The 576716-nt window shown below is 43.9% G+C and overlaps 1 long non-coding RNA gene across 1 annotated transcript; it reads left to right on the top strand.

Annotated features, from left to right (window-relative positions):
* Positions 1–294191: 294191 nt before the first annotated feature.
* LOC125963192 (uncharacterized) lies at positions 294192–569681 on the top strand. Its single transcript, XR_007475008.1, has 5 exons — positions 294192–294226; positions 305195–305280; positions 308353–308438; positions 314668–314753; positions 569520–569681. It is a non-coding gene; the product is annotated as an uncharacterized LOC125963192 (long non-coding RNA).
* The last annotated feature ends 7035 nt before the right edge of the window (positions 569682–576716 follow it).

Below are 576716 nucleotides of genomic sequence, written 5' to 3'. Positions count from 1 at the left end.
TACTCTGTGTTCCACATGCATGATTTAGCTGAAGGAAGAATCCCTTAAACCTGGAAAGTTGAGACCCATGGAATGGGTACCATGCAATATGACTTCAAAGGGTCTTCATTTGCTCACCGAACATCTCCAATCCTATCACTGCTTCGTTTATGCCCCTGTACACATGCTTGATTCTCTTTCAGAGACATAGCGATCCATAGGTTTTAAGATACTTACTAGTCAGGTACATTCTTAGGCATTTAATATGGGGTTTCAGTCCATTTCGTTGAGCAAGGAGTAGCTCTTGTCTATTCCATATTTGGCTTCAGGAACTTTATCTGTGCTCATTTCAATCTCTGGTTTTATGCAGCACCCCAACTCACCTTTCCCCTTAAGCAAGCATAAGTCGGTTTTCTAAATTTGAGACCCTGTTCTCTTTTGTAATCCAGTTCCTGTGTCGCCAAGTTTACATTCCGTGTATTAGTGATATCCTATGATGTTTCTTTTTCTGTGTGACTTCTTTCAGTTAGAATCATCATACCTGAATCCACTCATTATGCTGCTACGGGCCTGATGACATAGATTTCATTGCTGAGTGATATTGCATTGTACGTAAGTACCACAACTTCTTTATCCATTTTTCACTTTCTGCGATATTGAACTTGTCCCATAAACGAGTTTCTTGTAAACAGAGCCCTCCCAAACTTAGGGGTGGCTGTGTCTTTTTGATTTTAATTTCCCTAAGCTATAGGACCATAAGTGGAAGTGCCCTAGGCTCTGTTGCTTTGTTTTTTAGATGTTTCAGGAAACACCATACACTTCTCCCGAGTGGCTGTTGGCAATATACATCCCGGCGATCAGCATAACAAGGCTCCCAGTTCTCCATGGCCTGTCCTGCTTTTCTGGATTTTACACTTTTTTCAGATGGCCCTTTTGACTGGGGGGAAGTGAGACTTCATTGTAGTGCAGATTTCCTTTGCAAGCTTGCTTGGTTGGCCAAAAAGCGCGTATGCGTTTTTTCCTGAATATATTCAGGAAAAAACGCATACGCGCTTTTTGGCTAAGTGCATCATTGTCGACGTTTTGCCTCTTTTCCTATGCTTTAAATGCAATTCCAGTGTACCTCCTGAAATCGGTTTCCTGCAATTCTGCCCCGCTTTCAAGTCCTCTTGGCAGCCTTACTTCAGTATATTTTTGGACGATAGCTGTCATTTATAACTCTGCAGGTTTGTGAATTACAGTGCCCCTGAGCTCCTTTCTTCAACTCGCTTTCTTGTGAGCTGGCCGCAACACCGCAGTTTTGCCTCAGGCCCTAATCTGGTTCCGGCACGGCACGCAGAGCCTTTGGTTAATTCCTCTTCCTGGTGGGAAATGAGAGTTAAATTTGCCCATCCAGACACCTCCAGCTAGTCTCTCATTGTTTCTCGCTATTCCTGTTCATCTTCCGCAGAAATTGCAAACTGGGCCAAACTGGAGGTTAAAGGCACTGACTCTCCAAGTCGGGAGAGTGTTAGTAAAGCGTCTGGAATGTTGCACCCGAGAACCAGGGGACGAGAACTGAGACATATTGGAACACGTCTCCCGATCACACGGTTGATCATACTCTGGGTTCCACATGAATGCTTTAGCTGAAGGAAGAATCCCTTAAACCTGGAGAGTTGAAACCCGTGGAATGGGTACCATGCAATATGATTTCAAATGGTCTTCATTTGCTCACCAAACCTCTCCAATCCTATCACTGCTGCGTTTATGCCCCTGTACACACGCTTGATTCTCTTTTGGAGACATAGCAATCCATAGGTTTTAAGATACTTACAAGTCAGCTACATTCTTAGGCGTTTAATATGGTGTGTTGAGTCCATTTCGTTGAGCAAAGAGTAGCTCTTGTCTATTACATATTTGGCTTCAGGAACTTTATCTGTGCTCATTTCAATCTCTGGTTTTATGCAGCACCCCAACTCACCTTTCCCCTTAAGCAAGCATAAGTTGGTTTTCTAAATTTGAGACCATGTTCTCTTTTGTAATTCAGTTCCTGTGTAGCCAAGTTTACATTCCGTGTATTAGTGATATCTTATGATGTTTCTTTTTCTGTGTGACTTATTTCAGTTAGAATCATCATACCTGAATCCACTCATTATGCTGCTACGGGCATGATGACATAGATTTCATTGTTGAGTGATATTGCATTGTACGTAAGTACCACAACTTCTTTCCCATTTTTCACTTTCTGCGATATTGAACTAGTCCCGTAAACGAGTTTCTTCTAAACAGAGCTGTCCCAAACTTAGGGGTGGCTGTGTCTTTTTGATTTTAATTTCCCTAAGCTATAGGGCCATAAGTGGAAGTGCCCTAGGCTCTGTTGCTTTGTTTTTTAGATGTTTCAGGAAACACCATACACTTCTCCCGAGTGGCTGTTGGCAATATACATCCCGCCCATCAGCAAAACAAGGCTCCCAATTCTCCATGGCCTGTCCTGCCTTTCTGGATTTTACACTTTTTTCAGATGGCCCTTTGGACCGGGGGGAAGTGAGACTTCATTGTAGTGCAGATTTCCTTTGCAAGTTTGCTTGGTTGGCCAAAAAGGGCGTATGCGTTTTTTCATGAATATATTCAGGAAAAAACGCATACGCCCTTTTTGGCCAAGTGCATCATTGTGGACGTTCTGCCTCTTTTCCTATGCTTTAAATGCAATTCCAGTCTACCTCCTGAAATCGGTTTCCTGCAATTCTGCCCCGCTTTCAAGTCCTCTTGGCAGCCTTACTTCAGTATATTTTTGGACGATAGCTGTCATTTATAACTCTGCAGGTTTGTGAATTACAGTGTCCCTTAGTTCCTTTCTTCAACTCGCTTTCTTGTGAGCTGGCTGCAACACCGCAGGATTGCTTCAGGCCCTAATCTGGTTCCGGCACGGCACGCTGAGCCTTTGGTTAATTCCTCTTCCTGGTAGGAAATGAGAGTTAAATTTGCCCGTCCCGACAACTCCAGCTAGTCTCTCATTGGTTCTCCCTATTTCTTTTCATCTTCCGCAGAAATTGCAAACTGGGCCAAACAGGAGGTTAAAGGCACTGATTCTCCAAGTCGGGAGAGTGTTAGTAAAGCGTCTGGAATATTGCACCCGAGTACCAGGGGACGAGAACTGAGACATATTGGAACACGTCTCCCGATCACACGGTTGATCATACTCTGGGTTCCACATGCATGTTTTAGCTGAAGGAAGAATCCCTTAAACCTGGAGAGTTGAGACCCGTGGAATGGGTACCATGCAATATGACTTCAAAGGGTTCTTCATTTGCTCACCGAACCTCTCCAATCCTATCACTGCTGCGTTTATGCCCCTGTACACACGCTTGATTCTCTTTCGGAGACATAGCGATCCATAGGTTTTAAGATACTTACTAGTCAGGTACATTCTTAGGCGTTTAATATGGGGTGTTAAGTCCATTTCTTTGAGCAAGGAGTAGCTCTTGTGTATTACATATTTGGCTTAAGGAACTTTATCTGTGCTCATTTCAATCTCTGGTTTTATGCAGCACCCCAACTCACCTTTCCCCTTAAGCAAGCATAAGTTGGTTTTCTAAATTTGAGACCCTGTTCTGTTATGTAATCCAGTTCCTGTGTAGCCAAGTTTACATTCCGTGTATTAGTGATATCTTATGATGTTTCTTTTTCTGTGTGACTTATTTCAGTTAGAATCATCATACCTGAATCCACTCATTATGCTGCTACGGGCCTGATGACATAGATTTCATTGCTGAGTGATATTGCATTGTACGTAAGTACCAAAACTTCTTTATCCATTTTTCACTTTCTGCGATATTGAACTTGTCCCGTAAATGAGGTTCTTGTAAACAGAGCCGTCCCAAACTTTGGGGTGGCTGTGTCTTTTTGATTTTAATTTCCCTAAGCTATAGGACCATAAGTGGAAGTGCCCTAGGCTCTGTTGCTTTGTTTTTTAGATGTTTCAGGAAACACCATACACTTCTCCCGAGTGGCTGTTGGCAATTTACATCCCGCCCATCAGCATAACAAGGCTCCCAGTTCTACATGGCCTGTCCTGCCTTTCTGGATTTTACACTTTTTTCAAATGGCCCTTTTGACCGGGGGGAAGTGAGACTTCATTGTAGTGCAGATTTCCTTTGCAAGCTTGCTTGGTTGGCCAAAAAGGGCGTATGCGTTTTTTCCTGAATATATTCAGGAAAAAACTCATACGCCCTTTTTGGCCAAGTGCATCATTGTCGACGTTCTGCCTCTTTTCCTATGCTTTAAATGCAATTCCAGTCTACCTCCTGAAATCGGTTTCCTGCAATTCTGCCCCGCTTTCAAGTCCTCTTGGCAGCCTTACTTCAGTATATTTTTGGACGATAGCTGTCATTTATAACTCTGCAGATTTGTGAATTACAGTGCCCCTGAGCTCCTTTCTTCAACTCGCTTTCTTGTGAGCTGGCCGCAACACCGCAGGATTGCTTCAGGCCCTAATCTGGTTCCGGCATGGCATGCTGAGCCTTTGGTTAATTCCTCTCCCTGGTGGGAAATGAGAGTTAAATTTGCCCGTCCAGACACCTCCAGCTAGTCTCTCATTGTTTCTCGCTATTCCTGTTCATCTTCCGCAGAAATTGCAAACTGGGCCAAACAGGAGGTTAAAGGCACTGACTCTCCAAGTCGGGAGAGTGTTAGTAAAGCGTCTGGAATGTTGCACCCGAGAACCAGGGGACGAGAAGTGAGACATATTGGAACACGTCTCCCGATCACACGGTTGATCATACTCTGGGTTCCACATGAATGCTTTAGCTGAAGGAAGAATCCCTTAAACCTGGAGAGTTGAAACCCGTGGAATGGGTACCATGCAATATGATTTCAAATGGTCTTCATTTGCTCACCAAACCTCTCCAATCCTATCACTGCTGCGTTTATGCCCCTGTACACACGCTTGATTCTCTTTTGGAGACATAGCAATCCATAGGTTTTAAGATACTTACTAGTCAGCTACATTCTTAGGCGTTTAATATGGGGTGTTGAGTCCATTTCCTTGAGCAAGGAGTAGCTCTTGTCTATTACATATTTGGCTTCAGGAACTTTATCTGTGCTCATTTCAATCTCTGGTTTTATGCAGCACCCCAACTCACCTTTCCCCTTAAGCAAGCATAAATTGGTTTTCTAAATTTAAGACCATGTTCTGTTTTGTAATCCAGTTCCTGTGTAGCCAAGATTACATTCCGTGTATTAGTGATATCTTATGATGTTTCTTTTTCTGTGTGACTTATTTCAGTTAGAATCATCATACCTGAATCCACTCATTATGCTGCTATGGGCCTGATGACATAGATTTCATTGCTGAGTGATATTGCATTGTACGTAAGTACCAAAACTTCTTTATCCATTTTTCACTTTCTGCGATATTGAACTTGTCCCGTAAATGAGGTTCTTGTAAACAGAGCTGTCCCAAACTTTGGGGTGGCTGTGTCTTTTTTATTTTAATTTCCCTAAGCTATAGGACCATAAGTGGAAGTGCCCTAGGCTCTGTTGCTTTGTTTTTTAGATGTTTCAGGAAACACCATACACTTCTCCCAAGTGGCTGTTGGCAATTTACATCCCGCCCATCAGCATAACAAGGCTCCCAGTTCTACATGGCCTGTCCTGCCTTTCTGGATTTTACACTTTTTTCAAATGGCCCTTTTGACCGGGGGGAAGTGAGACTTCATTGTAGTGCAGATTTCCTTTGCAAGCTTGCTTGGTTGGCCAAAAAGGGCGTATGCGTTTTTTCCTGAATATATTCAAGAAAAAACGCATACACCCTTTTTGACCAAGTGCATCATTGTGGACATTCTGCCTCTTTTCCTATGCTTTAAATGCAATTCCAGTCTACCTCCTGAAATCGGTTTCCTGCAATTCTGCCCCGCTTTCAAGTCCTCTTGGCAGCCTTACTTCAGTATATTTTTGGACGATAGCTGTCATTTATAACTCTGCAGGTTTGTGAATTACAGTGCCCCTGAGCTCCTTTCTTCAACTCGCTTTCTTGTGAGCTGGCCGCAACACCGCAGGATTGCTTCAGGCCCTAATCTGGTTCCAGCACGGCACGCTGAGCCTTTGGTTAATTCCTCTACCTGGTGGGAAATGAGAGTTAAATTTGCCCGTCCAGACATCTCCAGCTAGTCTCTCGTTGGTCCTCCATATTCCTGTCCATGTTCCGCAGATATTGCAAAGTGGGCCAAACAGGAGGTTAAAGGCACTGACTCTCCAAGTCGGGAGAGTGTTAGTAAAGCATCTGGAATGTTGCACCCGAGTACCAGGGGACGAAAACTGAAACATATTTGAACATGTCTCCCGATCACACGGTTGATCATACTCTGGGTTCCACATGCATGTTTCAGCTGAAGGAAGAATCCTTTAAACCTGGAGAGTTGAGACCCGTGGAATGGGTACCATGCAATATGACTTCAAAGGGTCTTCGTTTGCTCACCGAAGCTCTCCAATCCTATCACTGCTGCGTTTATGCCCCTGTACACATGCTTGATTCTCTTTCGGAGACATAGCAATCCATAGCTTTAAGATACTTACTAGGCAGGTACATTCTTAGGCGTTTAATATGGGGTGTTGAGTCCATTTCGTTGAACAAGGAGTAGCTCTTGGCTATTATATATTTGGCTTAAGGAACTTTATCTGTGCTCATTTCAATCTCTGGTTTTATGCAGCATCCCAACTCACCTTTCCCCTTAAGCAAGCATAAGTTGGTTTTCTAAATTTGAGACCCTCTTCTGTTTTGTAATCCAGTTTCTGTGTAGCCAAGTTTACATTCCGTGTATTAGTGATATCTTATGATGTTTCTTTTTCTGTGTGACTTATTTCATTTAGAATCATCATACCTGAATCCACTCTAGGCTGCTACGGGCCTGATGACATAGATTTTATTGCTGAGTGATGTTGCGTTGTACATTAGTACCAAAACTTCTTTATCCATTTTTCACTTTCTGCGATATTGAACTTGTTCCATAAACGAGGTTCTTGTAAACAGAGCCGTCCCAAACTTTGGGGTGGCTGTGTCTTTTTTATTTTAATTTCCCTAAGCTATAGGACCATAAGTGGAAGTGCCCTAGGCTCTGTTTCTTGGTTTTTTAGATGTTTCAGGAAACACCATACACTTCTCCCCAGTGGCTGTTGGCAATTTACATCCCGCCCATCAGCATAACAAGGCTCCCAGTTCTCCATGGCCTGTCCTACCTTTCTGGATTTTACACTTTTTTCAGATGGCCCTTTTGACCGGGAGGAAGTGAGACTTCATTGTAGTGCAGATTTCCTTTGCAAGCTTGCTTGGTTGGCCAAAAAGTGCGTATGCGTTTTTTCCTGAATATATTCAGGAAAAAACGCATATGCCCTTTTTGGCCAAGTACATCATTGTGGACGTTCTGCCTCTTTTCCTATGCTTTAAATGCAATTCCAGTCTACCTCCTGAAATCAGTTTCCTGCAATTCTGCCCCGCTTTCAAGTCCTCTTGGCAGCCTTACTTCAGTATATTTTTGGACGATAGCTGTCATTTATAACTCTGCAGGTTTGTGAATTACAGTGCCCCTGAGCTCCTTTCTTCAACTCGCTTTCTTGTGAGCTGGCCGCAACACCGCAGGATTGCTTCAGGCCTTAATCTGGTTCCGGCATGGCACGCTGAGCCTTTGGTTAATTCCTCTTCCTGGTGGGAAATGAGAGTTAAATTTGCCCGTCCAGACACCTCCAGCTAGTCTCTCATTGGTTCTCCCTATTCCTGTTCATCTTCCGCAGAAATTGCAAACTGGGCCAAACAGGAGGTTAAAGGCACTGACTCTCCAAGTCTGGAGAGTGTTAATAAAGCGTCTGGAATGTTGCACCCGAGTACCAGGGGACGAAAACTGACACATATTTGAACACGTCTCCGGATCTCACGGTTGATCATACTCTGGGTTCCACATGCATGTTTCAGCTGAGGGAAGAATCCCTTAAACCTGGAGAGTTGAGACCCGTGGAATGGGTACCATGCAATATGACTTCAAAGGGTCTTCATTTGCTCACCGAACCTCTCCAATCCTATCACTGCTGCATTTATGCCCCTGTACACACGCTTGATTCTCTTTCGGAGAAATAGCAATCCATAGGTTTTAAGATACTTACTAGTCAGGTACATTCTTAGGCGTTTAATATGGGGTGTTGAGTCCGTTTTGTTGAGCAAGGAGTAGCTCTTGTCTATTCCATATTTGGCTTAAGTAACTATATCTGTGCTCATTTCAATCTCTGGTTTTATGCAGCACCCCAACTCACCTTTCCCCTTAAGCAAGCATAAGTTGTTTTTCGAAATTTGAGACACTGTTCTGTTTTGTAATTCAGTTCCTGTGTAGCCAAGTTTACATTCCGTGTATTAGTGATATCTTATGATGTTTCTTTTTCTGTGTGATTATTTCAGTTAGAATCATCATACGTGAATCCACTCATTATGCTGCTACGGGCCTGATGACATAGATTTCATTGCTGAGTGATATTGCATTGTACGTAAGTACCACAACTTCTTTATCCATTTTTCACTTTCTGCGATATTGAACTTGTACCGTAAACGAGGTTCTTGTAAACAGAGCCTTCCCAAACTTTGGGGTGGCTGTGTCTTTTTGATTTTAATTTCCCTAAGCTATAGGACCATAAGTGGAAGTGCCCTAGGCTCTGTTGCTTTGTTTTTTAGATGTTTCAGGAAACACCATACACTTCTCCCCAGTGGCTGTTGGCAATTTACATCCCGCCCATCAGCATAACAAGGCTCCCAGTGCTCCATGGCCTGTCCTGCCTTTCTGGATTTTACACTTTTTTCAGATGGCCCTTTTGAGCGGGGGGAAGTGAGACTTCATTGTAGTGTAGATTTCCTTTGCAAGCTTGCTTGGTTGGCCAAAAAGGGCATATGCGTTTTTTCCTGAATATATACAGGAAAAAACGCATACGCCCTTTTTGGCCAAGTGCATCATTGTTGACGTTTTGCCTCTTTTCCTATGCTTTAAATGCAATTCCAGTGTACCTCCTGAAATTGGTTTCCTGCAATTCTGCCTCGCTTTCAAGTCCTCTTGGCAGCCTTACTTCAGTATATTTTTGGACGATAGCTGTCATTTATAACTCTGCAGCTTTGTGAATTACAGTGCCCCTGAGCTCCTTTCTTCAACTCGATTTCTTGTGAGCTGGCCGCAACACCGCAGGAGTGCTTCAGGCCCTAATCTGGTTCCGGCACAGCACGCTGAGCCTTTGGTTAATTCCTCTTCCTGGTGGGAAATGAGAGTTAAATTTGCCCATCCAGACACCTCCAGCTTGTCTCTCATTGGTTCTCCTTATTCCTGTTCATCTTCCGCAGAAATTGCAAACTGGGCCAAACAGGAGGTTAAAGGCACTGACTCTCCAAGTCGGGAGAGTGTTAGTTAAGCGTCTGGAATGTTGCACCCGAGTACCAGGGGACGAGAACTGAGACATATTGGAACACATCTCCCGATCACACGGTTGATCATACTCTGGGTTCCACATGCATGTTTTAGCTGAAGGAAGAATCCCTTAAACCTGGAGAGTTGAGACCCGTGGAATGGGTACCATGCAATATGACTTCAAAGGGTCTTCGTTTGCTCAGCGAACCTCTCCAATCCTATCACTGCTGCGGTTATGCCCCTGTACACACGCTTGATTCTCTTTCGGAGACATAGCAATCCATAGGTTTTAAGATACTTACTAGTCAGGTACATTCTTAGGCGTTTAATATGGGGTTTTGAGTCCATTTCGTTAAGCAAGGAGTAGCTCTTGTCTATTACATATTTGGCTTTAGGAACTTTATCTGTGCTCATTTCAATCTCTGGTTTTATGCAGCACCCCAACTCACCTTTCCCCTTAAGCAAGCATAAGTTGGTTTTCTAAATTTGAGACCATTTTCTCTTTTGTAATCCAGTTCCTGTGTAGCCAAGTTTACATTCCGTGTATTAGTGATATCTTATGATGTTTCTTTTTCTGTGTGACTTATATCAGTTAGAATCATCATACCTGAATCCACTCATTATGCTGCTACGGGCGTGATGACATAGATTTCATTGCTGAGTGATATTGCATTGTACGTAAGTACCACAACTTCTTTATCCATTTTTCGCTTTCTGGGATATTGAACTTGTACTGTAAACAAGGTTCTTGTAAACAGAGCTGTCCCAAACTTTGGGGTGGCTGTGTCTTTTTTATTTTAATTTCCCTAAGCTATAGGACCATAAGTGGAAGTGCCCTAGGCTCTGTTGCTTTGTTTTTTAGATGTTTCAGGAAACACCATACACTTCTCCCCAGTGGCTGTTGGCCATTTACATCCCGCCCATCAGCATAACAAGGCTCCCAGTTCACCGTGGCCTGTCCTGCCTTTCTGGATTTTACACTTTTTTCAGATGGCCCTTTTGACCGGGGGGAAGTGAGACTTCATTGTAGTGCAGATTTCCTTTGCAAGCTTGCTTGGTTGGCCAAAGAGGGCATATGCGATTTTTCCTGAATATATTCAAGAAAAACGCATACGCCCTTTTTGGCCAAGTGCATCATTTTGGACGTTCTGCCTCTTTTCCTATGCTTTAAATGCAATTCCAGTCTACCTCCTGAAATCGGTTTTCTGCAATTCTGCCCCGCTTTCAAGTCCTCTTGGCAGCCTTACTTCAGTATATTTTTGGACGATAGCTGTCATTTATAACTCTGCAGGTTTGTAAATTACAGTGCCCTGAGCTCCTTTCTTCAACTCGCTTTCTTGTGAGCTGGCCGCAACACCGCAGGATTGCTTCACGCCCTAATCTGGTTCCAGCACGGCACGCTGAGCCTTTGGTTAATTCCTCTTCCTGGTGGGAAATGAGAGTTAAATTTGCCCGTCCAGACACCTCCAGCTAGTCTCTCATTGGTTCTCCCTATTCCTGTTCATCTTCCGCAGAAATTGCAAACTGGGACAAACAGGAGGTTAAAGGCACTGATTCTCCAAGTCGGGAGAGTGTTAGTAAAGCATCTGGAATGTTGCACCCGAGTACCAGGGGACGAGAACTGAGACATATTGGAACACGTCTCCCGATCACACAGTTGATCATACTCTGGGTTCCACATGCATGTTTTAGCTGAAGGAAGAATCCCTTAAACCTGGAGAGTTGAGACCCGTGGAATGGGTACCATGCAATATGACTTCAAAGGGTCTTCGTTTGCTCAGCGAACCTCTCCAATCCTATCACTGCTGCGTTTATGCCCCTGTACACACGCTTGATTCTCTTTCGGAGACATAGCAATCCATAGGTTTTAAGATACTTACTAGTCAGGTACATTCTTAGGCGTTTAATATGGGGTTTTGAGTCCATTTCGTTAAGCAAGGAGTAGCTCTTGTCTATTACATATTTGGCTTTAGGAACTTTATCTGTGCTCATTTCAATCTCTGGTTTTATGCAGCACCCCAACTCACCTTTCCCCTTAAGCAAGCATAAGTTGGTTTTCTAAATTTGAGACCATGTTCTCTTTTGTAATCCAGTTCCTGTGTAGCCAAGTTTACATTCCGTGTATTAGTGATATCTTATGATGTTTCTTTTTCTGTGTGACTTATTTCAGTTAGAATCATCATACCTGAATCCACTCATTATGCTGCTACGGGCCTGATGACATAGATTTCATTGCTGAGTGATATTGCATTGTACGTAAGTACCACAACTTCTTTATCCATTTTTCGCTTTCTGGGATATTGAACTTGTACTGTAAACAAGGTTCTTGTAAACAGAGCTGTCCCAAACTTTGGGGTGGCTGTGTCTTTTTTATTTTAATTTCCCTAAGCTATAGGACCATAAGTGGAAGTGCCGTAGGCTCTGTTGCTTTGTTTTTTAGATGTTTCAGGAAACACCATAAACTTCTCCCCAGTGGCTGTTGGCCATTTACATCCCGCCCATCAGCATAACAAGGCTCCCAGTTCACCGTGGCCTGTCCTGCCTTTCTGGATTTTACACTTTTTTCAGATGTCCCTTTTGACCGGGGGGAAGTGAGACTTCATTGTAGTGCAGATTTCCTTTGCAAGCTTGCTTGGTTGGCCAAAGAGGGCATATGCGTTTTTTCCTGAATATATTCAAGAAAAAACGCATACGCCCTTTTTGGCCAAGTGCATCATTTTGGACGTTCTGCCTCTTTTCCTATGCTTTAAATGCAATTCCAGTCTACCTCCTGAAATCGGTTTACTGCAATTCTGCTGCGCATTCAAGTCCTCTTGGCAGCCTTACTTCAGTATATTTTTGGACGATAGCTGTCATTTATAACTCTGCAGGTTTGTGAATTACGGTGCCCCTGAGCTCCTTTCTTCAACTCGCTTTCTTGTGAGCTGGCCGCAACACCGCAGGATTGCTTCAGGCCCTAATCTGGTTCCGGCATGGCACGCTGAGCCTTTGGTTAATTCCTCTTCCTGGTGGGAAATGAGAGTTAAATTTACCCGTCCAGACACCTCCAGCTAGTCTCTCATTGGTTCTCCCTATTCCTGTTCATCTTCCGCAGAAATTGCAAACTGGGCCAAACAGGAGGTTAAAGGCACTGACTCTCCAAGACGAGAGAGTGTTAGTAAAGCGTCTGGAATGTTGCACCCGAGTACCAGGGGACTAAAACTGAGACATATTTGAAAACGTCTCCCGATCACACAGTTGATCATACTCTGGGCTCCACATGCATGTTTTAGCTGAAGGAAGAATCCCTTAAACCTGGAGAGTTGAGACCCGTGGAATGGGTACCATGCAATATGACTTCAAAGGGTCTTCGTTTGCTCAGCGAACCTCTCCAATCCTATCACTGCTGCGTTTATGCAACTGTACACACGCTTGATTCTCTTTCGGAGACATAGCAATCCATAGGTTTTAAGATGCTTACTAGTCAGGTACATTCTTAGGCGTTTAATATGGGGTTTTGAGTCCATTTCGTTGAGCAAGGAGTAGCTCTTGTCTATTACATATTTGGCTTAAGGAACTTTATCTGTGCTCATTTCAATCTCTGGTTTTATGCAGCACCCCAACTCACCTTTCCCCTTAAGCAAGCATAAGTTGGTTTTCTAAATTTGAGACCATGTTCTCTTTTGTAATCCAGTTCCTGGGTAGCCAAGTTTACATTCCATGTATTAGTGATATCTTATGATGTTTCTTTTTCTCTGTGACTTATATCAGTTAGAATCATCATACCTGAATCCACTCATTATGCTGCTACGGGCCTGATGACATAGATTTCATTGCTGAGTGATATTGCATTGTACGTAAGTACCACAACTTCTTTATCCATTTTTTGCTTTCTGCGATATTGAACTTGTACCATAAACGAGGTTCTTGTAAACCGAGCCATCCCAAAATTTGGGGTGGCAGTGTCTTTTTGATTTTAATTTCCCTAAGCTATAGGACCATAAGTGGAAGTGCCCTAGGCTCTGTTGCTTTTTTTTTTAGATGTTTTAGGAAACACCATACACGTCTCCCGAGTGACTGTTGGCAATTTACATCCCACCCATCAGCATAACAAGGCTCCCAGTTCTCCATGGCCTGTCCTGCCTTTCTGGATTTTACATTTTTTCAGATGGCTCTTTTGACCGGGGGGAAGTGAGACTTCATTGTAGTGCAGATTTCCTTTGCAATCTTGCTTGGTTGGCCAAAAAGGGCGTATGCGTTTTTTCCTGAATATATTCATTAAAAAAGGCATACGCCCTTTTTGGCCAAGAGCATCATTGTCGACGTTCTGCCTCTTTTCCTATGCTTTAAATGCAATTCCAGTCTACCTCCTGAAATCGGTTTCCTGCAATTCTGCCCCACTTTCAAGTCCTCTTGGCAGCCTTACTTCAGTATATTTTTGGACGATAGCTGTCATTTATAACTCTGCAGGTTTGTGAATTACAGTGCCCCTGAGCTCCTTTCTTCAACTCGCTTTCTTGTGAGCTGGCCGCAACACCGCACGATTGCTTCAGGCCCTAATCTGGTTCCGGCATGGCACGCTGAGCCTTTGGTTAATTCCTCTTCCTGGTGGGAAATGAGAGTTAAATTTGCCCGTCCAGACACCTCCAGCTAGTCTCTCATTGGTTCTCCCTATTCCTGTTTATCTTCCGCAGAAATTGCAAACTGGGCCAAACAGGAGGTTAAAGGCACTGACTCTCCAAGTCGGGAGAGTGTTAGTAAAGCTTCTGGAATGTTGCACCCGAGAACCAGTGGATGAAAACTGAGACATATTTGAACACATCTCCCGATCACACGGTTGATCATACACTGCGTTCCACATGCATGTTTTAGCTGAAGGAAGAATGCCTTAAACCTGGAGAGTTGAGACCCGTGGAATGGGTACCATGCAATATGACTTCAAAGGGTCTTCATTTGCTCACCGAACCTCTCCAATCCTATCACTGCTGCGTTTATGCCCCTGTACACAAGCTTGATTCACTTTCAGAGACATAGCAATCCATAGGTTTTAAGATAGTTACTAGTCAGGTACATTCTTAGGTGTTTAATATGGGGTGTTGAGTCCATTTCATTGAGCAAGGATTAGCTCTTGTCTATTCCATATTTGGCTTAAGGAACTTTATCTGGGCTCATTTCAATCTCTGGTTTTATGCAGCACCCCAACTCACCTTTCCCCTTAAGCAAGCATAAGTTGGTTTTGTAAATTTAAGACACTGTTCTGTTTTGTAATTCAGTTCCTGTGTAGCTAAGTTTACATTCCGTGTATTAGTGATATCTTACGATGTTTCTTTTTCTGTGTGACTTTTTTCAGTTAGAATCATCATACCTGAATCCACTCATTATGCTGCTACGGGCCTGATGACATAGATTTCATTGCTGAGTGATATTGCATTGAACGTAAGTACCACAACTTCTTTATCCATTTTTCGCTTTCTGCGATATTGAAATTGTACCGAAAACGAGGTTGTTGTAAACAGAGCCCTCCCAAACTTTGGGGTGGCTGTGTCTTTTTGATTTTAATTTCCCTAAGCTATAGGACCATAAGTGGAAGTGCCCTAGGCTCTGTTGCTGTTTTTTTTAGATGTTTCAGGAAACACCATACACGTCTCCTGAGTGGCTGTTGGCAATTTACATCCCACCCATCAGCATAACAAGGCTCCCAGTTCTCCATGGCCTGTCCTGCCTTTCTGGATTTTACATTTTTTCAGATGGCACTTTTGTCCGGGGGTAAGTGAGACTTCATTGTAGTGCAGATTTCCTTTGCAAGCTTGCTTGGTTGGCCAAAAAGGGCATATGCATTTTTTCCTGAATATATTCAGGAAAAAATGCATACGACCTTTTTGGCCAAGTGCATCATTGTTGACGTTCTGCCTCTTTTCCTATGCTTTAAATGCAATTCCAGTCTACCTCCTGAAATCAGTTTCCTGCAATTCTGCCCCACTTTCAAGTTCTCTTGGCAGCCTTACTTCAGTATATTTTTGGACGATAGCTGTCATTTATAACTCTGCAGCTTTGTGAATTACAGTGCCCCTGAGCTCCTTTCTTCAACTCGCTTTCTTGTGAGCTGGCCGCAACACCGCAGGATTGCTTCAGGCCCTAATCTGGTTCCGGCACGGTATGCTGAGACTTTGGTTAATTCCTCTTCCTGGTGGGAAATGAGAGTTAAATTCGCCCGTCCAGACACCTCCAGCTAGTCTCTCATTGGTTCTCCCTATTCCTGTTCATCTTCCACAGAAATTGCAAACTGGGCCAAAGAGGAGGTTAAAGGCACTGACTCTCCAAGTCGGGAGAGTGTTAATAAAGCGTTTGGAATGTTGCACCCGAGTACCAGGGGACGAAAACTCAGACATATTTGAACACGTCTCCCAATCACACGGTTGATCATACTCTGGGATCCACATGCATGTTTTAGCTGAAGGAAGAATCCCTTAAACCTGGAGAGTTGAGACCCGTGGAATGGGTACCATGCAATGTGACTTCGAAGGGTCTTCATTTGCTCACCGAACCTCTCCAATCCTATCACTGCTGCGTTTATGCCCCTGTACACACGCTTGATTCTCTTTCGGAGACATAGCAATCCATAGGTTTTAAGATACTTACTAGTCAGGTACATTCTTAGGCGTTTAATATGGGGTGTTGAGTCCATTTCGTTGAGCATGGAGTAGCTCTTGTCTATTACATATTTGGCTTAAGGAAATTTATCTGTGCTCATTTCAATCTCTGGTTTTATGCAGCACCCCAACTCACCTTTCCCCTTAAGCAAGCATAAGTTGGTTTTCTAAATTTGAGACCATGTTCTGTTTTGTAATCCACTTCCTGTGTAGCCAAGTTTACATTCCGTGTATTAGTGATATCTTATGATGTTTCTTTTTCTGTGTGACTTATTTCAGTTAGAATCATCATACCTGAATCCACTCATTATGCTGCTATGGGCGTGATGACATAGATTTCATTGCTGAGTGATATTGCATTGTACGTAAGTACCACAACCTCTTTATCCATTTTTCGCTTCCTGCGATATTGAACTTGTACCGTAAATGAGGTTCTTATAAACAGAGCCGTCCCAAAATTTGGGGTGGCTGAGTCTTTTTGATTTTAATTTCCCTAATCTATAGGACCATAAGTGGAAGTGCCCTAGGCTCTGTTGCTTTGTTTTTTAGATGTTTCAGGAAACACCATACACTTCTCCCAAGTGGCTGTTGGCAATTTACATCCCGCCCATCAGCATAACAAGGCTCCCAGTTCTCCATGGCCTGTCCTGCCTTTCTGGTTTTATACTTTTTTCAGATGGCCCTTTTGACCAGGGGGAAGTGAGACTTCATTGTAGTGCAGATTTCCATTGCAAGCTTGCTAGGTTGGCCAAAAAGGGCGTATGCGTTTTTTCCTGAATATATTCAGGAAAAAACGCATACGCCCTTTTTGGCCAAGTGCATCATTGTCGACGTTCTGCCTCTTTTCCTATGCTTTAAATGCAATTCCAGTCTACCTCCTGAAATCGGTTTCCTGCAATTCTGCCCCACTTTCAAGTCCTCTTGGCAGCCTTACTTCAGTATATTTTTGGACGATAGCTGTCATTTATAACTCTGCAGGTTTGTGAATTACAGTGCCCCTGAGCTCCTTTCGTCAACTCGCTTTCTTGTGAGCTGGCCGCAACACCGCAGGATTGCTTCAGGCCCTAATCTGGTTCCCGCACGGCACGTTGAGCCTTTGGTTAACTCCTCTTCCTGGTGGGAAATGAGAGTTAAATTTGCCCGTCCAGACACCTCCAGCTAGTCTCTCATTGGTCCTCCCTATCCCTGTTCATCTTCCGCAGAAATTGCAAACAGGGCCAAACAGGAGGTTAAAGGCACTGACTCTCCAAGTCGGGAGAGTGTTAGTAAAGCGTCTGGAATATTGCACCCGAGTACCAGGGGACGAAAACTGAGACATATTTGAACACGTCTCCCGATCACACGGTTGACCATACTCTGGGTTCCCCATGCATGATTTAGCTGAAGGAAGAATCCCTTAAACCAGGAGCGTTGAGACCCGTGGAATGGGTACCATGCAATATGACTTCAAGGGGTCTTCATTTGCTCACCGAACCTCTCCAATCCTATCACTGCTGCGTTTATGCCCCTTACACACGCTTGATTCTCTTTCGGAGAAATAGCGATCCATAGGTTTTAAGATACTTACTAGTCAGGTACAGTCTTAGGCGTTTAATATGGGGTGTTGAGTCCATTTCGTTGAGCAAGGATTAGCTCTTGTCTATTACATATTTGGCTTTAGGAACTTTATCTGTGCTCATTTCAATCTCTGGTTTTATGCAGCACCCCAACTCAGCTTTCCCATTAAGCAAGCATAAGTTGGTTTTCTAAATTTGAGACCCTGTTCTGTTTTGTAATTCAGTTCCTGTGTAGCCAAGTTTACATTCCGTGTATTAGTGATATCTTATGATGTTTCTTTTTCTGTGTGACTTATTTCAGTTAGAATCATCATACCTGAATCCACTCATTATGCTGCTACGGGCCTGATGACATAGATTTCATTGCTGAGTGATATTGCATTGTACGTAAGTACCACAACTTCTTTATCCATTTTTCACTTTCTGCAATATTGAACTTGTACCGTAAACGAGGTTCTTGTAAACAGAGCCGTCCCAAACTTTGGGGTGGCTGTGTCTTTTTTATTTTAATTTCCCTAAGCTATAGGACCATATGTGGAAGTGCCCTAGGCTCTGTTGCTTTGTTTTTTAGGTGTTTCAGGAAACACCATACACTTCTCCAGAGTGGCTGTTGGCAATTTACATCCCACCCATCAGCATAACAAATCTCCCAGTTCTCCATGGCCTGTCCTGCCTTTCTGGATGTTAGACTTTTCTCAGATGGCCCTTTTGTCTGGTGGAAAGAGAGACTTCATTGTAGTGCAGATTTCCTTTGCAAGCTTGCTTGGTTGGCCAAAAAGTGCGTATGCGTTTTTTCCTGGATATATTCAGGAAAAAACGCATACGGCTTTTTTGGCCAAGTGCATCATTGTCGACGTTCTGCCTCTTTTCCTATGCTTTGAATGCAATTCCAGTCTACCTCCTGAAATCGGTTTCCTGCAATTCTGCCCCGCTTTCAAGTCCTCTTGGCAGCCTTACTTCAGTATATTTTTGGATGATAGCTGTCATTTATAACTCTGCAGGTTTGTGAATTACAGTGGCTCTGAGCTCCTTTCTTCAACTCGCTTTCTTGTGAGCTGGCCGCAACACCGCAGGATTGCTTCAGGCCCTAATCTGGTTCCGGCACGGCACGCTGAGCCTTTGGTTAATTCCTCTTCCTGGTGGGAAATGAGAGTTAAATTTGCCCGTCCAGACACCTCCAGCTAGTCTCTCATTGTTTCTCCCTATTCCTGTTCATCTTCCGCAGAAATTGCAAACTGGGCCAAACAGGAGGTTAAAGGCACTGACTCTCCAAGTCGGGAGAGTGTTAGTAAAGCGTCTGGAATGTTGCACCCGAGTACCAGGGGTCGAAAACTGAGACATATTTTAACACGTCTCCCGATCACATGGTTGATCATACTCTGGGTTCCACATGCATGTTTCAGCTGAAGGAAGAATCCCTTAAACCTGGAGAGTTGAGACCCGTGGAATGTGTACCATGCAATATGACTTCAAAGGGTCTTCATTTGCTCACCGAACCTCTCCAATCCTATCACTGCTGCGTTTATGCCCCTGTGCACACGATTGATTCTCTTTCGGAGACATAGCAATCCATAGGTTTTAAGATACTTACTAGTCAGGTACATTCTTTGACGTTTAATATGGGGTGTTGAGTCCATTTCGTTTAGCAAGGAGTAGCACTTGTCTATTACATATTTGGTTTAAGGAACTTTATCTGTGCTCCTTTCAATCTCTGGTTTTATGCCGCACCCCAACTCACCTTTCCCCTTAAGCAAGCATAAGTTGGTTTTCTAAATTTGAGACCATGTTCTCTTTTGTAATCCAGTTCCTGTGTAGCCAAGGTTACATTCCGTGTATTAGTGATATCTTATGATGTTTCTTTTTCTGTGTGACTTATTTCAGTTAGAATCATCATATCTGAATCCACTCATTATGCTTCTATGTGCCTGATGATATAGATTTCATTGCTGAGTGATATTGCATTGTACGCAAGTACCACAATTCCTTTATCCATTTTTCGCTTTCTGCGATATTGAACTTGTACCGTAAACGAGGTTCTTGTAAACAGAGCCGTCCCAAACTTTGGGGTGGCTGTGTCTTTTTGATTTTAATTTCCCTAAGCTATAGGACCATAAGTGGAAGTGCCCTAGGCTTTTTTGCTTTGTTTTTTAGATGTTTCAGGAAACACCATACACTTCTCCACAGTGGCTGTTGGCAATTTACATCCCGCCCTTCAGCATAACAAGGCTCCCAGTTCTCCATGGCCTGTCCTGCCTTTCTGGATTTTACACTTTTTTCAGATGGCCCTTTTGACCGGGGGGAAGTGAGACTTCATTGTAGTGCAGATTTCCTTTGCAAGCTTGCTTGGTTGGCCAAAAAGGGCGTATGTGTTTTTTCCTGAATATATTCAGGAAAAAACGCATACGCCCTTTTTGGCCAAGTGCATCATTGTCGACGTTCTGCCTCTTTTCCTATGCTTTAAATGCAATTCCAGTCTACCTCCTGAAATCGGTTTCCTGCAATTCTGCCCCGCTTTCAAGTCCTCTTGGCAGCCTTACTTCAGTATATTTTTGGACGATAGCTGTCATTTATAACTCTGCAGGTTTGTGAATTACAGTGCCCCTGAGCTCCTTTCTTCAACTCGCTTTCTTGTGAGCTGGCCGCAATACTGCAGGATTGCTTAAGGCCCTAATCTAGTTCCAGAATGGCACGCTGAGCCTTTGGTTAATTCCTCTTCCTGGTCGGAAATGAGAGTTAAATTTGCCCGTCCAGACATCTCCAGCTAGTCTCTCATTGTTTCTCGCTATTCCTGTACATCTTCCGCGGAATTTGCAAACTGGGCCAAATAGGAGGTTAAAGGCACTGACTCTCCAAGTCGGGAGAGTGTTAGTAAAGCGTCTAGAATGTTTCACCCGAGTACCAGGGGATGAGAACTGAGACATATTTGAAAATGACTCCCGATCACACGGTTGATCATAGTATGGGTTCCACATGCATGTTTTAGCTGAAGGAAGAATCCCTTAAACCTGGAGAGTTGAGACCCGTGGAATGGGTACCATGCAATATGATTTCAAAGGGTTTTCATTTGCTCACTGAACCTCTCCAATCCTATCACTGCTGCGTTTATGGCCCTGTACACATGCTTGATTCTCTTTCAGAGACATAGCAATCCATAGGTTTTAAGATACTTACTAGTCAGGTACATTCTTAGGCGTTTAATATGGGGTGTTGAGTCCATTTCGTTGAGCAAGGAGTAGCTCTTGTCTATTCCATATTTGGCTTAAGGAACTTTATCTGTGCTCATTTCAATCTCTGGTTTTATGCAGCACCCCAACTCACCTTTCCCCTTAAGCAATCATAAGTTGGTTTTCTAAATTTGAGACCCTGTTCTCTTTTGTAATCCAGTTCCTGTGTAGCCAAGTTTACATTCCGTGTATTAGTGATATCTTATGATGTTTCTTTTTCTGTGTGACTTATTTCAGTTAGAATCATCATACCTTAATCCCCTCATTATGCTGCTACGGACCTGATGACATAGATTTCATTGCTGAGTGATATTGCATTGTACGTAAGTACCACAACTTCTTTATCCATTTTTCACTTTCTGCAATATTGAACTTGTCCCGTAAAAGAGTTTCTTGTAAACAGAGCCGTCCCAAACTTTGGGGTGGCTGTGTCTTTTTGATTTTAATTTCCCTAAGCTATAGGACCATAAGTGGAAGTGCCCTAGGCTCTGTTGCTTTGTTTTTTAGATGTTTCAGGAAACACCATACACTTCTCCAGAGTGGCTGTTGGCAATATACATCCCGCCCATCAGCATAACAAGGCTACCAGTTCTCCATGGCCTGTCCTGCCTTTCTGGATTTTACACTTTTTTCAAATGGCCCTTTTGACCAGGGGGAAGTGAGACTTCATTGTAGTGCAGATTTCCTTTGCAAGCTTGCTTGGTTGGCCAAAAAGGGCGTATGCGTTTTTTCTGGAAAAAACTCATACGCCTTTTTTGGCCAAGTGCATCATTGTGGACGTTATGCCTCTTTTCCTATGCTTTAAATGCAATTCCAATCTATCTCCTGAAATCGGTTTCCTGTAATTCTGCCCCGCTTTCAAGTCCTCTTGGCAGCCTTACTTCAGTATATTTTTGGACGATAGCTGTCATTTATAACTCTGCAGGTTTGTGAATTACAGTGCCCCTGAGCTCCTTTCTTCAACTCGCTTTCTTGTGAGCTGGCTGCAACACCGCAGGATTGCTTCAGGCCCTAATCTGGTTCCGGCATGGTAGGCTGAGCCTTTCCTTAATTCCTCTTCCTGGTGGGAAATGACAGTTAAATTTGCCCGTCCAGACACCTCCAGCTAGTCTCTCATTGGTTCTCCCTATTCCTGTTCATCTTCCGCAGAAATTGCAAACTGGGCCAAACAGGAGGTTAAAGGCACTGACTCTCCAAGTCGGGACAGTGTTAGTAAAGCATCTGGAATGTTGCACCCGAGTACCAGGGGACGAGAACTGAGACATAGTGGAACACGTCTCCCGATCACACGGTTGATCATACTCTGGGTTCCACATGCATGCTTTAGCTGAAGGAAGAATCCCTTAAACCTGGAGAGTTGAGACCCGTGGAATGGGTACCATGCAATATGACTTCAAAGGGGCTTCATTAGCTCACCGAACCTCTCCAGTCCTATCACTGCTGCGTTTATGCCCCTGTACACACGCTAGATTCTCTTTCAGAGACATAGCAATCCATAGGTTTTAAGATACTGACTAGTCAGGTACATTCTTAGGCGTTTAATATGGGGTGTTGAGTCCATTTCGTTGAGCAAGGAGTAGCTCCTGTCTATTCCATATTTGGCTTAAGGAACTTTATCTGTGCTCATTTCAATCTCTGGTTTTATGCAGCACCCCAACTCACCTTTCCCCTTAAGCAAGCATAAGTTGTTTTTCTAAATTTGAGACCCTGTTCTCTTTTGTAATCCAGTTCCTGTGTAGCCTAGTTTACATTCCGTGTATTAGTGATATCTTATGATGTTTCTTTTTCTGTGTGACTTATTTCAGTTAGAATCATCATACCTGAATCCACTCATTATGCTGCTACGGGCCTGATGACATAGATTTCATTGCTGAGTGATATTGCATTGTACGTAAGTACCACAACTTCTTTATCCATTTTTCGCTTTCTGTGATATTGAACTTGTACCGTAAACGAGGTTCTCGTATACAGAGCCGTCCCAAACTTTGGGGTGGCTGTGTCTTTTTGATTTTAATTTCCCTAAGGTATAGGACCATAAGTGGAAGTGCCTTAGGCTCTGTTGCTTTGTTTTTTAGATGTTTCAGGAAACACCATACAGTTCTCCCAAGTGGCTGATGCCAATTTACATCCCGCCCATCAGCATAACAAGGCTCCCAGATCTCCATGGCCTTTCCTGCCTTTCTGGATTTTACACTTTTTTCAGATGGCCCTTTTGACCGGGGTGAAGTGAGTCTTCATTGTAGTGCAGCTTTCCTTTGCAAGCTTGCTTGGTTGCCCAAAAAGGGCGTATGCGTTTTTTCCTGAACATATTCAGGAAAAAAAGCATACGCCCTTTTTGTCCAAGTGCATCATTGTCGACATTCTGCCTCTTTTCCTATGCTTTAAATGCAATTCCAGTCTACCTCCTGAAATCGGTTTCCTGCAGTTCTGCCCCGCTTTGAAGTCCTCTTGGCAGCCTTACTTCAGTATATTTTTGGATGATAGCTGTCATTTATAACTCTGCATGTTTGTGAATTACAGTGCCCCTGAGCTCCTTTCTTCAACTCGCTTTCTTGTGAGCTGGCCGCAACACCGCAGGATTGCTTCAGGCCCTAATCTTGTTCTGGCACGGCAGGCTGAGCCTTTGGTTAATTCCTCTTCCTGGTGGGAAATGAGAGTTAAATTTGCCCGTCCAGACACCTCCAGCTAGTCTCTCATTGGTCCTCACTATTCCTGTTCATCTTCCGCAGAAATTGCAAACTGGGCCAAACAGGGGGTTAAAGGCACTGACTCTCCAAGTCGGGAGAGTGTTAGTAAAGCGTCTGGAATGTTGCACCCGAGTACCAGGGGACGAATACTGAGACATATTTGAACACATCTCCCGATCACACGGTTGATCATAATCTGGGTTCCACATGCATGTTTCAGCTGAAGGAAGAATCCCTTAAACCTGGAGAGTTGAGACCCGTGGAATGGGTACCATGCAATATGACTTCAAAGGGTCTTCATTTGCTCACCGAACCTCTCCAATCCTATCACTGCTGCGTTTATGCCCCTGTACTCACGCTTGATTCTCTTTCAGAGACATAGCAATCCATAGGTTTTAAGATACTTACTAGTCAGGTACATTCTTAGGCGTTTAATATGGGGTGTTGAGTCCATTTCGTTGAGCAAGGAGTAGCTCTTGTCTGTTACATATTTGGCTTAAGGAACTTGATCTGTGCTCATTTCAATCTCTGGTTTTATGTAGCACCCCAACTCACCTTTCCCCTTAAGCAAGCATAAGTTGGTTTTCTAAATTTGAGACCCTGTTCTGTTTTGTAATTCAGTTCCTGTGTAGCCAAGTTTACATTCCGTGTATTAGTGATATCTTATGATGTTTCTTTTTCTGTGTGACTTATTTCAGTTAGAATCATCATACCTGAATCCACTCATTATGCTACTACGGACATGATGACATAGATTTCATTGCTGAGTGATATTGCATTGTACGTAAGTACCACAATTTCTTTATCCATTTTTCGCTTTCTGTGAAATTGAACTTTTACCGTAAACGAGGTTCTTGTAAACAGAGCCGTCCCAAATTTTGGGGTGGCTGTGTCTTTTTGATTTTAATTTCCCTAAGCTATAGGACCATAAGTGGAAGTGCCCTAGGCTCTGTTGCTTTGTTTTTTAGATGTTTCAGGAAACACCATACACTTCTCCCAAGTGGCTGTTGGCAATTTACATCCCGCCCATCAGCATAACAAGGCTCCCAGTTTTCCATGGCCTGTCCTGCCTTTCTGGATTTTACACTTTTTTCAAATGGCCCTTTTGACCGGGGGGAAGTGAGACTTCATTGTAGTGCACATTTCTTTTTTCAAGCTTGCTTGGTTGGCCAAAAAGGTCATATGCGTTTTTTCCTGAATATATTCAGGAAAAAACGCATACGCCCTTTTTGGCCAAGTGCATCATTGTCGACGTTCTGCCTCTTTTCCTATGCTTTAAATGCAATTCCAGTCTACCTCCTGAAATCGGTTTCCTGCAATTCTGCCCCGCTTTCAAGTCCTCTTGGCAGCCTTACTTCAGTATATTTTTGGACGATAGCTTTCATTTATAACTCTGCAGGTTTGTGAATTACAGTGCCCCTGAGCTCCTTTCTTCAACTCGCTTTCTTGTGAGCTGGCCGCAACACCGCAGGATTGCTTCAGGCCCTAATCTGGTTCCAGCACGGCACGCTGAGACTTTGGTTAATTCCTCTTCCTGGTGGGAAATGAGAGTTAAATTTGCCCGTCCAGACACCTCCAGCTAGTCTCTCATTGTTTCTCCCTATTCCTGTTCATCTTCCACAGAAATTGCAAACTGGGCCAAACAGGAGGTTAAAGGCACTGACTCTCCAAGTCGGGAGAGTGTTAGTAAAGCGTCTGGAATGTTGCACCCGAGTACCAGGGGTCGAAAACTGAGACATATTTGAACACGTCTCCCGATCACATGGTTGATCATACTCTGGGTTCCACATGCATGTTTCAGCTGAAGGAAGAATCCCTTAAACCTGGAGAGTTGAGACCCGTGGAATGTGTACCATGCAATATGACTTCAAAGGGTCTTCATTTGCTCACCGAACCTCTCCAATCCTATCACTGCTGCGTTTATGCCCCTGTGCACACGATTGATTCTCTTTCGGAGACATAGCAATCCATAGGTTTTAAGATACTTACTAGTCAGGTACATTCTTTGGCGTTTAATATGGGGTGTTGAGTCCATTTCGTTTAGCAAGGAGTAGCACTTGTCTATTACATATTTGGTTTAAGGAACTTTATCTGTGCTCCTTTCAATCTCTGGTTTTATTCAGCACCCCAACTCACCTTTCCCCTTAAGCAAGCATAAGTTGGTTTTCTAAATTTGAGACCATGTTCTCTTTTGTAATCCAGTTCCTGTGTAGCCAAGGTTACATTCCGTGTATTAGTGATATCTTATGATGTTTCTTTTTCTGTGTGACTTATTTCAGTTAGAATCATCATATCTGAATCCACTCATTATGCTGCTATGTGCCTGATGATATAGATTTCATTGCTGAGTGATATTGCATTGTACGCAAGTACCACAATTCCTTTATCCATTTTTCGCTTTCTGCGATATTGAACTTGTACCGTAAACGAGGTTCTTGTAAACAGAGCCGTCCCAAACTTTGGGGTGGCTGTGTCTTTTTGATTTTAATTTCCCTAAGCTATAGGACCATAAGTGGAAGTGCCCTAGGCTTTTTTGCTTTGTTTTTTAGATGTTTCAGGAAACACCATACACTTCTCCACAGTGGCTGTTGGCAATTTACATCCCGCCCTTCAGCATAACAAGGCTCCCAGTTCTCCATGGCCTGTCCTGCCTTTCTGGATTTTACACTTTTTTCAGATGGCCCTTTTGACCGGGGGGAAGTGAGACTTCATTGTAGTGCAGATTTCCTTTGCAAGCTTGCTTGGTTGGCCAAAAAGGGCGTATGCGTTTTTTCCTGAATATATTCAGGAAAAAACGCATACGCCCTTTTTGGCCAAGTGCATCATTGTCGACGTTCTGCCTCTTTTCCTATGCTTTAAATGCAATTCCAGTCTACCTCCTGAAATCGGTTTCCTGCAATTCTGCCCCGCTTTCAAGTCCTCTTGGCAGCCTTACTTCAGTATATTTTTGGACGATAGCTGTCATTTATAACTCTGCAGGTTTGTGAATTACAGTGCCCCTGAGCTCCTTTCTTCAACTCGCTTTCTTGTGAGCTGGCCGCAATACTGCAGGATTGCTTAAGGCCCTAATCTAGTTCCAGAATGGCACGCTGAGCCTTTGGTTAATTCCTCTTCCTGGTCGGAAATGAGAGTTAAATTTGCCCGTCCAGACATCTCCAGCTAGTCTCTCATTGTTTCTCGCTATTCCTGTACATCTTCCGCGGAATTTGCAAACTGGGCCAAATAGGAGGTTAAAGGCACTGACTCTCCAAGTCGGGAGAGTGTTAGTAAAGCGTCTAGAATGTTTCACCCGAGTACCAGGGGATGAGAACTGAGACATATTTGAAAATGACTCCCGATCACACGGTTGATCATACTATGGGTTCCACATGCATGTTTTAGCTGAAGGAAGAATCCCTTAAACCTGGAGAGTTGAGACCCGTGGAATGGGTACCATGCAATATGATTTCAAAGGGTTTTCATTTGCTCACTGAACCTCTCCAATCCTATCACTGCTGCGTTTATGGCCCTGTACACATGCTTGATTCTCTTTCAGAGACATAGCAATCCATAGGTTTTAAGATACTTACTAGTCAGGTACATTCTTAGGCGTTTAATATGGGGTGTTGAGTCCATTTCGTTGAGCAAGGAGTAGCTCTTGTCTATTCCATATTTGGCTTAAGGAACTTTATCTGTGCTCATTTCAATCTCTGGTTTTATGCAGCACCCCAACTCACCTTTCCCCTTAAGCAATCATAAGTTGGTTTTCTAAATTTGAGACCCTGTTCTCTTTTGTAATCCAGTTCCTGTGTAGCCAAGTTTACATTCCGTGTATTAGTGATATCTTATGATGTTTCTTTTTCTGTGTGACTTATTTCAGTTAGAATCATCATACCTTAATCCCCTCATTATGCTGCTACGGACCTGATGACATAGATTTCATTGCTGAGTGATATTGCATTGTACGTAAGTACCACAACTTCTTTATCCATTTTTCACTTTCTGCAATATTGAACTTGTCCCGTAAAAGAGTTTCTTGTAAACAGAGCCGTCCCAAACTTTGGGGTGGCTGTGTCTTTTTGATTTTAATTTCCCTAAGCTATAGGACCATAAGTGGAAGTGCCCTAGGCTCTGTTGCTTTGTTTTTTAGATGTTTCAGGAAACACCATACACTTCTCCAGAGTGGCTGTTGGCAATATACATCCCGCCCATCAGCATAACAAGGCTACCAGTTCTCCATGGCCTGTCCTGCCTTTCTGGATTTTACACTTTTTTCAAATGGCCCTTTTGACCAGGGGGAAGTGAGACTTCATTGTAGTGCAGATTTCCTTTGCAAGCTTGCTTGGTTGGCCAAAAAGGGCGTATGCGTTTTTTCTGGAAAAAACTCATACGCCTTTTTTGGCCAAGTGCATCATTGTGGACGTTATGCCTCTTTTCCTATGCTTTAAATGCAATTCCAATCTATCTCCTGAAATCGGTTTCCTGTAATTCTGCCCCGCTTTCAAGTCCTCTTGGCAGCCTTACTTCAGTATATTTTTGGACGATAGCTGTCATTTATAACTCTGCAGGTTTGTGAATTACAGTGCCCCTGAGCTCCTTTCTTCAACTCGCTTTCTTGTGAGCTGGCTGCAACACCGCAGGATTGCTTCAGGCCCTAATCTGGTTCCGGCATGGTAGGCTGAGCCTTTCCTTAATTCCTCTTCCTGGTGGGAAATGACAGTTAAATTTGCCCGTCCAGACACCTCCAGCTAGTCTCTCATTGGTTCTCCCTATTCCTGTTCATCTTCCGCAGAAATTGCAAACTGGGCCAAACAGGAGGTTAAAGGCACTGACTCTCCAAGTCGGGACAGTGTTAGTAAAGCATCTGGAATGTTGCACCCGAGTACCAGGGGACGAGAACTGAGACATAGTGGAACACGTCTCCCGATCACACGGTTGATCATACTCTGGGTTCCACATGCATGCTTTAGCTGAAGGAAGAATCCCTTAAACCTGGAGAGTTGAGACCCGTGGAATGGGTACCATGCAATATGACTTCAAAGGGGCTTCATTAGCTCACCGAACCTCTCCAGTCCTATCACTGCTGCGTTTATGCCCCTGTACACACGCTAGATTCTCTTTCAGAGACATAGCAATCCATAGGTTTTAAGATACTGACTAGTCAGGTACATTCTTAGGCGTTTAATATGGGGTGTTGAGTCCATTTCGTTGAGCAAGGAGTAGCTCCTGTCTATTCCATATTTGGCTTAAGGAACTTTATCTGTGCTCATTTCAATCTCTGGTTTTATGCAGCACCCCAACTCACCTTTCCCCTTAAGCAAGCATAAGTTGTTTTTCTAAATTTGAGACCCTGTTCTCTTTTGTAATCCAGTTCCTGTGTAGCCTAGTTTACATTCCGTGTATTAGTGATATCTTATGATGTTTCTTTTTCTGTGTGACTTATTTCAGTTAGAATCATCATACCTGAATCCACTCATTATGCTGCTACGGGACTGATGACATAGATTTCATTGCTGAGTGATATTGCATTGTACGTAAGTACCACAACTTCTTTATCCATTTTTCGCTTTCTGTGATATTGAACTTGTACCGTAAACGAGGTTCTCGTATACAGAGCCGTCCCAAACTTTGGGGTGGCTGTGTCTTTTTGATTTTAATTTCCCTAAGGTATAGGACCATAAGTGGAAGTGCCTTAGGCTCTGTTGCTTTGTTTTTTAGATGTTTCAGGAAACACCATACAGTTCTCCCAAGTGGCTGATGCCAATTTACATCCCGCCCATCAGCATAACAAGGCTCCCAGATCTCCATGGCCTTTCCTGCCTTTCTGGATTTTACACTTTTTTCAGATGGCCCTTTTGACCGGGGTGAAGTGAGTCTTCATTGTAGTGCAGCTTTCCTTTGCAAGCTTGCTTGGTTGCCCAAAAAGGGCGTATGCGTTTTTTCCTGAACATATTCAGGAAAAAAAGCATACGCCCTTTTTGTCCAAGTGCATCATTGTCGACATTCTGCCTCTTTTCCTATGCTTTAAATGCAATTCCAGTCTACCTCCTGAAATCGGTTTCCTGCAGTTCTGCCCCGCTTTGAAGTCCTCTTGGCAGCCTTACTTCAGTATATTTTTGGATGATAGCTGTCATTTATAACTCTGCATGTTTGTGAATTACAGTGCCCCTGAGCTCCTTTCTTCAACTCGCTTTCTTGTGAGCTGGCCGCAACACCGCAGGATTGCTTCAGGCCCTAATCTTGTTCTGGCACGGCAGGCTGAGCCTTTGGTTAATTCCTCTTCCTGGTGGGAAATGAGAGTTAAATTTGCCCGTCCAGACACCTCCAGCTAGTCTCTCATTGGTCCTCACTATTCCTGTTCATCTTCCGCAGAAATTGCAAACTGGGCCAAACAGGGGGTTAAAGGCACTGACTCTCCAAGTCGGGAGAGTGTTAGTAAAGCGTCTGGAATGTTGCACCCGAGTACCAGGGGACGAATACTGAGACATATTTGAACACATCTCCCGATCACACGGTTGATCATAATCTGGGTTCCACATGCATGTTTCAGCTGAAGGAAGAATCCCTTAAACCTGGAGAGTTGAGACCCGTGGAATGGGTACCATGCAATATGACTTCAAAGGGTCTTCATTTGCTCACCGAACCTCTCCAATCCTATCACTGCTGCGTTTATGCCCCTGTACTCACGCTTGATTCTCTTTCAGAGACATAGCAATCCATAGGTTTTAAGATACTTACTAGTCAGGTACATTCTTAGGCGTTTAATATGGGGTGTTGAGTCCATTTCGTTGAGCAAGGAGTAGCTCTTGTCTGTTACATATTTGGCTTAAGGAACTTGATCTGTGCTCATTTCAATCTCTGGTTTTATGTAGCACCCCAACTCACCTTTCCCCTTAAGCAAGCATAAGTTGGTTTTCTAAATTTGAGACCCTGTTCTGTTTTGTAATTCAGTTCCTGTGTAGCCAAGTTTACATTCCGTGTATTAGTGATATCTTATGATGTTTCTTTTTCTGTGTGACTTATTTCAGTTAGAATCATCATACCTGAATCCACTCATTATGCTACTACGGACATGATGACATAGATTTCATTGCTGAGTGATATTGCATTGTACGTAAGTACCACAATTTCTTTATCCATTTTTCGCTTTCTGTGAAATTGAACTTTTACCGTAAACGAGGTTCTTGTAAACAGAGCCGTCCCAAATTTTGGGGTGGCTGTGTCTTTTTGATTTTAATTTCCCTAAGCTATAGGACCATAAGTGGAAGTGCCCTAGGCTCTGTTGCTTTGTTTTTTAGATGTTTCAGGAAACACCATACACTTCTCCCAAGTGGCTGTTGGCAATTTACATCCCGCCCATCAGCATAACAAGGCTCCCAGTTTTCTATGGCCTGTCCTGCCTTTCTGGATTTTACACTTTTTTCAAATGGCCCTTTTGACCGGGGGGAAGTGAGACTTCATTGTAGTGCACATTTCTTTTTTCAAGCTTGCTTGGTTGGCCAAAAAGGTCATATGCGTTTTTTCCTGAATATATTCAGGAAAAAACGCATACGCCCTTTTTGGCCAAGTGCATCATTGTCGACGTTCTGCCTCTTTTCCTATGCTTTAAATGCAATTCCAGTCTACCTCCTGAAATCGGTTTCCTGCAATTCTGCCCCGCTTTCAAGTCCTCTTGGCAGCCTTACTTCAGTATATTTTTGGACGATAGCTTTCATTTATAACTCTGCAGGTTTGTGAATTACAGTGCCCCTGAGCTCCTTTCTTCAACTCGCTTTCTTGTGAGCTGGCCGCAACACCGCAGGATTGCTTCAGGCCCTAATCTGGTTCCAGCACGGTATGCTGAGACTTTGGTTAATTCCTCTTCCTGGTGGGAAATGAGAGTTAAATTCGCCCGTCCAGACACCTCCAACTAGTCTCTCATTGGTTCTCCCTATTCCTATTCATCTTCCACAGAAATTGCAAACTGGGCCAAACAGGAGGTTAAAGGCACTGACTCTCCAAGTCGGGAGAGTGTTAATAAAGCGTTTGGAATGTTGCACCCGAGTACCAGGGTACGAGAACTGAGACATATTTGAACACGTATCCCGATCACACGGTTGATCATACTCTGGGATCCACATGCATGTTTTAGCTGAAGGAAGAATCCCTTAAACCTGGAGAGTTGAGACCCGTGGAATGGGTACCATGCAATGTGACTTCAAAGGGTCTTCATTTGCTCACCGAACCTCTCCAATCCTATCACTGCTGCGTTTATGCCCCTGTACACACGCTTGATTCTCTTTCGGACACATAGCAATCCATAGGTTTTAAGATATTTACTAGTCAGGTACATTCTTAGACGTTTAATATGGTGTGTTGAGTCCATTTCGTTGAGCAAGGAGTAGCTCTTGTCTATTACATATTTGGCTTAAGGAACTTTATCTGTGCTCATTTCAATCTCTGGTTTTATGCAGCACCCCAACTCACCTTTCCCCTTAAGCAAGCATAAGTTGGTTTTCTACATTTCAGACCCTCTTCTGTTTTGTAATCCAGTTCCTGTGTAGCCAAGTTTACATTCCGTGTATTAGTGATATCTTATGATGTTTCTTTTCTGTGTGACTTATTTCAGATAGAATCATCATACCTGAATCCACTCATTATGCTGCTACGGGCCTGATGACATAGATTTCATTGCTGAGTGATATTGCATTGTACGTAATTACCACAACTGCTTTATCCATTTTTCACTTTCTGCGATATTGAACTTGTCCCGTAAATGAGTTTCTTGTAAACAGAGCCGTCCCAAACTTAGGGGTGGCTGTGTCTTTTTGATTTTAATTTCCCTAAGCTATAGGACCATAAGTGGAAGTGCCCTAGGCTCTGTTGCTTTGTTTCTTAGATGTTTCAGGAAACACCATACACTTCTCCCAAGTGGCTGTTGCCAATTTACATCCCGCCCATCAGCATAACAAGGCTCCCAGTTTTCCATGGCCTGTCCTGCCTTTCTGGATTTTACACTTTTTTCAGATGGCCCTTTTGACCGGGGGGAAGTGAGACTTCATTGTAGTGCACATTTCTTTTTTCAAGCTTGCTTGGTTGGCCAAAAAGGTCATATGCGTTTTTTCCTGAATATATTCAGGAAAAAACGCATACGCCCTTTTTGGCCAAGTGCATCATTGTCGACGTTCTGCCTCTTTTCCTATGCTTTAAATGCAATTCCAGTCTACCTCCTGAAATCGGTTTCCTGCAATTCTGCCCCGCTTTCAAGTCCTCTTGGCAGCCTTACTTCAGTATATTTTTGGACGATAGCTTTCATTTATAACTCTGCAGGTTTGTGAATTACAGTGCCCCTGAGCTCCTTTCTTCAACTCGCTTTCTTGTGAGCTGGACGCAAAACCGCAGGATTGCTTCAGGCCCTAATCTGGTTCCGGCACGGGATGCTGAGCCTCTGGTTGATTCCTCTTCCTGGTGGGAAATGAGAGTTAAATTTGCCCGTCCAGACACCTCCAGCTAGTCTCTCATTGGTCCTCCCTATTCCTGTTCATCTTCCGCAGAAATTGCAAACTTGGCCAAACAGGAGGTTAAAGGCACTGACTCTCCAAGTCGGGAGAGTGTTAGTAAAGCATCTGGAATGTTGCACCCGAGTACCAGGGGACGGGAACTGAGACATATTTGAACACATCTCTCGATCACACGGTTGATCATACTTTGGGTTCCACATGCGTGTTTTAGCTGAAGGAAGAATCCCTTAAACCTGGAAAGTTGAGACCCGTCGAATAGGTACCATGCAATATGACTTCAAAAGGTCTTCATTTGCTCACCGAACCTCTCCAATCCTATCACTGCTGCGTCTTTGCCCCTGTACACATGCTTGATTCTCTTTCGGAGACATAGCAATCCATAGGTTTTAAGATACTTACTTGTCAGTTACATACTTAGGAGTTTAATATGGGGTGTTGAGTCCATCTCCTTGAGCAATTAGTAGCTCTTGTCTCTTACATATTTGGCTTAAGGAACTTTATCTGTGCTCATTTCACTCTCTGGTTTTATGCAGCACCCCAACTCACCTTTCCCCTTAAGCAAGCATAAGTTGGTTTTCTAAATTTGAGACCTTATTCTGCTTTGTAACTCTGTACCTGTGTAGCAAGTTTACATTCCGTGTATTAGTGATATCTTATGATGTTTCTTTTTCTGTGTGACTTATTTCAGTTAGAATCATCATACCTGAATCCACTCATTATGCTGCTACGGGCCTGATGACATAGATTTCATTGCTGAGTGATATTGCATTGTACGTAAGTACCACAACTTCTTTATCCATTTTTCACTTTCTGCGATATTGAACTTGTACCATAAACGAGGTTCTTGTAAACATAGCCGTCCCAAACTTTGGGGTGGCTGTGTCTTTTTGATTTTAATTTCCCTAAGCTATGGGACTATAAGTGGAAGTGCCCTAGGCTCTGTTGCTTTGTTTTTTAGATGTTTCAGGAAACACCATACACTTCTCCTGAGTGGCTGTTGGCAATTTACATCCCACCCATCATCATAACAAGGCTCCCAGTTCTCCATTGCCTGTCCTGCCTTTCTGGATTTTACACTTTTTTCAGATGGCCCTTTTGACCGGGGGGATGTGAGACTTCATTTTAGTGCAGATTTCCTTTGCAAGCTTGCTTGGTTGGCCAAAAAGGGCGTATGCATTTTTTCCTGAATATATTCAGGAAAAAACGCATACGCCCTTTTTGGCCAAGTGCATCATTGTCGACGTTCTGCCTCTTTTCCTATGCTTTAAATGCAATTCCTGTCTACCTCCTGAAATAGGTTTCCTGCAATTCTGCCTTGCTTTCAATGCCTCTTTATAGCCTTACCTCAATATAGTTTTTGATAATAGTTGGCCTTTATAACTCTGCACGTTTTTGAATTGCAGTGGCTCTTAACTCCATTTTTCAGCTCATATTTTTGTGATCTTGCCTCATAACCACAGGATTCCTTCAGGCCCTATTCTTCTTCTGGGGCACCTTGCTTTGCCTTTGATTTATTCTTCTTACTGATGTGAAATTAGAGTGACATGTGCCCATTGAAACCGCTACAGCTTGTTTCTCACTGGTTCCCCCTATTCCCATTCATCCTCCGCACTAACTGCAGACTGTGCGATACCAGAACTTAAAGGCATTGACTCTCCATGGGGGGATGTTGTTAGTAAAGCGGCTGGAATGTCGATCCGGAGCCCCAGGAGAGGAAAAATGAGGTGCGTTTTAGAAACCTTTCCCGATCATATGGTATACCAGTCGCTGGGTTTCCCAAGCATGGTTTAGCTGTAGGAAGATTCCCTTCAACCTGGATTGTTGGGACCCTTGGAATGAGTAGCATGAAGTATTGCATTAAACTTTTGGCAGTTGCTCACCAAAACTCACCAATCCTCTCAGCCCCAAGTGTCCAGCCTTATGTCTTATCCAGCTGTGGGTTTATATGTGGTCAATCCAGGTTGCATCACAGCCCCTGAGCAAATTTTGTAAGAATTTTTCTCTCTTTCATTGTTTCTGCATTTTCTTTTTAAAATTTATTTCTATAATGGGGTTTAGCTCATTTTCACTGCTGTGTTTGTGCCACTCTGCACACACTTGATTCCCTTATGGAGATATATCAATACATGGGTTTTAAGATTCTTATTACTCAGATATATTTCTCTGCGGTTTATAAGGTGTGTTGAGGCCAGTTCATTGAGCAAGGTGTAGATCTTGTCTAATATCTATTTGGTTTATTGAACGGTATCTGTGCTAATTTCAAACTCTGGTTTTATGCATCACCCCACCTCTCCTTTCCCCTTAAGCTGACATAAGTGTGTTTTCTAAATGTGAGACACTGTTCTGTTCTGTAATTCATTTCTTGTGCAGCCATATTTACCCTCCCTCTATAAGTGATATCTTATGATATGTTTCTTTTTCTGTTTGACTTATTTCAAGTAGTATTATCGGACCTAAATCCACTCTTTATCCTTCTACTAGCCTTATTACATTGATTTCATGGTGAAGAGATATTCCATTGTACATAAGTACCACATCTTCTTTATCCATTGTTCTCTTTCCTGGGATATTTAAGGTGTACTGAAGTTGAGGTTCTTGTAAACAGAGTAGCCCTAAACTGTGGTGTGCTTGTGTCTTGATTTTTAGACTTCCCTAGATATACTCCCATGATTGGAAGTGTCCTATGCTCTGTAGCTCTGTTTTTTAGATGATTTAGGAACCACCATACACTTCTCCAGAGTGGCTCTCGGCAGTTCACACACTGCCCATCAGCGTATAAAGGCTCCCTGTTCTCCATGGCCTGTCCTGCATTTCTGGTTTTTACAATTTTTTAGGATGGCCCTTTTGACCGGTGGGAAATGAGACTTCTTTGTCGTGCACATTTGCATTGCTTGCTTGCTTCGTTGCCCATAAAGTGCGTATGCGTTTTTTCCTGGATATAATCAGGAAAAAACGCATACGCCCTTTTGGGCCAACTGCATCATTGTCGAAATTCTGCCGCTTTTCATGTGCTTTAAAGACGAGTCCAATCTATCTCTTGAAATCTGTTTCTTGCAATTCTGTCTTGCATTCAGATCCTCTTCTTTGCCTTACCTCAACATATTTTTGGACGTTAGTTTTTATTTATAACTCTGCAGGTTTGTGAATTGCAGTGACCCTGAGCTCCATTTTTTAAGTTGCTATTTGGTGAGCTGGCCTCAAACCCGCAGGATTGCTTCAGGCCCTATTTTGGCTCCGGCGAGGCGGGCTGAGCCTTTTTTCAATTCTTATTCTTAATGGGAAATTAGAGTGATATGTGCCCGTCTAAACCCCTACAACTATTCTCTCATTGGTTCCCCCTCTTCCCGTTCATCCTCCTCACAATTTGCAAAATGTGTGAAACAGAAGTTTAAATGTGCTGATTCTCCAAGTGGGGAGATTCTAAGTAACGTGGCTGGAATGGTGAACAGGAGCACCAGGAGAGGATAAATGAGCTGCATTTTAGACACATCTCCCGATCACATGGTGTACAGTCCTCTGGGTTTTCCATGCATGTTTTAGCTGTAGGAAGATCCCTTGAACCTGCAGATTTGGGACCCATTGAATGGGTACCAGGCAGTATTTTGGGACCCATTGAATGGGTACCAGGTAGTATTACTTTAAAGGGTGTGCATTTCCTCACCCAACCTCACATTTCTCTTAGTGCAAACAGTTTCCAGCCTTATGTCTCATCCTGCTGTGGGTCTAGATGTGTTCAATCCATGTTGCATCACCGTCCCTGAGGAAAAGTTGTAAGAGGTTTTCTCTGTCTCTCTGTCGTTTATTTTTTTCAATTTATTACTATATTGGTTACAGCTGATTTTCAAAGCTCTGTTTCTTGCTGCTGTACATCCACTTGATTCACGTACAGAGAGACATCAGTAAATTCTTTTTCAGATTCTTACCAGTCGTATATATTCTTTTCCGGTGACTTGAGTGTGCTGAGTGCAGTTCTTTTAGCTACCGTGTAGGCCTTGTTGATTATCAGTTTGGTATTTGGAATGGTATCTTTGCTAATTTCAACCTCCTGGATGATGCCTCACCCCTCCCCACCTTTCCCGTTTAGCAGCCTTATGCGTGTTTCCTACATATTTGACTATGTTTTTGTTTTGTAATTTATTTCATGTGTAGCCATTTTGGATTCCACCTTTAAGTGATATCTTATGATATGTGTCTTTTTCTTTTTGAATTATGTCACTTAGAATGATCATACGTAACTCCTCCGGAGTTGTTACAACTGGCCATAGTTCATTGATTTCCAGGCTGAATAATATTCCACTCTACCTAAGTACCACATCTCTATCCATTTTTTCTCTCCAGAGACATTTAAGTTATATCCTAGTCGAGGATCTTTTAAACAGAGAGGGGGTAAACATTGGGGTGCCTGTGTCCTCTCGATTTTTGTTTTTCCCAAGATATACGCCCATGAGTGCAAGTGCCCTATGCTCTGTAGCTCATTTTTTAGATGCTTTAGTAAACACAATACACTTCTCCAGAATGGCCGTTGGCAATATACATTTCCACTATAAGTCTCACAGGGCTCCCTCTTCTCCTTGCCCTGTCCTGCATTTCTGTTGTTTACGCTTTATGAGGATGGCTCTTCTGACTGATGCGAAGTGATATCTTTTGTAGTATTGACTTCCAGTGCCCACCTGTTTGCTTGGCTAAAAAAGTGTATGCCCTTTTCTTGAATATATACAGAAAAAAACGCATACACCCTTTTTGGCCAACTGCAATGTTGGCAATGTTCAGCTCCTTTTCTCGTGCTTAATGGCGAGTCCTTTCTACCACCTCAGATCCCTTTCCTGCCATTCTCCCTTGCTTACAAGTCCTTTTCTCTGACTTTCCTCAAGACATTTTTCAGTGATGGATATTTTCAACTCTGCAGTTTCGTGAATTTTACTGCCCCTGAGTTCCATTGTTCAACTTGTGTTTATGGGAACTGGCCACAAAGCAGCGGGATTTCCTCAAGCCCTATACTGTTTCCATGGGCAACCCTAGCCTTTGGTGAATTCGTCTTCCTGATTGGAAATTAGAGTGACATGTGCCTGTCTGAACACCTAGGACTTGTCTCTCATTGTTCCTCATCCTTCCGCTTCATCCTCTGGACAAATTCCAAACTGTACGCAACAGGATGTTGACAGTGCTGACATCTCCAAGTGGGGAGACTGTTAGTAAAGACGCTGGAGGGGTGAACCCGAGCACCAGGAGATGAGGAGATGAGATGCCTTTTCCAAACTCTTCCCGATCAGACGGTATACCATCCTCTGGGTGTGACAGACATGTTTTAGCAGTAGGAAGAGTCCCATTCATGTAAGGAGAACACCAGGGCTTTTTCAAAATCAGTGTCTGCCCGAAACCCAAACTGGGGAATTTTTTAAGCTACGGCTACACATATGTTAATTAAGGGCCTTGGGAAGTAGGCAGAGTCCAAACTTTAGATGATTGAAGTCTTCAGGGTCAGAAGCACTCACCACCATCTTCCCTTAGGTTACACTTTAACTGTCATTGATAGATGACAATGACAATAAAAATATCTATTCTTTTCCAGATTATTTCCCCTTATAGGTTATTGCAAAATGTTGAGTGTAGTTCCCTGTACTATACAGTAGTTCCTTGTTGATGATCTATTTTATACATAGCAGTGTGTATGTGTTAATCCCAAACTGTTAATTTATCCCTCCTCCCACCTTTCCCCTTTGGTAATAATAAATTATAAGATTTTATACTTCTCAGAAATGGGGGAGCTGAAAGAGAGGTATCATTTTCAATGGAAAAGCATTTAAAACAAGATTGAAGCTTTAACCAAGATTATTAGATGTACATCCTTGGAAAGAAATCACTTCGTTTCTCTAATATTGACCTGACAAATAAGACAAACCTTTTCACTGAACTTGCTTATAATAAAGTGATGGAAATATCAAATGGAAGTGTTAGAAACATCTTATTTTACCCGAGCCTTATACACTGTTCTATGTTAACTACAGTTTGGCTCACACATCTGTTCATTGAGGTTACAATAGTCTCAATTTCTGTTACTGATCCTCCAGAGTGGACCCCAACAAGTGTCCCCCTGCCCGGTGTCATTGGGGCCAACAGATCGAGACTGAGCTTGGTTCACAAGCAAAGGAAACTTTATATTTTGATCAGAGAATGGAGAAGTGAGAGCATGCACTACCCCGTGGGCTGTGGGCTGGGCTGTTGTGTAGAGATCCTGTCAGAGTCAGTGGGAGGGAGGGGGCGGAGCTCTCGAGGGCTGAGTTGGCTGCAGCTCAGGCTCTATATCGCGGAGTCTGCACTGGGCCCCAGGAGCTGAGGTGTCGTCCCAGCCATTCTGCACTAGGAAATCTGGTCTGAAGTGCCGGGTGTGGAACCTCTGCATGCGGGACCCTAGGAGCACATGAAATTAGACAAAGCACAAAGGATAAAAAAGGTTAGACTTGACTTTATTGCCCAGATTCTATTTTTATCTCCCAGGGATTTTTAATGGGCTTTGCTGGGGACAAACCCCTCCTCTGCCTTTTGTCCCGTTCCTCATTCTTGGAGTGCTGAGGGTGCAGACCCTTCTTCTGTAACTGCTGAGTGCTGAGTTGGGAGCCCTCATACCCGGGGGCGAGGGTCAGAGCTTCTCCCCAGCAGCCTCCAGGTGACGTTGATTGTCCCCAGGCCCCCTGCCTCCCTGCTCGTCCACCTGAGCACCAGCATTGGAAGTGTTATAGATTCTAATGACCTTTAAGGGTCCAGGAAAGAGATGGGCAGAGACGCTGTGGGGGCCGGTTTCAACCCGCCCCACATTTGTTCGGCCACCTTAGGCTGACCGTTTCTGCCAGCCTAGATGCTCTGACCAGTAGTCTGCGCTTTCTTCAATTAGGCCCCTGAATTAACGTACAAACAGCACCAGGTGTCAGAGCCCTGCCCGCTCAACTCCCAGACAGTCCAGGGTCAGTGGTGATCAAGGACCATGATGGCCACTGAGTCAACAGCCTTTTGAAGTAAACAGGAGTCCAGCCGTTCTTATTGGCCACCATCATCACGGTGTCTGTAGGCTTTTCTATGGTGACAGTGTGATATACGGTTCCCCCGCCAAGATTATTAGCTCCCCTCTGTGTGCAGTAAGTCCTGAAGCAGTAGTCTACTCTTTTGGGACACACTCTTGTTGTTTTATGAGAGAAACTCCAGGTCAAGTGATCTTCACATTCTTCATTTTAGTGCAGATTTCCTTTGGAAGCTTGCTTGGTTGGCCAAAAAGGGCGTATGCGTTTTTTCCTGAATATATTCAGGAAAAAACGCATACGCACTTTTTGGCCAAGTGCATCATTGTGGACGTTCTGCCTCTTTTCCTATGCTTTAAATGCAATTCCAGTCTACCTCCTGAAATCAGTTTCCTGCAATTCTGCCCCGCTTTCAAGTCCTGTTGGCAGCCTTATTTCAGTATATTTTTGGACAATAGCTGTCATTTATAACTCTGCAGGTTTGTGAATTACAGTGCCCCTGAGCTCCTTTCTTCAACTCGCTTTCTTGTGAGCTGGCCGCAACACCGCAGGATTGCTTCAGGCCCTAATCTGGTTCCGGCACGGCACGCTGAGCCTTTGGTTAATTCCTCTTCCTGGTGGGAAATGAGAGTTAAATTTGCCCTTCCAGGCACCTCCAGCTAGTCTCTCATTGGTTCTCCCTATTCCTGTTCATCTTCCACAGAAATTGCAAACTGGGCCAAACAGGAGGTTAAAGGCACTGACTCTCCAAGTCGGGAGAGTGTTAGTAAAGCATCTGGAATGATGCACCTGAGTACCAGGGGATGAGAACTGCGACATATTGGAACACGTCTCCCGATCACATGGTTGATCATACTCTGGGTTCCACATGCATGATTTAGCTGAAGGAAGAATCCCTTAAACTTGGAGAGTTGAGACCCGTGGAATGGGTACCATGCAATATGATTTCAAAGGGTCTTCATTTGCTCACCGAACCTCTCCAATCCTATCACTGCTGCGTTTATGCCCCTGTACACACGCTTGATTCTCTTTCGGAGACTCAGCAATCCATAGGTTTTAAGATACTTACAAGTCAGGTACATTCTTAGGCGTTTAATATGGGGTGTTGAGTCCATTTCGTTGAGCAAGGAGTAGCTCTTGTCTATTACATATTTGGCTTAAGGAACTTTATCTGTGCTCATTTCAATCTCTGGTTTTATGCAGCACCCCAACTCACCTTTCCCCTTAAGCAAGCGTAAGGTGGTTTTCTACATTTGAGACACTGTTGTGTTTTGTAATTGAGATCGTGTGTAGCCAAGTTTACATTCCGTGTATTAGTGATATCTTATGATGTTTCTTTTTCTGTGTGACTTATTTCAGTTGGAATCATCATACCTGAATCCACTCATTATGCTGCTACGGGCCTGATGACATAGATTTCATTGCTGAGTGATATTGCATTGTACGTAAGTACCAAAACTTCTTTATCCATTTTTCGTTTTCTGGGATATTGAACTTGTACCGTAAACGAGGTTCTTGTAAACAGAGCCGTCCCAAACTTTGGGGTGGCTGTGTCTTTTTTATTTTAATTTCCCTAAGCTATAGGACCATAAGTGGAAGTGCCCTAGGCTCTGTTGCTTTGTTTTTTAGATGTTTCAGGAAACACCATACACTTCTCACCAGTGGCTGTTGGCAATTTACATCCCGCCCATCAGCATAACAAGGCTTCCCGTTCTCCATGGCCTGTCCTGCCTCCTGGATTTTATACTTTTAACTGATGGCACTTTTGACCCGGGGAAGTTAGACTTCATTGTAGTGCAGATTTCCTTTGCAAGCTTGCTGGTTGGCCAAAAAGGGCGTATGCGTTTTTACCTGAATATATTCAGGAAAAAACGCATACGCCCTTTTTGGCCAAGTGCATCATTGTGGACGTTCTGCCTCTTTTCCTATGTTTTAAATGCAATTCCTGTCTACCTCCTGAAATCGGTTTCCTGCAATCCTCCCCACTTTCAAGTCCTCTTGGCAGCCTTACTTCAGTATATTTTTGGACGATAGCTGTCATTTATAACTATGCAGGTTTGTGAATACAGTGCCCCTGAGCTCCTTTCTTCAACTCGCTTTCTTGTGAGCTGGCCGCAACACCGCAGGATTGCTTCAGGCTCTAATCTGGTTCTGGCACGGCACGCTGAGCCTTTGGTTAATTCCTCTTCCTGGTGGGAAATGAGAGTTAAATTTGCCCGTCCAGACACCTCCAGCTAGTCTCTCATTGGTTCTCCCTATTCCTGTTCATCTTCCGCAGAATTTGCAAACTGGGCCAAACAGGAGGTTAAAGGCACTGACTCTCCAAGTCGGGAGAGTGTTAGTAAAGCGTCTGGAATGTTGCACGCAAGTACCAGGGGACGATAACTGAGACATATTGAAACACGTCTCCCGATCACACGGTTGATCATACTCTGGGTTCCACATGCATGTTTTAGCTGAAGGAAGAATCCCTTAAACCTGGAGAGTTGAGACCCGTGGAATGGGTACCATGCAATATGATTTCAAAGGGTCTTCGTTTGCTCACTGAACCTCTCTAATGCTATCACTGCTGCGTTTATGCCCCTGTACACATTCTTGATTCTCTTTCAGATACATAGCAAACCATAGGTTTTAAGATACTTACTAGTCAGCTACATTCTTAGGTGTTTAATATGGGGTTTTGAGCCCATTTCGTTGAGCAAGGAGTAGCTCTTGTCTGTTACATGTTTGGCTTGAGGAACTTTATCTGTGCTCATTTCAATCTTTGGTTTTATGCAGCACCCCAACTCACCTTTCCCCTTAAGCAAGCATAAGTTGGTTTTCTAAATTTGAGACCCTGTTCTGTTTTGTAATCCAGTTCCTGTGTAGCCAAGTTTACGTTCCGTGTATTAGTGATATCTTATGATGTTTCTTTTTCTGTGTGACTTTTTTCAGTTAGAATCATCATACCTGAATCCACTCTGTGCTGCTATGGGCCTGATGACATAGATTTCATTGCTGAGTGATATTGCATTGTACGTAAGTAACACAACTTCTTTATCCATTTTTCACTTTTTGCGATATTGAACTTGTACTGTAACTGAGGTTCTTGTATACAGAGCCGTCCCAAACTTTGGTGTGGCTGTGTCTTTTTGATTTTAATTTCCCTAAGCTATAGGACCATAAGTGGAAGTGCCCTAGGCTCTGTTGCTTTGTTTTAGATGTTTCAGGAAACACCATACACTTCTCCTGAGTGGCTGTTGGCAATATACATCCCGCCCATCAGCATAACAAGGCTCCCAGTTCTCCATGGCCTGTCCTGCCTTTCTGGATTTTACACTTATTTCAGATGGCCCTTTTTACTGGGGGGAAGTGAGACTTCATTGTAGTGCAGATTTCCTTTGCAAGCTTGCTTGGTTGGCCAAAAAGGACGTATGCTTTTTTTCCTGAATATATTCAGGAAAAAAAGCATACGCCCTTTTTGGCCAAGTGCATCATTGTGGACGTTCTGCCTCTTTTCCTATGCTTTAAATGCAATTCCAGTGTACCTCCTGAAATCGGTTTCCTGCAATTCTGCCCCGCTTTCAAGTCCTCTTGGCAGCCTTACTTAAGTATATTTTTGGACGATAGCTGTCTTTTATAACTCTGCAGGTTTGTGAATTACAGTGCCCCTGAGCTCCTTTCTTCAACTCGCTTTCTTGTGAGCTGGCCGCAACACCGCAGGATTGCTTCAGGCCCTAATCTGGTTCCCCACGGCACGCTGAGCCTTTGGTTAATTCCTCTTCCTGGTGGGAAATGAGAGTTAAATTTGCCCGTCCAGACACCTCCAGCTAGTCTCTCATTGGTTCTCCCTATTCCTGTTCATCTTCCGCGGAAATTTCAAACTGGGCCAAACAGGAGGTTAAAGGCACTGACTCTCCAAGTTGGAAGAGTGTTAGTAAAGTGTCTGGAATGTTGCACCTGAGTACCAGGGGACGAGAACTGAGATATATTGGCACACGTCTCCCGATCACACGGTTGATCATACTCTGGGTTCCACATGCATGTTTTAGGTGAAGGAAGAATCCCTTAAACCTGGAGAGTTGAGTCCCGTGGAATGGGTACCATGCAATATGATTTCAAAGGGTCTTCGTTTGCTCACCGAACCTCTCCAATCCTATCACTGCTGCGTTTATGCCCCTGTACACATGCTTGATTCTTTTTTGGAGACATAGCAATCCATAGGTTTTAAGATACTTACTAGTCAGGTACATTCTTAGGCGTTTAATATGGGGTGTTGAGTCCATTTCGTTGAACAAGGAGTAGCTCTTGTCTATTCCATATTTGGCTTAAGGAACTTTATCTGTGCTCATTTCAATCTCTGGTTTAATGCAGCACCCCAACTCACCTTTCCCCTTAAGCAGGCATAAGTTGATTTTCTAAATTTGAGACCCTCTTCTGCTTTGTAATCCAGTTCCTGTGTAGCCAAGTTTACATTCCGTGTATTAGTGATATCTTATGATGTTTCTTTTTCTGTGTGAGTTATTTCAGTTAGAATCATCATACCTGAATCCACTCATTATGCTGCTACGGGCCTGATGACATAGATTTCATTGCTGAGTGATATTGCATTGTACGGAAGTACCACAACTTCTTTATCCATTTTTCACTTTCTGCGATATTGAACTTGTTCCGTAAACGAGGTTCTTGTAAACAGAGCCTTCCCAAACTTTGGGGTGGCTGTGTCTTTTTTATTTTAATTTCCCTAAGCTATAGGACCATAAGTGGAAGTGCCCTAGGCTCTGTTGCTTTGTTTTTTAGATGTTTCAGGAAACACCATACACTTCTCACCAGTGGCTGTTGGCAATTTACATCCCGCCCATCAGCATAACAAGGCTTCCCGTTCTCCATGGCCTGTCCTGCCTCCTGGATTTTATACTTTTAACTGATGGCACTTTTGACCCGGGGAATTTAGACTTCATTGTAGTGCAGATTTCCTTTGCAAGCTTGCTGGTTGGCCAAAAAGGGCGTATGCGTTTTTACATGAATATATTCAGGAAAAAACGCATACGCCCTTTTTGGCCAAGTGCATCATTGTGGACGTTCTGCCTCTTTTCCTATGTTTTAAATGCAATTCCTGTCTACCTCCTGAAATTGGTTTCCTGCAGTCCTCCCCACTTTCAAGTCCTCTTGGCAGCCTTACTTCAGTATATTTTTGGACGATAGCTGTCATTTATAACTATGCAGGTTTGTGAATACAGTGCCCCTGAGCTCCTTTCTTCAACTCGCTTTCTTGTGAGCTGGCCGCAACACCGCAGGATTGCTTCAGGCTCTAATCTGGTTCTGGCACGGCACGCTGAACCTTTGGTTAATTCCTCTTCCTGGTGGGAAATGAGAGTTAAATTTGCCCGTCCAGACACCTCCAGCTAGTCTCTCATTGGTTCTCCCTATTCCTGTTCATCTTCCGCAGAATTTGCAAACTGGGCCAAACAGGAGGTTAAAGGCACTGACTCTCCAAGTCGGGAGAGTGTTAGTAAAGCGTCTGGAATGTTGCACGCAAGTACCAGGGGACGATAACTGAGACATATTGAAACACATCTCCCGATCACACGGTTGATCATACTCTGGGTTCCACATGCATGTTTTAGCTGAAGGAAGAATCCCTTAAACCTGGAGAGTTGAGACCCGTGGAATGGGTACCATGCAATATGATTTCAAAGGGTCTTCGTTTGCTCACTGAACCTCTCTAATGCTATCACTGCTGCGTTTATGCCCCTGTACACATTCTTGATTCTCTTTCAGATACATAGCAAACCATAGGTTTTAAGATACTTACTAGTCAGCTACATTCTTAGGTGTTTAATATGGGGTTTTGAGCCCATTTCGTTGAGCAAGGAGTAGCTCTTGTCTGTTACATGTTTGGCTTGAGGAACTTTATCTGTGCTCATTTCAATCTTTGGTTTTATGCAGCACCCCAACTCACCTTTCCCCTTAAGCAAGCATAAGTTGGTTTTCTAAATTTGAGACCCTGTTCTGTTTTGTAATCCAGTTCCTGTGTAGCCAAGTTTACATTCCGTGTATTAGTGATATCTTATGATGTTTCTTTTTCTGTGTGACTTTTTTCAGTTAGAATCATCATACCTGAATCCACTCTATGCTGCTACGGGCCTGATGACATAGATTTCATTGCTGAGTGATATTGCATTGTACGTAAGTACCACAACTTCTTTATCCATTTTTCACTTTTTGCGATATTGAACTTGTACTGTAACTGAGGTTCTTGTATACAGAGCCGTCCCAAACTTTGGGGTGGCTGTGTCTTTTTGATTTTAATTTCCCTAAGCTATAGGACCATAAGTGGAAGTGCCCTAGGCTCTGTTGCTTTGTTTTAGATGTTTCAGGAAACACCATACACTTCTCCTGAGTGGCTGTTGGCAATATACATCCCGCCCATCAGCATAACAAGGCTCCCAGTTCTCCATGGCCTGTCCTGCCTTTCTGGATTTTACACTTATTTCAGATGGCCCTTTTTACTGGGGGGAAGTGAGACTTCATTGTAGTGCAGATTTCCTTTGCAAGCTTGCTTGGTTGGCCAAAAAGGACGTATGCTTTTTTTCCTGAATATATTCAGGGAAAAAAGCATACGCCCTTTTTGGCCAAGTGCATCATTGTGGACGTTCTGCCTCTTTTCCTATGCTTTAAATGCAATTCCAGTCTACCTCCTGAAATCGGTTTCCTGCAATTCTGCCCCGCTTTCAAGTCCTCTTGGCAGCCTTACTTAAGTATATTTTTGGACGATAGCTGTCTTTTATAACTCTGCAGGTTTGTGAATTACAGTGCCCCTGAGCTCCTTTCTTCAACTCGCTTTCTTGTGAGCTGGCCGCAACACTGCAGGATTGCTTCAGGCCCTAATCTGGTTCCCCACGGCACGCTGAGCCTTTGGTTAATTCCTCTTCCTGGTGGGAAATGAGAGTTAAATTTTCCCGTCCAGACACCTCCAGCTAGTCTCTCATTGGTTCTCCCTATTCCTGTTCATCTTCCGCGGAAATTTCAAACTGGGCCAAACAGGAGGTTAAAGGCACTGACTCTCCAAGTCGGAAGAGTGTTAGTAAAGTGTCTGGAATGTTGCACCTGAGTACCAGGGGACGAGAACTTAGATATATTGGCACACGTCTCCCGATCACACGGTTGATCATACTCTGGGTTCCACATGCATGTTTTAGGTGAAGGAAGAATCCCTTAAACCTGGAGAGTTGAGACCCGTGGAATGGGTACCATGCAATATGATTTCAAAGGGTCTTCGTTTGCTCACCGAACCTCTCCAATCCTATCACTGCTGCGTTTATGTCCCTGTACACATGCTTGATTCTTTTTTGGAGACATAGCAATCCATAGGTTTTAAGATACTTACTAGTCAGGTACATTCTTAGGCGTTTAATATGGGGTGTTGAGTCCATTTCGTTGAACAAGGAGTAGCTCTTGTCTATTCCATATTTGGCTTAAGGAACTTTATCTGTGCTCATTTCAATCTCTGGTTTAATGCAGCACCCCAACTCACCTTTTCCCTTAAGCAGGCATAAGTTGGTTTTCTAAATTTGAGACCCTCTTCTGCTTTGTAATCCAGTTCCTGTGTAGCCAAGTTTACATTCCGTGTATTAGTGATATCTTATGATGTTTCTTTTTCTGTGTGAGTTATTTCAGTTAGAATCATCATACCTGAATCCACTCATTATGCTGCTACGGGCCTCATGACATAGATTTCATTGCTGAGTGATATTGCATTGTACGTAAGTACCACAACTTCTTTATCCATTTTTCACTTTCTGCGATATTGAACTTGTTCCGTAAACGAGGTTCTTGTAAACAGAGCCTTCCCAAACTTTGGGGTGGCTGTGTCTTTTTTATTTTAATTTCCCTAAGCTATAGGACCATAAGTGGAAGTGCCCTAGGCTCTGTTGCTTTGTTTTTTAGATGTTTCAGGAAACACCATACACTTCTCACCAGTGGCTGTTGGCAATTTACATCCCGCCCATCAGCATAACAAGGCTTCCCGTTCTCCATGGCCTGTCCTGCCTCCTGGATTTTATACTTTTAACTGATGGCACTTTTGACCCGGGGAAGTTAGACTTCATTGTAGTGCAGATTTCCTTTGCAAGCTTGCTGGTTGGCCAAAAAGGGCGTATGCGTTTTTACATGAATATATTCAGGAAAAAACGCATACGCCCTTTTTGGCCAAGTGCATCATTGTGGACGTTCTGCCTCTTTTCCTATGTTTTAAATGCAATTCCTGTCTACCTCCTGAAATTGGTTTCCTGCAATCCTCCCCACTTTCAAGTCCTCTTGGCAGCCTTACTTCAGTATATTTTTGGACGATAGCTGTCATTTATAACTCTGCAGGTTTGTGAATTACAGTGCCCCTGAGCTCCTTTCTTCAACTCGCTTTCTTGTGAGCTGGCCGCAACACCGCAGGATTGCTTCAGGCCCTAATCTGGTTCCCCACGGCACGCTGAGCCTTTGGTTAATTCCTCTTCCTGGTGGGAAATGAGAGTTAAATTTGCCCGTCCAGACACCTCCAGCTAGTCTCTCATTGGTTCTCCCTATTCCTGTTCATCTTCCGCGGAAATTTCAAACTGGGCCAAACAGGAGGTTAAAGGCACTGACTCTCCAAGTCGGAAGAGTGTTAGTAAAGCGTCTGGAATGTTGCACGCAAGTACCAGGGGACGATAACTGAGACATATTGAAACACATCTCCCGATCACACGGTTGATCATACTCTGGGTTCCACATGCATGTTTTAGCTGAAGGAAGAATCCCTTAAACCTGGAGAGTTGAGACCCGTGGAATGGGTACCATGCAATATGATTTCAAAGGGTCTTCGTTTGCTCACTGAACCTCTCTAATGCTATCACTGCTGCGTTTATGCCCCTGTGCACATTCTTGATTCTCTTTCAGATACATAGCAAACCATAGGTTTTAAGATACTTACTAGTCAGCTACATTCTTAGGTGTTTAATATGGGGTTTTGAGCCCATTTCGTTGAGCAAGGAGTAGCTCTTGTCTGTTACATGTTTGGCTTGAGGAAATTTATCTGTGCTCATTTCAATCTTTGGTTTTATGCAGCACCCCAACTCACCTTTCCCCTTAAGCAGGCATAAGTTGGTTTTCTAAATTTGAGACCCTCTTCTGCTTTGTAATCCAGTTCCTGTGTAGCCAAGTTTACATTCCGTGTATTAGTGATATCTTATGATGTTTCTTTTTCTGTGTGAGTTATTTCAGTTAGAATCATCATACCTGAATCCACTCATTATGCTGCTACGGGCCTCATGACATAGATTTCATTGCTGAGTGATATTGCATTGTACGTAAGTACCACAACTTCTTTATCCATTTTTCACTTTCTGCGATATTGAACTTGTTCCGTAAACGAGGTTCTTGTAAACAGAGCCTTCCCAAACTTTGGGGTGGCTGTGTCTTTTTTATTTTAATTTCCCTAAGCTATAGGACCATAAGTGGAAGTGCCCTAGGATCTGTTGCTTTGTTTTTTAGATGTTTCAGGAAACACCATACACTTCTCACCAGTGGCTGTTGGCAATTTACATCCCGCCCATCAGCATAACAAGGCTTCCCGTTCTCCATGGCCTGTCCTGCCTCCTGGATTTTATACTTTTAACTGATGGCACTTTTGACCCGGGGAAGTTAGACTTCATTGTAGTGCAGATTTCCTTTGCAAGCTTGCTGGTTGGCCAAAAAGGGCGTATGCGTTTTTACCTGAATATATTCAGGAAAAAATGCATACGCCCTTTTTGGCCAAGTGCATCATTGTGGACGTTGTGCCTCATTTCCTATTCTTTAAATGCAATTCAAGTCTACCTCCTGAAATCGGTTTCCTGCAATTCTGCCCCACTTTCAAGTCCTCTTGGCAGCCTTACTTCAGTATATTTTTGCGTGATAACTGTCATTTATAACTCTGCAGGTTTGTGAATTACAGTGTCCCTGAGCTCCTTTCTTCAACTCGCTTTCTTGTGAGCTGGCCGCAACACTGCAGGATTGCTTCAGACCCTAATCTGGTTCTGGCACGGCATGCTGAGCCTTTGGTTAGTTCCTCTTCCTGGTGGGAAATGAGAGTTAAATTTGCCCGTCCAGACACCTCCAGCTGGTCTCTCATTGGTTCTCCCTATTCCTGTTCATCTTCCGCAGAAATTGCAAACTGGGCCAAACAGGGGGTTAAAGGCACTGACTCTCCAAGTCGGGAGAGTGTTAGTAAAGCATCGGGAATATTGCCCCCGACTACCAGGGGACGAGATTAGAGACATATTGGAACACGTCTGCCGATCACACCGTTGATCATACTCTGGGTTCCACATGCATGTTTTAGCTGAAGGAAGAATCCCTTAAACCTGGAGATTTGAGACCCGTGGAATGGGTACCATGCAATATGACTTCAAAGGGTCTTCGTTTACTCACCGAACCTCTCCCATCCTATCACTGCTGCGTTTATGCCACTGTACACCTGCTTGATTCTCTTTCGGAGACATAGCAATCCATAGCTTTTAAGATACTTACTAGTCAGGTACATTCTTAGGTGTTTAATATGGGGTGTTGAGTCCATTTCGTTGAGCAAGGAGTAGCTCTTGTCTATTACATATTTGGCTTAAGGAACTTTATCTGTGCTCATTTCAACCTCTGGTTTTATGCAGCACCCCAACTCACCTTTCCCCTTAAGCAAGCATAAGTTGGTTTTCTAAATTTGAGACGCTCTTCTGTTTTGTAATCCAGTTCCTGTGTAGCCAAGTTTACATTCCGTGTATTAGTGATATCTTATGATGTTTCTTTTTCTGTGTGACTTATTTCAGTTAGAATCATCATACCTGAATCCACTCATTATGCTGCTACGGGCCTGATGACATAGATTTCATTGCTGAGTGATATTGCTTTGTACGTAAGTACCACAACTTCTTTATCCATTTTTCACTTTCTGCGATATTGAACTTGTCCCGTAAACAAGTTTCTTGTAAACAGAGCCATCCCAAACTTAGGGGTGGCTGTGTCTTTTTGATTTTAATTTCCCTAAGCTATAGGACCATATGTGGAAATGCCCTAGGCTCTGTTGCTTTGTTTTTTAGATGTTTCAGGAAACACCATACACTTCTCCCGAGTGGCTGTTGGCAATATACATTCCGACCATCAGCATAACAAGGTTCCCAGTTCTCCATGGCCTGTCCTGCCTTTCTGGATTTTACACTTATTTCAGATGGCCCTTTTGACCGGGGGTAAGTGAGACTTCATTGTAGTGCAGATTACCTTTGCAAGCTTGCTTGGTTGGCCAAAAAGGGCGTATGCGTTTTTTCCTGAATATATTCAGGAAAAAACGCATACGCCCTTTTTGGCCAAGTGCATCATTGTCGACGTTCTGCCTCTTTTTCTATGCTTTAAATGCAATTCCAGTGTACCTCCTGAAATCGGTTTCCTGCAATTCTGCCCCGCTTTCAAGTCCTCTTGGCATCCTTACTTCAGTATATTTTTGGACGATAGCTGTCATTTATAACTCTGCAGGTTTGTGAATTACAGTGCCCCTGAGCTCCTTTCTTCAACTCGCTTTCTTGTGAGCTGGCCGCAACACCGCAGGATTGCTTCAGGCCCTAATCTGGTTCCGGCACGGCACGCTGAGCCTTTGGTTAATTCCTCTTCCTGGTCGGAAATGAGAGTTAAATTTGCCCGTCCAGACACCTCCAGCTAGTCTCTCATTGGTTCTCCCTATTCCTCTTCATCTTCCGCAGAAATTGCAAACTGGGCCAAACAGGAGGTTAAAGGCACTGACTCTCCAAGTCGGGAGAGTGTTAGTAAAGTGTCTGGAATGTTGCACCCGAGTACCAGGGGTTGAGAACTGAGACATATTGGACCACGTCTCCCGATCACACGGTTGATCATACCCTGGGTTCCACATGCATGATTTAGCTGAAGGAAGAATCCCTTAAACCTGAAGAGTTGAGACCCGTGGAAGGGGAACCATGCAATATGACTTCAAAGGGTCTTCATTTGCTCACCGAACCTCTCCAATCCTATCACTGCTGCGTTTATGCCCCTGTACTCATGCTTGATTCTCTTTCGGAGACATAGCAATCCATAGGTTTTAAGATACTTACTAGTCAGGTACATTCTTAGGCGTTTAATATGGGGTGTTGAGTCCATTTCGTTGAGCAAGGAGTAGCTCTTGTCAATTCCATATTTGGCTTAAGGAACTTTATCTGTGCTCATTTCAATCTCTGGTTTTATGCAGCACCCCAACTCACCTTTCCCCTTAAGCAAGCATAAGTTGGTTTTCTAAATTTGAGACCCTGTTCTATTTTGTAATCCAGTTCCTGTGTAGCCAAGTTTACATTCCGTGTATTAGTGATATCTTATGATGTTTCGTTTTCTGTGTGACTTATTTCAGTTAGAATCATCATACCTGAATCCACTCATTATGCTCCTACGGGCCTGATGACATAGATTTCATTGCTGAGTGATATTGCATTGTACATAAGTACCACAATTTCTTTTATCCATTTTTCACTTTCTGTGATATTGAACTTGTCCCGTAAACGAGTTTCTTGTAAACAGAGCCGTACCAAACTTTGGGGTGGTTGTGTCTTTTTGATTTTAATTTCCCTAAGCTATAGGACCATAAGTGGAAGTGCCCTAGGCTCTGTTGCTTTGTTTTTTAGATGTTTCAGGAAACACCATACACTTCTCCCGAGTGGCTGTTGGCAATATACATCCCGACCATCAGCATAACAAGGCTCCCAGTTCTCCATGGCCTGTCCTGCCTTTCTGGATTTTACACTTTTTTCAGATGGCCCTTTTGACCGGGGGGAAGTGAGACTTCATTGTAGTGCAGATTTCCTTTGCAAGCTTGCTTGCTTGGCCAAAAAGGGCGTATGCGTTTTTTCCTGAATATATTCAGGAAAAAACGCATACGCCCTTTTTGGCCAAGTGCATCATTGTCGATGTTCTACCTCTTTTCCTATGCTTTAAATGCAATTCCAGTCTACCTCCCGATATCGGTTTCCTGCAATTCTGCCCCGCTTTCAAGTCCTCTTGGCAGCCTTACTTCAGTATATTTTTGGACGATAGCTGTCATTTATAACTCTGCAGGTTTGTGAATTACAGTGCCCCTGAGCTCCTTTCTTCAACTCGCTTTCTTGTGAGCTGGCCGCAACACCGCAGGATTGCTTCAGGCCCTAATCTGGTTCCGGCACGGCATGCTGAGCCTTTGGTTAATTCCTCTTCCTGGTGGGAAATGAGAGTTAAATTTGCCCGTCCAGACACCTCCAGCTAGTCTCTCATTGGTCCTCCCTATTCCTGTTCATCTTCCGCAGAAATTGCAAACTGGGCCAAACAGGAGGTTAAAGGCACTGACTCTCCAAGTCGGGAGAGTGTTAGTAAAGCATCTGGAATGTTGCACCCGAGTACCAGGGGACGAGAACTGAGACATATTGGAACACGTCTCGCGATCACATGGTTGATCATACTCTGGGTTCCACATGCATGTTTTAGCTGAAGGAAGAATCCCTTAAACCTGGAGAGTTGAGACCCGTGGAAGGGGAACCATGCAATATGACTTCAAGGGGTCTTCATTTGCTCACTGAACCTCTCCAATCATATCACTGCTGCGTTTATGCCCCTGTACTCATGCTTGATTCTCTTTTGGAGACATAGCAATCCATAGGTTTTAAGATACTTACTAGTCAGGTACATTCTTAGGCGTTTAATATGGGGTGTTGAGTCCATTTCGTTGAGCAAGGAGTAGCTCTTGTCTATTACATATTTGGCTTAAGGAACTTTATCTGTGCTCATTTCAATCTCTGGTTTTATGCAGCACCCCAACTCACCTTTCCCCTTAAGCAAGCATAAGTTGGTTTTCTAAATTTGAGACCCTGTTCTGTTTTGTAATCCAGTTCCTTTGTAGCCAAGTTTACATTCCGTGTATTAGTGATATCTTATGATGTTTCTTTTTCTGTGTGACTTATTTCAGTTAGAATCATCATACCTGAATCCACTCATTATGCTGCTATGGGCCTGATGACATAGATTTCATTGCTGAGTGATATTCCATTGTACGTAAGTACCACAATTTCTTTTATCCATTTCTCACTTTCTGCGATATTGAACTTGTCCCGTAAACGAGTTTCTTGTAAACACAGCCGTCCTAAACTTTGGGGTGGCTGTGTCTTTTTGATTTTAATTTCCCTAAGCTATGGGACCATAACTGGAAGTGCCCTTGGCTCTTTTGCTTTGTTTTTTAGATGTTTCAGGAAACACCATACACTTCTCAGGTGTGGCTGTTGGCAATATACATCCCGCCCATCAGCATAACAAGGCTCCCAGTTCTCCATGGCCTGTCCTGCCTTTCTGGATTTTACACTTTTTTCATATGGCCCATTTGATCGGGGGGAAGTGAGACTTCATTGTAGTGCAGATTTCTTTTGCAAGCTTGCTTGGTTGGCCAAAAAGTGCGTATGAGTTTTTCCCTGAACATATTCAGGAAAAAACGCATACGCCATTTTTGGCCAAGTGCATCATTGTCGACATTCTGCCTCTTTTCCTATGCTTTAAATGCAATTCCAGTCTACCTCCTGAAATCGGTTTCCTGTAATTCTGCCCCGCTTTCAAGTCCTCTTGGCAGCCTTACTTCAGTATATTTTTGGACGATAGCTGTCATTTATAACTCTGCAGGTTTGTGAATTACAGTGCCCCTGAGCTCCTTTCTTCAACTCGCTTTCTTGTGAGCTGGCCGCAACACCGCAGGATTGCTTCAGGCCCTAATCTTGTTCTGGCATGGCAGGCTGAGCCTTTGGTTAATTCCTCTTCCTGGTGGGAAATGAGAGTTAGATTTGCCCGTCCAGACACCTCCAGCTAGTCTCTCATAGGTCCTCACTATTCCTGTTCATCTTCCGCAGAAATTGCAAACTGGGCCAAACAGGGGGTTAAAGGCACTGACTCTCCAAGTCGGGAGAGTGTTAGTAAAGCGTCTGGAATGTTGCACCCGAGTACCAGGGGACGAATACTGAGACATATTTGAACACATCTCCCAATCACACGGTTGATGATAATCTGGGTTCCACATGCATGTTTCAGCTGAAGGAAGAATCCCTTAAACCTGGAGAGTTGAGACCCGTGGAATGGGTAGCATGCAATATGATTTCAAAGGGTCTTCATTTGCTCACCGAAGCTCTCCAATCCTATCACTGCTGCGTTTATGCCCCTGTACTCACGCTTGATTCTCTTTCAGAGACATAGCAATCCATAGGTTTTAAGATACTTACTAGTCAGGTACATTCTTAGGCGTTTAATATGGGGTGTTGAGTCCATTTCGTTGAGCAAGGAGTAGCTCTTGTCTGTTACATATTTGGCTTAAGGAACTTGATCTGTGCTCATTTCAATCTCTGGTTTTATGCAGCACCCCAACTCACCTTTCCCCTTAAGCAAGCATAAGTTGGTTTTCTAAATTTGAGACCCTTTTCTGTTTTGTAATTCAGTTCCTGTTTAGCCAAGTTTACATTCCGTGTATTAGTGATATCTTATGATGTTTCTTTTTCTGTGTGACTTATTTCAGTTAGAATCATCATACCTGAATCCACTCATTATGCTACTACGGACATGATGACATAGATTTCATTGCTGAGTGATATTGCATTGTACGTAAGTACCACAATTTCTTTATCCATTTTTCGCTTTCTGTGAAATTGAACTTGTACCGTAAACGAGGTTCTTGTAAACAGAGCCGTCCCAAATTTTGGGGTGGCTGTGTCTTTTTGATTTTAATTTCCCTAAGCTATAGGACCATAAGTGGAAGTGCCCTAGGCTCTGTTGCTTTCTTTTTTAGATGTTTCAGGAAACACCATACACTTCTCAGGAGTGGCTGTTGGCAATTTACATCCCGCCCATCAGCATAACAAGGCTCCCATTTCTCCATTGCCTGTCCTGCCTTTCTGGATTTTACACTTTTTTCAGATGGCCCTTTTGACCGGGGGGGAAGTGAGACTTCATTGTAGTGCAGATTTCCTTTGCAAGCATGCTTGGTAGGCCAAAAAGGGCGTATGCGTTTTTTCCTGAATATATTCAGGAAAAAAAGCATACGCCCTTTTTGGCCAAGTGCATCATTGTGGACGTTCTGCCTCTTTTCCTATGCTTTAAATGCAATACCAGTCTACCTCCTGAAATCGGTTTCCTGCAATTCTGCCCCACTTTCAAGTCCTCTTGGCAGCCTTACTTCAGTATATTTTTGGATGATAGCTGTCATTTATAACTCTGCAGGTTTGTGAATTACAGTGCCCCTGAGCTCGTTTCTTCAACTCGCTTTCTTGTGAGCTGGCCGCAACACCGCAGGATTGCTTCAGGCCCTAATCTTGTTCCGGCACGGCATGCTGAGCCTTTGGTTAATTCCTCTTCCTGGTGGGAAATGAGAGTTAAATTTGCCCGTCCAGACAACTCCAGCTAGGCTCTCATTGGTTCTTCCTATTCCTGTTCATCTTCTGCGGAATTTGCAAACTGGGCCAAACAGGAGGTTAAAGGCACTGACTCTCCAAGTCGGGAGAGTGTTAGTAAAGCATCTGGAATGTTGCACCCGAGTACCAGGGGACAAGAACTGAGACATATTTGAACCCGTCTCCCGATCACATGGTTGATCATACTCTGGGTTCCACATGCATGTTTTAGCTGAAGGAAGAATCCCTTAAACCTGGAGAGTTGAGACACGTGGAATGGGTACCATGCAATGTGACTTCAAAGGGTCTTCATTTGCTCACCGAACCTCTCCAATCCTATCACTGCTGCGTTTATGCCCCTGTACACACACTTGATTCTCTTTTGGAGACATAGCAATCCATAGGTTTTAAGATACTTACTAGTCAGGTACATTCTTAGGTGTTTAATATGGGGTGTTGAGTCCATTTCGTTGAGCAAGGAGTAGCTCTTGTCTATTCCATATTTGGCTTAAGGAACTTTATCTGTGCTCATTTCAATCTCTAGTTTTATGCAGCACCCCAACTCACCTTTCCCCTTAAGCAAGCATAAGTTGGTTTTCTAAATTTGAGACCCTGTTCTCTTTTGTAATCCAGTTCCTGTGTAGCCAAGTTTACATTCCGTGTATTAGTGATATCTTATGATGTTTCTTTTTCTGTGTGACTTACTTCAGATAGAATCATCATACCTGAATCCACTCATTATGCTGCTATGGGCCTGATGACATAGATTTCATTGCTGAGTGATATTGCATTGTACGTAAGTACCACAACTGCTTTATCCATTTTTCACTTTCTGAGATATTGAACTTGTCCCGTAAACGAGTTTCTTGTAAACAGAGACTTCCCAAACTTAGGGGTGGCTGTGTATTTTTTATTTTAATTTCCCTAATCTATAGGACCATATGTGAAAGTGCCCTAGGCTCTGTTGCTTTGTTTTTCAGATGTTTCAGGAAACACCATACACTTCTTCCAAGTGGCTGTTGGCAATTTACATCCCGCCCTTCAGCATAACAAGGCTCCCAGTTCTCCATGGCCTGTCCTGCCTTTCTGGATTTTACACTTTTTTCAGATGGCCCTTTTGACCGGGGGGAAGTGAGACTTCATTGTAGTGCAGATTTCCTTTGCAAGCTTGCTTGGTTGGCCAAAAAGTGCGTATGCGTTTTTTCCTGAATATATTCAGGAAAAAACGCATACGCCCTTTTTGGCCAGTGCATCATTGTCGACGTTCTGACTCTTTTCCTATGCTTTAAGTGCAATTCCAGTCTACCTCCTGAAATCGGTTTCCTGCAATTCTGCCCCGCTTTCAAGTCCTCTTGGCAGCCTTACTTCAGTATATTTTAGGACGATAGCTGTCATTTATAACTCTGCAGGTTTGTGAATTACAGTGCCCCTGAGCTCCTTTCTTCAACTCGCTTTCTTGTGAGCTGGCCGAAACACTGCATGATTGCCTCAGGCCCTAATCTGGTTCAAGCACGGCACGCTGAGCCTTTGGTTAATTCCTCTTTCTGGTGGGAAATGAGAGTTAAATTTGCCCGTCCAGACACCTCCAGCTAGTCTCTCATTGGTTCTCCCTATTCCTGTTCATCTTCCGCAGAAATTGCAAACTAGCCCAACAGGAGGTTAAAGGCACTGACTCTCCAAATCGGGAGAGTGTTAGTAAAGCGTCTGGAATGTTGCACCCGAGTACCAGGGGACGAGAACTGAGACATATTGGAACACGTCTCCCGATCACACGGTTGATCATACTCTGGGTTCCACATGCATGCTTTAGCTGAAGGAAGAATCGCTTAAACGTGGAGAGTTGAGACCCGTGAGATGGGTACCATGCAATGTGACTTCAAAGTGTCTTCATTTGCTCACCGAACCTTTCCAATCCTATCACTGCTGCGTTTATGCCCCTGTACACACGCTTGATTCTCTTTTGGAGACATAGCAATCCATAGGTTTTAAGATACTTTCTAGTCAGCTACATTCTTAGGCATTTAATATGGGGTGTTGAGTCCATTTCGTTGAGCAAGGAGTAGCTCTGGTCTATTACATATTTGGCTTAAGGAACTTTATCTGTGCTCATTTCAATCTCTGGTTTTATCCAGCACCCCAACTCACCTTTCCCCTTAAGCAAGCATAAGTTGGTTTTCTAAATTTGAGACCCTGTTCTCTTTTGTAATCCAGTTCCTGTGTAGCCAAGTTTACATTCCGTGTATTAGTGATATCTTATGATGTTTCTTTTTCTTGTGACTTATTTCAGATAGAATCATCATACCTGAATCCACTCATTATGCTGCTACGGGCCTGATGACATAGATTTCATTGCTGAGTGATATTGCATTGTACGTAAGTTCCACAACTGCTTTATCCATTTTTCACTTTCTGCGATATTGAACTTGTCCCGTAAATGAGTTTCTTGTAAACAGAGCCGTCCCAAACTTAGGGGTGGCTGTGTCTTTTTGATTTTAATTTCCCTAAGCTATAGGGCCATAAGTGGCGGTGCCCTAGGCTCTGTTGCTTTCTTTTTTAGATGTTTCAGGAAACACCATACACTTTTCCCGAGTGACTGTTGGCAATTTACATCCCGCCCATCAGCATAACAAGTCTCCCAGTTCTCCATGGCTTGTACTGCCTTTCTGGATTTTACACTTTTTGCAGATGGCCCTTTTGACCGGGGCGAAGTGAGACTTCATTGTAGTGCAGATTTCCTTTGCAAGCTTGCTTGTTTGGCCAAAAAGTGCGTATGCGTTTTTTCCTGAATATATTCAGGAACAAACGCATACGCCCTTTTTGGCCAAGTGCATCATTGTCGACGTTTTGCCTCTTTTCCTATGCTTTAAATGCAATTCCAGTGTACCTCCTGAAATTGGTTTCCTGCAATTCTGCCCCGCTTTCAAGTCCTCTTGGCAGCCTTACTTCAGTATATTTTTGGACGATAGCTGTCATTTATAACCCTGCACGTCTGTGAATTACAGTGCCCCTGAGTTCCTTTCTTCAACTCGCTTTCTTGTGAGCTGGTCGCAATACCGCAGGATTGCTTCAGGCCCTAATCTGGTTCCGGCACGGCACGCTGAGCCTTTGGTTAATTCCTCTTCCTGGTGGGAAATGAGAGTTAAATTTGCCCGTCCAGACACCTCCAGCTGGTCTCTCAATGGTTCTCCCTATTCCTGTACATGTTCCTCGGAATTTACAAACTGGGTCAAACAGGAGGTTAAAGGCACTGACTCTCCAAGTCGGGAGAGTGTTAGTAAAGCGTCTAGAATGTTGCACTGGAGTACCAGGGTATGAGAACTGAGAAATATTTGAACATGACTCCCGATCACACGGTTGATCATACTCTGGGTTCCACATGCATGTTTCAGCTGAAGGAAGAATCCCTTAAACCTGGAGAGTTGAGACCCGTGGAATGGGTACCATGCAATATGACTTCAAAGGGTCTTCATTTGCTCACCGAACCTTTCCAATCCTATCACTGCTGCGTTTATGGCCCTGTACACACTCTTGATTCTCTTTCGGAGACATAGCAATCCATAGGTTTTAAGATACTTTCTAGTTAGGTACATTCTTAGGCGTTTAATATGGGGTGTTGAGTCCATTTTGTTGAGCAAGGAGTAGCTCTTGTCTATTCCATATTTGGCTTAAGGAACTTTATCTGAGCTCATTTCAATCTCTGGTTTTATGCAGCACCCCAACTCACCTTTCCCCTTAAGCAAGCATAAGTTGGTTTTCTAAGTTTGAGACCCTGTTCTGTTTTGTAATTCACTTCCTGTGTAGCCAAGTTTACATTCCGTGTATTAGTGATATCTTATGATGTTTCTTTTTCTGTGTGACTTATTTCAGTTAGAATCATCATACCTGAATCTACTCATTATGCTGCTACGGGCCTGATGACATAGATTTCATTGCTGAGTGATATTGCATTGTACGTAAGTACCACAACTTCTTTATCCATTTTTCACTTTCTGTGATATTGAACTTGTCCCGTAAACGAGGTTCTTGTAAACAGAGCCATACCAAACTTTGGCGTGGCTGTGCCTTTTGGTTTTAATTTCCCTAAGCTATAGGACCATAATTGGAAGTGCCCTAGGTTCTGTTGCTTTGTTTCTCAGATGTTTCAGGAAACACCATACAGTTCTCCCAAGTGGCTGTTGGCAATTTACATCCCGCCCATCAGCATAACAAGGCTGCCAGGACTCCATGTCCTGTCCTGCCTTTCTGGATTTTACACTTTTTTCAGTTGACCCTTTTGACCGGGGGGAAGTGAGAGTTCATTGTAGTGCAGATTTCATTTGCAAGCATGCTTGGTTGGCCAAAAAGGGCGTATGCGTTTTTTCCTGAATATATTCAGGAAAAAACGCATACGCCCTTTTTGGCCAAGTGCATCATTTTCGACATTCTGCCTCTTTTCCTATGCTTTAAATGCAATTCCAGTCTACCTCCTGAAGTCGGTTTCCTGCAATTCTGCCCCGCTTTCAAGTCCTCTAGGCAGCCTTACTTCAGTATATTTTTGGACGATAGCTGTCATTTATAACTCTGCAGGTTTGTGAATTACAGTGCCCCTGAGCTCCTTTCTTCAAATCGCTTTCTTTTGAGCTGGCCGGAACACCGCAGGATTGTTTCAGTCCCTAATCTGGTTCCGGCACGGCATGCTGAGCCTTTGGTTAATTCCTCTTCCTGGTGGGAAATGAGAGTTAAATTTGCCCGTCCAGACACCTCCAGCTAGTCTCTCATTGGTTCTCCCTATTCCTGTTCATCTTCCGCAGAAATTGCAAACTGGGCCAAACAGGAGGTTAAAGGCACTGACTCTCCAAGTCGGGAGACTGTTAGTAAAGCGTCTGGAATGTTGCACCCGAGTACCAGGGGACGAGAACTGAGACATATTGGAACACGTCTCCCGATCACATGGTTGATCATACTCTGGGTTCCACATGCATGTTTTAGCTGAAGGAAGAATCCTTTAAACGTGGAGAGTTGAGACCCGTGGAATGGGTAACATGCAATATGACTTCAAAGGGTCTTCATTTGCTCACCGAACCTCTCCAATCCTATCACTGCTGCGTTTATGCCCCTGTACACACGCTTGATTCTCTTTCGGAGACATAGCGATCCATAGGTTTTAAGATACTTACTAGTCAGGTACATTCTTAGGCGTTTAATATGGGGTGTTGAGTCCATTTCGTTGAGCAAGGAGTAGCTCTTGTCTATTCCATATTTGGCTTAAGGAACTTTATCTGTGCTCATTTCAATCTCTAGTTTTATGCAGCACCCAATCTCACCTTTCCCCTTAAGCAAGCATAAGTTGGTTTTCTAAATTTGAGACCCTGTTCTCTTTTGTAATCCAGTTCCTTTGTAGCCAAGTTTACATTCCGTGTATTAGTGATATCTTATGATGTTTCTTTTTCTGTGTGACTTACTTCAGATAGAATCATCATACCTGAATCCACTCATTATGCTGCTATGGGCCTGATGACATAGATTTCATTGCTGAGTGATATTGCATTGTACGTAAGTACCACAACTGCTTTATCCATTTTTCACTTTCTGCGATATTGAACTTGTCCCGTAAACGAGTTTCTTGTAAACAGAGACTTCCCAAACTTAGGGGTGGCTGTGTATTTTTTATTTTAATTTCCCTAAGCTATAGGACCATATGTGAAAGTGCCCTAGGCTCTGTTGCTTTGTTTTTCAGATGTTTCAGGAAACACCATACACTTCTTCCAAGTGGCTGTTGGCAATTTACATCTCGCCCATCAGCATAACAAGGCTCCCAGTTCTCCATGGCCTGTCCTGCCTTTCTGGATTTTACACTTTTTTCAGATGGCCCTTTTGACCGGGGGGAAGTGAGACTTCATTGTAGTGCAGATATCCTTTGCAAGCTTGCTTGGTTGGCCAAAAAGGGCGTACGCGTTTTTTCCTGAATATATTCAGGAAAAAACGCGTACGCCCTTTTTGGCCAAGTGCATCATTGTCGACGTTCTGCCTCTTTTCCTATGCTTTAAATGCAATTCCAGTCTACCTCCTGAAATCGGTTTCCTGCAATTCTGCCCCGCTTTCAAGTCCTCTTGGCAGCCTTACTTCAGTATATTTTTGGACGATAGCTGTCATTTATAACTCTGCAGGTTTGTTAATTACAGTGCCCCTGAGCTCCTTTCTTCAACTCACTTTCTTGTGAGCTGGCCGCAACACCACAGGATTTCTTCAGACCCTAATCTGGTTCCGGCATGGCACGCTGAGCCTTTGGATAATTCCTCTTCCTGGTGGGAAATGAGAGTTAAATTTGCCTGTCCAGACACCTCCAGCTAGTCTCTCATTGGTTCTCCCTATTCCTGTACATGTTCCTCGGAATTTACAAACTGGGTCAAACAGGAGGTTAAAGGCACTGACTGTCCAAGTCGGGAGAGTGTTAGTAAAGCGTCTAGAATGTTGCACCGGAGTACCAGGGTATGAGAACTGAGAAATATTTAAACATGACTCCCGATCACACGGTTGATCATACTCTGGGTTCCACATGCATGTTTCAGCTGAAGGAAGAATCCCTTAAACCTGGAGAGTTGAGACCCGTGGAATGGGTACCATGCAATATGACTTTAAAGGGTCTTCATTTGCTCACCGAACCTTTCCAATCCTATCACTGCTGCGTTTATGGCCCTGTACACACGCTTGATTCTCTTTCGGAGACATAGCAATCCATAGGTTTTAAGATACTTTCTAGTCAGGTACATTCTTAGGCGTTTAATATGGGGTGTTGAGTCCATTTCGTTGAGCAAGGAGTAGCTCTTGTCTATTCCATATTTGGCTTAAGGAACTTTATCTGTGCTCATTTCAATCTCTGGTTTTATGCAGCACCCCAACTCACCTTTCCCCTTAAGCAAGCATAAGTTGGTTTTCTAAATTTGAGACCCTGTTCTCTTTTGTAATCCAGTTCCTGTATAGCCAATTTACATTCCGTGTATTAGTGATATCTTATGATGTTGCTTTTTCTTGTGACTTATTTCAGTTAGAATCATCATACCTGAATCCACTCATTATGCTGCTACGGGCCTGATGACATAGATTTCATTGCTGAGTGATATTGCATTGTACGTAAGTACCACAACTGCTTTATCCATTTTTCACTTTCTGCGATATTGAACTTGTACCGTAAACGAGTTTCTTGTAAACAGAGCCGTCCCAAACTTAGGGGTGGCTGTGTCTTTTTGATTTTCATTTCCCTAAGCTATAGGGCCATAAGTGGAAGTGCCCTAGGCTCTGTTGCTTTGTTTTTTAGATGTTTCAGGAAACACCATACACTTCTCCCGAGTGGCTGTTGGCAATATACATCCTGCCCATCAGCATAACAAGTCTCCCAGTTCTCCATGGACTGTCCTGCCTTTCTGGATTTTACACATTTTTCAGATGGCCCTTTTGACCGGGGGGAAGTGAGACTTCATTGTAGTGCAGATTTCCTTTGCAAGCTTGCTTGGTTGGCCAAAAAGGGCGTATCCGTTTTTTCCTGAATATATTCAGGAAAAAACGCATACGCCCTTTTTGGCCAAGTGCATCATGGTGGACGTTCTGCCTCTTTTCCTATGCTTTAAATGCAATTCCAGTCTACCTCCTGAAATCGGTTTCCTGCAATTCTGCCCCACGTTCAAGTCCTCTTGGGAGCCTTACTTCAGTATATTTTTGGACGATAGCTGTCATTTATAACTCTGCAGGTTTGTGAATTACAGTGCCCCTGAGCTCCTTTCTTCAACTCGCTTTCTTGTGAGCTTGCCGCAACACCCCAGGATTGCTTCAGGCCCTAATCTTGTTCTGGCACGGCCCGCTGAGCCTTCGGGTAATTCCTCTTCCTGTTGGGAAATGAGAGTTAAATTTGCCCGTCCAGACACCTCCAGCTAGTCTCTCATTGGTTCTCCCTATTCCTGTTCATCTTCCGCAAAAATTGCAAACTGAGCCAAACAGGAGGTTAAAGGCACTGACTCTCCAAGTCGGGAGAGTGTTAGTAAAGCGTCTGGAATGTTGCACCCGAGTACAGGGGACGAGAACTGAGACATATTGGAACACGTCTCCCGATCACACGGTTGTTCATACTCTGGGTTCCACATGCATGCTTTAGCTGAAGGAAGAATCCCTTAAACGTGGAGAGTTGAGACCCGTGGAATGGGTACCATGCAATATGATTTCAAAGGGTCTTCATTTGCTCACCGAACCTCTCCAATCCTATCACTGCTGCATTTATGGCCCTGTACACATGCTTGATTCTCTTTTGGAGACATAGCAATCCATAGGTTTTAAGATACTTTCTAGTCAGGTGCATGCTTAGGTGTTTAATATGGGGTGTTGAGTCCATTTCGTTGAGCAAGGAGTAGCTCTTGTCTATTACATATTTGGCTTAAGGAACTTTATCTGTGCTCATTTCAATCTCTGGTTTTATCCAGCACCCCAACTCACCTTTCCCCTTAAGCAAGCATAAGTTGGTTTTCTAAATTTGAGACCCTGTTCTCTTTTGTAATCCAGTTCCTGTGTAGCCAAGTTTACATTCCGTGTATTAGTGATATCTTATGATGTTTCTTTTTCTTGTGACTTATTTCAGATAGAATCATCATACCTGAATCCACTCATTATGCTGCTGCGGGCCTGATGACATAGATTTCATTGCTGAGTGATATTGCATTCTACATAAGTACCACAAATTCTTTATCCATTTTTCACTTTCTGCGATATTGAACTAGTCCCGTAAACGAGTTTCTTGTAAACAGAGCCGTCCCAAAGTTTGGGGTGGCTGTGTCTTTTTGATTTTAATTTCCCTAAGCTATAGGGCCATAAGTGGAAGTGCCCTAGGCTCTGTTGCTTTGTTTTAGATGTTTCAGGAAACACAATACACTTCTCCCAAGTGGCTGTTGGCAATTTACATCCTGCCCATCAGCATAACAAGGCTCCCAGTTCTCCATGGCCTGTCCTGCCTTTCTGGTTTTTACACTTTTTTCAGATGGCCCTTTTGACTGGGGGGAAGTGAGACTTCATTGTAGTGCAGATATCTTTGCAAGCTTGCTTGGTTGGCCAATAAGGGCGTACGCGTTTTTTCCTGAATATATTCAGGAAAAACGCATATGCCCTTTTTGGCCAAGTGCATCATTGTCGACGTTCTGCCTCTTTACCTATGCTTTAAATGCAATTCCAGTCTACCTCCTGAAATCGGTTTCCTGCAATTCTGCCCCGCTTTCCAGATCTCTTGGCAGCCTTACTTCAGTATATTTTTGGACGATAGCTGTCATTTATAACTCTGCAGGTTTGTGAATTACAGTGCCCCTGAGCTCCTTTCTTCAACTCGCTTTCTTGTGAGCTGGCCGCAACACCGCAGGATTGCTTCAGGCCCTAATCTGGTTCCGGCAAGGTGTGCTGAGCCTTTGGTTAATTCCTCTTCCTGGTGGGAAATGAGAGTTAAATTTGCCCGTCCAGACACCTCCAGCTAGTCTCTCATTGGTTCTCCCTATTCCTGTTCGTCTTCTGCAGAAATTGCAAACTGGGCCAAACAGGAGGTTAAACCTACTGACTCTCCAAGTCGGGAGAGTGTTAGTAAAGCGTCTGGAATGTTGCACCCGAATACCAGGGGACGAGAACTGAGACATATTGGAACATGTCTCCCCATCACACGGTTGATCATACTCTGGGTTCCACATGCATGCTTTAGCTGAAGGAAGAATCCCTTAAACGTGGAGAGTTGAGACCCGTGGAATGGGTACCATGCAATGTGACTTCAAAGGGTCTTCATTTGCTCACTGAACCTCTCCAATCCTATCACTGCTGCGTTTATGCCCCTGTACACACGCTTGATTCTCTTTTGGAGACATAGCAATCCATAGGTTTTAAGATACTTACTAGTCAGGTACATTCTTAGGTGTTTAATATGGGGTGTTGAGTCCATTTCGTTGAGCAAGGAGTAGCTCTTGTCTATTCCATATTTGGCTTAAGGAACTTTATCTGTGCTCATTTCAATCTCTAGTTTTATGCAGCACCCCAACTCACCTTTCCCCTTAAGCAAGCATAAGTTGGTTTTCTAAATTTGAGACCCTGTTCTCTTTTGTAATCCAGTTCCTGTGTAGCCAAGTTTACATTCCGTGTATTAGTGATATCTTATGATGTTTCTTTTTCTGTGTGACTTACTTCAGATAGAATCATCATACCTGAATCCACTCATTATGCTGCTACGGGCCTGATGACATAGATTTCATTGCTGAGTGATATTGCATTGTACGTAAGTACCACAACTGCTTTATCCATTTTTCACTTTCTGAGATATTGAACTTGTCCCGTAAACGAGTTTCTTGTAAACAGAGACTTCCCAAACTTAGGGGTGGCTGTGTATTTTTTATTTTAATTTCCCTAAGCTATAGGACCATATGTGAAAGTGCCCTAGGCTCTGTTGCTTTGTTTTTCAGATGTTTCAGGAAACACCATACACTTCTTCCAAGTGGCTGTTGGCAATTTACATCCCGCCCATCAGCATAACAAGGCTCCCAGTTCTCCATGGCCTGTCCTGCCTTTCTGGATTTTACACTTTTTTCAGATGGCCCTTTTGACCGGGGGGAAGTGAGACTTCATTGTAGTGCAGATTTCCTTTGCAAGCTTGCTTGGTTGGCCAAAAAGGGCGTATGCGTTTTTTCCTGAATATATTCAGGAAAAAACGCATACGCCCTTTTTGGCCAAGTGCATCATTGTCGACATTCTGACTCTTTTCCTATGCTTTAAGTGCAATTCCAGTCTACCTCCTGAAATTGGTTTCCTGCAATTCTGCCCCGCTTTCAAGTCCTCTTGGCAGCCTTACTTCAGTATATTTTAGGACGATAGCTGTCATTTATAACTCTGCAGGTTTGTGAATTACAGTGCCCCTGAGCTCCTTTCTTCAACTCGCTTTCTTGTGAGCTGGCCGCAACACCGCAGGATTGCTTCAGGCCCTAATCTGGTTCCGGCAAGGCGTGCTGAGCCTTTGGTTAATTCCTCTTCCTGGTGGGAAATGAGAGTTAAATTTGCCCGTCCAGACACCTCCAGCTAGTCTCTCATTGGTTCTCCCTATTCCTGTTCATCTTCCGCAGAAATTGCAAACTAGCACAACAGGAGGTTAAAGGCACTGACTCTCCAAGTCGGGAGAGTGTTAGTAAAGCGTCTGGAATGTTGCACCCGAGTACCAGGGGATGAGAACTGAGACATATTGGAACACGTCTCCCGATCACACGGTTGATCATACTCTGGGTTCCACATGCATGCTTTAGCTGAAGGAAGAATCGCTTAAACGTGGAGAGTTGAGACCCGTGAAATGGGTACCATGCAATGTGACTTCAAAGTGTCTTCATTTGCTCACCGAACCTCTCCAATCCTATCACTGCTGCGTTTATGCCCCTGTACACACGCTTGATTCTCTTTTGGAGACATAGCAATCCATAGGTTTTAAGATATTTTCTAGTCAGCTACATTCTTAGGCATTTAATATGGGGTGTTGAGTCCATTTCGTTGAGCAAGGAGTAGCTCTTGTCTATTACATATTTGGCTTAAGGAACTTTATCTGTGCTCATTTCAATCTCTGGTTTTATCCAGCACCCCAACTCACCTTTCCCCTTAAGCAAGCATAAGTTGGTTTTCTAAATTTGAGACCCTGTTCTCTTTTGTAATCCAGTTCCTGTGTAGCCAAGTTTACATTCCGTGTATTAGTGATATCTTATGATGTTTCTTTTTCTTGTGACTTATTTCAGATAGAATCATCATACCTGAATCCACTCATTATGCTGCTACGGGCCTGATGACATAGATTTCATTGCTGAGTGATATTGCATTGTACGTAAGTTCCACAACTGCTTTATCCATTTTTCACTTTCTGCGATATTGAACTTGTCCCGTAAATGAGTTTCTTGTAAACAGAGCCATCCCAAACTTAGGGGTGGCTGTGTCTTTTTGATTTTAATTTCCCTAAGCTATAGGGCCATAAGTGGCGGTGCCCTAGGCTCTGTTGCTTTCTTTTTTAGATGTTTCAGGAAACACCATACACTTTTCCCGAGTGACTGTTGGCAATTTACATCCCGCCCATCAGCATAACAAGTCTCCCAGTTCTCCATGGACTGTACTGCCTTTCTGGATTTTACACTTTTTTCAGATGGCCCTTTTGACCGTGGCGAAGTGAGACTTCATTGTAGTGCAGATTTCCTTTGCAAGCTTGCTTGGTTGGCCAAAAAGGGCGTATGCGTTTTTTCCTGAATATATTCAGGAACAAACGCATACACCCTTTTTGGCCAAGTGCATCATTGTCGACGTTTTGCCTCTTTTCCTATGCTTTAAATGCAATTCCAGTGTACCTCCTGAAATTGGTTTCCTGCAATTCTGCCCTGCTTTCAAGTCCTCTTGGCAGCCTTACTTCAGTATATTTTTGGACGATAGCTGTCATTTATAACTCTGCAGGTCTGTGAATTACAGTGCCCCTGAGTTCCTTTCTTCAACTCGCTTTCTTGTGAGCTGGTCGCAACACCGCAGGATTGCTTCAGGCCCTAATCTGGTTCCGGCACGGCACGCTGAGCCTTTGGTTAATTCCTCTTCCTGGTGGGAAATGAGAGTTAAATTTGCCCGTCCAGACACCTCCAGCTAGTCTCTCATTGGTTCTCCCTATTCCTGTTCATCTTCCGCAGAAATTGCAAACTGGGCCAAACAGGAGGTTAAAGGCACTGACTCTCCAAGTCGGGAGAGTGTTAGTAAAGCATCGGGAATGTTGCACCCGAGTACCAGGGGACGAGAACTGAGACATATTGGAACACGTCTCCCGATCACACGGTTGATCATACTCAGGGTTCCACATGCATGTTTTAGCTGAAGGAAGAATCCCTTAAACCTGGAGAGTTGAGACCCGTGGAATGGGTACCATGCAATATGACTTCAAAGGGTTTTCATTTGCTCACCGAACCTCTCCAATCCTATCATTGCTGCATTTATGTCCCTGTACACACGCTTGATTCTCTTTCGGAGACATAGCAATCCATAGGTTTAAAATACTTACAAGGCAGGTACAGTCTTAGGCGTTTAAGATGGGGTGTTGAGTCTATTTCGTTGAGCAAGGTGTAGCTCTTGTGTATTACATATTTGGCTTAAGGAACTTTATCTGTGCTCATTTCCATCTCTGGTTTTATGCAGCACCCCAACTCACCTTTCCCCTTAAGCAAGCATAAGTTGGTTTTCTAAATTTGAGACCCTGTTCTCTTTTGTAATCCAGTTCCTGTGTAGCCAAGTTTACATTCCATGTATTAGTGATATCTTATGATGTTTCTTTTTCTGTGTGACTTATTTCAGTTAGAATCATCATACCTGAATCCACTCATTATGCTGCTATGGGCCTGATGACATAGATTTCATTGCTGAGTGATATTGCATTGTACGTAAGTACCACAACTTCTTTATCCATTTTTCACTTTCTGCGATATTGAACTTGTACTGTAAACGAGTTTCTTGTAAACAGAGCCATCCCAAACTTTGGGGTGGCTGTGTCTTTTTGACTTTAATTTCCGTAAGCTATAGGGCCATAAGTGGAAATGCCCTAGGCTCTGTTGCTTTGTTTTTTAGATGTTTCAGGAAACACCATACACTTCTCCTGAGTGGCTGTTGGCAATTTACATCCCGCCCATCAGCATAACAAGTCTCCCAGTTCTCCATGGCCTGTCCTGCCTTTCTGGATTTTACACATTTTTCAGATGGCCCTTTTGACCGGGGGGAAGTGAGACTTCATTGTAGTGCAGATTTCCTTTGCAAGCTTGCTTGGTTGGCCAAAAAGTGCGTATGCGTTTTTTCCTGAATATATTCAGGAAAAAACGCATACGCCCTTTTCGGCCAAGTGCATCATTGTCGACGTTCTGCCTCTTTTCCTATGCTTTAAATGCAATTCCAGTCTACCTCCTGAAATCGGTTTCCTGCAATTCTGCCCCGCTTTCAAGTCCTCTTGGCAGCTTTACTTCAGTATATTTTTGGACGATAGCTGTCATTTATAACTCTGCAGGTTTGTGAATTACAGTGCCCCTGAGCTCCTTTCTTCAACTCGCTTTCTTGTGAGCTGGCCGCAACACCGCAGGATTGCTTCAGGCCCTAATCTGGTCCCGGCACGGCACGCTGAGCCTTTGGTTAATTCCTCTCCCTGGTGGGAAATGAGAGTTAAATTTGCCCGTCCAGACAACTCCAGCTAGTCTCTCATTGGTTCTCCCTATTCCTGTTCATCTTCCGCAGAAATTGCAAACTGGGCCAAACAGGACGTTAAAGGCACTGACTCTCCAAGTCGGGAGAGTGTTAGTAAAGCGTCTGGAATGTTGCACCCGAGTGCCAGGGGACGAGAAATGAGACATATTGGAACACGTCTCCCGATCACACGGTTGGTCATACTCTGGGTTCCACATGCATGCTTTAGCTGAAGGAAGAATCCCTTAAACCTGGAGAGGTGAAACCCGTGGAATGGGTACCATGCAATATGATTTCAAACGGTCTTCATTTGCTCACCAAACCTCTCCAATCCTATCACTGCTGCGTTTATGCCCCTGTACACATGCTTGATTCTCTTTTGGAGACATAGCAATCCATAGGTTTTAAGATACTTACTAGTCAGGTACATTCTTAGGCGTTTAATATGGGGTGTTGAGTCCATTTCGTTGAGCAAGGAGTAGCTCTTGTCTATTACATATTTGGCTTAAGGAGCTTTATCTGTGCTCATTTCAATCTCTGGTTTTATGCAGCACCCCAACTCACCTTTCCCCTTAAGCAGGCATAAGTTGGTTTTCTAAATTTGAGACCCTCTTCTGCTTTGTAATCCAGTTCCTGTGTAGCCAAGTTTACATTCCGTGTATTAGTGATATCTTATGATGTTTCTTTTTCTGTGTGAGTTATTTCAGTTAGAATCATCATACCTGAATCCACTCATTATGCTGCTACGGGCCTCATGACATAGATTTCATTGCTGAGTGATATTGCATTGTACGTAAGTACCACAACTTCTTTATCCATTTTTCACTTTCTGCGATATTGAACTTGTAACGTAAACGAGGTTCTTGTAAACAGAGCCTTCCCAAACTTTGGGGTGGCTGTGTCTTTTTTATTTTAATTTCCCTAAGCTATAGGACCATAAGTGGAAGTGCCCTAGGCTCTGTTGCTTTGTTTTAGATGTTTCAGGAAACACCATACACTTCTCCTGAGTGGCTGTTGGCAATATACATCCCGCCCATCAGCATAACAAGGCTCCCAGTTCTCCATGGCCTGTCCTGCCTTTCTGGATTTTACACTTTTTTCAGATGGCCCTTTTTACTGGGGGGAAGTGAGACTTCATTGTAGTGCAGATTTCCTTTGCAAGCTTGCTTGGTTGGCCAAAAAGGACGTATGCTTTTTTTCCTGAATATATTCAGGAAAAAAAGCATATGCCCTTTTTGGCCAAGTGCATCATTGTGGACGTTCTGCCTCTTTTCCTATGCTTTAAATGCAATTCCAGTGTACCTCCTGAAATCGGTTTCCTGCAATTCTGCCCCGCTTTCAAGTCCTCTTGGCAGCCTTACTTAAGTATATTTTTGGACGATAGCTGTCTTTTATAACTCTGCAGGTTTGTGAATTACAGTGCCCCTGAGCTCTTTCTTCAACTCGCTTTCTTGTGAGCTGGCCGCAACACCGCAGGATTGCTTCAGGCCCTAATCTGGTTCCCCACGGCACGCTGAGCCTTTGGTTAATTCCTCTTCCTGGTGGGAAATGAGAGTTAAATTTGCCCGTCCAGACACCTCCAGCTAGTCTCTCATTGGTTCTCCCTATTCCTGTTCATCTTCCGCGGAAATTTCAAACTGGGCCAAACAGGAGTTTAAAGGCACTGACTCTCCAAGTCGGAAGAGTGTTAGTAAAGTGTCTGGAATGTTGCACCTGAGTACCAGGGGACGAGAACTGAGATATATTGGCACACGTCTCCCGATCACACGGTTGATCATACTCTGGGTTCCACATGCATGTTTTAGGTGAAGGAAGAATCCCTTAAACCTGGAGAGTTGAGACCCGTGGAATGGGTACCATGCAATATGATTTCAAAGGGTCTTCGTTTGCTCACCGAACCTCTCCAGTCCTATCACTGCTACGTTTATGCCCCTGTACACATGCTTGATTCTTTTTTGGAGACATAGCAATCCATAGGTTTTAAGATACTTACTAGTCAGGTACATTCTTAGGCGTTTAATATGGGGTGTTGAGTCCATTTCGTTGAACAAGGAGTAGCTCTTGTCTATTCCATATTTGGCTTAAGGAACTTTATCTGTGCTCATTTCAATCTCTGGTTTAATGCAGCACCCCAACTCACCTTTCCCCTTAAGCAGGCATAAGTTGGTTTTCTAAATTTGAGACCCTCTTCTGCTTTGTAATCCAGTTCCTGTGTAGCCAAGTTTACATTCCGTGTAGTAGTGATATCTTATGATGTTTCTTTTTCTGTGTGAGTTATTTCAGTTAGAATCATCATACCTGAATCCACTCATTATGCTGCTACGGGCCTGATGACATAGATTTCATTGCTGAGTGATATTGCATTGTACGTAAGTACCACAACTTCTCTATCCATTTTTCACTTTCTGCGATATTGAACTTGTTCCGTAAACGAGGTTCTTGTAAACAGAGCCTTCCCAAACTTTGGGGTGGCTGTGTCTTTTTTATTTTAATTTCCCTAAGCTATAGGACCATAAGTGGAAGTGCCCTAAGCTCTGTTGCTTTGTTTTTTAGATGTTTCAGGAAACACCATACACTTCTCACCAGTGGCTGTTGGCAATTTACATCCCGCCCATCAGCATAACAAGGCTTCCCGTTCTCCATGGCCTGTCCTGCCTCCTGGATTTTATACTTTTAACTGATGGCACTTTTGACCCGGGGAAGTTAGACTTCATTGTAGTGCAGATTTCCTTTGCAAGCTTGCTGGTTGGCCAAAAAGGGCGTATGCGTTTTTACATGAATATATTCAGGAAAAAACGCATACGCCCTTATTGGCCAAGTGCATCATTGTGGACGTTCTGCCTCTTTTCCTATGTTTTAAATGCAATTCCTGTCTACCTCCTGAAATTGGTTTCCTGCAATCCTCCCCACTTTCAAGTCCTCTTGGCAGCCTTACTTCAGTATATTTTTGGACGATAGCTGTCATTTATAACTATGCAGGTTTGTGAATACAGTGCCCCTGAGCTCCTTTCTTCAACTCGCTTTCTTGTGAGCTGGCCGCAACACCGCAGGATTGCTTCAGGCTCTAATCTGGTTCTGGCACGGCACGCTGAGCCTTTGGTTAATTCCTCTTCCTGGTGGGAAATGAGAGTTAAATTTGCCCGTCGAGACACCTCCAGCTAGTCTCTCATTGGTTCTCCCTATTCCTGTTCATCTTCCGCAGAATTTGCAAACTGGGCCAAACAGGAGGTTAAAGGCACTGACTCTCCAAGTCGGGAGAGTGTTAGTAAAGCGTCTGGAATGTTGCACGCAAGTACCAGGGGACGATAACTGAGACATATGGAAACACATCTCCCGATCACACGGTTGATCATACTCTGGGTTCCACATGCATGTTTTAGCTGAAGGAAGAATCCCTTAAACCTGGAGAGTTGAGACCCGTGGAATGGGTACCATGCAATATGATTTCAAAGGGTCTTCGTTTGCTCACTGAACCTCTCTAATGCTATCACTGCTGCGTTTATGCCCCTGTACACATTCTTGATTCTCTTTCAGATACATAGCAAACCATAGGTTTTAAGATACTTACTAGTCAGCTACATTCTTAGGTGTTTAATATGGGGTTTTGAGCCCATTTCGTTGAGCAAGGAGTAGCTCTTGTCTGTTACATGTTTGGCTTGAGGAACTTTATCTGTGCTCATTTCAATCTTTGGTTTTATGCAGCACCCCAACTCACCTTTCCCCTTAAGCAAGCATAAGTTGGTTTTCTAAATTTGAGACCCTGTTCTGTTTTGTAATCCAGTTCCTGTGTAGCCAAGTTTACATTCCGTTTATTAGTGATATCTTATGATGTTTCTTTTTCTGTGTGACTTTTTTCAGTTAGAATCATCATACCTGAATCCACTCTATGCTGCTATGGGCCTGATGACATAGATTTCATTGCTGAGTGATATTGCATTGTACGTAAGTACCACAACTTCTTTATCCATTTTTCACTTTTTGCGATATTGAACTTGTCTGTAACTGAGGTTCTTGTATACAGAGCCGTCCCAAACTTTGGGGTGGCTGTGTCTTTTTGATTTTAATTTCCCTAAGCTATAGGACCATAAGTGGAAGTGCCCTAGGATCTGTTGCTTTGTTTTAGATGTTTCAGGAAACACCATACACTTCTCCTGAGTGGCTGTTGGCAATACATATCCCGCCCATCAGCATAACAAGGCTCCCAGTTCTCCATGGCCTTTCCTGCCTTTCTGGATTTTACACTTATTTCAGATGGCCATTTTTACTGGGGGGAAGTGAGACTTCATTGTAGTGCAGATTTCCTTTGCAAGCTTGCTTGGTTGGCCAAAATGGACGTATGCTTTTTTTCCTGAATATATTCAGGAAAAAAAGCATACGCCCTTTTTGGCCAAGTGCATCATTGTCGACGTTCTGCCTCTTTTCCTATGATTTAAATGCAATTCCAGTCTACCTCCTGAAATCGGTTTCCTGCAATTCTGCCCCGCTTTCAAGTCCTCTTGGCAGCCTTACTTAAGTATATTTTTGGACGATAGCTGTCTTTTATAACTCTGCAGGTTTGTGAATTACAGTGCCCCTGAGCTCCTTTCTTCAAGTCACTTTCTTGTGAGCTGGCCGCAACACCACAGGATTGCTTCAGGCCCTAATCTGGGTCCGGCACGGCACGCTGAGCCTTTGGTTAATTCCTCTTCCTGGTGGGAAATGAGAGTTAAATTTGCCCGTCCAGACACCTCCAGCTAGTCTCTCATTGGTTCTCCCTATTCCTGTTCATCTTCCGCGGAAATTTCAAACTGGGCCAAACAGGAGGTTAAAGGCACTGACTCTCCAAGTCGGAAGAGTGTTAGTAAAGTATCTGGAATGTTGCACCTGAGTACCAGGGGACGAGAACTGAGATATATTGGCACACGTCTCCCGATCACACGGTTGATCATACTCTGGGTTCCACATGCATATTTTAGGTGAAGGAAGAATCCCTTAAACCTGGAGAGTGGAGACCCGTGGAATGGGTACCATGCAATATGATTTCAAAGGGTCTTCGTTTGCTCACCGAACCTCTCCAATCCTATCACTGCTGTGTTTATGCCCCTGTACACATGCTTGATTCTTTTTTGGAGACATAGCAATCCATAGGTTTTAAGATACTTACAAGTCAGGTACATTCTTAGGCGTTTAATATGGGGTGTTGAGTCCATTTCGTTGAACAAGGAGTAGCTCTTGTCTATTCCATATTTGGCTTAAGGAACTTTATCTGTGCTCATTTCAATCTCTGGTTTTATGCAGCACCCCAACTCACCTTTCCCCTTAAGCAGGCATAAGTTGGTTTTCTAAATTTGAGACCGTGTTCTGTTTTGTAATCCACTTCCTGTGTAGCCAAGTTTACATTCCGTGTATTAGTGATATCTTATGATGTTTCTTTTTCTGTGTGACTTATTTCAGTTAGAATCATCATACCTGAATCCACTCATTATGCTGCTATGGGCCTGATGACATAGATTTCATTGCTGAGTGATATTGCATTCTAGGTAAGTACCACAACTTCTTTATCCATTTTTAACTTTCTGTGATATTGAACTTGTACCGTAAACGAGTTTCTTGTAAACAGAGCCGTCCCAAACTTTGGGGTGGCTGTGTCTTTTTGATTTCAATTTCCCTAAACTATAGGACCATAAGTGGAAGTGCCCTAGGCTCTGTTGTTTTGTTTTTTAGACGTTTCAGGAAACACCATACACTTCTCCTGAGTGGCTGTTGGCAGTTTACATCCCGCCCATCAGCATAACAAGGCTCCCAGTTCTCCATGGCCTGTCCTGCCTTTCTGGATTTTACACATTTTTTAGATGGCCCTTTTGACCCAGGGGGAGTGAGACTTCATTGTAGTGCAGATTTCCTTTGCAAGCTTGCTTGGTTGGCCTAAAAGTGCGTATGCGTTTTTTCCTGAATATATTCAGGAGAAAACGCATATGCTCTTTTTGGTCAAGTGCATCATTGTCAACGTTCTGCCTCTTTTCCTATGCTTTAAATGCAATTCCAGTCTACCTCCTGAAATCGGTTTCCTGCAATTCTGCCCCGCTTTCAAGTCCTCTTGGAAGCCTTACTTCAGTATATTTTTGGACGATAGCTGTCATTTATAACTCTGCAGGTTTGTGAATTACAGTGTCCCTGAGCTCCTTTCTTCAACTCGCTTTCTTGTGAGCTGGCCGCAACACCGCAGGTTGCTTCAGGCCGTTATCTGGTTCCGGCATGGCACGCTGAGCCTTTGGTTAATTCCTCTTCCTGGTGGGAAATGAGAGTTAAATTTGACCGTCCAGACACCTCCAGCTAGTGTCTCATTGGTTCTCCCTATTCCTGTTCATCTTCTGCAGAAATTGCAAACTGGGCCAAACAGGAGGTTAAAGGCACTTACTCTCCAAGTCGGGAGAGTGTTAGTAAAGTGTCTGGAATGTTGCACCCTAGTACCGGGGGTTGAGAACTGAGACATATTGGAACACGTCTCCTGATCACACGGTTGATCATACCCTGGGTTCCACATGCATGATTTAGCTGAAGGAAGAATCCCTTAAACCTGGAGAGTTGAGACCCGTGGAAGGGGCACCATGCAATATGACTTCAAAGGGTCTTCATTTGCTCACCGAACCTCTCCAATCCTATCACTGCTGCGTTTATGCCCCTGTACTCATGCTTGATTCTCTTTCAGAGACATAGCAATCCATAGGTTTTAAGATACTTACTAGTCAGGTACATTCTTAGGTGTTTAATATGGGGTGTTGAGTCCATTTCGTTGAGCAAGGAGTAGCTCTTGTCTATTACATATTTGGCTTAAGGAACTTTATCTGTGCTCATTTCAACCTCTGGTTTTATGCAGCACCCCAACTCACCTTTCCCCTTAAGCAAGCATAAGTTGGTTTTCTAAATTTGAGACGCTCTTCTGTTTTGTAATCCAGTTCCTGTGTAGCCAAGTTTACATTCCGTGTATTAGTGATATCTTATGATGTTTCTTTTTCTGTGTGACTTATTTCAGTTAGAATCATCATACCTGAATCCACTCATTATGCTGCTACGGGCCTGATGACATAGATTTCATTGCTGAGTGATATTGCTTTGTACGTAAGTACCACAACTTCTTTATCCATTTTTCACTTTCTGCGATATTGAACTTGTCCCGTAAACAAGTTTCTTGTAAACAGAGCCGTCCCAAACATAGGGGTGGCTGTGTCTTTTTGATTTTAATTTCCCTAAGCTATAGGACCATATGTGGAAATGCCCTAGGCTCTGTTGCTTTGTTTTTTAGATGTTTCAGGAAACACCATACACTTCTCCCGAGTGGCTGTTGGCAATATACATCCCGCCCATCAGCATAACAAGGTTCCCAGTTCTCCATGGCCTGTCCTGCCTTTCTGGATTTTACACTTTTTTCAGATGGCCCTTTTGACCGGGGGTAAGTGAGACTTCATTGTAGTGCAGATTTCCTTTGCAAGCTTGCTTGGTTGGCCAAAAAGGGCGTATGCGTTTTTTCTTGAATATATTCAGGAAAAAACGCATACGCCCTTTTTGGCCAAGTGCATCATTGTCGATGTTCTACCTCTTTTCCTATGCTTTAAATGCAATTCCAGTCTACCTCCCGATATCGGTTTCCTGCAATTCTGCCCCACTTTCAAGTCCTCTTGGCAGCCTTACTTCAGTATATTTTTGGACGATAGCTGTCATTTATAACTCTGCAGGTTTGTGAATTACAGTGCCCCTGAGCTCCTTTCTTCAACTCGCTTTCTTGTGAGCTGGCCGCAAAACCGCAGGATTGCTTCAGGCCCTAATCTGGTTCCGGCACGGCATGCTGAGCCTTTGGTTAATTCCTCTTCCTGATGGGAAATGAGAGTTAAATTTGCCCGTCCAGACACCTCCAGCTAGTCTCTCATTGGTCCTCCCTATTCCTGTTCATCTTCCGCAGAAATTGCAAACTGGGCCAAACAGGAGGTTAAAGGCACTGACTCTCCAAGTCGGGAGAGTGTTAGTAAAGCATCTGGAATGTTGCACCCGAGTACCAGGGGACGAGAACTGAGACATATTGGAACACGTCTCGCAATCACACGGTTGATCATATTCTGGGTTCCACATGCATGTTTTAGCTGAAGGAAGAATCCCTTAAACCTGGAGAGTTGAGACCCGTGGAAGGGGAACCATGCAATATGACTTCAAGGGGTCTTCATTTGCTCACTGAACCTCTCCAATCATATCACTGCTGCGTTTATGCCCCTGTACTCATGCTTGATTCTCTTTCGGAGACATAGCAATCCATAGGTTTTAAGATACTTACTAGTCAGGTACATTCTTAGGCGTTTAATATGGGGTGTTGAGTCCATTTCGTTGAGCAAGGTGTAGCTCTTGTCTATTACATATTTGGCTTAAGGAACTTTATCTGTGCTCATTTCAATCTCTGGTTTTATGCAGCACCCCAACTCACCTTTCCCCTTAAGCAAGCATAAGTTGGTTTTCTAAATTTGAGACCCTGTTCTGTTTTGTAATCCAGTTCCTGTGTAGCCAAGTTTACATTCCGTGTATTAGTGATATCTTATGATGTTTCTTTTTCTGTGTGACTTATTTCAGTTAGAATCATCATACCTGAATCCACTCATTATGCTGCTATGGGCCTGATGACATAGATTTCATTGCTGAGTGATATTCCATTGTACGTAAGTACCACAATTTCTTTTATCCATTTCTCACTTTCTGCGATATTGAACTTGTCCCGTAAACGAGTTTCTTGTAAACACAGCCGTCCCAAACTTTGGGGTGGCTGTGTCTTTTTGATTTTAATTTCCCTAAGCTATAGGACCATAAGTGGAAGTGCCCTAGGCTCTGTTGCTTTGTTTTTTAGATGTTTCAGGAAACACGATACACTTCTCCCAAGTGGCTGTTGGCAATATACATCCCGCCCATCAGCATAACAAGGCTCCCAGTTCTCCATGGCCTGTCCTGCCTTTCTGGATTTTACACTTTTTTCAGATGGCCCTTTTGACCGGGGGGAAGTGAGACTTCATTGTAGTGCAGATTTCCTTTGCAAGCTTGCTTGGTTGGCCAAAAAGGGCATATGCCTTTTTTCCTGAATATATTCAGGAAAAAACGCATACGCCCTTTTTGGCCAAGTGCATCATTGTCGACGTTTTGCCTCTTTTCCTATGCTTTAAATGCAATTCCAGTCTACCTCCTGAAATCGGTTTCCTGCAATTCTGCCCCGCTTTCAAGTCCTCTTGGCAGCCTTACTTCAGTATATTTTTGGACGATAGCTGTCATTTATAACTCTGCAGGTTTGTGAATTACAGTGCCCCTGAGCTCCTTTCTTCAATTCGCTTTTTTGTGAGCTGGCTGCAACACCGCAGGATTGCTTCAGGCCCTAATCTGGTTCAGGCAGGGTATGCTGAGCCTTTGGTTAATTCCTCTTCCTGGTGGGAAATGAGAGTTAAATTCGCCCGTCCAGACACCTCCAACTAGTCTCTCATTGGTTCTCCCTATTCCTGTTCATCTTCCGCAGAAATTGCAAACTGGGCCAAAGAGGAGGTTAAAGGCACTGACTCTGCAAGTCGGGAGAGTGTTAATAAAGCGTTTGGAATATTGCACCCGAGTACCAGGGGACGAAAACTGAGACATATTTGAACACGTCTCCCAATCACACGGTTTATCATACTCTGGGATCCACATGCATGTTTTAGCTGAAGGAAGAATCCCTTCAACCTGGAGAGTTGAGACCCGTGGAATGGGTACCATGCAATGTGACTTCGAAGGGTCTTCATTTGCTCACCGAACCTCTCCAATCCTATCACTGCTGCGTTTATGCCCCTGTACACACGCTTGATTCTCTTTCGGAGACATAGCAATCCATAGGTTTTAAGATACTTACTAGTCAGGTACATTCTTAAGCGTTTAATATGGGGTGTTGAGTCCATTTCGTTGAGCAAGGAGTAGCTCTTGTCTATTACATATTTGGCTTAAGGAACTTTATCTGTGCTCATTTCAATCTCTGGTTTTATGCAGCACCCCAACTCACCTTTCCCCTTAAGCAAGCATAAGTTGGTTTTCTAAATTTGAGACCCTGTTCTGTTTTGTAATTCATTGCCTGTGTAGCCAAGTTTACATTCCGTGTATTAGTGATATCTTATGATGTTTCTTTTTCTGTGTGACTTTTTTCAGTTAGAATCATCATACCTGAATCCACTCATTATGCTGCTATGGGCATGATGACATAGATTTCATTGCTGAGTGATATTGCATTGTACGTAAGTACCACAACTTCTTTATCCATTTTTCGCTTTCTGCGATATTGAACTTGTACCGTAAACGAGGTTCTTGTAAACAGAGCCGTCCCAAACTTAGGGGTGGCTGTGTCTTTTTTATTTTAATGTCCCTAAGCTATAGGACCATAAGTGGAAGTGCCCTAGGCTCTGTTGCTTTGTTTTTTAGATGTTTCAGGAAACACCATACACTTCTCCCCAGTGGCTGTTGGCAATTTACATCCCGCCGATCAGCATAACAAGGCTCCAAGTTCTCCATGGCCTGTCCTGCCTTTCTGGATTTTACACTTTTTTCAGATGACCCTTTTTACCGGGGGGAAGTGAGACTTCATTGTAGTGCAGATTTCCTTTGCAAGCTTGCTTGGTTGGCCAAAAAGGGCGTATGCGTTTTTTCCTGAATATATTCAGGAAAAAACGCATACGCCCTTTTTGGCCAAGTGCATCATTGTTGACGTTCTCCCTCTTTTCCTATGCTTTAAATGCAATTCCAGTCTGCCTCCTGAAATCGGTTTCCTGCAGTTCTGCCCCGCTTTCAAGTCCTCTTGGCAGCCTTACTTCAGTATATTTTTGGACGATAGCTGTCATTTATAACTCTGCAGGTTTGTGAATTACAGTGCCCCTGAGCTCCTTTCTTCAACTCGCTTTCTTGTGAGCTGGCCGCAACACTGCAGGATTGCTTCAGACCCTAATCTGGTTCCGGCACGGCATGCTGAGCCTTTGGTTAATTCCTCTTCCTGGTGGGAAATGAGAGTTAAATTTGCCCGTCCAGACACCTCCAGCTAGTCTCTCATTGGTTCTCCCTCTTCCTGTTCATCTTCCGCAGAAATTGCAAACTGGTCCAAAAAGGAGGTTAAAGGCACTGACTCTCCTAGTCGGGAGAGTGTTAGTAAAGCGTCTGGAATGTTGCACCCGAGTACCAGGGGACGAGAACTGAGACATATTGGAACACGTCTCCCGATCACACGGTTGATCATACTCTGGGTTCCACATGAATGCTTTAGCTGAAGGAAGAATCCCTTAAACCTGGAGAGTTGAGACCCGTGGAATGGGTACCATGCAATATGACTTCAAAGGGTCTTCATTTGCTCACCGAACCTCTGCAATCCTATCAATGCTGCGTTTATACCCCTGTACACATGCTTGATTCTCTTTCGGAGACATAGCGATCCATAGGTTTTAAGATACTTACTAGTCAGGTACATTCTTAGGCATTTAATATGGGGTGTTGAGTCCATTTCGTTGAGCAAGGAGTAGCTCTTGTTTATTCCATATTTGGCTTAAGGAACTTTATCTGTGCTCATTTCAATCTCTGGTTTTATGCAGCACCCCAACTCACCTTTCCCCTTAAGCAAGCATAAGTTTGTTTTCTACATTTGAGACGCTGTTCTGTTTTGTAATCCAGTTCCTGTGTAGCCAAGTTTACATTCCGTGTATTAATGATATCTTATGATGTTTCTTTTTCTTGTGACTTATTTCAGTTAGAATCATCATACCTGAATTCACTCATTATGCTGCTACGGGCCTGATGACATAGATTTCATTGCTGAGTGATTTTGCATTGTACGTAAGTACCAAAACTTCTTTATCCATTTTTCACTTTCTGTGATATTGAACTTGTCCCGTAAACGAGGTTCTTGTAAACAGAGCCGTCCGAAACTTTGGGGTGGCTGTGTCTGTTTGATTTCAATTTCCCTAAGCTATAGGACCATAATTGGAAGTGCCCTAGGCTCTGTTGCTTTGTTTCTCAGATGTTTCAGGAAACACCATACAGTTCTCCCAAGTGGCTGTTGGCAATTTACATCCCGCCCATCAGCATGACAAGGCTCCCAGTTCTCCATGGCCTGTCCTGCCTTTCTGGATTTTACACTTTTTTCATATGGCCCTTTTGACCGGGGGGAAGTGAGACTTCATTGTAGTGCAGATTTCCTTTGCAAGCTTGCTTGGTTGGCCAAAAAGGGCCTATGCGTTTTTTCCTGAATATATTCAGGAAAAAACGCATACGCCCTTTTTGGCCAAGTGCATCATTGTGGACGTTCTGCCTCTTTTCCTATGCTTTAAATGCAATTCCAGTCTACCTCCTGAAATCGGTTTCCTGCAATTCTGCCCCGCTTTCAAGTCCTCTTGGCAGCCTTACTTCAGTATATTTTAAGACGATAGCTGTCATTTATAACTCTGCAGGTTTGTGAATTACAGTGCCCCTGAGCTCCTTTCTTCAACTCGCTTTCTTGTGAGCTGGCCGCAACACCGCAGGATTGCTTCAGGCCCTAATCTGGTTCCGGCATGGCATGCTGAGCCTTTGGTTAATTCCTCTTCCTGGTGGGAAATGAGAGTTAAATTTGCCCGTCCAGACACCTCCAGCTAGTCTCTCATTGGTTCTCCCTATTCCTGTTCATCTTCTGCAGAAATTGCAAACTGGGCCAAACAGGAGGTTAAAGGCACTGCCTCTCCAAGTCGGGAGAGTGTTAGTAAAGCGTCTGGAATGTTGCACCCGAGTACCAGGGGACGAGAACTGAGACATATTGGAACACGTCTCCCGATCACACGGTTGATCATACTCCTGGGTCCACATGCATGCTTTAGCTGAAGGAAGAATCCCTTAAACGTGGAGAGTTGAGACCCGTGGAATGGGTACCATGTAATATGACTTCAAAGGGTCTTCATTTGCTCACCGAACCTCTCCAATCCTATCACTGCTGCGTTTACGTCCCTGTACACACGCTTGATTCTCTTCGGAGACAATGTGATCCATAGGTTTTAAGATACTTACTAGTCAGGTACATTCTTAGGCGTTTAATATGGGGTGTTGAGTCCATTTCGTTGAGCAAGGAGTAGCTCTTGTCTATTACATATTTGGCTTAAGGAACTTTATCTGTGCTCATTTCAATCTCTGGTTTTATCCAGCACCCCAACTCACCTTTCCCCTTAAGCAAGCATAAGTTGGTTTTCTAAATTTGAGACCCTGTTCTCTTTTGTAATCCAGTTCCTGTGTAGCCAAGTTTACATTCCGTGTATTAGTGATATCTTATGATGTTTCTTTTTCTTGTGACTTATTTCAGATAGAATCATCATACCTGAATCCACTCATTATGCTGCTACGGGCCTCATGACATAGATTTCATTGCTGAGTGATATTGCATTGTACGTAAGTACCACAACTGCTTTATCCATTTTTCACTTTCTGTGATATTGAACTTGTCCCGTAAACGAGTTTCTTGTAAACAGAGCCGTCCCAAAGTTTGGGGTGGCTGTGTCTTTTTGATTTTAATTTCCCTAAGCTATAGGGCCATAAGTGGAAGTGCCCTAGGCTCTGTTGCTTTGTTTTTTAGATGTTTCAGGAAACACCATACACTTCTCCCGACTGGCTGTTGGCAATATACATCCTGCCCATCAGCATAACAAGTCTCCCAGTTCTCCATGGACTGTCCTGCCTTTCTGGATTTTACACTTTTTTCATATGGCCCTTTTGACCGGGGGGAAGTGAGACTTCATTGTAGTGCAGATTTCCTTTGCAAGCTTGCTTGGTTGGCCAAAAAGGGCGTATGCGTTTTTTCCTGAATATATTCAGGAAAAAACGCATACGCCCTTTTTGGCCAAGTGCATCATTGTCGACGTTCTGCCTCTTTTCCTATGCTTTAAATGCAATTCCAGTCTACCTCCTGAAATCGGTTTCCTGCAATTCTGCCCCGCTTTCAAGTCCTCTTGGCAGCCTTACTTCAGTATATTTTAGGACGATAGCTGTCATTTATAACTCTGCAGGTTTGTGAATTACAGTGCCCCTGAGCTCCTTTCTTCAACTCGCTTTCTTGTGAGCTGGCCGCAACACCGCAGGATTGCTTCAGGCCCTAATCTGGTTCCGGCATGGCATGCTGAGCCTTTGGTTAATTCCTCTTCCTGGTGGGAAATGAGAGTTAAATTTGCCCGTCCAGACACCTCCAGCTAGTCTCTCATTGGTTCTCCCTATTCCTGTTCATCTTCCGCAGAAATTGCAAACTGGGCCAAACAGGAGGTTAAAGGCACTGCCTCTCCAAGTCGGGAGAGTGTTAGTAAAGCGTCTGGAATGTTGCACCCGAGTACCAGGGGACGAGAACTGAGACATATTGGAACACGTCTCCCGATCACACGGTTGATCATACTCCTGGGTCCACATGCATGATTTAGCTGAAGGAAGAATCCCTTAAACGTGGAGAGTTGAGACCCGTGGAATGGGTACCATGCAATATGACTTCAAAGGGTCTTCATTTGCTCACCGAACCTCTCCAATCCTATCACTGCTGCGTTTACGTCCCTGTACACACGCTTGATTCTCTTCGGAGACAATGTGATCCATAGGTTTTAAGATACTTACTAGTCAGGTACATTCTTAGGCGTTTAATATGGGGTGTTGAGTCCATTTCTTTGAGCAAGGAGTAGCTCTTGTCTATTACATATTTGGCTTAAGGAAGTTTATCTGTGCTCATTTCAATCTCTGGATTTATGCAGCACCCCAACTCACCTTTCCCCTTAAGCAAGCATAAGTTGGTTTTCTAAATTTGAGACCCTGTTCTCTTTTGTAATCCAGTTCCTGTGTAGCCAAGTTTACATTCCGTGTATTAGTAATATCTTATGATGTTTCTTTTTCTGTGTGACTTATTTCAGTTAGAATCATCATACCTGAATCCACTCATTATGCTGCTACGGGCCTGATGACATAGATTTCATTGCTGAGTGATATTGCATTCTACATAAGTACCACAAATTCTTTATCCATTTTTCACTTTCTGCGATATTGAACTAGTCCCGTAAACGAGTTTCTTGTAAACAGAGCCGTCCCAAAGTTTGGGGTGGCTGTGTCTTTTTGATTTTAATTTCCCTAAGCTATAGGGCCATAAGTGGAAGTGCCCTAGGCTCTGTTGCTTTGTTTTTTAGATGTTTCAGGAAACACCATACACTTCTCCCGAGTGGCTGTTGGCAATATACATCCCGCCCATCAGCATAACAAAGCTCCCAGTTCTCCATGGCATGTCCTACCTTTCTGGAATTTACACTTTTTTCAGATGTCCCTTTTGACCAGGGGGAAGTGAGACTTCATTGTAGTGCAGATTTCCTTTGCAAGCTTGCTTGGTTGGCCAAAAAGTGCGAATGCGTTTTTTCCTGAATATATTCAGGAAAAAACGCATACGCCCTTTTCGGCCAAGTGCATCATTGTCGACGTTCTGCCTCTTTTCCTATGCTTTAAATGCAATTCCTGTCTACCTCCTGAAATCGGTTTCCTGCAATTCTGCCCCGCTTTCAAGTCCTCTTGGGAGCCTTACTTCAGTATATTTTTGGACGATAGCTGTCATTTATAACTCTGCAGGTTTGTGAATTACAGTGCCCCTGAGCTCCTTTCTTCAACTCGCTTTCTTGTGAGCTTGCCGCAACACTGCAGGATTGCTTCAGACCCTAATCTTGTTCTGGCACGGCCCGCTGAGCCTTCGGTTAATTCCTCTTCCTGTTGGGAAATGAGAGTTAAATTTGCCCGTCCAGACACCTCCAGCTAGTCTCTCATTGGATCTCCCTATTCCTGTTCATCTTCCGCAAAAATTGCAAACTTGGCCAAACAGGAGGTTAAAGGCACTGACTCTCCAAGTCGGGAGAGTGTTAGTAAAGCGTCTGGAATGTTGCACCAGAGTACAGGGGACGAGAACTGAGACATATTGGAACACGTCTCCCGATCACACGGTTGTTCATACTCTGGGTTCCACATGCATGCTTTAGCTGAAGGAAGAATCCCTTAAACGTGGAGAGTTGAGACCCGTGGAATGGGTACCATGCAATATGACTTCAAAGGGTCTTCATTTGCTCACCGAACCTCTCCAGTCCTATCACTGCTGCATTTATGGCCCTGTACACACGCTTGATTCTCTTTTGGAGACATAGCAATCCATAGGTTTGAAGATACTTTCTAGTCAGGTACATTCTTAGGCGTTTAATATGGGGTGTTGAGTCCATTTCGTTGAGCAAGGAGTAGCTCTTGTCTATTACATATTTGGCTTAAGGAACTTTATCTGTGCTCATTTCAATCTCTGGTTTTATCCAGCACCCCAACTCACCTTTCCCCTTAAGCAAGCATAAGTTGGTTTTCTAAATTTGAGACCCTGTTCTCTTTTGTAATCCAGTTCCTGTGTAGCCAAGTTTACATTCCGTGTATTAGTGATATCTTATGATGTTTCTTTTTCTTGTGACTTATTTCAGATAGAATCATCATACCTGAATCCACTCATTATGCTGCTACGGGCCTGATGACATAGATTTCATTGCTGAGTGATATTGAATTGTACGTAAGTACCACAACTGCTTTATCCATTTTTCACTTTCTGTGATATTGAACTTGTCCCGTAAACGAGTTTCTTGTAAACAGAGCCGTCCCAAACTTTGGGGTGGCTGTGTCTTTTTGATTTTAATTTCCCTAAGCTATAGGGCCATAAGTGGAAGTGCCCTAGGCTCTGTTGCTTTGTTTTTTAGATGTTTCAGGAAACACCATACACTTCTCCCGACTGGCTGTTGGCAATATACATCCTGCCCATCAGCATAACAAGTCTCCCAGTTCTCCATGGACTGTCCTGCCTTTCTGGATTTTACACTTTTTTCATATGGCCCTTTTGACCGGGGGGAAGTGAGACTTCATTGTAGTGCAGATTTCCTTTGCAAGCTTGCTTGGTTGGCCAAAAAGGGCGTATGCGTTTTTTCCTGAATATATTCAGGAAAAAACGCATACGCCCTTTTTGGCCAAGTGCATCATTGTCGACGTTCTGCCTCTTTTCCTATGCTTTAAATGTAATTCCAGTCTACCTCCTGAAATCGGTTTCCTGCAATTCTGCCCCGCTTTCAAGTCCTCTTGGCAGCCTTACTTCAGTATATTTTAGGACGATAGTTGTCATTTATAACTCTGCAGGTTTGTGAATTACAGTGCCCCTGAGCTCCTTTCTTCAACTCGCTTTCTTGTGAGCTGGCCGCAACACCGCAGGATTGCTTCAGGCCCTAATCTGGTTCCGGCACGGCACGCTGAGCCTTTGGTTAATTCCTCTTCCTGGTGGGAAATGAGAGTTAAATTTGCCCGTCCAGACACCTCCAGCTAGTCTCTCATTGGTTCTCCCTATTCCTGTTCATCTTCCGCAGAAATTGCAAACTGGGCCAAACAGGAGGTTAAAGGCACTGCCTCTCCAAGTCGGGAGAGTGTTAGTAAAGTGTCTGGAATGTTGCACCCGAGTACCAGGGAACGAGAACTGAGACATATTGGAACACGTCTCCCGATCACACGGTTGATCATACTCCTGGGTCCACATGCATGATTTAGCTGAAGGAAGAATCCCTTAAACGTGGAGAGTTGAGACCCGTGGAATGGGTACCATGCAATATGACTTCAAAGGGTCTTCATTTGCTCACCGAACCTCTCCAATCCTATCACTGCTGCGTTTATGCCCCTGTACACACGCTTGATTCTCTTCGGAGACAATGTGATCCATAGGTTTTAAGATACTTACTAGTCAGGTACATTCTTAGGCGTTTAATATGGGGTGTTGAGTCCATTTCTTTGAGCAAGGAGTAGCTCTTGTCTATTACATATTTGGCTTAAGGAACTTTATCTGTGTTCATTTCAATCTCTGGTTTTATGCAGCACCCCAACTCACCTTTCCCCTTAAGCAAGCATAAGTTGGTTTTCTAAATTTGAGACCCTGTTCTGTTTTGTAATCAAGTTCCTGTGTAGCCAAGTTTACATTCCGTGTATTAGTAATATCTTATGATGTTTCTTTTTCTGTGTGACTTATTTCAGTTAGAATCATCATACCTGAATCCACTCATTATGCTGCTACGGGCCTGATGACATAGATTTCATTGCTGAGTGATATTGCATTCTACATAAGTACCACAAATTCTTTATCCATTTTTCACTTTCTGCGATATTGAACTAGTCCCGTAAACGAGTTTCTTGTAAACAGAGCCGTCCCAAAGTTTGGGGTGGCTGTGTCTTTTTGATTTTAATTTCCCTAAGCTATAGGGCCATAAGTGGAAGTGCCCTAGGCTCTGTTGCTTTGTTTTTTAGATGTTTCAGGAAACACCATACACTTCTCTGGAGTGGCTGTTGGCAATATACATCCCGCCCATCAGCATAACAAAGCTCCCAGTTCTCCATGGCATGTCCTACCTTTCTGGAATTTACACTTTTTTCAGATGTCCCTTTTGACCAGGGGGAAGTGAGACTTCATTGTAGTGCAGATTTCCTTTGCAAGCTTGCTTGGTTGGCCAAAAGGTGCGTATGCGTTTTTTCCTGAATATATTCAGGAAAAAACGCATACGCCCTTTTCGGCCAAGTGCATCATTGTCGACGTTCTGCCTCTTTTCCTATGCTTTAAATGCAATTCCAGTCTACCTCCTGAAATCGGTTTCCTGCAATTCTGCCCCGTTTTCAAGTCCTCTTGGCAGCTTTACTTCAGTATATTTTTGGACGATAGCTGTCATTTATAACTCTGCAGGTTTGTGAATTACAGTGCCCCTGAGCTCCTTTCTTCAGCTCGCTTTCTTGTGAGCTGGCCGCAACACCGCAGGATTGCTTCAGGCCCTAATCTGGTCCCGGCACGGCATGCTGAGCCTTTGGTTAATTCCTCTTCCTGGTGGGAAATGAGAGTTAAATTTGCCCGTCCAGACAACTCCAGCTAGTCTCTCATTGGTTCTCCCTATTCCTGTTCATCTTCCGCAGAAATTGCAAACTGGGCCAAACAGGACGTTAAAGGCACTGACTCTCCAAGTCGGGAGAGTGTTAGTAAAGCGTCTGGAATGTTGCACCCAAGTGCCAGGGGACGAGAAATGAGACATATTGGAACACGTCTCCCGATCACACGGTTGGTCATACTCTGGGTTCCACATGCATGCTTTAGCTGAAGGAAGAATCCCTTAAACCTGGAGAGCTGAGACCCGTGGAATGGGTACCATGCAATATGACTTCAAAGGGTCTTCATTTGCACACCGAACCTCTCCAATCCTGTCACTGCTGCATTTATTCCCCTGTACTCACGCTTGATTCTCTTTCAGAGACATAGCAATCCATAGGTTTTAAGATATTTACTAGTCAGGTACATTATTAGGCGTTTAATATGGGGTGTTGAGTCCATTTCGTTGAGCAAGGAGTAGCTCTTGTCTATTACATATTTGGCTTAAGGAACTTTATCTGTGCTCATTTCAATCTCTGGTTTTATGCAGCACCCCAACTCACCTTTCCCCTTAAGCAAGCATAAGTTGGTTTTCTAAATTTGAGACCCTGTTCTCTTTTGTAATCCAGTTCCTGTGTAGCCAAGTTTACATTCCGTGTATTAGTGATATCTTATGATGTTTCTTTTTCTGTGTGACTTATTTCAGTTAGAATCATCATACCTGAATCCACTCATTATGCTGCTACGGGCCTGATGACATAGATTTCATTGCTGAGTGATATTGCATTTTACGTAAGTACCACAACTTCTTTATCCATTTTTCACTTTATGCGATATTGAACTTGTACCGTAAACGAGGTTCTTGTAAGAAGAGCCGTCACAAACTTTGGGGTGGCTGTGTCTTTTTTATTTTAATTTCCCTAAGCTATAGGACCATAAGTGGAAGTGCCCTAGGCTCTGTTGCTTTGTTTTTTAGATGTTTCAGGAAACACCATACACTTCTCCTGAGTGGCTGTTGGCAATTTACATCCCGCCCATCAGCATAACAAGGCTCCCAGTTCTCCATGGCCTGTCCTGCCTTTCTGGATTTTACACTTTTTTCAGATTGCCCTTTTGACCGGGGGGAAGTGAGTCTTCATTGTAGTGCAGTTTTCCTTTGCAAGCTTGCTTGGTTGCCCAAAAAGGGCGTATGCGTTTTTTCCTGAATATATTCAGGAAAAAACGCATACGCCCTTTTTGGCCAAGTGCATCATTGTGGACGTTCTGCCTCTTTTCCTATGCTTTAAATGCAATTCCAGTGTACCTCCTGAAATCGGTTTCCTGCAATTCTGCCCCGCTTTCAAGTCCTCTTGGCAGCCTTACTTCAGTATATTTTTGGACGATAGCTGTCATTTATAACTCTGCTGGTGTGTGAATTACAGTGCCCCTGAGCTCCTTTCTTCAACTCGCTTTCTTGTGAGCTGGCCGCAACACCGCAGGATTGCTTCAGGCACTAATCTGGTTCCGGCACGGCACGCTGAGCCTTTGGTTAATTCCTCTTCCTGGTGGGAAATGAGAGTTAAATTTGCCCATGCAGACACCTCCAGCTAGTCTCTCATTGGTTCTCCCTATTCCTGTTCATCTTCCGCAGAAATTGCAAACTGGGCCAAACAGGAGGTTAAAGGCACTGACTCTCCAAGTCGGGAGAGTGTTAGTAAAGCGTCTGGAATGTTGCATCCGAGGACCAGGGGACGAGAACTGAGATATATTGGAACACGTCTCCCGATCCCACGGTTGATCATACCCTGGATTCCACATGCGTGTTTTAGCTGAAGGAAGAATCCCTTAAACCTGGAGAATTGAGACCCGTGGAATGGGTACCATGCAATATGACATCAAAGAGTCTTCATTGGCTCACCGAAACTCTCCAATCCTATCACTGCTGCGTTTATGCCCCTGTACACATGCTTGATTCTCTTTCAGAGACATAGCAATCCATAGGTTTTAAGATACTTACTAGTCAGGTACATTCTTAGGCGTTTAATATGGGGTGTTGAGTCCATTTCGTTGAGCAAGGAGTAGCTCTTGTCTATTACATATTTGGCTTAAGGAACTTTATCTGTGCTCATTTCAATCTCTGGTTTTATGCAGCACCCCAACTCACCTTTCCCCTTAAGCAAGCATGAGTTGGTTTTCTAAATTTGAGACCCTGTTCTGTTTTGTAATCCAGTTCCTGTGTAGCCAAGTTTACATTCCGTGTATTAGTGATATCTTATGATGTTTCTTTTTCTGTGTGACTTATTTCAGTTAGAATCATCATACCTGAATCCACTCATTATGCTGCTACGGGCCTGATGACATAGATTTCATTGCTGAGTGATATTGCATTTTACGTAAGTACCACAACTTCTTTATCCATTTTTCACTTTATGCGATATTGAACTTGTACCGTAAACGAGGTTCTTGTACACAGAGCCGTCCCAAACTTTGGGGTGGCTGTGTCTTTTTGATTTTAATTTCCCTAATTTATAGGACCATAAGTGGAATTGACCTAGACTCTGTTGCTTTGTTTTTTAGATGTTTCAGAAAACACCATACACTTCTCCCTAGTGGCTGTTGGCAATTTACATCCCGCCCATCAGCATAACAAGGCTCCCAGTTCTCCATGGCCTGTCCTGCCTTTCTGGATTTTACACTTTTTTCAGATGGCCCTTTTGACCGGGGGGAAGTGAGACTTCATTGTAGTGCAGATTTCCTTTGCAAGCTTGCTTGGTTGGCCAAAAAGGGCGTATGCGTTTTTTCCTGAATATATTCAGGATAAAACGCATACGCCCTTTTTGGCCAAGTGCATCATTGTGGACGTTCTGCCTCATTTCCAATGCTTTAAATGCAATTCCAGTCTACCTCCCGATATCGGTTTCCTGCAATTCTGCCCCACTTTCAAGTCCTCTTGGCAGCCTTCCTTCAATATATTTTGGACGATAGCTGTCATTTATAACTCTGCAGGTTTGTGAATTACAGTGCCCTGAGCTCCTTTCTTCAACTCGCTTTCTTGTGAGCTGGCCGCAACACCGCAGGATTGCTTCAGGCCCTAATCTGGTTCCGGCACGGCACGCTGAGCCTTTGGTTAATTCCTCTTCCTGGTGGGAAATGAGAGTTAAATTTGCCCGTCCAGACACCTCCAGCTAGTCTCTCATTGGTTCTCCCTATTCCTGTTCATCTTCCGCAGAAATTGCAAACTGGGCCAAACAGGAGGTTAAAGGCACTGACTCTCCAAGTCGGGAGAGTGTTAGTAAAGCGTCTGGAATGTTGCACCCGAGTAGCAGGGGACGAGAACTGAGACATATTGGAACACGTCTCCCGATCACACGGTTGATCATACTCTGGGTTCCACATGCATGATTTAGCTGAAGGAAGAATCCCTTAAACCTGGAGAGTTGAGACCCGTGGAATGGGTAACATGCAATATGATTCAAAGGGTCTTCATTTGCTCACGGAACCTCTCCAATCCTATCACTGCTGCGTTTATGCCCCTGTACACACCCTTGATGCTCTTTCGGAGACAGAGCGATCCATAGGTTTTAAGATACTTACTAGTCAGGTACATTCTTAGGCATTTAATATGGGGTGTTGAGTCCATTTCGTTGAGCAAGGAGTAGCTCTTGTCTATTCCATATTTGGCTTAAGGAACTTTATCTGTGCTCATTTCAATCTCTGGTTTTATGCAGCACCCCAACTCACCTTTCCCCTTAAGCAAGCATAAGTTGGTTTTCTAAATTTGAGACCCTGTTCTGTTTTGTAATTCAGTTCCTGTGTAGCCAAGTTTACATTCCGTGTATTAGTGATATCTTATGATGTTTCTTTTTCTGTGTGACTTATTTCAGTTAGAATCATCATACCTGAATCCACTCATTATGCTGCTACGGGCCTGATGACATAGATTTCATTGCTGAGTGATAGTGCATTGTACGTAAGTACCACAACTTCTTTATCCATTTTTCGCTTTCTGCAATATTGAACCTGTCCCATAAAAGAGTTTCTTGTAAACAGAGCCGTCCCAAACTTTGGGGTGGCTGTGTCTTTTTGATTTTAATTTCCCTAAGCTATGGGACCATAAGTGGAAGTGTCCTAGGCTCTGTTGCTTTGTTTTTTAGATGTTTCAGGAAACACCATACACTTCTCCAGATTGGCTGTTGGCAATATACATCCCGCCCATCAGCATAACAAGGCTCCCAGTTCTCCATGGCCTGTCCTGCCTTTCTGGATTTTACACTTTTTTCAGATGGCCGTTTTGACCGGGAGGAAGTGAGACTTCATTGTAGTGCAGATTTCCTTTGCAAGCTTGCTTGGTTGGCCAAAAAGGGCCTATGCGTTTTGTCCTGAATATATTCAGGAAAAAACGCATACGCCCTTTTTGGCCAAGTGCATCATTGTCGAAGTTCTTCCTCATTTCCTATGCTTTAAATGCAAATCCAGTCTACCTCCTGAAATTGGTTTCCTGCAATTCTGCCCCGCTTTCAAGTCCTCTTGTCAGGCTTCCTTCAGTATATTTTTGGACGATAGCTGTCATTTATAACTCTGCAGGTTTGTGAATTACAGTGCCCCTGAGCTCCTTTCTTCAACTCGCTTTCTTGTGAGCTGCCCGCAACACCGCATGATTGCTTCAGGCCCTAATTTTGTTCTGGAACAGCACGCTGAGCCTTTGGTTAATTCCTCTTCCTGGTGGGAAATGAGAGTTAAATTTGCCCGTCCAGACACCTCCAGCTAGTCTCTCATTGGTTCTCCCTATTCCTATTCATCTTCCGCAGAAATTGCAAACTGGGCCAAACAGGAGGTTAAAGGCACTGATTCTCCAAGTTGGGAGAGTGTTAGTAAAGCGTCTGGAATGTTGCACCCGAGTACCAGGGGGCGAGAACTGAGACATAGTGGAACATGTCTCCCGATCACACGGTTGATCATACTCTGGGTTCCACATGGATGCTTTAGCTGAAGGAAGAATCCCTTAAACATGGAGAGTTGAGACCCGTGTAATGGGTACCATGCAATATGACTTCAAAGGGTCTTCATTTGCTCACCGAACCTCTCCAATCCTATCACTGCTGCGTTTATGCCCCTGTACACACGCCTGATTCTCTTTTGGAGACATAGCAATCCATAGGTTTTAAGATACTTACTACTCAGGTATATACTTAGGCGTTTAATATGGGGTGTTGAGTCCATCTCGTTGAGCAAGGAGTAGCTATTGTCTATTACATATTTGGCTTAAGGAACTTTATCTGTGCTCATTTCAATCTCTGGTTTTATGCAGCACCCCAACTCACCTTTCCCCTTAAGCAAGCATAAGTTGGTTTTCTAAATTTGAGACCTTATTCTGTTTTGTAACTCTGTTCCTGTGTAGCAAGTTTTCATTCCGTGTATTAGTGATATCTTATGATGTTTCTTTTTCTGTGTCACTTATTTCAGTTAGAATCATCATACCTGAATCCACTCATTATGCTGCTACGGGCCTGATGACATAGATTTCATTGCTGAGTGATATTGCATTGTACGTAAGTACCACAACTTCTTTATCCATTTTTCACTTTCTGCGATATTGAACTTGTACCATAAACGAGGTTGTTTTAAACATAGCCGTCCCAAACTTTTGGGTGGCTGTGTCTTTTTGATTTTAATTTCCCTAAGCTATAGGACCATAAGTGGAATTGCCCTAGGCTCTGTTGCTTTGTTTTTTAGATGTTTCAGGAAACACCATTCATTTTTCCCTAGTGGCTGTTGGCAAATTACATCCCGCCCATCAGCATAACAAGGCTCCCAGTTCTCCATGGCCTGTCCTGCCTTTCTGGATTTTACACTTTTTTCAGATGGCCCTTTTGACCGGGGCGAAGTGAGACTTCATTATAGTGCAGATTTCCTTTGCAAGCTTGCTTGGTTGGCCAAAAAGCGCGTATGCGTTTTTTTCCTGAATATATTCAGGAAAACAACGCATACGCCCTTTTTGGCCAAGTGCATCATTGTCGACGTTCTGCCTCTTTTCCTATGCTTTAAATGCAATTCCTGTCTACCTCCTGAAATAGGTTTCCTGCAATTCTGCCTTGCTTTCAATGCCTCTTCATAGCCTTACCTCAATATAGTTTTTGAAAATAGTTGGCCTTTATAACTCTGCACGTTTTTGAATTGCAGTGGCCCTTAGCTCCATTTTTCAGCTCATATTTTTGTGATCTTGCCTCATAACCACAGGATTCCTTCAGGCCCTATTCTTCTTCTGGGGCACCTTGCTGTGCCTTTGGTTTATTCTTCTTACTGATGTGAAATTAGAGTGACATGTGCCCATTGAAACCGCTACAGCTTATTTCTCACTGGTTCCCCCTATTCTCATTCATCCTCCGCACTAACTGCAGACTGTGCGATCCCAGAACTTAAAGACATTGACTCTCCATGTGGGGATGTTGTTAGTAAAGCGGCTGGAATGTCGATCCGGAGCCCCAGGAGAGGAAAAATGAGGTGCGTTTTAGAAACCTTTCCCGATCATATGGTATACCAGTCGCTGGGTTTCCCAAGCATGGTTTAGCTGTAGGAAGATTCCCTTCAACCTGGATTGTTGGGACCCTTGGAATGAGTAGCATGAAGTATTGCATTAAACTTTTGGCAGTTGCTCACCAAAACTCACCAATCCTCTCAGCCCCAAGTGTCCAGCCTTATGTCTTATCCAGCTGTGGGTTTATATGTGGTCAATCCAGGTTGCATCACAGCCCCTGAGCAAATTTTGTAAGAATTTTTCTCTCTTTCATTGTTTCTGCGTTTTGTTTTTAAAATTTATTTCTATAATGGGGTTTAGCTCATTTTCACTGCTGTGTTTGTGCCACTCTGCACACACTTGATTCCCTTATGGAGATATATCAATACATGGATTTTAAGATTCTTATTACTCAGATATATTTCTCTGTGGTTTATAAGGTGTGTTGAGGCCAGTTCATTGAGCAAGGTGTAGATCTTGTCTAATATCTATTTGGTTTATTGAACAGTATCTGTGCTAATTTCAAACTCTGGTTTTATGCATCACCCCACCTCTCCTTTCCCCTTAAGCTGACATAAGTGTGTTTTCTAAATGTGAGACACTGTTCTGTTCTGTAATTCATTTCTTGTGCAGCCATATTTACCCTCCCTCTATAAGTGATATCTTATGATATGTTTCTTTTTCTGTTTGACTTATTTCAAGTAGTATTATCGGACCTAAATCCACTCTTTATCCTTCTACTAGCCTTATTACATTGATTTCATGGTGAAGAGATATTCCATTGTACATAAGTACCACATCTTCTTTATCCATTGTTCTCTTTCCTGGGATATTTAAGGTGTACTGAAGTTGAGGTTCTTGTAAACAGAGTAACCCTAAACTGTGGTGTGCTTGTGTCTTGTTGATTTTCAGACTTCCCTAGATATATTCCCATGATTGGAAGTGTCCTATGCTCTGTAGCTCTGTTTTTTAGATGATTTAGGAACCACCATACACTTCTCCAGAGTGGCTCTCGGCAGTTCACACACTGCCCATCAGCGTATAAAGGCTCCCTGTTCTTCATGGCCTGCCCTGCATTTCTGGTTTTTACAATTTTTTAGGATGGCCCTTTTGACTGGTGGGAAATGAGACTTCTTTGTTGTGCACATTTGCATTGCTTGCTTGCTTCGTTGCCCATAAAGTGCGTATGCGTTTTTTCCTGGATATAATCAGGAAAAACGCATACGCCCTTTTGGGCCAACTGCATCATTGTCGAAATTCTGCCGCTTTTCATGTGCTTTAAAGATGAGTCCAATCTATCTCTTGAAATCTGTTTCTTGCAATTCTGTCTTGCATTCAGATCCTCTTCTTTGCCTTACGTCAACATAGTTTTGGACGTTAGTTTTCATTTATAACTCTGCAGGTTTGTGAATTGCAGTGACCCTGAGCTCCATTTTTTAAGTTGCTCTTTTGTGAGCTGGCCTCAAACCCGCAGGATTGCTTCAGGCCCTATTTTGGCTCTGGCGAGGCGGGCTGAGCCTTTTTTCAATTCTTATTCTTAATGGGAAATTAGAGTGATATGTGCCCGTCCAAACCCCTACAACTATTCTCTCATTGGTTCCCCCTCTTCCCGTTCATCCTCCTCACAATTTGCAAAATGTGTGAAACAGAAGTTTAAATGTGCTAATTCTCCAAGTGGGGAGATTCTAAGTAATGTGGCTGGAATGGTGAACAGGAGCACCAGGAGAGGATAAATGAGCTGCATTTTAGACACATCTCCCGATCACATGGTGTACAGTCCTCTGGGTTTTCCATGCATGTTTTAGCTGTAGGAAGATCCCTTGAACCTGCAGATTTGGGACCCATTGAATGGGTACCAGGTAGTATTACTTTAAAGGGTGTGCATTTCCTCACCCAACCTCACATTTCTCTTAGTGCAAACAGTTTCCAGCCTTATGTCTCATCCTGCTGTGGGTCTAGATGTGTTCAATCCATGTTGCATCACCATCCCTGAGGAAAAGTTGTAAGAGGTTTTCTCTGTCTCTCTGTCGTTTATTTTTTTCAATTTATTACTATATTGGTTACAGCTGATTTTCAAAGCTCTGTTTCTTGCTGCTGTACATCCACTTGATTCACGTACAGAGAGACATCAGTAAATTCTTTTTCAGATTCTTACCAGTCGTATATATTCTTTTCCGGTGACTTGAGTGTGCTGAGTGCAGTTCTTTCAGCTACCGTGTAGGCCTTGTTGATTATCAGTTTGGTATTTGGAATGGTATCTTTGCTAATTTCAACCTCCTGGATGATGCCTCACCCCTCCCCACCTTTCCCGTTTAGCAGCCTTATGCGTGTTTTCTACATATTTGACTATGTTTTTGTTTTGTAATTTATTTCATGTGTAGCCATTTTGGATTCCACCTTTAAGTGATATCTTATGATATGTGTCTTTTTCTTTTTGAATTATGTCACTTAGAATGATCATACGTAACTTTTCCGGAGTTGTTACAACTGGCCATATTTCATTGATTTCCAGGCTGAATAATATTCCACTCTACCTAAGTACCACATCTCTATCCATTTTTTCCCTCCAGAGACATTTAAGTTATATCCTAGTCGAGGATCTTTTAAACAGAGAGGGGGTAAACATTGGGGTGCCTGTGTCCTCTCGATTTTTGTTTTTCCCAAGATATACGCCCATGAGTGCAAGTGCCCTATGCTCTGTAGCTCATTTTTTAGATGCTTTAGTAAACACAATACACTTCTCCAGAATGGCCGTTGGCAATATACATTTCCACTATAAGTCTCACAGGGCTCCCTCTTCTCCTTGCCCTGTCCTGCATTTCTGTTGTTTACGCTTTATGAGGATGGCTCTTCTGACTGATGCGAAGTGATATCTTTTGTAGTATTGACTTCCAGTGCCCACCTGTTTGCTTGGCTAAAAAAGTGTATGCCCTTTTCTTGAATATATACAGAAAAAAACGCATACACCCTTTTTGGCCAACTGCAATGTTGGCAATGTTCAGCTCCTTTTCTCGTGCTTAATGGCGAGTCCTTTCTACCTCCTCAGATCCCTTTCCTGCCATTCTCCCTTGCTTACAAGTCCTTTTCTCTGACTTTCCTCAAGACATTTTTCAGTGATGGATATTTTCAACTCTGCAGTTTCGTGAATTTTACTGCCCCTGAGTTCCATTGTTCAACTTGTGTTTATGGGAACTGGCCACAAAGCAGCGGGATTTCCTCAAGCCCTATACTGTTTCCATGGGCAACCCTAGCCTTTGGTCAATTCGTCTTCCTGATTGGAAATTAGAGTGACATGTGCCTGTCTGAACACCTAGGACTTGTCTCTCATTGTTCCTCATCCTTCCGCTTCATCCTCTGGACAAATTCCAAACTGTACGCAACAGGATGTTGACAGTGCTGACATCTCCAAGTGGGGAGACTGTTAGTAAAGATGCTGGAGGGGTGAACCCGAGCACCAGGAGATGAGGAGATGAGATGCCTTTTCCAAACTCTTCCCGATCAGACGGTATACCATCCTCTGGGTGTGACAGACATGTTTTAGCAGTAGGAAGAGTCCCATTCATGTAAGGAGAACACCAGGGCTTTTTCAAAATCAGTGTCTGCCCAAAACCCAAACTGGGGAATTTTTTAAGCTACGGTTACACATATGTTCATTAAGGGCCTTGGGAAGTAGGCAGAGTCCAAACTTTAGATGATTGAAGTCTTCAGGGTCAGAAGCACTCACCACCAGCTTCCCTTAGGTTACACTTTAACTGTCATTGATAGATGACAATGACAATAAAAATATCTATTCTTTTCCAGATTATTTCCCCTTATAGGTTATTGCAAAATGTTGAGTGTAGTTCCCTGTGCTATACAGTAGTTCCTTGTTGATGATCTATTTTATACATAGCAGTGTGTATGTGTTAATCCCAAACTGTTAATTTATCCGTCCTCCCACCTTTCCCCTTTGGTAATAATAAATTATAAGATTTTATACTTCTCAGAAATGGGAGAGCTGAAAGAGAGGTATCATTTTCAATGGAAAAGCATTTAAAACAAGATTGAAGCTTTAACCAAGATTATTAGATGTACATCCTTGGAAAGAAATCACTTCGTTTCTCTAATATTGACCTGACAAATAAGACAAACCTTTTCACTGAACTTGCTTATAATAAAGTGATGGAAATATCAAATGGAAGTGTTAGAAACATCTTATTTTACCCGAGCCTTATACACTGTTCTATGTTAACTACAGTTTGGCTCACACATCTGTTCATTGAGGTTACAATAGTCTCAATTTCTGTTACTGATCCTCCAGAGTGGACCCCAACAAGTGTCCCCCTGCCCAGTGTCATTGGGGCCAACAGATCGAGACTGAGTTTGGTTCACAAGCAAAGGAAACTTTATATTTTGATCAGAGAATGGAGAGGTGAGAGCATGCACTAGCCCGTGGGCTGTGGGCTGGGCTGTTGTGTAGAGATCCTGTCAGAGTCAGTGGGAGGGAGGGGGCGGAGCTCTCGAGGGCCGGGTTGGCTGCAGCTCAGGCTCTATATCGCGGAGTCTGCACTGGGCCCCAGGAGCTGAGGTGTCGTCCCAGCCATTCTGCACTAGGAAATCTGGTCTGAAGTGCCGGGTGTGGAACCTCTGCATGCGGGACCCTAGGAGCACATGAAATTAGACAAAGCACAAAGGATAAAAAAGGTTAGACTTGACTTTATTGCCCAGATTCTATTTTTATCTCCCAGGGATTTTTAATGGGCTTTGCTGGGGACAAACCCCTCCTCTGCCTTTTGTCCCGTTCCTCATTCTTGGAGTGCTGAGGGTGCAGACCCTTCTTCTGTAACTGCTGAGTGCTGAGTTGGGAGCCCTCATACCCGGGGGCGAGGGTCAGAGCTTCTCCCCAGCAGCCTCCAGGTGACGTTGATTGTCCCCAGGCCCCCTGCCTCCCTGCTCGTCCACCTGAGCACCAGCATTGGAAGTGTTATAGATTCTAATGACCTTTAAGGGTCCAGGAAAGAGATGTGCAGAGACGCTGTGGGGGCCGGTTTCACCCCGCCCCACATTTGTTCGGCCACATTAGGCTGACCGTTTCTGCCAGCCTAGATGCTCTGACCAGTAGTCTGCGCTTTCTTCAATTAGGTCCCTGAATTAACGTACAAACAGCACCAGGTGTCAGAGCCCTGCCTGCTCAACTCCCAGACAGTCCAGGGTCAGTGGTGATCAAGGACCATGATGGCCACTGAGTCAACAGCCTTTTGAAGTAAACAGGAGTCCAGCTGGTCTTATTGGCCACCATCATCAAGGTGTCTGTAGGCTTTTCTATGGTGACAGTGTGATATACGGTTCCCCCGCCAAGATTATTAGCTCCCCTCTGCGTGCAGTAAGTCCTGCAAGCAGTAGTCTACTCTTTTGGGACACACTCTTGTTGTTTTATGAGAGAAACTCCAGGTCAAGTGATGTTCACATGAGTCGTCATGGTGCCCTGTTGCCCCCGGTTATCTCTCTGGATGTTGGAGTTGGAAGGCCTCCTCACTCGAGGTTGGTGTGCCCACAGAGCGAACCCTGCAACTTCAGGGCATGGTTGGTGGTTAGGATCACCACGTGGGGTCCTTTTCCCTTAGGAGGGAGGTGGCCTTTTGGGCTGCTGATTTCCAGGTTTTTAGATACCGCCAGTATCTTGGCCAGATGTGGCAGTGGGCCAAGCCCCTTGGTGCCCGTAGTTTATCCTACCTGGATGGCATTCTTGCATTGTTCCATTTCAAGTGGTCCCAGTTTTTGCACTAATTCTCCAATGGCGATTCACCTTTCACCGGGAATGTAAAGGTCAAAGGGTTTAGCTAAATTAGGGAGTTCCAGGGCAAGGGTCTGAATTGACTGCTCTTTCCATTCTTGAAAGGCCACTTCTGGATTCTATTCAAAAGGATCATCATCTTTTCCTTTCAGTGTTTCATATAGAGGCCCAGCTAGTAGACTGTAGTTAGGGATCCAGAAGCAGCAAACCCTGGCCTCCCCAGGAACCCCTAAGCTGTCTTCTAGTTTTAGAAAGGGGTAAGGCTGAAAATGGTTTCTTCCCTTTCCTGGGATGGGCTTCTCCGACCTTCTGTGAGAACGAAGCCCAGGCAGGTCACCGCAGTCTGTGATATTTGAGCTTTTTCTTGGACAACTTCTATCCTTTATTGGCTTGGTAGTTCAGAGGCCTCCTTAGTAGGGCTGGCGATCAGAATGTCGTCTGCATACTGAAGGAGGGTTTCCTTTTCCAGAGGTAGAACTTTTAGGTCTTTAGCTAAGCTTTCCCCAAAGATGGTGTGGGAATTTTTGCACCCTTGGGGCAAGACGGCCCGGAAGTATTGTTTTAGTTGTATGTTGAGTCCTGCCACTCACAAGCCAAAATTTCTTGTGACTCTGGGACTAATGGAATACAAAAGAAGGCATCATTGAAGACTAATACAGAATACCATGTCCTGGTGGTTGGTAGAATGACCAGCAGGGTGTAGGAATTAGGAGCAGCTGGAGGTATATCCTCGGTGGCTTCACTGACTGTCCTGACATCCTTTACCAGGTCCCCAGCAGCCCATGGGGCTCTCGTGGTCAGACCAATCCCAGAATATGGAGCTCACCTGGGCAGGTACCCCACCCCCACCCCAGCCCACGGGGCTCTCGTGGTCAGGCCCCTCCCAGGATACAGAGCTACCCTTGCAGGTACCGTGGCAGGGCTGGGCACACAGGAACCGTGCACATAGCCCTCATTGCAGAGCACCCCCAGCTCACCTGTTGCTCAGAGCTGACACAGAGCACCTCAGAGCAGGACTTGAACTAACAAACAGCAGCTGCGACAGGTCTGTGACCCTGGGCATCACTCTGTGCGGCCTCCCTCCACCTGGTCTTCCAGAGACTTCCACTGCACCCGGGGCACCAGGCCTCTGTCTCCAACCACCACCCACCCCTCCTCTCCCTGACTCCTGGGTTCCTCTCATTAGGAGAGGGTTTTCTTGAAGTTGTTTCCCACTCATGGGCCAGATAAAATGATTAGAAAACAAGCCAAAGCTGCAGCCCCTTGTCTATCTTGACTCTCAGGAGCCCACACCAGTTCCTTGGACCTGGCCGGTTCAGCAAGTTCCATTTTCTGCAACTGTGAGCCCCTGAGGGGTGATGATTGGCTGACCTGGGCAGCCTTACCGTGCCGGCCAGCCCTCCCCAGGTGTGCCTGGGTTGAGATCAATATAAATACCACTCCAGGCAGCAAGAGGCCCTGCAGCCGTGCCTGACGCCATTTTCTCTGCCCTGTCAGCAGTCTCGGGGCTGGGCTGGTGGGAGGGAGTGAGAGGCCACGGCTTTGTGGGTGGCCCAGTGTGAGTGGGGCTCTGCTGGACTTTCTGCAGCAGTTGCCAGGCTGCCACCTGCTAAAGAAGAGGATGTGTCACCCATACCTGCTGCTGGAATTTCTCCCTGGGCAGAGGTGAGGAAGGAAAAAAGCAGTGGGGGCAGGGACAGGACGGGTATCTCAGGCAGGGAAATGGAAATCTTCCAGAAGAGCACCCAGGGCCAGGACCATCCTGGCTGGCCTGCAGGCACCAAGTCGGCCGGTATGCTGTCACTCGTGTGGCTCTATGGCCCTTCCTCTAGGCTTTCAAGTCCTTGTATATATTCAGGTGTTTTACCTGGGACAGGTGGGAATAGTTCAGCAGCAACTGGCCTGGGGCTCAGCTCACGTTTACTCACAGATGCCTCGGCACGGTGCCCCAGCTTTGCAATGAGGACGCTTGTTGCATGGGGGCTGCTGGCTGAATGGGAGACAATTCCCCACCACTGACCAACTTCAGAATTGTTTACAACTGGAGCAAGTGCCCTGATACGGTTTTCCTCTGTGGAACTGGTGGGTTCTGTGTTTTTTTTCTCTTTTTCGTTTTTGGTTCAAGGTAGATTTTATTCCTCTTTTTTGTATTTACAGATATAAGCATGGAAATAATTTATTCATATAAATACATGTATGTGAAGGGAATAATTGTTTTTTCTGTTTTTTTTTAAAATTTTATTTCTTTTTAATTTTTAATTTTATTTTATATTTTTATACAGCAGGTTCTTATTGGTTATCTATTTTATACATATAAATGTATACATGCCAATCCCAGTCTCTCAACTCCTCCCACCACCAACCTCCAACAGCTTTCACCGCTTGTTGTCCATACGTTTGTTGTCTACATCTGTTGCTCTATTTATGCCTTGCAAAATGGTTAACCTGTACAGTTTTTCTAGGTTCCACATATATGCATGAATATACAAGATTTGTTTTTCTCTTTCTGACTTACATCACTCTGTATGACACTCTCCAGATCCATCGACGTCTCTACAAATGACCTAATTTCATTCCTTTTCATGGCTTAGTAATATTCCATTTTATATATGTACCACAACTTTATGCATTCGTCTGTCTGTGGGCATTTAGGTTGCTTCCATTACCTCGATATTGTAAAGAGTGAGGCAATGAACATTGCGGTGAATGTCTCTTTTTGATTTATGGTTTTGTCTGGGTATATGTCCAGAACTGGGATTGCTGTATCATATGGTAATTCTACTGTTAGTTTCTTAAGAAACTCCATATTGTTCTCCATAGTGACTGTATCAATTTATATTCCCAACAATAGTGGAAGAGGGTTCCTTTTCTCCACACATTTCCAGCATTTTTTGTTTGTAGATTTTCTGATGATGCCCATTCTACCAGGTGTGAGGTGATACCTCATTGTTGAGTCCATTTTGTTGAGCAAGGGGTAGGTCTTGTCTATTACATATTTAGCTTATGGAACGGTATCTGTGCTAATTTCAAACTCTGCTTTTATGCAGCACCACAACTCACCTTCCCCCTTAAGCAAGCATAAGTTGGCCAGCTCGCTTTCTTGTGAGCTGGCCGCAACACCGCAGGATTGCTTCAGGCCCTAATCTGGTTCCGGCACGGCATGCTGAGCCTATGCTTAATTCCTCTTCCTGGTGGGAAATGAGAGTTAAATTTGCCCGTCCAGACACCTCCAGCTAGTCTCTCATTGGTTCTCCCTATTCCTGTTCATCTTCCGCAGAAATTGCAAACTGGGCCAAACAGTAGGTTAAAGGCACTGACTCTCCAAGTCGGGAGAGTGTTAGTAAAGCGTCTGAAATGTTGTAGCCGAGTACCAGGGGACGAGAACTGAGACATATTTGAACACGTCTCCCAATCACATGGTTGATCATACTCTGAGTTCCACATGCATGTTTTAGCTGAAGGAAGAATCCCTTAAACCTGGAGAGTTGAGACCCGTGGAATGGGTGACATGCAATATGACTTCAAAGGGTCTTCATTTGCTCACCGAACCTCTCCAATCCTATCACTGCTGCGTTTATGCCCCTGTACACATGCTTGATTCTCTTTCAGAGACATGCAATCCATAGGTTTTAAGTTACTTACTAGTCAGGTACATTCTTAGGCATTTAATATGGGGTGTTGAGTCCATTTCGTTGAGCAAGGAGTAGCTCTTGTCTATTCCATATTTGGCTTAAGGAACTTTATCTGTGCTCATTTCAATCTCTGGTTTTATGCAGCACCCCAACTCACCTTTCCCCTTAAGCAAGCATAAGTTGGTTTTCTAAATTTGAGACCCTGTTCTGTTTTGTATTCAGTTCCTGTGTAGCCAAGTTTACATTCCATGTATTAGTGATATCTTATGATGTTTCTTTTTCTGTGTGACTTATTTCAGTTAGAATCATCATACCTGAATCCACTCATTATGCTGCTTCGGGCCTGATGACATAGATTTCATTGCTGAGTGATATTGCATTGTACGTATGTACCACAACTTCTTTATCCATTTTTCACTTTCTGCAATATTGAACCTGTGCCATAAAAGAGTTTCTTGTAAACAGAGCCGTCCCAAACTTTGGGGTGGCTGTGTCTTTTTGATTTTAATTTCCCTAAGCTATAGGACCATAAGTGGAAGTGCCCTAGGCTCTGTTGCTTTGTTTTTTAGATGTTTCAGGAAACACCATACACTTCTCCCTAGTGGCTGTTGGCAAATTACATCCCGCCCATCAGCATAACAAGGCTCCCAGTTCTCCATGGCCTGTCCTGCCTTTCTGGATTTTACACTTTTTTCAGATGGCCCTTTTGACCAGGGCGAAGTGAGACTTCATTGTAGTGCAGATTTCCTTTGCAAGCTTGCTTGGTTGGCCAAAAAGGGCGTATGCGTTTTGTCCTGAATATATTCAGGAAAAAATGCATACGCCCTTTTTGGCCAAGTGCATCATTGTCGAAGTTCTGCCTCTTTTCCTATGCTTTAAATGCAATTCCAGTCTACCTCCTGAAATTGGTTTCCTGCAATTCTGCCCAGCTTTCAAGTCCTCTTGTCAGGCTTCCTTCAGTATATTTTTGGATGATAGCTGTCATTTATAACTCTGCAGGTTTGTGAATTACAGTGCCCCTGAGCTCCTTTCTTCAACTCGCTTTCTTGTGAGCTGGCCGCAACACCGCAGGATTGCTTCAGGCCCTAACCTAGTTCCGGAGCGGCACGCTGAGCCTTTGGTTAATTCCTCTTCCTGGTGGGAAATGAGAGTTAAATTTGCCCGTCCAGACACCTCCAGCTAGTCTCTCATTGGTCCTCCCTATTCCTGTTCATCTTCCGCAGAAATTGCAAACTGGGCCAAACAGGAGGTTAAAGGCACTGACTCTCCAAGTCGGGAGAGTGTTAGTAAAGCATCTGGAATGTTGCACCCGAGTACCAGGGGACGGGAACTGAGACATATTTGAACACATCTCCCTATCACACGGTTGATCATACTCTGGGTTCCACATGAGTGTTTTAGCTGAAGGAAGAATCCCATAAACCTGGAGAGTTGAGACCAGTCGAGAACGTACCATTCAATATGACTTCAAAGGTTCTTCATTTGCTCACCGAACCTCTCCAATCCTATCACTGCTGCGTTTATGCCCCTGTACACACGCTTGATTCTCTTTTGGAGACATAGCAATCCATAGGTTTTAAGATACTTACTAGTCAGGTATATACTTAGGCGTTTAATATGGGGTGTTGAGTCCATCTCGTTGAGCAAGGAGTAGCTCTTGTCTATTACATATTTGGCTTAAGGAACTTTATCTGTGCTCATTTCAATCTCTGGTTTTATGCAGCACCCCAACTCACCTTTCCCCTTAAGCAAGCATAAATTGGTTTTCTAAATTTGAGACCTTATTCTGTTTTGTAACTCTGTTCCTGTGTAGCAAGTTTTCATTCCATGTATTAGTGATATCTTATGATGTTTCTTTTTCTCTGTCACTTATTTCAGTTAGAATCATCATACCTGAATCCACTCATTATGCTGCTACGGGCCTGATGACATAGATTTCATTGCTGAGTGATATTGCATTGTACGTAAGTACCACAACTTCTTTATCCATTTTTCACTTTCTGTGATATTGAACTTGTACCATAAACGAGGTTCTTGTAAACATAGCCGTCCCAAACTTTTGGGTGGCTGTGTCTTTTTGATTTTAATTTCCCTAAGCTATAGGACCATAAGTGGAATTGCCCTAGGCTCTGTTGCTTTGTTTTTTAGATGTTTCAGGAAACACCATTCATTTCTCCCTAGTGGCTGTTGGCAAATTACATCCCGCCCATCAGCATAACAAGGCTCCCAGTTCTCCATGGCCTGTCCTGCCTTTCTGGATTTTACACATTTTTCAGATGGCCCTTTTGACAGGGGCCAAGTGAGACTTCATTATAGTGCAGATTTCCTTTGCAAGCTTGCTTGGTTGGCCAAAAAGCGCGTATGCGTTTTTTTCCTGAATATATTCAGTAAAAAAACGCATACGCCCTTTTTGGCCAAGTGCATCATTGTCGACGTTCTGCCTCTTTTCCTATGCTTTAAATGCAATTCCTGTCTACCTCCTGAAATAGGTTTCCTGCAATTCTGCCTTGGTTTCAATGCCTCTTCATACCCTTACCTCAATATAGTTTTTGAAAATAGTTGGCCTTTATAACTCTGCACGTTTTTGAATTGCAGTGGCCCTTAGCTCCATTTTTCAGCTCATATTTTTGTGATCTTGCCTCATAACCACAGGATTCCTTCAGGCCCTATTCTTCTTCTGGGGCACCTTGCTGTGCCTTTGGTTTATTCTTCTTACTGATGTGAAATTAGAGTGACATGTGCCCATTGAAACCGCTACAGCTTGTTTCTCACTGGTTCCCCCTATTCTCATTCATCCTCCGCACTAACTGCAGATTGTGCGATACCAGATCTTAAAGGCATTGACTCTCCATGTGGGGATGTTGTTAGTAAAGCGGCTGGAATGTCGATCCGGAGCCCCAGGAGAGGAAAAATGAGGTGCGTTTTAGAAACCTTTCCCGATCATATGGTATACCAGTCGCTGGGTTTCCCAAGCATGGTTTAGCTGTAGGAAGATTCCCTTCAACCTGGATTGTTGGGACCCTTGGAATGAGTAGCATGAAGTATTGCATTAAACTTTTGGCAGTTGCTCACCAAAACTCACCAATCCTCTCAGCCCCAAGTGTCCAGCCTTATGTCTTATCCAGCTGTGGGTTTATATGTGGTCAATCCAGGTTGCATCACAGCCCCTGAGCAAATTTTGTAAGAATTTTTCTCTCTTTCATTGTTTCTGCGTTTTGTTTTTAAAATTTATTTCTATAATGGGGTTTAGCTCATTTTCACTGCTGTGTTTGTGCCGCTCTGCACACACTTGATTCCCTTATGGAGATATATCAATACATGGATTTTAAGATTCTTATTACTCAGATATATTTCTCTGTGGTTTATAAGGTGTGTTGAGGCCAGTTCATTGAGCAAGGTGTAGATCTTGTCTAATATCTATTTGGTTTATTGAACGGTATCTGTGCTAATTTCAAACTCTGGTTTTATGCATCACCCCACCTCTCCTTTCCCCTTAAGCTGACATAAGTGTGTTTTCTAAATGTGAGACACTGTTCTGTTCTGTAATTCATTTCTTGTGCAGCCATATTTACCCTCCCTCTATAAGTGATATCTTATGATATGTTTCTTTTTCTGTTTGACTTATTTCAAGTAGTATTATCGGACCTAAATCCACTCTTTATCCTTCTACTAGCCTTATTACATTGATTTCATGGTGAAGAGATATTCCATTGTACATAAGTACCACATCTTCTTTATCCATTGTTCTCTTTCCTGGGATATTTAAGGTGTACTGAAGTTGAGGTTCTTGTAAACAGAGTAGCCCTAAACTGTGGTGTGCTTGTGTCTTGTTGATTTTTAGACTTCCCTAGATATATTCCCATGATTGGAAGTGTCCTATGCTCTGTAGCTCTGTGTTTTAGATGATTTAGGAACCACCATACACTTCTCCAGAGTGGCTCTCGGCAGTTCACACACTGCCCATCAGCGTATAAAGGCTCCCTGTTCTTCATGGCCTGTCCTGCATTTCTGGTTTTTACAATTTTTTAGGATGGCCCTTTTGACTGGTGGGAAATGAGACTTCTTTGTTGTGCACATTTGCATTGCTTGCTTGCTTCGTTGCCCATAAAGTGCGTATGTGTTTTTTCCTGGATATAATCAGGAAAAACGCATACGCCCTTTTGGGCCAACTGCATCATTGTCGAAATTCTGCCGCTTTTCATGTGCTTTAAAGACGAGTCCAATCTATCTCTTGAAATCTGTTTCTTGCAATTCTGTCTTGCATTCAGATCCTCTTCTTTGCCTTACCTCAACATAGTTTTGGACGTTAGTTTTCATTTATAACTCTGCAGGTTTGTGAATTGCAGTGACCCTGAGCTCCATTTTTTAAGTTGCTCTTTTGTGAGCTGGCCTCAAACCCACAGGATTGCTTCAGGCCCTATTTTGGCTCTGGCGAGGCGGGCTGAGCCTTTTTTCAATTCTTATTCTTAATGGGAAATTAGAGTGATATGTGCCCGTCCAAACCCCTACAACTATTCTCTCATTGGTTCCCCCTCTTCCCGTTCATCCTCCTCACAATTTGCAAAATGTGTGAAACAGAAGTTTAAATGTGCTGATTCTCCAAGTGGGGAGATTTTAAGTAACGTGGCTGGAATGGTGAACAGGAGCACCAGGAGAGGATAAATGAGCTGCAGTTTAGACACATCTCCCGATCACATGGTGTACAGTCCTCTGGGTTTTCCATGCATGTTTTAGCTGTAGGAAGATCCCTTGAACCTGCAGATTTGGGACCCATTGAATGGGTACCAGGTAGTATTACTTTAAAGGGTGTGCATTTCCTCACCCAACCTCACATTTCTCTTAGTGCAAACAGTTTCCAGCCTTATGTCTCATCCTGCTGTGGGTCTAGATGTGTTCAATCCATGTTGCATCACCGTCCCTGAGGAAAAGTTGTAAGAGGTTTTCTCTGTCTCTCTGTCGTTTATTTTTTTCAATTTATTACTATATTGGTTACAGCTGATTTTCAAAGCTCTGTTTCTTGCTGCTGTACATCCACTTGATTCACGTACAGAGAGACATCAGTAAATTCTTTTTCAGATTCTTACCAGTCGTATATATTCTTTTCCGGTGACTTGAGTGTGCTGAGTGCAGTTCTTTTAGCTACCGTGTAGGCCTTGTTGATTATCAGTTTGGTATTTGGAATGGTATCTTTGCTAATTTCAACCTCCTGGATGATGCCTCACCCCTCCCCACCTTTCCCGTTTAGCAGCCTTATGCGTGTTTCCTACATATTTGACTATGTTTTTGTTTTGTAATTTATTTCATGTGTAGCCATTTTGGATTCCACCTTTAAGTGATATCTTATGATATGTGTCTTTTTCTTTTTGAATTATGTGACTTAGAATGATCATACGTAACTCTTCCGGAGTTGTTACAACTGGCCATATTTCATTGATTTCCAGGCTGAATAATATTCCACTCTACCTAAGTACCACATCTCTATCCATTTTTTCCCTCCAGAGACATTTAAGTTATATCCTAGTCGAGGATCTTTTAAACAGAGAGGGGGTAAACATTGGGGTGCCTGTGTCCTCTCGGTTTTTGCTTTTCCCAAGATATACGCCCATGAGTGCAAGTGCCCTATGCTCTGTAGCTCATTTTTTAGATGCTTTAGTAAACACAATACACTTCTCCAGAATGGCCGTTGGCAATATACATTTCCACTATAAGTCTCACAGGGCTCCCTCTTCTCCTTGCCCTGTCCTGCATTTCTGTTGTTTACGCTTTATGAGGATGGTTCTTCTGACTGATGCGAAGTGATATCTTTTGTAGTATTGACTTCCAGTGCCCACCTGTTTGCTTGGCTAAAAAAGTGTATGCCCTTTTCTTGAATATATACAGAAAAAAACGCATACACCCTTTTTGGCCAATTGCAATGTTGGCAATGTTCAGCTCCTTTTCTCGTGCTTAATGGCGAGTTCTTTCTACCTCCTCAGATCCCTTTCCTGCCATTCTCCCTTGCTTACAAGTCCTTTTCTCTGACTTTCCTCAAGACATTTTTCAGTGATGGATATTTTCAACTCTGCAGTTTCGTGAATTTTACTGCCCCTGAGTTCCATTGTTCAACTTGTGTTTATGGGAACTGGCCACAAAGCAGCGGGATTTCCTCAAGCCCTATACTGTTTCCATGGGCAACCCTAGCCTTTGGTCACTTCGTCTTCCTGGTTGGAAATTAGAGTGACATGTGCCTGTCTGAACACCTAGGACTTGTCTCTCATTGTTCCTCATCCTTCCGCTTCATCCTCTGGACAAATTCCAAACTGTACGCAACAGGATGTTGACAGTGCTGACATCTCCAAGTGGGGAGACTGTTAGTAAAGACGCTGGAGGGGTGAACCCGAGCACCAGGAGATGAGGAGATGAGATGCCTTTTCCAAACTCTTCCCGATCAGACGGTATACCATCCTCTGGGTGTGACAGACATGTTTTAGCAGTAGGAAGAGTCCCATTCATGTAAGGAGAACACCAGGGCTTTTTCAAAATCAGTGTCTGCCCAAAACCCAAACTGGGGAATTTTTTAAGCTACGGCTACACATATGTTCATTAAGGGCCTTGGGAAGTAGGCAGAGTCCAAACTTTAGATGATTGAAGTCTTCAGGGTCAGAAGCACTCACCACCAGCTTCCCTTAGGTTACACTTTAACTGTCATTGATAGATGACAATGACAATAAAAATATCTATTCTTTTCCAGATTATTTCCCCTTATAGCTTATTGCAAAATGTTGAGTGTAGTTCCCTGTGCTATACAGTAGTTCCTTGTTGATGATCTATTTTATACATAGCAGTGTGTATGTGTTAATCCCAAACTGTTAATTTATCCGTCCTCCCACCTTTCCCCTTTGGTAATAATAAATTATAAGATTTTATACTTCTCAGAAATGGGGGAGCTGAAAGAGAGGTTTCATTTTCAATGGAAAAGCATTTAAAACAAGATTGAAGCTTTAACCAAGATTATTAGATGTACATCCTTGGAAAGAAATCACTTCGTTTCTCTAATATTGACCTGACAAATAAGACAAACCTTTTCACTGAACTTGCTTATAATAAAGTGATGGAAATATCAAATGGAAGTGTTAGAAACATCTTATTTTACCCGAGCCTTATACACTGTTCTATGTTAACTACAGTTTGGCTCACACATCTGTTCATTGAGGTTACAATAGTCTCAATTTCTGTTACTGATCCTCCAGAGTGGACCCCAACAAGTGTCCCCCTGCCCAGTGTCATTGGGGCCAACAGATCGAGACTGAGTTTGGTTCACAAGCAAAGGAAACTTTATATTTTGATCAGAGAATGGAGAGGTGAGAGCATGCACTACCCCGTGGGCTGTGGGCTGGGCTGTTGTGTAGAGATCCTGTCAGAGTCAGTGGGAGGGAGGGGGCGGAGCTCTCGAGGGCCGGGTTGGCTGCAGCTCAGGCTCTATATCGCGGAGTCTGCACTGGGCCCCAGGAGCTGAGGTGTCGTCCCAGCCATTCTGCACTAGGAAATCTGGTCTGAAGTGCCGGGTGTGGAACCTCTGCATGCGGGACCCTAGGAGCACATGAAATTAGACAAAGCACAAAGGATAAAAAAGGTTAGACTTGACTTTATTGCCCAGATTCTATTTTTATCTCCCAGGGATTTTTAATGGGCTTTGCTGGGGACAAACCCCTCCTCTGCCTTTTGTCCCGTTCCTCATTCTTGGAGTGCTGAGGGTGCAGACCCTTCTTCTGTAACTGCTGAGTGCTGAGTTGGGAGCCCTCATACCCGGGGGCGAGGGTCAGAGCTTCTCCCCAGCAGCCTCCAGGTGACGTTGATTGTCCCCAGGCCCCCTGCCTCCCTGCTCGTCCACCTGAGCACCAGCATTGGAAGTGTTATAGATTCTAATGACCTTTAAGGGTCCAGGAAAGAGATGTGCAGAGACGCTGTGGGGACCGGTTTCACCCCGCCCCACATTTGTTCGGCCACCTTAGGCTGACCGTTTCTGCCAGCCTAGATGCTCTGACCAGTAGTCTGCACTTTCTTCAATTAGGTCCCTGAATTAATGTACAAACAGCACCAGGTGTCAGAGCCCTGCCCGCTCAACTCCCAGACAGTCCAGGGTCAGTGGTGATCAAGGACCATGATGGCCACTGAGTCAACAGCCTTTTGAAGTAAACAGGAGTCCAGCCGGTCTCATTGGCCACCATCATCACGGTGTCTGTAGGCTTTTCTATGGTGACAGTGTGATATACGGTTCCCCCGCCAAGATTATTAGCTCCCCTCTGGGTGCAGTATGTCCTGCAAGCAGTAGTCTACTCTTTTGGGACACACTCTTGTTGTTTTATGAGAGAAACTCCAGGTCAAGTGATGTTCACATGAGTCGTCATGGTGCCCTGTTGCCCCCGGTTATCTCTCTGGATGTTGGAGTTGGAAGGCCTCCTCACTCGAGGTTGGTGTGCCCACAGAGCGAACCCTGCAACTTCAGGGCATGGTTGGTGGTTAGGATCACCACGTGGGGTCCTTTTCGCTTAGGAGGGAGGTGGCCTTTGGGGCTGCTGATTTCCAGGTTTTTAGATACCACCAGTATCTTGGCCAGATGTGGCAGTGGGCCAAGCCCCTTGGTGACCGTAGTTTTCCTACCTGGATGGCATTCTTGCATTGTTCCATTTCAAGTGGTCCCAGTTTTTGCACTAATTCTCCAATGGCGATTCACCTTTCACTGGGAATGTAAAGGTCAAAGGGTTTAGCTAAATTAGGGAGTTCCAGGGCAAGGGTCTGAATTGACTGCTCTTTCCATTCTTGAAAGGCCACTTCTGGATTCTATTCAAAAGGATCATCATCTTTTCCTTTCAGTGTTTCATATAGAGGCCCAGCTAGTAGACTGTAGTTAGGGATCCAGAAGCAGCAAACCCTGGCCTCCCCAGGAACCCCTAAGCTGTCTTCTAGTTTTAGAAAGGGGTAAGGCTGAAAATGGTTTCTTTCCTTTCCTGGGATGGGCTTCTCCGACCTTCTGTGAGAACGAAGCCCAGGCAGGTCACCGCAGTCTGTGATATTTGAGCTTTTTCTTGGACAACTTCTATCCTTTATTGGCTTGGTAGTTCAGAGGCCTCCTTAGTAGGGCTGGTGATCAGAATGTCGTCTGTGTACTGAAGGAGGGTTTCCTTTTCCAGAGGTAGAACTTTTAGGTCTTTAGCTAAGCTTTCCCCAAAGATGGTGTGGGAATTTTTGCACCCTTGGGGCAAGACGGCCCGGAAGTATTGTTTTAGTTGTATGTTGAGTCCTGCCACTCACAAGCCAAAATTTCTTGTGACTCTGGGACTAATGGAATACAAAAGAAGGCATCATTGAAGACTAATACAGAATACCATGTCCTGGTGGTTGGTAGAATGACCAGCAGGGTGTAGGAATTAGGAGCAGCTGGAGGTATATCCTCGGTGGCTTCACTGACTGTCGTGACCTCCTTTACCAGGTCCCCAGCAGCCCATGGGGCTCTCGTGGTCAGACCAATCCCAGAATATGGAGCTCACCTGGGCAGGTACCCCAACCCCACCCCAGCCCACGGGGCTCTCGTGGTCAGGCCCCTCCCAGGATACAGAGCTACCCTTGCAGGTACCGTGGCAGGGCTGGGCACACAGGAACCGTGCACATAGCCCTCATTGCAGAGCACCCCCAGCTCACCTGTCACTCAGAGCTGACACAGAGCACCTCAGAGCAGGACTTGAACTAACAAACAGCAGCTGCGACAGGTCTGTGACCCTGGGCATCACTCTGTGCGGCCTCCCTCCACCTGGTCTTCCAGAGACTTCCACTGCACCCGGGGCACCAGGCCTCTGTCTCCAACCACCACCCACCCCTCCTCTCCCTGACTCCTGGGTTCCTCTCATTAGGAGAGGGTTTTCTTGAAGTTGTCTCCCACTCATGGGCCAGATAAAATGATTAGAAAACAAGCCAAAGCTGCAGCCCCTTGTCTATCCTGACTCTCAGGAGCCCACACCTGTTCCTTGGACCTGGCCGGTTCAGCAAGTTCCATTTTCTGCAACTGTGAGCCCCTGAGGGGTGATGATTGGCTGACCTGGGCAGCCTTACCGTGCCGGCCAGCCCTCCCCAGGTGTGCCTGGGTTGAGATCAATATAAATACCACTCCAGGCAGCAAGAGCCCCTGCAGCCGTGCCTGACGCCATTTTCTCTGCCCTGTCAGCAGTCTCGGGGCTGGGCTGGTGGGAGGGAGTGAGAGGCCACGGCTTTGTGGGTGGCCCAGTGTGAGTGGGGCTCTGCTGGACTTTCTGCAGCAGTAGCCAGGCTGCCACCTGCTAAAGAAGAGGATGTGTCACCTATACCTGATGCTGGAATTTCTCCCTGGGCAGAGGTGAGGAAGGAAAAAAGCAGTGGGGGCAGGGACAGGACGGGTATCTCAGGCAGGGAAATGGAAATCTTCCAGAAGAGCACCCAGGGCCAGGACCATCCTGGCTGGCCTGCAGGCACCAAGTCGGCCGGCATGCTGTCACTCGTGTGGCTCTATGGCCCTTCCTCTAGGCTTTCAAGTCCTTGTATATATTCAGGTGTTTTACCTGGGACAGGTGGGAATAGTTCAGCAGCAACTGGCCTGGGGCTCAGCTCACGTTTACTCACAGATGCCTCGGCACGGTGCCCCAGCTTTGCAATGAGGACGCTTGTTGCATGGGGGCTGCTGGCTGAATGGGAGACAATTCCCCACCACTGACCAACTTCAGAATTGTTTACAACTGGAGCAAGTGCCCTGATACGGTTTTCCTCTGTGGAACTGGTGGGTTCTGTGTTTTTTTTCTCTTTTTCGTTTTTGGTTCAAGGTAGATTTTATTCCTCTTTTTTGTATTTACAGATATAAGCATGGAAATAATTTATTCATATAAATACATGTATGTGAAGGGAATAATTGTTTTTTCTGTTTTATTTTTTAAATTTTATTTCTTTTTAATTTTGAATTTTATTTTATATTTTTATACAGCAGGTTCTTATTGGTTATCTATTTTATACATATAAATGTATACATGCCAATCCCAGTCTCTCAACTCCTCCCACCACCAACCTCCAACAGCTTTCCCCCCTTGTTGTCCATACGTTTGTTGTCTACATCTGTTGCTCTATTTATGCCTTGCAAAATGGTTAACCTGTACAGTTTTTCTAGGTTCCACATATATGCATGAATATACAAGATTTGTTTTTCTCTTTCTGACTTACTTCACTCTGTATGACACTCTCTAGATCCATCGACGTCTCTACAAATGACCCAATTTCATTCCTTTTCATGGCTTAGTAATATTCCATTTTATATATGTACCACAGCTTTATGCATTCGTCTGTCTGTGGGCATTTAGGTTGCTTCCATTACCTCGATATTGTAAAGAGTGAGGCAATGAACATTGCGGTGAATGTCTCTTTTTGATTTATGGTTTTGTCTGGGTATATGTCCAGAACTGGGATTGCTGTATCATATGGTAATTCTACTGTTAGTTTCTTAAGAAACTCCATATTGTTCTCCATAGTGACTGTATCAATTTATATTCCCAACAATAGTGGAAGAGGGTTCCATTTCTCCACACCCTTTCCAGCATTTTTTGTTTGTAGATTTTCTGATGATGCCCATTCTACCAGGTGTGAGGTGATATCTCATTGTTGAGTCCATTTCCTTGAGCAAGGGGTAGGTCTTGTCTATTACATATTTAGCTTATGGAACGGTATCTGTGCTAATTTCAAACACAGGTTTCTAAATTTGAGACACTGTTCTCTTTTGTAATCCAGTTCCTGTGTAGCCAAGTTTACATTCCGTGTATTAGTGATATCTTATGATGTTTCTTTTTCTGTGTGACTTATTTCAGTTAGAATCATCATACCTGAATCCACTCTATGCTGCTATGGGCCTGATGACATAGATTTCATTGCTGAGTGATATTGCATTGTACGGAAGTACCACAACTTCTTTATCCGTTTTTCACTTTCTGTGATATTGTACTTGTACCGTAAACAAGGTTCTTGTAAACAGAGCCGTCCCAAACTTTGGGGTGGCTGTGTCTTTTTGATTTTAATTTCCCTAAGCTATAGGACCATAAGTGGAAGTGCCCTAGGCTCTGTTGCTTTGTTTTTTAGATGTTTCAGGAAACACCATACACTTCTCCGGAGTAGCTGTTGGCAATTTACATCCCGCCCATCAGCATAACAAGGCTCCCAGTTCTCCATGGCCTGTCCTGCCTTTCTGGATTTTACACTTTTTTCAGATGGCCCTTTTGACCGGGGCGAAGTGAGACTTCATTGTAGTGCAGATTTCCTTTGCAAGCTTGCTTGGTTGGCCAAAAAGGGCGTATGCTTTTTTTCCTGAATATATTCAGGAAAAAACGCATACGCACTTTTTGGCCAAGTGCATCATTGTCGACGTTCTGCCTCTTTTCCTATGCTTTAAATGCAATTCCAGTCAACCTGCTGAATTCGGTTTCCTGCAATTCTGCCCGGATTTCAAGTCCTCTTCGCAGGCTTACTTCAGTATATTTTTGGAAGATAGCTGTCATTTATAACTCTGCAGGTTTGTGAATTACAGTGCCCCTGAGCTCCTTTCTTCAACTCGCTTTCTTGTGAGCCGGCCGCAACACCGCAGTATTGCTTCAGGCCCTAATCTGGTTCCGGCACGGCACGCTGAGCCTTTGGTTAATTCCTCTTCCTGGTGGGAAATGAGAGTTAAATTTACGCGTCCAGACACCTCCAGCTAGTCTCTCATTGGTTCTCCCTATTCCTGTTCATCTTCCGCGAAATTTGCAAACTGGGTCAAACAGGAGGTTAAAGGCACTGACTCTCCAAGTCGCGAGAGTGTTAGTAAAGCATCTGGAATGTTGCACCCGAGTACCAGGGGACGAGAACTGAGACATTGGAACACGTCTCCCGATCACACGGTTGATCATACTGTGGGTTCCACATGCATGTTTTAGCTGAAGGAAGAATCCCTTAAACCTGGAGAGTTGAGACCCGTGGAATGGGTACCATGCAATATGACTTCAAAGGGTCTTCGTTTGCTCAGCGAACCTCTCCAATCCTATCACTGCTGCATTTATGCCCCTGTACACACGCTTGATTCTCTTTCGGAGACATAGCAATCCATAGATTTTAAGACACTTAATAGTCAGGTACATTCTTAGGCATTTAATATGGGGTGTTGAGTCCATCTAGTTGAGCAAGGAGTAGCTCTTGTCTATTACATATTTGGCTTAAGGAACTTTATCTGTGCTCATTTCAATCTCTGGTTTTATGCAGCACCCCAACTCACCTTTGCCCTTAAGCAAGCATAAGTTGGTTTTCTAAATTTGAGACCCTGTTCTCTTTTGTAATCCACTTCTGTGTAGCCAAGTTTACATTCCGTGTATTAGTGATATCTTATCATGTTTCTTTTTCTGTGTGACTTATTTCAGTTAGAATCATCATACCTCAATCCACTCATTATGCTGCTACAGGCCTGATGACATAGATGTCATTGCTGAGTGATATTGCATTGTACGTAAGTACCACAAATTCTTTATCCATTTTTCACTTTCTGCGATATTGAACTTGTACCGTAAACGAGGTTCTTGTAAACAGAGCCGTCCCAAATTATGGGGTGGCTGTGTCTTTTTGATTTTAATTTCCCTAAGCTATAGGACCATAAGTGGAAGTGCCCTAGGCTCTGTTTCTTTGTTTTTTAGATGTTTCAGGAAACACCATACACTTCTCCCGAGTGGCTGTTGGCAATTTACATCCGGGCCATCAGCATAACAAGGCTCCCAGTTCTCCATGGCCTGTCCTGCCTTTCTGGATTTTACACTTTTTTCAGATGGCCCTTTGGACCGGGGGGAAGTGAGACTTCATTGTAGTGCAGATTTCCTTTGCAAGCTTCTCGGTTGGCCAAAAAGGGTGTATGCGTTTTGTCCTGAATATATTTAGGACAAAACGCATACGCCCTTTTTGGCCAAGTGCATCATTGTCGACGTTCTGTCTCTTTTCCTATGCTTTAAATGCAATTCCAGTCTACCTCCTGAAATCGGTTTCCTGCAATTCTGCCCCGCTTTCAAGTCCTCTTGGCAGCCTTCCTTCAGTATATTTTTGGACGATAGCTGTCATTTATAACTCTGCAGGTTTGTGAATTACAGTGCCCCTGAGCTCCTTTCTTCAACTCGCTTTCTTGTGAGCTGCCCGCAACACCGCAGGATTGCTTCAGGCCCTAATCTGGTTCCGGCACGGCACGCTGAGCCTTTGGTTAATTCCTCTTCCTGGTGGGAAATGAAAGTTAAATTTGCCCGTCCAGACACCTCCAGCTAGTCTCTCATTGGTTCTCCCTATTCCTGTTCATCTTCCGCAGAAATTGCAAACTGGGCCAAACAGGAGGTTAAAGGCACTGACTCTCCAAGTCTGAAGAGTGTTAGTAAAGCGTCTGGAATGTTGCACCTGAGTACCAGGGAACGAGAACTGAGACATATTGGAACACGTCTCCCGATCACACGGTTGATCATACTCAGGGTTCCACATGCATGTTTTAGCTGAAGGAAGAATCCCTTAAACCTGGAGAGTTGAGACCCGTGGAATGGGTACCATGCAATATGATTTCAGAGGGTCTTCATTTGCTCACCGAACCTCTCCAGTCCTATCACGGCTGCATTTATGCCCCTGTACACACGCTTGATTCTCTTTTGGAGACATAGCAATCCATAGGTTTTAAGATACTTACTAGTCAGGTACATTCTTAGGCGTTTAATATGGGGTGTTGAGTCCATTTCGTTGAGCAAGGAGTAGCTCTTGTCTATTACATGTTTGGCTTAAGGAACTTTATCTGTGCTCATTTCAATCTCTGGTTTTATGCAGTACCCCAACTCACCTTTCCTCTTAAGCAAGCATAAGTTGGTTTTCTAAATTTGAGACCCTGTTCTGTTTTGTAATCCAGTTCCTGTGTAGCCAAGTTTACATTCCTTGTATTAGTGATATCTTATGATGTTTCTTTTTCTGTGTGACTTATTTCAGTTAGAATCATCATAGCTGAATCCACTCATTATGCTGTTATGGGCCTGATGACATAGATTTCATTGCTGAGTGATATTGCATTGTACGTAAGTACCAGAAGTTCTTTATCGATTTTTCGCTTTCTGCGATATTCAACTTGTACCGTAAACGAGGTTCTTGTAAACAGAGCCGTCCCAAACTTTGGGGTGGCTGTGTCTTTTTGATTTTAATTTCCCTAAGCTATAGGACCATAAGTGGAAGTGCCCTAGGCTCTGTTGCTTTGTTTTTTAGATGTTTCAGGAAATACCATACACTTCTCCCGAGTGGCTGTTGGCAATTTACATCCCTCCCATCAGCATAACAAGGCTCTCAGTTCTCCATGGCCTGTCCTGCCTTTCTGGATTTTACACTTTTTTCAGATGGCCCTTTTGACCTGGGGGAAGTGAGAGTTCATTGTAGTGCAGATTTCCTTTTCAAGCTTGCTTGGTTTGCCAAAAACGGCGTATGTGTTTTTTCCTGAATATATTCAGGAAAAAACACATACGCCCTTTTTTGCCAAGTGTATCATTGTCGACGTTCTGCCTCTTTTCCTATGCTTTAAATGCAATTCCAGTCTACCTCCTCTAATCAGTTTCCTGCTATTCTGCCCCGCTTTGAAATCCTCTTGGCAGCCATTCTTCAGTATATTTTTGGATGATAGCTGTCATTTATAACTCTGCAGGTTTGTGAATTACAGTGCCCCTGAGCTCCTTTCTTCAACTCACTTGCTTGTAAGCTGGCCGCTACACCGCAGGATTGCTTCAGGCCCTAATCTTGTTCTGGCACGGCACGCTGAGCCTTTGGTTAATTCCTCTTCCTGGTGGGAAATGAGAGTTAAATTTGCCCGTCCAGACACCTCCAGCTAGTCTCTCATTGGTTCTCCGTATTCCTGTTCATCTTCCGCAGAAATTTCAAACTGGGCCAAACAGGAGGTTAAAGGCACTGACTCTCCAAGTCGGGAGACTGTTAGTAAAGCGTCTGGAATGTTGCACCCGAGTACCAGGGGACGAGAACTGAGACATATTGGAACACGTCTCCCGATCACACGGTTGATCATACTGTGGGTTCGACATGCATGTTTTAGCTGAAGGAAGAATCCCTTAAACCTGGAGAGTTGAGACCCGTGGAATGGGTACCATGCAATATGACTTCATAGGGTCTTCATTTGCTCACCGAACCTCTCCAATCCTATCACTGCTGCATTTATGCCCCAGTACTCACGCTTGATTTTCTTTCAATGACATAGCAATCCTTAGGTTTTAAGATACTTACTAGTCAAGTACATTATTAGGCGTTTAATATGGGGTTTTGAGTCCATTTCGTTGAGCAAGGAGTAGCTCTTGTCTATTCCATATTTGGCTTAAGGAACTTTATCTGTGCTCATTTCAATCTCTGGTTTTATGCAGCACCCCAACTCACCTTTCCCCTTAAGCAAGCATAAGTTGGTTTTCTAAATTTGAGACCCTGTTCTGTTTTGTAATCCAGTTCCTGTGTAGCCAAGTTTACATTCCATGTATTAGTGATATCTTATGATGTTTCTTTTTCTGTGTGACTTATTTCAGTTAGAATCATCATACCTGAATCCACTCTATGCTGCTACGGGCCTGATGACATAGATTTCATTGCTGAGTGATAGTGCATTGTACGTAAGTACCACAACTTCTTTATCCATTTTTCACTTTCTGTGATATTGAACTTGTCCCGTAAACGAGGTTCTTGTAAACAGAGCCGTCCCAAACTTTGGGGTGGCTGTGTCTTTTTGATTTTAATTTCCCTAAGCTATAGGACCATAAGTGGAAGTGCCCTAGGCTCTGTTGCTTTGTTTTTTAGATGTTTCAGGAAACACCATACACTTCCCCTGAGTGGCTGTTGGCAATTTACATCCCGCCCATCAGCATAACAAGGCTCCCAGTTCTCCATGGCCTGTCCTGCCTTTCTGGATTTTACACTTTTTTCAGATGGCCCTTTTGACGGGGGGAAGTGAGACTTCACTGTAGTGCAGATTTCCTTTGCAAGCTTGCTTGGTTGGCCAAAAAGGGCGTATGCATTTTTTCCTGAATATATTCAGGAAAAAACGCATACGCCCTTTTTGGCCAAGTGCATCATTGTGGACGTTCTGCCTCTTTTCCTATGCTTTAAATGCAATTCCAGTCTACCTCCTGAAATCGGTTTCCTGCAATTCTGCCCAGCTTTTAGGTCCTCTTGGCAGCCTTACTTCAGTATATTTTTGGATGATAGCTGTCATTTATCACTCTGCAGGTTTGTGAATTACAGTGCCCCTGAGCTCCTTTCTTCCACTCGCTTTCTTGTTAGCTGGCCGCAACACCGCAGGATTGCTTCAGGCCCTAATCTTGTTCCGGCACGGCACGCTGAGCCTTTGGTTAATTCCTCTTCCTGGTGGGAAATGAGAGTTAAATTTGCCCGTCCAGACACCTCCAGCTAGTCTCTCATTGGTTCTGCCTATTCCTGTTCATCTTCCGCGGAATTTGCAAACTGGGCCAAACAGGACGTTAAAGGCACTGACTCTCCAAGTCGGGAGAGTGTTAGTAAAACATGTGGAATGTTGCACCCAAGTACCAGGGGAGGAAAACTGAGTTATATTGGAACACGTCTCCCGATCACACGGTTGATCATACTCTGGGTTCTACATGCATGTTTTAGCTGAAGGAAGAATCCCTTAAACCTGGACAGTTGAGATCCGTGGAATGGGTACCATGCAATATGACTTCAAAGGGTCTTCATTTGCTCACCGAACTTCTCCAATACTATCACTGCTGCGTTTATGCCTCTGTACACACGCTTGATTCTCTATCGGAGACATAGCAATCCATAGGTTTTAAGATGCTTACTAGTCAGGTACATTCTTAAGCGTTTAATATGAGGTGTTGAGCCCATTTCGTTGAGCAAGGAGTAGCTCTTGTCTATTCCATATTTGGCTTAAGGAACTTTATCTGTGCTCATTTCAATCTCTGGTTTTATGCAGCACCCCAGCTCACCTTTCCCCTTAAGCAAGCATAAGTTGGTTTTCTAAATTTGAGACCCTGTTCTGTTTTGTAATTCAGTTCCTGTGTAGCCAAGTTTACATTCCGTGTATTAGTGATATCTTATGATGTTTCTTTTTCTGTGTGACTTATTTCAGTTAGAATCATCATACCTGAATCCACTCATTATGCTGCTACGGGCCTGCTGACATAGATTTCATTGCTGAGTGATATTGCATTGTACTTAAGTACCACAAATTTTTATCCATTTTTCGCTTTCTGCGATATTGAACTTGTACCATAAACGAGGTTCTTGTAAACAGAGCCGTCCCAAACTTTGGGGTGGCTGTGTCTTTTTATTTTAATTTCCCTAAGCTATAGGACCATAAGTGGAAGTGCCCTAGGCTCTGTTGCTTTGTTTTTTAGATGTTTCAGGAAACACCATACACTTCTCCCGAGTGGCTGTTGGCAATTTACATCCCACCCATCAGCATAACAAGGCTCCCAGTTCTCCATGGCCTGTCTTGCCTTTCTGGATTTTACACTTTTTTCAGATGGCCCTTTTGACCGGGGGGGAAGTGAGACTTCATTGTATTGCAGATTTCCTTTTCAAGCTTGCTTGGTTTGCCAAAAAGGGCGTATGTGTTTTTTCCTGAATATATTCAGCAAAAAACGCATACGCCCTTTTTGGCCAAGTACATCATTGTGGACGTTCTGCCTCTTTTCCTATGCTTTAAATGCAATTCCAGTCTACCTCCTGAAATTGGTTTCCTGCAATTCTGCCCCGCTTTCAAGTCCTCTTGGCAGGCTTACTTCAGTATATTTTTGGACGATAGCTGTCATTTATAACTCTGCAGGTTTGTGAATTACAGTGCCCCTGAGCTCCTTTCTTCAACTCGCTTTCTTGTGAGCTGGCCGCAACACCGCAAGATTGCTTCAGGCCCTAATCTGGTTCCGGCACGGCACAATGAGCCTTTGGTTAATTCCTCTTCCTGGTGGGAAATGAGAGTTAAATTTGCCCGTCCAGACACCTCCAGCTAGTCTCTCATTGGTTCTCCCTATTCCTGTTCATCTTCCGCAGAAATTGCAAACTGGGCCAAACAGGAGGTTAAAGGCACTGACTCTCCAAGTCTGGAGAGTGTTAATAAAGCGTCTGGAATGTTGCACCCAGGTACCAGGGGACGAGAACTGAGACATATTTGAACATGCCTCCCAATCACACGGTTGATCATACTCTGGGTTCCACATGCATGTTTTAGCTGAAGGAAGAATCCCTTAAAGCTGGAGAGTTGAGACCCGTGGAATGGGTACCATGCAATATGACTTCAAAGGGTCTTCATTTGCTCACCGAACCTCTCCAGTCCTATCACTGCTGCGTTTATGCCCCTGTACACACACTTGATGCTCTTTCAGAGACATAGCAATCCGTAGGTTTTAAGATACTTACTAGTCAGGTACATTGTTAGGCCTTTAATATGGGATGTTGAGTCCATTTCGTTGAGCAAGGAGTAGCTCTTGTCTATTACATATTTGGCTTAAGGAACTTTATCTGTGCTCATTTCAATCTCTGGTTTAATGCAGCACCCCAACTCACCTTTCCCCTTAAGCAAGTGTAAGTTGGTTTTCTAAATTTGAGACCCTGTTCTGTTTTGTAATCCAGTTCTTGTGTAGCCAAGTTTACATTCCGTGTATTAGTGATATCTTATGATGTTTCTTTTTCTGTGTGACTTATTTCAGTTAGAATCATCATACCTGAATCCACTCATTATGCTGCTACGGGCCTGATGACATAGATTTCATTGCTGAGTGATATTGCATTGTACATAATTACCAAAACTTCTTTATCCATTTTCCACTTTCTGCGATATTGAACTTGTACCATAAATGCGGTTCTTGTAAACAGAGCCGGCCCAAAGTTTGGGGTGGCTGTGTCTTTTTGAATTTAATTTCCCTAATCTATAAGACCATAAGTGGAAGTGCCCTAGGCTCTGTTGCTTTGTTTTTTAGATGTTTCAGGAAACACCATACACTTCTCCCCAGTGGCTATTAGCAATTTACATCCCACCCATCAGCATAACAAGGCTCCCAGTTCTCCATGGCCTGTCCTGCCTTTCTGGATTTTACACTTTTTTCAGATGGCCCTTTTGAAGGGGGGAAGTGAGACTTCATTGTAGTGCAGATTTCCATTGCAAGCTTGCTTGGTTGGCCAAAAAGGGCGTATGCGTTTTTTCCTGAATATATTCAGGAAAAAACGCATACGCCCTTTTTGGCCAAGTGCATCATTGTGGACGTTCTGCCTCTTTTCCTATGCTTTAAATGCAATTCCAGTGTACCTCCTGAAATCGGTTTCCTGCAATTCTGCCCCGCTTTCAAGTCCTCTTGGCAGCCTTACTTCAGTATATTTTTGGACGATAGCTGTCATTTATAACTCTGCAGGTTTGTGAATTACAGTGCCCCTGAGATCCTTTCTTCAACTCGGTTTCTTGTGAGCTGGCCGCAACACCGCAGGATTGTTTCAGGCCCTAATCTGGTTCCGGCATGGCACGCTGAGCCTTTCGTTAATTCCTCTCCCTGTTGGGAAATGAGAGTTAAATTTGCCCGTCCAGACACCTCCAGCTAGTCTCTCATTGGTTCTCCCTATTCCTGTTCATCTTCTGCAGAAATTGCAAACTGGGCCAAACAGGAGGTTAAAGGCACTGACTCTCCAAGTCGGGAGAGTGTTAGTAAAGCGTCTGGAATGTTGCACCCGAGTACCGGGGGACGAGAACTGAGACATATTGGAACACGTCTCCCGATCACATGGTTGATCATACTCTAGGTTCCACATGCATGATTTAGCTGAAAGAAGAATCCCTTAAACCTGGAGAGTTGAGACCCGTGGAATGGGTACCATGCAATATGACTTCAAAGGGTCTTCATTTGCTCTCCGAACCTCTGCAATCCTATCACTGCTGCGTTTATGCCCCTGTACACACGCTTGATTCTCTTTCGGAGACATAGCAATCCATAGTTTTTAAGATACTTACTAGTCAGGTACATTCTTAGGCGTTTAATATGGGGTGTTGAGTCCATTTCGTTGAGCAAGGAGTAGCTCTTGTCTATTACATATTTGGCTTAAGGAACTTTATCTGTGCTCATTTCAATCTCTGGTTTTATGCAGCACCCCAACTCACCTTTCCCCTTAAGCAAGCATAAGTTGGTTTTCTAAATTTGAGACCCTGTTCTCTTTTGTAATCCAGTTCCTGTGTAGGCAAGTTTATATTCCGTGTATTAGTGATATCTTATGATGTTTCTTTTTCTGTGTGACTTATTTCAGTTAGAATCATCATACCTGAATCCACTCATTGTGCTGCTACGGGCCTGAAGACATAGATTTCATTGCTGAGTGATATTGCATTGTACGTAAGTACCACAACTTCTTTATCCATTTTTCACTTTCTGCGATATTGTACTTGTACCGTAAACAAGGTTCTTGTAAACAGAGCCGTCCCAAACTTTGGGGTGGCTGTGTCTGTTTGATTTTAATTTCCCTAAGCTATAGGACCATAAGTGGAAGTGCCCTAGGCTGTGTTGCTTTGTTTTTTAGATGTTTCAGGAAACACCATACACTTCTCCCAAGTGGCTGTTGGCAATTTACATCCCTCCCATCAACATAACAAGGCTCCCAGTTCTCCATGGCCTGTCCTGCCTTTCTGGATTTTACACTTTATTCAGTTGGCCCTTTTGACCGGAGGGAAGTGAGACTTCATTGTAGTGCAGATATCCTTTGCAAGCTTGCTTGGTTGGCCAAAAAGGGCGTATGTGTTTTTTCCTGAATATATTCAGGAAAAAACGCATACGCCCTTTTTGGCCAAGTGCATCATTGTCGACGTTCTGCCTCTTTTCCTATGCTTTAAATGCAATTCCAGTCTACCTCCTGAAATCGGTTTCCTGCAATTCTGCACCGCTTTCAAGTCCTCTTGGCAGCCTTACTTCAGTATATTTTTGGACGATAGCTGTCATTTATAACTCTGCAGGTTTGTGAATTACAGTGCCCCTGAGCTCCTTTCTTCAACTCGCTTTCTTGTGAGCTGGCCGCAACACCGCAGGATTGCTTCAGGCCCTAATCTGGTTCCGGCACGGCATGCTGAGCCTTTCGTTAATTCCTCTTCCTGGTGGGAAATGAGAGTTAAATTTGCCCGTCTAGACACCTCCAGCTAGTCTCTCATTGGTTCTCCCTATTCCTGTTCATCTTCCGCAGAAATTGCAAACTGGGCCAAACAGGAGGTTAAAGGCACTGACTCTCCAAGTCGGGAGAGTGTTAGTAAAGCGTCTGGAATGTTGCACCCGAGTACCAGGGGACGAGAACTGAGACATATTGGAACACATCTCCCGATCACATTGTTGATCATACTCTGGGTTCCACATGCGTGATTTAGCTGAAAGAAGAAGCCCTTAAACCTGGAGCGTTGAGACCCGTGGAATGGGTACCATGCAATATGACTTCAAAGGGTCTTCATTTGCTCACCGAACCTCTCCAATCCTATCACTGCTGCGTTTATTCCCCTGTACACACGCTTGATTCTCTTTCAGAGACATAGCAATCCATAGGTTTTAAGATACTTACTAGTTAGGTACATACTTAGGTGTTAAATAGGTGGTGTTGAGTCCATTTCGTTGAGCAAGGTGTAGCTCTTGTCTATTCCATATTTGGCTTAAGGAACTTTATCTGTGCTTATTTCAATCTCTGGTTGTATGCAGCACCCCAACTCACCTTTCCCCTTAAGCAAGCATAAGTTGGTTTTCTAAATTTGAGACCCTGTTCTGTTTTGTAATCCAGTTCCTGTGTAGCCAAGTTTACATTCCGTGTATTAGTGATATCTTATCATGTTTCTTTTTCTGTGTGACTTATTTCAGTTAGAATCATCATACCTGAATCCACTCATTATGCTGCTACGGGCCTGATGACATAGATTTCATTGCTGAGTGATATTGCAATGTATGTAAGTACCACAACTTCTTTATCCATTTTTCGCTTTCTTCGATATTGAACTTGTACCGTAAACGAGGTTCTTGTAAACAGAGCCGTCCCTAATTTTAGAGTGGCTGTGTCTTTTTTATTTTAATTTCCCTAAGCTATAGGACCATAAGTGGAAGTGCCCTAGGCTCTGTTGCTTTGTTTTTTAGATGTTTCAGGAATCACCATACACTTCTCTCTAGTGGCTCTTGGCAATGTACATCCCGCCCATCAGCATAACAAGGCTCCCAGTTCTCCATGGCCTGTCCTGCCTTTCTGGATTTTACACTTTTTTCCGATGGCCCTTTTGACCGGGGGGAAGTGAGACTTCATTGTAGTGCAGATTTCCTTTGCAAGCTTGCTTGGTTGGCCAAAAAGTGTGTATGCGTTTTTTCCTGAATATATTCAGGAAAAAACACATACGCACTTTTTGGCCAAGTGCATCATTGTGGACGTTCTGCCTCTTTTCCTCTACTTTAAATGCAATTCCAGTCTACCTCCTGAAATCGGTTTCCTGCAATTCTGTCCCGCTTTCAAGTACTCTTGGCAGCCTTACTTCAGTATATTTTTGGACGATAGCTGTCATTTATAACTCTGCAGATTTGTGAATTACAGTGCCCCTGAGCTCCTTTCTTCAACTCGCTTTCTTGTGAGCTGGCCGCAACACTGCAGGATTGCTTTAGGCCCTAATCTGGTTCCGGCACGGCACGCTGAGCCTTTGGTTAATTCCTCTTCCTGGTGGGAAATGAGAGTTAAATTTGCCCATCCAGACACCTCCAGCTAGTCTCTCATTGGTTCTCCCTATTCCTGTTCATCTTCCGCAGAAATTGCAAACTGGGCCAAACAGGAGGTTAAAGGCACTGACTCTCCAAGATGGGAGAGTGTTAGTAAAGCGTCTGGAATGTTGCACCCGAGTACCAGGGGATGAGAACTGAGACATATTTGAACACGTCTCCTGATCACACGGTTGATCATACTCTTGGTTCCACATGCATGTTTCAGCTGAAGGAAGAATCCCTTAACCCTGGAGAGTTGAGACCCGTGGAATGGGTACCATGCAATATGACTTCAAAGGGTCTTCATTTGCTCACCGAACCTCTCCAATCCTATCACTGCTGCGTTTATGCCCCTGTACACACGCTTGATTCTCTTTTGGAGACATAGCAATCCATAGGTTTTAAGATACTTACTAGTCAGCTACATTCTTAGGCGTTTAATATGGGGTGTTGAGTCCATTTCGTTGAGCAAGGAGTAGCTCTTGTCTATTCCATATTTGGCTTAAGGAACTTTATCTGTGGTCATTTCAATCTCTGGTTTTATGCAGGACCCCAACTCACCTTTCCCCTTAAGCAAGCATAAGTTGGTTTTCTAAATTTGAGACCCTGTGCTGTTTTGTAATCCAGTTCCTGTGTAGCCAAGTTTACATTCTGTGTATTAATGATATCTTATGATGTTTCTTTTTCTTGTGACTTATTTCAGTTAGAATCATCATACCTGAATCCACTCATTATGCTGCTACGTGCCTGATGACATAGATTTCATTTCTGAGTGATATTGCATTGTACGTAAGTACCAAAACTTTTTTATCCATTTTTCACTATCTGCGATATTGAACTTGTCCTGTAAACGAGGTTCTTGTAAACAGAGCCGTCCCAAACTTTGGGGTGGCTGTGTCTTTTTATTTTAATTTCCCTAAGCTATAGGACCATAAGTGGAAGTGCCCTAGGCTCTGTTGCTTTGTTTCTTAGATGTTTCAGGAAACACCATACACTTCTCCCGAGTGGCTGTTGGCAATTTACATCCCACTCATCAGCATAACCAGGCTCCCAGTTCTCCATGGCCAGTCCTGCCTTTGTGGATTTTACACTTTTTTCAGATGGCCCTTTTTACCAGGGGGAAGTGAGACTTCATTGTAGTGCAGATTTCCTTTGCAAGCTTGCTTGGTTGGCCAAAAAGGGCGTATGCGTTTTTTCCTGAATATATTCAGGAAAAAACGCATACACCCTTTTTGTTCAAGTGCATCATTGTGGACGTTCTGCCTCTTTTCCTATGCTTTAAATGCAATTCCAGTCTACCTCCTGAAATCGGTTTCCTGCAATTCTGCCCCGCTTTCAAGTCCTCTTGGCAGCCTTACTTCAGTATATTTTTGGACGATAGCTGTCATTTATAACTCTGCAGGTTTGTGAATTACAGTGCCCCTGAGCTCCTTTCTTCAACTCGCTTTCTTGTGAGCTGCCCGCAACACCGCAGGATTGCTTCAGGCCCTAATCTGGTTCTGCCACGGGATGCTGAGCCTTTGGTTAATTCCTCTTCCTGGTGGGAAATGAGAGTTAAATTTGCCTGTCCAGACACCTCCAGCTAGTCTCTCATTGGTCCTCACTATTCCTGTTCATCTTCCACAGAAATTGCAAGCTGGGCCAAACAGGAGGTTAAAGGCACTGACTGTCCAAGTCGGGAGAGTGTTAGTAAAGCATCTGGAATGTTGCACCCGAGTACCAGGGGACGAGAACTGAGACATATTGGAACACGTCTCCCGATCACATGGTTGATCATACTCTGGGTTCCACATGCATGATTTTGCTGAAGGAAGAATCCCTTAAACCTGGAGAGTTGAGACCCGTGGAATGGGTAACATGCAATATGACTTCAAAGGGTCTTCATTTGCTCACCGAACCTCTCCAATCCTATCACTGCTGCGTTTATGCCCCTGTACACACGCTTGATTCTCTTTCGGAGACATAGTGATCCATAGGTTTTAAGATACTTACTAGTCAGGTACATTCTTAGGCGTTTAATATGGGGTGTTGTGTCCATTTCGTTGAGCAAGGAGTAGCTCTTGTCTATTACATATTTGGCTTAAGGAACTTTATCTGTGCTCATTTCAATCTCTGGTTTTATGCAGCACCCCAACTCACCTTTCCCCTTAAGCAAGCATAAGTTGGTTTTCTAAATTTGAGACTCTGTTCTCCTTTGTAATCCAGTTCCTGTGTAGCCAAGTTTACATTCCGTGTATTAGTGATATCTTATGATGTTTCTTTTTCTGTGTGACTTATTTCAGTTAGAATCATCATACCTGAATCCACTCATTATGCTGCTATGGGCCTGATGACATAGATTTCATTGCTGAGTGATATTGCATTGTACATATGTACCACAACTTCTTTATCCATTTTTCACTTTCTGCGATATTGAACCTGTCCCATAATAGAGTTTCTTGTAAACAGAGCCGTCCCAAACTTTGGGGTGGCTGTGTCTTTTTGATTTTAATTTCCCTAAGCTATAGGGCCATAAGTGGAAGTGCCCTAGGCTCTGTTGCTTTGTTTTTTAGATGTTTCAGGAAACACCATACACTTCTCCCAAGTGGCTGTTGGCAATATACATCACGCCCATCAGCATAACAAGGCTCCCAGTTCTCCATTGCCTGTCCTGCCTTTCTGGATTTTACACTTTTTTCAAATGGCCCTTTTGACCGGGGGGAAGTGAGACTTCATTGTAGTGCAGATTTCCTTTGCAAGCTTGCTTGGTTGGCCAAAAAGGGCGTATGCGTTTTTTCCTGAATATATTCAAGAAAAAACGCATACGCAATTTTTCACCAAGTGCATCATTGTCGACGTTCTGCCTCTTTTCCTATGCTTTAAATGCAATTCCAGTCTACCTCATGAAATCGGTTTCCTGCAATTCTGGGCCGCTTTCAAGTCCTCTTGGCAGCCTTACTTCAGTATATTTTTGGACGATAGCTGTCATTTATAACTCTGCAGGTTTGTGAATTACAGTGCCCCTGAGCTCCTTTCTTCAACTATCTTTCTTGTGAGCTGGCCGCAACACCGCAGGATTGCTTCAGGCCCGAATTTGGTTCCGGCACGGCACGCTGAGCCTTTGGTTAATTCCTCTTTCTGGTGGGAAATGAGAGTTAAATTTGCCCGTCCAGACACCTCCAGCTAGTCTCTCATTGGTTCTCCCTATTCCTGTTCATCTTCCGCAGAAATTGCAAACAGGGCCAAACAGGAGGTTAAAGGCACTGACTGTCCAAGTCGGGAGTGTGTTAGTAAAGCGTCTGGAATGTTGCACCCGAGTACCAGGAAACGAGAACTAAGACATATTTGAACACTTCCCCCGATCACACGGTTGATCATACTCTGGGTTCCACATGAATGATGTAGCTGAAGGAAGAATCCCTTAAACCTGGAGAGTTGAGACCCGTGGAATGGGTACCATGCAATATGACTTCAAAGGGTCTTCATATTGCTCACCAAACTCTCCAATCCTATCACTGCTGCGTTTATGCCCCTGTACACACGCTTGATTCTCTTTCGGAGACATAGCAATCCATAGGTTTTAAGATACTTACTAGTCAGGTACATTCTTAGGCGTTTAATATGGGGTGTTGAGTCCATTTCGTTGAGCAAGGAGTAGCTCTTGTCTATTCCATATTTGGCTTAAGGAACTTTATCTGTGCTCATTTCAATCTCTGGTTTTATGCAGCACCCCAACTCACCTTTCCCCTTAAGCTAGCATAAGTTGATTTTCTGAATTTGAGACCCTGTTCTGTTTTGTAATCCAGTTCCTGTGTAGCCAAGTTTACATTCCGTGTATTAGTGATATCTTATGATGTTTCTTTTTCTGTGTGACTTATTTCAGTTAGAATCATCATACCTGAATCCACTCATTATGCTGCTACGGGCCTGATGACATAGATTTCATTGCTGAGTGATATTACATTGTACGTAAGTACCACAACTTCTTTATCTATTTTTCACTTTCTGCGATATTGTACTTGTACCGTAAACAAGGTTCTTGTAAACAGAGCCGTCCCAAACTTTGGGGTGGCTGTGTCTTTTTGATTTTAATTTCCCTAAGCTATAGGACCATAAGTGGAAGTGCCCTAGGCTCTGTTGCTTTGTTTTTTAGATGTTTCAGGAAACACCATACACTTCTCCAGAGTGGCTGTTGGCAATATATATCCCGCCCATCAGCATAACAAGGCTCCCAGTTCTCCATGGCCTGTCCTGCCTTTCTGGACTTTACACTTTCTTCAGTTGGCCCTTTTCACCGGGGGGAAGTGAGACTTCATTGTAGTACAGATTTCCTTTGCAAGCTTGCTTGGTTGGCCAAAAAGGGCGTATGCGTTTTTTCCTGAATATATTCAGGAAAAAACGCATACGCGCTTTTTGGCCAAGTGCATCATTGTCGACGTTTTGCCTCTTTTCCTATGCTTTAAATACAATTCCAGTGTACCTCCTGAAATTGGTTTCCTGCAATTCTGCCCCGCTTTCAGTCCTCTTGGCAGCCTTACTTCAGTATATTTTTGGACGATAGCTGTCATTTATTACTCTGCAGGTTTGTGAATTACAGTGCCCCTGAGTTCCTTTCTTCAACTCGCTTTCTTGTGAGCTGGCCGCAAAACCGCAGGATTGCTTCAGGCCCTAATCTGGTTCCGGCACGGCACGCTGAGCCTTTGGTTAATTCCTCTTCCTGGTGGGAAATGAGAGTTAAATTTGCCCGTCCAGACACCTCCAGCTAGTCTCTCATTGGTTCTCCCTATTCCTGTTCATCTTCCACAGAAATTGCAAACAGGGCCAAACAGGAGGTTAAAGGCACTGACTCTCCAAGTCGGGAGAGTGTTAGTAAAGCATCTGGAATGTTGCACCCGAGTACCAGGGGACGAGAACTGAGACATATTGGAACACGTCTCCCGATCACACGGTTGATCATACTCTGGGTTCCACATGCATGATTTAGCTGAAGGAAGAATCCCTTAAACCTGGAGAGTTGAGACCCGTGGAATGGGTACCATGCAATATGACTTCAAAGGGTCTTCATTTGCTCACTGAACCTCTGCAATCCTATCACTGCTGCGTTTATGCCCGTGTACACACGCTTGATTCTCTTTCGGAGACATAGTGTTCCATACGTTTTAAGATACTTACTAGTCAGGTACATTCTTAGGCGTTTAATATGGGGTTTCAGTCCATTTCGTTGAGCAAGGAGTAGCTCTTGTCTATTCCATATTTGGCTTAAGGAACTTTATCTGTGCTCATTTCAATCTCTGGTTTTATGCAGCACCCCAACTCACCTTTCCCCTTAAGCAAGCATAAGTTGGTTTTCTAAATTTGAGACCCTGTTCTGTTTTGTAATCCAGTTCCTGTGTAGCCAAGTTTACATTCCGTGTATTAGTGATATCTTATGATGTTTCTTTTTCTGTGTGACTTATTTCAGTTAGAATCATCATACCTGAATCCACTCATTATGCTGCTACGGGCCTGATGACATAGATTTCATTGCTGAGTGATATTACATTGTACGTAAGTACCACAAATTCTTTATCCATTTTTCATTTTCTGCGATATTGTACTTGTACCGTAAACAAGGTTCTTGTAAAGAGAGCCGTCCCAAACTTTAGGGTGGCTGTGTCTTTTTGATTTTAATTTCCCTAAGCTATAGGACCATAAGTGGAAGTGCCCTAGGCTCTGTTGCTTTGTTTTTTAGATGTTTCAGGAAACACCATACACTTCTCCCGAGTGGCTGTTGGCCATTTACATCCCGCCCATCAGCATAACAAGGCTCCCAGTTCTCCATGGCCTGTCCTGCCTTTCTGGATTTTACACTTTTTTCAGATGGCCCTTTTGACCGGGGGGAAGTGCGACTTCATTGTAGTGCAGATATCCTTTGCAAGCTTGCTTGGTTGGCCAAAAAGTGCGTATGCGTTTTTTCTTGAATATATTCAGGAAAGAACGCATACGCCCTTTTTGGCCAAGTGCATCATTGTGGACGTTCTGCCTCTTTTCCTATGCTTTCAATGCAATTCCAGTCTACCTCCTGAAATCGGTTTCCTGCAATTCTGCCCCACTTTCAAGTCCTCTTGGCAGGCTTCCTTCAGTATATTTTTGGACGATAGCTGTCATTTATAACTCTGCAGCTTTGTGAATTACAGTGCCCCTGAGCTCCTTTCTTCAACTCGCTTTCTTGTGAGCTGGCCGCAACACCGCAGGATTGCTTCAGGCCCTAATCTGGTTCCGGCACGGCACGCTGAGCCTTTGGTTAATTCCTCTTCCTGGTGGGAAATGAGAGTTAAATTTGCCCGTCCAAACACCTCCAGCTAGTCTCTCATTGGTTCTCCCTATTCCTGTTCATCTTCCGCAGAATTTGCAAACTGGGCCAAACAGGAGGTTAAAGGCACTGACTCTCCAAGTCGGGAGAGTGTTAGTGAAGCATCTGGAATGTTGCACCCAAGTACCAGGGGACGAGAACTGAGACATATTGGAACACGTCTCCCGATCACACGGTTGATCATACTCTGGGTTCCACATGCATGATTTAGCTGAAGGAAGAATCCCTTAAAGCTGGAGAGTTGAGACCCGTGGAATGGGTACCATGCAATATGACTTCAAAGGGTCTTCATTTGCTCACCGAACCTCTCCTGTCCTATCACTGCTGCGTTTATGCCACTGTACACACGCTTGATTCTCTTTCGGAGACATAGCGATCCATAGGTTTTAAGATACTTACTAGTCAGGTACATTCTTAGGCGTTTAATATGGGGTGTTGAGTCCATTTCGTTGAGCAAGGAGTAGCTCTTGTGTATTACATATTTGGCTTAAGGAATTTTACCCGTGCTCATTTCAATCTCTGGTTTTATGCAGCACCCCAACTCACCTTTCCCCTTAAGCAAGCATAAGTTGGTTTTCTAAATTTTAGACCCTGTTGTGTTTTGTAATCCAGTTCCTGTGTAGCCAAGTTTACATTCCGTGTATTAGTGATATCTTATGATGTTTCTTTTTCTGTGTGACTTATTTCAGTTAGAATCATCATACCTGAACCCACTCATTTTCTGCTACAGGCCTGTTGACAGAGATTTCATTGCTGAGTGATATTGCATTGTACGTAAGTAGCACAACTTCCTTATCCATTTTTCACTTTCTGCGATATTGAACTTGTACCATAAAGGAGGTTCTTGTAAACAGAGACGTCCCAAACTTTGGGGTGGCTGTGTCTTTTTTACTTTAATTTCCCTAATCTATAGGACCATAAGTGGAAGTGCCCTAGGCTCTGTTGCTTTGTTTTTTAGATGTTTAAGGAAACACCATACACTTCTCCCGAGTGGCTGTTGGCAATATACATCCCGCCCATCAGCATAACAAGGCTCCCAGTTCTCCATGGCCTGTCCTCTCTTTCTGGATTTTACACTTTTTGCAGATGGCCCTTTGGACCGGGGGGAAGTGAGACTTCATGGTAGTGCAGATTTCCTGTGCAAGCTTGCTTGGTTGGCCAAAAAGGGCGTATGCGTTTTTTCCTGAATATATTCAGGAAAAAACGCATATGCACTTTTTGGCCAAGTGCATCATTGTGGACGTTTTGCCTCTTTTCCTATGCTTTAAATGCAATTCCAGTCTACCTCCTGAAATCGGTTTCCTGCAATTCTGCCCCGCTTTCAAGTCCTCTTGGCAGCCTTACTTCAGTATATTTTTGGACGATAGCTGTCATTTATAACTCTGCAGGTTTGTGAATTACAGTGCCCCTGAGCTCCTTTCTTCAACTCGCTTTCTTGTGAGCTGGCCGCAACACCGCAGGATTGCTTCAAGCCCTAATCTGGTTCCGGCACGGCACGCTGAGCCTTTGGTTAATTCCTCTTCCTGGTGGGAAATGAGAGTTAAATTTGCCCGTCCAGAAACCTCCAGCAAGTCTCTCATTGGTTCTCCCTATTCCTGTTCATCTTCCGCAGAAATTGCAAACTGGGCCAAACAGGAGGTTAAAGGCACTGACTCTCCAAGTCTGGAGAGTGTTAGTAGAGCGTCTGGAATGTTGCACCCGAGTACCAGGGGACGAAAACTGAGACATATTTGAACACGTCTCCCGATGACATGGTTGATCATACTCTGGGTTCCACATGCATGTTTCAGCTGAAGGAAGAATCCCTTAAAGCTGGAGAGTTGAGACCCGTTGAATGGGTACCATGCAATATGACTTCAAAGGGTCTTCATTTGCTCACCGAACCTCTCTAATCCTATCACTGCTGCGTTTATGCCCCTGTACACACGGTTGATTCTCTTTCAGAGACATAGCGATCCATAGGTTTTAAGATACTTACTAGTCAGGTACATTCATTGGCGTTTAATATGGGGTTTTGAGTCCATTTCGTTGAGCAAGGAGTAGCTCTTGTCTATTCCATATTTGGCTTAAGGAACTTTATCTGTGCTCATTTCAATCTCTGGTTTTATGCAGCACCCCAACTCACCTTTCCCCTTAAGCAAGCATAAGTTCGTTTTCTAAATTTGAGACCCTGTTGTGTTTTGTAATCCAGTTCCTGTGTAGCCAAGTTTACATTCCGTGTATTAGTGATATCTTATGATGTTTCTTTTTCTGTGTGACTTATTTCAGTTAGAATCATCATACCTGAATCCACTCATTATGCTGCTACGTGCCTGATGACATAGATTTCATTGCTGAGTGATATTGCATTGTACGTAAGTACCACAACTTCTTTATCCGTTTTTCGCTTTCTGCGATATTGAACTTGTACCGTAAACGAGGTTCTTGTAAACAGAGCCGTCCCAAACTTTGGGGTGGCTGTGTCTTTTTGATCTTAATTTCCCTAAGCTATAGGACCATAAGTGGAAGTGCCCCAGGCTCTGTTGCTTTGTTTTTTAGATGTTTCAGGAAACACCATACACTTCTCCCGAGTGGCTGTTGGCAATTTACATCCGGCCCATCAGCATAACAAGGCTCCCAGTTCTCCATGGCCTGTCCTGCCTTTCTGGATTTTACACTTTTTTCAGATGGCCCTTTTGACAGGGGGAAAGTGAGAATTCATTGTAGTGCAGATTTCCTTTGCAAGCTTGCTTGGTTGGCCAAAAAGTGCGTATGCGTTTTTTCCTGAATATATTCAGGAAAAAACGCATACGCCCTTTTTGGCCAAGTGCATCATTGTCGACGTTCTGTCTCTTTTCCTATGCTTTAAATGCAATTCCAGTCTACCTCCTGAAATCGGTTTCCTGCAATTCTGCCCCGCTTTCAAGTCCTCTTGGCAGCCTTACTTCAGTATATTTTTGGACGATAGCTGTCATTTATAACTCTGCAGGTTCGTGAATTACAGTGCCCCTGAGCTCCTTTCTTCAACTCGCTTTCTTGTGAGTTGGCCGCAACACCGCAGGATTGCTTCAGGCCCTAATCTGGTTCCGGCACGGCATGCTGAGCCTTTGAATAATTCCTCTTCCTGGTGGGAAATGAGAGTTAAATTTGCCCGTCTGGACACCTCCAGCTAGTCTCTCATTGGTTCTCCCTATTCTTGTTCATCTTCCGCAGAAATTGCAAACTGGGCCAAACAGGAGGTTAAAGGCACTGACTCTCCAAGTCGGGAGAGTGTTAGTAAAGCATCTGGAATGTTGCACCCGAGTACCAGGGGACGAGAACTGAGACATATTGGAACACGTCTCCCGATCACACGGTTGATCATACTCTGGGTTCCACATGCATGTTTTAGCTGAAGGAAGAATCCCTTAAACCTGGAGAGTTGAGACCCGTGGAATGGGTACCATGCAATATGACTTCAAAGGGTCTTCATTTGCTCACCGAACCTCTCCAATCCTATCACTGCTGCGTTTATGACCCTGTACACATGCTTGATTCTCTTTCGGAGACATAGCAATCCATAGGTTTTAAGATACTTACTAAACAGGTACATTCTTAGGCGTTTAATATGGGGTGTTGAGTCCATCTAGTTGAGCAAGGAGTAGCTCTTGTCTATTACATATTTGGCTTAAGGAACTTTATCTGTGCTCATTTCAATCTCTGGTTTTATGCAGCACCCCAACTCACCTTTGCACTTAAGCAAGCATAAGTTGGTTTTCTAAATTTGAGACCCTGTTCTGTTTTGTAATCCAGTTCTGTGTAGAAAAGTTTACATTCCGTGTATTAGTGATATCTTATGATGTTTCTTTTTCTGTGTGACTTATTTAAGTTAGAATCATCATACCTGAATCCACTCATTATGTTGCTACAGGCCTGATGACATAGATGTCAATGCTGAGTGATATTGCGTTGTACGTAAGTACCACAAATTCTTTATCCAGTTTTTACTTTCTACGATATTGAACTTGTACCGTAAACGAGGTTCTTGTAAACAGAGCTGTCCCAAATTTTTGGGTGACTGTGTCTTTTTGATTTTAATTTCCCTAAGCTATAGGACCATAAGTGGAAGTGCCCTAGGCTCTGTTGCTTTGTTTTTTAGATGTTTCAGGAAACACCATACACTTCTCCCCAGTGGCTGTTGGCAATTTACATCCCGCCCATCAGCATAACAAGGCTTCCAGTTCTCCATGGCCTGTCCTGTCTTTCTGGATTTTACACTTTTTTCAGATGGCCCTTTGGACCGGGGGGAAGTGAGACTTCATTGTAGTGCAGATTTCCTTTGTAAGCTTGCTTGGTTGGCCAAAAAGGACGTATGCGTTTTTTCCTGAATATATTCAGGAAAAAACACATACGTCCTTTTTGGCCAAGTGCATCATTGTGGACGTTCTGCCTCTTTTCCTATGCTTTAAATGCAATTCCAGTCTACCTCCTGAAATCGGTTTCCTGCAATTCTGCCCCGCTTTCAAGTCCTCTTGGCAGCCTTACTTCAGTATATTTTTGGATGATAGCTGTCATTTATAACTCTGCAGGTTTGTGAATTACAGTGCCCCTGAGCTTTTTCTTCAACTCGCTTTCTTGTGAGCTGGCCGTAACACCGCAGGATTGCTTCAGGCCCTAATCTGGTTCCGGCATGGGACGCTGAGCCTTTGGATAGTTCCTCTTCCTGGTGGGAAATGAGAGTTAAATTTGCCCGTCCAGACACCTCCAGCTAGTCTCTCATTGGTTCTCCCTATTCCTGTATATCTTGCAGGGAATTTACAAACTGGGTCAAACAGGAGGTTAAAGGCACTGACTCTCCAAGTCGGGAGAGTGTTAGTAAAGTATCTAGAATGTTGCTCCTGAGTACTAGGGGATGAGAACTGAGACATATTTGAACATGAGTCCCGATCACATGGTTGATCATACTCTGGGTTCCACATGCATGTTTCAGCTGAAGGAAGAATCCCTTAAACCTGGAGAGTTGAGACCCGTGGAATGGGTACCATGCAATATGACTTCAAAGGGTCTTCATTTGCTCACCGAACCTCTCCAATCCTTTCACTGCTGCGTTTATGCCCCTGTACACACGCTTGATTCTCTTTCGGAGACATAGCGATCCATAGGTTTTAAGATACTTACTAGTCAGGTACATTCTTAGGCGTTTAATATGGGGTGTTGAGTCCATTTCGTTGAGCAAGGAGTAGCTCTTGTCTATTCCATATTTGGCTTAAGGAACTTTATCTGTGCTCATTTCAATCTCTGGTTTTATGCAGCACCCCAACTCACCTTTCCCCTTAAGCAAGCATAAGTTGGTTTTCTAAATTTGAGACCGTGTTCTGTTTTGTAATTCAGTTCCTGTGTAGCCAAGTTTACATTCCGTGTATTAATGATATCTTATGATGTTTCTTTTTCTGTGTGACTTATTTCAGTTAGAATCATCATACCTGAATCCACTCATTATGCTGCTACGGGCCTGATGACGTAGATTTCATTGCTGAGTGATATTGCATTGTACGTAAGTACCACAACTTCTTTATCCATATTTTGCTTTCTGCGATATTGAACCTGTACCGTAAACGAGGTTCTTGTAAACAGAGCCGTCCCAAACTTTGGGGTGGCTGTGTCTTTTTGATTTTAATTTCCCTAAGCTATAGAACCATAAGTGGAAGTGCCCTAGGCTCTGTTGCTTTGTTTTTTAGATGTTTCAGGAAACACCATACACTTCTCCAGAGTGGCTGTTGGCAATTTACATGCCGCCCATCAGCATAACAAGGCTCCCAGTTCTCCATGGTCTGTCCTGCCTTTCTGGATTTTACACTTTTTTCAGATGGCCCTTTTGACCGGGGGGAAGTGAGGCTTCATTGTAGTGCAGATTTCCTTTGCAAGCTTGCTTGGTTGGCCAAAAAGGGCGTATGCGTTTTTTCCTGAATATATTCAGAAAAAAACGCATACGCCCTTTTTGGCCAAGTGCATCATTGTCGACGTTCTGCCTCTTTTCCTATGCTTTAAATGCAATTCCAGTCTACCTCCTGAAATCGGTTTCCTGCAATTCTGTCCTGCCCTCAAGTCCTTTGGCAGCCTTACTTCAGTATATTTTTGGATGATAGCTGTCATTTATAACTCTGCACGTTTGTGAATTACAGTGCCCGTGAGCTCCTTTCCTCAACTCGCTTTCTTGTGAGCTGGCCACAACACCGCAGGATTGCTTCAGACCCTAATCTGGTTCCGGCACGGCACGCTGAGCCTTTGGTTAATTCCTCTTCCTGGTGGGAAATGAGAGTTAAATTTGCCCGTCCAGAAACCTCCAGCTAGTCTCTCATTGGTCCTCCCTATTCCTCTTCATCTTCTGCAGAAATTGCAAACTGGGCCAAACAGGAGGTTAAATGCACTGACTCTCCAAGTCTGGAGAGTGTTAGTAGAGCGTCTGGAATGTTGCACCCGAGTACCAGGGGACGAAAACTGAGACATATTTGAACCCGTCTCCCGATCACATGGTTGATCATACTCTGGGTTCCACAGGCATGTTTCAGCTGAAGGAAGAATCCCTTAATCCTGGAGAGTTGAGACCCGTGGAATGGGTACCATGCAATATGACTTCAAAGGGTCTTCATTTGCTCACCGAACCTCTCTAATCCTATCACTGCTGCGTTTATGCCCCTGTACACACGGTTGATTCTCTTTCAGAGACAGAGCAATGCATAGGTTTTAAGATACTTACTAGTCAGGTACATTCATTGGCGTTTAATATGGGGTGTTGAGTCCATTTCGTTGAGCAAGGAGTAGCTCTTGTCTATTCCATATTTGGCTTAAGGAACTTTATCTGTGCTCATTTCAATCTCTGGTTTTATGCAGCACCCCAACTCACCTTTCCCCTTAAGCAAGCATAAGTTCGTTTTCTAAATTTGAGACCCTGTTCTGTTTTGTAATCCAGTTCCTGTGTAGCCAAGTTTACATTCCGTGTATTAGTGATATCTTATGATGTTTCTTTTTCTGTGTGACTTATTTCAGTTAGAATCATCATACCTGAATCCACTCATTATGCTGCTACGGGCCTGATGACATAGATTTCATTGCTGAGTGATATTGCATTGTACGTAAGTACCACAACTTCTTTATCCGTTTTTCGCTTTCTGCGATATTGAACTTGTACCGTAAATGAGGTTCTTGTAAACAGAGCCGTCCCAAACTTTGGGGTGGCTGTGTCTTTTTGATCTTAATTTCCTTATGCTATAGGACCATAAGTGGAAGTGCCCTAGGCTCTGTTGCTTTGTTTTTTAGATGTTTCAGGAAACACCATACACTTCTCCCGAGTGGCTGTTGGCAATTTACATCCTGCCCATCAGCATAACAAGGCTCCCAGTTCTCCATGGCCTGTCCTGCCTTTCTGGATTTCACACTTTTTTCAGATGGCCCTTTTGACAGGGGGAAAGTGAGACTTCATTGTAGTGCAGATTTCCTTTGCAAGCTTGCTTGGTTGGCCAAAATGTGTGTATGCGTTTTTTCCTGAATATATTCAGGAAAAAACGCATACGCCCTTTTTGGCCAAGTGCATCATTGTCGACGTTCTGCCTCTTTTCCTATGCTTTAAATGCAATTCCAGTCTACCTCCTGAAATCGGTTTCCTGCAATTCTGCCCCGCTTTCAAGTCCTCTTGGCAGCCTTACTTCAGTATATTTTTGGACGATAGCTGTCATTTATAACTCTGCAGGTTCGTGAATTACAGTGCCCCTGAGCTCCTTTCTTCAACTCGCTTTCTTGTGAGCTGCCCGCAACACCGCAGGATTGCTTCAGGCCCTAATCTTGGTCTGGCTCGGCACGCTGAGCCTTTGGTTAATTCCTCTTCCTGGTGGGAAATGAGAGTTAAATTTGCCCGTCCAGACACCTCCAGCTAGTCTCTCATTGGTTCTCCCTATTCTTGTTCATCTTCCGCAGAAATTGCAAACTGGGCCAAACAGGAGGTTAAAGGCACTGACTCTCCAAGTCGGGAGAGTGTTAGTAAAGCATCTGGAATGTTGCACCCGAGTACCAGGGGACGAGAACTGAGACATATTGGAACACGTCTCCCGATCACATGGTTGATCATACTCTGGGTTCCACATGCATGTTTTAGCTGAAGGTAGAATCCCTTAAACTTGGAGAGTTGAGACTCGTGGAATGGGTACCATGCAATATGACTTCAAAGGGTCTTCATTTGCTCACCGAACCTCTCCAATCCTATCACTGCTGCGTTTATGTCCCTGTACACACGCTTGATTCTCTTTCGGAGACATAGCAATCCATAGGTTTTAAGATACTTACTAAACAGGTACATTCTTAGGCGTTTAATATGGGGTGTTGAGTCCATCTAGTTGAGCAAGGAGTAGCTCTTGTCTATTACATATTTGGCTTAAGGAACTTTATCTGTGCTCATTTCAATCTCTGGTTTTATGCAGCACCCCAACTCACCTTTGCCCTTAAGCAAGCATAAGTTGGTTTTCTAAATTTGAGACCCTGTTCTGTTTTGTAATTCAGTTCCTGTGTAGCCAAGTTTACATTCCATGTATTAGTGATATCTTATGATGTTTCTTATTCTGTGTGACTTATTTCAGTTAGAATCATCATACCTGAATCCACTCATTATGCCGCTACGTGTCTGATGACATAGATTTCATTGCTGAGTGATATTGCATTATACGTAAGTACCACAACTTCTTTATCCGTTTTTCGCTTTCTGCGATATTAAACTTGTACCGTAAACGAGGTTCTTGTAAACAGAGCCGTCCCAAACTTTGGGGTGGCTGTGTCTTTTTGATTTTAATTTCCCTAAGCTATAGGACCATAAGTGGAAGTGCCCTAGGCTCCGTTGCTTTGTTTTTTAGATGTTTCAGGAAACACCATACACTTCTCCCCAGTGGCTGTTGGCAATTTACATCCCACCCATCAGCACAACAAGGCTCCCAGTTCTCCATGGCCTGTCCTGCCTTTCTGGATTTTACACTTTTTTCAGATGGCCCTTTTGACCGGGGGGAAGTGAGACTACATTGTAGGGCAGATTTCCTTTGCAAGCTTGCTTGGTTGGCCAAAAAGGGCGTATGCGTTTTTTCCGAAAAAACGCATACGCCCTTTTTGGCCAAGTGCATCATTGTGGACGTTCTGCCTCTTTTCCTATGCTTTAAATGCAATTCCAGTCTACCTCCTGAAATCGGTTTCCTGCAATTCTGCCCCACTTTCAAGTCCTCTTGGCAGCCTTCCTTCAGTATATTTTTGGACGATAGCTGTCATTTATAATTCTGCAGGTTTGTGAATTACAGTGCCCCTGAGCTCCTTTCTTCAACTCGCTTTCTTGTGAGCTGGCCGCAACACCGCAGGATTGCTTCAGGCCCTAATTTTGTTCTGGCACGGCACGCTGAGCCTTTGGTTAATTCCTCTTCCTGGTGGGAAATGAGAGTTAAATTTGCCCGTCCAGACACCTCCAGCTAGTCTCTCATTGGTTCTCCCTATTCCTGTTCATCTTCCGCAGAAATTGCAAACTGGGACAAACAGGAGGTTAAAGGTACTGACTCTCCAAGTCGGGAGAGTGTTAGTAAAGCGTCTGGAATGTTGCACCCGAGTACCAGGGGACGAGAACTGAGACATATTTGAACACGTCTCCCGATCACACGGTTGATCATACTCTGGGTTCCACATGCATGTTTTAGCTGAAGGAAGAATCCCTTAAACCTGGAGAGTTGAGACCCGTGGAATGGGTACCATGAAATATGAATTAAAAGGGTCTTCATTTGCTCACCGAATCTCTCCAATCCTATCACTGCTGCGTTTATGCCCCTGTACACCCGCTTGATTCTCTTTCAGAGACAAAGCGATCCACAGGTTTTAAGATACTTACTAGTCAGGTACATTCTTAGGCGTTTAATATGGGGTGTTGAGTCCATTTCGTTGAGCAAGGAGTAGCTCTTGTCTATTCCATATTTGGCTTAAGGAACTTTATCTGTGCTCATTTCAATCTCTGGTTTTATGCAGCACCCCAACTCACCTTTCCCCTTAAGCAAGCATAAGTTGGTTTTCTAAATTTGAGACCCTGTTCTGTTTTGTAATTCAGTTCCTGTGTAGCCAAGTTTACATTCCATGTATTAGTGATATCTTATGATGTTTCTTTTTCTGTGTGACTTATTTCAGTTAGAATCATCATACCTGAATCCACTGATTATGCTTCTACGGGCCTGATGACATAGATTTCATTGCTGAGTGATATTGCATTTTACGTAAGTACCACAACTTCTTTATCCATTTTTCACTTTCTGCGATATTGAACTTGTACCGTAAACGAGGTTCTTGTAAACAGAGCCGTCCCAAACTTTGGGGTGGCTGTGTCTTTTTGATTTTAATTTCCCTAAGCTATAGGACCATAAGTGGAAGTGCCCTAGGCTCTGTTGCTTTGTTTTTTAGATGTTTCAGGAAACACCATACACTTATCCCGAGTGGCTGTTAGCAATTTACATCCCGCCCATCAGCATAACAAGGCTCCCAGTTCTCCCTTGCCTTTCCTGCCTTTCTGGATTTTACAGTTTTTTCAGATGGCCCTGTTGACCGGGGGGAAGTGAGACTTCATTGTAGTGCAGATTTCCTTTGTAAGCTTGCTTGGTTGGCCAAAAAGGGCGTATGCGTTTTTTCCTGAATATATTCAGGAAAAAACGCATACGCACTTTTTGGCCAAGTGCATCATTGTGGACGTTCTCCCTCTTTTCCTATTTTTTAAATGCAATTCAAGTCTACCTCCTGAAATCGGTTTCCTGCAATTCTGCCCCGCTTTCAAGTCCTCTTGTCAGGCTTACTTCAGTATATTTTTGGACGATAGCTGTCATTTATAACTCTGTAGGTTTGTGAATTACAGTGCCCCTGAGCTCCTTTCTTCAACTCGCTTTCTTGTGAGCTGCCCGCAACACCGCAGGATTGCTTCAGGCCCTAATCTTGGTCTGGCTCGGCACGCTGAGCCTTTGGTTAATTCCTCTTCCTGGTGGGAAATGAGAGTTAAATTTGCCCGTCCAGACACCTCCAGCTAGTCTCTCATTGGTGCTCCCTATTCCTGTTCATCTTCCGCAGAAATTGCAAACTGGGCCAAACAGGAGGTTAAAGGCACTGACTCTCCAAGTCGGGAGAGTGTTAGTAAAGCATCTGGAATGTTGCACCCAAGTACCAGGGGACGAGAACTGAGACATATTGGAACACGTCTCCCGATCACATGGTTGATCATACTCTGGGTTCCACATGCATGCTTTAGCTGAAGGAAGAATCCCTTAAAACTGGAGAGTTGAGACCCGTGGAATGCGTACCATGCAATATGACTTCAAAGGGTCTTCATTTGCTCTCCGAACCTCTGCAATCCTATCACTGCTGCGTTTATGCCCCTGTACACACGCTTGATTCTCTTTCGGAGACATAGCGATCCATAGGTTTTAAGATACTTACTAGTCAGGTACATTCTTAGGCGTTTAATATGGGGTGTTGAGTCCATTTCGTTGAGCAAGGAGTAGCTCTTGTGTATTACATATTTGGCTTAAGGAAATTTACCTGTGCTCATTTCAATCTCTGGTTTTATGCAGCACCCCAACTCACCTTTCCCCTTAAGCAAGCATAAGTTGGTTTTCTAAATTTTAGACCCTGTTGTGTTTTGTAATCCAGTTCCTGTGTAGCCAAGTTTACATTCCGTGTATTAATGATATCTTATGATGTTTCTTTTTCTTGTGACTTATTTCAGTTAGAATCATCATACCTGAATCCGCTCATTACGCTGCTACGTGCCTGATGACATAGATTTCATTGCTGAGTGATATTGCATTGTACGTAAGTACCACAACTTCTTTATCCGTTTTTCGCTTTCTGCGATATTAAACTTGTACCGTAAACGAGGTTCTTGTAAACAGAGCCGTCCCAAACTTTGGGGTGGCTGTGTCTTTTTGATTTTAATTTCCCTAAGCTATAGGACCATAAGTGGAAGTGCCCTAGGCTCTGTTGCTTTGTTTTTTAGATGTTTCAGGAAACACCATACACTTCTCCCGAGTGGCTGTTGGCAATATACATCCCGCCCATCAGCATAACAAGGCTCCCAGTTCTCCATGGCCTGTCCTGCCTTTCTGGATTTTACTCTTTTTTCAGATGGCCCTTTTGACCGGGGGGAAGTGAGACTACATTGTAGTGCAGATTTCCTTTGCAAGCTTGCTTGGTTGGCCAAAAAGTGCGTATGCGTTTTTTCTGAAAAAACACATACGCACCCTTTGGCTAAGTGCATCATTGTTAACGTTCTGCCTCTTTTCCTATGCCTTAAATGCAAATCCAGTCCTCCTCCTCAAATTGGTTTCCTGCAATTCTGCCCCGCTTTCAAGTCCTCTTGGCAGCCTTCCTTCAGTATATTTTTGGACGATAGCTGTTATTTATAATTCTGCAGGTTTGTGAATTACAGTGCCCCTGAGCTCCTTTCTTCAACTCGCTTTCTTGTGAGCTGGCCGCAACACCGCAGGATTGCTTCAGGCCCTAATTTTGTTCTGGCACGGCACGCTGAGCCTTTGGTTAATTCCTCTTCCTGGTGGGAAATGAGAGTTAAATTTGCCCGTCCAGACACCTCCAGCTAGTCTCTCATTGGTTCTCCCTATTCCTGTTCATCTTCCGCAGAAATTGCAAACTGGGACAAACAGGAGGTTAAAGGTACTGACTCTCCAAGTCGGGAGAGTGTTAGTAAAGCGTCTGGAATGTTGCACCCGAGTACCAGGGGAAGAGAACTGAGACATATTTGAACACGTCTCCCGATCACACGGTTGATCATACTCTGGGTTCCACATGCATGTTTTAGCTGAAGGAAGAATCCCTTAAACCTGGAGAGTTGAGACCCGTGGAATGGGTACCATGAAATATGACTTAAAAGGGTCTTCATTTGCTCACCGAATCTCTCCAATCCTATCACTGCTGCGTTTATGCCCCTGTACACCCGCTTGATTCTCTTTCAGAGACAAAGCGATCCATAGGTTTTAAGATACTTACTAGTCAGGTACATTCTTAGGCGTTTAATATGGGGTGTTGAGTCCATTTCGTTGAACAAGTAGTAGGTCTTCTCTATTCCATATTTGGCTTAAGGAACTTTATCTGTGCTCATTTCAATCTCTGGTTTTATGCAGCACCCCAACTCACCTTTCCCCTTAAGCAAGCATAAGTTGGTTTTCTAAATTTGAGACCCTGTTCTGTTTTGTAATTCAGTTCCTGTGTAGCCAAGTTTACATTCCATGTATTAGTGATATCTTATGATGTTTCTTTTTCTGTGTGACTTATTTCAGTTAGAATCATCATACCTGAATCCACTGATTATGCTTCTATGGGCCTGATGACATAGATTTCATTGCTGAGTGATATTGCATTTTACGTAAGTACCACAACTTCTTTATCCATTTTTCACTTTCTGCGATATTGAACTTGTACCGTAAACGAGGTTCTTGTAAACAGCGCCGTCCCAAACTTTGGGGTGGCTGTGTCTTTTTGATTTTAATTTCCCTAAGCTATAGGACCATAAGTGGAAGTGCCCTAGGCTCTGTTGCTTTGTTTTTTAGATGTTTCTGGAAACACCATACACTTATCCCGAGTGGCTGTTAGCAATTTACATCCCGCCCATCAGCATAACAAGGCTCCCAGTTCTCCATTGCCTTTCCTGCCTTTCTGGATTTTACAGTTTTTTCAGATGGCCCTGTTGACCGGGGGGAAGTGAGACTTCATTGTAGTGCAGATTTCCGTTGTAAGCTTGCTTGGTTGGCCAAAAAGGGCGTATGCGTTTTTTCCTGAATATATTCAGGAAAAAACGCATACGCCCTTTTTAGCCAAGTGCATCATTGTGGACGTTCTGCCTCTTTTCCTATGCTTTAAATGCAATTCCAGTCTACCTCCTGAAATCGGTTTCCTGCAATTCTGCCCCGCTTTCAAGTCCTCTTGTCAGGCTTACTTCAGTATATTTTTGGACGATAGCTGTCATTTATAACTCTGTAGGTTTGTGAATTACAGTGCCCCTGAGCTCCTTTCTTCAACTCGCTTTCTTGTGAGCTGCCCGCAACACCGCAGGATTGCTTCAGGACCTAATCTTGGTCTGGCTCGGCACGCTGAGCCTTTGGTTAATTCCTCTTCCTGGTGGGAAATGAGAGTTAAATTTGCCCGTCCAGACACCTCCAGCTAGTCTCTCATTGGTTCTCCCTATTGCTGTTCATCTTCCGCAGAAATTGCAAACTGGGCCAAACAGGAGGTTAAAGGCACTGACTCTCCAAGTCGGGAGAGTGTTAGTAAAGCATCTGGAATGTTGCACCCAAGTACCAGGGGACGAGAACTGAGACATATTGGAACACGTCTCCCGATCACATGGTTGATCATACTCTGGGTTCCACATGCATGCTTTAGCTGAAGGAAGAATCCCTTAAACCTGGAGAGTTGAGACCCGTGGAATGGGTACCATGCAATATGACTTCAAAGGGTCTTCATTTGCTCTCCGAACCTCTGCAATCCTATCACTGCTGCGTTTATGCCCCTGTACACACGCTTGATTCTCTTTCGGAGACATAGCGATCCATAGGTTTTAAGATACTTACTAGTCAGGTACATTCTTAGGCGTTTAATATGGGGTGTTGAGTCCATTTCGTTGAGCAAGGAGTAGCTCTTGTCTATTACATATTTGGCTTAAGGAAATTTACCTGTGCTCATTTCAATCTCTGGTTTTATGCAGCACCCCAACTCACCTTTCCCCTTAAGCAAGCATAAGTTGGTTTTCTAAATTTTAGACCCTGTTGTGTTTTGTAATCCAGTTCCTGTGTAGCCAAGTTTACATTCCGTGTATTAATGATATCTTATGATGTTTCTTTTTCTTGTGACTTATTTCAGTTAGAATCATCATACCTGAATCTACTCATTATGCTGCTACGTGCCTGATGACATAGATTTCATTGCTGAGTGATATTGCATTGTACGTAAGTACCACAACTTCTTTATCCGTTTTTCGCTTTCTGCGATATTAAACTTGTACCGTAAACGAGGTTCTTGTAAACAGAGCCGTCCCAAACTTTGGGGTGGCTGTGTCTTTTTGATTTTAATTTCCCTAAGCTATAGGACCATAAGTGGAAGTGCCCTAGGCTCTGTTGCTTTGTTTTTTAGATGTTTCAGGAAACACCATACAATTCTCCCGAGTGGCTGTTGGCAATATACATCCCGCCCATCAGCATAACAAGGCTCCCAGTTCTCCATGGCCTGTCCTGCCTTTCTGGATTTTACTCTTTTTTCAGATGGCCCTTTTGACCGGGGGGAAGTGAGACTACATTGTAGTGCAGATTTCCTTTGCAAGCTTGCTTGGTTGGCCAAAAAGTGCGTATGCGTTTTTTCCGAAAAAACACATACGCACCCTTTGGCTAAGTGCATCATTGTTAACGTTCTGCCTCTTTTCCTATGCCTTAAATGCAAATCCAGTCCTCCTCCTCAAATTGGTTTCCTGCAATTCTGCCCCGCTTTCAAGTCCTCTTGGCAGCCTTCCTTCAGTATATTTTTGGACGATAGCTGTCATTTATAATTCTGCAGGTTTGTGAATTACAGTGCCCCTGAGCTCCTTTCTTCAACTCGCTTTCTTGTGAGCTGGCCGCAACACCGCAGGATTGCTTCAGGCCCTAATTTTGTTCTGGCACGGCACGCTGAGCCTTTGGTTAATTCCTCTTCCTGGTGGGAAATGAGAGTTAAATTTGCCCGTCCAGACACCTCCAGCTAGTCTCTCATTGGTTCTCCCTATTCCTGTTCATCTTCCGCAGAAATTGCAAACTGGGACAAACAGGAGGTTAAAGGCACTGACTCTCCAAGTCGGGAGAGTGTTAGTAAAGCATCTGGAATGTTGCACCCGAGTACCAGGGGACGAGAACTAAGACATAGTGGAACACGTCTCCCGATCACACGGTTGATCATACCCTGGGTTCCACATGCATGTTTTAGCTGAAGGAAGAATCCCTTAAACCTGGAGAGTTGAGACCCATGGAATGGGTACCATGCAATATGACTTCAAAGGGTCTTCATTTCCTCACCGAACCTCTCCAATCCTATCACTGCTGCGTTTATGCCCCTGTACTCACGCTTGATTCTCTTTCGGAGACATAGCAATCCATAGGTTTTAAGATAATTACTAGTCAGGTACATTCTTAGGCGTTTAATATGGGGTGTTGAGTCCATTTCGTTGAGCAAGGAGTAGCTCTTGTCTATTACATATTTGGCTTAAGGAACTTTATCTGTGCTCATTTCAATCTCTGGTTTTATACAGCACCCCAACTCACCTTTCCCCTTAAGCAAGCATAAGTTGGTTTTCTAAATTTGAGACCCTGTTCTCTTTTGTAATCCAGTTCCTGTGTAGCCAAGTTTACATTCCGTGTATTAGTGATATCTTATGATGTTTCTTTTTCTGTGTGACTTATTTCAGTTAGAATCATCATACCTGAATCCACTCATTATGCTGCTACGGGCCTGATGACATAGATTTCATTGCTGAGTGATATTGCATTGTACGTAAGTACCACAACTTCTTTATCCATTTTCCACTTTCTGCGATATTGAACTTGTCCCGTAAAAGAGTTTCTTGTAAACAGAGCCGTCCCAAACTATGGGGTGGCTGTGTCTTTTTGATTTTAATTTCCCTAAGCTATAGGACCATAAGTGGAAGTGCCCTAGGCTCTGTTGCTTTGTTTTTTAGATGTTTCAGGAAACACCATACACTTCTCCTGAGTGGCTGTTGGCAATTTACATCCCGCCCATCAGCATAACAAGGCTCCCAGTTCTCCATGGCCTGTCCTGCCTTTCTGGATTTTACACTTTTTTCAGATAGCCCTTTGGACCGGGGGGAAGGGATACTTCGTTTTAGTGCAGATTTCCTTTGCAAGCTTGCTTGGTTGGCCAAAAAGGGCGTATGCGTTTTTTCCTGAATATATTCAGGAAAAAACGCATACGCCCTTTTTGTCCAAGTGCATCATTGTCGACGTTCTGCCTCTTTTCCTATGCTTTAAATGCAATTCCAGTCTACCTACTGAAATCGGTTTCCTGCAATTCTGCCCCGCTTTCAAGTCCTCTTGGCAGCCTTACTTCAGTATATTTTTGGACGATAGCTGTCATTTACAACTCTGCAGGTTTGTGAATTACAGTGCCCCTGAGCTCCTTTCTTCAACTCGCTTTCTTGTGAGCGGGCCGCAACACCGCAGGATTCCTTCAGGCCCTAATCTGGTTCCGGCACGGCACGCTGAGCCTTTGGTTAATTCCTCTTCCTGGTGGGAAATGAGAGTTAAATTTGCCCGTCCAGACACCTCCAGCTAGTCTCTCATTGGTCCTCCCTATTCCTGTTCATCTTCCGCAGAAATTGCAAACTGGGCCAAACAGGAGGTTAAAGGCACTGACTCTCCAAGTCGGGAGAGTGTTAGTAAAGCGTCTGGAATGTTACACCCGAGTACCAGTGGACGAAAACTGAGACATATTTAAACACGTCTCCCGATCACACGGTTGACATACCCTGGTTTCCACATGCATGTTTTAGCTGAAGGAAGAATCCCTTAAACCTGGAGAGTTGAGACCCGTGGAATGGGTACCATGCAATATGACTTCAAAGGGTCTCCATTTGCTCACCGAACCTCTCCAATCCTATCACTGCTGCGTTTATACCGCTGTACACACGCTTGATTCTCTTTCAGAGACATAGCAATCCATAAGTTTTAAGATAGTTACTAGTCATGTACATTCTTAGGCGTTTAATATGGGGTTTTGAGTCCATTTCGTTGAGCAAGGAGTAGCTCTTGTCTATTCCATATTTGGCTTAAGGAACTTTATCTGTGCTCATTTCAATCTCTGGTTTTATGCAGCACCCCAACTCACCTTTCCCCTTAAGCAAGCATAAGTTGGTTTTCTAAATTTGAGACCCTGTTCTGTTTTGTAATCCAGTTCCTGTGTAGCCAAGTTTACATTCCGTGTATTAGTGATATCTTATGATGTTTCTTTTTCTGTGTGACTTATTTCAGTTAGAGTCATCATACCTGAACCCACTCATTTTCTGCTACGGGCCTGATGACATAGATTTCATTGCTGAGTGATATTGCATTGTACGTAAGTACCACAACTTCTTTATCCATTTTTCACGTTCTGCGATATTGAACTTGTACCGTAAATGAGGTTCATGTAAACAGAGACGTCCCAAACTATGGGGTGGCTGTGTCTTTTTGATTTTAATTTCCCTAAGCTATAGGACCATAAGTGGAAGTGCCCTAGGCTCTGTTCCTTTGTTTTTTAGATATTTCAGGAAACACCATACACTTCTCCCGAGTGGCTGTTGGCAATTTACATCCCGCCCGTCAGCATAACAAGACTCCCAGTTCTCCATGGCCTGTCCTGCCTTTCTGGGTTTTACACTTTTTTCAGATGGCCCTTTTGACCGGGGGGAAGTGAGAGTTCATTGTAGTGCAGATTTCCTTTGCAAGCTTGCTTGGTTGGCCAAGAAGGGCGTATGCGTTTTTTCCTGAATATATTCAGGAAAAAACGCATACGCCCTTTTTGGCCAAGTGCATCATTGTCCACGTTCTGCCTCTTTTCCTCTGCTTTAAATGCAATTCCAGTCTACCTCCTGAAATCGGTTTCCTGCAATTCTGCCCCATTTTCAAGTTCTCTTGGCAGCCTTTCTTCAGTATATTTTTGGACGATAGCTGTCATTTATAACTCTGCAGGTTTGTGAATTACACTGCCCCTGAGCTCCTTTCCTCAACTCACTTTCTTGTGAGCTGGCCGCAACACTGCAGGATTGCTTCAGGCCCTAATCTGATTCCGGCACGGCATGCTGAGCCTTTGGTTAATTCCTCTTCCTGGTGGGAAATGAGAGTTAAATTTGCCCGTCCAGACACCTCCAGCTAGTCTCTCATTGGTTCTCCCTATTCCTGTTCATCTTCCGCAGAAATTGCAAACTGGGCCAAACAGGAGGTTAAAGGCCCTGACTCTCCAAGTCGGGAGAGTGTTAGTAAAGCATCTGGAATGTTGCACCCGAGTACCAGGGGATGAGAACTGAGACATAGTGGAACACGTCTCCCGATCACACGGTTGATCATACTCTGGGTTCCACATGCATGTTTTAGCTGAAGGAAGAATCCCTTAAACCTGGAGAGTTGAGACCCATGGAATGGGTACCATGCAATATGACTTCAAAGGGTCTTCATTTGCTCACCGAACCTCTCCAACCTTATCACTGCTGCGTTTATGCCCCTGTACACACGCTTCATTCTCTTTCACAGACATAGCGATCCATAGGTTTTAAGATACTTACTAGTCAGGTACATTCTTAGGCGTTTAATATGGGGTGTTGAGTCCATTTCGTTGAGCAAGGCGTAGCTCTTGTCTATTACATATTTGGCTTAAGGAACTTTATCTGTGCTCATTTCAATCTCTGGTTTTATGCAGCACCCCAACTCACCTTTCCCCTTAAGCAAGCATAAGTTGGTTTTCTAAATTTGAGACCCTGTTCTGTTTTGTAATTCAATTCCTGTGTAGCCAAGTTTACATTCCATGTATTAGTGATATCTTATGATGTTTCTTTTTCTGTGTGACTTATTTCAGTTAGAATCATCATACCTGAATCCACTCATTATGCTGCTACGGGCCTGATGACATAGATTTCATTGCTGAGTGATATTGCATTGTACGGAAGTACCACAACTTCTTTATCCATTTTTCACTTTCTGCGATATTGAACTTGTACCGTAAATGAGGTTCTTGTAAACACAGCCGTCCCAAACTATGGGGTGGATGTGTCTTTTTGATTTTAATTTCCCTAACCTATAGGACCATAAGTGGAAGTGCCCTAGGCTCTGTTGCTTTGTTTTTTAGATGTTTCAGGAAACACCATACACTTCTCCCAAGTGGCTGTTGGCAATTTACATCCCGCCCATCAGCATAACAAGGCTCCCAGTTCTCCATGGCCTGTCCTGCCTTTCTGGATTTTACACTTTTTTCAGATGGCCCTTTTGACCGGGGGGAAGTGAGACTTCATTGTAGTGCAGATTTCCTTTGCAAGCTTACTTGGTTGGCCAAAAAGGGCGTATGTGTTTTTTCCTGAATATATTCAGGAAAAAACGCATACGCCCTTTTTGGCCAAGTGCATCATTGTCGATGTTCTGCCTCTTTTCCTATGCTTTAAATGCAATTCCAGTCTACCTCCTGAAATCGGTTTCCTGCAATTCTGCCCCGCTTTCAAGTCCTCTTGTCAGGCTTCCTACAGTATATTTTTGGACGATAGCTGTCATTTATAACTCTGCAGGTTTGTGAATTACAGTGCCCCTGAGCTCCTTTCTTCAACTCGCTTTCTTGTGAGCTGCCCGCAACACCACAGGAATGCTGCAGGCCCTAATCTTGTTCTGGCACGGCACGCTGAGCCTTTGGTTAATTCCTCTTCCTGGTGGGAAATGAGAGTTAAATTTGCCCGTCCAGACACCTCCAGCTAGTCTCTCATTGGTTCTCCCTATTCCTGTTCATCTTCCGCAGAAATTGCAAACTGGGCCAAACAGGAGGTTAAAGGCACTGACTCTCCAAGTCGGGAGAGTGTTAGTAAAGCATCTGGAATGTTGCACCCGAGTACCAGGGGACGAGAACTGAGACATATTGGAACACGTCTCCCGATCACATGGTTGATCATACTCTGGGTTCCACATGCATGCTTTAGCTGAAGGAAAAATCCCTTAAACCTGGAGAGTTGAGACCCGTGGAATGGGTACCATGCAATATGACTTCAAAGGGTCTTCATTTGCTCACCGAACCTCTCCAATCGTATCACTGCTGCGTTTATGCCTCTGTACACACGCTTGATTCTCTTTCAGAGACATAGCAATCCATAGGTTTTAAGATACTTACTAGTCAGGTACATTCTTAGGCATTTAATATGGGGTGTTGAGTCCATTTCGTTGAGCAAGGAGTAGCTCTTGTCTATTACATATTTGGCTTAAGGAACTTTATCTGTGCTCATTTCAATCTCTGGTTTTATGCAGCACCCCAACTCACCTTTCCCCTTAAGCAAGCGTAAGTTGGTTTTCTAAATTTGAGACCCTGTTCTGTTTTGTAATCCAGTTCCTGTGTAGCCAAGTTTACATTCCGTGTATTAGTGATATCTTATGATGTTTCTTTTTCTGTGTGACTTATTTCACTTAGAATCATCATACCTGAATCCACTCATTATGCTGCTACGGGCCTGATGACATAGATTTCATTGCTGAGTGATATTGCATTGTACGGAAGTACCACAAATTCTTTATCCATTTTTCACTTTCTGCGAAATTGAACTTGTACCGTAAACGAGGTTCTTGTAAACAGAGCCGTCCCAAACTTTGGTGTGGCTGTGTCTTTTTGATTTTAATTTCCCTAAGCTATAGGACCATAAGTGGAAGTGCCCTAGGCTCTGTTGCTTTGTTTTTTAGATGTTTCAGGAAACACCATACACTTCTCCAGAGTGGCTGTTGTCAATTTACATCCCGCCCATCAGCATAACAAGGCTCCCAGTTCTCCATGGCCTGTCCTGCCTTTCTGGATTTTACACTTTTTTCAGATGGCCCTTTTGACCGGGGGGAAGTGAGACTACATTGTAGTGCAGATTTCCTTTGCAAGCTTGCTTGGTTGGCCAAAAAGTGCGTATGCGTTTTTTCTGAAAAAACACATACGCACCCTTTGGCTAAGTGCATCATTGTTAACGTTCTGCCTCTTTTCCTATGCCTTAAATGCAAATCCAGTCCTCCTCCTCAAATTGGTTTCCTGCAATTCTGCCCCGCTTTCAAGTCCTCTTGGCAGCCTTCCTTCAGTATATTTTTGGACGATAGCTGTTATTTATAATTCTGCAGGTTTGTGAATTACAGTGCCCCTGAGCTCCTTTCTTCAACTCGCTTTCTTGTGAGCTGGCCGCAACACCGCAGGATTGCTTCAGGCCCTAATTTTGTTCTGGCACGGCACGCTGAGCCTTTGGTTAATTCCTCTTCCTGGTGGGAAATGAGAGTTAAATTTGCCCGTCCAGACACCTCCAGCTAGTCTCTCATTGGTTCTCCCTATTCCTGTTCATCTTCCGCAGAAATTGCAAACTGGGACAAACAGGAGGTTAAAGGTACTGACTCTCCAAGTCGGGAGAGTGTTAGTAAAGCGTCTGGAATGTTGCACCCGAGTACCAGGGGAAGAGAACTGAGACATATTTGAACACGTCTCCCGATCACACGGTTGATCATACTCTGGGTTCCACATGCATGTTTTAGCTGAAGGAAGAATCCCTTAAACCTGGAGAGTTGAGACCCGTGGAATGGGTACCATGAAATATGACTTAAAAGGGTCTTCATTTGCTCACCGAATCTCTCCAATCCTATCACTGCTGCGTTTATGCCCCTGTACACCCGCTTGATTCTCTTTCAGAGACAAAGCGATCCATAGGTTTTAAGATACTTACTAGTCAGGTACATTCTTAGGCGTTTAATATGGGGTGTTGAGTCCATTTCGTTGAACAAGTAGTAGGTCTTCTCTATTCCATATTTGGCTTAAGGAACTTTATCTGTGCTCATTTCAATCTCTGGTTTTATGCAGCACCCCAACTCACCTTTCCCCTTAAGCAAGCATAAGTTGGTTTTCTAAATTTGAGACCCTGTTCTGTTTTGTAATTCAGTTCCTGTGTAGCCAAGTTTACATTCCATGTATTAGTGATATCTTATGATGTTTCTTTTTCTGTGTGACTTATTTCAGTTAGAATCATCATACCTGAATCCACTGATTATGCTTCTATGGGCCTGATGACATAGATTTCATTGCTGAGTGATATTGCATTTTACGTAAGTACCACAACTTCTTTATCCATTTTTCACTTTCTGCGATATTGAACTTGTACCGTAAACGAGGTTCTTGTAAACAGAGCCGTCCCAAACTTTGGGGTGGCTGTGTCTTTTTGATTTTAATTTCCCTAAGCTATAGGACCATAAGTGGAAGTGCCCTAGGCTCTGTTGCTTTGTTTTTTAGATGTTTCTGGAAACACCATACACTTATCCCGAGTGGCTGTTAGCAATTTACATCCCGCCCATCAGCATAACAAGGCTCCCAGTTCTCCATTGCCTTTCCTGCCTTTCTGGATTTTACAGTTTTTTCAGATGGCCCTGTTGACCGGGGGGAAGTGAGACTTCATTGTAGTGCAGATTTCCGTTGTAAGCTTGCTTGGTTGGCCAAAAAGTGCGTATGCGTTTTTTCCTGAATATATTCAGGAAAAAACGCATACGCCCTTTTTAGCCAAGTGCATCATTGTGGACGTTCTGCCTCTTTTCCTATGCTTTAAATGCAATTCCAGTCTACCTCCTGAAATCGGTTTCCTGCAATTCTGCCCCGCTTTCAAGTCCTCTTGTCAGGCTTACTTCAGTATATTTTTGGACGATAGCTGTCATTTATAACTCTGTAGGTTTGTGAATTACAGTGCCCCTGAGCTCCTTTCTTCAACTCGCTTTCTTGTGAGCTGGCCGCAACACCGCAGGATTGCTTCAGGCCCTAATCTTGGTCTGGCTCGGCATGCTGAGCCTTTGGTTAATTCCTCTTCCTGGTGGGAAATGAGAGTTAAATTTGCCCGTCCAGACACCTCCAGCTAGTCTCTCATTGGTTCTCCCTATTCCTGTTCATCTTCCGCAGAAATTGCAAACTGGGCCAAACAGGAGGTTAAAGGCACTGACTCTCCAAGTCGGGAGAGTGTTAGTAAAGCATCTGGAATGTTGCACCCAAGTACCAGGGGACGAGAACTGAGACATATTGGAACACGTCTCCCGATCACATGGTTGATCATACTCTGGGTTCCACATGCATGCTTTAGCTGAAGGAAGAATCCCTTAAACCTGGAGAGTTGAGACCCGTGGAATGGGTACCATGCAATATGACTTCAAAGGGTCTTCATTTGCTCTCCGAACCTCTGCAATCCTATCACTGCTGCGTTTATGCCCCTGTACACACGCTTGATTCTCTTTCGGAGACATAGCGATCCATAGGTTTTAAGATACTTACTAGTCAGGTACATTCTTAGGCGTTTAATATGGGGTGTTGAGTCCATTTCGTTGAGCAAGGAGTAGCTCTTGTGTATTACATATTTGGCTTAAGGAAATTTACCTGTGCTCATTTCAATCTCTGGTTTTATGCAGCACCCCAACTCACCTTTCCCCTTAAGCAAGCATAAGTTGGTTTTCTAAATTTTAGACCCTGTTGTGTTTTGTAATCCAGTTCCTGTGTAGCCAAGTTTACATTCCGTGTATTAATGATATCTTATGATGTTTCTTTTTCTTGTGACTTATTTCAGTTAGAATCATCATACCTGAATCTACTCATTATGCTGCTACGTGCCTGATGACATAGATTTCATTGCTGAGTGATATTGCATTGTACGTAAGTACCACAACTTCTTTATCCGTTTTTCGCTTTCTGCGATATTAAACTTGTACCGTAAACGAGGTTCTTGTAAACAGAGCCGTCCCAAACTTTGGGGTGGCTGTGTCTTTTTGATTTTAATTTCCCTAAGCTATAGGACCATAAGTGGAAGTGCCCTAGGCTCTGTTGCTTTGTTTTTTAGATGTTTCAGGAAACACCATACAATTCTCCCGAGTGGCTGTTGGCAATATACATCCCGCCCATCAGCATAACAAGGCTCCCAGTTCTCCATGGCCTGTCCTGCCTTTCTGGATTTTACTCTTTTTTCAGATGGCCCTTTTGACCGGGGGGAAGTGAGACTACATTGTAGTGCAGATTTCCTTTGCAAGCTTGCTTGGTTGGCCAAAAAGTGCGTATGCGTTTTTTCCGAAAAAACACATACGCACCCTTTGGCTAAGTGCATCATTGTTAACGTTCTGCCTCTTTTCCTATGCCTTAAATGCAAATCCAGTCCTCCTCCTCAAATTGGTTTCCTGCAATTCTGCCCCGCTTTCAAGTCCTCTTGGCAGCCTTCCTTCAGTATATTTTTGGACGATAGCTGTCATTTATAATTCTGCAGGTTTGTGAATTACAGTGCCCCTGAGCTCCTTTCTTCAACTCGCTTTCTTGTGAGCTGGCCGCAACACCGCAGGATTGCTTCAGGCCCTAATTTTGTTCTGGCACGGCACGCTGAGCCTTTGGTTAATTCCTCTTCCTGGTGGGAAATGAGAGTTAAATTTGCCCGTCCAGACACCTCCAGCTAGTCTCTCATTGGTTCTCCCTATTCCTGTTCATCTTCCGCAGAAATTGCAAACTGGGACAAACAGGAGGTTAAAGGCACTGACTCTCCAAGTCGGGAGAGTGTTTGTAAAGCATCTGGAATGTTGCACCCGAGTACCAGGGGACGAGAACTAAGACATAGTGGAACACGTCTCCCGATCACACGGTTGATCATACCCTGGGTTCCACATGCATGTTTTAGCTGAAGGAAGAATCCCTTAAACCTGGAGAGTTGAGACCCATGGAATGGGTACCATGCAATATGACTTCAAAGGGTCTTCATTTCCTCACCGAACCTCTCCAATCCTATCACTGCTGCGTTTATGCCCCTGTACTCACGCTTGATTCTCTTTCGGAGACATAGCAATCCATAGGTTTTAAGATAATTACTAGTCAGGTACATTCTTAGGCGTTTAATATGGGGTGTTGAGTCCATTTCGTTGAGCAAGGAGTAGCTCTTGTCTATTACATATTTGGCTTAAGGAACTTTATCTGTGCTCATTTCAATCTCTGGTTTTATGCAGCACCCCAACTCACCTTTCCCCTTAAGCAAGCATAAGTTGGTTTTCTAAATTTGAGACCCTGTTCTCTTTTGTAATCCAGTTCCTGTGTAGCCAAGTTTACATTCCGTGTATTAGTGATATCTTATGATGTTTCTTTTTCTGTGTGACTTATTTCAGTTAGAATCATCATACCTGAATCCACTCATTATGCTGCTACGGGCCTGATGACATAGATTTCATTGCTGAGTGATATTGCATTGTACGTAAGTACCACAACTTCTTTATCCATTTTCCACTTTCTGCGATATTGAACTTGTCCCGTAAAAGAGTTTCTTGTAAACAGAGCCGTCCCAAACTATGGGGTGGCTGTGTCTTTTTGATTTTAATTTCCCTAAGCTATAGGACCATAAGTGGAAGTGCCCTAGGCTCTGTTGCTTTGTTTTTTAGATGTTTCAGGAAACACCATACACTTCTCCTGAGTGGCTGTTGGCAATTTACATCCTGCCCATCAGCATAACAAGGCTCCCAGTTCTCCATGGCCTGTCCTGCCTTTCTGGATTTTACACTTTTTTCAGATAGCCCTTTGGACCGGGGGGAAGGGATACTTCGTTTTAGTGCAGATTTCCTTTGCAAGCTTGCTTGGTTGGCCAAAAAGGGCGTATGCGTTTTTTCCTGAATATATTCAGGAAAAAACGCATACGCCCTTTTTGTCCAAGTGCATCATTGTCGACGTTCTGCCTCTTTTCCTATGCTTTAAATGCAATTCCAGTCTACCTACTGAAATCGGTTTCCTGCAATTCTGCCCCGCTTTCAAGTCCTCTTGGCAGCCTTACTTCAGTATATTTTTGGACGATAGCTGTCATTTACAACTCTGCAGGTTTGTGAATTACAGTGCCCCTGAGCTCCTTTCTTCAACTCGCTTTCTTGTGAGCGGGCCGCAACACCGCAGGATTCCTTCAGGCCCTAATCTGTTTCCGGCATGGCACGCTGAGCCTTTGGTTAATTCCTCTTCCTGGTGGGAAATGAGAGTTAAATTTGCCCGTCCAGACACCTCCAGCTAGTCTCTCATTGGTCCTCCCTATTCCTGTTCATCTTCCGCAGAAATTGCAAACTGGGACAAACAGGAGGTTAAAGGCACTGACTCTCCAAGTCGGGAGAGTGTTAGTAAAGCGTCTGGAATGTTACACCCGAGTACCAGTGGACGAAAACTGAGACATATTTAAACACGTCTCCCGATCACACGGTTGACATACCCTGGTTTCCACATGCATGTTTTAGCTGAAGGAAGAATCCCTTAAACCTGGAGAGTTGAGACCCGTGGAATGGGTACCATGCAATATGACTTCAAAGGGTCTCCATTTGCTCACCGAACCTCTCCAATCCTATCACTGCTGCGTTTATACCGCTGTACACACGCTTGATTCTCTTTCAGAGACATAGCAATCCATAAGTTTTAAGATAGTTACTAGTCATGTACATTCTTAGGCGTTTAATATGGGGTTTTGAGTCCATTTCGTTGAGCAAGGAGTAGCTCTTGTCTATTCCATATTTGGCTTAAGGAACTTTATCTGTGCTCATTTCAATCTCTGGTTTTATGCAGCACCCCAACTCACCTTTCCCCTTAAGCAAGCATAAGTTGGTTTTCTAAATTTGAGACCCTGTTCTGTTTTGTAATCCAGTTCCTGTGTAGCCAAGTTTACATTCCGTGTATTAGTGATATCTTATGATGTTTCTTTTTCTGTGTGACTTATTTCAGTTAGAGTCATCATACCTGAACCCACTCATTTTCTGCTACGGGCCTGATGACATAGATTTCATTGCTGAGTGATAGTGCATTGTACGTAAGTACCACTAATTCTTTATCCATTTTTCACTTTCTGTGATATTGAACTTGTACCATAAACGAGGTTCTTGTAAACAGAGCCGTCCCAAATTTTGGGTGGCTGTGTCTTTTTGATTATAATTTCCCTAAGCAATAGGACCATAAGTGGAAGTGCCCTTGGCTCTGTTCCTTTGTTTTTTAGATATTTCAGGAAACACCATACACTTCTCCCGAGTGGCTGTTGGCAATTTACATCCCGCCCGTCAGCATAACAAGACTCCCAGTTCTCCATGGCCTGTCCTGCCTTTCTGGGTTTTACACTTTTTTCAGATGGCCCTTTTGACCGGGGGGAAGTGAGAGTTCATTGTAGTGCAGATTTCCTTTGCAAGCTTGCTTGGTTGGCCAAGAAGGGCGTATGCGTTTTTTCCTGAATATATTCAGGAAAAAACGCATACGCCCTTTTTGGCCAAGTGCATCATTGTCCACGTTCTGCCTCTTTTCCTCTGCTTTAAATGCAATTCCAGTCTACCTCCTGAAATCGGTTTCCTGCAATTCTGCCCCATTTTCAAGTTCTCTTGGCAGCCTTTCTTCAGTATATTTTTGGACGATAGCTGTCATTTATAACTCTGCAGGTTTGTGAATTACACTGCCCCTGAGCTCCTTTCCTCAACTCACTTTCTTGTGAGCTGGCCGCAACACTGCAGGATTGCTTCAGGCCCTAATCTGATTCCGGCACGGCATGCTGAGCCTTTGGTTAATTCCTCTTCCTGGTGGGAAATGAGAGTTAAATTTGCCCGTCCAGACACCTCCAGCTAGTCTCTCATTGGTTCTCCCTATTCCTGTTCATCTTCCGCAGAAATTGCAAACTGGGCCAAACAGGAGGTTAAAGGCCCTGACTCTCCAAGTCGGGAGAGTGTTAGTAAAGCATCTGGAATGTTGCACCCGAGTACCAGGGGACGAGAACTGAGACATAGTGGAACACGTCTCCCGATCACACGGTTGATCATACTCTGGGTTCCACATGCATGTTTTAGCTGAAGGAAGAATCCCTTAAACCTGGAGAGTTGAGACCCATGGAATGGGTACCATGCAATATGACTTCAAAGGGTCTTCATTTGCTCACCGAACCTCTCCAACCTTATCACTGCTGCGTTTATGCCCCTGTACACACGCTTCATTCTCTTTCAGAGACATAGCGATCCATAGGTTTTAAGATACTTACTAGTCAGGTACATTCTTAGGCGTTTAATATGGGGTGTTGAGTCCATTTCGTTGAGCAAGGCGTAGCTCTTGTCTATTACATATTTGGCTTAAGGAACTTTATCTGTGCTCATTTCAATCTCTGGTTTTATGCAGCACCCCAACTCACCTTTCCCCTTAAGCAAGCATAAGTTGGTTTTCTAAATTTGAGACCCTGTTCTGTTTTGTAATTCAATTCCTGTGTAGCCAAGTTTACATTCCATGTATTAGTGATATCTTATGATGTTTCTTTTTCTGTGTGACTTATTTCAGTTAGAATCATCATACCTGAATCCACTCATTATGCTGCTACGGGCCTGATGACATAGATTTCATTGCTGAGTGATATTGCATTGTACGGAAGTACCACAACTTCTTTATCCATTTTTCACTTTCTGCGATATTGAACTTGTACCGTAAATGAGGTTCTTGTAAACACAGCCGTCCCAAACTATGGGGTGGATGTGTCTTTTTGATTTTAATTTCCCTAACCTATAGGACCATAAGTGGAAGTGCCCTAGGCTCTGTTGCTTTGTTTTTTAGATGTTTCAGGAAACACCATACACTTCTCCCAAGTGGCTGTTGGCAATTTACATCCCGCCCATCAGCATAACAAGGCTCCCAGTTCTCCATGGCCTGTCCTGCCTTTCTGGATTTTACACTTTTTTCAGATGGCCCTTTTGACCGGGGGGAAGTGAGACTTCATTGTAGTGCAGATTTCCTTTGCAAGCTTACTTGGTTGGCCAAAAAGGGCGTATGTGTTTTTTCCTGAATATATTCAGGAAAAAACGCATACGCCCTTTTTGGCCAAGTGCATCATTGTCGATGTTCTGCCTCTTTTCCTATGCTTTAAATGCAATTCCAGTCTACCTCCTGAAATCGGTTTCCTGCAATTCTGCCCCGCTTTCAAGTCCTCTTGTCAGGCTTCCTACAGTATATTTTTGGACGATAGCTGTCATTTATAACTCTGCAGGTTTGTGAATTACAGTGCCCCTGAGCTCCTTTCTTCAACTCGCTTTCTTGTGAGCTGCCCGCAACACCACAGGAATGCTGCAGGCCCTAATCTTGTTCTGGCACGGCACGCAGAGCCTTTGGTTAATTCCTCTTCCTGGTGGGAAATGAGAGTTAAATTTGCCCGTCCAGACACCTCCAGCTAGTCTCTCATTGGTTCTCCCTATTCCTGTTCATCTTCCGCAGAAATTGCAAACTGGGCCAAACAGGAGGTTAAAGGCACTGACTCTCCAAGTCGGGAGAGTGTTAGTAAAGCATCTGGAATGTTGCACCCGAGTACCAGGGGACGAGAACTGAGACATATTGGAACACGTCTCCCGATCACATGGTTGATCATACCCTGGGTTCCACATGCATGTTTTAGCTGAAGGAAGAATCCCTTAAACCTGGAGAGTTGAGACCCGTGGAATGGGTACCATGCAATATGACTTCAAAGGGTCTTCATTTGCTCACCGAACCTCTCCAATCCTATCACTGCTGCCGTTATGCCCCTGTACACACGCTTGATTCTCTTTCAGAGCCATAGTAATCCATAGGTTTTAAGATACTTACTAGTCAGGTACATTCTTAGGCGTTTAATATGGGGTGTTGAGTCCATTTCGTTGAGCAAGGCGTAGCTCTTGTCTATTACATATTTGGCTTAAGGAACTTTATCTGTGCTCATTTCAATCTCTGGTTTTATGCAGCACCCCAACTCACCTTTCCCCTTAAGCAAGCATAAGTTGGTTTTCTAAATTTGATACCCCGTTCTGTTTTGTAATTCAATTCCTGTGTAGCCAAGATTACATTCCATGTATTAGTGATATCTTATGATGTTTCTTTTTCTGTGTGACTTATTTCAGTTAGAATCATCATACCTGAATCCACTCATTATGCTGCTACGGGCCTGATGACATAGATTTCATTGCTGAGTGATATTGCATTGTACGGAAGTACCACAACTTCTTTATCCATTTTTCACTTTCTGCGATATTGAACTTGTACCGTAAATGAGGTTCATGTAAACAGAGACGTCCCAAACTATGGGGTGGCTGTGTCTTTTTTATTTTAATTTCCCTAAGCTATAGGACCATAAGTGGAAGTGCCCTAGGCTCTGTTGCTTTGTTTTTTAGATGTTTCAGGAAACACCATACACTTCTCCCAAGTGGCTGTTGGCAATTTACATCCCGCCCATCAGCATAACAAGGCTCCCAGTTCTCCATGGCCTGTCCTGCCTTTCTGGATTTTACACTTTTTTCAGATGGCCCTCTTGACCGGGGAGAAGTGAGACTTCATTGTAGTGCAGATTTCCTTTGCAAGCTTGCTTGGTTGGCCAAAAAGGGCGTATGCGTTTTTTCTTGAATATATTCAGGAAAAAACGCATACGCCCTTTTTGGCCAAGTGCATCATTGTCGACGTTCTGCCTCTTTTCCTATGCTTTAAATGCAATTCCAGTCTACCTCCTGAAATCGGTTTCCTGCAATTCTGCCCCGCTTTCAAGTCCTCTTGTCAGGCTTCCTTCAGTATATTTTTGGACGATAGCTGTCATTTATAACTCTGCAGGTTTGTGAATTACAGTGCCCCTGAGCTCCTTTCTTCAACTCGCTTTCTTGTGAGCTGCCCGCAACACCGCAGGAATGCTGCAGGCCCTAATCCTGTTCTGGCACGGCACGCTGAGCCTTTGGTTAATTCCTCTTCCTGGGGGGAAATGAGAGTTAAATTTGCCCGTCCAGACACCTCCAGCTAGTCTCTCATTGGTTCTCCCTATTCCTGTTCATCTTCCGCAGAAATTGCAAACTGGGCCAAACAGGAGGTTAAAGGCACTGACTCTCCAAGTCGGGAGAGTGTTAGTAAAGCATCTGGAATGTTGCACCCGAGTACCAGGGGACGAGAACTGAGACATATTGGAACACGTCTCCCGATCACATGGTTGATCATACTCTGGGTTCCACATGCATGCTTTAGCTGAAGGAAGAATCCCTTAAACCTGGAGAGTTGAGACCCGTGGAATGGGTACCATGCAATATGACTTCAAAGGGTCTTCATTTGCTCACCGAACCTCTCCAATCCTATCACTGCTGCGTTTATGCCTCTGTACACACGCTTGATTCTCTTTCAGAGACATAGCAATCCATAGGTTTTAAGATACTTACTAGTCAGGTACATTCTTAGGCGTTTAATATGGGGTGTTGAGTCCATTTCGTTGAGCAAGGAGTAGCTGTTGTCTATTACATATTTGGCTTAAGGAACTTTATCTGTGCTCATTTCAATCTCTGGTTTTATGCAGCACCCCAACTCACCTTTCCCCTTAAGCAAGCGTAAGTTGGTTTTCTAAATTTGAGACCCTGTTCTGTTTTGTAATCCAGTTCCTGTGTAGCCAAGTTTACATTCCGTGTATTAGTGATATCTTATGATGTTTCTTTTTCTGTGTGACTTATTTCAGTTAGAATCATCATACCTGAATCCACTCATTATGCTGCTACGGGCCTGATGACATAGATTTCATTGCTGAGTGATATTGCATTGTACGGAAGTACCACAACTTCTTTATCCATTTTTCACTTTCTGCGAAATTGAACTTGTACCGTAAACGAGGTTCTTGTAAACAGAGCCGTCCCAAACTTTGGGGTGGCTGTGTCTTTTTGATTTTAATTTCCCTAAGCTATAGGACCATAAGTGGAAGTGCCCTAGGCTCTGTTGCTTTGTTTTTTAGATGTTTCAGGAAACACCATACACTTCTCCAGTGTGGCTGTTGGCAATTTACATCCCGCCCATCAGCATAACAAGGCTCCCAGTTCTCCATAGCCTGTCCTGCCTTACTGGATTTTACACTTTTTTCAGATGGCCCTCTTAACCGGGGGGAAGTGAGACTTCATTGTAATGCAGATTTCCTTTGCAAGCTTGCTTGGTTGGCCAAGAAGTGTGTATGCGTTTTTTCCTGAATATATTCAGGAAAAAACGCATACGCCCTTTTTGGCCAAGTGCATCATTGTGGACGTTCTGCCTCTTTTCCTATGCTTCAAATGCAATTACAGTCCACCTCCTGAAATCGGTTTCCTGCAATTCTGCCCCGCTTTCAAGTCCTCTTGTCAGGCTTACTTCAGTATATTTTTGGACGATAGCTGTCATTTATAACTCTGCAGGTTTGTGAATTACAGTGCCCCTGAGCTCCTTTCTTCAACTCGCTTTCTTGTGAGCTGCCCGCAACACCGCAGGATTGCTTCAGGCCCTAGTCTTGTTCTGGCACGGCACGCTGAGCCTTTGGTTAATTCCTCTTCCTGGTGGGAAATGAGAGTTAAATTTGCCCGTCCAGACACCTCCAGCTAGTCTCTCATTGGTTCTCCCTATTCCTGTTCATCTTCCGCAGAAATTGCAAACTGGGCCAAACAGGAGGTTAAAGGCACTGACTCTCCAAGTCGGGAGAGTGTTAGTGAAGCATCTGGAATGTTGCACCCAAGTACCAGGGGACGAGAACTGAGACATATTGGAACACGTCTCCTGATCACACGGTTGATCATACTCTGGGTTCCACATGCATGCTTTAGCTGAAGGAAGAATCCCTTAAACCTGGAGAGTTGAGACCCGTGGAATGGGTACCATGCAATATGACTTCAAAGGGTCTTCATTTGCTCACCGAACCTCTCCAATCCGATCACTGCTGCGTTTATGCCCCTGTACACACGCTTGATTCTCTTTCAGAGACATAGCAATCCATAGGTTTTAAGATACTTACTAGTCAGGTACATTCTTAGTCGTTTAATATGGGGTGTTGAGTCCATTTCATTGAGCAAGGAGTAGCTCTTGTCTATTACATATTTGGCTTAAGGAACTTTATCTGTGCTCATTTCAATCTCTGGTTTTATGCAGCACCCCAACTCACCTTTCCCCTTAAGCAAGCGTAAGTTGGTTTTCTAAATTTGAGACCCTGTTCTGTTTTGTAATCCAGTTCCTGTGTAGCCAAGTTTACATTCCGTGTATTAGTGATATCTTATGATGTTTCTTTTTCTGTGTGACTTATTTCAGTTAGAGTCATCATACGTGAACCCACTCATTTTCTGCTACGGGCCTGATGACATAGATTTCATTGCTGAGTGATATTGCATTGTACGTAAGTACCACTAATTCTTTATCCATTTTTCACTTTCTGTGATATTGAACTTGTACCATAAACGAGGTTCTTGTAAACAGAGCCGTCCCAAATTTTGGGTGGCTGTGTCTTTTTGATTATAATTTCCCTAAGCAATAGGACCATAAGTGGAAGTGCCCTTGGCTCTGTTCCTTTGTTTTTTAGATATTTCAGGAAACACCATACACTTCTCCCGAGTGGCTGTTGGCAATTTACATCCCGCCCGTCAGCATAACAAGACTCCCACTTCTCCATGGCCTGTCCTGCCTTTCTGGATTTTACACTTTTTTCAGATGGCCCTTTTGACCGGGGGGAAGTGAGACTTCATTGTAGTGCAGATTTCCTTTGCAAGCTTGCTTGGTTGGCCAAGAAGGGCGTATGCGTTTTTTCCTGAATATATTCAGGAAAAAACGCATACGCCCTTTTTGGCCAAGTGCATCATTGTCCACGTTCTGCCTCTTTTCCTATGCTTTAAATGCAATTCCAGTCTACCTCCTGAAATCGGTTTCCTGCAATTCTGCCCCGCTTTCAAGTCCTCTTGTCAGGCTTCCTTCAGTATATTTTTGGACGATAGCTGTCATTTATAACTCTGCAGGTTTGTGAATTACAGTGCCCCTGAGCTCCTTTCTTCAACTCGCTTTCTTGTGAGCTGCCCGCAACACCGCAGGAATGCTGCAGGCCCTAATCTTGTTCTGGCACGGCACGCTGAGCCTTTGGTTAATTCCTCTTCCTGGTGGGAAATGAGAGTTAAATTTGCCCGTCCAGACACCTCCAGCTAGTCTCTCATTGGTTCTCCCTATTCCTGTTCATCTTCCGCAGAAATTGCAAACTGGGCCAAACAGGAGGTTAAAGGCACTGACTCTCCAAGTCGGGAGAGTGTTAGTAAAGCATCTGGAATGTTGCACCCGAGTACCAGGGGACGAGAACTGAGACATATTGGAACACGTCTCCCGATCACATGGTTGATCATTCTCTGGGTTCCACATGCATGCTTTAGCTGAAGGAAGAATCCCTTAAACCTGGAGAGTTGAGACCCGTGGAATGGGTACCATGCAATATGACTTCAAAGGGTCTTCATTTGCTCACCGAACCTCTCCAATCCTATCACTGCTGCGTTTATGCCCCTGTACACATGCTTGATTCTCTTTTGGAGACATAGCGATCGATAGGTTTTAAGATACTTACTAGTCAGGTACATTCTTAGGCGTTTAATATGGGGTTTTGAGTCCATTTCGTTGAGCAAGGAGTAGCTCTTGTCTATTCCATATTTGGCTTAAGGAACTTTATCTGTGCTCATTTCAATCTCTGGTTTTATGCAGCACCCCAACTCACCTTTCCCCTTAAGCAAGCATAAGTTGGTTTTCTAAATTTGAGACCCTGTTCTGTTTTGTAACTCTGTTCCTGTGTAGCAAGTTTTCATTCCGTGTATTAGTGATATCTTATGATGTTTCTTTTTCTGTGTCACTTATTTCAGTTAGAATCATCATACCTGAATCCACTCATTATGCTGCTACGGGCCTGATGACATAGATTTCATTGCTGAGTGATATTGCATTGTATGTAAGTACCACAACTTCTTTATCCATTTTTCACTTTCTGCGATATTGAACTTGTACCATAAACGAGGTTCTTGTAAACATAGCCGTCCCAAACTTTTGGGTGGCTGTGTCTTTTTGATTTTAATTTCCCTAAGCTATAGGACCATAAGTGGAATTGCCCTAGGCTCTGTTGCTTTGTTTTTTAGATGTTTCAGGAAACACCATTCATTTCTCCCTAGTGGCTGTTGGCAAATTACATCCCGCCCATCAGCATAACAAGGCTCCCAGTTCTCCATGGCCTGTCCTGCCTTTCTGGATTTTACACTTTTTTCAGATGGCCCTTTTGACCGGGGTGAAGTGAGACTTCATTATAGTGCAGATTTCCTTTGCAAGCTTGCTTGGTTGGCCAAAAAGCGCGTATGCGTTTTTTTCCTGAATATATTCACGAAAAAAACGCATACACCCTTTTCGGCCAAGTGCATCATTGTGGACGTTCTGCCTCTTTTCCTATGCTTTAAATGCAATTCCAGTCTACCTCCTGAAATAGGTTTCCTGCAATTCTGCCTTGCTTTCAATGCCTCTTCATAGCCTTACCTCAATATAGTTTTTGAAAACAGTTGGCCTTTATAACTCTGCACGTTTTTGAATTGCAGTGGCCCTTAGCTCCATTTTTCAGCTCATATTTTTGTGATCTTGCCTCATAACCACAGGATTCCTTCAGGCCCTATTCTTCTTCTGGGGCACCTTGCTGTGCCTTTGGTTTATTCTTCTTACTGATGTGAAATTAGAGTGACATGTGCCCATTGAAACCCTACAGCTTGTTTCTCACTGGTTCCCCCTATTCTCATTCATCCTCCGCACTAACTGCAGACTGTGCGATACCAGAACTTAAAGGCATTGACTCTCCATGTGGGGATGTTGTTAGTAAAGCGGCTGGAATGTCGATCCGGAGCCCCAGGAGAGGAAAAATGAGGTGCGTTTTAGAAACCTTTCCCGATCATATGGTATACCAGTCGCTGGGTTTCCCAAGCATGGTTTAGCTGTAGGAAGATTCCCTTCAACCTGGATTGTTGGGACCCTTGGAATGAGTAGCATGAAGTATTGCATTAAACTTTTGGCAGTTGCTCACCAAAACTCACCAATCCTCTCAGCCCCAAGTGTCCAGCCTTATGTCTTATCCAGCTGTGGGTTTATATGTGGTCAATCCAGGTTGCATCACAGCCCCTGAGCAAATTTTGTAAGAATTTTTCTCTCTTTCATTGTTTCTGCGTTTTGTTTTTAAAATTTATTTCTATAATGGGGTTTAGCTCATTTTCACTGCTGTGTTTGTGCCGCTCTGCACACACTTGATTCCCTTATGGAGATATATCAATACATGGATTTTAAGATTCTTATTACTCAGATATATTTCTCTGTGGTTTATAAGGTGTGTTGAGGCCAGTTCATTGAGCAAGGTGTAGATCTTGTCTAATATCTATTTGGTTTATTGAACGGTATCTGTGCTAATTTCAAACTCTGGTTTTATGCATCACCCCACCTCTCCTTTCCCCTTAAGCTGACATAAGTGTGTTTTCTAAATGTGAGACACTGTTCTGTTCTGTAATTCATTTCTTGTGCAGCCATATTTACCCTCCCTCTATAAGTGATATCTTATGATATGTTTCTTTTTCTGTTTGACTTATTTCAAGTAGTATTATCGGACCTAAATCCACTCTTTATCCTTCTACTAGCCTTATTACATTGATTTCATGGTGAAGAGATATTCCATTGTACATAAGTACCACATCTTCTTTATCCATTGTTCTCTTTCCTGGGATATTTAAGGTGTACTGAAGTTGAGGTTCTTGTAAACAGAGTAGTCCTAAACTGTGGTGTGCTTGTGTCTTGTTGATTTTTAGACTTCCCTAGATATATTCCCATGATTGGAAGTGTCCTATGCTCTGTAGCTCTGTGTTTTAGATGATTTAGGAACCACCATACACTTCTCCAGAGTGGCTCTCGGCAGTTCACACACTGCCCATCAGCGTATAAAGGCTCCCTGTTCTCCATGGCCTGTCCTGCATTTCTGGTTTTTACAATTTTTTAGGATGGCCCTTTTGACCGGTGGGAAATGAGACTTATTTGTTGTGCACATTTGCATTGCTTGCTTGCTTCGTTGCCCATAAAGTGCGTATGCGTTTTTTCCTGGATATAATCAGGAAAAACGCATACGCCCTTTTGGGCCAACTGCATCATTGTCGAAATTCTGCCGCTTTTCATGTGCTTTAAAGACGAGTCCAATCTATCTCTTGAAATCTGTTTCTTGCAATTCTGTCTTGCATTCAGATCCTCTTCTTTGCCTTACCTCAACATAGTTTTGGACGTTAGTTTTCATTTATAACTCTGCAGGTTTGTGAATTGCAGTGACCCTGAGCTCCATTTTTTAAGTTGCTCTTTTGTGAGCTGGCCTCAAACCCGCAGGATTGCTTCAGGCCCTATTTTGGCTCCGGCGAGGCGGGCTGAGCCTTTTTTCAATTCTTATTCTTAATGGGAAATTAGAGTGATATGTGCCCGTCCAAACCCCTACAACTATTCTCTCATTGGTTCCCCCTCTTCCCGTTCATCCTCCTCACAATTTGCAAAATGTGTGAAACAGAAGTTTAAATGTGCTGATTCTCCAAGTGGGGAGATTCTAAGTAACGTGGCTGGAATGGTGAACTGGAGCACCAGGAGAGTGCATTTTAAATGAGCTGCATTTTAGACACATCTCCCGATCACATGGTGTACAGTCCTCTGGGTTTTCCATGCATGTTTTAGCTGTAGGAAGATCCCTTGAACCTGCAGATTTGGGACCCATTGAATGGGTACCAGGTAGTATTACTTTAAAGGGTGTGCATTTCCTCACCCAACCTCACATTTCTCTTAGTGCAAACAGTTTCCAGCCTTATGTCTCATCCTGCTGTGGGTCTAGATGTGTTCAATCCATGTTGCATCACCGTCCCTGAGGAAAAGTTGTAAGAGGTTTTCTCTGTCTCTCTGTCGTTTATTTTTTTCAATTTATTACTATATTGGTTACAGCTGATTTTCAAAGCTCTGTTTCTTGCTGCTGTACATCCACTTGATTCACGTACAGAGAGACATCAGTAAATTCTTTTTCAGATTCTTACCAGTCGTATATATTCTTTTCCGGTGACTTGAGTGTGCTGAGTGCAGTTCTTTTAGCTACCGTGTAGGCCTTGTTGATTATCAGTTTGGTATTTGGAACGGTATCTTTGCTAATTTCAACCTCCTGGATGATGCCTCACCCCTCCCCACCTTTCCCGTTTAGCAGCCTTATGCGTGTTTCCTACATATTTGACTATGTTTTTGTTTTGTAATTTATTTCATGTGTAGCCATTTTGGATTCCACCTTTAAGTGATATCTTATGATATGTGTCTTTTTCTTTTTGAATTATGTCACTTAGAATGATCATACGTAACTCTTCCGGAGTTGTTACAACTGGCCATATTTCATTGATTTCCAGGCTGAATAATATTCCACTCTACCTAAGTACCACATCTCTATCCATTTTTTCCCTCCAGAGACATTTAAGTTATATCCTAGTCGAGGATCTTTTAAACAGAGAGGGGGTAAACATTGGGGTGCCTGTGTCCTCTCGATTTTTGTTTTTCCCAAGATATACGCCCATGAGTGCAAGTGCCCTATGCTCTGTAGCTCATTTTTTAGATGCTTTAGTAAACACAATACACTTCTCCAGAATGGCCGTTGGCAATATACATTTCCACTATAAGTCTCACAGGGCTCCCTCTTCTCCTTGCCCTGTCCTGCATTTCTGTTGTTTACGCTTTATGAGGATGGCTCTTCTGACTGATGTGAAGTGATATCTTTTGTAGTATTGACTTCCAGTGCCCACCTGTTTGCTTGGCTAAAAAAGTGTATGCCCTTTTCTTGAATATATACAGAAAAAAACGCATACACCCTTTTTGGCCAACTGCAATGTTGGCAATGTTCAGCTCCTTTTCTCGTGCTTAATGGCGAGTCCTTTCTACCTCCTCAGATCCCTTTCCTGCCATTCTCCCTTGCTTACAAGTCCTTTTCTCTGACTTTCCTCAAGACATTTTTCAGTGATGGATATTTTCAACTCTGCAGTTTCGTGAATTTTACTGCCCCTGAGTTCCATTGTTCAACTTGTGTTTATGGGAACTGGCCACAAAGCAGCGGGATTTCCTCAAGCCCTATACTGTTTCCATGGGCAACCCTAGCCTTTGGTCAATTCGTCTTCCTGATTGGAAATTAGAGTGACATGTGCCTGTCTGAACACCTAGGACTTGTCTCTCATTGTTCCTCATCCTTCCGCTTCATCCTCTGGACAAATTCCAAACTGTACGCAACAGGATGTTGACAGTGCTGACATCTCCAAGTGGGGAGACTGTTAGTAAAGATGCTGGAGGGGTGAACCCGAGCACCAGGAGATGAGGAGATGAGATGCCTTTTCCAAACTCTTCCCGATCAGACGGTATACCATCCTCTGGGTGTGACAGACATGTTTTAGCAGTAGGAAGAGTCCCATTCATGTAAGGAGAACACCAGGGCTTTTTCAAAATCAGTGTCTGCCCGAAACCCAAACTGGGGAATTTTTTAAGCTACGGTTACACATATGTTCATTAAGGGCCTTGGGAAGTAGGCAGAGTCCAAACTTTAGATGATTGAAGTCTTCAGGGTCAGAAGCACTCACCACCAGCTTCCCTTAGGTTACACTTTAACTGTCATTGATAGATGACAATGACAATAAAAATATCTATTCTTTTCCAGATTATTTCCCCTTATAGGTTATTGCAAAATGTTGAGTGTAGTTCCCTGTGCTATACAGTAGTTCCTTGTTGATGATCTATTTTATACATAGCAGTGTGTATGTGTTAATCCCAAACTGTTAATTTATCCGTCCTCCCACCTTTCCCCTTTGGTAATAATAAATTATAAGATTTTATACTTCTCAGAAATGGGGGAGCTGAAAGAGAGGTATCATTTTCAATGGAAAAGCATTTAAAACAAGATTGAAGCTTTAACCAAGATTATTAGATGTACATCCTTGGAAAGAAATCACTTCGTTTCTCTAATATTGACCTGACAAATAAGACAAACCTTTTCACTGAACTTGCTTATAATAAAGTGATGGAAATATCAAATGGAAGTGTTAGAAACATCTTATTTTACCCGAGCCTTATACACTGTTCTATGTTAACTACAGTTTGGCTCACACATCTGTTCATTGAGGTTACAATAGTCTCAATTTCTGTTACTGATCCTCCAGAGTGGACCCCAACAAGTGTCCCCCTGCCCAGTGTCATTGGGGCCAACAGATCGAGACTGAGTTTGGTTCACAAGCAAAGGAAACTTTATATTTTGATCAGAGAATGGAGAGGTGAGAGCATGCACTACCCCATGGGCTGTGGGCTGGGCTGTTGTGTAGAGATCCTGTCAGAGTCAGTGGGAGGGAGGGGGCGGAGCTCTCGAGGGCCGGGTTGGCTGCAGCTCAGGCTCTATATCGCGGAGTCTGCACTGGGCCCCAGGAGCTGAGGTGTCGTCCCAGCCATTCTGCACTAGGAAATCTGGTCTGAAGTGCCGGGTGTGGAACCTCTGCATGCGGGACCCTAGGAGCACATGAAATTAGACAAAGCACAAAGGATAAAAAAGGTTAGACTTGACTTTATTGCCCAGATTCTATTTTTATCTCCCAGGGATTTTTAATGGGCTTTGCTGGGGACAAACCCCTCCTCTGCCTTTTGTCCCGTTCCTCATTCTTGGAGTGCTGAGGGTGCAGACCCTTCTTCTGTAACTGCTGAGTGCTGAGTTGGGAGCCCTCATACCCGGGGGCGAGGGTCAGAGCTTCTCCCCAGCAGCCTCCAGGTGACGTTGATTGTCCCCAGGCCCCCTGCCTCCCTGCTCGTCCACCTGAGCACCAGCATTGGAAGTGTTATAGATTCTAATGACCTTTAAGGGTCCAGGAAAGAGATGTGCAGAGACGCTGTGGGGGCCGGTTTCACCCCGCCCCACATTTGTTCGGCCACATTAGGCTGACCGTTTCTGCCAGCCTAGATGCTCTGACCAGTAGTCTGCGCTTTCTTCAATTAGGCCCCTGAATTAACGTACAAACAGCACCAGGTGTCAGAGCCCTGCCTGCTCAACTCCCAGACAGTCCAGGGTCAGTGGTGATCAAGGACCATGATGGCCACTGAGTCAACAGCCTTTTGAAGTAAACAGGAGTCCAGCTGGTCTTATTGGCCACCATCATCAAGGTGTCTGTAGGCTTTTCTATGGTGACAGTGTGATATACGGTTCCCCCGCCAAGATTATTAGCTCCCCTCTGCGTGCAGTAAGTCCTGCAAGCAGTAGTCTACTCTTTTGGGACACACTCTTGTTGTTTTATGAGAGAAACTCCAGGTCAAGTGATGTTCACACGAGTCATCATGGTGCCCTGTTGCCCCCGGTTATCTCTCTGGATGTTGGAGTTGGAGGGCCTCCTCACTCGAGGTTGGTGTGCCCACGGAGCGAACCCTGCAACTTCAGGGCATGGTTGGTGGTTAGGATCACCATGTGGGGTCCTTTTCCCTTAGGAGGGAGGTGGCCTTCTGGGCTGCTGATTTCCAGGTTTTTAGATACCGCCAGTATCTTGGCCAGATGTGGCAGTGGGCCAAGCCCCTTGGTGCCCGTAGTTTATCCTACCTGGATGGCATTCTTGCATTGTTCCATTTCAAGTGGTCCCAGTTTTTGCACTAATTCTCCAATGGCGATTCACCTTTCACCGGGAATGTAAAGGTCAAAGGGTTTAGCTAAATTAGGGAGTTCCAGGGCAAGGGTCTGAATTGACTGCTCTTTCCATTCTTGAAAGGCCACTTCTGGATTCTATTCAAAAGGATCATCATCTTTTCCTTTCAGTGTTTCATATAGAGGCCCAGCTAGTAGACTGTAGTTAGGGATCCAGAAGCAGCAAACCCTGGCCTCCCCAGGAACCCCTAAGCTGTCTTCTAGTTTTAGAAAGGGGTAAGGCTGAAAATGGTTTCTTCCCTTTCCTGGGATGGGCTTCTCCGACCTTCTGTGAGAATGAAGCCCAGGCAGGTCACCGCAGTCTGTGATATTTGAGCTTTTTCTTGGACAACTTCTATCCTTTATTGGCTTGGTAGTTCAGAGGCCTCCTTAGTAGGGCTGGCGATCAGAATGTCGTCTGTGTACTGAAGGAGGGTTTCCTTTTCCAGAGGTAGAACTTTTAGGTCTTTAGCTAAGCTTTCCCCAAAGATGGTGTGGGAATTTTTGCACCCTTGGGGCAAGACGGCCCGGAAGTATTGTTTTAGTTGTATGTTGAGTCCTGCCACTCACAAGCCAAAATTTCTTGTGACTCTGGGACTAATGGAATACAAAAGAAGGCATCATTGAAGACTAATACAGAATACCATGTCCTGGTGGTTGGTAGAATGACCAGCAGGGTGTAGGAATTAGGAGCAGCTGGAGGTATATCCTCGGTGGCTTCACTGACTGTCCTGACATCCTTTACCAGGTCCCCAGCAGCCCATGGGGCTCTCGTGGTCAGACCAATCCCAGAATATGGAGCTCACCTGGGCAGGTACCCCACCCCCACCCCAGCCCACGGGGCTCTCGTGGTCAGGCCCCTCCCAGGATACAGAGCTACCCTTGCAGGTACCGTGGCAGGGCTGGGCACACAGGAACCGTGCACATAGCCCTCATTGCAGAGCACCCCCAGCTCACCTGTCGCTCAGAGCTGACACAGAGCACCTCAGAGCAGGACTTGAACTAACAAACAGCAGCTGCGACAGGTCTGTGACCCTGGGCATCACTCTGTGCGGCCTCCCTCCACCTGGTCTTCCAGAGACTTCCACTGCACCCGGGGCACCAGGCCTCTGTCTCCAACCACCACCCACCCCTCCTCTCCCTGACTCCTGGGTTCCTCTCATTAGGAGAGGGTTTTCTTGAAGTTCTCTCCCACTCATGGGCCAGATAAAATGATTAGAAAACAAGCCAAAGCTGCAGCCCCTTGTCTATCCTGACTCTCAGGAGCCCACACCTTTTCCTTGGACCTGGCCGGTTCAGCAAGTTCCATTTTCTGCAACTGTGAGCCCCTGAGGGGTGATGATTGGCTGACCTGGGCAGCCTTACCGTGCCGGCCAGCCCTCCCCAGGTGTGCCTGGTTTGAGATCAATATAAATACCACTCCAGGCAGCAAGAGGCCCTGCAGCCGTGCCTGACGCCATTTTCTCTGCCCTGTCAGCAGTCTCGGGGCTGGGCTGGTGGGAGGGAGTGAGAGGCCACGGCTTTGTGGGTGGTCCAGTGTGAGTGGGGCTCTGCTGGACTTTCTGCAGCAGTTGCCAGGCTGCCACCTGCTAAAGAAGAGGATGTGTCACCCATACCTGCTGCTGGAATTTCTCCCTGGGCAGAGGTGAGGAAGGAAAAAAGCAGTGGGGGCAGGGACAGGACGGGTATCTCAGGCAGGGAAATGGAAATCTTCCAGAAGAGCACCCAGAGCCAGGACCATCCTGGCTGGCCTGCAGGCACCAAGTCGGCCGGTATGCTGTCACTCGTGTGGCTCTATGGCCCTTCCTCTAGGCTTTCAAGTCCTTGTATATATTCAGGTGTTTTACCTGGGACGGGTGGGAATAGTTCAGCAGCAACTGGCCTGGGGCTCAGCTCACGTTTACTCACAGATGCCTCGGCACGGTGCCCCAGCTTTGCAATGAGGACGCTTGTTGCATGGGGGCTGCTGGCTGAATGGGAGACAATTCCCCACCACTGACCAACTTCAGAATTGTTTACAACTGGAGCAAGTGCCCTGATACGGTTTTCCTCTGTGGAACTGGTGGGTTCTGTGTTTTTTTTCTCTTTTTCGTTTTTGGTTCAAGGTAGATTTTATTCCTCTTTTTTGTATTTACAGATATAAGCATGGAAATAATTTATTCATATAAATACATGTATGTGAAGGGAATAATTGTTTTTTCTGTTTTATTTTTTAAATTTTATTTCTTTTTAATTTTGAATTTTATTTTATATTTTTATACAGCAGGTTCTTATTGGTTATCTATTTTATACATATAAATGTATACATGCCAATCCCAGTCTCTCAACTCCTCCCACCACCAACCCCCCCAACAGCTTTCCCCCCTTGTTGTCCATACGTTTGTTGTCTACATCTGTTGCTCTATTTATGCCTTGCAAAATGGTTAATCTGTACAGTTTTTCTAGGTTCCACTTATATGCATGAATATACAAGATTTGTTTTTCTCTTTCTGACTTACTTCACTCTGTATGACAGTCTCTAGATCCATCGACGTCTCTACAAATGACCTAATTTCATTCCTTTTCATGGCTTAGTAATATTCCATTTTATATATGTACCACAGCTTTATGCATTCGTCTGTCTGTGGGCATTTAGGTTGCTTCCATTACCTCGATATTGTAAAGAGTGATACAATGAACATTGCAGTGAATGTCTCTTTTTGATTTATGGTTTTGTCTGGGTATATGTCCAGAACTGAGATTGCTGTATCATATGGTAATTCTACTGTTAGTTTCTTAAGAAACTCCATATTGTTCTCCATAGTGACTGTATCAATTTATATTCCCAACAATAGTGGAAGAGGGTTCCTTTTCTCCACACATTTCCAGCATTTTTTGTTTGTAGATTTTCTGATGATGCCCATTCTACCAGGTGTGAGGTGATACCTCATTGTTGAGTCCATTTTGTTGAGCAAGGGGTAGGTCTTGTCTATTACATATTTAGCTTATGGAACGGTATCTGTGCTAATTTCAAACTCTGCTTTTATGCAGCACCACAACTCACCTTCCCCCTTAAGCAAGCATAAGTTGGTTTTCTAAACATGAGACCCTGTTCTGTTTTGTAATTCAGTTCATGTGTAACCAAGTTCTCATTCCATGTATTAGTGATACCTTATGATGTTCCTCTTTCTGTGTGACTTTTTTCACTTAGAATCACCGTGCCTCAATCCACTCATTATGCTGGTACGGGCCTGGTGACATAGTTTTCATTGCTGAGAGGTATTCTGTTGTACGTAAGTACCGCAACTTCTTTATCCATTATTTGCTCTCTGGCATATTTAACTTGTGCTGAAGAAGAGGTTCCTGTAAAAGAGCCGTCCCAAATTTTGGGGTGGCTGTGTATTTTTGATTTTAATTTCCCTAAGCTATAGGACCATAAGTGGAAGTGCCCTAGGCTCTGTTGCTTTGTTTCTTAGATGTTTCAGGAAACACCATACACTTCTCCCAAGTGGCTGTTGGAAATTTACATCCCACCCATCAGCATAACAAGGCTCCCAGTTCTCCATGGCCTGTCCTGCCTTTCTGGATTTTACACTTTTTTCAGATGGCCCTTTTGACCGGGGGGAAGTGAGACTTCATTGTAATGCAGATTTCCTTTGCAAGCTTGCTTGGATGGCCAAAAAGGGCGTATGCGTTTTTTCCTGAATATATTCAGGAAAAAACGCATACGCCCTTTTTGGCCAAGTGCATCATTGTCGACGTTCTGCCTCTTTTCCTATGCTTTAAATGCAATTCCAGTCCACCTCCTGAAATCGGTTTCCGGCAATTCTGCCCCGCTTTCAAGTCCTCTTGTCAGGCTTACTTCAGTATATTTTGGGACGATAGCTGTCATTTATAACTCTGCAGGTTTGTGAATTACAGTGCCCCTGAGCTCCTTTCTTCAACTCGCTTTCCTGTGAGCTGGCCGCAACACCGCAGGATTTCTTTAGGCCCTAATATATTTCCAGCTAGGCAGGCTAAGCCTTTGGTTAATTCCTCTTCCTGGAGGGAAATGAAAGTTAAATATGCCCGTCCAGACACCTCCAGCTAGTCTCTCATTGGTTCTCCCTATTCCTGTTCATCTTCCGCAGAAATTGCAAACTGGTCCAAACAGGAGGTTAAAGGCACTGACTCTCCAAGTCGGGAGAGTGTTAGTAAAGCGTCTGGAATGTTGCACCCGTGTACCAGGGGATGAGAACTGAGACATATTGGAACACGTCTCCCGATCACACGGTTGATCATACCCTGGGTTCCACATGCATGTTTTAGCTGAAGGAAGAATCCCTTAAACCTGGAGAGTTGAGACCCGTGGAATGGGTACCATGCAATATGACTTCAAAGGGTCTTCATTTGCTCACCGAACCTCTCCAACCCTATCACTGCTGCGTTTATGCCCCTGTACACACGCTTCATTCTCTTTCAGAGACATAGCGATCCATAGGATTTAAGATACTTACTAGTCAGGTACATTCTTAGGCGTTTAATATGGGGTGTTGAGTCCATTTCGTTGAGCAAGGCGTAGCTCTTGTCTATTACATATTTGGCTTAAGGAACGTTATCTGTGCTCATTTCAATCTCTGGTTTTATGCAGCACCCCAACTCACCTTTCCCCTTAAGCAAGCATAAGTTGGTTTTCTAAATTTGAGACCCTGTTCTGTTTTGTAATTCAATTCCTGTGTAGCCAAGTTTACATTCCATGTATTAGTGATATCTTATGATGTTTTTTTTTCTGTGTGACTTATTTCAGTTAGAATCATCATACCTGAATCCACTCATTATGCTGCTACGGGCCTGATGACATAGATTTCATTGCTGAGTGATATTGCATTGTACGGAAGTACCACAACTTCTTTATCCATTTTTCACTTTCTGCGATATTGAACCTGTCCCGTAAAAGAGTTTCTTTTAAACAGAGCCGTCCCAAACTTTGGGGTGGCTGTGTCTTTTTGATTTTAATTTCCCTAAGCTATAGGACCATAAGTGGAAGTGCCCTAGGCTCTGTTGCTTTGTTTTTTAGATGTTTCAGGAAACACCATACACTTCTCCTAAGTGGCTGTTGGCAATATACATCCCGCCCATCAGCATAACAAGGCTCCCAGTTCTCCATGGCCTGTCCTGCCTTTCTGGACTTTACACTTTTTTCAAATGGCCCTTTTGACCGGGGGGAAGTGAGACTTCATTGTAGTGCAGATTTCCTTTGCAAGCTTGCTTGGTTGGCCAAAAAGGGCGTATGCGTTTTTTCCTGAATATATTCAGGAAAAAACGCATACGCCCTTTTTGTCCAAGTGCATCATTGTCGACGTTCTGCCTCTTTTCCTATGCTTTGAATGCAATTCCAGTCTACCTACTGAAATCGGTTTCCTGCAATTCTGCCCCGCTTTCAAGTCCTCTTGGCAGCCTTACTTCAGTATATTTTTGGACGATAGCTGTCATTTACAACTCTGCAGGTTTGTGAATTACAGTGCCCCTGAGCTCCTTTCTTCAACTCGCTTTCTTGTTAGCGGGCCGCAACACCGCAGGATTCCTTCAGGCCCTAATCTGGTTCCGGCATGGCACGCTGAGCCTTTGGTTAATTCCTCTTCCTGGTGGGAAATGAGAGTTAAATTTGCCCGTCCAGGCACCTCCAGCTAGTCTCTCATTGGTTCTCCCTATTCCTGTTCATCTTCCGCAGAAATTGCAAACTGGGCCAAACAGGAGGTTAAAGGCACTGACTCTCCAAGTCGGGAGAGTGTTAGTAAAGCGTCTGGAATGTTACACCCGAGTACCAGTGGACGAAAACTGAGACATATTTAAACACGTCTCCCGATCACACGGTTGATCATACCCTGGGTTCCACATGCATGTTTTAGCTGAAGGAAGAATCACTTAAACCTGGAGAGTTGAGACCCGTGGAATGGGTACCATGCAATATGACTTCAAAGGGTCTTCATTTGCTCACCGAACCTCTCCAATCCTATCACTGCTGCGTTTATACCGCTGTACACACGCTTGATTCTCTTTCAGAGACATAGCAATCCATAGGTTTTAAGATACTTACTAGTCAGGTACATTCTTAGGCGTTTAATATGGGGTGTTGAGTCCATTTCGTTGAGCAAGGCGTAGCTCTTGTCTATTACATATTTGGCTTAAGGAACTTTATCTGTGCTCATTTCAATCTCTGGTTTTATGCAGCACCCCAACTCACCTTTCCCCTTAAGCAAGCATAAGTTGGTTTTCTAAATTTGAGACCCCGTTCTGTTTTGTAATTCAATTCCTGTGTAGCCAAGATTACATTCCATGTATTAGTGATATCTTATGATGTTTCTTTTTCTGTGTGACTTATTTCAGTTAGAATCATCATACCTGAATCCACTCATTATGCTGCTACGGGCCTGATGACATAGATTTCATTGCTGAGTGATATTGCATTGTACGGAAGTACCACAACTTCTTTATCCATTTTTCACTTTCTGCGATATTGAACTTGTACCGTAAATGAGGTTCATGTAAACAGAGACGTCCCAAACTATGGGGTGGCTGTGTCTTTTTGATTTTAATTTCCCTAACCTATAGGACCATAAGTGGAAGTGCCCTAGGCTCTGTTGCTTTGTTTTTTAGATGTTTCAGGAAACACCATACACTTCTCCCAAGTGGCTGTTGGCAATTTACATCCCGCCCATCAGCATAACAAGGCTCCCAGTTCTCCATGGCCTGTCGTGCCTTTCTGGATTTTACACTTTTTTCAGATGGCCCTCTTGACCGGGGAGAAGTGAGACTTCATTGTAGTGCAGATTTCCTTTGCAAGCTTGCTTGGTTGGCCAAAAAGGGCGTATGCGTTTTTTCCTGAATATATTCAGGAAAAAACGCATACGCCCTTTTTGGCCAAGTGCATCATTGTCGACGTTCTGCCTCTTTTCCTATGCTTTAAATGCAATTCCAGTCTACCTCCTGAAATCGGTTTCCTGCAATTCTGCCCCGCTTTCAAGTCCTCTTGTCAGGCTTCCTTCAGTATATTTTGGGACGATAGCTGTCATTTATAACTCTGCAGGTTTGTGAATTACAGTGCCCCTGAGCTCCTTTCTTCAACTCGCTTTCTTGTGAGCTGCCCGCAACACCGCAGGAATGCTGCAGGCCCTAATCTTGTTCTGGCACGGCACGCTGAGCCTTTGGTTAATTCCTCTTCCTGGGGGGAAATGAGAGTTAAATTTGCCCGTCCAGACACCTCCAGCTAGTCTCTCATTGGTTCTCCCTATTCCTGTTCATCTTCCGCAGAAATTGCAAACTGGGCCAAACAGGAGGTTAAAGGCACTGACTCTCCAAGTAGGGACAGTGTTAGTAAAGCATCTGGAATGTTGCACCCGAGTACCAGGGGACGAAAACTGAGACATATTGGAACACGTCTCCCGATCACATGGTTGATCATACTCTGGGTTCCACATGCATGCTTTAGCTGAAGGAAGAATCCCTTAAACCTGGAGAGTTGAGACCCGTGGAATGGGTACCATGCAATATGACTTCAAAGGGTCTTCATTTGCTCTCCGAACCTCTCCAATCCTATCACTGCTGCGTTTATGCCTCTGTACACACGCTTGATTCTCTTTCAGAGACATAGCAATCCATAGGTTTTAAGATACTTACTAGTCAGGTACATTCTTAGGCGTTTAATATGGGGTGTTGAGTCCATTTCGTTGAGCAAGGAGTAGCTGTTGTCTATTACATATTTGGCTTAAGGAACTTTATCTGTGCTCATTTCAATCTCTGGTTTTATGCAGCACCCCAACTCACCTTTCCCCTTAAGCAAGCGTAAGTTGGTTTTCTAAATTTGAGACCCTGTTGTGTTTTGTAATCCAGTTCCTGTGTAGCCAAGTTTACATTCCGTGTATTAGTGATATCTTATGATGCTTCTTTTTCTGTGTGACTTATTTCAGTTAGAATCATCATACCTGAATCCACTCATTATGCTGCTACGGGCCTGATGACATAGATTTCATTGCTGAGTGATATTGCATTGTACGGAAGTACCACAACTTCTTTATCCATTTTTCACTTTCTGCGAAATTGAACTTGTACCGTAAACGAGGTTCTTGTAAACAGAGCCGTCCCAAACTTTGGGGTGGCTGTGTCTTTTTGATTTTAATTTCCCTAAGCTATAGGACCATAAGTGGAAGTGCCCTAGGCTCTGTTGCTTTGTTTTTTAGATGTTTCAGGAAACACCATACACTTCTCCAGAGTGGCTGTTGGCAATTTACATCCCGCCCATCAGCATAACAAGGCTCCCAGTTCTCCATAGCCTGTCCTGCCTTACTGGATTTTACACTTTTTTCAGATGGCCCTCTTGACCGGGGGGAAGTGAGACTTCATTGTAGAGCAGATTTCCTTTGCAAGCTTGCTTGGTTGGCCAAGAAGTGTGTATGCGTTTTTTCCTGAATATATTCAGGAAAAAACGCATACGCCCTTTTTGGCCAAGTGCATCATTGTGGACGTTCTGCCTCTTTTCCTATGCTTCAAATGCAATTACAGTCTACCTCCTGAAATCGGTTTCCTGCAATTCTGCCCCGCTTTCAAGTCCTCTTGTCAGGCTTACTTCAGTATATTTTTGGACGATAGCTGTCATTTATAACTCTGCAGGTTTGTGAATTACAGTGCCCCTGAGCTCCTTTCTTCAACTCGCTTTCTTGTGAGCTGCCCGCAACACCGCAGGATTGCTTCAGGCCCTAGTCTTGTTCTGGCACGGCACGCTGAGCCTTTGGTTAATTCCTCTTCCTGGTGGGAAATGAGAGTTAAATTTGCCCGTCCAGACACCTCCAGCTAGTCTCTCATTGGTTCTCCCTATTCCTGTTCATCTTCCGCAGAAATTGCAAACTGGGCCAAACAGGAGGTTAAAGGCACTGACTCTCCAAGTCGGGAGAGTGTTAGTAAAGCATCTGGAATGTTGCACCCAAGTACCAGGGGACGAGAACTGAGACATATTGGAACACGTCTCCCGATCACACGGTTGATCATACTCTGGGTTCCACATGCATGCTTTAGCTGAAGGAAGAATCCCTTAAACCTGGAGAGTTGAGACCCGTGGAATGGGTACCATGCAATATGACTTCAAAGGGTCTTCATTTGCTCACCGAACCTCTCCAATCCTATCACTGCTGCGTTTATGCCCCTGTACACACGCTTGATTCTCTTTCAGAGACATAGCAATCCATAGGTTTTAAGATACTTACTAGTCAGGTACATTCTTAGGCGTTTAATATGGGGTGTTGAGTCCATTTCATTGAGCAAGGAGTAGCTCTTGTCTATTACATATTTGGCTTAAGGAACTTTATCTGTGCTCATTTCAATCTCTGGTTTTATGCAGCACCCCAACTCACCTTTCCCCTTAAGCAAGCGTAAGTTGGTTTTCTAAATTTGAGACCCTGTTCTGTTTTGTAATCCAGTTCCTGTGTAGCCAAGTTTGCATTCCGTGTATTAGTGATATCTTATGATGTTTCTTTTTCTGTGTGACTTATTTCAGTTAGAGTCATCATACGTGAACCCACTCATTTTCTGCTACGGGCCTGATGACATAGATTTCATTGCTGAGTTATATTGCATTGTACGTAAGTACCACTAATTCTTTATCCATTTTTCACTTTCTGTGATATTGAACTTGTACCATAAACGAGGTTCTTGTAAACAGAGCCGTCCCAAATTTTGGGTGGCTGTGTCTTTTTGATTATAATTTCCCTATGCTATAGGACCATAAGTGGAAGTGCCCTTGGCTCTGTTCCTTTGTTTTTTAGATATTTCAGGAAACACCATACACTTCTCCCGAGTGGCTGTTGGCAATTTACATCCCGCCCGTCAGCATAACAAGGCTCCCAGTTCTCCATGGCCTGTCCTGCCTTTCTGGATTTTACACTTTTTTCAGATGGCCCTTTTGACCGGGGGGAAGTGAGACTTCATTGTAGTGCAGATTTCCTTTGCAAGCTTGCTTGGTTGGCCAAGAAGGGCGTATGCGTTTTTTCCTGAATATATTCAGGAAAAAACGCATACGCCCTTTTCGGCCAAGTGCATCATTGTCCACGTTCTGCCTCTTTTCCTCTGCTTTAAATGCAATTCCAGTCTACCTCCTGAAATCGGTTTCCTGCAATTCTGCCCCACTTTCAAGTTCTCTTGGCAGCCTTACTTCAGTATATTTTTGGACGATAGCTGTCATTTATAACTCTGCAGGTTTGTGAATTACAGTGCCCCTGAGCTCCTTTCCTCAACTTGCTTTCTTGTGAGCTGGCCGCAACACTGCAGGATTGCTTCAGGCCCTACTCTGGTTCCGGCACGGCATGCTGAGCCTTTGGTTAATTCCTCTTCCTGGTGGGAAATGAGAGTTAAATTTGCCCGTCCAGACACCTCCAGCTAGTCTCTCATTGGTTCTCCCTATTCCTGTTCATCTTCCGCAGAAATTGCAAACTGGGCCAAACAGGAGGTTAAAGGCCCTGACTCTCCAAGTCGGGAGAGTGTTAGTAAAGCATCTGGAATGTTGCACCCGAGTACCAGGGGACGAGAACTGAGACATAGTGGAACACGTCTCCCGATCACAGGGTTGATCATACTCTGGGTTCCACATGCATGTTTTAGCTGAAGGAAGAATCCCTTAAACCTGGAGAGTTGAGACCCGTGGAATGGGTACCATGCAATATGACTTCAAAGGGTCTTCATTTGCTCACCGAACCTCTCCAACCCTATCACTGCTGCGTTTATGCCCCTGTACGCACGCTTCATTCTCTTTCAGAGACATAGCGATCCATACGTTTTAAGATACTTACTAGTCAGGGACATTCTTAGGCGTTTAATATGGGGTGTTGAGTCCATTTCGTTGAGCAAGGCGTAGCTCTTGTCTATTACATATTTGGCTTAAGGAACTTTATCTGTGCTCATTTCAATCTCTGGTTTTATGCAGCACCCCAACTCACCTTTCCCCTTAAGCAAGCATAAGTTGGTTTTCTAAATTTGAGACCCTGTTCTGTTTTGTAATTCAATTCCTGTGTAGCCAAGTTTACATTTCATGTATTAGTGATATCTTATGATGTTTCTTTTTCTGTGTGACTTATTTCAGTTAGAATCATCATACCTGAATCCACTCATTATGCTGCTACGGGCCTGATGACATAGATTTCATTGCTGAGTGATATGCATTGTACGGAAGTACCACAACTTCTTTATCCATTTTTCACTTTCTGCGATATTGAACTTGTACCGTAAATGAGGTTCTTGTAAACAGAGACGTCCCAAACTATGGGGTGGCTGTGTCTTTTTGATTTTAATATCCCTAAACTATAGGACCATAAGTGGAAGTGCCCTAGGCTCTGTTGCTTTGTTTTTTAGATGTTTCAGGAAACACCATACACTTCTCCCAAGTGGCTGTTGGCAATTTACATCCCGCCCATCAGCATAACAAGGCTCCCAGTTCTCCATGGCCTGTCCTGCCTTTCTGGATTTTACACTTTTTTCAGATGGCCCTTTTGACCGGGGGGAAGTGAGACTTCATTGTAGTGCAGATTTCCTTTGCAAGCTTGCTTGGTTGGCCAAAAAGGGCGTATGCGTTTTTTCCTGTATATATTCAGGAAAAAACGCATACGCCCTTTTTGGCCAAGTGCATCATTGTCGACGTTCTGCCTCTTTTCCTATGCTTTAAATGCAATTCCAGTCTACCTCCTGAAATAGGTTTCCTGCAATTCTGCCTTGCTTTCAATGCCTCTTCATAGCCTTACCTCAATATAGTTTTTGAAAACAGTTGGCCTTTATAACTCTGCACGTTTTTGAATTGCAGTGGCCCTTAGCTCCATTTTTCAGCTCATATTTTTGTGATCTTGCCTCATAACCACAGGATTCCTTCAGGCCCTATTCTTCTTCTGGGGCACCTTGCTGTGCCTTTGGTTTATTCTTCTTACTGATGTGAAATTAGAGTGACATGTGCCCTTTGAAACCCTACAGCTTGTTTCTCACTGGTTCCCCCTATTCTCATTCATCCTCCGCACTAACTGCAGACTGTGCGATACCAGAACTTAAAGGCATTGACTCTCCATGTGGGGATGTTGTTAGTAAAGCGGCTGGAATGTCGATCCGGAGCCCCAGGAGAGGAAAAATGAGGTGCGTTTTAGAAACCTTTCCCGATCATATGGTATACCAGTCGCTGGGTTTCCCAAGCATGGTTTAGCTGTAGGAAGATTCCCTTCAACCTGGATTGTTGGGACCCTTGGAATGAGTAGCATGAAGTATTGCATTAAACTTTTGGCAGTTGCTCACCAAAACTCACCAATCCTCTCAGCCCCAAGTGTCCAGCCTTATGTCTTATCCAGCTGTGGGTTTATATGTGGTCAATCCAGGTTGCATCACAGCCCCTGAGCAAATTTTGTAAGAATTTTTCTCTCTTTCATTGTTTCTGCGTTTTGTTTTTAAAATTTATTTCTATAATGGGGTTTAGCTCATTTTCACTGCTGTGTTTGTGCCGCTCTGCACACACTTGATTCCCTTATGGAGATATATCAATACATGGATTTTAAGATTCTTATTACTCAGATATATTTCTCTGTGGTTTATAAGGTGTGTTGAGGCCAGTTCATTGAGCAAGGTGTAGATCTTGTCTAATATCTATTTGGTTTATTGAACGGTATCTGTGCTAATTTCAAACTCTGGTTTTATGCATCACCCCACCTCTCCTTTCCCCTTAAGCTGACATAAGTGTGTTTTCTAAATGTGAGACACTGTTCTGTTCTGTAATTCATTTCTTGTGCAGCCATATTTACCCTCCCTCTATAAGTGATATCTTATGATATGTTTCTTTTTCTGTTTGACTTATTTCAAGTAGTATTATCGGACCTAAATCCACTCTTTATCCTTCTACTAGCCTTATTACATTGATTTCATGGTGAAGAGATATTCCATTGTACATAAGTACCACATCTTCTTTATCCATTGTTCTCTTTCCTGGGATATTTAAGGTGTACTGAAGTTGAGGTTCTTGTAAACAGAGTAGCCCTAAACTGTGGTGTGCTTGTGTCTTGTTGATTTTTAGACTTCCCTAGATATATTCCCATGATTGGAAGTGTCCTATGCTCTGTAGCTCTGTTTTTTAGATGATTTAGGAACCACCATACACTTCTCCAGAGTGGCTCTCGGCAGTTCACACACTGCCCATCAGCGTATAAAGGCTCCCTGTTCTCCATGGCCTGTCCTGCATTTCTGGTTTTTACAATTTTTTAGGATGGCCCTTTTGACCGGTGGGAAATGAGACTTCTTTGTTGTGCACATTTGCATTGCTTGCTTGCTTCGTTGCCCATAAAGTGCGTATGCGTTTTTTCCTGGATATAATCAGGAAAAACGCATACGCCCTTTTGGGCCAACTGCATCATTGTCGAAATTCTGCCGCTTTTCATGTGCTTTAAAGACGAGTCCAATCTATCTCTTGAAATCTGTTTCTTGCAATTCTGTCTTGCATTCAGATCCTCTTCTTTGCCTTACCTCAACATAGTTTTGGACGTTAGTTTTCATTTATAACTCTGCAGGTTTGTGAATTGCAGTGACCCTCAGCTCCATTTTTTAAGTTGCTCTTTTGTGAGCTGGCCTCAAACCCGCAGGATTGCTTCAGGCTCTATTTTGGCTCCGGCGAGGCGGGCTGAGCCTTTTTTCAATTCTTATTCTTAATGGGAAATTAGAGTGATATGTGCCCGTCCAAACCCCTACAACTATTCTCTCATTGGTTCCCCCTCTTCCCGTTCATCCTCCTCACAATTTGCAAAATGTGTGAAACAGAAGTTTAAATGTGCTGATTCTCCAAGTGGGGAGATTCTAAGTAACGTGGCTGGAATGGTGAACTGGAGCACCAGGAGAGGATAAATGAGCTGCATTTTAGACACATCTCCCGATCACATGGTGTACAGTCCTCTGGGTTTTCCATGCATGTTTTAGCTGTAGGAAGATCCCTTGAACCTGCAGATTTGGGACCCATTGAATGGGTACCAGGTAGTATTACTTTAAAGGGTGTGCATTTCCTCACCCAACCTCACATTTCTCTTAGTGCAAACAGTTTCCAGCCTTATGTCTCATCCTGCTGTGGGTCTAGATGTGTTCAATCCATGTTGCATCACCGTCCCTGAGGAAAAGTTGTAAGAGGTTTTCTCTGTCTCTCTGTCGTTTATTTTTTTCAATTTATTACTATATTGGTTACAGCTGATTTTCAAAGCTCTGTTTCTTGCTGCTGTACATCCACTTGATTCACGTACAGAGAGACATCAGTAAATTCTTTTTCAGATTCTTACCAGTCGTATATATTCTTTTCCGGTGACTTGAGTGTGCTGAGTGCAGTTCTTTTAGCTACCGTGTAGGCCTTGTTGATTATCAGTTTGGTATTTGGAATGGTATCTTTGCTAATTTCAACCTCCTGGATGATGCCTCACCCCTCCCCACCTTTCCCGTTTAGCAGCCTTATGCGTGTTTCCTACATATTTGACTATGTTTTTGTTTTGTAATTTATTTCATGTGTAGCCATTTTGGATTCCACCTTTAAGTGATATCTTATGATATGTGTCTTTTTCTTTTTGAATTATGTGACTTAGAATGATCATACGTAACTCTTCCGGAGTTGTTACAACTGGCCATATTTCATTGATTTCCAGGCTGAATAATATTCCACTCTACCTAAGTACCACATCTCTATCCATTTTTTCCCTCCAGAGACATTTAAGTTATATCCTAGTCGAGGATCTTTTAAACAGAGAGGGGGTAAACATTGGGGTGCCTGTGTCCTCTTGATTTTTGTTTTTCCCAAGATATACGCCCATGAGTGCAAGTGCCCTATGCTCTGTAGCTCATTTTTTAGATGCTTTAGTAAACACAATACACTTCTCCAGAATGGCCGTTGGCAATATACATTTCCACTATAAGTCTCACAGGGCTCCCTCTTCTCCTTGCCCTGTCCTGCATTTCTGTTGTTTACGCTTTATGAGGATGGCTCTTCTGACTGATGCGAAGTGATATCTTTTGTAGTATTGACTTCCAGTGCCCACCTGTTTGCTTGGCTAAAAAAGTGTATGCCCTTTTCTTGAATATATACAGAAAAAAACGCATACACCCTTTTTGGCCAACTGCAATGTTGGCAATGTTCAGCTCCTTTTCTCGTGCTTAATGGCGAGTCCTTTCTACCTCCTCAGATCCCTTTCCTGCCATTCTCCCTTGCTTACAAGTCCTTTTCTCTGACTTTCCTCAAGACATTTTTCAGTGATGGATATTTTCAACTCTGCAGTTTCGTGAATTTTACTGCCCCTGAGTTCCATTGTTCAACTTGTGTTTATGGGAACTGGCCACAAAGCAGCGGGATTTCCTCAAGCCCTATACTGTTTCCATGGGCAACCCTAGCCTTTGGTCAATTCGTCTTCCTGATTGGAAATTAGAGTGACATGTGCCTGTCTGAACACCTAGGACTTGTCTCTCATTGTTCCTCATCCTTCCGCTTCATCCTCTGGACAAATTCCAAACTGTACGCAACAGGATGTTGACAGTGCTGACATCTCCAAGTGGGGAGACTGTTAGTAAAGATGCTGGAGGGGTGAACCCGAGCACCAGGAGATGAGGAGATGAGATGCCTTTTCCAAACTCTTCCCGATCAGACGGTATACCATCCTCTGGGTGTGACAGACATGTTTTAGCAGTAGGAAGAGTCCCATTCATGTAAGGAGAACACCAGGGCTTTTTCAAAATCAGTGTCTGCCCGAAACCCAAACTGGGGAATTTTTTAAGCTACGGTTACACATATGTTCATTAAGGGCCTTGGGAAGTAGGCAGAGTCCAAACTTTAGATGATTGAAGTCTTCAGGGTCAGAAGCACTCACCACCAGCTTCCCTTAGGTTACACTTTAACTGTCATTGATAGATGACAATGACAATAAAAATATCTATTCTTTTCCAGATTATTTCCCCTTATAGGTTATTGCAAAATGTTGAGTGTAGTTCCCTGTGCTATACAGTAGTTCCTTGTTGATGATCTATTTTATACATAGCAGTGTGTATGTGTTAATCCCAAACTGTTAATTTATCCGTCCTCCCACCTTTCCCCTTTGGTAATAATAAATTATAAGATTTTATACTTCTCAGAAATGGGGGAGCTGAAAGAGAGGTATCATTTTCAATGGAAAAGCATTTAAAACAAGATTGAAGCTTTAACCAAGATTATTAGATGTACATCCTTGGAAAGAAATCACTTCGTTTCTCTAATATTGACCTGACAAATAAGACAAACCTTTTCACTGAACTTGCTTATAATAAAGTGATGGAAATATCAAATGGAAGTGTTAGAAACATCTTATTTTACCCGAGCCTTATACACTGTTCTATGTTAACTACAGTTTGGCTCACACATCTGTTCATTGAGGTTACAATAGTCTCAATTTCTGTTACTGATCCTCCAGAGTGGACCCCAACAAGTGTCCCCCTGCCCAGTGTCATTGGGGCCAACAGATCGAGACTGAGTTTGGTTCACAAGCAAAGGAAACTTTATATTTTGATCAGAGAATGGAGAGGTGAGAGCATGCACTACCCCATGGGCTGTGGGCTGGGCTGTTGTGTAGAGATCCTGTCAGAGTCAGTGGGAGGGAGGGGGCGGAGCTCTCGAGGGCCGGGTTGGCTGCAGCTCAGGCTCTATATCGCGGAGTCTGCACTGGGCCCCAGGAGCTGAGGTGTCGTCCCAGCCATTCTGCACTAGGAAATCTGGTCTGAAGTGCCGGGTGTGGAACCTCTGCATGCGGGACCCTAGGAGCACATGAAATTAGACAAAGCACAAAGGATAAAAAAGGTTAGACTTGACTTTATTGCCCAGATTCTATTTTTATCTCCCAGGGATTTTTAATGGGCTTTGCTGGGGACAAACCCCTCCTCTGCCTTTTGTCCCGTTCCTCATTCTTGGAGTGCTGAGGGTGCAGACCCTTCTTCTGTAACTGCTGAGTGCTGAGTTGGGAGCCCTCATACCCGGGGGCGAGGGTCAGAGCTTCTCCCCAGCAGCCTCCAGGTGACGTTGATTGTCCCCAGGCCCCCTGCCTCCCTGCTCGTCCACCTGAGCACCAGCATTGGAAGTGTTATAGATTCTAATGACCTTTAAGGGTCCAGGAAAGAGATGTGCAGAGACGCTGTGGGGGCCGGTTTCACCCCGCCCCACATTTGTTCGGCCACCTTAGGCTGACCGTTTCTGCCAGCCTAGATGCTCTGACCAGTAGTCTGCGCTTTCTTCAATTAGGCCCCTGAATTAACGTACAAACAGCACCAGGTGTCAGAGCCCTGCCTGCTCAACTCCCAGACAGTCCAGGGTCAGTGGTGATCAAGGACCATGATGGCCACTGAGTCAACAGCCTTTTGAAGTAAACAGGAGTCCAGCTGGTCTTATTGGCCACCATCATCAAGGTGTCTGTAGGCTTTTCTATGGTGACAGTGTGATATACGGTTCCCCCGCCAAGATTATTAGCTCCCCTCTGCGTGCAGTAAGTCCTGCAAGCAGTAGTCTACTCTTTTGGGACACACTCTTGTTGTTTTATGAGAGAAACTCCAGGTCAAGTGATGTTCACACGAGTCATCATGGTGCCCTGTTGCCCCCGGTTATCTCTCTGGATGTTGGAGTTGGAGGGCCTCCTCACTCGAGGTTGGTGTGCCCACGGAGCGAACCCTGCAACTTCAGGGCATGGTTGGTGGTTAGGATCACCATGTGGGGTCCTTTTCCCTTAGGAGGGAGGTGGCCTTCTGGGCTGCTGATTTCCAGGTTTTTAGATACCGCCAGTATCTTGGCCAGATGTGGCAGTGGGCCAAGCCCCTTGGTGCCCGTAGTTTATCCTACCTGGATGGCATTCTTGCATTGTTCCATTTCAAGTGGTCCCAGTTTTTGCACTAATTCTCCAATGGCGATTCACCTTTCACCGGGAATGTAAAGGTCAAAGGGTTTAGCTAAATTAGGGAGTTCCAGGGCAAGGGTCTGAATTGACTGCTCTTTCCATTCTTGAAAGGCCACTTCTGGATTCTATTCAAAAGGATCATCATCTTTTCCTTTCAGTGTTTCATATAGAGGCCCAGCTAGTAGACTGTAGTTAGGGATCCAGAAGCAGCAAACCCTGGCCTCCCCAGGAACCCCTAAGCTGTCTTCTAGTTTTAGAAAGGGGTAAGGCTGAAAATGGTTTCTTCCCTTTCCTGGGATGGGCTTCTCCGACCTTCTGTGAGAACGAAGCCCAGGCAGGTCACCGCAGTCTGTGATATTTGAGCTTTTTCTTGGACAACTTCTATCCTTTATTGGCTTGGTAGTTCAGAGGCCTCCTTAGTAGGGCTGGCGATCAGAATGTCGTCTGTGTACTGAAGGAGGGTTTCCTTTTCCAGAGGTAGAACTTTTAGGTCTTTAGCTAAGCTTTCCCCAAAGATGGTGTGGGAATTTTTGCACTCTTGGGGCAAGACGGCCCGGAAGTATTGTTTTAGTTGTATGTTGAGTCCTGCCACTCACAAGCCAAAATTTCTTGTGACTCTGGGACTAATGGAATACAAAAGAAGGCATCATTGAAGACTAATACAGAATACCATGTCCTGGTGGTTGGTAGAATGACCAGCAGGGTGTAGGAATTAGGAGCAGCTGGAGGTATATCCTCGGTGGCTTCACTGACTGTCCTGACATCCTTTACCAGGTCCCCAGCAGCCCATGGGGCTCTCGTGGTCAGACCAATCCCAGAATATGGAGCTCACCTGGGCAGGTACCCCACCCCCACCCCAGCCCACGGGGCTCTCGTGGTCAGGCCCCTCCCAGGATACAGAGCTACCCTTGCAGGTACCGTGGCAGGGCTGGGCACACAGGAACTGTGCACATAGCCCTCATTGCAGAGCACCCCCAGCTCACCTGTCGCTCAGAGCTGACACAGAGCACCTCAGAGCAGGACTTGAACTAACAAACAGCAGCTGCGACAGGTCTGTGACCCTGGGCATCACTCTGTGCGGCCTCCCTCCACCTGGTCTTCCAGAGACTTCCACTGCACCCGGGGCACCAGGCCTCTGTCTCCAACCACCACCCACCCCTCCTCTCCCTGACTCCTGGGTTCCTCTCATTAGGAGAGGGTTTTCTTGAAGTTCTCTCCCACTCATGGGCCAGATAAAATGATTAGAAAACAAGCCAAAGCTGCAGCCCCTTGTCTATCCTGACTCTCAGGAGCCCACACCTTTTCCTTGGACCTGGCCGGTTCAGCAAGTTCCATTTTCTGCAACTGTGAGCCCCTGAGGGGTGATGATTGGCTGACCTGGGCAGCCTTACCGTGCCGGCCAGCCCTCCCCAGGTGTGCCTGGTTTGAGATCAATATAAATACCACTCCAGGCAGCAAGAGGCCCTGCAGCCGTGCCTGACGCCATTTTCTCTGCCCTGTCAGCAGTCTCGGGGCTGGGCTGGTGGGAGGGAGTGAGAGGCCACGGCTTTGTGGGTGGTCCAGTGTGAGTGGGGCTCTGCTGGACTTTCTGCAGCAGTTGCCAGGCTGCCACCTGCTAAAGAAGAGGATGTGTCACCCATACCTGCTGCTGGAATTTCTCCCTGGGCAGAGGTGAGGAAGGAAAAAAGCAGTGGGGGCAGGGACAGGACGGGTATCTCAGGCAGGGAAATGGAAATCTTCCAGAAGAGCACCCAGGGCCAGGACCATCCTGGCTGGCCTGCAGGCACCAAGTCGGCCGGTATGCTGTCACTCGTGTGGCTCTATGGCCCTTCCTCTAGGCTTTCAAGTCCTTGTATATATTCAGGTGTTTTACCTGGGACGGGTGGGAATAGTTCAGCAGCAACTGGCCTGGGGCTCAGCTCACGTTTACTCACAGATGCCTCGGCACGGTGCCCCAGCTTTGCAATGAGGACGCTTGTTGCATGGGGGCTGCTGGCTGAATGGGAGACAATTCCCCACCACTGACCAACTTCAGAATTGTTTACAACTGGAGCAAGTGCCCTGATACGGTTTTCCTCTGTGGAACTGGTGAGTTCTGTGTTTTTTTTCTCTTTTTCGTTTTTGGTTCAAGGTAGATTTTATTCCTCTTTTTTGTATTTACAGATATAAGCATGGAAATAATTTATTCATATAACTACATGTATGTGAAGGGAATAATTGTTTTTTCTGTTTTATTTTTTAAATTTTATTTCTTTTTAATTTTGAATTTTATTTTATATTTTTATACAGCAGGTTCTTATTGGTTATCTATTTTATACATATAAATGTATACATGCCAATCCCAGTCTCTCAACTCCTCCCACCACCAACCCCCCCAACAGCTTTCCCCCCTTGTTGTCCATACGTTTGTTGTCTACATCTGTTGCTCTATTTATGCCTTGCAAAATGGTTAATCTGTACAGTTTTTCTAGGTTCCACTTATATGCATGAATATACAAGATTTGTTTTTCTCTTTCTGACTTACTTCACTCTGTATGACAGTCTCTAGATCCATCCACGTCTCTACAAATGACCTAATTTCATTCCTTTTCATGGCTTAGTAATATTCCATTTTATATATGTACCACAGCTTTATGCATTCGTCTGTCTGTGGGCATTTAGGTTGCTTCCATTACCTCGATATTGTAAAGAGTGATACAATGAACATTGCAGTGAATGTCTCTTTTTGATTTATGGTTTTGTCTGGGTATATGTCCAGAACTGAGATTGCTGTATCATATGGTAATTCTACTGTTAGTTTCTTAAGAAACTCCATATTGTTCTCCATAGTGACTGTATCAATTTATATTCCCAACAATAGTGGAAGAGGGTTCCTTTTCTCCACACATTTCCAGCATTTTTTGTTTGTAGATTTTCTGATGATGCCCATTCTACCAGGTGTGAGGTGATACCTCATTGTTGAGTCCATTTTGTTGAGCAAGGGGTAGGTCTTGTCTATTACATATTTAGCTTATGGAACGGTATCTGTGCTAATTTCAAACTCTGCTTTTATGCAGCACCACAACTCACCTTCCCCCTTAAGCAAGCATAAGTTGGTTTTCTAAACATGAGACCCTGTTCTGTTTTGTAATTCAGTTCATGTGTAACCAAGTTCTCATTCCATGTATTAGTGATACCTTATGATGTTCCTCTTTCTGTGTGACTTTTTTCACTTAGAATCACCGTGCCTCAATCCACTCATTATGCTGGTACGGGCCTGGTGACATAGTTTTCATTGCTGAGAGGTATTCTGTTGTACGTAAGTACCGCAACTTCTTTATCCATTATTTGCTCTCTGGCATATTTAACTTGTGCTGAAGAAGAGGTTCCTGTAAAAGAGCCGTCCCAAATTTTGGGGTGGCTGTGTATTTTTGATTTTAATTTCCCTAAGCTATAGGACCATAAGTGGAAGTGCCCTAGGCTCTGTTGCTTTGTTTCTTAGATGTTTCAGGAAACACCATACACTTCTCCCAAGTGGCTGTTGGAAATTTACATCCCACCCATCAGCATAACAAGGCTCCCAGTTCTCCATGGCCTGTCCTGCCTTTCTGGATTTTACACTTTTTTCAGATGGCCCTTTTGACCGGGGGGAAGTGAGACTTCATTGTAATGCAGATTTCCTTTGCAAGCTTGCTTGGATGGCCAAAAAGGGCGTATGCGTTTTTTCCTGAATATATTCAGGAAAAAACGCATACGCCCTTTTTGGCCAAGTGCATCATTGTCGACGTTCTGCCTCTTTTCCTATGCTTTAAATGCAATTCCAGTCCACCTCCTGAAATCGGTTTCCTGCAATTCTGCCCCGCTTTCAAGGCCTCTTGGCAGCCTTACTTCAGTATATTTTGGGACGATAGCTGTCATTTATAACTCTGCAGGTTTGTGAATTACAGTGCCCCTGAGCTCCTTTCTTCAACTCGCTTTCTTGTGAGCTGGCTGCAACACCGCAGGATTGCTTTAGGCGCTAATCTGTTTCCGGCAAGGCAGGCTAAGCCTTTGGTTAATTCCTCTTCCTGGTGGGAAATGACAGTTAAATATGCCCGTCCAGACACCTCCAGCTAGTCTCTCATTGGTTCTCCCTATTCCTGTTCATCTTCCGCAGAAATTGCAAACTGGTCCAAACAGGAGGTTAAAGGCACTGACTCTCCAAGTCGGGAGAGTGTTAGTAAAGCGTCTGGAATGTTGCACCCGTGTACCAGGGGATGAGAACTGAGACATATTGGAACACGTCTCCCGATCACACGGTTGATCATACCCTGGGTTCCACATGCATGTTTTAGCTGAAGGAAGAATCCCTTAAACCTGGAGAGTTGAGACCCGTGGAATGGGTACCATGCAATATGACTTCAAAGGGTCTTCATTTGCTCACCGAACCCCTCCAATCCTATCACTGCTGCGTTTATGCCCCTGTACACACGCTTGATTCTCTTTCAGAGACATAGCAATCCATAGGTTTTAAGATACTTACTACTCAGGTACATTCTTAGGCGTTTAATATGGGGTGTTGAGTCCATTTCGTTGTGCAAGGAATAGCTCTTGTCTATTACATATTTGGCTTAAGGAACTTTATCTGTGCTCATTTCAATCTCTGGTTTTATGCAGCACCCCAACTCACCTTTCCCCTTAAGCAAGCATAAGTTGGTTTTCTAAATTTGAGACCCTGTTCTCTTTTGTAATCCAGTTCCTGTGTAGCCAAGTTTACATTCCGTGTATTAGTGATATCTTATGATGTTTCTTTTTCTGTGTGACTTATTTCAGTTAGAATCATCATACCTGAATCCACTCATTATGCTGCTACGGGCCTGATGACATAGATTTCATTGCTGAGTGATATTGCATTGTACGTAAGTACCACAACTTCTTTATCCATTTTCCACTTTCTGTGATATTGAACTTGTACCCTAAACGAGGTTCTTGTAAACAGAGCCGTCCCAAACTTTGGGGTGGCTGTGTCTTTTTGATTTTAATTTCCCTAACCTATAGGACCATAAGTGGAAGTGCCCTAGGCTCTGTTGCTTTGTTTTTTAGATGTTTCAGGAAACACCATACACTTCTCCCCAGTGGCTGTTGGCAATATACATCCCGCCCATCAGCATAACAAGGCTCCCAGTTCTCCATGGCCTGTCCTGCCTTTCTGGATTCTACACTTTTTTCAGATGGCCCTTTTGACCGGGAGGAAGTGAGACTTCATTGTAGTGCAGATTTCCTTTGCAAGCTTGCTTGGTTGGCCAAAAAGGGCGTATGCGTTTTGTCCTGAATATATTCAGGAAAAAACGCTTATGCCCTTTTTGGCCAAGTGCATCATTGTCGAAGTTCTGCCTCTTTTCCTATGCTTTATATGCAAATCCAGTCTACCTCCTGAAATTGGTTTCCTGCAATTCTGCCCCGCTTTCAAGTCCTCTTGTCAGGCTTCCTTCAGTATATTTTGGGACGATAGCTGTCATTTATAACTCTGCAGGTTTGTGAATTACAGTGCCCCTGAGCTCCTTTCTTCAACTCGCTTTCTTGTGAGCTGGCCGCAACACCGCAGGATTGCTTCAGGCCCTAATCTTGTTCTGGAACAGCACGCTGAGCCTTTGGTTAATTCCTCTTCCTGGTGGGAAATGAGAGTTAAATTTGCCCGTCCAGACACCTCCAGCTAGTCTCTCATTGGTTCTCCCTGTTCCTGTTCATCTTCCGCGCAATTTGCAAATTGGGCCAAACAGGAGGTTAAAGGCACTGACTCTCCAAGTCGGGAGAGTGTTAGTAAAGCATCTGGAATGTTGCACCCGAGTACCAGGGGACTAGAACTGAGATATATTTGAACACGTCTCCTGATCACATGGTTGATCATACTGTGGGTTCCACATGCATGTTTTAGCTGAAAGAAGAATCCCTTAAACCTGGAGAGTTGAGACCCGTGGAATGGGTACCATGCAATATGACTTCATAGGGTCTTCATTTCCTCACCGAACCTCTCCAATCCTATCACTGCTGCGTTTATGCCCCTGTACTCACGCTTGATTGTCTTTCAGAGACATAGCAATCCTTAGGTTTTAAGATACTTACTAGTCAAGTACATTATTAGGCGTTTAATATGGGGTTTTGGGTCCATTTCGTTGAGCAAGGAGTAGCTCTTGTCTATTCCATATTTGGCTTAAGGAACTTTATCTGTGCTCATTTCAATCTCTGGTTTTATGTAGCACCCCAACTCACCTTTCCCCTTAAGCAAGCATAAGTTGGTTTTCTAAATTTGAGACCCTGTTCTGTTATGTAATCCAGTTCCTGTGTAGCCAAGTTTACATTCCGTGTATTAGTGATATCTTATGATGTTTCTTTTTCTTGTGACTTATTTCAGTTAGAATCATCGTACCTGAATCCACTCTATGCTGCTACGGGCCTGATGACATAGATTTCATTGCTGAGTGATATTGCATTGTACGTAAGTACCACAACTTCTTTATCCATTTTCCACTTTCTGCGATATTGAACTTGTACCCTAAACGAGGTTCTTGTAAACAGAGCCGTCCCAAACTTTGGGGTGGCTGTGTCTTTTTGATTTTAATTTCCCTAACCTATAGGACCATAAGTGGAAGTGCCCTAGGCTCTGTTGCTTTGTTTTTTAGATGTTTCAGGAAACACCATACACTTCTCCCCAGTGGCTGTTGGCAATATACATCCCGCCCATCAGCATAACAAGGCTCCCAGTTCTCCATGGCCTGTCCTGCCTTTCTGGATTCTACACTTTTTTCAGATGGCCCTTTTGACCGGGAGGAAGTGAGACTTCATTGTAGTGCAGATTTCCTTTGCAAGCTTGCTTGGTTGGCCAAAAAGGGCGTATGCGTTTTGTCCTGAATATATTCAGGAAAAAACGCTTATGCCCTTTTTGGCCAAGTGCATCATTGTCGAAGTTCTGCCTCTTTTCCTATGCTTTAAATGCAAATCCAGTCTACCTCCTGAAATTGGTTTCCTGCAATTCTGCCCCGCATTCAAGTCCTCTTGTCAGGCTTCCTTCAGTATATTTTGGGACGATAGCTGTCATTTATAACTCTGCAGGTTTGTGAATTACAGTGCCCCTGAGCTCCTTTCTTCAACTCGCTTACTTGTGAGCTGGCCGCAACACCGCAGGATTGCTTCAGGCCCTAATCTTGTTCTGGAACAGCACGCTGAGCCTTTGGTTAATTCCTCTTCCTGGTGGGAAATGAGAGTTAAATTTGCCCGTCCAGACACCTCCAGCTAGTCTCTCATTGGTTCTCCCTGTTCCTGTTCATCTTCCGCGGAATTTGCAAATTGGGCCAAACAGGAGGTTAAAGGCACTGACTCTCCAAGTCGGGAGAGTGTTAGTAAAGCGTCTGGAATGTTGCACCCGAGTACCAGGGGACGAGAACTGAGATATATTTGAACACGTCTCCCGATCACATGGTTGATCATACTGTGGGTTCCACATGCATGTTTTAGCTGAAAGAAGAATCCCTTAAACCTGGAGAGTTGAGACCCGTGGAATGGGTACCATGCAATATGACTTCATAGGGTCTTCATTTCCTCACCGAACCTCTCCAATCCTATCACTGCTGCGTTTATGCCCCTGTACTCACGCTTGATTGTCTTTCAGAGACATAGCAATCCTTAGGTTTTAAGATACTTACTAGTCAAGTACATTATTAGGCGTTTAATATGGGGTTTTGAGTCCATTTCGTTGAGCAAGGAGTAGCTCTTGTCTATTCCATATTTGGCTTAAGGAACTTTATCTGTGCTCATTTCAATCTCTGGTTTTATGTAGCACCCCAACTCACCTTTCCCCTTAAGCAAGCATAAGTTGGTTTTCTAAATTTGAGACCCTGTTCTGTTATGTAATCCAGTTCCTGTATAGCCAAGTTTACATTCCGTGTATTAGTGATATCTTATGATGTTTCTTTTTCTTGTGACTTATTTCAGTTAGAATCATCGTACCTGAATCCACTCTATGCTGCTACGGGCCTGATGATATAGATTTCATTGCTGAGTGATATTGCATTGTACGTAAGTACCACAACTTCTTTATCCATTTTTCGCTTTCTGCGAAATTGAACTTGTACCGTAAACGAGGTTCTTGTAAACAGAGCCGTCCCAAACTTTGGGGTGGCTGTGTCTTTTTGATTTTAATTTCCCTAAGCTATAGGACCATAAGTGGAAGTGCCCTAGGCTTTGTTGCTTTGTTTTTTAGATGTTTCAGGAAACACCATACACTTCTCCCGAGTGGCTGTTTGCAATTCACATCCTGCCCATCAGCATAACAAGGCTCTCAGTTCTCCATGGTCTGTCCTGCCTTTCTGGATTTTACACTTTTTTCAGATGGCCGTTTTGACCGGGAGGAAGTGAGACTTCATTGTAGTGCAGATTTCCTTTGCAAGCTTGCTTGGTTGGCCAAAAAGTGCGTATGCGTTTTTTCCTGAATATATTCAGGAAAAAACGCATATGCCCTTTTTGGCCAAGTGCATCATTGTCGAAGTTCTGCCTCTTTTCCTATGCTTTAAATGCAATTCCAGTCTACCTCCTGAAATTGGTTTCCTGCAATTCTGCCCCACTTTCAAGTCCTCTTGTCAGGCTTCCTACAGTATATTTTTGGACGATAGCTGTCATTTATAACTCTGCAGGTTTGTGAATTACAGTGCCCCTGAGCTCCTTTCTTCAACTCGCTTTCTTGTGAGCTGGCCGCAACACCGCATGATTGCTTCAGTCCCTAATTTGGTTCCGGCATGGCATGCTGAGCCTTTGGTTAATTCCTCTTCCTGGTGGGAAATGAGAGTTAAATTTGCCTGTCCAGACACTTCCAGCTAGTCTCTCATTGGTTCTCCCTATTCCTCTTCATCTTCCGCAGAAATTGCAAACTGGGCCAAACAGGAGGTTAAAGGCACTGACTCTCCAAGTCGGGAGAGTGTTAGTAAAGTGTCTGGAATGTTGCACCCGAGTACCAGGCGACGAGAACTGAGACATATTGGAACACGTCTCCCGATCACACGGTTGATCATACTCTGGGTTCCACATGCATGTTTTAGCTGAAGGAAGAATACCTTAAACCTGGAGAGTTGAGACCCGTGGAATGGATACCATGCAATATGCCTACAAAGGGTCTTCATTTGCTCACCGAACCTCTCCAATCCTATCACTGCTGTGTGTATGCCCCTGTACTCATGCTTGATTCTCTTTCGGAGACATAGCAATCCATAAGTTTTAAGATACTTACTAGTCAGCTACATTCTTAGGCGTTTAATATGGGGTGTTGAGTCCATTTCGTTGAGCAAGGAGTAGCTCTTGTCTATTCCATATTTGGCTTAAGGAATTTTATCTGTGCTCATTTCAATCTCTGGTTTTATGCAGCACCCCAACTCACCTTTCCCCTTAAGCAAGCATAAGTTTGTTTTCTAAATTTGAGACCCTGTTCTGTTTTGTAATCCAGTTCCTGTGTAGCCAAGTTTACATTCCGTGTATTAGTGATATCTTATGATGTTTCTTTTTCTTGTGACTTATTTCAGTTAGAATCATCATACCTGAACCCACTGATTATGCTGCTACGGGCCTGATGACATAGATTTCATTGCTGAGTGATATTGCATTGTACGTAAGTACCACAACTTCTTTATCCATTTTTCACTTTCTGCGATATTGAACCTGTCCGGTAAACGAAGTTCTTGTAAACATAGCCGTCCCAAACTTTTGGGTGGCTGTGTCTTTTTGATTTTAATTTCCCTAAGCTATAGGACCATGAGTGGAATTGCCCTAGGCTCTGTTGCTTTGTTTTTTAGATGTTTCAGGAAACACCATACACTTCTCCCTAGTGGATCTTGGCAAATTACATCCCGCCCATCAGCATAACAAGGCTCCCAGTTCTCCATGGCCTGTCCTGCCTTTCTGGATTTTACACTTTTTTCAGATGGCCCTTTTGACCGGGGCGAAGTGAGACTTCATTGTAGTGCAGATTTCCTTTGCAAGCTTGCTTGGTTGGCCAAAAAGGGCGTATGCGTTTTTTCCTGAATATATTCAGGAAAAAACGCATACGCCCTTTTTGGCCAAGTGCATCATTGTCCACGTTCTGCCTCTTTTCCTCTGCTTTAAATGCAATTCCAGTCTACCTCCTGAAATCGGTTTCCTGCAATTCTGCCCCGCTTTCAAGTCCTCTTGGCAGCCTTACTTCAGTATATTTTTGGACGATAGCTGTCATTTATAACTCTGCCGGTTTGTGAATTACAGTGCCCCTGAGCTCCTTTCTTCAACTCGCTTTCTTGTGAGCTGGCCGCAACACCGCAGGATTGCTTCAGGCCCTAATCTGGTTCCGGCAAGGCAGACTAAGCCTTTGGTTAATTCCTCTTCCTGTTGGGAAATGAGAGTTAAATATGCCCGTCCAGAAACCTCCAGCTAGTCTCTCATTGGTTCTCCCTATTCCTGTTCATCTTCCGCAGAAATTGCAAACTGGTCCAAACAGGAGGTTAAAGGCACTGACTCTCCAAGTCGGGAGAGTGTTAGTAAAGCGTCTGGAATGTTGCACCCGAGTACCAGGGGACGAGAACTGAGACATATTGGAACACGTCTCCCGATCACACGGTTGATCATACTCTGGGTTCCACATGCATGATTTAGCTGAAGGAAGAATCCCTTAAACCTGGAGAGTTGAGACCCGTGGAATGGGTACCATGCAATATGACTTCAAAGGGTCTTCATTTACTCACCGAACCTCTCCAATCCTATCACTGCTGCGTTTATGCCCCTGTGTACACGCTTGATTCTCTTTCGGAGACAGAGCGATCCATAGGTTTTAAGATACTTACTAGTCAGGTACATTCTTAGGCGTTTAATATGGGGTGTTGAGTCCATTTCGTTGAGCAAGGAGTAGCTCTTGTCTATTCCATATTTGGCTTAAGGAACTTTATCTGTGCTCATTTCAATCTCTGGTTTTATGCAGCACCCCAACTCACCTTTCCCCTTAAGCAAGCATAAGTTGGTTTTCTAAATTTGAGACCCTGTTCTGTTTTGTAATTCAGTTCCTGTGTCGCCAAGTTTACATTCCGTGTATTAGTGATATCTTATGATGTTTCTTTTTCTGTGTGACTTATTTCAGTTAGAATCATCATACCTGAATCCACTCATTATGCTGCTACGGGCCTGATGACATAGATTTCATGGCTGAGTGATATTGCATTGTACGTAAGTACCACAACTTCTTTATCCATTTTTCACTTTCTGCGATATTGAACCTGTCCCGTAAAAGAGTTTCTTGTAAACAGAGCCGTCCCAAACTTTGGGGTGGCTGTGTCTTTTTGATTTTAATTTCCCTAAGCTATAGGACCATGAGTGGAAGTGCCCTAGGCTCTGTTGCTTTGTTTTTTAGATGTTTCAGGAAACAACATACACTTCTCACGAGTGGCTGTTGACAATATACATCCCGCCCATCAGCATAACAAGGCTCCCAGTTCTCCATGGCCTGTCCTGCCTTTCTGGATTTTACACTTTTTTCAGATGGCCGTTTTGACCGGGTGGAAGTGAGACTTCATTGTAGTGCAGATTTCCTTTGCAATCTTGCTTGGTTGGCCAAAAAGGGCGTATGCATTTTGTCCTGAATATATTCAGGAAAAAACGCATATGCCCTTTTTGGCCAAGTGCATCATTGTCGAAGTTCTGCCTCTTTTCCTATGCTTTAAATGCAATTCCAGTCTACCTCCTGAAATCGGTTTCCTGCAATTCTGCCCCACTTTAAAGTCCTCTTGGCAGCCTTCCTTCAGTATATTTTTGGACGATAGCTGTCATTTATCACTCTGCAGGTTTGTGAATTACAGTGCCCCTGAGCTCCTTTCTTCAACTCGCTTTCTTGTGAGCTGGCCGCAACACCGCAGGATTGCTTCAGGCCCTAATCTTGTTCTGGAACAGCACGCTGAGCCTTTGGTTAATTCCTCTTCCTTGTGGGAAATGAGAGTTAAATTTGCCCGTCCAGACACCTCCAGCTAGTCTCTCATTGGTTCTCCCTATTCCTGTTCATCTTCCGCAGAAATTGCAAACTGGGCCAAACAGAAGGTTAAAGGCACTGACTCTCCAAGTCGGGAGAGTGTTAGTAAAGCGTCTGGAATGTTGCACCCGAGTACCAGGGGACGAGAACTGAGACATAGTGGAACACGTCTCCCGATCACACGGTTGATCATACCCTGGGTTCCACATGCATGTTTTAGCTGAAGGAAGAATCCCTTAAACCTGGAGAGCTGAGACCCGTGGAATGGGTACCATGCAATATGACTTCAAAGGGTCTTCATTTGCTCACCGAACCTCTCCAATCCTATCACTGCTGCATTTATGCCCCTGTACTCACGCTTGATTCTCTTTCGGAGACATAGCAATCCATGGGTTTTAAGATACTTACTAGTCACGTACATACTTAGGCATTTAATATGGGGTGTTGAGTCCATTTCGTTGAGCAAGGAGTAGCTCTTGTCTATTCCATATTTGGCTTAAGGAACTTTATCTGTGCTCATTTCAATCTCTGGTTTTATGCAGCACCCCAACTCACCTTTCCCCTTAAGCAAGCATAAGTTGGTTTTCTAAATTTGAGACCCTTTTCTGTTTTGTAATCCAGTTCCTGTGTAGCCAAGTTTACATTCCGTGTATTAGTGATATCTTATGATATTTCTTTTTCTGTGTGACTTATTTCAGTTAGAATCATCATACCTGAATCCACTCATTATGCTGCTACGGGCCTGATGACATAGATTTCATTGCTGAGTGATATTGCATTGTACGTAAGTACCACAACTTCTTTATCCATTTTCCACTTTCTACGATATTGAACTTGTCCCGTAAAAGAGTTTCTTGTAAACAGAGCCGTCCCAAACTTTGGGGTGGGTGTGTCTTTTTGATTTTAATTTCCCTAACCTATAGGACCATAAGTGGAAGTGCCCTAGGCTCTGTTGCTTTGTTTTTTAGATGTTTCAGGAAACACCATACACTTCTACCCAGTGGCTGTTGGCAATTTACATCCCGCCCATCAGCATAACAAGGCTCCCAGTTCTCCATGGCCTGTCCTGCCTTTCTGGATTTTACACTTTTTTCAGATGGCCCTTTTGACCGGGGAGAAGGGATACTTCATTGTAGTGCAGATTTCCTTTGCAAGCGTGCTTGGTTGACCAAAAATGTCGTATGCGTTTTATCCTGAATATATTCAGGAAAAAACGCATACGCCCTTTTTGGCCAAGTGCATCATTGTCGACGTTCTGCCTCTTTTCCTATGCTTTCAATGCAATTCCAGTCTACCTACTGAAATCGGTTTCCTGCAATTCTGCCCCGCTTTCAAGTCCTCTTGGCAGCCTTACTTCAGTATATTTTTGGACGATAGCTGTCATTTATAACTCTGCAGGTTTGTGAATTACAGTGCCCCTGAGCTCCTTTCTTCAACTCGCTTTCTTGTGAGCTGGCCGCAACACCGCAGGATTGCTTCAGGCCCTAATCTTGTTCTGGAACAGCACGCTGAGCCTTTGGTTAATTCCTATTCCTGGTGGGAAATGAGAGTTAAATTTGCCCGTCCAGACACCTCCAGCTAGTCTCTCATTGGTTCTCCCTATTCCTGTTCATCTTCCGCAGAAATTGCAAACTGGGCCAAACAGGAGGTTAAAGGCACTGACTCTCCAAGTCGGGAGAGTGTTAATAAAGCGTCTGGAATGTTACACCCGAGTACCAGTGGACGAAAACTGAGACATATTTGAACACGTCTCCTGATCACACGGTTGATCATACTCTGGGTTCCACATGCATGTTTTAGCTGAAGGAAGAATCCCTTAAACCTGGAGAGTTGAGACCCGTGGAATGGGTACCATGCAATATGACTTCAAAGGGTCTTCATTTGCTCACCGAACCTCTCCAATCCTATCACTGCTGCGTTTATGCCCCTGTACACACGCTTGATTGTCTTTCAGAGACATAGCAATCCATAAGTTTTAAGATACTTACTAGTCATGTACATTCTTAGGCGTTTAATATGGGGTTTTGAGTGCATTTCGTTGAGCAAGGAGTAGCTCTTGTCTATTCCATATTTGGCTTAAGGAACTTTATCTGTGCTCATTTCAATCTCTGGTTTTATGCAGCACCCCAACTCACCTTTCCCCTTAAGCAAGCATAAGTTGGTTTTCTAAATTTGAGACCCTGTTCTGTTTTGTAATCCAGTTCCTGTGTAGCCAAGTTTACATTCCGTGTATTAGTGATATCTTATAATGTTTCTTTTTCTGTGTGACTTATTTCAGTTAGAGTCATCATACCTGAACCCACTCATTTTCTGCTACAGGCATGTTGACATAGATTTCATTGCTGAGTGATATTGCATTGTACGTAAGTACCACTAATTCTTTATCCATTTTTCACTTTCTGTGATATTGAACTTGTAACCTAAACGAGGTTCTTGTAAACAGAGCCGTCCCAAATTTTGGGTGGCTGTGTCTTTTTGATTATAATTTCCCTAAGCAATAGGACCATAATTGGAAGTGCCCAAGGCTCTGTTCCCTTGTTTTTTAGATATTTCAGGAAACACCATACACTTCTCCCCAGTGGCTGTTGGCAATTTACATCCCGCCCATCAGCACAACAAGGCTCCCAGTTCTCCATGGCCTGTCCTGCCTTTCTGGATTTTACACTTTTTTCAGATGGCCCTTTTGACCGGGGGGAAGTGAGACTTCATTGTAGTGCAGATTTCCTTTGCAAGCTTGCTTGGTTGGCCAAGAAAGGCGTATGCGTTTTTTCCTGAATATATTCAGGAAAAAACGCATACGCCCTTTTTGGCCAAGTGCATCATTGTCCACGTTCTGCCTCTTTTCCTCTGCTTTAAATGCAATTCCAGTCTACCTCCTGAAATCGGTTTCCTGCAATTCTGCCCCACTTTCAAGTTCTCTTGTCAGGCTTCCTTCAGTATATTTTTGGACGATAGCTGTCATTTATAACTCTGCAGGTTTGTGAATTACAGTGCCCATGAGCTCCTTTCTTCAACTCGCTTTCTTGTGAGCTGGCCGCAACACCGCAGGATTGCTTCAGGCCCTAATCTGGTTCCGGCACGGCATGCTGAGCCTTTGGTTAATTCCTCTTCCTGGTGGGAAATAAGAGTTAAATTTGCCCGTCCAGACACCTCCAGCTAGTCTCTCATTGGTTCTCCCTATTCCTGTTCATCTTCCGCAGAAATTGCAAACTGGGCCAAACAGGAGGTTAAAGGCCCTGACTCTCCAAGTCGGGAGAGTGTTAGTAAAGCGTCTGGAATGTTGCACCCGAGTACCAGGGGATGAGAACTGAGACATATTGGAACACGTCTCCCGATCACACGGTTGATCATACTCTGGGTTCCACATGCATGTTTTAGCTGAAGGAAGAATCCCTTAAACCTGGAGAGTTGAGACCCGTGGAATGGGTACCATGCAATATGACTTCAAAGGGTCTTCATTTGCTCACCGAACCTCTCCAATCCTATCACTGCTGCGTTTATGCCCCTGTACTCACGCTTGATTCTCTTTCGGAGACATAGCAATCCATAGGTTTTAAGATACTTACTAGTCAGGTACATTCTTAGGCGTTTAATATGGGGTGTTGAGTCCATTTCGTTGAGCAAGGAGTAGCTCTTGTCTATTCCATATTTGGCTTAAGGAACTTTATCTGTGCTCATTTCAATCTCTGGTTTTATGCAGCACCCCAACTCACCTTTCCCCTTAAGCAAGCATAAGTTGGTTTTCTAAATTTGAGACCCTGTTCTGTTTTGTAATTCATTGCCTGTGTAGCCAAGTTTACATTCCGTGTATTAGTGATATCTTATGATGTTTCTTTTTCTTGTGACTTATTTCAGTTAGAATCATCATACCTGAATCCACTCATTATGCTGCTACGGGCCTGATGACATAGATTTCATTGCTGAGTGTTATTGCATTGTAGGTAAGTACCACAACTTCTTTATCCATTTTTCACTTTCTGCGATATTGAACTTGTACCATAAATGAGGTTCTTGTAAACAGAGACGTCCCAAACATTGGGGTGGCTGTGTCTTTTTGATTTTAATTTCCCTAACCTATAGGACCATAAGTGGAAGTGCCCTAGGCTCTGTTGCTTTGTTTTTTAGATGTTTCAGGAAACAACATACACTTCTCACGAGTGGCTGTTGGCAATATACATCCCGCCCATCAGCATAACAAGGCTCCCAGTTCTCCATGGCCTGTCCTGCCTTTCTGGATTTTACACTTTTTTCAGTTGGCCCTTTTGACCAGTTGGAAGTGAGACTTCATTGTAGTACAGATTTCCTTTGCAAGCTTGCTTGGTTGGCCAAAAAGGGCGTATGCATTTTGTCCTGAATATATTCAGGAAAAAACGCATATGCCCTTTTTGGCCAAGTGCATCATTTTCGAAGTTCTGCCTCTTTTCCTATGCTTTAAATGCAATTCCAGTCTACCTCCTGAAATCGGTTTCCTGCAATTCTGCCCCGCTTTAAAGTCCTCTTGGCAGCCTTCCTTCAGTGTATTTTTGGACGATAGCTGTCATTTATCACTCTGCAGGTTTGTGAATTACAGTGCCCCTGAGCTCCTTTCTTCAACTCGCTTTCTTGTGAGCTGGCCGCAACACCGCAGGATTGCTTCAGGCCCTAATCTTGTTCTGGAACAGCACGCTGAGCCTTTGGTTAATTCCTCTTCCTTGTGGGAAATGAGAGTTAAATTTGCCCGTCCAGACACCTCCAGCTAGTCTCTCATTGGTTCTCCCTATTCCTGTTCATCTTCCGCAGAAATTGCAAACTGGGCCAAACAGGAGGTTAAAGGCACTGACTCTCCAAGTCGGGAGAGTGTTAGTAAAGCGTCTGGAATGTTGCACCCGAGTACCAGGGGACAAGAACTGAGACATAGTGGAACACGTCTCCCGATCACACGGTTGATCATACCCTGGGTTCCACATGCATGTTTTAGCTGAAGGAAGAATCCCTTAAACCTGGAGTGCTGAGACCCGTGGAATGGGTATCATGCAATATGACTTCAAAGGGTCTTCATTTGCTCACCGAACCTCTCCAATCCTATCACTGCTGCATTTATGCCCCTGTACTCACGCTTGATTCTCTTTCGGAGACATAGCAATCCATGGGTTTTAAGATACTTACTAGTCACGTACATACTTAGGCATTTAATATGGGGTGTTGAGTCCATTTCGTTGAGCAAGGAGTAGCTCTTGTCTATTCCATATTTCGCTTAAGGAACTTTATCTGTGCTCATTTCAATCTCTGGTTTTATGCAGCACCCCAACTCACCTTTCCCCTTAAGCAAGCATAAGTTGGTTTTCTAAATTTGAGACCCTTTTCTGTTTTGTAATCCAGTTCCCGTGTAGCCAAGTTTACATTCCGTGTATTAGTGATATCTTATGATATTTCTTTTTCTGTGTGACTTATTTCAGTTAGAATCATCATACCTGAATCCACTCATTATGCTGCTACGGGCCTGATGACATAGATTTCATTGCTGAGTGATATTGCATTGTACGTAAGTACCACAACTTCTTTATCCATTTTCCACTTTCTGCGATATTGAACTTGTACCGTAAAAGAGTTTCTTGTAAACAGAGCCGTCCCAAACTTTGGGGTGGCTGTGTCTTTTTGATTTTAATTTCCCTAAGCTATAGGACCATAAGTGGAAGTGCCCTAGGCTCTGTTGCTTTGTTTTTTAGATGTTTCAGGAAACACCATACACTTCTCCCCAGTGGCTGTTGGCAATTTACATCCCGCCCATCAGCATAAAAGGCTCCCAGTTCTCCATGGCCTGTCCTGCCTTTCTGGATTTTACACTTTTTTCAGATGGCCCTTTTGACTGGGGGGAAGTGAGACTTCATTGTAGTGCAGATTGCCTTTGCAAGCTTGCTTGGTTGGCCAAAAAGGGCGTATGCGTTTTCTCATAAATATATAAAGGAAAAAACGCATACGCCCTTTTTGGCCAAGTGCATCATTGTGGACGTTCTGACTCTTTTCCTATGCTTTAAATGCAATTCCAGTCTACCTCCTGAAATCGGATTCCTGCAATTCTACCCCGCTTTCAAGTCCTCTTGGCAGCCTTACTTCAGTATATTTTTGGATGATAGCTGTCATTTAAAACTCTGCAGGTTTGTGAATTACAGTGCCCCTGAGCTCCTTTCTTCAACTCGCTTTCTTGTGAGCTGGCCGCAACACCGCAGGATTGCTTCAGGCCCTAATCTGGTTCCGGCACGGCACGCTGAGCCTTTGGTTAATTCCTCTTCCTGGTGGGAAATGAGAGTTAAATTTTCCCGTCCAGACACCTCCAGCTAGTCTCTCATTGGTTCTCCCTATTCCTGTTCATCTTCCGCAGAAATTGCAAACTGGGCCAAATAGGAGGTTAAAGGCACTGACTCTCCAAGACGGGAGAGTGTTAGTAAAGCGTCTGGAATGTTGTACCCGAGTACCAGGGGACGAGAACTGAGACATATTTGAAAACGTCTCCTAATCACACGGTTGATCATACTCCGGGTTCCACATGCATGTTTTAGCTGAAGGAAGAATCCCTTAAACCTGGAGAGTTGAGACCCGTGGAATGGGTACCATGCAATATGATTTCAAAGGGTCTTCATTTGCTCACCGAACCTCTCCAATCCTATCACTGCTGCGTTTATGCCCCTGTACACACGCTTGATTCTCTTTCGGAGACATAGCAATCCATAGGTTTTAAAATACTTCCTAGTCAGGTACATTCTTAGGCGTTTAATATGGGGTGTTGAGTCCATTACGTTGAGCAAGGAGTAGCTCTTGTCTATTACATATTTGGCTTAAGGAACTTTATCTGTGCTCATTTCAATCTCTGGTTTTATGCAGCACCCCAACTCACCTTTCCCGTTAAGCAAGCATAAATTGATTTTCTAAATTTGAGACCCTCTTCTGTTTTGTAATCCAGTTCCTGTGTAGCCAAGTTTACATTCCGTGTATTAGTGATATCTTATGATGTTTCTTTTTCTTGTGACTTATTTCAGTTAGAATCATCATACCTGAATCCACTCATTATGCTGCTACGGGCCTGATGACATAGATTTCATTGCTGAGTGATATTGCATTGTATGTAAGTACCACAACTTCTTTATCCATTTTTCACTTTCTGCGATATTGAACTTGCACCGTAAACGAGGTTCTTGTAAACAGAGCCGTCCCAAATTTTGGAGTGGCTGTGTCTTTTTGATTTTAATTTCCCTATGCTATAGGACCATAAGTTGAAGTGCCCTAGGCTGTGTTGCTTTGTTTTTTAGATGTTTCAGGAAACACCATACACTTCTCCCGAGTGCCTGTTGGCATTTTACATCACGCCCATCAGCATAACAAGGCTCCCAGTTCTCCATGGCCTGTCCTGCCTTTCTGGATTTTACACTTTTTTCAGATGGCCCTTTTGACCGGGGGGAAGTGAGACTTCATTGTAGTGCAGATTTCCTTTGCAAGCTTGCTTGGTTGGCCAAAGAGGGCGTATGCTTTTTTTCCTGAATATATTCAGGAAAAAACACATACACACTTTTTGGCCAAGTGCATCATTGTCGACGTTCTGCCTCTTTTCCTATGCTTTAAATGCAATTCCAGTCTACCTCCTGAAATCGGTTTCCTGCAATTCTGCCCCGCTTTCAAGTCCTCTTGGCAGCCTTACTTCAGTATATTTTTGGATGATAGCTGTCATTTATAACTCTGCAGCTTTGTGAATTACAGTGCCCCTGAGCTCCTTTCTTCAACTCGCTTTCTTGTGAGCTGGCCGCAACACCGCAGGATTGCTTCAGGCCCTAATCTGGTTCCGGCACGGCACGCTGAGCCTTTGGTTAATTCCTCTTCCTGGTGGGAAATGAGAGTTAAATTTGCCCGTCCAGACACCTCCAGCTAGTCTCTCTTTGGTTCTCCCTATTCCTGTTCATCTTCCACAGAAATTGCAAACTGGGCCAAACAGGAGGTTAAAGGCACTGACTCTCCAAGTCGGGAGAGTGTTAGTAAAGCGTCTGGAATGTTGTACCCGAGTACCAGGGGAGAAAACTGAGACATATTGGAACACGTCTCCTGATCACACGGTTGATCATACTCTGGGTTCCACATGCATGTTTTAGCTGAAGGAAGAATCCCTTAAACCTGGAGAGTTGAGACCCGTGGAATGGGTACCATGCAATATGACTTCAAAGGGTCTTCATTTGCTCACCAAACCTCTCCAATCCTATCACTGCTGCGTTTATGCCCCTGTACACATGCTTGATTCTCTTTCGGAGACATAGAAATCCATAGGTTTTAAGATACTTACTAGTCAGGTACATTCTTAGGCGTTTAATATGGGGTGTTGAGTCCATTTCGTTGATCAAGGAGTAGCTCTTGTCTATTACACATTTGGCTTAAGGAACTTTATCTGTGATCATTTCAATCTCTGTTTTTATGCACCACCCCAACTCACCTTTCCCCTTAAGCAAGCATAAGTTGGTTTTCTAAATTTGAGACCCTCTTCTGTTTTGTAATTCAGTTAGTGTGTAGCCAAGTTTACATTCCGTGTATTAGTGATATCTTATGATGTTTCTTTTTCTGTGTGACTTATTTCAGTTAGAATCATCATACCTGAATCCACTCATTATGCTGCTACGGGCCTGATGACATAGATGTCATTGCTGAGGGATATTGCATTGTACGTAAATACCACAACATCTTTATCCATTTTTCGCTTTCTGTGATATTGAACTTGTACCGTAAACGAGGTTCTTGTAAACAGAGCCATCCCAAACTTTGGGGTGGCTGTGTCTTTTTGATTTTAATTTCCCTAAGCTATAGGACCATAAGTGGAAGTGCCCTAGGCTCTGTTGCTTTGTTTTTTAGATGTTTCAGGAAACACCATACACTTCTCCCGAGTGGCTGTTGGCAATTTACATCCGGCCCATCAGCATAACAAGGCTCCCAGTTCTCCATGGGCTGTCCTGCCTTTCTGGATTTTACACTTTTTTCAGATGGCCCTTTTGACTGGGGGGAAGTGAGACTTCATTGTAGTGCAGATTTCCTTTGCAAGCTTGCTTGGTTGGCCAAAAAGTGCGTATGCGTTTTTTCCTGAATATATTCAGGAAAAAACGCATATGCACTTTTTGGCCAAGTGCATCATTGTGGACGTTCTGCCTCTTTTCCTATGCTTTAAATGGAATTCCAGTCTACCTCCCGATAGCAGTTTCCTGCAATTCTGACCCACTTTCAAGTCCTCTTGGCAGGCTTACTTCAGTATATTTTTGGACGATAGCTGTGATTTATAACTCTGCAGGTTTGTTAATTACAGTGCCCCTGAGCTCCTTTCTTCAACTCGCTTTCTTGTGAGCTGGCCGCAACACCGCAGGATTGCTTCAGGCCCTAATCTTGTTCCGGCACGGCACGCTGAGCCTTTGGTTAATTCCTCATCCTGGTGGGAAATGAGAGTTAAATTTGCCCGTCCAGGCACCTCCAGCTAGTCTCTCATTGGTCCTCCCTATTCCTGTTCATCTTCCGCAGAAATTGCAAACTGGGCCAAACAGGAGGTTAAAGGCACTGACTCTCCAAGTCGGGAGAGTGTTAGTAAAGCGTCTGGAATGTTACACCCGAGTACCAGGGGACGAGAACTGAGACATATTTGAACACGTCTCCTGATCACACGGTTGATCATACTCTGGGTTCCACATGCATGTTTCAGCTGAAGGAAGAATCCCTTAAACCTGGAGAGTTGAGACCCGTGGAATGGGTACCATGCAATATGACTTCAAAGGGTCTTCATTTGCTCACCGAACCTCTCCAATCCTATCACTGCTGCGTTTATGCCCCTCTACACACGCTTGATTCTCTTTTGGAGACATAGCAATCCATAGGTTTTAAGATACTTACTAGTCAGGTACATTCTTAGGCGTTTAAGATGGGGTGTTGAGTCCATTTCGTTGAGCAAGGAGTAGCTCTTGTCTATTCCATATTTGGCTTAAGGAACTTTATCTGTGCTCATTTCAATCTCTGGTTTTATGCAGCACCCCAACTCACCTTTCCCCTTAAGCAAGCATAAGTTGGTTTTCTAAATTTGAGACCCTGTTCTGTTTTGTAATTCAGTTCCTGTGTAGCCAAGTTTACATTCCGTGTATTAGTGATATCTTATGATGTTTCTTTCTGTGTGACTTATTTCAGTTAGAATCATCATACCTGAACCCACTCAATATGCTGCTACGGGCCTCATGACATAGATTTCATTGCTGAGTGATATTGCATTGTACGTAAGTACCACAACTTCTTTATCCATTTTTCGCTTTCTGCGATATTGAACTTGTACCGTAAACGAGGTTCTTGTAAACAGAGCCATCCCAAACTTTGGGGTGGCTGTGTCTTTTTGATTTTAATTTCCCTAAGCTATAGGACCATAAGTGGAAGTACCCTAGGCTCTGTTGCTTTGTTTTTTAGATGTTTCAGGAATCACCATACACTTCTCCCCAGTGGCTGTTGGCAATTTACATCCCGTCCATTAGCATAACAAGGCTCCCAGTTCTCCATGGCCTGTCCTGCCTTTCTGGATTTTACACTTTTTTCAGATGGCCCTTTTGACCGGGGGGAAGTCAGAATTCATTGTAGTGCAGATTTCCTTTGCAAGCTTGCTTGGTTGGCCAAAAAGGGCGTATGCGTTTTTTCCTGAATATATTCAGGAAAACACGCATACGCCCTTTTTGGCCAAGTGCATCATTGTTGACGTTTTGCCTCTTTTCCTATGCTTTAAATGCAATTCCAGTCTACCTCCTGAAATCGGTTTCCTGCAATTCTGCCTTGCTCTCAATGCCTCTTCATAGCCTTACCTCAATATATTTTTTGACAATAGTTGGCCTTTATAACTCTCAAAAACTCAGGTTTTTGAATTGCAGTGGCCCTTAGCTCCATTTTTCAGCTCTTATTTTTGTGATCTTGCCTCATAACCACAGGATTCCTTCAGGCCCTATTCTTCTTCTGGGGCACTTTGCTCTGCCTTTGGTTTATTCTTCTTACTGATGTCAAATTAGAGTCACATGTGCCCATTGAAACCGCTACAGCTAGTTTCTCACTGGTTCCCCCTATTCCCATTCATCTTCCGCACAAACTGCAGACTGTGAGATACCAGAACTTAAAAGCATTGACTCTCCATGTGGGGATATTGTTAGTAAAGTGGCTGGAATGTTGCTCCGGAGCCCCAGGAGTGGAAAAATGAGGTGTGTTTTAGAAACCTTTCCCCATCATATGGTATACCAGTCACTGGGTTTCCCAAGCATGGTTTAGCTGCAGGAAGATTCCCTTCAACCTGGGGTGTTGGGACCCTTGGAATGAGTAGCATGAAGTATTGCATTAAACTTTTGGCAGTTGCTCACCAAAGCTCACCAATCCTCTCATCCCCAAGTGTCCAGCCTTATGTCTTATCCAGCTGTGGGTTTATATGTGTTCAATCCAGGTTACATCACAGCCCCAGAGCAAATTTTGTAAGAATTTTTCTCTCTTTCATTGTTTCTGAATTTTGTTTTTAAAATTTATTTCTATAATGGGGTTTAGCTCATTTTCACTGCTGTGTTTGTGCCGCTCTGCACACATTTGATTCCCTTATGGAGATATATCAATACATGGGTTTTAAGATTCTTATTACTCAGATATATTTCTCTGCGGTGTATAGGGTGTGTTGAGGCCAGTTCATTGAGCAAGGTGTAGATCTTGTCTAATATCTATTTGGTTTATTGAACGGTATCTGTGCTAATTTCAAACTCTGGTTTTATGCATCACCCCACCTCTCCTTTCCCCTTAAGCTGACATAAGTGTGTTTTCTAAATGAGAGACACTGTTCTGTTCTGTAATTCATTTCTTGTGCAGCCATATTTACCCTCCCTCTATAAGTGATATCTTATGATATGTTTCTTTTTCTGTTTGACTTATTTCAAGTAGTATTATCGGACCTAAATCCACTCTTTATCCTTCTACTAACCTTATTACATTGATTTCATGGTGAAGAGATATTCCATTGTACATAAGTACCACATCTTCTTTATCCATTGTTCTCTTTCCTGGGATATTTAAGGTGTACTGAAGTTGAGGTTCTTGTAAACAGAGTAGCCCTAAACTGTGGTGTGCTTGTGTCTTGTTGATTTTTAGACTTCCCTAGATATACTCCCATGATTGGAAGTGTCCTATGCTCTGTAGCTCTGTTTTTTAGATGATTTAGGAACCACCATACACTTCTCCAGAGTGGCTCTCGGCAGTTCACACACTGCCCATCAGCGTATAAAGGCTCCCTCTTCTCCATGGCCTGTCCTGCATTTCTGGTTTTTACAATTTTTTAGGATGACGCTTTTGACCGGTGGGAAATGAGACTTCTTTGTTGTGCACATTTGCATTGCTTGCTTGCTTCCTTGCCCATAAAGTGTGTATGCGTTTTTTCCTGGATATAATCAGGAAAAAACGCATACGCCCTTTTGGGCCAACTGCATCATTGTCGAAATTCTGCCGCTTTTCATGTGCTTTAAAGACGAGTCCAATCTATCTCTTGAAATCTGTTTCTTGCAATTCTGTCTTGCATTCAGATCCTCTTCTTTGCCTTACCTCAACATATTTTTGGACGTTAGTTTTCATTTATAACTCTGCAGGTTTGTGAATTGCAGTGACCCTGAGCTCCATTTTTTAAGTTGCTCTTTTGTGAGCTGGCCTCAAACCCGCAGGATTGCTTCAGGCCCTATTTTGGCTCCGGCGAGGCGGGCTGAGCCTTTTTTCAATTCTTATTCTTAATGGGAAATTAGAGTGATATGTGCCCGTCCAAACCCCTACAACTATTCTCTCATTGGTTCCCCCTCTTCCCGTTCATCCTCCTCACAATTTGCAAAATGTGTGAAACAGAAGTTGAAATGTGCTGATTCTCCAAGTGGGGAGATTCTAAGTAATGTGGCTGGAATGGTGAACAGGAGCACCAGGAGAGGATAAATGAGCTGCATTTTAGACACAACTCCCGATCACATGGTGTACAGTCCTCTGGGTTTTCCATGCATGTTTTAGCTGTAGGAAGATCCCTTGAACCTGCAGATTTGGGACCCATTGAATGGGTACCAGGTAGTATTACTTTAAAGGGTGTGCATTTCCTCACCCAACCTCACATTTCTCTTAGTGCAAACAGTTTCCAGCCTTATGTCTCATCCTGCTGTGGGTCTAGATGTGTTCAATCCATGTTGCATCACCGTCCCTGAGGAAAAGTTGTAAGAGGTTTTCTCTGTCTCTCTGTCGTTTATTTTTTCAATTTATTACTATATTGGTTACAGCTGATTTTCAAAGCTCTGTTTCTTGCTGCTGTACATCCACTTGATTCACGTACAGAGAGACATCAGTAAATTCTTTTTCAGATTCTTACCAGTCGTATAGATTCTTTTCCGGTGACTTGAGTGTGCTGAGTGCAGTTCTTTCAGCTACCGTGTAGGTCTTGTTGATTATCAGTTTGGTATTTGGAATGGTATCTTTGCTAATTTCAACCTCCTGGATGATGCCTCACCCCTCCCCACCTTTCCCGTTTAGCAGCCTTATGCGTGTTTTCTACATATTTGACTATGTTTTTGTTTTGTAATTTATTTCATGTGTAGCCATTTTGGATTCCACCTTTAAGTGATATCTTATGATATGTGTCTTTTTCTTTTTGAATTATGTCACTTAGAAAGATCATACGTAACTCCTCCGGAGTTGTGACAACTGGCCATATTTCATTGATTTCCAGGCTGAATAATATTCCACTCTACCTAAGTACCACATCTCTATCCATTTTTTCCCTCCAGAGACATTTAAGTTATATCCTAGTCGAGGATCTTTTAAACAGAGAGGGGGTAAACATTGGGGTGCCTGTGTCCTCTCGATTTTTGTTTTTCCCAAGATATACGCCCATGAGTGCAAGTGCCCTATGCTCTGTAGCTCATTTTTTAGATGCTTTAGTAAACACAATACACTTCTCCAGAATGGCCGTTGGCAATATACATTTCCACTATAAGTCTCACAGGGCTCCCTCTTCTCCTTGCCCTGTCCTGCATTTCTGTTGTTTACGCTTTATGAGGATGGCTCTTCTGACTGATGCGAAGTGATATCTTTTGTAGTATTGACTTCCAGTGCCCACCTCTTTGGTTGGCTAAAAAAGTGTATGCCCTTTTCTTGAATATATACAGAAAAAAACGCATACACCCTTTTTGGCCAACTGCAATGTTGGCAATGTTCAGCTCCTTTTCTTGTGCTTAATGGCGAGTCCTTTCTACCTCCTCAGATCCCTTTCCTGCCATTCTCCCTTGTTTACAAGTCGTTTTCTCTGACTTTCCTCAAGACATTTTTCAGTGATGGATATTTTCAACTCTGCAGTTTCGTGAATTTTACTGCCCCTGAGTTCCATTGTTCAACTTGTGTTTATGGGAACTGGTCACAAAGCAGTGGGATTTCCTCAAGCCCTATACTGTTTCCATGGGCAACCCTAGCCTTTGGTCAATTCGTCTTCCTGATTGGAAATTAGAGTGACATGTGCCTGTCTGAACACCTAGGACTTGTCTCTCATTGTTCCTCATCCTTCCGCTTCATCCTCTGGACAAATTCCAAACTGTACGCAACAGGATGTTGACAGTGCTGACATCTCCAAGTGGGGAGACTGTTAGTAAAGACGCTGGAGGGGTGAACCCGAGCACCAGGAGATGAGGAGATGAGATGCCTTTTCCAAACTCTTCCCGATCAGACGGTATACCATCCTCTGGGTGTGACAGACATGTTTTAGCAGTAGGAAGAGTCCCATTCATGTAAGGAGAACACCAGGGCTTTTTCAAAATCAGTGTCTCCCCGAAACCCAAACTGGGGAATTTTTTAAGCTACGGCTACACATATGTTCATTAAGGGCCTTGGGAAGTAGGCAGAGTCCAAACTTTAGATGATTGAAGTCTTCAGGGTCAGAAGCACTCACCACCAGCTTCCCTTAGGTTACACTTTAACTGTCATTGATAGATGATGTCAATAAAAATATCTATTCTTTTTCAGATTATTTCCCCTTATAGGTTATTGCAAAATGTTGAGTGTAGTTCCCTGTGCTATACAGTAGTTCCTTGTTGATGATCTATTTTATACATAGCAGTGTGTATGTGTTAATCCCAAACTGTTAATTTATCCCTCCTCCCACCTTTCCCCTTTGGTAATAATAAATTATAAGATTTTATACTTCTCAGAAATGGGGGAGCTGAAAGAGAGGTATCATTTTCAATGGAAAAGCATTTAAAACAAGATTGAAGCTTTAACCAAGATTATTAGATGTACATCCTTGGAAAGAAATCACTTCGTTTCTCTAATATTGACCTGACAAATAAGACAAACCTTTTCACTGAACTTGCTTATAATAAAGTGATGGAAATATCAAATGGAAGTGTTAGAAACATCTTATTTTACCCGAGCCTTATACACTGTTCTATGTTAACTACAGTTTGGCTCACACATCTGTTCATTGAGGTTACAATAGTCTCAATTTCTGTTACTGATCCTCCAGAGTGGACCCCAACAAGTGTCCCCCTGCCCAGTGTCATTGGGGCCAACAGATCGAGACTCAGTTTGGTTCACAAGCAAAGGAAACTTTATATTTTGATCAGAGAATGGAGAGGTGAGAGCATGCACTACCCCGTGGGCTGTGGGCTGGGCTGCTGTGTAGAGATCCTGTCAGAGTCAGTGGGAGGGAGGGGGCGGAGCTCTCGAGGGCCGGGTTGGCTGCAGCTCAGGCTCTATATCGCGGAGTCTGCACTGGGCCCCAGGAGCTGAGGTGTCGTCCCAGCCATTCTGCACTAGGAAATCTGGTCTGAAGTGCCGGGTGTGGAACCTCTGCATGCGGGACCCTAGGAGCACAGGAAATTAGACAAAGCACAAAGGATAAAAAAGGTTAGACTTGACTTTATTGCCCAGATTCTATTTTTATCTCCCAGGGATTTTTAATGGGCTTTGCTGGGGACAAACCCCTCCTCTGCCTTTTGTCCCGTTCCTCATTCTTGGAGTGCTGAGGGTGCAGACCCTTCTTCTGTAACTGCTGAGTGCTGAGTTGGGAGCCCTCATACCCGGGGGCAAGGGTCAGAGCTTCTCCCCAGCAGCCTCCAGGTGACGTTGATTGTCCCCAGGCCCCCTGCCTCCCTGCTCGTCCACCTGAGCACCAGCATTGGAAGTGTTATAGATTCTAATGACCTTTAAGGGTCCAGGAAAGAGATGTGCAGAGACGCTGTGGGGGCCGGTTTCACCCCGCCCCACATTTGTTCGGCCACCTTAGGCTGACCGTTTCTGCCAGCCTAGATGCTCTGACCAGTAGTCTGCGCTTTCTTCAATTAGGCCCCTGAATTAACGTACAAACAGCACCAGGTGTCAGAGCCCTGCCCGCTCAACTCCCAGACAGTCCAGGGTCAGTGGTGATCAAGGACCATGATGGCCACTGAGTCAACAGCCTTTTGAAGTAAACAGGAGTCCAGCCGGTCTTATTGGCCACCATCATCACGGTGTCTGTAGGCTTTTCTATGGTGACAGTGTGGTATACGGTTCCCCCGCCAAGATTATTAGCTCCCCTCTAGGTGCAGTAAGTCCTGCAAGCAGTAGTCTACTCTTTTGGGACACACTCTTGTTGTTTTATGAGAGAAACTCCAGGTCAAGTGATGTTCACACGAGTCGTCATGGTGCCCTGTTGCCCCCGGTTATCTCTCTGGATGTTGGAGTTGGAGGGCCTCCTCACTCGAGGTTGGTGTGCCCACGGAGCGAACCCTGCAACTTCAGGGCATGGTTGGTGGTTAGGATCACCACGTGGGGTCCTTTTCCCTTAGGAGGGAGGTGGCCTTTTGGGCTGCTGATTTCCAGGTTTTTAGATACTGCCAGTATCTTGGCCAGATGTGGCAGTGGGCCAAACCCCTTGGTGACCGTAGTTTATCCTACCTGGATGGCATTCTTGCATTGTTCCATTTCAAGTGGTCCCAGTTTTTGCACTAATTCTCCAATGGCGATTCACCTTTCACCGGGAATGTAAAGGTCAAAGGGTTTAGCTAAATTAGGGAGTTCCAGGGCAAGGGTCTGAATTGACTGCTCTTTCTATTCTTGAAAGGCCACTTCTGGATTCTATTCAAAAGGACCATCATCTTTTCCTTTCAGTGTTTCATATAGAGGCCCAGCTAGTAGACTGTAGTTAGGGATCCAGAAGCAGCAAACCCTGGCCTCCCCAGGAACCCCTAAGCTGTCTTCTAGTTTTAGAAAGGGGTAAGGCTGCAAATGGTTTCTTCCCTTTCCTGGGATGGGCTTCTCCGACCTTCTGTGAGAATGAAGCCCAGGCAGGTCACCACAGTCTGTGATATTTGAGCTTTTTCTTGGACAACTTCTATCCTTTATTGGCTTGGTAGTTCAGAGGCCTCCTTAGTAGGGCTGGCGATCAGAATGTCGTCTGCGTACTGAAGGAGGATTTCCTTTTCCAGAGGTAGAACTTTTAGGTCTTTAGCTAAGCTTTCCCCAAAGATGGTGTGGGAATTTTTGCACCCTTGGGACAAGACGGCCCGGAAGTATTGTTTTAGTTGTATGTTGAGTCCTGCCACTCACAAGCCAAAATTTCTTGTGACTCTGGGACTAATGGAATACAAAAGAAGGCATCATTGAAGACTAATACAGAATACCATGTCCTGGTGGTTGGTAGAATGACCAGCAGGGTGTAGGAATTAGGAGCAGATGGAGGTATATCCTCGGTGGCTTCACTGACTGTCCTGACATCCTTTACTAGGTCCCCAGCAGCCCATGGGGCTCTCGTGGTCAGACCAATCCCAGAATATGGAGCTCACCTGGACAGGTACCCCACCCCCACCCCAGCCCACGGGGCTCTCGTGGTCAGGCCCCTCCCAGGATACAGAGCTACCCTTGCAGGTACCGTGGCAGGGCTGGGCACACAGGAACTGTGCACATAGCCCTCATTGCAGAGCACCCCCAGCTCACCTGTCGCTCAGAGCTGACACAGAGCACCTCAGAGCAGGACTTGAACTAACAAACAGCAGCTGCGACAGGTCTGTGACCCTGGGCATCACTCTGTGCGGCCACCCTCCACCTGGTCTTCCAGAGACTTCCACTGCACCCGGGGCACCAGGCCTCTGTCTCCAACCACCACCCACCCCTCCTCTCCCTGACTCCTGGGTTCCTCTCATTAGGAGAGGGTTTTCTTGAAGTTGTCTCCCACTCATGGGCCAGATAAAATGATTAGAAAACAAGCCAAAGCTGCAGCCCCTTGTCTATCCTGACTCTCAGGAGCCCACACCTGTTCCTTGGACCTGGCCGGTTCAGCAAGTTCCATTTTCTGCAACTGTGAGCCCCTGAGGGGTGATGATTGGCTGACCTGGGCAGCCTTACCGTGCCGGCCAGCCCTCCCCAGGTGTGCCTGGGTTGAGATCAATATAAATACCACTCCAGGCAGCAAGAGCCCCTGCAGCCGTGCCTGATGCCATTTTCTCTGCCCTGTCAGCAGTCTCGGGGCTGGGCTGGTGGGAGGGAGTGAGAGGCCACGGCTTTGTGGGTGGCCCAGTGTGAGTGGGGCTCTGCTGGACTTTCTGCAGCAGTTGCCAGGCTGCCACCTGCTAAAGAAGAGGATGTGTCACCCATACCTGCTGCTGGAATTTCTCCCTGGGCAGAAGTGGGGAAGGAAAAAAGCAGTGGGGGCAGGGACAGGACGGGTATCTCAGGCAGGGAAATGGAAATCTTCCAGAAGAGCACCCAGGGCCAGGACCATCCTGGCTGGCCTGCAGGCACCAAGTCGGCCGGCATGCTGTCACTCGTGTGGCTCTATGGCCCTTCCTCTAGGCTTTCAAGTCCTTGTATATATTCAGGTGTTTTACCTGGGACGGGTGGGAATAGTTCAGCAGCAACTGGCCTGGGGCTCAGCTCACGTTTACTCACAGATGCCTCGGCACAGTGCCCCAGCTTTGCAATGAGGACGCTTGTTGCGTGGGGGCTGCTGGCTGAATGGGAGACGATTCCCCACCACTGACCAACTTCAGAATTGTTTACAACTGGAGCAAGTGCCCTGATACGGTTTTCCTCTGTGGAACTGGTGGGTTCTGTGTTTTTTTTCTCTTTTTCGTTTTTGGTTCAAGGTAGATTTTATTCCTCTTTTTTGTATTTACAGATATAAGCATGGAAATAATTTATTCATATAAATACATGTATGTGAAGGGAATAATTGTTTTTTCTGTTTTATTTTTTAAATTTTATTTCTTTCTAATTTTGAATTTTATTTTATATTTTTATACAGCAGGTTCTTATTGGTTATCTATTTTATACATATAAATGTATACATGCCAATCCCAGTCTCTCAACTCCTCCCACCACCACCCCCCCAACAGCTTTCCCCCTTGTTGTCCATACGTTTGTTGTCTACATCTGTTGCTCTATTTATGCCTTGCAAAATGGTTAATCTGTACAGTTTTTCTAGGTTCCACATATATGCATGAATATACAAGACTTGTTTTCCTCTTTCTGACTTACTTCACTCAGTATGACAGTCTCTAGATCCATCGACGTGTCTACAAATGACCCAATTTCATTCCTTTTCATGGCTTAGTAATATTCCATTTTATATATGTACCACAGCTTTATGCATTCGTCTGTCTGTGGGCATTTAGGTTGCTTCCATTACCTCGATATTGTAAAGAGTGAGGCAATGAACATTGCAGTGAATGTCTCTTTTTGATTTATGGTTTTGTCTGGGTATATGTCCAGTACTGGGATTGCTGTATCATATGGTAATTCTATTGTTAGTTTCTTAAGAAACTCCATATTGTTCTCCATAGTGACTGTATCAATTTATATTCCCAACAATAGTGGAAGAGGGTTCCTTTTCTCCACACCCTTTCCAGCATTTTTTGTTTGTAGACTTTCTGATGATGCCCATTGTATCACGTGTGAGGTGATACCTCATTGTGGAGTCCATTTTGTTGAGCAAGGGGTAGGTCTTGTCTATTACATATTTGGCTTATGGAACGGTATCTGTGCTAAATTCAAACTCTGGTTTTATGCAGCACCCCAACTCACCATCCCCCTTAAGCAAGCATAAGTTGGTTTTCTAAACTTGAGACCCTGTTCTGTTTTGTAACTCAGTTCATGTGTAGCCAAGTTCACATTCCGTGTATTAGTGATACCTTATGATGATTCTTTTTCTGTGTGACTTTTTTCACTTAGAATCACCGTGCCTCAATCCACTCATTATGCTGGTACGGGCCTGGTGACTTAGTTTTCATCGCTGAGAGGTATTCTGTTGTACGTAAGTACCGCAACTTCTTTATCCATTATTTGCTATCTGGCATATTTAACTTGTGCTACAGAAGAGGTTCCTGTAAACAGAGCCGTCCCAAATTTTGGGGTGGCTGTGTCTTTTTGATTTTAATTTCCTGAAGCTATAGGACCATAAGTGGAAGTGCCCTAGGCTGTGTTGCTTTGTTTTTTAGTTGTTTCAGGAAACACCATACACCTCTCCCCAGTGGCTGTTGGCAATTTACATCCCGTCCATTAGCATAAAAAGGCTCCCAGTTCTCCATGGCCTGTCCTGCCTTTCTGGATTTTACACTTTTTTCAGATGGCCCTTTTGACCGGGGGGAAGTGAGACTTCATTGTAGTGCAGATTTCCTTTGCAAGCTTGCTTGGTTGGCCAAAAAGGGCGTATGCGTTTTTTCCTGAATATATTCAGGAAAAAACGCATACGCCCTTTTTGGCCAAGTGCATCATTGTCGACGTTCTGCCTCTTTTCCTATGCTTTCAATGCAATTCCAGTCTACCTCCTGAAATCGGTTTCCTGCAATTCTGGCCCGCTTTCAAGTCCTCTTGGCAGCCTTACTTCAGCATATTTTTGGACGATAGCTGTCATTTATAACTCTGCAGGTTTGTGAATTACAGTGCCCCTGAGCTCCTTTCTTCAACTCGCTTTCTTGTGAGCTGGCCGCAACACCGCAGGATTGCTTCAGGCCCTAATCTGGTTCCGGCATGGCACGCTGAACCTTTGCTTAATTCCTCTTCCTGGTGGGAAATGAGAGTTAAATTTGCCCGTCCAGACACCTCCAGCTAGTCTCTCATTGGTTCTCCCTATTCCTGTTCATCTTCCGCAGAAATTGCAAACTGGGCCAAACAGGAGGTTAAAGACACTGACTCTCCAAGTCGGGAGAGTGTTAGTAAAGCATCTGGAATATTGCACCCGAGTACCAGGGGACGAGAACTGAGACATATTTGAACACGTCTCCCAATCACACGGTTGATCATACTCTGGATTCCACATGCATGTTTTAGCTGAAGGAAGAATCCCTTAAACCTGGAGAGTTGAGACCCGTGGAATGGGTACCATGCAATATGACTTCAAAGGGTCTTCATTTGCTCACCGAACCTCTCCAATCCTATCACTGCTGCCTTTATGCCCCTGTACACAGGCTTGATTCTCTTTTGGAGACATAGCAATCTATAGGATTTAAGATACTTACTAGTCAGGTACATTCTTAGGCATTTAATATGGGGTGTTGAGACCATTTCGTTGAGCAAGGAGTAGCTCTTGTCTATTCCATATTTGGCTTAAGGAACTTTATCTGTGCTCATTTCAATCTCTGGTTTTATGCAGCACCCCAACTCAACTTTCCCCTTAAGCAAGCATAAGTTGGTTTTCTGCATTTGAGACCCTGTTCTGTTTTGTAATCCAGTTCCTGTGTAGCCAAGATTACATTCCGTGTATTAGTGATATCTTATGATGTTTCTTTTTCTGTGTGACTTATTTCAGTTAGAATCATCATACCTGAATCCACTCATTATGCTGCTACGGGCCTGATGACATAGATTTCATTGCTGAGTGATATTGCATTGTACGTAAGTACCACAACTTCTTTATCCAGTTTTCACTTTCTGCGATATTGAACTTGTACCATAAACGAGGTTCTTGTAAACAGAGCCGTCCCAAACTTTGGGGTGGCTGTGTCTTTTTGATTTTAATTTCCCTAAGCTACAGGACCATAAGTGGAAGTGCCCTAGGCTCTGTTGCTTTGTTTTTTAGATGTTTCAGGAAACACCATACACTTCTCCCGAGTGGCTGTTGGCAATTTACATCCCGTCCATCAGCATAACAAGGCTCCCAGTTCTCCATGGCCTGTCCTGACTTTCTGGATTTTACACTTTTTTCAGATGGCCCTTTTGACCGGGAGGAAGTGAGACTTCATTTTAGTGCAGATTTCCTTTGCAAGATTGCTTGGTTGGCTAAAAAGTGCGTATGCGTTTTTTCCTGAATATATTCAGGAAAAAACGCATACACCCTTTTTGGCCAAGTGCATCATTGTCGACGTTCTGCCTCTTTTCCTATGCTTTAAATGAAATTCCAGTCTACCTCCTGAAATCAGTTTCCTGCAATTCTGCCCCGCTTTCAAGTCCTCTTGGCAGCCTTACTTCAGCATATTTTTGGACGATAGCTGTCATTTATAACTCTGAAGGTTTGTCAATTACAGTGCCCCAGAGCTCCTTTCTTCAACTCGCTTTCTTGTGAGCTGGCCGCAACACCGCAGGATTGCTTCAGGCCCTAATCTGGTTCCGGCACGGCACGCTGAGCCTTTGGTTAATTCCTCTTCCTGGTGGGAAATGAGAGTTAAATTTGCCCGTCCAGACACCTCCAGCTAGTCTCTCATTAGTTCTCCCTATTCCTGTTCATCTTCCGCAGAAATTGCAAACTGGGCCAAACAGGAGGTTAAAGGCACTGACTCTCCAAGTCGGGAGAGTGCTAGTAAAGCATGTGGAATGTTGCACCCGAGTACCAGGGGACGAAAACTGAGACATATTTGAACACGTCTCCCGATCACACGGTTGATCATACTCTGGGTTCCACATGCATGTTTTAGGTGAAGGAAGAATCCCTTAAACCTGGAGAGTTGAGACCCGTGGAATGAAAACCATGCAATATGACTTCAAAGGGTCTTCATTTGCTCACCGAACCTCTCCAATCCTATCACTGCTGCTTTTATGCCCCTGTACACACGCTTGATTCTCTTTTGGAGACATACCAATCTATAGGATTTAAGATACTTACTAGTCAGGTACATTCTTAGGCGTTTAATATGGGGTGTTGAGTCCATTTCGATGAGCAAGGAATAGCTCTTGTCTTTTCCATATTTGGCTTAAGGAACTTTATCTGTGCTCATTTCAGTCTCTGGTTTTATGCAGCACCCCAACTCACCTTTCCCCTTAAGCAAGCATAAGTTGGTTTTCTACATTTGAGACCCTGTTCTGTTTTGTAATCCAGTTCCTGTGTAGCCAACTTTACATTCCGTGTATTAGTGATATCTTATGATGTTTCTTTTTCTGTGTGACTTATTTCAGTTAGAATCATCATACCTGAATCCACTCATTATGCTGCTACGGGCCTGATGACATAGATTTCATTGCTGAGTGATATTGCATTGTACGTAAGTACCACTACTTCTTTATCCATTTTTCACTTTCTGCGATATTGAACTTGTACCGTAAACGAGGTTCTTGTAAACAGAGCCGTCCCAAACTTTGGGGTGGCTGTGTCTTTTTGATTTTAATTTCCCTAAGCTATAGGACCATAAGTGGAAGTGCCCTAGGCTCTGTTGCTTTGTTTTTTAGATGTTTCAGGAAACACCATACACTTCTCCGGAGTGGCTGTTGGCAATTTACATCCCGCCCATCAGCATAACAAGGCTCCCAGTTCTCCATGGCCTGTCCTGCCTTTCTGGATTTTACACTTTTTTCAGATGGCCCTTTTGACCGGGGGGAAGTAAGACTTCATTGTAGTGCAGATTTCCTTTGTAAGCTTGCTTGGTTGGCCAAAAAGGGCGTATGCGTTTTTTCCTGAATATGTTCAGGAAAAAACGCATACGCCCTTTTTGGCCAAGTGCATCATTGTGGACGTTCTGCCTCTTTTCCTATGCTTTCAATGCAATTCCAGTCTACCTCCTGAAATCGGTTTCTTGCAATTCTGCCCCGCTTTCAAGTCCTCTTGGCAACCTTACTTCAGTATATTTTTGGACGATAGCTGTCATTTATAACTCTGCAGGTTTGTGAATTACAGTGCCCCTGAGCTCCTTTCTTCAACTCGCTTTCTTGTGAGCTGGCCGCAACACCGCAGGATTGCTTCAGGCCCTAATCTGGTTCCGGCACGGCACGCTGAGCCTTTGGTTAATTCCTCTTCCTGGTGGGAAATGAGAGTTAAATTTGCCCGTCCAAACACCTCCAGCTAGTCTCTCATTGGTTCTCCCTATTCCTGTTCATCTTCCGCAGAAATTGCAAACTGGGCCAAACAGGAGGTTAAAGGCACTGACTCTCCAAGTCGGGAGAGTGCTAGTAAAGCATCTGGAATGTTGCACCCGAGTACCAGGGGACGAAAACTGAGACATATTTGAACACGTCTCCCGATCACACGGTTGATCATACTCTGGGTTCCACATGCATGTTTTAGCTGAAGGAAGAATCCCTTAAACCTGGAGAGTTGAGACCCGTGGAATGAGAACCATGCAATATGACTTCAAAGGGTCTTCATTTGCTCACCGAACCTCTCCAATCCTATCACTTCTGCGTTTATGCCCCTGTACACACGCTTGATTCTCTTTCGGAGACATAGCAATCTATAGGATTTAAGATACTTACTAGTCAGGTACATTTTTAGGCGTTTAATATGGGGTGTTGAGACAATTTCGTTGAGCAAGGAGTAGCTCTTGTCTATTCCATATTTGGCTTAAGGAACTTTATCTGTGCTCATTTCAGTCTCTGGTTTTATGCAGCACCCCAACTCACCTTTCCCCTTAAGCAAGCATAAGTTGGTTTTCTACATTTGAGACCCTGTTCTGTTTTGTAATCCAGTTCCTGTGTAGCCAAGTTTACATTCCGTGTATTAGTGATATCTTATGATATTTCTTTTTCTGTGTGCCTTATTTCAGTTAGAATCATCATACCTGAATCCACTCATTATGCTGCTACGGGCCTGATGACATAGATTTCATTGCTGAGTGATATTGCATTGTACGTAAGTACCACAACTTCTTTATCCATTTTTCATTTTCTGCGATATTGAACTTGTACCGTAAATGAGGTTCTTGTAAACAGAGCCATCCCAAACTTTGGGGTGGCTGTGTCTTTTTGACTTCAATTTCCCTAAGCTATAGGATCATAAGTGGAAGTGCCCTAGGCTCTGTTGCTTTGTTTTTTAGATGTTTCAGGAAACACCATACACTTCTCCCCAGTGGCTGTTGGCAATTTACATCCCGCCCATCAGCATAACAAGGCTCCCAGTTCTCCATGGCCTGTCCTGCCTTTCTGGATTTTACACTTTTTTCAGATTGCCCTTTTTACTGGGGGGAAGTGAGACTTCATTGTAGTGCAGATTTCCTTTGCAAGCTTGCTTGGTTGGCCAAAAACGGCGTACGCGTTATTTCCTGAATATATTCAGGAAAAAACACATACGCCCTTTTTGGCCAAGTGCATCATTGTGGACGTTCTTCCTCTTTTCCTATGCTTTCAATGCAATTCCAGTCTACCTCCTGAAATCGGTTTCCTGCAATTCTGCCCCGCTTTCAAGTCCTCTTGGCAGCCTTACTTCAGCATATTTTTGGACGATAGCTGTCATTTATAACTCTGAAGGTTTGTCAATTACAGTGCCCCAGAGCTCCTTTCTTCAACTCGCTTTCTTGTGAGCTGGCCGCAACACCGCAGGATTGCTTCAGGCCCTAATCTGGTTCCGGCACGGCACGCTGAGCCTTTGGTTAATTCCTCTTCCTGGTGGGAAATGAGAGTTAAATTTGCCCGTCCAGACACCTCCAGCTAGTCTCTCATTAGTTCTCCCTATTCCTGTTCATCTTCCGCAGAAATTGCAAACTGGGCCAAACAGGAGGTTAAAGGCACTGACTCTCCAAGTCGGGAGAGTGCTAGTAAAGCATGTGGAATGTTGCACCCGAGTACCAGGGGACGAAAACTGAGACATATTTGAACACGTCTCCCGATCACACGGTTGATCATACTCTGGGTTCCACATGCATGTTTTAGGTGAAGGAAGAATCCCTTAAACCTGGAGAGTTGAGACCCGTGGAATGAAAACCATGCAATATGACTTCAAAGGGTCTTCATTTGCTCACCGAACCTCTCCAATCCTATCACTGCTGCTTTTATGCCCCTGTACACACGCTTGATTCTCTTTTGGAGACATAGCAATCTATAGGATTTAAGATACTTACTAGTCAGGTACATTCTTAGGCGTTTAATATGGGGTGTTGAGTCCATTTCGATGAGCAAGGAATAGCTCTTGTCTATTCCATATTTGGCTTAAGGAACTTTATCTGTGCTCATTTCAGTCTCTGGTTTTATGCAGCACCCCAACTCACCTTTCCCCTTAAGCAAGCATAAGTTGGTTTTCTACATTTGAGACCCTGTTCTGTTTTGTAATCCAGTTCCTGTGTAGCCAACTTTACATTCCGTGTATTAGTGATATCTTATGATGTTTCTTTTTCTGTGTGACTTATTTCAGTTAGAATCATCATACCTGAATCCACTCATTATGCTGCTACGGGCCTGATGACATAGATTTCATTGCTGAGTGATATTGCATTGTACGTAAGTACCACTACTTCTTTATCCATTTTTCACTTTCTGCGATATTGAACTTGTACCGTAAACGAGGTTCTTGTAAACAGAGCCGTCCCAAACTTTGGGGTGGCTGTGTCTTTTTGATTTTAATTTCCCTAAGCTATAGGACCATAAGTGGAAGTGCCCTAGGCTCTGTTGCTTTGTTTTTTAGATGTTTCAGGAAACACCATACACTTCTCCCGAGTGGCTGTTGGCAATTTACATCCCGCCCATCAGCATAACAAGGCTCCCAGTTCTCCATGGCCTGTCCTGCCTTTCTGGATTTTACACTTTTTTCAGATGGCCCTTTTGACCGGGGGGAAGTAAGACTTCATTGTAGTGCAGATTTCCTTTGTAAGCTTGCTTGGTTGGCCAAAAAGGGCGTATGCGTTTTTTCCTGAATATGTTCAGGAAAAAACGCATACGCCCTTTTTGGCCAAGTGCATCATTGTGGACGTTCTGCCTCTTTTCCTATGCTTTCAATGCAATTCCAGTCTACCTCCTGAAATCGGTTTCTTGCAATTCTGCCCCGCTTTCAAGTCCTCTTGGCAACCTTACTTCAGTATATTTTTGGACGATAGCTGTCATTTATAACTCTGCAGGTTTGTGAATTACAGTGCCCCTGAGCTCCTTTCTTCAACTCGCTTTCTTGTGAGCTGGCCGCAACACCGCAGGATTGCTTCAGGCCCTAATCTGGTTCCGGCACGGCACGCTGAGCCTTTGGTTAATTCCTCTTCCTGGTGGGAAATGAGAGTTAAATTTGCCCGTCCAAACACCTCCAGCTAGTCTCTCATTGGTTCTCCCTATTCCTGTTCATCTTCCGCAGAAATTGCAAACTGGGCCAAACAGGAGGTTAAAGGCACTGACTCTCCAAGTCGGGAGAGTGCTAGTAAAGCATCTGGAATGTTGCACCCGAGTACCAGGGGACGAAAACTGAGACATATTTGAACACGTCTCCCGATCACACGGTTGATCATACTCTGGGTTCCACATGCATGTTTTAGCTGAAGGAAGAATCCCTTAAACCTGGAGAGTTGAGACCCGTGGAATGAGAACCATGCAATATGACTTCAAAGGGTCTTCATTTGCTCACCGAACCTCTCCAATCCTATCACTTCTGCGTTTATGCCCCTGTACACACGCTTGATTCTCTTTCGGAGACATAGCAATCTATAGGATTTAAGATACTTACTAGTCAGGTACATTTTTAGGCGTTTAATATGGGGTGTTGAGACAATTTCGTTGAGCAAGGAGTAGCTCTTGTCTATTCCATATTTGGCTTAAGGAACTTTATCTGTGCTCATTTCAGTCTCTGGTTTTATGCAGCACCCCAACTCACCTTTCCCCTTAAGCAAGCATAAGTTGGTTTTCTACATTTGAGACCCTGTTCTGTTTTGTAATCCAGTTCCTGTGTAGCCAAGTTTACATTCCGTGTATTAGTGATATCTTATGATATTTCTTTTTCTGTGTGCCTTATTTCAGTTAGAATCATCATACCTGAATCCACTCATTATGCTGCTACGGGCCTGGTGACATAGATTTCATTGCTGAGTGATATTGCATTGTACGTAAGTACCACAACTTCTTTATCCATTTTTCACTTTCTGTGATATTGAACTTGTAGCGTAAATGAGGTACTTGTAAACAGAGCCGTCCCAAATTTGGGGTGGCTGTATCTTTTTGATTTTAATTTCCCTAAGCTATAGGACCATACGTGGAAGTGCCCTAGGCTCTGTTGCTTTGTTTTTTATATGTTTCAGGAAACACCATACACTTCTCCCGAGTGGCTGTTGGCAATTTACATCCTGCCCATCAGCATAACAAGGCTCCCAGTTCTCCATGGCCTGTCCTGCCTTTCTGGATTTTACACTTTTTTCAGATGTCCCTTTTGACCGGGGGGAAGTGAGACTTCATTGTAGTGCAGATTTCCTTTGCAAGCTTGCTTGGTTGGCCAAAAAGGGCGTATGCGTTTTTTCCTGAATATATTCAGGAAAAAACGCATACGCCCTTTTTGGCCAAGTGCATCATTGTGGACGTTCTGCCTCTTTTCCTATGCTTTAAATGCAATTCCAGTCTACCTCCTGAAATCGGTTGCCTGCAATTCTGCCCCGCTTTCATGTCCTCTTGGCAGTCTTATTTCAGTATATTTTTGGACGATAGCTGTCATTTATAACTCTGAAGGTTTGTGAATTACAGTGCCCCTAAGCTCCTTTCTTCAACTCGCTTTCTTGTGAGCTGGCCGCAACACCGCAGGATTGCTTCAGGCCCTAATCTGGTTCCGGCACGGCACGCTGAGCCTTTGGTTAATTCCTCTTCCTGGTGGGAAATGAGAGTTAAATTTGCCCGTCCAGACACCTCCAGCTAGTCTCTCATTGGTTCTCCCTATTCCTGTTCATCTTCCGCAGAAATTGCAAACTGGGCCAAACAGGAGTTTAAAGGCACTGACTCTCCAAGTCGGGAGAGTGTTAGTAAAGCATCTGGAATGTTGCACCCGAGTACCAGGGGACGAAAACTGAGACATATTTGAACACGTCTCCGGATCACACGGTTGATCATACTCTGGGTTCCACATGCATGTTTTAGCTGAAGGAAGAATCCCTTAAACATGGAGAGTTGAGACCCGTGGAATGGGTACCATGCAATATGACTTCAAAGGGTCTTCATTTGCTCACCGAACCTCTCCAATCCTATCACTGCTGCCGTTATGCCCCTGTACACATGCTTGATTCTCTTTCAGAGCCATAGTAATCCATAAGTTTTAAGATACTTACTAGTCAGGTACATTCTTAGGCGTTTAATATGGGGTGTTGAGTCCATTTCGTTGAGCAAGGAGTAGCTCTTGTCTATTCCATATTTGGCTTAAGAAACTTTATCTGTGCTCATTTCAATCTCTGGTTTTATGCCGCACCCCAACTCACCTTTCCCCTTAAGCAAGCATAAGTTGGTTTCCTAAATTTGAGACACTGTTCTGTTTTGTAATTCAGTTCCTGTGTAGCCAAGATTACATTCCGTGTATTAGTGATATCTTATGATGTTACTTTTTCTGTGTGACTTATTTCAGTTAGAATCATCATACCTGAATCCACTCATTATGCTGCTAAGGGCCTGATGACATAGATTTCATTGCTGAGTGATATTGCATTGTACGTAAGTACCACAACTTCTTTATCCATATTTCGCTTTCTGCGATATTGAACTTGTACCGTAAACGAGGTTCTTGTAAACAGAGCCGTCCCAAACTTTGGGGTGGCTGTGTCTTTTTGATTTTAATTTCCCTAAGCTATAGGACCATAAGTGGAAGTGCCCTAGACTCTGTTGCTTTGTTTTTTAAATGTTTCAGGAAACACCATACACTTCTCCCGAGTGGCTGTTGGCAATTTACATCCCGCCCATCAGCATAACAAGGCTACCAGTTCTCCATGGCCTGTCCTGCCTTTCTGGATTTTACACTTTTTTCAGATGTCCCTTTTGACCGGGGGGAAGTGAGACTTCATTGTAGTGCAGATTTCCTTTGCAAGCTTGCTTGGTTGGCCAAAAAGGGCATATGTGTTTTTTCCTGAATATATTCAGGAAAAAACACATATGCCCTTTTTGGCCAAGTGCATCATTGTCGATGTTCTGCCTCTTTTCCTATGCTTTAAATGCAATTCCAGTCTACCTCCTGAAATCCGTTTCCTGCAATTCTGCCTTGCTTTCAAAGCCTCTTCATAGCCTTACCTCAATATATTTTTTGAATATAGTTGGCCTTTATAACTCTGCAGGTTTTTGAATTGCAGTGGCCCTTAGCTCCATTTTTCAGCTCTTATTTTTGTGATCTTGCCTCATAACCACAGGATTCCTTCAGGCCCTATTCTTCTTCTGGGGCACCTTGCTGTGCCTTTGGTTTATTCTTCTTACTGATGTGAAATTAGAGTGACATGTGCCCATTGAAACCGTTACAGCTAGTTTCTCACTGGTTCCCCCTATTCCCATTCATCCTCCGCACTAACTGCAGACTGTGCGATACCAGAACTTAAAGGCATTGACTCTCCATGTGGGGATATTTTTAGTAAAGCGGCTGGAATGTTGATCCAGAGTCCCAGGAGAGGAAAATGAGGTGCATTTTAGAAACCTTTCCTGATCATATGGTATACCATTCGCTGGGTTTCCCAAGCATGGTTTAGCTGTAGGTAGATTCCCTTCAACCTGGAGTGTTGGGACCCTTGGAATGAGTAGCATGAAGTATTGCATTAAACTTTTGGCAGTTGCTCACCAAAGCTCACCAATCCTCTCATCCCCAAGTGTCCAGCCTTATGTCTTATCCAGCTGTGGGTTTACATGTGGTCAATCCAGGTTGCATCACAGCCCCTGAGCAAATTTTGTAAGAATTTTTCTCTCTTTCATTGTTTCTGCGTTTTGTTTTTAAAATTTATTTCTATAATGGGGTTTAGCTCATTTTCACTGCTGTGTTTGTGCCGCTCTGCACACACTTGATTCCCTTATGGAGATATATCAATACATGGGTTTTAAGATTCTTATTACTCAGATATATTTCTCTGCGGTGTATAGGGTGTGTTGAGGCCAGTTCATTGAGCAAGGTGTAGATCTTGTCTAATATCTATTTGGTTTATTGAACGGTATCTGTGCTAATTTCAAACTCTGGTTTTATGCATCACCCCACCTCTCCTTTCCCCTTAAGCTGACATAAGTGTGTTTTCTAAATGTGAGACACTGTTCTGTTCTGTAATTCATTTCTTGTGCAGCCATATTTACCCTCCCTCTATAAGTGATATCTTATGATATGTTTCTTTTTCTGTTTGACTTATTTCAAGTAGTATTATCAGACCTAAATCCACTCTTTATCCTTGTACTAACCTTATTACATTGATTTCACGGTGAAGAGATATTCCATTGTACATAAGTACCACATCTTCTTTATCCATTGTTCTCTTTCCTGGGATATTTAAGGTGTACTGAAGTTGAGGTTCTTGTAAACAGAGTAGCCCTAAACTGTGGTGTGCTTGTGTCTTGTTGATTTTTAGACTTCCCTAGATATACTCCCATGATTGGAAGTGTCCTATGCTCTGTAGCTCTGTTTTTTAGATGATTTAGGAACCACCATACACTTCTCCAGAGTGGCTCTCGGCAGTTCACACACTGCCCATCAGCGTATAAAGGCTCCCTGTTCTCCATGGCCTGTCCTGCCTTTCTGGATTTTACACTTTTTTCAGATGGCCCTTTTGACCGGGGGGAAGTGAGACTTCATTGTAGTGCAGATTTCTTTTGCAAGCTTGCTTGGTTGGCCAAAAAGGGCGTATGCGTTTTTTCCTGAATATATTCAGGAAAAAACGCATACGCCCTTTCTGGCCAAGTGCATCATTGTGGACGTTCTGCCTCTTTTCCTACGCTTTCAATGAAGTTCCAGTCTACCTCCTGAAATCGGTTGCCTGCAATTCTGTCCCGCTTTCAAGTCCTCTTGGCAGCCTTACTTCAGTATATTTTTGGACGATAGCTGTCATTTATAACTCTGCAGGTTTGTGAATTACAGTGCCCCTGAGCTCCTTTCTTCAACTCGCTTTCTTGTGAGCTGGCCGCAACACCGCAGGATTGCTTCAGGCCCTAATCTGGTTCCGGCACGGCACGCTGAGCCTTTGGTTAATTCCTCTTCCTGCTGGGAAATGAGAGGTAAATTTGCCCGTCCAGACACCTCCAGCTAGTCTCTCATTGGTTCTCCCTATTCCTGTTCATCTTCCGCAGAAATTGCAAACTGGGCCAAACAGGAGGTTAAAGGCACTGACTCTCCAAGTCGGGAGAGTGTTAGTAAAGCATCCGGAATGTTGCACCTGAGTACCAGGGGACGAAAACTGAGACATATTGGAACACGTCTCCCGATCACATGGTTGATCATACTCTGGGTTCCACATGCATGTTTTAGCTGAAGGAAGAATCCCTTAAACATGGAGAGTTGAGACCCGTGGAATGGGTACCATGCAATATGACTTCAAAGGGTCTTCATTTGCTCACCGAACCTCTCCAGTCCTATCACTGCTGCGTTTATGCCCCTGTACACACGCTTGATTCTCTTTCGGAGACATAGCAATCCATAGGTTTTAAGATACTTACTAGTCAGGTACATTCTTAGGCGTTTAATATGGGGTGTTGAGTCCATTTCGTTGAGCAAGGAGTAGCTCTTGTCTATTCCATATTTGGCTTAAGGAACTTTATCTGTGCTCATTTCAGTCTCTGGTTTTATGCAGCACCCCAACTCACCTTTCCCCTTAAGCAAGCATAAGTTGGTTTTCTACATTTGAGACCCTGTTCTGTTTTGTAATCCAGTTCCTGTGTAGCCAAGTTTACATTCCGTGTATTAGTGATATCTTATGATGTTTCTTTTTCTGTGTGACTTATTTCAGTTAGAATCATCATACCTGAATCCACTCATTATGCTGCTATGGGCCTGATGACATAGATTTCATTGCTGAGTGATATTGCATTGTACGTAAGTACCACAACTTCTTTATCCAGTTTTCACTTTCTGCGATATTGAACTTGTACCGTAAACGAGGTTCTTGTAAACAGAGCCGTCCCAAACTTTGGGGTGGCTGTGTCTTTTTGATTTTAATTTCCCTAAGCTTTAGGACCATAAGTGGAAGTGCCCTAGGCTCTGTTGCTTTGTTTTTTAGATGTTTCATGTAACACCATACACTTCTCCCAAGTGGCTGTTGGCAATTTACATCCCGCCCATCAGCATAACAAGGCTCCCAGTTCTCCATGGCCTGTCCTGCCTTACTGGATTTCACACTTTTTTCAGATGGCCCTTTTGACAGGGGGGAAGTGAGACTTCTTGTAGTGCAGATTTACTTTGCAAGCTTTCTTGGTTGGCCAAAAAGGGCGTATGCGTTTTTCTGAATATATTCCTGAATATATTCAGGAAAAAACGCATACGCCCTTTTTGGCCAAGTGGATCATTGTCGACGTTCTGCCTCTTTTCCTATGCTTTAAATGCAATTCCAGTCTACCTCCTGAAATCGGTTTCCTGCAATTCTGCCCCGCTTTCAAGTCCTCTTGGCAGCCTTACTTCAGTATATTTTTGGACAATAGCTGTCATTTATAACTCTGCAGGTTTGTGAATTACAGTGCCCCTGAGCTCCTTTCTTCAACTCTCTTTCTTGTGAGCTGGCTGCAACACCGCAGGATTGCTTCAGGCCTTACTCTGTTTCCGGCACGGAACGCTGAGCCTTCGGTTAATTCCTCTTCCTGCTGTGAAATGAGAGTTAAATTTGCCCGTCCACACACATCCAGCTAGTCTCTCATTGGTTCTCCCTATTCCTGTTCATCTTCCGCAGAAATTGCAAACTGGGCCAAACAGGAGGTTAAAGGCACTGACTCTCCAGGTCGGGAGAGTGATAGTAAAGCATCTGGAATGTTGCACCCGAGTACCAAGGGACAAAAACTGAGACATATTTGAACACGTCTCCCGATCACACGGTTGATCATACTCTGGGTTCCACATGCATGTTTTAGCTGACGGAGGAATCCCTTAAACCTGGAGAGTTGAGACCCATGGAATGGCTACCATGCAATATGACTTCAAAGGGTCTTCATTTGCTCCCCGAACCTCTCCAGTCCTATCACTGCTGCGTTTATGCCCCTGTACACACACTTGATTCTCTTTCGGAGACATAGCAATCCATAGGTTTTAAGATACTTACTAGTCAGGTACATTCTTAGGCGTTTAATATGGGGTGTTGAGTCCATTTCATTGAGCAAGGAGTAGCTCTTGTCTATTCCATATTTGGCTTAAGGAACTTTATCTGTGCTCATTTCAGTCTCTGGTTTTATGCAGCACCCCAACTCACCTTTTCCCTTAAGCAAGCATAAGTTGTTTTTCTACATTTGAGACCCTGTTCTGTTATGTAATCCAGTTCCTGTGTAGCCAAGTTTACATTCCGTGTATTAGTGATATCTTATGATGTTTCTTTTTCTGTGTGACTTATTTCAGTTAGAATCATCATACCTGAATCCACTCATTATGCTGCTATGGGCCTGATGACATAGATTTCATTGCTGAGTGATATTGCATTGTACGTAAGTACCACAACTTCTTTATCCATTTTTCACTTTCTGCGATATTGAACTTGTACCGTAAACGAGGTTCTTGTAAACAGAGCCGTCCCAAACTTTGGGGTGGCTGTGTGTTTTTTATTTTAATTTCCCTAAGCTATAGGACCATAAGTGGAAGTGCCCTAGGCTCTGTTGCTTTGTTTTTTAGATGTTTCAGGAAACACCATACACTTCTCCCTAGTGGCTGTTGGCAATTTACATCCCGCCCATCAGAATAACAAGGCTCCCAGTTCTCCATGGCCTGTCCTGCCTTTCTGGATTTTACCCTTTTTTCAGATGGCCCTTTTGACCGGGGGGAAGTGGATCTTCATTGTAGTGCAGTTTTCCTTTGCAAGCTTGCTTGGTTGGCCAAAAAGGGCGTATGCGTTTTTCTCAATATATTCCTGAATATATTCAGGAAAAAACGCATACGCCCTTTTTGGCCAAGTGCATCATTGTCCACGTTCTGCCTCTTTTCCTATGCTTTCAATGCAATTCCAGTCTACCTCCTGAAATCGGTTTCCTGCAATTCTGCCCCGCTTTCAAGTCCTCTTGGCAGCCTTACTTCAGTATATTTTTGGACGATAGCTGTCATCTATAACTCTGCAGGTTTGTGAATTACAGTGCCCCTGAGCTCCTTTCTTCAACTCGCTTTCTTCTGAGCTGGCCGCAACACCGCAGGATTGCTTCAGGCCCTAATCTTGTTCCGGCACGGCACGCTGAGCCTTTGGTTAATTCCTCTTCCTGGTGGGAAATGAGAGTTAAATTTGCCCGTCCAGACACCTCCAGCTAGTCTCTCATTGGTTCTCCCTATTCCTGTTCATCTTCCGCAGAAATTGCAAACTGGGCCAAGCAGGAGGTTAAAGGCACTGACTCTCCAAGTCGGGAGAGTGTTAGTAAAGCATCTGGAATGTTGCACCCGAGTACCAGGGGACGAGAACTGAGACATATTTGAACACGTCTCCCGATCAAACGGTTGATCATACTCTGTGTTCCACATGCATGTTTTAGCTGAAGGATGAATCCCTTAAACCTGGAGAGTTGAGACCCGTGGAATGGGTACCATGCAATATGACTTCAAAGGGTCTTCATTTGCTCCCCGAACCTCTCCAGTCCTATCACTGCTGCTTTTATGCCCCTGTACACACGCTTGATTCTCTTTCGGAGACATAGCAATCTATAGGTTTTAAGATACTTACTAGTCAGGTACATTCTTAGGCGTTTAATATGGGGTGCTGAGTCCATTTCGTTGAGCAAGGAGTATCTCTTGTCTATTCCATATTTGGCTTAAGGAACTTTATCTGTGCTCATTTCAATCCCTGGTTTTATGAAGCTCCCCAACTCACCTTTCCCCTTAAGCAAGCATATTGGTTTTCTAAATTTGAGAACCTGTTCTGTTTTGTAATCCAGTTCCTGTATAGCCAAGTTTACATTCCGTGTATTAGTGATATCTTATGATGTTTCTTTTTCTGTGTGACTTATTTCAGTTAGAATCATCATACCTGAATCCACTCATTATGCTGCAATGGGCCTGATGACATAGATTTCATTGCTGAGTGATATTGCATTGTACGTAAGTACCACAACTTCTTTATCCAGTTTTCACTTTCTGCGATATTGAACTTGTACCGTAAACGAGGTTCTTGTAAACAGAGCTGTCCCAAAATTTGGGGTGGCTGTGTGTTTTTGATTTTAATTTCCCTAAGCTATAGGACCATAAGTGGAAGTGCCCTAGGCTCTGTTGCTTTGTTTTTTAGATGTTTCAGGAAACACCATACACTTCTCCCTAGTGGCTGTTGGCAATTTACATCCCGCCCATCAGCATAACAAGGCTCACAGTTCTCCATGGCCTGTCCTGCCTTTCTGGATTTTACACATTTTTCAGATGGCTCTTTTGACTGGGGGGAAGTGAGACTTCATTGTAGTGCAGATTTCCTTTGCAAGCTTGCTTGGTTGGCCAAAAAGGACGTATGCGTTTTTTTCTGAATATATTCAGGAAAAAACGCATACGCACTTTTTGGCCAAGTGCATCATTGTGGACGTTCTGCCTCTTTTCCTATGCTTTAAATGCAATTCCTGTCTACCTCCTGAAATCGGTTGCCTGCAATTCTGCCCCGCTTTCAAGTCCTCTTGGCAGCCTTACTTCAGTATATTTTTGGACGATAGCTGTCATTTATAACTCTGCAGGTTTGTGAATTACAGTGCCCCTGAGCTCCTTTCTTCAACTCGCTTTCTTGTGAGCTGGCCGCAACACCGCAGGTTTGCTTCAGGCCCTAGTCTGATTCCGGCATGGCATGCTGAGCCTTTGGTTAATTCCTCTTCCTGGTGGGAAATGAGAGTTAAATTTGCCCGTCCAGACACCTCCAGCTAGTCTCTCATTGGTTCTCCCTATTCCTGTTCATCTTCCGCAGAAATTGCAAACTGGGCCAAACAGGAGGTTAAAGGCACTGACTCTCCAAGTCGGGAGAGTGTTAGTAAAGCATCTGCAATATTGCACCCGAGTACCAGGGAATGAAAACTGAGACATATTTGAACACTTCTCCTGATCACACGGTTGATCATACTCTGGGTTCCACATGCATGTTTTAGCTGAAGGAAGAATCCCTTAAACCTGGAGAGTTGAGACCCGTGGAATGGGTACCATGCAATATGACTTCCAAGGGTCTTCATTTGCTCACCGAACCTCTCCAATCCTATCCCTGCTGCCGTTATGCCCCTGTACACACGCTTGATTCTCTTTCAGAGCCATAGTAATCCATATGTTTTAAGATACTTACTAGTCAGGTACATTCTTAGGCGTTTAATATGGGTTGTTGAGTCCATTTCGTTGAGCAAGGAGTAGCTCTTGTGTATTCCATATTTGGCTTAAGGAACTTTATCTGTGCTCATTTCAATCCCTGGTTTTATGAAGCTCCCCAACTGACCTTTCCCCTTAAGCAAGCATATTGGTTTTCTAAATTTGAGACCCTGTTCTGTTTTGTAATCCAGTTCCTGTGTAGCCAAGTTTACATTCCGTGTATTAGTGATATCTTATGATGTTTCTTTTTCTGTGTGACTTATTTCAGTTAGAATCATCATACCTGAATCCACTCATTATGCTGCTATTGGCCTGATGACGTAGATTTCATTGCTGAGTGATATTGCATTGTACGTAAGTACCACAACTTCTTTATCCAGTTTTCACTTTCTGCGATATTGAACTTGTACCGTAAACGAGGTTCTTGTAAACAGAGCCGTCCCAAACTTTGGGGTGGCTGTGTCTTTTTGATTTTAATTTCCCTAAGCTTTAGGACCATAAGTGGAAGTGCCCTAGGCTCTGTTGCTTTGTTTTTTAGATGTTTCATGAAACACCATACACTTCTCCCAAGTGGCTGTTGGCAATTTACATCCCGCCCATCAGCATAACAAGGCTCCCAGTTCTCCATGGCCTGTCCTGCCTTACTGGATTTCACACTTTTTTCAGATGGCCCTTTTGACAGGGGGGAAGTGAGACTTCTTGTAGTGCAGATTTACTTTGCAAGCTTTCTTGGTTGGCCAAAAAGGACGTATGCGTTTTTCTGAATATATTCCTGAATATATTCAGGAAAAAACGCATACGCCCTTTTTGGCCAAGTGGATCATTGTCGACGTTCTGCCTCTTTTCCTATGCTTTAAATGCAATTCCAGTCTACCTCCTGAAATCGGTTTCCTGCAATTCTGCCCCGCTTTCAAGTCCTCTTGGCAGCCTTACTTCAGTATATTTTTGGACAATAGCTGTCATTTATAACTCTGCAGGTTTGTGAATTACAGTGCCCCTGAGCTCCTTTCTTCAACTCTCTTTCTTGTGAGCTGGCTGCAACACCGCAGGATTGCTTCAGGCCTTACTCTGTTTCCGGCACGGAACGCTGAGCCTTCGGTTAATTCCTCTTCCTGCTGGGAAATGAGAGTTAAATTTGCCCGTCCACACACATCCAGCTAGTCTCTCATTGGTTCTCCCTATTCCTGTTCATCTTCCGCAGAAATTGCAAACTGGGCCAAACAGGAGGTTAAAGGCACTGACTCTCCAGGTCGGGAGAGTGATAGTAAAGCATCTGGAATGTTGCACCCGAGTACCAAGGGACAAAAACTGAGACATATTTGAACACGTCTCCCGATCACACGGTTGATCATACTCTGGGTTCCACATGCATGTTTTAGCTGACGGAGGAATCCCTTAAACCTGGAGAGTTGAGACCCATGGAATGGCTACCATGCAATATGACTTCAAAGGGTCTTCATTTGCTCCCCGAACCTCTCCAATCCTATCACTGCTGCGTTTATGCCCCTGTACACACACTTGATTCTCTTTCGGAGACATAGCAATCCATAGGTTTTAAGATACTTACTAGTCAGGTACATTCTTAGGCGTTTAATATGGGGTGTTGAGTCTATTTCATTGAGCAAGGAGTAGCTCTTGTCTATTCCATATTTGGCTTAAGGAACTTTATCTGTGCTCATTTCAGTCTCTGGTTTTATGCAGCACCCCAACTCACCTTTTCCCTTAAGCAAGCATAAGTTGTTTTTCTACATTTGAGACCCTGTTCTGTTATGTAATCCAGTTCCTGTGTAGCCAAGTTTACATTCCGTGTATTAGTGATATCTTATGATGTTTCTTTTTCTGTGTGACTTATTTCAGTTAGAATCATCATACCTGAATCCACTCATTATGCTGCTATGGGCCTGATGACATAGATTTCATTGCTGAGTGATATTGCATTGTACGTAAGTACCACAACTTCTTTATCCATTTTTCACTTTCTGCGATATTGAACTTGTACCGTAAACGAGGTTCTTGTAAACAGAGCCGTCCCAAACTTTGGGGTGGCTGTGTCTTTTTGATTTTAATTTCCCTAAGCTATAGGACCATAAGTGGAAGTGCCCTAGGCTCTGTTGCTTTGTTTCTTAGATGTTTCAGGAAACACCATACACTTCTCCCGAGTGGCTGTTGGCAATTTACATCCCGCCCATCAGCATAACAAGGCTCCCAGTTCTCCATGGCCTGTCCTGCCTTTCTGGAATTTACACTTTTTTCAGATGTCCCTTTTGACCGTGGGGAAGTGAGACTTCATTGTAGTGCAGATTTCCTTTGCAAGCTTGCTTGGTTGGCCAAAAAGGGCGTATGCTTTTTTTCCTGAATATATTCAGGAAAAAACGCATACGCCCTTTTTGGCCAAGTGCATCATTGTGGACGTTCTGCCTCTTTTCCTATGCTTTCAATGCAGTTCCTGTCTACCTCCTGAAATCGGTTGCCTGCAATTCTGCCTCGCTTTCAAGTCCTCTTTGTAGCCTTACTTCAGTATATTTTTGGACGATAGCTGTCATTTATAACTCTGCATGTTTGTGAATTACAATGCCCCTGAGCTCCTTTCTTCAACTCGCTTTCTTGTGAGCTGGCCGCAACACCGCAGGATTGCTTCAGGCCCTAATGTAGTTCCGGCACGGCACGCTGCGCTTTTGGTTAATTCCTCTTCCTGGTGGGAAATGAGAGTTAAATTTGCCCGTCCAGACACCTCCAGCTAGTCTCTCATTGGTTCTCCCTATTCCTGTTCATCTTCCGCAGAAATTGCAAACTGGGCCAAACAGGAGGTTAAAGGCACTGACTCTCCAAGTCGGGAGAGTGTTAGTAAAGCATCTGGAATGTTGCACCCGAGTACCAGGGGACGAAAACTGAGACATATTTGAACACGTCTCCCGATCACACGGTTGATCATACTCTGGGTTCCACATGCATGTTTTAGCTGAAGGAAGAATCCCTTAAACCTGGAGAGTTGAGACCCATGGAATTGGTACCATGCAATATGACTTCAAAGGGTCTTCATTTGCTCACCGAACCTCTCCAATCCTATCACTGCTGCGTTTATGCCCCTGTACACACGCTTGATTCTCTTTCGGAGACATAGCAATCCATAGGTTTTAAGATACTTACTAGTCAGGTACATTCTTAGGCGTTTAATATGGGGTTTTGAGTGCATTTCGTTGAGCAAGGAGTAGCTCTTGTCTATTCCATATTTGGCTTAAGGAACTTTATCTGTGCTCATTTCAATCTCTGGTTTTATGCAGCACCCCAACTCACCTTTCCCCTTAAGCAAGCATAAGTTGGTTTTCTACATTTGAGACCCTGTTCTGTTTTGTAATCCAGTTCCTGTGTAGCCAAGTTTACATTCCGTGTATTAGTGATGTCTTATGATGTTTCTTTTTCTGTGTGACTTATTTCAGTTAGAAACCTCATACCTGAATCCACTCATTATGCTGCTACGGGCCTGATGACATAGATTTCATTGCTGAGTGATATTGCATTGTACGTATGTACCACAACTTCTTTATCCAGTTTTCTCTTTCTGTGATATTGAACTTGTACCGTAAATGAGGTTCTTGTAAACAGAGCCGTCCCAAACTTTGGGGTGGCTGTGTGTTTTTGATTTTAATTTCCCTAAGCTATAGGACCATAAGTGGAAGTGCCCTAGGCTCTGTTGCTTTGTTTTTTAGATGTTTCAGGAAACACCATACACTTCTCCCTAGTGGCTGTTGGCAATTTACATCCCGCCCATCAGAATAACAAGGCTCCCAGTTCTCCATGGCCTGTCCTGCCTTTCTGGATTTTACCCTTTTTTCAGATGGCCCTTTTGACCGGGGGGAAGTGGATCTTCATTGTAGTGCAGTTTTCCTTTGCAAGCTTGCTTGGTTGGCCAAAAAGGGCGTATGCGTTTTTCTCAATATATTCCTGAATATATTCAGGAAAAAACGCATACGCCCTTTTTGGCCAAGTGCATCATTGTCGACGTTCTGCCTCTTTTCCTATGCTTTCAATGCAATTCCAGTCTACCTCCTGAAATCGGTTTCCTGCAATTCTGCCCCGCTTTCAAGTCCTCTTGGCAGCCTTACTTCAGTATATTTTTGGACGATAGCTGTCATTTATAACTCTGCAGGTTTGTGAATTACAGTGCCCCTGAGCTCCTTTCTTCAACTCGCTTTCTTCTGAGCTGGCCGCAACACCGCAGGATTGCTTCAGGCCCTAATCTTGTTCCGGCACGGCACGCTGAGCCTTTGGTTAATTCCTCTTCCTGGTGGGAAATGAGAGTTAAATTTGCCCGTCCAGACACCTCAAGCTAGTCTCTCATTGGTTCTCCCTATTCCTGTTCATCTTCCGCAGAAATTGCAAACTGGGCCAAGCAGGAGGTTAAAGGCACTGACTCTCCAAGTCGGGAGAGTGTTAGTAAAGCATCTGGAATGTTGCACCCGAGTACCAGGGGACGAGAACTGAGACATATTTGAACACGTCTCCCGATCACACGGTTGATCATACTCTGTGTTCCACATGCATGTTTTAGCTGAAGGATGAATCCCTTAAACCTGGAGAGTTGAGACCCGTGGAATGGGTACCATGCAATATGACTTCAAAGGGTCTTCATTTGCTCCCCGAACCTCTCCAGTCCTATCACTGCTGCTTTTATGCCCCTGTACACACGCTTGATTCTCTTTCGGAGACATAGCAATCTATAGGTTTTAAGATACTTACTAGTCAGGTACATTCTTAGGCGTTTAATATGGGGTGCTGAGTCCATTTCGTTGAGCAAGGAGTATCTCTTGTCTATTCCATATTTGGCTTAAGGAACTTTATCTGTGCTCATTTCAATCCCTGGTTTTATGAAGCTCCCCAACTCACCTTTCCCCTTAAGCAAGCATATTGGTTTTCTAAATTTGAGAACCTGTTCTGTTTTGTAATCCAGTTCCTCTATAGCCAAGTTTACATTCCGTGTATTAGTGATATCTTATGATGTTTCTTTTTCTGTGTGACTTATTTCAGTTAGAATCATCATACCTGAATCCACTCATTATGCTGCAATGGGCCTGATGACATAGATTTCATTGCTGAGTGATATTGCATTGTACGTAAGTACCACAACTTCTTTATCCAGTTTTCACTTTCTGCGATATTGAACTTGTACCGTAAACGAGGTTCTTGTAAACAGAGCTGTCCCAAACTTTGGGGTGGCTGTGTGTTTTTGATTTTAATTTCCCTAAGCTATAGGACCATAAGTGGAAGTGCCCTAGGCTCTGTTGCTTTGTTTTTTAGATGTTTCAGGAAACACCATACACTTCTCCCTAGTGGCTGTTGGCAATTTACATCCCGCCCATCAGCATAACAAGGCTCACAGTTCTCCATGGCCTGTCCTGCCTTTCTGGATTTTACACATTTTTCAGATGGCTCTTTTGACTGGGGGGAAGTGAGACTTCATTGTAGTGCAGATTTCCTTTGCAAGCTTGCTTGGTTGGCCAAAAAGGACGTATGCGTTTTTTTCTGAATATATTCAGGAAAAAACGCATACGCACTTTTTGGCCAAGTGCATCATTGTGGACGTTCTGCCTCTTTTCCTATGCTTTAAATGCAATTCCTGTCTACCTCCTGAAATCGGTTGCCTGCAATTCTGCCCCGCTTTCAAGTCCTCTTGGCAGCCTTACTTCAGTATATTTTTGGACGATAGCTGTCATTTATAACTCTGCAGGTTTGTGAATTACAGTGCCCCTGAGCTCCTTTCTTCAACTCGCTTTCTTGTGAGCTGGCCGCAACACCGCAGGTTTGCTTCAGGCCCTAGTCTGATTCCGGCATGGCACGCTGAGCCTTTGGTTAATTCCTCTTCCTGGTGGGAAATGAGAGTTAAATTTGCCCGTCCAGACACCTCCAGCTAGTCTCTCATTGGTTCTCCCTATTCCTGTTCATCTTCCGCAGAAATTGCAAACTGGGCCAAACAGGAGGTTAAAGGCACTGACTCTCCAAGTCGGGAGAGTGTTAGTAAAGCATCTGCAATATTGCACCCGAGTACCAGGGAATGAAAACTGAGACATATTTGAACACTTCTCCTGATCACACGGTTGATCATACTCTGGGTTCCACATGCATGTTTTAGCTGAAGGAAGAATCACTTAAACCTGGAGAGTTGAGACCCGTGGAATGGGTACCATGCAATATGACTTCCAAGGGTCTTCATTTGCTCACCGAACCTCTCCAATCCTATCCCTGCTGCCGTTATGCCCCTGTACACACGCTTGATTCTCTTTCAGAGCCATAGTAATCCATAGGTTTTAAGATACTTACTAGTCAGGTACATTCTTAGGCGTTTAATATGGGTTGTTGAGTCCATTTCGTTGAGCAAGGAGTAGCTCTTGTGTATTCCATATTTGGCTTAAGGAACTTTATCTGTGCTCATTTCAATCCCTGGTTTTATGAAGCTCCCCAACTGACCTTTCCCCTTAAGCAAGCATATTGGTTTTCTAAATTTGAGACCCTGTTCTGTTTTGTAATCCAGTTCCTGTGTAGCCAAGTTTACATTCCGTGTATTAGTGATATCTTATGATGTTTCTTTTTCTGTGTGACTTATTTCAGTTAGAATCATCATACCTGAATCCACTCATTATGCTGCTATTGGCCTGATGACGTAGATTTCATTGCTGAGTGATATTGCATTGTACGTAAGTACCACAACTTCTTTATCCAGTTTTCACTTTCTGCGATATTGAACTTGTACCGTAAACGAGGTTCTTGTAAACAGAGCTGTCCCAAACTTTGGGGTGGCTGTGTCTTTTTGATTTTAATTTCCCTAAGCTATAGGACCATAAGTGGAAGTGCCCTAGGCTCTGTTGCTTTGTTTTTTAGATGTTTCAGGAAACACCATACACTTCTCCCTAGTGGCTGTTGACAATTTACATCCCGCCCATCAGCATAACAAGGCTCCCAGTTCTCCATGGCCTGTCCTGCCTTTCTGGATTTTACACATTTTCCAGATGGCTCTTTTGACCGGGGGGGGGAAGTGAGACTTCATTGTAGTGCAGATTTCCTTTGCAAGCTTGCTTGGTTGGTCAAAAAAGGGCGTATGCGTTTTTTCCTGAATATATTCATGAAAAAACGCATACGCACTTTTTGGCCAAGTGCATCATTGTGGACGTTCTGCCTCTTTTCCTATGCTTTAAATGCAATTCCAGTCTACCTCCTGAAATCGGTTGCATGCAATTCTGCCCCGCTTTCAAGTCCTCTTGGCAGCCTTACTTCAGTATATTTTTGGACGATAGCTGTCATTTATAACTCTGCAGGTTTGTGAATTACAGTGCCCCTGAGCTCCTTTCTTCAACTCGCTTTCTTGTGAGCTGACCGAAACACCGCAGGTTTGCTTCAGGCCCTAGTCTGGTTCCGGCATGGCACGCTGAGCCTTTGGTTAATTCCTCTTCCTGGTGGGAAATGAGAGTTAAATTTGCCCGTCCAGACACCTCCAGCTAGTCTCTCATTGGTTCTCCTTATTCCTGTTCATTTTCCGCAGAAATTGCAAACTGGGCCAAACAGGAGGTTAAAGGCACTGACTCTCCAAGTCGGGAGAGTGTTAGTAAAGCATCTGGAATATTGCACCCGAGTACCAGGCGACGAGAACTGAGACCTATTTCAACACGTCTCCCAATCACACGTTTGATCATACTCTGGGTTCCACATGCATGTTTTAGCTGAAGGAAGAATCCCTTAAACCTGGAGAGTTGAGACCCGTGGAATGGGTACCATGCAATATGACTTCAAAGGGTCTTCATTTGCTCACCGAACCTCTCCAGTCCTATCACTGCTGCGTTTATGCCCCTGTACACACGCTTGATTCTCTTTCGGAGACATAGCAATCCATAGGTTTTAAGATACTTACTAGTCAGGTACATTCTTAGGCGTTTAATATGGGGTGTTGAGTCCATTTCGTTGAGCAAGGAGTAGCTCTTGTCTATTCCATATTTGGCTTAAGGAACTTTATCTGTGCTCATTTCAGTCTCTGGTTTTATGCAGCACCCCAACTCACCTTTCCCCTTAAGCAAGCATAAGTTGGTTTTCTACATTTGAGACCCTGTTCTGTTTTGTAATCCAGTTCCTGTGTAGCCAAGTTTACATTCCGTGTATTAGTGATATCTTATGATGTTTCTTTTTCTGTGTGACTTATTTCAGTTAGAATCATCATACCTGAATCCACTCATTATGCTGCTATGGGCCTGATGACATAGATTTCATTGCTGAGTGATATTGCATTGTACGTAAGTACCACAACTTCTTTATCCAGTTTTCACTTTCTGCGATATTGAACTTGTACCGTAAACGAGGTTCTTGTAAACAGAGCCGTCCCAAACTTTGGGGTGGCTGTGTCTTTTTGATTTTAATTTCCCTAAGCTTTAGGACCATAAGTGGAAGTGCCCTAGGCTCTGTTGCTTTGTTTTTTAGATGTTTCATGAAACACCATACACTTCTCCCAAGTGGCTGTTGGCAATTTACATCCCGCCCATCAGCATAACAAGGCTCCCAGTTCTCCATGGCCTGTCCTGCCTTACTGGATTTCACACTTTTTTCAGATGGCCCTTTTGACAGGGGGGAAGTGAGACTTCTTGTAGTGCAGATTTACTTTGCAAGCTTTCTTGGTTGGCCAAAAAGGGTGTATGCGTTTTTCTGAATATATTCCTGAATATATTCAGGAAAAAACGCATACGCCCTTTTTGGCCAAGTGGATCATTGTCGACGTTCTGCCTCTTTTCCTATGCTTTAAATGCAATTCCAGTCTACCTCCTGAAATCGGTTTCCTGCAATTCTGCCCCGCTTTCAAGTCCTCTTGGCAGCCTTACTTCAGTATATTTTTGGACAATAGCTGTCATTTATAACTCTGCAGGTTTGTGAATTACAGTGCCCCTGAGCTCCTTTCTTCAACTCTCTTTCTTGTGAGCTGGCTGCAACACCGCAGGATTGCTTCAGGCCTTACTCTGTTTCTGGCACGGAACGCTGAGCCTTCGGTTAATTCCTCTTCCTGCTGGGAAATGAGAGTTAAATTTGCCCGTCCACACACATCCAGCTAGTCTCTCATTGGTTCTCCCTATTCCTGTTCATCTTCCGCAGAAATTGCAAACTGGGCCAAACAGGAGGTTAAAGGCACTGACTCTCCAGGTCGGGAGAGTGATAGTAAAGCATCTGGAATGTTGCACCCGAGTACCAAGGGACAAAAACTGAGACATATTTGAACACGTCTCCCGATCACACGGTTGATCATACTCTGGGTTCCACATGCATGTTTTAGCTGACGGAGGAATCCCTTAAACCTGGAGAGTTGAGACCCATGGAATGGCTACCATGCAATATGACTTCAAAGGGTCTTCATTTGCTCCCCGAACCTCTCCAATCCTATCACTGCTGCGTTTATGCCCCTGTACACACACTTGATTCTCTTTCGGAGACATAGCAATCCATAGGTTTTAAGATACTTACTAGTCAGGTACATTCTTAGGCGTTTAATATGGGGTGTTGAGTCCATTTCATTGAGCAAGGAGTAGCTCTTGTCTATTCCATATTTGGCTTAAGGAACTTTATCTGTGCTCATTTCAGTCTCTGGTTTTATGCAGCACCCCAACTCACCTTTTCCCTTAAGCAAGCATAAGTTGTTTTTCTACATTTGAGACCCTGTTCTGTTATGTAATCCAGTTCCTGTGTAGCCAAGTTTACATTCCGTGTATTAGTGATATCTTATGATGTTTCTTTTTCTGTGTGACTTATTTCAGTTAGAATCATCATACCTGAATCCACTCATTATGCTGCTATGGGCCTGATGACATAGATTTCATTGCTGAGTGATATTGCATTGTACGTAAGTACCACAACTTCTTTATCCATTTTTCACTTTCTGCGATATTGAACTTGTACCGTAAACGAGGTTCTTGTAAACACAGCCGTCCCAAACTTTGGGGTGGCTGTGTCTTTTTTATTTTAATTTCCCTAAGCTATAGGACCATAAGTGGAAGTGCCCTAGGCTCTGTTGCTTTGTTTCTTAGATGTTTCAGGAAACACCATACACTTCTCCCGAGTGGCTGTTGGCAATTTACATCCCGCCCATCAGCATAACAAGGCTCCCAGTTCTCCATGGCCTGTCTTGCCTTTCTGGAATTTACACTTTTTTCAGATATCCCTTTTGACCGTGGGGAAGTGAGACTTCATTGTAGTGCAGATTTCCTTTGCAAGCTTGCTTGGTTGGCCAAAAAGGGCGTATGCTTTTTTTCCTGAATATATTCAGGAAAAAACGCATACGCCCTTTTTGGCCAAGTGCATCATTGTGGACGTTCTGCCTCTTTTCCTATGCTTTCAATGCAGTTCCTGTCTACCTCCTGAAATCGGTTGCCTGCAATTCTGCCTCGCTTTCAAGTCCTCTTTGTAGCCTTACTTCAGTATATTTTTGGACGATAGCTGTCATTTATAACTCTGCATGTTTGTGAATTACAATGCCCCTGAGCTCCTTTCTTCAACTCGCTTTCTTGTGAGCTGGCCGCAACACCGCAGGATTGCTTCAGGCCCTAATGTAGTTCCGGCACGGCACGCTGCGCTTTTGGTTAATTCCTCTTCCTGGTGGGAAATGAGAGTTAAATTTGCCCGTCCAGACACCTCCAGCTAGTCTCTCATTGGTTCTCCCTATTCCTGTTCATCTTCCGCAGAAATTGCAAACTGGGCCAAACAGGAGGTTAAAGGCACTGACTCTCCAAGTCGGGAGAGTGTTAGTAAAGCATCTGGAATGTTGCACCCGAGTACCAGGGGACGAAAACTGAGACATATTTGAACACGTCTCCCGATCACACGGTTGATCATACTCTGGGTTCCACATGCATGTTTTAGCTGAAGGAAGAATCCCTTAAACCTGGAGAGTTGAGACCCATGGAATTGGTACCATGCAATATGACTTCAAAGGGTCTTCATTTGCTCACCGAACCTCTCCAATCCTATCACTGCTGCGTTTATGCCCCTGTACACACGCTTGATTCTCTTTCGGAGACATAGCAATCCATAGGTTTTAAGATACTTACTAGTCAGGTACATTCTTAGGCGTTTAATATGGGGTTTTGAGTGCATTTCGTTGAGCAAGGAGTAGCTCTTGTCTATTCCATATTTGGCTTAAGGAACTTTATCTGTGCTCATTTCAATCTCTGGTTTTATGCAGCACCCCAACTCACCTTTCCCCTTAAGCAAGCATAAGTTGGTTTTCTACATTTGAGACCCTGTTCTGTTTTGTAATCCAGTTCCTGTGTAGCCAAGTTTACATTCCGTGTATTAGTGATGTCTTATGATGTTTCTTTTTCTGTGTGACTTATTTCAGTTAGAAACATCATACCTGAATCCACTCATTATGCTGCTACGGGCCTGGTGACATAGATTTCATTGCTGAGTGATATTGCATTGTACGTATGTACCACAACTTCTTTATCCAGTTTTCTCTTTCTGCGATATTGAACTTGTACCGTAAATGAGGTTCTTGTAAACAGAGCCGTCCCAAACTTTGGGGTGGCTGTGTGTTTTTGATTTTAATTTCCCTAAGCTATAGGACCATAAGTGGAAGTGCCCTAGGCTCTGTTGCTTTGTTTTTTAGATGTTTCAGGAAACACCATACACTTCTCCCTAGTGGCTGTTGGCAATTTACATCCCGCCCATCAGAATAACAAGGCTCCCAGTTCTCCATGGCCTGTCCTGCCTTTCTGGATTTTACCCTTTTTTCAGATGGCCCTTTTGACCGGGGGGAAGTGGATCTTCATTGTAGTGCAGTTTTCCTTTGCAAGCTTGCTTGGTTGGCCAAAAAGGGCGTATGCGTTTTTCTCAATATATTCCTGAATATATTCAGGAAAAAACGCATACGCCCTTTTTGGCCAAGTGCATCATTGTCGACGTTCTGCCTCTTTTCCTATGCTTTCAATGCAATTCCAGTCTACCTCCTGAAATCGGTTTCCTGCAATTCTGCCCCGCTTTCAAGTCCTCTTGGCAGCCTTACTTCAGTATATTTTTGGACGATAGCTGTCATTTATAACTCTGCAGGTTTGTGAATTACAGTGCCCCTGAGCTCCTTTCTTCAACTCGCTTTCTTCTGAGCTGGCCGCAACACCGCAGGATTGCTTCAGGCCCTAATCTTGTTCCGGCACGGCACGCTGAGCCTTTGGTTAATTCCTCTTCCTGGTGGGAAATGAGAGTTAAATTTGCCCGTCCAGACACCTCAAGCTAGTCTCTCATTGGTTCTCCCTATTCCTGTTCATCTTCCGCAGAAATTGCAAACTGGGCCAAGCAGGAGGTTAAAGGCACTGACTCTCCAAGTCGGGAGAGTGTTAGTAAAGCATCTGGAATGTTGCACCCGAGTACCAGGGGACGAGAACTGAGACATATTTGAACACGTCTCCCGATCACACGGTTGATCATACTCTGTGTTCCACATGCATGTTTTAGCTGAAGGATGAATCCCTTAAACCTGGAGAGTTGAGACCCGTGGAATGGGTACCATGCAATATGACTTCAAAGGGTCTTCATTTGCTCCCCGAACCTCTCCAGTCCTATCACTGCTGCTTTTATGCCCCTGTACACACGCTTGATTCTCTTTTGGAGACATAGCAATCTATAGGTTTTAAGATACTTACTAGTCAGGTACATTCTTAGGCGTTTAATATGGGGTGCTGAGTCCATTTCGTTGAGCAAGGAGTATCTCTTGTCTATTCCATATTTGGCTTAAGGAACTTTATCTGTGCTCATTTCAATCCCTGGTTTTATGAAGCTCCCCAACTCACCTTTCCCCTTAAGCAAGCATATTGGTTTTCTAAATTTGAGAACCTGTTCTGTTTTGTAATCCAGTTCCTGTATAGCCAAGTTTACATTCCGTGTATTAGTGATATCTTATGATGTTTCTTTTTCTGTGTGACTTATTTCAGTTAGAATCATCATACCTGAATCCACTCATTATGCTGCAATGGGCCTGATGACATAGATTTCATTGCTGAGTGATATTGCATTGTACGTAAGTACCACAACTTCTTTATCCAGTTTTCACTTTCTGCGATATTGAACTTGTACCGTAAACGAGGTTCTTGTAAACAGAGCTGTCCCAAACTTTGGGGTGGCTGTGTGTTTTTGATTTTAATTTCCCTAAGCTATAGGACCATAAGTGGAAGTGCCCTAGGCTCTGTTGCTTTGTTTTTTAGATGTTTCAGGAAACACCATACACTTCTCCCTAGTGGCTGTTGGCAATTTACATCCCGCCCATCAGCATAACAAGGCTCACAGTTCTCCATGGCCTGTCCTGCCTTTCTGGATTTTACACATTTTTCAGATGGCTCTTTTGACTGGGGGGAAGTGAGACTTCATTGTAGTGCAGATTTCCTTTGCAAGCTTGCTTGGTTGGCCAAAAAGGACGTATGCGGTTTTTTCTGAATATATTCAGGAAAAAACGCATACGCACTTTTTGGCCAAGTGCATCATTGTCGACGTTCTGCCTCTTTTCCTATGCTTTAAATGCAATTCCTGTCTACCTCCTGAAATCGGTTGCCTGCAATTCTGCCCCGCTTTCAAGTCCTCTTGGCAGCCTTACTTCAGTATATTTTTGGACGATAGCTGTCATTTATAACTCTGCAGGTTTGTGAATTACAGTGCCCCTGAGCTCCTTTCTTCAACTCGCTTTCTTGTGAGCTGGCCGCAACACTGCAGGTTTGCTTCAGGCCCTAGTCTGATTCCGGCATGGCACGCTGAGCCTTTGGTTAATTCCTCTTCCTGGTGGGAAATGAGAGTTAAATTTGCCCGTCCAGACACCTCCAGCTAGTCTCTCATTGGTTCTCCCTATTCCTGTTCATCTTCCGCAGAAATTGCAAACTGGGCCAAACAGGAGGTTAAAGGCACTGACTCTCCAAGTCGGGAGAGTGTTAGTAAAGCATCTGCAATATTGCACCCGAGTACCAGGGAATGAAAACTGAGACATATTTGAACACCTCTCCTGATCACACGGTTGATCATACTCTGGGTTCCACATGCATGTTTTAGCTGAAGGAAGAATCCCTTAAACCTGGAGAGTTGAGACCCGTGGAATGGGTACCATGCAATATGACTTCCAAGGGTCTTCATTTGCTCACCGAACCTCTCCAATCCTATCCCTGCTGCCGTTATGCCCCTGTACACACGCTTGATTCTCTTTCAGAGCCATAGTAATCCATAGGTTTTAAGATACTTACTAGTCAGGTACATTCTTAGGCGTTTAATATGGGTTGTTGAGTCCATTTCGTTGAGCAAGGAGTAGCTCTTGTGTATTCCATATTTGGCTTAAGGAACTTTATATGTGCTCATTTCAATCCCTGGTTTTATGAAGCTCCCCAACTGACCTTTCCCCTTAAGCAAGCATATTGGTTTTCTAAATTTGAGACCCTGTTCTGTTTTGTAATCCAGTTCCTGTGTAGCCAAGTTTACATTCCGTGTATTAGTGATATCTTATGATGTTTCTTTTTCTGTGTGACTTATTTCAGTTAGAATCATCATACCTGAATCCACTCATTATGCTGCTATTGGCCTGATGACGTAGATTTCATTGCTGAGTGATATTGCATTGTACGTAAGTACCACAACTTCTTTATCCAGTTTTCACTTTCTGCGATATTGAACTTGTACCGTAAACGAGGTTCTTGTAAACAGAGCTGTCCCAAACTTTGGGGTGGCTGTGTCTTTTTGATTTTAATTTCCCTAAGCTATAGGACCATAAGTGGAAGTGCCCTAGGCTCTGTTGCTTTGTTTTTTAGATGTTTCAGGAAACACCATACACTTCTCCCTAGTGGCTGTTGACAATTTACATCCCGCCCATCAGCATAACAAGGCTCCCAGTTCTCCATGGCCTGTCCTGCCTTTCTGGATTTTACACATTTTCCAGATGGCTCTTTTGACCGGGGGGGAAGTGAGACTTCATTGTAGTGCAGATTTCCTTTGCAAGCTTGCTTGGTTGGTCAAAAAGGGCGTATGCGTTTTTTCCTGAATATATTCATGAAAAAACGCATATGCACTTTTTGGCCAAGTGCATCATTGTGGACGTTCTGCCTCTTTTCCTATGCTTTAAAAGCAATTCCAGTCTACCTCCTGAAATCGGTTGCATGCAATTCTGCCCCGCTTTCAAGTCCTCTTGGCAGCCTTACTTCAGTATATTTTTGGACGATAGCTGTCATTTATAACTCTGCAGGTTTGTGAATTACAGTGCCCCTGAGCTCCTTTCTTCAACTCGCTTTCTTGTGAGCTGACCGCAACACCGCAGGTTTGCTTCAGGCCCTAGTCTGGTTCCGGCATGGCACGCTGAGCCTTTGGTTAATTCCTCTTCCTGGTGGGAAATGAGAGTTAAATTTGCCCGTCCAGACACCTCCAGCTAGTCTCTCATTGGTTCTCCTTATTCCTGTTCATTTTCCGCAGAAATTGCAAACTGGGCCAAACAGGAGGTTAAAGGCACTGACTCTCCAAGTCGGGAGAGTGTTAGTAAAGCATCTGGAATATTGCACCCGAGTACCAGGGAACAAAAACTGAGACATATTTGAACACGTCTCCTGATCACACGGTTGATCATACTCTGGGTTCCACATGCATGTTTTAGCTGAAGGAAGAATCCCTTAAACCTGGAGAGTTGAGACCCGTGGAATGGGTACCATGCAATATGACTTCAAAGGGTCTTCATTTGCTCACCGAACCTCTCCAATCCTATCCCTGCTGCCGTTATGCCCCTGTACACACGCTTGATTCTCTTTCAGAGCCATAGTAATCCATAGGTTTTAAGATACTTACTAGTCAGGTACATTCTTAGGCGTTTAATATGGGTTGTTGAGTCCATTTCGTTGAGCAAGGAGTAGCTCTTGTCTATTACATATTTGGCTTAAGGAACTTTATCTGTGCTCATTTCAATCCCTGGTTTTATGAAGCTCCCCAACTCACCTTTCCCCTTAAGCAAGCATAAGTTGGTTTTCTACATTTGAGACCCTGTTCTGTTTTGTAATCCAGTTCCTGTGTAGCCAAGATTACATTCCGTGTATTAGTGATATCTTATGATGTTTCTTTTTCTGTGTGACTTATTTCAGTTAGAATCATCATACCTGAATCCACTCATTATGCTGCTATTGGCCTGATGACGTAGATTTCATTGCTGAGTGATATTGCATTGTACGTAAGTACCACAACTTCTTTATCCATTTTTCACTTTCTGCGATATTGAACTTGTACCGTAAACAAGGTTCTTGTAAACAGAGCCGTCCTAAACTTTGGGGTGGCTGTGTCATTTTGATTTTAATTTCCCTAAACTTTAGGACCATAAGTGGAAGTCCCCTAGGCTCTGTTACTTTGTTTTTTAGATGTTTCAGGAAACACCATACACTTCTCCCGAGTGGCTGTTGGCAATTTACATCCCGCCCATCAGCATAACAAGGCTCCCAGTTCTCCATGGCCTGTCCTGCCTTTCTGGATTTTACACATTTTTCAGATGGCTCTTTTGACTGGGGGGAAGTGAGACTTCATTGTAGTGCAGATTTCCTTTGCAAGCTTGCTTGGTTGGCCAAAAAGGGCGTATGCGTTTTTTCCTGAATATATTCAGGAAAAAACGCATACGCCCTTCTTGGCCAAGTGCATCATTGTGGACGTTCTGCCTCTTTTCCTATGCTTTAAATGCAATTCCAGTCTACTTCTTGAAATCAGTTGCCTGCAATTCTGCCCCGCTTTCAAGTCCTCTTGGCAGCCTTACTTCAGTATATTTTTGGACGATAGCTGTCATTTATAAGTCTGCAGGTTTGTGAATTACAGTGTCCCTGAGCTCCTTTCTTCAACTCGCTTTCTTGTGAGCTGGCCGCAACACCGCAGGATTGCTTCAGGCCCTAATCTGGTTCCGGCACGGCACGCTGAGCCTTTGGTTAATTCCTCTTCCTGGTGGCAAATGAGAGTTAAATTTGCCCGTCCAGACACCTCCAGCTAGTCTCTCATTGGTTCTCCCTATTCCTGTTCATCTTCCGCAGAAATTGCAAACTGGGCCAAACAGGAGGTTAAAGGCACTGACTCTCCAAGTCAGGAGAGTGTTAGTAAAGCATCTGGAATATTGCACCCGAGTACCAGGCGACGAGAACTGAGACCTATTTGAACACGTCTCCCAATCACACGTTTGATCATACTCTGGGTTCCACATGCATGTTTTAGCTGAAGGAAGAATCCCTTAAACCTGGAGAGTTGAGACCCGTGGAATGGGTACCATGCAATATGACTTCAAAGGGTCTTCATTTGCTCACCGAACCTCTCCAATCCTATCACTGCTACCGTTATGCCCCTGTACACACGCTTCATTCTCTTTCAGAGCAATAGTTATCCATAGGTTTTAAGATACTTACTAGTCAGGTACATTCTTAGGCGTTTAATATGGGGTGTTGTGTCCATTTCGTTGAGCAAGGAGTAGCTCTTGTCTATTCCATATTTGGCTTAAGGAACTTTATCTGTGCTCATTTCAGTCTCTTGTTTTATGCAGCACCCCATCTCTCCTTTCCCCTTAAGCAATTATAAGTTGGTTTTCTAAATTTGAGACACTGTTCTGTTTTTTAATTCAGTTCCTGTGTAGCCAAGATTACATTCCGTGTATTAGTGATATCTTATGATGTTTCTATTTCTGTGTGACTTATTTCACTTAGAATCATCATACCTGAATCCACTCATTATGGTGCTACGGGCCTGATGACATAGATTTCATTGCTGAGTGATATTGCATTGTACGTAAGTACCACAACTTCTTTATCCATTTTTTGCTTTCTGCGATATTGAACTTGTACCGTAAACGAGTTTCTTGTAAACAGAGCTGTCCCAAACTTTGGGGTGGCTGTGTCTTTTTGATTTTAATTTCCCTAAGCTATAGGACCATAAGTGGAAGTGCCCTAGGCTCTGTTGCTTTGTTTTTTAGATGTTTCAGGAAACACCATACACTTCTCCCTTGTGGCTGTTGGCAATTTACATCCCGCCCATCAGCATAACAAGGCTCCCAGTTCTCCATGGCCTGTCCTGCCTTTCTGGATTTTACACTTTTTTCAGATGGCCCTTTTGACCGGGGGGAAGTGAGACTTCATTGTAGTGCAGATTTCCTTTGCAAGCTTGCTTGGTTGGCCAAAAAGGGCGTATGCGTTTTTTCCTGAATATATTCAGGAAAAAACGCATACGCCCTTTTTGGCCAAGTGCATCATTGTCGACGTTCTGCCTCTTTTCCTATGCTTTAAATGCAATTCCATTCTACCTCCTGAAATCAGTTTCCTGCAATTCTGCCTTGCTTTCAATGCCTCTTCATAGCCTTACCTCAATATATTTTTTGAATATATTTGGCCTTTATAACTCTGCAGGTTTTTGAATTGCAGTGGCCCTTAGCTCCATTTTTCAGCTCTTATTTTTTTGATCTTGCCTCATAACCACAGGATTCCTTCAGGCCCTATTTTTCTTCTGGGGCACCTTGCTGTGCCTTTGGTTTATTCTTCTTACTGATGTGAAATTAGAGAGACATGTGCCCATTGAAACTGCTACAGCTAGTTTCTCACTGGTTCCCCCTACTCCCATTCATCCTCCGCACTAACTGCAGACTGTGCGATACCAGATCTTAAAGGCATTGACTCTCCATGTTGGGATGTTTTTAGTAAAGCAGCTGGAATGTCGATCCGGAGTCCCAGGAGAGGAAAAATGAGGTGCATTTTAGAAACCTTTCCCGATCATATGGTATACCAGTCGCTGGGTTTCCCAAGCATGGTTTAGCTGTAGGAAGATTCCCTTCAACCTGGAGTGTTGGGACCCTTGGAATGAGTAGCATGAAGTATTGCATTAAACTTTTGGCAGTTGCTCACCAAAGCTCACCAATCCTCTCATCCCCAAGTGTCCAGCCTTATGTCTTATCCAGCTGTGGGTTTACATTTGGTCAATCCAGGTTGCATCACAGCCCCTGAGCGAATTTTGTAAGAATTTTTCTCTCTTTCATTGTTTCTGCGTTTTGTTTTTAAAATTTATTTCTATAATGGGGTTTAGCTCATTTTCACTGCTGTGTTTGTGCCGCTCTGCACACATTTGATTCCCTTATGGAGATATATCAATACATGGGTTTTAAGATTCTTATTACTCAGATATATTTCTCTGCGGTGTATAGGGTGTGTTGAGGCCAGTTCATTGAGCAAGGTGTAGATCTTGTCTAATATCTATTTGGTTTATTGAACGGTATCTGTGCTAATTTCAAACTCTGGTTTTATGCATCACCCCACCTCTCCTTTCCCCTTAAGCTGACATAAGTGTGTTTTCTAAATGTGAGACACTGTTCTGTTCTGTAATTCATTTCTTGTGCAGCCATATTTACCCTCCCTCTATAAGTGATATCTTATGATATGTTTCTTTTTCTGTTTGACTTATTTCAAGTAGTATTATCGGACCTAAATCCACTCTTTATCCTTCTACTAACCTTATTACATTGATTTCATGGTGAAGAGATATTCCATTGTACATAAGTACCACATCTTCTTTATCCATTGTTCTCTTTCCTGGGATATTTAAGGTGTACTGAAGTTGAGGTTCTTGTAAACAGAGTAGCCCTAAACTGTGGTGTGCTTGTGTCTTGTTGATTTTTAGACTTCCCTAGATATACTCCCATGATTGGAAGTGTCCTATGCTCTGTAGCTCTGTTTTTTAGATGATTTAGGAACCACCATACACTTCTCCAGAGTCGCTCTCGGCAGTTCACACACTGCCCATCAGTGTATAAAGGCTCCCTGTTCTCCATGGCCTGTCCTGCATTTCTGGTTTTTACAATTTTTTTAGGATGGCCCTTTTGACCGGTGGGAAATGAGACTTCTTTGTTGTGCACATTTGCATTGCTTGCTTGCTTCGTTGCCCATAAAAGTGCGTATGCGTTTTTTCCTGGATATAATCAGGAAAAACTCCTACGCCGTTTTGGGCCAACTGCATCATTGTCGAAATTCTGCCGCTTTTCATGTGCTTTAAAGACGAGTCCAATCTATCTCTTGAAATCTGTTTCTTGCAATTCTGTCTTGCATTCAGATCCTCTTCTTTGCCTTACCACAACATATTTTTGGACGTTAGTTTTCATTTATAACTCTGCAGGTTTGTGAATTGCAGTGACCCTGAGCTCCATTTTTTTTTTTTTTTTTTTTTTTTTTGGCGGTACGCGGGCCTCTCCCGTTGCAGAGCACATGCTCCGGACGTGCAGGCTCAGCGGCCATGGCTCACGGGCCCAGCCGCTCCGCGGTATGTGGGATCCTCCCAGACCGGAGCACGAACCCGCGTCCCCTGCACCGGCAGGCGAACTCTCAAACACTGCGCCACCAGGGAAGCCCCCATGAGCTCCATTTTAAGTTGCTCTTTTGTGAGCTGGCCTCAAACCCGCAGGATTGCTTCAGGCCCTACTTTGGCTCCGGCGAGGCGGGCTGAGCCTTTTTTCAATTCTTATTCTTAATGGGAAATTAGACTGATATGTGCCCGTCCAAACCCCTACAACTATTCTCTCATTGGTTCCCCCTCTTCCCGTTCATCCTCCTCACAATTTGCAAAATGTGTGAAACAGAAGTTGAAATGTGCTGATTCTCCAAGTGGGGAGATTCTAAGTAACGTGGCTGGAATGGTGAACAGGAGCACCAGGAGAGGATAAATGAGCTGCATTTTAGACACATCTCCCGATCACATGGTGTACAGTCCTCTGGGTTTTCCATGCATGTTTTAGCTGTAGGAAGATCCCTTGAACCTGCAGATTTGGGACCCATTGAATGGGTACCAGGTAGTATTACTTTAAAGGGTGTGCATTTCCTCACCCAACCTCACATTTCTCTTAGTGCAAACAGTTTCCAGCCTTATGTCTCATCTTGCTGTGGGTCTAGATGTGTTCAATCCATGTTGCATCACCGTCCCTGAGGAAAAGTTGTAAGAGGTTTTCTCTGTCTCTCTGTCGTTTATGTTTTTCAATTTATTACTATATTGGTTACAGCTGATTTTCAAAGCTCTGTTTCTTGCTGCTGTACATCCACTTGATTCACGTACAGAGAGACATCAGTAAATTCTTTTTCAGATTCTTACCAGTCGTATATATTCTTTTCCGGTGACTTGAGTGTGCTGAGTGCAGTTCTTTCAGCTACCGTGTAGGTCTTGTTGATTATCAGTTTGGTATTTGGAATGGTATCTTTGCTAATTTCAACCTCCTGGATGATGCCTCACCCCTCCCCACCTTTCCCGTTTAGCAGCCTTATGCATGTTTTCTACATATTTGACTATGTTTTTGTTTTGTAATTTATTTCATGTGTAGCCATTTTGGATTCCACCTTTAAGTGATATCTTATGATATGTGTCTTTTTCTTTTTGAATTATGTCACTTAGAATGATCATAGGTAACTCCTCCAGAGTTGTTACAACTGGCCATATTTCATTGATTTCCAGGCTGAATAATATTCCACTCTACCTAAGTACCACATCTCTATCCATTTTTTCTCTCCAGAGACATTTAAGTTCTATCCTAGTCGAGGATCTTTTAAACAGAGAGGGGGTAAACATTGGGGTGCCTGTGTCCTCTCGATTTTTGTTTTTCCCAAGATATACGCCCATGAGTGCAAGTGCCCTATGCTCTGTAGCTCATTTTTTAGATGCTTTAGTAAACACAATACACTTCTCCAGAATGGCCGTTGGCAATATACATTTCCACTATAAGTCTCACAGGGCTCCCTCTTCTCCTTGCCCTGTCTTGCATTTCTGTTGTTTATGCTTTATGAGGATGGCTCTTCTGACTGATGCGAAGTGATATCTTTTGTAGTATTGACTTCCAGTGCCCACCTCTTTGGTTGGCTAAAAACTGTATTCCCTTTTCTTGAATATATACAGGAAAAAACGCATACACCCTTTTTGGCCAACTGCAATGTTGGCAATGTTCAGCTCCTTTTCTTGTGCTTAACGGCGAGTCCTTTCTACCTCCTCAAATCCCTTTCCTGCCATTCTCCCTTGCTTACAAGTCCTTTTCTCTGACCTTCCTCAAGACATTTTTCAGTGATGGATATTTTCAACTCTGCAGTTTCGTGAATTTTACTGCCCCTGAGTTCCATTGTTCAACTTGTGTTTATGGGAACTGGTCACAGAGCAGTGGGATTTCCTCAAGCCCTATACTGTTGCCATGGGCAACCCTAGCCTTTGGTCAATTCGTCTTCCTGATTGGAAATTAGAGTGACATGTGCCTGTCTGAACACCTAGGACTTGTCTCTCATTGTTCCTCATCCTTCCGCTTCATCCTCTGGACAAATTCCAAACTGTACGCAACAGGATGTTGACAGTGCTGACCTCTCCAAGTTGGGAGACTGTTAGTAAAAACGCTGGAGGGGTGAACCCGAGCACCAGGAGATGAGGAGATGAGATGCCTTTTCCAAACTCTTCCCGATCAGACGGTATACCATCCTCTGGGTGTGACAGACATGTTTTAGCAGTAGGAAGAGTCCCATTCATGTAAGGAGAACACCAGGGCTTTTTCAAAATCAGTGTCTCCCTGAAACCCAAACTGGGGAATTTTTTAAGCTACGGCTACACATATGTTCATTAAGGGCCTTGGGAAGTAGGCAGAGTCCAAACTTTAGATGATTGAAGTTTTCAGGGTCAGAAGCACTCACCACCATCTTCCCTTAGGTTACACTTTAACTGTCATTGATAGATGATGTCAATAAAAATATCTATTCTTTTTCAGATTATTTCCCCTTATAGGTTATTGCAAAATGTTGAGTGTAGTTCCCTGTGCTATACAGTAGTTCCTTGTTGATGATCTATTTTATACATAGCAGTGTGTATGTGTTAATCCCAAACTGTTAATTTATCCCTCCTCCCACCTTTCCCCTTTGGTAATAATAAATTATAAGATTTTATACTTCTCAGAAATGGGGGAGCTGAAAGAGAGGTATCATTTTCAATGGAAAAGCATTTAAAACAAGATTGAAGCTTTAACCAAGATTATTAGATGTACATCCTTGGAAAGAAATCACTTCGTTTCTCTAATATTGACCTGACAAATAAGACAAAGCTTTTCACTGAACTTGCTTATAATAAAGTGATGGAAATATCAAATGGAAGTGTTAGAAACATCTTATTTTACCCGAGCCTTATACACTGTTCTATGTTAACTACAGTTTGGCTCACACATCTGTTCATTGAGGTTACAATAGTCTCAATTTCTGTTACTGATCCTCCAGAGTGGACCCCAACAAGTGTCCCCCTGCCCAGTGTCATTGGGGCCAACAGATCGAGACTCAGTTTGGTTCACAAGCAAAGGAAACTTTATGTTTTGATCAGAGAATGGAGAGGTGAGAGCATGCACTACCCCGTGGGCTGTGGGCTGGGCTGCTGTGTAGAGATCCTGTCAGAGTCAGTGGGAGGGAGGGGGCGGAGCTCTCGAGGGCCGGGTTGGCTGCAGCTCAGGCTCTATATCGCGGAGTCTGCACTGGGCCCCAGGAGCTGAGGTGTCGTCCCAGCCATTCTGCACTAGGAAATCTGGTCTGAAGTGCCGGGTGTGGAACCTCTGCATGCGGGACCCTAGGAGCACATGAAATTAGACAAAGCACAAAGGATAAAAAAGGTTAGACTTGACTTTATTGCCCAGATTCTATTTTTATCTCCCAGGGATTTTTAATGGGCTTTGCTGGGGACAAACCCCTCCTCTGCCTTTTGTCCCGTTCCTCATTCTTGGAGTGCTGAGGGTGCAGACCCTTCTTCTGTAACTGCTGAGTGCTGAGTTGGGAGCCCTCATACCTGGGGGCGAGGGTCAGAGCTTCTCCCCAGCAGCCTCCAGGTGACATTGATTGTCCCCAGGCCCCCTGCCTCCCTGCTCGTCCACCTGAGCACCAGCATTGGAAGTGTTATAGATTCTAATGACCTTTAAGGGTCCAGGAAAGAGATGTGCAGAGACGCTGTGGGGGCCGGTTTCACCCCGCCCCACATTTGTTCGGCCACCTTAGGCTGACCGTTTCTGCCAGCCTAGATGCTCTGACCAGTAGTCTGCGCTTTCTTCAATTAGGCCCCTGAATTAACGTACAAACAGCACCAGGTGTCAGAGCCCTGCCTGCTCAACTCCCAGACAGTCCAGGGTCAGTGGTGATCAAGGACCATGATGGCCACTGAGTCAACAGCCTTTTGAAGTAAACAGGAGTCCAGCCGGTCTTATTGGCCACCATCATCACGGTGTCTGTAGGCTTTTCTATGGTGACAGTGTGGTATATGGTTCCCCCGCCAAGGTTATTAGCTCCCCTCTGGGTGCAGTAAGTCCTGCAAGCAGTAGTCTACTCTTTTGGGACACACTCTTGTTGTTTTATGAGAGAAACTCCAGGTCAAGTGATGTTCACACGAGTCGTCATGGTGCCCTGTTGCCCCCGGTTATCTCTCTGGATGTTGGAGTTGGAGGGCCTCCTCACTCGAGGTTGGTGTGCCCACGGAGCGAACCCTGCAACTTCAGGGCATGGTTGGTGGTTAGGATCACCACGTGGGGTCCTTTTCCCTTAGGAGGGAGGTGGCCTTTTGGGCTGCTGATTTCCAGGTTTTTAGATACCGCCAGTATCTTGGCCAGATGTGGAAGTGGGCCAAACCCCTTGGTGACCGTAGTTTATCCTACCTGGATGGCATTCTTGCATTGTTCCATTTCAAGTGGTCCCAGTTTTTGCACTAATTCTCCAATGGTGATTCACCTTTCACCGGGAATGTAAAGGTCAAAGGGTTTAGCTAAATTAGGGAGTTCCAGGGCAAGGGTCTGAATTGACTGCTCTTTCCATTCTTGAAAGGTCACTTCTGGATTCTATTCAAAAGGATCATCATCTTTTCCTTTCAGTGTTTCATATAGAGGCCCAGCTAGTAGACTGTAGTTAGGGATCCAGAAGCAGCAAACCCTGGCCTCCCCAGGAACCCCTAAGCTGTCTTCTAGTTTTAGAAAGGGGTAAGGCTGCAAATGGTTTCTTCCCTTTCCTGGGATGGGCTTCTCCGACCTTCTGTGAGAATGAAGCCCAGGCAGGTCACCGCAGTCTGTGATATTTGAGCTTTTTCTTGGACAACTTCTATCCTTTATTGGCTTGGTAGTTCAGAGGCCTCCTTAGTAGGGCTGGCGATCAGAATGTCGTCTGCGTACTGAAGGAGGATTTCCTTTTCCAGAGGTAGAACTTTTAGGTCTTTAGCTAAGCTTTCCCCAAAGATGGTGTGGGAATTTTTGCACCCTTGGGGCAAGACGGCCCGGAAGTATTGTTTTAGTTGTATGTTGAGTCCTGCCACTCACAAGCCAAAATTTCTTGTGACTCTGGGACTAATGGAATACAAAAGAAGGCATCATTGGAGACTAATACAGAATACCATGTCCTGGTGGTTGGTAGAATGACCAGCAGGGTGTAGGAATTAGGAGCAGCTGGAGGTATATCCTCGGTGGCTTCACTGACTGTCCTGACATCCTTTACCAGGTCCCCAGCAGCCCATGGGGCTCTCGTGGTCAGACCAATCCCAGAATATGGAGCTCACCTGGGCAGGTACCCCACCCCCACCCCAGCCCACGGGGCTCTCATGGTCAGGCCCCTCCCAGGATACAGAGCTACCCTTGCAGGTACCGTGGCAGGGCTGGGCACACAGGAACTGTGCACATAGCCCTCATTGCAGAGCACCCCCTGCTCACCTGTTGCTCAGTGCTGACACAGAGCACCTCAGAGCAGGACTTGAACTAACAAACAGCAGCTGCGACAGGTCTGTGACCCTGGGCATCACTCTGTGCGGCCTCCCTCCACCTGGTCTTCCAGAGACTTCCACTGCACCCGGGGCACCAGGCCTCTGTCTCCAACCACCACCCACCCCTCCTCTCCCTGACTCCTGGGTTCCTCTCATTAGGAGAGGGTTTTCTTGAAGTTGTCTCCCACTCATGGGCCAGATAAAATGATTAGAAAACAAGCCAAAGCTGCAGCCCCTTGTCTATCCTGACTCTCAGGAGCCCACACCTGTTCCTTGGACCTGGCCGGTTCAGCAAGTTCCATTTTCTGCAACTGTGAGCCCCTGAGGTGTGATGATTGGCTGACCTGGGCAGCCTTACCGTGCCGGCCAGCCCTCCCCAGGTGTGCCTGGGTTGAGATCAATATAAATACCACTCCAGGCAGCAAGAGCCCCTGCAGCCGTGCCTGACGCCATTTTCTCTGCCCTGTCAGCAGTCTCGGGGCTGGGCTGGTGGGAGGGAGTGAGAGGCCACGGCTTTGTGGGTGGCCCAGTGTGAGTGGGGCTCTGCTGGACTTTCTGCAGCAGTTGCCAGGCTGCCACCTGCTAAAGAAGAGGATGTGTCACCCATACCTGCTGCTGGAATTTCTCCCTGGGCAGAGGTGAGGAAGGAAAAAAGCAGTGGGGGCAGGGACAGGACGGGTATCTCAGGCAGGGAAATGGAAATCTTCCAGAAGAGCACCCAGGGCCAGGACCATCCTGGCTGGCCTGCAGGCACCAAGTCGGCCGGCATGCTGTCACTCGTGTGGCTCTATGGCCCTTCCTCTAGGCTTTCAAGTCCTTGTATATATTCAGGTGTTTTACCTGGGACGGGTGGGAATAGTTCAGCAGCAACTGGCCTGGGGCTCAGCTCACGTTTACTCACAGATGCCTCGGCACGGTGCCCCAGCTTTGCAATGAGGACGCTTGTTGCGTGGGGGCTGCTGGCTGAATGGGAGACGATTCCCCACCACTGACCAACTTCAGAATTGTTTACAACTGGAGCAAGTGCCCTGATACGGTTTTCCTCTGTGGAACTGGTGGGTTCTGTGTTTTTTTTCTCTTTTTCGTTTTTGGTTCAAGGTAGATTTTATTCCTCTTTTTTGTATTTACAGATATAAGCATGGAAATAATTTATTCATATAAATACATGTATGTGAAGGGAATAATTGTTTTTACTGTTTTATTTTTTAAATTTTATTTCTTTCTAATTTTGAATTTTATTTTATATTTTTATACAGCAGGTTCTTATTGGTTATCTATTTTATACATATAAATGTATACATGCCAATCCCAGTCTCTCAACTCCTCCCACCACCACCCCCCCAACAGGTTTCCCCCTTGTTGTCCATACGTTTGTTGTCTACATCTGTTGCTCTATTTATGCCTTGCAAAATGGTTAATCTGTACAGTTTTTCTAGGTTCCACATATATGCATGAATATACAAGATTTGTTTTTCTCTTTCTGACTTACTTCACTCTGTATGACAGTCTCTAGATCCATCGACGTCTCTACAAATGACCCAATTTCATTCCTTTTCATGGCTTAGTAATATTCCATTTTATATATGTACCACAGCTTTATGCATTCGTCTGTCTGTGGGCATTTAGGTTGCTTCCATTACCTCGATATTGTAAAGAGTGAGGCAATGAACATTGCGGTGAATGTCTCTTTTTGATTTATGGTTTTGTCTGGGTATATGTCCAGTACTGGGATTGCTGTATCATATGGTAATTCTATTGTTAGTTTCTTAAGAAACTCCATATTGTTCTCCATAGTGACTGTATCAATTTATATTCCCAACAATAGTGGAAGAGGGTTCCTTTTCTCCACACCCTTTCCAGCATTTTTTGTTTGTAGATTTTCTGATGATGCCCATTCTATCAGGTGTGAGGTGATACCTCATTGTGGAGTCCATTTTGTTGAGCAAGGGGTAGGTCTTGTCTATTACATATTTGGCTTATGGAACGGTATCTGTGCTAAATTCAAACTCTGGTTTTATGCAGCACCCCAACTCACCTTCCCCCTTAAGCAAGCATAAGTTGGTTTTCTAAACTTGAGACCCTGTTCTGTGTTGTAACTCAGTTCATGTGTAGCCAAGTTCACATTCCGTGTATTAGTGATATCTTATGATGTTTCTTTTTCTGTGTCACTTTTTTCACTTAGAATCACCGTGCCTCAATCCACTCATTATGCTGGTACAGGCCTGGTGACATAGTTTTCATTGCTGAGAGGTATTCTGTTGTACGTAAGTACCGCAACTTCTTTATCCATTATTTGCTATCTGGCATATTTAACTTGTGCTACAGAAGAGGTTCCTGTAAACAGAGCCGTCCCAAATTTTGGGGTGGCTGTGTCTTTTAGATTTTAATTTCCCTAAGCTATAGGACCATAAGTGGAAGTGCCCTAGGCTGTGTTGCTTTGTTTTTTAGATGTTTCAGGAAACACCATACACTTCTCCCGAGTGGCTGTTGGCAGTTTACATCCCGCCCATCAGCATAACAAGGCTCCCAGTTCTCCATGGCCTGTCCTGCCTTTCTGGATTTTACACTTTTTTCAGATGGCCCTTTTGACCGGGGGGAAGTGAGACTTCATTGTAGTGCAGATTTCCTTTGCAAGCTTGCTTGGTTGGCCAAAAAGGGCGTATGCGTTTTTTCCTGAATATATTCAGGAAAAAAACGCATACGCCCTTTTTGGCCAAGTGCATCATTGTCGATGTTCTGCCTCTTTTCCTATGCTTTAAATGCAATTCCAGTCTACCTCCTGAAATCGGTTTCCTGCAATTCTGCCCCGCTTTCAAGTCCTCTTGGCAGCCTTACTTCAGTATATTTTTGGATGATAGCTGTCATTTATAACTCTGCAGGTTTGTGAATTACAGTGCCCCTGAGCTCCTTTTTTCAACTCGCTTTCTTGTGAGCTGGCCGCAACACCGCAGGATTGCTTCAGGCCCTAATCTGGTTCCGGCACGGCACGCTGAGCCTTTGGATAATTCCTCTTCCTGGTGGGAAATGAGAGTTAAATTTGCCCGTCCAGACACCTCCAGCTAGTCTCTCATTGGTTCTCCCTATTCCTGTTCATCTTCCGCAGAAATTGCAAACTGGGCCAAACAGGAGGTTAAAGGCACTGACTCTCCAAGTCGGGAGAGTGTTAGTAAAGCGTCTGGAACGTTGCACCCGAGTACCAGGGGACGAGAACTGAGACATATTTGAACACGTCTCCCGATCACACGGTTGATCATACTCTGGGTTCCACATGCATGTTTTAGCTGAAGGAAGAATCCCTTAAACCTGGAGAGTTGAGACCCGTGGAATGGGTACCATGCAATATGACTTCAAAGGGTCTTCATTTGCTCACCGAACCTCTCCAATCCTATCACTGCTGCGTTTATGCCCCTGTACACATGCTTGATTCTCTTTCGGAGACATAGCAATCCATAGGTTTTAAGATACTTACTAGTCAGGTACATTCTTAGGCGTTTAATATGGGGTGTTGAGTCTATTTCGTTGAGCAAGGAGTAGCTCTTGTCTATTCCATATCTGGCATAAGGAACTTTATCTGTGCTCATTTCAATCTCTGGTTTTATGCAGCACCCCAACTCACCTTTTGCCTTAAGCAAGCATAAGTTGGTTTTCTAAATTTGAGACCCTGTTCTGTTTTGTAATTCAGTTCCTGTGTAGCCAAGTTTACATTCCGTGTATTAGTGATATCTTATGATGTTTCTTTTTCTGTGTGACTTATTTCAGGTAGAATCATCATACCTGAATCCACTCATTATGCTGCTACGGGCCTGATGACATAGATTTCATTGCTGAGTGATATTGTATTGTATGTAAGTACCACAACTTCTTTATCCATTTTTCGCTTTCTGTGATATTGAACTTGTACCGTAAACGAGGTTCTTGTAAACAGAACCGTCCCAAACTTTGGGGTGGCTGTGTCTTTTTGATTTTAATTTCCCTAAGCTATAGGACCATAAGTGGAAGTGCCCTAGGCTCTGTTGCTTTGTTTTTTAGTTGTTTCAGGAAACACCATACACTTCTCCCCAGTGGCTCTTGGCAATTTACATCCCGTCCATTAGCATAACAAGGCTCCCAGTTCTCCATGGCCTGTCCTGCCTTTCTGGATTTTACACTTTTTTCAGATGGCCCTTTTGACCGGGGGGAAGTGAGACTTCATTGTAGTGCAGATTTCCTTTGCAAGCTTGCTTGGTTGTCCAAAAAGGGCATATGCATTTTTTCCTGAATATATTCAGGAAAAAACGCATATGCCCTTTTTGGCCAAGTGCATCATTGTCGACGTTCTGCCTCTTTTCCTATGCTTTAAATGCAATTCCAGTCTACCTCCTGAAATCGGTTTCCTGCAATTCTGCCTTGCTTTCAATGCCTCTTCATAGCCTTACCTCAATATATTTTTTGAATATATTTGGCCTTTATAACTCTGCAGGTTTTTGAATTGCAGTGGCCCTTAGCTCCATTTTTCAGCTCTTATTTTTTTGATCTTGTCTCATAACCACAGGATTCCTTCAGGCCCTATTCTTCTTCTGGGGCACCTTGCTGTGCCTTTGGTTTATTCTTCTTACTGATGTGAAATTAGAGAGACATGTGCCCATTGAAACCGCTACAGCTAGTTTCTCACTGGTTCCCCCTATTCCCATTCATCCTCCGCACTAACTGCAGACTGTGCGATACCAGAACTTAAAGGCATTGACTCTCCATGTGGGGATGTTTTTAGTAAAGCAGCTGGAATGTCGATCCGGAGTCCCAGGAGAGGAAAAATGAGGTGCATTTTAGAAACCTTTCCTGATCATATGGTATACCAGTCGCTGGGTTTCCCAAGCATGGTTTAGCTGTAGGAAGATTCCCTTCAACCTGGAGTGTTGGGACCCTTGGAATGAGTAGCATGAAGTATTGCATTAAACTTTTGGCAGTTGCTCACCAAAGCTCACCAATCCTCTCATCCCCAAGTGTCCAGCCTTATGGGTTTACATGTGGTCAATCCAGGTTGCATCACAGCCCCTGAGCGAATTTTGTAAGAATTTTTCTCTCTTTCATTGTTTCTGCGTTTTGTTTTTAAAATTTATTTCTATAATGGGGTTTAGCTCATTTTCACTGCTGTGTTTGTGCCGCTCTGCACACATTTGATTCCCTTATGGAGATATATCAATACATGGGTTTTAAGATTCTTATTACTCAGATATATTTCTCTGCGGTGTATAGGGTGTGTTGAGGCCAGTTCATTGAGCAAGGTGTAGATCTTGTCTAATATCTATTTGGTTTATTGAACGGTATCTGTGCTAATTTCAAACTCTGGTTTTATGCATCACCCCACCTCTCCTTTCCCCTTAAGCTGACATAAGTGTGTTTTCTAAATGTGAGACACTGTTCTGTTCTGTAATTCATTTCTTGTGCAGCCATATTTACCCTCCCTCTATAAGTGATATCTTATGATATGTTTCTTTTTCTGTTTGACTTATTTCAAGTAGTATTATCGGACCTAAATCCACTCTTTATCCTTCTACTAACCTTATTACATTGATTTCATGGTGAAGAGATATTCCATTGTACATAAGTACCACATCTTCTTTATCCATTGTTCTCTTTCCTGGGATATTTAAGGTGTACTGAAGTTGAGGTTCTTGTAAACAGAGTAGCCCTAAACTGTGGTGTGCTTGTGTCTTGTTGATTTTTAGACTTCCCTAGATATACTCCCATGATTGGAAGTGTCCTATGCTCTGTAGCTCTGTTTTTTAGATGATTTAGGAACCACCATACACTTCTCCAGAGTGGCTCTCGGCAGTTCACACACTGCCCATCAGCGTATAAAGGCTCCCTCTTCTCCATGGCCTGTCCTGCATTTCTGGTTTTTACAATTTTTTTAGGATGGCCCTTTTGACCGGTGGGAAATGAGACTTCTTTGTTGTGCACATTTGCATTGCTTGCTTGCTTCCTTGCCCATAAAGTGCGTATGCGTTTTTTCCTGGATATAATCAGGAAAAAACGCATACGCCCTTTTGGGCCAACTGCATCATTGTCAAAATTCTGCCGCTTTTCATGTGCTTTAAAGACGAGTCCAATCTATCTCTTGAAATCTGTTTCTTGCAATTCTGTCTTGCATTCAGATCCTCTTCTTTGCCTTACCTCAACATATTTTTGGACGTTAGTTTTCATTTGTAACTCTGCAGGTTTGTGAATTGCAGTGACCCTGAGCTCCATTTTTTAAGTTGCTCTTTTGTGAGCTGGCCTCAAACCCGCAGGATTGCTTCAGGCCCTATTTTGGCTCCGGCGAGGCGGGCTGAGCCTTTTTTCAATTCTTATTCTTAATGGGAAATTAGAGTGATATGTGCCCGTCCAAACCCCTACAACTATTCTCTCATTGGTTCCCCCTCTTCCCGTTCATCCTCCTCACAATTTGCAAAATGTGTGAAACAGAAGTTGAAATGTGCTGATTCTCCAAGTGGGGAGATTCTAAGTAATGTGGCTGGAATGGTGAACAGGAGCACCAGGAGAGGATAAATGAGCTGCATTTTAGACACATCTCCCGATCACATGGTGTACAGTCCTCTGGGTTTTCCATGCATGTTTTAGCTGTAGGAAGATCCCTTGAACCTGCAGATTTGGGACCCATTGAATGGGTACCAGGTAGTATTACTTTAAAGGGTGTGCATTTCCTCAGCCAACCTCACATTTCTCTTAGTGCAAACAGTTTCCAGCCTTATGTCTCATCCTGCTGTGGGTCTAGATGTGTTCAATCCATGTTGCATCACCGTCCCTGAGGAAAAGTTGTAAGAGGTTTTCTCTGTCTCTCTGTCGTTTATGTTTTTCAATTTATTACTATATTGGTTACAGCTGATTTTCAAAGCTCTGTTTCTTGCTGCTGTACATCCACTTGATTCACGTACAGAGAGACATCAGTAAATTCTTTTTCAGATTCTTACCAGTCGTATATATTCTTTTCCGGTGACTTGAGTGTGCTGAGTGCAGTTCTTTCAGCTACCGTGTAGGTCTTGTTGATTATCAGTTTGGTATTTGGAATGGTATCTTTGCTAATTTCAACCTCCTGGATGATGCCTCACCCCTCCCCACCTTTCCCGTTTAGCAGACTTATGCGTGTTTTCTACATATTTGACTATGTTTTTGTTTTGTAATTTATTTCATGTGTAGCCATTTTGGATTCCACCTTTAAGTGATATCTTATGATATGTGTCTTTTTCTTTTTGAATTATGTCACTTAGAATGATCATAGGTAACTCCTCCAGAGTTGTTACAACTGGCCATATTTCATTGATTTCCAGGCTGAATAATATTCCACTCTACCTAAGTACCACATCTCTATCCATTTTTTCTCTCCAGAGACATTTAAGTTCTATCCTAGTCGAGGATCTTTTAAACAGAGAGGGGGTAAACATTGGGGTGCCTGTGTCCTCTCGATTTTTGTTTTTCCCAAGATATACGCCCATGAGTGCAAGTGCCCTATGCTCTGTAGCTCATTTTTTAGATGCTTTAGTAAACACAATACACTTCTCCAGAATGGCCGTTGGCAATATACATTTCCACTATAAGTCTCACAGGGCTCCCTCTTCTCCTTGCCCTGTCCTGCATTTCTGTTGTTTATGCTTTATGAGGATGGCTCTTCTGACTGATGTGAAGTGATATCTTTTGTAGTATTGACTTCCAGTGCCCACCTCTTTGGTTGGCTAAAAAAGTGTATGCCCTTTTCTTGAATATATACAGAAAAAAACGCATACACCCTTTTTGGCCAACTGCAATGTTGGCAATGTTCAGCTCCTTTTCTTGTGCTTAATGGCGAGTCCTTTCTACCTCCTCAAATCCCTTTCCTGCCATTCTCCCTTGCTTACAAGTTCTTTTCTCTGACTTTCCTCAAGACATTTTTCAGTGATGGATATTTTCAACTCTGCAGTTTCGTGAATTTTACTGCCCCTGAGTTCCATTGTTCAACTTGTGTTTATGGGAACTGGTCACAAAGCAGTGGGATTTCCTCAAGCCCTATACTGTTGCCATGGGCAACCCTAGCCTTTGGTCAATTCGTCTCCCTGATTGGAAATTAGAGTGACATGTGCCTGTCTGAACACCTAGGACTTGTCTCTCATTGTTCCTCATCCTTCCGCTTCATCCTCTGGACAAATTCCAAACTGTACGCAACAGGATGTTGACAGTGCTGACATCTCCAAGTGGGGAGACTGTTAGTAAAGATGCTGGAGGGGTGAACCCGAGCACCAGGAGATGAGGAGATGAGATGCCTTTTCCAAACTCTTCCCGATCAGACGGTATACCATCCTCTGGGTGTGACAGACATGTTTTAGCAGTAGGAAGAGTCCCATTCATGTAAGGAGAACACCAGGGCTTTTTCAAAATCAGTGTCTCCCTGAAACCCAAACTGGGGAATTTTTTAAGCTACGGCTACACATATGTTCATTAAGGGCCTTGGGAAGTAGGCAGAGTCCAAACTTTAGATGATTGAAGTTTTCAGGGTCAGAAGCACTCACCACCAGCTTCCCTTAGGTTACACTTTAACTGTCATTGATAGATGATGTCAATAAAAATATCTATTCTTTTTCAGATTATTTCCCCTTATAGGTTATTGCAAAATGTTGAGTGTAGTTCCCTGTGCTATACAGTAGTTCCTTGTTGATGATCTATTTTATACATAGCAGTGTGTATGTGTTAATCCCAAACTGTTAATTTATCCCTCCTCCCACCTTTCCCCTTTGGTAATAATAAATTATAAGATTTTATACTTCTCAGAAATGGGGGAGCTGAAAGAGAGGTATCATTTTCAATGGAAAAGCATTTAAAACAAGATTGAAGCTTTAACCAAGATTATTAGATGTACATCCTTGGAAAGAAATCACTTCGTTTCTCTAATATTGACCTGACAAATAAGACAAAGCTTTTCACTGAACTTGCTTATAATAAAGTGATGGAAATATCAAATGGAAGTGTTAGAAACATCTTATTTTACCCGAGCCTTATACACTGTTCTATGTTAACTACAGTTTGGCTCACACATCTGTTCATTGAGGTTACAATAGTCTCAATTTCTGTTACTGATCCTCCAGAGTGGACCCCAACAAGTGTCCCCCTGCCCAGTGTCATTGGGGCCAACAGATCGAGACTCAGTTTGGTTCACAAGCAAAGGAAACTTTATGTTTTGATCAGAGAATGGAGAGGTGAGAGCATGCACTTCCCCGTGGGCTGTGGGCTGGGCTGCTGTGTAGAGATCCTGTCAGAGTCAGTGGGAGGGAGGGGGCGGAGCTCTCGAGGGCTGGGTTGGCTGCAGCTCAGGCTCTATATCGCGGAGTCTGCACTGGGCCCCAGGAGCTGAGGTGTCGTCCCAGCCATTCTGCACTAGGAAATCTGGTCTGAAGTGCCGGGTGTGGAACCTCTGCATGCGGGACCTAGGAGCACATGAAATTAGACAAAGCACAAAGGATAAAAAAGGTTAGACTTGACTTTATTGCCCAGATTCTATTTTTATCTCCCAGGGATTTTTAATGGGCTTTGCTGGGGACAAACCCCTCCTCTGCCTTTTGTCCCGTTCCTCATTCTTGGAGTGCTGAGGGTGCAGACCCTTCTTCTGTAACTGCTGAGTGCTGAGTTGGGAGCCCTCATACCCGGGGGCGAGGGTCAGAGCTTCTCCCCAGCAGCCTCCAGGTGACGTTGATTGTCCCCAGGCCCCCTGCCTCCCTGCTCGTCCAACTGAGCACCAGCATTGGAAGTGTTATAGATTCTAATGACCTTTAAGGGTCCAGGAAAGAGATGTGCAGAGACGCTGTGGGGGCCGGTTTCACCCCACCCCACATTTGTTCAGCCACCTTAGGCTGACCGTTTCTGCCATCCTAGATGCTCTGACCAGTAGTCTGCGCTTTCTTCAATTAGGCCCCTGATTTAATGTACAAACAGCACCAGGTGTCAGAGCCCTGCCCGCTCAACTCCCAGACAGTCCAGGGTCAGTGGTGATCAAGGACCATGATGGCCACTGAGTCAACAGCCTTTTGAAGTAAACAGGAGTCCAGCCAGTCTCATTGGCCACCATCATCAAGGTGGCTGTAGGTTTTTCTCTGGTGACAGTGTGATATACGGTTCCCCCGCCAAGATTATTAGCTCCCCTCTGGGTGCAGTATGTCCTGCAAGCAGTAGTCTACTCTTTTGGGACACACTCTTGTTGTTTTATGAGAGAAACTCCAGGTCAAGTGATGTTCACATGAGTCGTCATGGTGCCCTGTTGCCCCCGGTTATCTCTCTGGATGTTGGAGTTGGAAGGCCTCCTCACTCGAGGTTGGTGTGCCCACAGAGCGAACCCTGCAACTTCAGGGCATGGTTGGTGGTTAGGATCACCACGTGGGGTCCTTTTCCCTTAGGAGGGAGGTGGCCTTTGGGGCTGCTGATTTCCAGGTTTTTAGATACCACCAGTATCTTGGCCAGATGTGGCAGTGGGCCAAGCCCCTTGGTGACCGTAGTTTATCCTACCTGGATGGCATTCTTGCATTGTTCCATTTCAAGTGGTCCCAGTTTTTGCACTAATTCTCCAATGGCGATTCACCTTTCACCGGGAATGTAAAGGTCAAAGGGTTTAGCTAAATTAGGGAGTTCCAGGGCAAGGGTCTGAATTGACTGCTCTTTCCATTCTTGAAAGGCCACTTCTGGATTCTATTCAAAAAGATCATCATCTTTTCCTTTCAGTGTTTCATATAGAGGCCCAGCTAGTAGACTGTAGTTAGGGATCCAGAAGCAGCAAACCCTGGCCTCCCCAGGAACCCCTAAGCTGTCTTCTAGTTTTAGAAAGGGGTAAGGCTGAAAATGGTTTCTTCCCTTTCCTGGGATGGGCTTCTCCGACCTTCTGTGAGAACGAAGCCCAGGCAGGTCACCGCAGTCTGTGATATTTGAGCTTTTTCTTGGACAACTTCTATCCTTTATTGGCTTGGTAGTTCAGAGGCCTCCTTAGTAGGGCTGGCGATCAGAATGTCGTCTGTGTACTGTAGGAGGGTTTCCTTTTCCAGAGGTAGAACTTTTAGGTCTTTAGCTAAGCTTTCCCCAAAGATGGTGTGGGAATTTTTGCACCCTTGGGGCAAGATGGCCCGGAAGTATTGTTTTAGTTGTATGTTGAGTCCTGCCACTCACAAGCCAAAATTTCTTGTGACTCTGGGACTAATGGAATACAAAAGAAGGCATCATTGAAGACTAATACAGAATACCATGTCCTGGTGGTTGGTAGAATGACCAGCAGGGTGTAGGAATTAGGAGCAGCTGGAGGTATATCCTCGGTGGCTTCACTGACTGTCCTGACATCCTTTACCAGGTCCCCAGCAGCCCATGGGGCTCTCGTGGTCAGACCAATCCCAGAATATGGAGCTCACCTGGGCAGGTACCCCACCCCCACGCCAGCCCACGGGGCTCTCGTGGTCAGGCCCCTCTCAGGATACAGATCTACCCTTGCAGGTACCGTGGCAGGGCTGGGCACACAGGAACCGTGCCCATAGCCCTCATTGCAGAGCACCCACAGCTCACCTGTCGCTCAGAGCTGACACAGAGCACCTCAGAGCAGGACTGGAACTAACAAACAGCAGCTGCGACAGGTCTGTGACCCTGGGCATCACTCTGTGTGGCCTCCCTCCACCTGGTCTTCCAGAGACTTCCACTGCACCCGGGGCACCAGGCCTCTGTCTCCAACCACCACCCACCCCTCCTCTCCCTGACTCCTGGGTTCCTCTCATTAGGAGAGGGTTTTCTTGAAGTTGTCTCCCACTCATGGGCCAGATAAAATGATTAGAAAACAAGCCAAAGCTGCAGCCCCTTGTCTATCCTGACTCTCAGGAGCCCACACCTGTTCCTTGGACCTGGCCGGTTCAGCAAGTTCCATTTTCTGCAACTGTGAGCCCCTGAGGGGTGATGATTGGCTGACCTGGGCAGCCTTACCATGCCAGCCAGCCCTCCCCAGGTGTGCCTGGGTTGAGATCAATATAAATACCACTCCAGGCAGCAAGAGGCCCTGCAGCCGTGCCTGACGCCATTTTCTCTGCCCTGTCAGCAGTCTCGGGGCTGGGCTGGTGGGAGGGAGTGAGAGGCCACGGCTTTGTGGGTGGCCCAGTGTGAGTGGGGCTCTGCTGGACTTTCTGCAGCAGTTGCCAGGCTGCCACCTGCTAAAGAAGAGGTTGTGTCACCTATACCTGCTGCTGGAATTTCTCCCTGGGCAGAGGTGAGGAAGGAAAAAAGCAGTGGGGGCAGGGACAGGACGGGTATCTCAGGCAGGGAAATGGAAATCTTCCAGAAGAGCACCCAGGGCCAGGACCATCCTGGCTGGCCTGCAGGCACCAAGTCGGCCGGCATGCTGTCACTCGTGTGGCTCTATGGCCCTTCCTCTACGCTTTCAAGTCCTTGTATATATTCAGGTGTTTTACCTGGGACGGGTGGGAATAGTTCAGCAGCAACTGGCCTGGGGCTCAGCTCACGTTTACTCACAGATGCCTCGGCACGGTGCCCCAGCTTTGCAATGAGGACACTTGTTGCGTGGGGGCTGCTGGCTGAATGGGAGACGATTCCCCACCACTGACCAACTTCAGAATTGTTTACAACTGGAGCAAGTGCCCTGATATGGTTTTCCTCTGTGGAACTGGTGGGTTCTGTGTTTTTTTTCTCTTTTTCGTTTTTGGTTCAAGGTAGATTTTATTCCTCTTTTTTGTATTTACAGATATAAGCATGGAAATAATTTATTCATATAAATACATGTATGTGAACGGAATAATTGTTTTTTCTGTTTTTTTTTTAAATTTTATTTCTTTTTAATTTTGAATTATATTTTATATTTTTATACAGCAGGTTCTTATTGGTTATCTATTTTATACATATAAATGTATACATGTCAATCCCAGTCTCTCAACTCCTCCCACCACCACCCCCCCAACAGCTTTCCCCCCTTGTTGTCCATACGTTTGTTGTCTACATCTGTTGCTCTATTTATGCCTTGCAAAATGGTTAATCTGTACAGTTTTTCTAGGTTCCACATATATGCATGAATATACAAGATTTGTTTTTCTCTTTCTGACTTACTTCACTCTGTATGACACTCTCTAGATCCATCGACGTCTTGACAAATGACCCAATTTCATTCCTTTTCATGGCTTTGTAATATTCCATTTTATATATGTACCACAACTTTATGCATTCGTCTGTCTATGGGCATTTAGGTTGCTTCCATTACCTCGATATTGTAAAGAGTGAGGCAATGAACATTGCGGTGAATGTCTCTTTTTGATTTATGGTTTTGTCTGGGTATATGTCCAGTACTCGGATTGCTGTATCATATGGTAATTCTACTGTTAGTTTCTTAAGAAACTCCATATTGTTCTCCATAGTGACTGTATCAATTTATATTCCCAACAATAGTGGAAGAGGTTTCCTTTTCTCCACACCCTTTCCAGCATTTTTTGTTTATAGATTTTCTGATGATGCCCATTCTACCAGGTGTGAGGTGATACCTCATTGTTGAGTCCATTTCCTTGAGCAATGGGTAGGTCTTGTCTATTAAATATTTGGCTTATGGAATGGTATCTGTGCTAATTTCAAACTCTGGTTTTATGCAGCACTCCAACTCACCTTCCCCCTTAAGCAAGCATAAGTTGGTTTTCTAAATTTGAGACCCTGTTCTGTGTTGTAATTCAGTTCATGTGTAGCCAAGTTCTCATTCCATGTATTGGTGGTACCTCATGATGTTTCTTTTTCTGTGTGACTTTTTTCACTTAGAATCACCGTGCCTCAATCCACTCATTATGCTGGTACGGGCCTGGTGACATAGTTTTCATTGCTGAGAGGTATTCTGTTGTACGTAAGTACCGCAACATCTTTATCCATTATTTGCTCTCTGGCATATTTAACTTGTGCTGCAGAAGAGGTTCCTGTAAACAGAGCCGTCCCAAATTTTGGGGTGGCTGTGTCTTTTTGATTTTAATTTCCCTAAGCTATAGGACCATAAGTGGAAGTGCCCTTGGCTCTGTTGCTTTGTTTTTTAGATGTTTCAGGAAACACCATACACTTCTCCCGAGTGGCTGTTGGCAATATACATCCCGCCCATCAGCATAACAAGGCTCCCAGTTCTCCATGGCCTGTCCTGCCTTTCTGGATTTTACACTTTTTTCAGTTGGCCCTTTTGACCAGTTGGAAGTGAGACTTCATTGTAGTACAGATTTCCTTTGCAAGCTTGCTTGGTTGGCTAAAAAGTGCGTATGCGTTTTTTCCTGAATATATTCAGGAAAAAACGCATACGCCCTTTTTGGCCAACTGCATCATTGTCGACGTTTTGCCTCTTTTCCTATGCTTTAAATGCAATTCCAGTGTACCTCCTGAAATTGGTTTCCTGCAATTCTGCCCCGCTTTCAAGTCCTCTTGGCAGCCTTACTTCAGTATATTTTTGGACAATAGCTGTCATTTATAACTCTGCAGGTTTGTGAATTACAGTGCCCCTGAGCTCCTTTCTTCAACTCGCTTTCTTGTGAGCTGGCCGCAACACTGCAGGATTGCTTCAGGCCCTAATCTGGTTCCGGCACGGCACGTTGAGCCTTTGGTTAATTCCTCTTTCTGGTGGGAAATGAGAGTTAAATTTGCCCGTCCAGACATCTCCAGCTAGTCTCTCATTGGTTCTCCCTATTCCTGTTCATCTTCCGCAGAAATTGCAAACTGGGCCAAACAGGAGGTTAAAGGCACTGACTCTCCAAGTCGGGAGAGTGTTAGTAAAGCATCTGAAATGTTGCACCCGAGTACCAGGGGACGAGAACTGAGACATATTGGAACACATCTCCCGATCACACGGTTGATCATACTCTGGGTTCCACATGCATGTTTTAGCTGAAGGAAGAATCCCTTAAACCTGTAGAGTTGAGACCCGTGGAATGGTTACCATGCAATATGATTTCAAAGGGTCTTCGTTTGCTCACCGAACCTCTCCAATCCTATCACTGCTGCGTTTATGCCCCTGTACACATGCTTGATTCTCTTTCGGAGACATAGCAATCCATAGGTTTTAAGATACTTACTAGTCAGGTACATTCTTAGGCGTTTAATATGGGGTGTTGAGTCCATTTCATTGAACAAGGAGTAGCACTTGTCTATTATATATTTGGCTTAAGGAACTTTATCTGTGCTCATTTCAATCTCTGGTTTTATGCAGCACCCCAACTCACCTTTCCCCCTAAGCAAGCATAAGTTGGTTTTCTAAATTTGAGACCCTGTTCTGTTTTGTAATCCAGTTCCTGTGTAGCCAAGTTTACATTCCGTGTATTAGTGATATCTTATGATGTTTCTTTTTCTGTGTGACTTATTTCAGTTAGAATCATCACACCTTAACCCACTCATTTTCTGCTACAGGCCTGTTGACATAGCTTTCATTGCTGAGTGATATTGCATTGTACGTAAGTACCACAACTTCTTTATCCATTTTTCGCTTTCTGCGATATTGAACTTGTACCGTAAACGAGGTTCTTGTAAACAGAGCCATCCCAAACTTTGGGGTGGCTGTGTCTTTTTTATTTTAATTTCCCTAAGCTATAGGACCATAAGTGGAATTGACCTAGGCTCTGTTGCTTTGTTTTTTAGATGTTTCAGGAAACACCATACACTCCTCCCGAGTGGCTGTTGGCAATTTACATCCCACCCATCAGCATAACAAGGCTCCCAGTTCTCCATGGCCTGTCCTGCCTTTCTGGATTTTACACTTTTTTCAGATGGCCCTTTTGACCGGGGGGAAGTGAGACTTCATTGTAGTGCAGATTTCCTTTGCAAGCTTGCTTGGTTGGCCAAAAAGGGCGCATGCGTTTTTTCTTGAATATATTCAGGAAAAAACGCATACGCCCTTTTTGGCCAAGTGCATCATTGTGGACGTTCTGCCTCTTTTGCTATGCTTTAAATGCAAATCCAGTCTACCTCCTGAAATCGGTTTCCTGCAATTCTGCCCCGCTTTCAAGTCCTCTTGGCAGCCTTACTTTAGTATATTTTTGGACGATAGCTGTCATTTATAACTCTGCAGGTTTGTGAATTACAGTGCCCCTGAGCTCCTTTCTTCAACTCGCTTTCTTGTGACCTGGCCGCAACACCGCAGGATTGCTTCAGGCCGTAATCTGGTTCCGGCACGGCACGCTGAGCCTTCAGTTAATTGCTCTTCCTGGTGGGAAATGAAAGTGAAATTTGCCCGTCCAGACACCTCCAGCTAGTCTCTCATTGGTTCTCCCTATTCCTGTTCATCTTCCGCAGAAATTGCAAACTGGGCCAAACAGGAGGTTAAAGGCACTGACTCTCCAAGTCGGGAGAGTGTTAGTAAAGCGTCTGTAATGTTGCACCCGAGTACCAGGGGACGAAAACTGAGATATATTGGAACACGTCTCCCGATCACATGGTTGATCATACTCTGGGTTCCACATTCATGATTTAGCTGAAGGAAGAATCCCTTAAACATGGAGCGTTGAGACCCGTGGAATGGGTACCATGCAATATGACTTCAAAGGGTCTTCATTTGCTCACCGAACCTCTCCAATCCTATCACTGCTACCGTTATGCCCCTGTACACACGCTTGATTCTCTTTCGGAGACATAGCAATCTATAGGTTTTAAGATACTTACTAGTCAGGTACATTCTTAGGCATTTAATATGGGGTGCTGAGTCCATTTCGTTGAGCAAGGAGTAGCTCTTGTCTATTACATATTTGGCTTAAGGAACTTTATCTGTGCTCATTTAAATCTCTGGTTTTATGCAGCACCCCAACTCACCTTTCCCCTTAAGCAAGCATAAGTTGGTTTTCTAAATTTGAGACCCTGTTCTGTTTTGTAAACCAGTTCCTGTGTAGCCAAGTTTACATTCCGTGTATTAGTGATATCTTATGATGTTTCTTTTCCTGTGTGACTTATTTCAGTTAGAATCATCATACCTGAATCCACTCATTATGCTGCTACGGGCCTTATGACATAGATTTCATTGCTGAGTGATATTGCATTGTACGTAAGTACCACAACTTCTTTTTCCATTTTTCGCTTTCTGCGATATTGAACTTGTACCGTAAACGAGGTTCTTGTAAACAGAGCCATCCCAAACTTTGGGGTGGCTGTGTCTTTTTGATTTTAATTTCCCTAAGCTATAGGACCATAAGTGGAAGTGCCCTAGGCTCTGTTGCTGTGTTTTTTAGATGTTTCAGGAAACACCATACACTTTTCCCGAGTGGCTGTTGGCAATTTACATCCCGCCCATCAGCATAACAAGGCTCCCAGTTCTCCATGGCCTGTCCTGCCTTTCTGGATTTTACACTTTTTTCAGATGGCCCTTTTGACCGCGGGGAAGTGAGACTTCATTGTAGTGCAGATTTCCTTTGCAAGCTTGCTTGGTTGGCCACAAAGGGCGCATGCGTTTTTTCCTGAATATTTTCAGGAAAAAACGCATACGCCCTTTTTGGCCAAGTGCATCATTGTTGACGTTCTGCCTCTTTTCCTATGCTTTAAATGCAATTCCAGTCTACCTCCTGAAATCGGTTTCCTGCAATTCTGCCCCGCTTTCAAGTCCTCTTGGCAGCCTTACTTCGGTATATTTTTGGACGATAGCTGTCATTTATAACTCTGCAGGTTTGTGAATTACAGTGCCCCTGAGCTCCTTTCTTCAACTCGTTTTCTTGTGAGCTGGCCGCAACACCGCAGGATTGCTTCAGGCCCTAATCTGGTTCCGGCACGGCACGCTGAGCCTTTGGTTAATTCCTCTTCCTGGTGGGAAATGAGAGTTAAATTTGCCCGTCCAGACACCTCCAGCTAGTCTCTCATTGTTTCTCCCTATTCCTGTTCATCTTCCGCAGAAATTGCAAACTGGGCCAAACAGGAGTTTAAAGGCACTGACTCTCCAAGTCGGGATAGTGTTAGTAAAGCATCTGGAATGTTGCACCTGAGTACCAGGGGACGAGAACTGAGACATATTGGAACACGTCTCCCGATCACACGGTTGATCATACTCTGGGTTCCACATGCATGTTTTAGCTGAAGGAAGAATCCCTTAAACCTGGAGAGTTGAGACCCGTGGAATGGGTACCATGCAATATGATTTCAAAGGGTCTTCGTTTGCTCACCGAACCTCTCCAATCCTATCACTGCTGCGTTTATGCCCCTGTACACATGCTTGATTCTCTTTCGGAGACATAGCAATCCATAGGTTTTAAGATACTTACTAGTCAGGTACATTCTTAGGCGTTTAATATGGGGTGTTGAGTCCATTTCATTGAACAAGGAGTAGCACTTGTCTATTATATATTTGGCTTAAGGAACTTTATCTGTGCTCATTTCAATCTCTGGTTTTATGCAGCACCCCAACTCACCTTTCCCCTTAAGAAAGCATAAGTTGGTTTTCTAAATTTGAGACCCTGTTCTGTTTTGTAATCCAGTTCCTGTGTAGCCAAGTTTACATTCCGTGTATTAGTGATATCTTATGATGTTTCTTTTTCTGTGTGACTTATTTCAGTTAGAATCATCACACCTTAACCCACCCATTTTCTGCTACAGGCCTGTTGACATAGATTTCATTGCTGAGTGATATTGCATTGTACGTAAGTACCACAACTTCTTTATCCATTTTTTGCTTTCTGCGATATTGAACTTGTACCATAAACGAGGTTCTTGTAAACAGAGCCATCCCAAACTTTGGGGTGGCTGTGTCTTTTTTATTTTAATTTCCCTAAGCTATAGGACCATAAGTGGAATTGACCTAGGCTCTGTTGCTTTGTTTTTTAGATGTTTCAGGAAACACCATACAATCCTCCCGAGTGGCTGTTGGCAATTTACATCCCGCCCATCAGCATAACAAGGCTCCCAGTTCTCCATGGCCTGTCCTGCCTTTCTGTATTTTACACTTTTTTCAGATGGCCCTTTTGACCGGGGGAAAGTGAGACTTCATTGTAGTGCAGATTTCCTTTGCAAGCTTGCTTGGTTGGCCAAAAAGGGCGTATGCGTTTTTTCCTGAATATATTCAGGAAAAAACGCATACGCCCTTTTTGGCCAAGTGCATCATTGTGGACGTTCTGCCTCTTTTGCTATGCTTTAAATGCAATTCCAGTCTACCTCCCGATATCGGTTTCCTGCAATTCTGCCCCACTTTCAAGTCCTCTTGGCAGGCTTACTTCAGTATATTTTTGGACGATAGCTGTCATTTATAACTCTGCAGGTTTGTGAATTACAGTGCCCCTGAGCTCCTTTCTTCAACTCGCTTTCTTGTGAGCTGGCCGCAACAATGCAGGATTGATTCAGGCCCTAATCTGGTTCCGGCACGGCACGCTGAGCTTTTGGATAATTCCTCTTCCTGGTGGGAAATGAGAGTTAAATTTGCCCGTCCAGACACCTCCAGCTAGTCTCTCATTGGTCCTCCCTATTCCTGTTAATCTTCTGCAGAAATTGCAAACTGGGCCAAACAGGAGTTTAAAGGCACTGACTCTCCAAGTCGGGAGAGTGTTAGTAAAGCGTCTGGAATGTTGCACCCGAGTACCAGGGGTCGAAAAGTGAGACATATTGGAACACGTCTCCCGATCACATGGCTGATCATACTCTGGGTTCCACATGCATGTTTTAGCTGAAGGAAGAATCCCTTAATCCTGGAGAGTTGAGACCCGTGGAATGGGTTCCATGCAATATGACTTCAAAGGGTCTTCATTTGCTCACCGAACCTCTCCAATCCTATCACTGCTGCGTTATGCCCCTGTACACATGCTTGATTCTCTTTCGGAGACATAGCAATCCATAGGTTTTAAGATACTTACTAGTCAGCTACATTCTTAGGCGTTTAATATGGGGTGTTGAGTCCATTTCATTGAGCAAGGAGCAGCACTTGTCTGTTACATATTTGGCTTAAGGAACTTTATCTGTGCTCATTTCAATCTCTGGTATTATGTAGCACCCCAACTCACCTTACCCCTTAAGCAAGCATAAGTTGCTTTTCTAAATTTGAGACCCTGTTCTGTTTTGTAATCCAGTTCCTGTGTAGCCAAGTTTACATTCCGTGTATCAGTGATATCTTATGATGTTTCTTTTTCTGTGTGACTTATTTCAGTTAGAATCATCATACCTTAATCCACTCATTATGCTGCTACGGGCCTGATGACATAGATTTCATTGCTGAGTGATATTGCATTGTACGTAAGTACCACAACTTCTTTATCCATTTTTCACTTTCTGCGATATTGAACTAGTCCCGTAAACGAGTTTCTTGTAAACAGAGCCGTCCCAAACTTAGGGGTGGCTGTGTCTTTTTGATTTTAATTTCCCTAAGCTATAGGACCATAAGTGGAAGTGCCCTAGGCTCTGTTGCTTTGTTTTTTAAATGTTTCAGGAAACACCATACCCTTCTCCCGAGTGGCTGTTGGCAATTTACATCCCGCCCATCAGCATAACAAGCCTCCCAGTTCTCCATGGCCTGTCCTGCCTTTCTGGATTTTACACTTTTTTCAGATGGCCCTTTTGACAGGGGGGAAGTGAGACTTCATTGTAGTGCCGATTTCCTTTGCAAGCTTGCTTGGTTGGCCAAAATGGGCGTATACGTTTTTTCCTGAATATATTCAGGAAAAAACGCATACGCCCTTTTTGGCCAAGTGCATCATTGTCGAAGTTCTGCCTCTTTTCCTATGCTTTAAATGCAATTCCAGTCTACCTCCTGAAATCGGTTTCCTGCAATTCTGGCCCGCTTTCAAGTCCTCTTGGCAGCCTTACTTCAGTATATTTTTGGACGATAGCTGTCATTTGTAACTCTGCAGGTTTGTGAATTACAGTGCCCCTGAGCTCCTTTCTTCAACTCGCTTTCTTGTGAGCTGGCCGCAACACCGAAAGATTGCTTTAGGCCCTAGTCTGTTTCTGGCACGGCACGCTGAGCCTTTGGTTAATTCCTCTTCCTGGTGGGAAATGAGAGTTAAATTTGCCTGTCCAGACACCTCCAGCTAGTCTCTCATTGGTTCTCCCTATTCCTGTTCACCTTCCACAGAAATTGCAACCTGGGCCAAACAGGAGGTTAAAGGCACTGACTCTCCACGTCGGGAGAGTGTTAGTAAAGCGTCTGGAATGTTGCACCCGAGTACCAGGGGACGAGAACTGAGACATATTTGAACACGTCTCCCGATCACACGGTTGATCATACTCTGGGTTCCACATGCATGTTTAGCTGAAGGAACAATCCCTTAAACCTGGAGAGTTGAGACCCATGGAATAGGTACCATGCAATATGACTTCAAAGGGTCTTCATTTGCTCACCGAACCTCTCCAATCCTATCACTGCTGCATTTATGCCCCTGTACACACGCTTGATTCTCTTTCAGACACATAGCAATCCATAGGTTTTAAGATACTTACTAGTCAGGTACATTCTTAGGCGTTTAATATGGGGTGTTGAGTCCACTTCGTTGAGCAAGGAGTAGCTCTTGTCTATTACATGTTTGGCTTAAGGAACTTTATCTGTGCTCATTTCAATCTCTGGTTTTATGCAGCACCCCAATTCACCTTTCCCCTTAAGCAAGCAGAAGTTGGTTTTCTACATTTGAGACACTCTTCTGTTTTTTAATCCAGTTCCTGTGTAGCCAAGTTTCCATTCCATGTATTACTGATATCTTATGATGTTTCTTTTTCTGTGTGACTTATTTCAGTTAGAATCATCATACCTGAATCCACTCATAATGCTGGTACGGGCCTGATGACATAGATTTCATTGCTGAGTGATATTGCATTGTACGTAAGTACCACAAATTCTTTATCCATTTTTCACTTTCTGCGATATTGTACTTGCACCGTAAACGAGGTTCTTGTAAACAGAGCCGTCCCAAACTTTGGGGTGGCTGTGTCTTTTTGATTTTAATTTCCCTAAGCTATAGGACCATAAGTGGAAGTGCCCTAGGCTCTGTTGCTTTGTTTTTTAGATGTTTCAGGAAACACCATACACTTCTCCCGAGTGGCTGTTGGCAATTTACATCCCGCCCATCAGCATAACAAGGCTCCCATTTCTCCATGGCCTGTCCTGCCTTTCTGGATTTTACACTTGTTTCAGATGGCCCTTTGGACCGGGGGGAAGTGAGACTTCATTGTAGTGCAGATTTCCTTTGCAAGCTTGCTTGGTTGGCCAAAAAGGGCGTATGCGTTTTTTCCTGAATATATTCAGGAAAAAACGCATACGCCCTTTTTGCCCAAGTGCATCATTGTCCACGTTCTGCCCCTTTTCATATGCGTTAAATGCAATTCCAGTCTACCTACTGAAATTGGTTTCCTGCAATTCTGCCCCGCTTTCAAGTCCTCTTGGCAGCCTTACTTCAGTATATTTTTGGATGATAGCTGTCATTTATAACTCTGCAGGTTTGTGAATTACAGTGCCCCTGAGCTCCTTTCTTCAACTCGCTTTCTTGTGAGCTGGCCGTAACACCGCAAGATTGCTTCAGGTCCTAATCTGGTTGCGGCACGGCACGCTGAACCTTTGGTTAATTCCTCTTACTGGTGGGAAATGAGAGATAAATTTGCTCGTCCAGACACCTCCAGCTAGTCTCTCATTGATTCTCCCTATTCCTGTTCATCTTCCACAGAAATTGCAAACTGGGCCAAACAGGAGGTTAAAGGCACTGACTCTCCACGTCGGAGAGTGTTAGTAAAGCGTCTGGAATGTTGCACCCGAGTACCAGGGGACAAGAACTGAGACATATTTGAACACGTCTCCCGATCACATGGTTGATCATACTCTGGGTTCCACATGCATGTTTTAGCTGAAGGAAGAATCCCTTAAACCTGGAGAGTTGAGACCCGTGGAATGGGTACCATGCAATATGACTTCCAAGGGTCTTCATTTGCTCACTGAACCTCTCCAATCCTATCACTGCTGCGTTTATGCCCCTGTACACACACTTGATTCTCTTTTGGAGACATCGCAATCCATAGGTTTTAAGATACTTACTAGTCAGGTACATTCTTAGGCGTTTAATATGGGGTGTTGAGTCCATTTCGTTGAGCAAGGAGTAGCTCTTGTCTATTACATGTTTGGCTTAAGGAACTTTATCTGTGCTCATTTCAATCTCTGGTTTTATGCAGCACCGCAACTCACCTTTCCCCTTAAGCAAGCATAAGTTGGTTTTCTACATTTGAGACACTCTTCTGTTTTTTAATCCAGTTCCTGTGTAGCCAAGTTTCCATTCCGTGTATTACTGATATCTTATGATGTTTCTTTTTCTGTGTGACTTATTTCAGTTAGATTCATCATACCTGAATCCACTCATTATGCTGCTACGGGCCTGATGACATAGATTTCATTGCTGAGTGATACTGCATTGTACGTAAGTACCACACCTTCTTTATCCATTTTTCACTTTCTGCGATATTGAACTTGTACCGTAAACGAGGTTCTTGTAAACAGAGCTCTCCCAAACTTTGGGGTGGCTGTGTCTTTTTGATTTTAATTTCCCTAAACTATAGGACCATAAGTGGAAGTGCCCTAAGCTCTGTTGCTTTGTTTTTTAGATGTTTCAGGAAACACCATACAGTTCTCCCGAGTGGCTGTTGGCAATTTACATCCCGCCCATCAGCATAACAAGGCTCCCAGTTCTCCATGGCCTGTCCTGCCTTTCTGGATTTTACACTTTTTTCAGATGGCCCTTTTGACCGGGGGGAAGTGAGACTTCATTGTAGTGCAGATTTCCTTTGCAAGCTTGCTTGGTTGGCCAAAAAGTGCATATGCGTTTTTTCCTGAATATATTCAGGAAAAAACGCATACGCCCTTTTAGGCCAAGTGCATCATTGTCGACATTCTGCCTCTTTTCCTATGCTTTAAATGCAATTCCAGTCTACCTCCTGAAATCGGTGTCCTGCAATTCTGCCCCGCTTTCAAGTCCTCTTGGCAGCCTTACTTCAGTATATTTTTGGACGATAGCTTTCATTTATAACTCTGCAGGTTTTTGTATTACAGTGCCCCTGAGCTCCTTTCTTCAACTCGCTTTCTTGTGAGCTGGCCGCAACACCGCAGGATTGCTTCAGGCCCTAATCTGGTTCCAGCACGGCATGCTGAGCCTTTGGTTAATTCCTCTTCCTGGTGGGAAATGAGAGTTAAATTTGCCCGTCCAGACACCTCCAGCTAGTTTCTCATTGGTCCTCCCTATTCCTGTTCATCTTCCGCAGAAATTGCAAACTGGGCCAAACTGGAAGTTAAAGGCACTGACTCTCCAAGTCGGGAGAGTGTTACTAAAGCATCTGGAATGTTGCACCCGAGTACCAGGGGACGAGAACTGAGACATATTTGAACACGTCTCCCGATCACATGGTTGATCATACTCTGGGTTCCACATGCATGTTTTAGCTGAAGGAAGAATCCCTTAAACCTGGAGAGTTGAGACCCGTGGAATGGGTACTATGCAATATGACTTCAAAGGGTCTTCATTTGCTCACCGAACCTCTCCAATCCTATCACTGCTGCGTTTATGCCCCTGTACACATGCTTGATTCTATTTCGGAGACATAGCAATCCATAGGTTTTCAGATACTTACTAGTCAGGTACATTCTTAGGCGTTTAATATGGGGTGTTGAGTCCATTTCGTTGAGCAAGGAGTACTTCTTGTCTATTACGTATTTGGCTTAAGGAACTTTATCTGTGCTCATTTCAATCTCTGGTTTTATGCAGCACCCCAACTCACCTTTCCCCTTAAGCAAGCATAAGTTGGTTTTCTAAATTTGAGACCCTGTTCTGTTTTGTAATCCAGTTCCTGTGTAGCCAAGTTTACATTCCGTGTATTAGTGATATCTTATGATGTTTCTTTTCTGTGTGACTTATTTCAGTTAGAATCATCATACCTGAATCCACTCATTATGCTGCTACGGGCCTGATGACATAGATTTCATTGCTGCGTGATATTGCATTGTACGTAAGTACCACAAATTCTTTATCCATTTTTCACTTTCTGCGATATTGTACTTGCACCGTAAACGAGGTTCTTGTAAACAGGCCGTCGCAAACTTTGGGGTGGCTGTGTCTTTTTGATTTTAATTTCCCTAAGCTATAGGACCATAAGTGGAAGTGCCCTAGACTCTGTTGCTTTGTTTTTTAGATGTTTCAGGAAACACCATACACTTCTCCCGAGTGGCTGTTGGCAATTTACATCCCGCCCATCAGCATAACAAGGCTCCCAGTTCTCCATGGCCTGTCCTGCCTTTCTGGATTTTACACTTTTTTCAGATGGCCCTTTGGACCGGGGGGAAGTGAGACTTCATTGTAGTGCAGATTTCCTTTGCAAGCTTGCTTGGTTGGCCAAAAAGGGCGTATTCGTTTTTTCCTGAATATATTCAGGAAAAAACGCATACGCCCTTTTTACCCAAGTGCATCATTGTCCACTTTTTGCCTCTTTTCCTATGCGTTAAATGCAATTCCAGTCTACCTACTGAAATTGGTTTCCTGCAATTCTGCCCCGCTTTCAAGTCCTCTTGGCAGTCTTACTTCAGTATATTTTTGGATGATAGCTGTCATTTATAACTCTGCAGGTTTGTGAATTACAGTGCCCCTGAGCTCCTTTCTTCAACTCGCTTTCTTGTGAGCTGGCCGTAACACCGCAAGATTGCTTCAGGTCCTAATATGGTTCCGGCACGGCACGCTGAACCTTTGGTTAATTCCTCTTACTGGTGGGAAATGAGAGATAAATTTGCTCGTCCAGACACCTCCAGCTAGTCTCTCATTGATTCTCCCTATTCCTGTTCATCTTCCACAGAAATTGCAAACTGGGCCAAACAGGAGGTTAAAGGCACTGACTCTCCAAGTCGGGGGAGTGTTAGTAAAGCATCTGGAATGTTGCACCCGAGTACCAGGGGAGGAAAACTGAGGCACATTTGAACACGTCTCCCGATCACATGGTTGATCATACTCTGGGTTCCACATGCATGTTTTAGCTGAAGGAAGAATCCCTTAAACCTGGAGAGTTGAGACCCGTGGAATGGGTACCATGCAATATGACTTCAAAGGGTCTTCATTGGCTCACTGAACCTCTCCAATCCTATCACTGCTGCGTTTATGCCCCTGTACACACACTTGATTCTCTTTTGGAGACATAGCAATCCATAGGTTTTAAGATACTTACTAGTCAGGTACATTCTTAGGCGTTTAATATGGGGTGTTGAGTCCATTTCGTTGAGCAAGGAGTAGCTCTTGTCTATTACATATTTGGCTTAAGGAATTTTATCTGTGCTCATTTCAATCTCTGGTTTTATGCAGCACCGCAACTCACCTTTCCCCTTAAGCAAGCATAAGTTGGTTTTCTACATTTGAGACACTCTTCTGTTTTTTACTCCAGTTCCTGTGTAGCCAAGTTTCCATTCCATATATTACGGATATCTTATGATGTTTCTTTTCTGTGTGACTTATTTCAGTTAGAATCATCATACCTGAATCCACTCATTATGCTGCTACGGGCCTGATGACATAGATTTCATTGCTGCGTGATATTGCATTGTACGTAAGTACCACAAATTCTTTATCCATTTTTCACTTTCTGCGATATTGTACTTGCACCGTAAACGAGGTTCTTGTAAACAGGCCGTCGCAAACTTTGGGGTGGCTGTGTCTTTTTGATTTTAATTTCCCTAAGCTATAGGACCATAAGTGGAAGTGCCCTAGACTCTGTTGCTTTGTTTTTTAGATGTTTCAGGAAACACCATACACTTCTCCCGAGTGGCTGTTGGCAATTTACATCCCGCCCATCAGCATAACAAGGCTCCCAGTTCTCCATGGCCTGTCCTGCCTTTCTGGATTTTACACTTTTTTCAGATGGCCCTTTGGACCGGGGGGAAGTGAGACTTCATTGTAGTGCAGATTTCCTTTGCAAGCTTGCTTGGTTGGCCAAAAAGGGCGTATTCGTTTTTTCCTGAATATATTCAGGAAAAAACGCATACGCCCTTTTTACCCAAGTGCATCATTGTCCACTTTTTGCCTCTTTTCCTATGCGTTAAATGCAATTCCAGTCTACCTACTGAAATTGGTTTCCTGCAATTCTGCCCCGCTTTCAAGTCCTCTTGGCAGTCTTACTTCAGTATATTTTTGGATGATAGCTGTCATTTATAACTCTGCAGGTTTGTGAATTACAGTGCCCCTGAGCTCCTTTCTTCAACTCGCTTTCTTGTGAGCTGGCCGTAACACCGCAAGATTGCTTCAGGTCCTAATATGGTTCCGGCACGGCACGCTGAACCTTTGGTTAATTCCTCTTACTGGTGGGAAATGAGAGATAAATTTGCTCGTCCAGACACCTCCAGCTAGTCTCTCATTGATTCTCCCTATTCCTGTTCATCTTCCACAGAAATTGCAAACTGGGCCAAACAGGAGGTTAAAGGCACTGACTCTCCAAGTCGGGGGAGTGTTAGTAAAGCATCTGGAATGTTGCACCCGAGTACCAGGGGAGGAAAACTGAGGCACATTTGAACACGTCTCCCGATCACATGGTTGATCATACTCTGGGTTCCACATGCATGTTTTAGCTGAAGGAAGAATCCCTTAAACCTGGAGAGTTGAGACCCGTGGAATGGGTACCATGCAATATGACTTCAAAGGGTCTTCATTGGCTCACTGAACCTCTCCAATCCTATCACTGCTGCGTTTATGCCCCTGTACACACACTTGATTCTCTTTTGGAGACATAGCAATCCATAGGTTTTAAGATACTTACTAGTCAGGTACATTCTTAGGCGTTTAATATGGGGTGTTGAGTCCATTTCGTTGAGCAAGGAGTAGCTCTTGTCTATTACATATTTGGCTTAAGGAATTTTATCTGTGCTCATTTCAATCTCTGGTTTTATGCAGCACCGCAACTCACCTTTCCCCTTAAGCAAGCATAAGTTGGTTTTCTACATTTGAGACACTCTTCTGTTTTTTACTCCAGTTCCTGTGTAGCCAAGTTTCCATTCCATATATTACGGATATCTTATGATGTTTCTTTTTCTGTGTGACTTATTTCAGTTAGATTCATCATACCTGAATCCACTCATTATGCTGCTACAGGCCTGATGACATAGATTTCATTGCTGAGTGATATTGCATTGTACGTAAGTACCACAACTTCTTTATCCATTTTTCACTTTCTGCGATATTGAACTTGTACCGTAAACGAGGTTCTTGTAAACACAGCCATCCCAAACTTTGGGGTGGCTGTGTCTTTTTGATTTTAATTTCCCTAAGCTATAGGACCATAAGTGGAATTGCCCTAGGCTGTGTTGCTTTGTTTTTTAGATGTTTCAGGAAACACCATACACTTCTCCCTAGTGGCTGTTGGCAATTTACATCCCGCCCATCAGCATAACAAGGCTCCCAGTTCTCCATGGCCTGTCCTGCCTTTCTGGATTTTACACTTTTTTCAGATGGCCCTTTTGACCGGGGGGAAGTGAGACTTCATTGTAGTGCAGATTTCCTTTGCAAGCTTGCTTGGTTGGCCAAAAAGGGCGTATGCGTTTTTTCCTGAATATATTCAGGAAAAAACGCATACGCCCTTTTTGGCCAAGTGCATCATTGTCGACGTTCTGCCTCTTTTCCTATGCTTTAAATGCAATTCCAGTCTACCTCCTGAAATCGGTTTCCTGCAATTCTGGCCCGCTTTCAAGTCCTCTTGGCAGCCTTACTTCAGTATATTTTTGGACGATAGCTGTCATTTATAACTCTGCACGTTTGTGAATTACAGTGCCCCTGAGCTCCTTTCTTCAACTTCTTTCTTGTGAGCTGGCCGCAACACCGCAGGATTGCTTCAGGCCCTAATCTGGTTCCGGCACGGCATGCTGAGCCTTTGGTTAATTCCACTTCCTGGTGGGAAATGAGAGTTAAATTTGCCCGTCCAGACACCTCCAGCTAGTCTCTCATTTGTTCTCCCTATTCCTGTTCATCTTCCACAGAAATTGCAAACTGGGCCAAACAGGAGGTTAAAGGCACTGACTCTCTAAGTCGGGAGAGTGTTAGTAAAGCGTCTGGAATGTTGCACCCGAGTACCACGGGTCGAAAACTGAGACATATTGGAACACGTCTCCCGATCACATGGTTGATGATACTCTGGGTTCCACATGCATGTTTTAGCTGAAGGAAGAATCCCTTAAACCTGGAGAGTTGAGACCCGTGGAATGGGTACCATGCAATATGACTTCAAAGGGTCTTCATTTGCTCACCGAACCTCTCCAATCCTATCACTGCTGCGTTTATGCCCCTGTACACACGCTTGATTCTCTTTGGGAGACATAGCAATCCATAGGTTTTAAGATACTTACTAGTCAGGTACATTCTTAGGCGTTTAATATGGGGTGTTGAGTCCATTTCGTTGAGCAAGGAGTAGCTCTTGTCTATTACATATTTGGCTTAAGGAACTTTAACTGCGCTCACTTCAATCTCTGGTTTTATGCAGCACCCCAACTCACCTTTCCCCTTAAGCAAGCATAAGTTGGTTTTCTACATTTGAGACACTGTTCTGGTTTGTAATCCAGTTCCTGTGTAGCCAAGTTTACATTCCTTGTATTAGTGATATCTTATGATGTTTCTTTTACTGTGTGACTTATTTCAGTTAGAATCATCATACCTGAATCCACTCATTATGCTGCTACGGGCCTGATGACATAGATTTCATTCCTGAGTGATATTGCATTGTACGTAAGTACCACAACTTCTTTATCCATTTTTCGCTTTATGCGATATTGAACTTGTACTGTAAATGAGGTTCTTGTCAACAGAGCCATCCCAAACTTTGGGGTGGCTGTGTCTTTTTGATTTTAATTTCCCTAAGCTATAGGACCATAAGTGGAAGTGCCCTAGGCTCTGTTGCTTTGTTTTTTAGATGTTTCAGGAAACAACATACACTTCTCCCGAGTGGCTGTTGGCAATTTACATCCCGCCCATCAGCATAACAAGGCTCCCAGTTCTCCATGGCCTGTCCTGCCTTTCTGGATTTTACACTTTTTTCAGATGGCCCTTTTGACCGGGGGGAAGTGAGACTTCATTGTAGTGCAGATTTCCTTTGCAAGCTTGCTTGGTTGGCCAAAAAGGGCGTATTAGTTTTTTCCTGAATATATTCAGGAAAAAACGCATACGCCCTTTTTACCCAAGTGCATCATTGTCCACTTTTTGCCTCTTTTCCTATGCGTTAAATGCAATTCCAGTCTACCTACTGAAATTGGTTTCCTGCAATTCTGCCCCGCTTTCAAGTCCTCTTGGCAGCCTTACTTCAGTATATTTTTGGATGATAGCTGTCATTTATAACTCTGCAGGTTTGTGAATTACAGTGCCCCTGAGCTCCTTTCTTCAACTCGCTTTCTTGTGAGCTGGCCGTAACACCGCAGGTTTGCTTCAGGTCGTAATCTGCTTCCGGCACGGCACGCTGAACCTTTGGTTAATTCCTCTTACTGGTGGGAAATGAGAGATAAATTTGCTCGTCCAGACACCTCCAGCTAGTCTCTCATTGATTCTCCCTATTCCTGTTCATCTTCCACAGAAATTGCAAACTGGGCCAAACAGGAGGTTAAAGGCACTGACTCTCCAAGTCGGGGGAGTGTTAGTAAAGCATCTGGAATGTTGCACCCGAGTACCAGGGGAGGAAAACTGAGGCACATTTGAACACGTCTCCCGATCACATGGTTGATCATACTCTGGGTTCCACATGCATGTTTTAGCTGAAGGAAGAATCCCTTAAACCTGGAGAGTTGAGACCCGTGGAATGGGTACCATGCAATATGACTTCAAAGGGTCTTCATTTGCTCACTGAACCTCTCCAATCCTATCACTGCTGCGTTTATGCCCCTGTACACACACTTGATTCTCTTTTGGAGACATAGCAATCCATAGGTTTTAAGATACTTACTAGTCAGGTACATTCTTAGGCGTTTAATATGGGGTGTTGAGTCCATTTCGTTGAGCAAGGAGTAGCTCTTGTCTATTACATATTTGGCTTAAGGAATTTTATCTGTGCTCATTTCAATCTCTGGTTTTATGCAGCACCGCAACTCACCTTTCCCCTTAAGCAAGCATAAGTTGGTTTTCTACATTTGAGATACTCTTCTGTTTTTTACTTCAGTTCCTGTGTAGCCAAGTTTCCATTCCATATATTACTGATATCTTATGATGTTTCTTTTTCTGTGTGACTTTTTTCATTTAGATTCATCATACCTGAATCCACTCATTATGCTGCTACGGGCCTGATGACATAGATTTCATTGCTGAGTGATATTGCATTGTACGTAAGTACCACAACTTCTTTATCCATTTTTCACTTTCTGCGATATTGAACTTGTACCGTAAACGAGGTTCTTGTAAACAGAGCCATCCCAAACTTTGGGGTGGTTGTGTCTTTTTGATTTTAATTTCCCTAAGCTATAGGACCATAAGTGGAATTGCCCTAGGCTGTGTTGCTTTGTTTTTTAGATGATTCAGGAAACACCATACACTTATCCCTAGTGGCTGTTGGCAATTTACATCCCGCCCATCAGCATAACAAGGCTCCCAGTTCTCCATGGCCTGTCCTGCCTTTCTGGATTTTACACTTTTTTCAGATGGCCCTTTTGACCGGGGGGAAGTGAGACTTCATTGTAGTGCAGATTTCCTTTGCAAGCTTGCTTGGTTGGCCAAAAAGGGCGTATGCGTTTTTTCCTGAATATATTCAGGAAAAAACGCATACGTCCTTTTTGGCCAAGTGAATCATTGTCGACGTTCTGCCTCTTTTCCTATGCTTTAAATGCAATTCCAGTCTACGTCCTGAAATCGGTTTCCTGCAATTCTGGCCCGCTTTCAAGTCCTCTTGGCAGCCTTACTTCAGTATATTTTTGGACGATAGCTGTCATTTATAACTCTGCACGTTTGTGAATTACAGTGCCCCTGAGCTCCTTTCTTCAACTCGCTTTCTTGTGAGCTGGCCGCAACACCGCAGGATTGCTTCAGGCCCTAATCTGGTTCCGGCACGGCATGCTGAGCCTTTGGTTAATTCCACTTCCTGGTGGGAAATGAGAGTTAAATTTGCCCGTCCAGACACCTCCAGCTAGTCTCTCATTGGTTCTCCCTATTCCTGTTCATCTTACACAGAAATTGCAAACTGGGCCAAACAGGAGGTTAAAGGCACTGACTCTCTAAGTCGGGAGAGTGTTAGTTAAGCGTCTGGAATGTTGCACCCGAGTACCAGGGGTCGAAAACTGAGACATATTTGAACACGTCTCCCGATCACATGGTTCATGATACTCTGGGTTCCACATGCATGTTTTAGCTGAAGGAAGAATCCCTTAAACCTGGAGAGTTGAGACCCGTGGAATGGGTACCATGGAATATGACTTCAAAGGGTCTTCATTTGCTCACCGAACCTCTCCAATCCTATCACTGCTGCATTTATGCCCCTGTACACACGCTTGATTCTCTTTCAGAGACATAGCAATCCATAGGTTTTAAGATACTTACTAGTCAGGTACATTCTTAGGCGTTTAATATGGGGTGTTGAGTCCACTTCGTTGAGCAAGGAGTAGCTCTTGTCTATTACATGTTTGGCTTAAGGAACTTTATCTGTGCTCATTTCAATCTCTGGTTTTATGCAGCACCCGAATTCACCTTTCCCCTTAAGCAAGCATAAGTTGGTTTTCTACATTTGAGACACTCTTCTGTTTTTTAATCCAGTTCCTGTGTAGCCAAGTTTCCATTCCATGTATTACTGATATCTTATGATGTTTCTTTTTCTGTGTGACTTATTTCAGTTAGAATCATCATACCTGAATCCACTCATAATGCTGGTACGGGCCTGATGACATAGATTTCATTGCTGAGTGATATTGCATTGTACGTAAGTACCACAAATTCTTTATCCATTTTTCACTTTCTGCGATATTGTACTTGCACCGTAAACGAGGTTCTTGTAAACAGAGCCGTCCCAAACTTTGGGGTGGCTGTGTCTTTTTGATTTTAATTTCCCTAAGCTATAGGACCATAAGTGGAAGTGCCCTAGGCTCTGTTGCTTTGTTTTTTAGATGTTTCAGGAAACACCATACACTTCTCCCGAGTGGCTGTTGGCAATTTACATCCCGCCCATCAGCATAACAAGGCTCCCATTTCTCCATGGCCTGTCCTGCCTTTCTGGATTTTACACTTGTTTCAGATGGCCCTTTGGACCGGGGGGAAGTGAGACTTCATTGTAGTGCAGATTTCCTTTGCAAGCTTGCTTGGTTGGCCAAAAAGGGCGTATTCGTTTTTTCCTGAATATATTCAGGAAAAAACGCATACGCCCTTTTTGCCCAAGTGCATCATTGTCCACGTTCTGCCTCTTTTCATATGCGTTAAATGCAATTCCAGTCTACCTACTGAAATTGGTTTCCTGCAATTCTGCCCCGCTTTCAAGTCCTCTTGGCAGCCTTACTTCAGTATATTTTTGGATGATAGCTGTCATTTATAACTCTGCAAGTTTGTGAATTACAGTGCCCCTGAGCTCCTTTCTTCAACTCGCTTTCTTGTGAGCTGGCCGTAACACCGCAAGATTGCTTCAGGTCCTAATCTGGTTGCGGCACGGCACGCTGAACCTTTGGTTAATTCCTCTTACTGGTGGGAAATGAGAGATAAATTTGCTCGTCCAGACACCTCCAGCTAGTCTCTCATTGATTCTCCCTATTCCTGTTCATCTTCCACAGAAATTGCAAACTGGGCCAAACAGGAGGTTAAAGGCACTGACTCTCCACGTCGGAGAGTGTTAGTAAAGCGTCTGGAATGTTGCACCCGAGTACCAGGGGACAAGAACTGAGACATATTTGAACACGTCTCCCGATCACATGGTTGATCATACTCTGGGTTCCACATGCATGTTTTAGCTGAAGGAAGAATCCCTTAAACCTGGAGAGTTGAGACCCGTGGAATGGGTACCATGCAATATGACTTCCAAGGGTCTTCATTTGCTCACTGAACCTCTCCAATCCTATCACTGCTGCGTTTATGCCCCTGTACACACACTTGATTCTCTTTTGGAGACATCGCAATCCATAGGTTTTAAGATACTTACTAGTCAGGTACATTCTTAGGCGTTTAATATGGGGTGTTGAGTCCATTTCGTTGAGCAAGGAGTAGCTCTTGTCTATTACATATTTGGCTTAAGGAACTTTATCTGTGCTCATTTCAATCTCTGGTTTTATGCAGCACCGCAACTCACCTTTCCCCTTAAGCAAGCATAAGTTGGTTTTCTACATTTGAGACACTCTTCTGTTTTTTAATCCAGTTCCTGTGTAGCCAAGTTTCCATTCCGTGTATTACTGATATCTTATGATGTTTCTTTTTCTGTGTGACTTATTTCAGTTAGATTCATCATACCTGAATCCACTCATTATGCTGCTACGGGCCTGATGACATAGATTTCATTGCTGAGTGATACTGCATTGTACGTAAGTACCACACCTTCTTTATCCATTTTTCACTTTCTGCGATATTGAACTTGTAACGTAAACGAGGTTCTTGTAAAGAGAGCCGTCCCAAACATTGGGGTGGCTGTGTCTTTTTGATTTTAATTTCCCTAAGCTATAGGACCATAAGTGGAAGTGCCCTAGGCTCTGTTGCTTTGTTTTTTAGATGTTTCAGGAAACACCATACAGTTCTCCCGAGTGGCTGTTGGCAATTTACATCCCGCCCATCAGCATAACAAGGCTCCCAGTTCTCCATGGCCTGTCCTGCCTTTCTGGATTTTACACTTTTTTCAGATGGCCCTTTTGACCGGGGGGAAGTGAGACTTCATTGTAGTGCAGATTTCCTTTGCAAGCTTGCTTGGTTGGCCAAAAAGTGCATATGCGTTTTTTCCTGAATATATTCAGGAAAAAACGCATACGCCCTTTTAGGCCAAGTGCATCATTGTCGACATTCTGCCTCTTTTCCTATGCTTTAAATGCAATTCCAGTCTACCTCCTGAAATCGGTGTCCTGCAATTCTGCCCCGCTTTCAAGTCCTCTTGGCAGCCTTACTTCAGTATATTATTGGACGATAGCTTTCATTTATAACTCTGCAGGTTTTTGTATTACAGTGCCCCTGAGCTCCTTTCTTCAACTCGCTTTCTTGTGAGCTGGCCGCAACACCGCAGGATTGCTTCAGGCCCTAATCTGGTTCCAGCACGGCATGCTGAGCCTTTGGTTAATTCCTCTTCCTGGTGGGAAATGAGAGTTAAATTTGCCCGTCCAGACACCTCCAGCTAGTTTCTCATTGGTCCTCAGTATTCCTGTTCATCTTCCGCAGAAATTGCAAACTGGGCCAAACAGGAAGTTAAAGGCACTGACTCTCCAAGTCGGGAGAGTGTTACTAAAGCATCTGGAATGTTGCACCCGAGTACCAGGGGACGAGAACTGAGACATATTTGAACACGTCTCCCGATCACATGGTTGATCATACTCTGGGTTCCACATGCATGTTTTAGCTGAAGGAAGAATCCCTTAAACCTGGAGAGTTGAGACCCGTGGAATGGGTACTATGCAATATGACTTCAAAGGGTCTTCATTTGCTCACCGAACCTCTCCAATCCTATCACTGCTGCGTTTATGCCCCTGTACACATGCTTGATTCTATTTCGGAGACATAGCAATCCATAGGTTTTCAGATACTTACTAGTCAGGTACATTCTTAGGCGTTTAATATGGGGTGTTGAGTCCATTTCGTTGAGCAAGGAGTACTTCTTGTCTATTACGTATTTGGCTTAAGGAACTTTATCTGTGCTCATTTCAATCTCTGGTTTTATGCAGCACCCCAACTCACCTTTCCCCTTAAGCAAGCATAAGTTGGTTTTCTAAATTTGAGACCCTGTTCTGTTTTGTAATCCAGTTCCTGTGTAGCCAAGTTTACATTCCGTGTATTAGTGATATCTTATGATGTTTCTTTTCTGTGTGACTTATTTCAGTTAGAATCATCATACCTGAATCCACTCATTATGCTGCTACGGGCCTGATGACATAGATTTCATTGCTGCGTGATATTGCATTGTACGTAAGTACCACAAATTCTTTATCCATTTTTCACTTTCTGCGATATTGTACTTGCACCGTAAACGAGGTTCTTGTAAACAGGCCGTCGCAAACTTTGGGGTGGCTGTGTCTTTTTGATTTTAATTTCCCTAAGCTATAGGACCATAAGTGGAAGTGCCCTAGACTCTGTTGCTTTGTTTTTTAGATGTTTCAGGAAACACCATACACTTCTCCCGAGTGGCTGTTGGCAATTTACATCCCGCCCATCAGCATAACAAGGCTCCCAGTTCTCCATGGCCTGTCCTGCCTTTCTGGATTTTACACTTTTTTCAGATGGCCCTTTGGACCGGGGGGAAGTGAGACTTCATTGTAGTGCAGATTTCCTTTGCAAGCTTGCTTGGTTGGCCAAAAAGGGCGTATTCGTTTTTTCCTGAATATATTCAGGAAAAAACGCATACGCCCTTTTTACCCAAGTGCATCATTGTCCACTTTTTGCCTCTTTTCCTATGCGTTAAATGCAATTCCAGTCTACCTACTGAAATTGGTTTCCTGCAATTCTGCCCCGCTTTCAAGTCCTCTTGGCAGTCTTACTTCAGTATATTTTTGGATGATAGCTGTCATTTATAACTCTGCAGGTTTGTGAATTACAGTGCCCCTGAGCTCCTTTCTTCAACTCGCTTTCTTGTGAGCTGGCCGTAACACCGCAAGATTGCTTCAGGTCCTAATATGGTTCCGGCACGGCACGCTGAACCTTTGGTTAATTCCTCTTACTGGTGGGAAATGAGAGATAAATTTGCTCGTCCAGACACCTCCAGCTAGTCTCTCATTGATTCTCCCTATTCCTGTTCATCTTCCACAGAAATTGCAAACTGGGCCAAACAGGAGGTTAAAGGCACTGACTCTCCAAGTCGGGGGAGTGTTAGTAAAGCATCTGGAATGTTGCACCCGAGTACCAGGGGAGGAAAACTGAGGCACATTTGAACACGTCTCCCGATCACATGGTTGATCATACTCTGGGTTCCACATGCATGTTTTAGCTGAAGGAAGAATCCCTTAAACCTGGAGAGTTGAGACCCGTGGAATGGGTACCATGCAATATGACTTCAAAGGGTCTTCATTGGCTCACTGAACCTCTCCAATCCTATCACTGCTGCGTTTATGCCCCTGTACACACACTTGATTCTCTTTTGGAGACATAGCAATCCATAGGTTTTAAGATACTTACTAGTCAGGTACATTCTTAGGCGTTTAATATGGGGTGTTGAGTCCATTTCGTTGAGCAAGGAGTAGCTCTTGTCTATTACATATTTGGCTTAAGGAATTTTATCTGTGCTCATTTCAATCTCTGGTTTTATGCAGCACCGCAACTCACCTTTCCCCTTAAGCAAGCATAAGTTGGTTTTCTACATTTGAGACACTCTTCTGTTTTTTACTCCAGTTCCTGTGTAGCCAAGTTTCCATTCCATATATTACGGATATCTTATGATGTTTCTTTTTCTGTGTGACTTATTTCAGTTAGATTCATCATACCTGAATCCACTCATTATGCTGCTACGGGCCTGATGACATAGATTTCATTGCTGAGTGATACTGCATTGTACGTAAGTACCACACCTTCTTTATCCATTTTTCACTTTCTGCGATATTGAACTTGTAACGTAAACGAGGTTCTTGTAAAGAGAGCCGTCCCAAACATTGGGGTGGCTGTGTCTTTTTGATTTTAATTTCCCTAAGCTATAGGACCATAAGTGGAAGTGCCCTAGGCTCTGTTGCTTTGTTTTTTAGATGTTTCAGGAAACACCATACAGTTCTCCCGAGTGGCTGTTGGCAATTTACATCCCGCCCATCAGCATAACAAGGCTCCCAGTTCTCCATGGCCTGTCCTGCCTTTCTGGATTTTACACTTTTTTCAGATGGCCCTTTTGACCGGGGGGAAGTGAGACTTCATTGTAGTGCAGATTTCCTTTGCAAGCTTGCTTGGTTGGCCAAAAAGTGCATATGCGTTTTTTCCTGAATATATTCAGGAAAAAACGCATACGCCCTTTTAGGCCAAGTGCATCATTGTCGACATTCTGCCTCTTTTCCTATGCTTTAAATGCAATTCCAGTCTACCTCCTGAAATCGGTGTCCTGCAATTCTGCCCCGCTTTCAAGTCCTCTTGGCAGCCTTACTTCAGTATATTATTGGACGATAGCTTTCATTTATAACTCTGCAGGTTTTTGTATTACAGTGCCCCTGAGCTCCTTTCTTCAACTCGCTTTCTTGTGAGCTGGCCGCAACACCGCAGGATTGCTTCAGGCCCTAATCTGGTTCCAGCACGGCATGCTGAGCCTTTGGTTAATTCCTCTTCCTGGTGGGAAATGAGAGTTAAATTTGCCCGTCCAGACACCTCCAGCTAGTTTCTCATTGGTCCTCAGTATTCCTGTTCATCTTCCGCAGAAATTGCAAACTGGGCCAAACAGGAAGTTAAAGGCACTGACTCTCCAAGTCGGGAGAGTGTTACTAAAGCATCTGGAATGTTGCACCCGAGTACCAGGGGACGAGAACTGAGACATATTTGAACACGTCTCCCGATCACATGGTTGATCATACTCTGGGTTCCACATGCATGTTTTAGCTGAAGGAAGAATCCCTTAAACCTGGAGAGTTGAGACCCGTGGAATGGGTACTATGCAATATGACTTCAAAGGGTCTTCATTTGCTCACCGAACCTCTCCAATCCTATCACTGCTGCGTTTATGCCCCTGTACACATGCTTGATTCTATTTCGGAGACATAGCAATCCATAGGTTTTCAGATACTTACTAGTCAGGTACATTCTTAGGCGTTTAATATGGGGTGTTGAGTCCATTTCGTTGAGCAAGGAGTACTTCTTGTCTATTACGTATTTGGCTTAAGGAACTTTATCTGTGCTCATTTCAATCTCTGGTTTTATGCAGCACCCCAACTCACCTTTCCCCTTAAGCAAGCATAAGTTGGTTTTCTAAATTTGAGACCCTGTTCTGTTTTGTAATCCAGTTCCTGTGTAGCCAAGTTTACATTCCGTGTATTAGTGATATCTTATGATGTTTCTTTTCTGTGTGACTTATTTCAGTTAGAATCATCATACCTGAATCCACTCATTATGCTGCTACGGGCCTGATGACATAGATTTCATTGCTGCGTGATATTGCATTGTACGTAAGTACCACAAATTCTTTATCCATTTTTCACTTTCTGCGATATTGTACTTGCACCGTAAACGAGGTTCTTGTAAACAGGCCGTCGCAAACTTTGGGGTGGCTGTGTCTTTTTGATTTTAATTTCCCTAAGCTATAGGACCATAAGTGGAAGTGCCCTAGACTCTGTTGCTTTGTTTTTTAGATGTTTCAGGAAACACCATACACTTCTCCCGAGTGGCTGTTGGCAATTTACATCCCGCCCATCAGCATAACAAGGCTCCCAGTTCTCCATGGCCTGTCCTGCCTTTCTGGATTTTACACTTTTTTCAGATGGCCCTTTGGACCGGGGGGAAGTGAGACTTCATTGTAGTGCAGATTTCCTTTGCAAGCTTGCTTGGTTGGCCAAAAAGGGCGTATTCGTTTTTTCCTGAATATATTCAGGAAAAAACGCATACGCCCTTTTTACCCAAGTGCATCATTGTCCACTTTTTGCCTCTTTTCCTATGCGTTAAATGCAATTCCAGTCTACCTACTGAAATTGGTTTCCTGCAATTCTGCCCCGCTTTCAAGTCCTCTTGGCAGTCTTACTTCAGTATATTTTTGGATGATAGCTGTCATTTATAACTCTGCAGGTTTGTGAATTACAGTGCCCCTGAGCTCCTTTCTTCAACTCGCTTTCTTGTGAGCTGGCCGTAACACCGCAAGATTGCTTCAGGTCCTAATATGGTTCCGGCACGGCACGCTGAACCTTTGGTTAATTCCTCTTACTGGTGGGAAATGAGAGATAAATTTGCTCGTCCAGACACCTCCAGCTAGTCTCTCATTGATTCTCCCTATTCCTGTTCATCTTCCACAGAAATTGCAAACTGGGCCAAACAGGAGGTTAAAGGCACTGACTCTCCAAGTCGGGGGAGTGTTAGTAAAGCATCTGGAATGTTGCACCCGAGTACCAGGGGAGGAAAACTGAGGCACATTTGAACACGTCTCCCGATCACATGGTTGATCATACTCTGGGTTCCACATGCATGTTTTAGCTGAAGGAAGAATCCCTTAAACCTGGAGAGTTGAGACCCGTGGAATGGGTACCATGCAATATGACTTCAAAGGGTCTTCATTGGCTCACTGAACCTCTCCAATCCTATCACTGCTGCGTTTATGCCCCTGTACACACACTTGATTCTCTTTTGGAGACATAGCAATCCATAGGTTTTAAGATACTTACTAGTCAGGTACATTCTTAGGCGTTTAATATGGGGTGTTGAGTCCATTTCGTTGAGCAAGGAGTAGCTCTTGTCTATTACATATTTGGCTTAAGGAATTTTATCTGTGCTCATTTCAATCTCTGGTTTTATGCAGCACCGCAACTCACCTTTCCCCTTAAGCAAGCATAAGTTGGTTTTCTACATTTGAGACACTCTTCTGTTTTTTACTCCAGTTCCTGTGTAGCCAAGTTTCCATTCCATATATTACGGATATCTTATGATGTTTCTTTTTCTGTGTGACTTATTTCAGTTAGATTCATCATACCTGAATCCACTCATTATGCTGCTACGGGCCTGATGACATAGATTTCATTGCTGAGTGATATTGCATTGTACGTAAGTACCACAACTTCTTTATCCATTTTTCACTTTCTGCGATATTGAACTTGTACCGTAAACGAGGTTCTTGTAAACACAGCCATCCCAAACTTTGGGGTGGCTGTGTCTTTTTGATTTTAATTTCCCTAAGCTATAGGACCATAAGTGGAATTGCCCTAGGCTGTGTTGCTTTGTTTTTTAGATGTTTCAGGAAACACCATACACTTCTCCCTAGTGGCTGTTGGCAATTTACATCCCGCCCATCAGCATAACAAGGCTCCCAGTTCTCCATGGCCTGTCCTGCCTTTCTGGATTTTACACTTTTTTCAGATGGCCCTTTTGACCGGGGGGAAGTGAGACTTCATTGTAGTGCAGATTTCCTTTGCAAGCTTGCTTGGTTGGCCAAAAAGGGCGTATGCTTTTTTTCCTGAATATATTCAGGAAAAAACGCATACGCCCTTTTTGGCCAAGTGCATCATTGTCGACGTTCTGCCTCTTTTCCTATGCTTTAAATGCAATTCCTGTCTACCTCCTGAAATCGGTTTCCTGCAATTCTGGCCCGCTTTCAAGTCCTCTTGACAGCCTTACTTCAGTATATTTTTGGACGATAGCTGTCATTTATAACTCTGCACGTTTGTGAATTACAGTGCCCCTGAGCTCCGTTCTTCAACTTCTTTCTTGTGAGCTGGCCGCAACACCGCAGGATTGCTTCAGGCCCTAATCTGGTTCCGGCACGGCATGCTGAGCCTTTGGTTAATTCCACTTCCTGGTGGGAAATGAGAGTTAAATTTGCCCGTCCAGACACCTCCAGCTAGTCTCTCATTTGTTCTCCCTATTCCTGTTCATCTTCCACAGAAATTGCAAACTGGGCCAAACAGGAGGTTAAAGGCACTGACTCTCTAAGTCGGGAGAGTGTTAGTAAAGCGTCTGGAATGTTGCACCCGAGTACCACGGGTCGAAAACTGAGACATATTGGAACACGTCTCCCGATCACATGGTTGATGATACTCTGGGTTCCACATGCATGTTTTAGCTGAAGGAAGAATCCCTTAAACCTGGAGAGTTGAGACCCGTGGAATGGGTACCATGCAATATGACTTCAAAGGGTCTTCATTTGCTCACCGAACCTCTCCAATCCTATCACTGCTGCGTTTATGCCCCTGTACACACGCTTGATTCTCTTTGGGAGACATAGCAATCCATAGGTTTTAAGATACTTACTAGTCAGGTACATTCTTAGGCGTTTAATATGGGGTGTTGAGTCCATTTCGTTGAGCAAGGAGTAGCTCTTGTCTATTACATATTTGGCTTAAGGAACTTTAACTGCGCTCACTTCAATCTCTGGTTTTATGCAGCACCCCAACTCACCTTTCCCCTTAAGCAAGCATAAGTTGGTTTTCTACATTTGAGACACTGTTCTGGTTTGTAATCCAGTTCCTGTGTAGCCAAGTTTACATTCCTTGTATTAGTGATATCTTATGATGTTTCTTTTACTGTGTGACTTATTTCAGTTAGAATCATCATACCTGAATCCACTCATTATGCTGCTACGGGCCTGATGACATAGATTTCATTGCTGAGTGATATTGCATTGTACCTAAGTACCACAACTTCTTTATCCATTTTTCGCTTTATGCGATATTGAACTTGTACTGTAAATGAGGTTCTTGTCAACAGAGCCGTCCCAAACTTTGGGGTGGCTGTGTCTTTTTGATTTTAATTTCCCTAAGCTATAGGACCATAAGTGGAAGTGCCCTAGGCTCTGTTGCTTTGTTTTTTAGATGTTTCAGGAAACACCATACACTTCTCCCGAGTGGCTGTTGGCAATTTACATCCCGCCCATCAGCATAACAAGGCTCCCAGTTCTCCATGGCCTGTCCTGCCTTTCTGGATTTTACACTTGTTTCAGATGGCCCTTTTGACCGGCGGGAAGTGAGACTTCATTGTAGTGCAGATTTCCTTTGCAAGCTTGCTTGGTTGGCCAAAAAGGGCGTATTAGTTTTTTCCTGAATATATTCAGGAAAAAACGCATACGCCCTTTTTGCCCAAGTGCATCATTGTCCACGTTCTGCCTCTTTTCCTATGCGTTAAATGCAATTCCAGTCTACCTACTGAAATTGGTTTCCTGCAATTCTGCCCCGCTTTCAAGTCCTCTTGGCAGCCTTATTCAGCATATTTTTGGATGATAGCTGTCATTTATAACTCTGCAGGTTTGTGAATTACAGTGCCCCTGAGCTCCTTTCTTCAACTCGCTTTCTTGTGAGCTGGCCGTAACACCGCAAGATTGCTTCAGGTCCTAATCTGGTTCCGGCACGGCACGCTGAACCTTTGGTTAATTCCTCTTACTGGTGGGAAATGAGAGATAAATTTGCTCGTCCAGACACCTCCAGCTAGTCTCTCATTGATTCTCCCTATTCCTGTTCATCTTCCACAGAAATTGCAAACTGGGCCAAACAGGAGGTTAAAGGCACTGACTCTCCACGTCGGAGAGTGTTAGTAAAGCGTCTGGAATGTTGCACCCGAGTACCAGGGGACAAGAACTGAGACATATTTGAACACGTCTCCCGATCACATGGTTGATCATACTCTGGGTTCCACATGCATGTTTTAGTTGAAGGAAGAATCCCTTAAACCTGGAGAGTTGAGACCCGTGGAATGGGTACCATGTAATATGACTTCAAAGGGTCTTCATTTGCTCACTGAACCTCTCCAATCCTATCACTGCTGCGTTTATGCCCCTGTACACACACTTGATTCTCTTTTGGAGACATAGCAATCCATAGGTTTTAAGATACTTACTAGTCAGGTACATTCTTAGGCGTTTAATATGGGGTGTTGAGTCCATTTCATTGAGCAAGGAGTAGCTCTTGTCTATTACATATTTGGCTTAAGGAACTTTATCTGTGCTCATTTCAATCTCTGGTTTTATGCAGCACCGCAACTCACCTTTACCCTTAAGCAAGCATAAGTTGGTTTTCTACATTTGAGACACTCTTCTGTTTTTTAATCCAGTTCCTGTGTAGCCAAGTTTCCATTCCGTGTATTACTGATATCTTATGATGTTTCTTTTTCTGTGTGACTTATTTCAGTTAGATTCATCATACCTGAATCCACTCATTATGCTGCTACGGGCCTGATGACATAGATTTCATTGCTGAGTGATACTGCATTGTACGTAAGTACCACACCTTCTTTATCCATTTTTCACTTTCTGCGATATTGAACTTGTAATGTAAACGAGGTTCTTGTAAAGAGAGCCGTCCCAAACATTGGGGTGGCTGTGTCTTTTTGATTTTAATTTCCCTAAGCTATAGGACCATAAGTGGAAGTGCCCTAGGCTCTGTTGCTTTGTTTTTTAGATGTTTCAGGAAACACCATACACTTCTCCCGAGTGGCTGTTGGCAATTTACATCCCACCCATCAGCATAACAAGGCTCCCAGTTCTCCATGGCCTGTCCTGCTTTTCTGGATTTTACACTTTTTTCAGATGGCCCTTTTGACCGGGGGGAAGTGAGACTTCATTGTAGTGCAGATTTCCTTTGCAAGCTTGCTTGGTTGGCCAAAAAGTGCATATGCGTTTTTTCCTGAATATATTCAGGAAAAAACGCATACGCCCTTTTAGGCCAAGTGCATCATTGTCGACATTCTGCCTCTTTTCCTATGCTTTAAATGCAATTCCAGTCTACCTCCTGAAATCGGTTTCCTGCAATTCTGGCCCGCTTTCAAGTCCTCTTGGCAGCCTTACTTCAGTATATTTTTGGACGATAGCTGTCATTTATAACTCTGCAGGTTTGTGAATTACAGTGCCCCTGAGCTCCTTTCTTCAACTCGCTTTCTTGTGAGCTGGCCGCAACACCGCAGGATTGCTTCAGGCCCTAATCTGGTTCCGGCACGGCATGCTGATCCTTTGGTTAATTCCTCTTCCTGGTGGGAAATGAGAGTTAAATTTGCCCGTCCAGACACCTCCAGCTAGTCTCTCATTGGTTCTCCCTATTCCTGTACATCTTCCACAGAAATTGCAAACTGGGCCAAACAGGAGGTTAAAGGCACTGACTCTCTAAGTCGGGAGAGTGTTAGTAAAGCGTCTGGAATGTTGCACCCGAGTACCAGGGGTCGAAAACTGAGACATATTGGAACACGTCTCCCGATCACATGGTTGATGATACTCTGGGTTCCACATGCATGTTTTAGCTGAAGGAAGAATCCCTTAAACCTGGAGAGTTGAGACCCGTGGAATGGGTACCATGGAATATGACTTCAAAGGGTCTTCATTTTCTCACCGAACCTCTCCAATCCTATCACTGCTGCATTTATGCCCCTGTACACACGCTTGATTCTCTTTCGGAGACATAGCAATCCATAGGTTTTAAGATACTTACTAGTCAGGTACATTCTTAGGCGTTTAATATGGGGTGTTGAGTCCACTTCGTTGAGCAAGGAGTAGCTCTTGTCTATTACATGTTTGGCTTAAGGAACTTTATCTGTGCTCATTTCAATCTCTGGTTTTATGCAGCACCCCAATTCACCTTTTCCCTTAAGCAAGCATAAGTTGGTTTTCTACATTTGAGACACTCTTCTTTTTTTAAATCCAGTTCCTGTGTAGCCAAGTTTCCATTCCATGTATTACTGATATCTTATGATGTTTCTTTTTCTGTGTGACTTATTTCAGTTAGAATCATCATACCTGAATCCACTCATAATGCTGGTACGGGCCTGATGACATAGATTTCATTGCTGAGTGATATTGCATTGTACGTAAGTACCACAAATTCTTTATCCATTTTTCACTTTCTGCGATATTGAACTTGTAACGTAAACGAGGTTCTTGTAAACAGAGCCGTCCCAAACTTTGGGGTGGCTGTGTCTTTTTGATTTTAATTTCCCTAAGCTATAGGACCATAAGTGGAAGTGCCCTAGGCTCTGTTGCTTTGTTTTTTAGATGTTTCAGGAAACACCATACACTTCTCCCGAGTGGCTGTTGGCAATTTACATCCCGCCCATCAGCATAACAAGGCTCCCAGTTCTCCATGGCCTGTCCTGCCTCTCTGGATTTTACACTTTTTTCAGATGGCCCTTTTGACCGGGGGGAAGTGAGACTTCATTGTAGTGCAGATTTCCTTTGCAAGCTTGCTTGGTTGGCCAAAAAGTGCATATGCGTTTTTTCCTGAATATATTCAGGAAAAAACGCATACGCCCTTTTAGGCCAAGTGCATCATTGTCGACATTCTGCCTCTTTTCCTATGCTTTAAATGCAATTCCAGTCTACCTCCTGAAATCGGTTTCCTTCAATTCTGCCCCGCTTTCAAGTCCTCTTGGCAGCCTTACTTCAGTATATTTTTGGATTATAGCTGTCATTTATAACTCTGCAGGTTTGTGAATTACAGTGACCCTGAGCTCCTTTCTTCAACTCGCTTTCTTGTGAGCTGGCCGCAACACCGCAAGATTGCTTCAGGTCCTAATCTGGTTCCGGCACGGCACGCTGAGCCTTTGGTGAATTCCTCTTCCTGGTGGGAAATGAGAGTTAAATTTGCTCGTCCAGACACCTCCAGCTAGTCTCTCATTGGTTCTCCCTATTCCTGTTCACCTTCCACAGAAATTGCAAACTGGGCCAAACATGAGGTTAAAGGCACTGACTCTCCACGTCGGGAGAGTGTTAGTAAAGCATCTGGAATGTTGCACCCGAGTACCAGGGGACGAGAACTGAGACATATTTGAACACGTCTCCCGATCACACGGTTGATCATACTCTGGGTTCCACATGCATGTTTTAGCTGAAGGAAGAATCCCTTAAACCTGGAGAGTTGAGACCCGTGGAATGGGTACCATGGAATATGACTTCAAAGGGTCTTCATTTGCTCACCGAACCTCTCCAATCCTATCACTGCTGCATTTATGCCCCTGTACACAAGCTTGATTCTCTTTCGGAGACATAGCAATCCATAGGTTTTAAGATACTTACTAGTCAGGTACATTCTTAGGCGTTTAATATGGGGTGTTGAGTCCACTTCGTTGAGCAAGGAGTAGCTCTTGTCTATTACATGTTTGGCTTAAGGAACTTTATCTGTGCTCATTTCAATCTCTGGTTTTATGCAGCACCCCAATTCACCTTTCCCCTTAAGCAAGCATAAGTTGGTTTTCTACATTTGAGACACTCTTCTTTTTTTTAATCCAGTTCCTGTGTAGCCAAGTTTCCATTCCGTGTATTACTGATATCTTATGATGTTTCTTTTTCTGTGTGACTTATTTCAGTTAGAATCATCATACCTGAATCCACTCATTATGCTGCTACGGGCCTGATGACATAGATTTCATTGCTGCGTGATATTGCATTGTACGTAAGTACCACAAATTCTTTATCCATTTTTCACTTTCTGCAATATTGTACTTGCACCGTAAACGAGGTTCTTGTAAACAGAGCCGTCTCAAATTTTGGGGTGGCTGTGTCTTTTTGATTTTAATTTCCCTAAGCTATAGGACCATAAGTGGAAGTGCCCTAGACTCTGTTGCTTTGTTTTTTAGATGTTTCAGGAAACACCATACACTTCTCCCGAGTGGCTGTTGGCAATTTACATCCCGCCCATCAGCATAACAAGGCTCCCAGTTCTCCATGGCCTGTCCTGCCTTTCTGGATTTTACACTTTTTTCAGATGGCCCTTTGGACCGGGGGGAAGTGAGACTTCATTGTAGTGCAGATTTCCTTTGCAAGCTTGCTTGGTTGGCCAAAAAGGGCGTATTCGTTTTTTCCTGAATATATTCAGGAAAAAACGCATACGCCCTTTTTACCCAAGTGCATCATTGTCCACTTTTTGCCTCTTTTCCTATGCGTTAAATGCAATTCCAGTCTACCTACTGAAATTGGTTTCCTGCAATTCTGCCCCGCTTTCAAGTCCTCTTGGCAGCCTTACTTCAGTATATTTTTGGATGATAGCTGTCATTTATAACTCTGCAGGTTTGTGAATTACAGTGCCCCTGAGCTCCTTTCTTCAACTCGCTTTCTTGTGAGCTGGCCGTAACACCGCAAGATTGCTTCAGGTCCTAATCTGGTTCCGGCACGGCACGCTGAACCTTTGGTTAATTCCTCTTACTGGTGGGAAATGAGAGATAAATTTGCTCGTCCAGACACCTCCAGCTAGTCTCTCATTGATTCTCCCTATTCCTGTTCATCTTCCACAGAAATTGCAAACTGGGCCAAACAGGAGGTTAAAGGCACTGACTCTCCAAGTCGGGGGAGTGTTAGTAAAGCATCTGGAATGTTGCACCCGAGTACCAGGGGAGGAAAACTGAGGCACATTTGAACACGTCTCCCGATCACATGGTTGATCATACTCTGGGTTCCACATGCATGTTTTAGCTGAAGGAAGAATCCCTTAAACCTGGAGAGTTGAGACCCGTGGAATGGGTACCATGCAATATGACTTCAAAGGGTCTTCATTTGCTCACTGAACCTCTCCAATCCTATCACTGCTGCGTTTATGCCCCTGTACACACACTTGATTCTCTTTTGGAGACATAGCAATCCATAGGTTTTAAGATACTTACTAGTCAGGTACATTCTTAGGCGTTTAATATGGGGTGTTGAGTCCATTTCGTTGAGCAAGGAGTAGCTCTTGTCTATTACATATTTGGCTTAAGGAATTTTATCTGTGCTCATTTCAATCTCTGGTTTTATGCAGCACCGCAACTCACCTTTCCCCTTAAGCAAACATAAGTTGGTTTTCTACATTTGAGACACTCTTCTGTTTTTTACTCCAGTTCCTGTGTAGCCAAGTTTCCATTCCATATATTACTGATATCTTATGATGTTTCTTTTTCTGTGTGACTTATTTCAGTTAGATTCATCATACCTGAATCCACTCATTATGCTGCTACGGGCCTGATGACATAGATTTCATTGCTGAGTGATATTGCATTGTACGTAAGTACCACAACTTCTTTATCCATTTTTCACTTTCTGCGATATTGAACTTGTACCGTAAACGAGGTTCTTGTAAACAGAGCCATCCCAAACTTTGGGGTGGTTGTGTCTTTTTGATTTTAATTTCCCTAAGCTATAGGACCATAAGTGGAATTGCCCTAGGCTGTGTTGCTTTGTTTTTTAGATGATTCAGGAAACACCATACACTTCTCCCTAGTGGCTGTTGGCAATTTACATCCCGCCCATCAGCATAACAAGGCTCCCAGTTCTCCATGGCCTGTCCTGCCTTTCTGGATTTTACACTTTTTTCAGATGGCCCTTTTGACCGGGGGGAAGTGAGACTTCATTGTAGTGCAGATTTCCTTTGCAAGCTTGCTTGGTTGGCCAAAAAGGGCGTATGCGTTTTTTCCTGAATATATTCAGGAAAAAACGCATACGCCCTTTTTGGCCAAGTGCATCATTGTCGACGTTCTGCCTCTTTTCCTATGCTTTAAATGCAATTCCAGTCTACCTCCTGAAATCGGTTTCCTGCAATTCTGGCCCGCTTTCAAGTCCTCTTGGCAGCCTTACTTCAGTATATTTTTGGACGATAGCTGTCATTTATAACTCTGCACGTTTGTGAATTACAGTGCCCCTGAGCTCCTTTCTTCAACTCGCTTTCTTGTGAGCTGGCCGCAACACCGCAGGATTGCTTAAGGCCCTAATCTGGTTCCGGCACGGCATGCTGAGCCTTTGGTTAATTCCACTTCCTGGTGGGAAATGAGAGTTAAATTTGCCCGTCCAGACACCTCCAGCTAGTCTCTCATTGGTTCTCCCTATTCCTGTTCATCTTCCACAGAAATTGCAAACTGGGCCAAACAGGAGGTTAAATGCACTGACTCTCTAAGTCGGGAGAGTGTTAGTTAAGCGTCTGGAATGTTGCACCCGAGTACCAGGGGTCGAAAACTGAGACATATTGGAACACGTCTCCCGATCACATGGTTGATGATACTCTGGGTTCCACATGCATGTTTTAGCTGAAGGAAGAATCCCTTAAACCTGGAGAGTTGAGACCCGTGGAATGGGTACCATGGAATATGACTTCAAAGGGTCTTCATTTGCTCACCGAACCTCTCCAATCCTATCACTGCTGCATTTATGCCCCTGTACACACGCTTGATTCTCTTTCAGAGACATAGCAATCCATAGGTTTTAAGATACTTACTAGTCAGGTACATTCTTAGGCGTTTAATTTGGGGTGTTGAGTCCACTTCGTTGAGCAAGGAGTAGCTCTTGTCTATTACATGTTTGGCTTAAGGAACTTTATCTGTGCTCATTTCAATCTCTGGTTTTATGCAGCACCCCAATTCACCTTTCCCCTTAAGCAAGCATAAGTTGGTTTTCTGCATTTGAGACACTCTTCTGTTTTTTAATCCAGTTCCTGTGTAGCCAAGTTTCCATTCCGTGTATTACTGATATCTTATGATGTTTCTTTTTCTGTGTGACTTATTTCAGTTAGAATCATCATACCTGAATCCACTCATTATGCTGCTACGGGCCTGATGACATAGATTTCATTACTGAGTGATATTGCATTGTACGTAAGTACCACAAATTCTTTATCCATTTTTCACTTTCTGCGATATTGAACTTGTACCGTAAAAGAGGTTCTTGTAAACACAGCCATCCCAAACTTTGGGGTGGCTGTGTCTTTTTGATTTTAATTTCCCTAAGCTATAGGACCATAAGTGGAATTGCCCTAGGCTGTGTTGCTTTGTTTTTTAGATGTTTCAGGAAACACCATACACTTCTCCCTAGTGGCTGTTGGCAATTTACATCCCGCCCATCAGCATAACAAGGCTCCCAGTTCTCCATGGCCTGTCCTGCCTTTCTGGATTTTACACTTTTTTCAGATGGCCCTTTTGACCGGGGGGAAGTGAGACTTCATTGTAGTGCAGATTTCCTTTGCAAGCTTGCTTGGTTGGCCAAAAAGGGCGTATGCGTTTTTTCCTGAATATATTCAGGAAAAAACGCATACGCCCTTTTTGGCCAAGTGCATCATTGTCGACGTTCTGCCTCTTTTCCTATGCTTTAAATGCAATTCCAGTCTACCTCCTGAAATCGGTTTCCTGCAATTCTGGCCCGCTTTCAAGTCCTCTTGGCAGCCTTACTTCAGTATATTTTTGGACGATAGCTGTCATTTATAACTCTGCACGTTTGTGAATTACAGTGCCCCTGAGCTCCTTTCTTCAACTCGCTTTCTTGTGAGCTGGCCGCAACACCGCAGGATTGCTTCAGGCCCTAATCTGGTTCCGGCACGGCATGCTGAGCCTTTGGTTAATTCCACTTCCTGGTGGGAAATGAGAGTTAAATTTGCCCGTCCAGACACCTCCAGCTAGTCTCTCATTGGTTCTCCCTATTCCTGTTCATCTTACACAGAAATTGCAAACTGGGCCAAACAGGAGGTTAAATGCACTGACTCTCTAAGTCGGGAGAGTGTTAGTTAAGCGTCTGGAATGTTGCACCCGAGTACCAGGGGTCGAAAACTGAGACATATTGGAACACGTCTCCCGATCACATGGTTGATGATACTCTGGGTTCCACATGCATGTTTTAGCTGAAGGAAGAATCCCTTAAACCTGGAGAGTTGAGACCCGTGGAATGGGTACCATGGAATATGACTTCAAAGGGTCTTCATTTGCTCACCGAACCTCTCCAATCCTATCACTGCTGCATTTATGCCCCTGTACACACGCTTGATTCTCTTTCAGAGACATAGCAATCCATAGGTTTTAAGATACTTACTAGTCAGGTACATTCTTAGGCGTTTAATTTGGGGTGTTGAGTCCACTTCGTTGAGCAAGGAGTAGCTCTTGTCTATTACATATTTGGCTTAAGGAACTTTATCTGCGCTCACTTCAATCTCTGGTTTTATGCAGCACCCCAACTCACCTTTCCCCTTAAGCAAGCATAAGTTGGTTTTCTACATTTGAGACACTGTTCTGATTTGTAATCCTGTTCCTGTGTAGCCAAGTTTACATTCCTTGTATTAGTGATATCTTATGATGTTTCTTTTACTGTGTGACTTATTTCAGTTAGAATCATCATACCTGAATCCACTCATTATGCTGCTACGGGCCTGATGACATAGATTTCATTGCTGAGTGATATTGCATTGTACGTAAGTACCACAACTTCTTTATCCATTTTTCGCTTTATGCGATATTGAACTTGTACCGTAAATGAGGTTCTTGTCAACAGAGCCGTCCCAAACTTTGGGGTGGCTGTGTCTTTTTGATTTTAATTTCCCTAAGCTATAGGACCATAAGTGGAAGTGCCCTAGGCTCTGTTGCTTTGTTTTTTAGATGTTTCAGGAAACACCATACACTTCTCCCGAGTGGCTGTTGGCAATTTACATCCCGCCCATCAGCATAACAAGGCTCCCAGTTCTCCATGGCCTGTCCTGCCTTTCTGGATTTTACACTTTTTTCAGATGGCCCTTTTGACCGGGGGGAAGTGAGACTTCATAGTAGTGCAGATTTCCTTTGCAAGCTTGCTTGGTTGGCCAAAAAGGGCGTATTAGTTTTTTCCTGAATATATTCAGGAAAAAACGCATACGCCCTTTTTACCCAAGTGCATCATTGTCCACTTTTTGCCTCTTTTCCTATGCGTTAAATGCAATTCCAGTCTACCTACTGAAATTGGTTTCCTGCAATTCTGCCCCGCTTTCAAGTCCTCTTGGCAGTCTTACTTCAGTATATTTTTGGATGATAGCTGTCATTTATAACTCTGCAGGTTTGTGAATTACAGTGCCCCTGAGCTCCTTTCTTCAACTCGCTTTCTTGTGAGCTGGCCGTAACACCGCAAGATTGCTTCAGGTCCTAATCTGGTTCCGGCACGGCACGCTGAACCTTTGGTTAATTCCTCTTACTGGTGGGAAATGAGAGATAAATTTGCTCGTCCAGACACCTCCAGCTAGTCTCTCATTGATTCTCCCAATTCCTGTTCATCTTCCACAGAAATTGCAAACTGGGTCAAACAGGAGGTTAAAGGCACTGACTCTCCAAGTCGGGGGAGTGTTAGTAAAGCATCTGGAATGTTGCACCCGAGTACCAGGGGAGGAAAACTGAGGCACATTTGAACACGTCTCCCGATCACATGGTTGATCATACTCTGGGTTCCACATGCATGTTTTAGCTGAAGGAAGAATCCCTTAAACCTGGAGAGTTGAGACCCGTGGAATGGGTACCATGCAATATGACTTCAAAGGGTCTTCATTTGCTCACTGAACCTCTCCAATCCTATCACTGCTGCGTTTATGCCCCTGTACACACACTTGATTCTCTTTTGGAGACATAGCAATCCATAGGTTTTAAGATACTTACTAGTCAGGTACATTCTTAGGCGTTTAATATGGGGTGTTGAGTCCACTTCGTTGAGCAAGGAGTAGCTCTTGTCTATTACATGTTTGGCTTAAGGAACTTTATCTGTGCTCATTTCAATCTCTGGTTTTATGCAGCACCCCATCTCACCTTTCCCCTTAAGCAAGCATAAGTTGGTTTTCTACATTTGAGACACTCTTCTGTTTTTTAATCCAGTTCCTGTGTAGCCAAGTTTCCATTCCGTGTATTACTGATATCTTATGATGTTTCTTTTTCTGTGTGACTTATTTCAGTTAGAATCATCATACCTGAATCCACTCTTTATGCTGCTATGGGCCTGATGACATAGATTGCACTGCTGAGTGATATTGCATTGTACGTAAGTACCACAACTTTTTTATCCAGTTTTTGCTTTCTGTGATATTGAACTTGTACCGTAAACGAGGTTCTTGTAAACAGAGCCATCCCAAACTTTGGGGTGGCTGTGTCTTTTTGATTTTAATTTCCCTAAGCTATAGGACCATAAGTGGAAGTGCCCTCAGCTCTGTTCCTCTGTTTTTTAGATGTTTCAGGAAGCACCATACACTTCTCCCCAGTGGCTGTTGGCAATTTACATCCCGCCCATCAGCACAACTAGGCTCGCAGTTCTCCATGGCCTGTCCTGCCTTTCTGGATTTTACACTTTTTTCTGATGACCCTTTTGACCGGGGGGAAGTGAGACTTCATTGTAGTGCAGATTTCCTTTGCAAGCTTGATTGGTTGGCCAAAAAGGGCGTATGCATTTTTTCCTGAATATATTCAGGAAAAAACGCATACGCCCTTTTTGGCCAAGTGCATCATTGTCGATGTTCTGCCTCTTTTCCTATGCTTTAAATGCAATTCCAGTCTACCTCCTGAAATCGGTTTCCTGCAATTCTGCCCCGCTTTCAAGTCCTCTTGGCAGCCTTACTTCAGTATATTTTTGGACGATAGCTGTCATTTATACCTCTGCTGGTTTGTGAATTGCAGTGCCCCTGAGTTCCTTTCTTCAACTCACTTTCTTGTGAGCTGGCCGCAACACCGCAGGATTGCTTCAGCCCTAATCTGTTTCTGGCATGGCACGCTGAGCCTTTGGTTAATTCCTCTTCCTGGTGGGAAATGAGAGTTAAATTTACCCTTCCAGACACCTTCAGCTAGTCTGTCATTGGTTCTCCCTATTCCTGTTCATCTTCCTCAGAAATTGCAACCTGGGCCAAACAGGAGGTTAAAGGCACTGACTCTCCAAGTCGGGAGAGTGTTAGGAAAGCATCTGGAATGTTGAACCCGAGTACCAGGGGAAGAAAACTGAGATATATTGGAACACGTCTCCCGAACACACGGTTGATCATACTCTGGGTTCCACATGCATGTTTTAGCTGAAGGAAGAATCCCTTAAACCTGGAGAGTTGAGACCCGTGGAATGGGTACCATGCAATATGATTTCAAAGGGTCTTCATTTGCTCACCAAACCTCTCCAATCCTATCACTGCTGCGTTTATGCCCCTGTACACACGCTTGATTCTCTTTCAGACACATAGCAATCCATAGGTTTTAAGATACTTACTAGTTAGGTACATTCTTAGGTGTTTAATATGTGGTGTTGAGTCCATTTCGTTGAGCAAGGAGTAGCTCTTGTCTATTACATATTTGGCTTAAAGAACTTTATCTGTGCTCATTTCAATCTCTGGTTTTATGCAGCACCCCAACTCAACTTTCCCCTTAAGCAAGCATAAGTTGGTTTTCTAAATTTGAGACTCTGTTCTGTTTTGTAATTCAGTTCCTGTGTGGCCAAGTTTACATTCCGTGTATTAGTGATATCTTATGATGTTTCTTTTTCTGTGTGACTTATTTCGGTTAGAATCATCATACCTGAATCCACTGTATGCTGCTACGGCCCTGATAACATAGATTTCATTGCTGAGTGATATTGCATTGTACGTAAGTACCACAGCTTCTTTATCCATTTCTCAATTTGTGCGATATTGAACTTGTACCCTAAACGAGGTTCTTGTAATCAGAGCCGTCCAAAACATTGGGGTGGCTGTGTCTTTTTGATTTTAATTTCCCTAAGCTATAGGACCATAATTGGAAGTGCCCTAGGCTCTGTTGCTTTGTTTTTTAGATGTTTCAGGAAGCACCATACACTTCTCCCCAGTGGCTGTTGGCAATTTACATCCCGCCCATCAGCACAACTAGGCTCGCAGTTCTCCATGGCCTGTCCTGCCTTTCTGGATTTTACACTTTTTTCAGATGGCCCTTTTGACCGGGGGGAAGTGAGACTTCATTGTAGTGCAGATTTCCTTTGCAAGCTTGCTTGGTTGGCCAAAAAGGGCGTATGCGTTTTTTCCTGAATATATTCAGGAAAAAACGCATACGCCCTTTTTGGCCAAGTGCATCATTGTCGATGTTCTGCCTCTTTTCCTATGCTTTAAATGCAATTCAAGTCTACCTCCTGAAATCGGTTTCCTGCAATTCTGCCCCGCTTTCAAGTCCTCTTGGCAGCCTTACTTCAGTATATTTTTGGACGATAGCTGTCATTTATACCTCTGCAGGTTTGTGAATTGCAGTGCCCCTGAGCTCCTTTCTTCAATTCACTTTCTTGTGAGCTGGCCGCAACCCCGCAGGATCGCTTCAGGCCCTAATCTGGTTCCGGCACGGCATGCTGAGCCTTTGGTTAATTCCTCTTCCTGGTGGGAAATGAGAGTTAAATTTGCCCGTCCAGACACCTCCAGCTAGTCTCTCATTGGTTCTCCCTATTCCTGTTCATCTTCCGCAGAAATTGCAAACTGGGCCAAACAGGAGGTTAAAGGCACTGACTCTCCAAGTTGGGAGAGTGTTAGTAAAGCATCTGGAATGTTGCACCCGAGTACCAGGGGATGAGAACTGAGACATTGGAACATGTCTCCCGATCACACGGTTGATCATACTCTGGGTTCCACATGCATGTTTTAGCTGAAGGAAGAATCCCTTAAACCTGGAGAGTTGAGACCCGTGGAATGGGTACCATGCAATATGACTTCAAAGGGTCTTCATTTGCTCACCGAACCTCTCCAATCCCAACACTGCTGCGTTTATGGCCCTATACACACGCTTGATTCTCTTTCAGAGACATAGCAATCCATAGGTTTTAAGATACTTACTAGTCAGGTACATTCTTAGGCGTTTAATATGGGGTGTTGTGTCCATTTCGTTGAACAAGCAGTAGCTCTTGTCTATTACATATTTGGCTTAAGGAACTTTATCTGTGCTCATTTCAATCTCTGGTTTTATGCAGCACCCCAACTCACCTTTCCCCTTAAGCAAGCATAAGTTGGTTTTCTAAATTTGAGACCCTGTTCTGTTTTGTAATGCAGTTCCTGTGTAGCCAAGTTTACATTCCGTGTATTAGTGATATCTTATGATGTTTCTTTTTCTGTGTGACTTATTTCAGTTAGAATCATCATACCTGAATCCACTCTTTATGCTGCTACGGGCCTGATGACATAGATTTCACTGCTGAGTGATATTGCATTGTACGTAAGTACCACAACTTTTTTATCCAGTTTTTGCTTTCTGCGATATTGAACTTGTACCGTAAACGAGGTTATTGTAAATAGAGCCGTCCCAAACTTTGGGGTGGCTGTGTCTTTTTGATTTTAATTTCCCTAAGCTATAGGACCATAAGTGGAATTGTCCTAGGCTCTGTTGCCTTGTTTTTTAGATGTTTCAGGAAGCACCATACAGTTCTCCCGAGTGGCTGTTGGCAATTTACATCCCGCCCATCAGCACAGCAAGGCTCCCAGTTCTCCATGGCCTGTCCTGCCTTTCTGGATTTTACACTTTTTCAGATGGCCCTTTTGACCGGGGGGGATGTGAGACTTCATTGTAGTGCAGATTTCCTTTGCAAGCTTGTTTTGTTGGCCAAAAAGTGCGTATGCGTTTTTTCCTGAATATATTCAGGAAAAAACGTATACGCACTTTTTGGCCAAGTGCATCATTGTCCACGTTCTGCCTCCTTTCTTATGCTTTAAGTGCAATTCCAGTCTACCTCCTGAAATCGGATTCCTGCAATTCTACCCCGCTTGGAAGTCCTCTTGGCAGCCTTACTTCAGTATATTTTTGGACGATAACTGTCATTTATAACTCTGCAGGTTTGTGAATTACAGTGCCCCTGAGCTCCTTTCTTCAACTCGCTTTCTTGTGAGCTGGGCGCAACCCTGCAGGATTGCTTCAGGCCCTAATCTGGTTCCGGCACGGCACGCTGAGCCTTTGGTTAATTCCTCATCCTGGTGGGAAATGAGAGTTAAATTTGCCCGTCCAGACACCTCCACCTAGTCTCTCATTGGTTCTCCCTATTCCTGTTCATATTCCACAGAAATTGCAAACTGGGCCAAACAGGAGGTTAAAGGCACTGACTCTCCAAGTCGGGAGAGTGTTAGTTAAGCGTCTGGAATGTTGCACCCGAGTACCAGGGGTCGAAAACTGAGACATATTTGAACACGTCTCCCGATCACACGGTTGATCATACTCTGGGTTCCACATGCATGTTTTAGCTGAAGGAAGAATCCGTTAAACCTGGAGAGTTGAGGCCCGTGGAATGGGTACCATGCAATATGACTTCAAAGGGTCTTCATTTGCTCACCGAACCTCTCCAATCCTATCACTGCTGCGTTTATGCCCCTGTACACACGCTTGATTCTCTTTCAGACACATAACAATCCATAGGTTTTAAGATACTTACTAGTTAGGTACATTGTTTGGTGTTCAATATGTGGTGTTGAGTCCATTTCATTGAGCAAGGAGTAGCTCTTGTCTATTACATATTTGGCTTAAGGAATTTTATCTGTGCTCATTTCAATCTCTGGTTTTATGCAGCATCCCAACTCACCTTTCCCCTTAAGCAAGGATAAGTTGGTTTTCTAAATTTGAGACCCTGTTCTGTTTTGTAATCCAGTTCCTGTGTAACCAAGTTTACATTCCGTGTATTAGTGATAACTTATGATGTTTCTTTTTCTGTGTGACTTATTTCAGTTAGAATCATCATACCTGAATCCACTCATTATGCTGCTACGGGCCTGATGACATAGATTTCATTGCTGAGTGATATTGCATTGTACGTAAGTACCACAACTTCTTTATCCATTTTTCGCTTTCTGCGATATTGAACTTGTACTGTAAACGAGGTTCTTGTAAACAGAGCCGTCCCAAACTTTGGGGTGGCTGTGTCATTTTGATTTTAATTTCCCTAAGCTATAGGACCATAAGTGGAAGTGCCCTAGGCTCTGTTCCTTTGTTTTTTAGATGTTTCAGGAAACACCATACACTTCTCCCGAGTGGCTGTTGGCAATTTACATCCCGCCCATCAGCATAACAAGGCTCCCAGTTCTCCATGGCCTGTCCTGCCTTTCTGGATTTTACACTTTTTTCAGATGGCCCTTTTGACCAGGGGGAAGTGAGACTTCATTGTAGTGCAGATTTCCTTTGCAAGCTTGCTTGGTTGGCCAAAAAGGGCGTATGCGTTTTTTCCTGAATATATTCAGGAAAAAACTCATACACCCTTTTCGGCCAAGTGCATCATTGTCCACGTTCTGCCTCTTTTCCTATGCTTTAAATGCAATTCCAGTCTACCTCCTGAAATCGGTTTCCTGCAATTCTGCCCCACTTTCAAGTCCTCTTGGCAGCCTTACTTCAGTATATTTTTGGACGATAGCTGTCATTTATAACTCTGCAGGTTTGTGAATTACAGTGCCCCTGAGCTCCTTTCTTCAACTCGCTTTCTTGTGAGCTGGCCGCAACACCGCAGGATTGCTTCAGGCCCTAATCTGGTTCCGGCACGGCACGCTGAGCCTTTGGTTAATTCCTCTTCCTGGTGGGAAATGAGAGTTAAATTTGCCCTTCCAGACATCTCCAGCTAGTCTCTCATTGGTTCTCCCTATTCCTGTTCATCTTCCGCAGAAATTGCAAACTGGGCCAAACAGGAGGTTAAAGGAACTGACTCTCCAAGTCGGGAGAGTGTTAGTAAAGCGTCTGGAATGTTGCACCCGAGTACCAGCGGATGAGAACTGAGACATATTGGAACACGTCTCCCGATCAGATGGTTGATCATACTCTGGGTTCCACATGCATGCTTTAGCTGAAGGAAGAATCCCTTAAACCTGGAGAGCTGAGACCCTTGTAATGGGTACCATACAATATGACTTCAAAGGGTCTTCATTTGCTCACTGAACCTCTCCAATCCTATCACTGCTGCGTTTATGCCCCTGTGCACACGCTTGATTCTCTTTCACAGACATAGCAATCCATAGGTTTTAAGATACTTACTAGTCAGGTACATTCTTAGGCGTTTAATATGGGGTGTTGAGTCCATTTCGTTGAGCAAGTTGTAGCTCTTGTCTATTCCATATTTGGCTTAAGGAACTTTATCTGTGCTCATTTCAATCTCTGGTTTTATGCAGCACCCCAACTCACCTTTCCCCTTAAGCAAGCATAAGTTGGTTTTCTAAATTTGAGACCCTGTTCTGTTTTGTAATCCAGGTCCTGTGTAGCCAAGTTTACATTCCGTGTATTAGTGATATCTTATGATGTTTCTTTTTCTGTGTGACTTATTTCAGTTAGAATCATCATACCTGAATCCACTAATTATGCTACTAGGGGCCTGATGACATAGATTTCATTGCTGAGTGATATTGCATTGTACGTAAGTAGCACAACTTCTTTATCCATTTTTCGCTTTCTGCAATATTGAACTTGTACCGTAAACGAGGTTCTTGTCAACAGAGCCGTCTCAAACTTTGGGGTGGCTGTGTCTTTTTGATTTTAATTTCCCTAAGCTATAGGACCATAAGTGGAAGTGCCCTAGGCTCTGTTGCTTTGTTTTTTAGATGTTTCAGGAAACACCATACACTTCTCCCTAGTGGCTGTTGGCAATTTACATCCCGCCCATCAACATAACAAGACTCCCAGTTCTCCATGGCCTGTCCTGCCTTTCTGGATTTTACACTTTTTTCAGGTGGCCATTTTGACCGGGGGGGAAGTGAGACTTCATTGTAGTGCAGATTTCCTTTGCAAGCTTGCTTGGTTGGCCAAAAAGTGCGTATGCGTTTTTTCCTGAATATATTCGGGAAAAAACACATACGCCCTTTTTGGCCAAGTGCATCATTGTCAACGTTCTGCCTCTTTTCCTATGCTTTAAATGCAATTCCAGTCTACCTCCTGAAATTGGTTTCCTGCAATTGTGCCTTGCTTTCAATGCCTCTTCATAGCCTTACCTCAATATATTTTTTGAAAATAGTTGGCCTTTATAACTCTGCAGGTTTTTGAATTGCAGTGGCCCTTAGCTCCATTTTTCAGCTCTTATTTTTGTGATCTTGCCTCATAACCACACGATTCCTTCAGGCCCTATTCTTCTTCTGGGGCACCTTGCTGTGCCTTTGGTTTATTCTTCTTACTGATGTGAAATTAGAGTGACATGTGCCCATTGAAACTGCTATAGCTAGTTTCTCACTGGTTCCCCCATTCCCATTCATCCTCCGCACTAACTGCGGACTGTGCGATACCAGAACTTAAAGGCATTGACTCTCCATGTGGGGATATTGTTAGTAAAGCGGCTGGAATGTCGATCTGGAGTCCCAGGAGAGGAAAAATGAGGTGCGTTTTAGAAACCTTTCCCGATCGTATGGTATACCAGTCGCTGGGTTTCCCAAGCATGGTTTAGCTGTAGGAAGATTCCCTTGAACCTGGAGTGTTGGGACCCTTGGAATGAGTAGCATGAAGTATTGCATTAAACTTTTGGCAGTTGCTCACCAAAGCTCACCAATCCTCTCAGCCCCAAGTGTCCAGCCTTATGTCTTATCCAGCTGTGGGTTTATATGTGGTCAATCCAGGTTGCATCACAGCCCCTGAGCAAATTTTGTAAGAATTTTTCTCTCTTTCATTGTTTCTGCATTTTGTTTTTAAAATTTATTTCTATAATGGGGTTTAGCTCATTTTCACTGCTGTGTTTGTGCCACTCTGCACACACTTGATTCCCTTATGGAGATATATCAATACATGGGTTTTAAGATTCTTATTACTCAGATATATTTCTCTGCTGTGTATAGGGTGTGTTGAGGCCAGTTCATTGAGCAAGGTGTAGATCTTGTCTAATATCTATTTGGTTTATTGAACGGTATCTGTGCTAATTTCAAACTCTGGTTTTATGCATCACCCCACCTCTCCTTTCCCCTTAAGCTGACATAAGTGTGTTTTCTACATGTGAGACACTGTTCTCTTCTGTAATTCATTTCTTGTGCAGCCATATTTACCCTCCCTCTATAAGTGATATCTTATGATATGTTTCTTTTTCTGTTTGACTTATTTCAAGTAGTATTATCGGACCTAAATCCACTCTTTATCCTTCTACTAGCCTTATTACATTGATTTCATGGTGAAGAGATATTCCATTGTACATAAGTACCACATCTTCTTTATCCATTGTTCTCTTTCCTGGGATATTTAAGGTGTACTGAAGTTGAGGTTCTTGTAAACAGAGTAGCCCTAAACTGTGGTGTTCTTGTGTCTTGTTGATTTTTAGACTTCCCTAGATATACTCCCATGATTGGAAGTGTCCTATGCTCTGTAGCTCTGTTTTTTAGATGATTTAGGAACCACCATACACTTCTCCAGAGTGGCTCTCGGCAGTTCACACACTGCCCATCAGCGTATAAAGGCTCCCTGTTCTCCATGGCCTGTCCTGCATTTCTGGTTTTTACAGTTTTTTAGGATGGCCCTTTTGACCGGTGGGAAATGAGACTTCTTTGTTGTGCACATTTGCATTGCTTGCTTGCTTCGTTGCCCATAAAGTGCGTATGCGTTTTTTCCTGGATATAATCAGGAAAAAACGCATACACCCTTTTGGGCCAACTGCATCATTGTCGAAATTCTGTCGCTTTTCATGTGCTTTAAAGATGAGTCCAATCTATCTCTTGAAATCTGTTTCTTGCAATTCTGTCTTGCATTCAGATCCTCTTCTTTGCCTTACCTCAACATAGTTTTGGACGTTAGTTTTCATTTATAACTCTGCAGGTTTGTGAATTGCAGTGACCCTGAGCTCCATTTTTTAAGTTGCTCTTTTGTGAGCTGGCCTCAAACCCACAGGATTGCTTCAGGCCCTATTTTGGCTCCGGCGAGGCGGGCTGAGCCTTTTTTCAATTCTTATTCTTAATGGGAAATTAGAGTGATATGTGCCCGTCCAAACCCCTACAACTATTCTCTCATTGGTTCCCCCTCTTCCCATTCATCCTCCTCACAATTTGCAAAATGTGTGAAACAGAAGTTGAAATGTGCTGATTCTCCAAGTGGGGAGATTCTAAGTAACGTGGCTGGAATGGTGAACAGGAGCACCAGGAGAGGATAAATGAGCTGCATTTTAGACACATCTCCCGATCACATGGTGTACAGTCCTCTGGGTTTTCCATGCATGTTTTAGCTGTAGGAAGATCCCTTGAACCTGCAGATTTGGGACCCATTGAATGGGTACCAGGTAGTATTACTTTAAAGGGTGTGCATTTCCTCACCCAACCTCACATTTCTCTTAGTGCAAACAGTTTCCAGCCTTATGTCTCATCCTGCTGTGGGTCTAGATGTGTTCAATCCATGTTGCATCACCGTCCCTGAGGAAAAGTTGTAAGAGGTTTTCTCTGTCTCTCTGTCGTTTATTTTTTTCAATTTATTACTATATTGGTTACAGCTGATTTTCAAAGCTCTGTTTCTTGCTGCTGTACATCCACTTGATTCACGTACAGAGAGACATCAGTAAATTCTTTTTCAGATTCTTACCAGTCGTATATATTCTTTTCCGGTGACTTGAGTGTGCTGAGTGCAGTTCTTTTAGCTACCGTGTAGGCCTTGTTGATTATCAGTTTGGTATTTGGAATGGTATCTTTGCTAATTTCAACCTCCTGGATGATGCCTCACCCCTCCCCACCTTTCCCGTTTAGCAGCCTTATGCGTGTTTTCTACATATTTGACTATGTTTTTGTTTTGTAATTTATTTCATGTGTAGCCATTTTGGATTCCACCTTTAAGTGATATCTTATGATATGTGTCTTTTTCTTTTTGAATTATGTCACTTAGAAAGATCATACGTAACTCCTCCGGAGTTGTTACAACTGGCCATATTTCATTGATTTCCAGGCTGAATAATATTCCACTCTACCTAAGTACCACATCTCTATCCATTTTTTCCCTCCAGAGACATTTAAGTTATATCCTAGTCGAGGATCTTTTAAACAGAGAGGGGGTAAACATTGGGGTGCCTGTGTCCTCTCGATTTTTGTTTTTCCCAAGATATACGCCCATGAGTGCAAGTGCCCTATGCTCTGTAGCTCATTTTTTAGATGCTTTAGTAAACACAGTACACTTCTCCAGAATGGCCGTTGGCAATATACATTTCCACTATAAGTCTCACAGGCCTCCCTCTTCTCCTTGCCCTGTCCTGCATTTCTGTTGTTTACGCTTTATGAGGATGGCTCTTCTTACTGATGCAAAGTGATATCTTTTGTAGTATTGACTTCCAGTGCCCACCTGTTTGGTTGGCTAAAAAAGTGTATGCCCTTTTCTTGAATATATGCAGAAAAAAACGCATACACCCTTTTTGGCCAACTGCAATGTTGGCAATGTTCAGCTCCTTTTCTTGTGCTTAATGGCGAGTCCTTTCTACCTCCTCAAATCCCTTTCCTGCCATTCTCCCTTGCTTACAAGTCCTTTTCTCTGACTTTCCTCAAGACATTTTTCAGTGATGGATATTTTCAACTCTGCAGTTTCGTGAATTTTACTGCCCCTGAGTTCCATTGCTCAACTTGTGTTTATGGGAACTGGCCACAAAGCAGCGGGATTTCCTCAAGACCTATACTGTTTCCATGGGCAACCCTAGCCTTTGGCCAATTCATCTTCCTGATTGGAAATTAGAGTGACATGTGCCTGTCTGAACACCTAGGACTTGTCTCTCATTGTTCCTCATCCTTCCGCTTCATCCTCTGGACAAATTCCAAACTGTATGCAACAGGATGTTGACAGTGCTGACATCTCCAAGTGGGGAGACTGTTAGTAAAGACGCTGGAGGGGTGAACCCGAGCAACAGGAGATGAGGAGATGAGATGCCTTTTCCAAACTCTTCCCGATCAGACGGTATACCATCCTCTGGGTGTGACAGACATGTTTTAGCAGTAGGAAGAGTCCCATTCATGTAAGGAGAACACCAGGGCTTTTTCAAAATCAGTGTCTCCCCGAAACCCAAACTGGGGAATTTTTTAAGCTACGGCTACACATATGTTCATTAAGGGCTTTGGGAAGTAGGCAGAGTCCAAACTTTAGATGATTGAAGTCTTCAGGGTCAGAAGCACTCACCACCAGCTTCCCTTAGGTTACACTTTAACTGTCATTGATAGATGATGTCAATAAAAATATCTATTCTTTTTCAGATTATTTCCCCTTATAGGTTATTGCAAAATGTTGAGTGTAGTTCCCTGTGCTATACAGTAGTTCCTTGTTGATGATCTATTTTATACATAGCAGTGTGTATGTGTTAATCCCAAACTGTTAATTTATCCCTCCTCCCACCTTTCCCCTTTGGTAATAATAAATTATAAGATTTTATACTTCTCAGAAATGGGGGAGCTGAAAGAGAGGTATCATTTTCAATGGAAAAGCATTTAAAACAAGATTGAAGCTTTAACCAAGATTATTAGATGTACATCCTTGGAAAGAAATCACTTCGTTTCTCTAATATTGACCTGACGAATAAGACAAACCTTTTCACTGAACTTGCTTATAATAAAGTGATGGAAATATCAAATGGAAGTGTTAGAAACATCTTATTTTACCCGAGCCTTATACACTGTTCTATGTTAACTACAGTTTGGCTCACACATCTGTTCATTGAGGTTACAATAGTCTCAATTTCTGTTACTGATCCTCCAGAGTGGACCCCAACAAGTGTCCCCCTGCCCAGTGTCATTGGGGCCAACAGATCGAGACTGAGTTTGGTTCACAAGCAAAGGAAACTTTATATTTTGATCAGAGAATGGAGAGGTGAGAGCATGCACTACCCCGTGGGCTGTGGGCTGGGCTGCTGTGTAGAGATCCTGTCAGAGTCAGTGGGAGGGAGGGGGCGGAGCTCTCGAGGGCCGGGTTGGCTGCAGCTCAGGCTCTATATCGCGGAGTCTGCACTGGGCCCCAGGAGCTGAGGTGTCGACCCAGCCATTCTGCACTAGGAAATCTGGTCTGAAGTGCCGGGTGTGGAACCTCTGCATGCGGGACCCTAGGAGCACATGAAATTAGACAAAGCACAAAGGATAAAAAAGGTTAGACTTGACTTTATTGCCCAGATTCTATTTTTATCTCCCAGGGATTTTTAATGGGCTTTGCTGGGGACAAACCCCTCCTCTGCCTTTTGTCCCGTTCCTCATTCTTGGAGTGCTGAGGGTGCAGACCCTTCTTCTGTAACTGCTGAGTGCTGAGTTGGGAGCCCTCATACCCGGGGGCGAGGGTCAGTGCTTCTGCCCAGCAGCCTCCGGGTGACGATGATTGTCCCCAGGCCCCCTGCCTCCCTGCTCGTCCACCTGAGCACCAGCATTGGAAATGTTATAGATTCTAATGACCTTTAAGGGTCCAGGAAAGAGATGTGCAGAGACGCTGTGGGGGCCGGTTTCACCCCGCCCCACATTTGTTCGGCCACCTTAGGCTGACCGTTTCTGCCAGCATAGATGCTCTGACCAGTAGTCTGCGCTTTCTTCAATTAGGCCCCTGAATTAAAGTACAAACAGCACCAGGTGTCAGAGCCCTGCCCGCTCAACTCCCAGACAGTCCAGGGTCAGTGGTGATCAAGGACCATGATGGCCACTGAGTCAACAGCCTTTTGAAGTAAACAGGAGTCCAGCCGGTCTTATTGGCCACCATCATCATGGTGTCTGTAGGCTTTTCTATGGTGACAGTGTGATATATGGTTCCCCCGCCAAGATTATTAGCTCCCCTCTGGTTGCAGTGAGTCCTGCAAGCAGTAGTCTACTCTTTTGGGACACACTCTTGTTGTTTTATGAGAGAAACTCCAGGTCAAGTGATGTTCACACGAGTCGTCATGGTGCCCTGTTGCCCCCAGTTATCTCTCTGGATATTGGAGTTGGAGGGCCTCCTCACTCGAGGTTGGTGTGCCCACGGAGCGAACCCTGCAACTTCAGGGCATGGTTGGTAGTTAGGATCACCACGTGGGGTCCTTTTCCCTTAGGAGGGAGGTGGCCTTTTGGGCTGCTGATTTCCAGGTTTTTAGATACCACCAGTATCTTGGCCAAATGTGGCAGTGGGCCAAGCCCCTTGGTGACCGTAGTTTATCCTACCTGGATGGCATTCTTGCATTGTTCCATTTCAAGTGGTCCCAGTTTTTGCACTAATACTCCAATGGCGATTCACCTTTCACCGGGAATGTAAAGGTCAAAGGGTTTAGCTAAATTAGGGAGTTCCAGGGCAAGGGTCTGAATTGACTGCTCTTTCCATTCTTGAAAGGCCACTTCTGGATTCTATTCAAAAGGATCATCATCTTTTACTTTCAGTGTTTCATATAGAGGCCCAGCTAGTAGACTGTAGTTAGGGATCCAGAAGCAGCAAACCCTGGCCTCCCCAGGAACCCCTAAGCTGTCTTCTAGTTTTAGAAAGGGGTAAGGCTGAAAATGGTTTCTTCCCTTTCCTGGGATGGGCTTCTCCGACCTTCTGTGAGAATGAAGCCCAGGCAGGTCACCGCAGTCTGTGATATTTGAGCTTTTTCTTGGACAACTTCTATCCTTTATTGGCTTGGTAGTTCAGAGGCCTCCTTAGTAGGGCTGGCAATCAGAATGTCATCTGCGTACTGAAGGAGGGTTTCCTTTTCCAGAGGTAGAACTTTTAGGTCTTTAGCTAAGCTTTCCCCAAAGATGGTGTGGGAATTTTTGCACCCTTGGGGCAAGACGGCCCGGAAGTATTGTTTTAGTTGTATGTTGAGTCCTGCCACTCACAAGCCAAAATTTCTTGTGACTCTGGGACTAATGGAATACAAAAGAAGGCATCATTGAAGACTAATACAGAATACCATGTCCTGGTGGTTGGTAGAATGACCAGCAGGGTGTAGGAATTAGGAGCAGCTGGAGGTATATCCTCGGTGGCTTCACTGACTGTCCTGACATCCTTTACCAGGTCCCCAGCAGCCCATGGGGCTCTCGTGGTCAGACCAATCCCAGAATATGGAGCTCACCTGGGCAGGTACCCCACCCCCACCCCAGCCCACGGGGCTCTTGTGGTCAGGCCCCTCCCAGGATACAGAGCTACCCTTGCAGGTACCATGGCAGGGCTGGGCACACAGGAACCGTGCACATAGCCCTCATTGCAGAGCACCCCCAGCTCACCTGTCGCTCAGAGCTGACACAGAGCACCTCAGAGCAGGACTTGAACTAACAAACAGCAGCTGCGACAGGTCTGTGACCCTGGGCATCACTCTGTGCGGCCTCCCTCCACCTGGTCTTCCAGAGACTTCCACTGCACCCGGGGCACCAGGCCTCTGTCTCCAACCACCACCCACCCCTCCTCTCCCTGACTCCTGGGTTCCTCTCATTAGGAGAGGGTTTTCTTGAAGTTGTCTCCCACTCATGGGCCAGATAAAATGATTAGAAAACAAGCCAAAGCTGCAGCCCCTTGTCTATCCTGACTCTCAGGAGCCCACACCTGTTCCTTGGACCTGGCCGGTTCAGCAAGTTCCATTTTCTGCAACTGTGAGCCCCTGAGGGGTGATGATTGGCTGACCTGGGCAGCCTACCGTGCCGGCCAGCCCTCCCCAGGTGTGCCTGGGTTGAGATCAATATAAATACCACTCCAGGCAGCAAGAGCCCCTGCAGCCGTGCCTGACGCCATTTTCTCTGCCCTGTCAGCAGTCTCGGGGCTGGGCTGGTGGGAGGGAGTTAGAGGCCACGGCTTTGTGGGTGGCCCAGTGTGAGTGGGGCTCTGCTGGACTTTCTGCAGCAGTTGCCAGGCTGCCACCTGCTAAAGAAGAGGATGTGTCACCCATACCTGCTGCTGGAATTTCTCCCTGGGCAGAGGTGAGGAAGGAAAAAAGCAGTGGGGGCAGGGACAGGACGGGTATCTCAGGCAGGGAAATGGAAATCTTCCAGAAGAGCACCCAGGGCCAGGACCATCCTGGCTGGCCTGCAGGCACCAAGTCGGCCGGCATGCTGTCACTCGTGTGGCTCTATGGCCCTTCCTCTAAGCTTTCAAGTCCTTGTATATATTCAGGTGTTTTACCTGGGACGGGTGGGAATAGTTCAGCAGCAACTGGCCTGGGGCTCAGCTCACGTTTACTCACAGATGCCTCGGCACGGTGCCCCAGCTTTGCAATGAGGACGCTTGTTGCATGGGGGCTGCTGGCTGAATGGGAGATGATTCCCCACCACTGACCAACTTCAGAATTGTTTACAACTGGAGCAAGTGCCCTGATACGGTTTTCCTCTGTGTAACTGGTGGGTTCTGTGATTTTTTTCTCTTTTTCGTTTTTGGTTCAAGGTAGATTTTATTCCTCTTTTTTGTATTTACAGATATAAGCATGGAAATAGTTTATTCATATAAATACATGTATGTGAAGGGAATAATTGTTTTTTCTGTTTTATTTTTTAAATTTTATTTCTTTCTAATTTTGAATTTTATTTTATATTTTTATACAGCAGGTTCTTATTGGTTATCTATTTTATACATATAAATGTATACATGCCAATCCCAGTCTCTCAACACCTCCCACCACCACCCCCCCAACAGCTTTCCCCCCTTGTTGTCCATACGTTTGTTGTCTACATCTGTTGCTCTATTTATGCCTTGCAAAATGGTTAATCTGTACAGTTTTTCTAGGTTCCACATATATGCATGAATATACAAGATTTGTTTTTCTCTTTCTGACTTACTTCACTCTGTATGACAGTCTCTAGATCCATCGACGTCTCTACACATGACCCAATTTCATTCCTTTTCATGGCTTAGTAATAATCCATTTTATATATGTACCACAGCTTTATGCATTCATCTGTCTGTGGGCATTTAGGTTGCTTCCATTACCTCGATATTGTAAATAGTGATGCAATGAACATTGCGGTGAATGTCTCTTTTTGATTTATGGTTTTGTCTGGGTATATGTCCGGTACTGGGATGGCTGTATCATATGGTAATTCTATTGTCAGTTTCTTAAGAAACTCCATATTGTTCTCCATAGTGACTGTATCAATTTATATTCCCAACAATAGTGGAAGAGGGTTCCTTTTCTCCACACCCTTTCCAGCATTTTTTGTTTGTAGATTTTCTGATGATGCCCATTCTATCAGGTGTGAGGTGATACCTCATTGTGGAGTCCATTTTGTTGAGCAAGGGGTAGGTCTTGTCTATTACATATTTGGCTTATGGAAGGGTATCTGTGCTAAATTCAAACTCTGGTTTTATGCAGCACCCCAACTCACCTTCCCCCTTAGGCAAGCATAAGTTGGTTTTCTAAACTTGAGACCCTGTTCTGTTTTGTGACTCAGTTCCTGTGTAGCCAAGTTCACATTCCGTGTATTAGTGATATCTTATGATGTTTCTTTTTCTGTGTGACTTATTTCAGTTAGAATCATCATACCTGAATCCACTCATTGTGTTGCTACGGGCCTGATGACATAGATTTCATTGCTGAGTGATATTGCATTGTACGTAAATACCACAACTTCTTTATCCATTTTTCACTTTCTGTGATATTGAAGTTGTACCGTAAATGAGGATCTTGTAAACAGAGCCGTCCCAAACTTTGGGGTGGCTGTGTCTGTTTGATTTTAATTTCCCTAAGCTATAGGACAATAAGTGGAAGTGCACTAGGCTCTGTTGCTTTGTTTTTTAGATGTTTCAGGAAACACCATACACTTCTCCCTAGTGGCTGTTGGCAATTTACATCCCGCCCATCAGCATAACAAGGCTCCCAGTTCTCCATGGCCTGTCCTGCCTTTCTGGATTTTACACTTTTTTCAGATGGTCCTTTTGACCAGGGGGAAGTGAGACTTCATTGTAGTGCAGATTTCCTTTGCAAGCTTGCTTCGTTGGCCAAAAAGGGCGTATGCGTTTTTTCCTGAATATATTCAGGAAAACACGCATACGCCCTTTTTGGCCAAGTGCATCATTGTCGACGTTCTGCCTCTTTTCCTATGCTTTAAATGCAATTCCTGTCTACCTCCTGAAATCGGTTTCCTGCAATTCTGCCCCGCTTTCAAGTCCTCTTGGCAGCCTTACTTCAGTATATTTTTGGACGATAGCTGTCATTTATAACTCTGCAGGTTTGTGAATTACAGGGGCCCTGAGCTCCTTTCTTCAACTCGCTTTCTTGTGAGCTGGCCGCAACACCGCAGGATTGCTTCAGGCCCTAATCTGGTTCCAGCACGGCACGCTGAGCCTTTGGTGAATTCCTCTTCCTGGTGGGAAATGAGAGTTAAATTTCCCGTCCAGACACCTCCAGCTAGTCTCTCATTGGTTCTCCCTATTCCTGTTCACCTTCCGCAGAAATTGCAAACTGGGCCAAACAGGAGGTTAAAGGCACTGACTCTCCAAGTCGGGAGAGTGTTAGTAAAGCGTCTGGAATGTTGCACTCGAGTACCAGGGGACGAGAACTGAGACATATTGGAACACGTCTCCCGATCACATGGTTGATCATACTCTGAGTTCCACATGCATGTTTTAGCTGAAGGAAGAATCCCTTAAACCTGGAGTGTTGAGACCCGTGGAATGGGTACCATGCAATATGACTTCAAAGGGTCTTCATTTGCTCACTGAACCTCTCCACTCCTATCACTGCAGCGTTTACGCCCCTGTATACACGCTTGATTCTCTTTCGGAGACATAGCAATCCATAGGTTTTAAGATACTTACTAGTCAGGTACATTCTTAAGCGTTTAATAGGTGGTGTTGAGTCCATTTCGTTGAGCAAGGAGTAGCTCTTGTCTATTCCATATTTGGCTTAAGGAACTTTATCTGTGCTCATTTCAGTCTCTGGTTTTATGCAGCACCCCAACTCACCTTTCCCCTTAAGCAAGCATAAGTTGGTTTTCTAAATTTGAGACCCTTTTCTGTTTTGTAATCCACTTCCTGTGTAGCCATGTTTACATTCCGTGTATTAGTGATATCTTATGATGTTTCTTTTTCTGTGTGACTTATTTCAGTTAGAATCATCATACCTGAATCCACTCATTATGCTGGTACAGGCCTGATGACATAGATTTCATTGCTGAGTGATATTGCATTGTACGTAAATACCACAACTTCTTTATCCATTTTTCACTTTCTGTGATATTGAAGTTGTACCGTAAATGAGGATCTTGTAAACAGAGCCGTCCCAAACTTTGCGGTGGCTGTGTCTGTTTGATTTTAATTTCCCTAAGCTATAGGACAATAAGTGGAAGTGCCCTAGGCTCTGTTGCTTTGTTTTTTAGATGTTTCAGGAAACACCATACACTTCTCCCTAGTGACTGTTGGCAATTTACAACCCGCTCATCAGCATAACAAGGCTCCCAGTTCTCCATGGCCTGTCCTGCCTCTCTGGATTTTACACTTTTTTCAGATGGCCCTTTGGACCGGGGGAACTGAGACTTCATTGTAGTGCAGATTTCCTTTGCAAGCTTGCTTGGTTGGCCAAAAAGGGCGTATGCGTTTTTACCTGAATATATTCAGGAAAAAACGGATACGCCCTTTTTGGCCAAGTGCATCATTGTGGACGTTCTGCCTCTTTTCCTATGCTTTAAATGCAATTCCAGTCTACCTCCTGAAATCGGTTTCCTGCAATTCTGCCCTGCTTTCAAGTCCCCTTGGCAGCCTTACTTCAGTATATTTTTGGACGATAGCTGTCATTTATAACTCTGCAGGATTGTGAATTACAGTGCCCCAGAGCTTCTTTCTGCAACTCGCTTTCTTGTGAGTGGCCGCAACACCGCAGGATTGCTTCAGGCCCTAATCTGGTTCCGGCACGGCACGCTGAGCCTTTGGTTAATTCCGCTTCCTGGTGGGAAATGAGAGTTAAATTTGCCCGTCCAGACACCTCCAGCTAGTCTCTCATTGGTTCTCCCTATTCCTGTTCATCTTCCGCAGAAATTGCAAACTGGGCCAAACAGGAGGTTAAAGGCACTGACTCTCCAGGTCAGGAGAGTGTTAGTTAAGCATCTGGAATTTTGCACCCGAGTACCAGGGGACGAAAACTAAGACATATTTGAACACGTCTCCCGATCACACGGTTGATCATACTCTGGGTTCCACATGTATTTTTTAGCTGAAAGAAGAATCCCTTAATCCTGGAGAGTTGACTCCCGTGGAATGGGTACCATGCAATATGACTTCAAAGGGTCTTCATTTGCTCACCGAACCTCTCCAATCCTATCACTGCTGCATTTATGCCCCTGTACACACGCTTGATTCTCTTTCAGAGACATAGCAATCCATAGGTTTTAAGATACTTACTAGTCAGGTTCATTCCTAGGCATTTAATATGGGGTGTTGAGTCCATTTCGTTGAGCAAGGAGTAGCTCTTGTCTATTCCATATTTGGCTTAAGGAACGTTATCTGTGCTCATTTCAGTCTCTGGTTTTATGCAGCACCCCAACTCACCTTTCACCTTAAGCAAGCATGTTGGTTTTCTAAATTTGAGACCCTCTTCTGTTTTGTAATCCACTTCCTGTGTAGCCATGTTTACATTCCGTGTATTAGTGATATCTTATGATGTTTCTTTTTCTGTGTGACTTATTTCAGTTAGAATCATCATAACTGAATCCACTCATTATGCTGGTACAGGCCTGATGACATAGATTTCATTGCTGAGTGATATTGCATTGTACGTAAATACCACAACTTCTTTACCCATTTTTCACTTTCTGTGATATTGAAGTTGTACCGTAAACGAGGATCTTGGAAACAGAGCCGTCCCAAACTTTAGGGTGGCTGTGTCTGTTTGATTTTAATTTCCCTAAGCTATAGGACAATAAGTGGAAGTGCCCTAGGCTCTGTTGCTTTGTTTTTTAGATGTTTCAGGAAACACCATACACTTCTCCCTAGTGGCTGTTGGCAATTTGCATCCCGCTCATCAGCATAACAAGGCTCCCAGTTCTCCATGGCCTGTCCTGCCTTTCTGGATTTTACACTTTTTTCAGATGGCCCTTTGGACCGGGGGAACTGAGACTTCATTGTAGTGCAGATTTCCTTTGCAAGCTTGCTTGGTTGGCCAAAAAGGGCGTATGCGTTTTTTCCTGAATATATTCAGGAAAAAACGCATACGCCCTTTTTGGCCAAGTGCATCATTGTCGACGTTCTGCCTCTTTTCCTATGCTTTCAATGCAATTCCAGTCTACCTCCTGAAATGGGTTTCCTGCAATTCTGCCCCGCTTTCAAGTCCTCTTGGCAGCCTTACTTCAGTATATTTTTGGACGATAGCTGTCATTTATAACTCTGCAGGTTTGTGAATTACAGTGCCCCTGAGCTCCTTTCTTCAACTCGCTTTCTTGTGAGCTGGCCGCAACACCGCAGGATTGCTTCAGGTCCTATTCTGGTTCCTGCACGGAACACTGAGCCTTTGGTTAATTCCTCTTCCTGGTGGGAAATGAGAGTTAAATTTGCCCGTCCAGACACCTCCAGCTAGTCTCTCATTGGTTCTCCCTATTCCTGTTCATCTTCCGCAGAAATTGCAAACTGGGCCAAACAGGAGGTTAAAGGCACTGACTCTCCAAGTCGGGAGAGTGTTAGTAAAGCATCTGGAATGTTGCACCCGAGTACCAGGGGATGAAAACTGAGACATATTTGAACACGTCTCCCGATCACACGGTTGATCACACTCTGGGTTCCACATGCATGTTTTAGCTGAAGGAAGAATCCCTTAATCCTGGAGAGTTGAGACCCGTGGAATGGGTACCATGCAATAGGACTTCAAAGGGTCTTCATTTGCTCACCAAACCTCTCCAATCCTATCACTGCTGCGTTTATGCCCCTGTACACATGCTTGATTCTCTTTCAGAGAAATAGCAATCCATAGGTTTTAAGATACTTACTAGTCAGGTACATTCTTAGGCGTTTAATATGGGGTGTTGTGTCCATTTCATTGAGCAAGGCGTAGCTCTTGTCTATTCCATATTTGGCTTAAGGAACTTTATCTGTGCTCATTTCAATGTCTGGTTTTATGCAGCACCCCAACTCACCTTTCCCCTTAAGCAAGCATGTTGGTTTTCTAAATTTGAGAACCTGTTGTGTTTTGTAATCCACTTCCTGTGTAGCCAGTTTTACATTCCGTGTATTAGTGATATCTTATGATTTTTCTTTTTCTGTGTGACTTATTTCAGTTAGAATCATCATACCTGAATCCACTCATTATGCTGCTACGGGCCTGATGACATAGATTTCATTGCTGAGTGATATTGCATTGTACGTAAGTACCACAACTTCTTTATCCATTTTTCACTTTCTGCGATATTGAACTTGTACCATAAACGAGGTTCTTGTAAACAGAGCCGTCCCAAACTTTGGGGTGGCTGTGACTTTTTGATTTTAATTTCCCTAAGCTATAGGACCATAAGTGGAAGTGCCCTAGGCTCTGTTGCTTTGTTTTTTAGATGTTTTAGGAAACACCATACACTTCTCCAGAGTGGCTGTTGGCAATTTACATCCCGCCCATCAGCATAACAAGGCTCCCAGTTCTCCATGGCCTGTCCTGCCTTTCTGGATTTTACACTTTTTTCAGATGGCTCTTTTTATCGGGGGAAAGTGAGACTTCATTGTAGTGCAGATTTCCTTTGCAAGTTTGCTTGGTTGGCCAAAAAGGGCATATGTGTTTTTTCCTGAATATATTCATGAAAAAACGCATATGCCCTTTTTGGCCAAGTGCATCATTGTCGACGTTCTGCCTCTTTTCCTATGCTTTAAATGCAATTCCAGTCTACCTCCTGAAATCGGTTTCCTGCAATTCTGCCCCGCTTTCAAGTCCTCTTGGCAGCCTTACTTCAGTATATTTTTGGACGATAGCTGTCATTTAAAACTCTGCAGGTTTGTGAATTACAGTGCCCCTGAGCTCCTTTCTTCAACTCGCTCTCTTGTGAGCTGGCCGCAACACCGCAGGATTGCTTCAGGCACTAATCTGGTTCCGGCACGGCACGCTGAGCCTTTGGTGAATTCCTCTTCCTGGTGGGAAATGAGAGTTAAATTTGCCTGTCCAGACACCTCCAGCTAGTCTCTCATTGGTTCTCCCTATTCCTGTTCATCTTCCGCAGAAATTGCAAACTGGGCCAAACCGGAGGTTAAAGGCACTGACTCTCCATGTCGGGAGAGTGTTAGTAAAGCGTCTGGAATGTTACACCCGAGTACCAGGGGACGAGAACTGAGACATATTGGAACACGTCTCCCGATCACATGGTTGATCATACTCTGGGTTCCACATGCATGTTTTAGCTGAAGGAAGAATCCCTTAAACCTGGAGAGTTGAGACCCGTGGAATGGGTACCATGCAATATGACTTCAAAGGGTCTTCATTTGCTCACCGAAGCTCTCCAATCCTATCACTGCTGCGTTTATGCCCCTGTACACACGCTTGATTCTCTTTCGCAGACATAGCAATCCATAGGATTTAAGATACTTACTAGTCAGGTACATTCTTAGGCGTTTAATATGGGGTGTTGAGTCCATTTCGTTGAGCAAGGAGTAGCTCTTGTCTATACCATATTTGGCTTAAGGAACATTATCTGTGCTCATTTCAATCTCTGGTTTTATGCAACACCCCAACTCACCTTTCCCCTTAAGCCAGCATATGTTGGTTTTCTAAATTTGAGATGCTCTTCTGTTTTGTAATCCAGTTCCTGTGTAGCCTAGTTTACATTCCATGTATTACTGATATCTTATGATGTTTCTTTTTATGTGTGACTTATTTCAGTTAGAATCATCATACCTGAATCCACTCATTATGCTGCTACGGGCCTGATGACATAGATTTCATTGCTGAGTGATATTGCATTGTACGTAAGTACCACAACTTCTTTATCCATTTTTCACTTTCTGCGATATTGAACTTGTACCGTAAACGAGGTTCTTGTAAACAGAGCTGTCCCAAACTTGGGGGTGGCTGTGTCTTTTTGATTTTAATTTCCCTAAGCTATAGGACCATAAGTGGAAGTGCCCTAGGCTCTGTTGCTTTGTTTTTTAGATGTTTCAGGAAACACCATACACTTCTCCCTAGTGGCTGTTGGCAATTTACATCCCGCCCATCAGCATAACAAGGCTCCCAGTTCTCCATGGCCTGTCCTGCCTTTCTGGATTTTACACTTTTTTCAGATGGCCCTTTTGACCGGGCGGAAGTGAGACTTCATTGTAGTGCAGATTTCCTTTGCAAGCTTGCTTGGTTGGCCAAAAAGGGCGTATGCGTTTTTTCCTGAATATATTCAGGAAAAAAAGCATACGCCCTTTTTGGCCAAGTGCATCATTGTCGACGTTCTGCCTCTTTTCCTATGCTTTCAATGCAATTCCAGTCTACCTCCTGAAATGGGTTTCCTGCAATTCTGCCCCGCGTTCAAGTCCTCTTGGCAGCCTTACTTCAGTATATTTTTGGACGATAGCTGTCATTTATAACTCTGCAGGTTTGTGAATTACAGTGCCCCTGAGCTCCTTTCTTCAACTCGCTTTCTTGTGAGCTGGCCGCGACACCGCAGGATTGCTTCAGGCCCTAATCTGGTTCCGGCACGGCATGCTGAGCCTTTGGTGAATTCCTCTTCCTGGTGGGAAATGAGAGTTATAATTTTCCCGTCCAGACACCTCCAGCTAGTCTCTCATTGGTTCTCCCTATTCCTGTTCATCTTCCGCAGAAATTGCAAACTGGGCCAAACAGGAGGTTAAAGGCACTGACTCTCCAAGTCGGGAGAGTGTTAGTAAAGCATCTGGAATATTGCACGCGAGTACTAGGGGACGAAAACTGAGATATATTTGAACACGTCTCCCGATCACACGGTTGATCATACTCTGGGTTCCACATTCATATTTTAGGTGAAGGAAGAATCCCTTAAACCTGGAGAGTTGATACCCGTGGAATGGGTACCATGCAATATGACTTCAAAGTGTCTTCATTTGCTCACCGAACCTCTCCAGTCCTATCACTACTGCGTTTATGCCCCTGTACACAGGCTTGATTCTCTTTCTGAGACATAGCGATCCATACGTTTTAAGATACTTACTAGTCAGGTACATTCTTAGGCGTTTAATATGGGGTGTTGAGTCCATTTCGTTGAGCAAGGAGTAGCTCTTGTCTATTCCATATTTGGCTTAAGGAACTTTATCTGTGCTCATTTCAATCTCTGGTTTTATGCAGCACCCCAACTCACCTTTCCCCTTAAGCAAGCATGTTGGTTTTCTAAATTTGAGACCCTTTTCTGTTTTGTTATCCAGTTCCTGTTTAGCCAAGTTTACATTCCGTGTATTAGTGGTATCTTATGATGTTTCTTTTTCTGTGTGACTTATTTCACTTAGAATCATCATACCTGAATCCACTCATTATGCTGCTACGGGCCTGATGACATAGATTACATTGCTGAGTGATATTGCATTGTACGTCAGTACCACAAGTTCTTTATCCATTTTTTGCTTTCTGCGATATTGAACTTGTACCGTAAACGAGGTTCTTGTAAACAGAGCCGTCCCAAACTTTGGGGTGGCTGTGTCTTTTTGATTTTAATTTCCCTAAGCTGTAGGACCATAAGTGGAAGTGCCCTAGGCTCTGTTGCTTTATTTTTTAGATGTTTCAGGAAACACCATACACTTCTCCCCAGTGGCTCTTGGCAATTTACATCCCGCCCATCAGCATAACAAGGCTCCCAGTTCTCCATGGCCTGTCCTGCCTTTCTGGATTTTACACTTTTTTCAGATGGCCCTTTGGACCGGGGGAACTGAGACTTCATTGTAGTGCAGATTTCCTTTGCAAGCTTGCTTGGTTGGCCATAAAGTGCGAATTCGATTTTTCATGAATATATTCAGGAAAAAACGCATACACCCTTTTTGGCCAAGTGCATCATTGTGGACGTTCTGCCTCTTTTCCTATGCTTTAAATGCAATTCCAGTCTACCTCCTGAAATCGGTTTCCTGCAATTCTGCCCCGCTTTCAGGTCCTCTTGGCAGCCTTACTTCAGTATATTTTGGACGATAGCTCTCATTTAAAATTCTGCAGGTTTGTGAATTACAGTGCCCCTGAACTCCTTTCTTCAACTCGCTCTCTTGTGAGCTGGCCGCAACACCGCAGGATTGCTTCAGGCACTAATCTGGTTCCGGCACGGCACGCTGAGCCTTTGGTGAATTCCTCTTCCTGGTGGGAAATGAGAGTTAAATTTGCCCGTCCAGACACCTCCAGCTAGTCTCTCATTGGTTCTCCCTATTCCTGTTCATCTTCCGCAGAAATTGCAAACTGGGCCAAACAGGAGGTTAAAGGCACTGACTCTCCATGTCAGGAGAGTGTTAGTAAATCGTCTGGAATGTTACACCCGAGTACCAGGGGACGAGAACTGAGACATATTGGAACACGTCTCCTGATCACATGGTTGATCATACTCTGGGTTCCACATGCATGTTTTAGCTGAAGGAAGAATCCCTTAAACCTGGAGAGTTGAGACCCGTGGAATGGGTACCATGCAATATGACTTCAAAGGGTCTTCATTTGCTCACCGAAGCTCTCCAATCCTATCACTGCTGCGTTTATGCCCCTGTACACACGCTTGATTCTCTTTCGCAGACATAGCAATCCATAGGATTTAAGATACTTACTAGTCAGGTACATTCTTAGGCGTTTAATATGGGGTGTTGAGTCCATTTCGTTGAGCAAGGAGTAGCTCTTGTCTATACCATATTTGGCTTAAGGAACATTATCTGTGCTCATTTCAATCTCTGGTTTTATGCAACACCCCAACTCACCTTTCCCCTTAAGCCAGCATATGTTGGTTTTCTAAATTTGAGATGCTCTTCTGTTTTGTAATCCAGTTCCTGTGTAGCCTAGTTTACATTCCATGTATTACTGATATCTTATGATGTTTCTTTTTCTGTGTGACTTATTTCAGTTAGAATCATCATACCTGAATCCACTCATTATGCTGCTACGGGCCTGATGACATAGATTTCATTGCTGAGTGATATTGCATTGTACGTAAGTACCACAACTTCTTTATCCATTTTTCACTTTCTGCGATATTGAACTTGTACCATAAACGAGGTTCTTGTAAACAGAGCCGTCCCAAACTTTGGGGTGGCTGTGTCTTTTTGATTTTAATTTCCCTAAGCTATAGGACCATAAGTGGAAGTGCCCTAGGCTCTGTTGCTTTGTTTTTTAGATGTTTCAGGAAAAACCATACACTTCTCCCGAGTGGCTGTTGGCAATTTACATCCCGCCCATCAGCATAACAAGGCTCCCAGTTCTCCATGGCCTGTCCTGCCTTTCTGGATTTTACACTTTTTTCAGATGGCCCTTTTGACCGGGGGGAAGTGAGACTTCATTGTAGTGCAGATTTCCTTTGCAAGCTTGCTTGTTTGGCCAAAAAGGGCGTATGCGTTTTTTCCTGAATATATTCAGGAAAAAACGCATACGCACTTTTTGGCCAAGTGCATCATTGTCGACGTTCTGCTTCTTTTCCTATGCTTTAAATGCAATTCCAGTCTACCTCCTGAAATCGGTTTCCTGCAATTCTGCCCCACTTTCAAGTCCTCTTGGCAGCCTTACTTCAGTATATTTTTGGACAATAGCTGTCATTTATAACTCTGCAGGTTTGTGAATTACAGTGCCCCTGAGCTCCTTTCTTCCACCTGCTTTCTTGTGAGCTGGCCACAACACCGCAGGATTGCTTCAGGCCCTAATCTGGTTGCGGCACGGCACGCTGAGCCTTTGGTGAATTCCTCTTCCTGGTGGGAAATGAGAGTTATAATTTTCCCGTCCAGACACCTCCAGCTAGTCTCTCATTGGTTCTCCCTATTCCTGTTCATCTTCTGCAGAAATTGCAAATGGGCCAAACAGGAGGTTAAAGGCACTGACTCTCTAAGTCGGGAGAGTGTTAGTGAAGCATCTGGAATGTTGCACCCGAGTATCAGGGGACGAGAACTGAGACAAATTGGAACACGTCTCCCGATCACACGGTTGATCATACTCTGGGTTCCACATGCATGTTTTAGCTGGAGGAAGAATCCCTTAAACCTGGAGAGTTGAGACCCGTGGAATGGGTACCATGCAATATGACTTCAAAGGGTCTTCATTTGCTCACCGAACCTCTCTAATCCTAACACTGCTGCATTTATGCCCCTGTACACACGCTTGATTCTCTTTCGGAGACATAGCAATCCATAGGTTTTAAGATACTTACTAGTCAGGTACATTCTTAGGTGTTTAATGTGGGGTGTTGAGTCCATTTCGTTGAGCAAGGAGTAGCTCTTGTCTATTCCATATTTGGCTTAAGGAACTTTATCTGTGCTCATTTCAATCTCTGGTTTTATGCAGCACCCCAACTCACCTTTCCCCTTAAGCAAGCATAAGTTGGTTTTCTACATTTGAGACCCTCTTCTGTTTTGTAATCCAGTTCCTGTGTAGCCAAGTTTACATTCCATGTATTAGTGATATCTTATGATGTTTCTTTTTCTGTATGACTTATTTCAGTTAGAATCATCATACCTGAATCCACTCATTATCCTGCTACGGACCTGATGATATAGATTTCATTGCTGAGTGATATTGCATTGTTCGTAAGTACCACAACTTCTTTATACAGTTTTCCCTTTCTGCGATATTGAACTGGTACCGTAAACGAGGTTCTTGTTAACAGAGCCATCCCAAATTTTGGGGTGGCTGTGTCTTTTTGATTTTAATTTCCCTAAGCTAAAGGACCATAAGTGGAAGTGCCCTAGGCTCTGTTGCTTTGTTTTTTAGATGTTTCAGGAAACACCTAACACTTCTTCGAGGTGGCTGTTGGCAATTTACATCCCGCCCATCAACATAACAAGGCTCCCAGTTCTCCATGGCCTCTCCTGCCTTTCTGGATTTTACACTTTTTTCAGATGGCCCTTTTGACTGGGGAGAAGTGAGACTTCATTGTAGTGCAGATTTCCTTTGCAAGCTTGCTTGGTTGGCCAAAAAGTGCGTATGCATTTTTTCCTGAATATATTCAGGAAAAATCGCATACGCCCTTTTTGTCCAAGTGCATCATTGTAGACGTTCTGCCTCTTTTCCTATGCTTTAAATGCAATTCCAGTCTACCTTCTGAAATTGTTTTCCTGAAATTCTGCCCCGCATTGAAGACCTCTTGGCAGCCTTACTTCAGTATATTTTTGGACGATAACTGTCATTTATAACTCTGCCGGTTTGTGAATTACAGTGCCCCTGAGCTCCTTTCTTCAACTCGCTTTCTTGTGAGCTGGCCGCAACACTGAACGATTGCTTTAGGCCCTAATCTGGTTCCGGCACGGCACGCTGAGCCTTTGGTTAATTCCTCTTCCTGGTGGGAAATGAGAGTTAAATTTGCCCGTCCAGACACCTCCAGCTAGTCTCTCATTGGTTCTCCCTATTCCTGTTCATCTTCCGCAGAAATTGCAAACTGGGCCAAACAGGAGGTTAAAGGCACTGACTCTCCATGTCGCGAGAGTGTTAGTAAAGCACCTGGAATGTTGCACCCGAGTACCAGGGGACGAGAACTGAGACATATTGGAACACGTCTCCCGATCACACGGTTGATCATACTCTGGGTTCCACATGCATGTTTTAGCTGGAGGAAGAATCCCTTAAATCTGGAGAGTTGAGACCCGTGGAATGGGTACCGTGCAATATGACTTCAAAGGGTCTTCATTTGCTCACCGAACCTCTCCAATCCTATCACTGCTGCGTTTATACCCCTGTACACACGCTTGATTCTCTTTTGGAGGCATAGCAATGCATAGGTTTTAAGATACTTACTAGTCAGGTACATTCTTAGGCGTTTAATATGGGGTGTTGAGTCCATTTCGTTGAGCAAGGAGTAGCTCTTGTCTATTCCATATTTGGCTTAAGGAACTTTCTCTGTGCTCATTTCAATCTCTGGTTTTATGCAGCACCCCAACTCACCTTTCCCCTTAAGCAAGCATAAGTTGGTTTTCTACATTTGAGACCCTGTTCTGTTTTGTAATCCAGTTCCTGTGTAGCCAAGTTTACATTCCGTGTATTAGTGATATCTTATGATGTTTCTTTTTCTGTGTGACTTATTTCAGTTAGCATCATCATACCTGAATCCACTCATTATGCTGCTACGGGCCTGATGACATAGATTTCATTGCTGAGTGGTATTGCATTGTACGTCAGTACCACAACATCTTTATCCATTTTTCACTTTCTGCGATATTGAACTTGTACCGTAACAGAGGTTCTTGTAAACAGAGCCATCGCAAACTTTCGGGTGGCTGTGTCTTTTTGATTTTAATTTCCCTAAGCTATAGGACCATAAGTGGAAGTGCCCTAGGCTCTGTTGCTTTATTTTTTAGATGTTTCAGGAAACACCATACAATTCTCCCGAGTGGCTGTTGGCAATTTACATCCCGCCCATCAGCATAACAAGGCTCCCAGTTCTCCATGGCCTGTCCTGCCTTTCTGGATTTTACACTTTTTTCAGATGGCCCTTTTGACCCGGGGGAAGTGAGACTTCATTGTAGTGGAGATTTCCTTTGCAAGCTTGCTAGGTTGGCCAAAAAGGGCGTATGCGTTTTTTCCTGAATATATTCAGGAAAACACGCATACACAGTTTTTGGCCAAGTGCATCATTGTCGACGTTCTGCCTCTTTTCCTATGCTTTAAGTGCAATTCCAGTCTACCTCCTGAAATCTGTTTCCTGTAATTCTGCCCCGCTTTCAAGTCCTCTTGGCAGCCTTACTTCAGTATATTTTTGGACGATAGCTGTCATTTATAACTCTGCAGGTTTGTGAATTTCAGTGTCCCTGAGCTCCTTTCTTCAACTCGCTTTCTTGTGAGCTGGCCGCAACACCGCAGGATTGCTTCAGGCCCTAATCTGGTTACGGCATGGCACACTGAGCGTTTGTTTAATTCCTCTTCCTGGTGGGAAATGAGAGTTATATTTGCCCGTCCAGACACCTCCAGCTAGTCTCTCATTGGTTCTCCCTATTCCTGTTCATCTTCCGCAGAAATTGCAAACTGGGCCAAACAGGAGGTTAAAGGCACTGACTCTCCAAGTCGGGAGAGTGTTAGTAAAGCGTCTGGAATGTTGCACCCGAGTACCAGGGGTCGAAATCTGAGACATATTTGAACACGTCTCCCGATCACACGGTTGATCATACTCTGGGTTCCACATGCATGTTTTAGCTGAAGGAAGAATCCCTTAAACCTGAAGAGTTGGACCCATGGAATGGGTACCATGCAATATGACTTCAAAGGGTCTTCATTTGCTCACCGAACCTCTCCAATCCTATCACTGCTGCGTTTATGCCCCTGTACACATGCTTGTTTATCTTTTGGAGACATAGCAATCCATAGGTTTTAAGATACTTACTAGTCAGGTACATTCTTAGGCGTTTAATATGGGGTGTTGAGTCCATTTCGTTGAGCAAGGAGTAGCTCTTGTCTATTCCATATTTGGCTTAAGGAACTTTATCTGTGCTCATTTCAATCTCTGGTTTTATGCAGCACCCCAACTCACCTTTCCCCTTAAGCAAGCATAAGTTGGTTTTCTACATTTGAGACCCTCTTCTGTTTTGTAATCCAGTTCCTGTGTAGCCAAGTTTACATTCCATGTATTAGTGATATCTTATGATGTTTCTTTTTCTGTATGACTTATTTCAGTTAGAATCATCATACCTGAATCCACTCATTATCCTGCTACGGACCTGATGACATAGATTTCATTGCTGAGTGATATTGCATTGTTCGTAAGTACCACAACTTCTTTATACAGTTTTCCCTTTCTGCGATATTGAACTGGTACCGTAAACGAGGTTCTTGTAAACAGAGCCATCCCAAACTTTGGGGTGGCTGTGTCTTTTTGATTTTAATTTCCCTAAGCTAAAGGACCATAAGTGGAAGTGCCCTAGGCTCTGTTGCTTTGTTTTTTAGATGTTTCAGGAAACACCTAACACTTCTTCGAGGTGGCTGTTGGCAATTTACATCCCGCCCATCAACATAACAAGGCTCCCAGTTCTCCATGGCCTCTCCTGCCTTTCTGGATTTTACACTTTTTTCAGATGGCCCTTTTGACTGGGGAGAAGTGAGACTTCATTGTAGTGCAGATTTCCTTTGCAAGCTTGCTTGGTTGGCCAAAAAGTGCGTATGCATTTTTTCCTGAATATATTCAGGAAAAATCGCATACGCCCTTTTTGTCCAAGTGCATCATTGTAGACGTTCTGCCTCTTTTCCTATGCTTTAAATGCAATTCCAGTCTACCTCCTGAAATTGGTTTCCTGAAATTCTGCCCCGCATTGAAGACCTCTTGGCAGCCTTACTTCAGTATATTTTTGGACGATAACTGTCATTTATAACTCTGCAGGTTTGTGAATTACAGTGCCCCTGAGCTCCTTTCTTCAACTCGCTTTCTTGTGAGCTGGCCGCAACACTGAACGATTGCTTTAGGCCCTAATCTGGTTCCGGCACGGCACGCTGAGCCTTTGGTTAATTCCTCTTCCTGGTGGGAAATGAGAGTTAAATTTGCCCGTCCAGACACCTCCAGCTAGTCTCTCATTGGTTCTCCCTATTCCTGTTCATCTTCCGCAGAAATTGCAAACTGGGCCAAACAGGAGGTTAAAGGCACTGACTCTCCATGTCGCGAGAGTGTTAGTAAAGCACCTGGAATGTTGCACCCGAGTACCAGGGGACGAGAACTGAGACATATTGGAACACGTCTCCCGATCACACGGTTGATCATACTCTGGGTTCCACATGCATGTTTTAGCTGGAGGAAGAATCCCTTAAACCTGGAGAGTTGAGACCCGTGGAATGGGTACCGTGCAATATGACTTCAAAGGGTCTTCATTTGCTCACCGAACCTCTCCAATCCTATCACTGCTGCGTTTATACCCCTGTACACACGCTTGATTCTCTTTTGGAGGCATAGCAATCCATAGGTTTTAAGATACTTACTAGTCAGGTACATTCTTAGGCGTTTAATATGGGGTGTTGAGTCCATTTCGTTGAGCAAGGAGTAGCTCTTGTCTATTCCATATTTGGCTTAAGGAACTTTCTCTGTGCTCATTTCAATCTCTGGTTTTATGCAGCACCCCAACTCACCTTTCCCCTTAAGCAAGCATAAGTTGGTTTTCTACATTTGAGACCCTGTTCTGTTTTGTAATCCAGTTCCTGTGTAGCCAAGTTTACATTCCGTGTATTAGTGATATCTTATGATGTTTCTTTTTCTGTGTGACTTATTTCAGTTAGCATCATCATACCTGAATCCACTCATTATGCTGCTACGGGCCTGATGACATAGATTTCATTGCTGAGTGGTATTGCATTGTACGTCAGTACCACAACATCTTTATCCATTTTGCACTTTCTGCGATATTGAACTTGTACCGTAACCGAGGTTCTTGTAAACAGAGCCATCGCAAACTTTCGGGTGGCTGTGTCTTTTTGATTTTAATTTCCCTAAGCTATAGGACCATAAGTGGAAGTGCCCTAGGCTCTGTTGCTTTATTTTTTAGATGTTTCAGGAAACACCATACACTTCTCCTGAGTGGCTGTTGGCAATTTACATCCCGCCCATCAGCATAACAAGGCTCCCAGTTCTCCATGGCCTGTCCTGCCTTTCTGGATTTTACACTTTTTTCAGATGGCCCTTTTGACCCTGGGGAAGTGAGACTTCATTGTAGTGCAGATTTCCTTTGCAAGCTTGCTAGGTTGGCCAAAAAGGGCGTATGCGTTTTTTCCTGAATATATTCAGGAAAACACGCATACACACTTTTTGGCCAAGTGCATCATTGTCGACGTTCTGCCTCTTTTCCTATGCTTTAAGGGCAATTCCAGTCTACCTCCTGAAATCTGTTTCCTGCAATTCTGCCCCACTTTCAAGTTCTCTTGGCAGCCTTACTTCAGTATCTTTTTGGACGATAGCTGTCATTTATAAGTCTGCAGGTTTGTGAATTTCAGTGCCCCTGAGCTCCTTTCTTCAACTCGCTTTCTTGTGAGCTGGCCGCAACACCGCAGGATTGCTTCAGGCCCTAATCTGGTTACGGCATGGCACGCTGAGCGTTTGTTTAATTCCTCTTCCTGGTGGGAAATGAGAGTTAAATTTGCCCGTCCAGACACCTCCAGCTAGTCTCTCATTGGTTCTCCCTATTCCTGTTCATCTTCCGCAGAAATTGCAAACTGGGCCAAACAGGAGGTTAAAGGCACTGACTCTCCAAGTCGGGAGAGTGTTAGTAAAGCGTCTGGAATGTTGCACCCGGGTACCAGGGGTCGAAAACTGAGACATATTTGAACACGTCTCGCAATCACACGGTTGATCATACTCTGGGTTCCACATGCATGTTTTAGCTGAAGGAAGAATCCCTTAAACCTGAAGAGTTGGACCCATGGAATGGGTACCATGCAATATGACTTCAAAGGGTCTTCATTTGCTCACCGAACCTCTCCAATCCTATCACTGCTGCGTTTATGCCCCTGTACACATGCTTGTTTATCTTTTGGAGACATAGCAATCCATAGGTTTTAAGATACTTACTAGTCAGGTACATTCTTAGGCGTTTAATATGGGGTGTTGAGTCCATTTCATTGAGCAAGGAGTAGCTCTTGTCTATTACATATTTGGCTTAAGGAACATTATCTCTGCTCATTTCAAATTCTGGTTTTATGCAACACCCCAACTCACCTTTCCCCTTAAGCAAGCATAAGTTGGTTTTCTACATTTGAGACCCTGTTCTCTTTTGTAATCCAGTTCCTGTGTAGCCAATTTACATTCCGTGTATTAGTGATATCTTATGATGTTTCTTTTTCTGTGTGACTTATTTCAGTTAGAATCATCATACCTGAATCCACTCATTATACTGCTATGGGCCTGATGACATAGATTACATTGCTGAGTGATATTGCATTGTACGTAAGTACCACAACTTCTTTATCCATTTTTCACTTTCTGTGATATTGAACTTGTACCGTAAACGAGGTTCTTGTAAACAGAGCCGTCCCAAACTTTGGGGTGGCTGTGTCTTTTTTATTTTAATTTCCCTAAGGTATAGGACCATAAGTGGAAGTGCCCTAGGCTCTGTTGCTTTGTTTTTTAGATGTTTCAGGAAACACCATACACTTCTCCCAGTGGCTGTTGGCAATTTACATCCCGCCCATCAGCATAACAAGGCTCCCAGTTCTCCATGGCCTGTCCTGCCTTTCTGGATTTTACACTTTTTTCAGATGGCCCTTTTGACTGGGGGGAAGTGAGACTTCATTGTAGTGCTGATTTCCTTTGCAAGCTTGCTTGTTTGGCCAAAAGGGCCTAACCGTTTTTTCCTGAATATATTCAGGAAAAAACGCATAAGCCCTTTTTGGTCAAGTGCATCATTGTCGACGTTCTGCCTCTTTTCCTATGCTTTAAATTCAATTCCAGTCTACCTCCTGAAATCGGTTTCCTGCAATTCTGCCCCGCTTTCAAGTCCTCTTGGCACCCTTACTTCAGTATATTTTTGGACGATAGCTGTCATTTATAACTCTGCAGGTTTGTGAATTACAGTGCCCCTGAGCTCCTTTCTTCAACTCGCTCTCTTGTGAGCTGGCTGCAACACCGCAGGATTGCTTCAGTCACTAAAATGGTTTGGCACGGCATGCTGAGCCTTTGGTTATTTCCTCTTCCTGGTGGGAAATGAGAGTTAAATTTGCCCGTCCAGACACCTCCAGCTAGTCTCTCATTGGTTCTCCCTATTCCTGTTCATCTTCCGCAGAAATTGCAAACTGGGCCAAACAGGAGTTTAAAGACACTGACTCTCCAAGTCGGGAGAGTGTTAGTAAAGCATCTGGAATGTTGCACCCGAGTACCAGGGGTTGAGAACTGAAGCACATTGGAACACGTCTCCCGATCACATGGTTGATCATACTCTGTGTTCCACATGCATGTTTTAGCTGAAGGAAGAATCCCTTAAACCTGGAGAGTTGAGACCCGTGGAATGGGTACCATGCAATATGACTTCAAAGGGTCTTCATTTGCTCACCGAACCTCTCCAATCCTATCACTGCTGTGTTTATGCCCCTGTACACACGCTTGATTCTCTTTCAGAGACATAGCAATCCATAGGTTTTAAGATACTTACTAGTCAGGTATATTCTTAGGCGTTTAATATGGGGTGTTGAGTCCATTTCGTTGAGCAAGGAGTAGCTCTTGTCTATTCCATATTTGGCTTAAGGAACTTTATCTGTGCTCATTTCAATCTCTGGTTTTATGCAGCACCCAAACTCACCTTTCCCCTTAAGCAAGCATAAGTTGGTTTTCTAAATTTGAGACCTTGTTCTGTTCTGTAATCCAGTTCCTGTGTAGCCAAGTTTACATTCTGTGTATTAGTGATATTTTATGATGTTTCTTTTTCTGTGTGACTTATTTCAGTTAGAATCATCATACCTGAATTCACGCACTATGCTGCTACGGGCCTGATGACATAGATTTCATTGCTGAGTGATATTGCATTGTACGTAAGTACCACAACTTCTTTATCCATTTTTCACTTTCTGCGATATTGAACTTGTACCATAAATGAGTTTCTTGTAAACAGAGCCGTCCCAAAAATTGGGGTGGCTGTGTCTTTTTGATTTTAATTTCCCTAAGCTATAGGACCATTAGTGGAAGTGCCCTAGGCTCTGTTGCTTTCTTTTTTAGATGTTTCAGGAAACACCATACACTTCTCCGGAGTGGCTCTTCTGAATTCACATCCCGCCCATCAGCATAACAAGGCTCCCAGTTCTCCATGGCCTATCCTGCCTTTCTGGATTTTACACTTTTTTCAGATGGCCCTTTTGACCGGGGGGAAGTGAGACTTCATTGTAGTGCAGATTTCCTTTGCAAGCTTGCTTGGTTGGCCAAAAAGGGTGTATGCGTTTTTTCCTGAATATATTCAGGAAAAAACGCATACGCCCCTTTTGGCCAAGTACATCATTGTCGACGTTCTGCCTCTTTTCCTATGCTTTAAATGCAATTCCAGTCTACCTCCTGAAATCGGTTTCCTGCAATTCTGCCCCGTTTTCAAGTCCTCTTGGCAGCCTTACTTCAGTATATTTTTGGACGATAGCTGTCATTTATAACTCTGCAGGTTTGTGAGTTACAGTGCCCCTGAGCTCCTTTCTTCAACTCGCTTTCTTGTGAGCTGGCCACAACACCAAAGGATTGCTTCAGGCCCTAATCTGGTTCCGGCATGGCACGCTGAGCCTTTGGTTAATTCCTCTTCCTGGTGGGAAATGAGAGTTATAATTTTCCCATCCAGAAACCTCCAGCTACTCTCTCATTGGTTCTCCCTATTCCTGTTCATCTTCTGCAGAAATTGCAAATGGGCCAAACAGGAGGTTAAAGACACTGACTCTCCAAGTCGGGAGAGTGTTAGTAAAGCCTCTGGAATGTTGCACCCGAGTACCAGGGGATGAGAACTGAGACATATTGGAACACGTCTCGCAATCACACGGTTGATCATACTCTGGGTTCCACATGCATGTTTTAGCTGGAGGAAGACTCCCTTAAACCTGGAGAGTTGAGACCCGTGGAATGGGTACCATGCAATATGACTTCAAAGGGTCTTCATTTGCTCACCGAACCTCTCCAATCCTATCACTGCTGCGTTTATGCCCCTGTACACACGCTTGATTCTCTTTCAGAAATATAGCAATCCATAGGTTTTAAGATACTTACTAGTCAGGTACATTCTTAGGCGTTTAATATGGGGTGTTGAGTCCATTTCGTTGAGCAAGGAGTAGCTCTTGTCTATTCCATATTTGGCTTAAGGAACTTTCTCTGTGCTCATTTCAATCTCTGGTTTTATGCAGCACGCCAACTCTCCTTTCCCCTTAAGCAAGCATAAGATGGTTTTCTAAATTTGAGACCCTGTTCTGTTTTGTAATCCACCTCCTGAGTAGCCAAGTTTACATTCCGTGTATTAGTGATATCTTATGATGTTTCTTTTTCTGTGTGACTTATTTCAGTTAGAATCATCATACCTGAATCCACTCATTATGCTGCCACGGGCCTGATGACATAGATTTCATTGCTGAGTGATATTGCATTGTACGTAAGTACCACAACTTCTTTATCCATTTTTCTCTTTCTGCGATATTGAACTTGTACCGTAAAAGAGGTTCTTGTAAACAGAGCCGTCCCAAACTTTGGGGTGGCTGTGTCTTTTTTATTTTAATTTCCCTAAGCTATAGGACCATAAGTGGAAGTGCCCTAGGCTCTGTTGCTTTGTTTTTTAGATGTTTCAGGAAACACCATACACTTCTCCCGAGTGGCTGTTGGCAATTTACATCCCGCCCATCAGCATAACAAGGCTCCCAGTTCTCCATGGCCTGTCCTGCCTTTCTGGATTTTACACTTTTTTCAGATGGCCCTTTTGACCAGGGGGTTGTGAGACTTCATTGTAGTGCAGATTTCCTTTGCAAGCTTGCTTGGTTGGCCAAAAAGGGCGTATGCGTTTTTTCCTGAATATATTCAGGAAAAAACGCATATGCCCTTTTTGGCCAAGTGCATCATTGTGGACGTTCTGCCTCTTTTCCTATGCTTTAAATGCAATTCCAGTCTACCTCCTGAAATCGGTTTCCTGCAATTCTGCCCCGCTTTCAAGTCCTCTTGGCAGCCTTACTTCAGTATGTTTTTGGAGGATAGCTGTCATTTATAACTCTGCAGGTTTGTGAATTACAGTGCCCCTGAGCTCCTTTCTTCAACTCGCTTTCTTGTGAGCTGGCCGCAACACCGCAGGATTGCTTCAGGTCCTAATCTGGTTCCGGCACGGCACGCTGAGCCTTTGGTTAATTCCTCTTCCTGGTGGGAAATGAGAGTTAAATTTGCCCGTCCAGACACCTCCAGCTAGTCTCTCATTGGTTCTCCCTATTCCTGTTCATCTTCCGCAGAAATTGCAAACTGGGCCAAACAGGAGGTTAAAGGCACTGACTCTCCAAGTCGGGAGAGTGTTAGTAAAGCGTCTGGAATGTTGCACCCGAGTACCAGGGGACGAAAACTGAGACATATTTGAACACGTCTCCCGATCACACGGTTGATCATACTCTGGGTTCCACATGCATGTTTTAGCTGAAGGAAGAATCCCTTAATCCTGGAGAGTTGAGACCCGTGGAATGGGTACCATGCAATATGACTTCAAAGGGTCTTCATTTGCTCACCGAACCTCTCCAATCCTATCACTGCTGCGTTTATGCCGCTGTACACACGCTTGATTCTCTTTCAGAGCCATAGCAATCCATAGGTTTTAAGATACTTACTAGTCAGGTACATTCTTAGGCGTTTAATATGGGATGTTGAGTCCATTTCGTTGAGCAAGGAGTAGCTCTTGTCTATTCCATATTTGGCTTAAGGAACTTTATCTGTGCTCATTTCAATCTCTGGTTTTATGCAACACCCCAACTCACCTTTCCCCTTAAGCCAGCATAAGTTGGTTTTCTACATTTGAGACCCTGTTCTGTTTTGTTATCCAGTTCCTATTTAGCCAAGTTTACATTCCGTGTATTAGTGATATCTTATGATGTTTCTTTTTCTGTGTGACTTATTTCACTTAGAATCATCATACCTGAATCCACTCATTATGCTGCTACGGGCCTGATGACATAGATTACATTGCTGAGTGATATTGCATTGTACGTCAGTACCACAACTTCTTTATCCATTTTTTGCTTTCTGCGATATTGAACTTGTACCGTAAACGAGGTTCTTGTAAACAGAGCCGTCCCAAACTTTGGGGTGGCTGTGTCTTTTTGATTTTAATTTCCCTAAGCTGTAGGACCATAAGTGGAAGTGCCCTAGGCTCTGTTGCTTTGTTTTTTAGATGTTTCTGGAAACACCATACACTTCTCCCCAGTGGCTGTTGGCAATTTACATCCCGCCCATCAGCATAACAAGGCTCCCAGTTCTCCATGGCCTGTCCTGCCTTTCTGGATTTTACACTTTTTTCAGATGGCCCTTTTGACCGGGGGGTAGTGAGACTTCATTGTAGTGCAGATTTCCTTTGCAAGCTTGCTTGGTTGGCCATAAAGTGCGAATGCGTTTTTTCATGAATATATTCAGGAAAAAACGCATACACACTTTTTGGCCAAGTGCATCATTGTGGACGTTCTGCCTCTTTTCCTATGCTTTAAATGCAATTCCAGTCTACCTCCTGAAATCGGTTTCCTGCAATTCTGCCCCGCTTTCAAGTCCTCTTGGCAGCCTTACTTCAGTATATTTTTGGACGATAGCTGTCATTTATAACTCTGCAGGTTTGTGAATTACAGTGCCCCTGAGCTCCTTTCTTCAACTCGCTTTCTTGTGAGCTGGCCGCAACACCGCAGGATTGCTTCAGGCCCTAATCTGGTTCCGGCACGGCACGCTGAGCCTTTGGTTAATTCCTCTTCCTGGTGGGAAATGAGAGTTAAATTTGCCCGTCCAGACACCTCCAGCTAGTCTCTCATTGGTTCTCCCTATTCCTGTTCATCTTCCGCAGAAATTGCAAACTGGGCCAAACAGGAGGTTAAAGGCACTGACTCTCCAAGTCGGGAGAGTGTTAGTAAAGCGTCTGGAATGTTACACCCGAGTACCAGGGGACGAGAACTGAGACATATTGGAACACGTCTCCCGAAAACACGGTTCATAATACTCTGGGTTCCACATGCATGTTTTAGCTGAAGGAAGAATCCCTTAAACCTGGAGAGTTGAGACCCGTGGAATGGGTACCATGCAATATGACTTCAAAGGGTCTTCATTTGCTCACCGAACCTCTCCAATCCTATCACTGCTGTGTTTATGCCCCTGTACACACGCTTGATTCTCTTTCAGAGACATAGCAATCCATAGGTTTTAAGATACTTACTAGTCAGGTACATTCTTAGGCGTTTAATATGGGGTGTTGAGTCCATTTCGTTGAGCAAGGAGTAGCTCTTGTCTATTCCATATTTGGCTTAAGGAACTTTATCTGTGCTCATTTCAATCTCTGGTTTTATGCAGCACCCAAACTCACCTTTCCCCTTAAGCAAGCATAAGTTGGTTTTCTAAATTTGAGACCTTGTTCTGTTCTGTAATCCAGTTCCTGTGTAGCCAAGTTTACATTCTGTGTATTAGTGATATTTTATGATGTTTCTTTTTCTGTGTGACTTATTTCAGTTAGAATCATCATACCTGAATTCACGCACTATGCTGCTACGGGCCTGATGACATAGATTTCATTGCTGAGTGATATTGCATTGTACGTAAGTACCACAACTTCTTTATCCATTTTTCACTTTCTGCGATATTGAACTTGTACCATAAATGAGTTTCTTGTAAACAGAGCCGTCCCAAAAATTGGGGTGGCTGTGTCTTTTTGATTTTAATTTCCCTAAGCTATAGGACCATTAGTGGAAGTGCCCTAGGCTCTGTTGCTTTCTTTTTTAGATGTTTCAGGAAACACCATACACTTCTCCGGAGTGGCTCTTCTGAATTCACATCCCGCCCATCAGCGTAACAAGGCTCCCAGTTCTCCATGGCCTATCCTGCCTTTCTGGATTTTACACTTTTTTCAGATGGCCCTTTGGACCGGGGGGAAGTGAGACTTCATTGTAGTGCAGATTTCCTTTGCAAGCTTGCTTGGTTGGCCAAAAAGGGTGTATGCGTTTTTTCCTGAATATATTCAGGAAAAAACGCATACGCCCCTTTTGGCCAAGTACATCATTGTCGACGTTCTGCCTCTTTTCCTATGCTTTAAATGCAATTCCAGTCTACCTCCTGAAATCGGTTTCCTGCAATTCTGCCCCGTTTTCAAGTCCTCTTGGCAGCCTTACTTCAGTATATTTTTGGACGATAGCTGTCATTTATAACTCTGCAGGTTTGTGAGTTACAGTGCCCCTGAGCTCCTTTCTTCAACTCGCTTTCTTGTGAGCTGGCCACAACACCAAAGGATTGCTTCAGGCCCTAATCTGGTTCCGGCACGGCACGCTGAGCCTTTGGTTAATTCCTCTTCCTGGTGGGAAATGAGAGTTATAATTTTCCCATCCAGAAACCTCCAGCTAGTCTCTCATTGGTTCTCCCTATTCCTGTTCATCTTCTGCAGAAATTGCAAATGGGCCAAACAGGAGGTTAAAGACACTGACTCTCCAAGTCGGGAGAGTGTTAGTAAAGCCTCTGGAATGTTGCACCCGAGTACCAGGGGACGAGAACTGAGACATATTGGAACACGTCTCGCAATCACACGGTTGATCATACTCTGGGTTCCACATGCATGTTTTAGCTGGAGGAAGACTCCCTTAAACCTGGAGAGTTGAGACCCGTGGAATGGGTACCATGCAATATGACTTCAAAGGGTCTTCATTTGCTCACCGAACCTCTCCAATCCTATCACTGCTGCGTTTATGCCCCTGTACACACGCTTGATTCTCTTTCAGAAACATAGCAATCCATAGGTTTTAAGATACTTACTAGTCAGGTACATTCTTAGGCGTTTAATATGGGGTGTTGAGTCCATTTCGTTGAGCAAGGAGTAGCTCTTTTCTATTCCATGTTTGGCTTAAGGAACTTTCTCTGTGCTCATTTCAATCTCTGGTTTTATGCAGCACGCCAACTCTCCTTTCCCCTTAAGCAAGCATAAGATGGTTTTCTAAATTTGAGACCTTGTTCTGTTCTGTAATCCAGTTCCTGAGTAGCCAAGTTTACATTCCGTGTATTAGTGATATCTTATGATGTTTCTTTTTCTGTGTGACTTATTTCAGTTAGAATCATCATACCTGAATCCACTCATTATGCTGCTCCGGGCCTGATGACATAGATTTCATTGCTGAGTGATATTGCATTGTACGTTAGTACCACAACTTCTTTATCCATTTTTCTCTTTCTGCGATATTGAACTTGTACCGTAAACGAGGTTCTTGTAAACAGAGCTGTCCCAAACTTTGGGGTGGCTGTGTCTTTTTTATTTTAATTTCCCTAAGCTATAGGACCATAAGTGGAAGTGCCCTAGGCTCTGTTGCTTTGTTTTTTAGATGTTTCAGGAAACACCATACACTTCTCCCGAGTGGCTGTTGGCAATTTACATCCCGCCCATCAGCATAACAAGGCTCCCAGTTCTCCATGGCCTGTCCTGCCTTTCTGGATTTTACACTTTTTTCAGATGGCCCTTTTGACCAAGGGGTTGTGAGACTTCATTGTAGTGCAGATTTCCTTTGCAAGCTTGCTTGGTTGGCCAAAAAGGGCGTATGCGTTTTTTCCTGAATATATTCAGGAAAAAACGCATACGCCCCTTTTGGCCAAGTACATCATTGTCGACGTTCTGCCTCTTTTCCTATGCTTTGAATGCAATTCCAGTCTACCTCCTAAAATCGGTTTCCTGCAATTCTGCCCCGATTTCAAGTCCTCTTGGCAGCCTTACTTCAGTATATTTTTGGACGATAGCTGTCATTTATAACTCTGCAGGTTTGTGAGTTACAGTGCCCCTGAGCTCCTTTCTTCAACTCGCTTTCTTGTGAGCTGGCCACAACACCAAAGGATTGCTTCAGGCCCTAATCTGGTTCCGGCACGGCACGCTGAGCCTTTGGTTAATTCCTCTTCCTGGTGGGAAATGAGAGTTATAATTTTCCCATCCAGAAACCTCCAGCTAGTCTCTCATTGGTTCTCCCTATTCCTGTTCATCTTCTGCAGAAATTGCAAATGGGCCAAACAGGAGGTTAAAGACACTGACTCTCCAAGTCGGGAGAGTGTTAGTAAAGCCTCTGGAATGTTGCACCCGAGTACCAGGGGACGAGAACTGAGACATATTGGAACACGTCTCGCAATCACACGGTTGATCATGCTCTGGGTTCCACATGCATGTTTTAGCTGGAGGAAGACTCCCTTAAACATGGAGAGTTGAGACCCGTGGAATGGGTACCATGCAATATGACTTCAAAGGGTCTTCATTTGCTCACCGAACCTCTCCAATCCTATCACTGCTGCGTTTATGCCCCTGTACACACGCTTGATTCTCTTTCAGAAACATAGCAATCCATAGGTTTTAAGATACTTACTAGTCAGGTACATTCTTAGGCGTTTAATATGGGGTGTTGAGTCCATTTCGTTGAGCAAGGAGTAGCTCTTGTCTATTCCATGTTTGGCTTAAGGAACTTTCTCTGTGCTCATTTCAATCTCTGGTTTTATGCAGCATGCCAACTCTCCTTTCCCCTTAAGCAAGCATAAGATGGTTTTCTAAATTTGAGACCTTGTTCTGTTCTGTAATCCAGTTCCTGAGTAGCCAAGTTTACATTCCGTGTATTAGTGATAACTTATGATGTTTCTTTTTCTGTGTGACTTATTTCAGTTAGAATCATCATACCTGAATCCACTCATTATGCTGCCACGGGCCTGATGACATAGATTTCATTGCTGAGTGATATTGCATTGTACGTAAGTACCACAACTTCTTTATCCATTTTTCTCTTTCTGCGATATTGAACTTGTACCGTAAACGAGGTTCTTGTAAACAGAGCTGTCCCAAACTTTGGGGTGGCTGTGTCTTTTTTATTTTAATTTCCCTAAGCTATAGGACCATAAGTGGAAGTGCCCTAGGCTCTGTTGCTTTGTTTTTTAGATGTTTCAGGAAACACCATACACTTCTCCCGAGTGGCTGTTGGCAATTTACATCCCGCCCATCAGCATAACAAGGCTCCCAGTTCTCCATGGCCTGTCCTGCCTTTCTGGATTTTACACTTTTTTCAGATGGCCCTTTTGACCAAGGGGTTGTGAGACTTCATTGTAGTGCAGATTTCCTTTGCAAGCTTGCTTGGTTGGCCAAAAAGTGCGTATGCGTTTTTTCCTGAATATATTCAGGAAAAAACGCATACACCCCTTTTGGCCAAGTACATCATTGTCGACGTTCTGCCTCTTTTCCTATGCTTTAAATGCAATTCCAGTCTACCTCCTAAAATCGGTTTCCTGCAATTCTGCCCCGTTTTCAAGTCCTCTTGGCAGCCTTACTTCAGTATATTTTTGGACGATAGCTGTCATTTATAACTCTGCAGGTTTGTGAGTTACAGTGCCCCTGAGCTCCTTTCTTCAACTCGCTTTCTTGTGAGCTGGCCACAACACCAAAAGATTGCTTCAGGCCCTAATCTGGTTCCGGCACGGCACGCTGAGCCTTTGGTTAATTCCTCTTCCTGGTGGGAAATGAGAGTTATAATTTTCCCATCCAGAAACCTCCAGCTAGTCTCTCATTGGTTCTCCCTATTCCTGTTCATCTTCTGCAGAAATTGCAAATGGGCCAAACAGGAGGTTAAAGACACTGACTCTCCAAGTCGGGAGAGTGTTAGTAAAGCCTCTGGAATGTTGCACCCGAGTACCAGGGGACGAGAACTGAGACATATTGGAACACGTCTCGCAATCACACGGTTGATCATACTCTGGGTTCCACATGCATGTTTTAGCTGGAGGAAGACTCCCTTAAACATGGAGAGTTGAGACCCGTGGAATGGGTACCATGCAATATGACTTCAAAGGGTCTTCATTTGCTCACCGAACCTCTCCAATCCTATCACTGCTGCGTTTATGCCGCTGTACACACGCTTGATTCTCTTTCAGAGACATAGCAATCCATAGGTTTTAAGATACTTACTAGTCAGGTACATTCTTAGGCGTTTAATATGGGATGTTGAGTCCATTTCGTTGAGCAAGGAGTAGCTCTTGTCTATTCCATATTTGGCTTAAGGAACTTTATCTGTGCTCATTTCAATCTCTGGTTTTATGCAACACCCCAACTCACCTTTCCCCTTTAGCCAGCATAAGTTGGTTTTCTACATTTGAGACCCTGTTCTGTTTTGTTATCCAGTTCCTATTTAGCCAAGTTTACATTCCGTGTATTAGTGATATCTTATGATGTTTCTTTTTCTGTGTGACTTATTTCACTTAGAATCATCATACCTGAATCCACTCATTATGCTGCTACGGGCCTGATGACATAGATTACATTGCTGAGTGATATTGCATTGTACGTCAGTACCACAACTTCTTTATCCATTTTTTGCTTTCTGCGATATTGAACTTGTACCGTAAACGAGGTTCTTGTAAACAGAGCCGTCCCAAACTTTGGGGTGGCTGTGTCTTTTTGATTTTAATTTCCCTAAGCTGTAGGACCATAAGTGGAAGTGCCCTAGGCTCTGTTGCTTTGTTTTTTAGATGTTTCTGGAAACACCATACACTTCTCCCCAGTGGCTGTTGGCAATTTACATCCCGCCCATCAGCATAACAAGGCTCCCAGTTCTCCATGGCCTGTCCTGCCTTTCTGGATTTTACACTTTTTTCAGATGGCCCTTTTGACCGGGGGGTAGTGAGACTTCATTGTAGTGCAGATTTCCTTTGCAAGCTTGCTTGGTTGGCCATAAAGTGCGAATGCGTTTTTTCATGAATATATTCAGGAAAAAACGCATACACACTTTTTGGCCAAGTGCATCATTGTGGACGTTCTGCCTCTTTTCCTATGCTTTAAATGCAATTCCAGTCTACCTCCTGAAATCGGTTTCCTGCAATTCTGCCCCGCTTTCAAGTCCTCTTGGCAGCCTTACTTCAGTATATTTTTGGACGATAGCTGTCATTTATAACTCTGCAGGTTTGTGAATTACAGTGCCCCTGAGCTCCTTTCTTCAACTCGCTTTCTTGTGAGCTGGCCGCAACACCGCAGGATTGCTTCAGGCACTAATCTGGTTCCGGAACAGCACGCTGAGCCTTTGTTTAATTCCTCTTCCTGGTGGGAAATGAGAGTTAAATTTGCCCGTCCAGACACCTCCAGCTAGTCTCTCATTGGTTCTCCCTATTCCTGTTCATCTTCCGCAGAAATTGCAAACTGGGCCAAACAGGAGGTTAAAGGCACTGACTCTCCAAGTCGGGAGAGTGTTAGTAAAGCATCTGGAATGTTACACCCGAGTACCAGGGGACGAGAACTGAGACATATTGGAACACGTCTCCCGATCACACGGTTCATAATACTCTGGGTTCCACATGCATGTTTTAGCTGAAGGAAGAATCCCTTAAACCTGGAGAGTTGAGACCCGTGGAATGGGTACCATGCATTATGACTTCAAAGGGTCTTCATTTGCTCACCGAACCTCTCCAATCCTATCACTGCTGTGTTTATGCCCCTGTACACACGCTTGATTCTCTTTCAGAGACATAGCAATCCATAGGTTTTAAGATACTTACTAGTCAGGTACATTCTTAGGCGTTTAATATGGGGTGTTGAGTCCATTTCGTTGAGCAAGGAGTAGCTCTTGTCTATTCCATATTTGGCTTAAGGAACTTTATCTGTGCTCATTTCAATCTCTGGTTTTATGCAGCACCCAAACTCACCTTTCCCCTTAAGCAAGCATAAGTTGGTTTTCTAAATTTGAGACCTTGTTCTGTTCTGTAATCCAGTTCCTGTGTAGCCAAGTTTACATTCTGTGTATTAGTGATATTTTATGATGTTTCTTTTTCTGTGTGACTTATTTCAGTTAGAATCATCATACCTGAATTCACGCACTATGCTGCTACGGGCCTGATGACATAGATTTCATTGCTGAGTGATATTGCATTGTACGTAAGTACCACAACTTCTTTATCCATTTTTCACTTTCTGCGATATTGAACTTGTACCATAAATGAGTTTCTTGTAAACAGAGCCGTCCCAAAAATTGGGGTGGCTGTGTCTTTTTGATTTTAATTTCCCTAAGCTATAGGACCATTAGTGGAAGTGCCCTAGGCTCTGTTGCTTTCTTTTTTAGATGTTTCAGGAAACACCATACACTTCTCCGGAGTGGCTCTTCTGAATTCACATCCCGCCCATCAGCGTAACAAGGCTCCCAGTTCTCCATGGCCTATCCTGCCTTTCTGGATTTTACACTTTTTTCAGATGGCCCTTTGGACCGGGGGGAAGTGAGACTTCATTGTAGTGCAGATTTCCTTTGCAAGCTTGCTTGGTTGGCCAAAAAGGGTGTATGCGTTTTTTCCTGAATATATTCAGGAAAAAACGCATACGCCCCTTTTGGCCAAGTACATCATTGTCGACGTTCTGCCTCTTTTCCTATGCTTTAAATGCAATTCCAGTCTACCTCCTGAAATCGGTTTCCTGCAATTCTGCCCCGTTTTCAAGTCCTCTTGGCAGCCTTACTTCAGTATATTTTTGGACGATAGCTGTCATTTATAACTCTGCAGGTTTGTGAGTTACAGTGCCCCTGAGCTCCTTTCTTCAACTCGCTTTCTTGTGAGCTGGCCACAACACCAAAGGATTGCTTCAGGCCCTAATCTGGTTCCGGCACGGCACGCTGAGCCTTTGGTTAATTCCTCTTCCTGGTGGGAAATGAGAGTTATAATTTTCCCATCCAGAAACCTCCAGCTAGTCTCTCATTGGTTCTCCCTATTCCTGTTCATCTTCTGCAGAAATTGCAAATGGGCCAAACAGGAGGTTAAAGACACTGACTCTCCAAGTCGGGAGAGTGTTAGTAAAGCCTCTGGAATGTTGCACCCGAGTACCAGGGGACGAGAACTGAGACATATTGGAACACGTCTCGCAATCACACGGTTGATCATACTCTGGGTTCCACATGCATGTTTTAGCTGGAGGAAGACTCCCTTAAACCTGGAGAGTTGAGACCCGTGGAATGGGTACCATGCAATATGACTTCAAAGGGTCTTCATTTGCTCACCGAACCTCTCCAATCCTATCACTGCTGCGTTTATGCCCCTGTACACACGCTTGATTCTCTTTCAGAAACATAGCAATCCATAGGTTTTAAGATACTTACTAGTCAGGTACATTCTTAGGCGTTTAATATGGGGTGTTGAGTCCATTTCGTTGAGCAAGGAGTAGCTCTTTTCTATTCCATGTTTGGCTTAAGGAACTTTCTCTGTGCTCATTTCAATCTCTGGTTTTATGCAGCACGCCAACTCTCCTTTCCCCTTAAGCAAGCATAAGATGGTTTTCTAAATTTGAGACCTTGTTCTGTTCTGTAATCCAGTTCCTGAGTAGCCAAGTTTACATTCCGTGTATTAGTGATATCTTATGATGTTTCTTTTTCTGTGTGACTTATTTCAGTTAGAATCATCATACCTGAATCCACTCATTATGCTGCCACGGGCCTGATGACATAGATTTCATTGCTGAGTGATATTGCATTGTACGTAAGTACCACAACTTCTTTATCCATTTTTCTCTTTCTGCGATATTGAACTTGTACCGTAAACGAGGTTCTTGTAAACAGAGCTGTCCCAAACTTTGGGGTCGCTGTGTCTTTTTTATTTTAATTTCCCTAAGCTATAGGACCATAAGTGGAAGTGCCCTAGGCTCTGTTGCTTTGTTTTTTAGATGTTTCAGGAAACACCATACACTTCTCCCGAGTGGCTGTTGGCAATTTACATCCCGCCCATCAGCATAACAAGGCTCCCAGTTCTCCATGGCCTGTCCTGCCTTTCTGGATTTTACACTTTTTTCAGATGGCCCTTTTGACCAAGGGGTTGTGAGACTTCATTGTAGTGCAGATTTCCTTTGCAAGCTTGCTTGGTTGGCCAAAAAGGGCGTATGCGTTTTTTCCTGAATATATTCAGGAAAAAACGCATACGCCCCTTTTGGCCAAGTACATCATTGTCGACGTTCTGCCTCTTTTCCTATGCTTTGAATGCAATTCCAGTCTACCTCCTAAAATCGGTTTCCTGCAATTCTGCCCCGATTTCAAGTCCTCTTGGCAGCCTTACTTCAGTATATTTTTGGACGATAGCTGTCATTTATAACTCTGCAGGTTTGTGAGTTACAGTGCCCCTGAGCTCCTTTCTTCAACTCGCTTTCTTGTGAGCTGGCCACAACACCAAAGGATTGCTTCAGGCCCTAATCTGGTTCCGGCACGGCACGCTGAGCCTTTGGTTAATTCCTCTTCCTGGTGGGAAATGAGAGTTATAATTTTCCCATCCAGAAACCTCCAGCTAGTCTCTCATTGGTTCTCCCTATTCCTGTTCATCTTCTGCAGAAATTGCAAATGGGCCAAACAGGAGGTTAAAGACACTGACTCTCCAAGTCGGGAGAGTGTTAGTAAAGCCTCTGGAATGTTGCACCCGAGTACCAGGGGACGAGAACTGAGACATATTGGAACACGTCTCGCAATCACACGGTTGATCATACTCTGGGTTCCACATGCATGTTTTAGCTGGAGGAAGACTCCCTTAAACCTGGAGAGTTGAGACCCGTGGAATGGGTACCATGCAATATGACTTCAAAGGGTCTTCATTTGCTCACCGAACCTCTCCAATCCTATCACTGCTGCGTTTATGCCCCTGTACACACGCTTGATTCTCTTTCAGAAACATAGCAATCCATAGGTTTTAAGATACTTACTAGTCAGGTACATTCTTAGGCGTTTAATATGGGGTGTTGAGTCCATTTCGTTGAGCAAGGAGTAGCTCTTGTCTATTCCATGTTTGGCTTAAGGAACTTTCTCTGTGCTCATTTCAATCTCTGGTTTTATGCAGCATGCCAACTCTCCTTTCCCCTTAAGCAAGCATAAGATGGTTTTCTAAATTTGAGACCTTGTTCTGTTCTGTAATCCAGTTCCTGAGTAGCCAAGTTTACATTCCGTGTATTAGTGATAACTTATGATGTTTCTTTTTCTGTGTGACTTATTTCAGTTAGAATCATCATACCTGAATCCACTCATTATGCTGCCACGGGCCTGATGACATAGATTTCATTGCTGAGTGATATTGCATTGTACGTAAGTACCACAACTTCTTTATCCATTTTTCTCTTTCTGCGATATTGAACTTGTACCGTAAACGAGGTTCTTGTAAACAGAGCTGTCCCAAACTTTGGGGTGGCTGTGTCTTTTTTATTTTAATTTCCCTAAGCTATAGGACCATAAGTGGAAGTGCCCTAGGCTCTGTTGCTTTGTTTTTTAGATGTTTCAGGAAACACCATACACTTCTCCCGAGTGGCTGTTGGCAATTTACATCCCGCCCATCAGCATAACAAGGCTCCCAGTTCTCCATGGCCTGTCCTGCCTTTCTGGATTTTACACTTTTTTCAGATGGCCCTTTTGACCAAGGGGTTGTGAGACTTCATTGTAGTGCAGATTTCCTTTGCAAGCTTGCTTGGTTGGCCAAAAAGTGCGTATGCGTTTTTTCCTGAATATATTCAGGAAAAAACGCATACGCCCCTTTTGGCCAAGTACATCATTGTCGACGTTCTGCCTCTTTTCCTATGCTTTAAATGCAATTCCAGTCTACCTCCTAAAATCGGTTTCCTGCAATTCTGCCCTGTTTTCAAGTCCTCTTGGCAGCCTTACTTCAGTATATTTTTGGACGATAGCTGTCATTTATAACTCTGCAGGTTTGTGAGTTACAGTGCCCCTGAGCTCCTTTCTTCAACTCGCTTTCTTGTGAGCTGGCCACAACACCAAAGGATTGCTTCAGGCCCTAATCTGGTTCCGGCACGGCACGCTGAGCCTTTGGTTAATTCCTCTTCCTGGTGGGAAATGAGAGTTATAATTTTCCCATCCAGAAACCTCCAGCTAGTCTCTCATTGGTTCTCCCTATTCCTGTTCATCTTCTGCAGAAATTGCAAATGGGCCAAACAGGAGGTTAAAGACACTGACTCTCCAAGTCGGGAGAGTGTTAGTAAAGCCTCTGGAATGTTGCACCCGAGTACCAGGGGACGAGAACTGAGACATATTGGAACACGTCTCGCAATCACACGGTTGATCATACTCTGGGTTCCACATGCATGTTTTAGCTGGAGGAAGACTCCCTTAAACATGGAGAGTTGAGACCCGTGGAATGGGTACCATGCAATATGACTTCAAAGGGTCTTCATTTGCTCACCGAACCTCTCCAATCCTATCACTGCTGCGTTTATGCCGCTGTACACACGCTTGATTCTCTTTCAGAGACATAGCAATCCATAGGTTTTAAGATACTTACTAGTCAGGTACATTCTTAGGCGTTTAATATGGGATGTTGAGTCCATTTCGTTGAGCAAGGAGTAGCTCTTGTCTATTCCATATTTGGCTTAAGGAACTTTATCTGTGCTCATTTCAATCTCTGGTTTTATGCAACACCCCAACTCACCTTTCCCCTTTAGCCAGCATAAGTTGGTTTTCTACATTTGAGACCCTGTTCTGTTTTGTTATCCAGTTCCTATTTAGCCAAGTTTACATTCCGTGTATTAGTGATATCTTATGATGTTTCTTTTTCTGTGTGACTTATTTCACTTAGAATCATCATACCTGAATCCACTCATTATGCTGCTACGGGCCTGATGACATAGATTACATTGCTGAGTGATATTGCATTGTACGTCAGTACCACAACTTCTTTATCCATTTTTTGCTTTCTGCGATATTGAACTTGTACCGTAAACGAGGTTCTTGTAAACAGAGCCGTCCCAAACTTTGGGGTGGCTGTGTCTTTTTGATTTTAATTTCCCTAAGCTGTAGGACCATAAGTGGAAGTGCCCTAGGCTCTGTTGCTTTGTTTTTTAGATGTTTCTGGAAACACCATACACTTCTCCCCAGTGGCTGTTGGCAATTTACATCCCGCCCATCAGCATAACAAGGCTCCCAGTTCTCCATGGCCTGTCCTGCCTTTCTGGATTTTACACTTTTTTCAGATGGCCCTTTTGACCGGGGGGTAGTGAGACTTCATTGTAGTGCAGATTTCCTTTGCAAGCTTGCTTGGTTGGCCATAAAGTGCGAATGCGTTTTTTCATGAATATATTCAGGAAAAAACGCATACACACTTTTTGGCCAAGTGCATCATTGTGGACGTTCTGCCTCTTTTCCTATGCTTTAAATGCAATTCCAGTCTACCTCCTGAAATCGGTTTCCTGCAATTCTGCCCCGCTTTCAAGTCCTCTTGGCAGCCTTACTTCAGTATATTTTTGGATGATAGCTGTCATTTATAACTCTGCAGGTTTGTGAATTACAGTGCCCCTGAGCTCCTTTCTTCAACTCGCTTTCTTGTGAGCTGGCCGCAACACCGCAGGATTGCTTCAGGCACTAATCTGGTTCCGGCACAGCACGCTGAGCCTTTGTTTAATTCCTCTTCCTGGTGGGAAATGAGAGTTAAATTTGCCCGTCCAGACACCTCCAGCTATTCTCTCATTGGTTCTCCCTATTCCTGTTCATCTTCCGCAGAAATTGCAAACTGGGCCAAACAGGAGGTTAAAGGCACTGACTCTCCAAGTCGGGAGAGTGTTAGTAAAGCATCTGGAATGTTACACCCGAGTACCAGGGGACGAGAACTGAGACATATTGGAACACGTCTCCCGATCACACGGTTCATAATACTCTGGGTTCCACATGCATGTTTTAGCTGAAGGAAGAATCCCTTAAACCTGGAGAGTTGAGACCCGTGGAATGGGTACCATGCAATATGACTTCAAAGGGTCTTCATTTGCTCACCGAACCTCTCCAATCCTATCACTGCTGTGTTTATGCCCCTGTACACACGCTTGATTCTCTTTCAGAGACATAGCAATCCATAGGTTTTAAGATACTTACTAGTCAGGTACATTCTTAGGCGTTTAATATGGGGTGTTGAGTCCATTTCGTTGAGCAAGGAGTAGCTCTTGTCTATTCCATATTTGGCTTAAGGAACTTTATCTGTGCTCATTTCAATCTCTGGTTTTATGCAGCACCCAAACTCACCTTTCCCCTTAAGCAAGCATAAGTTGGTTTTCTAAATTTGAGACCTTGTTCTGTTCTGTAATCCAGTTCCTGTGTAGCCAAGTTTACATTCTGTGTATTAGTGATATTTTATGATGTTTCTTTTTCTGTGTGACTTATTTCAGTTAGAATCATCATACCTGAATTCACGCACTATGCTGCTACGGGCCTGATGACATAGATTTCATTGCTGAGTGATATTGCATTGTACGTAAGTACCACAACTTCTTTATCCATTTTTCACTTTCTGCGATATTGAACTTGTACCATAAATGAGTTTCTTGTAAACAGAGCCGTCCCAAAAATTGGGGTGGCTGTGTCTTTTTGATTTTAATTTCCCTAAGCTATAGGACCATTAGTGGAAGTGCACTAGGCTCTGTTGCTTTCTTTTTTAGATGTTTCAGGAAACACCATACACTTCTCCGGAGTGGCTCTTCTGAATTCACATCCCGCCCATCAGCATAACAAGGCTCCCAGTTCTCCATGGCCTATCCTGCCTTTCTGGATTTTACACTTTTTTCAGATGGCCCTTTGGACCGGGGGGAAGTGAGACTTCATTGTAGTGCAGATTTCCTTTGCAAGCTTGCTTGGTTGGCCAAAAAGTGTGTATGCGTTTTTTCCTGAATATATTCAGGAAAAAACGCATACGCCCCTTTTAGCCAAGTACATCATTGTCGACGTTCTGCCTCTTTTCCTATGCTTTAAATGCAATTCCAGTCTACCTCCTGAAATCGGTTTCCTGCAATTCTGCCCCGTTTTCAAGTCCTCTTGGCAGCCTTACTTCAGTATATTTTTGGACGATAGCTGTCATTTATAACTCTGCAGGTTTGTGAGTTACAGTGCCCCTGAGCTCCTTTCTTCAACTCGCTTTCTTGTGAGCTGGCCACAACACCAAAGGATTGCTTCAGGCCCTAATCTGGTTCCGGCACGGCACGCTGAGACTTTGGTTAATTCCTCTTCCTGGTGGGAAATGAGAGTTATAATTTTCCCATCCAGAAACCTCCAGCTAGTCTCTCATTGGTTCTCCCTATTCCTGTTCATCTTCTGCAGAAATTGCAAATGGGCCAAACAGGAGGTTAAAGACACTGACTCTCCAAGTCGGGAGAGTGTTAGTAAAGCCTCTGGAATGTTGCACCCGAGTACCAGGGGACGAGAACTGAGACATATTGGAACACGTCTCGCAATCACACGGTTGATCATACTCTGGGTTCCACATGCATGTTTTAGCTGGAGGAAGACTCCCTTAAACCTGGAGAGTTGAGACCCGTGGAATGGGTACCATGCAATATGACTTCAAAGGGTCTTCATTTGCTCACCGAACCTCTCCAATCCTATCACTGCTGCGTTTATGCCCCTGTACACACGCTTGATTCTCTTTCAGAAACATAGCAATCCATAGGTTTTAAGATACTTACTAGTCAGGTACATTCTTAGGCGTTTAATATGGGGTGTTGAGTCCATTTCGTTGAGCAAGGAGTAGCTCTTGTCTATTCCATATTTGGCTTAAGGAACTTTCTCTGTGCTCATTTCAATCTCTGGTTTTATGCAGCACGCCAACTCTCCTTTCCCCTTAAGCAAGCATAAGATGGTTTTCTAAATTTGAGACCCTGTTCTGTTTTGTAATCCACCTCCTGAGTAGCCAAGTTTACATTCCGTGTATTAGTGATATCTTATGATGTTTCTTTTTCTGTGTGACTTATTTCAGTTAGAATCATCATACCTGAATCCACTCATTATGCTGCTACGGGCCTGATGACATAGATTACATTGCTGAGTGATATTGCATTGTACGTCAGTACCACAACTTCTTTATCCATTTTTTGCTTTCTGCGATATTGAACTTGTACCGTAAATGAGGTTCTTGTAAACAGAGCCGTCCCAAACTTTGGGGTGGCTGTGTCTTTTTGATTTTAATTTCCCTAAGCTGTAGGACCATAAGTGGAAGTGCCCTAGGCTCTGTTGCTTTGTTTTTTAGATGTTTCTGGAAACACCATACACTTCTCCCCAGTGGCTGTTGGCAATTTACATCCCGCCCATCAGCATAACAAGGCTCCCAGTTCTCCATGGCCTGTCCTGCCTTTCTGGATTTTACACTTTTTTCAGATGGCCCTTTTGACCGGGGGGTAGTGAGACTTCATTGTAGTGCAGATTTCCTTTGCAAGCTTGCTTGGTTGGCCATAAAGTGCGAATGCGTTTTTTCATGAATATATTCAGGAAAAAACGCATACACACTTTTTGGCCAAGTGCATCATTGTGGACGTTCTGCCTCTTTTCCTATGCTTTAAATGCAATTCCAGTCTACCTCCTGAAATCGGTTTCCTGCAATTCTGCCCCGCTTTCAAGTCCTCTTGGCAGCCTTACTTCAGTATATTTTTGGACGATAGCTGTCATTTATAACTCTGCAGGTTTGTGAATTACAGTGCCCCTGAGCTCCTTTCTTCAACTCGCTCTCTTGTGAGCTGGCCGCAACACCGCAGGATTGCTTCAGGCACTAATCTGGTTCCGGCATGGCACGCTGAGCCTTTGGTTAATTCCTCTTCCTGGTGGGAAATGAGAGTTAAATTTGCCCGTCCAGACACCTCCAGCTAGTCTCTCATTGGTTCTCCCTATTCCTGTTCATCTTCCGCAGAAATTGCAAACTGGGCCAAACAGGAGGTTAAAGGCACTGACTCTCCAAGTCGGGAGAGTGTTAGTAAAGCGTCTGGAATGTTACACCCGAGTACCAGGGGACGAGAACTGAGACATATTGGAACACGTCTCCCGATCACACGGTTCATAATACTCTGGGTTCCACATGCATGATTTAGCTGAAGGAAGAATCCCTTAAACCTGGAGAGTTGAGACCCGTGGAATGGGTACCATGCAATATGACTTCAAAGGGTCTTCATTTGCTCACCGAACCTCTCCAATCCTATCACTGCTGTGTTTATGCCTCTGTACACACGCTTGATTCTCTTTCAGAGACATAGCAATCCATAGGTTTTAAGATACTTACTAGTCAGGTACATTCTTAGGCGTTTAATATGGGGTGTTGAGTCCATTTCGTTGAGCAAGGAGTAGCTCTTGTCTATTCCATATTTGGCTTAAGGAACTTTATCTGTGCTCATTTCAATCTCTGGTTTTATGCAGCACCCAAACTCACCTTTCCCCTTAAGCAAGCATAAGTTGGTTTTCTAAATTTGAGACCTTGTTCTGTTCTGTAATCCAGTTCCTGTGTAGCCAAGTTTACATTCTGTGTATTAGTGATATTTTATGATGTTTCTTTTTCTGTGTGACTTATTTCAGTTAGAATCATCATACCTGAATTCACGCACTATGCTGCTACGGGCCTGATGACATAGATTTCATTGCTGAGTGATATTGCATTGTACGTAAGTACCACAACTTCTTTATCCATTTTTCACTTTCTGCGATATTGAACTTGTACCATAAATGAGGTTCTTGTAAACAGAGCCGTCCCAAACTTTGGGGTGGCTGTGTCTTTTTGATTTTAATTTTCCTAAGGTATAGGACCATAAGTGGAAGTGTCCTAGGCTCTGTTGCTTTGTTTTTTAGATGTTTTAGGAAACACCATACACTTCTCCAGAGTGGCTGTTGGCAATTTACATCCCGCCCATCAGCATAACAAGGCTCCCAGTTCTCCATGGCCTGTCCTGCCTTTCTGGATTTTACACTTTTTTCAGATGGCCCTTTTGACCAGGGGGAAGTGAGACTTCATTGTAGTGCAGATTTCCTTTGCAAGCTTGCTTGGTTGGCCAAAAGGGCCTATGAGTTTTTTCCTGAATATATTCAGGAAAAAACGCATGAGCCCTTTTTGGCCAAGTGCATCATTTTCGACGTTCTGCCTCTTTTCCTATGCTTTAAATGCAATTCCAGTCTACCTCCTGAAATCGGTTTCCTGCAATTCTGCCCCGCTTTCAAGTCCTCTTGGCAGCCTTACTTCAGTATATTTTTGGACGATAGCTGTCATTTATAACTCTGCAGGTTTGTGAATTACAGTGCCCCTGAGCTCCTTTCTTCAACTCGCTCTCTTGTGAGCTGGCTGCAACACCGCAGGATTGCTTCAGTCACTAAAATGGTTTGGCACGGCATGCTGAGCCTTTGGTTATTTCCTCTTCCTGGTGGGAAATGAGAGTTAAATTTGCCCGTCCACACACCTCCAGCTAGTCTCTCATTGGTTCTCCCTATTCCTGTTCATCTTCCGCAGAAATTGCAAACTGGGCCAAACACGTGGTTAAAGGCACTGACTCTCCAAGTCGGTAGAGTGTTAGTAAAGCGTCTGGAATGTTGCACCGGAGTACCAGGGGATGAGAACTGAGACATATTTGAACACGTCTCCCGATCACACGGTTGATCATACTCTGGGTTCCACATGCATGTTTTAGCTGAAGGAAGAATCCGTTAAACCTGGAGAGTTGAGACCCGTGGAATGGGTACCATGCAATATCACTTCAAACGGTGTTCGTTGGCTCACCGAACCTTTCAAATCCTATCACTGCTGCATTTATGCCCCTGTACACACGCTTGATTCTCTTTCGGAGACATAGCAATCCATAGGTTTTAAGATACTTAATAGTCAGGTACATTCTTAGGCGTTTAATATGGGGTGTTGAGTCCATTTCGTTGAGCAAGGAGTAGCTCTTGTCTATTACATATTTGGCTTAAGGAACTTTATCTGTGCTCATTTCAATCTCTGGTTTTATGCAGCACCCCATCTCATCTTTCCCCTTAAGCAAGCATAAGTTGGTTTTCTACATTAGAGACCCTGTTCTGTTTTGTAATTCAGTTCCTGTGTAGCCAAGTTTACATTCCGTGTATTAGTGATATCTTATGATGTTTCTTTTTCTGTGTGACTTATTTCAGTTAGAATCATCATACCTAAATCCACTCATTATGCTGCTACAGGCCTGATCACATAGATTTCATTGCTGAGTGATATTGCATTGTACATAAGTGCCACAACTTGTTTATCCATTTTTTGCTTTCTGCGATATTGAAGTTGTACCCTTAACGAGGTTCTTGTAAACCGAGCCGTCCCAAACTTTGGGGTGGCTGTGTCTTTTTGCTTTTAATTTCCCTATGCTATAGGACCATAAGTGGAAGAGCCCCAGGCTCTGTTGCTTTGTCTTTTAGATGTTTCAGGAAACACCATACACTACTCCCGAGTGGCTGTTGGCAATTTACATCCCGCCCATCAGCATAACAAGGCTCCCAGTTCTCCATGGCCTGTCCTGCCTTTCTGGATTTTACACTTTTTTCAGATGGCCCTTTTGACCGGGGGGAAGTGAGACTTCATTGTAGTGCAGATTTCCTTTGCAAGCTTGCTTGGTTGGCCAAAAATTGCGTATGCGTTTTTTCCTGAATATATTCACGAAAAAACGCATACGCCCTTTTTGGCCAAGTGCATCATTGTCCACGTTCTGCCTCTTTGCTTATGCTTTAAATGCAAATCCAGTCTACCTCCTGAAATCGGTTTCCTGCAATTCTGCCCCGCTTTCAAGTCCTCTTGGCAGCCTTACTTCAGTATATTTTTGGACGATAGCTGTCATTTATAACTCTGCAGGTTTGTGAATTACAGTGCCCCTGAGCTCCTTTCTTCAACTCGCTTTCTTGTGAGCTGGCCGCAACACCGCAGGATTGTTTCAGGCCCTAATCTGGTTCCGGCACGGCACGCTGAGCCTTTGGTTAATTCCTCTTCCTGGTGGGAAATGAACGTTAAATTTGCCCATCCAGACACCTCCAGCTAGTCTCTCATTGGTTCTCCCTATTCCTGGAAATATTCCGCCGAAATTGCAAACTGGCCAAACAGGAGGTTAAAGGCACTGACTCTCCAAGTCGGGAGAGTGTAAGTTAAGCGTCTGAAATGTTGCAACCGAGTACCAGGGGACGAAAACTGAGACATATTGGAACACGTCTCCCGATCACACGGTTGATGATACTCTGGGTTCCACATGCATGTTTTAGCTGAAGGAAGAATCCCTTAAACCTGGAGAGTTGAGACCCGTGGAATGGGTACGATGCAATATGATTTCAAAGGGTCTTCATTTGCTCACCGAACCTCTCCAATCCTATCACTGCTGCATTTATGCCCCTGTACACTGGCTGGATTCTCTTTCAGAGACATAGTAATCCATAGGTTTTAAGATACTTACTAGTCAGGTACATTCTTAGGCGTTTAATATGGGGTGTTGAGTCCATTTCGTTGAGCAAGGAGTAGCTCTTGTCTATTACATATTTGGCTTAAGGAATTTTATCTGTGCTCATTTCAATCTCTGGTTTTATGCAGCACCCCATCTCATCCTTCCCCTTAAGCAAGCATAAGTTGGTTTTCTAAATTTGAGACCCTGTTCTATTTTGTATTTCAGTTCCTGTGTAGCCAAGTTTACATCCCATGTATTAGTGACATCTTATGATGTTTCTATTTCTGTGTGACTTATTTCAGTTAGAATCATCATACCTGAATCCACTCATTATGCTGCTACGGGCCTGATGACATAGATTTCATTGTTGAGTGATATTGCATTGTACGTAAGTACCACAACTTCTTTATCCATTTTCCACTTTCTGCGATATTGAACTTGTACCATAAACGCGGTTCTTGTAAACAGAGCCGTCCCAAACTTTGGGGTGGCTGTGTCTTTTTGATTTTAATTTCCCTAAGCTATAGGACCATAAGTGGAAGTGCCCTAGGCTCTGTTGCTTTGTTTTTTAGATGTTTCAGGAAACACCATACACTTCTCCAGAGTGGCTGTTGGCAATTTACATCCCGCCCATCAGCATAACGAGGCTCCCAGTTCTCCATGGCCTGTCCTGCCTTTCTGGATTTTACACTTTTTTCAGATGGCCCTTTTGACCGGGGGGAAGTGAGACTTCATTGTAGTGCAGATTTCCTTTGCAAGCTTGCTTGGTTGGCCAAAAAGGGCGTATGCGTTTTTTCCTGAATATATTCAGGAAAAAACGCATACGCCCTTTTTGGCCAAGTGCATCTTTGTCGACGTTCTGCCTCTTTTCCTATGCTTTAAATGCAATTCCAGTCTACCTCCTGAAATCGGTTGCCTGCAATTCTGCCCCACTTTCAAGTCCTCTTGGCAGGCTTACTTCAGTATATTTTTGGACGATAGCTGTCATTTATAACTCTGCAGGTTTGTGAATTACAGTGCCCCTGAGCTCCTTTCTTCAACTTGCTTTCTTGTGAGCTGGGCGCAACACTGCAGGATTGCTTCAGGCCCTAATCTGGTTCCGGCACGGCACACTGAGCCTTTGGTTAATTCCTCTTCCTGGTGGGAAATGAGAGTTATAATTTTCCCGTCCAGACACCTCCAGCTAGTCTCTCATTGGTTCTCCCTATTCCTGTTCATCTTCTGCAGAAATTGCAAATGGGCCAAACAGGAGGTTAAAGGCACTGACTCTCTAAGTCGGGAGAGTGTTAGTGAAGCATCTGGAATGTTGCACCTGAGTATCAGGGGACGAGAACTGAGACATATTGGAACACGTCTCCCGATCACACGGTTGATCATACTCTGGGTTCCACATGCATGTTTTAGCTGAAGGAAGAATCCCTTAAACCTGGAGAGTTGAGACCCGTGGAATGGGTACCATGCAATATGACTTCAAAGGGTCTTCATTTGCTCACCGAACCTCTCTAATCCTAACACTGCTTCATTTATGCCCCTGTACACACGCTTGATTCTCTTTCGGAGACATAGCAATCCATAGGTTTTAAGATACTTACTAGTCAGGTACATTCTGAGGCGTTTAATATGGGGTGTTGAGTCCATTTCGTTGAGCAAGTAGTAGCTCTTGTCTATTCCATATTTGGCTTAAGGAACTTTATCTGTGCTCATTTCAATCTCTGGTTTTATGCAGCACCCCAACTCACCTTTCCCCTTAAGCAAGCATAAGTTGGTTTTCTACATTTGAGACCCTCTTCTGTTTTGTAATCCAGTTCCTGTGTAGCCAAGTTTACATTCCGTGTATTAGTGATATCTTATGATGTTTCTTTTTCTGTATGACTTATTTCAGTTAGAATCATCATACCTGAATCCACTCATTATGCTGCTACGGGCCTGATGACATAGATTTCATTGCTGAGTGATATTGCATTGTTCGTAAGTACCACAACTTGTTTATACAATTTTCCCTTTCTGCGATATTGAACTGGTATCGTAAACGAGGTTCTTGTAAACAGAGCCATCCCAAACTTTGGGGTGGCTGTGTCTTTTTGATTTTAATTTCCCTAAGCTAAAGGACCATAAGTGGAAGTGCCCTAGGCTCTGTTGCTTTGTTTTTTAGATGTTTCAGGAAACACCTAACACTTCTCCGAGGTGGCTGTTGGCAATTTACATCCCACCCATCAACATAACAAGCCTCCCAGTTCTCCATGGCCTGTCCTGCCTTTCTGGATTTTACACTTTTTTCAGATGGCCCTTTTGACTGGGGAGAAATGAGACTTCATTATAGTGCAGATTTCCTTTGCAAGCTTGCTTGGTTGGCCAAAAAGTGCGTATGCGTTTTTTTCGGAATATATTCAGGAAAAAACACATATGCCCTTTTTGTCCAAGTGCATCATTGTCCATGTTCTGCCTCTTTTCCTATGCTTTAAATGCAATTCCAGTCTACCTTCTGAAATCGTTTTCCTGCAATTCTGCCCCGCTTTCAAGTCCTCTTGGCAGCCTTACTTCAGTATATTTTTGGACGATAGCTGTCATTTATAACTCTGCAGGTTTGTGAATTACAGTGCCCCTGAGCTCCTTTCTTCAACTCGCTTTCTTGTGAGCTTGCCGCAACACCGCAGGATTGCTTCAGGTCTTAATCTGGTTCCGGCACGGCACGCTGAGCCTTTGGTTAATTCCTCTTCCTGGTGGGAAATGAGAGTTAAATTTGCCCGTCCAGACACCTCCAGCTAGTCTCTCATTGGTTCTCCCTATTCCTCTTCATCTTCCGCAGAAATTGCAAACTGGGCCAAACAGGAGGTTAAAGGCACTGACTCTCCAAGTCGGGAGAGTGTTAGTAAAGCATCTGGAATGTTGCACCTGAGTACTAGGGGACGAAAACTGAGACATATTTGAACACGTCTCCCGATCACACGGCTCATCATACTCTGGGTTCCACATGCATGTTTTAGGTGAAGGAAGAATCCCTTAAACCTGGAGAGTTGAGACCCTTGGAATGGGTACCATGCAATATGACTTCAAAGGGTCTTCATTTGCTCACCGAACCTCTCCAATCCTATCACTGCTGCGTTTATGCCCCTGTACACACGCTTGATTCTCTTTCGGAGATATAGCATTCCATAGGTTTTAAGATACTTACTAGTCAGGTACATTCTTAGGCGTTTAATATGGGGTGTTGAGTCCATTTCGTTGAGCAAGGAGTAGCTCTTGTCTATTCCATATTTGGCTTAAGGAACTTTATCTGTGCTCATTTCAATCTCTGGTTTTATGCAGCACCCCAACTCACCTTTCCCCTTAAGCAAGCATAAGTTGGTTTTATAAATTTGAGACCATGTTCTGTTTTGTAATCCAGTTCCTGTGTAGCCAAGTTTACATTCCGTGTATTAGTGATGTCTTATGATATTTCTATTTCTGTGTGACTTATTTCAGTTAGAATCATCATACCTGAATCCACTCATTATGCTGCTACGGGCCTGTTGACATAGATTTCATTGCTGAGTGATATTGCATTGTACGTAAGTACCCCAATTTCTTTATCCATTTTTCAATTTCTGCGATATTGAACTTGTACTGTAAACGAGGTTCTTGTAAACAGAGCCGTCCCAAACTTTGGCGTGGCTGTGTCTTTTTTATTTTAGTTTCCCTAAGCTATAGGACCATAAGTGGAAGTGCCCTAGGCTCTGTTGCTCTGTTTTTTAGATGTTTCAGGAAACACCATACACTTCTCCCGAGTGGCTGTTGGCAATTTACATCCCGCCCATCAGCATAACGAGGCTCCCAGTTCTCCATGGCCTGTCCTGCCTTTCTGGATTTTACACTTTTTTCAGATGGCCCTTTTGACCGGGGGGAAGTGAGACTTCATTGTAGTGCAGATTTCCTTTGCAAGCTTGCTTGGTTGGCCAAAAAGGGCGTATGCGTTTTTTCCTGAATATATTCAGGATAAAACGCATACGCCCTTTTTGGCCAAGTGCATCATTGTCGACGTTCTGCCTCTTTTCGTATGCTTTCAATGCAATTCCAGTCTACCTCCTGAAATCGGTTTCCTGCAATTCTGCCCCACTTTCAAGTCCTCTTGGCAGCCTTACTTCAGTATATTTTTGGACAATAGCTGTCATTTATAACTCTGCAGGTTTGTGAATTACAGTGCCCCTGAGCTCCTTTCTTCAACTCGCTTTCTTGTGAGCTGGCCGCAACACCGCAAGATTGCTTCAGGCCCTAATCTGTTTCCGGCACGGCACGCTGAGCCTTTGGTTAATTCCTCTTCCTGGTGGGAAATGAGAGGTAAATTTGCCCGTCCAGGCACCTCCAGCTAGTCTCTCATTGGTTCTCCCTATTCCTGTTCATCTTCCCTAGGAATTGCAAACTGGGCCAAACAGGAGTTTAAAGGCACTGACTCTCCAAGTCAGGAGAGTGTTAGTAAAGCATCTGGAATGTTGCACCCGAGTACCAGGGGTCGAAAACTGAGACATATTTGAACACGTCTCCCGATCACATGGTTGATCATACTCTGGGTTCCACATACATGTTTTAGCTGAAGGAAGAATCCCTTAAACCTGGAGAGTTGAGACCCGTGGAATGGGTACCATGCAATATGACTTCAAAGGGTCTTCATTTGCTCACCGAACCTCTCCAATCCTATCACTGCTGCGTTTATGCCCCTGAACACACGCTTGTTTCTCTTTCAGAGACATAGCAATCCATAGGTTTTAAGATAGTTACTAGTCAGGTACATTCTTTGGCATTTAATATGGGGTGTTGAGTCCATTTTGTTGAGCAAGGAGTAGCTCTTGTCTATTCCATATTTGGCTTAAGGAACTTTATCTGTGCTCATTTCAATCTCTGGTTTTATGCAGCACCCCAACTCACCTTTCCCCTTAAGCAAGCATAAGTTGGTTTTCTACATTTGAGACCCTGTTCTGTTTTGTAATCCAGTTCCTGTGTAGCCAAGTTTACATTCCATGTATTAGTGATGTCTTATGATATTTCTATTTCTTTGTGACTTATTTCAGTTAGAATCATCATACCTGAATCCACTCATTATGCTGCTATGGGCCTGATGACATAGATTTCATTGCTGAGTGATATTGCATTTTACGTAAGTACCACAACTTCTTTATCCATTTTTCACTTTCTGCGATATTGAACTTGTACCGTAAACGAGGTTGTTGTAAACAGAGCCATCCCAAACTTTGGGGTGGCTGTGTCTTTTTGATTTTAATTTCCCTAAGCTATAGGACCATAAGTGGAAGTGCCCTAGGCTCTGTTGCTTTGTTTTTTAGATGTTTCAGGAAACACCATACACTTCTCCCGAGTGGCGGTTTGCAATTTACATCCCGCCCATCAGCATAATAAGGCTCCCAATTCTGCATGGCCTGTCCTGCCTTTCTGGATTTTACACTGTTTTCAGATGGCCCTTATGACCAGGGGGAAGTGAGACTTCATTGTAGTGCAGATTTCCTTTGCAAGCTTGCTTGGTTGGCCAAAAAGGGCGTATGCGTTTTTTCCTGAATATATTCAGGAGAAAACGCATACGCCCTTTTTGGCCAAGTGCGTCATTGTGGACGTTCTGTCTCTTTTCCTATGCTTTAAATGCAATTCCAGTCTACCTCCTGAAATCGGTTTCCTGCAATTCTGCCCCGCTTTCGAGTCCTCTTGGCAGCCTTACTTATTTTTGGACGATAGCTGTCACTTATAACTCTGCAGGTTTGTGAATTACAGTGCCCCTGAGCTCCTTTCTTCAACTCGCTTTCTTGTGAGCTGGCCGCAACCCTGCAGGATTGCTTCAGGCCCTAATCTGGTTCCGGCACGGCACGCTGAGCCTTTGGATAATTCCTCTTCCTGGTGGGAAATGAGAGTTAAATTTGCCCGTCCAGACACCTCCAGCTAGTCTCTCATTGGTTCTCCCTATTCCTGTTCATCTTCCGCAGAAATTGCAAACTGGGCCAAACAGGAGGTTAAAGGCACTGACTCTCCAAGTCGGGAGAGTGTTAGTAAAGCATCTGGAATGTTGCACCCGAGTACCAGGGGACGAAAACTGAGACATATTTGAACACGTCTCCCGATCACACGGCTGATCATACTCTGGGTTCCACATGCATGTTTTAGGTGAAGGAAGAATCCCTTAAACCTGGAGAGTTGAGACCCGTGGAATGGGTACCATGCAATATGACTTCAAAGGGTCTTCATTTGCTCACCGAACCTCTCCAATCCTATCACTGCTGCGTTTATGCCCCTGTACACACGCTTGATTCTCTTTCGGAGACATAGCATTCCATAGGTTTTAAGATACTTACTAGTCAGGTACATTCTTAGGTGTTTAATATGGGGTGTTGAGTCCATTTCGTTGAGCAAGGAGTAGCTCTTGTCTATTCCATATTTGGCTTAAGGAACTTTATCTGTGCTCATTTCAGTCTCTGGTTTTATGCAGCACCCCAACTCACCTTTCCCCTTAAGCAAGCATAAGTTGGTTTTCTACATTTGAGAACCTGTTCTGATTTGTAATCCAGTTCCTGTGTAGCCAAGTTTAAATTCCGTGTATTAGTGATATCTTATGATGTTTCTTTTTCTGTGTGACTTATTTCAGTTAGAATCATCATACCTGAATCCACTCATTATGCTGCTACGGGCCTGATGACATAGATTTCATTGCTGAGTGATATTGCATTGTTCGTAAGTACCACAACTTGTTTATACAATTTTCCCTTTCTGCGATATTGAACTGGTATCGTAAACGAGGTTCTTGTAAACAGAGCCATCCCAAACTTTGGGGTGGCTGTGTCTTTTTGATTTTAATTTCCCTAAGCTAAAGGACCATAAGTGGAAGTGCCCTAGGCTCTGTTGCTTTGTTTTTTAGATGTTTCAGGAAACACCTAACACTTCTCCGAGGTGGCTGTTGGCAATTTACATCCCACCCATCAACATAACAAGCCTCCCAGTTCTCCATGGCCTGTCCTGCCTTTCTGGATTTTACACTTTTTTCAGATGGCCCTTTTGACTGGGGAGAAATGAGACTTCATTGTAGTGCAGATTTCCTTTGCAAGCTTGCTTGGTTGGCCAAAAAGTGCGTATGCGTTTTTTTCGGAATATATTCAGGAAAAAACACATATGCCCTTTTTGTCCAAGTGCATCATTGTCCATGTTCTGCCTCTTTTCCTATGCTTTAAATGCAATTCCAGTCTACCTTCTGAAATCGTTTTCCTGCAATTCTGCCCCGCTTTCAAGTCCTCTTGGCAGCCTTACTTCAGTATATTTTTGGACGATAGCTGTCATTTATAACTCTGCAGGTTTGTGAATTACAGTGCCCCTGAGCTCCTTTCTTCAACTCGCTTTCTTGTGAGCTTGCCGCAACACCGCAGGATTGCTTCAGGTCTTAATCTGGTTCCGGCACGGCACGCTGAGCCTTTGGTTAATTCCTCTTCCTGGTGGGAAATGAGAGTTAAATTTGCCCGTCCAGACACCTCCAGCTAGTCTCTCATTGGTTCTCCCTATTCCTCTTCATCTTCCGCAGAAATTGCAAACTGGGCCAAACAGGAGGTTAAAGGCACTGACTCTCCAAGTCGGGAGAGTGTTAGTAAAGCATCTGGAATGTTGCACCTGAGTACTAGGGGACGAAAACTGAGACATATTTGAACACGTCTCCCGATCACACGGCTGATCATACTCTGGGTTCCACATGCATGTTTTAGGTGAAGGAAGAATCCCTTAAACCTGGAGAGTTGAGACCCTTGGAATGGGTACCATGCAATATGACTTCAAAGGGTCTTCATTTGCTCACCAAACCTCTCCAATCCTATCACTGCTGCGTTTATGCCCCTGTACACACGCTTGATTCTCTTTCGGAGACATAGCATTCCATAGGTTTTAAGATACTTACTAGTCAGGTACATTCTTAGGCGTTTAATATGGGGTGTTGAGTCCATTTCGTTGAGCAAGGAGTAGCTCTTGTCTATTCCATATTTGGCTTAAGGAACTTTATCTGTGCTCATTTCAATCTCTGGTTTTATGCAGCACCCCAACTCACCTTTCCCCTTAAGCAAGCATAAGTTGGTTTTCTAAATTTGAGACCATGTTCTGTTTTGTAATCCAGTTCCTGTGTAGCCAAGTTTACATTCCGTGTATTAGTGATGTCTTATGATATTTCTATTTCTGTGTGACTTATTTCAGTTAGAATCATCATACCTGAATCCACTCATTATGCTGCTACGGGCCTGTTGACATAGATTTCATTGCTGAGTGATATTGCATTGTACGTAAGTACCCCAATTTCTTTATCCATTTTTCAATTTCTGCGGTATTGAACTTGTACTGTAAACGAGGTTCTTGTAAACAGAGCCGTCCCAAACTTTGGCGTGGCTGTGTCTTTTTTATTTTAGTTTCCCTAAGCTATAGGACCATAAGTGGAAGTGCCCTAGGCTCTGTTGCTCTGTTTTTTAGATGTTTCAGGAAACACCATACACTTCTCCCGAGTGGCTGTTGGCAATTTACATCCCGCCCATCAGCATAACGAGGCTCCCAGTTCTCCATGGCCTGTCCTGCCTTTCTGGATTTTACACTTTTTTCAGATGGCCCTTTTGACCGGGGGGAAGTGAGACTTCATTGTAGTGCAGATTTCCTTTGCAAGCTTGCTTGGTTGGCCAAAAAGGGCGTATGCGTTTTTTCCTGAATATATTCAGGATAAAACGCATACGCCCTTTTTGGCCAAGTGCATCATTGTCGACGTTCTGCCTCTTTTCTTATGCTTTCAATGCAATTCCAGTCTACCTCCTGAAATCGGTTTCCTGCAATTCTGCCCCACTTTCAAGTCCTCTTGGCAGCCTTACTTCAGTATATTTTTGGACAATAGCTGTCATTTATAACTCTGCAGGTTTGTGAATTACAGTGCCCCTGAGCTCCTTTCTTCAACTCGCTTTCTTGTGAGCTGGCCGCAACACCGCAAGATTGCTTCAGGCCCTAATCTGTTTCCGGCACGGCACGCTGAGCCTTTGGTTAATTCCTCTTCCTGGTGGGAAATGAGAGTTAAATTTGCCCGTCCAGGCACCTCCAGCTAGTCTCTCATTGGTTCTCCCTATTCCTGTTCATCTTCCCTAGGAATTGCAAACTGGGCCAAACAGGAGTTTAAAGGCACTGACTCTCCAAGTCAGGAGAGTGTTAGTAAAGCATCTGGAATGTTGCACCCGAGTACCAGGGGTCGAAAACTGAGACATATTTGAACACGTCTCCCGATCACATGGTTGATCATACTCTGGGTTCCACATACATGTTTTAGCTGAAGGAAGAATCCCTTAAACCTGGAGAGTTGAGACCCGTGGAATGGGTACCATGCAATATGACTTCAAAGGGTCTTCATTTGCTCACCGAACCTCTCCAATCCTATCACTGCTGCGTTTATGCCCCTGAACACACGCTTGTTTCTCTTTCAGAGACATAGCAATCCATAGGTTTTAAGATAGTTACTAGTCAGGTACATTCTTTGGCATTTAATATGGGGTGTTGAGTCCATTTTGTTGAGCAAGGAGTAGCTCTTGTCTATTCCATATTTGGCTTAAGGAACTTTATCTGTGCTCATTTCAATCTCTGGTTTTATGCAGCACCCCAACTCACCTTTCCCCTTAAGCAAGCATAAGTTGGTTTTCTACATTTGAGACCCTGTTCTGTTTTGTAATCCAGTTCCTGTGTAGCCAAGTTTACATTCCATGTATTAGTGATGTCTTATGATATTTCTATTTCTTTGTGACTTATTTCAGTTAGAATCATCATACCTGAATCCACTCATTATGCTGCTATGGGCCTGATGACATAGATTTCATTGCTGAGTGATATTGCATTTTACGTAAGTACCACAACTTCTTTATCCATTTTTCACTTTCTGCGATATTGAACTTGTACCGTAAACGAGGTTGTTGTAAACAGAGCCATCCCAAACTTTGGGGTGGCTGTGTCTTTTTGATTTTAATTTCCCTAAGCTATAGGACCATAAGTGGAGGTGCCCTAGGCTCTGTTGCTTTGTTTTTTAGATGTTTCAGGAAACACCATACACTTCTCCTGAGTGGCGGTTTGCAATTTACATCCCGCCCATCAGCATAATAAGGCTCCCAATTCTGCATGGCCTGTCCTGCCTTTCTGGATTTTACACTGTTTTCAGATGGCCCTTATGACCAGGGGGAAGTGAGACTTCATTGTAGTGCAGATTTCCTTTGCAAGCTTGCTTGGTTGGCCAAAAAGGGCGTATGCGTTTTTTCCTGAATATATTCAGGAGAAAACGCATACGCCCTTTTTGGCCAAGTGCGTCATTGTGGACGTTCTGTCTCTTTTCCTATGCTTTAAATGCAATTCCAGTCTACCTCCTGAAATCGGTTTCCTGCAATTCTGCCCCGCTTTCGAGTCCTCTTGGCAGCCTTACTTATTTTTGGACGATAGCTGTCACTTATAACTCTGCAGGTTTGTGAATTACAGTGCCCCTGAGCTCCTTTCTTCAACTCGCTTTCTTGTGAGCTGGCCGCAACACCGCAGGATTGCTTCAGGCCCTAATCTTGTTCCGGCACGGCACGCTGAGCCTTTGGTTAATTCCTCTTCCTGGTGGGAAATGACAGTTAAATTTGCCCGTCCAGACACCTCCAGCTAGTCTCTCATTGGTTCTCCCTATTCCTGTTCATCTTCCGCAGAAATTGCAAACTGGGCCAAACAGGAGGTTAAAGGCACTGACTCTCCAAGTCGGGAGAGCGTTAGTAAAGCATCTGGAATGTTGTACCCGAGTACCAGGGGACGAAAACTGAGACATATTTGAACACGTCTCCCGTTCACACGGTTGATCATACTCTGGGTTCCACATGCATGTTTTAGCTGAAGGAAGAATCCCTTAAACCTGGAGAGTTGAGACCCGTGGAATGGGTACCATGCAATATGACTTCAAAGGGTCTTCATTTGCTCACCGAACCTCTGCAATCCTATCACTGCTGCATTTATGCCCCTGTACACACGCTTGATTCTCTTTCGAAGACATAGCAATCCATAGGTTTTAAGATACTTACTAGTCAGGTACATTCTTAGGCGTTTAATATGGGGTGTTGAGTCCATTTCGTTGAGCAAGGAGTAGCTCTTGTCTATTCCATATTTGGCTTAAGGAACTTTATCTGTGCTCATTTCAGTCTCTGGTTTTATGCAGCACCCCAACTCACCTTTCCCCTTAAGCAAGCATAAGTTGGTTTTCTTCATTTGAGACACTGTTCTGTTTTGTAATCCAGTTCCAGTGTAGCCAAGTTTACATTCCGTGTATTAGTGATGTCTTATGATATTTCTATTTCTGTGTGACTTATTTCAGTTAGAATCATCATACCTGAAACCACTCATTATGCTGCTACGGGCCTGATGACATAGATTTCATTGCTGATTGATATTGCATTGTACGTAAGTACCACAACTTCTTTATCCATTTTTCACTTTCTGCGATATTGAACTTGTACCGTAAACGAGGTTCTTGTAAACAGAGCCGTCCCAAACTTTGGGGTGGCTGTGTCTTTTTGATTTTAATTTCCCTAAGCTATAGGACCATAAGTGGAAGTGCCCTAGGCTCTGTTGCTTTGTTTTTTAGATGTTTCAGGATACACCATAGACTTCTCCAGAGTGGCTGTTGGCAATTTACATCCCGCCCATCAGCATAACAAGGCTCCCAGTTCTCCATGGCCTGTCCTGCCTTTCTGGATTTTACACTTTATTCAGATGGCCCTTTTGACCGGGGGGAAGTGAGACTTCATTGTAGTGCAGATTTCCTTTGCAAGCTTGCTTAGTTGGCCAAAAAGGGCGTACGCGTTTTTTCCTGAATATATTCAGGAAAAAACGCGTACGCACTTTTTGGCCGAGAGCATCATTGTGGACGTTCTGCCTCTTTTCCTATGCTTTCAATGCAATTCCAGTCTACCTCCTGAAATCAGTTGCCTGCAATTCTGCCCCGCTTTCAAGTCCTCTTGGCAGCCTTACTTCAGTATATTTTTGGATGATAGCTGTCATTTATAACTCTGCAGGTTTGTGAATTACAGTGCCCCTGAGCTCCTTTCTTCAACTCGTTTTCTTCTGAGCTGGCCGCAACACTGCAGGATTGCTTCAGGCCCTAATCTGGTTCCGGAACGGCACGCTGAGCCTTTGGTTAATTCCTCTTCCTGGTGGGAAATGAGAGGTAAATTTGCCCGTCCAGACACCTCCAGCTAGTCTCTCATTGGTTCTCCCTATTCCTGTTCATCTTCCGCAGAAATTGCAAACTGGGCCAAACAGGAGGTTAAAGGCACTGACTCTCCAAGTCGGGAGAGTGCTAGTAAAGCATCTGGAATGTTGCACCCGAGTACCAGGGGACGAAATCTGAGACATATTTGAACACGTCTCCCGATCACATGGTTGATCATACTCTGGGTTCCACATGCATGTTTTAGCTGAAGGAAGAATCCCTTAAACCTGGAGAGTTGAGACCCGTGGAATGGGTACCATGCAATATGACTTCAAAGGGTCTTCATTTGCTCACCGAACCTCTCCAATCCTATCACTGCTGCGTTTATGCCCCTGTACACACGCTTGATTCTCTTTCGGAGACATAGCAATCCATAGGTTTTAAGATACTTACTAGTCAGGTACATTCTTAGGCGTTTAATATGGGGTGTTGAGTCCATTTAACTGAGCAAGGAGTAGCTCTTGTCTATTCCATATTTGGCTTAAGGAACTTTATCTGTGCTCATTTCAATCTCTGGTTTTATGCAGCACCCCAACTCACCTTTCCCCTTAAACAAGTATAAGTTGGTTTTCTACATTTGAGACCCTGTTCTGTTTTGTAATCCAGTTCCTATGTAGCCAAGTTTACATTCCGTGTATTAGTGATGTCTTATGATATTTCTATTTCTGTGTGACTTATTTCAGTTAGAATCATCATACCTGAATCCTCTCATTATGATGCTACGGGCCTGATGACATAGATTTCATTGCTGAGTGATATTGCATTGTACGTAAGTACCACAACTTCTTTATCCAGTTTTCGCATTCTGCGATATTGAACGTGTACTGTAAACGAGGTTCTTGTAAACAGAGCCGTCCCAAACTTTGGGGTGGCTGTGTCTTTTTGATTTTAATTTCCCTAAGCTATAGGACCATAAGTGGAAGTGTCCTAGGCTCTGTTGCTTTGTTTTTTAGATGTTTCAGGAAACACCATACACTTCTCCCGAGTGGCTGTTGGCAATTTACATCCTGCCCATCAGCATAACAAGGCTCCCAGTTCTCCATGGCCTGTCCTGCCTTTCTGGATTTTACACTTTTTTCAGATGGCCCTTTTGACCGGGGGGAAGTGAGACTTCATTGTAGTGCAGATTTCCTTTGCAAGCTTGCTTGGTTGGCCAAAAAGGGCGTATGCGTTTTTTCCTGAATATATTCAGGAAAAAACGCATACGCCCTTTTTGGCCAAGTGCATCATTGTCGACGTTCTGCCTGTTTTCCTATGCTTTAAATACAATTCCAGTCTACCTCCTGAAATCGGTTTCCTGCAATTCTGCCCCGCTTTCAAGTCCTCTTGGCAGCCTTACTTCAGTATATTTTTGGACGATAGCTGTCATTTATAACTCTGCATGTTTGTGAATTACAGTGCCCCTGAGCTCCTTTCTTCAACTCGCTTTCTTGTGAGCTGGCCGCAACACCGCAGGATTGCTTCAGGCCCTAATCTGGTTCCGGCACGGCACGCTGAGCCTTTGGTTAATTCCTCTTCCTGGTGGGCAATGAGAGTTAAATTTGCCCGTCCAGACACCTGCAGCTAGTCTCTCATTGGTTCTCCCTATTCCTGTTCATCTTCCGCAGAAATTGCAAACTGGGCCAAACAGGAGGTTAAAGGCACTGACTCTCCAAGTCGGGAGAGTGTTAGTAAAGCATCTGGAATGTTGCACCCGAGTACCAGGGGATGAAAACTGAGACATATTTGAACACGTCTCCTGATCACATGGTTGATCATACTCTGGGTTCCACATGCATGTTTTAGCTGAAGGAAGAATACCTTAATCCTGGAGAGTTGAGACCCGTGGAATGGGTACCATGCAATATGACTTCAAAGGGTCTTCATTTGCTCACCGAACCTCTCCAATCCTATCACTGCTGCGTTTATGCCCCTGTACACACGCTTGATTCTCTTTCAGAGACATAGCAATCCATAGGTTTTAAGATACTTACTAGTCAGGTACATTCTTAGGCGTTTAATATGGGGTGTTGAGTCCATTTCGTTCAGCAAGGAGTAGCTCTTGTCTATTCCATATTTGGCTTAAGGAACTTTATCTGTGCTCATTTCAGTCTCTGGTTTTATGCAGCACCCCAACTCACCTTTCCCCTTAAGCAAGCATAAGTTGGTTTTCTACATTTGAGACCCTGTTCTGTTTTGTAATCCAGTTCCTATGTAGCCAAGTTTACATTCTGTGTATTAGTGATGTCTTATGATGTTTCTATTTCTGTGAGACTTATTTAAGTTAGAATCATCATACCTGAATCCACTCATTATGCTGCTACGGGCCTGATGACATAGATTTCATTGCTGAGTGATATTGCATTGTACGTAAGTACCATAACTTCTTTATCCATTTTTCACTTTCTGTGATATTGAACTTGTACCGTAAACGAAGTTCTTGTAAACAGAGCCATCCCAAACTTTGGGGTGGCTGTGTCTTTTTGATTTTAATTTCCCTAAGCTATAGGACCATAATTGGAAGTGCCCTAAGCTCTGTTGCTTTGTGTTTTAGATGTTTCAGGAAACACCATACACTTCTCCCCAGTGGCTGTTGGCAATTTACATCCCGCCCATCAGCATAACAAGGCTCCCAGTTCTCCATGGCCTGTCCTGCCTTTCTGGATTTTACACTTTTTTCAGATGGCCCTTTTGACTGGGGGGAAGTGAGACTTCATTGTAGTGCAGATTTCCTTTGCAAGCTTGCTTGGTTGGCCAAAAAGGGCGTATGCGTTTTTTCCTGAATATATTCAGGAAAAAACGCATACGCCCTTTTTGGCCAAGTGCATCATTGTCGACGTTCTGCCTCTTTTACTATGCTTTAAATGCAATTCCAGTCTACCTCCTGAAATCGGTTTCCTGCAATTCTGCCCCGCTTTCAAGTCCTCTTGGCAGCCTTACTTCAGTATATTTTTGGATGATAGCTGTCAATTATAACTCTGCAGGTTTGTGAATTACAGTGCCCCTGAGCTCCTTTCTGCAACTCGCTTTCTTGTGAGCTGGCCGCAACACCGCAGGATTGCTTCAGGCCCTAATCTGGTTGTGGCACGGCACGCTGAGCCTTTGGTTAATTCCTCTTCCTGGTGGGAAATGAGAGTTAAATTTGCCCGTCCAGACACCTGCAGCTAGTCTCTCATTGGTTCTCCCTATTCCTGTTCATCTTCCGCAGAAATTGCAAACTGGGCCAAACAGGAGGTTAAAGGCACTGACTCTCCAAGTCGGGAGAGTGTTAGTAAAGCATCTGGAATGTTGCACCCGAGTACCAGGGGATGAAAACTGAGACATATTTGAACACGTCTCCTGATCACATGGTTGATCATACTCTGGGTTCCACATGCATGTTTTAGCTGAAGGAAGAATACCTTAAACCTGGAGAGTTGAGACCCGTGGAATGGGTACCATGCAATATGACTTCAAAGGGTCTTCATTTGCTCACCGAACCTCTCCAATCCTATCACTGCTGCGTTTATGCCCCTTTACACACGTTTGATTCTCTTTCAGAGACATAGCAATCCATAGGTTTTAAGATACTTACTAGTCAGGTACATTCTTAGGCGTTTAATATGGGGTGTTGAGTCCATTTCGTTGAGCAAGGAGTAGCTCTTGTCTATTCCATATTTGGCTTAAGGAACTTTATCTGTGCTCATTTCAGTCTCTGGTTTTATGCAACACCCCAACTCACCTTTCCCCTTAAGCAAGCATAAGTTGGTTTTCTACATTTGAGACCCTGTTCTGTTTTGTAAACCAGGTCCTATGTAGCCAAGTTTACATTCTGTGTATTAGTGATGTCTTATGATGTTTCTATTTCTGTGAGACTTATTTAAGTTAGAATCATCATACCTGAATCCACTCATTATGCTGCTACGGGCCTGATGACATAGATTTCATTGCTGAGTGATATTGCATTGTACGTAAGTACCATAACTTCTTTATCCATTTTTCACTTTCTGTGATATTGAACTTGTACCGTAAACGAAGTTCTTGTAAACAGAGCCATCCCAAACTTTGGGGTGGCTGTGTCTTTTTGATTTTAATTTCCCTAAGCTATAGGACCATAAGTGGAAGTGCCCTAGGCTCTGTTGCTTTGTGTTTTAGATGTTTCAGGAAACACCATACACTTCTCCGGAGTGGCTGTTGGCAATTTACATCCCGCCCATCAGCATAACAAGGCTCCCAGTTCTCCATGGCCTGTCCTGCCTTTCTGGATTTTACACTTTTTTCAGATGGCCCTTTTGACCGGGGGGAAGTGAGACTTCATTGTAGTGCAGATTTCCTTTGCAAGCTTGCTTGGTTGGCCAAAAAGGGCGTATGCGTTTTTTCCTGAATATATTCAGGAAAAAACGCATACGCCCTTTTTGGCCAAGTGCATCATTGTCGACATTCTGCCTCTTTTACTATGCTTTAAATGCAATTCCAGTCTACCTCCTGAAATCGGTTTCCTGCAATTCTGCCCTGCTTTCAAGTCCTCTTGGCAGCCTTACTTCAGTATATTTTTGGACGATAGCTGTCAATTATAACTCTGCAGGTTTGTGAATTACAGTGCCCCTGAGCTCCTTTCTGCAACTCGCTTTCTTGTGAGCTGGCCGCAACACCGCAGGATTGCTTCAGGCCCTAATCTGGTTGTGGCACGGCACGCTGAGCCTTTGGTTAATTCCTCTTCCTGGTGGGAAATGAGAGTTAAATTTGCCCGTCCAGACACCTGCAGCTAGTCTCTCATTGGTTCTCCCTATTCCTGTTCATCTTCCGCAGAAATTGCAAACTGGGCCAAACAGGAGGTTAAAGGCACTGACTCTCCAAGTCGGGAGAGTGCTAGTAAAGCATCTGGAATGTTGCACCCGAGTACCAGGGGATGAAAACTGAGACATATTTGAACACGTCTCCTGATCACATGGTTGATCATACTCTGGGTTCCACATGCATGTTTTAGCTGAAGGAAGAATCCCTTAAACCTGGAGAGTTGAGACCCGTGGAATGGGTACCATGCAATATGACTTCAAAGGGTCTTCATTTGCTCACCGAACCTCTCCAATCCTATCACTGCTGCGTTTATGCCCCTGTACACACGCTTGATTCTCTTTCAGAGACATAGCAATCCATAGGTTTTAAGATACTTACTAGTCAGGTACATTCTTAGGCGTTTAATATGGGGTGTTGAGTCCATTTCGTTGAGCAAGGAGTAGCTCTTGTCTATTCCATATTTGGCTTAAGGAACTTTATCTGTGCTCATTTCAGTCTCTGGTTTTATGCAACACCCCAACTCACCTTTCCCCTTAAGCAAGCATAAGTTGGTTTTCTACATTTGAGACCCTGTTCTGTTTTGTAAACCAGTTCCTATGTAGCCAAGTTTACATTCCGTGTATTAGTGATGTCTTATGATGTTTCTATTTCTGTGAGACTTATTTCAGTTAGAATCATCATACCTGAATCCACTCATTATGCGGCTACGGGCCTGATGACATAGATTTCATTGCTGAGTGATATTGCATTGTACGTAAATACCACAACTTCTTTATCCATTTTTCACTTTCTGCGATATTGAACTTGTACCGTAAACGAGGTTCTTGTAAACAGAGCCGTCCCAAACTTTGGGGTGGCTGTGTCTTTTTGATTTTAATTTCCCTAAGCTATAGGACCATAAGTGGAAGTGCCCTAGGCTCTGTTGCTTTGTTTTTAGATGTTTCAGGAAACACCATACACTTCTCCCTAGTGGCTGTTGGCAATTTACATCACGCCTATCAGCATAACAAGGCTCCCAGTTCTCCATGGCCTGTCCTGCCTTTCTGGATTTTACACTTTTTTCAGATGGCCCTTTTGACCGGGGGGAAGTGAGACTTCATTGTAGTGCAGATTTCCTTTGCAAGCTTGCTTGGTTGGCCAAAAAGGGCGTATGCGTTTTTTCCTGAATATATTCAGGAAAAAACGCATACGCCCTTTTTGGCCAAGTGCATCATTGTCGACGTTCTGCCTCTTTTCCTATGCTTTAAATGCAATTCCAGTCTACTCCTGAAATCGGTTTCCTGCAATTCTGCCCCGATTTCAAGTCCTCTTGGCAGCCTTAATTCAGTATATTTTTGGACGATAGCTGTCATTTATAACTCTGCAGGTTTGTGAATTACAGTGCCCCTGAGCTCCTTTCTTCAACTCGCTTTCTTGTGAGCTGGCCGCAACACCGCAGGATTGCTTCAGGCCCTAATCTGGTTCCGGCACGGCACGCTGAGCCTTTGGTTAATTCCTCTTCCTGGTGGGAAATGAGAGTTAAATTTGCCCGTCCAGACACCTCCAGCTAGTCTCTCATTGGTTCTCCCTATTCCTGTTCATCTTCCGCAGAAATTGCAAACTGGGCCAAACAGGAGGTTAAAGGCACTGACTCTCCAAGTCGGGAGAGTGTTAGTAAAGCATCTGGAATGTTGCGTCCGAGTACCAGGGGATGAAAACTGAGACATATTTGAACACGTCTCCCGTTCACACGGTTGATCATACTCTGGGTTCCACATGCATGTTTTTGCTGAAGGAAGAATCCCTTAATCCTGGAGAGTTGAGACCCGTGGAATGGGTACCATGCAATATGACTTCAAAGGGTCTTCATTTGCTCACCGAACCTCTCCAATCCTATCACTGCTGCGTTTATGCCCCTGTACACATGCTTGATTATCTTTCGGAGACATAGCAATCCATAGGTTTTAAGATACTTACTAGTCAGGTACATTCTTAGGCGTTTAATATGGGGTGTTGAGTCCATTTCGTTGAGCAAGGAGTAGCTCTTGTCTATTCCATATTTGGCTTAAGGAACTTTATCTGTGCTCATTTCAGTCTCTGGTTTTATGCAGCACCCCAACTCACCTTTCCCCTTAAGCAAGCATAAGTTGGTTTTCTACATTTGAGACCCTGTTCTGTTTTGTAATCCAGTTCCAGTGTAGCCAAGTTTACATTCCGTGTATTAGTGATGTCTTATGATATTTCTATTTCTGTGTGACTTATTTCAGTTAGAATCATCATACCTGAAACCACTCATTATGCTGCTATGGGCCTGATGACATAGATTTCATTGCTGAGTGATATTGCATTGTACGTTAGTACCACAACTTCTTTATCCATTTTTCACTTTCTGCGATATTGAACTTGTACCGTAAATGAGGTTCTTGTAAACAGAGCCATCCCAAACATTGGGGTGGCTGTGTCTTTTTGATTTTAATTTCCCTAAGTTATAGGACCATAAGTGGAAGTGCCCTAGGCTCTGTTGCTTTGTTTTTAGATGTTTCAGGAAACACCATACACTTCTCCCGAGTGGCTGTTGGCAATTTACATCCCGCCCATCAGCATAACAAGGCTCCCAGTTCTCCATGGCCTGTCCTGCCTTTCTGGATTTTACACTTTTTTCAGATGGCCCTTTTGACCGGGGAGAAGTGAGACTTCATTGTAGTGCAGATTTCCTTTGCAAGCTTGCTTGGTTGGCCAAAAAGGGCGTATGCGTTTTTTCCTGAATATATTCAGGAGAAAACGCATACGCCCTTTATGGCCAAGTGCATCATTGTGGACGTTCTGCCTCTTTTCCTATGCTTTAAATGCATTTCCTGTCTACCTCCTGAAATCGGTTTCCTGCAATTCTGCCCCGCTTTCAAGTCCTCTTGGCAGCCTTACTTCAGTATATTATTGGACGATAGCTGTCATTTATAACTCTGCAGGTTTGTGAATTACAGTGCCCCTGAGCTCCTTTCTTCAACTCGCTTTCTTGTGAGCTGGCCGCAACACCGCAGGATTGCTTCAGGCCCTACTAAGGTTCCGGTACGGCACGCTGAGCCTTTGGTTAATTCCTCTTCCTGGTGGGAAATGAGAGTTAAATTTGCCCGTCCAGACACCTCCAGCTAGTCTCTCATTGGTTCTCCCTATTCCTGTTCATCTTCCGCAGAAATTGCAAACTGGGCCAAACAGGAGGTTAAAGGCACTGACTCTCCAAGTCGGGAGAGTGTTAGTAAAGCGTCTGGAATGTTGCACCCTAGTACCAGGGGTCGAAAACTGAGACATATTTGAACACGTCTCCCGATCACATGGTTGATCATACTCTGGGTTCCACATGCATGTTTTAGCTGAAGGAAGAATCCCTTAAACCTGGAGAGTTGAGACCCGTGGAATGGGTACCATGCAATATGACTTCAAAGAATCTTCATTTGCTCACCGAACCTCTCCAGTCCTATCGCTGCTTTTATGCCCCTGTACACACGCTTGATTCTCTTTCAGAGACATAGTAATCCATAGGTTTTAAGATACTTACTAGTCAGGTACATTCTTAGGCGTTTAATATGGGGTGTTGAGTCCATTTCATTGAGCAAAGAGTAGCTCTTGTCTATTCCATATTTGGCTTAAGGAACTTTATCTGTGCTCATTTCAATCTCTGGTTTTATGTAGCACCCCAACTCACCTTTCCCCTTAAGCAAGCATAAGTTGGTTTTCTAAATTTGAGACACTGTTCTCTTTTGTAATTCAGTTCCTGTGTAGCCAAGATTACATTCCGTGTATTAGTGATATCTTATGATGTTTCTTTTTCTGTGTGACTTATTTAAGTTAGAATCATCATACCTGAATCCACTCATTATGCTGCTATGGGCCTGATGACATAGATTTCATTGCTGAGTGATATTGCATTGTACGTTAGTACCACAACTTCTTTATCCATTTTTCACTTTCTGCGATATTGAACTTGTACCGTAAATGAGGTTCTTGTAAACAGAGCCGTCCCAAACTTTGGGGTGGCTGTGTCTTTTTGATTTTAATTTCCCTAAGCTATAGGACCATAAGTGGAAGTGCCCTAGGCTCTGTTGCTTTGTTTTTAGATGTTTCAGGAAACACCATACACTTCTCCAGAGTGGCTGTTGGCAATTTTCATCCCGCCCATCAGCATAACAAGGCTCCCAGTTCTCCATGGCCTGTCCTGCCTTTCTGGATTTTACACTTTTTTCAGATGGCCCTTTTGACCGGGGGGAAGTGAGACTTCATTGTAGTGCAGATTTCCTTTGCAAGCTTGCTTGTTTGGCCAAAAAGGGCGTATGCGTTTTTTCCTGAATATATTCAGGAAAAAACGCATACGCCCTTTTTGGCCAAGTGCATCATTGTGGACGTTCTGTCTCTTTTCCTATGCTTTAAATGCAATTCCAGTCTACCTCCTAAAATCAGTTTCCTGCAATTCTGCCCCGCTTTCAAGTCCTCTTGGCAGCCTTACTTCAGCATATTTTTGGACGATATCTGTCATTTATAACTCTGCAGGTATGTCAATTATAGTGCCCCTGAGCTCCTTTCTTCAACTCGCTTTCCTGTGAGCTGGCCACAACACCGCAGGATTGCTTCAGGCCCTAATCTGGTTCCGGCACGGCACGCTGAGCCTTTGGTTAATTCCTCTTCCTGGTGGGAAATGAGAGTTAAATTTGCCCGTCCAGACACCTCCAGCTAGTCTCTCATTGGTTCTCCCTATTCCTGTTCATCTTCCGCAGAAATTGCAAACTGGGCCAAACAGGTGGTTAAAGGCACTGACTCTCCAAGTCGGGAGAGTGTTAGTAAAGCGTCTGGAATGTTGCACCCGAGTACCAGGGGACGAAAACTGAGACATATTGGAACACGTCTCCCGATCACACGGTTCATCATACTCTGGGTTCCACATGCATGTTTTAGCTGAAGGAAAAATCCCTTAAACCTGGAGAGTTGAGACCCGTGGAATGGGTACCATGCAATATGACTTCAAAGGGTCTTCATTTGCTCACCGAACCTCTCCAATCCTATCACTGCTGCGTTTATGCCCCTGTACACACTCTTGATTCTCTTTCGGAGACATAGCAATCCATAGCTTTTAAGATACTTACTAGTCAGGTACATTCTTAGGCGTTTAATATGGGGTGTTGAGTCCATTTCGTTGAGCAAGGAGTAGCTCTTGTCTATTCCATATTTCGCTTAAGGAACTTTATCTGTGCTCATTTCAGTCGCTGGTTTTATGCAGCACCCCAACTCACCTTTCCCCTTAAGCAAGCATAAGTTTATTTTCTACATTTGAGAATCTGTTCTGAATTGTAATCCAGTTCCTGTGTATCCAAGTTTACATTCCGTGTATTAGTGATGTCTTATGATGTTTCTTTTTCTGTGTGACTTATTTCAGTTAGAATCATCATACCTGAATCCACTCATTATGCTGCTATGGGCCTGATGACATAGATTACATTGCTGAGTGATATCGCATTGTACGTAAGTATCACAACTTCTTTATCCAGTTTTCACTTTCTGCGATATTGAACTTTTACCGTAAACGAGGTTCTTGTAAACAGAGCCATCCCAAACTTTGGGGTGGCTGTGTCTTTTTGATTTTAATTTCCCTAAGCTATAGGACCATAAGTGGAAGTGCCCTAGGCTCTGTTGCTCTGTTTTTTAGATGTTTCAGGAAACACCATACACTTCTACTGAGTGGCTGTTGGCAATTTACATCCCGCCCATCAGCATAACAAGGCTCCCATTTCTCCATGGCCTGTCCTGCCTTTCTGGATTTTACACTTTTTTCAGATGGCCCTTTTGACCGGGGGGAAGTGAGACTTCATTGTAGTGCAGATTTCCTTTGCAAGCTTGCTTGGTTGGCCAAAATGGGCGTATGCGTTTTTTCCTGAATATATTCAGGAAAAATCGCATATGCGCTTTTTGGCCAAGTGCATCATTGTCGACGTTCTGCCTCTTTTCCTATGTTTAAATGCAATTCCAGTCTACCTCCTGAAATCAGTTTCCTGCAATTCTGCCCCGGTTTCAAGTCCTCTTGGCAGCCTTACTTCAGGATATTTTTGGACGATGTCTGTCATTTATAACTCTGCAGGTTTGTCAATTACAGTGCCCCTGAGCTCCTTTCTTCATCTCGCTTTCTTGTGAGCTGGCCACAACACCGCAGGATTGCTTCAGGCCCTAATCTGGTTGTGGCACGGCACGCTGAGCCTTTGGTTAATTCCTCTTCCTGGTGGGAAATGATAGTTAAATTTGCCCGTCCAGACACCTCCAGCTAGTCTCTCATTGGTTCTCCCTATTCCTGTTCATCTTCCGCAGAAATTGCAAACTGGGCCAAACAGGAGGTTAAAGGCACTGACTCTCCAAGTCGGGAGAGTGTTAGTAAAGCGTTTGGAATGTTGCACCCGAGTACCAGGGGACAAAAACTGAGACATATTGGAACACGTCTCCCGATCACACGGTTGATCATACTCTGGGTTCCACATGCATGTTTTAGCTGAAGGAAGAATCCCTTAAACCTGGAGAGTTGAGACCCGTGGAATGGGTACCATGCAATATGACTTCAAAGGGTCTTCAGTTGCTCACCGAACCTCTCCAATCCTATCACTGCTGCGTTTATGCCCCTGTACATACGCTTGATTCTCTTTCAGAGACATAGCAATCCATAGGTTTTAAGATACTTACTAGTCAGGTACATTCTTAGGCGTTTAATATGGGGTGTTGAGTCCATTTCGTTCAGCAAGGAGTAGCTCTTGTCTATTCCATATTTGGCTTAAGGAACTTTATCTGTGCTCATTTCAGTCTCTGGTTTTATGCAGCACCCCAACTCACCTTTCCCCTTAAGCAAGCATATGTTGGTTTTCTACATTTGAGACCCTGTTCTGTATTGTAATCCAGTTCCTATGTAGCCAAGATTACATTCTGTGTATTAGTGATGTCTTATGATGTTTCTATTTCTGTGAGACTTATTTCAGTTAGAATCATCATACCTGAATCTACTCATTATGCTGCTATGGGCCTGATGACAGAGATTACATTGCTGAGTGATATCGCATTGTACGTAAGTATCACAACTTCTTTATCCAGTTTTCACTTTCTGCGATATTGAACTTGTACCGTAAACGAGGTTCTTGTAAACAGAGCCATCCCAAACTTTGGGGTGGCTGTGTCTTTTTGATTTTAATTTCCCTATGCTATAGGACCATAAGTGGAAGTGCCCTAGGCTCTGTTGCTTTGTTTTTTAGATGTTTCAGGAAACACCATACACTTCTCCCGAGTGGCTGTTGGCAATTTACATCCCGCCCATCAACAAAACAAGGCTCCCAGTTCTCCATGGCCTGTCCTGCCTTTCTGGATTTTACACTTTATTCAGATGGCCCTTTTGACCGGGGGGAAGTGAGACTTCATTGTAGTGCAGATTTCCTTTGCAAGCCTGCTTGGTTGGCCATAAAGGGCGTATGCGTTTTTTCCTGAATATATTCAGGAAAAAACGCATACGCCCTTTATGGCCAAGTGCATCATTGTGGACGATCTGCCTCTTTTCCTATGCTTTAAATGCAATTCCAGTCTACGTCCTGAAATCGGTTTCCTGCAATTCTGCCCCGATTTCAAGTCCTCTTGGCAGCCTTACTTCAGTATATTTTTGGACGATAGCTGTCAATTATAACTCTGCATGTTTGTGAATTAGAGTGCCCCTTAGCTCCTTTCTTCAACTCGCTTTCTTGTGAGCTGGCCGCAACACCGCAGGATTGCTTCAGGCCGTAATCTGGTTGTGGCACGGCACGCTGAGCCTTTGGTTAATTCCTCTTCCTGGTGGGAAATGAGAGTTAAATTTGCCCGTCCAGACACCTGCAGCTAGTCTCTCATTGGTTCTCCCTATTCCTGTTCATCTTCCGCAGAAATTGCAAACTGGGCCAAACAAGAGGTTAAAGGCACTGACTCTCCAAGTCGGGAGAGTGTTAGTAAAGCATCTGGAATGTTGCACCCGAGTACCAGGGGACGAAAACTGAGACATATTTGAACACGTCTCCCGCTCACACGGTTGATCATACTCTGGGTTCCACATGCATGTTTTAGCTGAAGGAAGAATCCCTTAAACCTGGAGAGTTGAGACCCGTGGAATGGGTACCATGCAATATGACTTCAAAGGGTCTTCAGTTGCTCACCGAACCTCTCCAATCCTATCACTGCTGCGTTTATGCCCCTGTACACACGCTTGATTCTCTTTCGGAGACATAACAATCCATAGGTTTTAAGATACTTACTAGTCAGGTACATTCTTAGGCGTTTAATATTGGGTGTTGAGTCCATTTCGTTGAGCAAGGAGTAGCTCTTGTCTATTCCATATTTGGCTTAATGAACTTTATCTGTGCTCATTTCAATCTCTGGTTTTATGCAGCACCCCAACTCACCTTTCCCCTTAAGCAAGCATAAGTTGGTTTTCTAAATTTGAGACCATGTTCTGTTTTGTAATCCAGTTCCTGTGTAGCCAAGTTTACATTCCGTGTATTAGTGATGTCTTATGATATTTCTATTTCTGTGTGACTTATTTCAGTTAGAATCATCATACCTGAATCCACTCATTATGCTGCTCCGGGCCTGATGACATAGATTTCATTGCTGAGTGATATTGCATTGTACGTAAGTACAACAGATTCTTTATCCATTTTTCACTTTCTGTGATACTGAACTTGTACCATAAACGAGGTTCTTGTAAACGGAGCCATCCCAAACTTTGGGGTGGCTGTGTCTTTTTGATTTAAATTTCCCTAAGCTATAGGACCATAAGTGGAAGTGCCCTAGGCTCTGTTGCTTTGTTTTTTAGATGTTTCAGGAAACACCATACACTTCTCACGAGTGGCTGTTGGCAATTTACATCCCGCCCATCAGATAACAAGGCTCCCAGTTCTCCATGGCCTGTCCTGCCTTTCTGGATTTTACACTTTTTTCAGATGGCCCTTTTGACCGGGGGGAAGTGAGACTTCATTGTAGTGCAGATTTCCTTTGCAAGCTTGCTTGGTTGTCCAAAAAACGCGTATGCGTTTTTTCCTGAATATATTCAGGAAAAAACGCATACGCCCTTTTTGGCCAAGTGCATCATTGTCGACGTTCTGCCTCTTTTCCTATGCTTTAAATGCAAATCCAGTCTACCTCCTGAAATCGGTTTCCTGCAATTCTGCCCCGCTTTCAAGTCCTCTTGGCAGCCTTACTTCAGTATATTTTTGGACGATAGCTGTCAATTATAACTCTGCATGTTTGTGAATTACAGTGCCCCTGAGCTCCTTTCTTCAACTCGCTTTCTTGTGAGCTGGCCACAACACCGCAGGATTGCTTCAGGCCCTAATCTGGTTGCGGCACGGCACGCTGAGCCTTTGGTTAATTCCTCTTCCTGGTGGGAAATGAGAGTTAAATTTGCCCGTCCAGACACCTGCAGCTAGTCTCTCATTGGTTCTCCCTATTCCTGTTCATCTTCCGCAGAAATTGCAAACTGGGCCAAACAGGAGGTTAAAGGCACTGACTCTCCAAGTCGGGAGAGTGTTAGTAAAGCATCTGGAATGTTGCACTCGAGTACCAGGGGACGAAAACTGAGACATATTTGAACACGTCTCCCGATCACACGGTTGATCATACTCTGGGTTCCACATGCATGTTTTAGCTGAAGGAAGAATCCCTTAAACCTGGAGAGTTGAGACCCGTGGAATGGGTACCACGCAATATGACTTCAAAGGGTCTTCATTTGCTCACCGAACCTCTCCAATCCTATCACTGCTGCGTTTATGTCCCTGTACACACGCTTGATTCTCTTTCGGAGACATAGCAATCCATAGGTTTTAAGATACTTACTAGTCAGGTACATTCTTAGGCGTTTAATATGGGGTGTTGAGTCCATTTCGTTGAGCAAGGAGTAGCTCTTGTCTATTCCATATTTGGCTTAAGGAACTTTATCTGTGCTCATTTCAATCTCTGGTTTTATGCAGCACCCCAACTCACCTATCCCCTTAAGCAAGCATAAGTTGGTTTTCTACTTTTGAGACCCTGTTCTGTTTTGTAATCCAGTTCCTGTGTAGCCAAGTTTACATTCCATGTATTAGTGATGTCTTATGATATTTCTATTTCTGTGTGACTTATTTCAGTTAGAATCATCATACCTGAATCCACTCATTATGCTGCTATGGGCCTGATGACATAGATTTCATTGCTGAGTGATATTGCTTTGTACGTAAGTACCACAACTTCTTTATCTATTTTTCACTTTCTGTGATATTGAACTTGTACCGTAAACGAGGTTCTTGTAAACAGAGCCGTCCCAAACTTTGGGGTGGCTGTGTCTTTTTGATTTAAATTTCCCTAAGCTATAGGACCATAAGTGGAAGTGCCCTAGGCTCTGTTGCTTTGTTTTTTAGATGTTTCAGGAAAAACCATACACTTCTCCGGAGTGGCTGTTGGCAATTTACATCCCGCCCATCAGCATAACAAGGCTCCCAGTTCTCCATGGCCTGTCCTGCCTTTCTGGATTTTACACTTTTTTCAGATGGCCGTTTTGACCGGAGGGAAGTGAGACTTCATTGTAGTGCAGATTTCCTTTGCAAGCTTGCTTGGTTGGCCAAAAAGGGCGTATGCGTTTTTTCCTGAATATATTCAGGAAAAAACGCATACACACTTTATGGCCAAGTGCATCATTGTGGACGTTCTGCCTCTTTTCCTATGCTTTAAATGCAATTCCAGTCTACCTCCTGAAATCGGTTTCCTGCAATTCTGCCCCGATTTCAACTCCTCTTGGCAGCCTTAATTCAGTATATGTTTGGACGATAGGTGTCATTTATAACTCTGCAGGTTTGTGAATTACAGTGCCCCTGAGCTCCTTTCTTCAACTCGCTTTCTTGTGAGCTGGCCGCAACACCGCAGGTTTGCTTCAGGCCCTAATCTGTTTCCGGCACGGCACGCTGAGCCTTTGGTTAATTCCTCTTCCTGGTGGGAAATGAGAGTTAAATTTGCCCGTCCAGACACCTCCAGCTAGTCTCTCATTGGTTCTCCCTATTCCTGTTCATCTTCCGCAGAAATTGCAAACTGGGCCAAACAGGAGGTTAAAGGCACTGACTCTCCAAGTCGGGAGAGTGTTAGTAAAGTATCTGGAATATTGTACCCGAGTACCAGGGGACGAAAGCTGAGACATATTTGAACACGTCTCCCGATCACACAGTTGATCATACTCTGGGTTCCACATGCATGTTTTAGCTGAAGGAAGAATCCCTTAAACCTGGAGAGTTGAGACCCGTGGAATGGGTACCATGCAATATGACTTCAAAGGGTCTTCATTTGCTCACCGAACCTCTCCAATCCTATCACTGCTGCATTTATGCCCCTGTACAGATGCTTGATTCTCTTTTGGAGACATGGCAATCCATAGGTTTTAAGATACTTACCAGTCAGGTACATTCTTAGGCGTTTAATATGGGGTGTTGAGTCCATTTCGTTGAGCAAGGAGTAGCTCTTGTCTATTCCATATTTGGCTTCAGGAACTTTATCTGTGCTCATTTCAATCCCTGGTTTTATGCAGCTCCCCAACTGACCTTTCCCCTTAAGCAAGCATAAGTTGGTTTTCTACATTTGAGACCCTGTTCTGTTTTGTAATCCAGTTCCTGTGTAGCCAAGTTTACATTCCGTGTATTAGTGATGCCTTATGATGTTTCTATTTCTGTGTGACTTATTTCAGTTAGAATCATCATACCTGAATCCACTCATTATGCTGCTACGGGCCTGATGACATAGATTTCATTGCTGAGTGATATTGCATTGTACGTAAGTACCACAACTTCTTTATCCTTTTTTCGCTTTCTGCGATATTGAACTTGTACCGTAAACGAGGTTCTTGTAAACAGAGCCGTCCCAAACTTTGGGGTGGCTGTGTCTTTTTGATTTTAATTTCCCTAAGCTATAGGACCATAAGTGGAAGTGCCCAAGGCTCTGTTGCTTTATTTTTTAGATGTTTCAGGAAACACCATACACTTCTCCAGAGCGGCTGTTTGCAATTTACATCCCGCCCATCAGCATAACAAGGCTCCCAGTTCTCCATGGCCTGTCCTGCCTTTCTGGATTTTACACTTTTTTCAGATGGCCCTTTTGACCGGGGGGAAGTGAGACTTCATTGTAGTGCAGATTTCCTTTGCAAGCTTGCTTGGTTGTCCAAAAAAGGCGTATGCGTTTTTTCGTGAATATATTCAGGAAAAAACGGATACGCCCTTTTTGGCCAAGTGCATCATTGTCGACGTTCTGCCTCTTTTCCTATGCTTTAAATGCAATTCCAGTCTACCTCCTGAAATCGGTTTCCTGCAATTCTGCCCCGCTTTCAAGTCCTCTTGGAAGCCTTACTTCAGTATATTTTTGGACGACAGCTGTCAATTATAACTCTGCATGTTTGTGAATTACAGTGCCCCTGAGCTCCTTTCTTCAACTCGCTTTCTTGTGAGCTGGCCGCAACACCGCAGGATTGGTTCAGGCCCTAATCTGGTTGTGGCACGGCACGCTGAGCCTTTGGTTAATTCCTCTTCCTGGTGGGAAATGAGAGTTAAATTTGCCCGTCCAGACACCTGCAGCTAGTCTCTCATTGGTTCTCCCTATTCCTGTTCATCTTCCGCAGAAATTGCAAACTGGGCCAAACAAGAGGTTAAAGGCACTGACTCTCCAAGTCGGGAGAGTTTTAGTAAAGCATCTGGAATGTTGCACCCGAGTACCAGGGGACGAAAACTGAGACATATTTGAACACGTCTCCCGATCACACGGTTGATCATACTCTGGGTTCCACATGCATGTTTTAGCTGAAGGAAGAATCCCTTAAACCTGGAGAGTTGAGACCCGTGGAATGGGTACCATGCAATATGACTTCAAAGGGTCTTCATTTGCTCACCAAACCTCTCCAATCCTATCACTGCTGCCGTTATGCCCCTGTACACACGCTTGATTCTCTTTCAGAGCCATAGGAATCCATAGGTTTTAAGATACTTACTAGTCAGGTACATTCTTAGGCGTTTAATATGGGGTGTTGAGTCCATTTCGTTGAGCAAGGAGTAGCTCTTGTCTATTCCATACTTGGCTTAAGGAACTTTATCTGTGCTCATTTCAATCTCTGGTTTTATGCAGCACCCCAACTCCCCTTTCCCCTTAAGCAAGCATAAGTTGGTTTTCTAAATTTGAGACACTGTTCTGTTTTGTAATTCAGTTCCTGTGTAGCCAAGATTACATTCTGTGTATTAGTTATATCTTATGATGTTTCTTTTTCTGTGTGACTTATTTCAGTTAGAATCATCATACCTGAATCCACTCATTATGCTGCTCCGGGCCTGATGACATAGATTTCATTGCTGAGTGATATTGCATTGTACGTTAGTACCACAACTTCTTTATCCATTTTTCACCTTCTGCGATATTGAACTTGTACCATAAACGAGGTTCTTGTAAACAGAGCCGTCCCAAACTTTGGGGTGGCTGTGTCTTTTTGATTTAAATTTCCCTAAGCTATAGGACCATAAGTGGAAGTGCCCTAGGCTCTGTTGCTTTGTTTTTAGATGTTTCAGGAAACACCATACACTTCTCACGAGTGGCTGTTGGCAATTTACATCCCGCCCATCAGATAACAAGGCTCCCAGTTCTCCATGGCCTGTCCTGCCTTTCTGGATTTTACACTTTTTTCAGATGGCCCTTTTGACCGGGGGGAAGTGAGACTTCATTGTAGTGCAGATTTCCTTTGCAAGCTTGCTTGGTTGTCCAAAAAAGGCGTATGCGTTTTTTCCTGAATATATTCAGGAAAAAACGCATACGCCCTTTTTGGCCAAGTGCATCATTGTAGACGTTCTGCCTCTTTTCCTATGCTTTAAATGCAAATCCAGTCTACCTCCTGAAATCTGTTTCCTGCAATTCTGCCCCGCTTTCAAGTCCTCTTGGCAGCCTTACTTCAGTATATTTTTGGACGATAGCTGTCAATTATAACTCTGCATGTTTGTGAATTACAGTGCCCCTGAGCTCCTTTCTTCAACTCGCTTTCTTGTGAGCTGGCCGCAACACCGCAGGATTGCTTCAGGCCCTAATCTGGTTGTGGCACGGCACGCTGAGCCTTTGGTTAATTCCTCTTCCTGGTGGGAAATGAGAGTTAAATTTGTCCGTCCAGACACCTGCAGCTAGTCTCTCATTGGTTCTCCCTATTCCTGTTCATCTTCCGCAGAAATTGCAAACTGGGCCAAACAAGAGGTTAAAGGCACTGACTCTCCAAGTCGGGAGAGTGTTAGTAAAGCATCTGGAATGTTGCACTCGAGTACCAGGGGACGAAAACTGAGACATATTTGAACACGTCTCCCGATCACACGCTTGATCATACTCTGGGTTCCACATGCATGTTTTAGCTGAAGGAAGAATCCCTTAAACCTGGAGAGTTGAGACCCGTGGAATGGGTACCATGCAATATGACTTCAAAGGGTCTTCATTTGCTCACCGAACCTCTCCAGTCCTATCACTGCTGAGTTTATGCCCCTGTACACACGCTTGATTCTCTTTCAGAGACATAGCAATCCATAGGTTTTAAGATACTTACTAGTCAGGTACATTCTTAGGCGTTTAATATGGGGTGTTGAGTCCATTTCGTTGAGCAAGGAGTAGCTCTTGTCTATTCCATATTTGGCTTAAGGAACTTTATCTGTGCTCATTTCAATCTCTGGTTATATGCAGCACCCCAACTCACCTATCCCCTTAAGCAAGCATAAGTTGGTTTTCTACTTTTGAGACCCTGTTCTGTTTTGTAATCCAGTTCCTGTGTAGCCAAGTTTACATTCCATGTATTAGTGATGTCTTATGATATTTCTATTTCTGTGTGACTTATTTCAGTTAGAATCATCATACCTGAATCCACTCATTATGCTGCTATGGGTCTGATGACATAGATTTCATTGCTGAGTGATATTGCATTGTACGTAAGTACCACAACTTCTTTATCTATTTTTCACTTTCTGTGATATTGAACTTGTACCGTAAACGAGGTTCTTGTAAACAGAGCCATCCCAAACTTTGGGGTGGCTGTGTCTTTTTGATTTAAATTTCCCTAAGCTATAGGACCATAAGTGGAAGTGCCCTAGGCTCTGTTGCTTTGTTTTTTAGATGTTTCAGGAAAAACCATACACTTCTCCGGAGTGGCTGTTGGCAATTTACATCCCGCCCATCAGCATAACAAGGCTCCCAGTTCTCCATGGCCTGTCCTGCCTTTCTGGATTTTACACTTCTTTCAGATGGCCCTTTTGACCGGAGGGAAGTGAGACTTCATTGTAGTGCAGATTTCCTTTGCAAGCTTGCTTGGTTGACCAAAAAGTGCGTATGCGTTTTTCCCTGAATATATTCAGGAAAAAACGCATACACACTTTATGGCCAAGTGCATCATTGTGGACGTTCTGCCTCTTTTCCTATTCTTTAAATGCAATTCCAGTCTAACTCCTGAAATCGGTTTCCTGCAATTCTGCCCAGATTTCAAGTCCTCTTGGCAGCCTTAATTCAGTATATTTTTGGACGATAGGTGTCATTTATAACTCTGCAGGTTTGTGAATTACAGTGCCCCTGAGCTCCTTTCTTCAACTCGCTTTCTTGTGAGCTGGCCGCAACACCGCAGGTTTGCTTCAGGCCCTAATCTGTTTCCGGCACGGCACGCTGAGCCTTTGGTTAATTCCTCTTCCTTGTGGGAAATGAGAGTTAAATTTGCCCGTCCAGACACCTCCAGCTAGTCTCTCATTGGTTCTCCCTATTCCTGTTCATCTTCCGCAGAAATTGCAAACTGGGCCAAACAAGAGGTTAAAGGCACTGACTCTCCAAGTCGGGAGAGTGTTAGTAAAGCATCTGGAATGTTGCACCCGAGTACCAGGGGACGAAAACTGAGACATATTTGAACACGTCTCCCGATCACACGGTTGATCATACTCTGGGTTCCACATGCATGTTTTAGCTGAAGGAAGAATCCCTTAAACCTGGAGAGTTGAGACCCGTGGAATGGGTACCATGCAATATGACTTCAAAGGGTCTTCATTTGCTCACCAAACCTCTCCAATCCTATCACTGCTGCCGTTATGCCCCTGTACACACGCTTGATTCTCTTTCAGAGCCATAGGAATCCATAGGTTTTAAGATACTTACTAGTCAGGTACATTCTTAGGCGTTTAATATGGGGTGTTGAGTCCATTTCGTTGAGCAAGGAGTAGCTCTTGTCTATTCCATACTTGGCTTAAGGAACTTTATCTGTGCTCATTTCAATCTCTGGTTTTATGCAGCACCCCAACTCCCCTTTCCCCTTAAGCAAGCATAAGTTGGTTTTCTAAATTTGAGACACTGTTCTGTTTTGTAATTCAGTTCCTGTGTAGCCAAGATGACATTCTGTGTATTAGTTATATCTTATGATGTTTCTTTTTCTGTGTGACTTATTTCAGTTAGAATCATCATACCTGAATCCACTCATTATGCTGCTACGGGCCTGATGACATAGATTTCATTGCTGAGTGATATTGCATTGTACGTTAGTACCACAACTTCTTTATCCATTTTTCACCTTCTGCGATATTGAACTTGTACCATAAACGAGGTTCTTGTAAACAGAGCCGTCCCAAACTTTGGGGTGGCTGTGTCTTTTTGATTTAAATTTCCCTAAGCTATAGGACCATAAGTGGAAGTGCCCTAGGCTCTGTTGCTTTGTTTTTAGATGTTTCAGGAAACACCATACACTTCTCACGAGTGGCTGTTGGCAATTTACATCCCGCCCATCAGATAACAAGGCTCCCAGTTCTCCATGGCCTGTCCTGCCTTTCTGTATTTTACACTTTTTTCAGATGGCCCTTTTGACCGGGGGGAAGTGAGACTTCATTGTAGTGCAGATTTCCTTTGCAAGCTTGCTTGGTTGTCCAAAAAAGGCGTATGCGTTTTTCCTGAATATATTCAGGAAAAAACGCATACGCCCTTTTTGGCCAAGTGCATCATTGTGGACGTTCTGCCTCTTTTCCTATGCTTTAAATGCAAATCCAGTCTACCTCCTGAAATCGGTTTCCTGCAATTCTGCCCCGCTTTCAAGTCCTCTTGGCAGCCTTACTTCAGTATATTTTTGGACGATAGCTGTCAATTATAACTCTGCATGTTTGTGAATTACAGTGCCCCTGAGCTCCTTTCTTCAACTCGCTTTCTTGTGAGCTGGCCGCAACACCGCAGGATTGCTTCAGGCCCTAATCTGGTTGTGGCACGGCACGCTGAGCCTTTGGTTAATTCCTCTTCCTGGTGGGAAATGAGAGTTAAATTTGCCCGTCCAGACACCTGCAGCTAGTCTCTCATTGGTTCTCCCTATTCCTGTTCATCTTCCGCAGAAATTGCAAACTGGGCCAAACAGGAGATTAAAGGCCCTGACTCTCCAAGTCGGGAGAGTGTTAGTAAAGCATCTGGAATGTTGCACTCGAGTACCAGGGGACGAAAACTGAGACATATTTGAACACGTCTCCCGATCACACGGTTGATCATACTCTGGGTTCCACATGCATGTTTTAGCTGAAGGAAGAATCCCTTAAACCTGGAGAGTTGAGACCCGTGGAATGGGTACCATGCAATATGACTTCAAAGGGTCTTCATTTGCTCACCGAACCTCTCCAATCCTATCACTGCTGAGTTTATGCCCCTGTACACACGCTTGATTCTCTTTCGGAGACATAGCAATCCATAGGTTTTAAGATACTTACTAGTCAGGTACATTCTTAGGCGTTTAATATGGGGTGTTGAGTCCATTTCGTTGAGCAAGGAGTAGCTCTTGTCTATTCCATATTTGGCTTAAGGAACTTTATCTGTGCTCATTTCAATCTCTGGTTATATGCAGCACCCCAACTCACCTATCCCCTTAAGCAAGCATAAGTTGGTTTTCTACTTTTGAGACCCTGTTCTGTTTTGTAATCCAGTTCCTGTGTAGCCAAGTTTACATTCCATGTATTAGTGATGTCTTATGATATTTCTATTTCTGTGTGACTTATTTCAGTTAGAATCATCATACCTGAATCCACTCATTATGCTGCTATGGGTCTGATGACATAGATTTCATTGCTGAGTGATATTGCATTGTACGTAAGTACCACAACTTCTTTATCTATTTTTCACTTTCTGTGATATTGAACTTGTACCGTAAACGAGGTTCTTGTAAACAGAGCCGTCCCAAACTTTGGGGTGGCTGTGTCTTTTTGATTTAAATTTCCCTAAGCTATAGGACCATAAGTGGAAGTGCCCTAGGCTCTGTTGCTTTGTTTTTTAGATGTTTCAGGAAACACCATACACTTCTCCCCAGTGGCTGTTGGCAATTTACATCCCGCCCATCAGCATAACAAGGCTCCCAGTTCTCCATGGCCTGTCCTGCCTTTCTGGATTTTATACTTTTTTCAGATGGCCCTTTTGACCGGAGGGAAGTGAGACTTCATTGTAGTGCAGATTTCCTTTGCAAGCTTGCTTGGTTGACCAAAAAGTGCGTATGCATTTTTCCCTGAATATATTCAGGAAAAAACGCATACACACTTTATGGCCAAGTGCATCATTGTGGACGTTCTGCCTCTTTTCCTATGCTTTAAATGCAATTCCAGTCTACCTCCTGAAATCGGTTTCCTGCAATTCTGCCCCGATTTCAAGTCCTCTTGGCAGCCTTAATTCAGTATATTTTTGGACGATAGGTGTCATTTATAACTCTGCAGGTTTGTGAATTACAGTGCCCCTGAGCTCCTTTCTTCAACTCGCTTTCTTGTGAGCTGGCCGCAACACCGCAGGTTTGCTTCAGGCCCTAATCTGTTTCCGGCACGGCACGCTGAGCCTTTGGTTAATTCCTCTTCCTGGTGGGAAATGAGAGATAAATTTGCCCGTCCAGACACCTCCAGCTAGTCTCTCATTGGTTCTCCCTATTCCTGTTCATCTTCCGCAGAAATTGCAAACTGGGCCAAACAGGAGGTTAAAGGCACTGACTCTCCAAGTCGGGAGAGTGTTAGTAAAGTATCTGGAATATTGCACCCGAGTACCAGGGGACGAAAGCTGAGACATATTTGAACACGTCTCCCGGTCACACGGTTGATCATACTCTGGGTTCCACATGCATGTTTTAGCTGAAGGAAGAATCCCTTAAACCTGGAGAGTTGAGACCCGTGGAATGGGTACCATGCAATATGACTTCAAAGGGTCTTCATTTGCTCACCAAACCTCTCCAATCCTATCACTGCTGCCGTTATGCCCCTGTACACACGCTTGATTCTCTTTCAGAGCCATAGGAATCCATAGGTTTTAAGATACTTACTAGTCAGGTACATTCTTAGGCGTTTAATATGGGGTGTTGAGTCCATTTCGTTGAGCAAGGAGTAGCTCTTGTCTATTCCATACTTGGCTTAAGGAACTTTATCTGTGCTCATTTCAATCTCTGGTTTTATGCAGCACCCCAACTCCCCTTTCCCCTTAAGCAAGCATAAGTTGGTTTTCTAAATTTGAGACACTGTTCTGTTTTGTAATTCAGTTCCTGTGTAGCCAAGATGACATTCTGTGTATTAGTTATATCTTATGATGTTTCTTTTTCTGTGTGACTTATTTCAGTTAGAATCATCATACCTGAATCCACTCATTATGCTGCTACGGGCCTGATGACATAGATTTCATTGCTGAGTGATATTGCATTGTACGTTAGTACCACAACTTCTTTATCCATTTTTCACCTTCTGCGATATTGAACTTGTACCATAAACGAGGTTCTTGTAAACAGAGCCGTCCCAAACTTTGGGGTGGCTGTGTCTTTTTGATTTAAATTTCCCTAAGCTATAGGACCATAAGTGGAAGTGCCCTAGGCTCTGTTGCTTTGTTTTTAGATGTTTCAGGAAACACCATACACTTCTCACGAGTGGCTGTTGGCAATTTACATCCCGCCCATCAGATAACAAGGCTCCCAGTTCTCCATGGCCTGTCCTGCCTTTCTGTATTTTACACTTTTTTCAGATGGCCCTTTTGACCGGGGGGAAGTGAGACTTCATTGTAGTGCAGATTTCCTTTGCAAGCTTGCTTGGTTGTCCAAAAAAGGCGTATGCGTTTTTCCTGAATATATTCAGGAAAAAACGCATACGCCCTTTTTGGCCAAGTGCATCATTGTCGACGTTCTGCCTCTTTTCCTATGCTTTAAATGCAAATCCAGTCTACCTCCTGAAATCGGTTTCCTGCAATTCTGCCCCGCTTTCAAGTCCTCTTGGCAGCCTTACTTCAGTATATTTTTGGACGATAGCTGTCAATTATAACTCTGCATGTTTGTGAATTACAGTGCCCCTGAGCTCCTTTCTTCAACTCGCTTTCTTGTGAGCTGGCCGCAACACCGCAGGATTGCTTCAGGCCCTAATCTGGTTGTGGCACGGCACGCTGAGCCTTTGGTTAATTCCTCTTCCTGGTGGGAAATGAGAGTTAAATTTGCCCGTCCAGACACCTCCAGCTAGTCTCTCATTGGTTCTCCCTATTCCTGTTCATCTTCCGCAGAAATTGCAAACTGGGCCAAACAGGAGATTAAAGGCCCTGACTCTCCAAGTCGGGAGAGTGTTAGTAAAGCATCTGGAATGTTGCACTCGAGTACCAGGGGACGAAAACTGAGACATATTTGAACACGTCTCCCGATCACACGGTTGATCATACTCTGGGTTCCACATGCATGTTTTAGCTGAAGGAAGAATCCCTTAAACCTGGAGAGTTGAGACCCGTGGAATGGGTACCATGCAATATGACTTCAAAGGGTCTTCATTTGCTCACCGAACCTCTCCAATCCTATCACTGCTGAGTTTATGCCCCTGTACACACGCTTGATTCTCTTTCGGAGACATAGCAATCCATAGGTTTTAAGATACTTACTAGTCAGGTACATTCTTAGGCGTTTAATATGGGGTGTTGAGTCCATTTCATTGAGCAAGGAGTAGCTCTTGTCTATTCCATATTTGGCTTAAGGAACTTTATCTGTGCTCATTTCAATCTCTGGTTATATGCAGCACCCCAACTCACCTATCCCCTTAAGCAAGCATAAGTTGGTTTTCTACTTTTGAGACCCTGTTCTGTTTTGTAATCCAGTTCCTGTGTAGCCAAGTTTACATTCCATGTATTAGTGATGTCTTATGATATTTCTATTTCTGTGTGACTTATTTCAGTTAGAATCATCATACCTGAATCCACTCATTATGCTGCTATGGGTCTGATGACATAGATTTCATTGCTGAGTGATATTGCATTGAACGTAAGTACCACAACTTCTTTATCTATTTTTCACTTTCTGTGATATTGAACTTGTACCGTAAACGAGGTTCTTGTAAACAGAGCCGTCCCAAACTTTGGGGTGGCTGTGTCTTTTTGATTTAAATTTCCCTAAGCTATAGGACCATAAGTGGAAGTGCCCTAGGCTCTGTTGCTTTGTTTTTTAGATGTTTCAGGAAACACCATACACTTCTCCCCAGTGGCTGTTGGCAATTTACATCCCGCCCATCAGCATAACAAGGCTCCCAGTTCTCCATGGCCTGTCCTGCCTTTCTGGATTTTACACTTTTTTCAGATGGCCCTTTTGACCGGAGGGAAGTGAGACTTCATTGTAGTGCAGATTTCCTTTGCAAGCTTGCTTGGTTGACCAAAAAGTGCGTATGCGTTTTTCCCTGAATATATTCAGGAAAAAACGCATACACACTTTATGGCCAAGTGCATCATTGTGGACGTTCTGCCTCTTTTCCTATGCTTTAAATGCAATTCCAGTCTACCTCCTGAAATCGGTTTCCTGCAATTCTGCCCCGATTTCAAGTCCTCTTGGCAGCCTTAATTCAGTATATTTTTGGACGATAGGTGTCATTTATAACTCTGCAGGTTTGTGAATTACAGTGCCCCTGAGCTCCTTTCTTCAACTCGCTTTCTTGTGAGCTGGCCACAACACCGCAGGTTTGCTTCAGGCCCTAATCTGTTTCCGGCACGGCACGCTGAGCCTTTGGTTAATTCCTCTTCCTGGTGGGAAATGAGAGTTAAATTTGCCCTTCCAGACACCTCCAGCTAGTCTCTCATTGGTTCTCCCTATTCCTGTTCATCTTCCGCAGAAATTGCAAACTGGGTCAAACAGGAGGTTAAAGGCACTGACTCTCCAAGTCGGGAGAGTGTTAGTAAAGTATCTGGAATATTGCACCCGAGTACCAGGGGACGAAAACTGAGACATATTTGAACACGTCTCCCGGTCACACGGTTGATCATACTCTGGGTTCCACATGCATGTTTTAGCTGAAGGAAGAATCCCTTAAACCTGGAGAGTTGAGACCCGTGGAATGGGTACCATGCAATATGACTTCAAAGGGTCTTCATTTGCTCACCGAACCTCTCCAATCCTATCACTGCTGCCGTTATGCCCCTGTACACACGCTTGATTCTCTTTCAGATCCATAGTAATCCATAGGTTTTAAGATACTTACTAGTCAGGTACATTCTTAGGCGTTTAATATGGGGTGTTGGGTCCATTTCGTTGAGCAAGGAGTAGCTCTTGTCTATTCCATACTTGGCTTAAGGAACTTTATCTGTGCTCATTTCAATCTCTGGTTTTATGCAGCACCCCAACTCCCCTTTCCCCTTAAGCAAGCATAAGTTGGTTTTCTAAATTTGAGACACTGTTCTGTTTTGTAATTCAGTTCTTGTGTAGCCAAGATGACATTCTGTGTATTAGTTATATCTTATGATGTTTCTTTTTCTGTGTGACTTATTTCAGTTAGAATCATCATACCTGAATCCACTCATTATGCTGCTACGGGCCTAATGACATAGATTTCATTGCTGAGTGATATTGCATTGTACGTTAGTACCACAATTTCTTTATCCATTTTTCACTTTCTGCGATATTGAACTTGTACCATAAACGAGGTTCTTGTAAACAGAGCCGTCCCAAACTTTGGGGTGGCTGTGTCTTTTTGATTTAAATTTCCCTAATCTATAGGACCATAAGTGGAAGTGCCCTAGGCTCTGTTGCTTTGTTTTTAGATGTTTCAGGAAACACCATACACTTCTCACGAGTGGCTGTTGGCAATTTACATCCCGCCCATCAGATAACAAGGCTCCCAGTTCTCCATGGCCTGTCCTGCCTTTCTGGCTTTTACACTTTTTTCAGATGGCCCTTTTGACCGGGGGGAAGTGAGACTTCATTGTAGTGCAGATTTCCTTTGCAAGCTTGCTTGGTTGTCCAAAAAATGCGTATGCGTTTTTTCCTGAATATATTCAGGAAAAAACGCATACGCCCTTTTTGGCCAAGTGCATAATTGTCGACGTTCTGCCTCTTTTCCTATGCTTTAAATGCAAATCCAGTCTACCTCCTGAAATCGGTTTCCTGCAATTCTGCCCCGCTTTCAAGTCCTCTTGGCAGCCTTACTTCAGTATATTTTTGGACGATAGCTGTCACTTATAACTCTGTAGGTTTGTGAATTACAGTTCCCCTGAGCTCCTTTCTTCAACTCGCTTTCTTGTGAGCTGGCCGCAACACCGCCGGATTGCTTCAGGCCCTAATCTGGTTCCGGCATGGCATGCTGAGCCTTTGGTTAATTCCTCTTCCTGGTGGGAAATGAGAGGTAAATTTCCCCATCCAGACACCTCCAGCTAGTCTCTCATTGGTTCTCCCTATTCCTGTTCATCTTCCGCAGAAATTGCAAACTGGGCCAAACAGGAGGTTAAAGGCACTGACTCTCCATGTCGGGAGAGTGTTAGTAAAGCATCTAGAATGTTGCACCCGAGTACCAGAGGACAAAAACTGAGACATATTAGAACACGTCTCCCGATCACACAGTTGATCATACTCTGGGTTCCACATGCATGTTTTAGCTGAAGGTAGAATCCCTTAAACCTGGAGTGTTGAGACCCGTGGAATGGGTACCATGCAATACGACTTCAAAGGGTCTTCATTTGCTCACCGAACCTCTCCAATCCTATCACTGCTGCGTTTATGCCCCTGTACACACGCTTGATTCTCTTTCAGAGACATAGCAATCCATAGGTTTTAAGATACTTACTAGTCAGGTACATTCTTAGGCGTTTAATATGGGGTGTTGAGTGCATTTCGTTGAGCAAGGAGTAGCTCTTGTCTATTCCATATTTGGCTTAAGGAACTTTATCTGTGCTCATTTCACTCTCTGGTTTTATGCAGCACCCCAACTCACCTTTCCCCTTAAGCAAGCATAAGTTGGTTTTCTAAATTTGAGACCCTGTTCTGTTTTGTAATCCAGTTCCTGTGTAGCCAAGTTTACATTCCGTGTATTATTGATAACTTATGATGTTTCTTTTTCTGTGTGACTTATTTCAGTTAGAATCGTCACACCTGAATCCACTCATTATGCTGCCACGGGCCTGATGACATAGATTTCATTGCTGAGTGATATTACATTGTACGTAAGTAGCACAACTTCTTTATCCATTTTTCACTTTCTGCGATATTGTACTTGTACCATAAACGAGGTTCTTGTAAACAGAGCCATCCCAAACTTTGGGGTGGCTGTGTCTTTTTGATTTTAATTTCCCTATTCTATAGGACCATAAGTGGAAGTGTCCTAGGCTCTGTTGCTTTGTTATTTGGATGTTTCAGGAAACACCATACACTTCTCCAGAGTGGCTGTTGGCAATTTACATCCCGCCCATCAGCATAACAAGGCTCCCAGTTCTCCATGGCCTGTCCTGCCTTTCTGGATTTTAAACTTTTTTCAGATGGCCCTTTTGACCGGGGGGAAGTGAGACTTCATTGTAGTGCAGATTTCCTTTGCAAGCTTGCTTGGTTGGCCAAAAAGGGCGTATGCGTTTTTTCCTGAATATGTTCAGGAAAAAACGCATACGCCCTTTTTGGCCAAGTACATCATTGTGGACGTTCTGCCTCTTTTCCTATGCTTTCAATGCAATTCCAGTCTACCTCCTGAAATTGGTTGCCTGCAATTCTGCCCCGCTTTCAAGTCCTCTTGGCAGCGTTACTTCAGTATATTTTTGGACGATAGCTGTCATTTATAACTCTACAGGTTTGTGAATTACAGTGCCCCTGAGCTCCTTTCTTCAACTCACTTTCTTGTGAGCTGGCCGCAACACCGCAGGATTGCTTCAGGTCCTAATCTGGTTCCAGCACGGCACGCTGAGCCTTTGGTGAATTCCTCTTCCTTGTGGGAAATGAGAGTTAAATTTGCCCGTCCAGACACCTCCAGCTAGTCTCTCATTGGTTCTCCCTATTCCTGTTCATCTTCCGCAGAAATTGCAAACTGGGCCAAACAGGAGGTTAAAGGCACTGACTCTCCAAGTCGGGAGAGTGTTAGTAAAGCATCTGGAATGTTGCACCCGAGTACCAGGGGACGAAAACTGAGACATATTTGAACACGTCTCCCGATCACATGGTTGATCATACTCTGGGTTCCACATGCATGTTTTAGCTGAAGGAAGAATCCCTTAAACCTGGAGAGTTGAGACCCGTGGAATGGGTACCATGCAATATGACCTCAAAGGGTCTTCATTTGCTCACCGAACCTCTCCAATCCTATCACTGCTGCGTTTATGCCCCTGTACACACGCTTGATTCTCTTTCGGAGACATAGCAATCCATAGGTTTTAAGATACTTACTAGTCAGGTACATTCTTAGGCGTTTAATATGGGGTGTTGAGTCCATTTCGTTCAGCAAGGAGTAGCTCTTGTCTATTCCATATTTGGCTTCAGGAACTTTATCTGTGCTCATTTCAATCTCTGGTTTTATGCAGCACCCCAACTCACCTTTCCCCTTAAGCAAGCATATGTTGGTTTTCTACATTTGAGACCCTGTTCTGTTTTGTAATCCAGTTCCTGTGTAGCCAAGTTTACATTCCGTGTATTAGTGATGTCTTATGATATTTCTATTTCTGTGTGACTTATTTCAGTTAGAACCATCATACCTGAATCCACTCATTATGCTGCTACGGGCCTGATGACATAGATTTCATGGCTGAGTGATATTGCATTGTACGTAAGTACCACAACTTCTTTATCCATTTTTCACTTTCTGCGATATTGAACTTGTACCGTAAACGAGGTTCTTGTAAACAGAGCTGTCCCAAACTTTGGGGTGGCTGTGTCTTTTTGATTTTAATTTCCCTAAGCTATAGGACCATAAGTGGAAGTGCCCTAGGCTCTGTTGCTTTGTTTTTTAGATGTTTCAGGAAACACCATACACTTCTCCCCAGTGGCTGTTGGCAATTTACATCCCGCCCATCAGCATAACAAGGCTCCCAGTTCTCCATGGCCTGTCCTGCCTTTCTGGATTTTACACTTTTTTCAGATGGCCCTTTTGACAGGGGGGAAGTGAGACTTCATTGTAGTGCAGATTTCCTTTGCAAGCTTGCTTGGTTGGCCAAAAAGGGCGTATGCGTTTTTTCCTGAATATATTCAGGAAAAAACGCATACGCCCTTTTTGGCCAAGTGCATCATTGTGGACGTTCTGCCTCTTTTCCTATGCTTTCAATGCAATTCCAGTCTACCTCCTGAAATAGGTTTCCTGCAATTCTGCCCCGCTTTCAAGTCCTCTTGGCAGCCTTACTTCAGTATATTTTTGGACGATAGCTGTCATTTATAACTCTGCAGGTTTGTGAATTACAGTGTCCCTGAGCTCCTTTCTTCAACTCGCTTTCTTGTGAGCTGGCCGCAACACCGCAGGATTGCTTCAGGCCCTAATCTGGTTCCGGCACGGCACGCTGAGCCTTTGGTTAATTCCTCTTCCTGGTGGGCAATGAGAGTTAAATTTGCCCGTCCAGACACCTGCAGCTAATCTCTCATTGGTTCTCCCTATTCCTGTTCATCTTCCGCAGAAATTGCAAACTGGGCCAAACAGGAGGTTAAAGGCACTGACTCTCCAAGTCGGGAGAGTGTTAGTAAAGCATCTGGAATGTTGCAGCCGAGTACCAGGGGACGAAAACTGAGACATATTTGAACACGTCTCCCCATCACACGGTTGATCATACTCTGGGTTCCACATGCATGTTTTAGCTGAAGGAAGAATCCCTTAAACCTGGAGAGTTGAGACCCGTGGAATGGGTACCATGCAATATGACTTCAAAGGGTCTTCATTTGCTCACCGAACCTCCCCAATCCTATCACTGCTGCGTTTATGCCCCTGTACACACGCTTGATTCTCTTTCAGAGACATAGCAATCCATAGGTTTTAAGATACTTACTAGTCAGGTACATTCTTAGGCGTTTAATATGGGGTGTTCAGTCCATTTCGTTCAGCAAGGAGTAGCTCTTGTCTATTCCATATTTGGCTTAAGGAAATTTATCTGTGCTCATTTGAGTCTCTGGTTTTATGCAGCACCCCAACTCACCTTTCCCCTTAAGCAAGCATAAGTTGGTTTTCTACATTTGAGACACTGTTCTGTTTGGTAATCCAGTTCCTGTGTAGCCAAGTTTACATTCCGTGTATTATTGATAACTTATGATGTTTCTTTTTCTGTGTGACTTATTTCAGTTAGAATCATCATACCTGAATCCACTCATTATGCTGCTACGGGCCTAATGACATAGATTTCATTGCTGAGTGATATTGCATTGTACGTTAGTACCACAACTTCTTTATCCATTTTTCACTTTCTGAGATATTGAACTTGTACCATAAACGAGGTTCTTGTAAACAGAGCCGTCCCAAACTTTGGGGTGGCTGTGTCTTTTTGATTTAAATTTCCCTAAGCTATAGGACCATAAGTGGAAGTGCCCTAGGCTCTGTTGCTTTGTTTTTAGATGTTTCAGGAAACACCATACACTTCCCACGAGTGGCTGTTGGCAATTTACATCCCGCCCATCAGATAACAAGGCTCCCAGTTCTCCATGGCCTGTCCTGCCTTTCTGGATTTTACACTTTTTTCAGATGGCCCTTTTGACCGGGGGAAGTGAGACTTCATTGTAGTGCAGATTTCCTTTGCAAGCTTGCTTGGTTGGCCAAAAAGGGCATATGCGTTTTTTCCTGAATATATTCAGGAAAAAATGCATACGCCCTTTTTGGCCAAGTGCATCATTGTGGACGTTCTGCCTCTTTTCCTATGCTTTAAATGCAATTCCAGTCTACCTCCTGAAATCGGTTTCCTGCAATTCTGCCCCGCTTTCAAATCCTCTTGGCAGCCTTACTTCAGTATATTTTTGGACGATAGCTGTCACTTATAACTCTGTAGGTTTGTGAATTACAGTTCCCCTGAGCTCCTTTCTTCAACTCGCTTTCTTGTGAGCTGGCCGCAACACCGCCGGATTGCTTCAGGCCCTAATCTGGGTCCGGCACGGCATGCTGAGCCTTTGGTTAATTCCTCTTCCTGGTGGGAAATGAGAGGTAAATTTCCCCATCCAGACACCTCCAGCTAGTCTCTCATTGGTTCTCCCTATTCCTGTTCATCTTCCGCAGAAATTGCAAACTGGGCCAAACAGGAGGTTAAAGGCACTGACTCTCCATGTCGGGAGAGTGTTAGTAAAGCATCTAGAATGTTGCACCCGAGTACCAGAGGACGAAAACTGAGACATATTAGAACACGTCTCCCGATCACACAGTTGATCATACTCTGGGTTCCACATGCATGTTTTAGCTGAAGGTAGAATCCCTTAAACCTGGAGTGTTGAGACCCGTGGAATGGGTACCATGCAATATGACTTCAAAGGGTCTTCATTTGCTCACCGAACCTCTCCAATCCTATCACTGCTGCGTTTATGCCCCTGTACACACGCTTGATTCTCTTTCAGAGACATAGCAATCCATAGGTTTTAAGATACTTACTAGTCAGGTACATTCTTAGGCGTTTAATATGGGGTGTTGAGTCCATTTCGTTGAGCAAGGAGTAGCTCTTGTCTATTACATATTTGGCTTAAGGAACTTTATCTGTGCTCATTTCACTCTCTGGTTTTATGCAGCACCCCAACTCACCTTTCCCCTTAAGCAAGCATAAGTTGGTTTTCTAAATTTGAGACCCTGTTCTGTTTTGTAATCCAGTTCCTGTATAGCCAAGTTTACATTCTGTGTATTATTGATAACTTATGATGTTTCTTTTTCTGTGTGACTTATTTCAGTTAGAATCGTCACACCTGAATCCACTCATTATGCTGCCACGGGCCTGATGACATAGATTTCATTGCTGAGTGATATTACATTGTACGTAAGTAGCACAACTTCTTTATCCATTTTTCACTTTCTGCGATATTGAACTTGTACCATAAATGAGGTTCTTGTAAACAGAGCCATCCCAAACTTTGGGGTGGCTGTGTCTTTTTGATTTTAATTTCCCTATTCTATAGGACCATAAGTGGAAGTGTCCTAGGCTCTGTTGCTTTGTTTTTTGGATGTTTCAGGAAACACCATACACTTCTCCAGAGTGGCTGTTGGCAATTTACACCCCGCCCATCAGCATAACAAGGCTCCCATTTCTCCATGGCCTGTCCTGCCTTTATGGATGTTACACTTTTTTCAGATGGCCCTTTTCACCGGGGGGAAGTTTGACTTCAATTTAGTGCAGATTTCCTTTGCAAGCTTGCTTGGTTGGCCAAAAAGGGCATATGCGTTTTTTCCTGAATATATTCAGGAAAAACGCATATGCCCTTTATGGCCAATTGCATCATTGTGGACGTTCTGCCTCTTTTCCTATGCTTTAAATGCAATTCCAGTCTACCTCCTGAAATCGGTTTCCTGCAATTCTGCCCCGCTTTCAAGTCCTCTTGGCAGCCTTACTTCAGTATATTTTTGGACGATAGGTGTCATTTATAACTCTGCAGGTTTGTGAATTACAGTGCCACTGAGCTCCTTTCTTCAACTCGCTTTCTTGTGAGCTGGCCGCAACACTGCAGGTTTGCTTCAGGCCCTAATCTGGTTCCGGCATGGCACGCTGAGCCTTTGGTTAATTCCTCTTCCTGGTGGGAAATGAGAGTTAAATTTGCCCGTCCAGACACCTCCAGCTAGTCTCTCATTGGTTCTCCCTATTCCTGTTCATCTTCCGCAGAAATTGCAAACTGTGCCAAACAGGAGGTTAAAGGCACTGACTCTCCAAGTCGGGAGAGTGTTAGTAAAGTATCTGGAATGTTGCACCCGAGTACCAGGGGACGAAAGCTGAGACATATTTGAACACGTCTCCCGATCACACGGTTGATCATACTCTGGGTTCCACATGCATGTTTTAGCTGAAGGAAGAATCCCTTAAACCTGGAGAGTTGAGACCCGTGGAATGGGTACCATGCAATATGACTTCAAAGGGTCTTCATTTGCTCACCGAACCTCTCCAATCCTATCACTGCTGCCGTTATGCCCCTGTACACACGCTTGATTCTCTTTCAGAGCCATAGTAATCCATAGGTTTTAAGATACTTACTAGTCAGGTACATTCTTAGGCGTTTAATATGGGGTGTTGAGTCCATTTCATTGAGCAAGGAGTAGCTCTTGTCTATTCCATATTTGGCTTAAGGAACCTTATCTGTGCTCATTTCAGTCTCTGGTTTTATGCAGCACCCCAACTCCCCTTTCCCCTTAAGCAAGCATAAGTTGGTTTTCTACATTTGAGACCCTGTTCTGTTTTCTAATCCTGTTCCTGTGTAGCCAAGTTTACATTCCGTGTATTAGTGATATCTTATGATGTTTCTTTTTCTGTGTGACTTATTTCAGTTAGAATCATCATACCTGAATCCTCTCATTATGCTGCTACGGGCCTGATGACATAGATTTCATTGCTGAGTGATATTGCATTGTACGTAAGTACCATAACTTCTTTATTCATTTTTCACTTTCTGCGATATTGAACTTGTACCGTAAACGAGGTTCTTGTAAACAGAGCCGTCCCAAACTTTGGGGTGGCTGTGTCTTTTAGATTTTAATTTCCCTAAGCTATAGGACCATAAGTGGAAGTGCCCTAGGCTCTGTTGCTTTGTTTTTTAGATGTTTCAGGAAACACCATACACTTCTCCCGAGTGGCTGTTGGCAATTTACATCCCGCCCATCAGCATAACAAGGCTCCCAGTTCTCCATGGCCTGTCCTGCCTTTCTGGATTTTACACTTTATTCAGATGGCCCTTTTGACCGGGGGGAAGTGAGACTTCATTGTAGTGCAGATTTCCTTTGCAAGCTTGCTTGGTTGGCCAAAAAGTGCGTATGCGTTTTTTCCTGAATATATTCAGGAGAAAACGCATACACCCTTTATGGCCAAGTGCATCATTGTGGACGTTCTGCCTCTTTTCCTATGCTTTAAATGCAATTCCAGTCTACCTCCTGAAATCGGTTTCCTGCAATTCTGCCCGGATTTCAAGTCCTCTTGGCAGCCTTAATTCAGTATATTTTTGGACGATAGGTGTCATTTATAACTCTGCAGGTTTGTGAATTACAGTGCCACTGAGCTCCTTTCTTCAACTCGCTTTCTTGTGAGCTGGCCGCAACACCGCAGGTTTGCTTCAGGCCCTAATCTGGTTCCGGCATGGCACGCTGAGCCTTTGGTTAATTCCTCTTCCTGGTGGGAAATGAGAGTTAAATTTGCCCTTCCAGACACCTGCAGCTAGTCTCTCATTGGTTCTCCCTATTCCTGTACATCTTCCGCAGAAATTGCAAACTGGGCCAAACAGGAAGTTAAAGGCACTGACTCTCCAAGTCGGGAGAGTGTTAGTAAAGCATCTGGAATGTTGCACTCGAGTACCAGGGGACGAAAACTGAGACATATTTGAACACGTCTCCCGATCACACGGTTGATCATACTCTGGGTTCCACATGCATGTTTTAGCTGAAGGAAGAATCCCTTAAACCTGGAGAGTTGAGACCCGTGGAATGGGTACCATGCAATATGACTTCAAAGGGTCTTCAGTTGCTCACCGAACCTCTCCAATCCTATCACTGCTGAGTTTATGCCCCTGTACACACGCTTGATTCTCTTTCGGAGACATAGCAATCCATAGGTTTTAAGATACTTACTAGTCAGGTACATTCTTCGGCGTTTAATATGGGGTGTTGAGTCCATTTCGTTGAGCAAGGAGTAGCTCTTGTCTATTCCATATTTGCCTTAAGGAACTTTATCTGTGCTCATTTCAATCTCTGGTTATATGCAGCACCCCAACTCACCTATCCCCTTAAACAAGCATAAGTTGGTTTTCTACTTTTGAGACCCTGTTCTGTTTTGTAATCCAGTTCCTGTGTAGCCAAGTTTACATTCCATGTATTAGTGATGTCTTATGATATTTCTATTTCTGTGTGACTTATTTCAGTTAGAATCATCATACCTGAATCCACTCATTATGCTGCTACGGGCCTGATGACATAGATTTCATTGCTGAGTGATATTGCATTGTACGTTAGTACCACAACTTCTTTATCCATTTTTCACTTTCTGCGATATTGAACTTGTACCATAAACGAGGTTCTTGTAAACAGAGCCATCCCAAACTTTGGGGTGGCTGTGTCTTTTTGATTTAAATTTCCCTAATCTATAGGACCATAAGTGGAAGTGTCCTAGGCTCTGTTGCTTTGTTTTTTAGATGTTTCAGGAAACACCATACACTTCTCCCGAGTGGCTGTTGGCAATTTACATCCCGCCCATCAGCATAACAAGGCTCCCAGTTCTCCATGGCCTGTCCTGCCTTTCTGGATTTTACACTTTTTTCAGATGGCCCTTGTGACCGGGGGGAAGTGACACTTCATTGTAGTGCAGATTTCCTTTGCAAGCTTGCTTGGTTTGCCAAAAAGGGCGTATGCGTTTTTTCCTGAATATGTTCAGGAAAAAACGCATACGCCCTTTTTGGCCAAGTGCATCACTGTGGACGTTCTGCCTCTTTTCCTATGCTTTCAATGCGATTCCAGTCTACCTCCTGAAATCGGTTGCCTGCAATTCTGCCCCGCTTTCAAGTCCTCTTGGCAGCATTACTTCAGTATATTTTTGGACGATAGCTGTCATTTATAACTCTGCAGGGTTGTGAATTACAGTGCCCCTGAGCTCCTTTCTTCAACTTACTTTCTTGTGAGCTGGCCGCAACACCGCAGGTTTGCTTCAGGCCCTAATCTGGTTCCGGCACAGCACGCTGAGCCTTTGGTTAATTCCTCTTCCTGGTGGGCAATGAGAGTTAAATTTGCCCATCCACACACATCCAGCTAGTCTCTCATTGGTTCTCCCTTTTCCTGTTCATATTCCGCAGAAATTGCAAACTGGGCCAAACAGGAGGTTAAAGGCACTGACTCTCCAAGTCGGGAGAGTGTTAGTAAAGCATCTGGAATGTTGCACCCGAGTACCAGGGGACGAAAACTGAGACATATTTGAACACGTCTCCCGATCACACGGTTGATCATACTCTGGGTTGCACATGCATGTTTTAGGTGAAGGAAGAATCCCTTCAACCTGGAGAGTTGAGACCCGTGGAATGGGTACCATGCAATATGATTTCAAAGGGTCTTCATTTGCTCACCGAACCTCTCCAATCCTATCACTGCTGCGTTTATGCCCCTGTACACACGCTTGATTCTCTTTCAGAAACATAGCAATCCATAGGTTTTAAGATACTTACTAGTCAGGTACATACTTAGGCGTTTAATATGGGGTGTTGAGTCCATTTCGTTGAGCAAGGAGTAGCTCTTGTCTATTCCATATTTGGCTTAAGGAACTTTATCTGTGCTCATTTCAATCTCTGGTTTTATGCAGCACCCCAACTCACCTTTCCCCTTAAGCAAGCATAAGTTGGTTTTCTAAATTTGAGACCATGTTCTGTTTTGTAATCCAGTTCCTGTTTAGCCAAGTTTACATTCCATGTATTAGTGATGTCTTATGATATTTCTATTTCTGTGTGACTTATTTCAGTTAGAATAATCATACCTGAATCCACTAATTATGCTGCTCCGGGCCTGATGACATAGATTTCATTGCTGAGTGATATTGCATTGTACGTAAGTACCACAACTTCTTTATCCATTTTTCACTTTCTGCGATATTGAACTTGTACCGTAAACGAGGTTCTTGTAAACAGAGCCATCCCAAACTTTGGGGTGGCTGTGTCTTTTTGATTTTAATTTCCCTAGGCTATAGGACCATAAGTGGAAGTGCCCTAGGCTCTGTTGCTTTGTTTTTTAGATGTTTCAGGAAACACCATACACTTCTCCGGAGTGGCTGTTGGCAATTTACATCCCGCCCATCAGCATAACAAGGCTCCCAGTTCTCCATGGCCTGTCCTGCCTTTCTGGATTTTACACTTTTTTCAGATGGCCCTTTTGACCGGGGGGAAGTGAGACTTCATTGTAGTGCAGATTTCCTTTGCAAGCTTGCTTGGTTGGCCAAAGAGGGCGTATGCGTTTTTTCCTGAATATATTCAGGAAAAAACGCATACGCCCTTTTTGGCCAAGTGCATCATTGTGGACGTTCTGCCTCTTTTCCTATGCTTTAAATGCAATTCCAGTCTACCTCCTGAAATCGGTTTCCTGCAATTCTGCCCCGCTTTCAAATCCTCTTGGCAGCCTTACTTCAGTATATTTTTGGACGATAGCTGTCACTTATAACTCTGTAGGTTTGTGAATTACAGTTCCCCTGAGCTCCTTTCTTCAACTCGCTTTCTTGTGAGCTGGCCGCAACACCGCCGGATTGCTTCAGTCCCTAATCTGGTTCCGGCACAGCATGCTGAGCCTTTGGTTAATTCCTCTTCCTGGTGGGAAATGAGAGGTAAATTTCCCCATCCAGACACCTCCAGCTAGTCTCTCATTGGTTCTCCGTATTCGTGTTCATCTTCCGCAGAAATTGCAAACTGGGCCAAACAGGAGGTTAAAGGCACTGACTCTCCATGTCGGGAGAGTGTTAGTAAAGCATCTGGAATGTTGCACCCGAGTACCAGAGGACGAAAACTGAGACATATTTGAACACGTCTCCCGATCACACAGTTGATCATACTCTGGGTTCCACATGCATGTTTTAGCTGAAGGAAGAATCCCTTAAACCTGGAGTGTTGAGACCCGTGGAATGGGTACCATGCAATATGACTTCAAAGGGTCTTCATTTGCTCACCGAACCTCTCCAATCCTATCACTGCTGCGTTTATGCCCCTGTACACACGCTTGATTCTCTTTCGCAGACATAGCAATCCATAGGTTTTAAGATACTTACTAGTCAGGTACATTCTTAGGCGTTTAATATGGGGTGTTGAGTCCATTTCGTTCAGCAAGGAGTAGCTCTTGTCTATTCCATATTTGGCTTAAGGAAATTTATCTGTGCTCATTTCAATCTCTGGTTTTATGCAGCACCCCAACTCACCTTTCCCCTTAAGCAAGCATATGTTGGTTTTCTACATTTGAGACCCTGTTCTGTTTTGTAATCCAGTTCCTGTGTAGCCAAGTTTACATTCCGTGTATTAGTGATGTCTTATGATATTTCTATTTCTGTGTGACTTATTTCAGTTAGAATCATCATACCTGAATCCACTCATTATGCTGCTACGGGCCTGATGACATAGATTTCATGGCTGAGTGATATTGCATTGTACGTAAGTACCACAACTTCTTTATCCATTTTACACTTTCTGCGATATTGAACTTGTACCGTAAACGAGGTTCTTGTAAACAGAGCTGTCCCAAACTTTGGGGTGGCTGTGTCTTTTTGATTTTAATTTCCCTAAGCTATAGGACCATAAGTGGAAGTGCCCTAGGCTCTGTTGCTTTGTTTTTTAGATGTTTCAGGAAACACCATACACTTCTCCCCAGTGGCTGTTGGCAATTTACATCCCGCCCATCAGCATAACAAGGCTCCCAGTTCTCCATGGCCTGTCCTGCCTTTCTGGATTTTACACTTTTTTCAGATGGCCCTTTTGACAGGGGGGAAGTGAGACTTCATTGTAGTGCAGATTTCCTTTGCAAGCTTGCTTGGTTGGCCAAAAAGGGCGTATGCGTTTTTTCCTGAATATATTCAGGAAAAAACGCATACGCCCTTTTTGGCCAAGTGCATCATTGTGGACGTTCTGCCTCTTTTCCTATGCTTTAAATGCAATTCCAGTCTACCTCCTGAAATCGGTTTCCTGCAATTCTGCCCCGCTTTCAAGTCCTCTTGGCAGCCTTACTTCAGTATATTTTTGGACGATAGCTGTCATTTATAACTCTGCAGGTTTGTGAATTACAGTGCCCCTGAGCTCCTTTCTTCAACTCGCTTTCTTGTGAGCTGGCCGCAACACCGCAGGATTGCTTCAGGACCCAATCTGGTTCTGGCACGTCACACTGAGCCTTTGGTTAATTCCTCTTCCTGGTGGGCAATGAGAGTTAATTTTGCCCGTCCAGACACCTCCAGCTAGTCTATCATTGGTTCTCCCTATTCCTGTTCATCTTCCGCAGAAATTGCAAACTGGGCCAAACAGGAGGTTAAAGGCACTGACTCTCCAAGTCGGGAGAGTGTTAGTAAAGCATCTGGAATGTTGCACCCGAGTAACAGGGGATGAAAACTGAGACATATTTGAACACGTCTCTCGATCACACGGTTGATCATACTCTTTGTTCCACATGCATGTTTTAGCTGAAGGAAGAATCCCTTAAACCTGGAGAGTTGAGACCCGTGGAATGGGTACCATGCAATATGACTTCCAAGGGTCTTCATTTGCTCACCGAACCTCTCCAATCCTATCACTGCTGCATTTATGCCCCTGTACACACGCTTGATTCTCTTTTGGAGACATAGCAATCTATAGGATTTAAGATACTTACTACTCAGGTACATTCATAGGCGTTTAATATGGGGTGTTGAGTCCATTTCGTTGAGCAAGGAGTAGCTCTTGTCTATTCCATATTTGTCTTAAGGAACTTTATCTGTGCTCATTTCAGTCTCTGGTTTTATGCAGCACCCCAACTCACCTTTCCCCTTAAGCAAGCATAAGTTGGTTTTCTACATTTGAGACCCTGTTCTGTTTTGTAATCCAGTTCCTGTGTAGCCAAGTTTTCATTCCGTGTATTAGAGATACCTTATGATGTTTCTTTTTCTGTGTGACTTATTTCAGTTAGAATCATCATACCTGAATCCACTCATTATGCTGCTACGGGCCTGATGACATAGATTTCATTGCTGAGTGATATTGCATTGTACGTAAGTACCATAACTTCTTTATCCATTTTTCACTTTCTGCGATATTGAACTTGTACCGTAAACGAGGTTCTTGTAAACAGAGCCGTCCCAAACTTTGGGGTGGCTGTGTCTTTTTGATTTTAATTTCCCTAAGCTATAGGACCATAAGTGGAAGTGCCCTAGGCTCTGTTGCTTTGTTTTTTAGATGTTTCAGGAAACACCATACACTTCTCCCGAGTGGCTGTTGGCAATTTACATCCCGCCCATCAGCATAACAAGGCTCCCAGTTCTCCATGGCCTGTCCTGCCTTTCTGGATTTTACACTTTTTTCAGATGGCCCTTTTGACCAGTGGGAAGTGAGACTTCATTGTAGTGCAGATTTCCTTTGCAAGCTTGCTTGGTTGGCCAAAAAGTGTGTATGCGTTTTTTCCTGAATATATTCAGGAAAAAACGCATACGCCCTTTTTGGCCAAGTGCATCATTGTCGACGTTCTGCCTCTTTTCCTATGCTTTCAATGCAATTCCAGTCTACCTCCTCAAATCGGTTTCCTGCAATTCTGCCCCGCTTTCAAATCCTCTTGGCAGCCTTACTTCAGTATATTTTTGGACGATAGCTGTCATTTATAACTCTGCAGGTTTGTGAATTACAGTGCCCCTGAGCTCCTTTCTTCAACTCGCTTTCTTGTGAGCTGGCCGCAACACCGCAGGATTGCTTCAGGCCCTAATCTGGTTGCGGCACGGCACATTGAGCCTTTGGTTAATTCCTCATCCTGGTGGGAAATGAGAGTTAAATTTGCCCGTCCAGACACCTCCAGCTAGTCTCTCATTGGTTCTCCCTATTCCTGTTCATCTTCCGCAGAAATTGCAAACTGGGCCAAACAGGAGGTTAAAGGCACTGACTCTCCAAGTCAGGAGAGTGTTAGTTAAGCGTCTGGAATGTTGCACCCGAGTACCAAGGGACGAAAACTGAGACATATTTGAACACGTCTCCCGATCACACGGTTGATCATACTCTGGGTTCCACATGCATGTTTTAGCTGAAGGAAGAATCCCTTAAACCTGGAGAGTTGAGACCCGTGGAATGGGTACCATGCAATATGACTTCAAAGGGTCTTCATTTGCTCACCGAACCTCTCCAATCCTATCACTACTGCGTTTATGCCCCTGTACACACGCTTGATTCTCTTTCGCAGACATAGCAATCCATAGGTTTTAAGATACTTACCAGTCAGGTATATTCTTAGGCGTTTAATATGGGGTGTTGAGTCCATTTCGTTGAGCAAGGAGTAGCTCTTGTCTATTCCATATTTGGCTTAAGGAACTTTATCTGTGCTCATTTCAGTCTCTGGTTTTATGCAGCACCCCAACTCACCTTTCCCCTTAAGCAAGCATAAGTTGGTTTTCTACATTTGAGACCCTCTTCTGTTTTGTAATCCAGTTCCTGTGTAGCCAAGTTTACATTCCGTGTATTAGTGATGTCTTATGATATTTCTATTTCTGTGTGACTTATTTCAGTTAGAATCATCATACCTGAATCCACTCATTATGCTGCTACGGGCCTGATGACATAGATTTCATGGCTGAGTGATATTGCATTGTACGTAAGTACCACAACTTCTTTATCCATTTTACACTTTCTGCGATATTGAACTTGTACCGTAAACGAGGTTCTTGTAAACAGAGCTGTCCCAAACTTTGGGGTGGCTGTGTCTTTTTGATTTTAATTTCCCTAAGCTATAGGACCATAAGTGGAAGTGCCCTAGGCTCTGTTGCTTTGTTTTTTAGATGTTTCAGGAAACACCATACACTTCTCCCCAGTGGCTGTTGGCAATTTACATCCCGCCCATCAGCATAACAAGGCTCCCAGTTCTCCATGGCCTGTCCTGCCTTTCTGGATTTTACACTTTTTTCAGATGGCCCTTTTGACAGGGGGGAAGTGAGACTTCATTGTAGTGCAGATTTCCTTTGCAAGCTTGCTTGGTTGGCCAAAAAGGGCGTATGCGTTTTTTCCTGAATATATTCAGGAAAAAACGCATACGCCCTTTTTGGCCAAGTGCATCATTGTGGACGTTCTGCTACTTTTCCTATGCTTTCAATGCAATTCCAGTCTACCTCCTGAAATAGGTTTCCTGCAATTCTGCCCCGCTTTCAAGTCCTCTTGGCAGCCTTACTTCAGTATATTTTTGGACGATAGCTGTCATTTATAACTCTGCAGGTTTGTCAATTACAGTGCCCCTGAGCTCCTTTCTTCAACTCGCTTTCTTGTGAGCTGGCCGCAACACCGCAGGATTGCTTCAGGCCCTAATCTGGTTCCGGCACGGCACGCTGAGCCTTTGGTTAATTCCTCTTCCTGGTGGGCAATGAGAGTTAAATTTGCCCGTCCAGACACCTGCAGCTAGTCTCTCATTGGTTCTCCCTATTCCTGTTCATCTTCCGCAGAAATTGCAAACTGGGCCAAACAGGAGGTTAAAGGCACTGACTCTCCAAGTCGGGAGAGTGTTAGTAAAGCATCTGGAATGTTGCACCCGAGTACCAGGGGACGAAAACTGAGACATATTTGAACACGTCTCCCGATCACACGGTTGATCATACTCTGGGTTCCACATGCATGTTTTAGCTGAAGGAAGAATCCCTTAAACCTGGAGAGTTGAGACCCGTGGAATGGGTACCATGCAATATGACTTCCAAGGGTCTTCATTTGCTCACCGAACCTCCCCAATCCTATCACTGCTGCGTTTATGCCCCTGTACACATGCTTGATTCTCTTTCAGAGACATAGCAATCCATAGGTTTTAAGATACTTACTAGTCAGGTACATTCTTAGGCGTTTAATATGGGGTGTTGAGTCCATTTCGTTCAGCAAGGAGTAGCTCTTGTCTATTCCATATTTGGCTTAAGGAAATTTATCTGTGCTCATTTGAGTCTCTGGTTTTATGCAGCACCCCAGCTCACCTTTCCCCTTAAGCAAGCATAAGTTGGTTTTCTACATTTGAGACACTGTTCTGTTTGGTAATCCAGTTCCTATGTAGCCAAGTTTACATTCCGTGTATTAGTGATGTCTTATGATGTTTCTATTTCTGTGAGACTTATTTCAGTTAGAATCATCATACGTGAATCCACTCATTATGCTGCTATGGGCCTGATGACATAGATTTCACTGCTGAGTGATATTGCATTGTACGTAAGTACCACAACTTCTTTATCCAGTTTTCACTTTCTGTGATATTGAACTTGTACCGTAAACGAGGTTCTTGTAAACAGAGCCATCCCAAACTTTGGGGTGGCTGTATCTTTTTGATTTTAATTTCCCTAAGGTATAGGACCATAAGTGGAAGTGCCCTAGGCTCTGTTGCTTTGTTTTTTAGATGTTTCAGGAAACACCATACACTTCTCCCCAGTGGCTGTTGGCAATTTACATCTCGCCCATCAGCATAACAAGGCTCCCAGTTCTCCATGGCCTGTCCTGCCTTTCTGGATTTTACACTTTTTTCAGATGGCCCTTTTGACAGGGGGGAAGTGAGACTTCATTGTAGTGCAGATTTCCTTTGCAAGCTTGCTTGGTTGGCCAAAAAGTGCGTATGCGTTTTTTCCTGAATATATTCAGGAAAAAACGCATACGCCCTTTTTGGCCAAGTGCATCATTGTGGACGTTCTGCCTCTTTTCCTATGCTTTAAATGCAATTCCAGTCTACCTCCTGAAATCGGTTTCCTGCAATTCTGCCCCGCTTTCAAGTCCTCTTGGCAGCCTTACTTCAGTATATTTTTGGACGATAGCTGTCATTTATAACTCTGCAGGTTTGTGAATTACAGTGCCCCTGAGCTCCTTTCTTCAACTCGCTTTCTGGTGAGCTGGCCGCAACACCGCAGGATTGCTTCAGGCCCCAATCTGGTTCTGGCACGTCACACTGAGCCTTTGGTTAATTCCTCTTCCTGGTGGGCAATGAGAGTTAATTTTGCCCGTCCAGACACCTCCAGCTAGTCTATCATTGGTTCTCCCTATTCCTGTTCATCTTCCGCAGAAATTGCAAACTGGGCCAAACAGGAGGTTAAAGGCACTGACTCTCCAAGTCGGGAGAGTGTTAGTAAAGCATCTGGAATGTTGCACCCGAGTAACAGGGGATGAAAACTGAGACATATTTGAACACGTCTCTCGATCACACGGTTGATCATACTCTTTGTTCCACATGCATGTTTTAGCTGAAGGAAGAATCCCTTAATCCTGGAGAGTTGAGACCCGTGGAATGGGTACCATGCAATATGACTTCCAAGGGTCTTCATTTGCTCACCGAACCTCTCCAATCCTATCACTGCTGCATTTATGCCCCTGTACACACGCTTGATTCTCTTTTGGAGACATAGCAATCTATAGGATTTAAGATACTTACTACTCAGGTACATTCATAGGCGTTTAATATGGGGTGTTGAGTCCATTTCGTTGAGCAAGGAGTAGCTCTTGTCTATTCCATATTTGTCTTAAGGAACTTTATCTGTGCTCATTTCAGTCTCTGGTTTTATGCAGCACCCCAACTCCCCTTTCCCCTTAAGCAAGCATAAGTTGGTTTTCTACATTTGAGACCCTGTTCTGTTTTGTAATCCAGTTCCTGTGTAGCCAAGTTTTCATTCCGTGTATTAGAGATACCTTATGATGTTTCTTTTTCTGTGTGACTTATTTCAGTTAGAATCATCATACCTGAATCCACTCATTATGCTGCTACGGGCCTGATGACATAGATTTCATTGCTGAGTGATATTGCATTGTACGTAAGTACCATAACTTCTTTATCCATTTTTCACTTTCTGCGATATTGAACTTGTACCGTAAACGAGGTTCTTGTAAACAGAGCCGTCCCAAACTTTGGGGTGGCTGTGTCTTTTTGATTTTAATTTCCCTAAGCTATAGGACCATAAGTGGAAGTGCCCTAGGCTCTGTTGCTTTGTTTTTTAGATGTTTCAGGAAACACCATACACTTCTCCCGAGTGGCTGTTGGCAATTTACATCCCGCCCATCAGCATAACAAGGCTCCCAGTTCTCCATGGCCTGTCCTGCCTTTCTGGATTTTACACTTTTTTCAGATGGCCCTTTTGACCAGGGGGAAGTGAGACTTCATTGTAGTGCAGATTTCCTTTGCAAGCTTGCTTGGTTGGCCAAAAAGTGTGTATGCGTTTTTTCCTGAATATATTCAGGAAAAAACGCATACGCCCTTTTTGGCCAAGTGCATCATTGTCGACGTTCTGCCTCTTTTCCTATGCTTTCAATGCAATTCCAGTCTACCTCCTCAAATCGGTTTCCTGCAATTCTGCCCCGCTTTCAAATCCTCTTGGCAGCCTTACTTCAGTATATTTTTGGACGATAGCTGTCATTTATAACTCTGCAGGTTTGTGAATTACAGTGCCCCTGAGCTCCTTTCTTCAACTCGCTTTCTTGTGAGCTGGCCGCAACACCGCAGGATTGCTTCAGGCCCTAATCTGGTTGCGGCACGGCACATTGAGCCTTTGGTTAATTCCTCTTCCTGGTGGGAAATGAGAGTTAAATTTGCCCGTCCAGACACCTCCAGCTAGTCTCTCATTGGTTCTCCCTATTCCCTGTTCATCTTCCGCAGAAATTGCAAACTGGGCCAAACAGGAGGTTAAAGGCACTGACTCTCCAAGTCAGGAGAGTGTTAGTTAAGCGTCTGGAATGTTGCACCCGAGTACCAAGGGACGAAAACTGAGACATATTTGAACACGTCTCCCGATCACACGGTTGATCATACTCTGGGTTCCACATGCATGTTTTAGCTGAAGGAAGAATCCCTTAAACCTGGAGAGTTGAGACCCGTGGAATGGGTACCATGCAATATGACTTCAAAGGGTCTTCATTTGCTCACCGAACCTCTCCAATCCTATCACTACTGCGTTTATGCCCCTGTACACACGCTTGATTCTCTTTCGCAGACATAGCAATCCATAGGTTTTAAGATACTTACCAGTCAGGTACATTCTTAGGCGTTTAATATGGGGTGTTGAGTCCATTTCGTTGAGCAAGGAGTAGCTCTTGTCTATTCCATATTTGGCTTAAGGAACTTTATCTGTGCTCATTTCAGTCTCTGGTTTTATGCAGCACCCCAACTCACCTTTCCCCTTAAGCAAGCATAAGTTGGTTTTCTACATTTGAGACCCTGTTCTGTTTTGTAATCCAGTTCCTGTGTAGCCAAGTTTACATTCCGTGTATTAGTGATGTCTTATGATATTTCTATTTCTGTGTGACTTATTTTAGTTAGAATCATCATACCTGAATCCACTCATTATGCTGCTACGGGCCTGATGACATAGATTTCATTGCTGAGTGATATTGCATTGTACGTAAGTACCACAAATTCTTTATCCATTTTTCACTCTCTGCGATATTGAACTTGTACCGTAAACGAGGTTCTTGTAAACAGAGCCGTCGCAAACTTTGGGGTGGCTGTGTCTTTTTGATTTTAATTTCCCTAAGCTATAGGACCATAAGTGCAAGTGCCCTAGGCTATGTTGCTTTGTTTTTTAGATGTTTCAGGAAACACCATACACTTCTCCCCAGTGGCTGTTGGCAATTTACATCCCGCCCATCAGCATAACAAGGCTCCCAGTTCTCCATGGCCTGTCCTGCCTTTCTGGATTTTACACTTTTTTCAGATGGCCCTTTTGACCGGGGGGAACTGAGACTTCATTGTAGTGCAGATTTCCCTTCCAAGCTTGCTTGGTTGGCCAAAAAGTGCGTATGCGTTTTTTCCTGAATATATTCAGGAAAAAACGCATACGCCCTTTTTGGCCAAGTGCATCATTGTGGACGTTCTGCCTCTTTTCCTATGCTTTCAATGCAATTCCAGTCTACCTCCTGAAATCGGTTTCCTGCAATTCTGCCCCGCTTTCAAGTCCTCTTGGCAGCCTTACTTCAGTATATTTTTGGACGATAGCTGTCATTTATAACTCTGCAGGTTTGTGAATTACAGTGCCCCTGAGCTCCTTTCTTCAACTCGCTTTCTTGTGAGCTGGCCGCAACACTGCACGATTGCTTCAGGCTCTAATCTGGTTCCGGCACGGCACGCTAAGCCTTTGGTTAATTCCTCTCCCTGGTGGGAAATGAGAGTTAAATTTGCCCGTCCAGACACCTCCAGCTAGTCTCTCATTGGTTCTCCCTATTCCTGTGCATCTTCCGCAGAAATTGCAAACTGGGCCAAACAGGAGGTTAAAGACACTGACTCTCCAAGTCGGGAGAGTGTTAGTAAAGCGTCTGGAATGTTGCACCCGAGTACCAGGGGACAAGAACTGAGATATATTGGAACACGTCTCCCGATCACATGGTTGATCATACTCTGGGTTCCACATGCATGTTTTAGCTGAAGGAAGAATCCCTTAAACCTGGAGAGTTGAGACCCGTGGAATGGGTACCATGCAATATGACTTCAAAGGGTCTGCATTTGCTCACTGAAACTCTCCTATCCTATCACTCCTGCGTTTATGCCCCTGTACACATGCTTGATTCTCTTTCGGAGACATAGCAATCCATAGGTTTTAAGATACTTACTAGTCAGGTACATTCTTAGGAGTTTAATATGGGGTGTTGAGTGCATTTCGTTGAGCAAGGAGTAGCTCTTGTCTATTCCATATTTGGCTTAAGGAACTTTATCTGTGCTCATTTCAATCTCTGGTTTTATGCAGCACCCCAACTCACCTTTCCCCTTAAGCAAGCATAGGTTGGTTTTCTACATTTGAGACCCTGTTCTGTTTGTAATTCAGTTCCTCTGTAGCCAAGTTTACATTCCGTGTATTAGTGATATCTTATGATGTTTCTTTTTCTGTGTGACTTATTTCAGTTAGAATCATCATACCTGAATCCACTCATTATGCTTCTACGGGCCTGATGACATAGATTTCATTGCTGAGTGATATTGCATTGTACGTAAGTACCACAAATTCTTTACCATTTTTCACTCTCTGTGATATTGAACTTGTACCGTAAACGAGGTTCTTGTAAACAGAGCCGTCCCAAACTTTGGGGTGGCTGTGTCTTTTTGATTTTAATTTCCCTAAGCTATAGGACCATAAGTGCAAGTGAACTAGGCTCTGTTGCTTTGATTTTTAGATGTTTCAGGAAACACCATACACTTCTCCCGAGTGGCTGTTGGCAATTTACATCCCGCCCATCAGAATAACAAGGCTCCCAGTTCTCCATGCCCTGTCCTGCCTTTCTGGATTTTACACTTTTTTCAGATGGCCCTTTTGACCAGGGGGAAGTGAGACTTCATTGTAGTGCAGATTTCCTTTGCAAGCTTGCTTGGTTGGCCAAAAAGGGCGTATGCGTTTTTTCCTGAATATATTCAGGAAAAAACGCATACGCCCTTTTTGGCCAAGTGCATCATTGTCGACGTTCTGCCTCTTTTCCTATGCTTTAAATGCAATTCCAGTCTACCTCCTGAAATCGGTTTCCTGCAATTCTGCCCCGCTTTCAAGTCCTCTTGGCAGCCTTACTTCAGTATATTTTTGGACGATAGCTGTCATTTATAACTCTGCAGGTTTGTGAATTACAGTGCCCCTGAGCTCCTTTCTTCAACTCGCTTTCTTGTGAGCTGGCCGCAACACCGCAGGATTGCTTCAGGCCCTAATCTGGTTGCGGCACGTCACGCTGAGCCTTTGGTTAATTCCTCTTCCTGCTGGGAAATGAGAGTTAAATTTGCCCATCCAGACACCTCCAGCTAGTCTCTCATTGGTTCACCCTATTCCTGTTCATCTTCCGCAGAAATTGCAAACTGGGCCAAACAGGAGGTTAAAGGCACTGACTCTCCAAGATGGGAGAGTGTTAGTTAAGCGTCTGGAATGTTGCACCCGAGTAACAGAGGACGAAAACTGAGACATATTTGAACACGTCTCCCGATCACACGGTTGATCATACTCTGGGTTCCCCATGCATGTTTTAGCTGAAGGAAGAATCCCTTAAACCTGGAGAGTTGAGACCCGTGGAATGGGTACCATGCAATATGACTTCAAAGGGTCTTCATTTGCTCACCGAACCTCTCCAATCCTATCACTGCTGCGTTTATGCCCGTGTACACACGCTTGATTCTCTTTCGGAGACATAGCAATCCATAGGTTTTAAGATACTTACCAGTCAGGTACATTCTTAGGCGTTTTATATGGGGTGTTGAGTCCATTTCGTTGAGCAAGGAGTAGCTCTTGTCTTTTCCATATTTGGCTTAAGGAACTTTATCTGTGCTCATTTCAATCTCTGGTTTTATGACAGCACCCCAACTCACCTTTCCCCTTAAGCAAGCATAAGTTATTTTTCTAAATTTGAGACCCTCTTCTGTTTTGTAATCCAGTTCCTGTGTAGCCAAGTTTACGTTCCGTGTATTAGTGATATCTTATGATATTTCTATTTCTGTGTGACTTATTTTAGTTAGAATCATCATACCTGAATCCACTCATTATGCTGCTACGGGCCTGATGACATAGATTTCATTGCTGAGTGATATTGCATTGTACGTAAGTACCACAAATTCTTTACCATTTTTCACTCTCTGTGATATTGAACTTCTACCATAAACGAGGTTCTTGTAAACAGAGCCGTCGCAAATTTTGGGGTGGCTGTGTCTTTTTTATTTTAATTTCCCTAAGCTATAGGACCATAAGTGGAAGTGCCCTAGGCTCTGTTGCTTTGTTTTTTAGATGTTTCAGGAAACACCATACACTTCTCCAGAGTGGCTGTTGGCAATTTACATCCCGCCCATCAGCATAACAAGGCTCCCAGTTCTCCATGCCCTGTCCTGCCTTTCTGGATTTTACACTTTTTTCAGATGGCCCTTTTGACCAGGGGGAAGTGAGACTTCATTGTAGTGCAGATTTCCTTTGCAAGCTTGCTTGGTTGGCCAAAAAGTGTGTATGCGTTTTTTCCTGAATATATTCAGGAAAAAACGCATACACCCTTTTTGGCCAAGTGCATCATTGTCGACGTTCTGCCTCTTTTCCTATGCTTTAAATGCAATTCCAGTCTACCTCCTGAAATCGGTTTCCTGCAATTCTGCCCCGCTTTCAAGTCCTCTTGTCAGCCTTACTTCAGTATATTTTTGGACGATAGCTGTCATTTATAACTATGCAGGTTTGTGAATTACAGTGCCCCTGAGCTCCTTTCTTCAACTCGCTTTCTTGTGAGCTGGCCGCAACACCGCAGGATTGCTTCAGGCCCTAATCTGGTTGCGGCACGGCACATTGAGCCTTTGGTTAATTCCTCTTCCTGGTGGGAAATGAGAGTTAAATTTGCCCGTCCAGACACCTCCAGCTAGTCTCTCATTGGTTCTCCCTATTCCTGTTCATCTTCCGCAGAAATTGCAAACTGGGCCAAACAGGAGGTTAAAGGCACTGACTCTCCAAGTCAGGAGAGTGTTAGTTAAGCGTCTGGAATGTTGCACCCGAGTACCAAGGGACGAAAACTGAGACATATTTGAACACGTCTCCCGATCACACGGTTGATCATACTCTGGGTTCCACATGCATGTTTTAGCTGAAGGAAGAATCCCTTAAACCTGGAGAGTTGAGACCCGTGGAATGGGTACCATGCAATATGACTTCAAAGGGTCTTCATTTGCTCACCGAACCTCTCCAATCCTATCACTACTGCGTTTATGCCCCTGTACACACGCTTGATTCTCTTTCGCAGACATAGCAATCCATAGGTTTTAAGATACTTACCAGTCAGGTACATTCTTAGGCGTTTAATATGGGGTGTTGAGTCCATTTCGTTGAGCAAGGAGTAGCTCTTGTCTATTCCATATTTGTCTTAAGGAACTTTATCTGTGCTCATTTCAGTCTCTGGTTTTATGCAGCACCCCAACTCACCTTTCCCCTTAAGCAAGCATAAGTTGGTTTTCTACATTTGAGACCCTGTTCTGTTTTGTAATCCAGTTCCTGTGTAGCCAAGTTTTCATTCCGTGTATTAGAGATGTCTTATGATATTTCTATTTCTGTGTGACTTATTTTAGTTAGAATCATCATACCTGAATCCACTCATTATGCTGCTACGGGCCTGATGACATAGATTTCATTGCTAAGTGATATTGCATTGTACGTAAGTACCACAAATTCTTTATCCATTTTTCACTCTCTGCGATATTGAACTTGTACCGTAAACGAGGTTCTTGTAAACAGAGCCGTCGCAAACTTTGGGGTGGCTGTGTCTTTTTTATTTTAATTTCCCTAAGCTATAGGACCATAAGTGGAAGTGCCCTAGGCTCTGTTGCTTTGTTTTTTAGATGTTTCAGGAAACACCATACACTTCTCCAGAGTGGCTGTTGGCAATTTACCTCCCACCCATCAGCGTAACAAGGCTCCCAGTTCTCCATGGCCTGTCCTGCCTCTCTGGATTTTACACTTTTTTCAGATGGCCGTTTTGACCGGGGGAAGTGAGACTTCATTGTAGTGCAGATTTCCTTTGCAAGCTTGCTTGGTTGGCCAAAAAGTGCGTATGCGTTTTTTCCTGAATATATTCAGGAAAAAACGCATACGCCCTTTTTGGCCAAGTGCATCATTGTCGACGTTCTGCCTCTTTTCCTATGCTTTAAATGCAATTCCAGTCTACCTCCTGAAATCGGTTTCCTGCAATTCTGCCCCGCTTTCAAGTCCTCTTGGCAGCCTTACTTCAGTATATTTTTGGACGATAGCTGTCATTTATAACTCTGCAGGTTTGTGAATTACAGTGCCCCTGAGCTCCTTTCTTCAACTCGCTTTCTTGTGAGCTGGCCGCAACACCGCAGGATTGCTTCAGGCCCTAATCTGGTTGCGGCACGGCACGCTGAGCCTTTGGTTAATTCCTCTTCCTGGTGGGAAATGAGAGTTAAATTTGCCCGTCCAGACACCTCCAGCTAGTCTCTCATTGGTTCTCCCTATTCCTGTGCATCTTCCGCAGAAATTGCAAACTGGGCCAAACAGGAGGTTAAAGGCACTGACTCTCCAAATCGGGAGAGCGTTAGTAAAGCATCTGGAATGTTGCACCCGAGTACCAGGGGTCGAACTGAGACATATTTGAACACGTCTCCCGATCACACCTTTGGTCATACTCTGGGTTTCACATGCATGTTTTAGCTGAAGGAAGAATCCCTTAAACCTGGAGAGTTGAGACCCGTGGAATGGGTACCATGCAATATGACTTCAAAGGGTCTTCATTTGCTCACCGAACCTCTCCAATCCTATCACTGCTGCCTTTTTGCCCCTGTACACACGCTTGATTCTCTTTTGGAGACATAGCAATCCATAGGTTTTAAGATACTTACTTGTCAGGTACATTCTTAGGCGTTTAATATGGGGTGTTGAGTCCATTTCGTTGAGCAAGGAGTAGCTCTTGTCTATTCCATATTTGGCTTAAGGAACGTTATCTGTGCTCATTTCAGTCTCTGGTTTTATGCAGCACCCCAACTCACCTTTCCCCTTAAACAAGCATGTTGGTTTTCTAAATTTGAGACCCTGTTCTGTTTTGTAATCCAGTTCCTGTGTAGCCAAGTTTACATTCCGTTTATTAGTGATGTCTTATGATGTTTCTTTTTCTGAGTGATTTATTGCAGTTAGCATCATCATACCTGAATCCACTCATTATGCTGCTATGGGCCTGATGACATAGATTTAATTGTTGAGTGATATTGCATTGTACGTAAGTACCACAACTTCTTTATACATTTTTCACTTTCTGCGATATTGAACTTGTACTGTAAGCGAGGTTCTTGTAAACATAGCCGTCCCAAACTTTGGCGTGGCTGTGTCTTTTTGATTTTAATTTCCCTAAGCTATAGGACCATAAGTGGAAGTGCCCTAGGCTGTGTTTCTCTCTTTTTTAGATGTTTCAGGAAACACCATACACTTCTCCTGAGTGGCTGTTGGCAATTTACATCCCGCCCATCAGCATAACAAGGCTCCCAGTTCTCCATGGCCTGTCCTGCCTTTCTGGATTTTACACTTTTTTCAGATTGCCCTTTTGACCGGGGGGAAGTGAGACTTCATTGTAGTGCATATTTCCTTTGCAAGCTTGCTTGGTTGGCCAAAAAGGGCGTATGCGTTTTTCCTGAATATATTCAGGAAAGAACGCAAACGCCCTTTTTGGCCAAGTGCATCATTGTCGACGTTCTGCCTCTTTTCCTATGCTTTAAACGCAATTACAGTCTACCTCCTGAAATCGGTCTCCTGCAACTCTGCCCTCCTTTCAAGTCCTCTTGGCAGCCTTACTTCAGTATATTTTTGGACGATAGCTGTCATTTATAACTCTGCAGGTTTTTGAATTACAGTGCCCCTGAGCTCCTTTCTTCAACTCGCTTTCTTGTGAGCTGGCCGCAACACCGCAGGATTGCGTCAGGCCCTAATCTGGTTCCGGCACGGCACGCTGTGCCTCTGGTTAATTCTACTTCCTGGTGGGAAATGAGAGTTAAATTTGCCCGTCCAGTCACCTCCAGCTAGTCTCTCATTTGTTCTCCCTATTCCTGTTCATCTTCCACAAAAATTGCAAACTGGGCCAAACAGGAGGTTAAAGGCACTGACTCTCCAAGTCGGGAGAGTGTTAGTAAAGCGTCTGGAATGTTGCACCCGAGTACCAGGGGACGAGAACTGAGACATATTTGAACACGTCTCCCGATCACACGGTTGATCATACTCTGGGTTCCACATGCATGTTTTAGCTGAAGGAAGAATCCCTTAAACCTGGAGAGTTGAGACCCATGGAATGGGTACCATGCAATATGACTTCAAAGGGTGTGCATTTGCTCACCGAACCTGTCCAATCCTATCACTGCTGCGTTTATGCCCCTGTGCACACGCTTGATTCTCTTTCGGAGAGATAGCATTCCATAGGTTTTAAGATACTTACTAGTCAGGTACATTCTTAGGCATTTAATATGGGGTATTGAGTCCATTTTGTTGAGCAAGGAGTAGCTCTTGTCTATTCCATATTTGGCTTAAGGAACTTTATCTGTGCTCATTTCAATCTCTGGTTTTATGCAGCACCCCAACTCACCTTTCCCCTTAAGCAAGCATAAGTTGGTTTTCTACATTTGAGAACGTCTTCTGTTTTGTAATCCAGTTCCTGTATAGCCAAGTTTACATTCCATGTATTAGTGATATCTTATGATGTTTCTTTTTCTGTGTGACTTATTTCAGTTAGAACCATCATACCTGAATGCACTCATTATGCTGCTACGGGCCTGTTGACATAGATTTCATTGCTGAGTGATATTGCATTGTACATAAGTACCACAACTTCTTTATCCATTTTTCACTTTCTGTGATATTGAACTTGTACCGTAAACGAGGTTCTTGTAAACAGAGCCGTCCCAAACTTTGGGGTGGCTGTGTCTTTTTGATTTTAATTTCCCTAAGCTATAGGACCATAAGTGGAAGTGCCCTAGGCTCTGTTCCTTTGTTTTTTAGATGTTTCAGGAAACACCATACACTTCTCACAAGTGGCTCCTGGCAATTTACATCCCGCCCATCAGAATAACAATGCTCCCACTTCTCCATGGCCTGTCCTGCCTTTCTGGATTTTACACTTTTTTCAGATGGCCCTTTTGACCGGGGGAAGTGAGACTTCATTGTAGTGCAGATTTCCTTTGCAAGCTTGCTTGGTTGGCCAAAAAGGGCGTATGCGTTTTTTCCTGAATATATTCAGGAAAAAACGCATACGCCCTTTTTGGCCAAGTGCATCATTGTGGACGTTCTGCCTCTTTTCGTATGCTTTAAATGCAATTCCAGTCTACTTCCTGAAATCTGTTTCCTGCAATTCTGTTCCTTGCTTTCAATGCCTCTTCATAGCCTTACCTCAATATATTTTTTGAATATTTTTGGCCTTTATAACTCTGTAGGTTTTTGAATTGCAGTGGCCCTTAGCTCCATTTTTCAGCTCTTATTTTTTTGATCGTGCCTCATAACCACATGATTCCTTCAGACCCTATTTTTCTTCTGGGGCACCTTGCTGTGCCTTTGGTTTATTCTTCTTACTGATGTGAAATTAGAGTGACATGTGCCCATTGAAACCACTACAGCTAGTTTCTCACTGGTTCCCCCTATTCCCATTCATCCTCCGCACTACCTGCAGACTGTGCGATACCAGAACTTAAAGACATTGACTCTCCATGTGGGGATGTTTTTAGTAAAGCAGCTGGAATGTCGATCCGGAGTCCCAGGAGAGGAAAAATGAGGTGCATTTTAGAAAGCTTTCCTGATCATATGGTATACCAGTCGCTGGGTTTCCCAAGCATGGTTTAGCTCTAGGAAGATTTCCTTCAACCTGGAGTGTTGGGACCCTTGGAATGAGTAGCATGAAGTATTGCATTAAACTTTTGGCAGTTGCTCACCAAAGCTCACCAATCCTCTCAGCCCCAAGTGTCCAGCCTTATGTCTCATCCAGCTGTGGGTTTATATGTGGTCAATCCAGGTTGCATCACAGCCCCTGAGCGAATTTTGTAAGAATTTTTCTCTCTTTCATTGTTTCTGCGTTTTGTTTTTAAAATTTATTTCTATAATGGGGTTTAGCTCATTTTCACTGCTGTGTTTGTGCCGCTCTGCACACATTTGATTCCCTTATGGAGATATATCAATACATGGGTTTTAAGATTCTTATTACTCAGATATATTTCTCTGCGGTGTATAGGGTGTGTTGAGGCCAGTTCATTGAGCAAGGTGTAGATCTTGTCTAATATCTATTTGGTTTATTGAACGGTATCTGTGTTAATTTCAAACTCTGGTTTTATGCATCACCCCACCTCTCCTTTCCCCTTAAGGTGACATAAGTGTGTTTTCTAAATGTGAGACACTGTTCTGTTCTGTAATTCATTTCTTGTGCAGCCATATTTACCCTCCCTCTATAAGTGATATCTTATGATATGTTTCTTTTTCTGTTTGACTTATTTCAAGTAGTATTATCGGACCTAAATCCACTCTTTATCCTTCTACTAGCCTTATTACATTGATTTAATGGTGAAGAGATATTCCATTGTACATAAGTACCACATCTTCTTTATCCATTGTTCTCTTTCCTGGGATATTTAAGGTGTACTGAAGTTGAGGTTCTTGTAAACAGAGTAGCCCTAAACTGTGGTGTGCTTGTGTCTTGTTGATTTTTAGACTTCCCTAGATATACTCCCATGATTGGAAGTGTCCTATGCTCTGTAGCTCTGTTTTTTAGATGATTTAGAAACCACCATACACTTCTCCAGAGTGGCTCTCGGCAGTTCACACACTGCCCATCAGCGTATAAAGGCTCCCTCTTCTCCATGGCCAGTCCTGCATTTCTGGTTTTTACAATTTTTTAGGATGGCCCTTTTGACCGGTGGGAAATGAGACTTCTTTGTTGTGCACATTTGCATTGCTTGCTTTCTTCCTTGCCCATAAAGTGTGTATGCGTTTTTTCCTGGATATAATCAGGAAAAAACGCATACGCCTTTTTGGGCCACTGCATTATTGTCGAAATTCTGCCGCTTTTCATGTGCTTTAAAGACGAGTCCAATCTATCTCTTCAAATCTGTTTCTTGCAATTCTGTCTTGCATTCAGATCCTCTTCTTTGCCTTACCTCAACATATTTTTGGACGTTAGTTTTCATTTATAACTCTGCAGGTTTGTGAATTGCAGTGACCCTGAGCTCCATTTTTTAAGTTGCTCTTTTGTGAGCTGGCCTCAAACCCGCAGGATTGCTTCAGGCCCTATTTTGGCTCCGGCGAGGCGGGCTGAGCCTTTTTTCAATTCTTATTCTTAATGGGAAATTAGACTGATATGTGCCCGTCCAAACCCCTACAACTATTCTCTCATTGGTTCCCCCTCTTCCCGTTCATCCTCCTCACAATTTGCAAAATGTGTGAAACAGAAGTTGAAATGTGCTGATTCTCCAAGTGGGGAGATTCTAAGTAACGTGGCTGGAATGGTGAACAGGAGCACCAGGAGAGGATAAATGAGCTGCATTTTAGACACATCTCCCGATCACATGGTGTACAGTCCTCTGGGTTTTCCATGCATGTTTTAGCTGTAGGAAGATCCCTTGAACCTGCAGATTTGGGACCCATTGAATGGGTACCAGGTAGTATTACTTTCAAGGGTGTGCATTTCCTCACCCAACCTCACATTTCTCTTAGTGCAAACAGTTTCCAGCCTTATGTCTCATCCTGCTGTGGGTCTAGATGTGTTCAATCCATGTTGTATCACCGTCCCTGAGAAAAAGTTGTAAGAGGTTTTCTCTGTCTCTCTGTCGTTTATTTTTTCAATTTATTACTATATTGGTTACAGCTGATTTTCAAAGCTCTGTTTCTTGCTGCTGTACATCCACTTGATTCACGTACAGAGAGACATCAGTAAATTCTTTTTCAGATTCTTACCAGTCGTATATATTCTTTTCCGGTGACTTGAGTGTGCTGAGTGCAGTTCTTTCAGCTACCGTGTAGGTCTTGTTGATTATCAGTTTGGTATTTGGAATGGTATCTTTGCTAATTTCAACCTCCTGGATGATGCGTCACCCCTCCCCACCTTTCCCGTTTAGCAGCCTTATGCGTGTTTTCTACATATTTGACTATGTTTTTGTTTTGTAATTTATTTCATGTGTAGCCATTTTGGATTCCACCTTTAAGTGATATCTTATGATATGTGTCTTTTTCTTTTTGAATTATGTCACTTAGAATGATCATACGTAACTCCTCCGGAGTTGTTACAACTGGCCATATTTCATTGATTTCCAGGCTGAATAATATTCCACTCTACCTAAGTACCACATCTCTATCCATTTTTTCTCTCCAGAGACATTTAAGTTATATCCTAGTCGAGGATCTTTTAAACAGAGAGGGGGTAAACATTGGGGTGCCTGTGTCCTCTCGATTTTTGTTTTTCCCAAGATATACGCCCATGAGTGCAAGTGCCCTATGCTCTGTAGCTCATTTTTTAGATGGTTTAGTAAACACAATACACTTCTCCAGAATGGCCGTTGGCAATATACATTTCCACTATAAGTCTCACAGGGCTCCCTCTTCTCCTTGCCCTGTCCTGCATTTCTGTTGTTTACGCTTTATGAGGATGGCTCTTCTGACTGATGCGAAGTGATATCTTTTGTAGTATTGACTTCCAGTGCCCACCTGTTTGGTTGGCTAAAAAAGTGTATGCCCTTTTCTTGAATATATACACAAAAAACCGCATACACCCTTTTTGGCCAACTGCAATGTTGGCAATGTTCAGCTCCTTTTCTTGTGCTTAATGGCGAGTCCTTTCTACCTCCTCAAATCCCTTTCCTGCCATTCTCCCTTGCTTACAAGTCCTTTTCTCTGACTTTCCTCAAGACATTTTTCAGTGATGGATATTTTCAACTCTGCAGTTTCGTGAATTTTACTGCCCCTGAGTTCCATTGTTCAACTTGTGTTTATGGGAACTGGCCACAAAGCAGTGGGATTTCCTCAAGCCCTATACTGTTTCCATGGGCAACCCTAGCCTTTGGTCAATTTGTCTTCCTGATTGGAAATTAGAGTGACATGTGCCTGTCTGAACACCTAGGACTTGTCTCTCATTGTTCCTCATCCTTCTGCTTCATCCTCTGGACAAATTCCAAACTGTACGCAACAGGATGTTGACAGTGCTGACCTCTCCAAGTGGGGAGACTGTTAGTAAAGACGCTGGAGGGGTGAACCCGAGCACCAGGAGATGAGGAGATGAGATGCCTTTTCCAAACTCTTCCCGATCAGACGGTATACCATCCTCTGGGTGTGACAGACATGTTTTAGCAGTAGGAAGAGTCCCATTCATGTAAGGAGAACACCAGGGCTTTTTCAAAATCAGTGTCTCCCCGAAACCCAAACTGGGGAATTTTTTAAGCTACGGCTACACATATGTTCATTAAGGGCCTTGGGAAGTAGGCAGAGTCCAAATTTTAGATGATTGAAGTCTTCAGGGTCAGAAGCACTCATCACCAGCTTCCCTTAGGTTACACTTTAACTGTCATTGATAGATGATGTCAATAAAAATATCTATTCTTTTTCAGATTATTTCCCCTTATAGGTTATTGCAAAATGTTGAGTGTAGTTCCCTGTGCTATACAGTAGTTCCTTGTTGATGATCTATTTTATACATAGCAGTGTGTATGTGTTAATCCCAAACTGTTAATTTATCCCTCCTCCCACCTTTCCCCTTTGGTAATAATAAATTATAAGATTTTATACTTCTCAGAAATGGGGGAGCTGAAAGAGAGGTATCATTTTCAATGGAAAAGCATTTAAAACAAGATTGAAGCTTTAACCAAGATTATTAGATGTACATCCTTGGAAAGAAATCACTTCGTTTCTCTAATATTGACCTGACAAATAAGACAAACCTTTTCACTGAACTTGCTTATAATAAAGTGATGGAAATATCAAATGGAAGTGTTAGAAACATCTTATTTTACCCGAGCCTTATACACTGTTCTATGTTAACTACAGTTTGGCTCACACATCTGTTCATTGAGGTTACAATAGTCTCAATTTCTGTTACTGATCCTCCAGAGTGGACCCCAACAAGTGTCCCCCTGCCCAGTGTCATTGGGGCCAACAGATCGAGACTGAGTTTGGTTCACAAGCAAAGGAAACTTTATATTTTGATCAGAGAATGGAGAGGTGAGAGCATGCACTACCCCGTGGGCTGTGGGCTGGGCTGCTGTGTAGAGATCCTGTCAGAGTCAGTGGGAGGGAGGGGGTGGAGCTCTCGAGGGCCGGGTTGGCTGCAGCTCAGGCTCTATATTGCGGAGTCTGCACTGGGCTCCAGGAGCTGAGGTGTTGTCCCAGCCATTCTGCACTAGGAAATCTGGTCTGAAGTGCCGGGTGTGGAACCTCTGCATGCGGGACCCTAGGAGCACATGAAATTAGACAAAGCACAAAGGATAAAAAAGGTTAGACTTGACTTTATTGCCCAGATTCTATTTTTATCTCCCAGGGATTTTTAATGGGCTTTGCTGGGGACAAACCCCTCCTCTGCCTTTTGTCCCGTTCCTCATTCTTGGAGTGCTGAGGGTGCAGACCCTTCTTCTGTAACTGCTGAGTGCTGAGTTGGGAGCCCTCATACCCGGGGGCGAGGGTCAGAGCTTCTCCCCAGCAGCCTCCAGGTGACGTTGATTGTCCCCAGGCCCCCTGCCTCCCTGCTCGTCCACCTGAGCACCAGCATTGGAAGTGTTATAGATTCTAATGACCTTTAAGGGTCCAGGAAAGAGATGTGCAGAGACGCTGTGGGGGCCGGTTTCACCCCGCCCCACATTTGTTCGGCCACCTTAGGCTGACCGTTTCTGCCAACCTAGATGCTCTGACCAGTAGTCTGCGCTTTCTTCAATTAGGCCCCTGAATTAACGTACAAACAGCACCAGGTGTCAGAGCCCTGCCCGCTCAACTCCCAGACAGTCCAGGGTCAGTGGTGATCAAGGACCATGATGGCCACTGAGTCAACAGCCTTTTGAAGTAAACAGGAGTCCAGCCGGTCTTATTGGCCACCATCATCACGGTGTCTGTAGGCTTTTCTATGGTGACAGTGTGGTATACGTTTCCCCCGCCAAGATTATTAGCTCCCCTCTGGGTGCAGTAAGTCCTGCAAGCAGTAGTCTACTCTTTTGGGACACACTCTTGTTGTTTTATGAGAGAAACTCCAGGTCAAGTGATGTTCACACGAGTCGTCATGGTGCCCTGTTGCCCCCGGTTATCTCTCTGGATGTTGGAGTTGGAGGGTCTCCTCACTTGAGGTTGGTGTGCCCGCGGAGTGAACCCTGCAACTTCAGGGCATGAATGGTGGTTAGGATCACCACGTGGGGTCCTTTCCCCTTAGGAGGGAGGTGGCCTTTTGGGCTGCTGATTTCCAGGTTTTTAGATACTGCCAGTATCTTGGCCAGATGTGGCAGTGGGCCAAACCCCTTGCTGACCGTAGTTTATCCTACCTGGATGGCATTCTTGCATTGTTCCATTTCAAGTGGTGCCAGTTTTTGCACTAATTCTCCAATGGCGATTCACCTTTCACCGGGAATGTAAAGGTCAAAGGGTTTAGCTAAATTAGGGAGTTCCAGGGCAAGGGTCTGAATTGACTGCTCTTTCCATTCTTGAAAGGCCACTTCTGGATTCTATTCAAAAGGATCATCATCTTTTCCTTTCAGTGTTTCATATAGAGGCCCAGCTAGTAGACTGTAGTTAGGGATCCAGAAGCAGCAAACCCTGGCCTCCCCAGGAACCCCTAAGCTGTCTTCTAGTTTTAGAAAGGGGTAAGGCTGAAAATGGTTTCTTCCCTTTCCTGGGATGGGCTTCTCCGACCTTCTGTGAGAATGAAGCCCAGGCAGGTCACCGCAGTCTGTGATATTTGAGCTTTTTCTTGGACAACTTCTATCCTTTACTGGCTTGGTAGTTCAGAGGCCTCCTTAGTAGGGCTGGCGATCAGAATGTCATCTGCGTACTGAAGGAGGATTTCCTTTTCCAGAGGTAGAACTTTTAGGTCTTTAGCTAAGCTTTTCCCAAAGATGGTGTGGGAATTTTTGCACCCTTGGGGCAAGACGGCCCGGAAGTATTGTTTTAGTTGTACGTTGAGTCCTGCCACTCACAAGCCAAAATTTCTTGTGACTCTGGGACTAATGGAATACAAAAGAAGGCATCATTGAAGACTAATACAGAATACCATGTCCTGGTGGTTGGTAGAATGACCAGCAGGGTGTAGGAATTAGGAGCAGCTGGAGGTATATCCTCGGTGGCTTCACTGACTGTCCTGACATCCTTTACCAGGTCCCCAGCAGCCCATGGGGCTCTCGTGGTCAGACCAATCCCAGAATATGGAGCTCACCTGGGCAGGTACCCCACCCCCACCCCAGCCCACGGGGCTCTTGTGGTCAGGCCCCTCCCAGGATACAGAGCTACCCTTGCAGGTACCGTGGCAGGGCTGGGCACACAGGAACCGTGCACATAGCCCTCATTGCAGAGCACCCCCTGCTCACCTGTCGCTCAGAGCTGACACAGAGCACCTCAGAGCAGGACTTGAACTAACAAACAGCAGCTGCGACAGGTCTGTGACCCTGGTCATCACTCTGTGCGGCCTCCCTCCACCTGGTCTTCCAGAGACTTCCACTGCACCCGGGGCACCAGGCCTCTGTCTCCAACCACCACCCACCCCTCCTCTCCCTGACTCCTGGGTTCCTCTCATTAGGAGAGGGTTTTCTTGAAGTTGTCTCCCACTCATGGGCCAGATAAAATGATTAGAAAACAAGCCAAAGCTGCAGCCCCTTCTCTATCCTGACTCTCAGGAGCCCACACCTGTTCCTTGGACCTGGCCGGTTCAGCAAGTTCCATTTTCTGCAACTGTGAGCCCCTGAGGGGTGATGATTGGCTGACCTGGGCAGCCTTACCGTGCCAGGCAGCCCTCCCCAGGTGTGCCTGGGTTGAGATCAATATAAATACCACTCCAGGCAGCAAGAGCCCCTGCAGCCATGCCTGACGCCATTTTCTCTGCCCTGTCAGCAGTCTCGGGGCTGGGCTGGTGGGAGGGAGTGAGAGGCCACGGCTTTGTGGGTGGCCCAGTGTGAGTGGGGCTCTGCTGGACTTTCTGCAGCAGTTGCCAGGCTGCCACCTGCTAAAGAAGAGGATGTGTCACCTATACCTGCTGCTGGAATTTCTCCCTGGGCAGAGGTGAGGAAGGAAAAAAGCAGTGGGGGCAGGGACAGGACGGGTATCTCAGGCAGGGAAATGGAAATCTTCCAGAAGAGCACCCAGGGCCAGGACCATCCTGGCTGGCCTGCAGGCACCAAGTCGGCCGGCATGCTGTCACTCGTGTGGCTGTATGGCCCTTCCTCTAGGCTTTCAAGTCCTTGTATATATTCAGGTGTTTTACCTGGGACGGGTGGGAATAGTTCAGCAGCAACTGGCCTGGGGCTCAGCTCACGTTTACTCACAGATGCCTCGGCACGGTGCCCCAGCTTTGCAATGAGGACGCTTGTTGCGTGGGGGCTGCTGGCTGAATGGGAGATGATTCCCCACCACTGACCAACTTCAGAATTGTTTACAACTGGAGCAAGTGCCCTGATACCGCTTTCCTCTGTGGAACTGGTGGGTTCTGTGTGTTTTTTCTCTTTTTCGTTTTTGGTTCAAGGTAGATTTTATTCCTCTTTTTTGTATTTACAGATATAAGCATGGAAATAATTTATTCATATAAATACATGTATGTGAAGGGAATAATTGTTTTTTCTGTTTTATTTTTTAAATTTTATTTCTTTCTAATTTTGAATTTTATTTTATATTTTTATACAGCAGGTTCTTATTGGTTATCTATTTTATACATATAAATGTATACATGCCAATCCCAGTCTCTCAACTCCTCCCACCACCACCCCCCCAACAGCTTTCCCCCTTGTTGTCCATACGTTTGTTGTCTACATCTGTTGCTCTATTTATGCCTTGCAAAATGGTTAATCTGTACAGTTTTTCTAGGTTCCACATATATGCATGAATATACAAGATTTGTTTTTCTCTTTCTGACTTACTTCACTCTGTATGACAGTCTCTAGATCCATCGACGTCTCTACACATGACCCAATTTCATTCCTTTTCATGGCTTAGTAATATTCCATTTTATATATGTACCACAGCTTTATGCATTCGTCTGTCGGTGGGCATTTAGGTTGCTTCCATTACCTCGATATTGTAAAGAGTGAGGCAATGAACATTGCGGTGAATGTCTCTTTTGGATTTATGGTTTTGTCTGGGTATATGTCCTGTACTGGGATTGCTGTATCATATGGTAATTCTATTGTTAGTTTCTTAAGAAACTCCATATTGTTCTCCATAGTGACTGTATCAATTTATATTCCCAACAATAGTGGAAGAGGGTTCCTTTTCTCCACACCCTTTCCAGCATTTTTTGTTTGTAGATTTTCTGATGATGCCCATTCTATCAGGTGTGAGGTGATACCTCATTGTGGAGTCCATTTTGTTGAGCAAGGGGTAGGTCTTGTCTATTACATATTTGGCTTATGGAAGGGTATCTGTGCTAAATTCAAACTCTGGTTTTATGCAGCACCCCAACTCACCTTCCCCCTTAAGCAAGCATAAGTTGGTTTTCTAAACTTGAGACCCTGTTCTGTTTTGTAACTCAGTTCATGTGTAGCCAAGTTCACATTCCGTGTATTAGTGATACCTTATGATGTTTCTTTTTCTGTGTGACTTTTTTCACTTAGAATTACCGTGCCTCAATCCACTCATTATGCTGGTACGGGCCTGGTGACATAGTTTTCATTGCTGAGAGGTATTCTGTTATACGTAAGTACCGCAACTTCTTTATCCATTATTTGCTATCTGGCATATTTAACTTGTGCTACAGAAGAGGTTCCTGTAAACAGAGCCGTCCCAAATTTTGGGGTGGCTGTGTCTTTTTGATTTTAATTTCCCTAAGCTTTAGGACCATAATTGGAAGTGCCCTAGGCTCTGTTGCTTTGTTTTTTAGATGTTTCAGGAAACACCATACACTTCTCCTGAGTGGCTGTTGGCAATTTACATCCCGCCCATCAGCATAACAAGGCTCCCAGTTCTCCATGGCCTGTCTTGCCTTTCTAGATTTTACACTTTTTTCAGATGGCCCTTTTGACTGGGGGGAAGTAAGACTTCATTGTAGTGCAGATTTCCTTTGCAAGCTTGCTTGGTTGGCCAAAAAGGGCATATGCGTTTTTTCCTGAATATATTCAGGAAAAAACGCATATGCCCTTTTTGGCCAAGTGCATCATTGTCGACGTTCTGCCTCTTTTCCTATGCTTTAAATGCAATTCCAGTCTACCTCCTGAAATCGGTTTCCTGCAATTCTGCCCCGCTTTCAAGTCCTCTTGGCAGCCTTACTTCAGTATATTTTTGGACGATAGCTTTCATTTATAACTCTGCAGGTTTGTTAGTTACAGTGCCCCTGAGCTCCTTTCTTCAACTCGCTTTCTTGTGAGCTGTCCGCAACACCGCAGGATTGCTTCAGGCTCTAATCTGGTTCCGTCACGGCACGCTGAGCCTTTGGTTAATTCCTCTTCCTGGTGGGAAATGAGAGTTAAATTTGCCCGTCCAGACACCTCCAGCTAGTCTCTCATTGGTTCTCCCTATTCCTGTTCATCTTCCGCAGAAATTGCAAACGGGGCCAAACAGGAGGTTAAAGGCACTGGCTCTCGAAGTCAGGAGAGTGTTAGTAAAGCATCTGGAAAGTTGCACCCGAGTACCAGGGGACGAGAACTGAGACATATTGGAACACGTCTCCCGATCACATGGTTGATTATACTCTGGGTTCAACATGCATGTTTTAGCTGAAGGAAGTATCCCTTAAACCTGGAGAGTTGAGACCCGTGGAATGGGTACCATGCAATATGACTTCAAAGGGTCTTCATTTGCTCACCGAACCTCTTCAATCCTATCACTGCTGCGTTTATGCCCCTGTACAGACGCTTGATTCTCTTTTGGAGACATGGCAATCCATAGGTTTTAAGATACTTACCAGTCAGGTACATTCTTAGGCGTTTAATATGGGGTGTTGAGTCCATCTCGTTGAGCAAGGAGTAGCTCTTGTCTATTGCATATTTGGCTTAAGGAACTTTATCTGTGCTCATTTCAATCTCTGGTTTTATGCAGCACCCCAACTCACCTTTCGCCTTAAGCAAGCATGTTGGTTTTCTGAATTTGAGACCCTGTTCTGTTTTGGAATCCAGTTCCTGTGTAGCCAAGTTTACATTCCGTGTATTAGTGATATCTTATGATGTTTCTTTTTCTGTGTGACTTATTTCAGTTAGAATCATCATACCTGAATCCACTCATTATGCTGCTACGGGCCTGATGACATAGATTTCATTGCTGAGTGATATTGCATTGTACGTAAGTACCACAACTTCTTTATCCATTTTTCGCTTTCTGCGATATTGAACTTGTACCGTAAACGAGGTTCTTGTAAACAGAGCCGTCGCAAACTTTGGGGTGGCTGTGTCTTTTTGATTTTAATTTCCCTAAGCTATAGGACCATAAGTGGAAGTGCCCTAGGCTCTGTTTCTCTGTTTTTTAGATGTTTCAGGAAACACCATACACTTCTCCCGAGTGGCTGTTGGCAATTTACATCCCGCCCATCAGCATATCAAGGCTCCCAGTTCTCCATGGCCTGTCCTGCCTTTCTGGATTTTACACTTTTTTCAGATGGCCCTTTTGACCCTGGGGAAGTAAGACTTCATTGTAGTGCAGATTTCTTTTGCAAGCTTGCTTGGCTGGCCAATAAGGTCGTATGTGTTTTTTCCTGAATATATTCAGGACAAAACGCATACGCCCTTTTTGGCCAAGTGCATCATTGTCGACGTTCTGCCTCTTTTCCTATGCTTTAAATGCAATTACAGTCTACCTCCTGAAATCGGTTTCCTGCAATTCTGCCCCGCTTTCAAGTCCTCTTGGCAGCCTTACTTCAGTATATTTTTGGACGATAGCTGTCATTTATAACTCTGCAGGTTTGTGAATTACAGTGCCCCTGAGCTCCTTTCTTCAACTCGCTTTCTTGTGAGCTGGCCGCAACACCGCACGATTGCTTCAGGCCCTATTCTTCTTCTGGGGCACCTTGCTGTGCCTTTGGTTTATTCTTCTTACTGATGTGAAATTAGAGTGACATGTGCCCATTGAAACCGCTACAGCTAGTTTCTCACTGGTTCGCCCTATTCCCATTCGTCCTCCACACTAACTGCAGACTGTGCGATACCAGAACTTAAAGGCATTGACTCTCCATATGGGGATATTGTTAGTAAAGCAGCTGGAATGTCGATCCGGAGCCCCAGGAGAGGAAAAATGAGGTGCATTTTAGAAACCTTTCCCCATCATATGGTATACCAGTCACTGGGTTTCCCAAGCATGGTTTAGCTGCAGGAAGATTCCCTTCAACCTGGAGTGTTGGGACCCTTGGAATGAGTAGCATGAAGTATTGCATTAAACTTTTGTCAGTTGCTCACCAAAGCTCACCAATCCTCTCAGCCCCAAGTGTCCAGCCTTATGTCTTATCCAGCTGTGGGTTTATATGTGGTCAATCCAGGTTGCATCACAGCCCCTGAGCGAATTTTGTAAGAATTTTTCTCTCTTTCATTGTTTCTGCGTTTTGTTTTTAAAATTTATTTCTATAATGGGGTTTAGCTCATTTTCACTGCTGTGTTTGTGCCGCTCTGCACACACTTGATTCCCTTATGGAGATATATCAATACATGGGTTTTAAGATTCTTATTATTCAGATATATTTCTCTGCGGTGTATAGGGTGTGTTGAGGCCAGTTCATTGAGCAAGGTGTAGATCTTGTCTAATATCTATTTGGTTTATTGAACGGTATCTGTGCTAATTTCAAACTCTGGTTTTATGCATCACCCCACCTCTCCTTTCCCCTTAAGCTGACATAAGTGTGTTTTCTAAATGTGAGACACTGTTCTGTTCTGTAATTCATTTCTTGTGCAGCCATATTTACCCTCCCTCTATAAGTGATATCTTATGATATGTTTCTTTTTCTGTTTGACTTATTTCAAGTAGTATTATCGGACCTAAATCCACTCTTTATCCTTCTACTAGCCTTATTACATTGATTTCATGGTGAAGAGATATTCCATTGTACATAAGTACCACATCTTCTTTATCCATTGTTCTCTTTCCTGGGATATTTAACGTGTACTGAAGTTGAGGTTCTTGTAAACAGAGTAGCCCTAAACTGTGGTGTGCTTGTGTCTTGTTGATTTTTAGACTTCCCTAGATATACTCCCATGATTGGAAGTATCCTATGCTCTGTAGCTCTGTTTTTTAGATGATTTAGGAACCACCATACACTTCTCCAGAGTGGCTCTCGGCAGTTCACACACTGCCCATCAGCGTATAAAGGCTCCCTGTTCTCCATGGCCTGTCCTGCATTTCTGGTTTTTACAATTTTTTAGGATGGCCCTTTTGACCGGTGGGAAATGAGACTTCTTTGTTGTGCACATTTGCATTGCTTGCTTGCTTCGTTGCCCATAAAGTGCGTATGTGTTTTTTCCTGGATATAATCAGGAAAAAACGCATACGCCCTTTTGGGCCAACTGCATCATTGTCGAAATTCTGCCGCTTTTCATGTGCTTTAAAGACGAGTCCAATCTATCTCTTGAAATCTGTTTCTTGCAATTCTGTCTTGCATTCAGATCCTCTTCTTTGCCTTACCTCAACATATTTTTGGACGTTAGTTTTCATTTATAACTCTGCAGGTTTGTGAATTGCAGTGACCCTGAGCTCCATTTTTTAAGTTGCTCTTTTGTGAGCTGGCCTCAAACCCGCAGGATTGCTTCAGGCCCTATTTTGGCTCCGGCGAGGTGGGCTGCGCCTTTTTTCAATTCTTATTCTTAATGGGAAATTAGAGTGATATGTGCCCGTCCAAACCCCTACAACTATTCTCTCATTGGTTCCCCCTCTTCCCATTCATCCTCCTCACAATTTGCAAAATGTGTGAAACAGAAGTTGAAATGTGCTGATTCTCCAAGTGGGGAGATTCTAAGTAACGTGGCTGGAATGGTGAACTGGAGCACCAGGAGAGGATAAATGAGCTGCATTTTAGACACATCTCCCGATCACATGGTGTACAGTCCTCTGGGTTTTCCATGCATGTTTTAGCTGTAGGAAGATCCCTTGAACCTGCAGATTTGGGACCCATTGAATGGGTACCAGGTAGTATTACTTTAAAGGGTGTGCATTTCCTCACCCAACCTCACATTTCTCTTAGTGCAAACAGTTTCCAGCCTTATGTCTCATCCTGCTGTGGGTCTAGATGTGTTCAATCCATGTTGCATCACCGTCCCTGAGGAAAAGTTGTAAGAGGTTTTCTCTGTCTCTCTGTCGTTTATTTTTTTCAATTTATTACTATATTGGTTACAGCTGATTTTCAAAGCTCTGTTTCTTGCTGCTGTACATCCACTTGATTCACGTACAGAGAGACATCAGTAAATTCTTTTTCAGATTCTTACCAGTCGTATATATTCTTTTCCGGTGACTTGAGTGTGCTGAGTGCAGTTCTTTCAGCTACCGTGTAGGCCTTGTTGATTATCAGTTTGGTATTTGGAATGGTATCTTTGCTAATTTCAACCTCCTGGATGATGCGTCACCCCTCCCCACCTTTCCCGTTTAGCAGCCTTATGCGTGTTTTCTACATATTTGACTATGTTTTTGTTTTGTAATTTATTTCATGTGTAGCCATTTTGGATTCCACCTTTAAGTGATATCTTATGATATGTGTCTTTTTCTTTTTGAATTATGTCACTTAGAATGATCATACGTAACTCCTCCGGAGTTGTTACAACTGGCCATATTTCATTGATTTCCAGGCTGAATAATATTCCACTCTACCTAAGTACCACATCTCTATCCATTTTTTCTCTCCAGAGGCATTTAAGTTATATCCTAGTCGAGGATCTTTTAAACAGAGAGGGGGTAAACATTGGGGTGCCTGTGTCCTCTCGATTTTTGTTTTTCCCAAGATATACGCCCATGAGTGCAAGTGCCCTATGCTCTGTAGCTCATTTTTTAGATGCTTTAGTAAACACAATACACTTCTCCAGAATGGCCGTTGGCAACATACATTTCCACTATAAGTCTCACAGGGCTCCCTCTTCTCCTTGCCCTGTCCTGCATTTCTGTTGTTTACGCTTTATGAGGATGGCTCTTCTGACTGATGCGAAGTGATATCTTTTGTAGTATTGACTTCCAGTGCCCACCTGTTTGGTTGGCTAAAAAAGTGTATGCCCTTTTCTTGAATATATACACAAAAAAACGCATACACCCTTTTTGGCCAACTGCAATGTTGGCAATGTTCAGCTCCTTTTCTTGTGCTTAATGGCGAGTCCTTTCTACCTTCTCAAATCCCTTTCCTGCCATTCTCCCTTGCTTACAAGTCCTTTTCTCTGACTTTCCTCAAGACATTTTTCAGTGATGGATATTTTCAACTCTGCAGTTTCGTGAATTTTACTGCCCCTGAGTTCCATTGTTCAACTTGTGTTTATGGGAACTGGCCACAAAGCAGCGGGATTTCCTCAAGCCCTATACTGTTTCCATGGGCAACCCTAGCCTTTGGTCAATTCGTCTTCCTGATTGGAAATTAGAGTGACATGTGCCTGTCTGAACACCTAGGACTTGTCTCTCATTGTTCCTCATCCTTCCGCTTCATCCTCTGGACAAATTCCAAACTGTACGCAACAGGATGTTGACAGTGCTGACCTCTCCAAGTGGGGAGACTGTTAGTAAAGACGCTGGAGGGGTGAACCCGAGCACCAGGAGATGAGGAGATGAGATGCCTTTTCCAAACTCTTCCCGATCAGACGGTATACCATCCTCTGGGTGTGACAGACATGTTTTAGCAGTAGGAAGAGTCCCATTCATGTAAGGAGAACACCAGGGCTTTTTCAAAATCAGTGTCTCCCCGAAACCCAAACTGGGGAATTTTTTAAGCTACGGCTACACATATGTTCATTAAGGGCCTTGGGAAGTAGGCAGAGTCCAAACTTTAGATGATTGAAGTCTTCAGGATCAGAAGCACTCACCACCAGCTTCCCTTAGGTTACACTTTAACTGTCATTGATAGATGATGTCAATAAAAATATCTATTCTTTTTCAGATTATTTCCCCTTATAGGTTATTGCAAAATGTTGAGTGTAGTTCCCTGTGCTATACAGTAGTTCCTTGTTGATGATCTATTTTATACATAGCAGTGTGTATGTGTTAATCCCAAACTGTTAATTTATCCCTCCTCCCACTTTTCCCCTTTGGTAATAATAAATTATAAGATTTTATACTTCTCAGAAATGGGGGAGCTGAAAGAGAGGTATCATTTTCAATGGAAAAGCATTTAAAACAAGATTGAAGCTTTAACCAAGATTATTAGATGTACATCCTTGGAAAGAAATCACTTCGTTTCTCTAATATTGACCTGACAAATAAGACAAACCTTTTCACTGAACTTGCTTATAATAAAGTGATGGAAATATCAAATGGAAGTGTTAGAAACATCTTATTTTACCCGAGCCTTATACACTGTTCTATGTTAACTACAGTTTGGCTCACACATCTGTTCATTGAGGTTACAATAGTCTCAATTTCTGTTACTGATCCTCCAGAGTGGACCCCAACAAGTGTCCCCCTGCCCAGTGTCATTGGGGCCAACAGATCGAGACTGAGTTTGGTTCACAAGCAAAGGAAACTTTATATTTTGATCAGAGAATGGAGAGGTGAGAGCATGCACTACCCCGTGGGCTGTGGGCTGGGCTGCTGTGTAGAGATCCTGTCAGAGTCAGTGGGAGGGAGGGGGCGGAGCTCTCAAGGGCCGGGTTGGCTGCAGCTCAGGCTCTATATCGCGGAGTCTGCACTGGGCCCCAGGAGCTGAGGTGTCGACCCAGCCATTCTGCACTAGGAAATCTGGTCTGAAGTGCCGGGTGTGGAACCTCTGCATGCGGGACCCTAGGAGCACATGAAATTAGACAAAGCACAAAGGATAAAAAAGGTTAGACTTGACTTTATTGCCCAGATTCTATTTTTATCTCCCAGGGATTTTTAATGGGCTTTGCTGGGGACAAACCCCTCCTCTGCCTTTTGTCCCGTTCCTCATTCTTGGAGTGCTGAGGGTGCAGACCCTTCTTCTGTAACTGCTGAGTGCTGAGTTGGGAGCCCTCATACCCGGGGGCGAGGGTCAGAGCTTCTCCCCAGCAGCCTCCAGGTGACGTTGATTGTCCCCAGGCCCCCTGCCTCCCTGCTCGTCCACCTGAGCACCAGCATTGGAAGTGTTATAGATTCTAATGACCTTTAAGGGTCCAGGAAAGAGATGTGCAGAGACGCTGTGGGGGCCGGTTTCAACCCGCCCCACATTTGTTTGGCCACCTTAGGCTGACCGTTTCTGCCAGCCTAGATGCTCTGACCAGTAGTCTGTGCTTTCTTCAATTAGGCCCCTGAATTAACGTACAAACAGCACCAGGTGTCAGAGCCCTGCCCGCTCAACTCCCAGACAGTCCAGGGTCAGTGGTGATCAAGGACCATGATGGCCACTGAGTCAACAGCCTTTTGAAGTAAACAGGAGTCCAGCCGGTCTTATTGGCCACATCATCACGGTGTCTGTAGGCTTTTCTATGGTGACAGTGTGATATACGGTTCCCCCGCCAAGATTATTAGCTCCCCTCCGGGTGCAGTAAGTCCTGCAAGCAGTAGTCTACTCTTTTGGGACACACTCTTGTTGTTTTATGAGAGAAACTCCAGGTCAAGTGATGTTCACACGAGTCGTCATGGTGCCCTGTTGCCCCCGGTTATCTCTCTGGATGTTGGAGTTGGAGGGCCTCCTCACTCGAGGTTGGTGTGCCCACGGAGCGAACCCTGCAACTTCAGGGCATGGTTGGTGGTTAGGATCACCAGGTGGTGTCCTTTTCCCTTAGGAGGGAGGTGGCCTTTTGGGCTGCTGATTTCCAGGTTTTTAGATACCGCCAGTATCTTGGCCAGATGTGGCAGTGGGCCAAGCCCCTTGGTGACCGTAGTTTATCCTACCTGGATGGCATTCTTGCATTGTTCCATTTCAAGTCGTCCCAGTTTTTGCACTAGTTCTCCAATGGCGATTCACCTTTCACCGGGAATGTAAAGGTCAAAGGGTTTAGCTAAATTAGGGAGTTCCAGGGCAAGGGTCTGAATTGACTGCTCTTTCCATTCTTGAAAGGCCACTTCTGGATTCTATTCAAAAGGATCATCATCTTTTCCTTTCAGTGTTTCATATAGAGGCCCAGCTAGTAGACTGTAGTTAGGGATCCAGAAGCAGCAAACCCTGGCCTCCCCAGGAACCCCTAAGCTGTCTTCTAGTTTTAGAAAGGGGTAAGGCTGAAAATGGTTTCTTCCCTTTCCTGGGATGGGCTTCTCCGACCTTCTGTGAGAATGAAGCCCAGGCAGGTCACCGCAGTCTGTGATATTTGACCTTTTTCTTGGACAACTTCTATCCTTTATTGGCTTGGTAGTTCAGAGGCCTCCTTAGTAGGGCTGGCGATCAGAATGTCATCTGCGTACTGAAGGAGGATTTCCTTTTCCAGAGGTAGAACTTTTAGGTCTTTAGCTAAGCTTTCCCCAAAGATGGTGTGGGAATTTTTGCACCCTTGGGGCAAGACGGCCCGGAAGTATTGTTTTAGTTGTATGTTGAGTCCTGCCACACACAAGCCAAAATTTCTTGTGACTCTGGGACTAATGGAATACAAAAGAAGGCATCATTGAAGACTAATACAGAATACCATGTCCTGGTGGTTGGTAGAATGACCAGCAGGGTGTAGGAATTAGGAGCAGCTGGAGGTATATCCTCGGTGGCTTCACTGACTGTCCTGACATCCTTTACCAGGTCCCCAGCAGCCCATGGGGCTCTCGTGGTCAGACCAATCCCAGAATATGGAGCTCACCTGGGCAGGTACCCCACCCCCAACCCAGCCCACGGGGCTCTCATGGTCAGGCCCCTCCCAGGATACAGAGCTACCCTTGCAGGTACCGTGGCAGGGCTGGGCACACAGGAACTGTGCACATAGCCCTCATTGCAGAGCACCCCCAGCTCACCTGTCGCTCAGAGCTGACACAGAGCACCTCAGAGCAGGACTTGAACTAACAAACAGCAGCTGCGACAGGTCTGTGACCCTGGTCATCACTCTGTGCGGCCTCCCTCCACCTGGTCTTCCAGAGACTTCCACTGCACCCGGGGCACCAGGCCTCTGTCTCCAACCACCACCCACCCCTCCTCTCCCTGACTCCTGGGTTCCTCTCATTAGGAGAGGGTTTTCTTGAAGTTGTCTCCCACTCATGGGCCAGATAAAATGATTAGAAAACAAGCCAAAGCTGCAGCCCCTTCTCTATCCTGACTCTCAGGAGCCCACACCTGTTCCTTGGACCTGGCCAGTTCAGCAAGTTCCATTTTCTGCAACTGTGAGCCCCTGAGGGGTGATGATTGGCTGACCTGGGCAGCCTTACCGTGCCAGGCAGCCCTCCCCAGGTGTGCCTGGGTTGAGATCAATATAAATACCACTCCAGGCAGCAAGAGCCCCTGCAGCCATGCCTGACGCCATTTTCTCTGCCCTGTCAGCAGTCTCGGGGCTGGGCTGGTGGGAGGGAGTGAGAGGCCACGGCTTTGTGGGTGGCGCAGTGTGAGTGGGGCTCTGCTGGACTTTCTTCAGCAGTTGCCAGGCTGCCAGCTGCTAAAGAAGAGGATGTGTTACCCATACATGCTGCTGGAATTTCTCCCTCGGCAGAGGTGGGGAAGGAAAAAAGCAGTGGGGGCAGGGACAGGACGGGTATCTCAGGCAGGGAAATGGAAATCTTCCAGAAGAGCACCCAGGGCCAGGACCATCCTGGCTGGCCTGCAGGCACCAAGTCGGCCGGCATGCTGTCACTCGTGTGGCTGTATGGCCCTTCCTCTAGGCTTTCAAGTCCTTGTATATATTCAGGTGTTTTACCTGGGACGGGTGGGAATAGTTCAGCAGCAACTGGCCTGGGGCTCAGCTCACGTTTACTCACAGATGCCTCGGCACGGTGCCCCAGCTTTGCAATGAGGACGCTTGTTGCGTGGGGGCTGCTGGCTGAATGGGAGACGATTCCCCACCACTGACCAACTTCAGAATTGTTTACAACTGGAGCAAGTGCCCTGATACGGTTTTCCTCTGTGGAACTGGTGGGTTCTGTGTTTTTTTTCTCTTTTTCGTTTTTGGTTCAAGGTAGATTTTATTCCTCTTTTTTGTATTTACAGATATAAGCATGGAAATAATTTATTCATATAAATACATGTATGTGAAGGGAATAACTGTTTTATATTTTAAATTTTATTTCTATTTAATTTTGAATTTTATTTTATATTTTTATACAGCAGGTTCTTATTGGTTATCTATTTTATACATATAAATGTATACATGCCAATCCCAGTCACTCAACTCCTCCCACCACCGACCCCCCAACAGCTTTCCCCCCTTGTTGTCCATACGTTTGTTGTCTACATCTGTTGCTCTATTTATGCCTTGCAAAATGGTTAATCTGTACAGTTTTTCTAGGTTCCACATATATGCATGAATATACAAGATTTGTTTTTCTCTTTCTGACTTACTTCACTCTGTATGACAGTCTGTAGATCCATCGACGTCTCTACAAAACCCAATTTCATTCCTTTTCATGGCTTAGTAATATTCCATTTTATATATGTACTACAACTTTATGCATTCGTCTGTCTGTGGGCATTTAGGTTGCTTCCATTACCTCGATATTGTAAAGAGTGAGGCAATGAACATTGCGGTGAATGTCTCTTTTTGATTTATGGTTTTGTCTGGGTATATGTCCAGAACTGGGATTGCTGTATCATATGGTAATTCTATTGTTAGTTTCTTAAGAAACTCCATATTGTTCTCCATAGTGACTGTATCAATTTATATTCCCAACAATAGTGGAAGAGGGTTCCTTTTCTCCACACCCTTTCCAGCATTTTTTGTTTGTAGATTTTCTGATGATGCCCATTCTACCAGGTGTGAGGTGATACCTCATTGTTGAGTCCATTTACTTGAGCAAGGGCTAGGTCTTGTCTATTACATATTTAGCTTATGGAACGGTATCTGTGCTAATTTCAAACTCTGGTTTTATGCAGCACCCCAACTCACCTTCCCCCTTAAGCAAGCATAAGTTGGTTTTCTAAACATGAGACCCTGTTCTGTTTTGTAATTCAGTTCATGTGTAGCCAAGTTCACATTCCATGTATTAGTGATACCTTATGATGTTTCTTTTTCTGTGTGACATTTTTCACGTAGAATCACCGTGCCTCAATCCACTCATTATGCTGGTATGGGCCTAGTGACATAGTTTTCATTGCTGAGAGGTATTCTGTTGTACGTAAGTACCGCAACTTCTTTATCCATTATTTGCTCTCTGGCATATTTAACTTGTGCTACAGAAGAGGTTCCTGTAAACAGAGCCATCCCAAATTTTGGGGTGGCTGTGTCTTTTTGATTTTAATTTCCCTAAGCTATAGGACCATAAGTGGAAGTGCCCTAGGCTCTGTTGCTTTGTTTTCTAGATGTTTCAGGAAACACCATACACTTCTCCCGAGTGGCTGTTGGCAATTTACATCGCGCCCATCAGCATAACAAGGCTCCCAGTTCTCCATGGCCTGTCCTGCCTTTCTGGATTTTACACTTTTTTCAGATGGCCCTTTTGACCGGGGGGAACTGAGACTTCATTGTAGTGCAGATTTCCTTTGCAAGCTTGCTTGGTTGGCCAAAAAGGGCGTATGCATTTTTTCCTGAATATATTCAGGAAAAAACGCATACGCCATTTTTGGCCAAGTGCATCATTGTCGACGTTCTGCCTCTTTTCCTATGCTTTCAATGCAATTCCAGTCTACCTCCTGAAATTGTTTGCCTGCAATTCTGCCCCGCTTTCAAGTCCTCTTGTCAACCTTACTTCAGTATATGTTTGGACGATAGCTGTCATTTATAACTCTGCAGGTTTGTGAATTACAGTGCCCCTGAGCTCCTTTCTTCAACTCGCTTTCTTGTGAGCTGGCCGCAACACCGCAGGATTGCTTCAGGCCCTAATCTGGTTGCGGCACGGCACGCTGAGCCTTTGGTTAATTCCTCTTCTTGGTGGGAAATGAGAGTTAAATTTGCCCGTCCAGACACCTCCAGCTAGTCTCTCATTGGTTCACCCTATTCCTGTTCATCTTCCGCAGAAATTGCAAACTGGGCCAAACAGGAGGTTAAAGGCACTGACTCTCCAAGACGGGAGAGTGTTATTTAGGCGTCTGGAATGTTGCACCCGAGTACCAGGGGACGAAAACTGAGACATATTTGAACACGTCTCCCGATCACACGGTTGATAATACTCTGGGTTCCACATGCATGTTTTAGCTGAAGGAAGCATCCCTTAAACCTGGAGAGTTGAGACCCGTGGAATGGGTACCATGCAATATGACTTCAAAGGGTGTGCATTTGCTCACCGAACCTCTCCAATCCTATCACTGCTGCGTTTATGCCCCTGTGCACACGCTTGATTCTCTTTCGGAGACATAGCATTCCATAGGTTTTAAGATACTTACCAGTCAGGTACATTCTTAGGCATTTAATATGGGGTATTCAGTCCATTTTGTTGAGCAAGGAGTAGCTCTTGTCTATTCCATATTTGGCTTAAGGAACTTTATCTGTGCTCATTTCAATCTCTGGTTTTATGCAACACCCCAACTCACCTTTCCCCTTAAGCAAGCATAAGTTGGTTTTCTACATTTGAGAACCTCTTCTGTTTTGTAATCCAGTTCCTGTGTAGCCAAGTTTACATTCCGTGTATTAGTGATATCTTATGATGTTTCTTTTTCTGTGTGACTTATTTCAGTTAGAATCTTCATACCTGAATCCACTCATTATGCTGCTACGGGCCTGATGACATAGATTTCATTGCTGAGTGATATTGCATTGTACGTAAGTACCACAACTTCTTTATCCATTTTTCACTTTCTGCGATATTGACCTTGTACAGTAAACGAGGTTCTTGTAAACAGAGCCGTCCCAAACTTTGGGTTGGCTGTGTCTTTTTGATTTTAATTTCCCTAAGCTATAGGACCATAAGTGGAAGTGCCCTAGGCTCTGTTGCTTTGTTTTTTAGATGTTTCAGGAAACACCATACATTTCTCCCCAGTGGCTGTTGGCAATTTACATCCCGCCCATCAGCATAACAATGCTCCCAGTTCTCCATGGCCTGTCCTGCCTTTCTGGATTTTACACTTTTTTCAGATGGCCCTTTTGACCGGGGAGAAGTGAGACTTCATTGTAGTGCAGATTTCCTTTGCAAGCTTGCTTGGTTGACCAAAAACGGCGTATGCATTTTTTCCTGAATATATTCAGGAAAAAACGCATACGCCCTTTTTGGCCAAGTGCATCATTGTTGACGTTCTGCCTCTTTTCCTATGCTTTAAATGCAAATCCAGTCTACCTCCTGAAATCGGTTTCCTGCAATTCTGCCCCGCTTTCAAATCCTCTTGGCAGCCTTACTTCAGTATATTTTTGGACGATAGCTGTCAATTATAACTCTGCAGGTTTGTGAATTACAGTGCCCCTGAGCTCCTTTCTTAAACTCGCTTTCTTGTGAGCTGTTCGCAACACCGCACGATTGCTTCAGGCCCTAATCTGGTTGCGGCACGGCACGCTGAGCCTTTGGTTAATTCCTCTTCCTGGTGGGAAATGAGAATTAAATTTGCCCGTCCAGACACCTCCAGCTAGTCTCTCATTGGTTCTCCCTATTCCTGTTCATCTTCCGCAGAAATTGCAAACTGGGCCAAACAGGAGGTTAAAGGCACTGACTCTCCAAGTCGGGAGAGTGTTAGTAAAGCATCTGGAATATTGCACCTGAGTACCAGGGGACGAAAACTGAGACATATTTGAACACGTCTCCCAATCACACGGTTGATCATACTCTGGGTTCCACATGCATGTTTTAGCTGAAGGAAGAATCCCTTAAAACTGGAGAGTTGAGACCCTTGGAATGGGTACCATGCAATATGACTTCAAAGGGTCTTAATTTGCTCACCGAACCTCTCCAATCCTATCACTGCTGCGTATATGCCCCTGTACACACGCTTGATTCTCTTTCAGAGACATAGTAATCCATAGGTTTTAAGATACTTACTAGTCAGGTACATTCTTAGGCGTTTCATATGGGGTGTTGAGTCCATTTCGTTGAGCAAGGAGTAGCTCTTGTCTATTACATATTTGGCTTAAGGAAATTTATCTGTGCTCATTTCAATCTCTGGTTTTATGCAGTACCCCAACTCAACTTTCCCCTAAAGCAAGCATAAGTTGGTTTTCTAAATAGAGACCCTGTTCTGTTTTGTAAACCACTTCCTGTGTAGCCAAGTTTACATTCCGTGTATTAGTGATATCTTATGATGTTTCCTTTTCTGTGTGACTTATTTCAGTTAGAATCATCATACCTGAATACACTCATTATGCTGCTACGGGCCTGATGACATAGATTTCATTGCTGAGTGATATTGCGTTGTACGTAAGTACCAAATCTTCTTTATCCATTTTTCACTTTCTACGATATTGAACTTGTACCGTAAATGAGGTTCTTGTAAACAGAGCCGTCCCAAACTTTGGGGTGGCTGTGTCTTTTTGATTTTAATTTCCCTAAGCTATAGGACCATAAGTGGAAGTGCCCTAGGCTCTGTTGCTTTGGTTTTTAGATGTTTCAGGAAACACCATACACTTCTCCCGAGTGGCTGTTGGCAATTTACATCCCGCCCATCAGCATAACAAGGCTCCCAGTTCTCCATGGCCTGTCCTGCCTTTCTGGATTTTACACTTTTTTCAGATGGCCCTTTTGACTGGGGGGAAGTGAGACTTCATTGTAGTGCAGATTTCCTTTGCAAGCTTGCTTGGTTGGCCAAAAAGGGCGTATGCGTTTTTTCCTGAATATATTCAAGAAAAAACGCATACGCCCTTTTTGGCCAAGTGCATCATTGTGGACGTTCGGCCTCTTTTCCTATGCTTTAAATGCAATTCCAGTCTACCTCCTGAAATCGGTTTCCTGCAATTCTGCCCCGCTTTCAAGTCCTCTTGGCAGCCTTACTTCAGTATGTTTTTGGAAGATAGCTGTCATTTATAACTCTGCAGGTTTGTGAATTACAGTGCCCCTGAGCTCCTTTCTTCAACTCGCTTTCTTGTGAGCTGGCCGCAACACCGCAGGATTGCTTCATGCCCTAATCTGGTTCCGGCACGGCACGCTGAGCCTTTGGTTAATTCCTCTTCCTGGTGGGAAATGAGAGTTAAATTTGCCCGTCCAGACACCTCCAGCTAGTCTCTCATTGGTTCTCCCTATTCCTGTTCATCTTCCGCAGAAATTGCAAACTGGGCCAAACAGGAGGTTAAAGGCACTGACTCTGCAAGTCGGGAGAGTGTTAGTAAAGCATCTGGAATGTTGCACCCGAGTACCAGGGGACGAAAACTGAGACATATTTGAACACGTCTCCCGATCACACGGTTGATCATACTCTGGGTTCCACATGCATGTTTAAGCTGAAGGAAGAATCCCTTAAACCTGGAGAGTTGAGACCCGTGGAATGGGTACCATGCAATATGACTTCAAACGGTCTTCATTTGCTCACCGAACCTCTCCAATCCTATCACTGCTGCGTTTATGCCCCTGTACACACGCTTGATTCTCTTTCGGAGAGATAGCAATCCATAGGTTTTAAGATACTTACTAGTCAGGTACATTCTTAGGCGTTTAATATGGGGTGTTGAGTCCATTTCGTTGAGCAAGGAGTAGCTCTTGTCTATTCCATATTTGGCTTAAGGAACTTTATCTGTGCTCATTTCAGTCTCTGGTTTTATGCAGCACCCCAACTCACCTTTCCCCTTAAGCAAGCATAAGTTGGTTTTCTACATTTGAGACCCTGTTCTGTTTTGTAATCCAGTCCCTGTGTAGCCAAGTTTACATTCCGTGTATTAGTGATATCTTATGATGTTTCTTTTTCTGTGTGACTTATTTCAGTTAGAATCATCATAGCTGAATCCACTCATTATGCTGCTACGGGCCTGATGACATAGATTTCATTGCTGAGTGATATTGCATTGTACGTAAGTACCACAGCTTCTTTATCCATTTTTCACTTTCTGCGATATTGAACTTGTACCGTAAACGAGGTTCTTGTAAACAGAGCCGTCCCAAACTTTGGGGTGGCTGTGTCTTTTTGATTTTAATTTCCCTAAGCTATAAGACCATAAGTGGAATTGCCCTAGGCTCTGTTGCTTTGTTTTTTAGATGTTTCAGGAAACACCATACACTTCTCCCGAGTGGCTGTTGGCAATTTACATCCCGCCCATCAGCATAACAATGCTCCCAGTTCTCCATGGCCCGTCCTGCCTTTCTGGACTTTATACTTTTTTCAGATGGCCCTTTTGACCGGGGAGAAGTGAGACTTCATTGTAGTGCAGATTTCCTTTGCAAGCTTGCTTGGTTGACCAAAAACGGCGTATGCATTTTTTCCTGAATATATTCAGGAAAAAACGCATACGCCCTTTTTGGCCAAGTGCATCATTGTCGACGTTCTGCCTCTTTTCCTATGCTTTAAATGCAATTCCAGTCTACCTCCTGAAATCGGTTTCCTGCAATTCTGCCCCGCTTTCAAATCCTCTTGGCAGCCTTACTTCAGTATATTTTTGGACGATAGCTGTCAATTATAACTCTGCAGGTTTGTGAATTACAGTGCCCCTGAGCTCCTTTCTTAAACTCGCTTTCTTGTGAGCTGTCCGCAACACCGCACGATTGCTTCAGGCCCTAATCTGGTTGCGGCACGGTACGCTGAGCCTTTGGTTAATTCCTCTTCCTGGTGGGAAATGAGAATTAAATTTGCCCCTCCAGACACCTCCAGCTAGTCTCTCATTGGTTCTCCCTATTCCTGTTCATCTTCCGCAGAAATTGCAAACTGGGCCAAACAGGAGGTTAAAGGCACTGACTCTCCAAGTCGGGAGAGTGTTAGTAAAGCATCTGGAATATTGCACCTGAGTACCAGGGGACGAAAACTGAGACATATTTGAACACGTCTCCCAATCACACGGTTGATCATACTCTGGGTTCCACATGCATGTTTTAGCTGAAGGAAGAATCCCTTAAAACTGGAGAGTTGAGACCCTTGGAATGGGTACCATGCAATATGACTTCAAAGGGTCTTAATTTGCTCACCGAACCTCTCCAATCCTATCACTGCTGCGTATATGCCCCTGTACACACGCTTGATTCTCTTTCAGAGACATAGTAATCCATAGGTTTTAAGATACTTACTAGTCAGGTACATTCTTAGGCGTTTCATATGGGGTGTTGAGTCCATTTCGTTGAGCAAGGAGTAGCTCTTGTCTATTACATATTTGGCTTAAGGAAATTTATCTGTGCTCATTTCAATCTCTGGTTTTATGCAGTACCCCAACTCAACTTTCCCCTAAAGCAAGCATAAGTTGGTTTTCTAAATAGAGACCCTGTTCTGTTTTGTAAACCACTTCCTGTGTAGCCAAGTTTACATTCCGTGTATTAGTGATATCTTATGATGTTTCTTTTTCTGTGTGACTTATTTCAGTTAGAATCATCATACCTGAATACACTCATTATGCTGCTACGGGCCTGATGACATAGATTTCATTGCTGAGTGATATTGCGTTGTACGTAAGTACCAAATCTTCTTTATCCATTTTTCACTTTCTACGATATTGAACTTGTACCGTAAATGAGGTTCTTGTAAACAGAGCCGTCCCAAACTTTGGGGTGGCTGTGTCTTTTTGATTTTAATTTCCCTAAGCTATAGGACCATAAGTGGAAGTGCCCTAGGCTCTGTTGCTTTGGTTTTTAGATGTTTCAGGAAACACCATACACTTCTCCCGAGTGGCTGTTGGCAATTTACATCCCGCCCATCAGCATAACAAGGCTCCCAGTTCTCCATGGCCTGTCCTGCCTTTCTGGATTTTACACTTTTTTCAGATGGCCCTTTTGACTGGGGGGAAGTGAGACTTCATTGTAGTGCAGATTTCCTTTGCAAGCTTGCTTGGTTGGCCAAAAAGGGCGTATGCGTTTTTTCCTGAATATATTCAAGAAAAAACGCATACGCCCTTTTTGGCCAAGTGCATCATTGAGGACGTTCGGCCTCTTTTCCTATGCTTTAAATGCAATTCCAGTCTACCTCCTAAAATCGGTTTCCTGCAATTCTGCCCCGCTTTCAAGTCCTCTTGGCAGCCTTACTTCAGTATGTTTTTGGAAGATAGCTGTCATTTATAACTCTGCAGGTTTGTGAATTACAGTGCCCCTGAGCTCCTTTCTTCAACTCGCTTTCTTGTGAGCTGGCCGCAACACCGCAGGATTGCTTCATGCCCTAATCTGGTTCCGGCACGGCACGCTGAGCCTTTGGTTAATTCCTCTTCCTGGTGGGAAATGAGAGTTAAATTTGCCCGTCCAGACACCTCCAGCTAGTCTCTCATTGGTTCTCCCTATTCCTGTTCATCTTCCGCAGAAATTGCAAACTGGGCCAAACAGGAGGTTAAAGGCACTGACTCTGCAAGTCGGGAGAGTGTTAGTAAAGCATCTGGAATGTTGCACCCGAGTACCAGGGGACAAGAACTGAGACATATTTGAACACGTCTCCCGATCACACGGTTGAATATACTCTGGGTTCCACATGCATGTTTTAGCTGAAGGAAGAATCCCTTAAACCTGGAGAGTTGAGACCCATGGAATGGGTACCATGCAATAAGACTTCAAAGGGTGTGCATTTGCTCACCGAACCTCTCCAATCCTATCACTGCTGCGTTTATGCCCCTGTGCACACGCTGGATTCTCTTTCGGAGACATAGCATTCCATAGGTTTTAAGATACTTACCAGTCAGGTACATTCTTAGGCATTTAATATGGAGTATTCAGTCCATTTTGTTGAGCAAGGAGTAGCTCTTGTCTATTCCATATTTGGCTTAAGGAACTTTATCTGTGCTCATTTCAATCTCTGGTTTTATGCAACACCCCAACTCACCTTTCCCCTTAAGCAAGCATAAGTTGGTTTTCTACATTTGAGAAACTCTTCTGTTTTGTAATCCAGTTCCTGTGTAGCCAAGTTTACATTCCGTGTATTAGTGATATCTTATGATGTTTCTTTTTCTGTGTGACTTATTTCAGTTAGAATCATCATAGCTGAATCCACTCATTATGCTGCTACGGGCCTGATGACATAGATTTCATTGCTGAGTGATATTGCATTGTACGTAAGTACCACAGCTTCTTTATCCATTTTTCACTTTCTGCGATATTGAACTTGTACCGTAAACGAGGTTCTTGTAAACAGAGCCGTCCCAAACTTTGGGGTGGCTGTGTCTTTTTGATTTTAATTTCCCTAAGCTATAAGACCATAAGTGGAATTGCCCTAGGCTCTGTTGCTTTGTTTTTTAGATGTTTCAGGAAACACCATACACTTCTCCCGAGTGGCTGTTGGCAATTTACATCCCGCCCATCAGCATAACAATGCTCCCAGTTCTCCATGGCCCGTCCTGCCTTTCTGGACTTTATACTTTTTTCAGATGGCCCTTTTGACCGGGGGAACTGATACTTCATTGTAGTGCAGATTTCCTTTGCAAGCTTGCTTGGTTGGCCAAAAAGGGCGTATGCGTTTTTTCCTGAATATATTCAAGAAAAAACGCATATGCAATTTTTGGCCAAGTGCATCATTGTGGACGTTCTGCCTCTTTTCCTATGCTTTAAATGCAATTCCAGTCTACCTCCTGAAATCGGTTTCCTGCAATTCTGCCCCGCTTTCAAGTCCTCTTGGCAGCCTTACTTCAGTATATTTTTGGACGATAGCTGTCATTTATAACTCTGCAGGTTTGTGAATTACAGTGCCCCTGAGCTCCTTTCTTCAACTCGCTTTCTTGTGAGTGGCCGCAATACCGCAGGATTGCTTCAGGCCCTAATCTGGTTCCGGCACGGCACGCTGAGCCTTTGGTTAATTCCTCTTCCTGGTGGGAAATGAGAGTTAAATTTGCCGTCCAGTCACCTCCAGCTAGTCTCTCTTTGGTTCTCCCTATTCCTGTTCATCTTCCGCAGAAATTGCAAACTGGGCCAAACAGGAGGTTTAAGGCACTGACTCTCCAAGTCGGGAGAGTGTTAGTAAAGCTTCTGGAATGTTTCACCCGAGTACCAGGGGTCGAAAACTGAGACATATTTGAACACGTCTCCCGATCACATGGTTGATCATACTCTGGGTTCCACATGCATGTTTTAGCTGAAGGAAGAATCCCTTAAACCTGGAGAGTTGAGACCCGTGGAATGGGTACCATGCAATATGACTTCAAAGGGTATTCATTTGCTCACCGAACCGCTCCAATCCTATCACTGCTGCGTTTATGCCCCTGTACACACGCTTGATTCTCTTTCAGAGACATAGCAATCCATAGGTTTTAAGATACTTACTAGTCAGGTTCATTCTTAGGGGTTTAATATGGGGTGTTGAGTCCATTTAGTTGAGCAAGGAGTAGCTCTTGTCTATTCCATATTTGGCTTAAGGAACTTTATCTGTGCTCAATTCAATCTCTGGTTTTATGCAGCACCCCAACTCACCTTTCCCCTTAAGCAAGCATAACTTGGTTTTCTAAATTTGAGACCCTCTTCTGTTTTGTAATCCAGTTCCTCTGTAGCCAAGTTTACATTCCGTGTATTAGTAATATCTTATGATGTTTCTTTTTCTGTGTGTCTTATTTCAGTTAGAATCATCATACCTGAATCCACTCATTATGCTGCTATGGGCCTGATGACATAGATTTCATTGCTGAGTGATATTGCATTGTACGTAAGTACCACAACTTCTTTATCCATTTTTCCCTTTCTCCGATACTGAACTTGTATCGTAAACGAGGTTTTTGTAAACAGAGCCGTCCCAAACTTTGGGGTGGCTGTGTCTTTTTGATTTTAATTTCCCTAAGCTATAGGACCATAAGTGGAAGTGCCCTAGGCTCTGTTGCTTTGTTTTTTAGATGTTTCAGGAAACACCATACACTTCTCCAGAGTGGCTGTTGGCAATTTACATCCCGCCCATCAGCATAACAAGGCTCCCAGTTCTCCATGGTCTGTCCTGCCTTTCTGGATTTTACACTTTTTTCAGATGGCCCTTTTGACCGGGGGGAAGTGAGACTTCATTGTAGTGCACATTTCCTTTGCAAGCTTGCTTGGTTGGCCAAAAAGTGCGTATGCATTTTTCCTGAATATATTCAGGAAAAAACGCATATGCCCTTTTTGGCCAAGTGCATCATTGTCGACGTTCTGCCTCTTTTCCTATGCTTTAAATGCAATTCCAGTCTACCTCCTGAAATCGGTTTCCTGCAATTCTGCCCTGCTTTCAAGTCCTCTTGGCAGCCTTACTTCAGTATGTTTTTGGAGGATAGCTGTCATTTATAACTCTGCAGGTTTGTGAATTACAGTGCCCCTGAGCTCCTTTCTTCAACTCGCTTTCTTGTGAGCTGGCCGCAACACCGCAGGATTGCTTCAGGCCCTAATCTGGTTGCGGCACGGCACGCTGAGCCTTTGGTTAATTCCTCTTCTTGGTGGGAAATGAGAGTTAAATTTGCCCGTCCAGACACCTCCAGCTAGTCTCTCATTGGTTCACCCTATTCCTGTTCATCTTCCGCAGAAATTGCAAACTGGGCCAAACAGGAGGTTAAAGGCACTGACTCTCCAAGACGGGAGAGTGTTATTTAGGCGTCTGGAATGTTGCACCCGAGTACCAGGGGACGAAAACTGAGACATATTTGAACACGTCTCCCGATCACACGGTTGATAATACTCTGGGTTCCACATGCATGTTTTAGCTGAAGGAAGCATCCCTTAAACCTGGAGAGTTGAGACCCGTGGAATGGGTACCATGCAATATGACTTCAAAGGGTGTGCATTTGCTCACCGAACCTCTCCAATCCTATCACTGCTGCGTTTATGCCCCTGTGCACACGCTTGATTCTCTTTCGGAGACATAGCATTCCATAGGTTTTAAGATACTTACCAGTCAGGTACATTCTTAGGCATTTAATATGGGGTATTCAGTCCATTTTGTTGAGCAAGGAGTAGCTCTTGTCTATTCCATATTTGGCTTAAGGAACTTTATCTGTGCTCATTTCAATCTCTGGTTTTATGCAACACCCCAACTCACCTTTCCCCTTAAGCAAGAATAAGTTGGTTTTCTACATTTGAGAACCTCTTCTGTTTTGTAATCCAGTTCCTGTGTAGCCAAGTTTACATTCCGTGTATTAGTGATATCTTATGATGTTTCTTTTTCTGTGTGACTTATTTCAGTTAGAATCTTCATACCTGAATCCACTCATTATGCTGCTACGGGCCTGATGACATAGATTTCATTGCTGAGTGATATTGCATTGTACGTAAGTACCACAACTTCTTTATCCATTTTTCACTTTCTGCGATATTGACCTTGTACAGTAAACGAGGTTCTTGTAAACAGAGCCGTCCCAAACTTTGGGTTGGCTGTGTCTTTTTGATTTTAATTTCCCTAAGCTATAGGACCATAAGTGGAAGTGCCCTAGGCTCTGTTGCTTTGTTTTTTAGATGTTTCAGGAAACACCATACATTTCTCCCCAGTGGCTGTTGGCAATTTACATCCCGCCCATCAGCATAACAATGCTCCCAGTTCTCCATGGCCTGTCCTGCCTTTCTGGATTTTACACTTTTTTCAGATGGCCCTTTTGACCGGGGAAAAGTGAGACTTCATTGTAGTGCAGATTTCCTTTGCAAGCTTGCTTGGTTGACCAAAAACGGCGTATGCATTTTTTCCTGAATATATTCAGGAAAAAACGCATACGCCGTTTTTGGCCAAGTGCATCATTGTCGACGTTCTGCCTCTTTTCCTATGCTTTAAATGCAAATCCAGTCTACCTCCTGAAATCGGTTTCCTGCAATTCTGCCCCGCTTTCAAATCCTCTTGGCAGCCTTACTTCGGTATATTTTTGGACGATAGCTGTCAATTATAACTCTGCAGGTTTGTGAATTACAGTGCCCCTGAGCTCCTTTCTTAAACTCGCTTTCTTGTGAGCTGTCCGCAACACCGCACGATTGCTTCAGGCCCTAATCTGGTTCCGGCACGGCACGCTGAGCCTTTGGTTAATTCCTCTTCCTGGTGGGAAATGAGAATTAAATTTGCCCGTCCAGACACCTCCAGCTAGTCTCTCATTGGTTCTCCCTATTCCTGTTCATCTTCCGCAGAAATTGCAAACTGGGCCAAAGAGGAGGTTAAAGGCACTGACTCTCCAAGTCGGGAGAGTGTTAGTAAAGCATCTGGAATATTGCACCTGAGTACCAGGGGACGAAAACTGAGACATATTTGAACACGTCTCCCAATCACACGGTTGATCATACTCTGGGTTCCACATGCATGTTTTAGCTGAAGGAAGAATCCCTTAAAACTGGAGAGTTGAGACCCTTGGAATGGGTACCATGCAATATGACTTCAAAGGGTCTTAATTTGCTCACCGAACCTCTCCAATCCTATCACTGCTGCGTATATGCCCCTGTACACACGCTTGATTCTCTTTCAGAGACATAGTAATCCATAGGTTTTAAGATACTTACTAGTCAGGTACATTCTTAGGCGTTTCATATGGGGTGTTGAGTCCATTTCGTTGAGCAAGGAGTAGCTCTTGTCTATTACATATTTGGCTTAAGGAAATTTATCTGTGCTCATTTCAATCTCTGGTTTTATGCAGTACCCCAACTCAACTTTCCCCTAAAGCAAGCATAAGTTGGTTTTCTAAATAGAGACCCTGTTCTGTTTTGTAAACCACTTCCTGTGTAGCCAAGTTTACATTCCGTGTATTAGTGATATCTTATGATGTTTCTTTTTCTGTGTGACTTATTTCAGTTAGAATCATCATACCTGAATACACTCATTATGCTGCTACGGGCCTGATGACATAGATTTCATTGCTGAGTGATATTGCGTTGTACGTAAGTACCAAATCTTCTTTATCCATTTTTCACTTTCTACGATATTGAACTTGTACCGTAAATGAGGTTCTTGTAAACAGAGCCGTCCCAAACTTTGGGGTGGCTGTGTCTTTTTGATTTTAATTTCCCTAAGCTATAGGACCATAAGTGGAAGTGCCCTAGGCTCTGTTGCTTTGGTTTTTAGATGTTTCAGGAAACACCATACACTTCTCCCGAGTGGCTGTTGGCAATTTACATCCCGCCCATCAGCATAACAAGGCTCCCAGTTCTCCATGGCCTGTCCTGCCTTTCTGGATTTTACACTTTTTTCAGATGGCCCTTTTGACTGGGGGGAAGTGAGACTTCATTGTAGTGCAGATTTCCTTTGCAAGCTTGCTTGGTTGGCCAAAAAGGGCGTATGCGTTTTTTCCTGAATATATTCAAGAAAAAACGCATACGCCCTTTTTGGCCAAGTGCATCATTGTGGACGTTCGGCCTCTTTTCCTATGCTTTAAATGCAATTCCAGTCTACCTCCTAAAATCGGTTTCCTGCAATTCTGCCCCGCTTTCAAGTCCTCTTGGCAGCCTTACTTCAGTATGTTTTTGGAAGATAGCTGTCATTTATAACTCTGCAGGTTTGTGAATTACAGTGCCCCTGAGCTCCTTTCTTCAACTCGCTTTCTTGTGAGCTGGCCGCAACACCGCAGGATTGCTTCATGCCCTAATCTGGTTCCGGCACGGCACGCTGAGCCTTTGGTTAATTCCTCTTCCTGGTGGGAAATGAGAGTTAAATTTGCCCGTCCAGACACCTCCAGCTAGTCTCTCATTGGTTCTCCCTATTCCTGTTCATCTTCCGCAGAAATTGCAAACTGGGCCAAACAGGAGGTTAAAGGCACTGACTCTGCAAGTCGGGAGAGTGTTAGTAAAGCATCTGGAATGTTGCACCCGAGTACCAGGGGACGAAAACTGAGACATATTTGAACACGTCTCCCGATCACACGGTTGATCATACTCTGGGTTCCACATGCATGTTTAAGCTGAAGGAAGAATCCCTTAAACCTGGAGAGTTGAGACCCGTGGAATGGGTACCATGCAATATGACTTCAAACGGTCTTCATTTGCTCACCGAACCTCTCCAATCCTATCACTGCTGCGTTTATGCCCCTGTACACACGCTTGATTCTCTTTCGGAGACATAGCAATCCATAGGTTTTAAGATACTTACTAGTCAGGTACATTCTTAGGCGTTTAATATGGGGTGTTGAGTCCATTTCGTTGAGCAAGGAGTAGCTCTTGTCTATTCCATATTTGGCTTAAGGAACTTTATCTGTGCTCATTTCAGTCTCTGGTTTTATGCAGCACCCCAACTCACCTTTCCCCTTAAGCAAGCATAAGTTGGTTTTCTACATTTGAGACCCTGTTTTGTTTTGTAATCCAGTCCCTGTGTAGCCAAGTTTACATTCCGTGTATTAGTGATATCTTATGATGTTTCTTTTTCTGTGTGACTTATTTCAGTTAGAATCATCATAGCTGAATCCACTCATTATGCTGCTACGGGCCTGATGACATAGATTTCATTGCTGAGTGATATTGCATTGTACGTAAGTACCACAGCTTCTTTATCCATTTTTCACTTTCTGCGATATTGAACTTGTACCGTAAACGAGGTTCTTGTAAACAGAGCCGTCCCAAACTTTGGGGTGGCTGTGTCTTTTTGATTTTAATTTCCCTAAGCTATAAGACCATAAGTGGAATTGCCCTAGGCTCTGTTGCTTTGTTTTTTAGATGTTTCAGGAAACACCATACACTTCTCCCGAGTGGCTGTTGGCAATTTACATCCCGCCCATCAGCATAACAATGCTCCCAGTTCTCCATGGCCCGTCCTGCCTTTCTGGATTTTATACTTTTTTCAGATGGCCCTTTTGACCGGGGAGAAGTGAGACTTCATTGTAGTGCAGATTTCCTTTGCAAGCTTGCTTGGTTGACCAAAAAGGGCGTATGCATTTTTTCCTGAATATATTCAGGAAAAAACGCATACGCCCTTTTTGGCCAAGTGCATCATTGTCGACGTTCTGCCTCTTTTCCTATGCTTTAAATGCAATTCCAGTCTACCTCCTGAAATCGGTTTCCTGCAATTCTGCCCCGCTTTCAAATCCTCTTGGCAGCCTTACTTCAGTATATTTTTGGACGATAGCTGTCAATTATAACTCTGCAGGTTTGTGAATTACAGTGCCCCTGAGCTCCTTTCTTAAACTCGCTTTCTTGTGAGCTGTCCGCAACACCGCACGATTGCTTCAGGCCCTAATCTGGTTGCGGCACGGTACGCTGAGCCTTTGGTTAATTCCTCTTCCTGGTGGGAAATGAGAATTAAATTTGCCCCTCCAGACACCTCCAGCTAGTCTCTCATTGGTTCTCCCTATTCCTGTTCATCTTCCGCAGAAATTGCAAACTGGGCCAAACAGGAGGTTAAAGGCACTGACTCTCCAAGTCGGGAGAGTGTTAGTAATGCATCTGGAATATTGCACCTGAGTACCAGGGGACGAAAACTGAGACATATTTGAACACGTCTCCCAATCACACGGTTGATCATACTCTGGGTTCCACATGCATGTTTTAGCTGAAGGAAGAATCCCTTAAAACTGGAGAGTTGAGACCCTTGGAATGGGTACCATGCAATATGACTTCAAAGGGTCTTAATTTGCTCACCGAACCTCTCCAATCCTATCACTGCTGCGTATATGCCCCTGTACACACGCTTGATTCTCTTTCAGAGACATAGTAATCCATAGGTTTTAAGATACTTACTAGTCAGGTACATTCTTAGGCGTTTCATATGGGGTGTTGAGTCCATTTCGTTGAGCAAGGAGTAGCTCTTGTCTATTACATATTTGGCTTAAGGAAATTTATCTGTGCTCATTTCAATCTCTGGTTTTATGCAGTACCCCAACTCAACTTTCCCCTAAAGCAAGCATAAGTTGGTTTTCTAAATAGAGACCCTGTTCTGTTTTGTAAACCACTTCCTGTGTAGCCAAGTTTACATTCCGTGTATTAGTGATATCTTATGATGTTTCTTTTTCTGTGTGACTTATTTCAGTTAGAATCATCATACCTGAATACACTCATTATGCTGCTACGGGCCTGATGACATAGATTTCATTGCTGAGTGATATTGCGTTGTACGTAAGTACCAAATCTTCTTTATCTATTTTTCACTTTCTACGATATTGAACTTGTACCGTAAATGAGGTTCTTGTAAACAGAGCCGTCCCAAACTTTGGGGTGGCTGTGTCTTTTTGATTTTAATTTCCCTAAGCTATAGGACCATAAGTGGAAGTGCCCTAGGCTCTGTTGCTTTGGTTTTTAGATGTTTCAGGAAACACCATACACTTCTCCCGAGTGGCTGTTGGCAATTTACATCCCGCCCATCAGCATAACAAGGCTCCCAGTTCTCCATGGCCTGTCCTGCCTTTCTGGATTTTACACTTTTTTCAGATGGCCCTTTTGACTGGGGGGAAGTGAGACTTCATTGTAGTGCAGATTTCCTTTGCAAGCTTGCTTGGTTGGCCAAAAAGGGCGTATGCGTTTTTTCCTGAATATATTCAGGAAAAAACGCATACGTCCTTTTTGGCCAAGTGCATCATTTTCGACGTTCTGCCTCTTTTCCTATGCTTTAAATGCAATTCCAGTCTACCTCCTGAAATCGGTTTCCTGCAATTCTGCCTTACTTTCAATGCCTCTTCATAGCCTTACCTCAATATATTTTTTGAAAATATTTGGCCTTTATAACTCTGCAGGTTTTTGAATTGCAGTGGCCCTTAGCTCCATTTTTCAGCTCTTATTTTTGTGATCTTGCCTCATAACCACAGGATTCCTTCAGGCCCTATTTTTCTTCTGGGGCACCTTGCTGTGCCTTTGGTTTATTCTTCTTACTGATGTGAAATTAGAGTGACATGTGCCCATTGAAACCGCTACAGCTAGTTTCTCACTGGTTCCCCCTATTCCCATTCATCCTCTGCACTAACTGCAGACTGTGCGATACCAGAACTTAAAGACATTGACTCTCCATGTGGGGATGTTGTTAGTAAAGCGGCTGGAATGTCGATCCGGAGTCCCAGGAGAGGAAAAATGAGGTGCATTTTAGAAACCTTTCCCGATCATATGGTATACCAGTCGCTGGGTTTCCCAAGCATGGTTTGGCTGTAGGAAGATTCCCTTCAACCTGGAGTGTTGGGACCCTTGGAATGAGTAGCATGAAGTATTGCATTAAACTTTTGGCAGTTGCTCACCAAAGCTCACCAATCCTCTCATCCCCAAGTGTCCAGCCTTATGTCTCATCCAGCTGTGGGTTTATATGTGGTCAATCCAGGTTGCATCACAGCCCCTGAGCGAATTTTGTAAGAATTTTTCTCTCTTTCATTGTTTCTGCGTTTTGTTTTTAAAATTTATTTCTATAATAGGGTTTAGCTCATTTTCACTGCTGTGTTTGTGCCGCTCTGCACACACTTGATTCCCTTATGGAGATATATCAATACATGGGTTTTAAGATTCTTATTACTCAGATATATTTCTCTGCGGTGTATAGGGTGTGTTGAGGCCAGTTCATTGAGCAAGGTGTAGATCTTGTCTAATATCTATTTGGTTTATTGAACGGTATCTGTGTTAATTTCAAACTCTGGTTTTATGCATCACCCCACCTCTCCTTTCCCCTTAAGCTGACATAAGTGTGTTTTCTAAATGTGAGACACTGTTCTGTTCTGTAATTCATTTCTTGTGCAGCCATATTTACCCTCCCTCTATAAGTGATATCTTATGATATGTTTCTTTTTCTGTTTGACTTATTTCAAGTAGTATTATCGGACCTAAATCCACTCTTTATCCTTCTACTAACCTTATTACATTGATTTCATGGTGAAGAGATATTCCATTGTACATAAGTACCACATCTTCTTTATCCATTGTTCTCCTTCCTGGGATATTTAAGGTGTACTGAAGTTGAGGTTCTTGTAAACAGAGTAGCCCTAAACTGTGGTGTGCTTGTGTCTTGTTGATTTTTAGACTTCCCTAGATATACTCCCATGATTGGAAGTGTCCTATGCTCTGTAGCTCTGTTTTTTAGATGATTTAGGAACCACCATACACTTCTCCAGAGTGGCTCTCGGCAGTTCACACATTGCCCATCAGTGTATAAAGGCTCCCTGTTCTCCATGGCCTGTCCTGCATTTCTGGTTTTTACAATTTTTTAGGATGGCCCTTTTGACCGGTGGGAAATGAGACTTCTTTGTTGTGCACATTTGCATTGCTTGCTTGCTTTGTTGCCCATAAAGTGCGTATGCGTTTTTTCCTGGATATAATCAGGAAAAAACGCATATGCCCTTTTGGGCCTACTGCATCATTTTCGAAATTCTGCCACTTTTCATGTGCTTTAAAGACGAGTCCAATCTATCTCTTGAAATCTGTTTCTTGCAATTCTGTCTTGCATTCAGATCCTCTTCTTTGCCTTACCTCAACATATTTTTGGACGTTAGTTTTCATTTATAACTCTGCAGGTTTGTGAATTGCAGTGACCCTGAGCTCCATTTTTTAAGTTGCTCTTTTGTGAGCTGGCCTCAAACCCGCAGGATTGCTTCAGGACCTATTTTGGCTCCGGCGAGGCGGGCTGAGCCTTTTTTCAATTCTTATTCTTAATGGGAAATTAGACTGATATGTACCTGTCCAAACCCCTACAATTATTCTCTCATTGGTTCCCCCTCTTCCCGTTCATCCTCCTCACAATTTGCAAAATGTGTGAAACAGAAGTTGAAATGTGCTGATTCTCCAAGTGGGGAGATTCTAAGTAACGTGGCTGGAATGGTGAACAGGAGCACCAGGAGAGGATAAATGAGCTGCATTTTAGACACATCTCCCGATCACATGGTGTACAGTCCTCTGGGTTTTCCATGCATGTTTTAGCTGTAGGAAGATCCCTTGAACCTGCAGATTTGGGACCCATTGAATGAGTACCAGGTAGTATTACTTTCAAGGGTGTGCATTTCCTCACCCAACCTCACATTTCTCTTAGTGCAAACAGTTTCCAGCCTTATGTCTCATCCTGCTGTGGGTCTATATGTGTTCAATCCATGTTGCATCACCATCCCTGAGGAAAAGTTGTAAGAGGTTTTCTCTGTCTCTCTGTTGTTTATTTTTTTCAATTTATTACTATATTGCTTACAGCTGATTTTCAAAGCTCTGTTTCTTGCTGCTGTACATCCACTTGATTCACGTACAGAGAGACATCAGTAAATTCTTTTTCAGATTCTTACCAGTCGTATATATTCTTTTCCGGTGACTTGAGTGTGCTGAGTGCAGTTCTTTTAGCTACCGTGTAGGCCTTGTTGATTATCAGTTTGGTATTTGGAATGGTATCTTTGCTAATTTCAACCTCCTGGATGATGCCTCACCCCTCCCCACCTTTCCCGTTTAGCAGCCTTATGCGTGTTTTCTACATATTTGACTATGTTTTTGTTTTGTAATTTATTTCATGTGTAGCCATTTTGGATTCCACCTTTAAGTGATATCTTATGATATGTGTCTTTTTCTTTTTGAATTATGTCACTTAGAAAGATCATACATAACTCCTCTGGAGTTGTTACAACTGGCCATATTTCATTGATTTCCAGGCTGAATAATATTCCACTCTACCTAAGTACCACATCTCTATCCATTTTTTCTCTCCAGAGGCATTTAAGTTATATCCTAGTCGAGGATCTTTTAAACAGAGAGGGGGTAAACATTGGGGTGCCTGTGTCCTCTCGATTTTTGTTTTTCCCAAGATATACGCCCATGAGTGCAAGTGCCCTATGCTCTGTAGCTCATTTTTTAGATGATTTAGTAAACACAGTACACTTCTCCAGAATGGCCGTTGGCAATATACATTTCCACTATAAGTCTCACAGGGCTCCCTCTTCTCCTTGCCCTGTCCTGCATTTCTGTTGTTTATGCTTTATGAGGATGGCTCTTCTGACTGATGCGAAGTGATATCTTTTGTAGTATTGACTTCCAGTGCCCACCTGTTTGGTTGGCTAAAAAAGTGTATGCCCTTTTCTTGAATATATACACAAAAAAACGCATACACCCTTTTTGGCCAACTGCAATGTTGGCAATGTTCAGCTCCTTTTCTTGTGCTTAATGGCGAGTCCTTTCTACCTCCTCAAATCCCTTTCCTGCCATTCTCCCTTGCTTACAAGTCCTTTTCTCTGACTTTCCTCAAGACATTTTTCAGTGATGGATATTTTCAACTCTGCAGTTTCGTGAATTTTACTGCCCCTGAGTTCCATTGTTCAACTTGTGTTTATGGGAACTGGCCACAAAGCAGCGGGATTTCCTCAAGCCCTATACTGTTTCCATGGGCAACCCTAGTCTTTGGTCAATTTGTCTTCCTGATTGGAAATTAGAGTGACATGTGCCTGTCTGAACACCTAGGACTTGTCTCTCATTGTTCCTCATCCTTCCGCTTCATCCTCTGGACAAATTCCAAACTGTACGCAACAGGATGTTGACAGTGCTGACCTCTCCAAGTGGGGAGACTGTTAGTAAAGACGCTGGAGGAATGAACCCGAGCACCAGGAGATGAGGAGATGAGATGCCTTTTCCAAACTCTTCCCGATCAGACGGTATACCATCCTCTGGGTGTGACAGACATGTTTTAGCAGTAGGAAGAGTCCCATTCATGTAAGGAGAACACCAGGGCTTTTTCAAAATCAGTGTCTCCCCGAAACCCAAACTGGGGAATTTTTTAAGCTACGGCTACACATATGTTCATTAAGGGTTTTGGGAAGTAGGCAGAGTCCAAACTTTAGATGATTGAAGTCTTCAGGGTCAGAAGCACTCACCACCAGCTTCCCTTAGGTTACACTTTAACTGTCATTGATAGATGATGTCAATAAAAATATCTATTCTTTTTCAGATTATTTCCCCTTATAGGTTATTGCAAAATGTTGAGTGTAGTTCCCTGTGCTATACAGTAGTTCCTTGTTGATGATCTATTTTATACATAGCAGTGTGTATGTGTTAATCCCAAACTGTTAATTTATCCCTCCTCCCACCTTTCCCCTTTGGTAATAATAAATTATAAGATTTTATACTTCTCAGAAATGGGGGAGCTGAAAGAGAGGTATCATTTTCAATGGAAAAGCATTTAAAACAAGATTGAAGCTTTAACCAAGATTATTAGATGTACATCCTTGGAAAGAAATCACTTCGTTTCTCTAATATTGACCTGACGAATAAGACAAACCTTTTCACTGAACTTGCTTATAATAAAGTGATGGAAATATCAAATGGAAGTGTTAGAAACATCTTATTTTACCCGAGCCTTATACACTGTTCTATGTTAACTACAGTTTGGCTCACACATCTGTTCATTGAGGTTACAATAGTCTCAATTTCTGTTACTGATCCTCCAGAGTGGACCCCAACAAGTGTCCCCCTGCCCAGTGTCATTGGGGCCAACAGATCGAGACTGAGTTTGGTTCACAAGCAAAGGAAACTTTATATTTTGATCAGAGAATGGAGAGGTGAGAGCATGCACTACCCCGTGGGCTGTGGGCTGGGCTGCTGTGTAGAGATCCTGTCAGAGTCAGTGGGAAGGAGGGGGCGGAGCTCTCGAGGGCCGGGTTGGCTGCAGCTCAGGCTCTATATCGCGGAGTCTGCACTGGGCCCCAGGAGCTGAGGTGTCGACCCAGCCATTCTGCACTAGGAAATCTGGTCTGAAGTGCCGGGTGTGGAACCTCTGCATGCGGGACCCTAGGAGCACATGAAATTAGACAAAGCACAAAGGATAAAAAAGGTTAGACTTGACTTTATTGCCCAGATTCTATTTTTATCTCCCAGGGATTTTTAATGGGCTTTGCTGGGGACAAACCCCTCCTCTGCCTTTTGTCCCGTTCCTCATTCTTGGAGTGCTGAGGGTGCAGACCCTTCTTCTGTAACTGCTGAGTGCTGAGTTGGGAGCCCTCATACCCGGGGGCGAGGGTCAGAGCTTCTCCCCAGCAGCCTCCAGGTGACGTTGATTGTCCCCAGGCCCCCTGCCTCCCTGCTCGTCCACCTGAGCACCAGCATTGGAAGTGTTATAGATTCTAATGACCTTTAAGGGTCCAGGAAAGAGATGTGCAGAGACGCTGTGGGGGCCGGTTTCACCCCGCCCCACATTTGTTCGGCCACCTTAGGCTGACCGTTTCTGCCAGCATAGATGCTCTGACCAGTAGTCTGCGCTTTCTTCAATTAGGCCCCTGAATTAACGTACAAACAGCACCACGTGTCAGAGCCCTGCTCGCTCAACTCCCAGACAGTCCAGGGTCAGTGGTGATCAAGGACCATGATGGCCACTGAGTCAACAGCCTTTTGAAGTAAACAGGAGTCCAGCCGGTCTTATTGGCCACCATCATCATGGTGTCTGTAGGCTTTTCTATGGTGACAGTGTGATATATGGTTCCCCCACCAAGATTATTAGCTCCCCTCTGGTTGCAGTGAGTCCTGCAAGCAGTAGTCTACTCTTTTGGGACACACTCTTGTTGTTTTATGAGAGAAACTCCAGGTCAAGTGATGTTCACACGAGTCGTCATGGTGCCCTGTTGCCCCCGGTTATCTCTCTGGATGTTGGAGTTGGAGGGCCTCCTCACTCGAGGTTGGTGTGCCCACGGAGCGAACCCTGCAACTTCAGGGCATGGTTGGTAGTTAGGATCACCACGTGGGGTCCTTTTCCCTTAGGAGGGAGGTGGCCTTTTGGGCTGCTGATTTCCAGGTTTTTAGATACCACCAGTATCTTGGCCAGATGTGGCAGTGGGCCAAGCCCCTTGGTGACCGTAGTTTATCCTATCTGGATGGCATTCTTGCATTGTTCCATTTCAAGTCGCCCCAGTTTTTGCACTAATACTCCAATGGCGATTCACCTTTCACCGGGAATGTAAAGGTCAAAGGGTTTAGCTAAATTAGGGAGTTCCAGGGCAAGGGTCTGAATTGACTGCTCTTTCCATTCTTGAAAGGCCACTTCTGGATTCTATTCAAAAGGATCATCATCTTTTCCTTTCAGTGTTTCATATAGAGGCCCAGCTAGTAGACTGTAGTTAGGGATCCAGAAGCAGCAAACCCTGGCCTCCCCAGGAACCCCTAAGCTGTCTTCTAGTTTTAGAAAGGGGTAAGGCTGAAAATGGTTTCTTCCCTTTCCTGGGATGGGCTTCTCTGACCTTCTGTGAGAATGAAGCCCAGGCAGGTCACCGCAGTCTGTGATATTTGAGCTTTTTCTTGGACAACTTCTATCCTTTATTGGCTTGGTAGTTCAGAGGCCTCCTTAGTAGGGCTGGCAATCAGAATGTCGTATGCGTACTGAAGGAGGGTTTCCTTTTCCAGAGGTAGAACTTTTAGGTCTTTAGCTAAGCTTTCCCCAAAGATTGTGTGGGAATTTTTGCACCCTTGGGGCAAGACGGCCCGGAAGTATTGTTTTAGTTGTATGTTGAGTCCTGCCACTCACAAGCCAAAATTTCTTGTGACTCTGGGACTAATGGAATGCAAAAGAAGGCATCATTGAAGACTAATACAGAATACCATGTCCTGGTGGTTGGTAGAATGACCAGCAGGGTGTAGGAATTAGGAGCAGCTGGAGGTATATCCTCGGTGGCTTCACTGACTGTCCTGACATCCTTTACCAGGTCCCCAGCAGCCCATGGGGCTCTCGTGGTCAGACCAATCCCAGAATATGGAGCTCACCTGGGCAGGTACCCCACCCCCACCTCAGCCCACGGGGCTCTTGTGGTCAGGCCCCTCCCAGGATACAGAGCTACCCTTGCAGGTACCATGGCAGGGCTGGGCACACAGGAACCGTGCACATAGCCCTCATTGCAGAGCACCCCCAGCTCACCTGTCGCTCAGAACTGACACAGAGCACCTCAGAGCAGGACTTGAACTAACAAACAGCAGCTGCGACAGGTCTGTGACCCTGGGCATCACTCTGTGCGGCCTCCCTCCACCTGGTCTTCCAGAGACTTCCACTGCACCCGGGGCACCAGGCCTCTGTCTCCAACCACCACCCACCCCTCCTCTCCCTGACTCCTGGGTTCCTCTCATTAGGAGAGGGTTTTCTTGAAGTTGTCTCCCACTCATGGGCCAGATAAAATGATTAGAAAACAAGCCAAAGCTGCAGCCCCTTGTCTATCCTGACTCTCAGGAGCCCACACCTGTTCCTTGGACCTGGCCGGTTCAGCAAGTTCCATTTTCTGCAACTGTGAGCCCCTGAGGGGTGATGATTGGCTGACCTGGGCAGCCTACCGTGCCGGCCAGCCCTCCCCAGGTGTGCCTGGGTTGAGATCAATATAAATACCACTCCAGGCAGCAAGAGCCCCTGCAGCCGTGCCTGACGCCATTTTCTCTGCCCTGTCAGCAGTCTCGGGGCTGGGCTGGTGGGAGGGAGTGAGAGGCCACGGCTTTGTGGGTGGCCCAGTGTGAGTGGGGCTCTGCTGGACTTTCTGCAGCAGTTGCCAGGCTGCCACCTGCTAAAGAAGAGGATGTGTCACCCATACCTGCTGCTGGAATTTCTCCCTGGGCAGAGGTGAGGAAGGAAAAAAGCAGTGGGGGCAGGGACAGGACGGGTATCTCAGGCAGGGAAATGGAAATCTTCCAGAAGAGCACCCAGGGCCAGGACCATCCTGGCTGGCCTGCAGGCACCAAGTCGGCCGGCATGCTGTCACTCGTGTGGCTCTATGGCCCTTCCTCTAAGCTTTCAAGTCCTTGTATATATTCAGGGGTTATACCTGGGACGGGTGGGAATAGTTCAGCAGCAACTGGCCTGGGGCTCAGCTCACGTTTACTCACAGATGCCTCGGCACGGTGCCCCAGCTTTGCAATGAGGACGCTTGTTGCGTGGGGGCTGCTGGCTGAATGGGAGACGATTCCCCACCACTGACCAACTTCAGAATTGTTTACAACTGGAGCAAGTGCCCTGATACGGTTTTCCTCTGTGGAACTGGTGGGTTCTGTGATTTTTTTCTCTTTTTCGTTTTTGGTTCAAGGTAGATTTTATTCCTCTTTTTTGTATTTACAGATATAAGCATGGAAATAATTTATTCATATAAATACATGTATGTGAAGGGAATAATTGTTTTTTCTGTTTTATTTTTTAAATTTTATTTCTTTCTAATTTTGAATTTTATTTTATATTTTTATACAGCAGGTTCTTATTGGTTATCTATTTTATACATATAAATGTATACATGCCAATCCCAGTCTCTCAACACCTCCCACCACCACCCCCCCAACAGCTTTCCCCCCTTGTTGTCCATAAATTGTTGTCTACATCTGTTGCTCTATTTATGCCTTGCAAAATGGTTAATCTGTACAGTTTTTCTAGGTTCCACATATATGCATGAATATACAAGATTTGTTTTTCTCTTTCTGACTTACTTCACTCTGTATGACAGTCTCTAGATCCATCGACGTCTCTACACATGACCCAATTTCATTCCTTTTCATGGCTTAGTAATATTCCATTTTATATATGTACCACAGCTTTATGCATTCATCTGTCTGTGGGCATTTAGGTTGCTTCCATTACCTCGATATTGTAAATAGTGATGCAATGAACATTGCGGTGAATGTCTCTTTTTGATTTATGGTTTTGTCTGGGTATATGTCCGGTACTGGGATGGCTGTATCATATGGTAATTCTCTTGTCAGTTTCTTAAGAAACTCCATATTGTTCTCCATAGTGACTGTATCAATTTATATTCCCAAAAATAGTGGAAGAGGGTTCCTTTTCTCCACACCCTTTCCAGCATTTTTTGTTTGTAGATTTTCTGATGATGCCCATTCTATCAGGTGTGATGTGATACCTCATTGTGGAGTCCATTTTGTTGAGCAAGGGGTAGGTCTTGTCTATTACATATTTGGCTTATGGAAGGGTATCTGTGCTAAATTCAAACTCTGGTTTTATGCAGCACCCCAACTCACCTTCCCCCTTAGGCAAGCATAAGTTGGTTTTCTAAATTTGAGACCCTGTTCTGTTTTGTAACTCAGTTCCTGTGTAGCCAAGTTCACATTCCGTGTATTAGTGATATCTTATGATGTTTCTTTTTCTGTGTGACTTATTTCAGTTAGAATCATCATACCTGAATCCACTCATTGTGTTGCTACGGGCCTGATGACATAGATTTCATTGCTGAGTGATATTGCATTGTACGTAAGTACCACAACTTCTTTATCCATTTTTCACTTTCTGCGATATGGAACTTGTACCGTAAATGAGGTTCTTGTAAACAGAGCCGTCCCAAACTTTGGGGTGGCTGTGTCTTTTTGAATTTAATTTCCCTAAGCTATAGGACCATAAGTGGAAGTGCCCTAGGCTCTGTTGCTTTGTTTTTTAGATGTTTCAGGAAACACCATACACTTCTCCCGAGTGGCTGTTGGCAATTTACATCCCGCCCATCAGCATAACAAGGCTCCCAGTTCTCCATGGCCTGTCCTGCCTTTCTGGATTTTACACTTTTTTCAGATGGTCCTTTTGACCAGGGGGAAGTGAGACTTCATTGTAGTGCAGATTTCCTTTGCAAGCTTGCTTGGTTGGCCAAAAAGGGCGTATGCGTTTTTTCCTAAATATATTCAGGAAAAAAGGCATACGCCCTTTTTGGCCAAGTGCATCATTGTGGACGTTCTGCCTCTTTTCCTATGCTTTAAATGCAATTCCAGTCTACCTCCTGAAATCGGTTTCCTGCAATTCTGCCCCGCTTTCAAGTCCTCTTGGCAGCCTTACTTCAGTATATTTTGGACGATAGCTGTCATTTATAACTCTGCAGGTTTGTGAATTACAGTGCCCCTGAGCTCCTTTCTTCAACTCGCTTTCTTGTGAGCTGGCCGCAAAACCGCAGGATTGCTTCAGGCCCTAATCTGGTTGCGGCATGGCACGCTGAGCCTTTGGTGAATTCCTCTTCCTGGTGGGAAATGAGAGTTAAATTTGCCCGTCCAGACACCTCCAGCTAGTCTCTCATTGGTTCTCCCTATTCCTGTTCATCTTCCGCAGAAATTGCAAACTGGGCCAAACAGGAGGTTAAAGGCACTGACTCTCCAAGTCGGGAGAGTGTTAGTAAAGCGTCTGGAATGTTGCACCCGAGTACCAGGGGACGAGAACTGAGACATATTTGAACACGTCTCCCGATCACACGGTTGATCATACTCTGGGTTCCACATGCATGTTTTAGCTGAAGGAAGAATCCCTTAATCCTGGAGAGTTGAGACCCGTGGAATGGGTACCATGCAATATGACTTCAAAGGGTCTGCATTTGCTCACCGAACCTCTCCAATCCTATCACTGCTGCGTTTATGCCCCTGTGCACACGCTTGATTCTCTTTCAGAGACATAGCAATCCATAGGTTTTAAGATACTTACTAGTCAGGTACATTCTTAGGCGTTTAATATTTGGTTTTGAGTGCATTTCGTTGAGCAAGGAGTAGCTCTTGTCTATTCCATATTTGGCTTAAGGAACTTTATCTGTGCTCATTTCAATCTCTGGTTTTATGCAGCACCCCAACTCACCTTTCCCCTTAAGCAAGCATAAGTTGGTTTTCTACATTTGAGACCCTGTTCTGTTTGTAATTCACTTCTTGTGTAGCTAAGTTTACATTCCGTGTATTAGTGATATTTTATGATGTTTCTTTTCCTGTGTGACTCATTTCAGTTAGAATCATCATACCTGAATCCACTCATTATGCTGCTACGGGCCTGATGACATAGATTTCATTGCTGAGTGATATTGCATTGTACGTAAGCACCACAACTTCTTTATCCATTTTCGCTTTCTGCGATATTGAACTTGTACCGTAAATGAGGTTCTTGTAAACAGAGCCGTCCCAAACTTTGGGGTGGCTGTGTCTTTTTGATTTTAATTTCCCTAAGCTATAGGACCATAAGTGGAAGTGCCCTAGGCTCTGTTGCTTTGTTTTTTAGATGTTTCAGGATACACCATAGACTTCTTCAGAGTGGCTGTTGGCAATTTACATCCCGCCCATCAGCATAACAAGGCTCCCAGTTCTCCATGGCCTGTCCTGCCTCTCTAGATTTTACACTTTTTTCAGATGGCCCTTTTGACCAGGGGGAAGTGAGACTTCATTGTAGTGCAGATTTCCTTTGCAAGCTTGCTTGGTTGGCCAAAAAGGGCGTATGCGTTTTTTCCTGAATATATTCAGGAAAAAACGCATACACCATTTTTGGCCAAGTGCATCATTGTGGACGTTCTGCCTCTTATCCTATGCTTTAAATGCAATTCCAGTCTACCTCCTGAAATCGGTTTCCTGCAATTCTGCCCCGCTTTCAAGTCCTCTTGGCAGCCTTACTTCAGTATATTTTTGGACGATAGCTGTCATTTATAACTCTGCAGGTTTGTGAATTACAGTGCCCCTGAGCTCCTTTCTTCAACTCGCTTTCTTGTGAGCTGGCCACAACACCGCAGGATTGCTTCAGGCCCTAATCTGGTTCCGGCACGGCACGCTGAGCCTTTGGTTAATTCCTCTTCCTGGTGGGAAATGAGAGTTAAATTTGCCCGTCCAGACACCTCCAGCTAGTCTCTCATTGGTTCTCCCTATTCCTGTTCATCTTCCGCAGAAATTGCAAACTGGGCCAAACAGGAGGTTAAAGGCACTGACTCTCCAAGTCGGGAGAGTGTTAGTAAAGCATCTGGAATATTGCACCCGAGTACCAGGGGACGAAAACTGAGACATATTTGAACACGTCTCCCGTTCACACGGTTGATCATACTCTGGGTTCCACATGCATGTTTTAGCTGAAGGAAGAATCCCTTAAACCTGGAGAGTTGAGACCCGTGGAATGGGTACCATGCAATATGAATTCAAAGGGTCTTCATTTGCTCACCGAACCTCTCCAATCCTATCACTGCTGCGTTTATGCCCCTGTACACACGCTTGATTCTCTTTCGGAGACATAGCAATCCATAGGTTATAAGATACTTACTAGTCAGGTACATTCTTAGGCGTTTAATATGGGGTGTTGAGTCCATTTCGTTGAGCAAGGAGTAGCTCTTGTCTATTCCATATTTGGCTTAAGGAACTTTATCTGTGCTCATTTCAGTCTCTGGTTTTATACAGCACCCCAACTCACCTTTCCCCTTAAGCAAGCATAAGTTGGTTTTCTTCATTTGAGACACTGTTCTGTTTTGTAATCCAGTTCCAGTGTAGCCAAGTTTACATTCCGTGTATTAGTGATGTCTTATGATATTTCTATTTCTGTGTGACTTAGTTAGAATCATCATACCTGAAACCACTCATTATGCTGCTATGGGCCTGATGACATAGATTTCATTGCTGAGTGATATTGCATTGTACGTAAGTACCACAACTTCTTTATCCATTTTTCACTTTCTGCGATATTGAACTTGTACCGTAAACGAGGTTCTTGTAAACAGAGCCGTCCCAAACTTTGGGGTGGCTGTGTCTTTTTGATTTTAATTTCCCTAAGCTATAGGACCATAAGTGGAAGTGTCCTAGGCTCTGTTGCTTTGTTTTTTAGATGTTTCAGGAAACACCATACACTTCTCCCGAGTGGCTGTTGGCAATTTACATCCCGCCCATCAGCATAACAAGGCTCCTAGTTCTCCATGGCCTGTCCTGCCTTTCTGGATTTTAGACTTTTATCAGATGGCCCTTTTGACAGGGGGGAAGTGAGACTTCATTGTAGTGCAGATTTCCTTTGCAAGCTTGCTTGGTTGGCCAAAAAGGGCGTATGCGTTTTTTCCTGAATATATTCAGGAAAAAACGCATACGCCCTTTTTGGCCAAGTGCATCATTGTCGACGTTCTGCCTCTTTTCCTATGCTTTAAATGCAATTCCAGTCTACCTCCTGAAATCGGTTTGCTGCAATTCTGCCCCGCTTTCAAGTCCTCTTGGCAGCCTTACTTCAGTATATTTTTGGACAATAGCTGTCATTTATAACTCTGCAGGTTTGTGAATTACAGTGCCCCTGAGCTCCTTTCTTCAACTCACTTTCTTGTGAGCTGGCCGCAACACCGCAGGATTGCTTCAGGTCCTAATCTTGTTCCGGCACGGCACGCTGAGCCTTTGGTGAATTCCTCTTCCTGGTGGGAAATGAGAGTTAAATTTGCCCGTCCAGACACCTCCAGCTAGTCTCTCATTGGTTCTCCCTATTCCTGTTCATGTTCCGCAGAAATTGCAAACTGGGCCAAACAGGAGGTTAAAGGCACTGACTCTCCAAGTCGGGAGAGTGTTAGTAAAGCATCTGGAATGTTGCACCCGAGTACCAGGGGACGAAAACTGAGACATATTTGAACACGTCTCCCGATCACACGGTTGATCATACTCTGGGTTCCACATGCATGTTTTAGCTGAAGGAAGAATCCCTTAAACCTGGAGAGTTGAGACCCGTGGAATGGGTACCATGCAATATGACTTCAAAGGGTCTTCATTTGCTCGCCGAACCTCTCCAATCCTATCACTGCTGCGTTTATGCCCCTGTACACACGCTTGATTCTCTTTCGGAGACATAGCAATCCATAGGTTTTAAGATACTTACTAGTCAGGTACATTCTTAGGCGTTTAATATGGGGTGTTGAGTCCATTTCGTTGAGCAAGGAGTAGCTCTTGTCTATTCCATATTTGGCTTAAGGAACTTTATCTGTGCTCATTTCAGTCTCTGGTTTTATACAGCACCCCAACTCACCTTTCCCCTTAAGCAAGCATAAGTTGGTTTTCTTCATTTGAGACACTGTTCTGTTTTGTAATCCAGTTCCAGTGTAGCCAAGTTTACATTCCGTGTATTAGTGATGTCTTATGATATTTCTATTTCTGTGTGACTTATTTCAGTTAGAATCATCATACCTGAAACCACTCATTATGCTGCTACGGGCCTGATGACATAGATTTCATTGCTGAGTGATATTGCATTGTACGTAAGTACCACAACTTCTTTATCCAGTTTTCACTTTCTGCGATATTGAACTTGTACCGTAAACGAGGTTCTTGTAAACAGAGCCGTCCCAAACTTTGGGGTGGCTGTGTCTTTTTGATTTTAATTTCCCTAAGCTATAGGACCATAAGTGGAAGTGCCCTAGGCTCTGTTGCTTTTTTTTTAGATGTTTCAGGATACACCATAGACTTCTCCAGAGTGGCTGTTGCCAATTTACATCCCGCCCATCAGCATAACAAGGCTCCCAGTTCTCCATGGCCTGTCCTGCCTTTCTGGATTTTACACTTTATTCAGATGGCCCTTTTGACCGGGGGGAAGTGAGACTTCATTGTAGTGCAGATTTCCTTTGCAAGCTTGCTTAGTTGGCCAAAAAGGGCGTATGCGTTTTTTCCTGAATATATTCAGGAAAAAACGCGTACGCACTTTTTGGCCAAGTGCATCATTGTGGACGTTCTGCCTCTTTTCCTATGCTTTCAATGCAATTCCAGTCTACCTCCTGAAATCGGTTGCCTGCAATTCTGCCCCGCTTTCAAGTCCTCTTGGCAGCCTTACTTCAGTATATTTTTGGACGATAGCTGTCATTTATAACTCTGCAGGTTTGTGAATTACAGTGCCCCTGAGCTCCTTTCTTCAACTCGCTTTCTTGTGAGCTGGCCACAACACCGCAGGATTGCTTCAGGCCCTAATCTGGTTCTGGCACGGCACGCTGAGCCTTTGGTTAATTCCTCTTCCTGGTGGGAAATGAGAGTTAAATTTGCCCGTCCAGACACCTCCAGCTAGTCTCTCATTGGTTCTCCCTATTCCTGTTCATGTTCCGCAGAAATTGCAAACTGGGCCAAACAGGAGGTTAAAGGCACTGACTCTCCAAGTCGGGAGAGTGTTAGTAAAGCATCTGGAATGTTGCACCCGAGTACCAGGGGACGAAAACTGAGACATATTTGAACACGTCTCCCGATCACACGGTTGATCATACTCTGGGTTCCACATGCATGTTTTAGCTGAAGGAAGAATCCCTTAAACCTGGAGAGTTGAGACCCGTGGAATGGGTACCATGCAATATGACTTCAAAGGGTCTTCATTTGCTCACCGAACCTCTCCAATCCTATCACTGCTGCGTTTATGCCCCTGTACACACGCTTGATTCTCTTTCGGAGACATAGCAATCCATAGGTTTTAAGATACTTACTAGTCAGGTACATTCTTAGGCGTTTAATATGGGGTGTTGAGTCCATTTCGTTGAGCAAGGAGTAGCTCTTGTCTATTCCATATTTGGCTTAAGGAACTTTATCTGTGCTCATTTCAATCTCTGGTTTTATGCAGCACCCCAACTCACCTTTCCCCTTAAGCAAGCATAAGTTGGTTTTCTACATTTGAGACCCTGTTCTGTTTTGTAATCCAGTTCCTGTGTAGCCAAGTTTACATTCCGTGTATTAGTGATGTCTTATGATATTTCTATTTCTTTGTGACTTATTTCAGTTAGAATCATCATACCTGAATCCACTCATTATACTGCTACGGGCCTGATGACATAGATTTCATTGCTGAGTGATATTGCATTGTACGTAAGTACCACAACTTCTTTATCCAGTTTTCACTTTCTGCGATATTGAACTTGTACCGTAAATGAGGTCCTTGTAAACAGAGCCATCCCAAACTTTGGGGTGGCTGTGTCTTTTTGATTTTAACTTCCCTAAGCTATAGGACCATAAGTGGAAGTGCCCTAGGCTCTGTTGCTTTGTTTTTTAGATGTTTCAGGAAACACCATACACTTCTCCGGAGTGGCTGTTGGCAATTTACATCCCGCCCATCAGCATAACAAGGCTCCCAGTTCTCCATGGCCTGTCCTGCCTTTCTGGATTTTACACTTCATTCAGATGGCCCTTTTGACCGGGGGGAAGTGAGACTTCTTTGTAGTGCAGATTTCATTTGCAAGCTTGCTTGTTTGGCCAAAAAGGGCGTATGTGTTTTTTCCTGAATATATTCAGGAGAAAACGCGTACGCACTTTTTGGCCAAGTGCATCATTGTGGACGTTCTGCCTCTTTTCCTATGCTTTCAATGCAATTCCAGTCTACCTCCTGAAATCGGTTACCTGCAATTCTGCCCCGCTTTCAAATCCTCTTGGCAGCCTTACTTCAGTATATTTTTGGACGATAGCTGTCATTTATAACTCTGCAGGTTTGTGAATTACAGTGCCCCTGAGCTCCTTTCTTCAACTCGCTTTCTTGTGAGCTGGCCGCAACACCGCAGGATTGCTTCAGGCCCTAATCTGGTTCCGGCACGGCACGCTGAGCCTTTGGTTAATTCCTCTTCCTGGTGGGAAATGACAGTTAAATTTGCCCGTCCAGACACCTCCAGCTAGTCTCTCATTGGTTCTCCCTATTCCTGTTCATCTTCCGCAGAAATTGCAAACTGGGCCAAACAGGAGGTTAAAGGCACTGACTCTCCAAGTCGGTAGAGTGTTAGTAAAGCATCTGGAATATTGCACCCGAGTACCAGGGGACGAAAACTGAGACATATTTGAACACGTCTCCCATTCACACGGTTGATCATACTCTGGGTTCCACATGCATGTTTTAGCTGAAGGAAGAATCCCTTAAACCTGGAGAGTTGAGACCCGTGGAATGGGTACCATGCAATATGACTTCAAAGGGTCTTCATTTGCTCACCGAAACTCTCCAATCCTATCACTGCTGCATTTATGCCCCTGTACACACGCTTGATTCTCTTTCGGAGACATAGCAATCCATAGGTTTTAAGATACTTACTAGTCAGGTACATTCTTAGGCGTTTAATATGGGGTGTTGAGTCCATTTCGTTGAGCAAGGAGTAGCTCTTGTCTATTCCATATTTGGCTTAAGGAACTTTATCTGTGCTCATTTCAGTCTCTGGTTTTATACAGCACCCCAACTCACCTTTCCCCTTAAGCAAGCATAAGTTGGTTTTCTTCATTTGAGACACTGTTCTGTTTTGTAATCCAGTTCCAGTGTAGCCAAGTTTACATTCCGTGTATTAGTGATGTCTTATGATATTTCTATTTCTGTGTGACTTATTTCAGTTAGAATCATCATACCTGAAACCACTCATTATGCTGCTACGGGCCTGATGACATAGATTTCATTGCTGAGTGATATTGCATTGTACGTAAGTACCACAACTTCTTTATCCATTTTTCACTTTCTGCGATATTGAACTTGTACCGTAAACGAGGTTCTTGTAAACAGAGCCGTCCCAAACTTTGGGGTGGCTGTGTCTTTTTGATTTTAATTTCCCTAAGCTATAGGACCATAAGTGGAAGTGCCCTAGGCTCTGTTGCTTTTTTTTTAGATGTTTCAGGATACACCATAGACTTCTCCAGAGTGGCTGTTGCCAATTTACATCCCGCCCATCAGCATAACAAGGCTCCCAGTTCTCCATGGCCTGTCCTGCCTTTCTGGATTTTACACTTTATTCAGATGGCCCTTTTGACCGGGGGGAAGTGAGACTTCATTGTAGTGCAGATTTCCTTTGCAAGCTTGCTTAGTTGGCCAAAAAGGGCGTATGCGTTTTTTCCTGAATATATTCAGGAAAAAACACGTACGCACTTTTTGGCCAAGTGCATCATTGTGGACGTTCTGCCTCTTTTCCTATGCTTTCAATGCAATTCCAGTCTACCTCCTGAAATCGGTTGCCTGCAATTCTGCGCCGCTTTCAAGTCCTCTTGGCAGCCTTACTTCAGTATATTTTTGGACGATAGCTGTCATTTATAACTCTGCAGGTTTGTGAATTACAGTGCCCCTGAGCTCCTTTCTTCAACTCGCTTTCTTGTGAGCAGGCCACAACACCGTAGGATTGCTTCAGGCCCTAATCTGGTTCCGGCACGGCACGCTGAGCCTTTGGTTAATTCCTCTTCCTGGTGGGAAATGAGAGTTAAATTTGCCCGTCCAGACACCTCCAGCTAGTCTCTCATTGGTTCTCCCTATTCCTGTTCATGTTCCGCAGAAATTGCAAACTGGGCCAAACAGGAGGTTAAAGGCACTGACTCTCCAAGTCGGGAGAGTGTTAGTAAAGCATCTGGAATGTTGCACCCGAGTACCAGGGGACGAAAACTGAGACATATTTGAACACGTCTCCCGATCACACGGTTGATCATACTCTGGGTTCCACATGCATGTTTTAGCTGAAGGAAGAATCCCTTAAACCTGGAGAGTTGAGACCCGTGGAATGGGTACCATGCAATATGACTTCAAAGGGTCTTCATTTGCTCACCGAACCTCTCCAATCCTATCACTGCTGCGTTTATGCCCCTGTACACACGCTTGATTCTCTTTCAGAGACATAGCAATACATAGGTTTTAAGATACTTACTAGTCAGGTACATTCTTAGGCGTTTAATATGGGGTGTTGAGTCCATTTCGTTGAGCAAGGAGTAGCTCTTGTCTATTCCATATTTGGCTTAAGGAACTTTATCTGTGCTCATTTCAATCTCTGGTTTTATGCAGCACCCCAACTCACCTTTCCCCTGAAGCAAGCATAAGTTGGTTTTCTACATTTGAGACCCTGTTCTGTTTTGTAATCCAGTTCCTGTGTAGCCAAGTTTACATTCCGTGTATTAGTGATGTCTTATGATATTTCTATTTCTGTGTGACTTATTTCAGTTAGAATCATCATACCTGAATCCACTCATTATACTGCTACGGGCCTGATGACATAGATTTCATTGCTGAGTGATATTGCATTGTACGTAAGTACCACAACTTCTTTATCCAGTTTTCACTTTCTGCGATATTGAACTTGTACCGTAAACGAGGTTCTTGTAAACAGAGCCGTCCCAAACTTTGGGGTGGCTGTGTCTTTTTGATTTTAATTTCCCTAAGCTATAGGACCATAAGTGGAAGTGTCCTAGGCTCTGTTGCTTTGTTTTTTAGATGTTTCAGGAAACACCATACACTTCTCCCGAGTGGCTGTTGGCAATTTACATCCCGCCCATCAGCATAACAAGGCTCCTAGTTCTCCATGGCCTGTCCTGCCTTTCTGGATTTTACACTTTTATCAGATGGCCCTTTTGACAGGGGGGAAGTGAGACTTCATTGTAGTGCAGATTTCCTTTGCAAGCTTGCTTGGTTGGCCAAAAAGGGCGTATGCGTTTTTTCCTGAATATATTCAGGAAAAAACGCATACGCCCTTTTTGGCCAAGTGCATCATTGTCGACGTTCTGCCTCTTTTCCTATGCTTTAAATGCAATTCCAGTCTACCTCCTGAAATCGGTTTGCTGCAATTCTGCCCCGCTTTCAAGTCCTCTTGGCAGCCTTACTTCAGTATATTTTTGGACAATAGCTGTCATTTATAACTCTGCAGGTTTGTGAATTACAGTGCCCCTGAGCTCCTTTCTTCAACTCACTTTCTTGTGAGCTGGCCGCAACACCGCAGGATTGCTTCAGGTCCTAATCTTGTTCCGGCACGGCACGCTGAGCCTTTGGTGAATTCCTCTTCCTGGTGGGAAATGAGAGTTAAATTTGCCCGTCCAGACACCTCCAGCTAGTCTCTCATTGGTTCTCCCTATTCCTGTTCATGTTCCACAGAAATTGCAAACTGGGCCAAACAGGAGTCTAAAGGCACTGACTCTCCAAGTCGGGAGAGTGTTAGTAAAGCATCTGGAATGTTGCACCCGAGTACCAGGGGACGAAAACTGAGACATATTTGAACACGTCTCCCGATCACACGGTTGATCATACTCTGGGTTCCACATGCATGTTTTAGCTGAAGGAAGAATCCCTTAAACCTGGAGAGTTGAGACCCGTGGAATGGGTACCATGCAATATGACTTCAAAGGGTCTTCATTTGCTCGCCGAACCTCTCCAATCCTATCACTGCTGCGTTTATGCCCCTGTACACACGCTTGATTCTCTTTCGGAGACATAGCAATCCATAGGTTTTAAGATACTTACTAGTCAGGTACATTCTTAGGCGTTTAATATGGGGTGTTGAGTCCATTTCGTTGAGCAAGGAGTAGCTCTTGTCTATTCCATATTTGGCTTAAGGAACTTTATCTGTGCTCATTTCAGTCTCTGGTTTTATACAGCACCCCAACTCACCTTTCCCCTTAAGCAAGCATAAGTTGGTTTTCTTCATTTGAGACACTGTTCTGTTTTGTAATCCAGTTCCAGTGTAGCCAAGTTTACATTCCGTGTATTAGTGATGTCTTATGATATTTCTATTTCTGTGTGACTTATTTCAGTTAGAATCATCATACCTGAAACCACTCATTATGCTGCTACGGGCCTGATGACATAGATTTCATTGCTGAGTGATATTGCATTGTACGTAAGTACCACAACTTCTTTATCCAGTTTTCACTTTCTGCGATATTGAACTTGTACCGTAAACGAGGTTCTTGTAAACAGAGCCGTCCCAAACTTTGGGGTGGCTGTGTCTTTTTGATTTTAATTTCCCTAAGCTATAGGACCATAAGTGGAAGTGCCCTAGGCTCTGTTGCTTTTTTTTTAGATGTTTCAGGATACACCCTAGACTTCTCCAGAGTGGCTGTTGCCAATTTACATCCCGCCCATCAGCATAACAAGGCTCCCAGTTCTCCATGGCCTGTCCTGCCTTTCTGGATTTTACACTTTATTCAGATGGCCCTTTTGACCGGGGGGAAGTGAGACTTCATTGTAGTGCAGATTTCCTTTGCAAGCTTGCTTAGATGGCCAAAAAGGGCGTATGCGTTTTTTCCTGAATATATTCAGGAAAAAACGCGTACGCACTTTTTGGCCAAGTGCATCATTGTGGACGTTCTGCCTCTTTTCCTATGCTTTCAATGCAATTCCAGTCTACCTCCTGAAATCGGTTGCCTGCAATTCTGCCCCGCTTTCAAGTCCTCTTGGCAGCCTTACTTCAGTATATTTTTGGACGATAGCTGTCATTTATAACTCTGCAGGTTTGTGAATTACAGTGCCCCTGAGCTCCTTTCTTCAACTCGCTTTCTTGTGAGCTGGCCGCAACACCGCAGGATTGCTTCAGGCCCTAATCTGGTTCCGGCACGGCACGCTGAGCGTTTGGTTAATTCCTCTTCCTGGTGGGAAATGACAGTTAAATTTGCCCGTCCAGACACCTCCAGCTAGTCTCTCATTGGTTCTCCCTATTCCTGTTCATCTTCCGCAGAAATTGCAAACTGGGCCAAACAGGAGGTTAAAGGCACTGACTCTCCAAGTCGGGAGAGTGTTAGTAAAGCATCTGGAATATTGCACCCGAGTACCAGGGGATGAAAACTGAGACATATTTGAACACGTCTCCCGTTCACACGGTTGATCATACTCTGGGTTCCACATGCATGTTTTAGCTGAAGGAAGAATCCCTTAAACCTGGAGAGTTGAGACCCGTGGAATGGGTACCATGCAATATGACTTCAAAGGGTCTTCATTTGCTCACCGAAACTCTCCAATCCTATCACTGCTGCGTTTATGCCCCTGTACACACGCTTGATTCTCTTTCGGAGACATAGCAATCCATAGGTTTTAAGATACTTACTAGTCAGGTACATTCTTAGGCGTTTAATATGGGGTGTTGAGTCCATTTCGTTGAGCAAGGAGTAGCTCTTGTCTATTCCATATTTGGCTTAAGGAACTTTATCTGTGCTCATTTCAGTCTCTGGTTTTATACAGCACCCCAACTCACCTTTCCCCTTAAGCAAGCATAAGTTGGTTTTCTTCATTTGAGACACTGTTCTGTTTTGTAATCCAGTTCCAGTGTAGCCAAGTTTACATTCCGTGTATTAGTGATGTCTTATGATATTTCTATTTCTGTGTGATTTATTTCAGTTAGAATCATCATACCTGAAACCACTCATTATGCTGCTACGGGCCTGATGACATAGATTTCATTGCTGAGTGATATTGCATTGTACGTAAGTACCACAACTTCTTTATCCAGTTTTCACTTTCTGCGATATTGAACTTGTACCATAAACGAGGTTCTTGTAAACAGAGCCGTCCCAAACTTTGGGGTGGCTGTGTCTTTTTGATTTTAATTTCCCTAAGCTATAGGACCATAAGTGGAAGTGCCCTAGGCTCTGTTGCTTTTTTTTTAGATGTTTCAGGATACACCATAGACTTCTCCAGAGTGGCTGTTGCCAATTTACATCCCGCCCATCAGCATAACAAGGCTCCCAGTTCTCCATGGCCTGTCCTGCCTTTCTGGATTTTACACTTTATTCAGATGGCCCTTTTGACCGGGGGGAAGTGAGACTTCATTGTAGTGCAGATTTCCTTTGCAAGCTTGCTTAGTTGGCCAAAAAGGGCGTATGCGTTTTTTCCTGAATATATTCAGGAAAAAACGCGTACGCACTTTTTGGCCAAGTGCATCATTGTGGACGTTCTGCCTCTTTTCCTATGCTTTCAATGCAATTCCAGTCTACCTCCTGAAATCGGTTGCCTGCAATTCTGCCCCGCTTTCAAGTCCTCTTGGCAGCCTTACTTCAGTATATTTTTGGACGATAGCTGTCATTTATAACTCTGCAGGTTTGTGAATTACAGTGCCCCTGAGCTCCTTTCTTCAACTCGCTTTCTTGTGAGCTGGCCACAACACCGCAGGATTGCTTCAGGCCCTAATCTGGTTCCGGCACGGCACGCTGAGCCTTTGGTTAATTCCTCTTCCTGGTGGGAAATGAGAGTTAAATTTGCCCGTCCAGACACCTCCAGCTAGTCTCTCATTGGTTCTCCCTATTCCTGTTCATGTTCCGCAGAAATTGCAAACTGGGCCAAACAGGAGGTTAAAGGCAGTGACTCTCCAAGTCGGGAGAGTGTTAGTAAAGCATCTGGAATGTTGCACCCGAGTACCAGGCGACGAAAACTGAGACATATTTGAACACGTCTCCCGATCACACGGTTGATCATACTCTGGGTTCCACATGCATGTTTTAGCTGAAGGAAGAATCCCTTAAACCTGGAGAGTTGAGACCCGTGGAATGGGTACCATGCAATATGACTTCAAAGGGTCTTCATTTGCTCACCGAACCTCTCCAATCCTATCACTGCTGCGTTTATGCCCCTGTACACACGCTTGATTCTCTTTCGGAGACATAGCAATCCATAGGTTTTAAGATACTTACTAGTCAGGTACATTCTTAGGCGTTTAATATGGGGTGTTGAGTCCATTTCGTTGAGCAAGGAGTAGCTCTTGTCTATTCCATGTTTGGCTTAAGGAACTTTATCTGTGCTCATTTCAATCTCTGGTTTTATGCAGCACCCCAACTCACCTTTCCCCTTAAGCAAGCATAAGTTGGTTTTCTACATTTGAGACCCTGTTCTGTTTTGTAATCCAGTTCCTGTGTAGCCAAGTTTACATTCCGTGTATTAGTGATGTCTTATGATATTTCTATTTCTTTGTGACTTATTTCAGTTAGAATCATCATACCTGAATCCACTCATTATACTGCTACGGGCCTGATGACATAGATTTCATTGCTGAGTGATATTGCATTGTACGTAAGTACCACAACTTCTTTATCCAGTTTTCACTTTCTGCGATATTGAACTTGTACCGTAAACGAGGTTCTTGTAAACAGAGCCGTCCCAAACTTTGGGGTGGCTGTGTCTTTTTGATTTTAATTTCCCTAAGCTATAGGACCATAAGTGGAAGTGTCCTAGGCTCTGTTGCTTTGTTTTTTAGGTGTTTCAGGAAACACCATACACTTCTCCCGAGTGGCTGTTGGCAATTTACATCCCGCCCATCAGCATAACAAGGCTCCTAGTTCTCCATGGCCTGTCCTGCCTTTCTGGATTTTACACTTTTTTCAGATGGCCCTTTTGACAGGGGGGAAGTGAGACTTCATTGTAGTGCAGATTTCCTTTGCAAGCTTGCTTGGTTGGCCAAAAAGGGCGTATGCGTTTTTTCCTAAATATGTTCAGGAAAAAACGCATACGCACTTTTTGGCCAAGTGCATCATTGTGGACGTTCTGCCTCTTTTCCTATGCTTTAAATGCAATTCCAATCTACCTCCTGAAATCGGTTACCTGCAATTCTGCCCCACTTTCAAGTCCGCTTGGCAGCCTTACTTCAGTATATTTTTGGACGATAGCTGTCATTTATAACTCTGCAGGTTTGTGAATTACAGTGCCCCTGAGCTCCTTTCTTCAACTCGCTTTCTTGTGAGCTGGCCGCAACACCGCAGGATTGCTTCAGGCCCTAATCTGGTTCCGGCACAGCACGCTGAGCCTTTGGTTAATTCCTCTTCCTGGTGGGAAATGAGAGTTAAATTTGCCCGTCCAGACACCTCCAGCTAGTCTCTCATTGGTTCTTCCTATTCCTGTTCATCTTCCACAGAAATTGCAAACTGGGCCAAACAGGAGGTTAAAGGCCCTGACTCTCCAAGTCAGGAGAGTGTTAGTAAAGCATCTGGAATATTGCACCCGAGTACCAGGGGACGAGAACTGAGACATATTTGAACACATCTCCCGATCACACGGTTGATCATATTCTGGGTTCCACATGCATGTTTTAGGTGAAGGAAGAATCCCTTAAACCTGGAGAGTTGAGACCCGTGGAATGGGTACCATGCAATATGACTTCAAAGGGTCTTCATTTTCTCACCGAACCTCTCCAATCCTATCACTGCTGCGTTTATGCCCCTGTACACACGCTTGATTCTCTTTCAGAGACATAGCAATCCATAGGTTTTAAGATACTTACTAGTCAGGTACATTCTTAGGCGTTTAATATGGGGTGTTGAGTCCATTTCGTTGAGCAAGGAGTAGCTCTTGTCTATTCCATATTTGGCTTAAGGAACTTTATCTGTGCTCATTTCAGTCTCTGGTTTTATGCAGCACCCCAACTCACCTTTCCCCTTAAGCAAGCATAAGTTGGTTTTCTACATTTGAGACCCTGTTCTGTTTTGTAATCCAGTTCCTGTGCAGCCAAGTTTACATTCTGTGTATTAGTGATATCTTATGATGTTTCTTTTTCTGTGTGACTTATTTCAGTTAGAATCATCATACCTGAATCCACTCATTATACTGCTACGGGCCTGATGACATAGATTTCATTGCTGAGTGATATTGCATTGTACGTAAGTACCACAACTTCTTTATCCATTTTTCACTTTCTGCGATATTGAACTTGTACCGTAAATGAGGTCCTTGTAAACAGAGCCGTCCCAAACTTTGGGGTGGCTGTGTCTTTTTGATTTTAATTTCCCTAAGCTATAGGACCATAAGTGGAAGTGCCCTAGGCTCTGTTGCTTTTTTTTTAGATGTTTCAGGAAACACCATACACTTCTCCCGAGTGGCTGTTAGCAATTTACATCCCACCCATCAGCATAACAAGGCTCCCAGTTCTCCATGGCCTGTCCTGCCTTTCTGGATTTTACACTTTATTCAGATGGCCCTTTTGACCGGGGGGAAGTGAGACTTCATTGTAGTGCAGATTTCCTTTGCAAGCTTGCTTAGTTGGCCAAAAAGGGCGTATGCGTTTTTTCCTGAATATATTCAGGAAAAAACACGTACGCACTTTTTGGCCAAGTGCATCATTGTGGACGTTCTGCCTCTTTTCCTATGCTTTCAATGCAATTCCAGTCTACCTCCTGAAATCGGTTGCCTGCAATTCTGCGCCGCTTTCAAGTCCTCTTGGCAGCCTTACTTCAGTATATTTTTGGACGATAGCTGTCATTTATAACTCTGCAGGTTTGTGAATTACAGTGCCCCTGAGCTCCTTTCTTCAACTCGCTTTCTTTTGAGCTGGCCACAACACCGTAGGATTGCTTCAGGCCCTAATCTGGTTCCGGCACGGCACGCTGAGCCTTTGGTTAATTCCTCTTCCTGGTGGGAAATGAGAGGTAAATTTGCCCGTCCAGACACCTCCAGCTAGTCTCTCATTGGTTCTCCCTATTCCTGTTCATGTTCCGCAGAAATTGCAAACTGGGCCAAACAGGAGGTTAAAGGCACTGACTCTCCAAGTCGGGAGAGTGTTAGTAAAGCATCTGGAATGTTGCACCCGAGTACCAGGGGACGAAAACTGAGACATATTTGAACACGTCTCCCGATCACACGGTTGATCATACTCTGGGTTCCACATGCATGTTTTAGCTGAAGGAAGAATCCCTTAAACCTGGAGAGTTGAGACCCGTGGAATGGGTACCATGCAATATGACTTCAAAGGGTCTTCATTTGCTCACCGAACCTCTCCAATCCTATCACTGCTGCGTTTATGCCCCTGTACACACGCTTGATTCTCTTTCAGAGACATAGCAATACATAGGTTTTAAGATACTTACTAGTCAGGTACATTCTTAGGCGTTTAATATGGGGTGTTGAGTCCATTTCGTTGAGCAAGGAGTAGCTCTTGTCTATTCCATATTTGGCTTAAGGAACTTTATCTGTGCTCATTTCAATCTCTGGTTTTATGCAGCACCCCAACTCACCTTTCCCCTGAAGCAAGCATAAGTTGGTTTTCTACATTTGAGACCCTGTTCTGTTTTGTAATCCAGTTCCTGTGTAGCCAAGTTTACATTCCGTGTATTAGTGATGTCTTATGATATTTCTATTTCTGTGTGACTTATTTCAGTTAGAATCATCATACCTGAATCCACTCATTATACTGCTACGGGCCTGATGACATAGATTTCATTGCTGAGTGATATTGCATTGTACGTAAGTACCACAACTTCTTTATCCAGTTTTCACTTTCTGCGATATTGAACTTGTACCGTAAACGAGGTTCTTGTAAACAGAGCCGTCCCAAACTTTGGGGTGGCTGTGTCTTTTTGATTTTAATTTCCCTAAGCTATAGGACCATAAGTGGAAGTGTCCTAGGCTCTGTTGCTTTGTTTTTTAGATGTTTCAGGAAACACCATACACTTCTCCGAGTGGCTGTTGGCAATTTACATCCCGCCCATCAGCATAACAAGGCTCCTAGTTCTCCATGGCCTGTCCTGCCTTTCTGGATTTTACACTTTTTTCAGATGGCCCTTTTGACAGGGGGGAAGTGAGACTTCATTGTAGTGCAGATTTCCTTTGCAAGCTTGCTTGGTTGGCCAAAAAGGGCGTATGCGTTTTTTCCTAAATATGTTCAGGAAAAAACGCATACGCACTTTTTGGCCAAGTGCATCATTGTGGACGTTCTGCCTCTTTTCCTATGCTTTAAATGCAATTCCAATCTACCTCCTGAAATCGGTTACCTACAATTCTGCCCCGCTTTCAAGTCCTCTTGGCAGCCTTACTTCAGTATATTTTTGGACGATAGCTGTCATTTATAACTCTGCAGGTTTGTGAATTACAGTGCCCCTGAGCTCCTTTCTTCAACTCGCTTTCTTGTGAGCTGGCCGCAACACCGCAGGATTGCTTCAGGCCCTAATCTGGTTCCGGCACAGCACGCTGAGCCTTTGGTTAATTCCTCTTCCTGGTGGGAAATGAGAGTTAAATTTGCCCGTCCAGACACCTCCAGCTAGTCTCTCATTGGTTCTTCCTATTCCTGTTCATCTTCCACAGAAATTGCAAACTGGGCCAAACAGGAGGTTAAAGGCCCTGACTCTCCAAGTCAGGAGAGTGTTAGTAAAGCATCTGGAATATTGCACCCGAGTACCAGGGGACGAGAACTGAGACATATTTGAACACATCTCCCGATCACATGGTTGATCATATTGTGGGTTCCACATGCATGTTTTAGGTGAAGGAAGAATCCCTTAAACCTGGAGAGTTGAGACCCGTGGAATGGGTACCATGCAATATGACTTCAAAGGGTCTTCATTTTCTCACCGAACCTCTCCAAATCTATCACTGCTGCGTTTATGCCCCTGTACACACGCTTGATTCTCTTTCAGAGACATAGCAATCCATAGGTTTTAAGATACTTACTAGTCAGGTACATTCTTAGGCGTTTAATATGGGGTGTTGAGTCCATTTCGTTGAGCAAGGAGTAGCTCTTGTCTATTCCATATTTGGCTTAAGGAACTTTATCTGTGCTCATTTCAGTCTCTGGTTTTATGCAGCACCCCAACTCACCTTTCCCCTTAAGCAAGCATAAGTTGGTTTTCTACATTTGAGACCCTGTTCTGTTTTGTAATCCAGTTCCTGTGCAGCCAAGTTTACATTCTGTGTATTAGTGATATCTTATGATGTTTCTTTTTCTGTGTGACTTATTTCAGTTAGAATCATCATACCTGAATCCACTCATTATACTGCTACGGGCCTGATGACATAGATTTCATTGCTGAGTGATATTGCATTGTACGTAAGTACCACAACTTCTTTATCCATTTTTCACTTTCTGCGATATTGAACTTGTACCGTAAATGAGGTCCTTGTAAACAGAGCCGTCCCAAATTTTGGGGTGGCTGTGTCTTTTTGATTTTAATTTCCCTAAGCTATAGGACCATAAGTGGAAGTGCCCTAGGCTCTGTTGCTTTTTTTTTAGATGTTTCAGGAAACACCATACACTTCTCCCGAGTGGCTGTTGGCAATTTACATCCCGCCCATCAGCATAACAAGGCTCCCAGTTCTCCATGGCCTGTCCTGCCTTTCTGGATTTTACACTTCATTCAGATGGCCCTTTTGACCGGGGGGAAGTGAGACTTCTTTGTAGTGCAGATTTCATTTGCAAGCTTGCTTGTTTGGCCAAAAAGGGCGTATGCGTTTTTTCCTGAATATATTCAGGAAAAAATGCGTACGCACTTTTTGGCCAAGTGCATCATTGTGGACGTTCTGCCTCTTTTCCTATGCTTTCAATGCAATTCCAGTCTACCTCCTGAAATCGGTTACCTGCAATTCTGCCCCGCTTTCAAGTCCTCTTGGCAGCCTTACTTCAGTATATTTTTGGACGATAGCTGTCATTTATAACTCTGCAGGTTTGTGAATTACAGTGCCCCTGAGCTCCTTTCTTCAACTCGCTTTCTTGTGAGCTGGCCGCAACACCGCAGGATTGCTTCAGGCCCTAATCTGGTTCCGGCACGGCACGCTGAGCCTTTGGTTAATTCCTCTTCCTGGTGGGAAATGACAGTTAAATTTGCCCGTCCAGACACCTCCAGCTAGTCTCTCATTGGTTCTCCCTATTCCTGTTCATCTTCCGCAGAAATTGCAAACTGGGCCAAACAGGAGGTTAAAGGCACTGACTCTCCAAGTCGGGAGAGTGTTAGTAAAGCATCTGGAATATTGCACCCGAGTACCAGGGGACGAAAACTGAGACATATTTGAACACGTCTCCCGATCACACGGTTGATCATACTCTGGGTTCCACATGCATGTTTTAGCTGAAGGAAGAATCCCTTAAACCTGGAGAGTTGAGACCCGTGGAATGGGTACCATGCAATATGACTTCAAAGGGTCTTCATTTGCTCACCGAACCTCTCCAATCCTATCACTGCTGCGTTTATGCCCCTGTACACACGCTTGATTCTCTTTCGGAGACATAGCAATCCATAGGTTTTAAGATACTTACTAGTCAGGTACATTCTTAGGCGTTTAATATGGGGTGTTGAGTCCATTTCGTTGAGCAAGGAGTAGCTCTTGTCTATTCCATATTTGGCTTAAGGAACTTTATCTGTGCTCATTTCAATCTCTGGTTTTATACAGCACCCCAACTCACCTTTCCCCTTAAGCAAGCATAAGTTGGTTTTCTTCATTTGAGACACTGTTCTGTTTTGTAATCCAGTTCCAGTGTAGCCAAGTTTACATTCCGTGTATTAGTGATGTCTTATGATATTTCTATTTCTGTGTGACTTATTTCAGTTAGAATCATCATACCTGAAACCACTCATTATGCTGCTACGGGCCTGATGACATAGATTTCATTGCTGAGTGATATTGCATTGTACGTAAGTACCACAACTTCTTTATCCATTTTTCACGTTCTGCGATATTGAACTTGTACCGTAAACGAGGTTCTTGTAAACAGAGCCGTCCCAAACTTTGGGGTGGCTGTGTCTTTTTGATTTTAATTTCCCTAAGCTATAGGACCATAAGTTGAAGTGCCCTAGGCTCTGTTGCTTTGTTTTTTAGATGTTTCAGGATACACCATAGACTTCTCCAGAGTGGCTGTTGGCAATTTACATCCCGCCCATCAGCATAACAAGGCTCCCAGTTCTCCATGGCCTGTCCTGCCTTTCTGGATTTTACACTTTTTTCAGATGGCCCTTTTGACCTGTGGGAAGTGAGACTTCATTGTAGTGCAGACTTCCTTTGCAAGCTTGCTTAGTTGGCCAAAAAGGGCGTATGCGTTTTTTCCTGAATATATTCAGGAAAAAACGCATACGCACTTTTTGGCCAAGTGCATCATTGTCGACGTTCTGCCTCTTTTCCTATGCTTTAAATGCAATTCCAGTCTACCTCCTGAAATCGGTTTCCTGCAATTCTGCCCCGCTTTCAAGTCCTCTAGGCAGCCTTACTTCAGTATATTTTTGGACGATAGCTGTCAATTATAACTCTGCAGGTTTGTGAATTACAGTGCCCCTGAGCTCCTTTCTTCAACTCGCTTTCTTGTGAGCTGGCCGCAACACCGCAGGATTGCTTCAGGCCCTAATCTGGTTGTGGCACGGCACGCTGAGCCTTTGGTTAATTCCTCTTCCTGTTGGGAAATGAGAGTTAAATTTGCCCGTCCACACACCTGCAGCTAGTCTCTCATTGGTTCTCCCTATTCCTGTTCATCTTCCACAGAAATTGCAAACTGGGCCAAACAGGAGGTTAAAGGCCCTGACTCTCCAAGTCGGGAGAGTGCTAGTAAAGCATGTGGAATATTGCACCCGAGTACCAGGGGACGAGAACTGAGACATATTTGAACACGTCTCCCGATCACACGGTTGATCATACTCTGGGTTCCACATGCATGTTTTAGCTGAAGGAAGAATCCCTTAAACCTGGAGAGTTGAGACCCGTGGAATGGGTACCATGCAATATGACTTCAAAGGGTCTTCATTTGCTCACCGAACCTCTCCAATCCTATCACTGCTGCGTTATGTCCCTGTACACACGCTTGATTCTCTTTCAGAGCCATAGTAATCCATAGGTTTTAAGATACTTACTAGTCAGGTACATTCTTAGGCGTTTAATATGGGGTGTTGAGTCCATTTCGTTGAGCAAGGAGTAGCTCTTGTCTATTCCATATTTGGCTTAAGGAACTTTATCTGTGCTCATTTCAATATCTGGTTTTATGCAGCACCCCAACTCACCTTTCCCCTTAAGCAAGCATAAGTTGTTTTTCTAAATTTGATACCCTGTTCTGTTTTGTAATTCAGTTCCTGTGTAGCCAAGTTTACATTCCGTGTATTAGTGATGTCTTATGATATTTCTATTTCTGTGTGACTTATTTCAGTTAGAATCATCATACCTGAATCCACTCATTATGCTGCTACGGGCCTGATGACATAGATTTCATTGCTGAGTGATATTGCATTGTACGTAAGTACCACAACTTCTTTATCCAGTTTTCACTTTCTGCGATATTGAACTTGTACCGTAAACGAGGTTCTTGTAAACAGAGCCGTCCCAAACTTTGGGGTGGCTGTGTCTTTTTGATTTTAATTTCCCTAAGCTATAGGACCATACGTGGAAGTGTCCTAGGCTCTGTTGCTTTGTTTTTTAGATATTTCAGGAAACACCATACACTTCTCCGGAGTGGCTGTTGGCAATTTACATCCCGCCCATCAGCATAACAAGGCTCCTAGTTCTCCATGGCCTGTCCTGACTTTCTGGATTTTACACTTTTTTCAGATGGCCCTTTTGACAGGGGGGAAGTGAGACTTCATTGTAGTGCAGATTTCCTTTGCAAGCTTGCTTGGTTGGCCAAAAAGGGCGTATGCGTTTTTTCCTAAATATGTTCAGGAAAAAACGCATACGCACTTTTTGGCCAAGTGCATCATTGTGGACGTTCTGCCTCTTTTCCTATGCTTTAAATGCAATTCCAATATACCTCCTGAAATCGGTTACCTGCAATTCTGCCCCACTTTCAAGTCCTCTTGGCAGCCTTACTTCAGTATATTTTTGGACGATAGCTGTCATTTATAACTCTGCAGGTTTGTTAATTACAGTGCCCCTGAGCTCCTTTCTTCAACTCGCTTTCTTGTGAGCTGGCCACAACACCGCAGGATTGCTTCAGGCCCTAATCTGGTTCCGGCACAGCACGCTGAGCCTTTGGTTAATTCCTCTTCCTGGTGGGAAATAAGAGTTAAATTTGCCCGTCCAGACACCTCCAGCTAGTCTCTCATTGGTTCTTCCTATTCCTGTTCATCTTCCACAGAAATTGCAAACTGGGCCAAACAGGAGGTTAAAGGCCCTGACTCTCCAAGTCAGGAGAGTGTTAGTAAAGCATCTGGAATATTGCACCCGAGTACCAGGGGACGAGAACTGAGACATATTTGAACACGTCTCCCGATCACACGGTTGATCATATTCTGGGTTCCACATGCATGTTTTAGGTGAAGGAAGAATCCCTTAAACCTGGAGAGTTGAGACCCGTGGAATGGGTACCATGCAATATGACTTCAAAGGGTCTTCATTTTCTCAACGAACCTCTCCAATCCTATCACTGCTGCGTTTATGCCCCTGTACACACGCTTGATTCTCTTTCAGAGACATAGCAATCCATAGGTTTTAAGATACTTACTAGTCAGGTACATTCTTAGGCGTTTAATATGGGGTGTTGAGTCCATTTCGTTGAGCAAGGAGTAGCTCTTGTCTATTCCATATTTGGCTTAAGGAACTTTATCTGTGCTCATTTCAGTCTCTGGTTTTATGCAGCACCCCAACTCACCTTTCCCCTTAAGCAAGCATAAGTTGGTTTTCTACATTTGAGACCCTGTTCTGTTTTGTAATCCAGTTCCTGTGCAGCCAAGTTTACATTCTGTGTATTAGTGATATCTTATGATGTTTCTTTTTCTGTGTGACTTATTTCAGTTAGAATCATCATACCTGAATCCACTCATTATGCTGCTATGTGCCTGATAACATAGATTTCATTGCTGAGTGATATTGCATTGTACGTAAGTACCACAACTTCTTTATCCATTTTTCACTTTCTGCGATATTGAACTTGTACCGTAAACGAGGTTCTTGTAAACAGAGCCATCCCAAACATTGGGGTGGCTGTGTCTTTTTGATTTTAATTTCCCTAAGCTATAGGACCATAAGTGGAAGTGCCCTAGGCTCTGTTGCTTTGTTTTTTAGATGTTTCAGGAAACACCATACACTTCTCCCTAGTGGCTGTTGGCAATTTACATCCCGCCCATCAGCATAACAAGGCTCCCAGTTCTCCATGGCCTGTCCTGCCTTTCTGGATTTTACACTTTTTTCAGATGACCCTTTTGACCGGGGGGAAGTGAGACTTCATTGTAGTGCAGATTTCCTTTGCAAGCTTGCTTGGTTGGCCAAAAGGTGCGTATGCGTTTTTTCCTGAATATATTCAGAAAAAAACGCATACGCCCTTTTTGGCCAAGTGCATCATTGTGGACGTTCTTCCTCTTTTCCTATGCTTTCAATGCAATTCCAGTCTACCTCCTGAAATCGGTTTCCTGCAATTCTGCCCCGCTTTCAAGTCCTCTTGGCAGCCTTACTTCAGTATATTTTTGGACGATAGCTGTCATTTATAACTCTGCAGGTTTGTGAATTACAGTTCCCCTGAGCTCCTTTCTTCAACTCGTTTTCTTGTGAGCTGGCCGCAACACCACAGGATTGCTTCAGGCCCTAATCTGGTTCCGGCACGGCATGCTGAGCCTTTGGTTAATTCCTCTTCCTGGTGGGAAATGAGAGTTAAATTTGCCCGTCCAGACACCTCCAGCTAGTCTCTCATTGGTTCTCCCTATTCCTGTTCATCTTCCGCAGAAATTGCAAACTGGGCCAAACAGGAGGTTAAAGGCACTGACTCTCCAAGTCGGGAGAGTGCTAGTGAAGCATCTGGAATGTTGCACCCGAGTACCAGGGGACGAAAACTGAGACATATTTGAACACGTCTCCCGATCACACGGTTGATCATACTCTGGGTTCCACATGCATGTTTTAGCTGAAGGAAGAATCCCTTAAACCTGGAGAGTTGAGACCCGTGGAATGGGTACCATGCAATATGACTTCAAAGGGTCTTCATTTGCTCACCGAACCTCTCCAATCCTATCACTGCTGCCATTATGCCCCTGTACACACGCTTGGTTCTCTTTCAGAGCCATAGTAATCCATAGGTTTTAAGATACTTACTAGTCAGGTACATTCTTAGGCGTTTAATATGGGGTGTTGAGTCCATTTCATTGAGCAAGGAGTAGCTCTTGTGTATTCCATATTTGGCTTAAGGAACTTTATCTGTGCTCATTTCAATCTCTGGTTTTATGCAGCACCCCAACTCACCTTTCCCCTTCAGCAAGCATAAGTTGGTTTTCTAAATTTGAGACCCTGTTCTGTTTTGTAATTCAGTTCCTGTGTAGCCAAGATTACATTCCGTGTATTAGTGATATCTTATGATGTTTCTTTTTCTGTGTGACTTATTTCAGTTAGAATCATCATACCTGAATCCACTCATTATGCTGCTCCGGGCCTGATGACATAGATTTGATTGCTGAGTGATATTGCATTGTACGTAAGTACCACAACTTCTTTATCCATTTTTCACTTTCTGCGATATTGAACTTGTACCGTAAACGAGGTTCTTGTAAACAGATCCATCCCAAACTTTGGGGTGGCTGTGTCTTTTTGATTTTAATTTCCGTAAGCTATAGGACCATAAGTGGAAGTGCCCTAGGCTCTGTTGCTTTGTTTTTTAGATGTTTCATGAAACACCATACACTTCTCCCGAGTGGCTGTTGGCAATTTACATCCCGCCCATCAGCATAACAAGGCTTCCAGTTCTCCATGGCCTGTCCTGCCTTTCTGGATTTTACACTTTTTTCAGATGGCCCTTTTGACCGGGGGGAAGTGAGACTTCATTTTAGTGCAGATTTCCTTTGCAAGCTTGCTTGGTTGGCCAAAATGGGCGTATGCGTTTTTTCCTGAATATATTCAGGAAAAAACGCATATGCCCTTTTTGGCCAAGTGCATCATTGTCGACGTTCTGCCTCTTTTCCTATGCTTTAAATGCAATTCCAGTCTACCTCCTGAAATCAGTTTCCTGCAATTCTGCCCCGGTTTCAAGTCCTCTTGGCAGCCTTACTTCAGCATATTTTTGGACGATATGTGTCATTCATAACTCTGCAGGTTTTTCAATTACAGTGCCCCTGAGCTCCTTTCTTCAACTCGCTTTCTTGTGAGCTGGCCGCAACACCGCAGGATTGCTTCAGGCCCTAATCTGGTTCCGGCACAGCACGCTGAGCCTTTGGTTAATTCCTCTTCCTGGTGGGAAATGAGAGCTAAATTTGCCCGTCCAGACACCTCCAGCTAGTCTCTCATTGGTTCTCCCTATTCCTGTTCATCTTCCGCAGAAATTGCAAACTGGGCCAAACAGGAGGTTAAAGGCACTGAGTCTCCACGTCGGGAGAGTGTTAGTAAAGCATCTGGAATATTGCACCCGAGTACCAGGGGACGAAAGCTGAGACATATTTGAACACGTCTCCCGATCACACGGTTGATCATACTCTGGGTTCCACATGCATGTTTTAGCTGAAGGAAGAATCCCTTAAACCTGGAGAGTTGAGACCCGTGGAATGGGTACCATGCAATATGACTTCAAAGGGTCTTCATTTGCTCACCGAACCTCTCCAATCCTATCACTGCTGCCGTTATGCCCCTGTACACACGCTTGATTCTCTTTCAGAGCCATAGTAATCCATAGGTTTTAAGATACTTACTAGTCAGGTACATTCTTAGGCGTTTAATATGGGGTGTTGAGTCCATTTCGTTGAGCAAGGAGTAGCTCTTGTGTATTCCATATTTGGCTTAAGGAACTTTATCTGTGCTCATTTCAATCTCTGGTTTTATGCAGCACCCCAACTCCCCTTTCCCCTTCAGCAAGCATAAGTTGTTTTTCTAAATTTGAGACCCTGTTCTGTTTTGTAATTCAGTTCCTGTGTAGCCAAGATTACATTCCGTGTATTAGTGATATCTTATGATGTTTCTTTTTCTGTGTGACTTATTTCAGTTAGAATCATCATACCTGAATCCACTCATTATGCTGCTCTGGGCCTGATGACATAGATTTCATTGCTGAGTGATATTGCATTGTACGTTAGTACCACAACTTCTTTATCCATTTTTCACTTTCTGCGATATTGAACTTGTACCGTAAACGAGGTTCTTTTAAACAGAGCCGTCCCAAACTTTGGGGTGGCTGTGTCTTTTTGATTTTAATTTCCCTAAGCTATAGGACCATAAGTGGAAGTGCCCTAGGCTCTGTTGCTTTGTTTTTAGATGTTTCAGGAAACACCATACAATTCTCAGGAGTGGCTGTTGGCAATTTACATCCCGCCTATCAGCATAACAAGGCTCCCAGTTCTCCATGGCCTGTCCTGCCTTTCTGGATTTTACACTTTTTTCAGATGGCCCTTTTGACCGGGGGGAAGTGAGACTTCATTGTAGTGCAGATTTCCTTTGCAAGCTTGCTTGGTTGGCCAAAAAGGGCGTATGCGTTTTTTCCTGAATATATTCAGGAAAAAACGCATACGCCCTTTTTGGCCAACTGCATCATTGTCGACGTTCTGCCTCTTTTCCTATGCTTTAAATGCAATTCCAGTCTACCTCCTGAAATCGGTTGCCTGCAATTCTGCCCCGCTTTCAAGTCCTCTTGGCAGCCTTACTTCAGTATATTTTTGGACGATAGCTGTCAATTATAACTCTGCATGTTTGTGAATTACAGTGCCCCTGAGCTCCTTTCTTCAACTCGCTTTCTTGTGAGCTGGCCGCAACACCGCAGGATTGCTTCAGGCCCTAATCTGGTTGTGGCGCGGCACGCTGAGCCTTTGGTTAATTCCTCTTCCTGGTGGGAAATGAGAGTTAAATTTGCCCGTCCAGACACCTGCAGCTAGTCTCTCATTGGTTCTCCCTATTCCTGTTCATCTTCCGCAGAAATTGCAAACTGGGCCAAACAGGAGGTTAAAGGCACTGACTCTCCAAGTCGGGAGAGTGTTAGTAAAGCATCTGGAATATTGCACCCGAGTACCAGGGGACGAAAGCTGAGACATATTTGAACACGTCTCCCGATCACACGGTTGATCATACTCTGGGTTCCACATGCATGTTTTAGCTGAAGGAAGAATCCCTTAAACCTGGAGAGTTGAGACCCGTGGAATGGGTACCATGCAATATGACTTCAAAGGGTCTTCATTTGCTCACCGAACCTCTCCAATCCTATCACTGCTGCCGTTATGCCCCTGTACACACGCTTGATTCTCTTTCAGAGCCATAGTAATCCATAGGTTTTAAGATACTTACTAGTCAGGTACATTCTTAGGCGTTTAATATGGGGTGTTGAGTCCATTTCGTTGAGCAAGGAGTAGCTCTTGTGTATTCCATATTTGGCTTAAGGAACTTTATCTGTGCTCATTTCAATCTCTGGTTTTATGCAGCACCCCAACTCCCCTTTCCCCTTCAGCAAGCATAAGTTGTTTTTCTAAATTTGAGACCCTGTTCTGTTTTGTAATTCAGTTCCTGTGTAGCCAAGATTACATTCCGTGTATTAGTGATATCTTATGATGTTTCTTTTTCTGTGTGACTTATTTCAGTTAGAATCATCATACCTGAATCCACTCATTATGCTGCTCCGGGCCTGATGACATAGATTTCATTGCTGAGTGATATTGCATTGTACGTTAGTACCACAACTTCTTTATCCATTTTTCACTTTCTGCGATATTGAACGTGTACCGTAAACGAGGTTCTTGTAAACAGAGCCGTCCCAAACTTTGGGGTGGCTGTGTCTTTTTGATTTTAATTTCCCTAAGCTATAGGACCATAAGTGGAAGTGCCCTAGGCTCTGTTGCTTTGTTTTTAGATGTTTCAGGAAACACCATACAATTCTCAGGAGTGGCTGTTGGCAATTTACATCCCGCCTATCAGCATAACAAGGCTCCCAGTTCTCCATGGCCTGTCCTGCCTTTCTGGATTTTACACTTTTTTCAGATGGCCCTTTTGACCGGGGGGAAGTGAGACTTCATTGTAGTGCAGATTTCCTTTGCAAGCTTGCTTGGTTGGCCAAAAAGGGCGTATGCGTTTTTTCCTGAATATATTCAGGAAAAAACGCATACGCCCTTTTTGGCCAAGTGCATCATTGTCGACGTTCTGCCTCTTTTCCTATGCTTTAAATGCAATTCCAGTCTACCTCCTGAAATCGGTTGCCTGCAATTCTGCCCCGCTTTCAAGTCCTCTTGGCAGCCTTACTTCAGTATATTTTTGGACGATAGCTGTCAATTATAACTCTGCAGGTTTGTGAATTACAGTGCCCCTGAGCTTCTTTCTTCAACTCGCTTTCTTGTGAGCTGGCCGCAACACCGCAGGATTGCTTCAGGCCCTAATCTGGTTGTGGCACGGCACGCTGAGCCTTTGGTTAATTCCTCTTCCTGGTGGGAAATGAGAGTTAAATTTGCCCGTCCAGACACCTGCAGCTAGTCTCTCATTGGTTCTCCCTATTCCTGTTCATCTTCCGCAGAAATTGCAAACTGGGCCAAACAGGAGGTTAAAGGCACTGACTCTCCAAGTCGGGAGAGTGTTAGTAAAGCATCTGGAATATTGCACCCGAGTACCAGGGGACGAGAACTGAGACATATTTGAACACGTCTCCCAATCACACGGTTGATCATATTCTGGGTTCCACATGCATGTTTTAGCTGAAGGAAGAATCCCTTAAACCTGGAGAGTTGAGACCCGTGGAATGGGTACCATGCAATATGACTTCAAAGGGTCTTCATTTGCTCACCGAACCTCTCCAATCCTATCACTGCTGCCGTTATGCCCCTGTACACACGCTTGATTCTCTTTCAGAGCCATAGTAATCCATAGGTTTTAAGATACTTACTAGTCAGGTACATTCTTAGGCGTTTAATATGGGGTGTTGAGTCCATTTCGTTGAGCAAGGAGTAGCTCTTGTCTATTCCATATTTGGCTTAAGGAACTTTATCTGTGCTCATTTCAATCTCTGGTTTTATGCAGCACCCCAACTCCCCTTTCCCCTTCAGCAAGCATAAGTTGTTTTTCTAAATTTGAGACCCTGTTCTGTTTTGTAATTCAGTTCCTGTGTAGCCAAGATTACATTCCGTGTATTAGTGATATCTTATGATGTTTCTTTTTCTGTGTGACTTATTTCAGTTAGAATCATCATACCTGAATCCACTCATTATGCTGCTCCGGGCCTGATGACATAGATTTCATTGCTGAGTGATATTGCATTGTACGTTAGTACCACAACTTCTTTATCCATTTTTCACTTTCTGCGATATTGAACTTGTACCGTAAACGAGGTTCTTGTAAACAGAGCCGTCCCAAACTTTGGGGTGGCTGTGTCTTTTTGATTTTAATTTCCCTAAGCTATAGGACCATAAGTGGAAGTGCCCTAGGCTCTGTTGCTTTGTTTTTAGATGTTTCAGGAAACACCATACAATTCTCAGGAGTGGCTGTTGGCAATTTACATCCCGCCTATCAGCATAACAAGGCTCCCAGTTCTCCATGGCCTGTCCTGCCTTTCTGGATTTTACACTTTTTTCAGATGGCCCTTTTGACCGGGGGGAAGTGAGACTTCATTGTAGTGCAGATTTCCTTTGCAAGCTTGCTTGGTTGGCCAAAAAGGGCGTATGCGTTTTTTCCTGAATATATTCAGGAAAAAACGCATACGCCCTTTTTGGCCAAGTGCATCATTGTCGACGTTCTGCCTCTTTTCCTATGCTTTAAATGCAATTCCAGTCTACCTCCTGAAATCGGTTGCCTGCAATTCTGCCCCGCTTTCAAGTCCTCTTGGCAGCCTTACTTCAGTATATTTTTGGACGATAGCTGTCAATTATAACTCTGCAGGTTTGTGAATTACAGTGCCCCTGAGCTCCTTTCTTCAACTCGCTTTCTTGTGAGCTGGCCGCAACACCGCAGGATTGCTTCAGGCCCTAATCTGGTTGTGGCACGGCACGCTGAGCCTTTGGTTAATTCCTCTTCCTGGTGGGAAATGAGAGTTAAATTTGCCCGTCCAGACACCTGCAGCTAGTCTCTCATTGGTTCTCCCTATTCCTGTTCATCTTCCGCAGAAATTGCAAACTGGGCCAAACAGGAGGTTAAAGGCACTGACTCTCCAAGTCGGGAGAGTGTTAGTAAAGCATCTGGAATATTGCACCCGAGTACCAGGGGACGAAAGCTGAGACATATTTGAACACGTCTCCCGATCACACGGTTGATCATACTCTGGGTTCCACATGCATGTTTTAGCTGAAGGAAGAATCCCTTAAACCTGGAGAGTTGAGACCCGTGGAATGGGTACCATGCAATATGACTTCAAAGGGTCTTCATTTGCTCACCGAACCTCTCCAATCCTATCACTGCTGCCGTTATGCCCCTGTACACACGCTTGATTCTCTTTCAGAGCCATAGTAATCCATAGGTTTTAAGATACTTACTAGTCAGGTACATTCTTAGGCGTTTAATATGGGGTGTTGAGTCCATTTCGTTGAGCAAGGAGTAGCTCTTGTGTATTCCATATTTGGCTTAAGGAACTTTATCTGTGCTCATTTCAATCTCTGGTTTTATGCAGCACCCCAACTCCCCTTTCCCCTTCAGCAAGCATAAGTTGTTTTTCTAAATTTGAGACCCTGTTCTGTTTTGTAATTCAGTTCCTGTGTAGCCAAGATTACATTCCGTGTATTAGTGATATCTTATGATGTTTCTTTTTCTGTGTGACTTATTTCAGTTAGAATCATCATACCTGAATCCACTCATTATGCTGCTCCGGGCCTGATGACATAGATTTCATTGCTGAGTGATATTGCATTGTACGTTAGTACCACAACTTCTTTATCCATTTTTCACTTTCTGCGATATTGAACTTGTACCGTAAACGAGGTTCTTGTAAACAGAGCCGTCCCAAACTTTGGGGTGGCTGTGTCTTTTTGATTTTAATTTCCCTAAGCTATAGGACCATAAGTGGAAGTGCCCTAGGCTCTGTTGCTTTGTTTTTAGATGTTTCAGGAAACACCATACAATTCTCAGGAGTGGCTGTTGGCAATTTACATCCCGCCTATCAGCATAACAAGGCTCCCAGTTCTCCATGGCCTGTCCTGCCTTTCTGGATTTTACACTTTTTTCAGATGGCCCTTTTGACCGGGGGGAAGTGAGACTTCATTGTAGTGCAGATTTCCTTTGCAAGCTTGCTTGGTTGGCCAAAAAGGGCGTATGCGTTTTTTCCTGAATATATTCAGGAAAAAACGCATACGCCCTTTTTGGCCAAGTGCATCATTGTCGACGTTCTGCCTCTTTTCCTATGCTTTAAATGCAATTCCAGTCTACCTCCTGAAATCGGTTGCCTGCAATTCTGCCCCGCTTTCAAGTCCTCTTGGCAGCCTTACTTCAGTATATTTTTGGACGATAGCTGTCAATTATAACTCTGCAGGTTTGTGAATTACAGTGCCCCTGAGCTTCTTTCTTCAACTCGCTTTCTTGTGAGCTGGCCGCAACACCGCAGGATTGCTTCAGGCCCTAATCTGGTTGTGGCACGGCACGCTGAGCCTTTGGTTAATTCCTCTTCCTGGTGGGAAATGAGAGTTAAATTTGCCCGTCCAGACACCTGCAGCTAGTCTCTCATTGGTTCTCCCTATTCCTGTTCATCTTCCGCAGAAATTGCAAACTGGGCCAAACAGGAGGTTAAAGGCACTGACTCTCCAAGTCGGGAGAGTGTTAGTAAAGCATCTGGAATATTGCACCCGAGTACCAGGGGACGAGAACTGAGACATATTTGAACACGTCTCCCAATCACACGGTTGATCATATTCTGGGTTCCACATGCATGTTTTAGCTGAAGGAAGAATCCCTTAAACCTGGAGAGTTGAGACCCGTGCAATGGGTACCATGCAATATGACTTCAAAGGGTCTTCATTTGCTCACCGAACCTCTCCAATCCTATCACTGCTGCCGTTATGCCCCTGTACACACGCTTGATTCTCTTTCAGAGCCATAGTAATCCATAGGTTTTAAGATACTTACTAGTCAGGTACATTCTTAGGCGTTTAATATGGGGTGTTGAGTCCATTTCGTTGAGCAAGGAGTAGCTCTTGTCTATTCCATATTTGGCTTAAGGAACTTTATCTGTGCTCATTTCAATATCTGGTTTTATGCAGCACCCCAACTCCCCTTTCCCCTTCAGCAAGCATAAGTTGTTTTTCTAAATTTGAGACCCTGTTCTGTTTTGTAATTCAGTTCCTGTGTAGCCAAGATTACATTCCGTGTATTAGTGATATCTTATGATGTTTCTTTTTCTGTGTGACTTATTTCAGTTAGAATCATCATACCTGAATCCACTCATTATGCTGCTCCGGGCCTGATGACATAGATTTGATTGCTGAGTGATATTGCATTGTACGTAAGTACCACAACTTCTTTATCCATTTTTCACTTTCTGCGACATTGAACTTGTACCGTAAACGAGGTTCTTGTAAACAGAGCCATCCCAATCATTGGGGTGGCTGTGTCTTTTTGATTTTAATTTCCCTAAGCTATAGGACCATAAGTGGAAGTGCCCTAGGCTCTGTTGCTTTGTTTTTTAGATGTTTCAGGAAACACCATACACTTGTCCCGAGTGGCTGTTGGCAATTTTCATCCCGCCCATCAGCATAACAAGGCTCCCAGTTCTCCATGGCCTGTCCTGCCTTTCTGGATTTTACACTTTTTTCAGATGGCCCTTTTGACCAGGGGGAAGTGAGACTTCATTGTAGTGCAGATTTCCTTTGCAAGCTTGCTTGGTTGGCCAAAAAGGGCGTTTGCGTTTTTTCCTGAATATATTCAGGATAAAACGCATACGCCGTTTTTGGCCAATTGCCTCATTGTCGACGTTCTGCCTCTTTTCCTATGCTTTAAATGCAATTCCAGTCTACCTCCTGAAATCGGTTGCCTGCAATTCTGCCCCGCTTTCAAGTCCTCTTGGCAGACTGACTTCAGTATATTTTTGGACGATAGCTGTCATTTATAACCCTGCAGGTTTGTGAATTACAGTGCCCCTGAGCTCCTTTCTTCAACTCGCTTTCTTGTGAGCTGGCCACAACACCGCAGGATTGCTTCAGGCCCTAATCTGGTTCCGGAACGGCACTCTGAGCCTTTGGTTAATTCCTCTTCCTGGTGGGAAATGAGAGTTAAATTTGCCCGTCCAGACACCTCCAGCTAGTCTCTCATTGGTTCTCCCTATTCCTGTTCATCTTCCGCAGAAATTGCAAACTGGGCCAAACAGGAGGTTAAAGGCACTGACTCTCCAAGTCGGGAGAGTGCTAGTAAAGCATCTGGAATATTGCACCCGAGTACCAGGGGACGAAAGCTGAGACATATTTGAACACGTCTCCCGATCACACGGTTGATCATACTCTGGGTTCCACATGCATGTTTTAGCTGAAGGAAGAATCCCTTAAACCTGGGGAGTTGAGACCCGTGGAATGGGTACCATGCAATATGACTTCAAAGGGTCTTCATTTGCTCACCGAACCTCTCCAATCCTATCACTGCTGCCGTTATGCCCCTGTACACACACTTGATTCTCTTTCAGAGCCATAGTAATCCATAGGTTTTAAGATAATTACTATTCAGGTACATTCTTAGGCGTTTAATATGGGGTGTTGAGTCCATTTCGTTGAGCAAGGAGTAGCTCTTGTCTATTCCATGTTTGGCTTAAGGAACTTTATCTGTGCTCATTTCAATCCCTGGTTTTATGCAGCTCCCCAACTGACCTTTCCCCTTAAGCAAGCATATTGGTTTTCTAAATTTGAGACCCTGTTCTGTTTTGTAATCCAGTTCCTGTGTAGCCAAGTTTACATTCCGTGTATTAGTGATATCTTATGATGTTTCTTTTTCTGTGTGACTTATTTCAGTTAGAATCATCATACCTGAATCCACTCATTATGCTGCTATGGGCCTGATGACATAGATTTCATTGCTGAGTGATATTGCATTGTACGTAAGTACCACAACTTCTTTATCCTTTTTTCGCTTTCTGCGATATTGAACTTGTACCGTAAACGAGGTTCTTGTAAACAGTGCCGTACCAAACTTTGGGGTGGCTGTGTCTTTTTGATTTTAATTTCCCTAAGCTATAGGACCATAAGTGGAAGTGCCCTAGGCTCTGTTGCTTTGTTTTTTAGATGTTTCAGGAAACACCATACACTTGTCCCGAGTGGCTGTTGGCAATTTTCATCCCGCCCATCAGCATAACAAGGCTCCCAGTTCTCCATGGCCTGTCCTGCCTTTCTGGATTTTACACTTTTTTCAGATGGCCCTTTTGACCAGGGGGAAGTGAGACTTCATTGTAGTGCAGATTTCCTTTGCAAGCTTGCTTGGTTGGCCAAAAAGGGCGTTTGCGTTTTTTCCTGAATATATTCAGGATAAAACGCATACGCCGTTTTTGGCCAATTGCCTCATTGTCGACGTTCTGCCTCTTTTCCTATGCTTTAAATGCAATTCCAGTCTACCTCCTGAAATCGGTTGCCTGCAATTCTGCCCCGCTTTCAAGTCCTCTTGGCAGACTGACTTCAGTATATTTTTGGACGATAGCTGTCATTTATAACCCTGCAGGTTTGTGAATTACAGTGCCCCTGAGCTCCTTTCTTCAACTCGCTTTCTTGTGAGCTGGCCACAACACCGCAGGATTGCTTCAGGCCCTAATCTGGTTCCGGAACGGCACTCTGAGCCTTTGGTTAATTCCTCTTCCTGGTGAGAAATGAGAGTTAAATTTGCCCGTCCAGACACCTCCAGCTAGTCTCTCATTGGTTCTCCCTATTCCTGTTCATCTTCCGCAGAAATTGCAAACTGGGCCAAACAGGAGGTTAAAGGCACTGACTCTCCAAGTCGGGAGAGTGCTAGTAAAGCATCTGGAATATTGCACCCGAGTACCAGGGGACGAAAGCTGAGACATATTTGAACACGTCTCCCGATCACACGGTTGATCATACTCTGGGTTCCACATGCATGTTTTAGCTGAAGGAAGAATCCCTTAAACCTGGGGAGTTGAGACCCGTGGAATGGGTACCATGCAATATGACTTCAAAGGGTCTTCATTTGCTCACCGAACCTCTCCAATCCTATCACTGCTGCCGTTATGCCCCTGTACACACACTTGATTCTCTTTCAGAGCCATAGTAATCCATAGGTTTTAAGATAATTACTAGTCAGGTACATTCTTAGGCGTTTAATATGGGGTGTTGAGTCCATTTCGTTGAGCAAGGAGTAGCTCTTGTCTATTCCATGTTTGGCTTAAGGAACTTTATCTGTGCTCATTTCAATCCCTGGTTTTATGCAGCTCCCCAACTGACCTTTCCCCTTAAGCAAGCATATTGGTTTTCTAAATTTGAGACCCTGTTCTGTTTTGTAATCCAGTTCCTGTGTAGCCAAGTTTACATTCCGTGTATTAGTGATATCTTATGATGTTTCTTTTTCTGTGTGACTTATTTCAGTTAGAATCATCATACCTGAATCCACTCATTATGCTGCTATGGGCCTGATGACATAGATTTCATTGCTGAGTGATATTGCATTGTACGTAAGTACCACAACTTCTTTATCCTTTTTTCGCTTTCTGCGATATTGAACTTGTACCGTAAACGAGGTTCTTGTAAACAGTGCCGTACCAAACTTTGGGGTGGCTGTGTCTTTTTGATTTTAATTTCCCTAAGCTATAGGACCATAAGTGGAAGTGCCCTAGGCTCTGTTGCTTTGTTTTTTAGATGTTTCAGGAAACACCATACACTTCTCCCGAGTGGCTGTTGGCAATTTACATCCCGCCCATCAGCATAACAAGGCTTCCAGTTCTCCATGGCCTGTCCTGCCTTTCTGGATTTTACACTTTTTTCAGATGGCCCTTTTGACCGGGGGGAAGTGAGACTTCATTTTAGTGCAGATTTCCTTTGCAAGCTTGCTTGGTTGGCCAAAATGGGCGTATGCGTTTTTTCCTGAATATATTCAGGAAAAAACGCATATGCCCTTTTTGGCCAAGTGCATCATTGTCGACGTTCTGCCTCTTTTCCTATGCTTTAAATGCAATTCCAGTCTACCTCCTGAAATCAGTTTCCTGCAATTCTGCCCCGGTTTCAAGTCCTCTTGGCAGCCTTACTTCAGCATATTTTTGGACGATATCTGTCATTTATAACTCTGCAGGTTTTTCAATTACAGTGCCCCTGAGCTCCTTTCTTCAACTCGCTTTCTTGTGAGCTGGCCACAACACCGCAGGATTGCTTCAGGCCCTAATCTGGTTCCGGCACAGCACGCTGAGCCTTTGGTTAATTCCTCTTCCTGGTGGGAAATGAGAGTTAAATTTGCCCGTCCAGACACCTCCAGCTAGTCTCTCATTGGTTCTCCCTATTCCTGTTCATCTTCCGCAGAAATTGCAAACTGGGCCAAACAGGAGGTTAAAGGCACTGACTCTCCAAGTCGGGAGAGTGTTAGTAAAGCATCTGGAATATTGCACCCGAGTACCAGGGGACGAAAGCTGAGACATATTTGAACACGTCTCCCGATCACACGGTTGATCATACTCTGGGTTCCACATGTATGTTTTAGCTGAAGAAAGAATCCCTTAAACCTGGAGAGTTGAGACCCGTGGAATGGGTACCATGCAATATGACTTCAAAGGGTCTTCATTTGCTCAGCGAACCTCTCCAATCCTATCACTGCTGTGTTTATGCCCCTGTACACACGCTTGATTCTCTTTCGGAGACATAGCAATCCATAGGTTTTAAGATACTTACTAGTCAGGTACATTCTTAGGCGTTTAATATGGGGTGTTGAGTCCATTTCGTTGAGCAAGGAGTAGCTCTTGTCTATTTCATATTTGGCTTAAGGAACGTTATCTGTGCTCATTTCAATCTCTGGTTTTATGCAGCACCCCAACTCACCTTTCCCCTTAAGCAAGCATAAGTTGGTTTTCTACATTTGAGACCCTGTTCTGTTTTGTAATCCAGTTCCTGTGTAGCCAAGTTTACATTCCGTGTATTAGTGATGTCTTATGATATTTCTATTTCTGTGTGACTTATTTCAGTTAGAATCATCATACCTGAATCCACTCATTATGCTGCTCCGGGCCTGATGACATAGATTTCATTGCTGAGTGATATTGCATTGTACGTAAGTACCACAACTTCTTTATCCTTTTTTCACTTTCTGCGATATTGACCTTGTACCGAAAACGAGGTTCTTGTAAACAGAGCCATCCCAAACTTTGGGGTGGCTGTGTCTTTTTGCTTTTAATTTCCCTAAGCTATAGGACCATAAGTGGAAGTGCCCTAGGCTCTGTTGCTTTGTTTTTTAGATGTTTCAGGAAACACCATACACTTCTCCGGAGTGGCTGTTGGCAATTTACATCCCGCCCATCAGCATAACAAGGCTCCCAGTTCTCCATGGCCTGTCCTGCCTTTCTGGATTTTACACTTTTTTCAGATGGCCCTTTTGACCGGGGGGAAGTGAGACTTCATTGTAGTGCAGATTTCCTTTGCAAGCTTGCTTGGTTGGCCAAAAAGGGCGTTTGCGTTTTTTCCTGAATATATTCAGGATAAAACGCATACGCCGTTTTTGGCCAATTGCCTCATTGTCGACGTTCTGCCTCTTTTCCTATGCTTTAAATGCAATTCCAGTCTACCTCCTGAAATCGGTTGCCTGCAATTCTGCCCCGCTTTCAAGTCCTCTTGGCAGACTGACTTCAGTATATTTTTGGACGATAGCTGTCATTTATAACCCTGCAGGTTTGTGAATTACAGTGCCCCTGAGCTCCTTTCTTCAACTCGCTTTCTTGTGAGCTGGCCACAACACCGCAGGATTGCTTCAGGCCCTAATCTGGTTCCGGAACGGCACTCTGAGCCTTTGGTTAATTCCTCTTCCTGGTGGGAAATGAGAGTTAAATTTGCCCGTCCAGACACCTCCAGCTAGTCTCTCATTGGTTCTCCCTATTCCTGTTCATCTTCCGCAGAAATTGCAAACTGGGCCAAACAGGAGGTTAAAGGCACTGACTCTCCAAGTCGGGAGAGTGCTAGTAAAGCATCTGGAATATTGCACCCGAGTACCAGGGGACGAAAGCTGAGACATATTTGAACACGTCTCCCGATCACACGGTTGATCATACTCTGGGTTCCACATGCATGTTTTAGCTGAAGGAAGAATCCCTTAAACCTGGGGAGTTGAGACCCGTGGAATGGGTACCATGCAATATGACTTCAAAGGGTCTTCATTTGCTCACCGAACCTCTCCAATCCTATCACTGCTGCCGTTATGCCCCTGTACACACACTTGATTCTCTTTCAGAGCCATAGTAATCCATAGGTTTTAAGATAATTACTATTCAGGTACATTCTTAGGCGTTTAATATGGGGTGTTGAGTCCATTTCGTTGAGCAAGGAGTAGCTCTTGTCTATTCCATGTTTGGCTTAAGGAACTTTATCTGTGCTCATTTCAATCCCTGGTTTTATGCAGCTCCCCAACTGACCTTTCCCCTTAAGCAAGCATATTGGTTTTCTAAATTTGAGACCCTGTTCTGTTTTGTAATCCAGTTCCTGTGTAGCCAAGTTTACATTCCGTGTATTAGTGATATCTTATGATGTTTCTTTTTCTGTGTGACTTATTTCAGTTATAATCATCATACCTGAATCCACTCATTATGCTGCTATGGGCCTGATGACATAGATTTCATTGCTGAGTGATATTGCATTGTACGTAAGTACCACAACTTCTTTATCCTTTTTTCGCTTTCTGCGATATTGAACTTGTACCGTAAACGAGGTTCTTGTAAACAGTGCCGTACCAAACTTTGGGGTGGCTGTGTCTTTTTGATTTTAATTTCCCTAAGCTATAGGACCATAAGTGGAAGTGCCCTAGGCTCTGTTGCTTTGTTTTTTAGATGTTTCAGGAAACACCATACACTTGTCCCGAGTGGCTGTTGGCAATTTTCATCCCGCCCATCAGCATAACAAGGCTCCCAGTTCTCCATGGCCTGTCCTGCCTTTCTGGATTTTACACTTTTTTCAGATGGCCCTTTTGACCAGGGGGAAGTGAGACTTCATTGTAGTGCAGATTTCCTTTGCAAGCTTGCTTGGTTGGCCAAAAAGGGCGTTTGCGTTTTTTCCTGAATATATTCAGGATAAAACGCATATGCCGTTTTTGGCCAATTGCCTCATTGTCGACGTTCTGCCTCTTTTCCTATGCTTTAAATGCAATTCCAGTCTACCTCCTGAAATCGGTTGCCTGCAATTCTGCCCCGCTTTCAAGTCCTCTTGGCAGACTGACTTCAGTATATTTTTGGACGATAGCTGTCATTTATAACCCTGCAGGTTTGTGAATTACAGTGCCCCTGAGCTCCTTTCTTCAACTCGCTTTCTTGTGAGCTGGCCACAACACCGCAGGATTGCTTCAGGCCCTAATCTGGTTCCGGAACGGCACTCTGAGCCTTTGGTTAATTCCTCTTCCTGGTGAGAAATGAGAGTTAAATTTGCCCGTCCAGACACCTCCAGCTAGTCTCTCATTGGTTCTCCCTATTCCTGTTCATCTTCCGCAGAAATTGCAAACTGGGCCAAACAGGAGGTTAAAGGCACTGACTCTCCAAGTCGGGAGAGTGCTAGTAAAGCATCTGGAATATTGCACCCGAGTACCAGGGGACGAAAGCTGAGACATATTTGAACACGTCTCCCGATCACACGGTTGATCATACTCTGGGTTCCACATGCATGTTTTAGCTGAAGGAAGAATCCCTTAAACCTGGGGAGTTGAGACCCGTGGAATGGGTACCATGCAATATGACTTCAAAGGGTCTTCATTTGCTCACCGAACCTCTCCAATCCTATCACTGCTGCCGTTATGCCCCTGTACACACACTTGATTCTCTTTCAGAGCCATAGTAATCCATAGGTTTTAAGATAATTACTAGTCAGGTACATTCTTAGGCGTTTAATATGGGGTGTTGAGTCCATTTCGTTGAGCAAGGAGTAGCTCTTGTCTATTCCATGTTTGGCTTAAGGAACTTTATCTGTGCTCATTTCAATCCCTGGTTTTATGCAGCTCCCCAACTGACCTTTCCCCTTAAGCAAGCATATTGGTTTTCTAAATTTGAGACCCTGTTCTGTTTTGTAATCCAGTTCCTGTGTAGCCAAGTTTACATTCCGTGTATTAGTGATATCTTATGATGTTTCTTTTTCTGTGTGACTTATTTCAGTTAGAATCATCATACCTGAATCCACTCATTATGCTGCTATGGGCCTGATGACATAGATTTCATTGCTGAGTGATATTGCATTGTACGTAAGTACCACAACTTCTTTATCCTTTTTTCGCTTTCTGCGATATTGAACTTGTACCGTAAACGAGGTTCTTGTAAACAGTGCCGTACCAAACTTTGGGGTGGCTGTGTCTTTTTGATTTTAATTTCCCTAAGCTATAGGACCATAAGTGGAAGTGCCCTAGGCTCTGTTGCTTTGTTTTTTAGATGTTTCAGGAAACACCATACACTTCTCCCGAGTGGCTGTTGGCAATTTACATCCCGCCCATCAGCATAACAAGGCTTCCAGTTCTCCATGGCCTGTCCTGCCTTTCTGGATTTTACACTTTTTTCAGATGGCCCTTTTGACCGGGGGGAAGTGAGACTTCATTTTAGTGCAGATTTCCTTTGCAAGCTTGCTTGGTTGGCCAAAATGGGCGTATGCGTTTTTTCCTGAATATATTCAGGAAAAAACGCATATGCCCTTTTTGGCCAAGTGCATCATTGTCGACGTTCTGCCTCTTTTCCTATGCTTTAAATGCAATTCCAGTCTACCTCCTGAAATCAGTTTCCTGCAATTCTGCCCCGGTTTCAAGTCCTCTTGGCAGCCTTACTTCAGCATATTTTTGGACGATATCTGTCATTTATAACTCTGCAGGTTTTTCAATTACAGTGCCCCTGAGCTCCTTTCTTCAACTCGCTTTCTTGTGAGCTGGCCACAACACCGCAGGATTGCTTCAGGCCCTAATCTGGTTCCGGCACAGCACGCTGAGCCTTTGGTTAATTCCTCTTCCTGGTGGGAAATGAGAGTTAAATTTGCCCGTCCAGACACCTCCAGCTAGTCTCTCATTGGTTCTCCCTATTCCTGTTCATCTTCCGCAGAAATTGCAAACTGGGCCAAACAGGAGGTTAAAGGCACTGACTCTCCAAGTCGGGAGAGTGTTAGTAAAGCATCTGGAATATTGCACCCGAGTACCAGGGGACGAAAGCTGAGACATATTTGAACACGTCTCCCGATCACACGGTTGATCATACTCTGGGTTCCACATGTATGTTTTAGCTGAAGAAAGAATCCCTTAAACCTGGAGAGTTGAGACCCGTGGAATGGGTACCATGCAATATGACTTCAAAGGGTCTTCATTTGCTCAGCGAACCTCTCCAATCCTATCACTGCTGTGTTTATGCCCCTGTACACACGCTTGATTCTCTTTCGGAGACATAGCAATCCATAGGTTTTAAGATACTTACTAGTCAGGTACATTCTTAGGCGTTTAATATGGGGTGTTGAGTCCATTTCGTTGAGCAAGGAGTAGCTCTTGTCTATTTCATATTTGGCTTAAGGAACGTTATCTGTGCTCATTTCAATCTCTGGTTTTATGCAGCACCCCAACTCACCTTTCCCCTTAAGCAAGCATAAGTTGGTTTTCTACATTTGAGACCCTGTTCTGTTTTGTAATCCAGTTCCTGTGTAGCCAAGTTTACATTCCGTGTATTAGTGATGTCTTATGATATTTCTATTTCTGTGTGACTTATTTCAGTTAGAATCATCATACCTGAATCCACTCATTATGCTGCTCCGGGCCTGATGACATAGATTTCATTGCTGAGTGATATTGCATTGTACGTAAGTACCACAACTTCTTTATCCATTTTTCACTTTCTGCGATATTGACCTTGTACCGAAAACGAGGTTCTTGTAAACAGAGCCATCCCAAACTTTGGGGTGGCTGTGTCTTTTTGCTTTTAATTTCCCTAAGCTATAGGACCATAAGTGGAAGTGCCCTAGGCTCTGTTGCTTTGTTTTTTAGATGTTTCAGGAAACACCATACACTTCTCCGGAGTGGCTGTTGGCAATTTACATCCCGCCCATCAGCATAACAAGGCTCCCAGTTCTCCATGGCCTGTCCTGCCTTTCTGGATTTTACACTTTTTTCAGATGGCCCTTTTGACCGGGGGGAAGTGAGACTTCATTGTAGTGCAGATTTCCTTTGCAAGCTTGCTTGGTTGGCCAAAAAGTGCGTATGCGTTTTTTCCTGTATATATTCAGAAAAAAACACATACGCCCTTTTTGGCCAAGTGCATCATTGTGGACGTTCTGCCTCTTTTCCTATGCTTTCAATGCAATTCCAGTCTACCTCCTGAAATCGGTTGCCTGCAATTCTGCCCCGCTTTCAAGTCCTCTTGGCAGCCTTACTTCAGTATATTTTTGGACGATAGCTGTCATTTATAACTCTGCAGGTTTGTGAATTACAGTGCCCCTGAGCTCCTTTCTTCAACTCGCTTTCTTGTGAGCTGGCCGCAACACCGCAGGATTGCTTCAGGCCCTAATCTGGTTCCGGCACGGCACGCTGAGCGTTTGGTTAATTCCTCTTCCTGGTGGGAAATGAGAGTTAAATTTGCCCGTCCAGACACCTCCAGCTAGTCTCTCATTGGTTCTCCCTATACCTGTTCATCTTCCGCAGAAATTGCAAACTGGGCCAAACAGGAGTTTAAAGGCACTGACTCTCCAAGTCAGGAGTGTGTTAGTAAAGCATCTGGAAAGTTGCGCCCGCGTACCAGGGGATGAAAACTGAGACATATTTGAACACGTCTCCCGTTCACACGGTTGATCATACTCTGGGTTCCACATGCATGTTTTTGCTGAAGGAAGAATCCCTTAATCCTGGAGAGTTGAGACCCGTGGAATGGGTACCATGCAATATGACTTCAAAGGGTCTTCATTTGCTCACCGAACCTCTCCAATCCTATCACTGCTGCGTTTATGCCCCTGTACACACGCTTGATTCTCTTTCGGAGACATAGCAATCCATAGGTTTTAAGATACTTACTAGTCAGGTACATTCTTAGGCGTTTAATATGGGGTGTTGAGTCCATTTCGTTGAGCAAGGAGTAGCTCTTGTCTATTCCATATTTGGCTTAAGGAACTTTATCTGTGCTCATTTCAGTCTCTGGTTTTATGCAGCACCCCAACTCACCTTTTCCCTTAAGCAAGCATAAGTTGGTTTTCTTCATTTGAGACACTGTTTTGTTTTGTAATCCAGTTCCAGTGTAGCCAAGTTTACATTCCGTGTATTAGTGATGTCTTATGATATTTCTATTTCTGTGTGACTTATTTCAGTTAGAATCATCATACCTGAAACCACTCATTATGCTGCTACGGGCCTGATGACATAGATTTCATTGCTGAGTGATATTGCATTGTACGTAAGTACCACAACTTCTTTATCCATTTTTCACTTTCTGCGATATTGAACTTGTACCGTAAACGAGGTTCTTGTAAACAGAGCCGTCCCAAACTTTGGGGTGGCTGTGTCTTTTGGATTTTAATTTCCCTAAGCTATAGGACCATAAGTGGAAGTGCCCTAGGCTCAGTTGCTTTGTTTTTTAGATGTTTCAGCATACACCATAGACTTCTCCCAAGTGGCTGTTGGCAATTTACATCCCGCCCATCAGCATAACAAGGCTCCCAGTTCTCCATGGCCTGTCCTGCCTTTCTGGATTTTACACTTTATTCAGATGGCCCTTTTGACCGGGGGGAAGTGAGACTTCATTGTAGTGCAGATTTCCTTTGCAAGCTTGCTTGGTTGGCCAAAAAGGGCGTATGCGTTTTTTCCTGAATATATTCAGGAAAAAACGCATACGCCCTTTTTGGCCAAGTGCATCATTGTCGACGTTCTGCCTCTTTTCCTATGCTTTCAGTGCAATTCCAGTCTACCTCCTGAAATCGGTTGCCTGCAATTCTGCCCCGCTTTCAAGTCCTCTTGGCAGCCTTACTTCAGTATATTTTTGGACGATAGCTGTCATTTATAACTCTGCAGGTTTGTGAATTACAGTGCCCCTGAGCTCCTTTCTTCAACTCGCTTTCTTGTGAGCTGGCCGCAACACCGCAGGATTGCTTCAGGCCCTAATCTGGTTCCGGCACGGCACGCTGAGCGTTTGGTTAATTCCTCTTCCTTGTGGGAAATGAGAGTTAAATTTGCCCGTCCAGACACCTCCAGCTAGTCTCTCATTGGTTCTCCCTATTCCTGTTCATCTTCCGCAGAAATTGCAAACTGGGCCAAACAGGAGTTTAAAGGCACTGACTCTCCAAGTCGGGAGAGTGCTAGTAAAGCATCTGGAATGTTGCACCCGAGTACCAGGGGACGGAAACTGAGACATATTTGAACACGTCTCCCGATCACACGGTTGATCATACTCTGGGTTCCACATGCATGTTTTAGCTGAAGGAAGAATCCCTTAAACCTGGAGAGTTGAGACCCGTGGAATGGGTACCATGCAATATGACTTCAAAGGGTCTTCATTTGCTCACCGAACCTCTCTAATCCTATCACTGCTGCGTTTATGCCCCTGTACACATGCTTGATTCTCTTTCAGAGACATAGCAATCCATAGGTTTTAAGATACTTACTAGTCAGGTACATTCTTAGGCGTTTAATATGGGGTGTTGAGTCCATTTCGTTCAGCAAGGAGTAGCTCTTGTCTATTCCATATTTGGCTTAAGGAACTTTATCTGTGCTCATTTCAGTCTCTGGTTTTATGCAGCACCCCAACTCACCTTTCCCCTTAAGCAAGCATAAGTTGGTTTTCTAAATTTGAGACCCTGTTCTGTTTTGTAATCCAGTTCCTGTGTAGCCAAGTTTACATTCTGTGTATTAGTGATATCTTATGATGTTTCTTTTTCTGTGTGACTTATTTCAGTTAGAATCATCATACCTGAATCCACTCATTATGCTGCTACGGGCCTGATGACATAGATTTCATTGCTGAATGATATTGCATTGTACGTAAGTACCACAACTTCTTTATCCTTTTTTCGCTTTCTGCAATATTGAACTTGTACCGTAAACGAGGTTCTTGTAAACAGAGCCGTCCCAAACTTTGGGGTGGCTGTGTCTTTTTGCTTTTAATTTCCCTAAGCTATAGGACCATAAGTGGAAGTGCCCTAGGCTCTGTTGCTTTGTTTTTTAGATGTTTCAGGAAACACCATACACTTCTCCAGAGTGGCTGTTGGCAATTTACATCCCGCCCATCAGCATAACAAGGCTCCCAGTTCTCCATGGCCTGTCCTGCCTTTCTGGATTTTACACTTTTTTCAGATGGCCCTTTTGACCGGGGGGAAGTGAGACTTCATTTTAGTGCAGATTTCCTATGCAAGCTTGCTTGGTTGGCCAAAATGGGCGTATGCGTTTTTACCTGAATATATTCAGGAAAAAACGCATACGCCCTTTTTGGCCAAGTGCATCATTGTCGACGTTCTGCCTCTTTTCCTATGCTTTAAATGCAATTCCAGTCTACCTCCTGAAATCATTTTCCTGCAATTCTGCCCCGGTTTCAAGTCCTCTTGGCAGCCTTACTTCAGCATATTTTTGGACGATATCTGTCATTTATAACTCTGCAGGTTTGTCAATTACAGTGCCCCTGAGCTCCTTTCTTCAACTCGCTTTCTTGTGAGCTGGCCACAACACCGCAGGATTGCTTCAGGCCCTAATCTGGTTCCGGCACGGCACGCTGAGCCTTTGGTTAATTCCTCTTCCTGGTGGGAAATGAGAGTTAAATTTGCCCGTCCAGACACCTCCAGCTAGTCTCTCATTGGTTCTCCCTATTCCTGTTCATCTTCCGCAGAAATTGCAAACTGGGCCAAACAGGAGGTTAAAGGCACTGACTCTCCAATTCGGGAGAGTGTTAGTAAAGCGTCTGGAATGTTGCACCCGAGTACCAGGGGACGAGAACTGAGACATATTTAAACACGTCTCCCGATCACATGGTTGATCATACTCTGGGTTCCACATGCATGTTTTAGCTGAAGGAAGAATCCCTTAAACCTGGAGAGTTGAGACCCGTGGAATGAGTACCATGCAATATGACTTCAAAGGGTCTTCATTTGTTCACTGAACCTCTCCAATCCTATCACTGCTGCATTTATTTCCCTGAACACACGCTTCATTCTCTTTCGGAGACATAGCAATGCATAGTTTTTAAGATACTTACTAGTCAGGTACATTCTTAGGCATTTAATATGGGGTGTTGAGTCCATTTCGTTGAGCAAGGAGTAGCTCTTGTCTATTCCATATTTGGCTTAAGGAACTTTATCTGTGCTCATTTCAATCTCTGGTTTTATGCAGCACCCCAACTCACCTTTCGCCTTAAGCATGCATGTTGGTTTTCTGAATTTGAGACCCTGTTCTGTTTTGTAATCCAGTTCCTCTGTAGCCAAGTTTACATTCCGTGTATTAGTGATTTCTTATGATGTTTCTATTTCTGTGTGACTTATTTCAGTTAGAATCATCATACCTGAATCCACTCAATATGATGCTACGGGCCTGTTGACATAGATTTCATTGCTGAGTGATATTGCCTTGTACGTAAGTACCCCAATTTCTTTATCCATTTTTCACTTTCTGTGATATTGAACTTGTACTGTAAATCAGGTTCTTGTAAACAGAGCTGTCCCAAACTTTGGCCTGGCTGTGTCTTTTTGATTTTAATTTCCCTAAGCTATAGGACCATAAGTGGAAGTGCCCTAGGCTCTGTTGCTTTGTTTTTTAGATGTTTCAGGAAACACCATACACTTCTCCCCAGTGGCTGTTGGCAATTTACATCCCGCCCATCAGCATAACAAGGCTCCCAGTTCTCCATGGCCTGTCCTGCCTTTCTGGATTTTACACTTTTTTCAGATGGCCCTTTTGACCGGGGGGAAGTGAGACTTCATTGTAGTGCAGATTTCCTTTGCAAGCTTGCTTGGTTGGCCAAAAAGGGCCTATGCGTTTTTTCCTGAATATATTTAGGAAAAAACACATACGCCCTTTTTGGCCAAGTGCATCATTGTCAACGTTCTGCCTCTTTTCCTATGCTTTCAATGCAATTCCAGTCTACCTCCTGAAATCGGTTGCCTGCAATTCTGCCCCGCATTCAAGTCCTCTTGGCAGCCTTACTTCAGTATATTTTTGGACGATAGCTGTCATTTATAACTCTGAAAGTTTGTGAATTACAGTGCCCCTGAGCTCCTTTCTTCAACTCTCTTTCTTGTGAGCTGGCCGCAACACCGCAGGATTGCTTCAGGCCCTAATCTGGTTCCGGCACGACACGCTGAGCCTTTGGTTAATTCCACTTCCTGGTGGGAAATGAGAGTTAAATTTGCCCGTCCAGTCACCTCCAGCTAGTCTCTCATTGGTTCTCCCTATTCCTGTTCATCTTCCGCAGAAATTGCAAACTGGGCCAAACAGGAGGTTAAAGGCACTGACTCTCCAAGTCGGGAGAGTGTTAGTAAAGCATCTGGAATGTTGCACTCGAGTACCAGGGGACGAAAACTGAGACATATTTGAACACGTCTCCCGATCACACGGTTGATCATACTCTGGGTTCCACATGCATGTTTTAGCTGAAGGAAGAATCCCTTAAACCTGGAGAGTTGAGACCCGTGGAATGGGTACCATGCAATATGACTTCAAAGGGTCTTCATTTGCTCACCGAACCTCTCCAATCCTATCACTGCTGCGTTTATGCCCCTGTACACACGCTTGATTCTCTTTCGGAGACATAGCAATCCATAGGTTTTAAGATACTTACTAGTCAGGTACATTCTTAGGCGTTTAATATGGGGTGTTGAGTCCATTTCGTTCAGCAAGGAGTAGCTCTTGTCTATTCCATATTTGGCTTAAGGAACTTTATCTGTGCTCATTTCAGTCTCTGGTTTTATGCAGCACCCCAACTCACCTTTCCCCTTAAGCAAGCATAAGTTGGTTTTCTACATTTGAGACACTGTTCTGTTTTGTAATCCAGTTCCTATGTAGCCAAGTTTACATTCCGTGTATTAGTGATGTCTTATGATGTTTCTATTTCTGTGAGACTTATTTCAGTTAGAATCATCATACCTGAATCCACTCATTATGCTGCTATGGGCCTGATAACATAGATTTCATTGCTGAGTGATATTGCATTGTACGTAAGTACCACAACTTCTTTATCCAGTTTTCACTTTCTGTGATATTGAACTTGTACCGTAAACGAGGTTCTTGTAAACAGAGCCATCCCAAACTTTGGGGTGGCTGTGTCTTTTTGATTTTAATTTCCCTAAGCTATAGGACCATAAGTGGAAGTGCCCTAGGCTCAGTTGCTTTGTTTTTTAGATGTTTCAGCATACACCATAGACTTCTCCCAAGTGGCTGTTGGCAATTTACATCCCGCCCATCAGCATAACAAGGCTCCCAGTTCTCCATGGCCTGTCCTGCCTTTCTGGATTTTACACTTTATTCAGATGGCCCTTTTGACCGGGGGGAAGTGAGACTTCATTGTAGTGCAGATTTCCTTTGCAAGCTTGCTTGGTTGGCCAAAAAGGGCGTATGCGTTTTTTCCTGAATATATTCAGGAAAAAACGCATACGCCCTTTTTGGCCAAGTGCATCATTGTGGACGTTCTGCCTCTTTTCCTATGCTTTCAGTGCAATTCCAGTCTACCTCCTGAAATCGGTTGCCTGCAATTCTGCCCCGCTTTCAAGTCCTCTTGGCAGCCTTACTTCAGTATATTTTTGGATGATAGCTGTCATTTATAACTCTGCAGGTTTGTGAATTACAGTGCCCCTGAGCTCCTTTCTTCAACTCTCTTTCTTGTGAGCTGGCCGCAACACCGCAGGATTGCTTCAGGCCCTAATCTGGTTCCGGCACGGCACGCTGAGCGTTTGGTTAATTCCTCTTCCTTGTGGGAAATGAGAGTTAAATTTGCCCGTCCAGACACCTCCAGCTAGTCTCTCATTGGTTCTCCCTATTCCTGTTCATCTTCCGCAGAAATTGCAAACTGGGCCAAACAGGAGTTTAAAGGCACTGACTCTCCAAGTCGGGAGAGTGCTAGTAAAGCATCTGGAATGTTGCACCCGAGTACCAGGGGACGGAAACTGAGACATATTTGAACACGTCTCCCGATCACACGGTTGATCATACTCTGGGTTCCACATGCATGTTTTAGCTGAAGGAAGAATCCCTTAAACCTGGAGAGTTGAGACCCGTGGAATGGGTACCATGCAATATGACTTCAAAGGGTCTTCATTTGCTCACCGAACCTCTCTAATCCTATCACTGCTGCGTTTATGCCCCTGTACACATGCTTGATTCTCTTTCAGAGACATAGCAATCCATAGGTTTTAAGATACTTACTAGTCAGGTACATTCTTAGGCGTTTAATATGGGGTGTTGAGTCCATTTCGTTCAGCAAGGAGTAGCTCTTGTCTATTCCATATTTGGCTTAAGGAACTTTATCTGTGCTCATTTCAGTCTCTGGTTTTATGCAGCACCCCAACTCACCTTTCCCCTTAAGCAAGCATAAGTTGGTTTTCTAAATTTGAGACCCTGTTCTGTTTTGTAATCCAGTTCCTGTGTAGCCAAGTTTACATTCCGTGTATTAGTGATATCTTATGATGTTTCTTTTTCTGTGTGACTTATTTCAGTTAGAATCATCATACCTGAATCCACTCATTATGCTGCTACGGGCCTGATGACATAGATTTCATTGCTGAATGATATTGCATTGTACGTAAGTACCACAACTTCTTTATCCTTTTTTCGCTTTCTGCAATATTGAACTTGTACCGTAAACGAGGTTCTTGTAAACAGAGCCGTCCCAAACTTTGGGGTGGCTGTGTCTTTTTGCTTTTAATTTCCCTAAGCTATAGGACCATAAGTGGAAGTGCCCTAGGCTCTGTTGCTTTGTTTTTTAGATGTTTCAGGAAACACCATACACTTCTCCAGAGTGGCTGTTGGCAATTTACATCCCGCCCATCAGCATAACAAGGCTCCCAGTTCTCCATGGCCTGTCCTGCCTTTCTGGATTTTACACTTTTTTCAGATGGCCCTTTTGACCGGGGGGAAGTGAGACTTCATTTTAGTGCAGATTTCCTATGCAAGCTTGCTTGGTTGGCCAAAATGGGCGTATGCGTTTTTACCTGAATATATTCAGGAAAAAACGCATACGCCCTTTTTGGCCAAGTGCATCATTGTCGACGTTCTGCCTCTTTTCCTATGCTTTAAATGCAATTCCAGTCTACCTCCTGAAATCATTTTCCTGCAATTCTGCCCCGGTTTCAAGTCCTCTTGGCAGCCTTACTTCAGCATATTTTTGGACGATATCTGTCATTTATAACTCTGCAGGTTTGTCAATTACAGTGCCCCTGAGCTCCTTTCTTCAACTCGCTTTCTTGTGAGCTGGCCACAACACCGCAGGATTGCTTCAGGCCCTAATCTGGTTCCGGCACGGCACGCTGAGCCTTTGGTTAATTCCTCTTCCTGGTGGGAAATGAGAGTTAAATTTGCCCGTCCAGACACCTCCAGCTAGTCTCTCATTGGTTCTCCCTATTCCTGTTCATCTTCCGCAGAAATTGCAAACTGGGCCAAACAGGAGGTTAAAGGCACTGACTCTCCAAGTCGGGAGAGTGTTAGTAAAGCGTCTGGAATGTTGCACCCGAGTACCAGGGGACGAGAACTGAGACATATTTAAACACGTCTCCCGATCACATGGTTGATCATACTCTGGGTTCCACATGCATGTTTTAGCTGAAGGAAGAATCCCTTAAACCTGGAGAGTTGAGACCCGTGGAATGAGTACCATGCAATATGACTTCAAAGGGTCTTCATTTGTTCACTGAACCTCTCCAATCCTATCACTGCTGCATTTATTTCCCTGAACACACGCTTCATTCTCTTTCGGAGACATAGCAATGCATAGTTTTTAAGATACTTACTAGTCAGGTACATTCTTAGGCATTTAATATGGGGTGTTGAGTCCATTTCGTTGAGCAAGGAGTAGCTCTTGTCTATTCCATATTTGGCTTAAGGAACTTTATCTGTGCTCATTTCAATCTCTGGTTTTATGCAGCACCCCAACTCACCTTTCGCCTTAAGCAAGCATGTTGGTTTTCTGAATTTGAGACCCTGTTCTGTTTTGTAATCCAGTTCCTGTGTAGCCAAGTTTACATTCCGTGTATTAGTGATTTCTTATGATGTTTCTATTTCTGTGTGACTTATTTCAGTTAGAATCATCATACCTGAATCCACTCAATATGATGCTACGGGCCTGTTGACATAGATTTCATTGCTGAGTGATATTGCCTTGTACGTAAGTACCCCAATTTCTTTATCCATTTTTCACTTTCTGTGATATTGAACTTGTACTGTAAATCAGGTTCTTGTAAACAGAGCTGTCCCAAACTTTGGCCTGGCTGTGTCTTTTTGATTTTAATTTCCCTAAGCTATAGGACCATAAGTGGAAGTGCCCTAGGCTCTGTTGCTTTGTTTTTTAGATATTTCAGGAAACACCATACACTTCTCCCCAGTGGCTGTTGGCAATTTACATCCCGCCCATCAGCATAACAAGGCTCCCAGTTCTCCATGGCCTGTCCTGCCTTTCTGGATTTTACACTTTTTTCAGATGGCCCTTTTGACCGGGGGGAAGTGAGACTTCATTGTAGTGCAGATTTCCTTTGCAAGCTTGCTTGGTTGGCCAAAAAGGGCCTATGCGTTTTTTCCTGAATATATTTAGGAAAAAACACATACGCCCTTTTTGGCCAAGTGCATCATTGTCAACGTTCTGCCTCTTTTCCTATGCTTTAAATGCAATTCCAGTCTACCTCCTGAAATCGGTTGCCTGCAATTCTGCCCCGCATTCAAGTCCTCTTGGCAGCCTTACTTCAGTATATTTTTGGACGATAGCTGTCATTTATAACTCTGAAAGTTTGTGAATTACAGTGCCCCTGAGCTCCTTTCTTCAACTCTCTTTCTTGTGAGCTGGCCGCAACACCGCAGGATTGCTTCAGGCCCTAATCTGGTTCCGGCACGACACGCTGAGCCTTTGGTTAATTCCACTTCCTGGTGGGAAATGAGAGTTAAATTTGCCCGTCCAGTCACCTCCAGCTAGTCTCTCATTGGTTCTCCCTATTCCTGTTCATCTTCCGCAGAAATTGCAAACTGGGCCAAACAGGAGGTTAAAGGCACTGACTCTCCAAGTCGGGAGAGTGTTAGTAAAGCATCTGGAATGTTGCACTCGAGTACCAGGGGACGAAAACTGAGACATATTTGAACACGTCTCCCGATCACACGGTTGATCATACTCTGGGTTCCACATGCATGTTTTAGCTGAAGGAAGAATCCCTTAAACCTGGAGAGTTGAGACCCGTGGAATGGGTACCATGCAATATGACTTCAAAGGGTCTTCATTTGCTCACCGAACCTCTCCAATCCTATCACTGCTGCGTTTATGCCCCTGTACACACGCTTGATTCTCTTTCGGAGACATAGCAATCCATAGGTTTTAAGATACTTACTAGTCAGGTACATTCTTAGGCGTTTAATATGGGGTGTTGAGTCCATTTCGTTCAGCAAGGAGTAGCTCTTGTCTATTCCATATTTGGCTTAAGGAACTTTATCTGTGCTCATTTCAGTCTCTGGTTTTATGCAGCACCCCAACTCACCTTTCCCCTTAAGCAAGCATAAGTTGGTTTTCTACATTTGAGACACTGTTCTGTTTTGTAATCCAGTTCCTATGTAGCCAAGTTTACATTCCGTGTATTAGTGATGTCTTATGATGTTTCTATTTCTGTGAGACTTATTTCAGTTAGAATCATCATACCTGAATCCACTCATTATGCTGCTATGGGCCTGATAACATAGATTTCATTGCTGAGTGATATTGCATTGTACGTAAGTACCACAACTTCTTTATCCAGTTTTCACTTTCTGTGATATTGAACTTGTACCGTAAACGAGGTTCTTGTAAACAGAGCCATCCCAAACTTTGGGGTGGCTGTGTCTTTTTGATTTTAATTTCCCTAAGCTATAGGACCATAAGTGGAAGTGCCCTAGGCTCAGTTGCTTTGTTTTTTAGATGTTTCAGCATACACCATAGACTTCTCCCAAGTGGCTGTTGGCAATTTACATCCCGCCCATCAGCATAACAAGGCTCCCAGTTTTCCATGGCCTGTCCTGCCTTTCTGGATTTTACACTTTATTCAGATGGCCCTTTTGACCGGGGGGAAGTGAGACTTCATTGTAGTGCAGATTTCCTTTGCAAGCTTGCTTGGTTGGCCAAAAAGGGCGTATGCGTTTTTTCCTGAATATATTCAGGAAAAAACGCATACGCCCTTTTTGGCCAAGTGCATCATTGTGGACGTTCTGCCTCTTTTCCTATGCTTTCAGTGCAATTCCAGTCTACCTCCTGAAATCGGTTGCCTGCAATTCTGCCCCGCTTTCAAGTCCTCTTGGCAGCCTTACTTCAGTATATTTTTGGACGATAGCTGTCATTTATAACTCTGCAGGTTTGTGAATTACAGTGCCCCTGAGCTCCTTTCTTCAACTCGCTTTCTTGTGAGCTGGCCGCAACACCGCAGGATTGCTTCAGGCCCTAATCTGGTTCCGGCACGGCACGCTGAGCGTTTGGTTAATTCCTCTTCCTTGTGGGAAATGAGAGTTAAATTTGCCCGTCCAGACACCTCCAGCTAGTCTCTCATTGGTTCTCCCTATTCCTGTTCATCTTCCGCAGAAATTGCAAACTGGGCCAAACAGGAGTTTAAAGGCACTGACTCTCCAAGTCGGGAGAGTGCTAGTAAAGCATCTGGAATGTTGCACCCGAGTACCAGGGGACGGAAACTGAGACATATTTGAACACGTCTCCCGATCACACGGTTGATCATACTCTGGGTTCCACATGCATGTTTTAGCTGAAGGAAGAATCCCTTAAACCTGGAGAGTTGAGACCCGTGGAATGGGTACCATGCAATATGACTTCAAAGGGTCTTCATTTGCTCACCGAACCTCTCTAATCCTATCACTGCTGCGTTTATGCCCCTGTACACATGCTTGATTCTCTTTCAGAGACATAGCAATCCATAGGTTTTAAGATACTTACTAGTCAGGTACATTCTTAGGCGTTTAATATGGGGTGTTGAGTCCATTTCGTTCAGCAAGGAGTAGCTCTTGTCTATTCCATATTTGGCTTAAGGAACTTTATCTGTGCTCATTTCAGTCTCTGGTTTTATGCAGCACCCCAACTCACCTTTCCCCTTAAGCAAGCATAAGTTGGTTTTCTAAATTTGAGACCCTGTTCTGTTTTGTAATCCAGTTCCTGTGTAGCCAAGTTTACATTCCGTGTATTAGTGATATCTTATGATGTTTCTTTTTCTGTGTGACTTATTTCAGTTAGAATCATCATACCTGAATCCACTCATTATGCTGCTACGGGCCTGATGACATAGATTTCATTGCTGAATGATATTGCATTGTACGTAAGTACCACAACTTCTTTATCCTTTTTTCGCTTTCTGCAATATTGAACTTGTACCGTAAACGAGGTTCTTGTAAACAGAGCCGTCCCAAACTTTGGGGTGGCTGTGTCTTTTTGCTTTTAATTTCCCTAAGCTATAGGACCATAAGTGGAAGTGCCCTAGGCTCTGTTGCTTTGTTTTTTAGATGTTTCAGGAAACACCATACACTTCTCCAGAGTGGCTGTTGGCAATTTACATCCCGCCCATCAGCATAACAAGGCTCCCAGTTCTCCATGGCCTGTCCTGCCTTTCTGGATTTTACACTTTTTTCAGATGGCCCTTTTGACCGGGGGGAAGTGAGACTTCATTTTAGTGCAGATTTCCTATGCAAGCTTGCTTGGTTGGCCAAAATGGGCGTATGCGTTTTTACCTGAATATATTCAGGAAAAAACGCATACGCCCTTTTTGGCCAAGTGCATCATTGTCGACGTTCTGCCTCTTTTCCTATGCTTTAAATGCAATTCCAGTCTACCTCCTGAAATCATTTTCCTGCAATTCTGCCCCGGTTTCAAGTCCTCTTGGCAGCCTTACTTCAGCATATTTTTGGACGATATCTGTCATTTATAACTCTGCAGGTTTGTCAATTACAGTGCCCCTGAGCTCCTTTCTTCAACTCGCTTTCTTGTGAGCTGGCCACAACACCGCAGGATTGCTTCAGGCCCTAATCTGGTTCCGGCACGGCACGCTGAGCCTTTGGTTAATTCCTCTTCCTGGTGGGAAATGAGAGTTAAATTTGCCCGTCCAGACACCTCCAGCTAGTCTCTCATTGGTTCTCCCTATTCCTGTTCATCTTCCGCAGAAATTGCAAACTGGGCCAAACAGGAGGTTAAAGGCACTGACTCTCCAAGTCGGGAGAGTGTTAGTAAAGCGTCTGGAATGTTGCACCCGAGTACCAGGGGACGAGAACTGAGACATATTTAAACACGTCTCCCGATCACATGGTTGATCATACTCTGGGTTCCACATGCATGTTTTAGCTGAAGGAAGAATCCCTTAAACCTGGAGAGTTGAGACCCGTGGAATGAGTACCATGCAATATGACTTCAAAGGGTCTTCATTTGTTCACTGAACCTCTCCAATCCTATCACTGCTGCATTTATTTCCCTGAACACACGCTTCATTCTCTTTCGGAGACATAGCAATGCATAGTTTTTAAGATACTTACTAGTCAGGTACATTCTTAGGCATTTAATATGGGGTGTTGAGTCCATTTCGTTGAGCAAGGAGTAGCTCTTGTCTATTCCATATTTGGCTTAAGGAACTTTATCTGTGCTCATTTCAATCTCTGGTTTTATGCAGCACCCCAACTCACCTTTCGCCTTAAGCAAGCATGTTGGTTTTCTGAATTTGAGACCCTGTTCTGTTTTGTAATCCAGTTCCTGTGTAGCCAAGTTTACATTCCGTGTATTAGTGATTTCTTATGATGTTTCTATTTCTGTGTGACTTATTTCAGTTAGAATCATCATACCTGAATCCACTCAATATGATGCTACGGGCCTGTTGACATAGATTTCATTGCTGAGTGATATTGCCTTGTACGTAAGTACCCCAATTTCTTTATCCATTTTTCACTTTCTGTGATATTGAACTTGTACTGTAAATCAGGTTCTTGTAAACAGAGCTGTCCCAAACTTTGGCCTGGCTGTGTCTTTTTGATTTTAATTTCCCTAAGCTATAGGACCATAAGTGGAAGTGCCCTAGGCTCTGTTGCTTTGTTTTTTAGATATTTCAGGAAACACCATACACTTCTCCCCAGTGGCTGTTGGCAATTTACATCCCGCCCATCAGCATAACAAGGCTCCCAGTTCTCCATGGCCTGTCCTGCCTTTCTGGATTTTACACTTTTTTCAGATGGCCCTTTTGACCGGGGGGAAGTGAGACTTCATTGTAGTGCAGATTTCCTTTGCAAGCTTGCTTGGTTGGCCAAAAAGGGCCTATGCGTTTTTTCCTGAATATATTTAGGAAAAAACACATACGCCCTTTTTGGCCAAGTGCATCATTGTCAACGTTCTGCCTCTTTTCCTATGCTTTAAATGCAATTCCAGTCTACCTCCTGAAATCGGTTGCCTGCAATTCTGCCCCGCATTCAAGTCCTCTTGGCAGCCTTACTTCAGTATATTTTTGGACGATAGCTGTCATTTATAACTCTGAAAGTTTGTGAATTACAGTGCCCCTGAGCTCCTTTCTTCAACTCTCTTTCTTGTGAGCTGGCCGCAACACCGCAGGATTGCTTCAGGCCCTAATCTGGTTCCGGCACGACACGCTGAGCCTTTGGTTAATTCCACTTCCTGGTGGGAAATGAGAGTTAAATTTGCCCGTCCAGTCACCTCCAGCTAGTCTCTCATTGGTTCTCCCTATTCCTGTTCATCTTCCGCAGAAATTGCAAACTGGGCCAAACAGGAGGTTAAAGGCACTGACTCTCCAAGTCGGGAGAGTGTTAGTAAAGCATCTGGAATGTTGCACTCGAGTACCAGGGGACGAAAACTGAGACATATTTGAACACGTCTCCCGATCACACGGTTGATCATACTCTGGGTTCCACATGCATGTTTTAGCTGAAGGAAGAATCCCTTAAACCTGGAGAGTTGAGACCCGTGGAATGGGTACCATGCAATATGACTTCAAAGGGTCTTCATTTGCTCACCGAACCTCTCCAATCCTATCACTGCTGCGTTTATGCCCCTGTACACACGCTTGATTCTCTTTCGGAGACATAGCAATCCATAGGTTTTAAGATACTTACTAGTCAGGTACATTCTTAGGCGTTTAATATGGGGTGTTGAGTCCATTTCGTTCAGCAAGGAGTAGCTCTTGTCTATTCCATATTTGGCTTAAGGAACTTTATCTGTGCTCATTTCAGTCTCTGGTTTTATGCAGCACCCCAACTCACCTTTCCCCTTAAGCAAGCATAAGTTGGTTTTCTACATTTGAGACACTGTTCTGTTTTGTAATCCAGTTCCTATGTAGCCAAGTTTACATTCCGTGTATTAGTGATGTCTTATGATGTTTCTATTTCTGTGAGACTTATTTCAGTTAGAATCATCATACCTGAATCCACTCATTATGCTGCTATGGGCCTGATAACATAGATTTCATTGCTGAGTGATATTGCATTGTACGTAAGTACCACAACTTCTTTATCCAGTTTTCACTTTCTGTGATATTGAACTTGTACCGTAAACGAGGTTCTTGTAAACAGAGCCATCCCAAACTTTGGGGTGGCTGTGTCTTTTTGATTTTAATTTCCCTAAGCTATAGGACCATAAGTGGAAGTGCCCTAGGCTCTGTTGCTTTGTTTTTTAGATGTTTCAGGAAACACCATACACTTCTCCCCAGTGACTGTTGGCAATTTACATCCCGCCCATCAGCATAACAAGGCTCCCAGTTCTCCATGGCCTGTCCTGCCTTTCTGGATTTTACACTTTTTTAAGATGGCCCTTTTGACAGGGGGGAAGTGAGACTTCATTGTAGTGCAGATTTCCTTTGCAAGCTTGCTTGGTTGGCCAAAAAGGGCGTATGCGTTTTTTCCTGAATATATTCAGGAAAAAACGCATATGCCCTTTTTGGCCAAGTGCATCATTGTCGACGTTCTGCCTCTTTTCCTATGCTTTCAATGCAATTCCAGTCTACCTCCTGAAATCAGTTTCCTGCAATTCTGCCCCGCTTTCAAGTCCTCTTGGCAGCCTTACTTCAGCATATTTTTTGACGATATCTGTCATTTATAACTCTGCAGGTTTGTCAATTACAGTGCCCCTGAGCTCCTTTCTTCAACTCTCTTTCTTGTGAGCTGGCCGCAACACCGCAGGATTGCTTCAGGCCCTAATCTGGTTCCGGCACGGCATGCTGAGCCTTTGGTTAATTCCTCTTCCTGGTGGGAAATGAGAGGTAAATTTCCCCATCCAGAAACCTCCAGCTAGTGTCTCATTGGTTCTCCCTATTCCTGTTCATCTTCCGCAGAAATTGCAAACTGGGCCAAACAGGAGGTTAAAGGCACTGACTCTCCAAGTCGGGAGAGTGTTAGTAAAGCATCTGGAATGTTGCACCCGAGTACCAGGGGACGAAAACTGAGACATATTTGAACACGTCTCCCGATCACACGGTTGATCATACTCTGGGTTCCACATGCATGTTTTAGCTGAAGGAAGAATCCCTTAAACCTGGAGAGTTGAGACCCGTGGAATGGGTACCATGCAATATGACTTCAAAGGGTCTTCATTTGCTCACCGAACCTCTCCAATCCTATCACTGCTGCGTTTGTGCCCCTGTACACACGCTTGATTCTCTTTCGGAGACATAGCAATCCATAGGTTTTAAGATACTTACTAGTCAGGTACATTCTTAGGCGTTTAATATGGGGTGTTGAGTCCATTTCGTTGAGCAAGGAGTAGCTCTTGTCTATTCCATATTTGGCTTAAGGAACTTTATCTGTGCTCATTTCAGTCTCTGGTTTTATGCAGCACCCCAACTCACCTTTCCCCTTAAGCAAGCATAAGTTGGTTTTCTTCATTTGAGACACTGTTCTGTTTTGTAATCCAGTTCCAGTGTAGCCAAGTTTACATTCCGTGTATTAGTGATGTCTTATGATATTTCTATTTCTCTGTGACTTATTTCAGTTAGAATCATCATACCTGAATCCTCTGATTATGATTCTACGGGCCTGATGACATAGATTTCATTGCTGAGTGATATTGCATTGTACGTAAGTATCACAACTTCTTTATCCATTTTTCACTTTCTGCGATATTGACCTTGTACCGAAAACGAGGTTCTTGTAAACAGAGCCGTCCCAAACTTTGGGGTGGCTGTGTCTTTTTGCTTTTTATTTCCCTAAGCTATAGGACCATAAGTGGAAGTGCCCTAGGCTCTGTTGCTTTGTTTTTTAGATGTTTCAGGAAACACCATACACTTCTCCGGAGTGGCTGTTGGCAATTTACATCCCGCCCATCAGCATAACAAGGCTCCCAGTTCTCCATGGCCTGTCCTGCCTTTCTGGATTTTACACTTTTTTCAGATGGCCCTTTTGACCGGGGGGAAGTGAGACTTCATTGTAGTGCAGATTTCCTTTGCAAGCTTGCTTGGTTGGCCAAAAAGTGCGTATGCGTTTTTTCCTGTATATATTCAGAAAAAAACACATACGCCCTTTTTGGCCAAGTGCATCATTGTGGACGTTCTGCCTCTTTTCCTGTGCTTTCAATGCAATTCCAGTCTACCTCCTGAAATCGGTTGCCTGCAATTCTGCCCCGCTTTCAAGTCCTCTTGGCAGCCTTACTTCAGTATATTTTTGGACGATAGCTGTCATTTATAACTCTGCAGGTTTGTGAATTACAGTGCCCCTGAGCTCCTTTCTTCAACTCGCTTTCTTGTGAGCTGGCCGCAACACCGCAGGATTGCTTCAGGCCCTAATCTGGTTCCGGCACGGCACGCTGAGCGTTTGGTTAATTCCTCTTCCTGGTGGGAAATGAGAGTTAAATTTGCCCGTCCAGACACCTCCAGCTAGTCTCTCATTGGTTCTCCCTATTCCTGTTCATCTTCCGCAGAAATTGCAAACTGGGCCAAACAGGAGTTTAAAGGCACTGACTCTCCAAGTCGGGAGTGTGTTAGTAAAGCATCTGGAAAGTTGCGCCCGCGTACCAGGGGATGAAAACTGAGACATATTTGAACACGTCTCCCGTTCACACGGTTGATCATACTCTGGGTTCCACATGCATGTTTTTCTGAAGGAAGAATCCCTTAATCCTGGAGAGTTGAGACCCGTGGAATGGGTACCATGCAATATGACTTCAAAGGGTCTTCATTTGCTCACCGAACCTCTCCAATCCTATCACTGCTGCGTTTATGCCCCTGTACACACGCTTGATTCTCTTTCAGAGACATAGCAATCCATAGGTTTTAAGATACTTACTAGTCAGGTACATTCTTAGGCGTTTAATATGGGGTGTTGAGTCCATTTCGTTGAGCAAGGAGTAGCTCTTGTCTATTCCATATTTGGCTTAAGGAACTTTATCTGTGCTCATTTCAGTCTCTGGTTTTATGCAGCACCCCAACTCACCTTTCCCCTTAAGCAAGCATAAGTTGGTTTTCTTCATTTGAGACACTGTTTTGTTTTGTAATCCAGTTCCAGTGTAGCCAAGTTTACATTCCGTGTATTAGTGATGTCTTATGATATTTCTATTTCTGTGTGACTTATTTCAGTTAGAATCATCATACCTGAAACCACTCATTATGCTGCTACGGGCCTGATGACATAGATTTCATTGCTGAGTGATATTGCATTGTACGTAAGTACCACAACTTCTTTATCCATTTTTCACTTTCTGCGATATTGAACTTGTACCGTAAACGAGGTTCTTGTAAACAGAGCCGTCCCAAACTTTGGGGTGGCTGTGTCTTTTGGATTTTAATTTCCCTAAGCTATAGGACCATAAGTGGAAGTGCCCTAGGCTCTGTTGCTTTGTTTTTTAGATGTTTCAGCATACACCATAGACTTCTCCCAAGTGGCTGTTGGCAATTTACATCCCGCCCATCAGCATAACAAGGCTCCCAGTTCTCCATGGCCTGTCCTGCCTTTCTGGATTTTACACTTTATTCAGATGGCCCTTTTGACCGGGGGGAAGTGAGACTTCATTGTAGTGCAGATTTCCTTTGCAAGCTTGCTTGGTTGGCCAAAAAGGGCGTATGCGTTTTTTCCTGAATATATTCAGGAAAAAACGCATACGCCCTTTTTGGCCAAGTGCATCATTGTCGACGTTCTGCCTCTTTTCCTATGCTTTCAGTGCAATTCCAGTCTACCTCCTGAAATCGGTTTCCTGCAATTCTGCCCCGCTTTCAAGTCCTCTTGGCAGCCTTACTTCAGTATATTTTTGGATGATAGCTGTCATTTATAACTCTGCAGGTTTGTGAATTACAGTGCCCCTGAGCTCCTTTCTTCAACTCGCTTTCTTGTGAGCTGGCCGCAATACCGCAGGATTGCTTCAGGCCCTAATCTGGTTCCGGCACGGCACGCTGAGCGTTTGGTTAATTCCTCTTCCTGGTGGGAAATGAGAGTTAAATTTGCCCGTCCAGACACCTCCAGCTAGTCTCTCATTGGTTCTCCCTATTCCTGTTCATCTTCCGCAGAAATTGCAAACTGGGCCAAACAGGAGTTTAAAGGCACTGACTCTCCAAGTCGGGAGAGTGCTAGTAAAGCATCTGGAATGTTGCACCCGAGTACCAGGGGAAGGAAACTGAGACATATTTGAACACGTCTCCCGATCACACGGTTGATCATACTCTGGGTTCCACATGCATGTTTTAGCTGAAGGAAGAATCCCTTAAACCTGGAGAGTTGAGACCCGTGGAATGGGTACCATGCAATATGACTTCAAAGGGTCTTCATTTGCTCACCGAACCTCTCTAATCCTATCACTGCTGCGTTTATGCCCCTGTACACATGCTTGATTCTCTTTCAGAGATATAGCAATCCATAGGTTTTAAGATACTTACTAGTCAGGTACATTCTTAGGCGTTTAATATGGGGTGTTGAGTCCATTTCGTTCAGCAAGGAGTAGCTCTTGTCTATTCCATATTTGGCTTAAGGAACTTTATCTGTGCTCATTTCAGTCTCTGGTTTTATGCAGCACCCCAACTCACCTTTCCCCTTAAGCAAGCATAAGTTGGTTTTCTTCATTTGAGACACTGTTCTGTTTTGTAATCCAGTTCCAGTGTAGCCAAGTTTACATTCCGTGTATTAGTGATGTCTTATGATATTTCTATTTCTCTGTGATTTATTTCAGTTAGAATCATCATACCTGAATCCTCTGATTATGATTCTACGGGCCTGATGACATAGATTTCATTGCTGAGTGATATTGCATTGTACGTAAGTATCACAACTTCTTTATCCATTTTTCACTTTCTGCGATATTGACCTTGTACCGAAAACGAGGTTCTTGTAAACAGAGCCGTCCCAAACTTTGGGGTGGCTGTGTCTTTTTGCTTTTAATTTCCCTAAGCTATAGGACCATAAGTGGAAGTGCCCTAGGCTCTGTTGCTTTGTTTTTTAGATGTTTCAGGAAACACCATACACTTCTCCGGAGTGGCTGTTGGCAATTTACATCCCGCCCATCAGCATAACAAGGCTCCCAGTTCTCCATGGCCTGTCCTGCCTTTCTGGATTTTACACTTTTTTCAGATGGCCCTTTTGACCGGGGGGAAGTGAGACTTCATTGTAGTGCAGATTTCCTTTGCAAGCTTGCTTGGTTGGCCAAAAAGTGCGTATGCGTTTTTTCCTGTATATATTCAGAAAAAAACACATACGCCCTTTTTGGCCAAGTGCATCATTGTGGACGTTCTGCCTCTTTTCCTATGCTTTCAATGCAATTCCAGTCTACCTCCTGAAATCGGTTGCCTGCAATTCTGCCCCGCTTTCAAGTCCTCTTGGCAGCCTTACTTCAGTATATTTTTGGACGATAGCTGTCATTTATAACTCTGCAGGTTTGTGAATTACAGTGCCCCTGAGCTCCTTTCTTCAACTCGCTTTCTTGTGAGCTGGCCGCAACACCGCAGGATTGCTTCAGGCCCTAATCTGGTTCCGGCACGGCACGCTGAGCGTTTGGTTAATTCCTCTTCCTGGTGGGAAATGAGAGTTAAATTTGCCCGTCCAGACACCTCCAGCTAGTCTCTCATTGGTTCTCCCTATTCCTGTTCATCTTCCGCAGAAATTGCAAACTGGGCCAAACAGGAGTTTAAAGGCACTGACTCTCCAAGTCGGGAGTCTGTTAGTAAAGCATCTGGAAAGTTGCGCCCGCGTACCAGGGGATGAAAACTGAGACATATTTGAACACGTCTCCCGTTCACACGGTTGATCATACTCTGGGTTCCACATGCATGTTTTTGCTGAAGGAAGAATCCCTTAATCCTGGAGAGTTGAGACCCGTGGAATGGGTACCATGCAATATGACTTCAAAGGGTCTTCATTTGCTCACCGAACCTCTCTAATCCTATCACTGCTGCGTTTATGCCCCTGTACACATGCTTGATTCTCTTTCAGAGACATAGCAATCCATAGGTTTTAAGATACTTACTAGTCAGGTACATTCTTAGGCGTTTAATATGGGGTGTTGAGTCCATTTCGTTCAGCAAGGAGTAGCTCTTGTCTATTCCATATTTGGCTTAAGGAACTTTATCTGTGCTCATTTCAGTCTCTGGTTTTATGCAGCACCCCAACTCACCTTTCCCCTTAAGCAAGCATAAGTTGGTTTTCTACATTTGAGACCCTGTTCTGTTTTGTAATCCAGTTCCTATGTAGCCAAGTTTACATTCCGTGTATTAGTGATGTCTTATGATGTTTCTATTTCTGTGAGACTTATTTCAGTCAGAATCATCATACCTGAATCCACTTATTATGCTGCTATGGGCCTGATGACATAGATTTCATTGCTGAGTGATATTGCATTGTACGTAAGTACCACAACTTCTTTATCCAGTTTTCACATTCTGCGATATTGAACTTGTACCGTAAACGAGGCTCTTGTAAACAGAGCCATCCCAAACTTTGGGGTGGCTGTGTCTTTTTGCTTTTAATTTCCCTAAGCTATAGGACCATAAGTGGAAGTGCCCTAGGCTCTGTTGCTTTGTTTTTTAGATGTTTCAGGAAACACCATACACTTCTCCCCAGTGGCTGTTGGCAACTTACATCCCGCCCATCAGCATAACAAGGCTCCCAGTTCTCCATGGCCTGTCCTGCCTTTCTGGATTTTACACTTTTTTCAGATGGCCCTTTTGACCGGGGGGAAGTGAGACTTCATTGTAGTGCAGATTTCCTTTGCAAGCTTGCTTGGTTGACCAAAAAGGGCGTATGCGTTTTTTCCTGAATATATTCAGGAGAAAACGCATACGCCCTTTATGGCCAAGTGCATCATTGTGGACGTTCTGCCTCTTTTCCTATGCTTTAAATGCATTGCCTGTCTACCTCCTGAAATCGGTTTCCTGCAATTCTGCCCCGCTTTCAAGTCCTCTTGGCAGCCTTACTTCAGCATATTTTTGGACGATATCTGTCATTTATAACTCTGCAGGTTTGTCAATTACAGTGCCCCTGAGCTCCTTTCTTCAACTCGCTTTCTTGTGAGCTGGCCACAACACCGCAGGATTGCTTCAGGCCCTAATCTGGTTCCGGCACGGCACGCTGAGCCTTTGGTTAATTCCTCTTCCTGGTGGGAAATGAGAGTTAAATTTGCCCGTCCAGACACCTCCAGCTAGTCTCTCATTGGTTCTCCCTATTCCTGTTCATCTTCCGCAGAAATTGCAAACTGGGCCAAACAGGAGTTTAAAGGCACTGACTCTCCAAGTCAGGAGTGTGTTAGTAAAGCATCTGGAAAGTTGCGCCCGCGTACCAGGGGATGAAAACTGAGACATATTTGAACACGTCTCCCGTTCACACGGTTGATCATACTCTGGGTTCCACATGCATGTTTTTGCTGAAGGAAGAATCCCTTAATCCTGGAGAGTTGAGACCCGTGGAATGGGTACCATGCAATATGACTTCAAAGGGTCTTCATTTGCTCACCGGACCTCTCTAATCCTATCACTGCTGCGTTTATGCCCCTGTACACATGCTTGATTCTCTTTCAGAGACATAGCAATCCATAGGTTTTAAGATACTTACTAGTCAGGTACATTCTTAGGCGTTTAATATGGGGTGTTGAGTCCATTTCGTTCAGCAAGGAGTAGCTCTTGTCTATTCCATATTTGGCTTAAGGAACTTTATCTGTGCTCATTTCAGTCTCTGGTTTTATGCAGCACCCCAACTCACCTTTCCCCTTAAGCAAGCATAAGTTGGTTTTCTACATTTGAGACCCTGTTCTGTTTTGTAATCCAGTTCCTATGTAGCCAAGTTTACATTCCGTGTATTAGTGATGTCTTATGATGTTTCTATTTCTGTGAGACTTATTTCAGTCAGAATCATCATACCTGAATCCACTTATTATGCTGCTATGGGCCTGATGACATAGATTTCATTGCTGAGTGATATTGCATTGTACGTAAGTACCACAACTTCTTTATCCAGTTTTCACATTCTGCGATATTGAACTTGTACCGTAAACGAGGCTCTTGTAAACAGAGCCATCCCAAAATTTGGGGTGGCTGTGTCTTTTTGATTTTAATTTCCCTAAGCTATAGGACCATAAGTGGAAGTGCCCTAGGCTCTGTTGCTTTGTTTTTTAGATGTTTCAGGAAACACCATACACTTCTCCCCAGTGGCTGTTGGCAACTTACATCCCGCCCATCAGCATAACAAGGCTCCCAGTTCTCCATGGCCTGTCCTGCCTTTCTGGATTTTACACTTTTTTCAGATGGCCCTTTTGACCGGGGGGAAGTGAGACTTCATTGTAGTGCAGATTTCCTTTGCAAGCTTGCTTGGTTGACCAAAAAGGGCGTATGCGTTTTTTCCTGAATATATTCAGGAGAAAACGCATACGCCCTTTATGGCCAAGTGCATCATTGTGGACGTTCTGCCTCTTTTCCTATGCTTTAAATGCATTGCCTGTCTACCTCCTGAAATCGGTTGCCTGCAATTCTGCCCCGCTTTCAAGTCCTCTTGGCAGCCTTACTTCAGCATATTTTTGGACGATATCTGTCATTTATAACTCTGCAGGTTTGTCAATTACAGTGCCCCTGAGCTCCTTTCTTCAACTCGCTTTCTTGTGAGCTGGCCACAACACCGCAGGATTGCTTCAGGCCCTAATCTGGTTCCGGCACGGCACGCTGAGCCTTTGGTTAATTCCTCTTCCTGGTGGGAAATGAGAGTTAAATTTGCCCGTCCAGACACCTCCAGCTAGTCTCTCATTGGTTCTCCCTATTCCTGTTCATCTTCCGCAGAAATTGCAAACTGGGCCAAACAGGAGTTTAAAGGCACTGACTCTCCAAGTCGGGAGAGTGCTAGTAAAGCATCTGGAATGTTGCACCCGAGTACCAGGGGACGGAAACTGAGACATATTTGAACACGTCTCCCGATCACACGGTTGATCATACTCTGGGTTCCACATGCATGTTTTAGCTGAAGGAAGAATCCCTTAAACCTGGAGAGTTGAGACCCGTGGAATGGGTACCATGCAATATGACTTCAAAGGGTCTTCATTTGCTCACCGAACCTCTCTAATCCTATCACTGCTGCGTTTATGCCCCTGTACACATGCTTGATTCTCTTTCAGAGACATAGCAATCCATAGGTTTTAAGATACTTACTAGTCAGGTACATTCTTAGGCGTTTAATATGGGGTGTTGAGTCCATTTCGTTCAGCAAGGAGTAGCTCTTGTCTATTCCACATTTGGCTTAAGGAACTTTATCTGTGCTCATTTCAGTCTCTGGTTTTATGCAGCACCCCAACTCACCTTTCCCCTTAAGCAAGCATAAGTTGGTTTTCTACATTTGAGACCCTCTTCTGTTTTGTAATCCAGTTCCTATGTAGCCAAGTTTACATTCCGTGTATTAGTGATGTCTTATGATGTTTCTATTTCTGTGAGACTTATTTCAGTCAGAATCATCATACCTGAATCCACTTATTATGCTGCTATGGGCCTGATGACATAGATTTCATTGCTGAGTGATATTGCATTGTACGTAAGTACCACAACTTCTTTATCCAGTTTTCACATTCTGCGATATTGAACTTGTACCGTAAACGAGGCTCTTGTAAACAGAGCCATCCCAAACTTTGGGGTGGCTGTGTCTTTTTGATTTTAATTTCCCTAAGCTATAGGACCATAAGTGGAAGTGCCCTAGGCTCTGTTGCTTTGTTTTTTAGATGTTTCAGGAAACACCATACACTTCTCCCCAGTGGCTGTTGGCAACTTACATCCCACCCATCAGCATAACAAGGCTCCCAGTTCTCCATGGCCTGTCCTGCCTTTCTGGATTTTACACTTTTTTCAGATGGCCCTTTTGACCGGGGGGAAGTGAGACTTCATTGTAGTGCAGATTTCCTTTGCAAGCTTGCTTGGTTGACCAAAAAGGGCGTATGCGTTTTTTCCTGAATATATTCAGGAGAAAACGCATACGCCCTTTATGGCCAAGTGCATCATTGTGGACGTTCTGCCTCTTTTCCTATGCTTTAAATGCATTGCCTGTCTACCTCCTGAAATCGGTTTCCTGCAATTCTGCCCCGCTTTCAAGTCCTCTTGGCAGCCTTACTTCAGCATATTTTTGGACGATATCTGTCATTTATAACTCTGCAGGTTTGTCAATTACAGTGCCCTGAGCTCCTTTCTTCAACTCGCTTTCTTGTGAGCTGGCCACAACACCGCAGGATTGCTTCAGGCCCTAATCTGGTTCCGGCACGGCACGCTGAGCCTTTCGTTAATTCCTCTTCCTGCTGGGAAATGAGAGTTAAATTTGCCCGTCCAGACACCTCCAGCTAGTCTCTCATTGGTTCTCCCTATTCCTGTTCATCTTCCGCAGAAATTGCAAACTGGGCCAAACAGGAGGTTAAAGGCACTGACTCTCCAAGTCGGGAGAGTGTTAGTAAAGCGTCTGGAATGTTGCACCCGAGTACCAGGGGACGAGAACTGAGACATATTTGAACACGTCTCCCGATCACATGGTTGATCATACTCTGGGTTCCACATGCATGTTTTAGCTGAAGGAAGAATCCCTTAAACCTGGAGAGTTGAGACCCGTGGAATGAGTACCATGCAATATGACTTCAAAGGGTCTTCATTTGTTCACTGAACCTCTCCAATCCTATCACTGCTGCATTTATTTCCCTGAACACACGCTTCATTCTCTTTCGGAGACATAGCAATGCATAGTTTTTAAGATACTTACTAGTCAGGTACATTCTTAGGCGTTTAATATGGGGTGTTGAGTCCATTTCGTTGAGCAAGGAGTAGCTCTTGTCTATTCCATATTTGGCTTAAGGAACTTTATCTGTGCTCATTTCAATCTCTGGTTTTATGCAGCACCCCAACTCACCTTTCGCCTTAAGCAAGCATGTTGGATTTCTGAATTTGAGACCCTGTTCTGTTTTGTAATCCAGTTCCTGTGTAGCCAAGTTTACATTCCGTGTATTAGTGATTTCTTATGATGTTTCTATTTCTGTGTGACTTATTTCAGTTAGAATCATCATACCTGAATCCACTCAATATGATGCTACGGGCCTGTTGACATAGATTTCATTGCTGAGTGATATTGCCTTGTACGTAAGTACCCCAATTTCTTTATCCATTTTTCACTTTCTGTGATATTGAACTTGTACTGTAAATCAGGTTCTTGTAAACAGAGCTGTCCCAAACTTTGGCCTGGCTGTGTCTTTTTGATTTTAATTTCCCTAAGCTATAGGACCATAAGTGGAAGTGCCCTAGGCTCTGTTGCTTTGTTTTTTAGATGTTTCAGGAAACACCATACACTTCTCCCCAGTGGCTGTTGGCAATTTACATCCCGCCCATCAGCATAACAAGGCTCCCAGTTCTCCATGGCCTGTCCTGCCTTTCTGGATTTTACACTTTTTTCAGATGGCCCTTTTGACCGGGGGGAAGTGAGACTTCATTGTAGTGCAGATTTCCTTTGCAAGCTTGCTTGGTTGGCCAAAAAGGGCCTATGCGTTTTTTCCTGAATATATTTAGGAAAAAACACATACGCCCTTTTTGGCCAAGTGCATCATTGTCGACGTTCTGCCTCTTTTCCTATGCTTTAAATGCAATTCCAGTCTACCTCCTGAAATCGGTTGCCTGCAATTCTGCCCCGCATTCAAGTCCTCTTGGCAGCATTACTTCAGTATATTTTTGGACGATAGCTGTCATTTATAACTCTGAAGGTTTGTGAATTACAGTGCCCCTGAGCTCCTTTCTTCAACTCTCTTTCTTGTGAGCTGGCCGCAACACCGCAGGATTGCTTCAGGCCCTAATCTGGTTCCGGCACGACACGCTGAGCCTTTGGTTAATTCCACTTCCTGGTGGGAAATGAGAGTTAAATTTGCCCGTCCAGTCACCTCCAGCTAGTCTCTCATTGGTTCTCCCTATTCTTGTTCATCTTCCGCAGAAATTGCAAACTGGGCCAAACAGGAGGTTAAAGGCACTGACTCTCCAAGTCGGGAGAGTTTTAGTAAAGCGTCTGGAATGTTGCACCCGAGTACCAGGGGACGAAAACTGAGACATATTTGAACACGTCTCCCGATCACACGGTTGATCATACTCTGGGTTCCACATGCATGTTTTAGCTGAAGGAAGAATCCCTTAAACCTGGAGAGTTGAGACCCGTGGAATGGGTACCATGCAATATGACTTCAAAGGGTCTTCATTTGCTCACCGAACCTCTCCAATCCTATCACTGCTGCGTTTATGCCCCTGTACACACGCTTGATTCTCTTTCGGAGACATAGCAATCCATAGGTTTTAAGATACTTACTAGTCAGGTACATTCTTTGGCGTTTAATATGGGGTGTTGAGTTCATTTCGTTCAGCAAGGAGTAGCTCTTGTCTATTCCATATTTGGCTTAAGGAAATTTATCTGTGCTCATTTCAGTCTCTGGTTTTATGCAGCACCCCAACTCACCTTTCCCCTTAAGCAAGCATAAGTTGGTTTTCTACATTTGAGACACTGTTCTGTTTTGTAATCCAGTTCCTATGTAGCCAAGTTTACATTCCGTGTATTAGTGATGTCTTATGATGTTTCTATTTCTGTGAGACTTATTTCAGTTAGAATCATCATACCTGAATCCACTCATTGTGCTGCTATGGGCCTGATGACATAGATTTCATTGCTGAGTGATATTGCATTGTACGTAAGTACCACAACTTCTTTATCCAGTTTTCACTTTCTGTGATATTGAACTTGTACCGTAAACGAGGTTCTTGTAAACAGAGCCATCCCAAACTTTGGGGTGGCTGTGTCTTTTTGATTTTAATTTCCCTAAGCTATAGGACCATAAGTGGAAGTGCCCTAGGCTCTGTTGCTTTGTTTTTTAGATGTTTCAGGAAACACCATACACTTCTCCCCAGTGACTGTTGGCAATTTACATCCCGCCCATCAGCATAACAAGGCTCCCAGTTCTCCATGACCTGTCCTGCCTTTCTGGATTTTACACTTTTTTAAGATGGCCCTTTTGACAGGGGGGAAGTGAGACTTCATTGTAGTGCAGATTTCCTTTGCAAGCTTGCTTGGTTGGCCAAAAAGGGCGTATGCGTTTTTTCCTGAATATATTCAGGAAAAAAAGCATACGCCCTTTTTGGCCAAGTGCATCATTGTCGACGTTCTGCCTCTTTTCCTATGCTTTCAATGCAATTCCAGTCTACCTCCTGAAATCAGTTTCCTGCAATTCTGCCCCGCTTTCAAGTCCTCTTGGCAGCCTTACTTCAGCATATTTTTTGACGATATCTGTCATTTATAACTCTGCAGGTTTGTCAATTACAGTGACCCTGAGCTCCTTTCTTCAACTCTCTTTCTTGTGAGCTGGCCGCAACACCGCAGGATTGCTTCAGGCCCTAATCTGGTTCCGGCACGGCATGCTGAGCCTTTGGTTAATTCCTCTTCGTGGTGGGAAATGAGAGGTAAATTTCCCCATCCAGAAACCTCCAGCTAGTGTCTCATTGGTTCTCCCTATTCCTGTTCATCTTCCGCAGAAATTGCAAACTGGGCCAAACAGGAGGTTAAAGGCACTGACTCTCCAAGTCGGGAGAGTGTTAGTAAAGCATCTGGAATGTTGCACCCGAGTACCAGGGGACGAAAACTGAGACATATTTGAACACGTCTCCCGATCACACAGTTGATCATACTCTGGGTTCCACATGCATGTTTTAGCTGAAGGAAGAATCCCTTAAACCTGGAGATTTGAGACCCGTGGAATGGGTACCATGCAATATGACTTCAAAGGGTCTTCATTTGCTCACCGAACCTCTCCAATCCTATCACTGCTGCGTTTGTGCCCCTGTACACACGCTTGATTCTCTTTCGGAGACATAGCAATCCATAGGTTTTAAGATACTTACTAGTCAGGTACATTCTTAGGCGTTTAATATGGGGTGTTGAGTCCATTTCGTTGAGCAAGGAGTAGCTCTTGTCTATTCCATATTTGGCTTAAGGAACTTTATCTGTGCTCATTTCAGTCCCTGGTTTTATGCAGCACCCCAACTCACCTTTCCCCTTAAGCAAGCATAAGTTGGTTTTCTAAATTTGAGACCCTGTTCTCTTTTGTAATCCAGTTCCTGTGTAGCCAAGTTTACATTCCATGTATTAGTGATATCTTATGATGTTTCTTTTTCTGTGTGACTTATTTCAGTTAGAATCATCATACCTGAATCCACTCATTATGCTGCTACGGGCCTGATGACATAGATTTCATTGCTGAGTGATATTGCCTTGTACGTAAGTACCACAACTTCTTTATCCATTTTACACTTTCTGCGATATTGAACTAGTCCCGTAAACGAGTTTCTTCTAAACAGAGCCGTCCCAAACTTAGGGGTGGCTGTGTCTTTTTGATTTTAATTTCCCTAAGCTATAGGGCCATAAGTGGAAGTGCCCTAGGTTCTGTTGCTTTGTTTCTTAGATGTTTCAGGAAACACCATACACTTCTCCCAAGTGGCTGTTGGCAATTTACATCCCGCCCATCAGCATAACAAGGCTCCCAGTTCTCCATGGCCTGTCCTGCCTTTCTGGATTTTACACTTTTTTCAGATGCCCATTTTGACCGGGGGGAAGTGAGACTTCATTGTAGTGCACATTTCCTTTGCAAGCTTGCTTGGTTAGCCAAAAAGGACGTATGCCTTTTTTCCTGAATATATTCAGGGAAAAACGCATACGCCCTTTTTGGCCAAGTGCATCATTGTCGACTTTCTGCCTCTTTTCCTATGCTTTAAATGCAATTCCAGTCTACCTCCTGAAATCGGTTTCCTGCAATTCTGCCCCGCTTTCAAGTCCTCTTGGCAGCCTTACTTCAGTATATTTTTGGACGATAGCTGTCATTTATAACTCTGCAGGTTTGTGAATTACAGTGCCCCTGAGCTCCTTTCTTCAACTCGCTTTCTTGTGACCTGGCCGCAACACCGCACGATTGCTTCAGGCCCTATTCTGGTTCCGGCACGGCACGCTGAGCCTTTGGTTAATTCCTCTTCCTGGTGGGAAATGAGAGTTAAATTTGCCCGTCCATACACCTCCAGCTAGTCTCTCATTGGTTCTCCTTATTCCTGTTCATCTTCCGCAGAAATTGCAAACTGGGCCAAACAGGAGGTTAAAGGCACTGACTCTTCAAATCGGGAGAGTGTTAGTTAAGCGTCTGGAATATTGCACCCGAGTACCAGGGGACGAGAACTGAGACATATTGGAACATGTCTCCTGATCTCACGGTTGATCATACTCTGAGTTCCACATGCATGTTTTAGCTGAAGGAAGAATCCCTTAAACCTGGAGAGTTGAGACCCGTGGAATGGGTACCATGCAATATGACTTCAAAGGGTCTTCATTTGCTCACTGAACCTCTCCAATCCTATCACTGCTGCGTTTATGCCCCTGTACTCACGCTTGATTCTCTTTCAGAGACCTAGCAATCCATAAGTTTTAAGATAATTAGTAGTCAGGTACATTCTTAGGCGTTTAATATGGGGTGTTGACTCCATTTCATTGAGCAAGGAGTAGCCCTTGTCTATTACATATTTGGCTTAAGGAACTTTATCTGTGCTCATTTCAATCTCTGATTTTATGCAGCACCCCAACTCACCATTCCCCTTAAGCAAGCATAAGTTGGTTTTCTAAATTTGAGACCCTGTTCTGTTTTGTAATCCAGTTCCTCTGTAGCCAAGTTTACATTCCGTGTATTAGTGATATCTTATGATGTTTCTTTTTCTGTGTGACTTATTTCAGTTAGAATCATCATACCTGAATCCACTCATTATGCTGCTATGGGCCTGATGACATAGATTTCATTGCTGAGTGATATTGCATTGTACGTAAGTACCACAACTTATTTATCCATTTTTCACTTTCTGCGAAATTGAACTTGTACCGTAAAGGAGGTTCTTGTAAACAGAGCCGTCCCAAACTTTGGGGTGGCTGTGTCTTTTTGATTTTAATTTCCCTAAGCTATAGGACCATAAGTGGAAGTGCCCTAGGCTCTATTGCTTTGTTTTTTATATGTTCCAGGAAACACCATACACTTCTCCTGTGTGGCTGTTGGCAATTAACATCCCGCCCATCAGCATAACAAGGCTCCCAGTTCTCCATGGCCTGTCCTGCCTTTCTGGATTTTACACTTTTTTCAGATGGCCCTTTTGACTGGGGGGAAGTGAGACTTCATTATAGTGCAGATTTCCTTTGCAAGCTTGCTTGGTTGGCCAAAAAGGGCGTATGCGTTTTTTCCTGAATATATTCAGGAAAAAACGCATACGTCCTTTTTGGCCAAGTGCATCATTGTCGACGTTCTGCCTCTTTTCCTATGCTTTAAATGCAATTCCAGTCTACCTCCTGAAATCGGTTTCCTGCAATTCTGCCCCGCTTTCAAGTCCTTTTGGCAGCCTTACTTCAGTATATTTTTGGACGATAGATGTCATTTATAACTCTGCAGGTTTGTGAATTACAGTGCCCCTGAGCTCCTTTCTTCAACTCGCTTTGTTGTGAGCTGGCCGCAACACCGCAGGATTGCTTCAGGCCCTAATCATGTTCTGGCACGGCACGCTGAGCCTTTGGTTAATTCCTCTTCCTGGTGGGAAATGAGAGTTAAATTTGCCCGTCCAGCCACCTCCAGCTAGTCTCTCATTGGTTCTCCCTATTCCTGTTCATCTTCCGCAGAAATTGCAAACAGCGCCAAACAGGAAGTTAAAGGCACTGTCTCTCCAAGTCGGGAGAATGTTAGTAAAGCGTCTGCAATGTTGCACCCGAGTACCAGGGGATGAGAACTGAGACATATTAGAACACGTCTCCCGATCACACAGTTGATCACACTCTGTGTTCCACATGCATTTTTTAGCTGAAGGAAGAATCCCTTAAACTTGGAGAGTTGAGACCCGTGGAATGGGTACCATGCAATATGACTTCAAAGGGTCTTCATTTGCTCACTGAACCTCTCCAATCCTATCACTGCTGCGTTTATGCCCCTGTACTCACGCTTGATTCTCTTTCAGAGACATAGCAATCCATAAGTTTTAAGATAGTTACTAATCAGGTACATTATTAGGCGTTTAATATGGGGTTTTGAGTCCATTTCGCTGAGCAAGGAGTAGCCCTAGTCTATTACATATTTGGCTTAAGGAACTTTATCTGTGCTCATTTCAATCTCTGGTTTTATGCAGCACCCCAACTCACCTTTCCCCTTAAGCAAGCATAAGTTGGTTTTCTACATTTGAGACCCTGTTCTGTTTTGTAATCCAGTTCCTGTGTAGCGAAGTTTACACTCCGTGTATTAGTGTTATCTTATGATGTTTCTTTTTCTGTGTTACTAATTTTAGTTAGAATCATCATACCTGAATCCACTCTATGCTTTACAGGCCTGATGACATAGATTTCATTGCTGATTGATATTGCATTGTACGTAAGTACCACAACTTCTTTATCCATTTTTCACTTTCTGCGATATTGAAGTTGTACCGTGACTGAGGTTCTTGTAAACAGAGCTGTCCCAAACTTTGGGGTGGCTGTGTCTTTTTGGTTTTAATTTCCCTAAGCTATAGGACTATAAGTGGAAATGTCCTAGGCTCTGTTCCTCAGTTTTTTAGATGTTTCAGGAAACACCATACACTTCCCCCGAGTGGCTGTTGGCAGTTTACATCCCGACCATCAGCATAACAAGGCTCCCAGTTCTCCATGGCCTGTCCTAACTTTCTGGATTTTACACTTTTTTCAGATGGCCCTTTTGTCCGGGGGGAAGTGAGACTTCATTGTAGTGCAGATTTCCTTTGCAATCTTGCTTGGTTGTCCAAAAAGGGCGTATGCGTTTTGTCCTGAATATATTCAGGAAAAAATGCATACGCTCTTATTGGCCAAGTGCATCATTGTGGACGTTCTGCCTCTTTTCCTATGCTTTCAACGCAATTCCAGTCTACCTCCTGAAATCGGTTTCCTGCAATTCTGCCCCGCTTTCAAGTCCTCTTGGCAGCCTTACTTCAGTATATTTTTGGACGATAGCTGTCATTTATAACTCTACAGGTTTGTGAATTACAGTGCCCCTGAGCTCCTTTCTTCAACTCGCTTTCTTGTGAGCTGGCCGCAACACCGCAGGATTGCTTCAGGCCCTAATCTGGTTCCGGCACGGCACACTGAGCCTTTGCTTAATTCCTCTTCCTGGTGGGAAATGAGAGTTAAATTTGCCCGTCCAGACACCTCCAGCTAGTCTCTCATTGGTTCTCCCTATTCCTGTTCATCTTCCGCAGAAATTGCAAACTGGGCCAAACAGGAGGTTAAAGGCACTGACTCTCCAAGTCGGGAGAGTGTTAATAAAGCGTTTGGAATGTTGCACCCGAGTACCAGGGGACGAGAACTGAGACATATTGGAACACGTCTCCCGATCACATGGTTGATCATACTCTGGGTTCCACATGCATGTTTTAGCTGAAGGAAGAATCCCTTAAACCTGGAGATTTGAGACCCGTGGAATGGGTACCATGCAATGTGACTTCAAAGGGTCTGCATTTGCTCACCGAACCTCTCCAATCCTATCACTGCTGCGTTTATGCCCCTGTACACACGCTTGGTTCTCTTTCGGAGACATAGCAATTCATAGGTTTTAAGATACTTACTAGTCAGGTACATTCTTCGGCGTTTAATACGGGGTGTTGAGTCCACTTCATTGAGCCAGGAGTAGCTCTTGTCTATTCCATATTTGGCTTAAGGAACTTTATCTGTGCTCATTTCAATCTCTGGTTTTATGCAGCACCCCAACTCACCTTTCCCCTTAAGCAAGCATAAGTTGGTTTTCTACATTTGAGACCCTGTTCTGTTTTGTAATCCAGTTCCTGTGTAGCCAAGTTTACATTCCGTGTATTAGTGATATCTTATGATGTTTCTTTTTCTGTGTGACTTATTTCAGTTAGAATCATCATACCTGAATCCACTCTATGATGCTACGGGCCTGATGACATAGATTTCATTGCTGAGTGATATTGCATTGTACGTAAGTACCACAACTTCTTTATCCAGTTTTCACTTTCTGCGATATTCAACTTGTACCATAAACGAGGTTCTTGTAAACAGAGCTGTCCCAAACTTTGGGGTGGCTGTGTCTTTTTGATTTCAATTTCCCTAAGCTATAAGACCATAAGTGGAACTGCCCTAGGCTCTGTTGCTTTGTTTTTTCGATGTTTCAGGAAACACGATACACTTCTCCTGAGTGGCTGTTGGCAATTTACATCCCGCCCATCAGCATAACAATGCTCCCAGTTCTCCATGGCCTGTCCTGCCTTTCTGGATTTTACACTTTTTTCAGATGGCCCTTTTGACCCGGGGAAGTGAGACTTCATTGTAGTGCAGATTTCCTTTGCAAGCTTGCTTGGTTGGCCAAAAAGGGCGTATGCGTTTTTTCCTGAATATATTCAGGAAAAAACGCATACACACTTTTTGGCCAAGTACATCATTGTGGACGTTCTGCCTCTTTTCCTATGCTTTAAATGCAATTCCAGTCTACCTCCTGAAATCGGTTTCCTGCAATTCTGCCCCACTTTCAAGTCCTCATGGCAGCCTTACTTCAGTATAGTTTTGGACGATAGCTGTCATTTATAACTCTGCAGGTTTGTGAATTACAGTGCCCCTGAGCTCCTTTCTTCAACTTGCTTTCTTGTGAGCTGGCCGCAACACTGCAGGATTGCTTCAGGCCCTAATCTGGTTCTGGCACGGCACGCTGAGCCTTTGGTTAATTCCTCTTCCTGGTGGGAAATGAGAGTTAAATTTGCCCGTCCAAACATCTCCAGCTA

Source organism: Orcinus orca, unplaced genomic scaffold (genome assembly GCF_937001465.1).
Source record: "Orcinus orca unplaced genomic scaffold, mOrcOrc1.1 scaffold_63, whole genome shotgun sequence".
In the NCBI taxonomy this organism is placed as follows: domain Eukaryota; kingdom Metazoa; phylum Chordata; class Mammalia; order Artiodactyla; family Delphinidae; genus Orcinus; species Orcinus orca.
The sequence above is the reverse complement of the archived record's forward strand: the minus strand, read 5'-3'. Positions and strand labels throughout refer to the sequence as shown.